Raw genomic sequence first — 576,716 nt, forward strand, 5'->3', positions numbered from 1 at the left:
ATGGATGGTAAAATTAATGGAATTGGTAGAAATGGCAAAATTGACTGCTTTGATTCAAAAAGAGACTTTGTCTAGCTTTGTTTTATTTGAAAACCACTCTTGGGTATTTTTTTTACTTGAAACTGAAAAGAAATGTTTTGATGGCTTGTTTATGATGATAGAAGTATTGTTATGCCTGTGTTATGGTTTATTTGAATTCAAAGGATTATTGATTTTTAGATGTTTATCTGTACTGAACAAAGTCTGAAGGTGTCCCCCCACCCAGCCTTTCTCCCATTTGTCTGCACTTCCCAGTTTTACTTTTTCCATATCCTCCCCTCTTTTTCTTTAATTTGGTCTTTGGTAGTTTATGTTTTTCTGAAATTTAAAAAAGTTTTTGGAAAAATGATGGCTGTTACACAACACCCCAAGGTAAAATAAATTAAATTGATCAGGTCAGTCTGATTGGGAACCTTCCATAAGGTGATGCAGCATAAATTTGCAGTCTGATCTGAAAGGTTTTTACAGTAGGTGTGAGTTTAGGTCACTATATACAAGCCTTAGGACTCAAGATTGCATTCCAATTTTTTTTGATACCAGTCATAGCACAACTGTAGACAAAATTATATGTTATCTAGGGAAGGTACCAGCCTTGGCATCTCCTGTTAATAGCACCCAGAGCAAATCTCTATTTGAGATATTAACTATATATAATACTGATTTAAATGGAGGAAAGTCTTCATTAAATTAATTTCTTTTGGCAAGCATATTGGAAAGTGTCATGCTTTCAATAGCTTAACAAAATGGGAAGAATGAAAGTCATAAGACATTTGAGTTCAATTTGGCAATTACAGTAGAAAAAAAATAGCATCTCTTGTATAACATTTATGTAATCGAGCAGAGACTCAAGGCCTGCTTTATTGTTGCTGCTTCCAACCCCATACAAAATGTGTGACATTGTGTTGTCACTCTCAAAGTCAGCAGCTCTGGACTCTTCTCGTCTGTGGATTTAGAGGTATCCCACTGAGGGTTTGCAAAGAGGGCAGTTTAAAAAAACAACAACCAGAGAAATTGGAAAAAAGTCACAGGAATGTAATTTAGATGGTGCCTGTATTAACCATTTGGCATCCAAAGTTTTTATCTTAATATATGAATGATGACACTCAACATTTTCTGGGATTTATTTTTGAAATTGTTTGCTATCGCAAAAAACAAACCACAACCTATTACTTTCCCAGATGTAAGGCCAGTGCAAAACTAGGCCAAGGGATCCAGTATAAATATTTATTCCTCCCCAAAAACTTTTGCAGCCATCCATCTCATTTAAAATAATGAGTGCTATAGAATGAGCGGGTGAAGAAATGTCCTTGTTTTGAGCCTTCACAAATACTTTCCATTTTGCAAAGCAAGTTCTGTTTTTGCTGCTTGTAATATGGTAATAAAGTTTGGAGGATCGCCCAATGAAAAATATATAGAGTTGAGTATGTTTCATGTCTGACGACTTGAAGACTTTATGCCTCTCGGCATATGTTAAAAGAGGGCAAAACTGAAACACAAAGGAAGCAATTTGTATTTGGGGAAAAGTAATTTGTATTTACACATCTTCATCTCCAACTTGTTACCTTCGCAACTGCAGAACAGGGGAGATAAATAATATGAAGCAAAGGTGAAGAAGGTTGTAGCCTTGAATCTCAGATACTCAGAAAATCTGTATTCTTTCCTTGATATCTCACGTTTTCCTTCAATAACATGATAATGACATCAGAATAGAAATACACTAAATGTGAGTAAACTGGTATATATCTTCCTACAAGCACATCCTGGTAGACTTATTTGCTTTCAGGTGCTTTGAGAGCTATTTCTTTATTCATTTCTAAAAATGTAGTCTGTCCAACTAAAAAACAAACATGATTGGAGGGAGCAAAAAAAACCCCACACCCTCACATCAGCCCAATTCGCCCCACACAAGACTGTTGTGGGGTGCGGGGGGGAAATAGGACCAGAAAGATATATTGGGTATGTTTGCCACATGGAATTATTTGTAAAAATAATAAATGTGGTGTGGAAAGGGAACTTCATGAGGACAGTGGTGACACCCAAGCAGGAAAAGCCCAAAGGGAACATCAGGCCAGTCATAAAACAAACTTGCATAGGAAAAGAGATTTAATAAAAGGTATTGAAAGAAGCCCCCTAGACAAAAGCCAAGTAATTAAGAAAGCTAGGGAAACAAGAAAAAGAAATCCCTTACAAACAACAGGTCATGCCAAATCAGCAAAACAAATAGACAAAAGACACGAAATAAATTCCATAGCAGACAGGAGATTGCCACCAAACAAATATAAGAAAACATTAGGATGAAACTGATAATCCAATCAAACCATCCCGCGGAGTTTACCCTCTGGCGGAAATGAAGACAACCCCCTGACAGGATTTAAAACATTAAGAAATACAAACACAAGCACTCACACACAAAAGGAGAAAAGGTATAAAAATCAGGGGTTTATTATACAAAGATGGCTAGTCCCAGGAACGCAGACCCTCTTGCTATCTCTTGCCTTCCTGAAAAATAAACCAGCTTCCAAGCAGTTGTCTGTGTCCTTGCACTGGAGTTCTCCCAGCAGGAAAATCGAATCCTCAAAAGAAAGGCATTTTCCAGCCTTTCAACAGTGGGATATGAACAAATGAATAAAATAAAAAATGAAAGTTGTTCCCCAACTTAAAGGGGCCCAACCATACAGTATAACCCAAGACCTAAGGCCCACGTTTTTAAGGCTTGTTTAAAGGCAGATAACTGTTTTGAATTATGTTCTGGAGAAGGAAATGAAACATTATTTTAAGTGCATTCTGTAACCAATAATTATGTATTTGTTATAGAAACATGCTGTACAATAGTTTTGGATATTTACTGCGTTGTCTCTTGAGGACATTTCTCCAAAATCTGCCTTACTGGCTGAACCAGTTTAGCCCAGGGATGCAGCTGAGGTCAGGCCCCTTCATAAATCCCCACACCACAATCCTCACAATTGTTTTGTTTTTTACCCAAGTCTTTTTTCTTTCTTTCTACACTTCATTCACAGCTACTTTATCTTGTAGGACCTGAAGTGCAATAAAGTAAAGCAGCAATGTGCAGAGCAGTCTTGCGGCTTGGCTCCTAGAGCTGTTTTAGTCTACCTAGTGCACATTTCCCTTGAGGCAGCCATAATAATGTTTGTCCAACTTGGCAACTTTAAGATGGCTAGGCTGACTGGGAAATTCTGGGAGTTGAAGTCCTCCCATCTTAAAGTTGCCAAGTTTGACAAACACTGAAATAAATGGAGACAAAAGAGAACCTTAGCAGATATTACAGAATAGTGTTAATAAAATCTGTTACCTGCCTTGCTGGTAAGTGTGTGGTCTTACTCCTTTGAGGGAATGCAGTTCTCCATTTTGAAAGCAAGCATTAAGTGTGCTTTGTTTTACATGGATTATGTTGCATTGGGGGAAAAGAGACTCGTGACCCAGTTGACTTTTCCCTTTTTATTTTCTTTCTAGTAATCCCATGCGGAGAAACCGCGGCAGCCTTTTTTATAGCCAGCTGCTCGCGACTCGTGGCCAATGACAGCTCTTCAAATCTCCCGCCACCACGGACCAACCTATCATAGGTAAGTATGCAAATATATAACACCCCTCCCCATGTGGTCCAGTCTAACCAATCCGGGCCTCACCTATCGTACGTAGTCACGTAAGTAGGTGGGGCTCTTATGGTTCCGACTGGACCTGTGTAATTCAGTTGTGAGTTCACCTCTGGACTGTTCGGACAAGGTTGCTGTTTTTCCCGTTCTTTTCCGTGACGCCTCCTGGAAGGTAGACTCAGCCATGCCGCTCCCGCCAGGCCTTTCCTGGCTGGTTGAGTCGGCTCGGCTGCTCCCACCAGGAGTGGCTTCCTGATGGTTCTTCAAAGTCTGCTCCAGCGTCCCCAAGTTGTTTTCTTCTTCTATAGTTTCAGGTACGTGTTTGCGATTTCTGATTGGGACTAATGTTAGTATTGGTTGTTGTGTCATTGTTAGGGTTTGTTTTGTCACTTCTTTTACTTGTGGAGGGTCTCCCCCTCCCCTTTTGTTTGTGTTTGAGGGGTCTCCCCCCTCTCTGGTTTGGCTATTTTTTAAAATTTTTTATTGGTTTTTAAAAACAAACATAAACAAACAAAACATAAAAACATCTCTGGTTTGGCTATTTTTGTTTAATGTTTGCAGCAGTTCCTTTATTTGTGTAGGTTCTCCCCGCTTTTCATCCTGATTGTTAGTGTTTCCCAGTGTGGTCCTCGATCTGATTTGGTCTATGTGTCTCCTCCAGCTCTTTCCGTCCTCTGTGTCTACCCTGTATGACCGGGGTCCTGTTATTTGGGTTATTGTTGCCAGTATCCACAATGATTCCCCCGTGAGGTTTTTTGCATAGACTAGGTCCCCTGTTTTGAATATGCGGCACTTACTGGAGGAGTCTGCTGGCTTTTCTGGGCTATATGTGGGGTGTAGCCTGTCTAGGTTTGATCTTAGTTTCCTTCCCATTAATAATTCTGCTGGGCTTTTATTTGTTGTGGTGTTTGGTGTAATGTGGTGTAATGCTTAGTAGTTTGTCTATTTTTTCCTATATATCCCCTGGTCCCAATTTGTGTAGTGCTTCCTTAGTGTAAACGGACCATGCGTTCCGCACACCTGTTCGTAGCCAGACGTCCCGGCGCTGTTAGTGCATGCCTTATTCCTTGTTCTGCCAGGAAGCTTTTGAATGTTATTGCTGTGAATTGTGGTCCATTGTTGGATACAACTAAATCCGGCAATCCATGCATCATAAAAAGTTTCCTTAGTTGTCTAATAACAGCTTCTGTTGTGGTTGAGTGCATGATGCTTACCTCTAGCCAATTTGAGTAAGCGTCTACCACTATTAAGAATGTGTGTCCTTTAGCTGCGAAATCAATGTGTATTCTAGACCATGGTCCCTTAGGTGTTTCCCATTCATGTATAAGTGCAGAAGGGGGTGTAGGTCTAGATTCCTGGCATCGTTTACAAGTTGCTACCCATTCTCCTATGTCTTTATCCATCCCTGGCCACCATATATAACTCCTAGCCAGGGACTTCATTCTGACAATACCCGGGTGACCCTCATGCAATAATTAAAGTATTTGTTTCCTTAATATGTTCGGTATGACCACCCTATCCCCCCATTGTATACATCCCTTTAAGATTGATAGTTCCGTTTGTCTATTCCGAAATGGTTTAACAGTCTCGTCACTTGCAGTCTCTGGCCACCCTTTACCTACCCAATTTAAAATCCGCGCCAGGTTTCTGTCTCTCGTGGTTTCCATAACAATGTCTGTTGCTGTTATGGGTACGTTTGCCAACATCTCGATTTGAAGGATTGATGTGGTTGGTGCAGGATCATCATTTAAATCAGATAGCGGGGAACGGCTCAGGGTGTCAGCGTGTGTTATGTTCTTTCCTGGTCAGTAGATCAAGTTGGAGTTATAGGCAGCTAGGAATTCAGACCACCTCGTCATCCACGGTGACAGTATGTTAGGTGTAACTTTGTTTCCTGTGAGGATTCCTAGGAGAGGTTTATGGTCTGTGACAAGTGAAAAAGGTCTGCCATAGATATATTTGTGGAAATGTTTTATTCCTGTTATTGCGGCTAATGCCTCCCTATCTAGTTGGCTGTAATTCCGCTCCAGTTTAGATAGAGTTTTTGAATAGAATGCGATAGGTGCTTCTCTTCCATCAGGTAATACGTGGCTGAGTAGGGCACCTATGCCGAATGGTGATGCATCGCATGTTAATGTTGTTGGAAGGGTCTCGCTGTATTGTATTAGCACACAGTCTGATGTAAGTAAGTTTTTTATTTCCTGGAATGCTGTTTCTTCTCATTGCCCCCAGGTCCAGGTAGCTTTCTTATCAAGCAACCTGTGTAGTGGTTCCGCTATTGTTTTCTGTGGTAAGAATACATTGTAAAAATTAATAAGTCCCAAGAAGGCTTGCAAGTCTGTTTTATTTTTGGGTCTGGGAGCTTCCTTTATTGCTCTGATTTTGTTTTCAGTGGGGTGGATCCTTTCTTTGTCTATGAGGTATCCCAGGAATTCGACTTTGTCGGTGGCTAATTGGCACTTCTCTTTTTTTACTTTAAGTCCCGCCTTTAAATTTTTAAAAGACCTCTCTTAGGCAGTCTTTCAGTTGTTCTTTGTCCTTGGCTGATACTAATACATCATCAAAGTATGGTACCACCCCCCCTTTATTCCTTGCAATAGGTGTTCCATTAAACTCTGGAATACCCCTGGGGCCACAATAACTCCAAATTGCAGTCTGTTGCATTTGAATGCCCCCCTATGTGTCACAATTGTTTGTGCTTCTGCTGTTTCTGGGTCAACTGGTAATTGTTGGTAGGCTTGCACAAGGTCCAATTTCGCAAAGATTTTACCTCCCCCTAAAGAATGTAATAGGTGCTGTACACCGGAACTGGGTATGCGCTTTGCTGTAGTGCATGGTTAAGGGTTGCTTTGTAGTCCCCGCAGGTACGTATGGACCCATCTGGGTTAATAGGGGTAACAATTGGGGTTTCCCACCTTGCATGGTCTATTGGTTCTAATAACCCCTGTGTGATAAGTTTATCTAGGTGTTGATCAATTTTTGGTTTTAACGTGAAAGGAACTCGCCTCGCCTTTAGTCTTATAGGGGCTATATTTGGATTTAAATTAAATGAGATAGGGGACCCTTGGTATTTGCCCAGTTCTCCATTGAAGACGTCCTGGAATTCTTTCATCAGGTTCTCTTCCCAATCTATCTCAGTAATGCTGTTTATTCCGGTTTCTCCGATTCCTAATGGTGCAAACCATTCAAGTCCCAGTAGGCTGGGTCGATCCCGGTCAACTATTGTTAATGGAAGGACTTTAGTGTGTTTTTTGAATTCAACTTTGAAATGTCCGGTACCTACCACAGGAATTCTGTTTCCCCGGTAGTCCTTTAGTGTGAGTTTTTGTATTTCGAGCTCTCCCTTGTTTATATCAGGTATTTGTCTTTTTACCGTATTCCACGATACCATTGATAAATACGAGCCTGAGTCCACCTCCATCTCGCATGGCTGGTCTTCTATGGCGACTTGCACATGTACCTTTTTTGCATTGATTGAGTTTGGGTGCCCAATGGTTATTGTTTGATGTGATTCCTCTTTTCTGTTTGCTTCTTTCCATCACTTGTTTCTGTTTTCTTGACTCCAACGGCTCCCTATTTGCTTTTCCCTCCCTCTGGGTGGGGTGTTCCATCTTTGTTTAGGGCCATAGTTATTTCTAGTTCGGCATGCCCTTGCTATGTGTCCCTGCCGTTCACAATACCTGCAAATAGTATTGAAGAAATGGCATTCAGAACGTGGATGGTTTCCTCCGCACCCAGCACAATGGAATTCTGACTTTCTTTCATTCCACTCCCGTCTACCTTTTTCCGACCGGAGTTGATTTACATCTTCTTCCTCTTCATCTTCTGGTAAGGATTCAATGTCCTCATGGTGTGTTGTGGTGGTGGGTTTTTTTGTTTCATCTGGTGTCTTATTGCGTGTTTGATTAGTGTCTTCTTGGGTTTCTTTTGGTAATTTATTCATTTGTTGCATGGTGGCTGCCGATTTCTTTGTGGCTTCCACTGCGGTGGCTTCTTCTATTGCCTCCTTCAATGTTATCTTAGGTCTTGTTAGTAGTTGACCCTGTAGTGTAAGGTCCTTTAATCCGAGGACCACGCGATCCCTCATAGCCTCATCCATGTTTAGAAATTCACATGCTCTGCCAATGTCTCTTAGTGCTGCAACAAAATCTCCGATGCTCTTGTCTTCCTTTTGGTCGCGCCGATAAAATTCGTGTCTTTCGATGAGGCATGAAACGGTTGGTGCATAGTGGGCTCGCAGTAATTTCTCTAGGTCCGTCCACGCCATCGTCTTTACATCGTTGGGTGCTGCCAATGCCTTTGCTATTTTGAATACTGTGGGACCACAGTGGGTGAGGAAGATGGCTCTCTTCCTATTTTAGGATACTCCTTGGAGATTGCTCCCTTCTAGAAACATGAGGAATCAGTTGATGTAGGATTCCCAGTCTTCAGTTGTTGGGTTGAATGGTGTGGGTGGTGAGTTGTTCCCGGCCATTTTGTCTCGCTCGGTCCTTGTTGCCGCGTGCACAACTGGGCTCCTTTGTCTCACTATCCTACCTTTATCGCCAGTGTTGCGTTGTGGGAAAAGAGACTCAAGACCCAGTTGACTTTTCCCTTTTTATTTTCTTTCTAGTAATCCCATGTGGAGAAACCGCAGCAGCCTTTTTTATAGCCGGCGGCTCGTGGCCAATGATGGCTCTTCAAATCTCCCGCCACCACGGACCAACCTATCATAGGTAAGTATGCAAATATATAACAGATTACATGTGAATCATGCTTTATGTGTAATTGTTGACCTTCATTTTTTAATGCTTCCTTTTGTTTGGTCCCCTTCCCTCACCCCATGTTGCTACAATTCAGAATATAGTTTCTTTTAGGACAAGGAACACTCTTCAGAAACAGATTTGAAAGTATAGACTACTCTTCAGCATCCATTACTCACAACTATTGGCATTAGTGGCTAGGAGTTGATGGAATTTCTATTCCATAACCATTGAAAGGCATCCAGTGTTTCTCTTTTTGTTTATTGCAATTTCAATGCATTTTGTTTTGTGCATATGTTTATTTCAAAAGGTAGGTCTGCTCTGCACTCCGGAATAACTTCATCCACTTATTTGCAATGAGTTGCACTAGTTTTATGTGTATCTTAATTTTAGAAAGCAAGGTTAGTAATTATGTAACTCTGCAAATGAATCCAGTTATTTTTCCATTTAATACTGAATACCCATCTCTTAAAACAGTGTTTTGCCATTATATAAATGAATTGTTTGTCTCTTCAGCCAAGCCTGCCTTGTTTATTGAACTTGACTCTATTTTTTTTTTTTTGCCTTGGTTATAAAATATGCTTATGCAATTCAAACCACCAGACGGTTTGAATCCTGTTTAAACTTCTTGTGTTTGTGAAGCTCTTGCTGTCATCTAATTTTCACTATGTTCCTGCCAAGTATTTCAAATATAGGGCATGGATCTTGTATGCATTCTACCCTACAGAATGCCTATTCCGCCACACTTGTTGGCAGCATTACATTGCTCAAAAATTTTACTTAATAGTAGCCACACGAACAAACAAATAAATCAGATATTTCAAAGTTGGGGTGGGATGGAAAAACAGAAGAGCTATTCATCCCATGTTTTAGGTCATAAAAATGACAAACTTCCATTCTGGTTCTGATTTGACCATTTTGTTCAGAGGATTAAAAACACAGTGTTCTCTGTAGATGTTGACAGAGAAAACAATTTACTTGGGAACTAGCATCTTATATAAAATCCAGCATTGCTCTATTGAATCTTCTGACCTTAGTATGAGCATGTACAGTGCATCCTGAAAGTATTCACACCCCCTTCACTTTTATCCATTTTTGTCACGTTGCAGCCTGATTCTACAGTTTTTGATAGTCAATTTTTTTCTCATTAAAAAGTACCCTGTAATGATAAAGTGAAAGCAGAATTTTAGAAATGTCTGTAAATTTATTAAAAAGAAAAAAACTCTGAAACATTACATTGGCATAAGTATTCAGATCCTTCATTCAGTACTTTGTTGAAGGACCTTCTCCCCCAATTGCTCACTTTGACCAGGTGACCAGCTCTTGCAAGAGTCTTGGTTGAAGAAAAAACTGAAATATCACATTGGCATATGTATTCAGACCCTTTGCAACAACACTTGAAATTTGTCAGGATGAGAAAACCTTGAAAGATTTGCTCTTACAGAGATTTATAAAAGTATCTATGCTAAATCCTAGGATTCTATGCATGTTTACCTAGAATTGAGTTCCAATTTCTTTTGTGGGCTCAGTTGTGTAACCTAGGACAGTCTTCCCTAATCATAGAGCTATTGATTTCTTCTCTTCCATTGTCAAACACAAAAGTACCAATTGTAGCCGAGCCACCAGAAATTCGAACAAAGCTGGAACATTTGCCAACACACCAGTCTCAGGACTATTTTAAGATGTCTTTCTAATCTTATAATTACTCACAACTATATTAGCCTGTTGTAGCAGCTAGAATAATGAACCTGGTGGCAGTTTAGAAATTAGAAAAGAGATTGATAATACTGTTCTCTCTACAGTGAGACAAGGCCTAGAGAAAAGCTCCCTTCCCTAACTGGTTTTAAAGTCTGTTTTATTTTAAATGTTTTGAAGTATGTTTGATTAAAAAAAAAAACTAAAGGAGTCTGGCAAGCTGCAAAAATGAAACACTAGCCTCTAGAACAGTTGTCAAACTCATGTCACCACAGTGTCACGTGACATATCGGGATTTGCCCCCTCCCTTCACTAAACCAGGCTTGGGCATGACCAACGCATGACACATCCAGCCTGTGGCCCGCGAGCTTAACAGTCCTGCTCTAGAATCAGCTTTGTTTTCCAGAATGCATTCTTGGGCCCATCTAAGGCATAGAAGAATTGGAAAACAAACAGAGATGAGTAATTGCCACAACTGCTTTATTAAAGAAAAAAAAAAGACAATGGTAAGTAAATTGGGGTCTTAGGCCAGAGGTATAGCAGGGAGCGCTAATTTTTCACCTGGAAAATGGATATTTTGTAATGAATACATATTACTTTAAATCTAGTTGACAAGATATTGTCCAATCTGAATGGTTGGAAACTTAAGATTAGCTCTCCTGGAGATAGGAAAGTCTTCTGGGAGCTTAATGGATAAATCTGTACAACGGTACAGAAATGGTTAATGTTGCTTCTTCCTGGAGAGCTTTGGACTTCTTCTTTCCAGCATGCTGGAAAATTCTTGAGTTGAAGTCCACACATTTTAAAGTTTCAGTTTGAAAAACTCCAATTTAAATAAAAAACCATCTCACTGATTATTGCTGGCTAGATATGGCTACTAGATGACAGTCACTGTAAAAACTGTTTTACCTGTTCTTTAGTTAGTCCAGTTAATCTTGAAATTAAGGATGCTCTGTGGACTTCTTATGTGCTATACTTTTATGGGTGACTTTCTCTCACAGCAATCCTGACAAAACATGGTTTCCTCCTCTAACCCAAATCATTGCTTCATTCTTTGGACGACAAGGATTATGTAATATCCATGATTCGGCAAGAGTAATTTGTTTGGATTACTTATTTACATTTTCTAAACTAATGGCTTAAGTTGTAATTCCTTTTTAACTGGAAATCAGCTCTGCTACAGCTTTCTACCATGTTTCCATACTATATCTTTCTACCCATCTCTTAATCTTCATTATCAATTTAAATTTATTAATTAGAATATTGGATTGTGCCTCATGTCAGTGGATCTCCAAGTAGGATAAGCATGTATGAAACAGTGAAAAATAATCTACACATAACAACCTAGTAAAGGGTTGCACATCAAAATAAGATGGCAAGTTAATACCGCACTACAGTCAAGAATAGATAAATAGGTTTTTCACATAGCATTGAAATGAAATAAAGGTTGGCATGAATGTGGCCTGTGAGAAGAGAGCATTCCATAGTCAAGATGCCATACTCAAGAAGATATTCTGGGGTCTCCAATGTACTGCAGCAGTAGTGGGATTCAAATTTTTTTACTACTGGTTCTGCGGGTGTAGCTTGGTGGGCATGGCATGGCTTGGTGGGCATGGCAGGGGAAGGATACTGTAAAATCCCATTCTCTCCCCACCCCACTAACCTGCTTTCCAGCTCCGTTCTCCAGGCAGCAAAAGAAGACCCAGCCGATCAGCTGGGACTCAGGAGGCAGAGAATAGATGGGTTTGGCAGGGCCAGTCAGAGGTGGGATTCCGAACTACTCAAAATTTCCGCTACCGGTTCTTCAGAACTGGTCAGAACCACCTCTATACTGTAGCCTATATCAGGATACAGAGCACAGCCTTTAAATGGATCTTCATAGTTGAACAGTTGTAGAGAGAGATCCTTAAGTGTATTTCCCCCCTCCCAGATGTGCTGGGATAAAATTTCTTAGCTAGTGATGAACCCTGCTCTTCCAACACTTTAGTTGATATTGATGTAGGGCTTGAAACATGTCATCGGTAACGTTTTAACTCAGTTCATCAGGTCTTTGTGTTACATTCCTGTGTTTAACTGGATCTTTTGCAGTCCAAAATCATACTAGCAGCAGTACTCTTAACTTCTGTGTATTCATCATGCCAATTCCCTAAGCTATTTTGATGATTAATGATTGAGCTAGACTGCATCACTCTCTTGGGTTATAAAACCATTGATAAAGAGTTTTTATTCACCAAGCAGTAAAATTACTCTGCCAGCTGACTCATTTCCAATTTTTCCTGTGCTGCGGCACATAATTAACTGTGAGCAGAACCCTGTTTACTGCTTCAAACACAGGGCATGGCTTGTGAAAACTAGCAGCACCAAAAGGTTTAACATGTGTTTCAAAAATCTCTCATGACAAGACGATGTGTGCTTCGGCCACATCTGATGTGACATAATAGAAATACACGGTCTCTTTCTCAGAAGACTTTTGCTTTAGCCATAGGCTGAAGAAATTGCTGTAAAACAATACAAGGATAGGGAACATTCTCTTCTCTCCCACAAATGGGGTAGATATGACTTGTGTGACTTTCTAATCCCCTCAAAGCAAATAAAATCACTCCCCACAGCCATTGTTACTGAAGAATATAGCTCTATGCCTGGAGGGATATGAAGCAATCTGAAAACGAAGGAAAAATTGCTTCCTGTTTCCCCCCTACTTTTTCTGAGACAATTTTTCTGAGAAGCATGTAATTTCATGAGGTATGGAATCCTCCCTCTTGACAACATCTAGAAGGCAATTAGGTTCTTAGGACAAGAAATGTTTTCTACTACTGATAACAAGAGCTTTATAAGAGCTTCTATAGATTTAAAATCAGTCCAATCAACTGTGTCTTCTGTAGTGCTGTGATGACCCAGGGTGTGGCACAAAGGCAACACAATCAGATAAGCAAGAAGAGTCCCTTTATTATCTCTAACTTTGCCCCTTATGTCCATGATTACCTTCTGGCTGGAGAAAAAAACTCTCCCAGGAACAGCCTTTGACTGTAGAAAATTCAGTCCAAAACAAGGTACACACAAGCTGTAACTTAAAATCCAAACAAACCAAACTGAAGTAATCAACTTGACAGGGCAGGATAAGGAATTTCAAACGGCAAAACTCACACAGTTTGGAAGATGCCAGGAACACAGATAAGCCACTACAATACAAGATAAAGTCACGTTTGCTCCCAACAGCTTGCTACATGCAGTTTGCCTTTTTTAAATACACTGTGCTCCCAGCTGCAGCTAATGAAGGGAATCAGGGCCCTTTCCTCCCCCATAAGCCGTGCAACCCACGTTGTTCCCTTCTGTGTTCCTCCCTGCGTGCCCTATGATGAGGGGGTGGGAATTCCTCTGAATTCCCTCTCCCCTGTTCTACCTCTCCCCTGATCTGCCCAGCCGGACTTTGCCCCTCCCCAGTTTCTTCCATAGCCAACGGAGCCACACTCCTACTTCCTGTCAGCTGTTCAGCTTCCTCCTCTGAGTCAGATTCTGAGAGGGGCATGACAAGTGCTACATAAATGAAGTAAGGTAGCCCTGTGTTTCTATTCCTTTGTAATTTATTGCAGGGGTCCCCAACCTCAGTCCGTGGACCTCAGAGGTGGGTATTCAGCAGGTTTTGACCAGTTCTGGAGAACCGGTAGCGGAAATTTTGAGTAGTTTGGAGAACTGGCAAATAATACCTCTGACTAACCCATCTATTCTCTGCCTCCTATTGAGTCCTAGCTGATCGGCTGGGTCTTCTTTGGTTGCCCTGCACAAGAGAACGGAGCTGGAAAGCAGGTTAGTGGAGTAGGGAGGGAATAGAGATTTTGCAGTATCCTTCCCCTGTCACGCCCACCAAGCCACGCCTAGCAAGCCATGCCACGCCCACAGAACCAGTAGTAAAAAAAATTTGAATCCCACCACTGATGCACGTGCATTGGTCTGTGGCATGCCAGCAACCGGGCTGCAAAAACAAGCGAAGCCCCATCCACGAGACATACGCGGTATACAAAAACATGCCCCCTCCACTCCATGGAAAAACTTTTCTCCATGGAACCAGTCCCTTGTGCCCAAAAGGCTTGGGTGCCACTGATCATTTCGTATTTGAAATTATTCAAATGCATATTTAAAGTGGTCACTAATAATTCCATTTAAAAAACAGCATTATCCAAGAGATCCTAACATTTGGATCGGCAAACTCTTTAATAAATAATAAATTAAAAAATAAGATTCCCCATCTTGCCTGGTTATTGGGAAATTACAAACTGGCACATTTGGAGGCATTTGAACAAAAGCATCTGGGGAAGCATGATTCAAATTAGTTATAAGTGATTATTCTCAGAACTTTGCCAGAGGGCCTTCAGGCAGAGGGTGTGGTGTGACTGACAAGAGAATTCCCATCTATTGCCGGTCGCTCTCATGCCTTAACTCTTTCCGCCATCTTTAAAACCATTTGCTCTTTCAACTGACAGATTGCTGTAGTCATGATAGCCTCCCAGATTGTAGAAATTACTGAAAATTATACATACTGGAGCATACCTGGAGGTCTTATGTACATTAATTTCAATGGAGAAAATAGTTTTTTAAATATTTATACTGCATTTTTACTTTTGGATTAGAAGCAGGGGTGGGATTGTACTGGTTTGCACCTATTCGCTAGAACCAGTTGTTAACATTCTAAGCAGTTTGGAGAACCGGTTGTTAGAAGAAATTACTGGCCTAATCCTGTAAGGAAGGCAGGAAGGAAACATTCTGGTGTTGCTTACAGAAGCTGCCTCTCCGTTAACCCTCATTACATTCTTGGCAGGGCTAGACTTCCTGTCTCAGGAACGTCTCTGGAGTTTTCCCCCTCTCCTTTGCTGTACTTTGCTTGTGTGGAGTGACCATTTAAAGTTACAATGGCACTGAAAAAAGTGACTTATGACCATTTTTCACACTTACGACTGCTGCAGCATCCCCAGTCATGAGACGCCAGGCAAGGAGATGCGTGCCTTGATGTGAGTGATATTGAGTTGGCCACACCCAGCCAATAACATGACCACCAAGCCATGTTCACCCAGTCACATGACCACCAAGCCACGCCCACCACCTAAGCCATGCCCACCACCTAAGCCACGCCCACACAAGCAGTTGTTAAAATTTTTTGAATCCCACCCGTGATTAGAAGGAATGTTCCAAGGACCACATGAGATCTCTGAATTATTTCTTCACCAAAAAAATGTTTCAGTAAGCAATAGAAATCCAGGTTTTAGACTAAAAGAATAAGATTTTTTTTAAAAAATGGAATAAGTAAATGACAAACCACTTCTGTATTATTGCAAAGAAAGCAGCCTTGATGTAACCATGAAGTCCCCAGCTCAACTCAAGAGAAGCTTTGCCTTTTAAATCTCCTAAATTGAGCCACTCTCTATTGACTCTTTTCCAAAGAAATCGAAGCTTCTTTGAAAATGTTGCTGACTACTTATGTAATGTAATAATGTCAGTATTGTGTTGTCAGCTAGTATGAAATGAAAATAATTTCCCAGGAATGACTAGTCCAAAGTCACTCAATGAACTTCTTCTGCAGTGGTGATATTCCCTGAGATGTGTGTTCCATAGTTTTATGATGATTTGGCCAAATGTCTTCACTGTTAATTATTTTATTCATGTATATAAGATAAAGCCTTTTTCAAGTCAAGATCAGTCCCTGTTTGTTTTCTTTCTTTCCCAGGCCTGGAACTGTTTTGTTTTCACAATTTAACCATGGTTGTCTAGCAGTCTGCGACTGCTACAGATTTATAAATATACAGAGAATTTTTCTCTTTTACCTAACTCCAACCCCCCAAGACTGACTTAAAGGGATACATATGTACACCCGCCCACCCACCCACACACAGACACTAAGAGAGAGAACAAGGATTTAATGTTTCTTCGTTTATGGAATTTTGTATCAGGAAAGGATCCAGATACTAACATGCATCATTTGTAATCCTGTCAGTTTCGCACTTTCTACCATTCTCTTCTGCAGAAAATCCACTGGGTGTTGTATTGTGGGATGGAACTAGAAGTAGAACAGAACAATAGAATTGTAGGACAGGAAAGGATCTTGGAGATTTTCTAATGATCTCCAGCCTAAGATAGGAGATCTTATGCCATCCTGGACAAATGGCTGTCCAATATTTTCTTAAAAACTTCCAATACCCACAGCTCCAGGAGGCAGGCGACTCCATTGATCAATTGTTTTTACTGTCAGGAAATTTAGAGATTGGACCTCCCTCTGACATAGCTGCCTTCTTCTTCTGGTCCTTTGGAGAATAAATCAATTCCTTCTTCCCTTGGACAATCCTTAATGTAATGGAAGACAAATTCCTTGTGTGTCTAATCACACTTGGCCAATAAAGTATTCTAATCTAATTCTAAGATGGCCACCATGTCGCCCCTAAGTTTTCTCTTCATTCAGCTAAACATACCCAGTTCCCTTAAACTAGCGCCTTTAAATCCCTGGAACTAAAAAATATCCAAGGTCTTTCAGCCCTATGGTCTATGGTTCTATGAAATTTCTACAGTGTCCTCTCATCTATGTGACTCTAGGCAGTTTAAAACAACTTAATTAATAGTATTAAAAACATGAATAAAAGCATAATAAAAGAGCAAATTAAAAACAAGGTTAAAATTTACAAGTTGAAAGTAAGAATCAAAGCTAAAAAAATAGGTTAACAAGGCAGAGGGAGTGCTTTGTTAAGAGTGATATTTCAGTTTTAGATATAGCTCGGTTTTTACTGACCATGCTGATTGAACATGAATTTTGAATTAATGTATAGAATTTAATTTACTTGTTTTGGCTTGCCACAGATACTTTATTGTGTCTCTGTTGTTAACCCAGTAGGAATTGTGTTTGACATAAGGTGGCATAGAAAGAAAATAATACAATTAAATTTTTTTAAAAATGTAAAAGCTTCAGAGGTGGTATTCAGCAGGTTCTGACAATTCTGGAGAACCAGTAGCGGAAATTTTCAGTAGTTCGAAGAACAGGCAAATACCACCCCTGACTGGCCCCGCCCCCATCTACTCCCCACCTCCCGAGTCCCAGCTGATTGGCTGGATCTTCTTTGGTTGCCCTGCACAGGAGAACGGAGTTGGAAAGCAGGTTAATGGGGTGGGGAGGGAATGGAGATTTTACACTATCCTTCCCCTGCCACGCCCACTAAGCCACGCCCAAAGAACTGGTAGTAAAAAAAATTTGAATCCCACCACTGAAAAGCTTGCACAAAAAAATACGCGAAATATAATCTGCAGGCAATGGTTTCAGAGCCAATTGGATCCATATGTGTGTGTGTGTGTGTGTGTGTGTGTGTGCAGACTGATGATCAGAGCAAGGATGCAACATTGGCACATGGCAGCCCCAAAAGGGGTGGAGCTAATCTTACATCTGTTGACACTCCGAAGGATTCATTTCCGTGGAAAGGAGCCCTTGGATGTGATAGGATGGCTAATCTTTGATCACAGTGTTAGCACTAATGATTTCAGTATAATAAATAGTTTGTTTTCCTGCTGCAAACTAATGAAGCATCAACAATTCCACCCACACCCCTTTCTTCTTTTGAGCCGCTTTCCTTCCAGCTTATCTGTGGAAGTGCTGTCACCTAGTGGCAAATAGCCTTTAAAAAAAGAAGCAACCCAGTAATTGGGAAATTACTGTAAAATTCAGTAAATGCTGGTGAATAAAATTCCATTCTGTCTAAGCTGCAGGAATGTTCTTGGAATTTACCCTCTTCCTGATCCCACAGAGATAAATGGAAAGATAATCAAGTTATTGTTGACTTTTAGCAACCACACACATAGATAATGATCCCATTGGTTTGTTTGATGTGCATCTTTTCTTCAAAGTGGCTTAAATGTGATTCTCACAGAAATTCAGTACCGGAAGTCCTCGATTTGCAACCCCTATTGGACCCAAAATTTCTGTTGCTATGTGACAGATTTGTTACGTGAGTTTTACAACCTTTCTTGCTACAGTTGCTGAGTGAATCACTGCAGTTCTTAGTTATATAATTGTTAAGGGAAATCTGGCTTCCCCGTTGACTTTGCTTCTCAGAAGATCGCAAAATCATATGATCCCAGGACATTGCAATCATCTAAATATGAGTCAGTTGCCGAGGAATACCTGTATTACCACAATTTATTAAACACTATTTATAGATGGCTGTTACATAATTTAACCTTGTAAAATGGCAATTCCTCTTTTTTAAAAAAATAAATAAAAATAAAACCTGAATAAATGCCGTATTGAAAGGAAGTCTCCATCAAACCCAAATGGTTAAATACACTAATATCCACAGTGTTAATATTTATAAAGGCTTGCTGAGTGTGTGTGTATGGGAAAATCATACATATTTTATCTTTGCAATCTTTAAAATATTCATGAAAGGTTTGCCAATTTGCCAATTCCAGGTTCGATGGAGGAAGCTGAGACATTATTATCTGTTTAAGGTCATTGCTGAATTAATGACTGATGAGAAGTTTGAATCGGGGACTTTCTGACTCATATTTTTTGCATTATTTATAAAGATGCCCAACCCCATATCATGATTTTCTAATTCGGTAAAAGTCCTTGAGAAGAGTTGAACAAGCAGCGATACTTCAACTATGATCTGGGAACCATCAGATGATGATCCACTTCTGATATTCATTGTCTGTAACTGGCCGGGCCAGAACCCACACCCCAGATTCTTCTGTCCAAATGATAATACAAGAAGCAACATGAATATTAATATTTGGAAAACTGATGACCGTGAACAGGCCTTGAGTCCACACTAAGACTGCACACGCTATGCGAGGGGAATTTGTGAACCCTTATTTGCACTCAAGTGCAAATGGGAAATACTAAATGAATATTTTAAAATTGGACTTAATTGGATTGGAGATCCACTTAACCCGTAGTTTCTTAGTACTGTAGCTTACTATTCACTCTTAATCAACAAGTCTGCACCAAGAGAGGTTATTATGATGTTGTTAAGGTAATAGAAGATAAATAAATACTTAATTCTGGATTATTTTTTAAATTCAAATGAAATTAAATTTAGTTTTAAAAGATGTTTAAAAATGGGGAAACATTGCAGAGATGGACGAATTAACTTTGGCATTAAAAGGAAAAGACACATCAATGTATTACAACAGCTGGAACTGCTGGTACGAATGGATAGATCAAAGATCGATTAAACAATAAAGGGCTGAAAGGGTTGAAAATAAGGTCCCACAAACTGTCGAGGATGGAACTGTTTTTAATTGTTTTCTGATTTTTCTTTCTACTTGAAAGTCCACATCCAACACCTCTGGATCAGTGGTGGGATTCAAAAATTTTTTTTACTACCGGTTCTGTGGGCATGGCTTGGTGGGCATGGCAGGGGAAGGATACTGCAAAATCTCCAGTCAGGAGTGGTATTTGCCGGTTCTCAAAATTTCCGCTACCGGTTCTCCAGAACTGGTCAGAACCTGCTGAATACCATCACCTCTCTAAGAGCAGATTCTGCAACTGGTTTCTAGTCATATTCAATTGCATACAGGGAGTTATCAAATTATACCCGCAATTAAGCTAGGGTTAAGCTGGGGAACTAGGGTGGTAAATCATGCCATTTGTTAAGCAGGACACCATATCACGCCTGAGTTTATGACCTTTTTTTGCAGTGGTTGTTAAATGAATCCATTGTCTGCAATGACTTTTTTTTTTTTTTTGCCAGAAACTGGATGTAAATGCCAGTTTCTGGTAAAATAATAATAATCCAAGTCACATGACCACAGGATGCTGCAATTGGCCATAAATATGGGCTGATTGGTGAGTGGACAAAACATTATCAGGTGAACCCAAAAGGCAGAGGCAGTAGTCATTGGAACTTCAAATCTGGGTTGAGGGAACTTTGAGGAGGTCTGTCGTAACTTTGGATATTTACTAAGCAACCAGCCATTCGTCAAAGACTACCTATACCTGTGATGGCGAACCTATGACACACGTGCCACAGGTGGCACGTACAGCCATTTGTGTCGGCACGCAAGCTGTAGGCAAACTTACCTCACGGTGCATGCGCGTGTCTCACAGCTGATTTTCAGCTGGTTTGAGGCTTGAAAAAAGCCTCTGCAGGCCAAATAGGCCTGTTTCGTCATTATCGGAAGTGACGGAATGGGCCTATTTGGCCTGCAGAGGCTTTTTCCGAGCCTCTGGGAGGACAAAAAGGCCCCAAACCAGCTGAAAATCATCTGTGAGGCACAGAGCAGGTAAGGGGTGGCGGGGGGATTGCACACGCATGTGCAGGGGGCTGGGGGGGGACGTGCATTGCCTTCTGGGTGGTGGCATGTGAGCGCCAGCGCACAGACAATTTTTGCCACAGGAGCCCAAAAAGGTTAGCCACCACTGACCTATACTGTAGATACGGTATTTCTGAGTGATTGCAATCCATGCCTTATATAGTTTATAATTTTGGCTTCTATAAAATGTCTGTGATCATGAAGTTCACATAGAAAGATGAACATTTCACCTCCCATAGGAAGGAGGTACATTTTTAATCATTTATGAATTATATCAGGAGTACATGTACTCAAACGTGTTTCAAACGTGTTTCTGTTTAACTTTGGCAGTTTTGAGACTCTGATTGTAGAGTAAGAAGCAAGCCAGGTATCTGATAAAATAAAACAAAAGAAAGACAGAAAGAAGAAGAAAAAAGAAGGAAGGAAGGAAAAAAGAAAGAGAAAGAAAGAAAGAAAGAAAGAAAGAGAAAAGAAAAGAAAAGAAAAAAGAAAAGAAAAGAAACCAGAATGGCCTGAAATGGGAGTGGGAAAAATATCTCTTTCTTGCCTTCCATCATGGTGTTAGAAGAATAATTTGGGGTTCCAATTCGAGTCAGGGTTGCACAAGAATAAACAAAAATGAGATCCAGACATCTCTGAGGAAAGAACAAACACTGATTCCTAAAAGCAAACAATTCGCCTTTAGGGGCAGCTGCATAGAAGAGGTGTACAACAACAGACTTTTATAGGGGAACTTGTTCTGGTAGGAAGATATCTACATGCAGATTCTAGGGTGACACTTGAGGTGTGTGTGTGTGTGTGTGTGTAGATGCAATTGTGTATGTGTGAACCTGCAGTTCCTCTGGGAGACCTAATTTAATTAACTCTATTTGTGTTTAACAAACCTTATCCTTTGATATGTGGATTAGGTCTGAGTAACTTATTTGGGGTTTTGAGGAAGTTTGAGTAACCTTTGCCTATTTTTACTTGATTAATTTAGTTTCAGCTTGACTGTCAATTATCTGGTGGAGACACAATTCTCAGGCCATTGTGGATTCTGTTAATGTTTCAAGGGAAACAGTATAAAGACTAAATATATATTTTGATATAAAACTTCTCACAATGGCCATGAGGCGTCAAGTTTATCTGAAGTTGATGGGGAGAAATATTTAGTTTAGTTTACTTTATCGCTGTTGCACCTCGTACAACAAAATCAAACACCATCTTCAGTGCATATCATGACCATGAAAATAAACACAAACACACATCCTTCACCCTCCACACATTGAACCGAAAACCCCCGACACCACACCAACACTGCACTATACAGTAGGATTCAACAGAGCTGCTGCCCTGGGATAGAAGCTGTTTTTCAGCCTATTTGTCCTGGTTTTTATTATCTGTCTGCCAGATGGTAATAGTTCCAAAAAAAAAAAAAAAAGGTGCCCAGGATGAGATGGATCTTTAAGAATGTTTTGAACTTTCTTAAGGAAACAGGAGCTATAAAATTCTTCCAAAGAGGGGTGAGGGCAACCAATGATCTTCTGGGTAATGATGTTAACCCTCTGGAGTGCTGTCCTATCTGCCACTGTGCAATTGGCAAACCATACAGGGGTGCAATAAGTTAAGATATTCTTTATGGTGCAGCGGTATAAGGTCACTAGCAGTTTTTCACTCAATTGTTGTTTCCTGAGAAGTCCCAGGTAGTATAATCTCTGCTGGGTCCTTTGGACCAGGGCTTCATGTGAGCCCCTCAGGTCAGGTCCTCTTTTATGGTTATTACACTATGTCTGTAAACCAACATGTGTCTCTCACATAAAATGGCTGTTGCAAAAATTTGCGATTCACGTAAAATTGGAAAAATTACAATTGTTCCACTGCAACACACTAATACATGAGTATGGTTAAAAAGGAAGTCCAAACACAAGTTTTTTTTAAAAAAATGTCCTCTATCTGTTCTTTGCAGCCCTGAGCTGAAGGGTTGTTGTGGTTCGTCGGCAGCAGGTGCGGATGGCTGAGGTCTCAGAGCGAGGACTCGGATGAGGGGCCTGTGTGTGATGCAGGGATGGGGCCAGGACTGTCAGAGAGTGGGGTACTGCCTTCGGAGGTTGTGGCGTCTGACAGCAGTAGTCAGTAAACCTGGGGTACCTGTGCTCAGTGCTCATGCACACAGGGCTGCTTGAAGGAAAGAGCAGCTACAGCAGCATGGGTGACTCGGGAGTAAGGCTGCAAGGTGATGGCTCCTCTCATAAGGGATAAAAGCCAGCCTTTGGGGTTGGCTTCTTTTCAGGAAGCAAAGAAGTTTGTTCAACTGCAAGTTCTTATGGAAGTCCTGTCTGTTCTGCTTCGTGTTTGGAGATTTTTGGTTTAGAATATTTCTCTGCAGTTAATCTTGGCAGCCTTTCGTAACCTTAAAAGGATTTGCTGTTATCTGGGACAATTAGTTTTAATGACTCTTTGCTGTGAATGAACAGAATTCACAGAGACGCATTGAAAGGTTTGCTTTTATATATACTTAGTGTTTATTTGATTTGAACGAGGCTTGGGTCAGAACAAGGGTGGATTTAAATAAGCAAAACAAATCCTCAAATAAACTTCGAGATGTCTTTTTCTTCAAAAATAAGATGTGTTGTTGCCGCCTCTGCAATGTGACCCCATATTTAAAAACGCTTCTTAGCCTTTCAAACAGTAATTTAAAACCACTTTATCCTTGACTGCTTGTATGATCTTTGAAAGTTGGCTCAGAAAGGATGAATCAGTGAGCTTCACTGCTGGTGGTCTTGGAGATAAGGAGCAAAAGAAGGATGTCTACGTTGTGACATACACTCAAACAACTAGACATAGAATTAACAGAATTTCTTTTTTACTATAAGTATTTGAATAATTACATTATATGCAGCATGTACTGACACCTGTAATTTCGAGATTTAATGAAGGAGTGAGAATGAGAAGAGGACACTTAAATCTTCCCCGGTGTGGGATCCTAATGGTTCGGAAAAGATAGGCTTCTGTATTTGTCCCAGTAGCACTTGAGGTCAAAGCAGTATTATTTAGTTTCATTCACACACTGTGCCTCCACATCATATATCTCCTGACAAATTACAATCATAAACCCATCACACAAATTACACATGCACACACACATACACACACACACACACACACGCAACAAATTCAACAGACAATTTAGGTACATAGGGCACTTTATAAAATGCAGCGAGCAACATCTATTCTCAGAAGCACATCGGCACATCATCTTGGCAGCTTTTTTGAAAAATTACCAGTGAGGGGTGCCTGCCTGATCTGTGGAGAGAAATGGGGTGGGATTCTACCGGTTCAGACCGGTTCTATAGAACCGGTTGTTAGGATTCTCTGAAGTTCAGAGAACCGGCAAATTGTGCCACTGGTTGGCCCCGCCCCTCTCCACCTGCCCCTCCCCTCCCTGCCCAGTCAGTCCTTATCGTGCATGTGCAACATCGCTGGCTGCATTCTTCCCTAGCCCAGTCACTCCTTAAGATATTTCTTTTCTTTTCTCCCGCTCCCAACGATCGGCTGTTCCGATGATCAGCTGTGCCGCGATCTCCCTTGCTGTTTTACTGCTTCACCCAGGAGGCTTCCCTGAGGCCCAGGAAGCAAAAAGAGGTGGGAGGTGCCCCCCGCTCCATTTTTTGCCTTCCTGGGCCCCAGGGAAGCTTTCTGGGAGGAAAAAAGAAGCCATACCCACCCAGTTACCTGTCCATGCCCACCTAGCCACGACCACAGAACCGGTTTATAAATAATTTGAATTCCACTCCTGGTCTTCCCTCTTGGTGAAGATTCTTCCTCCCAGCATAACCATACAGGTAGTCCTCAACTTACAACAGTTCATTTAGTGACCATTCAGAGTTACAACGGCACTGACACAAATGACTTAGGAGCGTTTTTCACTCTTATGACCACTGCAACATCCCATCCCCAGGATCACATGATCAACATTTGGGCACTTGTCAACTGACTCATATTTACGACGGTTGCAGTGTCCCGGGGATCTCGTGATTCCCCTTTTACAACCTCCTGACAAGCCAAGTCAAGGGGGAAGCCAGATTCATTTAACAACCATGTTACTGATTTAACAACTCTGGGGGTTTGCTTAACAACGGTGGCAGGAAAAGTTGTAAAGCAGGGCAAAACGAATAAATGTTTTACTTAGCAACAGAAATTTTGGGTTCAATTGTGGCCGTAAGTCAAGGACCTATATTTGGAAAAGAAAATCCTGCTGGTACCAATAAGTTATTTCTGTTTTGTATTTTTATCCTCTTAAAAGTAATTCCCATGCTAGAGATAAATGTGAGAAATTTTTCCTAAAGATATAGCTTGGAAAGAAATATCCAACTATGTATGTATATGTATGTATATGTAAGCATATATGTGTGTGTGTATGTATGTATGTATGTATATGTATGTATGTATGGTATTCAGCTTTGTTCGGGTATTTTCCCACATCATTATAGTTGTGCTTTTAGAGTTGTAGCAACGTTTCGGCAGAATCTCATCTACCATCATCAGGCTTGTGTATTGTGTTCGTCTGTGAAAACATATATATATATATATATATTCTGAGGTTCTCGCGGGTATTTTTATGTGGATCTTTGGTTATTCGGGTTTTCTCCCGCGTAAAATTGGAAGTATCTAGGCAACATTTCGATGAAGTCTCATTCATCATCTTCAGGCTTGTGTCTTCGGCTCTGTGCTTCTCAGAGTAATGTGAGCTTGCAGCTGCTTCTTCCTTTTAACTGCTAGTGGGGCTGTGACTTGATTGGGTGGGGGCTTGGCTGTGTTCTGATTGGGTGGGGGGTGTTCTGTTTAGGTGGGGGCTTGGTTGTGCTCAGGTTAGTCTTAGTTGCTGGGGGATTTGAGCTGGTGAACTGTGATGCTGCTGTTTGAGTCGGAGGGGTTTGAAGCGGGTAGTGATGCAGCTGCGGTGCGGCTTCTGTTCCGTGGTCGTGTCTCATCTTCTGTGTGGTGTGAGTCTGCTTTCTACGTGGAAGTGTGGTGGTGGCATCTTGTATGGCCCTCGTGGGTGTGGGTCTGGTGTCATTCTTCATGTTAGGTACTTGTCTATTAATGAGGGCGGGTTTCCAAATGGCCAGTAGGCGGGAGGTGTCATCTCGTAGAAAGCAGACTCACACCCACACAGAAGATGAGACACGACCATGGACCAGAAGCCGCACCACCGCTGCATCACTACCCGCTTCAAACCCCTCCAACCCATACATGAAGCGAACTGACGCCCACCATGAAGATGTGGCACGACCACAAAGCCAAACAGCAGCATCACAGCTCACCAGCTCAATTCCCCCAGCAACTAAGACTAACCTGAGCACAACCAAGCTCTCACCTAAACAGAACACACCCCCACCCAATCAGAGCACAGCCAACCCCCCAACCAATCAGAGCACAGCCAGGCCCCCAGCCAATGAGAACACACCCCCACCCAATCAGAACACAGCCAAGCCCCCACCCAATCAAGTCACACCCCCACTAGCAGTTAAAAGGAAGAAGCAGCTGTAAGCTCACATTACTCTGAGAAGCACAGAGCCGAAGACACAAGCCTGAAGATGATGAATGAGACTTCATCAAAACGTTGCCTAGATACTTCCAATTTTACGCGGGAGAAAACCCGAATAACCAAAGATCCATACACATACATACATACATACATATATATATACATACATACACACACACACACACACACACACACACACACACATATATATATATACACATACATACATATACATACATACACATACATACTTCCTCCCCAGGACCTTCCTCTCTGGCAATGCCTTCCTCCCCAGGACCTTCCTCCCTGATAATGCCTCAGGTTTCATCAGACAACCAAGAGGAACAGCCTGAGATTAATCAGGAGGAAGGCATATCAGAGCAGCCCCTGACAGGGAGTCAAGAGGAAAATGTTGGCTTGATCCTAAGCAGCGTCGTAGGGAGAAACGTGAGCAGCAACGTAGGAGGCGTGGGAGGGTCAGAGAGTGAGCTGAGTCATTGAGCCACACCCCACAGAGGATAAAAATGGGTGTGTTGTCAGCTGGAACTTTGTACGGGACAGAGTTTGATCTTACGTCAGGTTTTCTTTGTGAATGATTTTTGTGGTCTGCCTTGTAATTTTCTGTAAGTAGCTTTTTACTTGTTATCAGTTTGGACTTGGCAGGCAGAGCGTGTTGGAATGCCAAGGAAGTTATCAGTTCCAAAGAATTAACCGTGTGAAGTCCGAGCCAGCCTGCCTGCCTATGTTTGTGTGAGTTTGTACTCTTTCATCTTTTGGAAAGAAGAAAGGTGAGACAGAACATTTTTGTCCCGTACCAGACTTAAACCATCCTTTACCTAAGATGGACCACCAGCAGCAGTTTCAACAACAGCTGCAAGATGAAAATCAAACTCTACAACAGCAAGTGGCTCAATTAACAGCCCAAATTGCTTTGCTGCAGGCTCATGGAGCTCCTCCTCCCCCTCCCCATCGGAAATGCCCAGTGGCTGTGCTGGATAAGTTTTCTGGGCAGCCTGAGATGTTCCCGGCTTTCATGGGACAGTGCCAGTTATTTATGGCTATGAGGCCAGAGGATTTCCCAGATGACTGGGCTCGGGTGAGGTTTGTGATAAACCTCCTTTCTGGCTCGGCCGCCAGATGGGCCACACCTTTGTTGCTCAAGAACAGCCCGTTATTAACTGATTACCAGGGTTTTTAGCAACACGTGCGATATATGTATGAAGACCCCATACGAGTGCAGACGGCAGCCAGGTGTCTTAAGGATCTTTGACAAGGGAAGCGTCCCCTGCAAGAATTTATTTCTGAATTTCGGCTTTTATGCCTGGACTCCAACTGGAATGATGCAGCATTAATGGACGCCTTCCAGGATGGCCTGTCAGATGAGCTGCAGAATGAGTTAGTTCGAGTGGAACTGGCCCCGACCCTCGACACTCTGGTGGTGCAATGCTTGCACATCGACGCATGTCTCCAATGGCAAAAGAACCATCGCACCATCCAGGAGCAGCCATCCGCATCTGTATCGCAGCGCCCTGTACTAACAGCGCCCCGGGTCACCCAATGTGTCATGGACATGGCCGAAGAACCAATGGACTTAGGAGCGGTCAGACCTTGCCTGACAGCTCAGGGGCGAACGTGGAGACGCGAAGGGGGTTTGTGTTTGTATTGTGGGGGCAGGACATTTCGCTATTTCTTGTCCTCTAAAGCGAAGTAGGGCACTCAAGCCTGTGTCTGAATCTTGGCGTGATCAGTCGGGAAACAAGGCAGGCTCGACCTGGGGGGAAACCCTAGGCCAGGCACGTATCAAACACCCACCTGAATTAGCAGAGGTTGACTCTGGGCTCCCTCGGCATCTGATTTTGGACGCTCGGGTTTTCTTGGCTAACCAGTCGAAAGGGATTCCAGTGAATGCGCTGGTGGACCCGGGGGCCATGAGTAACTTTATGGACCAGGCCTTTGCGGCCCATTTTGATGTCCCCTTGGTCCCGGTAGAACCTCCGATGAGGGTCGAGACTGTTGATGGGCGGGAACTTATTGCAGGACCCATTAAATTCGCCACCCAGCCTTTGCGCCTAGTCATTGGAGAAGATGAGGAGGCGATCCGCTTTTATGTCACCACAGACCTCCATTTCCCATTAGTCCTCGGCATGGCTTGGCTTAGGATTCATGATCCTCAGGTGGCATGATTGCGGAATGCCATTTCTTTTCCGAGTCTGCAGTGTGTGGATCACTTCCGCCACACCTATGCTGGCCAGGACATCACTGCCTCTGCCGTCTCCATACCTCCTGAATTGATGGACTTCACGGATGTGTTCAGTGAGAAGGAGGCGGACCGGTTACCCCCCGCATCGGCCCTATGATTGCCCAGTATATGATTGCCCATCTTTTGGAAAGGTGAGACAGAATATATACATATATAATTATATATATTTATAATAATTATATATAATTATATATAATATAATTAAATTATATATAATAATTATATATAATTATATACACACACACACACATATACACACATATACACACACATATATACACACAAACACACACACACACACATACATACACATACACATATACACAAACACACACACACATACTTAGATATTTCTTCTCAAGCTCTCTCGCTCTCCCTCCCTCCCTCCCTCCCTCTATCTATCTATCTATCTATCTATCTATCTATCTATCTATCTATCTATCTATCTATCTATCTGTTGTGTTAATAAATAATAATATTAATAACATCAAGCATAAGAATTGGCAAGATGATGTACAGTCAGTATGCATTTAAAATGGAAGATAAGGAATTCTCTGTATTATCTTGCCAATTCTTATGCTTGATATTATGATGATGTTATTAATATTATTGTTTATTAACACGACAAAGATACAACAACCATACAATAGCAACAGCAATAGCAATAGCACTTAGACGTATAAACTGCTTCCCAGTGCTTTACAGCCCTCTCTAAGCGGTTTACAGAGTCAGCCTCTTGACCCAACAATCTGGGTCCTCGTTTTACCGACATTGGAAGGCTGGAAGGCTGAATCAACCATGAACTGGTAAGAATCGAACTCCTGGCAGTCAGCAGAATTAGCCTGCAATATTGCATTATATAAACTACTGTGCCATCACAATTCTAATAATCAGTGTAAGAAATTCGCAAGATATTTATTAATACATTGTCATCAATATAAGCAATTCCTGGCTCAATTTTTAGATAACTATATTAGATAACAGGAAAGAAGATGTTTCTGGCTCCATAAATATCCTGCAAAAACTAGCATTTCAATGAGATGGCAATTAGATCATAAGGAAAAACAAATTAATCTTGGTTGCATTAATGAGATGAGCAAAGGGAGTGTGAATTGTAATCATGTTTTTCATTTCATCGGGCATGTTTCTGTGCACATCCAAGAAGTATTCCACCAACTGACTACATGCTCAACTTTTACAGTAACAGATAGTGATATATCAAGATATTAACCCATAATTTATTAGCTTCTTAACAAATGTAACCTTTCAACCAAATTGAATTTCAAAATAGAAGGAACCTTAACTATACGTCCATCTTAAAATGGATCCTGGCAGGCAATTTACACTGAAGTTTAGTTACCTCTAAATAAAAACTCACAGTAAAGCTATCCTATCATTAAAATTAACCATTGCTTTCATAAAATCAAAATCTTAATCCTAATTCTTATTTTCTACTACTACCAATGGAAATTTCCTGTCTAAAAGTTCTCCTGGCACAATATTATAATGTAAAATGAATAAAATACAACCAGTAATTTAAAAACTCATCCAAAACTAACCCTACAGTTAAATTTACCTATACACTTCATATAAAACTAACCTTAAACACAAATTCATCAAGCACCAATGATTTACTTTATATTGACCCAAACAGTATTTCCAAAATATTCCAAATATATGACTATTATTAACCACAAAACTCCACACAGATTCACAACAACTGAACACTAGACCTCATAAAAACCTAAGTGTAATATTATTTTATCCTTGTAATAAAAGATCCATTTTTATCTCAAATATTAACCTGGCAGGCAATGGCTACAATAAGATGACCATATGACAATAATTAATGATAAAAAAAATAAAAAACTTACCCTTCTCTTAAATTTAACCTTAGATATCAAAGAAGCCTCAGCCTACTTTCACAGTCTTGCTAATGTACATTTTTTTTAAACCATAAATGTTTGACAGGAATTCTCTCTGTACAATAAATACCCTAATGTGAATTGCACATGTAACAATTACTGGATTTTTAAAAATACTATTTAAAAACACATACTAATATGTGCTGATATACCTTCTTGGTTCTTTTTCATTTACATATTGCTTTTATGATTCTCGCGTTGATTTTCAGAAAGAACTATTTTATTTAAAAAAAAAAGATTAAAAAGGCAATCCTTTTCTGTAACTTCTCTGTAATCCTTGCTACTTATTAATTTATTAACTTTCCTGTGTACATGCTACCATTCCATAGCAGTGTTTAAAACAGACAAATCGGTGGGAAATAATTTAAAATGGAACAATAGAAAACTATAAAAAGAAAAAAAAATGAAAAGAAATTGTGTTTCCCTCACATTTTATAAAGTAGGTAAGCGGGTCATTCTTTTAATTGCCATCCTTTTCACTTTAATTGGCCATCCTTTAATTGCCATCCTTTTCACTGTGTTTTTCTCTTTATTATTCTGCAGAAAAAAGACAGCACATTTTCACCCTGTGTATTTTCCTTTGAAATTTACCAGCTGTGGCATCATTAAAAAGCAGAATCTATTTGCTGTCATTCATTAGTTACAGCCTCAGCTGCTTCCGTATCTGCATTCCTTTGTGAAGTATTTCTGCTCCGTATAAACCACGAAATATAACTGCAACTCCCTGCTAGGCCCTCATTTTAATACGTATATTTTTAAACGTAGAAACAACCTGGGAAATTTGAAAACTCCCCCACTCTCCCATTACAGGGTACATTGAGTTTGAGTAAGTATTATGCAAGGCTTCAATAATGAATGTTTTCAGGAACCTGGTTAATAATTATCATTTATTTATTCATTGTTGGCCTTCAAAGGAAGCAGGGAGATCAAACCAGTCGCATCTGTTCCTGTTCTTTTCTTAGCCCATGGCTGGGCACTGCCAACAAGCAGCTTCTTAGAATTAACTGAGACAACATGCCTGCTACTTTTAAATTGCTATCTGCGTTAGGGATGGTTGATACTGCATTGTGGGATGCCGTACCCAACCGTACACGCAAATCCTATTTAAAACAGGTAGGCAGTAAACCACGGCACATCTACTGTGTCAAACAAAAGTTTCATGTATGGTAAATAGCAGGCAAGGAAGGAAGGAAGGTAAGATATGGAAACAGGGCTAGTAGGAGTTTTATCAGTTATAGCTAAAAGCAAACTGTGGGAGGAAAAAAACCCCATACAATTGGCACAAAGTTGAGGCAAGGGCTACTAAATTGAAATTATATTAGTAACATTGCCAATTATATTATAATGAAGAGGTTCAACTACTGTATATAACTAAATTTTATAATTTTTGCCAGAGGCTTTTTCAACATCTAATGATGCCATTGGAAAGTATCCTTGCTTTTTGTTGTATTACTTCTACAACTAATTTGATGTTGCGTGCCGCTTGCTTCGTTTTTATAAACCCTGCACAATCGTTCTGAATAATGAACAATATAGCTTGCTATAGTCTGCTTGCCTACACTGCTGTTTAAATCTTTGTATCTACTTTAATCAGTGAAATTGGATGTTAACAGCACCAGTGGTTCTGTTTGCACATCACCAAAATCAGTCAACTCTAGCTTATATAATTTTTATTAAGAACTTTCACTATAATAGTAAAACCTAATAAAACTTAAAATTAAAGTAAAAACAAAATAGAAAGGACTAAAAAGTTCAACCAAACGACAGAAAAGGCTTACTTTATCCTGCTGGGGGAACGGTTACTGTTTTCATTGAATGCGTTTCTATTGTTGGGTTGTAAGTCATCCAGTGCTTGGTTTTACGATGGGCAGCAATACAAATGTTTTAAATAAGTAACAAAATAATCCCGTTTTCTTGGCAAGAGCGTGGAAGAGGTTTGACAGTCCCATCTTCTGGTTTTTCAACATTCCTCTTTAGCATTCACTTCCTTGAAAGTCCCCAACTATGAAGTTTTTTGAGCCAAAGTACACATGATATGAAAGGTATACAACTGGATGTCCTGATACTTCTTTTAAAAAAACACAGTCAAAAGTGATGTCACATGTAGGGTGACTACTGGGACTGCATTCAGCACCAGAACCATCATATCAACTCAGGGATTTTCAAATCAACAGTTGTGAGCTTGTAATGAGATTGGGAGCAATTTTAGAAGAATGTTGCCAAAAAAAAAAAGAAAAAGTTTTAAATTTTGTTTAAAATTTAAATTTTGGTTTAAAGTTTTAAATTTAGGCTTGCTCAGGCAAAGCCTGCTCCAGAATTTGCTCCCTGCTTTTGGTGAATCTTCCATCTTCAAACAGAAAAACAGAATAGAATAGAACAGGATAGAATTCTTTATTGGCCACGTGTGATTGGACACACAAGGAATTTGTCTTTGGTGCATAAGTTCTCAGTGTACATAAAGAAAAAAATAAAATACATTCATCAAGAATCATGAGACACAACACTTAGTGATAGTCATAGGTTACTAATAAACAATCAAATCATACTAGGGAACAAATAAAACAATATACATTGTAGAGATACAAGCAACATGGTTATAGTTATAAGTGGAGATAGGTACTAGGAAGGATGAGAAGAATAATAGTAACAGTCTTACTAAGTAGTTGAACAGTGTTGAGGGAATTATTTGTTTAGCAAAGTGATGGCATTCGGGGAAAAACTCTCCTTGTGTCTAGTTGTTCTGGTGTGCAGTGCTCTATAGCGTCGTTCTGAGGGTAGGAGTTGAAACAGTTTATGTCCAGGATATGAGGGGGCCTATAGATGTGAAGGGTCTGTAGGAACAAATTCTCCTTGTGTTCCCATTTCCTTTGCTTTGCTTCTCACTTTCCCTCACTGGCTAGTTATAGTGGCAACAAAGTGTGAGAACCTCTTTACAGGTTTGGGTTGTATTAACTGCTGTATTTATTTCTGATTGATTATACTGTATGTTATCAAGTCGCCTTTAACTCCTAGTGTCTACTTTCGGTAAATAGATTTTCTCCATGATCATTTATTGAAGACCTGGATTGTTGGGGGCAATATGCTGACTCTGTAAACACCATAGAGCGGGCCATAAAAAGCACTGTGAAGCGGTATATAAGTCTAAAGTGCTATTGCTAATCCTAACCTCTTCTTTCAAGTCTCTCATTGCCACTGTAACTGAGTCCATCCATTCTGATGAACATCCTCTTCTCTTTCCTTTAGAGCTTTTTTCAGAAAGCCGGATCTTCAAGTAATGTGCCCAAAGTAGGACGAGCCTGGTCATTTGTGCCTTGACTGACAACTTTGGGTTAATTGGTTTAATAATCCATTGATTGCTTTTCTTGACTGTCCATGATATTCTCAGGAACCTTCTCCAGTACCAAAATTCAAAGACAATACTCAATACTCAATATTCTTTCTTATCCTATGTCTTCAAAATTCAACTTTTTGTTCCATGGAGTGTCACGGAAAATCCCACAGATTGTACAATATGTTTATAGGATTGGATACATTATAGCATTTGAATTTTTTCCAAGGTTTTCATGGCTGCTGTATTGGGATGTGACATTTTTGGATTGTTTGTTCCTTTACTGTTGATGGTTGATCCTAAAATGCACAAACTACCCACCACATCGATATCTTCATTGCTAATTCTAAGCCTGGCTGTTCTACTTGTTGCCATTAGTTTGCTCTTCTTTATTTTTCATTCTAGTCCCCCCCGCCTCTTTTTACTTTACTTCTTAACTTTTGGTCCTAAGGCTGTCAGATCCTTTGCATTATCAGCCATCAAGGTGATGTCATCAGCATCAGGCAGGTTATTAATGCTTCTTCCTCCAATTTTTAAACCTTAGCTTGCAATGCACCCCAGTGGTCAAGTAGTGAATTTCAAAGGAGTTTCCTAAATTCAGCTACCCGCTTGCAACACACACCTCTAGCGGCCAACCTGTGTACTGTACCAGCATCTTCCAGGCCTTGCAATGCACCTTCTAGTGGTCAACCAGTGAATTTCAACATCCCTGTCCTATTGTCCCCATTTAATCTTACCTATTTTCTGTATTCTTAGTCATGTGTATACTTATACCTATTATTTTATTGGCCATGTGTGATTGGATAATAAATAGATAGATAGATAGATAGATAGATAGATAGATAGATAGATAGATAGATAGATAGATAGATAGATAATCCCAGTGGAACAATTAGGTTTACTCAGGGAGTGAAGGTTACACAAATTCTTTTAGTGTTTTGGGAGGTTCTGATATTATAACATTGAAGACAGGATTCATGCTTTGATACTTGGCTTTATATTTTAGCCTATTTTATGAACCCAATCATATCTAAACAACTTTTTACATTTGTTTGGATGAGGACTTTGTCTCTTTCCAGTTCCCTAAACTGGTTTTATGAGAACAACCTACATCTGGAAGAGAAATCCAGTGTTTCTTAAATATAGGAAGAATTCCCATTTGAGGAAATGTATCTCAAGTGCTTTTTTAGCAATCATGGGCAATATTTTTCTTGGGGGGATGGAAAGAATCAAGACAAAATTCATTCTTCTGTGAGCCAATTAAATAGTGGACCTCATGCCACAGGGGAGTCTTTCTTGATAGGCAGCTAACACACCTGTAGAGTTTGTAATATTATACTGGATAAATTTCAGCAGGCTTTAATACATATTGAAACAGCAGTTGCCTTAGCAACTCTCTGTAATGAATGGTGTTTGAATGAAATTTTCCCTTAAAGAATTCTTCTAATTCTCCAGAAAGAGCACTCTTTGTTTCTCATTTATTTTTGTCATTCAGTTTATTTTTCATTTTTGTGATCTTGCAAACAGGAGGCAATGCAAAGAATCTTGCCGAAAATCACAATGCTGCTATAACACCCCATTTAATAGATACTCTGTTGTGAGTGCTCTCTTTTTAAAGTCACTTGCTGCCTTACCTGATCTTGTAATTAACCTGATTTTTATGTTGTTTATGAATTATACCACTTCAGTACAGTATCATCATTATTATATGGTGTCTATAATTTCAGAATGAACAAGACACCAGTAGGAAGATTCTTTCCTATCCAGACCTTGCTTGCTTTTAGAGGCTGTAGGGCAGGGGTGGGATTCTACCATTTTGGCCTGGTTCTATAGAACCAGGAGCTCTGAAGAGCAGCTGACACTGAACTAGTTCGCTCCGAAGATCTTCTTTTCTTTGGTTGGGCCCACCTGCCTGCCTGGGCTCTAGGCTGTCCTTTATTCCCTGCTAAAACAACCTGAGTTGCTTTGCGCGGCACAGCTGAGTGCCTGCACATCAGCAGGAGAAGGTGATTCCTTGCAGGAGAAGTTGATTTACAAGTACTGTGCATACGTGCGCAGCTCACCGAACCGGTTGTTTTGCCGGTAGGATGCCACCCCTGCTGTAGGGTGACCTTTGGAGGACATCAATGTTAAGCTAGACAGGGCTTTGGGTCTGATAGCTCTTCCTACACTGTTAACCTTGGGCTTATTTTTCCCTAAAGAACTCCCCCAAATGTATAGGCTTCTTACTACGTACTAGCAACATGCAGCGCTTTAGGTCCAAACTTGGCAAGGTGCTTCAGAATGGGTGTGCATGTGTACATCGTATCTGGCACTTTACAGAAATGGTGACTTTTCCTTGCATCCAAAGAAAATGTGTGCTTGAGTTAAGAAGGTGCTGACAAAGCATGACATACAAGATGCTTTGAAGCAAGTGGGGGGGAGGGCATTCATTTCACATGCTGGTGGCTCTTTAACTCAAATACATATTTTTTTTCGGGGGCGTTCTTACCTGTAGCCAGATAAAAGTTTTCCTTCCAATCTGCCAGCAGGTGTTAATATCAGCTTGCAAATACAGGTAGTCCTCGGCTTCAGGACTACAAGTGAGCCCAAAATTTCTGTTGCTAAGTGAAACATTTATTAAATGAATTTTGCCCCATTTAATCACCTTTCTTGCCACGGTTGTTAATTGAATCTGACTTCCAGGCTTAAAGACCCCTGATCTGAGTGGAGGGTTTTTGTTCTCCATCTCACCAGGGATTCTATTTAAAGCCCTCCTAGTCAAGATTACCCTGCTGTATCCAAAGGTAGCTTGCAATCTTTCTGAGGTGTGAAACCATCTCCAGCCAGCCGTCCGTCATCCTAGGCAATTCTGGCCAGGGTCCCAGAAACTGAATCCCTTTCATTTCCATAGCCAAGTCACTGACTTGCAGGATTATTTCTTTCACTTTTCAAATCCTGTTCAGTGGATTTGGAAGGATGGCTGAGAATGCCATCCACCACCTCAGGGGTCAGGAGCATTATTCTGAGATTAGAATGATATGGTTTTCGATGGGTTTTTTTGGGGGGGGGGGGGGGGAGGTCGTATCGTTTGCCCTAGGGGGAAATTGTCTGTTGCAACTGGTGCAACTTTATGCATCGTGGTGATAACATGTGAATTGAAACTTGATAATCGTACTAAAGTTTTTCTTATTTGAGTTGTGACCTGCAGGATAGTGAAACTTCCATAGGGTAAGGTGCAGAGGTGAAATGCTGCCGGTTCGCCCCGGTTCACCCGGACCAGTAGTAAAAAGCAGTAGTTAAAAAAATGCTACCAGTTCAGCCAAACTGGTATTTCTGATGAGCAGCTGGATGAAGATCAGCTGTGCCGCACAATTTAGATTAACTAGAAAGGAAGGAAATCGTCGGATCTAAATTGTGCAGCACAGCTGTTGTACTTATCTCGGAAGGCTTCAAAATGCTTCTTTTTTCAGTAGCCAGGAGGTTTGCCTGAGGCCCAGTAGGCCAAAAATGGGGTGTGGGGGGGGGGGGTGCTGCAAAAGAAAAAAAAGAATAAAAGACTTTTGACACCCCCGTCACATGACTACATAGCCATGGCCACCTAGTCACATGACCACCTGGCCATGCCCACCTAGTCACACCCACAGAATCGGTAGTAAAAAATTTGAATCCTACCACTGGTAAGGTGCTACTATTAGCATAACATTGGCATACCTTAGCTAGGGTCATGCATTCTCTGTTAGGGTGGGAAATTTTTGCCCATCCATTCATCTTTGATATTGCTGAACAATATCAGGACAGTGGTGGCTAACCTTTTAGGGCTCCTATGCCAAAAATTATGCACGTGCTTGCGCGCGCACGATCGCCTGCCAGCAGCCAGATGGCAATGTGTGCATCCTCCCACCCCACCCTGCGCATGTGTGGAAATCCCCACCACCTCCCTGCGCATGTGTGGCAATCCCCACCACCGATCCCCACCTGCGCTGCACCTCCCAGCTGATTTTTGGCTCGTTTGAGGTCTTTTTCGGCCTCCCAGAGGCTTGAGGAAAAGCCTCTGCAGGCTTTGCAGGCCGAAAAATGGGCCCGTTTTGTCACTTCCGGTATTTCCAGAAATACAGGAAATGACAAAATGGGCCTATTTTTCAGCCTGCAAAGGCTTTCCTCAAGCCTCTGGGAGGCTGAAAATCAGCTGGGAGGCGCGCGCATGCACAGTGGGGTAAGTTTGCCTGTGGCTCGCATGCCAGCACAAATGGCTCTGTGTGCTACTTGTGGCTGCGTGCCATAGGTTCACCATCATGGCTCTAGGACATCGTCAATGGCAAGGAATTTTGGGCGGTGTAGTTCAGCAGCACCTGGAAATCCACAGTATCCTGTTGGATTCTGCTCAGAGAAGAGATGATGAGGTCAGTGGTTACAACAATGTTATTGCTTTTAGAGGAACTAGTTAGCCTCTTTTTCAGGAATAACATATCATCGAGTCCAACCTTAAGGTCATAGAAGAATTTAAGTATCATTACATTCCTCCTTCTTACATGGTACAACTTCTTTTCAGATGTGATGTTAATTGCAGCATTTTACTGAAATACCATAAAGTAGTTTTATAAATAGCTTCAGGAAATACCAAAGAAACCCCAGAATTTCTCCAGGACGCCAACTGAACAAATATCAATCTTCCACTTATACATACCCTACAGTGTTAATTCAACTAATGTTTTCTATCTCAGTACAGTTACTGAGGTATTTTAATATACTTTGCATATTTTTGTCCTGTTGCCAAACCTTATCAGTTGCATGTTGCATTTCTTCCAAAGAGAACACTTCTCTTTGTGTCACATGATGTGCTTTCTAACTCTTGTGTAAGACCCATCTGTGCATCTGCTGAGGTTTGCCACTCAGTGTGTTATCACAAAGGTGACAAAACTGAGGGAAATTTTTCTTCAGAGCACAATTAGGCTTTGGTTTATGATAAGCAACAAGCAACACTGTTCTCTTTGCTTTGTTAGAACAGCTGCTATGACTTTTCCTAACACAGGAGAGCTTGCCAAAATATGGCAATGGGTGAGGAGAACTATTGACACAAGGCAATTGGTGTTTTTTCTTTAAAAATCTTGAAGAACAATGATGGTCATCCTACTTTGACCAGACAAAAAAAGTCTGCTTTGTTGAAATCTGTAATTATCATTTGTCTCTTCCTTAAGTTGTCAGAATCATGTATATACTCTGCAAGGCAATTTGTGAGAAAATTTGTTGGCCAATGTCTGATTATCATTTAATAAAGAATAAATTATTCTATTCTGTTCTATTCTATTCTATTCTATTCTATTCTATTCTATTCTATTCTATTCTTATTCTATTCCTATTTCCATTCCACCCCACCCTACCCTACCCTATCCTTTCCTATTCCTACTTTATTAAATTCAAATTGCTCTTGATGTATAGATAAAGTTCCTTATTGAGTTATGTCAGTGTTATTCAGTTTTTGTCCTGTATTATTTTGGAAAAAGCAATATAGCCATTAATTTACTCTTATTTGAAAGAAATTCTGAAATGTGATGGGAATATGAAACCTGAGAGGCAATGCTGGTCATACAGGGACTTATTTAAGCCTGGCCCAATAAGGAGCCAAGGGTGAAAACTTAAAACCTAAGCTGCACTTAAAGGAAATTTGCTTTTCCACAGGGATTTTCTTTCAGGTCTCTATGGATGGTCCAAGCAACAGAGAATAGATACACAAGGCCACATGAGAACAGGATGTCCGTATGGTATGATAAAAAAAAAAGTCAAGATAGCGACTGTAATGGTGACATCAAAACTCTGTGACAAACATAAAAACCAGGGTGAGCTTCAATCACCACTGCCACAGCCACCATCTTGATTTTTCTAACAGGACAAATACAGAGGAGGGGATGGATAATCACAGTTGGATTCAGAGCTCAAAACAACAGAAGCTGACACATCAAGAAGAGAAGATGAGGGTGAAAGTCAGGTCAAAAAATGCTGGCCGAATGAACTCAACCGAAAGGCATTTCCAATCCTAAACTGTTTTGGTGCAGTTTTTCATTCCAGAGCTGTCACAGCTCTGAGGAAAGGATATGCTCCGTTGAGAAGAATGTAAAGAATGCAGAAAGTCTACAACTCCAAAAGAATAATCTTCCAGAAGTCCCGGGGCTGCAGTGCGGGTGCCAATCAGCCTGGAGCCCCAGTGAAGCTATGACATTTTGGAGGTAGCTAATGGAGCAGATAGCACCCCACCTCTTCCTTCTGCGCATTTTGCTTTCCATCTTTGTCAATGTTATTTTACCTGAATTTTAAATTTAAGATCCCTATTTATTTGCTAAACTTTTTATAGGCCATTTGAACCAATGTCTTTGCTTAGAGTTGCTTTGGTGATATGAGTGGCGTATAAGTTTGGGAAATAAATAAATGAAACATAATGGCTTAAGCCAGCATTCTGTTGCCAGGCCCTAAGGGATGTGCTGCCGAATCTGCGAGGAACATGCTGGAACAATAACAGTTTGGCCCTTGGCAGCAGGTTTTGTGATTTTCCAGATTGTGGGACTGGGTGCCAGAAGCTAAATTAAATGTAACTGCTTTTAAACTACTGTATGACATATGGTGACAGGTGGTAAGAACACCTTAAGTAAACAAATCGGTTGGACGTTGGTGTTTTATATCATTTGGTACCTTAAAAGATTGCCAGATCTGATGTAGAGCGAAGTAACAACAATGCAAAGTTTTGCAAGGCTCAGCATGAGAGGGGAATGAATTTCATGCAGCTGGAGCAGATTTTGGGATAGGGTTGGTGTGATTTGTGATGGTATGGGACAACTCCCCATGGGACAAATTGCTGCAGGACAATACAACGAATACAGAAGATACATTAATTTCGATGGAATCATGGCAAATAAAAATAAAATAAAGAAAATCAAGCCAAAAATAGAGGAGTTACAACAGTGTTGATGAAAACATGATTCCCCAATAATAAAAGTACCTGAATGAAACGATTAATATAGCATTGAATTGTCCTGTGGTGAGTTGTCCTGCAGCGAGGTGGCCATGGAAAATTGGCCATGGTGAGTTGGCCACAGTGAATTGTCCTGAACCCTATTCGTGTATTTGGTCTGAGTAACTCATCCATTAAAGTTGTTACAGCCTGTGCAAACCACACCTTGGCCACAAACAGAGGTGGTATTCAGCCGGTTCTGACCAGTTCTGGAGAACCAGAAGTGGAAATTTTGAGTAGTTCGGAGAACCGGCAAATACCACCTCTGACTGGCCCTGCCAAACCCATCTATTCTCTGCCTCCCAAGTCCCAGCTGATCAGCTGGGACTTCTTTTGTTGCCCTGCACAGGAGAATGGAGCTGGAAAGCAGGTTAGTGGGGAGGGAATGGAGATTTTACAGTATCCTTCCCCTGCCACACCCACCAAGCCATGCCCACTAAGCATGCCCATAGAACCAGTAGTAAAAAAATTTGAATCCCAGCTTTGGCCACAAAGAAGGGTTCTGGTGGACACCTCCAATGGTATATCTTCATAAAGGGAGATCTCTATATTGAATTTCCTCTTTCTCCTATATTTTAAACAGGTGTGGCTTTGGCTGCTTTCCTTGCATGCAGCCAAAAGCAGAAGAAGAAAGAAGCAGAAAGAAGCAGCCTGGTGACCAGGCCAGGCACGTGGGGCGAGTGGGGCGAGTTCCCTCCCTCCGCCCTTTCCTTCCTCCCCTCACTACCTTGTGTTGTTCGCAATGCAAGCGACGCAAGCCTTGTGTTCCCGTGGGCCATGTGGGCGGTGCAGCCTTGTGTTCTCATGCAGCCTGGATTAATTGCCTTGGGGGGTGACATTTCTCTGCGGACCACCAAAATTTTCTCCTGGACTACCAATGGTCCCCAGCCCACTGGTTGGCAACCATTGGATTATAAGCCCTCCAAAGTTTTTTCCAACTCTGTTATTCTATTAGGACTCTCTCTGAGTTTGCTTTGGAAGACTGATAAGATGCTTCAAACAGATACAGTACAAAACATCATTACAGTAATTAGCCCCAACGAGGACATTGCAGCGTTGTTCATTGTTCAAACAGCTTTACCAGGTCCCCATTTGTTTTCAAGCCCAATTTGGAAGGATGGGTTTAATCTTCCAAAATCTACAGAAGTCTGTGAAATCTGTGAGCAGGAACTTCAGCCATGATTCCTTTCTGTGCGCATATGTTTTTTAATATTCTGTTGGCATCACCTTGGCTAAGGAATTATTAATCATACTCTCTTCTTCTCAAGGTGGGAAAGTAATTCTCTTTCTGTCCTTCTGTCCACTGGGTTAAGGCAAGGCTTTGTGATGTCTAAACAAGCTTGCTACCTCATTTGCTTGCTTGCTTTCTTAAAAACAAATGCCTGCAACCCACTGTGAACTAAGGGATCTTTGGCTGTTATAGTGCACTAAGCCTCACAGGAGATGAAAAATTTAAATGGCTGCAGAAAAAGCAGGAAAGGTGGTGAGTTTGGAAAGCTGTTGGTTCTCCAAGTGAATGCTGGATTTTTTTTTTTTGAAAAAGCTTTTATTCTGCTCTCTCTCCAGAGATTACAATCTAGCCCTGTAGGGTTCTTATAAAACATTCCTGTATAATTCCTTTCTGGTATTCAGAGCACGTTGGCAAGTCGATAAGTGGCAAAGGTCTTCTTGAAATAGCTTTTTTTTTAAAAAAAAACATCTCAAAGAGGTTTTTTTTTCTTTTTCTGAAAAAACAAATGTTTGAAGATGGAAAAGCCTGTTGCAAACTAGAGGTAAACTAGAGGCAAACTAGAGGCTACTAAAATTTGGATGAACAGCTCCTGTCTTTCTTTAAGGGGATGATCTTCTACTCATTTAATTAATTAAATGCTCCTCTTTTGCATGCTACTTATTTTGAAGGAGCCTGACATATCCTGAGGCACATTAATTTGTTTATTACATTTATTTGCTGCCTGTCTCACCATCAGTCCATTGCAGGCAGCTTTTAATCATAAAAAGGAAAAATGTAAACAGAATAGAAGTAAAATAATAGAATAAACTAAACAGTGACAAAGGAAGACAAGGAGAATAAATCAGAGGTGGTATTCAGCAGGTTCTGACCAGCTCTGGAGAACCAGTAGCAGAAATTTTGATTAGTTCAGAGAACCAGTAGTGGAAATTTTGAGTGGTCCAGAATACCACATCTAACTGACCCCACCCCATTTATTCTCTGCCTCCCGAGTCCCAGATTATCGGATGGGTCTTCTTTTGTTAGTGGGGTGGGGGGGGGAATGGGGATTTTGCAGTATCCTTCCCCTGCCACGCCCACCAAGCCACACCACGCCCACCAAGCCACACCACGCCCACCAAGCCACACCACGCCCACCAAGCCACACCACGCCCACCAAGCCACACCACGCCCACCAAGCCACACCACGCCCACCAAGCCACACCACGCCCACCAAGCCACACCACGTCCACCAAGCCACACCACGCCCACCAAGCCACACCACGCCCACCAAGCCACACCACGCCCACCACGCCACACCACGCCCACCAAGCCACACCACGCCCACCAAGCCACACCACATCCACCAAGCCACACCACGCCCACCAAGCCACACCACGCCCACCAAGCCACACCACGTCCACCAAGCCACGCCCACAGAACCGCTAGTAAAAAATTTTTTGAATCCCAACACTGGAATAAATACATCGATATGCGAACCAAAAAGATGGATTGATGGAGAGCAGAGAGCAAAGGGGAGGGAGGAGGGTCTGCCATTAATCCAGCAGCCATTGTCTCCCTCAAAACCAAACACCCATTTTTTTTTTACTCTGCACCTGAGATATTGCTTATATTGTTCTTTCCCTAAATCAAAACAACAAACAAACATTGTTTTGGGCTCAGTGAACTTCTTAAAGAATGTTCGAAAAGGGATGGACGTTATTAGACTTAAGATTGGTGATACAAGAAACCTGTCTTTCTTTTTTTTTTAAAAAAAAATAATAATCTTGAATATAATTTACTATTTATTGCCACAGCTTTTCTTTGAGCTTCAAACAAAAGCAGCCCTTTTGAGAAGGGAGTTTCTTCTCGTTTGCTCTCCTTGGAGGATTGCTGAGCTGGTGAAGACAAGAAAGCAGTTTTTTCCTCACAGGGGGAAGGCAGATGGATGCTTATTTATCGATTATTTATTTATTCAAAGGAAAATCTGCGGGGATTCAGAAACAGCGCTTCCCTATGTTGGTCTCCATTTTATGGAGTTATTTCTCTCCAGGGGCGGGATTCAAATTTTGTAACAACCGGTTCTGTGGGTGTGGCTAGGTGGGTGTGGCCATATGACTGGGTGGGCGTGGCTTCTTTTTTTCCTTTTTCTTTTTTCGCAGTGCCCCTTCCCCATTTTTTTGCCTCCTGGGCCTAAAGGAAGACTCTTGGACAAAGCAATAAGACAGTGAAGGGGATCCCAGAACAGCTGATCATCGGAACAGCTGATCATCAGGAGGGGAAAAAAATACCTTCGGGTATTTTTGACTAGGTGCGCAGGGGAGGGGAGGAGTGGGTGGAGAGGGGAGGGCCGCCCAGGGGCACAATATGCCGGTTCTCCAAACTGCGCAGAATCCTAACAACCGGTTCTATAGAACTGGTCCAAACCGGTAGAATCTCACTCCTGTTTCTTTCCACAGATCAGGGAGGCACCCCTCACTGGTAGTTTTTCAAAAAGCTGCCAAGATGATGTGTCGATGTGCTTCTGAGAATTATGTTGCTCACTGCATTTTATAAAGTGTCCTGTGTATCTAAATTGTCTGTTGAATTTGTTGTTGTTGTGTGTGTAATTTCTGTAATGGGTTTATGATTGTAATTTGTCAGGAGATATATGATGTGGAGGCACAGTGTGTGAATGAAATTAAACAATACTGCTTTGACCTCAAATGCTACTGGGACAAATATAAAAGTATATGTTTTGTGAAAGATCGATTGGAATTAACCTCTTTAATGCCATTCTTTTTATAAATATTAACATATCTTTATATTATAATATAATTTAAAATTAACTATTTCAGAAATAAATGCACAGGGTAACTCGGCTATTTAAAGAATGGTCCCAGTCAGTTTCAGAGAACATAATTCATATTTTTGTACTCCTTTGTGACGTTTATGGATCAACTAGTCAGCTTTCATAATACTAGAGCATATGAGTCATGCCTTTTCAGACCATTTTTTCATATAATTAGGCTCATAATTCCTAGTGCCAAATAAAGGATGTAATTAAAGAAGCACATTTTATAAGCATTTGAACTTTATTAACCTTCCAACTTTCTTAGAAAAAGGCTCATATTAAGAAAGAAATGTATGACAACAGTGAGTAGCATAATGGACTGATGGGAGGCTGGACTGATGTTTACCTCTTGCACCTTCAAGTGACCAGGGCTGAGGAACAATGGCTTAGATCAGTGGTGGGATTCAATTTTTTTTACTACTGGTTCTGTGGGCATTGCTTGGTGGGAGTGGCAGGGGAAGGATATACTGCAAAATCCCATTCCCTCCCCACCCCACTAACCTGCTTTCCAGCTCCGTTCTCCTGTGCAGGGCAACAAAAGAAGACCCAGCCAATCAGACTCGGGAGGCAGAGCATAGATGGGGGCGGGGCCAGCCAAGAGGTGCTATTTGCCGGTTCCTCCGAACTACTCAAAATTTCCACTACCGGTTCTCCAGAACTGGTCAGAACCTGCTGAATACCCCACCTCTGGTCCATTGTCTGTTTTCATCTTTGTTTCACCAAGCTCTTTACGATGAACAAAAATACAGAAAGCTTTTTCATGTCCCCTTTTACTCCCAACCCATGCCCCATATATATTTCCTCATTGCTGCTTTTCTTTTTTTTGACTGAAAATTTATTTTTTCATCACCCCACCAAAAACAAAAAAAGCAAGATGGAATTGAGGGGGAGAATATTAGAGCTGTAGCATTCTGGCTAAGAAGATTGTGACACTAAAGTTAAACTGTGAAGTTGAGGCGAACTGACAAGGAACTTTTTAAATGCCTCCCTTTCTAATTATGAAATGGAAGCAAGGCAACCTGCTTAATAAATGATTTAAAGCTAGACATTCACAAAGAAGACATCTGGAGAAATATCGCATATCAACTCCTTTTACAGAATGGCTTATTAGCCAAAAAAAACCACAAAAACCTGATAAGTTTCTAGCATTAATTGCTGAACACAGCCAGGCAACCTTGGCAAGCAAGTCTTTACTGTTTTACTCCAAGGCTCCATCTTGTGCCCTTAATTCAAGATCAGAGAGTCTTAGAAGATACTATTAGAACCTATTACTATAGGTTGCCTCAGTGAAATTGGTCTAACTCTGCCTTTTAATTGGCAATTTATTGGCAAGAAGGAAAGAACAACTAGACACAAGAACAGTTTTTTCCTGAAAGCCATCACTCTTCTAAACAAATAATTCCCTCAACACTGTCCAACTATTTACAAAGTCTGCACTACTATTACTGTTAATCTTCTCATCACTCCTTATCACCCATCCCCTCCCACTTGTGACTATATGACTGTAACTTTGTCGCTTGTATCCTTATGATTTATATTGACTGTTTCCTAGTATGATTTGATCTGTGGGTGTGGCTTGGTGGGCGTGGCAGGGGAAGGATACTGCAAAATCCCCATTCCCTCCCCACCCCGCTAACCTGCTTTCCAGCTCCGTTCTCCTGTGTAGGGCAACAAAAGAAGATCCAGCCAATCAGCTGGGACTCAGCAGGAAGAGAATAGATGGGGCGGGGCCAGTCAGAGGTGGTATTTGCCGGTTCTCCGAACTACTCAAAATTTCCACTATCAGTTCTCCAGAACTGGTCAGAACCTGCTGAATACTACTTCTGGTTTAGATGTTCATGAATCCATCCATTCTGGGTGTTCCTGATAGCTCCAATAGATTTAGAAACGCTGTTATGATTTATGACATCTAAGTTGGGACAATCTCTCAGCCCTGCAGGAAGGCTCATTAAAATAGAAAAAAGGGCCAAAAACATTAATGGTTAGGAAGGTAGCATGAGGACCTGCCTATGGACCAATCCTGAAACCTTTTCCTACATTGATCCAGAATTCCCCAATGAATGAAAAATTCAGAAGAAAAATGTATTATGTAATGTTATGGTATAAGATGGTAGTGCTATGATATTGGTAATACTACTAGTAGTATGGTATGTCATCAAGCAAACATTTATTAAATAAATAAATATTCCTGCAAAACAGCTACTTCCCTTTGACTATTTAGCTGACTGAATTTTCCTTAATTTAATTTAAGTATGCATATTTGGTTTTATGGCCAGGTCAAGCGACACTATTTTTTAAAATAGTTTGACTCAGAGGTGGCATTCAGCAGGTTTTGACCAGTTCTGGGGAACCGGTAGTGGAAATTCTAAGTAGTTCAGAATACCACCTCTGACTGGCCCCGCCCCCATCTATTCTCTGCCTCCCAGCTGATTGGCTGGGTCTTCTTTGGTTGCCCTGCACAGGAGCATGGCGCTGGAAAGCAGGTTAGTGGAGTGGGGAGGGAATGGGATTTTGCAGTAACCTTCCCCTGCCACACCCACCAAGCCACACCCACCAAGCCACGCCCACCAAGCCACAGAACTGGTAGTAAATGTTTTTGAATCCCACCACTGATTTGACTAGTGTACAATCCAGGAAACCCACTAAAAGCTGCCCAAATGTCTTTTCTCTCCCTTATTAAACTGCCTCGACCCCTTGATCCATCATCCCTGGCCAAAACCTCACTTCCCCATTGCTCTTACCTGGAGCCACCTTGGAAGGGTGAGTGATATGTGTGCAGACATTACATCTATACACTTACAAGATAATAATCTACAATGGTCTGAATAATACACTATTTAAAAAATATAACAATTCTGAGCTGTTCTTTTTTATGAAGGGATTTTTAGAAAACAGATAAACTGGGGAAGCAATGATGCTGTTGATGAACTATAATTGATAACCAGAAGGAGTTTATAAAAAATATATATTCTAAGAACTGTACATAATTTTTAGTTGGATTAAATGCTGCAAATACATTGACTTAAATCAGCAGGTAAAAAGTTGCTCTTAGCATTATGCATTCAAAAATTTGAATATGTTTATAATTTAAATTGCTTTGCAAGAAATATGTTTGAACGGATTGACCAGTGAAATCATTCCCACCAAAGAATGATTTGAGTTATACAGACTCAACATGCTTCAGTGCTGCTAAGCACTGTGTTTCACACAAAATACTGAATGTTGCTTTGTTAGAGTCAGAAGGATTTTCTCCACAGGGTTTTGGTATTATAATGGGGAAGTAAAATAATTTATTAACTGCAATTGCTCAACAGAAAAACCGGTTGTATCTGAAGGAAAAAACAGCTGCCTGTTATGCACCCTTGATTATAATGGGCAGTGCCAGGATCCAGATAGGTCGAAGTGTTGGGTAGTTCTCTTTTAGTACTAAATCTAAGAAAATTCAATGAGTCGTAATGCCTATGAAATTCATTTAAAATTACATTTTCTCTTCTTACGCCCATTGAGAAGATTCAAAGCAATCATCTGCAACAGGTCATCTAAGCGGCTTTCTTGTCATTTGTGACTTCTGCCCACACATATTCTTTTTTTTTTTTTGTAAATTTTATTTGAGTTTTCACAAAGAGAAAAAAAAATACAAATAAAACATCGTTTTTGAAAGTAGCGTAATTCCGGGTTACATTTCTTCGTACAGACACAAATTCAGGTTCATGCTCATTTTTATATTCTAGTCCATATCTTATTACTATTTTACATTTTCTGCATAGCTTTTCCCCTCTTTTAATTTTTCTCAAATTTATTTTAATTATCTCATCTCAATTCAAATCATTGTATTTATATTTTTTGTCTGTCCTGTTTCAATTATCTATTATCTTTTCTCATTAAACAAAGTTTCTCCTCTAGTTACTGATTGGTACATTCTTAAAATACACACTATATTCTTTAAAAAAGAAAAAAATATAAATGTATGTAATTAAAACAACACATTCCATTCCAATTGAATTCTGTCATTAATATTAATATTCATTAAAATCTTAACTTCTTTAACATTACTTTTCAATTAAATATCATACTTCTATGGGAACAATTATAAGCTTTCCATAATTAATCCCCCCCTTCACTTATATTTTATAAAACATTAACTAATTAAAATGTTCCCGTTCCTTCCTAATTCAATTTTCTCATTTATTTTATTTCACTTATTTTATTCACAAACATTTCACTAAATTACACTATTTTATCCCTCATTTTAATCATACATTGTTTCCAATTTTCTAAAGTTATTTCTATTACTAATGTAACAATACAATCTTATGTACCTTTACAGAATCCCTTTTTCAGTTAGATTTTCACCCATTATCTCTAAATAGGTCCTGTTTCTCTATATCTTGCTCCGGTTCTTTGTAACTTCCTTTCCTTCTTCCCTCTCCTTCTCTCTCCCCTTTTTACCCCCTTGTCTCTCTACCTCTATTTCTCTCTTCTGTATTCCCCTTTTCTGTTGCTTTCCAGTATTATACTTATTTTTTGAATTATTTTTCTTTTCTTTGTTTTTTTTTTAAGTCTTAAATTCTCCATTCTCTTTCCCCCCTTTCCTTTTTCTTCCCCACATAAAATTACTTGTTCATTAAAGATGGCTTATTCTTTGTCCCAGTCTTCTAGTTTTGCAGACGTTTCTTGTTGTTTCTCATAGTTCCAAATCTCCATTTCTAAGAATTGAAAAATGAAGCCAAAAGAACCCTTCCCTTCTTGTGCATCTTCTTTGTACTTTTTAAGATCTACTTTCAATTCATCCAGAAATGGTGCCATTGCATAAATTTTTAAACAACCACCCGATCAATTTTAGTCATTCAAATGCAATAACCAAGAATCCAAAGATCATCAAATAATCCAAATACACACAAGCTGTTTCTTTTTGCTCTTTTTTTCACTTTCTCTTCTTGGGGTTACTGTTTAGTTACAAAGTTTCAGTTAAAATGTATCTTTTAGAAGTCTTGTTGAAGTTTTACTGTAGATTCTTTTTAATTCCAGGCAGTCTTCTCTCTCTTCCAGATCCTGCCCTTATTCTTTTTCTCTCCCTTCCTGCTTATGAAAAAAAAAATAGTTAGTGTCCAGAAATCTTTATTATCCCTTTGGCATTTTGTTTCATTTTCAGCTTAATTGACTATTGATGTCAAAGTGGATTTTTCCAATTTCTTATTTAAGACTCTTAGTTGTCAGTATAGGGAAGGAGAGAGAAGGAAAAAAAAGCCAAACCTTTCCCTTTTCACTTTCCTTCGCTGCTTCCGACTCTTCTTTGGGAGCGATGTTATTTTTTTCCAAGTTTAAATTCCAGGGTACCTTAGTTGTTGCTTTTACAATTTAACCCGGTCAGTCAAAACTTTCACTTCTTATCTTCCTCCTGCACATTCTTTTCCGGTCGAGTTCTTCTTTGTGGTGGCCATTTCTGACCACCGCTGCAACCGCCTTTGGGAAAGGGAGTAATGGCCAGCTGAGGAGGAGAGATGCGGCTCTCCTCGACCCTGCTGGCGGTCTCCCCCCTCTTCACCACCTCTACGGGGTGGCTTAACCCCAAAACCAGCCAGCTCGGGGTGCTCCAGCGGCGAGCCCAGATCGAAACCACGCACGATCGCAGATTTCTGTCTGTTGCCGAAGAGACACCAAACCGGAAGCCCTGCCCATACATATTCTATAGATTTTCAGGCAAGTAACTACCGTCAGAAATGAGGTAAAACAAGTGCTTCATTAATTATTAAATCCCTGGGTATTTTGGACTCCCTCATTGATTCTTACAGCCTGCAGAGGACGTCAGAGCAACATACTGAAGCTGCCTTTATTTGATTTCAGCCTGGCATACCCAACTAAAAAGTTCAACCAAACGATTTAAGAAGCATTGCATGGAGCAAATTGCTAAACCACATACTTCTTGCATTCTTCTTCTTCAGTAACACCGCCACACTTTGCTCTTGCTGACCCCTTTCCATTGATGGGCTTTCTCTGCTAGAAATCAGTGAGCCTCTTTACAGGGAAGACTTGCCAATCCAACTCTCAGATGTCCAGTGTGTTGGCTGTGAACATGAGATGAGGGCTGTTTTCCCAAGAGGAACGTGTTCCATCACTGATCCACAGTTTCTGAGAGAGCAGAGCAAGAAAGACGGTTAGGGGACTGGAGGCTAAAACATATGAAGAACGATTGCAGGACCTTGTTGTGGTTCGCTGGCAGCTGGTGCAGACGGCAGTGGTATCGGACAATGAGGACGAAAGGGAACCAGTCAGGGAGTCTGGAGAGGACTCGGATAAGGGTCCTGCATCTGATGCAGAGGTGGGGCCAGGACCATCTGGGAGTGGGGTGCTGACTTGTGAGCCTTTGGAGTCTGGCAGCAGTGAAGCAGAGGATCCCAGGGAGCCTGTTCCCACTGCGCCTGTGTGCAGAGCTGCTAGAAGGCAAGAGCAGCTGACGCAGAAGGGGCGACTCGGGAGGAAGGCTGTTCCCACTGCGCCTGTGTGCAGAGCTGCTAGAAGGCAAGAGCAGCTGATGCAGAAGGGGCGACTCGGGAGGAAGGCTGTTCCCACTGCGCCTGTGTGCAGAGCTGCTAGAAGGCAAGAGCAGCTGATGCAGAAGGGGCGACTCGGGAGGAAGGCTGGGAGGTGACCACCCCTCCCATAAGGGATAAAAGTCAGTCCTCAATGATGAAGAGCTTTGCAGGAAGCAAAGCAGTTTAGTAATTTTCGAGTCCGTCTTGAAGCTCTGTATATTCTGGTTGGTTTTCTGGGATTTGGGGTTGGTTTATGTTAGCCTTGGTTGGACTTCTGTTTTTTTGGCAGAATTCTACAGCACTGAGAAGCATGCTCTTATCTGGAGGAACGGTGTATAATGAGTTTTGGCTGGGAATGCAAGTAATTCCCAGTGTTGCATTAAAATAGGTTTTCCTTTTAAATTCAGTTTGTGTTTTATTAAGTTTGACGAAGCCTGGGTCAGAACAGAACTGGGTACATCTAGTTTTAATGAAAAGAAGGACTAGGGGAGACATGATAGCAGTGTTCCAATATCTCAGGGGTTGCCACAAAGAAGAGGGAGTCAAGCTATTTTCCAAAGCACCTGAAGCTATGGATGTCAACTAATCAGAGAGAGAACCAACCTACCAATGAGGAAGAATTTCCTGACAGTAAGTAAAATTAATCAGTGGAACACCTTGCCTCCAGAAGTCGTGGGTTTTTAAGAAGAGATTGGACAACCGTTTGTCTGAAATGATTTAGGGTTTCCTATGTCCCTTCCAACTCTGCTATTCTGTTAAAAGAGAGAACAAATCACACCAACTTTTGCATTCCTTGAAAATGGTGTGAAGAAAATTCCACGTTGACTCCGGAGTTTCTAACTTTCTGCAAGTCCTATAATGAAAGAATACGGTGCCAACAGAATAAGGGAGAGAAAATAGCTTCAAAGGATAAAATTTGCAGCCCTGTTTCATCATCGTGGAATATTCAGTCACCAACCCAGGAGCTGCCCTAACAATGTAGACCAAAGTAGACACATGGTTTGGAAGCTATGACTTAATTTCCTTTAACTTTATTTTCAAAGCCACAGTGGATACAACACAATGGACTGGAGCCAGAACTCTAGGAAATGTTGGACTCAACACGTTTCCTCCATAGCCTTCTTCCTCTGGTAAATCCCAACACAGCTTGCTCTGAGAGTTCAGTGGCTTGGCAAAAAAAAGAAAAGAAAAAGAAATGAATGTCTTCGCTCACTGTTTTTCATTATCTTACCAGGTGACAGAAGAACAGAACAGCAGAATTTCAGAGTTGGAAGGGACTTTGGAGATCTTCTAGTCCAACCCCCTGCACAAACAGGAAACCCTACATCAGGGGTGTAAAATTCAAGGCCCGCAGGCCAGATATGGCCCACGGGGTGCTTAAATCTGGCCCAAGGGACCAAAAAAAAGGTTTGCCATCACTGTTCTGGCCTTTCTAGACCAAACTGGCTCGCTCTCTATTTTGTTCCTTAAGAAAAAAACAGGATTTAAATCCTTAAGTAATAAATAAAGGACCCTGATGGCGACAAAGAACAGCAAAGGCTCTCCATCCAAATGTGGCTGCCGAGTGAGAATTCTTGCATCTCATCCTTTTCCGTGTTGTCTGGAGCGGCTGGAAATCACAGTTCTGCCACCACTTCCTCATTTCTGCTTTAAGGGAAATGCGGCCTCCAACACAGGCAACATCCTCTCCACTCAGGTGGTTGGATTGCATCCAGCTTAGCCTCACAGGACACTATGGAGTCCAGGCACAGCTCCTCCAGCCCGACACCTAACAGGTTAAACCGTAAATAATCCTAAACCCTCTCGCATTCTGATTAGCTCTTTGTGAAACGAACCAAAGGCAGGTCAAATGAATAAGAGCTCTTAATCATGTACATAAAAAGGCATGCTGGCAATAGCTATAATCATCCTTGCATTATTTATAGCCCAGGAAACGAAGCTTGTTAACATCTCTTCAGTGCCTCTGTTATGTAAGAAAATGGGGATAGGTTTCAGTTCCTTGGGTATCTGGGAAATGGCACTTGTATCTTATTTAAGAACGGAAGTTTATTTTTAATCCACAAGCTCCTTTTGTACATCTGCTGACTACCGGCTGCCAGCAGTTTGGCAATTCGAGTGTTCACCGGCTCAAGGTTGACTCAGCCTTCCGTCCTTTCGAGGTGTGTAAAATGAGGACCTAGATTGTTGGGGGCAAGAGGCTGACTCTGTAAAACCACTTAGGGAGGGCTGAAAAAGCACTGCGAGGTGATATACAAGTCTTAAGCGCTATTCAGTGGCGGGATTCAAGCAATCTTACTACCGGTTTTGTAGGTGTGGCTTGGTGGGCGTGGCAGATACTGTCAAATCTCCAGTCAGAGGTGGTATTTGCCAGTTCTCCGAACCACTCAAAATTTCCACTACCGGTTCTCCAGAACTGGTCAGAACTCGCTGAACACCATCTCTGGTGCTATTGCTATGCTCTGGTGCAAGCTGACACTTGCTCACAAGGTTATCAAAGTAGGTAATAGCAACTAGCAAGAGGGTTGATCTTGAAAAAGCTAGTCAGCTTATTAGGTAATGTCCTCTGATCTGTAGGCTACACTGGGAGATTAAAAACTATATCCTGGCCTAGTAGAAAACAATGGAACCTGACTTTTTATTATAGCCATAGACCAACCACCTCAAAAATAAAGAAAATAAAGTGTGAAGCAACACGAAACCCCAATAATTACATTTTAAAATACATTAAATTAAAATACATGTGATGTGTTTTAGAAATGATAGAAGAAACCCTAGTCGGGTTAAGAGAAATCATGTTGCTTGGATAGTAGCAGCTGTAAATAAAATGGATCTGGCTGACCCGGAAACCCAATCAGATTTGTGTAATTAAGTATACTGGACACTTTTGCAGTAGGAGCGATATAGCAAGACACGAATTGAGATTTCGGGAAATACCTTCACAAGGGGAGTCTTTCTTCAGATTAGACATTCTTCAAATTAGACACTTGTATTTGGAAAGCAGTGACAAATTGCATCCCGTCATCACCAAGGAATAATTTGGATGCAAGATATAACCGTTGGATGTCAACTTTGACTTTCCTATACATATTTCTCTGCTAGGGATAATTTGCAAAATGATGAATGAGCTTAGGGAGCCATGTTGCTTCTCAGGCACCTGTGTATATGTACACCTGCAAAGTACTGTGTTGGCCCTACAGTCAAGTCACTAACCCTGCAAGTACCAATACTGTGTTCCCACAGCAATTGCTTCTCTTTGTTAATCTCAGAGGTTACAGCAGGTAGAGATGAGGATTCAACTCTTACTTAACTGAAAGTCGGGGCAGACCATGAGAAGGAGCTTGTTGGAGATCTGTCTGTTCAACATGGATGGAAGTATCTGCAGGGTATGGTCAAAAAAGGTGATACATCTAAAAACAGGCAGAGTTTTCTTGACCTTGGCACTGCGTAGTCCCTCTTCTTCTGCCCACATTCTTTCAAAACCCATTATGAAATATCGAGCAAGCTCCAACAATTCATGAACTTGTTTCTAGGTCTGCTGTTTACAAATGAACCATTCATTGTGCCCACTTGCTTGGCATCAACAACCTTGTTAAATATTAGCTGAATGATCACGAAACTATGGCATCTAGGAGCAGCCTGGATGGTAACATATGAGCTATTTGCTTTTATTGTGCACTAGGTTTATGACTCCTTTTCTTTGCTGGGGCTTGCTCAGAATAGCAAAATAGTAGGAGCCCAAAGGGAATTCTGGAGAGGATATTGAACTGTTGGTGACTCCATCTCCTTTCTGTCCCAGAATTCAGACCATTGTTCTGTCCTGTCTCATCTGTCTAATCCAATGAGACCCATTACTGTAAGAAGCAAACTTTGTACTTCCTCTATACGAAAGCAAACCTACGGAGTCCAACATTCTGTTCCTATAGCAGCCAACTATGTGCTTGAAAGAAAGCCAACATCAGCTATGAACACAACAGCAACAGTCGCCTGCTTATGCTTCCCAGCAACTGCCAATGAAATCATCTGGGTGTATATGCAAATAATTACACACACGGGCACTATGTGATTATATTCCAAGCATATACAGGGAGTCGTCAATTGACAACCACAACTGAGCCCAACCTTTTGGTCGCTACGCAAGACAGGGGTTAAGTGAATTTTGCCCCATTTTTTTACGACTCTTCATGTCTCCATTGTTAAGTGAATCAGTGCAGCTGTTAAGTCGGTGACACTGTTGTTAATCTGACTTCCCCATGGACTTTGCTTGTCAGAAGATGGCAAAAGGCGATCACATAATCCAGAGACACCGCAACTGTCCTAAAGAGGAGTCAGTTGCCAAGCGTCTGAATTTTGACCACGTGACCATGGAGAACCGGCAGCGGTCATAAACGTGAAAAACGGTCGTAAGTTACTTTTTGTAGTCGGGTTGTAACTTCGAACAGTCACTAAATGAACTTTTGTAAGTTGAGGACTACAAAAGAGACTTTTGTAAGTGGATGCTTTGCTTTTGACTGAATGTTTTAAAAAAAATCTACATCAGTTTCACAGTTGAAGAGAAGGAAAGATTTTCCTATTGAGAAAGTCCAAGGCAATACGAGCAATTCAGCTGAAAAAGCAGAGGGATTAGCACAAATCTCTCACTGCTTTTTTCCCTCCACCTTTTTTTTCCTTCCGCAATGAAGTTCATTCTTTCCTCTCCACACTCTCCGCAACCGCTCCTTGGGGGCGCTTCAGCCTTTCATGCGCTGTTTTCAGTCCTTTTTGCCGGCGTAAATGAAATTAATCTGGATCAAACCATCCCTAGGTATAAGGCCACGTTGCAAAACTAAAAGAATGGGGGAGAGCCAGGAAATTCTGACTAACATGTTACTGTTTTTTTTAACCTTGCGCTAAATTTTTGTTGATCAGATTTTTCATCCTCCCTTTATTACAAGAGAACAGAATTTGGACCTCAGGGACCACCAGATTCATAATTTTAAATCCCGCAGACCAGAGACCCTGGGAAAATTCCCCACCCCGTTTTCCTACCGATCGATCATTCTTTATTTAGGATCACAGGATACCGTCTCCAGCTCCGTTCTCGGGGGGGGGGGGAGGGGAGCGAGAGAGACTTTTGGCTTCGTGCAAGGAGAGCAGCAGAAGCAGCAGAAGTCTTTCTTTCTCTTCCCCCAAACTCCCCTAAAATTGAGTCTTTGTGAGATTTGTCGCTCCGACGCAACCTCTTGGAGCAGGAGGCCCTGCAAAGTCCCAAAGACTCATTTCTGGTTTGGGGAAAAGAAAGAAAGACTTTTGCTGCTTTCCTTGTGTGCAGCCAAAAGCAAAAGAAGGAAGAAGCAGAAAGAAGCATTGCTTTAGGGGTGACATTTCTCTGCGGACCGCCAACATTTTCTCGCGGACCACCAGTGGCCCCCGGCCCACTGGTTGGCGACCACTGTTCTAGTCCAGCCCCCTGCTCAAACAAGAGAACTTATACTATTTCAGATACATGGCTATCTAGTCTCTTCTTAAAAACCTCCACCGATGGCACGCCCATGATTTCTGAAGGCAAGCTATTCCGCTGGTTAATTGTCCTCCCCGTTAGAAAGTTTCTCCTTAATTCCAGATTGCTTTGTAACTCAGAGGGGGAAACATGCATAATAGTCCTTCCTTCTGCTACTTTCCCCACCCCCACAATGCGAGGGACGTTTACTGTGTCCTATTTACTGTTTTGAGGGGACATGCAATGTTTTAATTTGATCTTGGATTACATTGTATTGTTTTGGGCTGAACTCTGAACTGGACAGTAATGTTTGGCAGCTCCCAGTTCATCTTGAAAAAGCTCCCGGGAGTCAGACGTCATAGGATGAACCACCACCAGGAAATCTATGGAAGGCAAGGAAGAACCACCTTCTTATTGCTACTCAGAAACCAATAGGTATCCACCGATGTCCACAGAATATGATAAAAAAAGTGAAGACGCCTCTGAGCTTGCTTGCTTTTTTTTTTTTTACCTGTACGGGTGATTTTGAATTTCAACAGTTCGTTCAGTGACTGTTCAGCACTGGAAAATGTGACTGGCGGCCATTTTTCACACTTACGACCTTTGGAGTATCCCTGTGAACATGTGATAAAAATTCAGATGCTTGGCAACTGATTCACACTTATGACCGTTGCTGCGTCCCAAGGTCATCTGATCAACTTTTGCAACCTTCTGACAAGCAAAGTCAACGGGGAAGCCCACATTCATGGGTTAGTAACTTATCAACTGCAATGATTTACTAAACAACTGTGGCAAGGGAGGTTGTAAAATGGGGCAAAACTCACTTAACAACTGTCTCACTTAACAACATTTTGGGCTCAAGTCAAGGACTTACCTACGGCACCCATAAAAATGAACAAAACTTCAATTGTCCCACCATGGCTGCCAACTCGATTTTTTTTTTTTTACCATACAGGTAGTCCTTGACCTATGACCACAATTGAGCCCCAAATTTATGTTGTTCGGTGAGACAGAAGGGAATTTTTGCCCCACATTACGATCTTTTACCACCCAGTTGTTGAGTGAATCACCCCAGTTGTTAAGTGAGTCACATGGTTGTTAAAAACGACACTGGCTTCCGCGTTGACTTCGCTTGTCACAAGGTTGCCAAAGGGGATCACATGACATCTGGGACACTGCAGCCGTCGTAAGTATGAGTCAGTTGCCAAGCATCTGAATTTTGATCACCTGACCCCGGGGATGCTGCGACGGTCATTAAGTGTAAAAGTCCCTTTTTTTTCAACTTTGAACAGAAGTCCACTTTTTCCAACTTTGAACGTCACTAAACAAACCGCCATTAAGTCATCATCAATATGAATCAGTTGCCAAGCATCCGAATTGGGATCTCCCCCCCCCCCCAATCACCAGGGCGATGCTGCAGTGGTCCTAAGTGAGAAAAAAAACCACAGTCAATAAGTCACTTTTTTGCGCAAGTCCCTTTGAATGGTCGCTAAATGAACCAGTCCAGGGCGAGGTTTACTCGGAAGCCGGGAGGCGCCAGCAGCCGGGCTTAAGGGAGGCTGCCCCTCTCTCCTGGGTCTTTTGAGGGACTTTCCACACACACACCCCTTCCAAGCCTTGCATCTCTCCAAGCAGGCAACACGTGTGAACCCCGCAGGTTTCCAAGTCCCGAAGTTGCACCTTTACGAAAGTTATGGAGGGGAGACCTTTCTCCCGGTCCCCCACCCCACCCCACCCTCTCTCTCTCTCGGGTTTCTTCAGGGAATTCCGAACCGTCCCCCCTTCCCGTTTCTGTCACGCGGGGGCTCCCGGCTCCCCTCGGGCCGGCCGAGACCTTCCCGACGCTCGGCGCGCGCGTGCGCGCGACCGTTTTTCTCGCCCGAGCCAAACGCCGGGCGGAGGGAGGCGGGGGGAGAAAGAAAGCGCGCGCGCTCGCTCGCTCCCTGCAACCCTCCCCTCCCCCGCTCTCCCCAACCGCCACTTTGCTCTCTCTTTGGCTTGCGCGCCCACGCGCGTGCGCGCTCGTGTGTGAACCTCCTTTCGGTCCCCTGCCGGCATCGCCGCCGAAGCCGCCCCCCCTGCCCCGCTCTTTTCGCCTCAGCCGCCGCCGCCGTCGCCGGGAAGCCGAGAGGAAGAAAAGCGGTCCGCGGTCGAACCCGGCTGTGAGACGGCAAACCGCGCCCCACCAACCCCGCTCACCGCTGCGCTCCCGGCACTGCCTCCTCCTCCTCCTCCTCCTCCTTCTCCCCAGGCGGGATGCGGCAGCGGCGGCGGCGGCGGCCGGCAACGGGCGACTGGCGGTGCCCGAGGGGCGGATGAGGCGGGCTCTGCCCTGCCTCCTACTGGCCGGTGCAGGTAAAGGGGGAAAAAACGCTTGTGTTCTCTTTCCACCCCCCACCCCCGCAGCCATGCTACTTACCCACGCCGGTTGCGGGTTTGCTAGGAGGTTTACGGTAACCAGTCCCTCCCCCCTCTCGTATGGCTCGATCTCTTTTGGGAAGGGTGGACTGGCTGCGCCTTATGGGTACGGGAGCCTTTTTCTTTCCTCCCCAAAGCACCCTTGCTGAAGTAAAGCTTCCTGATTCCTGGTTGGGGGGGAGGGGGGGGGGCGGTCTTGGGATTCAGGCTGCGGAAAGAGTCTGAGAAGGACTATTTCTTTCTCGGGCTTCCCTACTTCTCCGTCCCTCTATTTCTATTCCGCATCATAGGCTGGGCTCAGCGAAAGCGCTAAGATGGACCGTTTCCTCGTAGGATTTGATTGTTGGTTATGACTGTCCTGTCCTATCCTATCCCATTAATTTCTATTCTATTCTGTTCTGTTCTATTCTATTCTATCATGAAGTGTTGTACCTGGTGGTTCTTGGCTCTTGGCAAATGCATCATTTCTTTTTATGTAAACTGAGAGCATTTGCACCAAGACCAATTCCTTGTGTGTCCAATCACACTTGGCCAATAAAGAATTCAGTTCTATTCTATTCTGTTCTGTTCTGTTCTGTTCTGTTTTGTCCTGTCCTATCTTATCCCATTAATTTCTATTCTGTTCTGTCCTGTTCTGTCCTGTCCTCTCCTATCCTATCCTATCCCATTAATTTCTGTCCTGTCCTGTCCTATCCTATTAATTTCTATTCTATTCTGTCCTATCCTATCCTATCCCATTAATTTCTGTCCTGTCCTATCCTATCCTATCCCATTAATTTCTATTCTATTCTATTCTATTCTATTCTATTCTATCCTATCCCATTAATTTCTATTCTGTCCTATCCTATCCTATCCCACTAATTTCTATTCTATTCTGTCCTATCCTATCCCACTAATTTCTATTCTATTCTGTCCTATCCTATCCCACTAATTTCTATTCTATTCTGTCCTATCCTATCCCACTAATTTCTATTCTATTCTGTCCTATCCTATCCCACTAATTTCTATTCTATTCTGTCCTATCCTATCCCACTAATTTCTATTCTATTCTGTCCTATCCTATCCCACTAATTTCTATTCTATTCTGTCCTATCCTATCCCACTAATTTCTATTCTATTCTGTCCTATCCTATCCCACTAATTTCTATTCTATTTTGTCCTATCTTGTCCTATCCTATCCTATCCCATTCTATTCTATTCTATTCTATTCTATTCTATTCTATTCTATTCTATTCTATTCTATTCTATTCTATCTACCTCTTATTCTATTCTGTTCTGTCCTGTCCTGTCCTGTCCTATCCTATCCTATCCCATTAATTTCTATTCTGTTCTGTCCTGTCCTGTGCTGTCCTATCCTATCCCATTAATTACTATTCTATTCTGTCCTATCTTGTCCTATCCTATCCCATTAAATTCTATTCTATTCTATTCTATTCTATTCATCTTATCTACCTCTTATTCTATTCTGTTCTGTCCTGTCCTGTCCTGTCCTATCCTATCCCATTAATTTCAATTCTATTCAATTCAATTCTATTCTATTCTATTCTATTCTATTCTATTCTATTCTATTCTATTCTATTCTATTCTATTCTATCTTGTCCCATTAATTTCTATTCTATTCTATTCTATTCTATTCTATTCTATTCTATTCTATTCTATTCTATTCCATTCTATTCTACTGTACTTTACTCTACTCTATTTATTGACTCCTAATATGATTTGATTGCTTATTGTACCCAATGACTATCATTAAGCGTTGTACCTTATGATTCTTGACTCTTGACAAATGTATCTTTTCTTTGATGAGAGCATTTGCACCACGACAAATTCCTTGTGTGTCCAGTCACACTTGGTCAATAAAGAATTCTATTCTAAAATAATTCCGATTATTGCCCGGAAAGTTTTTATCGCTTTCCTTGCCTTGTTTACTAAATCCGATCCATTTAAATTTGATCCTGGAACAACTACTTCCTCTTGGTTTTTCATTCATTCATTCTTCCACCGGCTCTCTGGTTTTTGGAAATGGGGAAGGAAAAAAAAACCCTCTCTTTATTGATGCCTGGCATCTTCCCTTGTCTTTTGTCCTTTGATCTGGACGGGTTGTTTTGCAAGTTTGCCAAAATCTTGAAATAGCTCTGATCTTGGTTTGGGGTGGAATTCTTATTTTTAAGGCAGCTTGGTTCTTTAAAGAAGCTTTTTCAGCATCCTTTTAGTTTAGAGACATTTGCTGCTCTCTTGTTTGTTGTGTACCTTCAGGATTATGGGCTGGCTTGGGAAAACTTCCCTTTGTGGTCTTTGCAAAATTGCCAGTTTCTTTACAAGTTGATTTCTTTGGCCATCCATGACAGTAATGGATGAAACGGAGCTTGCTTCCTGAACAATGCTAAAATCCATATATAGATATTACTTCAGAATGGAAAAGGTGAAGCTGTAAACCATAAATGCAGATCCTTGTATACCTGTTCTTGAATAGCTTCCCTTTTAGCCTTACACACTCAGTTTTTACCCCGGAAAAGGGAGACTCTCTCCTTTAGCCAAAAAACCCAAAATATATTAGCCAAAACTATAAGAGATATTAGCCAAAACTACAAAAGATATTAGCCCAAAACTACAAAAGATATTAGCCAAAAACTATAAAATATATTAGCCAAAACTACAAAATAGATTAGCTAAAAACTACAAAATATATTAGCCAAAAACCACAAAATAGATTAACCAAAACTACAAAGATATTAAAACAATAGATACAAAACTACAAAATTTATACAAAATATTAAACACAAATATATTAGCCATATATAGCTACAAAATAAAAACTACAAAACTATATTAAAAACTACAAAATATATTAAAAACTACAAATATATTAGCCAAAACTAAAAATATATATATATAGCCAAAACTACAAATATAGCTACAAATTATTAGCAAAACTACAAAAACTACAAATATATTAGCCAAAACTACAAAATATTAGCTAAAAACTACAAAATATATTAGCCAAAAACTACAAAATATATTAGCCAAAACTACAAAATATATTAGCCAAAAACTACAAATATATTAGCCAAAACTACAAAATAGATTAGCTAAAAACTACAAAATATATTAGCCAAAAACTACAAAATATATTAGCCAAAAACTACAAAATATATTAGCCCATGGCCCTTTAATAATAAGTGCCACCGTCTGGCTTTTCTCTGCCTTTTTTTTTTCTTCCCATCACATTGTTTACAGTTCTTTTCTCTCCTTCCCATGAGACATTATATGCTCTGGCAATGTAAAACTGGAAGAATTAGATCATAATCCACAAAAGCCTAGGCTGACAGATACCTTGGGTTTTTTTTTAAAGTGCTGTTTGTTGTGCTAAGGGATGGCAAATTTGGGACAGTTGGTAAAGTACATAAGTCCATTCCAGTCCAATGCTTGTGTTCACCTTTTTTTTTAAAAAAAATGCCTGGATGCCTTTGAGAATCAGTCTTGATTCCTGGCAATTTGCCAGGACAAGTCCCTGCCGTTTTCTTGGCAAGGTTTTTCAGATTTGCCATTTCCTTCTGCGTGCTGAGAGACAGTAACTGGTCCTAGATCACCCAGCTGGCTTTGTGCCTAAGATGGATTCGGCACACACAATCCCCTGGTTTCTAGCCTGTCACCTTAATCATTACCCTAAACTGGCTCAGTATATTTGTTTAATTAACCCAGCATTTTTTCAGCTGGACAGCATCTTTTCAAGGCTGCTGGAATGTACCTTATACATCAGTTCCAGTTTCATCCTTTTAACTGGAATTAGAATGAAGGAACCTGGAAGTCAGGTGCACAACTCCTGTCCAATTATTGGCCCTATATGATGATTTTTGTAAAACTTCCTCCCTTGTTACATGAAGTTCTGAAGGTTTAGAGATTATTCTTGATTATCAACGAATTTTATAGCTACCTTTCTTCCCTGTCTCTTTAGAAAAGGTAACTGATTCCAGTTGTTGCTTCCCATTTTGCTACTGGAAACCAGTTTTTTTTCTCCAATTGTCCTGAAGGAAGCCTACTCATTATTTCCAGTATTTTGCCCACTGAATTGATCACCAAACCCTTTAGATACTAGCCCTTGTATTGCATGAAAATTAACACGTTTAAATATGAGACCCAAAGTATTTAGAATGTTGTTTTTCAGTGGCATAGAATCTGCTGAAAAGAATTCTTCTGTCCAATTATTTCCTTTTTTTTTTTTTTGCTTGCTTTTGGCATTATGTAACAGAAATGTATGAACCAGCCGAAGACAAAAGAGCTCTTCTGTTTTGCAGGAACAGAGAGTATCCTGCCAAATTAGGTCATTTGTTCTTTTATGGTTTACAAAGAAAGAGATAAGCAGAAAAAGATGAGTACTGTTCTATAAGGGATAAACGTTCACAGGATAACATTCTGCCTAAGCATTCATTATGCCGACTCTGCTTGGCGGTGATGGAAAACTGTTTAAATATGCACATCTTTAGGATTTTAGAATAGATATTTACAGAAGTAGGAGGCTACTGATGCACACAAGCATTATGCAAAAAGCTTTGCATGAAAATCAGCAGTACTTTTCCAATGATTGCTTATGCACTCTTCTGGAAATGAACCCCAGAGGAATTGCAGAGAGTGGTAAGATATTCACCTTGTTTAACCTGGAGTCTTCCAAGCATGTTTGACTTCAGCTTTCTATTTCCCAACTCCTCCATGCTTCAGAATAGGCTGTTTTGGGGTTTGTCCCTAAATCTCTTAGAGCTCAGGTGGCTCCAAAGATAAATCCAGTCCGTTTTCTTGGGACCAGTATATAAGTTTAATCTACTTCCCTTCTGGCCTCCCATTCTAATACTAACCAGTCTGGCCCCGTTTATTTTTGATCCTGATAAGATGTCCTACTACCTGGCACACTCTTTTTGTTAGTAGCTATCCCAATAGCACTTAAGATTTATATACCGCTTCACAGTGCTTTGCAGCTCTCTCTAAGTAGTTTACAGGGTCAGCCTATTGCCCTCAACAATCCGGCATCTCATTTTACTGACCTGGGAAAGATGGAAGGCTGAGTCAATCTTGAGCTGATGAGAATCGAGCTGCTGGCAGTCAGCAGAATTAGCCTGCAGTGCTGCATTCTAACCACTGCACATCACGGCTCTTGATTGTATGTCCTACTATAACTTGATGACACTTGAGCTTCTATTGAGTACTTCAGATTCCACCAGGATTTCAGTCCATTTTTAACCCATCAACCTGACCTTATAGCTATCTATGCAACAGGTTGAATTTCTGGATAGTTGTTTCATTTTAGAGCAACTACAAAATGATAATAAACACACAGTATCCAGTACAGTCATATGTCGGCACTCTAATGCTTCGAAACTTGTCAAATTCAGTATTCGATGTGTTTTGAAGCCAAGATATTCTCCTGGCACTTATCTTTCTTGGAACTTTGGGCTTCTCTTGCCTGATGAACCCGCTTGTATTGTGGATTTAATTTTGCCTGGTGGGTTTATTTTGATTGGGAATCTTACAAGTGCCTTGTGGAATTATTGGCCATTGCTCTGTGGATTAGTATTGGTCTGTTTGTGGCTGGACTTAATTGGGACAGTTCTGGATTTTGGGTGAAGGGAGTTGTGGGGGAATATTAATAAACCCACTAAACCACAGTTACGTGTGTGTGTGTGAGAGAGCGAGAGAGCGAGTGGGACAGCACAGTTTTGGGAGATAATCATATCCAGAATGATATGCAAGAATAATTAATTATAGGAGAGACTTAGAAAATGATATGTTTCTTGTCATCTGCAGCTGTAATTAAAATAATACAGCCTGTAGCCTCAGTTATCTGTAACTCATCCCAAATCTGTACTTGTCTGCAACTGCATCTCCCCTAAAATAATCTTAAGGTTTGTAATATAATGAAATCTCCCTCAGCTTGGAAGTCGTGACGAATACTTCAAAGGATGAATCACATCCAAAAGAAAATAGATCAACTCATTAAAAAAGAAGAAAGATAACCAAATGGCAGTAAATGCACTTTTAATTAGTCTGGTAGAATCAAAAAACAAATCACATCCTGTGAAGAGGATGACATTTTGGAAGGAAAAAAGTATAGACTATTTTTGCTGCTTTTAATAAAAAAATATAATTGCTACTTGACCTTCAAAGTACAGAGTGTAATAGTTGCTTTATATAAAATACCATCAATAAAGCAGTTCATCATGTTTAATAATATAGAATATGTCACAGCCTTAATCATCTCAATGGAAGTTTAGGTCAAATTTCCCCAGTTTGGTGCTTTTCCAAGGATTTGGGCTTCATCCTCTGTAATCTTCAACCAAAATATCTATTGGTCATGTTTTAGAATTACAAAAATTCCAAAACATTTGAGGGACTTGTTGGGAAAGGGCTGCCTTTAAACTTCATGAAATGCCCCTCTAGTCTGTTGACAAAACCTCTACTCAATTTCCAAATTTATGTTTGGTAAAAAGACTTTTTTTTGTGGCTCGTGGAGAACCAGTTTCAATCTACAACCTTGGCATGTCATATACGCTTTAAAAAAGTGAACGACTAGCAAAAATGGAATGGTCTGATCAAGTTGTATTTCTATTCCTGAACTCACTTTGTTCAAGGCCCAGAATTCTATCACACTTGCTAGAGATGGGAGGATGCTGTGTGGAAAATTGAATTTATGCTTCAAACCGTTGCTGTGACATCAACATTGGCAGAGTGATCAGAATAGGGTTTTTTCCTCAAGACAGCAGCACTTCACTATTCTGGAGAGACTGGAGTCTTCTCTATATAAGAAGGAAGGAAGGAAGGAAGGAAGGAAGGAAGGAAGAAAGGAAGGAAGGAATCAGCCTTATTTTATAGTAGAGTGAGCTTGGCCTATTATAGAAAATGCAAACATCATTTAATGAAGGGCAAAGAACTGACATTAATTTGTTAATTTGAATCATGCTTGTGTAATTGTAGGTTGGAATGACTATGGGGGACTTGCGTGAAAAGACACGGAATAGTCAGATCAAAGACAGCATAGCGTAGACCTGCATTGTGGGTAGAGCAAGAGGCTAAGGGAGAGCAGCTCCTTACATTGTTGAGCTGTGAAGGTGATGGCTGCAAAACTGTACTTTCAAACTTGTAAGACTCTGTTAATGTAGCTTTACAATTACGTAGAATTAGCTTACCCGACCATGTTTCCTATCTGGTTTATCTGGTAAGGCTGACAGCTTGTCAATAATTGGAATGAGCTCACTTGGAATAGAATAAGGCATCACTAATCTGATACATGTCAGTCTCTATAAATACGTTTTTGAACAATTTTCACTTAACATTCTAACACACAACTATTTCCTTCAGAAGTGTCTAATGAAGGACCTTCCTCTTAGTTGTGCCCTGCCTGTTCTTCACCACTGTGGTTTTATGCTACCAAGCCTATCAATGCCGGCCAGCATGTCATTTAATTAATCTGGAGCATGGCTGTCCAATCTTTTGGTTTGCCTGGGCCGCTTTTGAGTGAACAGGAATTGTTTTGGACTGCATGTAAACGTGTGTGTGTGTGTGTATTAATGTATAGGAAAAAAAAACAGTCTTCCTTTATTTATTTATTTTTATAATTTTTATTATCCTATGGGGCCACATTATTATTTGTCCAGGGCTACATGCGGCTGTGAGCCATGGGTTTGGACATCATGTCTGATCTAGAGGCAAGTTGAAGAAGACCTTGAATTTGGAGATTCCAATTTACTTCTGAAATCAACCACGCTCATCTCATCATGTATTAATCTGTATAGTTTTTGATGTATCAGAATTGCAACATGTAATAACAGCAATTCTTGTTTTCCTGTTGCTGCCACACTGTTACGGAAATTCTGCCTTGCTTGGTATAAATGTGCCCTGCTTGGTATAAACTGAGTGGAATATGTAAGCAGAAATGACAATCCCAGACTTAAGTGTCTGTCTGTCTGTCTGTCTGTCTGTCTGTCTGTCTCTCTTTCTCTCTCTCTCTCTCTCTCTCTCTCACACACACACACACACCATCCCAACCCAAGGAAGATTGGTTTTGCTTCTAGTACCTTCTACTAATATTTGCACAGCAATCTTGATTTGAAAATGTTAACTGAATTAAGGGAAGTTTCTTCCCTGGCTTTTGAAATTCACTTGATTTTTCAAATTATCAGAAGGTATTTAATGACTGCTTAAATTTTCTGTTATCAAATACACATACACACAACCATGTTGAATTAAATGTAGTCAACTGAATTTTGAAAATTAACGCATTAAAAATAGTACAAAGAATGTATGGATAATTTATAGCTAAAGAAGTTTTTTATTTTTAGCCATCGTATGTCAATGAATCACAGGCAGCTGAACGTGCTTGCGTGATTTTTACCAGACTTTGTTCTTTAAAAGTGACAGCATCTCTTTTGAAGCTTGACATTAGATGACTTGATGTAATGGTACTTTTCAGAGACTTCTATAGAAACTATAGAAGCTTCTATAGAAAGTAGACTGGCTAGTAAAATAATCTTGAGTTCATATAAAAGAGAAAAAAATGTGGACTTTTCTTGTTAAGACTAACTTTCCATCAGGAAAACTTTGTCCCAGGTGTTTAGCACAAATAGTTCTGCAATGAAGTGGTTGATGCACATTCTTGGGATTTTGTCATGGAAAGGGGAAAAGAAGAAGAGATTGGTTTGACGTTATAGGAAAAAAAATTGACCCTGGTTCGAAGGTATGGAGAGTTGCTATACCTCAAGAGAAAAGACTCAGCCATCTAAATCTGAAGGCCAGACTTATGGTTGGGAAAAGATAAGCTATGTTGTACATATCCCCGGATCTTCATCTCGGACTCTTACTTTTGTGAAAATGTATTGGGAACATTTTGACACAAGACCCTTGAAATTTAGTTTAAAACCCAGTTTCCTATGATTCATCCCAAAGGACTCTCAGCTAGGCAGGGACTTCTACCCTTGACAACTATTCATCTCCATGTTTGAACAAACGTGGACTAAGAGCAGGAAATAAGCAGGGTCTACTGAATTACTCCTGGGAACAAACTTTTGCTTCTTCTTTTGCTAACCAATAATATTGTAGTGTAACGGGTGAATTAAGCTCGCAGTTCCCCAGCGTAGATTTAACTTGATAGGAAAGGTGACAAATTTTGAAAGCTGAAAATTCTATAGGCCCAACCCCAAAAAGGATTTCCTGCACTGTTTTTTTTTTAAAAAAATACCCTATGGAGAAAAGTTGCTGTGTGTTGTATGTATGTGAGCAGGGAAATTACAAATCTGTGTGCACATATTTATTTTATTGCTAGAAAAAGATTAAACCTGACATTCAGGGCACACTGTTCTGAAAAGAGCATGAAATGCATATAAATGTATAAACGTATAATATCATTGCAGGTGTCTCAGAAGTTTTGGAAATTCATTTTTTTTTTTTATACTAATAACTAGAAGTTGTGTGGGATTGAGGGATATGTGGGGAAAAAAAAGAGAAAGAAGGCAACAGTCATTCTTTGACTTCCCAGCTGGACCAATTCCTGCAGTGGCTCCTGGCAAAGGTTGCTGCCACGCACACCAAGTCCAGATTCAATTATCCTCATATCCCGAATGCTTCATCTGGATTCCATCCCCCACCTCCCATGGCCAGATGGTGGCTTCTGTTTTTTCCACATCCCTGACGGGAATCAGAAAATCAATTTATCGATCGAATTATGTTTTCTTGCTGCTGCAGTGGCCCTCGGGCAGACTGCTGATACTGTTTTGCAGCTGATGTCATGGTTGATGCCAGATGACAAGAGCCCCATCATAGCAGAGCCCAACCTTTCTGTGACAAAAGCCAATATCCTTGCCATGCCCTCTGAGAGGCATAGAGAGAGATTTTCTAGATGGGAGCTGGCCCAATCAATCGGGCTTGGTTAATTTAGAAATATTCAAAGTATGTTGGTTATTCTACTTGGAACGTCCTTTTCTGTGCTCTTTGACCAAGCTGATCGAAAGTTAATCTGCCATAGGAGTCACGTAAACTTTTCTCTTTGGTTTGGTCCTTCGGTACTAAACCACCTTATTTTCAGGATGGAGTTCCAAGCTTCTCTTCCTTGTCTAAAATGTTGATTGATACCTCCTGGATTTGTTTTGTTTTTTATTTAAAAATAATGGTGTGTTAATTGAGCTTTAGTGGTTGAATTCATAATTTAGTTTAAGGTACGGTAACCAGGTCCACATACACTGCCTTAAGCTGCAAATAAAATGGCTGATGATCCTGGTGCTATGTGTGGACCGGTTCTGCATAACCTTTAGCAATGCAAACTATTATTTAAGCATGTGGGGTTCCTAAATAGCCTAGCTAGGGCTGCTTTCTATTTCAACACCTATTGAATTGCGCATCACACGCTACCTGTTTATCCAGAAATTTATTCAGGCATCCACATCAACCATTGAAGATTCCTTAGAAAAAGTTTGTGTTGACTTTGGGCTTTGACTGAAGACTTTGGTTTCAATTTCCAGCCAAGAAAATATAATGCCCTTTTGGCATTGTCTGGCAATTCCCTAAAGTGGTTTGAATTCAATGTGAGCAGTTTGTTCCAGGGAGTAGAAGAAAACATTTCCAGAGGAAAGGATACTTGGATGGCTCTTTATGAACCATTCCAGAGGTTTACAGGAAAGCTTAGAGGAGTCTTATTTGTAGTGAACCCCCACTATCAGCTGTTGAAGGTAACTAAGCTATAAAAGACACCCTCTGTTTTATTTAGACTGGCTAGACAGGATATAGTATCAATATAACTATAATAATATAATCAGTTTACAGTCAGAATAGAACTGGGAGGGACCTTAGAGGTCTTCTAGTCCAACCCCCGGATCAAGCAGGAGACCTATACCATCTCAGACAAGTGGCTGTCCAGTCTCTTCTTAAAAACCTCCAGTGGTCAAGCCCCCATAGCTCACTGTTAGGAAGTTTCTCCTTCGTTCCAGTTTTTTTTTTTTCCAAAGCCCTCTCCATACTCTGGTATACTGACAAATCAGGACTGGAATGGGACAAGTTAGAGCAGCTCATTTGCAAGAGGTAGTTGATGTAGGTGGGATGAAAATTGCAATTGGCCCAATTAAGATTCTCTTTGAGAAAAAAAAAAGAGAGAAGGATCAGTTGCATTCTGGGGAGGACCATAAACCACAATTCCTGGGGGCCTCAAGTTGTTCATCCTGACATAATGGATTGACCCTGATTATTCCCGTGTTTCTAGAAATTAATCATAATCCGTAGATTTTGTTGCTGTTTCAGTGCCTCACTCAGCCTGTGGTTTCTTGTAGAATGGAACACGAGGCCTCCCAGCTAGAAAAACGGCATGTCCACCAGGTCTATGAAAGTACCGCCTCTTATTTCAATGACTTGCAAGGCAAAGCGTGGCCTCGCGTCCGGCAGTTTTTACTTGAACAGAAGCCTGGCAGCCTGATTGCAGATATTGGTAAGTTCTGGGTTTTTTCTTTTTAAATAAAGCTGTCCGTCTCTCTGAATGAGAAAAGAAATGACAAGAGAATCACAACTGTGTGAGGAGCCCGTAGGCAGAATGGCAGCTTGGGATGTGGGGAGGAGAACGATCAGAAAACCAACTAATTCCTTGTTCTGAATTACATTTGACCAGTAGTTATTAGTTGACCAGTTTTTCTTATTTGGTCTCCTCAGATGTAGATAGCCAGAATGTTATTCCGTATGGTTCAAACTCTCTCAGAAAATGAACTTATTATCTGTGTACTTTAGACCACACAGGATCTACACTGTCTAAAAACACAGGAATGTCCTCTCCTTGAGGAGCAGAAGTGGAAGTCACAGAACATCCCTCTTCCTTTGTGTTGAGGGTCCATTTTTGAACCCTACATTCTTCACCCAGAGCACACAGGGAGATCTCATAATGGAAACCAATCCAAAACAACCCTATATTGTTGAATCTCTGTCAGGCCTCCTCTTCATTGGCAAGACTCCAGTCTATTTCCAGCATGGAGGGATATCTTAAGTTCTTTCTCAGCATCCCTCCAAGTTAGAAAACCTACCACCATTATTCCTGAAGTTCAAATGAAAGTGCAGATATCCTGGGACAACTGCCCATGTATTAGGTTTAAAGAAGTTCAGGGGAGCTAAGTAGGACTGTGTTGGGTTGGCCATGGTCATCTTTCTGATTTCTTGGTTTCTTCTTGTATATAAAAAGAATTTTCACAAATGATGACAAACAATCTCACATAAAAATTCTTTCTTGTTCGGCTTAAGGTTGTGGGACTGGAAAATATCTTGATGTCAACCACCTGGTATATAATCTTGGATGCGATTACTGTGGCCCCTTAATCGAGATTGCAAGAAATAAAGGCTGTGAAGTAATGATCTGTGATAACCTACACCTCCCTTTTCGGGATCTGTGCTTCAACGCCATCATCTCCGTGGGAGGTATGAGATTTTAATTGCCCAAACAGCTGAGATAGGAGGAAACACTTTCGATATGCACCACATGACACTACATTAATATTTCCTGATTATTTTATTACTTGTTATAAGAAGATTAGATAATAGGAAGTCAGGCTTTTTGTTCAGGAATTTTATATAAGCATTCTTGAAAAAACAAGAAGGCTTCATGGCTACAGAAGGAAAACAAAACCAAAGAATATTCTGAGGATGTCATTTACTCTGAGTAGCTAATTTATGAATCAGTTTTTTCCCCATTGAGAGAGCATTCAGGGAAAGACCCTACACCTCAATCCCAGAATTTCCAGTTGGAAAAAATTCCCCATCCCAGTAGACTGAAAAGAACTGACATTTGGAAATTTTAAGCAGGAATGTTTCTTTCCATTTTATACCAAATCTTTTTAACTGCACCAAACTTGATTGCAGGAAATACGACTTCAGCAACAGCGGGGTCAATGTCTGGAATACTCTACCTGACTCTGTGGTGTCTTCCCCAAACCCCAAAAACGTTAACCTTAGACTGTCTCCTATTGGCCTCACCCCTTTCCTAAGAGGTCTGTAGGGGGCATGCATAAGTGCACCAATGTGCCTACCGTCCCTGTCCTATTGTTTCTTTTTATTTTTCTTATAAGTATCCATCTCATGTATTAAAACTATGTTTATTCTTATACCTGTATCTTGTAAGCGACTGACAAATCAAATAAATCAAATAAAATAAAATAAATAAGCAAACTCAGAATCTTGCAAAATAAACATCCATAAATGATTCATCTTATGCTTAGGAATGGGGAGGGGGCACAGAATAATTTGCTTAGGCTTGGAAGCAGTGAGAGGATGCAGTGTTTTGTTGATTAGAGAACATGGTACATCAGTAAGTTAAAGGGATAAACTGCCTGGGTACATAGCGGTCAGAACTGAATTAGAAACAGTTGTAATTGTAAAGCTGCAGCAACATGTATGTTTGGGAAAATGAGAAAATGTGGGGAGTGGGAAAACGGGTTAGTGCATCCCTGACAAAAGGGAAATATGGTTCTTAAGGAAACACATTGGAATCTAAGCTACAATATGCATTTCTCCCCCCATAAAAACTGATATCTGCAAAGATGAAAAGTGATTATAGTGATTTAGACGTGGCCATCTCAGCCACAGTGTCGCAGTGGTTAGAATGCAGCATTGCAGGCTAACTCTACCCACTGCCAGCAGTTCAATTCTGATTGGCTCAAGGTTGACTCCGCTTTCCATCCCTCTGAGGATCCAGATTGTTGGGGGCAATATGCGGATGTAAGCTGCTTAGAGAGGGCTGTAAAGCACTGTGAAGCGGTATATAAGTCTAAATGCTGTTGCTACTGCTACTTGCTAAAATCTCAGAAAACAGGTGACATGAAGTCTTCCTTTCAGCTTTTGGATTAGCTTTGCAAAGAAAAAGAGACAAGAATAAATGAGACGATTTACGATATTTACGATATTTACGTTCAATGCTTTGTTCAAAAATCGAGTGGTGATGATAAAATTGAAGAGAATTAAATTATTTCCATAGCCTGATTTTTTAAACCTTAGATATAATTTAGATGTATTTTGCATGTTTTTAGTTTAGTTTTCTTTTTAAAGTTTATTTATTTTCATTTTCCATTAATTTCACATAAATCTTTTTTCAGGTTTTTCTATACAGTTCGTTTCCTCTTTGGAGTATATAGTTTTTAGTACAACAGAAGTATGCATATATAGCTCTTTTGTTTATATATAATATCACATATTAATAGCTAACATTTTTCAAAAAAATGTTAATCTTTTTTAAAAAAATTTTTAAAAAAAAATAAAAAAAAAGATAAAGTCTCTTTTGATTCAAGCTCATTCTGATAACCACATAGACATACCAAGAATATTATTATTATGGTTGGTCACAAAGTTAGCCAGATGTTTAGACTGGATTTGATATTTTTATCCACCTATCCGGCTTCCTCCCAAGAACTTGAGATAGGCAGATGTTCTTATTTGATGGTGTTAACGGTGCCATTGCAGGATGTGAGCTTTTCCAAGTAAAGCTGTCTTTTGCAATAGATTGATGGTGATTTTATCTATGCCAAAGGTCTGTTATTATTATTGTTTGTATTAATATTAATAGTAGTATTGCTGTTGCTACCGCTGCTACTGATAACAAATGGAAGCTATGCCATCTGCTATTATCTTCTTACAGTTTTATTTTCTTTCTCCTTTTTTGAAAATTCCCAGTCTGGTCCATAGTAGCATTTCTATAGATCTCCCATAAAATAAAAATAGAAGAATTAAACAAATTTTATGAGTTGGTTAGTATTTTGGCCCTCTAATATCTTCCTTTTTTATCATGCAACACAGTAGGATGAAGAATTAATTTTGAAAATACCGAAAATGCTACCTAGTGAACCATGCCTTGATTACCCGATTATAAAGACATTTAATCCAAGATCTGCATATCCCTAATGAAGGAATGCATTTCCTTTTCTTTTTCAGTGATTCATCATTTCTCCACGAAACAAAGACGAATCCAGGCAATCCAAGAAATGGTCAGGGTGCTGGTACCCGGTGGCCAAATGATGATTTACGTCTGGGCTATGGAGCAAAAAAACCGGCATTTTGAGAAACAGGATGTATTTGTTCCTTGGAACAAAGCCTTGTGTTCCCAGTTGCTTTCAGGATCCAATAAACCCGGGCCTAACACAGATACTGTGCCCCCCGTGGAATCTCAGAAGACGCCCTCAAAACCACCGACGGGATCCAAATACAGTCAGCGTGGTCCCCTTGATCAGAAACCCCCTCTGAGATTAGGTAACTGCCTCCCCGGATCCTGCTGCGTGAAAATTTCTCAAGACGAAGAAAAACGATTTTACGGGGCCCTGGGGCGATCTTTCCATTCTTGGTTTTCCTCCAGGTCCCTCGACGAGTCCGCCTTAAGAAAGCCCATTGAGAAGATGGATCCCTTGAAGGATGCGGTGGGGTGGACAAGCAACGCCATTTCGGTCCAGCCCCTCAGGCACTGCAGCATAGACTTAGGGTGTCAGTCAGCACTGCTGGAAGAACGCCAGCTAGATCCCTATGACGATGTGTTTACAAAGTGTGTGGCCTGTAAACAAATCCAGTGGCTGGCGGCTTCAGGGTCCCTGAGGGGTTTTGACGGGGAGCCAGCTACCTTAATCCAACACCGCAATGGGGAAACCTCGTTTCTAAGGAGTTCTAAGGAAAACATCAAGAACAGCTGTCGCCATCAAAGCAACAGTCACTCCTTTGCGGGAAAACCCTTCAAAAGGATTTCCTCCGTCAGCTCTAGCGAGTCTGTGGTAGAATCAGCAGTGGCGGTAGGAGACTGTGCGGTTAACGGGCAGGATCCCCAAGCCTTTATGCGCTATTACCATGTCTTTCGCGAAGGGGAGCTGTGCTCTCTGTTGGAAGAAAACGTTCCTGAGGTTCGCATAGTAAGTTCGAGCTACGACCACGGCAACTGGTGCATTATTGCGAAGAAAACAAATAAGCAACAGCTGAACTGTTAGGCTTCCCGAAACCCCGATCGAAGGAACGTTTGCCAGCCTTTTTTAAAATCACCCATTCTGTCTGCACTGGTACAGTTTGAATGCAAAGATGCCACGATGAAAGGATTAGCACTTAACGCTTTGTTGAAAAACAAGCTTTTTTTATTTTTATTTTTTGTACAAATGCCCATCCTCAGTTCATGTTGCTTTTAGGAAACGTGAGAGGGAGGGGTTTTGGTTTTTTTGAAGTGTTTTTATAAATAAAATTTTTTACAAGCGAAGGAAGGAGACATTTCTTCACTCCCCCTCTTCCCCCATCTCCTGAAAATACAGGTAGTCCTCCACCACAATGGAGCCCAACATTTCTGCTGCTAAGTGAAACATTTGTTAAGTGAATTTTGCTCCATTCTACGACCTTAATTGCCTCAGTTGTTAAACCACTGCAATTTTGTTAAGTCACTGCAACATATGAATTGGATCCTGTGACTCTGGGGATGCTACAACAGTTGTAATTTAGTGTGAAAAACGGTTGTAAGCCCCTTTTTTTCCAGTGCCATTGTAACTATGAACGGTCACTAAATGAACCGTTGTAAGTCGAGGACCACCTGTAGTATCTTCTCAATGAAACGGCAGTACAATTTGTGCGTGGGTTTGAGCTCTTTTTGATCAGGAATTTGGTGAAATACACTTTTAATCTTTAAAATGCTCTTTTAAAGGAATCTCACTATCTAGATGGACTGTAGAGACCTAACAGTGCAAAAGGCACTAAAAAAATAATAATGAAAAGCTACTTCCTATGGAATTTTAAAGCAGCAAAGCAGAAAAGGCCCAGATACCCAAAGAGGACAAATACGAGCTGTCAGGAAAATATCTCCAGGAAAAAAACAAGCAATTAATCTCTCTAGAAGAGTTGCTGATGGCAAATACTCAGCACGAATGTGATATCTAATCTGTAATTGGAGTGTCACAAGAGCTGCAGATAGTCCCCATTTAACAACAGTTCAGTTATGACGGTAATGAAAAAGTAACTTGATGACCAATCCTTGCATTAACGAACTTGGCAGGTCTGTAAAGCAAAGGGAAGCTGAAATAAGATCATAACCATTGATGTAGTTTCACTTAGTGACTACTTGGCTTAAGGACCGAGTTGCCGGTCCCAGTTGTGGCTGCTATATGAGATCTGAGCAAATTTGGTGAATGTTTCTGTCTAAAGCAGGGGTCTCCAACCTTGGCCGCTTTAAGACTTGTGGACTTCAACTCCCAGAATTCTGGAAGTTGAAGCCCACAAGTCTTAAAGCGGCCAAGGTTGGAGACCCCTGGTCTAAAGTGTTATAGGATCAGCTGCAGTATTTCAAACCCTCCAAAAAACTAAATTTTCCATAGGCCTCATTCAGACAAGGAGAACTTTCTTTGTGTTTCCAAATCTACATGAGCTGTGGCTAGTTTCCAGTAGGATTTAAAGAAACAAACCAACTTCAAGCCATATTCTATCATCCTTGTTTCCCTAAGCCTTACTTTTAGAACCAACTGCTTACTTTGGCTTAAACTTCCTGAAAATGGAAGTAAAAAATTCCCCATTTTCCCTGTGATGCCAACTCAAAAAATTAGGGCTAGAGGAAGAGACAATTCCATGCCTGTATAGCTAAATCATTGTTTGGTATTATGCTCAAGCAGTGTGTTTCCCCTGAATTAACTGAGTCTTAGACTATCCAAGCTGTTGTTATCAGTGAATGTCCATTTTAGATTTAGTTGTTGCACCTGCTCCTTCCGTGTATTCAGTAACAACTTAAAAAGAGCTAAGCAATCTACCTGTTTCATTTGAGCGCTTGATGAACTGTTTAGAAGAAGCGGTTATTTAAATTCACAGGATAAAACTATTGATTTTTTTTTTTAAAAAATGTTATCTGATAGAATGTCATCAGATAATACTGATTTTATCTGACATATAAGAACATTAATTAGAGATAAGCAGTTCCTAACACTTAGTTTAATACTGAGTTAGTTAAATACAGGAAGCTAGGTTACTATGAGGAAGAAAACACAACAATGAATGGCAGTGCAGCCTTCGAGATCCAACAAAATGTACTTTCATTTTGTAGAATTAATAAAATCACCTCATGCCACCTAGCCAAGCCTGATCATCTTGATCTTGGAAAAGCCAAGCAGGGTCGTCATAGTGAAGACCTAGATGAGAGGCCATTATGAAATTCCTGGATTCTAGACTAGATAGGCGATTTGATAAAGTGTCTCACAGAAGGCAACGATGAACCACTTTCTTGTCCTCGCCAGGAATGGAACTCAATTCAAAATCTCCTTTTGAAAAAGAATATGGAGAATCTCTTTCCGCTTGTGTGGATGAAAGGTGAGCGAACTCTGTCAACTATAGTGTGAGCTAAGACCCAGGCCACTCTGATCAGTAAACCAGACTGTAGTAACATGGCTGAGTATAGTTCTAGACCAGGAGTGTTCAACCTTGGCAACTTTAAGGTGTGTGTTTGGTTGGGACACATCTTAATTATTAGGACTGCAACTCAGAATTAGAAATTGGCATAGTATAAAGATAATGTAGGGATGTGGTGGCTCAAGTGGCTAAGACACTGAGCTTGTTGATCAGAAAGGTCGGCAGCTCAGTGGTTCGAATCCCTAGTGCTGCGTAACGGAGTGAGCTCCCGTTACTGGTCCCAGCTTCTACCAACCTAGCAGTTTGAAAGCATGTAAAAAATGCAAGTAGAAAAATAGGGACCACTTTGGTGGGAAGGAAACAGTCTTCCCTGCGCCTTTGGCGTTTAGTCATGCCGGCCACATGACCACGGAGACGTCTTCGGACGTGCTGGCTCTTCGGCTTTGTAACAGAGATGAGCACCGCCCCCTAGAGCCAGAAACAACTAGCATGCGTGTGCGAGGGGAAGCTTTACCTACAGATAATGAGCTGGTAAGGTGTTGAGTTCCTGGTAGTGACCCAGATATTCACTGAACAGGAAAGAATCCTTAATACACATTTAGTCAGAGGATACTCTATCAAAGACTTTTTGCTTTAGAGGTAGTCCTTGACTTATGACCACAATTGGGACCAGAATTGGTAGTTATTGAGGTCATAAGTTGAAGTGCCACCTGACTGGACTTGATTTTACAATTATTTTTACAAATGTCATTTAAATAAGTCATGGTTGTGTAGAAAACCACGTGGTTATAAGTGCCAACCCATTAGACCCACTGGACAGTCACTTGTCCAAAATGGTATAGGGTCTCCTGTTTGAGCAGGGGGCTGGACTAGAAGACCTCCAAGGTCCCTTTCAGCTGGTTCTGATTTTACCCAATGATTATTTTTTGCTGGAAAATGCCAAAAAAAGTCCTGACAGACGGCACATCTGAAAAGGGGAAGGGCTTGAATCAGGCAGCCACACCTCCAACCTTAACTTTTTTGACCTCCTCTGGCAAACCCCACTTTCTGTTTATGTTTTCTAGATTATCACTAACACTTATAATTTATTTTAAAATGAGGTATAGGGCCTGCCATTTTTTAGGTGCATTGCAAACAGCTCCGATTTTAGGTTATAGAGTTTCGTACAGTGATTCCAATAGTTCTACCAAGTCAAAGTAATCATCCTTCCAGCTCTTTTGGCTGGGAGGATGATACAATTGCTACTCTTTGTCTGGAACTCACAGTGATCCCAGGACCAAAGCAAGGAGCTGACTATTAAGACCGTTTTACCATTGGATTTGCTCCTTGGCGAGTTGGATATTGGGAGGATAAGACTTTAGGGAAGCCACATTTCTCTGGTCCACAGACTAGGAGGTCAGGGCTTCCAAAGTAAAGGAGGTGGAGAATGGGATATCTTATCTCTGTGCAGGACATAACCACCCTCAGCATTCTGCAGAGGGAAAGATCCCCCCAATATGCAATTACTATCCCTTTGTAGCCCACTTTTGCAATCTGGGTGCAGAGCATTCTGAACTGCAGCTTTGGATAAATAGACCCAAGTACACTTGATTCCTGATTTAATGGATACAGTATTCCATATTGGAATACCTTTGGGCCACAACATTGAAATGGTTGGCCACCCCACCTCCCAGCATATTTTTTAGCTTCTCAGTCCAGCCAAAACCCAGGAGATTTGATGGTTGTCCACGTGTAGCTTTCTGAGATCAGCCGAATTCAGCCCGATGTCACCACTAGCTTTGTAAATAAAGCCCTACCCAACTAAGTTTAGATGGAAGTTAGCAAATATTACCGTGTTTCCCTGAAAATGAGACCCTGTCTTATATTTCTTTTGCCACCAAAAAAGGCACCGGGCCTCATTTTCCGGGGGGTGGTATCCACTGACTAACCTCACTGGCGCGTGTCGCCCACGGCCTCCTTTTCGCTGTCAGAGGCCTTCAGGAATTTCTTCTGCAACCGGCAAGACTTTCTTGCAGCCGATAACAGAGCTCTGGATTGATCCAGAGCTTTGTTCTCAGCTCCAGAGGCTTTCAGGAAAGCCTTGCCAGCCTTGCCGGCTGCAGAATGGGCCGGCAAGGCAGGTGTGGGGAGTGTGCAAGGCTTGGCTACAACTGTCCAAAGGTAAGTAGTAGCTCTTCCATCCCTGTCCCCACCGTAGTTTAATTTTTACCCATGCACTTGAATGTGTGGGATCTTAAGGAGGGCTTATTTTGAGGGTAGGACCTATATTAGGCTCACGTGTAAAAATCAAGCTAGGACTTATTTTCAGGGTAGGTTGTATTTTGTGGGAAATAGGGCACACACACACCACAAACAAACACACAGTGTAGCAAGCTTAGAGAGTAAAACCTAGCAATAATTTTAGGCTTGTGTGTTTTCACCTGTCTTCTCCACCATACAGGAAGAAAGGAAGACTGTAAATATTTGCTTCCATTTGTTGCTATGTATAAATTTCAGGATTCTGACTTTTCTAAAGTAAGATATATGGAAACAAATCTGGACCAGAAACCAGAATTTAAAACTGACTGTCACTCAGAAAAGCAAGCCATGTCCAAAGCCATACAAACTCTGCTTTGTCCTCATTATCACAACAGTTTATCCATGTTCATAGTAGAAAATATTAAGAATTCTGTTTGAATGCAGCCAAAGTATTTGACTGGAAATGCCAGTTAGTTAAAAGTAGCAGTGAAGCAACTGGACTGTGATATCCTTAAGAATTTGTCACTTTAAAATGGAAAACCTTGAAATGTTTTTTCTTCATGGATGTGGTGTATTGAATTAAGAAGAGAAGATATAGTTAAAAAAAAAATCAAGATGGCAGCCGTGATGGAGTGCCTGAAGATCTGTTTGTTTGTACATTATATGTTGCATAGGTCATCTTAATTTTTTTGACCATAACCTTGGGAAAACCATGGTTGAATTGTTTTCTAAAGGACCGAAGACTAAATTTAACGTTGGATTTTTCTTTTTCCATTTAGTTCTCCACTAAACCAAAACTCTAACTTCATGTCTACATATCAATTGCCTTTTTCACCTGGTCTTTTTTCCGTAGTTATGAAATAAAAAGATGTGAGAGAAACTGATCTATTCGTACATAAAGTTGGAGATGGGAATGTTGTGTGTTTCTGGGAGGATTTGATTTTTAAACAAGGATAATGTTGTCTTTGTTTAGTTATTCCGTACATAATGGCTCTCCTTCTGGGGTACTAAAATTACAATTAGCAGAAATATAAGGGGACTACTTTACACTCAAGATTGCCAGTGTTTTTCCTCTGCCAAAACAAATTCCTTAAAATGTTTTTGTTGAAATTATGTCTAAACCTCAAACGATGTGCTTCTCGGCTTTGTAATCAAAATGAGAGTTCTTGGCTTTTTTTGTGAACTGCATGATACTTCAGTTAATTGTGAGGTGCAAGATTTCTGTATCTTTTACAAATGGCCATTTATAATGATGGAATTGTATTCTAGTTGCTGTTGTGACAATTGGCTTTGTGCTAATACTAGTCTTGCTTGTGTAAATGGATGTCCTCCGATATCACCATTGACTTCATCATTTGAGCTTTGCTGGTAGGTACTCCATATCCCGACTCACAAAAAATGCCTGTGAATGTCAGAGAACCATCTCACCTCCCCCCGAAGGAAAGAAATTTTTAAAAAAGTAAAAAGAAAATATTGAAATATCATATTAGACTTTGCCAAAGTTTAGAATATACAAAATTTTGTGAGATTGGTATAGAAGTAGAACACAAATCAGAATACAAGTGTGGAATAGATGCCAACTGTTGTGTTAAATAAAAGAATAATCGTAGGCTTTGTGGTTTTTGGCTTGGCGGAACATGAAAATGCAAATTATCACCCTGCCTTATGAATTGTGATCTTGGCAGACAAATTGAGGCTGATTGGCTTCATCTTATGGGCAAACCAGGCCATTGTGTATTACTCAGCCAATCCATCAAATCCTTTGGTTTTTTTTAATACTTTAATACTTTTAATACTTTAATACTTTTTTAAAATACTTTTTAAATACTTCATGGCAACTAGGCAAACCATTTTTATGGGATGACACAATGATTATACGTAATTGTTATTCTTCTTTATCTGCTGATGGTATTTCAGTAGCATGGGGTGGAGATTCTACTTACTCTTGACAAAACCCTATATGTGTATGCATATATAGCACACATGCTCACACAATTCTAGGAGACTGGGCAATAAGTTCCCATGATGCAATAAGATAGATAGTGTGTGTTTGTTAGTCGGATTCACTGGGTTAGGGGTTGTTCTTTTTTTTGTCTTCACCGTGAGTTGTCTTGGGAGGGGTGCACAAAGGGAGGCTCAGCCAATCTCGTTGTACACGTTGACAATAAAAGTTGATTTGATTTGAGATGGATCATTGCAGGATTTAATGCCTTCCGCTTTTTTAGAAGAAGGGAGCAATGCCAATAGCACTTAGACTTATATACCACTTCACAAAGCTTTAGAGCCCCCCTCTAATCTGTTTACAGAGTCAGCCTCTTGCCCACAACAATATGGGTCCTCTTTTTTACCCACCTCGGAAGGATGGAAAGCTGAATCAACCTTGAGCCGGTGCAGGATTGAACTTGTGGAGTGAACCGCTGCATCACCCCGCCTCTTGGTGATGATGTTCCTAAAGCATTCTTTTTCACATCCTAACAGATCTAGTTGGGCTTAGTTATCGTGGCAAACAATACAGTTCTTCTAGAAGACAATACATCTGGCCTACAATACATTAAAAAAAAAAAATCTATTACATGTGCTGCCTGTGAAAAATGGAGTAAATTGTGGCTGCCGTCTTGTTTTTTTTTTTTCCTCACACCACTTTCTCCTGCATGTAAGAGTATATTTCTGGCTAGTTAAAAAAAATTACAGTAAAACACAATCATGACAATAATGGCTGAGACCTTTAGACTTTGTAGGCTATTATCAGCATCTAAAGTTGGGCTTTTTGGAAGTAACATTTTCCCAAATGGCCTCTCTCTTGATGAGCCATCTTGATTGAGTCAGCTTCTTTTCTGTCCTGCTACTTCAATAAATACAACACACCATGGGTCAGAGTGAACAGATCTCACTTTTGTAATCTTCCTTCCACATTTGATGAAACTATAATGGGGATATTTATTGGATAAGCAGGAGGCAGGATTGGCTTTCTGCAAATAGTAATGTAATGAATTCCCTCTGAATTGAGAAGGGGAAATTGAGGAATCAATTTGGAGGCACCGGGGGCCTGTCAAAACTATAGTTGCTTTTTGTGGCAAATGTCATCCATTCGTCATCATGTACCTGCTTTGTAGATCTTTTAACTTGGAGATATAGGCACCTCTTGTGAAGAATTAGATTTTTTAGTTTATCCAAATGATAGGCAACTGTTCTTGAAACTGCATTTGTAGTGGTGAATTCATGTACTCCAAATTCACAGGATACCACACTATAAGATACTGCTGTGCACCTCAGAATAATAGAAATATCATCCACATTTCATCCAAGCTGTTAAAAACTTAGAACTCAATGCCAATTCATTATTGGGTAACGTCTTGCCATGCATTTGGGGTAGCAATTCTCAATATCGTAATTGCCAACTTTGTACCAAATATTATACTGCAACTGTCTGAACTGTCATTTTTAAATGTTTAAACATCATTTCATTCAAAATGTGCAGATTTCCAGTGACTCGAATATCTAATAAAATGTATATATTGGACTCATCATAAAAACCTGTATATGGAATGATGTGTTTTGTTTCATCATAATACAACGAGGCTTCACTTTTTTTTTAACGTGTACCTTAGAATTCTTAGCCTAGAGGGCAGAAAATGAGATTGAAATTCAACACAATTGGAAGGCCCTCATTGAATAATTCTGCATTGTCATCATCATCATCATCATAAAAAAAAATGTTGGCTGTTGGACTAAAAAATTGCAAACTAGGAATGACAATGACTGAAATATGTCTAGAACTGCAAATGTTCAAGAAGCTGATGTTAGATGGCCCTCTTCTGGACTATAAAGACCCTACATTACTTGATTTTACAAATTCCTATTTAGGAAGAACTTATCCTAAAAATATAGGACACACACATAAATGAATGAAGTCTAAATTGCAACTAAAAATACATAGGACAAAATATTGCCCTGGGGCAGTGGAGAAATGTGGATTTCTGTATTAATCAATGCTTTTTTTTAAAAAAAAAAAAGAGAGAGATAGCTATTAGCCCTCCCAATCTCAATGTTACCTTTTGCCTTGCCAGTCAAAATAGCTGTGAAGACCCACCTATGTATCTAGTACAGTTGATATTATATGCCATCCAGTTTTGTTGTACTTGTACAATGACTTCTTTCTTCTTCTCCTTCTCCTTCTCCTTCTCCTTCTTCTTCTTCTGTTGGTATTATATGCCATGCCTATGCAAAAGTGGCATATCCCAATAGTCTGTGAATGCTTGCTTCTTTGAATTCTGTGCATAGGAGGAGTAGTGAGCTGTGTGTACTTCAGATGAATAAATAGCACACACGATTGTAAAATAAAGCTGCTCTCTTGGAGATTTGGTGCAAGAATGAGGCCTCTGTTGGTCCTTTCCCACCTGATCTCTTTGCATTTAAGAGTATTATGAGGTAAAATTTAAAATGTTGTCAACTTACAATCACAGCTGAGCCCCAAATTTCCATTAATAAGCAAGGAAGTTACTGAGTTTTGTCTCATTTTCTGTCCTTTTTGCAAATCTAATGACTACCTTATTTGGTGAACACAATATAGCATTCTCCTCAGAAAATATTTCTCCACCTAAGAGAAATTCTCTGTTCCCAAAGTAAATTAACTAAAATTGGGTAAAAGTTTTTTCTGGCTGGATGGGGTGGGATGAAACACAAACCCATTACCCAATAACTACAAGGATATTTAAATAAGGACTTTCTGATGAACTATTTTAGGCAATGAAGGAAAAAGTTGGGAAGCACTGGTCTAACCACTCAATGCATTTGATGAAGTGAATTGCTCACAAAATCTTACGCCTTTTTAACAACATTTGAGAACCAGTTTCTCTTTCTATTCATAGACACATTGGCTGGTTTTATTTCCACTTATAACACCCAGGGCAATTATTTCAGCCGTCCAACAATTTCACACACTGCTTATGAAATGGAGAGAGTCAGCCTTTCAGAAAAGTTAACCAGTTTGTTTTCCACCAGAGGGCACTCCGTCTATTGAGGAAGGCAGTGGATTGTGCATCATTTAGAGCATAAAAAAAAACATGCTTGAGAGCTAATCTAGTGAATTTCCTTCAGAAGATATGATACTTGGCAGGAAAACGTTTCGAGTAATCATCCTGGTCAAGAAGTCAGGACAAACGGGCAGATGTTTCTTTTGAGGATCATTAGCTTGTGAAACTCCTATCATCCTAGATTGAGGATAGGCGATGCAACATGGTACATCTAGCTACCTTGGAGTGCGATGCTTAGAAGCTTGGCAACTGTCCATCATGGCAAGGGCTACGAATGTGGTAATCCAAATACACCCAGAAGGCATCAGTTTGCTTCATTTCATTCTGTCTTTCTCGGTTGACAGAAGTGTTAGTTGCTTCTGGCACGAACAGACCATTCAGGACTCCCAATTATTGACAATATGAAAGATGGGGATGATATTATTTCTTACCTGACACATGCCATCTTCTTTGTAAAAGGAAAATTACAGCTCAGCAAAACACTGGAAATTTTTTTGTTCTACTGGTTTTTTTTTTTAAAATAAACTTTATTAGACTTTTATAACTTAAAAATAACAAACAAAAAGTACAAATACCTTAACTTCAACAGTTTGTGGCATTCATCTTATACTACTATTTTGTGGATTATTTACAAATATATATACAATTTATGTGAATGTAAATATTAGCTTATATGTTGCTTATTAATTTTGTCATCATCCATTTTTCTATCTTTGCTCAATCCAGTCATACCATTTTTTCCCCCAAGTGTTATAATACTCGGTCTCCTCTTTCTCTTGTAACATCAGAGTTAATTTATTCATCTCAGCACAAATCGTTATTTTTTGAATGATCAATTCATCTGGTGGTATACACGTACGTTTCCAGCACTGGGTGTAAGTAATTCTGGCTGCAGTAAGAATATGTATATATATATATATTTATATTTCTTCCGTATTTCTTGTTCTACTGGTTTTAAAGGAGGCTTCAGCCAGTCGGTATTGACGTTTAAAAACCAGTGTCCCTTGGATGCTGCTATTTCTACATCTATTTCCATCGGTAAAATGTTTCTCAAAGGCCTCTGAAATGCAACCGAGGCTCGGTCACTCCTCCTTAAGAATCTTAAAACAGACAAGGAGCTGCTTAGAAGTGAATAAACAAATACAGGTTTTCTTGTTAGTTATTGTATCTCCACACCAGTTTGTATCTTCCGTCTTCACCTGAGGGATTAAATCTGCTGCCAAGTCTAAAGGGAGGTCAACAGAATTGGAGGAAAGGAACTTCTTAGAATCGTACCATTTTATTTTTTTTAACTTTACCCTAATTTAAAAAAGGGCAGGGCTACAATCACCTGGTCAGAGTTGCACTGACATTTTTGGATCCCCTCTTTCTAACGTTTTGTAGTTGACCTTCCTCAATACCACACTTTTATACCCCTGTTGAGAATGAGAGACACCACCAGAGTTCTACTTTTGGCTTCTTTCCTATTGCTTTCACCCGTCTATCGCTGGGGGACTTCCTCACCCCTCTTTTTTTTCCCCCTTTTCCCTTTTGTTTTGAAGGAACCTTCGCATTTCCTGGACAGGCCCACAGCATTTCCTTTGTGCTTTTGAACAATTTTTTGTTTAAACAGCTCTGCTATTATCCTGATGAACTAAACAGGAGGATGTAGCCTGCTTATCTGGGGCTTTATGCAATTGGATAAACAGAAACCCGCAACTAGAGAGCCATGAAACTGTTTTAAAGGGAGGCCTTAAGAGCTGTTCCTACAAGAGCTTGTTCATCTGCTAAAACCTCTGCGTAGGATGATACTTCAAGAGGGGCTTGTTCCTTTAAAGTTTGCAAAGGACTTTGCTAGTTAAAAGAGGATGTGATTACAGGAAACTAGAAATATCTACAAGAAGCTGTGTTCCAACATCAGCATTTAAAAAAAAGGCCACATCACCACGATCTGCATGTATGGTAGAACACATTTGAGACATCTGGCCTATGGATCAAATGCCCACATTCTTTCCTCCTTGGGGAGCCTCCACAGTTGCAAAAGGCCATAGAAAATGGAGAAGAATTCAGATATCACACAAACGCAAACACTTAATAGTGCATTTATTGACTATGTTTTGTACGGGCATATAATAGCAAGCTATAAACCTTTTCTTCTTTTTTATCTTTTATTTTCAGTTGTGTAGGACATATTTACACTGGAGGAAAGGACAGCCAAACTGGAGATACAAACACCCTGCCTCTCCTTCAAAGAATATCTGAGGTATAAATACAAGTATATCTTAAATAATTATCTCCATGCTTTATGCTGGACAATAAAGTGTGAACACGTTTACATCAGAATGGTATGTACAACATACATTTCCTTTTTTTTTTTACATATTTAAAGAAATAAAAAGTATACAAAGAATACACAATTCACCTGTTGATGAGAACCGTAAATGGCACAATACCTAAAACCTTCACCTGGCAACACATTTTACAAGGATGTCAGTGGAATGAATGCCAGAGTTTTTAGCTAGGAATAAGATGGCTGCCTGTTGCCCTCCAGATGTAAATGGCAATGGAGGGGCATCGGATCAAAGAACTTGACTGGAAAGCAGTTGCAGGTGGTCCTCAACTTACAACTGGTTGCTTAGCGATTATTTGAAGTTACCATGGACACCCCCTGAAAGACCCGGTTCTGAAGTTCCAATGGCTGCTCCCGTCACGTGACCGCATTTTGGGGAGTCGGGCTGTTTGCAGCGTCCTGCAGTCACGTGACTGTAATTTATCACTTCTTCTGGAAACAGGAATTTACTTCCAGTTTTCGGGGTGGGCGGGCGGGTGGTGGAATGCACCCCAGAGAACAATGGATTTGCTTAATGACGGCAGGATTTTCTATACGACTCCCAGGTCCTGTCACTTGCAATTTATATAGTTGCCAGGTTGTCAAGGACTACCTGTAACGGGAAGATACGAACGACCTAGAACAGCTAGAACATTGCACTTCCGTGTTTCCCTGAAACAGTCAGTACCAGTCTATTTTTAATTCTGGTGATGGTGTCCCTTGTAAATATCATTTCTTGGTTTGAGCAGAGCCGCGTTTTTTTGTCCCAAGAAGAGGATGATCATGAAGGACACAGTCTTCTAAATCAGATACAAGGAAGAATTCTCACCTACCACACAGACCCTTTCTTGACGTAACACTGCTTATAGATTGAACACAGAGGGAAAATAAACGGGCCAAAACAACTCAAGGTGGCATTAGTACAGGTGCAGAATTAGGGAGAACTCTTCCTAATATTCTGAAAAGTCATCTCAAAACACGCTATGAAAAATAATAATAATAATACTGACAACGGTATCTAAGAGCTTCTTCTACATATGCCACAGTCCCAAGGCCGGGAAAGAAGACCAGGTGGAAATTGCACAGGTCTTTTCTGAATGAACAAAGCTGCCAATTTCACATCATCTTTGGGCACAACATACATCCTGGCAGTAATTTACAGCAATAAGGCTCCGGTTTTAGTTATTCCAATGGATCTATACAATGACTTTATTCCAAATATACAGATAAACCACCTTTCGTTTTATTTCATAGCATTTACACCTGAATCGTGCATCTGTCAATCAAAGTGTAATTTTTTTTCAATAGTGGGGCCCATAACAGATTTGGAAAGGGGTAGATTCACAGCAAGACATGAAGTCCTGCTTTTGGGTCAGGTTTTAGCCTCGAATTACACAACAGCAATGTTATTTAACAGCATGGGTTACAATGATTTTCTATTCTTCCTATCAGCCAATGCATGGGAATAAAGTACATATATTCTGAAACCAGGACAGTATTTATCTTCCCTGTGCTTTGTTGTTTTTACAGTAAAATCTATCACTGAAACAGTGTCATTCTCTAAAGGCTTTTTAAAAAAGATTCCTTACTAATAATGCTCATCAAGATATGCAGAAAGTGTTGACAAATATTACATGCAAAATAATAATTTGACTCCCCTTCATCCCCCAAAAACACTGGACAGTTAATATGCAGTTTTTAGACAGGTAAAATGGCAACATCCTACATGTATCTTCCTATTTTCATTTATTATTGCAACCACGGCTCTGCTCTAGCTTATACTTCTGGGATGTCTACAACAAAGTTCACAATAGAACTCTTGATAATTTTAATATGCTTCTTTTAACCTGCAGTTCTTTGCATTATGTCACATAATTTCGTGGCACAAATATTTGTTTTTACCCAACTTACATTGCTTCTAACTTTGGGGAATATTTTCCTCCAAACCTTGTCGATAAATGAGGTTATGCGGTTATAATGGAATGGGTTATATGAATATGTTTAACTCCTAGGAGTATCTGCTATGCGGAAACACTTTAGAACTTTATAATGTTCCAGTTATGATATTTTTCAGTGTTGCCCTGTTCAGCTATGGAAAGCAGTTTTGGCCCTGTACTCAAACTACAAGCTTTTATTCCTATGTTAATGAAACAAAGATGTTGGTTTAGGCTTCTATTTGTATCCTAACATGTGAACGGATACTAAAAGGTGGTAGGAAAAGTGATTTGGGGACCATGATATGGAAGTTAACCCAAAGAGACTTTTGATTTCTGCTGCAACCAAATGCACTAAGAAAACACAGAGTTTTCTTTAAAGATTAGGTGCTGTACAAAGTGTCCTTCCACACCCCAGATGATCTCTTCTCCTTGGAATCTTATATATCAGGATCGATGTAGTGTCCTTTCCAAGACATTCAGGCTTTCTGGAGCTGCCACTTCATTCACATTTTCTTGAGATGCTCCTTACAGATCGTTAAGAAAGTATTCCAAATAATATAAAGTCTGAGCACGGCCAACACGTGGCCTTCCAACTTAGGAGCAGATACAAAATTATTGCCATATGAAAGACACACCCTGAAATATATATCTGGCCTTTTATCCATCTTTGCCCTGGCTGATGTAGCCTCCACACTTGTCAATCTTTAGATAACGGACATGAGCAATAAGAACTCAGAGGAATGAAGAGCTGAAGTTTGTAATGGGCCTCTCAGTCAGATTCTTAGGCTGATCCCACCTGCTAAATTCTTCCCAATGCCTTCCAAGTGTACCAGACACTCTGATTCTACCGTTTGGGCTTTTCATACTCTAGTCATTCACACTTCTGCCTTCGTGCAAACCTTCCTACACTTACTGTCGTGAAAATCCACCGAGGAACACACCAAATCCAGTGGTTGCAGCAGTCCCTCAGCAAACGACATACACATACATACAGAAAGCTAACCTAACAGAGGAATGAATAATTTTCACTATATTTCAGAAATATATTTAAGTCTTGGAGCTTTGCTTCTCAGAAGCAATTCACAGCTCCTAAGCAAACATTAATATCTTACCTTTAAAAAAAAGAAGTTGCACCATCCAAAAGTTTTCCAGTTAAGACCTACACTATAGGCCTAACACAGACAGAAAAAGCAGCTTTAAAAAAATGCAAGGGATTGTCACCTAATTTTGATGGACAATCTCAGACCCATTCCAGAAAGTTTCTCTTTAGGACCTAATGGATATCAGATCCATCCTAGGGTGGATAATCAACCTTCCCCGAAAGTCTCCAGATAGGCTGAGTTGTTCCACTTGATCCATCACCTGGATGTTGCTTCCTTAGCCTCAAGATTTTGATTAAGGAAAGAGTCTCTAATCCTCACAACCTCAGCTGCACACAAGTGCCCAAATGCCTTTGTGTACCAGTCAGGCTTGTGCCCCCTGTTTCAAAGAAAGAAAAGGCGGGATTTAGATATTTTTTTCCCTCCAAATGTTCCCCGCCCCCTTCTATTAGTAAGCAAGTATGGAACAGAAGCAACCAAAGAGGTAGCTAAGTCCGTAAGGCTGACTCGCGGAAAGATGGCCTTTTAGAAGTTTACGTATTTCCCCAAAAATCTCCATTTGGGATCACAAAAGAGACCTTGAAAAGCAGAATTTGCAAAAACGGACTAAACCATCTTTTGTAAGCTGGTTTGAAAGCATGCTGTGGGCACTCAAGTAAAAAGGCTGCCGTGGTAAGCAGGTAAACGAATTAATTGCATATAAAGGAAGGCAACAAGCAAGGTTGCTCTTGTTCTAAAGAAGTTGGTTGCCCTTGCTAAAGGAATATCTACAAAGCTATATCTGGGCTGACTCTGGCCCCAAATGCATTCTCCAAAAACAGAAGCATGGTTTCTGTTGTTTAAGGCATTTAGTTTTATTCAAAGGCTCTTAAAATAGCAAATTGCAAAATCAGCTAACAAGGGAATTTTTTCTGGAACCATCAGTATTCAATAAGCCAATAATGCCGATTGGTAATCCAAAGTAACCAAATTAATTTTAATTGGCTTTTCTACCATGGAGTGAGCAAAACAAGGGCCTTTCTGAAGGTGGAATCTTTAATTTACACAATCCCTTGCCAATGACTGGCGCAGGGCTGTCAAACTCCTGGCCCGCGGCCCGGATGTGTCATGTGCTGGATACGCCCACACCAGGTTTAGCGAAGGGGGGAAAAAGTACCAATATATCACGTGACGCCACCGTGACGTTAGTTTGACACCGCTGATGTAGAAGGTTATGGTTATCCAAGATATCTGGAGATCGCCATTGCTTATGCTGTCTTACAATATACAATAATTAGCTCTGGGCACTGTCACTTTTCGTTGCCCAAACATGTTATCCTAGAGCCATGATGGCGAACCTGTGGCACACAGAGCCATTTGTGCCGGCACGCAAACTGCAGGCAAACTTACTTCACTGGGCATGTGCACGCCTCCCAGCTGATTTTTGGCTGGTTTGAGGCCTTTTCAGCCTCCCAAAGGCTTGAGGGAGGCTTCTGCAGGCGAAAACTAGCCCGTTTCATCACTTCCTGTTTTTCCGAAAATACTGGAAGTGACAAAAAGGGGCTAGTTTTCGGCCTGCAGAAGCCTTCCTCAAGCCTTTGGGAGGCCAAAAAAGGCCTCAAACCGGCTGAAAATCAGCTGGGAGGCGCAGTGCAGGTAAGGGGGGGTGGGGGGACTGCATGCGCATGCGTAGGGGTCGTGCATTGCCTTCTGGGTGCTGGCACGCGAGTGTGTGTATGCAAGCGCACGTGCAATTTTTGGCATAGGAACCCCAAAAGGTTAGCCGTCACTGTCCTGGAGATAGAATTTCCCTGCCCAACAACCTAAGGAAAACAGAGGACATAATTTACCTTAAATCAATTCGACACATATAGGTGAGTTTGGATTTTCCTATCCCACAAGGTTCAATAAGATACCTGGACAGCAGCACATTCACTCTAATACCAAGGACGGGCGCACGGTCATGTTCCACTGAGAAACTTAAGAGGGCGCATGCTCCCTTAGAGAGATTGGTTCTCCAAGTCCTGTTAGAAAATCAAGTACAACTTCTGTAAGAACGGTTGAGGGGCGGAAAGGAAGATGAGCAATTTTTTCCCAAATGTATTTTTATCCCCAGCTGCTAAATTTTAAGAAAGTGTTTTATGGATACAGTTACCTGAGGATGACGTAGTCTCTTGCTGGGTGTGGAGCCATATTGTTTTGTACAAATTGATAGACATCAGTCTGGCTATCCAAAGTCTCAATGACTTTAGCATCTAAAAGATCTTCATCCCAGAGATGCTGTTCTTTAATGATACGGTTTAATACTTCTTCAGGCGTCGCAAGGATTTCAACCACGGATTTCCATAGCCGTAGAGGTGGACCTTCGCAAACCTGCAAGTACATCGTTGCCTAAAGAGTTAATCATTTTCACTGCCACCGTCCTTTTATTGAATAATCATTATTGACTAAATGGAACCGTACGGATTCAAGATAAAAAAATAAAGTCACTTCTGAGTGTACTATATCACAATGAAAATTTTTGGTCTGCCAGTTTGGCCAAGAACACAGTGCAGAAAATGATACCACCAACAGCCTTATTTAGCAATGTTCAGAAAGAGCAATGACCATATTTATGGATTAGAATATTTTACTTGTGATTAGATACATGAAGAATTTGTCTCCGGTGCAGAAGCTCTCAGTGTACATGCAAATCAACAGAATGATGGTAACAACGATGATAACAACAACAACAGGAGAGGGTAGCAAACAAGATAATAAGAAGGATAATGTTAATACTACAGCCATACTACATGGGTAGGTGTTATGTCTCCTCTTGGAAATTCAAACGAACAAAACAGAAAGCAGCCGTTTCACAATTAAATCAAATGGAAAGAAGTCTTACAAGATAACGGCTGGCAGAAACCACAGCATAAATCTTTACTCTGTCCGGCAAACCAGTCCTGGCAATAAATCCTCAACCTCAGAGCTCTTTGCTGTAACGTCCTCACTCAAATAGTCATTTTGTTTCTGGCGAAAGGCACCAAGTCAGCTGTGTCCTTTTATACCCATTAAGGCAACGTGCTAATTAACTGGCTTGCCCCTCAGATTAACGTTTCCTGGTTCTGACGTCAATCCACACAATCCAGGATCTAACAGTCATCAGAGTCAAAACTCCCAACAGTGCCGATCCTTCCAATCACAACAGGTAGGTATACACAGACATTAGACAGTACTTTGAGAATTAGATATTCAGCAGAGTGATGGTCCAAGCGAAAAACTACCCTTGTGTCTAGTTGTTTGGGCCTGCAATGCTTTGTAGCGCCACCCCAAGGAGAGACGATGAAACAGTTCATTCCCAGGTTGTGAGGGGTCTGTAGACATTTTCTCAGCCTTCCTTCTGACCCATGCAGTATACAGGTCCTCAATGGAAAACAGGTTGGTAGCAACTGTTTTTGCTGTAATCTCGTTTTGAGTCTGTGCCTTTCCTATATGGTTGCTGTACCAAACTGGACAGCTATAGAAGTACAGATGGCAGGCTCAACAATTCCCTATGTAAAACTGTATCAACAGCTTCTGGGGCAGTCTGAACTTCCTGAGCAGACCCAGGAAGAACATTCATTGTGGTGTCTTTTTAATGAGGTTTCTAATGTTAACTGTAAAAAGGGACACAGTGGCTCAGTGGCTAAGACGCTGAGCTTGTTGTTCAGAAAGGTTGGCAGTTCAGCGGTTCAAATCCCTAGCGCCCTGTAGCGGAGTGAGCTCCCGTTACTTGCCCCCAGCTTCTGCCAACCTAGCAGTTCGAAAGCATGTAAAAATGCAAGTGGAAAAACAGGGACCACTTTTGGTGGGAGGAGAACAGTGTTCTGTGTGCCTTTGTCGTTTAGTCATGCCAGCCACGTGACCATGGAGACGTCTCCAGACAGCGCTGGCTCTTCGGCTTTGTAACAGAGATGAGCCTCCCCAGAGCTGGAAACGATTAGCATGTATACCTTTACCTAATGTTAACTGTTCCTTTCAAATTCTGGGAGATTATAGAACCCCAAAATTTGATGGACTGTACTGCCGATATTGTGCTGTCAAATGTGGTAAGAGGTGAAAAAAACCCACAGGTTCCGCCAAAAACCCACCTCCACCTCTACAGTTTTAAGCATATTCAGCTCCAGACTGTTACCACCACAGGTCCAGTTGTTTAATCTCCCATCTGTATGCAGACTCATCACCGTCTCAAATGAGGCCAACATCTGTTGTATTGTCTGTAAACGTCAGAACTTCAACAGGGGCTTCCTTGAAGTGGTCATTGGCAGAGGGAAAAGAGCAACGGAGAGAGCACACAGCCTCGGGGGACACTTGTCCTCATTGCCTGGGTACTAGATACAATTTCCCCTAGTCTCATCTGCTTCCTATCTGTCAAAAACCTGATAATCCACCTACAAATATGAGCAGATACAGTAAGCTAGATCAATTCAGCGAATTTCTGGAATGATGGCATTGAACGCTTGAGTGTATGGTTACAGAAAGACAATGCATGAGATTGAAGGAAGACTGACTATTTAAATTAATTTTTGTCTGTTAAAAACTATGCAAAAACACTAGAAATATGCCGATATACTGTACCTTTTTATAGGCAAGTTCTGCTGGTTCCGGGGTGGGACAACTGACCCAGCCCTTAAATTTATCCTTTATTTCCTTGAAAAAATCATCCATACAATCCTGGATATAAGAATGATAACTGGCAAACTCCGAGTTGTTAGTTTGTCCCAAGTCCTCAAAGCTGAGAGGTCGAAGATCTTGTTCTGTGTAAGAATTCCGACATTTGCTCATTTCTTCCGGGATCTAAGATTTAGGAAATGAATAAAACAGGGAGTCAATAATTGGAGGTTCCCAAGGATGAGCCAACATTTGTGTTGTTTTCTTTGTTCTGAAAGTGGCTGTCCATAATATTGTAGCAGTTTAGTGACAGCAGGACCAAATCTAATCTCCCCAGAAAGATTATGTAGTTCTACCATCACTGAAGTGCGTGCACAGAAAACCCAAACCCCAATTTACACACACAGACATACAGAGACGGAGACACAGACGGACACACAGAGTGAGACATCATAAAGTCCTTTTATGTGGGAAGAGTGCAGATTTTGACAGCTGCCCAGCAAGGATACCTGCCAGAAAGAACATTAGGTGCCAAGAACAAAGACACAACCTCTACAGAATACTAGGTCAAGACGTTAAAAAGAGCAAATCGACAAATATTCACCTGGAAAAGCTTCTTACACTCAGCGATCATATGTCCCAAGCCTTGAGTTGCAGCCAAATTCTCATTTAGGTCTTTCTGATCTGGTTTTCCCAGACTTTGTTTTCTCTGCATTACCCTATCAATGAATGAACAAGACTAATCAATATAAGGAGATCAGAATACACGAATCGGCTGGTCTCTAAATGAATAATTAAGGCAAAAGCTAGGGACTGCATCTAAAACCTATTTTTATATTTGATTTTCTGCATCTAAGTGTATTGATTTTCAGCTTCTCTCGTGGACCTTGACTTTTCATGTATTGGTATAATTGATGGAAGTGACCCTGATCAAGGTTCTTACAATCCACATCTATGGGTACTGACATAGACATGAGCCCCTCTGATCTCCTTTGCAATCTTATGCTGAAATTAAAAAAAAAACACCTATAAGGGGAAACACAAGACAATGAAACTTCCTTCAAGTCTCTGTTCATCGGACTGTATTGATTGTTTTTATATAAGGTTAAGGTAATTCGCCAGCCAAAACCAACCTCTTTGATCAGGCTTTGATTTTTGAAATATCAATGTAGACTGGATAACCATTTGACTGGGAATAAGTCTCCTGTCTTGACCATCCAGCCCTATGATTCTAAAACCTTCACATACAGATGCTGAGTAAATTTCTTTGGCAAAAGAACTGAGAGATGGCATATGGGCACAATAACGTGCTGTTGTGGCCCGCCAGTGGAACTGGAGTCAGACTCGGACAGTGAGGAGGCTGGGGAGGAACATGGACCAGTCCTGGAGTCTGGGGAAGGCTCTGATGAGTACTGTGTCGGAGGCAGAGATGGGTCAGGGCCGTCCGACAGTTATCAGCTGACTTCGGAGTTGGAGATCAGTGGGGCAGAAGAACAGCTGGAGCCTGTTCCCAGTGTGCTCATGAGCAGAGCTGCCAGCAGAAGGGAACAGCTAAGGAACAAGGATCGACTCGGGAGTAAAGGCTCAGGTGGACGGTGAATGGATCCTCCCATAGGGAATCAAGAGGAGCGAAAGGAGACAGGAAAGGAATGTTTGCAGGAGACAATTAGTTCAATTCATTAGGGTGAAGATCTGTTCCTGACTTCTTGCCAAGTATTGTCTGCTACAGAGTGGCATTTGGAAGTTATCGGCCTGGCAACTCTCCAAGCCTGATAAAGGTCTGTAGTTGTGAAATCTCATGAAAGACTGTTTTCTGGGACTTTGCTGGAGAGGAATTCACTTTAACTGAAATAAAAGGGGTCTTATTGGGATGAGGAGTCGGCTTCATGATCTTGGGAAGCCTCGGTCAGAACACATGCAACTTCTGAAAATCGGTGGTTTACAAATCATAGCTCTACATAAATAAAACCGATATCTTGTATTTTTTACAGGATAACAACTTAAATACAAAACAGTTTGGGAGAAACATTTTTTTCCCTAAAACAAAAGGGTGACAAAATTGAAAGGAAAAGCTTTCTTCAACAGGGGAGCAGCCATTGGAACTCAGGTAGAACAAATATGGAGACTTACCTCGGAGAAGATTTTTCTCTTTTAAGGGTGTTCAAGTGGAAAAGAGAAGGTGCCAAACACACCGCCAGATTTGTTGGCGTCATCTGGTTTTCTTTCACAGCAGCCGTGACGTCACTCAGAAAATACAGAAGAATCTGTAGGACTTCTCGGTTCTCATCTGGTAGGAGCATAATGGCTGCCTTGATGGCCTGGAGGCGCTGGTCTTTTGGCACATCTGCACAAAATTAGAAGTCTTCTCATCAACTCATTGATTTTCCACCCATGCAGCATGAATGCAACCCAAAGCAGACTCTTTAATTTGGCTATTTTTGACTTTAGTCTCAAGCGATTTCCTTTAGCGTGCTGCTTACCATTCATGGTAAATGAAAAAATGTCAACGGCATAACTGCCCTCAGGTATTTCCTGCTTAGCGAGAGACTCAAGGGTAAAACAAAGCCCTAAATATGCCAGAGTTAAATTTAGAACTTAATTTTGAGAGCAGGAGAATGGCCAAAAAAAAGAGGTTTTTACAAATTAGATTGTTCAGTTTAGGAACCAGGCGTAGCAACAGATACTTCATCATTAAACTCCATCGACAAGAACTGGAAGAAAGATTTGTATACACCAGTCAAGCATGTTCCTCAACTGGAAAGCCAGTGAAAACAAAAAGCCCTTAAACTATTCCTGATTTGACCCAACAAAATATCCAGGCTGTACTTCAACAAGCAGACAGAGCAAAGAAAAGAATCTGTAGTTGTAGAGATATGACCATCACGCAAAGCTTTGGTTATAGAGCACAGCAAATGCTCCAATGCCACATTTTGCCTGGTTTACTGCATAAAATTTGATAAAGGGGAACAAAGTTGAAAGAAAAGCAGATATATTTAGTACACTTTGATGCGCTAAAGGAAAAGTATTCCCAAAATGCAAGAGTTACAAACTACCATAGTAAGGTCTTCTTGGAGGTGGGAAATTCTTACAGAGGGGAATATAAACCCATGGAAAGGTATATTCTGGAAGCGATAGAGCCTCCATCAATCCATGGATTAAAGTTCCTTACTAAAAACAGCAACCCTGGCTGACCTTATATGGACTTATTCATTTATCACTTATGGACTTATGATTTATCAGTTGTATAGCTGCCCGTCTCACATAGTGACTCTGGGCAATGTATATAATAAAAGGAAATGCACACAAGTAAAACACATAACAACCAATCGAACTATGACATATTAAAAATAATTCTTTTGTCTGGGCCAGAGGAAAGGTGAGTATTGCTGGGGCCCGCCAGCAGCTGGCGGAGCTGGCAGCAGAGTCGGACAGTAGTGAGGAGGTTGGGGAGGAACCCCGACCATTCCTGGAGTCCGAGGAAGGCTCGGACGAGGGCTCTGCATCAGAGGCAGAGATGGGGCCAGGGCAGGCTGGCAGTCATCAGCTGCCTTCGGGCTCGGACAGCAGTGAGGCGGGGGAGCTAGCTGGTTCCCAGCTTGCGCATGCACGGAGCTCCCAAAAGGAAGGCACAATTAAGAACTCAGGGTCGATGTGGGAGTAAGGCCACAGGTGGATGGTGAACGGCCCCTCCCACCAGGATTAAAAGAGGAGCAAAAGGGGAGGGGGACTTTTGCAGGAAACAACTTGCTCGTTTGGGTCGTTTGTTTGTTTCATGGAGATTTGTCTGTATAACCCAGCCCTTCCCTGCCAGCACTGAGTGTGGACCTATTTACCAGGCAGCTTTCCAAGGTCTGAACTAATTAGTATATCTTTGCAAGACTGTTTCCCAAGCCTTTGGCTGACTGTGAATGAAACAAATTCACATTAATGTAATAAAAGAGGTTTTTGCTGGGACTCAGAATTGACTTAGTGCCTTTTGGGGAGGCCTATGACAGAACAACTATTTGGGAAACTATGAACCGGAGTGACTTACACTGGTAGATCTGTAAGAATGTCTCTGAAAGCTTGTTGGTCATGAGAGGTTCGGACAGGTTGCGGAAATACTGTTTGAGCATGTCAGCCACATCATAAGCAGACTGGCCTTCATAATTCACTTTGCCTATTGCATTCTCATTCATTTGACGTAAGGCCTGGATTCTTGACTTGACTCCAGATTTTCGGAAAAGGCCAACCTGTGCGACAAAAGGAAAGTGTTTGTGTCACACAATCAGGAAGCAGTTACCAATAACACTTTTACCTGTGGCACTGGGATTCAATTCGAGAGCTGATTTTGGTGAGTGAATAACAGGTTGTGCAGCCCTTTCTATATTTTGTCACATTAATTTTGAGGTGAAAAATTATGTCTCACTGCATTAAAAAGCACTATACACAGGCTAGTCTGGAATTATACCATAAGCTATTTTTTTGCTAGCATACCTGCATAGGAGAGGTTAAGTGTTTAGGGGACTTATTTAGTGTAGGGCATATCATATATGGAATAGCAATATAAATTTCACCTAGATTAGCAGAACCCAATAAAATGAGTTTTATGTACAGGTAGTCCTTGACTTACGACCACAATTGAGCCCAAAATTTCTGTTGTTAAGTGAATTTTGCTTCATTTTACAACTGTTCTGGTCTCAGTTGTTAAGTGAATCACTGCAGTTGATAAGTTAGAAACCCAGTTGTTAAGTGAATTGTCAGAAAGTCGCAAAAGGGGATCATGTGACATTGGGACACAGGAACCGTCGTAAGTATGAACCAGTTGTTCAGCATCTGAATTTTGATCACGTGACCATGGGGATGCTGCAAAGGTTGTAAATGTGACAAATGGTGATGTCACTTTTTTCAGTGCCATTGTAACGTTGAACGGTCAGTAAATAAACCGCTGTAAGTCAAGGACTACCTGTATATAACCTCGGTTGTAAGCTGAGGGCATATACCAATCCAGTATTGTGTTTTTTTAAAAATAGAAACAGTGCTTTGCTTCAATGGTTAGATGGCGTAGACATTGATATTTGGACATAGATCTTTTGGACATACTTAGAATAGAATAGAGCTGGAAGAGGCCTTGGAGGTCTTCTAGTCCAGCCCTCTGCTCAAGCAGGAGAACATATATTATTTCAGATAAGTGCCTGTCTAGTTTCTTTTTAAAAACCTCCAGTGATGGAGTGCCCACGATTTCTGAAGGTAAGTTATTCCACTGGTTCTGTGATGACCCAGCGTGGGATACAAAATAAACACGGTCACAAAAACAGGTGAAGGCCCTTTTATTCCTTCACTTTGCTTCAAAGCTCCAAATATCTGAACGCACACTGGGAAGGACATCAAACTCAGATATTTCCATGCTTTGTTTCCAGCACTGGCCCATACGCATGTCCGTCCTTTTAACCAGTTCTCACAGCTGCAGCCCATGAAGAGGATCAAGGCCCTCTCCTCCCCCCACCAGACCATGCCATTCACGTCTCTCCCTTATCCTCTCCTTCCTGTGTGCCCTAGAATGGAAAGGGGATGGGCCCGGGTCCTCCTCTGACTGCCCAGCCAGCCTCTGCCCTTCCCCAGACTCCTCCACAACCTCCAGACCCACACTTCCACTCCCTGTCGGCTGTTCCTCCTCTCCCTCAGAGTCCGACTCCAACAGGGTTTATTGTCCTCACTGTTAGGAAGTTTCTCCTCAATTCTCTCTTTGATTAATTCCCAACCATCATATCTTTCCCTCTGGTGCTTCGTAGACTAGGTTTCTTCGTGGCAGTCCTTCAAATACTGGAATACTGCTATCATGTCACCCCCAACTCTTCTTTTCTTTAGACTAGCCAGACCCAAAACCTGCAGCTGTTTTTTGTATGGTTTGGCCTCCAGGTCTTTGAGCCTCTTAGTTGCCCTTCTCTGAACTTTTTCCAAAGTCTCAACATCTTTTTTGTATTTTTATTGTATAGTATTTTTTCGGGGCGGGGGGCGGGGGCACGATTACAATCTAATCATAAATATATTCACTTGACTATCTATTCTAATAGAGTAATTTAACAACCTCAAAACGATGCTATGTAGAGCACTGCACATCAAAACAACTAGACACAAGGACAGTTTTTCCCCAAACGCCATCACTCTGCTAAACAAATAATTCCCTCAACACTGTCCAACTATTTACAAAGTCTGCACTATTATTGCTATTAATCTTCTCATCACTCCTGATCACCCATCCCCTCCCACTTGTGACCGTATGATGTAACTTTGTCGCTTGTATCCTTACGATTTATATTGACTGTTTCCTAATAAGTGTTGTACCTGATGGTTCTTGACTCTTGATGAATGTATCTTTTCCTTTATGTACACTGAGAGCATTTGTACCAAGACAAATTCCTGTGTGTCCAATCACACTTGGCCAATAAAGAATTCATTCATTCATTCATTCATTCATTCAACAATGCAACTTCAGCACTAACAGACAAGAGGAAAAATGAACATCGCTCACAGTGGAAGATCCCAATCCTAGACCAATGAGAAGACGCTCACCTGATCCAAACAGTTGTTACGAAGGTATCTCATAGCTTGTTGAATGCTCTGCGGAAGAGGTTGCCCGGTACGTTGGACATTAACGATTAGGGGAACGCCAAACACATTTCGATCTTTATAATCTGGGACTTTTATCCTTTTCATAAATTTTGGCACAGCCCTGAGGAAGATCAGAAATAATCTCGTAAACAACGTTGTGTCTTTAATAGCCATCTGTGTTGCGTCTCTCAAATACGGCCCCTCTCGGTGATGGTATTCTATCGGTTCAGCTCGGTTCTGCCGAGCTGGTAATGCCGATGAGCAGTGGAGACCAGACTGGTTCTCTCCACCGCTCTGCTGTTGGGCCCACCCGCCTGGGCTCCCATACTCACTTTTATTTCCCACTTTTGAAGCGCAGCTACTTTGCGCGGCACAGCAGAGTGCTGCGCGGCAGCTGCTGAAGCGACTGGGAGAGTGCAGGCTTGCAGGAGGTGACTTGGAACCCCTCTGCGCCTGCACAAGGCGCGCATTGGGCGCACATGCAAATGGTGTGCAATGCATGCAAAGCGCGCCCACACCAAACCACACCCACCGAACCGGTGGTGAAAATCTTTGAATCCCACCACTGGCCCGTATGATTCCAACTCTTTGGCAGGGAGCTTAAAAAAATACGCCAGAAAACATTTCTCGTGACTGAAAATAGCAGCACAGAAAACCCGATTAAGGCACTGAAATTTGCAATAATTCTGCGATGTTAAGAAAAAGACATGGGTGAAAAAAAAAACCCTTAAAAAATAAGTAATATTAGGGAGAAGAGCCATGAACAGTTTTTAAATGTTTTTTTCAAGCATGGTTGAAATAATTCCTTTTTCTTTGCAGGTAGTCCTTGACTTACAACAGTTCATTTAGTGACCACTGAATGTTACAATGGCACCGAAAAAATGACTTATGCCTGTTTTCCCCCACTTATGACCGTTGCAGCATCTCCATGGTCACGTGATCAAAAGGAAGATGCCTGGGAGTTGACTCACATTTATGACCTTTCCAGAGCCCTCGGTGATCCCCTTTTGTGACCTTCTGACGACCGACATCAATGGGAAAGTCATGTTACGAACAACCATGTTACTCATTAAAAAACCTGCAGTGATTCACTTAACAACTGTGGCGAGAAAGATTGTAAAAATGGGGCAAAATTCACTTGACCCATGTCTCACTTGGCAACTAAAATTTGGGGATTAATTGTGGTCGTAAGTCGAGGACTATCTGTATTTTAATCAGTGCTGTTGTTATGATTATCTTATATTGTGTGGATAATCTACATTTAGAACAGGGGTCTCCAAACCTGGCAACTTTAAAACTTGTGAACTTCAAGTCCCCGAATTTTCCAGCCAGCTATGCTGGAGAATTCTGGGAGTTGAAGTCCACAAGTCTTAAAAGTTGGCAGGTTTGGGGACCCCTGATTTAGATTAACAGGTAAGACTGAGGAAAACTTAATAATTCAAACCAGTATCTAAGAATAGAGGCAGTCCCAGACGTGATGGTTTTGTTTAAAATTAGGATACAGTCATTGGGTCTCATAAATGCAGTATTTTCAAATACAGTGGGAGTCCTTTAGGTATTACTTCGAAGTCTTCTATCATCATCATCATCATGCAATCTATAGTTAGATTCACAGTCTAAGACTGTATTGTGGTTCGCTGTCAGACGGTGCAGACGGCAGCGGTATCAAACATTGAGGAAGAAAGGGAACCGGTCAGGGAGTCTGGAGAGGACTTGGATGAGGGTCCTGCATCCAATGCAGAGGTGGGGCCAGGACCATCTGGGAGTGGGGTGCTGACTCTGGAGCCTCTGGAGTCTGGCAGCAGTGAAGTAGAGGATCCAGGGGAGCCTGTTCCCAGTATGCATGTCCGCAGAGCTGCTAGAAGGCAAGAGCAGCTGAAGCAGAAGGGGCGACTCGAGAGTAAGGCTGGGAGGTGATTGCCCTTCCCATAAGGGATAAAAGTCAGACCTCAATGACAAAACCTTTGCGGGAAGCAAAGCAGTTCGATAGATTCCGAGTCCTCCTTGAAGCTCTGGTTGGTTTTCTCTAGTACTTCGGTTGGTTTCTGTTATAATTGGATACTTCTGTTTTTGGCAACATTCCACAGCACTGAAAGGCGTGTGCTTATCTTGGGGAACTGTTTATAATTAATTCTGGCTGGGAACAAAAGTAATTCCCAGCATTGCAATAAAATAGGTTTTGCTTTTAAAACAAGTTTGTGTTTCATTACGTTTGATGAAGGGCCAGAACAGGCGGAGGTAGAAATTATTATGACAGGTAGTCCTTGATTTACAACAGTTCATTTAGTGACTGTTTGAAAGTTACTAAATTGAAGTTGAAGGCACTGAAAATGACTTATGAACGTTTTTCACGCTTTTTGACCATGGCAAGGTCCCCGTGGTCATGTGATTTAACATTGACAACTGGTTCATATTTATGACAGTCACATGATCACCTTTGGTGGCTTTCTGACAAGGTAAGTCAGTAGGGAAGACAGATTAGCAACTGGGTTACTAAGTTAACAACTGCAGTAATTAACTTAACAGGGGCAGGAAAAGCAATTAAATCGGGCAAAACTCACTTAACAAATTTCTCACTTGGCAACATAAATTCTGGGCTCAATTGTGGTCGTAAGTTAGAGGACTACCTGTATTTGCAACAAGGATTTTTGGGGGATCTGCATTTCCAGAATATTCTAGTTCTTAGCCACAAAGGGCAAAAGTAACTTTGCAACAACTGGGAGTCGGCACTTTCTTCATTTGTTTTTTTCTTTCTTAAAAATCAGCAGCCGAGCCTTGAAAAGCAAGCAAATATACTCTTCCTTTGCATCATCACCGTTTGAATGAAAGCTGTCGTGTTTTCCACGAGTTGAGTGTCTTTTCTTTGAAACCCACCCATTCAGTTAGGAAATCATTTCCCTCCAATATGCCAATATCAGTACAGACTTCTTTTTTTTAAAAAAAAAAAAAGCAAAAAGCGAAATCCAATTTGAATTTTGGGGCCACACCTGAACAAATTTGCTGCTCGCATTCAAAAAAAAAAAAAACCAAAAGTCTTAAGAGCTTAGCAGAGAATAAATCAATGAATATAGTAGTAGTAATTGCTTAGTTAATCTGCCGGGTCAATAGGTAGAGGAGAAAATGAGGGTGGCCGTGACAAGACAAATAAGAATCAAATAGAGATCTAGCAGTCAATGACCCTTTATAATCTTCCTTGTTTAGGACTCTTGAGGGAAGATGGACACGTGAACAATGGACTTTTTGTGTACTAAATGGTTTGCTTTAGAAAGCTCTCAAACATGTTCTGCCACCCACCAGCTTGTGTCACAGAAGGAAATTGATGTAATACATGGGTGTTTGCCAGAAATCAACTACATTTCGACAAATGGTCTTTTCAGACACAGCCCCCGCTGACTGCCCCACACTCCACCCCAAAAAACCTCTTCCTTTCCAACCACCTCTTCGCACCCACTTGGGTAAAAAGGCCTTTCCATTCTCTTTCAACCTTCTGATATATCAGAGTGCTGCTATTTTACTTAAAATCATTTTAAGAATTTTTAGTGGAGAGCAACCAAAAAGCTTTCGCAACACGGCAGACCTGGGAATGTCAAACGCCAAAGAAAGTCGAGCTCAATGGCGGGATTATTTTTAGCTCTATGAATGACTCTCGTTCACAGGCGAGCAACCCCGCCTCGTTTATATTTTCCACAGTTCTGAAAGAGTGTTATTGATATGAAAGCCTGTGCGTCGCTTTCATTTTGTTAAAATACACGGGGATGGAATGCAACGGAAAATGAAAACGGACACATATTATGACGCCCACTGAGAATCTAAAGCATGCAAACTGCTCTGCGCTTATTTCGGTCCTTCAGGACAAACAACTTCTGAATTTAGCACAGGTTCCCATAATCACAGCGTTGGAATAGGAAGAGCTTTGATGAGGGACTTAAAAATACTCCGTCCTAGACAAAAGCAGGGGAGGGGAGGAGAAGGGGTCAGCCAGATGTTGAAGCAGTGATTAAATTTGATAGCCTCCTGCAAAAATGCGTTGTACTTTTTTGGGTGCTACAAATGGAAATTATGATTTTTTTAAAAAACAAACATTTTCGATCTGGAGTGTACTATTTAGCCAATGGATATAAATGTTTGGATATTCTAATCTCAGGCCAGGTAGTGTCTGTCAAATGTTCTGGATTTTATCCAATTTTCATGGCCTTCGATAAAAGTCTTGGGAATGGTAAATAAAATATCTAGAGAGCGTCAGCATGTCGATGCCTGTTTTAAGGTAACGATCATGCATTTATCAGCAAGTTGAAGTTTCAATAGGATACAGAGGGATTTATTAACCACTGTGGTGAAATTCTTCCCTTTAGATCAGGAATGTCAAACGCACGTCATCTTGGCGGCATCATGTGACGTATCAGGACTTTTCCCCCGTTCGCTCAACTGGGCATGGGCGTGGCCAGCATGTGATGCATCTGGCCCATGGACTGGGAGATCGACAACCCTGCTTTAGATATTGTTCTGACCAAGGCTTCCTGGGACCGTCATTAAGTATACGCTTAGTCCAATCAGCTCTTGTTTTATTTCAGTGCTGGGAATTACGTTCATTCCCAGCCCGTAATGAGTCCCAAACAGTCCCTCGAGATAAGCACCCACCTTTATCTCATTTGGACTGCTGCCAACAACTAAACGGTCAAATTAACTGTAAAAAAACCAAACCAAGTACAACGTCCACACAGAGCTTCAAGGTTCAATCCGAACAGAGTGAACGACTTTGCTTCCTGCAAAGGTTTCTCTACCTTTGCACCTCCTTTATATCTTATGGGAGGGGCAATCATCTCCCAGCCTTACTCCCGAGTCGCCCCTTTTGTCTCAGCTGCTCTTGCCTTCGGCAGCTTTGTGAACGCGCGCACTGGGAACAGTCTCCCCCCTCCTCTGCCTCGCTACTCCAGAGCCTCCAGCAGCAGCACCCGACTCCCAGATGGTCCTGGCCCCATTTCTGCGTCGGACGCAGGACCCTTGTTTGAGTCCTCTCCAGACTGGTCCTCATTCTTCCCCACTGTCCGCTACTATCTGCACCGGCTGCCGGTGAACCACAACAGATATTTAAAAAAACAATACTTATCCTTCAGAGCCAATGCACTTCCCCCTTTAAAAAAAAAAAAAAAACCCAGCTGGGTTGGATAGGAATCAAGACTCAAGAATTAACGGTAGGTCCTATTACTTGTAGGCTCTGACTAGTCACAGGCTTGCTAGAGATGCACACATTTCCTTACCAGTTGAAACCATGCTTGTTGGAAGGCGTGTATTTCTCCAAGAGTGCAGTTAGTTTCAGAAGGGAATACTTCTGCAGCAAGTTCATCTGTGCAACGGATTGACAGTCGATCTGTAAGGCAACTGAACTTAAGCTGGGCCGATGGGAACTCTGGAAGCTATGCCACCTCATTCTGTGTCTTTCCAAAAGAAAGAAACAACAGTGAATGATTTTGAATAACGTAGATGGGTTTTAAAACAAACGGAAAGCCGAAGCAACGGAGTGATTTTGAATTGTCTCCCAAAACAGCTAGTCCTAGACTTACAACAGATCACTTTAGTGACCGTTCAGGTTGTAAAATCGGGCAAAACTCACTTAACCAATTTCTCACTTAAGAAATTTTGGGTTCAATTGTGATCGTACGTCAAGGACTACCTGTATAGATTTGCCTACAGGAATTATTAAACAATCTTGCTTCAGAATCTCAGATTTCTATGATATTTTTTTATCTATTTGTGCAGAATGTATGGTACTAGAGTTTGTTTGAATTGTCAAATGTTTGAATATTTACTGTACTTTGACACTGTTTATACTGGAAGAATTTTATCTGCACTGACCCCATTGAAAGTATGAACGTTGATAAACCAAATGTAGAAAATTTAAATTGGATTGTTTGCCTGAACACAAACATCTGAACAAAGAATTCATGAATCTGGATCAAAAATTTCTCAAAAGATTTTGTAATAAAATGACATAGTGGAGGAAGAGCTATCTAAACACTCTAACATCCAATAAACATGAGAACAACCTGTCATAACTTAGGTCTCTTTGTGTTCAGTGTTTCTCAGATAATCCATGACACAGAACAAAACAGGAAAAAGATAATTTGGCATTCAGTGGTAACATAATCAGCAATATTAGCCAGCTACACCACTACACCTGGATAATTTAACTTTTCTTATTCTAAGGAAGGCAATTAAGAATTACTTTGTGTCACTCCTACCGTAATATCTGCTCATCTCTTTCTATAGCATATAAGTTATGTTCTACCAAAAGGAAAGGCAATTAATTTCTATATAGCTTCTGCAACGTAATTGCCAAGTACAAAAATCTTGTTGCCTAGAAAAACAACTAGTCTGAATATTTTAGAAAAATCAAAACATGACAATTGTAATGTAAGAATATATTGCACTGTCCTTTATCAAGCCAACAATATTCTGATGTGAATCATTTCCAACCCAGTAGATGGCTGCGGGCTGCATCAATCTGTTGCTTTTCAAGAATTTGCCTGCAGTATTTATCTTCTATTTGGAGAACGTTAAGACTGAAAACTTTTCTTGATGCCTCCAATCACTGCATGTTTTAAGATTATGTTTGGAAGACATCTCCCACAAGAAGAAAGAAGGAGGATGGACAAGCAGATTTCCCTGCATTGTTTCAAATTACTCTTTTCCCGGCCTCATCTGTTTATTTAATCATTTATTTTAAATTTACTTTTCATTTCATAAAGTCCTGAAGTTTCCTTCAAGCAAACTTGAGCCATTATGGATGACCGGCTACACTAGTTGATTCTTTGACTTTGAAATTTTCTACCTTCTGGCATAAAAACAACATGACTTCCCACCTTTGATTAACAAAGTTGAATATGAAAAAATATTTACGCGCATATAAATGAACATGCATTTCACTCTCATATTTGTTACTCTTCTTGGGCTAAAATCTCTGTCCACTGACCTGTTGGAGCGGGTCAGTGATGCCCCCACCCCAGAATCCCTTCTCTCCTGGATTCCTACAGCCTCCTCTGTTTCGTTCAATGAATTTCCCGTGCTGTCTAGATCACTGGGCACGGTCCTATCATTGTCCACATCCAGCAGGATTTGCTTGGGAGATGAAGGGCATGGAGAAATGGAATCCAGAGCCGAATCGGAGTCCCCTTCATCGGAAAACTTCTCTGACCACTGGTTCACAATTTTCTGCATGCCTTTGACGTGATACAGGATGTCGTCGAGCTCAGGAAAGAGGTCCTCGTTCTCCAGATCCGCCAGATTTCCTGTGCTCGAATACAATATGGAACCTGGCACGTTGTCATAAATGCTGAGCCGGCTGCACACCGAGCTGGAGGAGTTGCGCCTCCGTCCTAGGCTCATATCCTTGGAGCTGTCGGAACTGTTCTCGCGCCGGAGAGAAAGGTGTCCGTGTCCATGGAAGCTTCCCGTTCTCCAGTTCACCGAACTGCTCTTTGGTGGAGCAAAATTACTGTTGGAGAGGGCTTTGGGAAACGTTCCGGGTTTGTGGTCTTCGGGGATGAAAAAGACTGCATCTTCGGCAAAGCTCTCCCTGTTTTTAAAGTTCTGTTCCATGACATCATTAAATGTCGACTGGTTGAAAGGATCAAAGCCTTCCAGGTACATCCCCACACGCTTGTTGTAGGCGCCGAGGCTGCGCGTCCTAGTGATGGGGCTGGGCGTGCTCACCGCACTGCTTGTTTCTGACTGGCTGCTGCTACTGCTGGTCTGCGTGGAGTTGGAAACACTTCTCTTGCGAACCATCGGGAGATTGATGTGATTGCCGTTGAGGGTGGAGATCTCCACGCAGTTAAGTTGCTTCAGTTTCTCTTCGCCCATGCCTTCTTGCAGAATCGGACCGCTGATTATCAGGCCAAGCTTGGAAGGAGCTTTACTTTTCCCGTGAGGAGAGCCTTTGATCTTCAGGCTTTCCATCCTCTTCAACAAGCTCCTGGTTTTGGATTTGGTGTTCTTCTCGTTGGCTTTCACACCGCAACCGAAACTCGACAACTCTCTGGTGGGGGCCAGGATTCCCTCGTTGGCCGCGAGCTTTCCCGAAGAGGTGATGCTAATGACCGAGTTGGTCCTGGTGGCGACTGCATCGCTCTGGGAGGTAGTTGGCTGGCTGTTGTTGCTGCTCATGCTGTGGATGGAAGCTACCTCCTGATGTTCGCTCTGCTCCATCAGCATGCTCTCATGACTGGTCGCACTGCTAAGATGAGCCACTTCCGGGGATGTAGAATTCATATCAAACTTCGGAGGGAAAATGTTAAATTCTTCCAGTCTGGACCACCTCTTGCTCTCTCGCTGGAACATCCACTTTCCACTGATAGCACAAGGCTCATCTTCATCTGAATCTTCACTCTGCAACGAAACAGGATACCACGAATAAGCTCAACCCTTTGCTAAGGGATTGCAACTGGCATGGCTGAACGAAGTGAGAAATCTAGGAACTGATCTGGCTACAAAATTAGGTATACATTTCTTTTTGTGGATCCTATACTTTCTTGCAAATCATCCTGGCTAAGAACTAAAGAGATTCCTTTAGTTTCATCTCCACGAAGCATTGCTACCACATCTAATCCCATAGTTCACTTACTGCATCGCAAGTCCACCAAGTGGGTGATGGATTATGTATTTCAGTTTTTTAAAAAGAGTACTCCATGTGGCATTACAGGGGTCTCAATGTCACCAACTCTCAATCCTTCGAGAATAATTTAAAATGCTGATCATTCTCTATAAAACACTAAAGTTGTTAAAATCTGGGTGTGCCTAACCACACAAACTTGCCCTAAATCTTCAGTTCCCAAGACTGCCTGCGGCCAGGTTAGAATCCAGACTGAGAAGTGTCTGAAATCTTCTAGAAATCTTAATCAGGAGCTACCCAACCCTATGTGAACTCCAGGTTAACTAATGATTAGTGTAACAAGAACCGTGTCTTTGAAAAAAAAAACATTCAGCAACTGGAATTGCTGGGTATTGACTCAAATAAGGCCATTGGGATGTATCCTGCCTGCTTGTTTGATTTTTATATGCATTTGTTTATTTCTGGTTTGTGACCTAGATACCTTAACGGATGGCTGGCTAGCTGCCTGCTCTTCCTTCTTTCGTATACCAACATTTCTCACTTGCTAAGTAATCTGTACAGCATGCAGCACAACTTACATAAATATACAACCAATCTACTACCAACCATATTCAGATCATCTTCAAGAGGCTTTTGCCTTCATATTCTGTTCATCATCTGAGCAGCTCCCATACTGTTTTTTTTCTGACTGATATCTTACCAGATGGCAACAAAGTACTTTGATTTTCACGCCTAATGCCTCAGATCTTGAATTCTTTTGATGCTACCACTTTAATTCCCAGTAAAAGTCCTTTTCTCTGTAACAATGGAGTCTTAAGGTTTTCTTCCTTGGATTTTGAATGGAGCCTCACTTGACATTAACACATTCAGAATTCCTTCCTTCCTTCCTTCCTTCCTTCCTTCCTTCCTTCCTTCCTTCCTTCCTTCCTTCCTTCCTTCCTTCCTTCCTTCCTCTCTCCCTCCCATAGGTGATTTTGTTGATATTAGAATTTTTTTTTGCTTTATTGTCTAATGTTCCATCAGTCATACTGGATACTACTAAGATCAGTGAAAAATTAAGACACGTGGAAAAGCTTTTTGCTCAACCAATAAAGGCAACATTTCTGCAACCTTAGTTCCTGTTGATAGTTTTCCTATATTGATTTACCACACTAGCAAAGGCAATAGCACTTAGAGTTATATATTGCTTCATAATGCTTTCCAGCCCTTTCCAAGCGGTTGATAGCATATCGCCCCCAATAATCTGGTTCCTCATTTACCGACCTCAGAAGGATGGAAGGCTGAGTCAACCTGAGCCGGTCAGAATCTCCTGCCAGTCAGCAGAGTTAGCCTGCAATACTGCAACCTAACCACTGTGCCATCACTAGAATTATGAGCTGTTTGAATTGTAGCAGCTCAGCTCTTTGCTCATGTTAAAGGTTTCCAAGTTTGCTAGTTTGGCCTAATGTGTAAAAGCACCAGGTTAGAATCCAGGAATTATAAATACCAGTTGCCATTCTGGTACAAAAACCCTGAAGGTCAGAATTATCATAGAGAAAAAGTTATCATAGAGAAAAATCAAATAACTTAGTCGCAGAAAAGAGACTTTTCATAACAGATTGTATCAGGTACACTAATGAGAACCAGTGAGTCACATTCATTCTACAGTATTCAGTTTTAGCTATTATCTTTATTCAGGCAGAAGGAAGCTTTGCTGGTGTAGTTTGACAATCAATGAAAATACACGGAGGCAAAATAAAACAAAAAGTAGGCACCCCCATTAAATGCTTCTAAAAGAAAATGCTACTAATCTATCTACTGCCAAGTTCTGTAGCCCTTCTGATATTGAAATGAAGAGCAAAACTTCAGATGGGTTTGGGGACCAAATAGTGCCTTAACCGATCCCGGTCACTTCTTGTTACAAGTTATTTTCACTGGGATGAAAGCTAGAATATATACCCTTTTGTATCGCCTTGGGAAAATAAAGGCTTATTCAAACCCATATGAATATTTCAAAAATTAAAAACCTGGCCAAAGAAGTTGTTTTGGGCATGTGAACTTTAACTTTATATAAAAATAATTAAGTCAATAAAGGCTGGAAGGAAATCTAATTGTCCGAGTGGTGCTTCTATGTCAGAGTTGTCAAACTCAAATTCGTTGAGGGCCTTGTGTTTGACCTCGGGGTTGGGACAGGGGGGGGATTGGCAGGTGTGGCCAGGGGGGGCGTGGCCAGTTCGACGTCACTTGTGTCAGCGGCACCTATGGTGGCCAAGGCCTAAAGCAGGACTTCAGACTCTCCCTCCCTCTCATTATAACTAACTAACTAACTAACTACCTACCTACCTACCTACCTTCCTTTCTTTTCTTTTTCTTTCCCGCTTCATTCTCCTTTCTTTTTCCTTTCCCTCTTTTCCTTATTTTTCTTCCCTTGCTCTCCTCCCAACTTTATTTTTCTTTGTCTTTCCTCTTTCCCTTCCTTCCTTTCCTGCCTCTTCTTGCATGCTCAAATGCAAAAGGGGAAACACTTCTCTTTTTGTTGTTTCGTTTTTAGCTTGTTTCGCTAGCCTTCTGCAGTGAAAGCGGAGCTGGGGGCTGGGGGCTGCGCGAGCTCACGGGCAGAGGCACTGCGGGCCAGTCTGTTGCTAGGGTCGCCCGTGAGCCAGATCTAAGCACCTTGCGGGATGGATCTGGCCTGTGGGCCTTAAGTTTGACACCCCTGTTCTATGTCAATACATACAGATGTGGCTTACGAGAGCATTTTCAGGGTCATTCCCATCAACTATGTACAATATTGCAATAGTTTTGTCAAATAGACTTACCCGTTTCCTGTGTGGGCTGATCTCTAGTTTCATCATTGCACACTTGTTTAAAGTATTTAAACGCCTACGGAGGGGAAATAAAAACAAACACCAAATAAACAAGATTAACAGTAAGTATTTCAATCTGTGCTACCTGTTCTTCCAACTAAAGGATAACTGCAGAAGCTCTAGCTAACCTTATTTACACAGAAACCAGGGAAAGAAGAACCTAAAAGAATAACATTTCTGTTTAATTAACTCCATGCTACATCATCTGGATACCAGATTTTGTGGAGTGGGTGGGAGAGAGAGAGACAAGAACAGAAACACCCTGACTCCATCAGATTCCTTGGGAATCAAAACCATAAAGGAGAACTTGTTCAACCAGAGGTCATTAGATCGGAATAGCTGCTGTGCAGTAATACAAGGTTCTTGTTCCCATCGTGGAAAACTACTAGCGCCTTTCAAGGGACAGAAAACTTCAGGAATGCTGAACTTGATATTCATGATGATAGTAAATTACTTCGCAATAAGCCACCTGCTTTTGTAAAGTACTAAGTAGAATGGAAAGAGAATGACGCTGAATTTTAAGCCACATCAGGAATTGTTACTGCTATTTAACCAACAGAAACCCAGTCCCCTACAGATTTTATTTCCATTGAGCCATTCTATATCAGTACTCCATCACACAGAGAACACCACACAATTGATTTTACAGAGCCGCAGATTATTGTATTATTTTATTTTATAGGAATCTGTAGAGATCTGTATTGTTTTATTTTATTTTATATTTTTCTTCCCTTTAAGAAAGTTGGAGAGATAGTAGATTCTGGAAGTAGTAGTAGTTGAGCCACTGAACCACACAATTCCATTTTTGGTTGGGTGTTTGACGTGAACCATTTGCTAGATTATACACTGAATCATCAAGAAAAAAAATATATTTTCCAACAACCAACGAGTAGGTCCCTTTGTGAACTGAACTCTCAAAATACCAAACATCATAACTTATCACCAATATGATTTTTATTTATATATAAAATAATGAGTTGCTTGCAAGGCATAGACACAATTTATTTTCTGGTCACATCACGCAGTAAAGAAATACTTTATGATACATCTGAATACATTCTATGATTCTGTAAGGGTCTCCTGCTCAGGCAGGGGGTTGGATTAGATGACCTCCAAGGACCCTTCCAACTCTGTGATTCCATACTTCCAATCAGCCCCCATGCAGGTGGCACACTTAATGGTCAGCTTTCATTGTCTGTCTTATACCAACAAAACTTCAACAAGAAAACTCATTTTCTAGACATCAGGCATCCATATTGTTCTTTATATGTGTTATTACCTTGTCAAATACAATTATTTTTACTATAGCTCCAGGATACTTCTGTTACTTTGTCAAAAGAAAGGAAAACAAACCCATCACATCCTCTCCAAGGTTGGTTATTTTCTCATATTCCCTTACAGCATGTGTGCAGCTGTATGTTTCTATCTCTGTGTTATCTCTGCATGTTGTAACTACCGTATTTAGATACAAGGCTGAGGTTTTTGGTTTACAATCTGGAGTTGTTTATTGAAACATATATTTCTGGGGATCTTAATTTAAAAGGTAGGATGCATATACATCCCATGTGTATGTGAATGATATTATTTCCTATAGCAACTATTAAACAAACACAGCTTATCCTAATTTTGATTTATTGAAAAAAAGTCACCTGAAAAAAATAGTATAGATTGGCCTTTCCCGCCTCTAGACTACAGTTAGATGAACCACAGATTAGGTTCAGACTGAATGAATAGTTGTGGTTAATAATAAATAAAAGCAAAAGCTTTCGAATTCTTTCTTGGCGCTGCAAAATAGTTTAGTACAAAGTCCTAAATAGGCCAGGGACTTGACACACTATCAAAGATGTCATTATTCCAAGGATTTTTATTTAAGTTTTATTCATTTTCTACTATTACATTTAATTCGTGCTTAATAAACATTGTGTTGTCTGGGTTATTTTATTTGTTTAACAAAACAAATTATATTCCTAATTGTTATCATTTTTCCAGCCATTGATAAAACAAGTTCCATGTTTGATAGTATTTGATAGATCAAACAGAAAGAAGAGACAGAATACTAATATTATTCCGAGTATTATATTACAGTTTTCATTTGACTCACCTTCTAGAAAAATACTATTATTTGGTATTATTGTTGCTGTTACTGTTGCAGTCATCTATTAATAATAATCTAACAATCATTCAATGACTTCTTGAAGTTACTTAGGATCGGTCCTTGAAGGTCCAGCCATCCTGTACCACAGGGGTCTTCAAACTTGACAGCTTTAAGAATTGTGGACTTCAACTCCTAAAATTCCTCCTCCAGTCACGTTAGCTCAGGAATTCTGGGAGTTTAAGACTTGTGGACTTCAACTCCCAGAATTGCTCCTCCAGTCACATTAGCTCAGGAATTCTGGAAGTTTAAGACTTGTGGACTTCAACTCCCAGAATTGCTCCTCCAGTCACGTTAGCTCAGGAATTCTGGGAGTTTAAGACTTGTGGACTTCAACTCCCAGAATTCCTCTTCTAGTCACGTTAGCTCAGGAATTCTGGGAGTTGAAGTCCACAAGCCTGAAACTTGCCAAGTTGGAAGACTCTTGCTGCACCACCTCAGTCACATGACTTGAGATCTGGACATTTGCCAATTGATTCACACTTACAACAGTCCTGCGGTCACACGATCACCATTTTGCAATCTTCCCTATTAGCTTCACACAAGCAAAGCCAGCAGGGAAGTTGGCAAGCTCTCTCTCCTATCACTTTTTCTCCCAAGAAGCTCCTCCACACACTTCGCACTTGTGCTTGGCAGAAGCACCCTCTGCCTAGCCCATGAGAACTTGCACCATCCCACATGCACTTCACTCCAAAGGACTCGCCTGCCTGCTTGTAAGATGGCTAGGATTTGCGCATTCCTGCCGGCTTTTCCACTGACTCTGTGGAAAAGCCAGCAGGAAATGGCAAGTGAGGCAACTGCTTAAAGACAAGAACAGGAATTGGGGAGATTGCTGACGCTAGGCACCGAGGTCCTATGATGTTGTGCTTTACCACAGTGTTGTTTTAGCAGTGGAAATTCTGGTCCCCATTGCTGTCGTTAAACAAGGACTACTTGTGCTGTTACTCTTCCTCTGAAGTTCACACTATAACCTGAAACCTTCTTGCTAGACCTTCAATGTTTGAATTGCACACCAGCTCTATTCAAAAAAGTTGGGGAAAAGCAAGCAAGCAGGAAAAAGCAGGGCCTTCTGATCAAATTAAGGATTTAATTTAGTCCCAATGAAAGGAAGAGTAGAATAAATAAATATAGCCAATGCTATATGGATTTAATAATCTTCCACTGCCACCTTTTCATCTTTATCAGTGGCCCCTTGGAAGGTGCTCTGACCACATGAGGTCTTGGTACATCTGTGTCCTTAAATGCCAAGGCAACAATCCAACAGCTTCCTGTGTCATTTTCACATTCTTCAATCATTAAATCAAATAGCATCTGTCAGGTAAGAATTGGGTCTTAATAATCCTAATAAAGGTATTATAGCAAATATAGCAGCAAATATATAAAGCTCTATTACAGGAATAATACAGCTAGTCCTCAACTACCTGTGTTATTCTTTTAGTGACCGTTCAAAGTTACAACAGCACTGAAAAAATGACTTGCGATCGTTTTTCACATTTATGACTGTTGCAGCATCCCTGAGATCATGTGATCCAAATTCGGATGCTTGGTAACTGACTCATATTTATGACAATTGCAGTGTCTCAGGGTCATGTCAACAGTTTTACAAACTTCTGACAAGCAAAGTCAATGGAGAAACCAGATGCACTTCACAAATGTGCTACTCACTCAACAGCTGCAATAATTCACTTAACAACGGTGGTAAGAAAAGTCATAAAATGGGGAAAAAGTCATTCATTAGCTTCAAACTTGATAAGTTTAAGACTTGTGGACTTCAACTCCCAGAATTCCTGAGCTAACATGACTGGAGGAGGAATTCTGGGAGTTGAAGTCCACAAGTCTTAAAGCTATCAGGTTTGAAGACCCCTGCATTAGCAACATAAAATTCAGGCTCAATTGTGGTTGTAAGTCAAGGACTAACTGTGTAAATAAAGCAGATCTTACATTGGTCTAAATATAGAAACCAGAGCTTAACCTTACAAATGTACCCCTCCAGAATTTCCTATTTCATTTTTCCTCAAAGTTATAAAGATCAAATGAGTGGATCACAGAAAACCATCTCATCAGTCGAGATGAGATGCTCCCTTACTAACTTCTGAACAGTTTACAATTAATTCAATTTCTAGTAAAGGGAATAAAAAAGTAAGCCATATGTTTCCAAAGGAAAGTGATACTTGATTACAATGTTGTGAGTATCGCAATTAACTTCAGATAATTAAAAACTGCTCTTCCATCCGTTCTGTACAAATGATCTCTGGTAAATCTGGATTTCCACATTGCTTTAAAACAATAAACATGGAGACGTTTTACAATATTTGTGTCTCTCTTCAAGTTTATCTAATTCCAGCCTGTTGCATTCAACCAGCCCAAACTCTTTGATCTGTTGGAGAAACAAGTTTCCGGTTGGCCTGATAAGAGAGCATTGGATTCCAAAAGATAATCTGTTTTAGAAGAAACCCTTAAAAAAAAAAACCACGAAACTGTTGTGCAACTGAGCCAGCTGAACCAGAGACTCTAAAGACAATTTCCACCGAACTGTCTTTAAAAATAAAATGTACACCGTAAACAACATTTAACAGAATGACAGAGAAGAAAATATGCATTAAGAAGAAAAGAAAGTCTTTGAGACTCATGTATTTACAGCCTACTTACATTTCATTTAAAGACCACTTGAAATTGCAACCTTCTTAAAAAGGTGTTTTATGGCCAACTTTCCTAAAACGTTGCACCACTTGTCCTACGATCACAATTGCAATCTAGGCACATGGCAATCTGTTTGCTCTTAGCAAAATGTGTTAACTTTCTGGGAAAGCCAGAAAGGAGATGGCCAATTGTGATCACAATTGTGGGGTAACAAGTATCCCACCATTTGAAATCTCCTCTCTGGCTTTCCCAGAAAGTCAACACATTTTGCTTGGAGTTGGCAGGGAGGATTTTTTTGGTCCTGAGTGAAGAGACATGTATGCATGGCCTCATCTGGGCCTCCAGATGTATGGTAAATACCAATCGAGGCCTATTGTACAGTTTTAACATATTTCCTGCCTCTAAATAACAAGAAATTGAGTCACTGTTTGTAATAAGGATTGGAAAAAAAATGGTGGCTGCACAGAAGGGATACTAAAAAAAGGGAATATGTAGTGTCCCACTTAAAAACAACAACAGAATGCAAATTGTTAACTCTCTCCAACCAGTGAGTGTAAGCAGGCAGAGTCAAAAATGACTATGGAATGTTTTACATCAATTTTTGCCCTCTAGCTATATATTTCTAAAAGCACCACATGAAGAGAAGACAATGGATTTTCATTATAATTAGTAGAGGTATTACTGCAGTACTAAGTCATCATATACCTTTGAAAACCATACTTTCAATCGCTATCTAGAGAACTTGACGCATAAATGTTTTATAAAGCTAGTATCCTAAAACATGTTTGGCAGCGTAGGATTTAAACCATGTTCCTTTCTGATAACATTGCATTGCACAATCAATTTCTATCCTTTTCTGCAATGCAAAGAAAATGCCAAAGTATAGAGCACTTGTCATGTAAATAATAGGCTCCGACCTTGTTTTCTTCACTTTGTATCAAAATTTCTGCTGGAAAAGGTAACCTGAATTTGCAAGAACCAATAGTTTTGTACAGAACAGTAAATGTTTAGTGCGGGAATGAACAGGTTGCTTACCTGTAGAAATATAAAAGGGCTTCTTCAAGTGTTGAACTGTGCATTCACGCTCCTTGGTTTCATGTTTGCTGAAAGTCTTCATCAAGAACTTGCCATATTAGAGGCAGGCTTGAAGGACAACACATTGAATGCATTTTGAGTCACTTTTCTTTAGTTTCCATCCACCAACTGAGCAAATTATAGAATTCAATGTACTTACCAAGATAGGCATTTAGAAAAGAAATGTGAACGGATTTTGTTCCGTTCGTATATAACCACTTGAAGAACCACAATTACAGGTTAGCTCCTTGTTCCACATCTCTGCGGCATGTATGTATGGATAAAAAGCAATCTTACCTAACAGTTGAAAAATGAATGCCCATTTATGCCAACAAGGACCAATCCGACCATCTCAAGAAGCATCTGTTCTGGCTTCAAAGCCCACATAATTGTGCTTAAGAAATGTCATCAGTCAGAACTGAACATTTGTAGAGCACAGCCTCAGATGTTGACACTGTCTTCATGGAATGTGCTCAAAGAAATTCAGCAACAGCTGCTTTGCCAGGGCATATGGAAGAGCAACGGTTTCCATCACCCACTTAGCTGCTTGTGAAGTGGAAACTGGAAGTCCTTTCTTATCACCTCCATAGCATATAAATAGTCTTTGAAACTGACAAATCTGATCAAGATTGAAGAACAAAGCTTTATGACATATGCAGCAAATCCTCCAGCAGGGTTATTAGAGATCAAGGAAAAAGAGAAGTGGAAAGGGGAGGAGGAGGAGGAGGAAACAGTGATTCACTTAATATTTAGGTATGAAGACAATCTTTGGGGCACGGGTAAGGTTTCAATATGAGCACATTAAAATGAAATTGAGTTTATGGGTAGTCAACTCAAAGGATACCTGCCTGATCTGCTTCAGTTATTACCATTAAGGATACCACTTTCAGGGCTAGTCATTTAAATTATGGGAAAAGTTTCACATGACATCCAATGGGCTTTGAGAATTAAATCAACAATCCATTTCATAAAACATCACCACAGAGATCTAGAAGAAGATGCTGGTTCAATTACAGATTCCGGTCCACCCTCAATGGGTCGCATGAATATCTTAAGAGATGGGAATGCTTGAAGGCCTGATTTTGTTTTCAAAATGCCATGTCTGACCTGAACTCTACCTTGATAGATAGGCAGCTATCATAAACATCATCAGATATGGGTCTACTCAGAGTCAAGATGGAAGGACTTAGGATAGAAAGCCTGGCTGCTTTTGTTCATGTATCGTGATGGTTTATAACATGAAAGTATGCAACTCTATTGATGCAGGTATCTTCACTTGGTGGACTAGGAAGAGTTGATGTCCTTGACTGAAACACACGGAACCATTATGGACCCTAGGGCAGCTATCTTTTTATAGCAGTACAGACATTTCATCTCTTGCTCCAAAGAATCAGTTGGTCAAGAACTCTGACAGAAGTTGAGTTCCGCTGTTGGAAAAACTTTATAGCCTGTTAAGAGATCAGAATAAACATTCTGATGAAGATGAATCAAGAAACAAAGGAACAAAAGGCAGAATGCATAAACCTATTACTGGTCAAAGGTCCTGCTTGGAAGAATCTCCAAATTTTGTCATCCCAGGATGACTTTGTTCAAGCAGCAGGAAAGATCTGGAGTTTGAAGAATCAAAAATTGAGGGGACAGTAGAGAGTTAATATAAAGGACCACATGAATTCTGAATATACAGGTATTCTGACATTCTGACAGAGTTCTTTTTTGGCGGGGCATTTGATGTACTGTGTCATTACTATGATATAGTAAACTTTCCTGAGAAAGATTGGCTGATCACAACCAAACATGACAGCAAAAGGGCAAATCATCTCACCCAGGACAATTGGCCCAAACTCTGCTGTATATTTGGCTATGTTGATGTTTGTTTTGGCAAATTTATAGATAAGAGGTGGGATATGGGATGAAGAGATAAACGCCTGTAACTTTAGAGAGGACAAAGCGTTGCCAAGTTTGTTTATACTAGTGATAAAGGTTGAAAGACATTTCTTTATATATATTTACTTTTTTTTCTTTCCCTTTCCTTTCATGTTTACTCCTTCCATTCAGGGGTGGGCTGCTGGGGGTTTGCAGGGGTTCGGGCCATTTTTGCCCTCCCGGAGACTCAAGGAAAGCCTCCGGAGCCCAGGGAGGTCAAAAATGCCCCCCCCCACCCACCGTGATGCAGGAGACCGACTAGTCCACGCCCACCATGGCCACGCCCACCCAGTAACCGGGAAGCTAAACTTTTTGAAGCCCACCCCTGCTTCCATGTCCCAATTTTTTTTTAAAAAAAGTTAGCTTACGTTAGATTTTACCGTTCTAACCCAAAGACCGCGCACAACCTTCATAAAACGGTGCCCAGGTGGTGTTATATAAAGCTATAATGACAAGAGACGGCGCTGTCTTCCGAAGGATGGGGGCGAAAAGTGAGAAACATGGCCGGAGTAGCTGGAGAGGGAATGAATGTCTGTCACCTTGCTTGATGGGCTGCGAAGCATGTGGGGCTGGGAAGGGATGGCGGTGGGCTGAATGAAGGCATTTGCTGGCGTCTGTTGGGCTAAGCAGGGGCAGTTGAGGATGTCGCGGGTACAGCAAGCAGTCGCAGAGCTGTGTGGTTCTGGGGCTGCTGGCCGTCCCACGGGGCAGGGTGCAGGATGGTCAAAGGCTGAGACAGGCAGCTGGGGAGAACTGAGGCAGTCTTGTTGAGGCTTAGGGTTGGAAGGCACCAAGCCTGGAATGGCTTAGCTTGAGGTAGTTAGTCATTGAATGACCCGCAATCCTTGCTTAACAACTGCACAAGGAAAGCTGGGATTGTTGTCGTAAGTCACTGAGGTTACCTCTCACTTTACAATTGCCATTCTTTCAATTGTGGCCATAAATTAAAGACTATCGGTTAGCTATGTTTGTGTTCTGAGCCAAACCCTTTTCCAACAAAACAAACACGAACCAAAGGGAACAGAAACCTTTTGACGATTCTTATGAATCCCCGGTTAAAAGGCTACTGCAAACTAACCTTGATAAGCCCAAGCCTCGCCAAAACTGCGTGAGGCTGCCAAGAATAGCAGATAAGAAATATTTTACAACACACGAGTCTTCAAATACCAACTTAAGATACTGCAATGTCCACGAGGATGAGTTTCAAAACATCTTTGCTTCCTGCAAAGAATGTTCGCTGCACAGCTGGCTTTTATCTTCTTGAAGGAGGGGCCATTACCTTGCAGCCTTACTCCCGAGTCGCCTGTGCTGTTGTAGCTGCTCTTTCCTACGAGCAATCCTGTGCGCACACGCACTTGGCACAGGCTCCTCGGGAACCTCCTCCTCGCTACTGCCAGCCCCCATAATCTCTGAAGGCAGCAGTCCACTCCCTGATGGACCTGGCCCCTCATCTGAGTCCTCGCTCTCCTCAGCCATCCACACCTGCTGCCGGCTAACCACAACAGTTTGATACTAAAGAGGCAGCTGGTATATCTCTGCTACCAAGAAGAGACACATCTAGTTTTATTCATGATGGGAGCACAAACATTCATTTATCATTTCCAAGACCACAACATTTGAAAATCCTGAGTGTTTCATATATTCATTGGCAGCTCTGTAGACTCTCTTCATTCTTAGTCCCAAACACTTTTGCCTTGTAAACTACCACTAGACAATGCCTGTAATCCTGCACCACAATATTAACGACGTTACAAAGTCAATTGCAAACAGCAATTCCACTGGACTAACATATGTAAATTGTGTTTTGCATAAGGGGACTGTAGAAGAACAATATATAACAATGGCTGATTTTTAACAATAAAAACCATGTCTCTAGGATTTTGTTTCCTTAATTAGAAAAGTCTCTCAAAAGATTCCCCCTCCCCTCCTTCAAGTTTGTAGAGCATGAAAAAAAATCACATCTGCATTTATGGATTTTTTTTTCTTGTCCTGAAGAGTAAAACATTTTCGTTTTCTTTTTCTACGACACAAAAGAAATGTAACCTTAATAAGAACACACTTTTTACATTTCAAGTGAAAATTTAACTACAGTTTAGGCAGATAACCATTTTCTAGGCAATGAACTATTAGTTTTCAATCATGGGTCTACAGTTAATAAAATATTCATTTCATAAAATATTAAGTTTGGAATTCTGGGTACTACAATCAGTTGGAAGAATTGGAAATTGGAGGGAAAAGGAAAGAGCAAGAGATACAGGGATTTCTTCAAATATAATCTTGGTTATTCATCTCCAAAGAGGAAAGGAACAAAGCTATACATATTTAATATTCTAGTAATATAAATGTATTAAATAAATAAATTCTCCCAGTAGCATATTGGCAGATAGGTGTTATATGCACATGCTAAATGTTACCTGAGAGTTTTTTATTTTATTTTCCTGCAGATGTATAAACCTCAGTTTTAGGAAGAAGGATGCCCTCTAAATCAAAAAAGCAATCTACCTTTTGAGGGCTAGCTTACTATGCATGTTTCATTATGAAGTATAGGCTACACGTAACTCAGAGCCTTCCTTGTTATATATATATTTTTAATTTCTCAATACTTCAGATCACGTAACTGATTAAAAAAAAATAACGAATGCTTTCTAGACGTAGAAATTTGCACCCATTTAGAATTGTTTACTTGAATTTATCCAGATTCAAGAATTTGGGGAAAAGAAGTTCACATTTTAAGCCTTTGTGGTGAGTGATTACGTATAATAAAATGTGCGTAGACAATAACTGAAATGTAGACGTATATATATGAATTGTACTTAGGAGTGGCTAATGTGCAATCCGCAAAGTTAAAAGATTAGCTTAAATTTTATCTCAAAGCTTACTTAAGCAATGTGTTAAAAGTAATGCTGTTTTAAACAGCTTTATCTGCTCAGCAGATTTGAATGTGGCGGTAGAGCCAGGTCAGCGTTATATTAGACTAGAAAGCAACCTGGACGTGCCAGATCTAAAACAACCAAAATGAAATAGAATAGAATAGAATAGAATTCTTTATTGGCCAAGTGTTATTGGGCACACAAGGAGTTTGTCTTGGTGCAAATGCTCTCAGTGTACATAAAAGAGAAGATCCATTCATCAAGAGTCAAGAATCATAAGGTACAGCACTTAATGATAGTCATGAAAATGCACAAAACCCCTTAAATATGATCCTGTTGCAAACAGCATGTTTAATTGTATCCCTTCCGCAAAGACTTGTGATAACCTTCCTTCACTGCTTTTTCTTCACATGAGCACCTCTGGAATTTAAAACACGACGAAAGCTACCAAATTAGATGCTTTTAAGATTAAACCCAAGCACAGAAGATAAAGTTGCCATTATCATGAGCACTATGCTTCTGAAATACCTAAATAATGCAGAATTGCCAGCTGATGTCAAATTATTATTCCATTCCAAATACACGCGGTCAACTTATGACCATTCGTGTAATGACAATTCGAAGTTACGACAGAGCTGACAAATACTCGCACCTGTGACCAGCACAATGTCCCTGTAGCCACATGATCAAAATTTGAGCACTTGGCAACAGGCATGCAGTTATATTTGCAGTGTCCTGGAGTCATGCGATCACCATTGCTGGCCTTCTTGTACTGTATCACATTAGTTCAGTATACTGTCCTTCAAATGATCAGAAAAGTCTTCCAACAAGTCAATGGGAGAAGCTAGATTAGTGTAGAGGTAAAGGTTCCCCTCACGCACATACATGCTAGTCATTCCCAACTCTGGGGGGGCGCTGCTCATCTCCATTTCAAAGCCAAAGAGCCAGCCCTGTCCAAAGATGTCTCCGTGGTCATGTGGCCGACATGACTAAACTCCAAAGGCGCATGGAATGCTGTTCCCTTCCCCCCCAAAGTGGTCCCTGTTTTTCTACTTGCATTTTTATGCACTTTCGAACTGCTGGGTTGGCAGAAGCTGGGACAAGGAACGGGAGCTCACTTGGTTATGTGGAGCAAGGCATTCGAACCGCCGAACTTTCTGATCGACAAGCTCAGTGCCTTAGCCATTGAGCCACCGCGTTCCCTGCATAGTTCAGTATACTGTTCTTCCAATGATCAGAAAAAGCCTTCCAACAACTCAACGGGGGACAGCTAGATTAGTGTTAACCACCACATAATTCACTTAATGACCATAGCAAAAAACCCAAACCCTTGTGTTCCTAAGGCAAGGACGACATGCAGCTGGTTCCTAAAGCAGCTTTTCTTACCTACCTGCATAAAGCTTCAATGGCGTCTCTGTCCAGAAAGTCATGTTCTCTCTTCACCGCAGTGATGTCAATGGGAAAAATAAGATCTGTGAAGATCAAGACGGATGAGTAATCAGAAAAAAAAAAAAGTTCTTCCCACAGATAAACTTTTTCCAAAGAAACCTTCTCGCTCCAAGAGGCAAGTAACTAACTGTGACAATAAACATTTCTTTTTATACTCTCTTGGGCGAAACGTGCAGAAGCTTTAAGGGGGAATCAACATCTCCATGTGTTACACCAGAGATCTCCAAACTTTGCAACTTTTAAGACTTGTGGACTATACTGGCTGGAGAATTCTGGGAGCTGAAGCCCACAAGTTTTAAAGTTGTCAAATTTGGGGAGCCCTGTGTTACAGGAAGGAAAAACCGGTGGGAAAGGTAAGGTATATTGTTGGGAGACAAATACAAAATAGCGTGAGCTGTGGAAAACCAAGTTGGCCTTTAAAAACAAATATTAACATTATGAAGAAACCTTCCCGGGGTCTGTATGTACACCGTTTAGGTAGCACATTTGTTACCTGAACCTAAGTTCCAGCAACACCGAAAAGCAACAAAGGAGACATTTTAAAAAACAAGATTTATCAAGGCAAGAGACAAACAAACATTTTAAGTACAGTTCTCCTCGACTTACGACCACTATCGAGCCCAGAATTTATGCGGCTAAGTGAGAAATTTGTTGAGTTGTGTGTGTCCCATTTGACATAATTTTTCTTGCCACATTGGTTAAGTGAATATTTGCAGTTGTTAAAATTAGACACCCGACTGTTAAGTAAATCTGGCTTCCCCATCGACTTTGCTTGTCAGAAGACAGCCTGATAGAAAAAGAGTTGTAAATCACTTTTTGCAGTGCCGTTGTAACTGGTCACTAAATGAACTGTTGTAAGTCGAGGACTTCCCGTAGACCGATAGGTAATGTTCTCAATGAAAGGATCAACGGCTGTAAACTTTATGTTCTCTCCTGGGCTGATGGATCTTGTGCTCTTGTGACCCATCAAGCAAAAGGCAGCCTACTAACTGTGTGTGGTAATTCTACTTGGGTTTAGTTAAGTCTCTTCTTTGCCTGGACGGACTGCGAAAACAACGGGCTTGACAAACACCTGCCTGGCCACCATGCGCGAGGGAAAAGCTGCCTTTGCTTTGTCAGTTGTGCAAACCTGTCTTAGGTAAACACTTGGGGGGAGAGCAAGAATGAAGCAACAACAGGGACAACCACCTGAAAAGAAGGCTGGAAATTTACCAGTAAACCTGCAGTGGTAAGTAGACAAGTCAGATTTTCCAGCATCTGCAGTTCACTGAGGGGCAGGTGGCTCTTCATCCTTTTATTCTACAGAACTGGCAACGGCTCTAAATCAGATTACAGGTGTGTATTTGTATCACAGCGTGGCTTCTCTAGCTTTTCCTCCAGGAGCTTGAGGCAGTTGGCGAAGTTTTCCCCTAGCAACTTTGCCAGTTCATTTAAACTGACACAACTACTACGGGAGGGAGGCTCAACGAAAGAGTAAAATACTGGAAACCTGGTCTCCTTGTTACCAGCATCTTTGCTGCTTTGTGAATCGTAGCACATGCTTCTCAAAACCTGCCATTGACTGTCGCTGCGTGACGGGACTTGGATTACTGCACACTCTGCATTTTTATCAAAGCCAGATGGAACAGGATCCCACGTCAAAAGTTTAGTGAACGTCCTCTTGTGCCGCCCTTTCTTTTGGAAATTAGTGAGCTACTTTGACGTTACTATATATGCTTTGTTCTAGAACAATAGGAATAAGACTTGTAATAACACTTTCAGTATTTTACAGCCCTCTCTCTAGAGTCAGCATATTGCTCCCAACAACCTGGGTCCTCATTTTACCGACCTCTGAAGGATGGAAGGCTGAGTTAACCTTGAGCTGGTCAGAATTGAACTGCTGGCAGCTGGCAGAATTAGCCTACAATACTGCATTTTAACATGCATTGAGCCACCATGGTTCCTTTTCTTGGTTTCCCTATCTTGGCATCGGGAAAATAAATTTCCCTATCTTGGTGTCCTCCAGATGAGTGGGAACTACTGTATATATTCTCATCCTCCTTAACCGATTGCCATATTGACTAAAAAAAATGGGAATTCTAATCTCCTTACATTTTACTCCACAGTACCGATAGCTGCGGCAGCAGCTTGGCTTCTATCATGGCATCGGAGGAAGATTTTCATTTGCAGAGATTACGAAGAACGGCAAAAGGTTTAAGCTTATTTTGAAGGACAACTTCCTAGAAATTTTGGCAAGAGCAACGAAATCAAAGCAGCCAAATATAGAACGTTGAAAAAAATAAGAGGTAGACAATAGCTAGAGCTATCCTGCGGAGATATTTCATATTAATGTTATTATTACTTTAATTTTCTAAAATAGACCCTTCTTGGTTTGGTGTCTGGCCCAAATCTGAAGAATATAATAGACGGAAACTCAGTTGTTAAACAGATAAACAAAAGAGCTGCCAATTGTTGTCTCTGTGAGTGCCATTATTCTCTGCGATTGCCAATGCAGCTGTGAGTTAAAGCCTTAAATTAATCATTTCTTAAGAACACTCTGCTTAGCTGTGCTAAGTTGTCCAACAGTAAATAATGAAACATCTCTATTCAGTTAACCAAACAGCTGCAATGAGATGCTGATCCCGAAGTTTCCCTCCGACTACAAGAAAACTTCTGATCTCTGCTGCAGATTTTTAGGGAGCAAAAGACTATGAAAAGCCTTTTGAGTCACACTGACGTTACACCAACGCGAGCAGAGTTTTAAAATATTTTATCTCTTGTTAAATCTTGCATGGTCTGGCAAGTGGAACTCACCCTGAACATCCTAGCTGTAAATTCTCAATAGAAATCCACCTCTGGATTTCTATATTCAGGCTTTTAACAGGGTTAACCGGGTCAATACATAAATATCTAGAGGTTGCAACATTTAAAGAACTTTAACATCAAGAAGCATTACAACAGTCAGGAAGTCTTGTAACAAAAGAGTTGAGTATATAGGGATGCAGGAACATACAAATTATCTATTACTTTATTTTCAGACTTAAAGCTTAGAAATGTTTTAAGGTGCAGGTTGCAAGATGATCCAGAATTAAATTAGGAAATGAATTTTAAAAAGATTTCAGTTACATATACCGTTTCCCCCCAAAATACAGCCTACCCTGAAAGTAAGTCCTAGCTTGATTTTTTACATGTGCACTCAATATAAGCCCTACCCCCAAAATAAGCCCTAATTAAGATCCTGCCCACTCCAAAGTGCACAGGTAAAAATTAAGCTAGGGTGGGGATGGGTGTGTGTGGAGCTGCCCTACTACCTACCCTTGGACAGTTTTAGCCAGGCTTCACATACCCTGACACCTGCCTTGCCAGTCCATTTCTTCTGCAGCCAGCAAGGCTGGCAAGGCTTTCCTGAAGGCCTCTGTAGCTGATAACAAAGCTCTGGATCGATCTGGAGCTCTGTTATCGGCTGCAGAGGCCTTCAGGAAAGCCTTGTCGGCCACAGAAGAAATTCTTGAAGGCCTCTGACAGCGAAAAGGAGGATGGGGGTGACATGCACAAGTGAGGTTAGTCAGGGGATGCCATCCTCCGAAAATAAGACCTGGTGCCTTTTTGGTGTCTGTCTGTCTGTCTGTCTGTCTATCTATCTATCTATCTATCTATCTATCTATCTATCTATCTATCTATCTATCTATCTATCTATCTATCTATCTATCTATCAGTCTACCTATCTACCTCTGTATATCTCTCTCTCTCTCTCTCTCTCTCTCTAAGGCAGGGTCTTATTTTCGGGGAAACACAGTAAAAAAAGAGTTAATGAGTATAGAAGAGAATTGTGATAGGACTGGAAACTCAACACTTAGCTTCAGTCTCCGCCCTCACAATTTTTTCCTGTTCTTTGTATCTGCACAATAACCCTTAAACCAGATTCTCCTCCCACAGAAAATCCCCACTCTAGAAAGCTTTAATAAAAACTACTCTATAGCCACTTGAATGTAAAAACATAAAATAAATGACCTTCTCATTCTTATTACGTTAAGGGCATCAGCAGTTTTATAAGGTTAATTATTGGGAAAGAGAAAGACTTAGTCTTCATTGGCTTCTAATCCTTGTCTTACAGCTTCTGGGATTCCTAGTTCTGAATTCAATGCTTGCCTTAGAATAAGAGTAGATTTTTTTTTCCCCAATGAGAAATCAGAATTATTTTTTTTAAAAAATAAACTGCCCGCTCATGAACCATGATCGACCTCAAATGGAAAAGAAGGGAAGATTCTCAAACCTAGTTTTGGTGCCACACCTCTTTTCATATTTAGATTTAGGTATGTACAGGTAGTTCTCGACTTACAACAGTTCATTTGGTGATTGTTCAAACTTACAATGCCACTGGAAAAAAAAAAACCACCACGTATGACCATTTTTCACACTTACAACCGTTGCAGTATCCCCATGGTTACATGATCAAAATTCAGACCCTTGACAACTGGTTCGTACTGATGACAATGGCAGTGTCTTGGAGGTCATGTGATCATATTTTATGACTTTGCGACAAGCAGTGCCAATAGGGAAGCTAGATTCACTTAACGACCGTGTTGCTAATTTAACAACTGCAATGGTACATTTAACAACTCTGATAAGAAAGGTTGTAAAATGGGGCAAACTTCTCTTAACAAATGTCTCTCCTAGCAACAGAAATTGTCGTGCCCTTGGTAGAGTCGGACTCTGAGGGAGAGGAGGAACAGCCGACAGGGAGTGGAGGTGTGACTCTGGAGGTTGTGGAGGAGGCTGGGGAAGGGCAGAGGCTGGCTGGGCAGTCAGAGGAAGAACCAGGCCCATCCCCTCTTCATCCTAGGACACGCAGGGAGGAACAGAGAAGGAAACAACTTGGCTTAAGAGAGAGGAAGTGGCCATGATCCTTCTCATTGGTTGCAGCTGGGGAGACTAGTATATAAGAGAGACGATTATAACATAGCGTTGCTAGAAGCAAAGTGTGTGTTTATTTTGGGCTGATGTTATCTTGGTTGGAGTCCTTCCAACAGGCTGTGCCTTGTTATCTCCCTGAATTTGGTAATTACTTATCCTGGTCCATTGTGGAAATTTCATCATTGTAGTTTGTTTGGTTTCTTATTTCTATCTCCTCATTAAGTTCTGACTGCATTGCTTTCTTTGGAAGACTATTTTTAAGTACATTTTATCTCCAACTGAGAATTATTGAACAGTGGGGCCAAGTTGGAGACATTAAAGGACATTTATTTACGTTTTGGATTTTGCTACGTTTGTGTTACACTCTGGATCATCACAGAAATTTTGGGCTTAGTTGTGGTCTTATGTTGAGGAATATCTGTGTAGGTATCATATTTGGAACTCTATTTCATTTATCCCCAAAATAGGAACACTTTACTGTTAACATCCAACCAGCATCACAATACTGCAGTCTGTCTGCCAGTCTAAATACCAGACATTGTATGCATTTGAATATATACTTTTTCTCAGGCAAGAAATTTACCATGTATACTTAGGAGTTTCCTTCAGTCCCTTCCCATCAGACAGAGAAAAAGTTTTATTCTTTTAAAAGGCAAAGGGAGATTTCTGGGGACCCGGAGCAGGAGATTACAGAGCTTAAACTGAGAAAAAAATTAGCAGTACAATTTCCCTTCAGATCTAATAAAAAGCTGGACTTTGTAAGGTGATTAGATTGCTAGGGGAACTGGCTGAATTCTCCCACAGATTATGTTTAAGAAAATGTTTTAAAAACTGTTTTTGTTGTTATTTTGTTGTGCAATATTGTCTTTGTGTTTTTAACTTTGATCGCCTCTCGGAGTCACTCATGTGAGATGGGTGACTACAGAAATGTAAATAAATTTATACATTTAAATTTACTAACGATATTAGTATGTAAGTAAGTAAGAAATAAGAAGTGTTGCTAAAGAACGTGTGTAATTCTATTTTATCTCTTATTTCCCGGATGTCCTATATTTCTCATAGACCAGGATTACAGAGAGGGTACCAAGTGACGTATTGCGATGTTTTTCCCCTTCATGGAACTGTGGTGAGCGTGGCCTGTGTGTGATACCCGGGCCCTTGGGCTTCCAGTTTGATACCTTTGGCTCTAGAATTCCTCAGCCGGAAGTTGAGGTCCAAAAGTCTTAAAGTTGCCAAAGCATTGTTAAATCCAGAAAATTCAGGTAACATTAAGAAGACACCTCCATAATCTGGACAGCCATTTGTCTGGGATGATACAGGGTCCCCTGCTTGAGCACACGGGGCGGGGCAGGTTGGACTAGAGCATCTCTAAGTGTCTTCGAACCCTATTATTCAATGTTTTATATGGAATAAGAGATACCACAAAATCAGCCATGAAAGATTCTGTATCAGACAAACTCAACATCCCGTAGAATTGATTTCATGGTCTAATCTATCTAGTGTTATTGCTATTGACTTTTGGCAGCATAATCTTGGTGGGCTGTGGGGTTGTAAAAAGTCCTTGTTGTTGTCCTGTGGGGTTGTAAAAAGGGCAAAAGAACAACATGAATTAAAATAGCACTGTATTGTTCCAAAATAATTCCAAAATCTTTAATCTGATTACCTTATCAGCAGTACTGAAGTCTGTCATCTAACACAACAGGATGTTAATTTTGTCAAATACACAGAGATCATAGATGGAAGTTAACATTGATACCATGACCTTCTAACCCGTCTACAGTTATGGCCCATTCTATGTAAAGTAGGAATGACACAATCATACCATTATTAAGAATATCATCATAGAACTGTGAGTTGCATTGTTACTTACCCTCATAGAGCTGAACGTACTGGGGGAATCCCGCTGCTTGCAGCCAATCGCATGCTTCTTTCGCTTCAATCTCTGAAAAAGAGAAAAGAAAAAAACCAATTCCAAGTTGGTAACTGTGACAAAAATCTTAAAAACATTACATGTGGAAAATGTGCACGTAGAGTAATAGCTCTCGCACTTAAGACTTATATACCACTCAAAAGTGCTTTAAGCACTCTCTGAGAGATTTGCATTGCCAGCCTCTTTCCCCCAACAATCTGGGTCTTCATTTTACCGACCTCAGAAGGATGAAAGGCTGAGTCAACCTTGAGCCGGTCAGGATCGAACTCCTGGCTGTGGGCAGAGTTAGCCTGCAATATTTCATTCCAACCATTGGGCCACCAGGGCTCCTATATAGCACAATGATCTGAAATGTAACTTATTGCCCAAGTCTAATTACTTAAACTTTTGATTAAAGGTAAAGGTTCCCCTCACACATACGGTAGTCGTTTCCAGCTCTAGGGGGTGGTGCTCATCTCTGTTACAAAGCTGACTGAAGACGTCTCCAGGGTCATGTGGCTGGCATGACTGAATGCCCAAGGTACATGGAACGCTGTTCCCTTCCCATCAAAGTGGTCCCTATTTTTCTACTTGCATTTTTTATGTGCTTTTGAACTGCTAGGCTGGCAGAAGCTGGGACAAGTAATGGGAGCTTACTCCATTATGCAGCACTAGGGATTCGAACCGCCGAACTGCCGACTTTTCTGATCGACAACCTCAGCATCTTAGCCACTGAGCCACCGCGTTCCCTTAACTTTTGATAACAGTTCTGCTTTTCCCAGCTTTTTAGAATGACTTAATTCTACTACTCCGTGACCAAGTAAAATTAAGCTCTGCAATGTTCCTCATGTTAAATAGCTACAATCCGGTGAGGAGCAATTTATGTACACGGTGCTTTTGCAGGAAGGTGTGGCAGCTTCTCAGGCACAGCCGTCTCATTTTACAGATAGTTCTTGATTTAGAACCATTTATTTAGTGACTGTTTGAAGTTACAAAGTAGCTAAAAATGACTTGTGAACTTTGGACAAGCAAAGTAAATGGGGAAATCACATTCGCTAAACAACTGTGTTAGCAACTTAACAACGGCCTTGTTTCACTTATCTGTGGCAAGACATGTCATAAAATGGGACAAAACTCACTTAACAACTATCTTGCTTAGGAATGGAAATTTTGGTTGCAAATTGAGGACTATCTGTATTTGTTATATACACTTTAATCTGCCCAATAACAGGACATTCTACGAACCTACTGAAAATTAGAACAAAGGATATTAAAACAAAACAAAAATTACAAAGGAAAAGTACATAATGTACAAAGTACACAAAACTCACCGGAACAGAGTAGTTATTCAAAACAATTAAAACAGACTATAAAAAGTATCCAAAATGGGAGGAAAAAAAAGCATTTGACGAGCACCAAGAAAAAAGCAAGTGGTATCTGCCTTGGAATTGTATTTTTAAAAAAGGTGCTACAAGCAAGAAATCCTCCAGAGAAATAAGCTTGAGACAAATTGCTTTCTTTTAAAAGCAAAGCTCAACAGATGTTTCTCTGTATTTTCACAAGTAATGTCTTATTAAAAAAAACTTCCAACCATTCATGAGTATTACTTAGTAAATGATGTCTCTTTGATACACAATAATCTGCTTGCAAACGGAAATATTGCATCTAATAAAGGTAATGCCCACTTTTTATAGCATGTAAATTACACTAACCAACTCTGATCCTTGGAACAACTAAGGCATTGTGTTACATTCAATCAAGAACTTGTTTACTATTCGGGTTAACAGTAAAAAGTGAGTTATGCAGCACCACAACATCTAAGAATTATTCCATCTACATCCAGCTTATTTGCTTCAACTGTGCCTTCCCTTGTTCAAAATACTGCTTGGTACAAGGGGCCAGGAGAAAGGGAACATGTAAAAAATCTTTGATTTTCTTATCAAGTGTGCCAACAACATTGCTCAATTATTTGGGTAGCGATCCCAGAGAACAGATTGAGGTTGGCAGGAAAACTAAAAAATATTTACAACGTGAAGTGATTTAAAAGCTCTTTCTACAGCTTCACATTTCCAAGCTGAAATGGAATTGTAAACTTACTTTCAATCTAAGAATATATGCATTGACAGAAGGAATTGACAAATAGCTTTCATATTCTTATCATATGGACTTGCCTATGAAGTCATGAGCAGCTGAGCTTAATTTGAAGATTAGATCTTCTGATTAGCCTTGGAGAAGCTGTGTGGCATGCTATGAAGTTGGTTACTGAAGATATAGTTGTTCATCCCTAAGCCTAACTTCGTCATCAAACTCGACCCTAGTCCAACCCCTAAGGACATTCCTGGATCCTCAGACGGCTTTCTGACTGCTTATTCATTTTTCTGAGCAGCTAGTAGACCAACTCTTGTATAATTGCTTCATTCTTGCTCCTTTACTGCCTTTTCTTCATGGTATTTGCGTGTCTGAGGACAAACTAGACACCTGAGGCCAAAGAATTGAATCAAAAATTTTCAGGTCCCAGAAATAATTTGGCGATAGGACTAATCCAATGAGCAGCTATGCAAACCAAAGGGTAGGTTTGTTTTTTTAATTCCTCAGCAGAATGTTACCATCCCATTCAAGGCTTTTCTTCTCTTTAATGATAGTTCAAAAAATTTTCTGCCATCAAGTTTTTAGCCGATTGAATAGTTGTGGCCAACAGTCAATTTTTACTGTTTATTTGGCCATGCCCATATCTAATCTTTTTAAAGACTAGGATAGAAAACCTCAGAAACAACTCAACTGTTTTGAAAGCTACTTCAATCCAATGATGTGATTTTCTGACAGTGCAATTATGACACATAAGGCAATTTCAGAAATGTTAGTTACAGCACCATTTTGTTCTGTCATTCAGTCATTCTCCTCTGGACCTGATGGACATCATGTCTTCTATCAGTATCTGATTCTTCTGAACTCTTATAAGGATCTGGTTGTATCATCAGTGATAATATTCAGACACCAAGTCTTTGGTTTTCTTTTCCAATAGCCTTTTTAATTTCCCAAACATCAGGGTTTTTGAGCAGACTTGACGTGAGGTAATTTAATGAAGGCCTTATTAGTTTTCTTCACCTCAATACAAAAGTGGTTTGTCATTGCATTATTGGCTATCCAAAGGTTTCTTATTTAGATATCTATCCAGGTATAACTCTGGTATTATCTGACCTTTAGCTTTCCGAGATAGGACAGTCAGATGTTCCCACAACACAAGGAGTTGGCTATTCTTGGCTTAGGACTCACACATCAGAAGGGCTACAGTATTAGGTTTCATTCATTCTGTCACATTTTATGCTAGCTATATATATATTTGTGCGTGTACTATTTCTCTCATACACATAATTTTCAACCATTCTATTTCAGAATATTGCAAATTCAACTCAACACCTTGCTCTCTTCTACGTGAGAGGTACATGGACAGCAAACTTAGTAGAATCTGCTAAATTTCATACTACTATCTTCAGGTGCACCCATTTAACACTGTATAGCAGCTCTGGAGGCATGTGCTAAGCATTAAGGAACAAGGTATTTATGAGTGTAGGGAAACACTCAACAGGAAAGACTTACCAAGTATTCCAGCATCAAATTCGTAATTCATTTCACCCCAAAACCAAACCTGGTTTCTCTGCAACCATTCCCCTTCTTTCTTTTGCTGATTCAACTTATTTGATGAAGATAACATTTTTACCATTTTAGCCAAGAGGAAGCCATAAATACACGGATTCCTTGCAAATTAACAAGAAATCTGTCACTCAGACCCAATGTCCTTTGTAAACATTGTAGGGAGAGGGAGGGAGGGAGAGAGAGAGACCAATTCTACAAAGGTATGTACTTGAACAGGCTAACTAAATGCATCTAAAGCACGATTTAACTATCTTATAAAATGCAACCATTCACACATAAAGAACCCTATAGAACAGGGGTGGGCTTGGCTCAGAAATTCTGGGAGTTGAAGTCCACAAGTCATAAAGGGGCCATCGTTCTCCACTCCTGATATTGAAAAAAACAGGTTATTAAAGCAAATCCTAAAGTACAACGTCTTTGCTTTTCCACACTTTAGCCTAAATAAAGCTAATTATTACCAGCCTACAGAAAATCCGTTCAATAGCAGCAGAGAACAATGAAGTAAAGAGAAGCCTATTTCTATGTTAGTTGCTATTTCCTTCCCCTTTATAGATAAAAAAAAGAGGAAGAAATAGTTCAGGGAACTGGCTATCTATTTCCACCCTTAGGTCGTGACCGGACAACCGGAGCAGAGATCAGATATACTTGTGAACCATTTGACTTTATCTTGTATTTAAAATTCAGATTTTAAAAGAAGTAATACTAGGAGCCAGGGTGTGTGATACCAGAGGCCCTAGAGGGTTATGTAACTACTTCCTCTGCTCCAGTCCCCAGGAAAGAATTTCCTTTGATAGGTTTGGATTCATTTAGAAAGGACAGGAATATTTTCCCCAAAGAGATCTCTTAAGACGGCGCTGCATTCTTCCTCCACATCTGCAGTATCCATAAATACTAGTCCTGTGAGCCGATGTTATTTGATTTAAAACAAAAAACAAAAACTCATGTACTAAAAGTAAACATGTGTTTAACATTATATTGAGCCTGGTTGCTAGAGTGCAAACAAACAATGTGCAATTCATTCATTCATTCATTCATTCATTCATTCATTCATTCATTCATTCATTCAATTCAATTCAATTCAGTGATCACTCTACTCCAGATAGGTTTGTTGATCATTTTTGCCAGTATTTAAATGGAGTCAGAAATGTGGCTCTATTTCAGACCTTTACGCTGTTAGGTTATTTCAGACAATACTAACATATTTGAACAGTTATGACAGCAGCCTGCAAAATATTCATAAACTAGAAATACACAGTAGGCAAATATTTGAATGTTGAAACCTAAGGAGTATTATTTACATTTTAGCTCTTCCATGAAGTTGAAAATAATGCAATTTTTATGGGAAGCTCCCCTAAATAATTTCCAAAAATAAACTACAAGAACACTTTAAGGCCGTGATGGCGAACAGGTGGCACGCAGAGCCATTTGTGCCAGCATGCGAGCTGCAGGCAAACTTACCTCACTGCGCATACACGTGCCTCACAGCTGATTTTTGGCTGGTTTGAGGCTTTTTTCGGCCTTTCAGAGGCTTGAAAAAAGCCTCTGCAGGCCAAATAGGCCCATATCATCACTTCCTGTAATACCAGAAGTGACAAAACGGGTCTGCGGAGGCTTTTTGTGTGGGATTGCGCACGCATGCGCAGGGGGCGTGGGGGGGGTGCTCATTGCCTTCTGGGTGCTGGCACGCGAGCACCAGCGCGCACACAATTTTTGGCACAGGAGCCCAAAAAGGTTAGCCACCACAGCTTTAAGGGATTCACACCTCCTTGGGATAGAACTATGTGATCTAAGCAACTTTGAAGTTAAGACCTGCAATCCGATATGCTACTCCAATCAAATGAAATCAACAAACATACCAGATGAAATGGATTGAGATACACACACACACAAAAAAACTGGTGATAAAACTGGTCTGTCCCTAAGGGGCCACATGATTCTTAGCATTTGATGACAAGGGCATCTGCAGAGGGTCAAAAAAGGTCAAGATGACAGGTAGCCCTCAACTTACAACAGTTCATTTAGTGACCGTTCAAAATTACATCGGGGTTGAAAAAAGGGACTTATGACCCTTTTTCACACTTATGACCATTGTGGCATCCCCGTGGTCATTCAGACTCTTGGCAACTGACTTATATTTATGACAACTGCAGTCATGCGATCGCCTTTTGGGACCTTCTGACAAGCAAAGTTAAATTCGCTTAACAACTGTGGCAAGAAAGGTCATAATTCATTTAACAAACGTTTCACTTAGCAATATACATTTTGGGCTGAATTATGGTCCTAATTCGAGGACTTACCTGTATAGCCATGACCCCTTATAATAATGCCTGACACATAAAAAGGCTTTAAATATCATGGCTGCCATCTTGACTGTTTTGAATGTCCTCTCTCCAACATCCCCTCAGTTACAGGTAGATGCTTCAGAACAATGGTCACCAACCAGGGGGCCGCTGGTGGTCCCCGAGAAAATTTTGGTGGTCCCACAGAGAAATGTCACCCCCAAGGCACCCCCAAAGCAATTAATCCAGGCTGAGTGGGAACACAAGGCTGCACCGCCCACATGGCCTGTGGAAACACAAGGCTTGTGTCGCTTGCATTGTGAGCAACACGAGTTAGTGAGGGAAGTGGGGAAAGGGCGGAGGGGGGAACATGCCCCACGCACTCCATGTGCCTGGCCTGGCCACTGGGCTGCTGCTTTCTGCTTCTTTCTTCTTCTGCTTTTGGCTGCACGTAAGGAAAGCAGCAAAAGTCTTTCTTTCTCTCCCTCAATCTCCGCCAGAAATAAGTCTTTGGGACCCTGCAAGGCCTCCTGCTCCAAGAGGCTGTGCCAGCAAAGACACATTTCTGGCAGAGTTTGGGGGAGAGAAAGAAAGACTTCTGCTGCTTCTGCTGCTTTCCTTGCATGAAGCCAAAAGTCTCTCTCTCTCTCTCTCTCTCTCCCCCTGAGAACGGAGCTGGAGACTTTTTGGGGGGATTTTCCAGGGTCTCTGGTCTGCGGGATTTAAAATTATGAGTTTGGTGGTCCCTGAGGTCCAAAAGGTTGGAGAATATCTGCTTCAGAATATCTAATTTTGGGAAACCCTGACTGGACAAGAAACAGTTATCATGGCTCCGTCGGCACTGGCCTACGGCAGAGTTTCACAGCTTCTTCTGAACCAAGGAGCAGAAGGTTGATCAATAAGAGGCATAAAAGAAGCCCAAGTTTAAAAAAAAAAAATCACCCGTATACAATTGTGCTACAGAGGCTGACAATACAATCTCAATAATCAGAATTCATTTTTTTTTTCTGTTTGGATGCATCCTTTGGTTACATTCATAATTTTTGCTGTTTTATTCACTCTGGCCAACTGTGATGTTGATTGCGATTCTGCGTAAACTTGGGCATAATTCAACGGTTAAATCAAATTAATGCGCTGATGCATTAAATATCAACTTCTTTTCCATTCTACCTTGCCAAACACCATGAGACACATTTTTCCCTAGCAAGCAGAGCACAGGACTTTCCAGGAATAAAATACACTTTCTAGAAAGCAAAGCCTCCATAGCAAAAAAATAAACACAAAAACAAAAGAATGTTGCCAAAAATAACGGGAGCATCTCCGAATGATACAACCATGTGATTGGGGAGAGAGGAAACCATAGAAATTCGCATTTTGTAAATGAATAAGAAGCTGGAGTTGTAGCACAGACTTGCAGAATTTCTGTCTCGTTGGGACTGAAGGCAAAGAAAATGTGACAGAAATCTCAAAATGAAGCTTGTTTAAAGCCAAGAAAGCTTCCAGCATAAAACACATTGCATGGAATTATACATGCTACATTGTACCATTTACAGCAAGTTATAGAATTACATGAAGTCAACAGTTAAATAATATAGGAACCTCAACTCATCACGGAGTTGCCACACAGATGAACTGCATTTGTACTTCAATTGTGTCATCATGAAGCCAGAATGCACTTTTTGTACTATCCATCCCCAGATACCTATGTGTTATAAACAATTAATTCTGGAGAAGAACTCACAAAAGGATCACAAGCTTCCCTTAGTAGATCTGATTGTTTTTGAGAATGAACTCTTATTATCATTTGATGGAACCAACTTGAGAGCTAAGAGTTTGAAGGAAAAATGAGTAGAGTCATTAAAAAAGCAAGATTTCTTTTGTAGGACTGTGTGGTTAGAATAATTGAAAAATCCACAGTGGGGAGGGATATCACAATGAGATCAGAAGTTAAGAAATTTTTTTAAAAAATTGGAAAACTCTGGATGCTAGAACAAGAAGATGAATATGGACTGTTTTGAGAAACAATTCCAACTATCTGACAAGCAAAGACATAAACATTCCATGGATTGAAAAAGGGTTTAGCAAGCTGGCATCTCTAAAATGCTTTGAATATTAATCTACTTCCGTGACAGCTAGTTTGCTCAGTACTAAAGGACTGTGGCAATTGTCCCAAAATATCTGCATCACAACAGACTCCAATTCTCCCTTTGTCTTGAATTTTGTCAATATTTTAAAAATGTCAGAAGCCTGGAAAAAGGAAACAGATCTTCTAAGAAATCAAGGAACAGGAGCTAAAAATGAGCACAACTTAAACCAGAGGATTGAGCAATTCTAGGAAGATAATGGTTTGATTGTATTCTGCTGTTGTCCCAACATAAACATAGCAATATGAATCCAAACGTATTTTTTTTTAAAAAAAAACAAAACTTGGCTGTTCACTCCTACTAAAAATTGAATTGCCAAACCATCGGCACTCAAATTTATTAGAAAAAAAAAAAAGCAGACCAGGAACAAATCTTACATTCTCCATACTGATAAATATATTAGCTATGACTTTTGGAACTAAACCACTGACTTGGCATGGACTATATATATAATTAGTAGCATGGTTTCTTTAGTGAATCTGGCTTTCCTATTGACTTGTTAGAAAGTGACAAAATAATGATAATTATGACACTGCAACCATCATAAATACAGGCCAGTGGTACATTTAGAGGAGTCAGTAATTTTATTTGTACCTTCCTGTCTTTATTACTAAAAAATAATAATCTAGTCTCTATTAAGTAGTATAAATAGTAGTTTCCCTTTCTAAATGCCCCTGAATACACAGAGGTTAACCAAGTACCAACTAGGAACATATCCACCATCTGAGTTTCGATAAACACTAGCACTTAAAGAGAAAATCATGCCGAGCAAATTTCATAGATAGCATTCATGACACTTCATAAAGAATTTATTTGGCTAAGTCAGTCCCAAGGATTCAAATGTTGCATTTATGAAAAGACCAAAACAAAATACTGTCATCACAGCTACTTTCGCTGAACTCATGTAGACTTTTAAGTAGATGTGTTGATGACTAAGATACATGGCAAGCTGTCAGATTCTCAGTCAGCAAGTCAGGAAAAGGAGACAGGTACATAACTGGAAAAAGGTTAGACAGAATTATTCCTTCTACCCTTCTATTGCAGGGTAAATTTCTCAGGACAGTCAGGCCCTCAGAGATCAGACAAACAATAAAAATATGTATATAATACTTTGTGTTTAAGAACTTCTCTAGATATGTTTGCTTCATAGGTATGAGAATATTTTTGTAAACTGGGCTTTCTTAACATGGAGCTCCAGAATTTTTGGACTACACCCTCAAGAATTTAAAATCAGTAAATTACATTTCAGCCTCTCCTGCCCCTACCTGAATTGATAATTAAATCAATCAATCCAGTGTTCCCAATAAAGTTACAAATAACCAGGCTCAAATTATTACATGTGTCGTATCAGCTCTCTGGAGAAGACTCTTAATTTTGACAAAGGTTGAAGGAAAGAGAAGAGGACAACTTAACACATGGTGAATTCACTCAGTCACAGTGGCAAGTGTGCTCTGTTGGAAATCCTAAAAGTCCAAGTGAGGGATACACCGTCATGGAAAAAAATAACTATCTCTGTGATCGCTAACAGTGAACACTGACTTGATGGCTCACCATCAAAAAATTAATTTATACATGCATGACAACCAGGAGTGGGATTCAAATTTTTTAACAACCGGTTTTGTGGGTGTGACTTAGGTGGTGGGCACGGCTTGGTGGTCATGTGACTGGGTGGACATGGCTTGGTGGTCATGTTATTGATTGGGTGTGGCCAACTCAATATCACTCACATCGAGGCACGCATCTCCTCGCCTGGCCTCTCATGACTGTGGGGATGCTGCAACAGTCGTAAATGTGAAAAATGGTCATAAGTCACTTTTTTCAGTGCCATTGTAACTTTGAATGGCCACTCCACACAAAGTACCAGCAAAGGAGGGGAAGTACCAGCAAAGGAGGGGAAAAAAACTCCAGAGAAGTTACTGAGACAGGAAGTCTAGTCCTGCCAAGAATGTCATAAGGATTAACAGAGAGGCAGTTTCTGTAAGCAACACCAGAATGTTTCCTTTCTGCCTTCCTTACAGGATTAGGCCAGTAATTTCTTCTAACAACTGGTTCTCCAAACTGCTTAGAGTGTTAACAACTGTTTCTAGAGAATAGGTGCAAACTGGTAGAATCCCACCCCTGATGACAACCATTCTACATAATTCTAGAAGAGTTATTCTACAGATTTTAATCACCATAGCAATCATAGTCTCCTTCCAGCCCCAAAATATCCAGGCATCAAATGTTAATTTAAAAAGGAAGTTGTTTTTTAAAATTATCTTATTGATTGACACAAATGAAAATCAGGCATATTTCTGGACGATGCATCTTATAATATGAAAGTATCTTATCTTGGTCCATAATACTACTGACTTGATTTAGTGAAGACCTGCTTTCATTCTCTTTTCACTTCTTGCCGTTCCTCAGTAGCTGTCCTCCCAGGATGGACAGAATTACATTGGGTAAGATATACCTTTATCTATGCTAAAACTGACCAGGCTGAAATCAAACCGCTTACCAAATTGCAGAGAAAATGCCCAATTACTGTCAAAACACCATCAAGATCCATCAGGCACTGCAGCAAACCACCTTAATGGATTTTTTTAGGCCCAGAGTGGTAACGAAGTACAGCCCAACCAGAAAGCAAGATAATTACAATGAAGGACAGATGGCCATGTTCCCTATAATCTATATCACATCTCATCTACACCAAAATAAAAAATGAGATGTAACATAGGTCGATCTTTATCATTCAGGGCCAAGAGTATCCATGATAGACCTGGGCAAACCATGAATCCCTAAGCCAAATCAAACTCTACCCCATATCATTAAAACCTCAACAATTTAATCATTAGCCCAAAAGTGAAGAAGCCTGGAAAGACTTCTGCTGGACATGTTGACACTCCAGTAGCAATCTTAGTTTATTCTTACAGGCGAGATTCACGTACAGCAGTCACATCCAGAAAATTCTAGAACAGTGTGTGGTGCTTACGATCGTTCTTGAGTAGCGCACAAGCGTGAACCAAATGGACCAATGCTTGATGGGTACCATCTATTTATGACCTGCAACCTACTTAATATGCCAGTCCCCAGACTGGAAGATACCTGGCGCCTCTGCAAGCCCTCTGAACCCCACATCTACCAAAAAACAGCAGCATGCCTTTTGCCTCATCATATCTATCTCTCCCCTCTGAATGCATGACCCCAACACACACACACACACACACACACACACACTTCCAGAAGGACCTTATATAGACATTCCTTTGCCCTGGTCCACTGTAGTTAATAATTCTACTTCTGAAGGCACATATTATCTTATTTCATTATTGCTGGAAAGATGAAATTTCCCAGAGGATGAGAGAATACATCAAAAACTATATGTGTAAACCCGGTTTAAATAGCATAACCCATCCTACTAATCTACCGTTCTTCCTGCTGGAAAAAGAGCAACCTTTGCATTCCTTGATATTTTATCAGCCACAGAATCAAAAATAAACAAAGATTTATTTTAATCACTGCGACCCTGTGAGCACAAAAAATAAGGTAAGAAACATGTCTGGAATGGTTGAACTTACTGAGATTAATTGGCCCAAACTGAACACTCAATTCATGAATTCTAAGCTTTGAAATATCTAGCAAATGATGAATGCTCAGCAAATATTGTTTGTGCCTGTGTGTGAGTGTGTGTAAATATGTAATGCAGAGCTGCCACAACTCACATAAACAGCTGACTGCAAATGAAAGTCTTTCTGGGCACGCTAGCAAAACACTGCACAATCTCAGAGGTGTGCTTGAGAAATCATTTGAATGTTCCCAGGAAAATTCAGCCAGGCATGGGATAGCCTGTTGCGAGCTGACAGAATATTCATGATGGGTTTCTTGCTTGATGGCCAAGGCGATTGCAAACTGTACTATTAGGGAAAGAAAACAGATTAAGAAAAAGCTTCTTTGCATGGCTACGCAAGAAACGAAGGAAAATTTTCTGAGCAAAGCCAGCACTTACGTATCTCTCACTGTGTGTTATTATCTGGCCTAAAGGCCCATGTGGAAAGCCGAAGCAAAGATGGCAAGATACGATAACATGAAAAAAAGACGTGAAAAATGCCCAGTTAAGACCTGGATGCTGAGTTTGATTGTGAAGATGGTGCCTGCTGATCCAAAAGGCCGATGCTGTCCCTGCAGAAAAAACGCTAGGACAACGACCATTAGGATGACTGTAATGTAAGGTTCTCTATAAAGCCTTAGTAAGACCACACCTAGAGTACTGCATCCAGTTTTAGTCACCACATTATAAAAAAGATGTTGAGACTCTAGAAAAAGGGCAGAGAAGAGCAACCAGGATGATTAAGGGACTGGAGGCTAAAACATATGATGAACGGTTACAGGAACTGGGCTTGGCTAGTCTAGTGAAGAGAAGAACCAGGGGAGACAGGAGAGCAGTCTTCCAATATTTGAGGGGCTGCCACAGGGAGGAAGAAGGGGGTCAAGCTATTTTCTAAAGCGCCTGTAGGCCAGACAAGGAACAATGGATGGAAACTGAACAAGGAGAGATTCAACCTAAGAAATAAGGATTTTTTGACAGAACAATCAACCTATGGAACAGCTTTGCCTTCAGAAGTTGTGGGAGCTTCATCACTGGAGGCTTTCAAGAAGTGACTGGACTGCCATTTGTCAGAAATGGTGCAGGGTCTCCCTGCTTGGGTGGGGGGTGGATTGGCCTAGATGACCTATAAGATCCCTTCCAACTCTGATTGTCTTGTTATCTCTTATCTGCTGGTCTCACCTGGATTACACAAGAAAAGTGACACGGCCACAATTACTTGGTTCCTTATAATCGCCCTTTACAATTGTCCCAATAAACTGAGGTGGCCAATCTTAAGGTCTTCACAGTATGTAGTTCTTGAGCCCTCTTCAAAACTTATTAGTTCTGAAAATGGATCGTTTTTCTTATTTTGAGATAGGAAACATGCAATCATTCTAACACCTAGTATAATCTTTACTGAAGTTGAAAGGGATTGGGGAAGCTAATTCCTTATCTTTATAAAACAACCAAAAGAAAGCAATGGCAAGTTTCACCCAGCCCTGAATCATCCCCCCAAAACTGTCTCTCATTTGCTTTAAAAAATGCTAAGTGGCTTCCCTGCTGTAGGTTGTTCATACCAATGTTGTACACCAAAATGGAAGGCAATAGGATGCTACACACTGGCCTTTGGTAATACTTTTGAAATACGCTCTAAGAGGAAGGGGAAACATCTGAAGTTATTTTTGTGCCTTTAGGTCTTTGGTGATCCACTAAAAATGTTAGGGTGGGTCTTGCATTGTCTGGAGCCTGTCAGTTTTGTTGCATAGTCTCATTTCCTTCTTCCTGTTGCTAGAGAAACTTCTGTTTACAGTACAGGACCATCCTGTTTAACCTTCATATATTGCAGAGTAGCTCGATACCCGCGCTTCGCAACGAAACTATGTGGCTGGGCTTAGTTTTGGGGGAGAAAAAAATAAGGGGAAAAAATTCTGCCTCCGCCTACCAGCATCCATCGGTATTCATCTGGCTAGCATCCTGTCAGTGTGTGAGAGTTGAGGGCTGTTTGGAAACTGAAACAGTATTTGCTGTGTGAGCAAGCAGGAGACAGCAAAGAACCTGGGCGTGGCTTAGCTCAACTGTTCTGGACTAAAGCTGGTTGCTCCTGTGAAACTAAAACTGAAATTCCTCTCCTCTGCTTGCGTTTTGCATTTGGAGATTTCTTTTCAGGTGGGGAGGGGGAGTAGAACTCCATAGTACTATAGCGTGTTAATAATAATAAAGGAAATATTAATGCTCTGATGGTCATTTCGAAAAATCCTTTCTTACTGAATACTAGAAGCCAAGAGGAACATATGTGCCAAATTGCAAGTTTGTAGGCTTTATGGTTCTGGAGATTTTGTGATGATGCATGAGTGGTATTTCGCTTTTATATATTTAGATTGCGGGACCGTATGACTGAAATGAAATACAAAACTGCACATAATACTCTTGGCCACAAGCAATACAAGTACTTTTTCTGTACTGATTGCTTCACGCTAGAGATTAGGAATATTTTCAGTAGAATCCCTCTAAGGTATATCTACTAACCAAATTACATGCATTCCGAATATTATGCTCATGTGCTGGCTGGGCAAATCAATATAGAATTTTGTAGGAAACGTTTTGACCTTGTTGTACATTTTATGATGCAAATATCTATATCACCATACATAGAAAGTATACATAGAAAAAATATACATTTTCCTCCAAATTGCAATGATTTTTATATTTACGGCTTCAAAATTGGGAGAAGGCTGTTGATGTTTGGCCTGCAAATTGCCAGAGAGAGGTTCAGTCAGACCTGATTTCTTTAAAGTATATAGGACATAAAAATATTTTTGAAACAACAATGATGCTATAAGCAAATGTCCAGGTTTTCTTTTTTCAATCACTTTCTTTCTCTCAGGTATTTGATAGGCTTAGAAAAAGGCTTTGGTCATATTTAAGACTAATTGTACCAGGCTGCCATAAAATAACTGAAGTATCTCATTAAGATCATCCCAGTACTGCATTTCATTTGAAGTCCATGAACTTTAACAGTGGCTTTACATGAATATCAAAGATTAAGAACCATTTCAAACATCTTGACCCAGGAAGCCTCTGAGATGGAAATATTCAAGCATAAATCATTTTCCTTCAAGATTTTTCATCGCATGTAGTTCTGAAACAAAATCTGAAACAAAACATCTCTAACTTCTTGCAAAATCTTTCTGGCAAGGTTTTTTTTCTTTTCTTTTTTCTTTCCCTTGTGGGAAACCACTTGGAAAAGGCCACATAATCCAGGATTATAACAATCTGGTCGCTGGTCATAGCTATCAATTGCTTCCAGGCATATGCATCGATTGACTGTCTCTTTTTTTTCCTTTTAGTAAACAAAGGCTCAGTTTGTGGAATATTTTCAAAGCTGTCAGTTCACAGATGAGCTCTTTTCCTGGGAATTTTTTTTTATTTTAAACTCCCTAGGTAGGTCAAATATGTCCCTTCCATCTGAACCAACAAAAAAGACAACATGGTAAGCTCAAAGCAGCAAGTTAAAAGACCACAAAGACAACTGGCTTTTGTCTGAGATACAGTTCATCAACACATTTTCAGGCCAGATGGATGCTAAACTAATCTAGCTCTGAATGTTGGATACACTTATACCCAAACACGCAACTCCTCAATCTGTTTGGCTATTATCTTCTTTCTAGTTCATTACAAATAACACCGCAAATGTAACTAGAGCTTTAGCATCTTTACTCGTGGGGGGAATTTCTCCATCCATCTGAGACTCCCCATCGCCCAAGATAAGAAACCCATCTGTAACTGATGTTCTGGGATAAAGTTACAGCCTGACAAACCACAAATGCTGCACTTTGGGAGGGGGGAAAAGAGAAGGGGGGAGAGAAGGACCATTACGGAGAGATAAGATGGAAGCCAAAAGCTGGAGTATATTCCTAACAGGCAAAACTTTCTGCTATATGGCCTGAAATTTCATCTTTGGGGGGGTAGGCTGCATTATCTGGTCATTTATCTTGGGAATGCTTTGCTTGCCTGGGGCCCAAACAGTCTAACCCCATCTGAATCCTGCAACCCATTTACTCCAGAGTATAACAGAATTATGAGAGGCAGTTTGGTGAAGTGGTTAAGGCTTAAGGCTGAAAACTGGGAGACCTTGAGATCTAGGCACAAAGCTAGTTGGGGGACCTTAAACCAGTCCTTTTCTCTCTCAGCCTTAGGAAGGGAGGCAATGGCAAACCACTTCTGACATCCTTGCCAAGAAAACTACAAGGACTTGTCTGGGCAGCTGCTGAGAACTGGACACGACTGAATAGAATTAGCAACCCTAGCCTGGAATTGAAAGAAGTGCATGCATATATCTCAGTGCTTTTATTAATCTGGAGCTTTCCTCTTAAAGATCTTGGAAGGGTTGTGGCAATTGTTGTAAGGAATGGGAGGATAGATTAAAAAGGCCACTAAAAGGAGAAGTCAACCCTGTGTTGCTGATATTGGCTCATTTTGTGTCTGACCTGAGCTGAGACAATATGTGGATTTTGCTAATTTCTTGCGATGTGCAGTTTTGGTGAAAACTCACTAGCAAAATGCATGAAACCTAACTTTAAGGTTTCACGATGCATGACTAGGATAATATACCCCAGTATCAACATGCCAGGAAAACATAACGTTTTAGATTATTAATCTTGGGGCCAGAAAAAAACATGATTTTTGACAACACACACAAACTTATAAATGCAGAAAGAGTGGTTCCCTCCCTTATCTGGCCAGGCAACCCATAAGTTTGAAAGGAGCTGAAAATGAATGAAATTAAACTAAATAGACCTACTGTACTTTGAAGTATTCAGTTGATAAAACTCCAAATTCACCTACGTTTAAATGTCTCAAGAAAGCAGGGTTGGGAAACACCAGGACATCCAACAAGTAAAACAGCAGATTAGATAGAACAATGACCTATTTCACCTAAAAGCAGGCTTAGAAACATCTTTCTGGATCAAACCCAGGAAAAGTTCAAGAACATGATCTACGTGCAAAAAAACCCCTCTCTGCAAACAGTATTCAAAGCTTGTGATAACGGAGGAAATCCGAAACAGCATTTTGTGTACTTTTCCTCTAAGCCTCTCTTTTTGCATATTTCAGAGTCCTGGAAGGCTGCCAATTTTTTTTTTAGTGACTGGGCCACTAAATATTTGTAGTATAACCATTAAAAACTGGTAGTGCACTTTCACACTGTTTTGAGACAGGGAAAATGCAAAAAGCCACTGGAAGCCTAAAAATAAATATGATACCATGAAGGACGGTCCCCTCTTCACAGGAGCACGTGCAACAAATATGTAAATTTTGGCTTACCTGCCAAAATGATAGCCACTATCAAATATTACCTGCCAATATGATAGCCACTATCATATATCCTAACTCAGTTTGTATCACTCCCCTGCCTACTGCTATACTCCTCCTCTTAAATGTTAAGGACTCTTGATAGGGACAAATGATACCAAGGATTTTTTAATTGGTTGCCTTCTGGGTATAGCCAGCACGAAAATAACAACAACAAAAACTTAAAAGTTTTGTTATAACCTGGTGGTCATCCTTCTAAGTGCTAATGAAGCTTGACGGTACATCGCTTTCAAATGCTGCCACCTATTGAAAAGTAAATCTATTGGACAGTAAGTAGCTTACTGTCTTAACTCAGCGTAAGTTTGGTCTAAGGCTCAAGCTCTTCAATTTTCTGAAGAGATTGAGCTAGACCAAATTTATGTTGAGTTAAGACTTTTCCAGCTTCTCAGCTAGCCTGTCCGTCTTCTCACTAAATGGAAATTCTGGGAACTGTTAATCTCAAGGCATCTACACAAAACCAGGTTGAGAAATGCTAGCTAATCAGTGCACTGGAACCGGTATTCATAATTCAGTCTCATCACTTTAGACAGGCTTTTAGTCAAATAAAAGTGCATAGAATTTTGGCTCTACTTTGAAAACCCATGTTTTTACAGCAAAATTATCAGAATAACTTCCAACTTCCCATACATCTCCAATCGGGGACTTACTATTTCAAGAGGGAGGGAGGGAGAGAGAGAGAGAAATGTGAGCGTTAATCTAAATACGTCATCTCCAATTTACTGCTATTAGGGATGATCTTCATTAGCTTAATGGAATCATTTTGCTCACAGTGATGCCACAAGTATGTCATTGACAAGTTCTTGTGACAATAAAAAACAGAAATGAGGGTGGCACCGAAATGCCAGAGAACAAAAAGAATTTGTTTTCTGTTTGTGCTGGAAATACAAGGCATTGTTTACTACTCACAGGGGGTGTTACTCCTTGAAAGAGATCAAAGGCTCCTCCGATGACATCAGGAGCTTGGGCACCAGAGGAAAAGGGAGGAGGGGGTCTCAGGCTCCTAGAAGCCACCAGACTAATTACTGGAAAACTTCAAAAGGGAACTGTAAGCTTTTCTTTCTTTGGCACTTAACACCCATCCACCCAACTTTAACCCTTTCACCTATTCCTCCTTTTAAATATCTACCCGCTACTCTTTCCTGTTGCTTGGGTCTTGATGAATGGCCCTTCGGAAAGCATTTCGGCTTGAAACTGGGGAAAAAAAAAAAAAAAACTAATTTAAAACACATTTCAAGGAGAAGCGGCCACATGGTTTCAACCAAGCAAGGATTCCTTCCTTTTTCCTGTTTCCCTAAGAAGCCTTAGGCTAAAATGTTAAATATAGAAAGGAAGCTTTCTCTCTTAATGCTCTGTCCAGATTGCTGGACTACAGGGCCTGTAATTCCCAGCCGGTACGACCGATGGCTATAGAAATGCTTGGAATCATACATCCGGTTGATGTGCACTAGACTGAGTGGATTGGCCATCTTTAAATAAAGTAGGAGTTGTAGGAAAGAAGGTATGTTAAATACAGTTTGCCTCTCAGCCTTAGTTATTACTATTTATTTTTTAGAATAGAATAAAATTCTTTATTGCCTAAGTGTGATTGGACACACAAGGAATTTGTCTTGATGCAAATGCTCTCAACGTACATAAAGGAAAAGATACATTCATCAAGAGTCAAGAACCATAAGGTATAACACTAAGGAATTTGTCTTTGGTGCAAATGCTCTCTGTATACATAAAAGAAAAGATACATTCGTCAAGAGTCAAGGTACAACTCTTAATAATAGTCATAGGGTACAATAAGCAATCAAAACATACTAGGAAACAGTCAATATAAATCATAAGGATACAAGCGACAAAGTTACAGTCATACAGTCACAAGTGGGAGGGGATGGGTGATAAGGAGTGATGAGAAGATTGATAGTACTAGTAGTGCACAATTTGTAAATAGTTGGACAGTGTTGAGGGAAGGATTTGTTTAGCGGAGTGATGGCATTCAGGAAAACACTTCGCAACACTTAATACTAGTCATAGGGTACAATAAGCAATCAAAACATACTAGGAAACAGTCAATATAGATCATAAGGATACAAGCGACAAAGTTACAGTCATACAGTCACAAGTGAGAGGGGATGGGTGATAAGGAGTAATGAGAAGATTGATCGTAATAGTAGTGCACAATTTGTAAATAGTTGGACAGTGTTGAGGGAAGGATTTGTTTAGCGGAGTGATGGCATTCAGGAAAACACTTCGCAACACTTAATAATAGTCATAGGGTACAATAAGCAATCAAAACATACTAGAAAACAGTCCATATAAATGGTAAGGAGACAAGCGACAAAGTTACAGTCATACAGTCACAAGTGGGAGGGGACGGGTGATAAGGAGTAATGAGATTAATAGTAGTAGTAGTGCCTATATGCAATAGTAATTATCCTTGTTTCTCCCTTGGCCAACTGAACACTTTTAATTCTACCCTAACGGTGACCTTTGAAAACAGCTTCAAGTAGAAAACTCTGCAGAATATAAAATGCACTGAACTTTCAGGGTTTGCCTTATATAAAAGCGGGCAGCTGCGTAACAAGAGCTCCACGAAGCTCTCAACGAGCGCGGGCATGGAAACCTTTCATTTACTGAGGGGGAAAAAATGCAAAAAGTTACGGCAGGGAAGCCAGGGGAGGTTGGAGCAGAGGAGGAAGGACCGAGGGGGTGAAATAAACCAGACCCCGCCGAGAAAGGCAGCTCCGAGGGGGCAAGCCTGCCTTCCCCCTCACCCCACCTCCCCGCCCCGACCCCTCGCCGAAGGCTTCCAGGCAAAGCCGCTTTGCCTACGTGCTGAGGGAAAGGTCCCTTTTATTTATTTATTTATTTATTTATCTTGCCCTTTTCGACTCTCGCCAGCGCAACGCGCAAAGGCACCAAACACGCCGCCTCAGACGGTCGCTCGCTCGCGCGCGCAAAAAAAGGAGGTGGGGGGGAAAAATCCCATTCGCAAGAGTTGGACTGCGCTCAGCGGCATAGGATCGGGCGCCGGGAAAAAAAAAGCCGCAGAGCTGTCCGTCTCTCTCTCTCTCTCTCTCCAACGGCTTCCCCCCCCTCCGGCCCCCCTTGAGTTTTTAAAGTCATCCCCCCACTCTGTCCTCCCCAACCAGCCGGGTTGGGATCCACAAACACACACACACACTTTTTTTTTGGACTCCGAGCATGTGCAGAGCGCGCCTCAGCTTTGCCTCCGGAGCAGCGAAGCTTCTTTCCCACCACCCGACTCCACCCCACCCCGCAACTGGCTGGCTCTCTGGGAGAAGCCTCAACGGGCACCGGGCTCGGCTTCTTGCTTACGTGTGAGGATCATGATCCGCCGCTGCTTGGCTGCCCGCGCCCTCCGGGAGAAGGTGGCCGCCGGCGCCAGCTGCATGCAAAGAGCGGGCTCCGTCCGTCCCCCCAGGGTCGCTCTCTCTCCTTCGTCGGCTGGCTCCGCGGCGGCGGCAGCAGCAGCAGCGCCTCAACTCATCTTCCCCGCTCGGTCCGGAGGTGCGAACCCTTCAGGCGCCAGGCAGGGAAGGGCAAGAAGAAGAAGAAGAAAAAAAAGGCGGCGCCCGGGCCGGCAGAGCCATCGCCCCACCTCCTTCGCTCCAGGTTCCTTTCCCGTCAAGGAAGCAGCAGCGGCGGCGCGGCGGCGGCCTCCGGGCCTACCGCCCCCGCCCCCCGAAGGGGGCTCCGCTGAGGAGATCCGGGAGGAAAGCCGTCGGGGCGCCTCCGCCCGCCGCGGGAGCCGCCCTCGCGCGGGCCCACTCAGAAGGGAGAAGAAGGCACAGCACCCAAGCGGGGCTCCGAGACTTTTTTTTGGGGGGGGTGGGGGTGGCTGCAGCAGTGAGGATGACAGGCTATCAGACGATCGGGGTTGGAAGGGACTTTGTAAGGTCATCTAGTCCACCCCCCGCCGCCCAAGCGGGAGACCCTAACACCATTTCTGACCAATGGCAGGCAGGCCGAGCTCTTCTTGAAGGGCTCGAGTTGATTTGAGTTCAAGCCGGCTTTCCCAAAAGCACCCGAAGGCCAGAGGAAGGAGAGAGAGAAAAAAAAATGGATGGAGAGAGAGAGAGAGAGAGAGATTCGAGCTAGAAATCAGGAGGGATTTTTTTTGGACAGAACAATCCACCCATGGAACAGGAAGTTGCCTTCGGAAGTTGTGGGGGCTTCATCCCTGGAGGCTTTCAAGAAGAGACTGGACTGCCCTCTGTCAGAAATGGTGTAGGGCCACCTGCTTGGGCAGGGGGTTGGACTAGATGACCTATAAGGTCCCTCCCAACTCTGTTTATCTGTTAAAGAAGAGATCAGAACAGAACAGAATAGATCATGGAATGGAGTGGAATAGAATAGAATAGAATAGGGTAGAATAGAATAGAATAGCATAGGATAGGATAGGATAGGATAGGATAGGATAGGATTAGAATAAGATAGGATAGGATAGAATAGAATAGAATAGAATAGAATAGAATAGAATAGAATAGAATAGGACTTTGTGGAGGCTTCATCCCTGGAGGCTTTCAAGAAGAGACTGGACTGGATAGGATAGGATAGAATAGAATAGAATAGAACAGAATAGAATAGAATAGAATAGAATAGGACTTTGTGGGGGCTTCATCCCTGGAGGCTTTCAAGAAGAGACTGGACTGCCATCTGTCAGAAATGGTGTAGGGCCACCTGCTTGGGCAGGGGGTTGGACTAGATGACCTATAAGGTCCCTTCCAACTTTGTTATTCTGTTATGTGCAATAAACAAGCGGAGCGACCCTCTTGCTCTCCTTACACATCTCAAGGAATTCCCACCCACCCGGAAAGTCACCTGTTTTCCAGCTAGTCCTTGACTTACAACAGTTCATGGAGTGACCGTTGGAAACGGTCTGGGAAAAGTGACTCATGACCATTTTTCACACTTACGACCATTGCGGCACCCCCCTAGTCGCGTCATTTACATCGGGATGCTTCACAACTGACTCGCATTTTATGACGGTTGCAGTGTCCTGGGAGTCATGCAATTCCCTTTTGCGACCTTCTTTGACGAGTAAAGTCAATGGGGAAACCAGGTTCGTTTAACAACCATGTTACCAATTTAAGAACTGCAGTGATTCACTTAACAATGTGGCGAGAAACATTGTAAAATGACATAAAACTCACTTCATGTTCTGACCAGGGCTTCCTAGACTGTCATTACGCACACACTTATTTTAAAAACAAGACTTATTTTATTGAAACCCTGGGAATTATTTTTATTCCCAGCCGGTAATGAATCTCAAACAGTCCCTCGAGATAAGCACCCACCTTTCTTTTCTGTGAAGGGCTGCCAATAACAGAAGTGTCAAATAAACCAGAACAAAAACCAACCAAAGTACAAAGAGTTTCAAGAATGAATCTGAACCGAACAAACGACTTTGCTTCCTGCAAAGGTTTCCTCATCTTGGCCTGTCCTTTATACCTCATGGGAGAGGCAATCACTTCCCAGCCTTACTCCGGAGTCGCCCTTTTTGTTTCAGTTGCTCTCGCTTTCTAGCAGCTCTGCACACATGCGCACTGGGAACAGGCCCCTCTGGGACCTCTGCCTCTCAGACTCTGGAGGCTCCAGAGTCAGCACCCCATTCCCAGAATGGTCCTGGCCCCATCTCTGCATCGGATGCAGGACCCTCATCCGAGTCCCCTTCAGACTCCTGGACTGATCCTGTTCTTCCCCACTGTCCAATTCCGCTGCTGTTTGTACACGCTGCCGGCGAACCACAATATTTAACATGTTTCTCACTTAGCAACATACATTTTGGGCTCAATTGTGGTTGTAAGTTGAGGACCACCTCTACTGGAACCTCACATTTGGCCTTCGATGGCGGGAGCAGACTGGCCTATTCTGTTGGCTTGACTACAGGTAGTCCTCTACTTAACAAACCTTCCTTTAGTGACTGTTTGATGCTAATTCACACAAACCGCCATTGCATATTCCCATGGTCATGTGATCAGAATTTGGACATCTGGCAACTGGCATGTACTTATGACAGTTGCACTATCCAGGGGTCATATAACCACCATTTGTAACCTTCCTAGCCAGCTTCCAAGAAGCAAAGTCGATGGAGAAAGACAGACTCACTTCATGATTCACTTAACAACTGTAGAGATTCACTTAACTGTGGCCAATAAAGTTGTACAATTTAACACGTGTGGACTTCAACAGTCACTCAACAGCCGCCCTGTTTAACAACAAAAGTTTTGAGCTCAATTGTGAACATAAGCCGAGAACTATTTGTATTTTTTACATGGGCTTAGCCATAGTTTTCTAGGTCCTAAAAGCTATTTTCTCCATCCACATCTGGCAGCAACAACTGAAGTTGTTGGAGTGATAGTTACACGGGGAAGGTTTTCTAGCTTGCAAGTCGCAAAGCATCCATAGCCGTCCATTTTTGGTTTCTTACAACTGGTGCAATTGCTTCTTACCCTTAATTTATGATTTATACCCGATAACCTGGTGTTTCCTGGATATTTATTTATCCCAATCGTGTATTAGAGAAGAAAATCCGGTAGTCGGGACTTCTGCTGTTGTACTGTCTTTTGCGCAGCATTGCGATTATTCTATTCCTCCACAAGAGGGAGCCCTGTGAAGCCATGGCAGAAGCCATTTTAGGGCACAACACCCCCCCTCCCGGGTATTAGGGGTGTCTTACCCCCACAGTATTTGTTTCCAGAGGGTAAGTCTTCTGTGTATCAAGTTTGGTTGAAATTGCTCAAGGTGTTCCAGAGTTATGCTGGAACATACATACAGCCTTTTTAAATATATACATATATAAAATAAGAAATAAGAAATAAATAAGAAAAGAGAAGAATATAGAAGAAGAGAAGAAAGAAAGTAGAATAGATAGAAGAAGAAAGAAAAGAAAGAAGAGGGAAGAAGAAGGAACGAGGAGGAGGAGGAGAAAAAGAAAAGGAAGAAGGAGGAGGAGGAGGAGAGGAGGAGGAAGAAGAAGGAAAAGAAGAAGAAGGAGAGGAAGAAGAAGAAGAAGAAGAAGAAGAAGAAGAAGAAGAAGAAGAAGAAGAAGAAGAAGAAGAAGAAGAAGAAGAAGAAGAAGATTGGGTTATGTAAACTCAGAATTACTGGGATTAAACAGGGATACCTGTGTTCACTTTTGCATACCAACAAGGCTACACTTCAGTGTTGTCAACACTATAGACTCTTTTTATCCAGCACCACCCATATTCATTCACACAGTGACTCATGAACGACGATGCACACCTGGTGAAGGCTACCTCCAATGTTCCTTCTGTTTCATTAGCACCCTTGTAGGGCAGAACTTCTCAACTTTAGCCACTTGCAATAGGTGTGGACTTCAACTTGCAGAATTCTGAGCTGGCTGGGGAATTCTGGGAGTTGAAGTCCACACATATTAGTTGTATGGACTTGAAGTGGAAGTCCGTACATATCACATACATTTGTAACTTGCAACACATACAAGTGTAATATACTATTAATCTTCTCATCACTCCTTGTCACCTATCCCCTTCCACTCGTGACTGTATGACTGTAACTCATCTCCTTACGATTTATACTGACTGTTTCCTAGTATGATTTGATTGCTTATTTGTACCCTATGACTATTATTAAGTGTCGGACCTGATGATTCTTGACTCTTAATGAATCTTTTTTTTATGTACACTGAGAGTATTTACACCAAGACAAATTCCTTGTGTGTCCAGTCACACTTGGCCAATAAAGAATTCTATTCTATTCTATGTTGGTAAGTTGAGAATCACTGCAAGGAGTTCAGGCTGATGGAGAAGGTCTCCTTCCCTGCTGCTTAGATATTGGTCTTAAACTTTTCTGCTTTCTGTGACTCAGAATAATGGCTGAACCAGGGGTGGGATTCCACCAGTTCGCACCTATTCACTAGAACCAGTTATTAACATTCTAAGCAGTTTGGAGAACCGGTTGTTAGAAGAAATTACTGGCCTAATCCTGTAAGGAAGGCAGGAAGGAAACATTCTGGTGTTGCTTACAGAAACTGCCTCTCCGTTAACCCTTATTACATTCTTGGCAGGACTCGACTTCCTGTCTCAGGGACGTCTCTGGAGTTATTTTTCCCTCCTTTGCTGGTACTTTGCTTGTGTGGAGTGACCATTCAAAGTTACAATGGCACTGAAAAAAGTGACTTATGACCCTTTTTCACACTTACGACTATTGCAGCATCCCCACAGTCATGAGAGGCCAGGCGAGGAGATGCATGCCTCGATGTGAGTGATATTGAATTGGCCATGCCCAGCCAATAACATTGCCAACAAGACACACCCACCACCTAAGCCACGCCCACAGAACCGGTTATTAAAAATTTTGAATCCCACCCCTGGGCTGAACCATGCAAAGAGGAGGTTGAGCCGTTGAGTGTCTCTATTCCTCCACACAACCCGTCTCCTGTGACCCATTATTCTGAGTCACAGAAAGTAGAAAAGTTTAATATGTAAGCAGTAGGGATAGAGATCTTCCTCATCAGCCTGAACTCCTTGTAGTGTTTCTCGACGTTAGGAAATTTAACATGTGTGGACTTCAGCTCCACTCCTCCACACATTCCGTCACCTGAGGGATCAAATTTATACCTCATGGAGGGTCATGATCTCATGATCTTTCAAGCTTTGGTTGGTGAGAACAAGGCCTGGCAAACGAATGTTTGTTCTGTGCCCCAGGCATCACTATTCATTTATTTGATTTATAATATATCTGTTTTATCTCTCCATGATTTTCTGTTCGGTGCAATAGGTAGCAATGCACATAAATAGGCAAAGCTTTGACTAGATTGTCGCAATAGCCATCTGGCTTATTATGACACACCCTGCAGACATCTTGTCATGCCCTTGTTGGAGTCTGATTCTGAGGGGGAGATTGAGCAGCTGACAGGGAGTGGGAGTGTGGCTCCAGTGGTTGTGGAAAAAATCGGGGAAGGGCACAGTCCAGCTGGACATTCAGCGGAAGACCCAGGGCCATCCCCTCTTCATCCTAGGGTACACAGGGAGGAATGGAGAAGGGAGCAACATGGCTTGTGAGAGAGAAGAAGGCCCTGATCCTTTTCATTAGTTGCAGCTGGGAGAACAGGATATAAGTGGGGCATTTGCACACAGTTCCTTGCTGGAAGCAAAGCGTGCATTTTCTTGGTCGAGGCTTATCTGGGTTTTGGCATCCTCCCTATTGTGGGTGCTGCGTTATCCTTTCAAAGTCTGCAATTTATCATCCTGGCCTGCCGTGTTAATTACTTCAGTGTGGTTTGTGTTGGTTTTTTAAAATTTCTAATTATCTTTACTTTGGGTTCGGACTGCATTTCTGCCCTTTGTAGATTGTTTTTTGAAGAGTTGGTTATCCATCCAAGGATAATTGGACATTGGGGCCAAGTTGGAGGCATTAAAGGGAATTTATTGTACTTTTGTGACTTTGTTATTTTTCTGTCACGCCCCGGGTCATCACACGTCTGCTCCTTGCTATCTAGGGGCAAGCTATTATGTATGTTGTTGTTAGAGATATATGTACATAATGTGTAGTTATGGTGTGTGTGTGTGATGTCATGCCCCTGGTGGAGACTGACTCGGAGGGAGAGGAGGAACAGCCAACAGGGAATGGAAGCGTGGCTCCTCCGGCAGTCAGAGGAGGACCCAGGCCCATCCCCCATCCATCTTAGGGCACGCAGGGAGGAGAGAATAAGGGAGACATGTGGTCTACTTAGGAGGAGAGGGCCTTGATCCTCTTCATGGGTTGCAGCTGTGACAACTGGATAAGAGAACGGACCTGCGTACAGGAAAACGCTGGAACCAAAGCATGTTTTATTTGGGTCTGAAGTTATCTTGGTTGGTGTCCTTCCAACAGACTGTGCCTTGTTATCTCCTTGAATTTGATAAATACTTCTCATGTTCCGTTGTGGAAATTTCATCGTTGTAGCTTGTTTGGTTTTTTATTTCACCTCTATCTGCTCGTTGAGTTTGGACTGTACTGCTTTCTTTTGAAGACTATTTTTTGAAGACGTTTTATTTCCAACTGAGAATTATTGAACAGTGGGGCCAAATTGGAGGCATTAAAGGACATTTGTTTATGTTTTGGATTTTGTTACATTTGTGTTACACCCTGGGTCATCACAATGTACGTATGTATGTATGTGTGTGTGTGTGTGTAGAGAGAGAGAGAGAGGGAGGGAGAGAGAGAGAGAGAGAGAGAGAGAGAGAGAGAGAGAGAGATGTAGTCCTCTACTTACAACCACAATTGAGCCCAAAAATCATATTAGTAACTGAGACATTTGTTAAGTTAATTTTGCCGCATTTTACAACTTTTTTTTGCCACGGTTCTTAAGTGAATCACTGCAGTGGTTAAGTTAACAACACTGTTGTTTAATTGAATCTGGCTTTCCCATTGACTTTCCGTATCAGAATTTCCCAAAAGGTGATCACATTACCCTGAGACACTGCAACCATCATAAATATGAGTCAGTTGCCAAGTATTTAAAATGTAAATATGTTATGTATACAATTATATAAAATCCAAAATATGAACACATTTTCTTCCCACTTTGAGAATAGATTTCAGGCAGAATCTACTAGGAAGCTTAAAATTTCATACAGATCCCTGTAAGTCATATAAAAGTATTTTGGGAACCAGTTTTAAGTTGACTGATGCTATTCATTTGCCCTAACCTAATACCACTGATATCTATGACAGCAGAAGAGAAGCATTTTCCCCCTTGAAATTAAACCCAATTCCTCAAATTTAAGTTTTTAAAAATCCACCATCGAAATCAAAACCTAAATGTAGGTGATAAAACAAACACATACGCCAGGAACCAAAGCACAGATGATCCTACTACGATGTCACCCGTTAATATAGAAAAGGACCCCCTCCTCCCCCAAATGAAATGTTTTACATGAAATAGTTTGTATAGGTATAGAGGAACAAGCAATGTTAAAATTAAAAACCCACGCCTTAATTTTTGCAGCATGTCTCACTTCAGATTTTTGCTTTTGGAAAGGTATGTCGTACCCACAGCCTCACCTGCCTTTTGAGACTGGTGTCTAAGACAACCATTCCTGCGCTTCACAGAATCCTGTTAAGCATTGATGCTAGTTTCCAGAATACCCCTTCTGATTCATACTAGGACAGAGATCGGGTGGTGATGGAGCTGATTCACTACGAAAACTTTCGGTTTGGGTTGTTTAGCTGAATACTTTTAGCATAACTCAGCTTTTAGGGATTTGGTGGTGCTAATTGGACATGTAAAGACCAACAAGGCATGCCACCCTGCGCAGGGGAAGCAAATTTTATTCATTCTGACATGCCTTCTTAGTATCTTAGATGGATTGCAACCTATTTGTCTTAAACAGAAGAAATTGCAGCATCGTTCTCACCGTAATTCTTCAACGGCTGACTTTGTGATATTAGTCACAGCATCACGATATTCTTAAAAATTGATTTCCCTAGTACCGTGCAGTGTTGGCAATGAGATTGCACCGCTTGGCGTGATTCACAGTTGGCTCAAGGTTTTCAATCTTCCTCAGAAAGATTTGCTTTCTTCTCAACAGGGCTCTCTTGTTCATTGTGCTGACATATATATGTAGGGTACATGATTTTACTGCTCTCTGATAGTAATTATAGTTTAAGTCCTTAACACCGAAGGTGGTAAATCTAGAATCCTGCCTTTGGGATCTACTGCCTAAGACACAAGAAGACAAGTGAAAGCTTGGTTATATGCTTACTAGACCTGGACTGCAAAAATCCGCTTGTGCCTGGATTTGGTAGTTGCTAATTTTCATTAGCCCTAAAAGCAGAGAACAATGAAGAAGCAAGAAGGCAAAAAAGTATTAATGGTTTTGAACTTTGATGTTGGAGGAATTTCTTGAGAATATCATGGGCAGCCAAGAAAACAAACAGATGGATCATCAAACAATTCAACACAGAGTTTTCACAGGTGACCAAACTTAAATGATCCTACTTCGAATGCCTTATGTAAATATTTATCTCCCTGGAGAAGTCTCTAATTCTGTGAAAAGTGGAAGAGAAGAAGAGAACAAGTAGAATCAAGGTGGAAGAACGTTGTGGTTAGCCGGCAGCAGGTGCGGATAGCTGAGGAGAGCGAGGACTCAGATGAGGGGCCAGGACCATTAGGGAGTGGACTGCTGCCTTCAAAGATTGTGGGGGCTGGCGGCAGTGATGAGGAGGTTCCCGAGGAGCCTGTGCCAAGTGCGCATGCGCTCAGGATTGCTCTCAGGAAAGAGCAGCTACAACAGCACGGGTGACTCAGGAGTAAGGCTGCAAGGTAATGGCCCCTCCTTCAAGAAGATAAAAGCCAGCTGTGAAGAGGACATTCTTTGCAGGAAGCAAAGATGTTTTGAAACTCAGCCTCGTGGACATTGTAGTATCTTAAGTTGGTATTTGAAGACTCTTGTGTTGTGAAATATTTCTTATCTGTTATTCTTGACAGCCTTGCACAGTTTTGGCAAGGTTTGTGCTTAACAAAATTAATTAGTTTGCAGCAGCCTTCAGGATTCGTAAGAATCATTAAAGGATTCGTAAGAATCATTAAAAGGTTTCTGTTCCCTTTGGTTCATGTTGGTTTTATTGGAAAAGGGTTTGGGTCAGAACAAAGACTCAGTTACAGTGGTAATGAGTTGTTAAGACCTGGTAAGGGAGAGATGGTTACAGGTAGTCCTCGACTTACAACGGTATTTAGTGACTGTTGATAGTTACAATGGCATTGAAAAAAAAGTGACAGGACTATTTTTCCTACTTATAGCATCCCCATGATCACGTGATCAAAATTCAGACACTGGTTCCAAAGTCAATGGGGAAGCCAGATTCACTTAACGACCATAATTTAACAACATAGTGATTCACTTAACAACAAGAAAAGTCGTAAAATGGGGCAAAACTTAAACAAATTTCTCACTTAGCAACATAAATGTTGGGCTCGATTGTGGTCAAAAGTTGAGGGCTGTCTGGTTGCTACAGCCTTGCTCGGTAAGTGGGAGATTTTTTTTCTTAAGATACATGCTAAGTCTTCCCAATGCATGCGTCATGGCTTGATTTGAAAAAAAAAATGCATTATTGTGTAATCCGAATGAGCCATTTTCTGACAAAAATACAGAGCTTACTGCATCTGTGCTGGCAGGTTTACATTATTGTTCCTGGAAACCCTTGGAAGCTCCAGTTCATTCGTTTGCTTTAATGGATAACAAGAGAATGGAACCCAAAGCTTGTCATTTCATGGATTATTGAGTCTGACAATTATCTTAGTCATGTTTTTAGTGCTTTAGCTATATCTGCCTATCGTTATTCAGAATAGTTGACGCTCAGGATTTACCTGACCTGCGGGAGGAAAAAATTCCAGGGGTTTTTCATAGTACCTAACATAATAGTTGCTGTGCAGTTTTAATACGTAACAGGAGATGTTGGGTACTTGAGTTGGCAGCGTTATATTTCAGCAGAATGGCAAGGGTCTTTATGTTTTTTTGAGTCATTGGGTTTTTTTTTGAGTCAATGTCTGGTGACTGCCATTTCAGAAGTTTTCTTAGGAAGATTTTCAGAAATCTTGCTTCCTAGGGCTGAGACAGAGCCACTGGCTCAAGGTCACCCAGTTGGCTTTATGTGGGACTAGAACTCAGAGTCTTCTGGTTTCCAGCTCGATCCCTTTAGATAAGGGGTCTCCAACTTCAGCAAATTTAAGCCTGGAGGACTTCAACTTCCAGAATTCTGGGAGTTGAAGTCCGCCAGGTTTAAAGTTAACAAGGTTGGAGACCCCTATTTTAGATGCCAAAGTGGCTGTCAGAGAGGCAACTTACAGTAGTTAACTACATTAACTGAGACCAGAGGTGGTATTGAGCAAGTTCTGACCAGTTCTGGAGAACCGGTAGTGGAAATTTTGAGTAGTTTGGAGAACCGGCAAATAACACCTTTGACTGGCCCTGCCAATGCCATCCATTCTCCGTCTCCTGAGTCCCAGCTGATTGGCTGGGCCTTCTTTGGTTGCCCTGCACAGGAGAACGGAGCTGGAAAGCAGGTTAGTGGGGTAGGGAGGGAATGTCGATTTTACAGTATCCTTCCCCTGCCATGCCCACCAAACCATCACCAAGCCATGCCATGCCTACCAAGCCACACCTGGGCTTTGTAACGGAGATGAGCACTGCCCCCTAGAGCTGGAAACAACTAGCATGTATATGCGAGGAGAACCTTTACTTTTACCTTTATGGAAGATAAGTAGAAAAACTTTATACAGAAGCAAGTAGTAGTTTGTGCTTCAAAAATATAGCCCTAGTAGCGGCGATTATTTGCCTCGCATTATTTCAGGACTGGGATACTACTGGTTCTGCTGGGCTCTATAGAATCGGTAGCTCTGAAGAGCAGCAGACACAGAACCGGTTCTGTGTTTGCTGCTGTTTGGCCCACCCGCCCACCTGGGCTCTTACCTGTCCTTTATTTCCTGCTTTTTCAACCTCAGCTGCTTTGCGCGGCACAGTCGAGGTTGAAAAAGCAGCAAAAACAACGCTTTTCAAATGCTTTGCGCCTGCGCGCAGCGCTTTTCAGTTGTCCATGCAGCACAGCTTAAGGTTTTTTTTACACGCACGCATGCGCACGCAAAATGTAGTCACTGGACCGATAGTAACACCTGTTGAATCCCATCCCATTTTATTTCCACCTTAATGTGCATTATTTCCACATTAACTCCGTTCTTGGAGGCATTTAGCAGCTCTGGCACCAAATCCCAGCAAATCTCAAAGTCCCCAAAACTTTGATTTCGGATTGCCAAAAGAAAAAAAAAAGCAAAAAAACCCACCCACCTTTCAAGAAGTTGTCCCTTTAAGAATGAGAACGTTTTAAAAACCACCACACCAACAGCAGCAATGCTGCCTTTGTTCTGAGTGTGAACGATGCTAGGAATCGAAACACTTTTTTCTTTTGTATTTGGGGATTTTCTTATCATTAAGTGGGGATCCCAGGCTGGCCCGTGGAAACAAAAGTTAATGATCATATACTGATTTGTAGGTCATGCCTATTGACGGGAAAGAGGGTCCCTTCAAAGGGCTGCAGCAGTGCGTTTAATGGAGTCACGAGAGTTCACGAAGGATGACAGAGTGTTTACGAAAATGCCCTATAGGCACGTTTATTCCCTTCGAGGTACATTGTGTTTTCGGCAGCCCATGCAGGATGGAAAATTGATCATAAGGACTGCCTTGTATCCTCTTTTCCCTTTAGGGCCCAAGTGCCCCCACCTCCCTTCCCCGTTGCTAAATGCATGCTTTTAATCAGTGCATCTTTTAAAACACAGGCTACAGAGAGGTAGCCACTGGTAACAGACCTTATATGATTCCCTATCGCTAATGTGGAGATGTGAAATATATTAGTCTATTTCCACGAAAATAGTATCAACGTCTTCCAAGCATAAAGTGTATTAGATGTCTCATGTGATGTCAGGCTTCAGGCTGTGTTTTTTTTTTGGTTTTTGTTTTGTTATTAGGCTGTGTCTTTGCAGATGAATAGCGGGGTTGACATACTCAGAATTTTTCTTTCTTGTTTTCAATAATTCATTTGCTAATACAAATTTAAGTGTGGAAGGTAAGTAGAGAAACTTTATACAGAAGCAAGTAGTAGTTTTTGCTTCAAAAATATAGCACTGGTAGTGGTCATAATTATTTGCATCACATCATATTTTTCTTCCAGAACCTCAAAGCATTTCTTCTGTGTTCCCTTCCCTCCGTCTGATCCTTCTCTTCTATGGTCCTTCATCTCTTCTATGAACCTTCAACTCTTCTATGTTCCTTCCCTTCCATCTGATCCTCATAGCAATTATAAAAACTTAGTAAGACCACATCTAGAATACTACAGCATCCAGTTTTGATCACTACAGTACAAAAACGATATTGAGACTTTGGAAAATGTGCAAAGAAAAGCAGCTAAGATGATTAAAGGCCTGAAGAGTAAAACACAGGAAGAACGGTTGTGGGATTTGGAGATGGTTAGTCAAGAGAAAAGAAGGACTAGGGGAGACATGATAGCAGTATTCTATATTTAAGGGGCTGCCACAAAGAAGAGGCGCGTCAAGTTATTTTGCAGAGCACCAAACTAATCAAGGAGAGAAGTAACTTGGAATTAAGGAGAAACTTCCAAACAGTGAAGACAATTAACTAGTGGAACAGTTTGCCTTCAGAAGTTGTACGGGCTTAATCACGGGATGTTTTTAAAAAGAGATGGACAGCCACCTATCTGAAATGCTATAGGGTCTCCTGCTTCAGCAGGGGGTTGGAATAGATGACCTACAAGGTCCCTTCCAGCTTTATTCTGATTGGATGGGGGATAATCCAAGGGATAATGTTGACCGTTTGACAGTGACTGTTTGAAAACTGGCTGATCTCCGTCATCATTTAAATTTTGACTCTCCCCAATTTTAGTCTTAACTAATATGAAAGATTGAAATTCAGGAGGCAAAGAGCAGGGGTCTTCAAACTTGACAGCTTTAAGGCTTGTGGACTTCAATTCACAGAATTCCTCTTCCAGTCATGTTAGCTCAGGAATTCTGGGAGTTGAAGTCCACAAGTCTTAAACTTTCCAGTTAGAATGATGCTGCTGCTGAGTCCATTAGGAAAAAGGAATATATAAGCATTTCATACTTGAACCCTACAATAATGCTAATAAAAGTTTATATTTGTGCTGAGCTAGAATTCATTTGGAGTAATGCAACTTAGCTATTCACCAAGACATTGAATATCCAATATAAAGCTCCACACTAATGGAATTTGCTGCAGATTCAAGATTGATTGATTGATTGATTGATCGATTGATTGATTTTGTCAAGCAATTATAAGATAACAGGTATAAGTATAAACATAGTTATGAATACATGAAATGGATACATATAAGAAAAATAAAAAAGAAACAATAGGACAGGGACAGTAGGCACGTTGGTGCGCTTATGCACGCCCCCTACAGACCTCTTAGGAAAGGGGTGAGGTCAATAGTAGATAGTCTAAGATTAAAGTTTTTGGGGTTTGGGGAAGAAACCACAGAATCAGGTAGAGTATCCAGACATTCACCACTGTTGCTGAAGTTGTATTTCCTGCAATCAAGTTTGGTGCGGTTAACCTTGAGTTTGTATCTATTGTTTGCCCTTGTGTTGTTATGGTTGAAGCTGAAGTATTCATTGACAGGTAGGACATTGCAATATATAATTTTATGTACTATACTTAGATTCTGAACAGCTAACAGTATTTACGGTAGTATTATTAGTAATCACTGAAAGACTTAGCCATTTTATTTTTACTCGATGCTTTGTAGTCCAGTTATATTTTTTTTAAATTTTTGCATCCATTAAGCTTATTTCCTCTGGAGGAAATAGGAATAAGCATTACCTAGCTTAGCTAGCCAATTATAGGAAAGGTTGCTGCTCATTTGGAGCCCCCGGGGTGAAACTGTAGGATAGAGGAAATCATTTTAAACCGATAACTCAATAAAGCCCAATCACTATGGTAATTGAAACAAGCTCCCTTTCGTAGCTACTTTCATCACAGTTTTAAACCTTTTTTGGGGGTGCTCTATTATATTGGGGAGAATAAGATGTAATATATAAAATTAGCTCATGGATTCAAGGGTATAGAATACTATTGGGACAAATAGACCAAAAAGAACAACAACAATAACCACCAACAACAACAACGCACACACACACCTGCACATACATCCCCCAACTCACAGAGATACTTGAGATAATGTATATAAATAAAACTTGATTTGCATTTACTGAATCAATAAATTGATAGGAACTTATTCTTCCTCTGGCTTTTACATTTCTTCAATGATATATTTCATAGCTAGAAATGACCATATATAATTCTAAATTGTTACAGCTTCGGAAATGCTGCATTTTGTAATTTTGGTGGGACAAATGAACAGAGAAACAGTACAGAAGAGAATTGTAGGTGAATTGGGCATTACAGTGATACAAATTCAAATCAACGGATTGTTCTCTTACTACCATATATGGCTTTCCCTTGTGAACCAGGAAAATAAGTATCAAAATATGTTCCTGTTACAATGTTAGCATTTGCGAAAATTGTGGTTGTACAGTGTTTAAGATGTTCTAGCCAGATAAACTGAGCATTGGGCCATGAGTGTGTATACAGTTTAGTCTGGTACTTTAAGCCCACCCACAATCAAAATCAAGCTCTTGTATTCATTCTTTTGCATTTCTAAAATTTGACGCTCTCCTAAAAGTGTTGCAACTGATGGACAGTGAAGACAATTGATAGATTATTTGATGTGTGGTATATTATGCAGCATATTAAAAAGGAACAGACATCACCTTGCCAACAAATGTCAAGGCTATGGTTTTCCCAGTTGCAATGTGTGGCTGTGAATGTTGGACCATGAGAAAGGCTGAGCGCCAAAGAATGGAGACCTTTGAACTCTGGTGCTGGAGGAGACTCCTGCGAATCCCTTGGACTGCAAGGTGATCAAACTGGTCAATCCTAGAGGAGATCAACCCTGACTGCTCTTCAGAAGGCCAGATCCTGAAGATGAAACTCAAAGACTTTGGCCACCTCATGAGAAGGAAGGACTCACAGAATAGGAGCCTGATGCTGGGAAAAGTTGAGGGCAAAAGGAGAAGGGGACAGCAGAGAATGAAGTGGCTGGATGGAGTCACTGAAGCAATTGGAGTGAGCTTAAATGGACTTGTGATGACCCAAAGGGGCATGGCACAAAAGCAACCAAGTCACAAAAGTAGGTAAAATCCCTTTAGTTCCTCCAACTTGCCCCCAATGTCCAGTTATCATTGGCTGGAGAAAAAACTCTCCCAAGAACAGTTTTTAAAGGGAAGAAATTCAGTCCGAACCCAAAGTACGTATAAATTATAAATAAAAACTAACACAAACCACGCTGCAGCAATTAACAAGACAGGGCAGGATAAGGAATTGCAGACTTCAAAAGACAACAAAACACACACAGTTGGGAGGACGTCAGAACTCAGATAAAACTTGACAAACAAAGATAATTCACTCTTTGCTTCCAGCAAAGTGCTGTGTGCAAACACCCTTTTAAAATCCTGTTTCCCAGATCCAGCTAATGAAGGGAATCAGGACCCTTTTCTCCCCCGTAACCCACATAACTCATGTTGCTCCCTTATCCATTTCTCCCTGCATGTCCTAGGATGAAGAGGGGATGGCCCTGGGTCTTCCTCTGACTGCCCAGCTGGACTGTGCCATTCCCCAGTTTTTTCCACAGCCACTGGAGCCACACTTCCACTCCCTGTCAGCTGCTCAATCTCCCCCTCAGAATCAGACTCCAACAGGGACATGACAGGACTCCAGAAGATGGTAGAGGACAGGAAGGCCTGGAGGAATATTGTCCATGGGGTCACGATGGGTCAGACACGACTTTGTAACTAACAACAACAACAACAGTGTATTCAGGGGTGGGATTCAAATTTTTTAACAACCGGTTCTGTGGGCGTGGCTAAGTTGATGGGCATGGCTTGGTGGTCATGTGACTGGCTGGGTGTGGCCAACTCAGTATCACTCACATTGAGGCACACATCCCCTCGCCTGGCCTCTCATGACTGTGGGGATGCTACAGTCGTAAGTGTGAAAAATGGTCCTAAGTCACTTTTTTCAGTGCCATTGTAACTTTGAATGGTCACTCCACACAAGCAAAGTAGCAGCAAAGGAGGGGAAAAAAACTCCAGAGAAGTTCCTGAGACAGGAAGTCTAGTCCTGCCAAGAACGTCATAAGGGTTAACGGAGAGGAAGTTTCTGTAAGCAACCCCAGAATGTTTCCTTCCTGCCTTCCTTACAGGATTAAGCCAGTAATTTCTTCTAACAACCGGTTCTCCGAACTGCTTAAAATGTTAACAACCGGTTCTAGCGAATAGATGCAAATTGGTAGAATCTCACCCCTGCCTTGCAGGGTCCCAAAGACTCGTTTCTGGCGGAGTTTGGGAGAGAGAAAGAAAGACTTTTGCTTCAATAGAGCTTCTAAAAATAATTCACACACAGAATGGAAATCCTGGAGGCAAAATTGCAAGCATAAGGCTCATGAGGGAGACCTCCGCACTGAACAGGTGTCTTTTGTCCAACAAAGTCAATGGGGGTAGCTGGATTTACTTAATGTCCAGATGATTCACTTACCAAATGACATGATTCACTTAACACCCATGGCAGAAAAAGTCACAACATTCAGCATGATTCACTTGCTTAATGATGGAAGTTCTGTTCCCAATTATGATCCGAAGTCATAGACCAGTGACTTTTGCGGACTGGTGGCCAGGGTGGGTAGAAGAAATGGTTCTGTGTGAGAGGGAAGGTGCATGAGTGACACAGCTCCATTTGTGTGAGTGGCGGGCACTCATGCATGCATGTGAAGCTCCATATAAAACAATTACTACCAACCTGCCTTCCATCGAGGACCTGTATACTGCACAAGTCAAAAAGAGGGCTCTGAAAATATCTACAGACCCCTCACATCCCGGACATAAACTGTTTCAACTCCTTCCCTCAAAACGACGCTATAGAGCACTGCACACCAGAACAACTAGACACAAGGGGAGTTTTTTTTTCTCCAAACGCCATCACTCTGCTAAACAAATAATTCCCTCAACCCTGTCCAACTATTTACAAATTGTGCACTACTATTACTATCAATCTTCTCATCACTCCTTATCACCCACCCCCTCCCACTTGTGACCGTAGGACTGTAACTTTGTCACTTGTATCCTTACAATTTATTGTTTCCTAGTATGATTTGATTGCTTATTGTACCCAGTGACTATCATTAAGTTTTGTACCTGATGGTTCTTGACTCTTGACGAATGTATCTTTTCTTTTAGGTACACTGAGAGCCTTTGCACCAAGACAGATTCCTTGTCTGTCCAATCACACCTGGCCAATAAAGCTATTCTATTCTATTCTATTCTATTCTATTCTATTCTATTCTATTCTATTCTATTCTATTCTACTCTACTCTACTCTACTCTACTCTACTCTACTCTATCCTATTCTATAAATCGTTCCGTTCCCCACCATCCAGTCAGAGCTGAAGAAGTTCCTTGGATGAGAAGCGAAACATCTTCATAGAAAAAACACGAAAGTCCAATTGCCTCCTGAAAAAGCACATTTGGGACAGTTGTAGACCACTTGTATATAGAAGGATCTTGACTAACACTGTACTTTTCAGATGAGGTTCCCATAATTGCACTGGTTTAGCATGGTGTGTGTATGCCAGGGCCATAGGCAAATAAACCTGAGGCTCTTTTTGTTCCCTGCTGTGTTTACTTCCTGACATCAGTGCCTGAGTCAAACACGCCTTTTAGCGGTGATCTGCCCTTTCATCATTGCTTTTTGGAAAAATAGAAGTATTCTTGAAGCTTCTCTGACAGCTAATTCTGAGTACAGATGTGTAGAAGATAATGCCGCTGGCACTGGGCAGTTTTGTGCAGGGGTGGGATTCACACCCCCATCTATTCTCCGCCTCCCAAGCCCCGGCTGATTGGCTGGGTCTTTTTTGGTTGCCCGGCACAGGAGAACAGAGCTGGAAAGCAGGTTAGCGGAGTGGAGGAGAGAATGGAGATTTTGCAATAACCTTCCCCCCAGGAGTGGGGAGGGATTTTACAGTATCCTTCCCCTACCACGCCCACCAAGCAACACCACGCCCAGCCAGCCACCTCACATCTACCAGACCATGCTCACAGAACTGGTTGTAAATTTTTTTGAATCCCACCCCTGCTTGTGCTGGTTTGCATATTTGCTCAATCAATTAAAAGAAGAAGAATACGTAGTACAGACCTTTGCTTAAGGTCACTGAGCAGACAATTTACCCGTGGCCATTTGATGTCGACAGCCATCTTATATCACTGTATGGAAACGAAATGTCCGCTTTCTCTAATGAGGCATTTTTCTTCTTGGCAATAAATTGATTCCTATTTCAAAAAGCAACTGGGGATATACAAGAGACCTTAGAGCTTTTGTTGAGGGATCTTCTGCACACCCCCAGTGAAGGGACCGTCAACATCTTCAAAAACCAATACAGTCTTGACTGAGATCTGATTTCTAGACAGGAAGTATAAACAATGACTTGAAAGGTATGTATACAGACCTTTCGGACTGATTTAGTGGTGCCTCTCTAGAATCTGCCATGCATGCTATATACTGGCCTCACCAACTTAATTACTGTAAGCTGGAGGAGGAAGAACATAAGGCCTCCCAGGCCACTGATATGGACATCAAAGGATAAGCAGATCGAATGGAGAAAAGGGGCCCCCTAAAAATAAGATTCGTAGAGATCTTACACTTGGAGAACAATATAGACCTGGAATATGTTGAAGCAGAAGGTCCCAGGAGAGAAATTTTTGATTATCTTTGACGTTTTTCGTAGAAGAAAAAAAAATACAAGTCACTCAGTGGCACAGGACTGTGCTTTCAACGCTTAAGGAAAACAGTCCAAAAGTCTCCAGTAGCACAGCTAGGAAGGCTTAAGCCAGAGGTGGTATTCAGCAGGTTCTGACCTGTTCTGGAGAACCAGTAGCGGAAATCTTGAGTAGTTTGGAGGAACCGGCAAATACCACCTCTGACTGGCCCCGCCCCCATCTATTCTCCGCCTCCCGAGCCCCGGCTGATTGGCTGGGTCTTCTTTGGTTGCCCTGCACAGGAGAATGGAGCTGGAAAGTAGGTTAGTGGGGTGGGGCGGGAATGGGATTTTACAGTAACCTTCCCCCCGGAGTGGGTAGGGAATGGAGATTTTGCAGTATCCTTCCCCTGCCACGCCCACCAAGCCACACCCACAGAACCAGTAGTTAAAAAAAAATTGAATCCCACCCCTTGCTTAAGCTGAGTAATGAAATGGTACTGGAGGCTTAAAATTTTGCTCATCACCAACCTTTTAAAATAATTGCGTTTTGAAAATGTAAGGAAGCACGAAACATTCAGAAAATATTTTTATTTGTTTTTAATCCATCTTTGTCCAACAATTTTCAACACGTGGGCCTCCAGACATGTAACTGTATGAATGTAGTCCAGTTAAAGGTTTGGGAAGGATGGTCTAGATAAAACAGGGCTATCAAATTCCCGGCCCATGGTCTGGATGCGTCACGCCCTGGCCACGCCCATGCCCAGTTTAGCGAAGGGGAAAAAAAAATCACGCTATGTCATGTGATGCCACCGTGATGATGTGAGTTTGGCACCCCTGATCTAGAACAAAATAGAAAAAGGTGCCTAAATTTTCTTCCATTTAAATTTGTTGAATGATCTACAATTAAATCCAAATAACTACTTTCGGTTACTAGTTAGGATGTGTTTGTGTCTACGTGAAATATCTTAGAATGGACCCCCCCAGTTCTTTGTAGCATTCTTGAAAGTTTGCTTACACAACCAGCCATATTTCTTCCCGTACAATTTTTTTTTCCCTAGGGAGAAGAAGGAAAACTGATGTCTTATTCTCTGGGCAGCTATTTTTGCTATTTCGTTCCTGCTTGATAATGTCAGGAATCAAAGCACATCTTGAGAACAGTAAGGCTTTTCATCGTGGCCTTTTATCCCTGCACGGCAAGTCACCACATCAGCTGAGAAATGAATTTCGAATAAAGCCTGGCTTGGAATCAGTGGATTCTCTCAAAAAAGCCTTACGCAGTGCCCAGTTTTCTGTGGAGCGTATAACTCTGAAACAGGCTTCATCTATTTGAACATCTCTAACCTCAGTGAACCTTAAAGTGGAATGCTGACATTGAGTGGCTCTCAGAAATCCTAACCCAACCATTGGGATTTTTTTTTTCTATAGTCCTCAAAGTATAAAACAATCCTATTATTTTTACAAGCTATGTGCAAATTGAATATTCTTCCATGCTTTAAAAGCCTCCCAAGGTTCTTCCCAAAATTGCCACCAAGAAAGATTTTTAATGTGATGGTAGGAATACACACACACACACACAAACACACAAACACACACACAACACACACACACTAGCTGGATACCTGTGCTTCGCTACACAACTATGTGGTCGGGCTTAGCTTTTGGGGAGGAAAATAAGGAAAAAAATTCTGCCTCTGCCTACCAGCATCCATCGGTATTCATTTGGTTAGTGTCCTGTCAGTGTGCTAGAGAGTTGAGGGCTGTTTGGAAACTGAAAGAGTCTTTGCTGTGTGAGCAAGAAGACAGCAAGGAGCCTGGGTGTGGCTTAGCTCAACTGTTCTGTACTGAAACTGATTGCGGCTGTGAAACCAAAACTGAAACGGAAACTCCTCTCCCCTGCTTGTGTTTTGCATTTGGAACAGATTTCTTTTCAGATGAGGAGGCTGAGTAAAACTCCATAGCATCAGAGCATGTTAATCATAATATACGAAATATTAATGCTGTGGTGGTCATTTCAAAAAATCCTTTCTTCGTGAGCACCTAGAAGCCAAGAGGAACATACGTGCCAAATTTCAAGTTTGTAGGCTTTATGGTTCTCAAATTCACAGTTGTTCTAACAATGTGAAAAGAGATCCTTTACATGGGTTCTGCTTTCCGAGGTATTTCTTTCAAGGAATTGCACAGACCATAATGAACTGTACTTGGTTAATTTAATTTAGGTTAAATATAAATGAACATTAAATCACACCTGAAATATAGACAGAATTCCTTATCTGATCTGCATGGTATAACAACAGTATGCAACTACCGTTAACAGATGTACTACTGTCACAAAATGTTCTGCTGTTTTTTTTAAAAAAAATGTGAAACCAATAATTGTTGAAGCCTTGTACACAGAGTTAGAAAACATGCGATAAAATAATTAAAAGGCGGGAAAGAGCGAATCAATACTGTATTAGGACTTTTCGTGGTGTTTTCCTGAACCCTGGAGGGATTTCGCCCACGTTTTCTGCCTCATAGTCAATATAGTCAATATTTACCAAGACCAACTTCCTTCTTCTATCAATGAGCAAGACAGGAAGTAGCTTGGGTACATGGAATGTAATGCTGTACAACCATACACAATATTTAGCTGCACAAATTAGCTGCAAAACAAACAACCTCCTCCATATAAATTAAAAAGAAACACCTATCATTATCTCATGCCTCAAATAAATATTTTCCTGCTCCTTATTATACCGGTTTTCAGAATGTGATAATACATGCATACAGACTGCAGCTGTTACACTAAAGTTTATTCCTGAGCTGCATCTGTGAACAGACCAATGATTTTTGGTGACATTGGCTCAGGAAATGATGTTGAGATAGTGAACTCTGTTTCCAAATCATATTTTAAAGACCTTGGGGATTGCCAATAATTTTTCTGTTTTTCCAGGAACGTTATGTTTTAAAGAAACCAAACAATTAGATGTTCCTTGGAAAACTAAATAAAGTTCAGGGATGTTTCTTTTTTAAGGTAAACATGAGTCACATTTCTGACCATGGAAAAGAAGAGTGCAAAGTCATAATTTTTCCCCCTGGATTAAGCCTGGTTAATTATACCCATAGGGTTTAGCAAGAAAAGCTTTCCAGATTATTTTTAAACCGAAGGTTCAGCACCACCCCTTATAATGGTGGCCATAATGGCAGTTCTATTGTTCCTGTTATGAAACTACAGCTGCCACACTACACAAATTGATCATTATGCTGGATTCAATAGATGCACTGTCAGAACTGAACAGCCCATTGTGAAACGGAGTGACAAGAAACAAAGGAACCTCAAAAGAAAACCCAAGACATTGGACCTTTTGTTCGTAGACGGAAATCTACTGTCTCCAACCAACTCTGATGTGCTCGTGCTTTGATCTGCCTTTTCTAATAGTCAGAGATAAAATATTGATGTAATGTTTTTCATTTCAAAGTTCATTCAGCAATAAGCACGCATGGATCCATATCAACAAAATACACGGTTATTGCTTATGTAATAAATCCTTATGTAAACTATTTCACTGACACCAAAGCAAACATGTACAAGCTGCATCCAAAAAAGGATCAGCTCTCACTCATGCACATTGAAAAGAAAAAAATGCAAGCTATATGTTCCATTATACCTTATAATTTAAATGCTACAGTGGTATTTTGTACCGACAATTCATTTGTAAGCATGGAAATTCAACAAGGGTCAAACTTTCAAATGTGCCTTTTTCTAGTGAGTAAAAATACTGGAATTGAACAGTATTTTTGTAGTCCTTGTTTATTATATTGTTGAGGACAGGAGAAAAGGAAGGAAGGAAGGAAAGTCATTTTAAAAGCAACTATATATTTTCTGCCAACTTTCAGAATTCAGGTCCCTTTTCCTTTGATCAAATATTTGCAAAAATATTCCTTTCAGTATTCACCAAAGATTGGGGACATTTCCAGGACATTGTACCAATCAACAGCTACAACATTATTAAGCCTACATCAACAAATAAGAAAGTCTACAGCAAGGGTCTTCAAACTTGGCAAGTTTAAGTGTTGTGGACTTCAACTCCCAGAATTCCTGAGGTAACATGACTGGAAGAGGAATTCTGGGAGTTGAAGTCCACAACTCTTAAAGCTATCAAGTTTGAAGACCCCTGGTCTAAAGCATGGTGAATATGTATCTTCTATTAGCCACTTATTTATTTTTTTAATTCAACTTTTAAGCGGCATTGAAGCATTTTTTGAGGAGTTATGTGATGGTCCATTACTGAAACCTGTCTGTCTGTCTGTCTGTCAATTTCAAACATGCAGAGCAAGGAAGGAAGGAAGTATAAGAATATTTCTGGACTGTAAAAGTTCCCCAAGAAAGATTAGGAAAAATGGCAAAAACAAACAAAAAGAGAAAAAGCCAGAACAGAATAGAATTACTTTTAGCTGGCTGTTTGGAAGCTGTTATATTTTGCCAAAGAAGGTGTCACAAAATATTGTATGAAACGAGATCCAGACATCTGCACCTGCCATATTCTTTATTTTCTTGCTTTGGATCTATTAGTAACCATGTCTTCATATTTGGGAAACAATGTTGTGTTTAGCTTTGGACCACATTAGTTACTGATTACTTATGGAATCACTGAAACATACAGTTAACTGGGGTATCTAAGCTACTGCATACAACTTTTTGGATAAGGGAAACTTTGTGATCTAAGTTTACTATTACAAAGTGGTATTTCTAAAAAAGTTCTCTCCACTGTATAATTGCAGAGAAATCTGCCTGCCTATCTATCTATCTATCTATCTATCTATCTATCTATCTATCTATCTATCTATCTATCTATCTATCTATCATCAATTTAATTTAGCTTCTTATCTTCTAACACTCTACTAAACAATTTATTTCTCTGTTAAATCCAAGACTGTTTGGAATAAAAGCAGATGCATTTGGGGAGATGGGCATAATGTTTATTTCTGTGGGTGGAATCAGCGGGTGGGTTTCAAAAAAATTTCCTAGCGGTTCAGTGTGAGCATGCGCTTTGCATGCACACGCATGCTTTGCACACCTACAGTGCAACTCACCTTCTGCTGCAAGCCCTATGTGTAAAACAGCTGACGCACGGCAATCGGCTATGCCGCACAGAACAGCTAAGGTTGAAAAGCAGGAAATAAAGGTCAGAAAAGAGCCGGGGCGAGTGGAAGGGCCCAGCAGCTGATCATCGGAGCAAACTGGTTTGCTCACAGATGATAGTTGGAGTTACCGGTTTGGCTGAACCGGACCGAACTGGTAAAATACCACTACTGGGTGGAATACTATTTCACTGAAGAAACAGAAAAGGATTGCAAAAACTTGTGTAATGCTACACTAAAGAATCAAACAAATGCCAAGGTCATCAGCAATGGTGGGTCATGCTTGACTCAAGAGGTATAACATTATTTTTTCATTTAAGCTAAAAGATTGAACTAGTCTGAAATTGCAAGAATTATGTGCTGGAGATAGGGATATACAACTCATTATTAAACATATTTGTTGCCCCTTCTTATATCTGATAAAAGAAAAGAATAAGTACTCACAACCATTGCAACCTTATAATATCTTATTTCTAGAAAGTTTTGTTTGGCCTCATTACTTTTAAAGTGACAGCTAATTTTCAAAGAACAAAATTCGTAGAAGTTATTTTCTGGGTTTTGTTAAAACATGGCATTTCTACAAAGGGACGAGAGGCAGACCAAAAATGAAGATTCTGCTGTAAATTCTTCTACTTTGAACTAATCCAAAATACTATAAAAGTTCCTCTGTCTCATATAACTACAGATTTATTCCAATTGGCTTAACACCTGGAAGCAAGTTGCAGATGAAATTAAAGAAAAACAAATCAAAGTGAATTGAACTTTTTTGAACTCTAAAGCAAAGACTTCTTGGTTCACTCAGAGTTCAGTTTAATTTCTCCACAAGAAGATCCGTAAAAGAATCTTATACACAAACCAGTAGAAAGTCTATTGATTTCTCTAAAGAAACAAGAAGTGTCCTACCCACCCACCCCCCAAAAAAACCTCCTTAGCATTTATTTGATTTTAATGAGATTTTAATGAGATAAATTTGAGTTTACTGAGAAACTCAGAGCAGAAAATGAAGAAAGGTTCTGGAATTTTTATTGAAGGACATTTCTACACCTTATTTTAAGGTGTAGTATAGTAGATAAGCTACCAGACTAGAAATCAGGAGTCCAGGAGTCGAAATCCAACTGGATGACCCTGGGCCAGTCACTGTCTCTTAACCCTAGGAGGAAGGCAATGGCAAGTCACTTGTGAAAATGTTACCAAGAAAACTGCAGGGATTTGTTCAGGCAATCGCCATGAATCAACATTCAAAGGCATCTGTGTGCATGTACATACACACACAGAGAAAAACCTATAAAGTCCCTAAAAGAATCCTTCATTGAATCTGTGGCAGATGTCCGTCTGAAGATGGTTATGCTGCTGGAAATTCAACAATTGGTACCTGGGAAACGACTATATTCTTCACTGGAGATGTTTAATGGGGGTAAGAAGACCTCAGGAAATTCAAATGCTACCGTAGAAGACAGACTAGTGTTGTGGCTGAATAGTAAGTACTAAAATAGGAATAATTTAATCCATTTTTATTTTATTTTGTCGAATTCACTGTTTGATAATAATAGCAGCAGCTGTGTACATGAATGTTTTGAAATTAAAAAAAAGGATTTTAGAATGTAATCTGATGGTTCTAAATAACGTTTTGGAAAGCAATGTGGCAGACACAAATGGAAGCATCAGAAATAAATTCAAGAGCCAGAAAATTTTCACTTAACATCTCCCCTCAGCCCTCTTATGTATTGTCTACAAGCTGCATAAAATTGTCCTTGAATATATATGCTTAGTATATCTCTATTTTTTTAAAATTAAATCAAATCAAATCTTTTTAAAGACTTTTGGGTCAGGGAGCAGAAAAATAAATACACAAACTTGTCATTATTATGAATAAAACTTAAAATAGTTAAGACTTAAGAAGAAACAGGAGTTAAATAAATAAAACATAGAGGAGAGTAGAATAGAGCAGAGTAGAGTAGCATCAGTGGTGGGTTGCAAAGAATGTTTATCACCGATTTGGTGGGCGTGGCTTGGAGCGTGTGCTTTGCACATGCAAACACGCTTTGTGCGTGCATGCCAAACACGCACTTCGCACATGCGCCGAGGCTTTCCGACTCGCCTCCTGCAATCCTGCACTCTCGCTTCAAGCAGCTCACGCAGAGCAATCTGCTGCGCCGCGCAAAGCAGCTGCACTTCAAAAGCAAGGAATAAAAGTCAGTATGGAAGCCCTGGTGGGCAGGTGGGCCCAACAGCAGAGTGTCAGAGAGAACCAGAGCTTTGCGCTACCGGTACGCCAAAACCGGGCTGAACCGCTAGAATAGCACCACTGAGTAGCATAGTGTAGAGCAGTGGTTCTTAACCTTTTTGAAAGATTGAGCCATTGAGGAAGTTATCATTGGTCCCCTACCCCAACGTAACCCCCCAATCACAACACAGGGAAATAATTCTTCAATTTATGCAAACACATTTTTTGTTTTCTTTAAAATTGTCATCAGGACATATCGATGCAAATAATTTATTTCCAGTTTTTTTCCCATATCTCAACTGTGCGAAAAATTCTGATGCCACCCATCACTTTACTCCCAAACTTCGTGATACATGTATTTCATTATTATCTTATTTATTCAAGACACTGAAATGCAATGACCACTGAAAACAAAATTCAACTGCAAGAAAATGAAATGCCCGAAAAAACCCGGTAACATTTAATGATTTAATTAAAAAGTGAATTTTAAGACGCAAAAAGAAATATTAAAAGGGCATAGGAACAAACCGCAATGCAGGAACTGGGAATTTCAAGACGAAAACTCTGAAACTAAATTAAGATTTGAGGAAAATATATATTCATGCACACTGTAAAAAGGGCTAAAAAGACTCAAAGAAAATTTTTACAGAAGGAAAGCAACAAAAATCAGAGCGACAAATTTAATGGGTAGAGTGATAGAGGCTGCTGCGCAAAGTGCGTGAAGATGAGCACTGCATATTCACATATGTATGGCGTTCTGTACTGAAGCTAGCTGGAGGAACATTTTAAAACCCAGCTCAATCCACTAATAGCGAACGATCTGATGTTTTTGTACGACAGATATACAGCGGTTCACTGTACGAAAAAACTCTCAAAAGCGTCCCCAAAACCTCTCGCTCCATCACCCCCATATCCCCCCCCTTCCATTCCTTCGCCCCCGTGTCGCCCCTTCTTGTTCCATCATCCCCCCTGAAAAATGAAATCGCCCCCCGGGGGGGGGGCAATATCACCCAGGTTAAGAGCCACTGGTGTAGAGTACGGTAGAGTAGAACAACTATTTCATAAAGTCATTTTCTCAAGAGTAGGACTTTTATAACTTTCTCTAGAAAATCATTGCAGTATATAGTCTCCTGCTTGAGCAGGGGGATGGACTAGAAGAACTTCAAGGACCCTTTCAACCTTATTATTCTAATGTTCTACGAATTAGGGTCCCTGCTTCATTCTGACCACAAAAACGGTATCTGTCAGTGAATGGGATGTATGAATGTAGCACCCATCTAGTAACATAGGGAGTAAAGCCTTGATAGGATACAAACGGAAAGCTTAACGTGATACTGCACAACCAAGATTGAATATGGAAGGATGAAGAGTCTTCAAGTCACAACACACCATTAAAAATTGTCCACAACATCTAATTTTTTCTCTAATAGAACTCAGCTTTAGAGTTGTCTCTAAGCCCAGGGCAATAGCAGAGTACATAGGGAGGCTGAAATAATAGCATAGATTAGCTAGGGCAGGGGTGTCAAACTGAAGACCTGCGGGCCATATTCGGTCCATGGGGGCTTAGATCTGGCCCATGGGGACACCCTGGAAACAGTGAAGGACCACCCTGCAGTGCCTCTGCCTGCAAAAATGGGCTCTCAAGCTCAGTTTTCACTAGCAGAGGGTTGCAGGAGGCTGTCGCAGCCGAAAACGGAGCTTGGGAGCCCATTTTCACTGGCAGAGTGCTCAGGCCACCATCGGCACTGACACGAGGGACATTGAGGTGGCCAAACCCCCTGGGCATGCCCTCCCCGATGTCAAACACAACCTTGATACAGCCCTCAATGAAATCAAGTTTGACACCCCTGAGCTACAGTTTTTTACTTTCTTCTTGGGTGAAAAATCATTAAGGAGAATTAATAAACCAGTGAAACACTGAAAAAATAAAAGAGAATTTAACTTAGTTAAGGAGGCAGTGCCAGATAGTGAAAACCCAGACAATTTCCAAGAGATGTAGGGTTTTTTTTTCCAGACTTGTAGCTACAGATCCATCTGGATTGATTACACAAACCAGCAATCTTTTTGTTTATTTGTTTTAACTTCTTTAGGTCCCACAGCAATATCACTGATATTTTCCAAAAAACCCGAGTATCCTTGGACATATACATGAAATATAGAATGAATCATATTAATGCCTTTTCTGTCTAGAGCATTTAATCCATTTTCAGAATCCTTAGCCAACTGTTATTCCCCTTATATGTTTGGAGCTTAAATCCCATCATCCATCATAAGCACTGCTGTCTTGGGACTATAGGAATGCATTGCAATCCATCTGAGGCAGGGGTGGGATTCAAATTTTTTAACAACTGGTTCTGTGGGCGTGGCTAAGTTGATGGACATGGCTTGGTGGTCATGTTATTGGCTGGACATGACCAACTCAATATCACATACATCTCCTTGCCTGGCCTCTCATGACTGTGGGGATGCTGCAACAGTCGTAAGTGTGAAAAATGGTCCTAGGTCACTTTTTTCCGTGCCATTGTAACTTTGAATGGCTATTCCACACAAGCAAAGTACCAGCAAAGGAGGGGAAAAAAACTCCAGAGAAGTTCCAGAGACAGGAAGTCTAGTCCTGCCAAGAATGTAATAAGGGTTAACGGAGAGGCAGTTTCTGTAAGCAACACCAGAATGTTTCCTTCCTGTCTTCCTTACAGGATTAGGCCAGTCATTTCTTCTAACAACCGGTTCTCCGAACTGCTTAGAATGTTAACAACCGGTTCTAGCGAATAGGTGCGAACTGGTAGAATCCCAACCCTGATCTGAGGGCTAAAAGAGGGCTACCCAAAAGAATGACTTTGGACAAGGAGGTTTGGAGTACAGATACAGACACACTCATACAATTTGATTATGGTACGTGTTGCCATCGAAGACGTTTGTCCGTTGACAATTGGTCACGATATGCACTGAAGACGGTGTTTGATTTCGTTGTACAAGGTGCAATGACAATAAAGTAAACGAAACGAAACTAAATTGCAATGTCGCATTTATTCCTTTAGCATTGCTGCTCTAGAATGCTAGGCCAAATAGATTTTGTTATCCTGCTGTTTTACTCCATAAAAATAGAGCTGTGTACTGTTCCAATCAATGGAATCTTACACAATAACATGAACTTCAACATTCGTAGAAAGAATTCATCCTTATAATACGACGGCCGAACACAAGTTTTACAAGAAGTGCCTGACTGCCATTGAAAACAAGAGGCTGACTTTTCTGTCTATATTATTCATTTATGTCCACTCTTATAAATGGCCGGACCAGAGGTGGTATTCAGCAGGTTCTGACCAGTTCTGGAGAACCAGTAGCGGAAATTTTGAGTGGTTTGGAGATCCAGCAAATGCCACCTCTGACTGGCCCCGCCCCTGTCTATTCTCTGCCTCCCAAGTTCCAGCTGATTGTCTGGGTCTTCTTTGGTTGCCCTGCACAGGAGAACGGAGCTGGAAAGCAGGTTAGTGGGGTCAGAAGGGAATGGGATCCTTTTCTTGCCATGCCCACGAAGCCACGCCCACAGAATCGGTAGTAAAAAAAATTTGAATCCCTCCACTGGGCCAAACAGACAATTTTGGAAAACTGAATAACGTTGCATAACTTCTTTTGTTAGATATAAATATGGTAGATCAGGAGAAGAAACTACAGGTGGATCACATTTTTGGTAGCCAACATTCCCCCCCACCACAAAATTTGATTCTAGCCTTTGATGTTTCATTATAATTTTAAGAAACACAGAGAATATTTGCTGCTGATATTCTACAAAAAGAAAAAAAAAAGGATGAAGAAGTCTTAAGCAGTTGATACTGGACATATTTAACATATTACTGGTTACTAAAACAAATATCATTTTTTATCCGAAATTATGATACAGTCTACAGCTGTTGGAAATGGCATCTCGATTCCAAATGAGTCATAAAGTCCTTGGCTAACATCCAGCTACAATTTTAGAAGAAAACCTTCCTTCTTTGGAACCAGTGCTTCAGATAAATCTTTCAATCCATAACCCTAGTTGTGGAAGGTAAGACATTAGCTTTAGAATTGTTTTTAGGGGAAGGGAAGGAGAGCAACCTAGCATATTATTCATCTTTTCACCTTTGAGCATGTTGAAAATCTGGAATAAGACATAACAGCACCTCTATGCATTTTGTAAAGAATGCGAGGCTTCTGTAGATATACTCCCAGTAGAGTAATTGAATAACTATGTAGTTTGGGCTGGAATAACTCCAATATTCTACAAATACTGATCAGCATGAGTCAACACACTTGATCTTCAAGTTTGTCTATATTGAAAAAGCAATGATGTAATTACACACACACACACGTATGTATGTATGTATGTAGGTAGGTAGGTAGGTAGGTAGGTAGGTTTGAATGAATTTACACAACAGGTTTGTTATCCGATTTAGGGCCATACTTGGCTTTGGGACCACATTTATATCCACATCTGGATTTTTTTCCCCCGTTGGGGTTCTCTGACATTTCTTATGTTTGCTGAGGAGAGAGATGAAGAAGACAGACTATCCTCATCTGTAGACTATACAAAACAAATGGCCAAAGTACCGTAGCACTGTGACAAGGTGGATCTAATTTAAATCAAGTCGATCTAAATCATGATTTAAATCACTAGTAAAAAGGCTTGATTTAAATCAACTCGATTGAAATCGTAATTTTCCAAGAGCAACTATCACCTCTGTCCTGGAGTGGCTCCTCCTCTGACTCGCTGCTGACTCATCGGCAGCCCCAGTATTGCAGAATATACAGCCTCCTGCTACATAACTAAGCTCCATTTCGTGCCGAATAAACTAAATTATTAATGTATCTTAAATAGAAAACCATCATTAGATAGATTTGTAACCCAAAAGCATTTTATTAAAATAAATTTGATAAAAATAAAAAAATCCAATTTAAATAAAAATAATAATCTGATTTTATTTTATTTATTTTTTTAAAAAAATCATCAATTTTTATCCACTTTGCACTCTGGCTAATTCCATGTTGTTTACCAGTTGAAGAGATTAATGTTGCACAATAAAGTTTTTTTTTCCAATATGTGGAGGAGTTCTGTGGTCTAGGCCCACACAACAACCACAAGATGGGCAAGCTCTTATTTCAAGTGCCTAAATCCCACACAAGGCTTCTTAGAATACAAATTTTCTATTATTGGAAGCACTAGGACGTAAAGAAAGTGGATTAGTCCTAAAATTATTTAAATAGCAATAGCACTTAGGCTTCTACATCACTTTATGGTGCTTTATAGCACTCTCCAAGAGGTTCATAGAGTTGGCATATTCTCCCCAATAATCTGGGCCCTCATTTTACTGACCTTGGAAGGATGGAAGAATGAGTCAACCCTGAGCCAGTCAGGATTGAATTCTTGGCTTTGGGCAGAGTTAGCCTGCAATAGCGCATTCTAACCACTGTGCCATCACTGCTCAATGGCTAAATGGCGGTAGTGGTTTTGTTTTTTTAAATTAGAATAGCTAGAGAAGCAGTATGTGTACTACCTGTGCAGCGTAATCTGCAAATCAATTAAACATAGATACTTCCCCCACCCCCGATCTTAGGTTACTGAATAACAATTAAGAATAGAGAAAATTTGTCTGAGGGACAATCATGGTTTCTTCAGATCAAAAGGACAATATTTAGTATTTCATACCCTGTGTTGGTTAATAACCACAATAAACTTAATTAAATCTTTAATACTACCAATTAATATATGGTAAAAGTGTCTGATTAGATTCAACTTTCAGAATTTGTAACCAGATAATACTTGTATAAGACTACACCAACCAAGAACATATAAACACAGCAACATGTTTCTTATACACTCTGATGAAGGACAATTTCCCATGTACCTTACCTCTCATTGTAAATTATATTATTATATTATTTTAATAATATAGTAATGTGTATCATATCAAATTAATTTATTTGATTCTTTTTTATTAGTTTTATTGTTTTAAATGAGATTTTATATTCTGTAAGCCACCTTGAGTTGCCATGTGTGAATAGGTGGCAATATAAATTCAATAAACAAACAAACAAATGAATAAAAGGCTCATAAAAGAAGAGTCAGAAATCAAATAGCTTCCTAGTCCCCTGCTGTTAGTTATTATTCGTTTTCAAATACCCCGATGAGAAATTAGATATTGTAAATATTGATACTTACAATATCAAGTGTCTGCTCTGCTTCTATTTGACATAGTCTGTTCCACCTAACAATTTTACCGGCTATTTATAGCTTTGAAACTATTTCCCAAATAATAATGTGTGTCCTTCTGCCGTTTCTTTATGCCAATAGAGTACGTTTTAGATTTGAGACCAAAGATACACGTAAAACCTCTGACTAATTTATCTGGCCAGAAATTTCTTCACATGAAGGTTCTGTAGCACTCCAGATATTGCCTTTTTTCTCCTTCCAGAGACCTGGTGAGTAACCACCGTATCTTTCCATAGATGCAAGCATATTACTCCTGGGAATTAATCTGGTTCTGTATGAAACCGAGGAAATAAGCAAAACAAAAATAACAAGCACTTTTCTTTCCTCAGTTACATGTGACCAGACAAGTTTCTAGTCAATAGTAATGTACAAGAAAGACTTACTTGAGTTGTTTATGGTTCCATTGGCACGTTACGAACAGAGCAACATAGATGTTAAATGGTGGGGACATGACGAAGCTATAAGTACATAAGAGCTATACGCAGTATGTTTTAATCAACTTGCCCATTCGTTGTTGTAAATAGAATACTAAGGAGAAATATGATGGGCAGAATAAATCTGAGAAAACAATGAAAAAGAGAAAATTTATAGGGGTAATCTATCAAGCAGAAGATGAAGAGCTAAAAACATGAAGACTGGATCATAGAAGTTAAGTGCGAGCTTACAATAAATACAGTACAATCACTGAAGAAAGCGCATTCTTCAGAGGAATTTGCAGTCAAATATTTGACAGCAGGCAGAAATGGAGCAGGCAGACAGAGCAGAACAGAGCACTGCAAGTTATGAAGATAAGCAAAAGCAGATGTCACCAGAATGCTCAAAAATCCACATAAAGTAACACGTGGAGAAAAAACCAATATCCTGGAATGGGATGAATTGTCTGAAGAGAGTGAAGGTATCTCTTGACCTTAAGCTTTTGAAAAGAATGGCTCAGAGTATACAAGGACACTTGAAATCCACTTCAATCTCCCTCCATCCTAAAAAGCCTGCAGGCATGTTATTAAACAAGAGGATAAACATGTCTTGCATGCTGAGAAACACTGCTATTTATACAGAGCAAGAAAACTCAGGTTGATGATCAGGAAGTCACAAAGATATAGAAGTAACAGAAAGGTCAGTGGACTCATAAAACTAGCAAAGAGTCCAAATAAATTAGATAATGTGTGTTTCAGCAGACTCAAGCCCATGGAATTTATCTAAGCACAGAGGTCAGGAACAAGATATTTGTATGGATGGATAGATTCACATATAACTGTGGGTTGTAGTAGCTAATCTGTTAATACTATACCTTCAAACACAAGGCTACAATGTGTAGGAAGTTAGCACCCACCCCTCTCCTAGAAAAATGAAATATTTTAGGATATATTAAAAAGGGCAGAATATTTTCCCCTAAAAGAGAAGTAGAAACTCAGAAAGGCAGAAACTCAGCCCCCTTACTTTTGTCAACCTTCGCCATTAAGGCCTGAGCTAGTCTATTCTACATAACAAAAGAGCCCTCTACCCATCTCAACACATGGCTTCTGGGAATATTACCACCAAGCCCGAAATTGACATATGTGTAGCCATTTTAGTTAGGCTTAATATATATTATTTTTCTTACTTTCTCTTTGGCAGTTATGGGGGAAGGGTTTGGGGCTTGCCACAATCCTAAGCTGGGGGGAGGAATGGAGATAGAGAGAGTTGTTTAGGCTAGGTGATTCTTCTTCCCATGGGAAAACGAGCTGTCCATGCTTAGGCCCCTTGAGATAGAAATTTTTGACATCAGGCAACATTGAATTACTTCTGTTGGAGAATGTGACTTTTGGAGGTTGTTTCTAACTTCTAATATTGTGGGGTAGTTCCAGGTTATGTCAGATCCAGAATTACCATGGACTTTGCCAGTTTGATGCTTTCCTAAACAAAAGAAATTGTTTTGGAAGATGGACTTTGCTTTTTTCTTTTAAAATGTATTTCATCACTTGGAAACCTGACATTTACATCATCCAGCAAGGCTCAACCAAGCCTGGGATTCAGGACAGCCTACAGAGTTGTCCCTGCATGGCCCCATGGGAGTCTGACAACCAATCAGAATACAGGCTCAAATTCAAATCCCAATAGAGGGCATAAAACTCAGGTAGCCTCAGCATCTCGCCCAGGGGTGGGATTCTACCAGTCCGCACCTATTCGCTAGAACCGGTTGTTAACATTCTAAGCAGTTCGGAGAACCGGTTGAGAAGGAAAGAAGATAGTAGGAAGGTTGGTCAAGTAAGGGGTAGATGATTGAGCTGGTGAGATGTGTAGTAACAATGTAAAGGGAAGGGAAATTTTTTGGATCTAATAGACGTTTAGATTTGAACAAATTCCCCACCTATCTGAAGACTTAGATGGGATCAAGGCTCCACTCTTCAGGTAGTCCTTGACTTAGTGAGACATTTGCTCAGTGAGTTTTGCTCCATTTTGTAAGCTTTCTTTCCACAATTGTTGAGTGAATCCCTGCTGTTGTCAAGTTAGTAGCGGTGTTGTTTAGTGAATCTGACTTCCGCATTGACTTTGCTTGTCAAAAGGTCCCAAAAGATGATCACGCAACTCTGGGACACCACAACCATCATCAATATGAATCAGTTTCCAAGAGGCTGAATTTTCATCATGTGACTAGGGGGATGTTGCAAAGGTCATAAGTGTGAAAAATGGTCATAAATCACTTCAAATTCCTCACTATTTTTTTAATATCTTGACTGTAATTGCAAGTAGGGCCACCAATCATTAGTTATTACCTGGTCTTGCAATTCCTGTCTATTTTTTTTAATTTACCTTGATTATCTAAAATCTTCTTATATCTGGCCATCTTATCTACATCCATAGTGTTAGGGTAAATCATAGCTTCCATAGTGGAAAGCCGACTTGGGATTTTCAAATAATATTTTTGTTTTATTTCTCTCCATTTTTATATCAAAGTGTCTCCTATTTTGTGTCTATAAAATATAAATGAGATTATGTACTTTTATCCCACAAGAAGGCATGCCACCCTTTTTGTAAATCATGCCCTTCAAACGTTAATATTCTTTTCTTTTCTTAAATTAATCTTTCATCCCTACTAATATCGCTGCCTTATAATAGAGTTCCCAGTCAGGGAGTCCAAAACCACCTCTGTTTCTATTGTCCTGCAGGTCTCTTAATTTTATTCATGTCTTCCTACCTGACCAAATAAATTTTGTGGTAAGTCTATTTAATTATATAAAAAATTTTTTTATCTAATTTTATTGGGATTGTTTGGAATAGGTAAAGTATTTCTGGTAAATATTCATTTTGATAGTTGATATATGTCCTAATACAGATAATTGTAAAGTTCCCCACCTTTCCAAATCTTTTTTAATTTGATGAAATAATTTCACATAATTGTCTTCTTTTATTGAGGAGCATCTTGCCATTAGCCATATTTATGGTCATAAATCAGTTCTTTCGGTGGTGTTATTACTTTAAATAGTCATTAAGTGAACTGTTGTAAGTTGAAGACTACCTGTATTATATTTGTTTACCAAGTTATTTATTGAAGAAATTTATATGACTTACTCTGGAAAAAAGTTCTGTAGATTTTGCTTACAAAGCTGTTTAATGTCTTTACCCGAAGGACTCTTAAAATTGATTTGTTTCATTAAAATAATCTCTCCATATCAAATTTTCTCAAGATAACTAGAAAATTGTGAGATTATATTTGAACTCAAGCTTAAGGCTATGAAACCAGAACATGAATAGTTTCTATTGCACCTGGCTCAATGTAATAAAATCAAAAAATGGACAATGGTCATTTTATTTTATCTATCTATCTATATATATATAAAAGCGAAATACCACTCATGCATCATCACAAAATCTCCAGAACCGTAAAGCCCACAAACTTCAAATTTGGCCCTTATGTTCCTCTTGACTTCTAGGTGCTCACTAAGAAAAGATTTTTTGAAATGACCATCAGTATTTCCTTTATTATTATTAACATGCTAAAGGAGTTCTACTTCCCCTCCGACCTGAAAATAAATCTGTTCCAAATTCAAAACACAAGCAGAGGAGAGGAATTTCGGTTTCAGTTGCAGAGCAGCAACCAGCTTTAGTACAGAACAGTTGAGCTAAGCCACGCCCAGGCTCCTTGCTGTCTCCTTCTTGCTCACACAGCTAATACTGTTTTAGTTTCCAAACAGCCCTCAATTCTCTCACACACTGACAGGACGCTAGCCAGATGAATACTAATGGATGCTGATAGACAGAGGCAGGATTTTTACTCCTTATTTTCCTCCCCCAAAACTAAGCACAGGTATGAGCTAGTAAATCAATAAAGTAGCTATTGATGATCTCCTAAGTTAGTTTAGTTTCTAAATGAAACCAGGAAAAAAAAAATAACTGGGTAAGTTTTAGAAATATAACATTTTTACCACCAAATCAGAATCTGGATCTAACAATTCATTAAATGAATTTAATTGTCAATCTATTCCTTACCATTGGTAGTAACTAAGGATGTTGTAAGTGCTAATACCTTGGAGTCATTTCATGGAGTTCTTAGGGAATTTGAAGAGAAGTGAAATTCTACATAATATTAAATATGATTATTTCGTCCCCTAAGAGGTATTTGCTGGTTACCTTTCTTTGGGAACAGGCAATTGTTCTTAATTAAGAGAGGCGGATTTGAATAGAGCACAGCCCTTGACATATTTGAAGTTTGTTCTCCTGCTATCAGATAAATACAACAGAACATACTGACCTGCCACCCTCCATGACTAAACTGTTTGCAAGGTTAAAAGGGAAAGGGAGTGGGGAATCTGTGTTAATCTCTTGCAGTCCTAATTTTAATAAAAAGTAAATATTTTTGTAAAACCATTTCAAAGTCTTCCACTTTCAACTGCGGCAGGTTGAGATTAGCAAAAAGCCCCAAGTGGGCTCTTAAGGTTAAACATGCTATTTGTTTCTGTCTTTCAAATTTCATCTGAGTGTGTTTTGCAGATAAGTATAAACCGGGCAAAGCTCAAACTCCTTTCCTTTGACGTTTTACCTAGAAATGAAAAGCAGTGGGTGGAGGAAAAAAAAATTAGCAGTAATCCCCCTTCACAGATTATTAATTGTGGTCTTCTCCTGTTTCCAAAACCAATCAAGCATTTTATTTTGCTTAAGGAGGCAGATTCTCCAAATTCTCATTCCTTTGCTGCCAAGATGCTTATATAAGTAAAGCAAATAATTGGTCACTGATACTAGATAATTCCAACCTGACTTTTAGGATTCACCACATTTTCGCTGGGGTGGTTAACTTCTTCTTTTTGTTTTATACCTCACACAAAGAAGAAATTATATGTTCAGGTATGTAAAGCCATCAGCTATAAAGCATCATGAATTTTAGACAGATTTGAGTTTCTTAAGTCTTGGCAAACATAAGTGTATTTCGATAACAAATAATAGTTGCCATACAGTCTGTTTAACCTAGTACAAAGAAGCCCCACACTGACTGTTAGGGAATGTCCACACATCAAGGTCTCCATCTTTGCTTTTCAAATAGACAGCTATTTAAAGTGACAATTACCAAAACATTTTAGGGAGATATTTACGCGCGCGAGATTTGAACACAATGGTCAGATATGGGAGATTCATTCTATATTTATTTATTTTTATTTTTTATTCATTTATTTTATTTATTTATATTTATTTATTTTTGTCAATTGCTTACAAGATAATAGGTATAAGTAAAAACATAGTTATGAATACATAGATACATATAAGAAAAAGAAAAAAGAAACAATAAGACAGGAACGGTAGGCAAATTGGTGCGCTTAAGCATGCCCCCTACAGACCTCTTAGGAAAGGGGTAAGGTCAATAGTAGACAGTCTAAGGTTAAAGTTTTGGGGGTTTGGGGAAGAAACCACAGAGTCAGGTAGAGTATTCCAGACACTGACCACTGTTGTTGAAGTCGTATTTCCTGCAATCAAGTTTGGTGCGGTTAACCTTGAGTGTGTATCTATTGTGTGCTCTTGTGTTGTTATGGCTGAAGCAGAAGTATTCATTGACAGGTAGGACATTGCAATGTATGATTTTATGTACTAGACTTAGATCGGACCGAAGGCGGCGTAGTTCTAGATTTTCTAGGTCTAGAATTTCAAGTCTGGTGGCATAAGGTATTCTGCAACAAGTAGAGGAGTGGAGAACTCTTCTTGTGAAATATTTCTGGACTTTCTCTACTGTGTTAATATCAGATATGTAGTGTGGGTTCCAGACTGATGAGATGTATTCAAGTATTGGTCTAGCAAATGTTTTGTATGCTCTAGTTAGTAGTGTAATATTACCAGAGAAAAAGCTACATAGGATTAGGTTAACAACTTTTAATGCCTTTTTGGCTATGTAGTTACAGGGGGCTCTAGCACTTAGGTCAGTAGAGATGAGTACTCCAAGATCCTTGATGGCGAACCTGTGGCACGCATGCCACAGGTGGCACGCAGAGCCATTTGTGTGGGCATTCAAGCCCCAGCCAAACTTACCTGCACTGCGTATGCGCAGTGGTTGGTTTCACAACTCCTTTCAACAAGCAGCTTTCATTCTCCAGATGCTGTGAGTGTACAATTCTGATCGTTCCTGAACTATTCCATATAACTCTACCTTCCTTCACATTACAATCAACCTCACTGGTATCAATCTCACAATGATCTCTGACTTTACAAGTGCTTCCTTATGAAACTCCATTACATAATTTCAATCCCATCTTGAAGCCAAGCTGAAAAGTTTTGACAAGCTGTGAAGACTTTGTTAAACAGTACCAATGCTAACTTGTATCAGTTGAAACAAACCAGAATGCCGTCCTTAGCCTGTCCTTGGTGATATTCTCTTCTGGTTAAATTTAAATCGGTCTCATTGGAGTGTTGACTTTCTAAAATATACAGAGGAAGGAAATTCCTTTCCATTCTTAGTTTTATTATGGATTTACAAGATTTAATTTGGGCAGCTGATCTTCTTTCTAAGAATATTTTCAGTCAGAATAATATAAGGTTTGATTTCGTCTGCATGCTATTGTGCCACACATTTCAGTAAATCAACCTGTCTTCAATAGATAAGTCTTCAACCATCAAATCACACTGAAGTTCTAGTTAGTTAAATATAGCAGAAATTATGAACATTTTCTGTTCCAAAGTAAAAGCATCACCCAAAGAAGAATGGGATATCTCACAGAAATCTATGCCAGCAAAGTGTTCTGCCTATTACATTTGTATAACAAATGCAATTTGCATTGTTTGCATTGTTTAGCTATGAGCTAAGTTGCTCATCAGGAATTGCATCTGGTATATTTATGTACGTAGTTTCTGTAATCAAAAGGAGAAGAGCTATGTGTAGTTTTTCATCCACCGTGCAGCTGTTCATGTGAATGGATTTTATGGTGTGTTGTTCATGCAAATAATACTTTTAAAAACTATATAGTTTCCTCGCATCATCTAAGCAACGTTTAATATGTAATCTTCCTTAAAGCTTGCCTCTGGACTGTTGAGATACACATAGGATTATTTGTCCTGCCAGGAGCTCATGTAGGTGTACAGTATATGAAAGACTACTCTTCCCACCCTTTTCAATATAGAGGCTGGGTTTTTATGTGCAGAAGACAACATTGCTGTCATATTGATTTTCCAATCAACTTATTTTCCAAAGCACCAAAGGCAAGACAACAAACAATGGGTGGAAACTAAACTAAACTAAGGTCTTCCTCTCATAGACAACCCTCTTTATTCCAAGAGCTGACGAGGTCAGAAGTGAATAAATGGGACCTGACTAATTTGGTTACAACTACACTGCATAGGAATCAAATCACTTCCACTGAGAAATGAGCAGTTATTAGTCTGTTTTAAAAATTGGAGAAAGAGATGTAAAATCTGAACGTGAGATTGCTAGAAACAAAGTGTGAATCCTTGTGTTGTCAGGAACTAGTTTTCCACAGTCTTTTCCAGTACATGTAACGTCTTTTAATTTCTGGTTGTTAGCTTTTCAGTTCGTGTATTACTCTGAGAGAATTCAGGAATACAGAAATCTAGCAAGACAGTTTGAATCTTTCAGCGATTACTGAATTGTTGAGTTATATTGCCCAAATGAAATCACAGTAAAGTTTAGTATATAAACTGATACAGAATTAATTAGGAACATTAAAGTTCTAAAGGCTTTGAAGATTATATCCACTAGAAGTTATCAAACAGACTGGTCTATGCTACTTGAATTATGACAATGACATTAACAGGTCATCTAGCAAAAGAATAGAAATGTGATTTTATTTTAAAAGATGTACATATTTCTTGATATGGTGACTGCCGTGAGGTTTGTACTTCCTAAGCATTGGAAAGGAATGCTGACTGTTGAAGAGTGGATTTTAAAATTGACTGAATTATCAGAGATGGGAAAATTAACTGCCTTGATTGGAGACAATGGACTGGACAACTGTATAAGTGACTGGAAGGCATTTGTGGACTTTATATGTGTTAAATACAATAACAGATGGTTAACAGAGGATTTTGAAGATTAGTGTCATGTTTGGTTTAACTTGTTGACTGTTTCTCCACCCCACCCCCCTATTTTTCACACATATATAAAATCATTAGATATTGAGTCAATTTGATTATTAGAACTTTTCCCTCCTGGAATATTTATTTATTTATTTATTTATTTGTTTATTTATTTAACATAGCATTTTTATTAAATAAGGATGGGAAAGCTTATAACTATTTGTAGACCCGTTATGTAAAGGGGAGGAAGGAGAATCCATCAGGTTTTTTAAAATTTTCTTTTCAGAATTTAGCCAACGTGGATTCTTTATGTTTAATATTAGGTTTATTTGACATTTGGGTCATACTTTTCCCCTTTTTTCCCCACACGATTTTTTTTCTTTTTGTTGTTAGTGTTGGATGTACCTTATTCCCCCTTTTGTTTGTGTTTTACTCTTGTTGATAAAACAAAATAAATATTCAAAAAATATACATATTCAGTCACGAATCATTCTGTCTGTGCAGTTCATGAAAAGAGAAACAGTTTTTCAAACTAATGATGATAACTCATTTCCCCTCTAAACATGACTGATGTTTATTATATTAGTATTATTAATATTGTCATGTTATCATCATTAATGCTCCATTAATGCTCATATTTAGACAGTACCACTTTAAAAATTTTCAGGATTCTTGAAACACTTTGGCTCAAACATACATAAAAAGTTATGTATTGTCAGGAGTGGGATTCTACCAGTTTGCACCTATTCACTAGAACCGGTTGTTAACATTCTAAGCAGTTTGGAGAACTGGTTGTTAGAAAAAATTACTGGCCTAATCCTGTAAGGAAGGCAGGAAGGAAACATTCTGGGGTTGCTTACAGAAACTGCTTCTCCGTTAACCCTTATTACATTCTTGGCAGGACTAGACTTCCTGTCTCTGGAACTTCTCTGGAGTTTTTTCCCCTCCTTTGCTGGTACTTTGCTTGTGTGGAGTGACCATTCAAAGTTACAATGGCACTGAGAAATGACCATTTTTCACACCTTACGACTGTTGCAGCATCCCCACAGTCATGAGAGGCCAGGCTAGGAGATGCGTGCCTCAATGTGAGTGATATTGAGTTGGCCATACCCAGCCAATAACATGACCACCAAGCCATGTCCACCCAGTCACAAGACCACTAAGCCATGCCCACCAACTAAGCCATGCCCACAGAACCGGTTGTTAAAAAATTTGAATCCCACCCCTGCATATTGGGCGTTCATATCTGAAAGCTTCATTTTAATAAACTTTATTAAATGAAGTGAGTGAAACATTACCTACGAATTCACCTGCAATTTCAGCTTTTCATCTAAACCCCCATCCAAACATTTACTATTTAAGTTATTGCCATATATAGTAAGTAAGTAAGTAAGTAAGTAAGTAAGTAAGTAAGTAAGTAGTAGGTTGGTTGGTCGGTCGGTCGGTCGGTCGGTCAGTCAGTCAGTCTGTGAGTCAGTCAGTCAGTCAGCCAGCCAGCCAGCGAGTCAGTCAGTCATACTTTTCCAGACTGAGTGTGTGGTAAATGGTTTGGGACTTCAACTCCCAATTTCCAACCAAGGAGCTAACTAGGAATGTGAGGGGTTGCAGTCCCATCAGCCTTATGGGGTGACAGGTTGAAGAAGACCACTTTATTACAGTATAGATGGGAAGTCAGCGTGCAAATCCTTCCCACACAAATTGGTAAGTGTGAGAAGAGCAGCTGAGAGTAACTACCAAGGGGTAAACCTAAGGTGTGGTTGATAATGTCCATGAGAGGAGGGGGGGGGAGTGCTGAAATGTAGAATGGCATCCAAGAGTGTTGGCTGATCTCTCCTGAAACTGAATAGTGCAGCATTCACCAAGGAGAGGAAAATCCCACCCAAGTCAGCTCCGGACGAATTCCAACAAACAGGGATTACTGAGAATGGTAAATACTCAGCCAACTTAACATAAATGCCCAAGATTTTTGAGGATTTGAATAAGTTCTGCTGATATTTGCATGTCTGTGTATTTGTCCACAAATGTTGCAACCCTACTTTACTATTTCATTAGAAAAAGAGTCTCTCTGTCTCTCACACACATCTGTCTGTCTGTCTGTCTGTCTGTCTATCGATCTATCATCTATCTACTGGTATCTATCTACTGGGACCTACCTACCTACCTTTCTATCTGTCTATCTGTCTGTCTGCCTGTCTACCCACCTATCTATCATCTACCTACCTATCTACCTACCTACCTGTCCGCCTGCCCGTCTGTCTGTTTGTCTGTCTGTCTACCCACCCACCCACCCATCCATCATCTATCTATCTATCTATCTATCATCTGTCTATCTATCTATCTATCTATCTATCTATCTATCTATCTATCTATCTATCATCTATCTATCTATAATCTATCTATAATCTGTCTATAATCTACCTACCTACCTACCCATCTTCCTATCTATCTATTTCTCTGTCTCTCTGTCTGTCTCTCTATGCCTAGTTCAGCCTAGCATTCCTGCAGCAAAGGGCATCCCATTATTATTTTTTTATAATGCAGATACCCATCCTGTTTGTCTCATGAAAATTCACTTTATCACAAAGGTAGGCTGTGCATCTCTAGACAATGAGTATCTAAATTCTTTCACATGAAACCTGAGGAAAAAAAGCGTGAGGAAGATAGAAGACCTTCCCCTAACTGTCCAGAATTAATGCTTGATATTTTGCACGACAGAAACCACCATTGGACATTTTCAGGTAATGATAATTTCATAATGGATTTCAGAAATAAAGGTTGGCGTAGCGTCAACGATACCATTTCAACTGCAAAATAATCTACGTCCTTGGTAGGTTGAGCAGTATGGTTCATATTTTTATTGTGTGATCCGCTTATATCCAACTATGCAAGACTTTTATGCCACATAGCAACAACCCCGTAAAATAGATTGGACTGAAAAAGCGTGGCTACCACTCAGTGAACTTCTGCAGATGTGGTTAAGAATCTAGATCTCCCGGTCCAAGTCTACATCTCAACAACATTAGGCCTCTTCGTATTATCTTTACACACTTCTGCTGCTTTTACCTGCTCTCTTGTATTTGCATACCATATACAGTAACTGAGGATGAGCTGCAATAGTATAGTGTTTTATTTGAACAGCCACAAGTATTTTCAGTCTTTTTCAGACCCACTTTATGCCTCAATTTTCATATATGAAGATCTATTTTTAATCCAATTTCTTTAAAACAATATTAACATTAATACACAAGGGCAGGCCTTTTGGGGAGGATCATAGGAGAGGAGCACGATCAATTTGTATTATGAACACACTCCCATCAGCATTTTAAACCTCTGTCTTTAAATTCCCACAGCAGCTATTATAAGGTTGACTCAGCCTTCCATCCTTCTGAGGTGGGTAAAATGAGGACCCCAGATTGTTGGGGGCCATATGCTGACTTTGTAAACAGCTTATAAAGCACTGTAAAGTGGTATATCAGTCTAAGTGCTATTAGTATTATACAAAACATGAATAATATAATCTAGCTGCATTATTGAGACCTGATAGGAAAATGACATCATTAACTCGACCAATTTAAGCTACTCCAACACCACTATGGAATAATGTAAGGTGTATCAAGTGAAACACTCTCACCTTTTCTAGACTCTTGATTACAACTAACATTATCTTTACTTCATTTGATGATTTTAGTTTATTTCATTTGATCATTTAGAACAGGGGTCTTCAAACTTGAGAGCTTTAAGACTTGTGGACTTCAAACTCCCAGAATTCCTCCTCCAGTCATGTTAGCTCAGGAATTCTGGGAGTTGAAGTCCACAAGTCTTAAACTTGCCAAATTTGAAGACCCATGATTTAGAGGGAAACCTTGCAGTCTGACACAGAATTCATATCACCAGCTAGATACTACCAAGATACCAGCCTCTATTTACATGAAGCTCCACAGGCGGTCCTCCTGTCCTGTAAAGCTGAAGATTTCTGGGGCGATTTAAGCAAGACAAAGGATGTATTCTACTCTCCCTTTCACAGCCTAAACCAAGTGTAACCAATTTTACCAAAGGTCAGAGGGGAAATATATAGAAGCCAGCACATGATTTTTGTCTAAAGAATATGAGGCGCTAAATTGCTCAGCTGCAGGCCATAATATGTGTGGAGAGTAACTGTTTCGGTCATGAAAAGCGACCGATAGTTCTTACAATAAACTATTAGTCTTGGAAAACATTCTGTGTGCTTTTTCTGTAGCCAGTTCAGGGCAATCTCCAAGCAGGAATCCAAGCCTAGTTTGTGGATCAGGGTCAATACAAGTATACCTTTTGTCTACTGCTACCATATCCTTACCATCTGTCACCTGAGTCTGAAAGGTCAACTCAGTATGTTTATGTATGTACTGAGGGTTTTTTTTTGTGGAGGGTTTTTTGGGGGGAGGGAGTGGAGTGGGTTTTTGACAACTTTAACTCACACTGAGTCATCACCTCAAGAGGAAGGAGAATACAATAGAACTCATCGTAGGGATAGCATCAAGATCATGAGAAGTGATGACACCTCTTCATACCACACTAGTGAGGCTGTGCTTGGACCGCTAAATTGATTTCTGGTGAGCACGAAAATGTGACCAGAAATGTGACTTACAAAGTGTGCAGAAAAGAGCAACTAAGATCACAATGAGTCTGGACATTAAATTGTATCATAAATGGTTGAGGCACTCGATAAATCCAACCTATCAAAGAGAAGGACTAAGGGCAGTGGTGGGATTCCAATTGTTTTACTAATGGTTCTGTGGGTGGGCGTGGCGGGGGAGGGTTATTGCAAAATCCCATTCCCTCCCCACCCCATTAACCTGCTTTCCAGCTCTGTTCTCCTGTGCGGGGCAACAAAAGAAGACCCAGCCGATCAGCTGGGACTCAATGGGAGGCAGACAATAGGTGGGAGCCAGGCTAGTCAGAGGTGGTATTTGCTGGTTCTCCAAACTACTCAAAATTTCCGCTACTGGTCCTCCAGAACTGGTCAGAACCTGCTGAGTTCCACCTCCAACTAAAGGTAATGTGATAACTGTCTTATAGTACTTGATGTGCTGTCACAGAGAAGAGGGGGCGTACTTATTCTCCATAGCACCAGATAGCAGGATAAGAAGAATAGACTGGACAACCATTTGACTGGGATGGTATAAATTCTCCACTGTTGAGCAGGCGATTGGATTAGAAGACCTCTGACATCCCTGCCACCCCTATGTTTCTATGTTCTATATTCTAGATAGGGATTTTTCCACTAACAAACAGTAAAAATAATTTTTCAGCCTCCTCCTGCTGCTCCAGTTTGGATTGCTGAAAAACTGCCTGACGGGGAAAACCAAGTTGAGCTTGTGTGAAACACGCATGTTTCATTTGACCACGTTTCTCACAAGATAAGGCCGGGCCTTATTTTTTTTTTTTGACCCCTGAAAAAAATGGCTAGGCCGTCTTTTCGGGGGTGACTTAATTTCCTCCCTCACCTAGAGTGGCCCATATGCATGTACCTTGCCGTGAGGCCGCTTCTATCGGCCGATGAAAGCTCCCTGAAGGCAGACTCCTCAGCCGCTTTAGGGTGTGGCATGGCTGCCCGTGTCCCCTCGCCCTTAGGCGGTCTCTTTTGGGTGATGGAAGCCCCCCAAGTGTAGTCACCAGCCACTTCCATCGGCCGGTAGAAGCGGCCTCGGGGTGAGTGCACACACACACTCCTCTTGCCGCGCGGCTGCGTCTACCGGCCGATCGAAGTGGCTGGTGACTGCCCTTGGGGAGCTTCCATCGCCCGAAAGAGACTGCCTAAAGGCGAGGGGACACGGGTAGCCACACCACACCCTGAAGCGACTGGGGACTCTGCCTTCAGGGAGCTTCTATCAGCTATCGGGGTATTCTAGCCTAGGCTACCTGCAGGGCACTCTTTAAAGGCAAGTTTTCTCCCCACCCCCCGCCCTTCTCCCCCTTTTCTCTTCACCTTGTGTAGTTCTAATGAACGATGTGAGAAATGGTGGGGAAACGCATGGTTTAAATAGGCCTAAATTTGGGAGGCAGGGCTTAATTTCACCTCATACCTAGAAATCATGCTGGGCCTTCCTATAGGTGGCTGGCCATATTGTTGGAGAAACACGGTAGTATTGTTCATATATTTGTGGACTAACTGACTGACATTGTATCTAAAACTCTACACTGGAATTGGATGGGCTCCCAAAACAGGATTGTCTTAAAGGCATTTGGGAGATGTATTATTAATCTAAAACAAAAACGAAGGTTTGGATTTAATTTGGCAACTGGGCTCTGTTTTACTCTGGGTTTCATTTCTCAAATATGAAGGAAACAATTTTTAAAGTAGGTCATACATTCAAAAATCAATTTCATACAGATGTAGTGGTTTTGTAAAAGGCTTGCTATTTAGCGGGATAGCAGCCTTCTGATTTGAAATAAAATTATGAACAAGGAAACGATAAATGCCACTATTGGTACAAATTTGGTAAACACCTTTATAGCCCCCTTATATATTTCTCTGTATGTTATTGTCTTGTATGATGTGGGTGGTTCAGATTTTTTAAGAAAGTTTAGCAAATTGCAGTATTAAAAAAGACTATCTCTAATTTTAATTTTTGTTATATTACAAAAATGATTTTTGATAGAATATATATCACGAATTGTTAGAAGTAAAGGTAAAAGTTCCGCTCACGCATGCGTGCTAGTCATTTCTGGCTCTAGGGGCGGTGCTCATCTCTGTTACAAAGCCAAAGAGCCAACACTATCCGAAGACACCTCTGTGGTCATAAGGCCAGCATGACTAAATGCCAAAGGTGCACAGAACACTGTTACCTTCCCACCAAAGAGGTCCCTATTTTTCTACTTGCATTCGAACTTCTAGGTTGGCAGAAGCTGGGACAAGTAATGGGAGCTCACTCCATTACGCGGTACTAGGGATTCAAACCACCAAACTGCCAACCTTTCTGATCAACAAGCTCAGCATCTTAGCCACTGAGCCATCGCATGCCTGAACGGTTATAAATTTACCTAAATTATAATGGTTATAATTTGAAGTGGCTCAGGAGTTAATAACCATCATGGCTACAGTGGACCTGTTCCAAGTCGTTGAGGGCTTAATGTACTGTGGGAATCGTATGCTAACTCTGCTGTTTGTCTCGGGGGAAGTGGAGATATGATTTAGAGTCGAGGGATATTATGTTATCATGGGCGGATTACTCTTGATTCCTCTGTCGTTCTCTGTACCTGCTCCCTAATATTGGGACGGTGTACAAATTTGATTGATCCATTCAAGATACCTCATGGACCATATCCAGTTTCAGAGGGGACTTGGAGAAGCCCCTGAGGATCTGGGATGTAGTAGTTCCACTGAGATGTGTCCCCTCTTGGAAGGAAAAGGTGGTAACAGCCCTACATAAGATTGCCTGCATAGCAGAGGTGGTATTCAGCAGGTACTGACCAGTTCTGGAGAACCGGTAGTGGAAATTCTGAGTAGTTCAGAGAACCAGCAAATACCACCTCTGACTGGCCCCACCCCCATCTATTCTCTGCCTCCAGAGTCCCAGCTGATTGGCTGGGTCTTCTTTTGTTGGCCTGCACAGGAGAATGGAGCTGGAAAGCAGGTTAGTGGGATGTGAAGGGAATGGAGATTTTGCAGTATCCTTCCCCTGCCACGCCCACCAAGCCACTCCACACCCACAGAACCAGTAGTAAAAATGTTTGAATCGCACCACTGCTGCATAGCCATTCTCTGAACAGGGTGCCTTTTAGAGGAACTCCAGAATATAAAGCAATGGAAGAGATGCCTGGAGATGCCACTGTTGAAAAACCGAGTGAAACTGACTGAACATGAATAAAGGCTTTTATTAAGGGTTATACTGTAAAATACAATTATTCTTTTGCTCTTGCTACATTCACAACTTGCATTGATGACTGTTTAAAGTGACATAGTGCCTTTTAAGAAAGTTAGTTTGATGTGGTGGTTAACATAATTGGCTAAACGCTGGAAGATCATGAATTCCAGTCCCAGCCTTGACAAGTCACTCTCCCTCAGCCCTAAGAAGGGGCAATGGCAAATCACTTCTGAAAAAACACTGCAGGGACTTCTGCTGGCAGGAGTCAACACTGACTTGAAGGTACCACCATCGCGAACAAAAATGTGCCACTTAGAGAGGGATGAGTCAGAAAACAATCTGAAAGGCCACAGCGATGATTATTCAAGGTTTCTGTTGGATAAAGTTGCTTAGATCTGAAATGAATGCTGGATATGCCTAACTAAGTCTGGAATAGCTAAGTAAATATGACAAGTTCGACATTTTGCAGTAAACAGTGCTCACAAAATTGTTAGCATGGCCACCTGTATTTTAGATTAATGTACCTTCTGGTTGGCCCAGGTCTCCTGAGAGCTGATATGTTGGTTGTAAATGTGTTGTTCCAAGTGGTGGTGAATTTATCCTTGAGTTAGGAACAAGAGTCTTTAAACTTGGCAAGTTTAAGACTTGTGGACTTCAACTCCCAGAATTCCTGAGCTAACATGACCGGGGGAGGAATTCTGGGAGTTGAAGTCCACAAGTCTCAAAGCTGTCAAGTTTGAAGACCGCTGAGTTAGGAGATGGTTCTCCCTGCACAAAGGCACATGGTGGTGATCCCCTTATTCTAAAAGCCATCATTAGACCCAACAGTATTGGACACCTTCAAGCACATTCTATTTGTGGGGGGAAGTGACTGCGCTTTAACTTCAAAAGGTTATGGAGAAAATGGATTATTGGTTGTTTTCAGGTTGATTTCAGGCCTGGGCAATCAGAACCTGCAGCTACTCTAGAAAACAGCAATGTGAATACTAATGGGAGCATTTGAGTGTGATCCAGGGGTGGGATTCAAATTTTTTAACAACCGGTTCTGTGGGTGTGGCTTAGTTGGTGGGTGTGGCTTGGTGGTCATGTGACTGGGTGGACGTGGCTTGATGGTCATGTTATTGGCTGGATGTGGCCAACTCAATATCACTCACATCGAGGCACGCATCTCCTCTCCTGGCCTCTCATGACTGTGGGGATGCTGCAATAGTCATAAGTGTGAAAAACGGTCATAAGTCACTTTTTTCAGTGCCATTGTAATTTTGAATGGTCTCTCCACACAAGCAAAGTACCAGCAAAGGAGGGGGAAAAAACTCCAGAGAAGTTCCTGGGATAGGAAATCTAGTCCTGCCAAGAATGTCATAAGGGTTAACGGAGAGACAGTTTCTGTAAGCAACACCAGAATGTTTCCTTCCTGCCTTCCTTACAGGATTAGGCCAGTAATTTCTTCTAACAACCGGTTCTCTGAACTGCTTAGAATGTTAACAACCGGTTCTAGCAAATAGGTGCAAACTGGTAGAATCCCAACCCTGGTGCGCACGTGTAACACTGCTACTTCCAAGTGTGATTAAAGTTGCTGGTTGTTTCTCTTCATGATACAAGCCCTGTTTCAGAGATTACCTATCTCTGTTTATTTCTCCTGCCCAAGAAGATCTGATCTTACAACTTAGTAGTGTCATCTGCTTGGACTCAAGTGATGTACCTTCTCTCCTGCTCAGTGGTGGGATTCAAAGATTTTTTTTTAACCACCGGTTCGGTAGGCGTGGTTTGGTGGGTGCGTGCACCCACTTTGCATGCACGCCAAACCACACTTTGCGCAGGCGCAGAGGTGTTTGCATAGGCGCAGAGCCGTTCCAACTCACCTCTTGCAATCCCGCACTCTTCCTGTCACTTCAGCAGCTGCCGCGCGGCACTCTGCTGTGCTGCCGCAAAGCAGCTGCGTTTCAAAAGCAGGGAATAAAAGTGAGTATAGGAGCTTGGGAGGATGGGGGGGGCGAACAGCAGAGCGGCGGAGAGAACTGCTCATTGGCGCTACCGGCTTGGTAGAACCGGGCCGAACTGGTAGAATAGCACCACTGCTGCTGTGAGTCTCATGTTGAGTTGGCAGGTAGATAAATTGGTATCATCATCCTCACCCTCATAATCTATATCATTATCTACGGGAAAGTTAATTTGTGGGTAAACAAGTAATTCAAAAAATGTTTTCTATCCCGTTCCTTTTATGGCTTTAATTTATTGGAGGGTTGTGTAGTATTTTTAAAAATTATAATTATGTGGTGGCTCTCCTCCAAGATAATCGTATCTACCAACTGACAAAGCAGAAACTATTTTGGCTGAGGTCTTTTGGTAATCCCTGGATATGGTTTTCTGTAACACTTATGTATTTATTCTTATGTTACTCTATGCACATTTTGTAAAAAAAAGAAATAGCTTTGTGAGCAGCCAAAGCCAGTATTTTTGGTCTCTATGGGTGGTTAATCTTGGGATTCTAGTAAAAACAAAGTAAATTCTACAGGGTTGAAATAAGGCCCAGATTACATCTTGAACCTATATATTTCAGGAAAAACGGTTGCCTTGGCATATGCTTTAGCCCTGGAAATTTAGGCATAGATAATAAGCATAACTTGGTTGTCTACATCAGAAATATATTTTCTTGTCTTTTCTCAACTAGGCTAAATGTTTATTTTAATAATCTAGTTATTGAGCATAACACCATTTGAATGATAACATGAAACTACATAAGAACCTCTGAGTTTTATTTAAGATGGAATCACTCAGTGCAAACTAAATCTTTTTTATAATTTTGTTTGACAGACACTGCTTCTATTTTTGATGCATTTAATCTAGGGTAAGGGAATCTTTTTAGCTGGGAGGGCAGCATTGTGATTTTTTTATTTAAAAATATTTTGGCCTCCAAAAACTGCTTGAGAATGGGACATTAATAGGGACTGGGTAGGATGAAAAATTTAGCGCTCTCTCGCTCTCTCTCTTTTTAAAGTTGAGGGAGTTCTTTTTTCTTTTTTGGGGGCGGAGTGGCGGTGGATCCATTTTGTTTAACATGTTCATTCTCATTTTTATTGTGATTTTTAAAAAGCCCAAACTGTACTACTGAAAATTTGACTGTTTTCCTGCCAAATTCCAAAGGTATGATGTGGGGTGGTAAATGCACTAGAAAATGGGGAGTGGGAATGCAAACTTTCCATCTATGATTTAATCCAGTGGTCTTCAAACTTGACAGCTTTAAAACTTGTGGACTTCAACTCCCAGAATTGCTCCTCCTGTCATGTTAGCTCAGGAATTCTGGGAGTTGAAGTCCACAAGTCTTAAACTTGCCAAGTTTGAAGACCCTTGATTTAATCAATCCCAAAGAATTCACCACGGGTTAAGCTAGTATTATTTTATGCCAACATTAAACATTCCATCTTTGCCCTGTCACTGACTGGTATATCAATTCTACTCTTATTAATCACTATTTTGAAAAAAGAGACTGAATGCAGTCTTTTTCTTCAACTCCAAAGGGATGATTTGTGTAAACGAGTCAATTTCTACAACATCTTTATCCTTTGGCCCTTTCATGAAGAAATGTACGCATGCAGCATATTTCCAATATATGGAGATCTAAAGATCAGGAGCAAAGTATTTAATTTTTTTATAGATTAATTAACTGCTCAGGATGAAAAGGTAGGGGAAGGAAAAGGTTCCAGAGAGAAGTTAACAACATTGAAAGAAATCAGCTTTAATAAGTAGCTGTGCCCGGAGAACAGTTGGGAGGTTATTTCCTTCTGTATCGAATTTAGCCCAAATTCCCATGAACTTTATATTATGTAATCCTTGGAATAGTTTCAGGCGCTGAGGACTTACAAAATAATTCACACATGAAAACAACTTTGTCCTGGAAAGATTAGCAAATAGAAGGGGGAGGTCAGCCAATGTGCAAAAGGAAGAAGGGAAGTAGATAAGAATCTTGAAGAGAACTTAAAAATCTTTTACAGAAATATCCTTAATTCCTATCCAGGATAATCAAAGTTCACAAAAAAATGTGGGGCAGTATCCTAAAACAGGGACAAACAACTCTGATTATGCTCCAGTGCCATCTTTCTTTTTAAAGGTCCTTATACAAAGCCAGCCGCCACACCCTTCTGGAGCATTGTTGTATTGTTATGTGAATGTCCTCACTACTAAGAAAAAGGAAAATGGAAAGTCCATCTAATTATGAATGAGAGGACAGAAAAAAAAATGGTGTTCCAGTCAGCATCCTGGCTCCAGTCACATTGTTTTCTGCTTGGCAGCAAGGGGAGGAAAAAAAAAATATGAATGACTCTTTCCACGGTAATGGGGAAACTGATCCTCTAATCCAGGGGTCTTCAAACTTGGCAAATTTAAGACTTGTGGACTTCAACTCCCAGAATTCCTGAGCTAACATGGCTGGAGGAGGAATTCTGGGAGTTGAAGTCCACAAGTCTTAATGCTGTCAAGCTGGAAGACCCTGCTCTAATCCTTCCAAAAGAATGGAGATGATGCCTTGGTTTGAGGAACAAACGAGCTTTCTGAAGTTGAGAGACTAGACAAGGCAGGTATAAGAGTTGATTCCTGCGCTGAAGATTCAGGAGATTATTCTATGTACAGCCACCTGCAAGCTTCTTTATATTCGTGAAAAGAATTTACTGGGACCCAGTTAGAAAGAAGTTGAAAAAGTATTCAACCCAATGTACACCCAACGGTCCTAGATATAATTCAATTGCTGGAATTCATCTCTTCTCAATAAATCTTGCTGGAAAGACTGTGAAGGTATCATGCTTGGAAAGAATCATTTTTGGTTTTAGGTAGATGCCAATTAGCTCAACAGCAAGAATTCTCATCAATCAAACACCTCCCACAGCAAATTCTGCAAAATTGTTTTTAAAACCTGAAGTAAGAGCTGAGTTAGAAGACTTCTCCAAGTTGGACACCTTTGCTCGGGGTCAACGCAGTTTGGCACCAATACCAGACTGGAGAAGCTCTTGTGTGTAGAAATGGCATATATAATATATTTTCTCGTGAGCAAAATATTCGCCTTGTCAAGGAAGAAGGCCCTAATCTTTCATAATCAGTTGCTCAGTGAAATACATCATCTTTTGCTTGAAGCTAATAAAAATATGGCACCCAGATTTTCATTCCACATAACAAAGCTGACTGGAATGACAGATAAATCTTATTTCAAGATGGCGAGTAGGACAGTGTTCTTCACCATACCTGAGTTTATGGGAAAGATGCTTCCCCAAACATCCTCCTGATACTTCCTAACGTCTCCAGTAGAGGAGATCATTTCACATTGCCTAATTATAGGTTCTGTCTTCTCTGAAACTTTACCACCGTTAAGACACTATAGGGGTCTTCAAACTTGACAGCTTTAAGAGTTGTGGACTTCAACTCCCAGAATCCCTCCTCCAGTCATGTTAGCTCAGGAATTCTGGGAGTTGAAGTCCACAAATCTTAAACTTGCCAAGTTTGAAGACCCTTGCCCTACAGCAAGATTTGAATCCAGTGGAGGAATAAAAGCAATTGCAAAGGAGTTTGGGAGATAAATTAGTTCAAAAAAAAAAAATGGACCACTGCCTCCTCTCTCTTTCCCATATCTCCCCATTTAAAAAAACAACAACTTTTTTTTTTGAACTGGGTATCACCCTACTCTTCCAAGAGATACACGTCACATATTCACAGAGCTCATCATGATTACTAATGCCTGAATGCCATAAATGCCAGTGGCCTGAATTTCAAAAATGTCCATTATGGCTATGTGTAAGAAAGGCAGGCTGAGGCATGTATGATCTGTGTTTTGCAGTTAAAATTAATGGTGCAGTGACTACATCATAGGATGGCCTTAGGTTACAAGCTGCTATACTTAGAAGATGCTAATTTGTTTATGCACAGCTCCTCTTCCTTCCTTAACTGAAGGGATTTCCTTCAAGAACAGAAGTTTACTTAGTTACAAGCCAACCTGGAAAGTTCCAGGCAAGTTATCAGCAGTCTCCACAAGGATCTCTGGATTTCCTACTCCATCTTCTGCAACTTCTTGAAAAGTGCTGAACTCAGAATTCAAATGAATAGCTCAGGAAAAGTTGTTGCGTTCAAAACAGGGTTGCCAGAATCACAGATTTGCAGAGGTTTTTTTTAATAAAAAAACCTGGCGTAGACAAAATTTGATCTAGCACTATGAACAAAAGAAAAAAAAATAGCTGAATCACAGAACTGTAAGGGAACTAGTAGACTCTGGCAGCCCTTACTAGCACTTACAAGCAAGGTGAAGAAAGGATAAAAGATTTTTCTGCAGTAAAAATCTTGCTTAAATATTTAGGTAATACTATAAAATATTATTGACAAAATAAAGTATTTTCAACATATTCATATTGGAGTCATGATTTGAATAACAGTAAGATACAAAATATGGTACCAAGTTTCTGGCCTTGTCTAACTCTATGCTCAGTAGAGAATTCAAGATAGAAAGTATCTTCAATGGATATCCAGCTAATCTCTCCAACAATCTGTCAAATTCTTCTTACAGTTAAACATTTTTTCCTGACGTTCCATACAAATTTATCCTTCTGCAGCTAAAATAGATTAAATTTAATCCAACCATTGGGTCAAGAGGGAGCATGTTTTCTTCACTCTTGGCTTATCTGAAGTCTGCTCTTGTGTCCCAGATGCCTCTGATGATGTGAGCTGAAGCTTATGACAGCTTGTGACTTTTAACAAAATTTCTCAGTTGGCAAAAGTACCCACCAAATTCCTCCTGATTTTTTTTTGCCACTGTAGACTAACAGAACTCTTTTTCCAAAAACCAGTCTTCATTTCTGTACATTTCTTCAATTTCTCCTCATTGGTTTCCATAGAATAGATATTATGCTACATTTTTCTCTTCAACTGAATGTAAGTCACATTTACTGTTCCAGGAGCCACTGTTTATTTGTCGCCGAGATTTGGCAATGCTGAATTTTAATAGCAAACAAACAGATGATCCTCATTTAACAATCACTCATTCAGCAACTGAAATTATGAAAATGTTGAATGTAGTAGTTATGACTGGACCTGCTACTTATGGCCAGCACAGTGTCCTGAGGCCACATGATTGTGATTCGTGACTTCCCTACCAGTGTCCCACAAGCAAAGTCAATGTGAAGACAACAGGAAGTTGAAAGTCACAGTCATGTGAGGTCTTCACTAAATAACCTTGCTTAATGATGGCTACCAGGACCGCTAAAACTGCTTTCACCAAGGAGCACGATCATGAGGTTTTTCAATGTATGACTCATCCCTTAATACTGGTGTTTCTGTCCCAGTTAGCATTGTTAAACAAAGACTACTTACAATATATATAGAAGAATTAGTAATTATTAGACATCTAAAGACAAACTTCCACATCCGTGTGAGCAAAGTATAAATTCATATAATGCTAAAGCAGCCTTCTTCAGAAGATTTGGGGTGCTGTTTTCAATTTTTCTTCCCTATTGCTCAGAGTTATATTTCAGGTAATCAAGTTTCTGGGGCTGCCCTTGAAGACTGTGTAGAAGCGTTGAGTGGTACAGATGTAATAACATGGGCAAGAATTGCATATGTTATACTGTATATTATATAAATTAGACTGCACTATCCCGTCTTTTTGTTATCATATTTTAACTATATTTTTAAATTGTTTTTAATGTTGGAAACTAGGTTTGTTGATTGTGCTTTAACTATATACATTGCTCAGAACCACATGGAATGGCCAGCCCTATAAATTTAATAAGTAACTAAATAAAATAAGGTAAAATGAAAGGCTTTGAATGACAGTTAGGAAAAAAGAATAGAATGCATGAAGAAAATGTGTGTATTTAAAGGTTAGAGATTAACTTTAAATAAAAGTAAACTCCCGTAAAAACTGACTTCCGGTTTGAAGGGCTTCGGTGACAGACAGAAATCCACGATTGTGCATGGTTTCTGTCCAGGCTTGCTGCTGGAGCACCCCGAGCCAGCTGATTTTGGGGCTAAGCCACCCTGTAGAAGTGGTGAAGAGGGGGGAGACCGCCAGCAGGGTTGAGGAGAACCGCATCTCTCCTCCTCAGCTGGCCATTACCCCCTTTCCCGAAGGCGGTTGCAGTGATGGTCAGAAATGGCCACCACAAAGAACTCGACTGGAAAAGGATGTGCAGGAGGAAGATAAGAAGTGAAAGTTTTGGCTGACCAGGTTAAATTGTAAAAGCAACAGCTAAGGTACCCTGGAATTTAAACTTACAAAAAATAACATCACTCCCAAAGAAGAGTCGGAAGCAGCGAAGGAAAGTGAAAGGGGGAAAGGTCTGGCTTTTTTTCCCTTCTCGCTCCTTCCCTATACTGACAACTAAGAGACTTAAATAAGATATCGGAAAAATCCACTTTGACATCAATATGCAATTAAGCTGAAAATAAAACAAAATGTCAAAGGGATAATAAAGATTTCTGGACATTACAATTTTTCTTTTTCATAAGCAGGAAGGGAGAGAAAAAGAATAAGGGGAGGATCTGGAAGAGGGAGGAGACTGCCTGGAATTAAAAAGAATCTACAGTAAAACTTCAAGAAGACTTCTAAAAGATACTTTTTAACTGAAACTTTGCAACTAAATAGTAACCCCAGGAAGAGAAAGTGAAAAAAAGAACAAAAAAGAAACAGCTTGCATGTATTTGGATTATTTGGTGATCTTTGGATTCTTGGTTATTATATTTGAATGACTAAAATTAATCGGGTGGTTGTTTAAAAATTTATACAATGGCACCACTTCTGGATGAATTGAAAATGGAACTTAAAAAGTACAAAGAAGATGCACAAGAAGGGAAGGATTCTTTTGGCTTCATTTTTGAATTCTTAGAAGTGGAGATTTGGAACTATGAGAAACAACAAGAAACGACTGCAAAACTAGAAGACTGGGACAAAGAAGAAGCCATCTTTAATGAACAAGCAATTTTATGTGGGGAAGAAAAAGGAAAGGTGGGGAAAGAGAATGGAAAATTTAAGACTTAAAAAAACAACCAAAGAAAAGAAAAATAATTCGAAAAATAAGTATAATACTGGAAAGCAACAGAAAAGGGGAATACAGAAGAGAGAAATAGAGGTAGAGAGACAAGGGGGTAAAAGGGGGAGAGAGAAGAAGAGAGGGAAGAAGGAAAGGAAAAGAAGTTACAAAGGACCAGAGCAAGATATAGAGAAACAGGACCTTTTTAGAGATAATGGGTGAAAATCTAAATGAAAAAGGGATTCTGTAAAGGTACATAAGATTGTATTGTTATATTAGTAATAGAAATAACTTTAGAAAATGGGAAACAATGATGTTTGTGAATAAAATAAGTGAAATAAAATAAATGAGAAAATTGAATTAGAAAGGAACGGGAACATTTTAATTAGTTAATGTTTTATAAAATATAAGTGAAGGGGGGAATTAATTATGGAAAGCTTATAATTGTTCCCATAGAAGTATGATATTTAATTGAAAAGTAATGTTAAAGAAGTTAAGATTTTAATGAATATTAATATTAATGACAGAATTCAATTGGAATTACATACATTTATATTTTTTTCTTTTTTTAAGAATATAGTGTGTATTTTAAGAATGTACCAAGCAGAATCCAAATGGAAGTTATGTAGTATATTGAATGTTATAACTTAAGGGTACATATTGAAGCCTAAATAAGAGTTAAATGGATAAACTTAAAAGATATGAAGGCGTCCAATCAGTAACTAGAGGAGAAATTTTGTGTAATGGGAGAAGATAATAGATAATTGAAACAGGACAGACAAAAAATATAAATACAATGATTTGAATTGAGATGAGATAATTAAAATAAAATTGAGAAAATTAAAAGAGGGGAGAAGCTATGCAGAAAATGTAAAATAGTAATAAGATATGGAATAGAATATAAAAATGAGCATGAACCTGAATTTGTGTCTGTAAGAAGAAATGTAACCCGCGATTATGCTACTTTCAAAAAAGGTGTTTTATTTGTATTTTTTTTTCTCTTTGTGAAAACTCAAATAAAATTTACACACACAAAAAAGAGTAAACTCCCAAAATACATGCGCATATTTAACTGTCAAGCAGCCCCATTTGAATATTTTTGAGTGGCCCATTTGATGGAAGGAAATGGAATACATTTCTTGATCTGAAAATATAGTTGGTCCCCGTTTCTTGATCTGAAAATATGGTTCCGGAAGAATATTTTCACTTGGAAAGTCTTATATTCCACTTAAAATGTACAGTTGTCAAGTTTTCCTGAGTTGTAGAGAACAATATCACATTTCCTCCAAAGAGCATTGAGATATCCTTTCATGAAAGTTCCAGAATATATTATTTTTAGACATAATAATCTGTTTATGGGACAATAAACCAATATTTTTTTCCCCAAAGCAATGAACTTCTCCCATTTTCTAATTGTATTTGACTTAAAGCTCTGAATGAAAGTTGTAACTCACTATGTACTGAAAGAAAAAAATGCTGTGGGAGAAACAAAGAGATTTAAGACAGCAACAGCTAGATTAGTTAACATTCTTTCCTGTTTGTCCCGTTGACCTTTATCTAAACACAGAGTTCTTTGGATTCTCAATTTCCATGACCAGGTCTCAAATATTCTGGGAAAGTAAAAAAGAAGACCTAAATCATGAGTTATGGTTTCCTTCTTGCCACTTGTATTCTTCCCACATCCCGAAAATGTGGATATGGAGGGAGCAATTTTTAGCTTCAAAATTTAACAGTGGGGGGGGATGGAAATGGTCTGTCTCCAGAGAGACTAGGTTTTTAGTCACATAACACCTTCCCAGGCAGAAAGAATGGGTTAAAATGTTTCCCTCCTTCTATTCTAGCTGCAACATGTCACTTAAGAGCATCTTCAGGTTCTTGGATTCTTATGAATTGGAGACACCAACCTGCAGAGGCCAGGTTCACAAAAGTTGTCCAGACCTGGATTAAACCAGGGCTTGTCTATGCCTTTTAAAAAAAAAGCCAGCTACAGACAACAGGGTGCAAGAAGCTAAGTGCCTCCTAGTTTCAGTCAATGATAGATGATAGCTAGATAGATACTGTAGATAGATAGATAGATAGATAGATAGATAGATAGATAGATAGATAGATAGATAGATAGACCGACAGATAGACGTTAGATGGGTGGGTGGGTGGATGGATAGGTAGAGAGATAAAGAGATAGAGACAGACAGACAGACACAGATAGACAGACAGACAGACGAAAAATAGACACACACAGATAGACAGAGACAATAAAATAATGTCACCAGAGGATCTTGACCAAGGTTTTTATCCATTAAATATTAAATCAAAACATTACAAATAAATGTTTTGAAAGTGTTAGATACACAGGTAGTTCTCAACCTACAACCACAATTGAGTCTAAATTTTCTGTCGCTAAGTGAAACATTTGTTTAGTGAATTTTGCCCCCAATTTTACGACTTTCTTGCCACGGTGGTTAAGTGACTCAGCCCAGTTGTTAAGTTAGTAACACACTAGTAACAGTTAGTAACAGTGGGACTACCCACTGAGTTTGCTTGTCCAAAGGTTGCTAAAGGTGATTACATCAGCCTAGGACATTGCAACCGTCATAATTACATGTCAGTTGCCAAGCGGCCAAATTTTGATCACGTGACCATGGAGGATGCTACAGTGGGTTGTAAGTGTGAAAAACGGCCATAAACCACTTTTTCCACTGCTGTTGTAACTAAACAAACTGTTGTAAGTCAAGAACTACCTGTTTAATCCAGGCTCATTACGTCTACTTTTCTAATGAAAGTCAGTGTATTTCAGGAGATTAGAAGAAGTTAGAACCCGCCTGCAGTTCCCAGACTGTTGATTATCGGTCTCAGTGTGGAATAATCTTGGCAATTTCCTTTCGGAATGTTTACACGAGTTTACAGAAAATCTGACTCCAATAAATTTTATGTCTTCTGCAAAGAAAACACAGTATTGCTATCTAAGCAACATACAGATGTGCTGTAAGATGCATAACAGTTAATAACATTGAAGCCTTCAATGTACTAAATATTATTAAATATTATTAAATGGCTCAGCTGTTACTGCTAAGTCAACAAGCTTAGGACTGCAGGACAACTCTCATCAGTAAGAGTTTAAATGCTATAAAATAAAGTTTAAAATACTATAAATAAATGCATGGAAGTCATTTTCCTATTATAAACTAGGAAGGCCGTTAGGTAGGTAAGTAAGTAGAGAACAAGAAAAATGTGTTGATGTTAGACAGAGAAGCTGGACATTTCCATTCCACTCACCTCCGATCTGCCTTTATGAAATGCACTTCTGTAGAAGCTTCTATGTATACATCAGATAAAACTTTTCTTTTTTTTTTCCCAACCAGAACACGAAGCAATAAATAAAATGGCCTAGGGCTTACACAACTATACCTTCACCTTATTTGCTACCACTTTTCCCTACCCCAAAACTTGCCTTCTGTTTTAATCTCACACGCCCTCCTGAAGTATGGTAGGAATTTTCTTGGCACGTGAATCCATTCCTTGCAGATAGCATGTGGCAATTGTACTCGTTCAAGATACTATCAATGTCTGAGTAAGACAGATCTTAAAGTTGACAGACATCACAGGAAGCAGGCAGAAAGTATTTACCCACAATCACTTTGTCCCTATGTGCAGGCCATTTAAACTTATTTGAGTGATGCCTCTGCTATGGGAAATCTATTTAAAGCCACTTTTCTGCTTTTATTACTCTCTAGTGGTCTAATTCTAGACACTAATAATTATCTATTCTCCACACGGCATAATTCTGGCACCTCATTCATTTCCTGAAATCCACCCTACAGAGACAATTTAAGACTACTGACATTGCAAACCCTTCCAGACATGACACACACACACCCCTCACAAACAAGGAAACCCATCAGTTGGTTTTAATGTTTCTTACTGGTCAATCTGATTCAGTACTTACAGTGCAACCTGAATTGCCTCATATTTCACATCATCCAGAAGTTGATGTTAAGGAAGCTAAAATATCATCCCCTTAACTGACCACTGACATTCAGAACAACAGCCTTTAGGTTCTTTAATCTCATCTTCTGGATGATGTCAAGGACTCTGTCAAGCACCTTGGAGTACTCATCTGTAATGATCTAAGTGCCAGAGCCCATTGTAACAACATTGCCAAAAAGGCATTAAGAGTTGTTAACTTATTCTTGCGTAGCTTCTTCTCTGGTAATATCACATTACTAACTAGAGCAAACAAAACATTTGCTAGACCAATACTTTAATACAGCTCATCTGTCTGGAACTCACACCGAATATCAGACATTACTACAATTGAGAGAGTCCAGAGATATTTCATGAGAAGAGCCCTCCACTCTTCTGCTCGCAACAGAATTCCTTATACCACCAGACTTGAAATTTGTGGCTTAGACAACCTAGAACTACGCTGCCTTCAGTCTGACCTAAGTGTAATACATAACATTATCGGCTACAATGTCCTACCTGTCAATAACTACTTCAGCTTCAACCACAACAATACACGAACACACAATAGATACAAACTTAAGGTGACACACAATAGATACAAACTTAAGGTGAAGCTCAAACTCGATTGCAGAAAATACGAGTTCAACAACAGAGTGGTCAATGCCTGGAATGCACTACCTGACTCTGTGGTCTCTTTTCTAAACCTCAAAAACTTTAACCTTAGACTGTCTACTGTTGACCTCACCCCATTCCTAAGAGGTCTGTAAGGGGCATTCATAGGAGCATCAACATGCCTACTATCCCTATCCTAATGTCTCCTTTTATTTGTACCCATTTCATGTACTCATATTCATGTTCCTAATTATATCTGTTATCTAAAACATGCTTGACTAAATAGATAGATAGATAGATAGATAGATAGATAGATAGATAGATAGATAATGACAAATTGGTCCATTCCTACTGCCTCCACTTCAAAACAACCACGTGTTAGTTTGAGAATTAACAAATGGTTCTTGTTATTGAGTATATGTAAAGGCCAGGTGGAAATTAACTCTAGCTAACCCTGTTAATGAGACAACACTCATTTCTCTACAAGGAGTGCCATTCTCTAGGGCTCTTCAGAATTTCAGATCTGATTTCCAGAAGGTGTTTTGGAATGTGTGGGATTGCAAACATTAAAATTGCTGTGGGTATATTGTAAGTGCATGGTAGGAAAATGCAAGATGGCAACAGATGGCACATAGGGAAAACCTCCCAAAATGTTATATATCAATTTAATAACAAGGAAAAGATAACATGGAGAAATTAATGAAACTTTAGCGCATCTTAATCAAAATATGATGCACTGCTTAATAATAGCTGTCTTCTATTTAGAAGCTCCCATCAACCTATCCTTATTTTAAGCCAATCTTCCTGCCTTTTGAATTCAATGTTGGTTATGCTTAAACTTTGAATTAAAAGTTTAATTATGCTTGATAATTGGCCAACCTTTCAGTCAGTTGTTAAAACATTAATAATTGGATGGTTAAAACCTGCTGCACTATCTGTTGCACTATCTCACTTCAGATGTCAGTCAATCAATCAATTTTTTATTTGATCATAGATCAGCAAATAAAACAAGAAAATCACAAATAGAATAAAAAAAATGAATTGTTTTAAAGTATCAATTACTAATATTACAGTGCATTACACAAACTATAGAACCTTAGAGGTTCTATATAATTTCCACGCTAATTGAACCTGGAATTATGGTTGTAAGTCATTGCTGTCATAAGTTGACATGAGCTGATTTGACATGATGACTGGTTTTTATGATGGTTGTTAAGAGAAACCTGCAGTTGTTAAATGAGTGTGGCAGCTGTTATGTAAATCTATTTTCTCCAGTGCACTCTCTTTTTTTGCTGGAAACCAGAAGTGAACATTAGAAATAGTCTGGCACAAAATGTAATAATAGCGAGTTGGTTGCAAAGTACCCAAAATGGAATCGTGTGTCTGTGGATGTGTGCAGCCATTGCAACTCTGAATATGGGTTATAAGTAGCTCTGGGGAGGTCTGTTGTAATGTCAGACAATTGTTAAGTGATCAGTGGTAAATTGACTACCAATTGTACTTCACTATGGTCAAAGAATGAATATCAGATCATCTGATAATAAGATAAAATAAGCCAAAACAATCAGAGTGTTTAGTAATGAAAGAATAATCCCTCTGCCACATGGACACATACTTTATGGTTAATGTGATGATCCTGGGTGGAGATACAAAAGAAACACAGTCACAGAAACCTGGTGAAGCCCCTTTTATTCCTCCACTTTGCTTCCAAGCTCCAAATATCCTTGACGGAAGACAAAAAACTCCTACACAAACAGTTACAAGAAGGAGGAAAAAAAACAACACAAACCAGGCAAAATAAGGGCTGGAGAATGTCCACAGATAACAGAACACACACTGGGAAGGATCCCAAATTCAGAGAGGAACCTAAACTAGAGATATTTCCACGCTTTGTTTCCAGGGCTCACCCATACGCAGGTCCGTCCTCTTATCCAGTTGTCACAGCTGCAGCCCATGAAGAGGATCAAGGCCCTCTCCTCCAGAGTAGACCACGTCTCTCCCTTATCCTCTCCTCCCTGCGTGCCCTAGGATGGAGAGGGGATGGGCCTGGGTCCTCCTCTGACTGCTCAGCCGGCCCCTGCCCTTCCCCAGCCTCCTCCACAACCTCTGAAGCCACACTTCCACTCCCTGTCAGCTGTTCCTCCTCTCCCTCAGAGTTAGTCTCAACCAGGGGCATGACACTTAATAGAAGGAAGGAAGGAAGGAAGACAGATCTCCACAGTTTTTGTCAAATTATTTATACATAGTTTCAGATGTTTAAAATGAGAATACATAGAAGGCAGATCAGATCTAGACAATAGATCTATTACTTATTCCATAGAGTGCTGAAAAAACAATGCTTGAGAAGTTATCTTTTCCTAATAGCTTTTCTAAGCTACTCTAAGTTTTTCTAAGTTTCTTCCTAAGATTTTAAGGGCTTCCATGTTTGGTTCTAGTTGCTTGTCATAAATTCCTTCATCTTAATTCTAGAAAGTGTCTGTCCATAAGAGACATTATCGATGAATCTTAAGATGCTAATTAAAAATTAAGTAGGTTCTGCAAGTCTGAACCCTTGTCCACTCTGGTTTAAAAAATTCCACTGTAGTGAACTCAGTTTCCAGATCAAAAATAAAGTAGGTAGTAGAATATTTCATGAATCCTTTTTCCGTTAAATCATTACTACTACTAATAATTTAGCAGCAGCTTTAAGATGTTTTTATAACGAAGCACACTGTAAACTAAAGTTAATACTAAATAACATTGCAACCAACGATTCTGTTTTAACTAATTTCAACACCTCTATTTTAGTAATATTACTGGGCTAATTTAAAGAAATCCTGATGGGATCACTATTTCTCTCCAATTCTGTCTCTCACACAAAAGCCAAACAGAACAACTCCATCTATATGGAGAATTTCATCCAGCTGTCGGGTATCAATAAAATGCATTCATCACCACCCACCAGGCTAATCAGAGTAAGCTCTCCAAAACGAAGTTTAATCAGGCCACTCATATACAAAAAGGGGAAACATACAATGCTCCAACGCTTTAGGAGGCCTCTCTAAAAAGTGACCAGGCTACAAAGAGCAAACACTTCTGGCTTTAGACCTTCTCAATTTGAAGGATGTAAAAGTGATGTCATAATATTATTGCATTACAACTTTAATAAGGGACTTTACAAGAAACCGCTGTTCCCATAGCCATGGGAACATTATAAGCAAAACAAAACAGCCCAACTAAAACAAGGTGGAGTATAGTTTATTTTATTCTCTTGGGGATGACGAGCTCTGAGATTCTTAATTTAAAATGTTAAGTTTAACAAGTGGATTTCCAATTGTTATCAAACACCAAGTCTTAACGATACCTGCCAGCATAGTCACCATCAGTTTTTGGAAATAAATAAGTTCCTTTCAATGAAAGGTTATGTCAATCTGTCCTTTGAATCAAACTCCTTTCATCATCCTTTGCAAGCAAGGGAGGAAGGCGGGTAAAGATGCTCACTGATGAACTTCTTACAGGATAAACTGTTAAGAGAAATGCAAATAAAGTGGAGAAGAAAGACTCAGCAATGAAGACTGTATCACCGTGTGAATACTGCAATAAGGATGTTGGTAAATATAGTAGCACTTAACCTGCTTTCCAGCTTCATCAAATGATGTTAGGGATATCAAGCATAAACATGGGATGTCCCTTGCTTGGATGATTTGAAACTAAATTTAAGAAGTGATAAAACACTGTCAAGCCCCAGGGAGATTCAGGCAATTCAAACGAGTATGAAGATTTATTGCACGCTTAATCTCTTTACAAAAACCCAACTACTGGAGCAATAAAGGAAATGCACAAGAAATAAGAGAGACATTTAGGGTGGGCTGGACTTAGATCTCTTGCAGGTGCACAGGGACTCATGACTTATGATGCATTTTACTCCTCCCTTGAGCCCTCAGCCTCATCATCTTCTATAGGTACTTATCCAAGGTGTCCCAACATATCCTGCTGAAATCTTCAAAGACAAAGACAAAATTCTTACAATATTCTGAACTGCACTATTCTCTAAGGGTGAATAACATTAAAGTTATATTTCTCAACCTTAGCGACTCTACCATTTGAGAACTTCAACTGCCCCAAATTTTCCCAATGGCGTATGAACTGCATTTAGTGAGAAAAATCACCTTTCATATCAAATGTCATAGACTTCAAGTCCCGGTAAATTGATCGTGGCAAAAAAAAAAAAAAAAGCAACATGATTTGCCAATGCTCTTCTCCTACCTTGTCCTTTCTTCTTTGTGTGCAATAATCCTCAACCTAGATCAGTGTTTCTCAACCTTGGGAACTTGAAGATGTGTGGACTTCAACTCCCAGAATCCTCGGAGTTAAAATACACCCATCCTCAGGTTCCCAAGGTGGAGAAACACTGACTTAGACAATTAGAAAGGATAGTAACGCAAATAATGAAATAGATCTTCAACATGAAATGGATCACAAAGAGAGAACTTTTGTGCCGATGTGATCTGATGGCCTTCTCCTTGAATTACTGTTGTTGGCACAACTTGAAATGCCCTTACCTCTCCAATCCTCTCTCTGAACTTTTTCGAATGAAATTGCACACTTATGTATAGGAACAGGAGGTAGAATGAATATTGACCAGTATGATGTATTAGCTGAGCAAAAGCTAAGGTTATCATTATTTTTTTGCTTTTTGCCTACAACACAATAGAGATGCTAAAGTTAACTTCCACAAGTTTTATAATCAAGTCGTAACTCAGTTATTAATCATGAGATAGGAAGAATTTAGACCTATGCTTTTCAACCTTGTCAACTTTAAGATGTGGGGACTTCAACTCCCAGTATACCCCAAATAGCATGCTAGCTGGGGTATTCTGGGAATGAAGTCCAACCATCTTAACGTTGTCAAGGTTGAGAAACATTGATCTAGACTATAATTTATGTATAGATAACTGGCCAGTTTCTGTTTAATCTCACACACACTCTTGCCAAGACCAAGTATAATGATTCGTTGATCTTCCGATAATATGGCATCTTTAAATCTCTTTAGAAATTTTGGCTGAACTGTAAAGAATTTCTCATTTTTATACAATTCAAATTCACTAGGAATATTTTAGAAAACGTTCTCCATCCTGGGGCAAAGACTTAAATTTCTATAATCCTCAGCTCATAAAACTTCTCTAGAAAAATTTGACCACGCAAGGCTGAAATTGAAGACTGGAGAATATAGAACAATTATTTAATTGCTAATTCTTCTTAATATTTTCCCAGATAAATTGCCCAAGCTTTGTCTAGATTGGGAGGGGAAGAAAACCTGGGAAAAAAAAAACCCAATTGAAATAAACTACTAATAAAAGAAAATTAACACAGCATTGGCGCTATTCAAACTAAATGCGTAAAGAAAACAATGTGTTTTTCCATTTATTGCATCACATATCAATCCTCCCAGGCATATATAGGAAGTTACTATCATAGTAAGACTTATGCAACTGTTCTCACAATGTACTTTTTTTAAAAAAACCCATTGTTTTCCAGATCTGGAAGGCATCCATTAGAGGAGCAATTATTTTTCCAGTATGTTTTTTTTAAATCAGGAATATGTTCATTTATTAGTCATTTATTCTCCTTTCTAAATTCCTTATTCCTTGCTTCTGTACAGCAGTTACGATCCTCACAATATATACATACTTTACTACATTTTCTCCATCCAATTAGTAGATTTAGTTTGTTAAACTGTTTCAATTTTAGTTAAGCATTTTAAAAATAGTTAGATTTTCAGAGCTTGTATAGTATAAACTGGAGGCATGATGACCTAGGGGTTCAAGTCATTGAGCTTGTCAGCTGGAAAGCTGTTATCCTGGGTTTGAGACCTGAGTGTTGCATGACAGGATGAGCTCCCGTTATATCTCCTAACTCCTGCTCACCTAGCAGGCAAATGCAAGTAGATAAATAGGTACCACTTTGGTGAGAAGGTACGATATTATATGCACCTTGGTGTATAGCCGTGCTGGTCACATGACTATGTCTTTGGACAACACTGACTTCCTCAGCTGAGAAACTGAGATAAATACTATCTTAGTGTCAGACATGACTGGACAATGGAAACCTTTGCCTTTATAGCACAAATTACATGCAGAATGTAACTCAAGAGCCACTCAATGGAAATTTTGTGAATAAACTTCAATTTTGGATATTGCCTTCATGTACTTCAGCACATTGCAAGGTTGATAGATGGTAGGTTGATCTAATTTTTTTGTAAAAAGACCAAGTCTTTTCGTGGGTTAAAATGTCAGTTTAGATAGCTTTATTACTGTATGCAGTTAAACACAAACATCACGAAAAAGAAAGTCATACTTGCACTGATACATTTAATCAACTGGCTATCAAGTAAGAAATTATTAAATTTGTAAGGGGTTCTTTTGCCACAATGAGTAAGAACAACTGTGCTTGCAATACTATGATGCAAATATAAATGGAGCGAACTTATTTTGTGGCATCTCATGACTATCATTTTACCATTATTGTTGTTATGAACAAATTTCTATAGTGATAGAGGTAAATGCTCTGTTTCACTTTTGAAGAAGTCCTGAAAAAAATAACTCCTCCTAAATGATTGGCATTGGGGGGCGGGGAATCCTCAGTGGAATTAGGAAATTATTCTTTTTATATTCCTTACAGATTCTTCTCTAGCACTTGGTATAGTCCAAGTTAAAGCTTACCTGAGCAACAAAATGTGGGTTGGGTTTAAAACATCTATTTTCAAACATCCAAAATTTTCCATTGTGTTGCAGCTATCAAAAGCCTCAATTGAATGGGAGGATGTATTTACTTATTTATCATTTATTTGCTTGCCTACCACTACAGTGGTCTATAATCTGTTTATTTCTGAAGACTCTAAGTAGCTACTCATGATAGCAGAAAATCTTTAGTTGTTTCCAAATGCCTTTTTGCAGAGACAGATATTATAGCTAGAAACCCAGGTGACACCATTCTACAACGATCCCACAACCAGCGATTTCACTGGAAAAAGAAACTTGCCTTCCATAATTACATTTTAGTTTCCACAAACATCCGGTTCCCTGACAGTAGAATGAGAACAGGTTCTGAAAGTGATTCTGCTTTAAAGATGCAACCAGGGGTGGGATTAAAAAAATCATAGCAACCGGTTCTCTGCTGGGTGGTCATGGTGAGCGTGATCTACCGGAACTTCTGGTCTGGCTGTTTTTCACCTTCCCCAGAGTCCTGAGACTTCCCTCGGGCCTCTGGGAGGATGAAAATGGCTTCCCTTGGGCTTTGGAGGGCCTCCAGAAGCTGGAAGCAGGCCTGTTTCCGGACTTCCAGAACTTCCGGTTCGGCCATTTTTAGGCCTTCCCCAGAGTCTGGAGGCTTCCCTCTGGGAGGGCGAAAATGTGCAGACCCTGCACATACCTGCATCCAAAACAGGCTGCATGGAGACTCCTGGGAGGGATGGGGCGGGTGGGGTGGGCGGGGCCAGCCGGTCAGTTCAATTACCAGTTTGGTGAACCAGATGTAAATTTAACAACCGGTTCGCCCAAACTGGGCCGAACCGACTACATCATCACGCCCCTTTATGGAACCCCTCCAAAATTTCCAATCCCCCCTCAGATTTTCTCATAACTCCATAAGAAACCCCATCATCTATCTCCAATCTACAACACAGTCCTTTCAACAGTTCCAAGAAGGCTCCACACCCATTTGCACCACTCAGGTGACCCTGATGACACAGATCAATCTCCAGGTGACCTTAATGACCCACTAAAAGAATGCAAATGACCAGCTGTCCGCGAGGAGTATAAATCCTTCCATTCCCCACCATCCAGTTAGAGCTGAAGAAGCTTCTTGGATGAGAAGCGAAATGTCTTCAAAGGAAGTCCAGTGGCCTCCAGAAAAAAGGCACCTTTGGGACAACCATGACCTGGATGGCTGAGGATCTCCATATATAACCCCATAAGAAGTCACACTCCGCCACATGGAAAATCCTTGACAATGCAAAAGACATCGTGGAACACACGGATTGTGTAGGGAACGACCAATAACTGTATTGTGTCTGTACCTGGGAAAACAATTCTAGGCATTAGCAGCTCCCCCTGCCAAAAGCAAACATTCTTTAACGGAGCTTGGTGTAGCTGATACCATTCTTGGAAAAGTTTCTCATAATTTTTCATAAATGTCCCCTGCATAGAAATGGAGGAAGTTAGCACCCACCCCTCTCCTAGAAAAATGGAATATTTTAGGATATATTAAAAAGGCAGAATATTTCTCCTAAAAGAGAAGTCGAAACTCCGAGAGGCAGAAACTCAGCCCCCCCCCTTGTCAATGGGCCATTAAGACCTGAGCCAGTGTATTCTATATAACAAAGATAGGATTAGCCCTCCACCCATGTCACCACATGGCACCTGGGAAGATGATATCAACCAGCACTCAAACAAGCCTGGGACACAGACAAAACCTACAAAGTTAGCTAAGACCCTCACCTCCTGGGAGTCTGACAGCCAATGGGATGGGATTCTTACACAGGAACAGGGGGTTTAAAACTCAGCCTCTTTTTCACCCTTTTTCTTTCTTCACCCAACATCTTGAAGCATGTGATTGCTGTTTTCACCCAGGATTTCCCAGCCATGTGGTCCTGTCCACCATTAAACCTTCTTTCCTATCAACTTCCATAATTCCAGTGTCTTTCCCCCCCACTGGGAACTGAACCCAGAAGGATATTTCTTCCAACAGAAAGAAGTTTTAGGAAAGACAAGCAGTGAAACGATAGTTAGAATGCAACCTTGATTCCTGTTGTTCTGATTCTTTCGGCTTCCTGTTGTCTGGATAGCTTCGCATTGGATGCTTCATCTTAGGGCACAATTAGCTAATTATTCTGCATCTCCTTTTTAACTGAATATAGCATTCTGGTAAAATTCTCCTTATCGCAGGACCAGCCTTCTCACAGACGGCACATCCTGTAGCAGAGTTGAACATGCTGATGATAACAGGAAAATTCAGCTAGTCCTGGCTAGGTGCCAAACGCTAATTTTATTCCCCACTCTCTTCCAATAACACTATGTGCAAAAGAAGTTGGATGCAGCATACAAAACAGAGACAGAGAGAGCGCGTCTGTATTGCTTAGAAGTTAATCAAAACATCAATAAGTCATAAACATCTGGAAACCATCACCCAACAAGTGACGTCAGGAAACTGTCAGATGTTTGCCGCCATAGAGTGGTTGTAGCATTTGTTGAATAAGGCTCTTTCATAACTTGATATGCAAATTGCTTTCCCTTTCAAAAAGATTGAAAGAAACAGCAGTTAAGATGTTTCCTAGGGCAGGCAAAACTTTTGTTTGCCCAAATAACTCATATGAAGGAAAGGAAGGTGAAATGGTATAACAGGAGAGAAAGAGAAGAGAGAAGTTCAGTTTTTCTGCCTCAAACAATTCTTCTCTTGATTTAAAGATTTCATTTCATTTATTTGGAATACCTGCATTCTGTCTTCTAATTTCATATGTGCTTAGTGTATGTGTGTGTGTGTGTAATATATATGTTTTCATAGATTTTCACAGGTACAGGTATGCAGGTCTTGGTGTGTTCAGGTCTTTTCCCATGTAAGATTGACAGTATCTTGGCGATGTTTCGATGAGGTCCCACTCACCATCTTCAGGCTGGTGCTTTCAGCTTCGTGCTTATGTGAGCAAAGCGTGATCAGAGCTGCCGTCTCTCTCTATATACTGGTGTGGAGATTGGCTGCGTTGTCATTTCTTGATTGGTTGATGGAGTTGATGTTTGCAGATTGGCTGGCTTTTTTGTAAGAACATGTGTGGCTGAGGTATTGGCTGTGTGCCTCCTGGGTAATGGGCTGTGTGATGACCTTCTGAGTTCTATTGTTGTGACATCCTGGGTTTTGTGCTGTAATCTCCTGGGTCATTGGCTGTGTTGTAACATCCTGAGGTTTTGTGGTGTAACCTCCTGAGTTCTGTGATGTGATATCCTCAGCGGGTGGCTGTCATGTGACATTCTGGGTTTTGGTTTGGCTCCGAGTTTGAGGCTTGGCTATGTGTTCATGGCATGTGTCAGTTTGCTTGGTTTGGAGGGTCGGGGTGTATGGCAGCTGGTGATGCAGCCGTGGTCTGGTTTCTGGACAGTGGTTGCCTTTCATCTATGGGGTGGGTTTGTGTTTGAGTCTGGTGAGGGAGATTGGTGGTGGTGTCATGTGTTGTTTTGGGTCTGGTGTTGGTTTTCCTGGCTGGGACTTGTTTGTTGATAAGGACTAGTTTCCAGATGTCTGAAAGGCGGGAGATATCATCCCGTTTATTCATGTTATGGGGGTGTTTCTCTATTTTGATGGCTTCCCTGATTATTCTTGTTGAAGTGTTCAGTATTGGAGATTAATTTGGTTCCCTCAAAATTAATTTTTATGGCTTTAAGGTGCTGAAAAAGGGAGGAAGTATTTTCTTCTTTTCTGATTGTGGACAGAAGGACCCAAAACAACACATGATGCCACCACCAATCTCCCTCACCAAACTCAAGCACAGCAATGCAATAAAAAAGCTGGAACACACTTCCTCACTAGTCCAACATACGAAAGCCACAGGTCATAGCATCAACTTCAATAGCACTAAAACCCTAGCTACTATAGAAGACCTCGGCTTCCTAATAAATGATAGCTGTTCATTTACTCAGAGCCAAGCTGCACTAAAAGCCTACAATATAGAAACACAATGTTTCCAGCCAATCAAGACAAAAAAAGCCACAAAACAGACAGAAGATATTAGAAACACCAATCAAGCAGAACACAGCAAACTCCAAGACCAATAAACATAGACCAAGACTCCCAACCAATCAGGATGAAGAAAAACCCATTCTGGTACAGTATTGGCTAGCACCAAATTTAAAACAGAAATGGCTGTGAAAGTCTGACTCACAGACGAACACAATACAGAAGCCTGATGATGGCAGATGAGATTCTGCCGAAATGTTGCTACAACTTTAAAAGCACAACTATAATGACGTGGGAAAATACCCTAACAAAGCTGAATACAATACATTTAAGTACCCGCAAAAACTTAAGAAAACACACACACACACACACACACACACACATAATATATATATATTTTCCTTGACATATGACCACAATTGAGACCAAAATTTCCGTTGCTAAGTGAGACATTGGTGAAGTGAATTTTGCCCCATTTCATGACATTTCTTGCCACCGTTGTTAAGCGAATCAGTGAAGTGAAGTTAGTAACAATGTTAAGTGAATCTGGCTTCCCCATTGACTTTGCTTGTCGGAAGGTCTCAAAAGTTGATCACATGACTCCGGAACACTGCAACTGCCATACATGTGAGTCAGTTGCCAAGCATCTGAATTTCCTCATGTGACCGTTGGGATTCCACAAAGTGAAAAAAATGGTCACTTCAATGCCGTTGTAACTTTGAATGGTCACTAAATGAACGGTTTTAAGCTGATGGCTACCTGTAGATGGCTTTTTTGGATGTAAAATTCCATGTTTTATTATCATATTATTATTACTATTATTCTGGGCTTACTTGTACATGATGCGGACAGGCTGCCGTACTCTCCTAAGCTCACAGAAATCCCTCCCCATCGACCTCAGTATAAACTGCAAAGAATGTCGGTTCCTTTTCAGCCTTTCCTATTTAATTGGATGGAAAGGAACAGCTTCCAAATAAAATAAAATCTAAGAGGGAATAAGAGTGTGATGAACTGGATGGGATAGCAGAGAGCAGGAGCAGCTGCAGAGAGAGAGCGTGTGTGTCAGAAAAATCAAAATGACAACCACAACTCTGAAGCCCTTTTGTCATGTATGACTATGGCCACCATCTTTCTTTTTCTGACCCACACTGGTGGGAGGTTTGTATTTTCTTGCCCTACATATGAAATCGCCAAAGTTTGTTTTGCGTATTCTGCCTTTCATCGTATAATTACTTCTTCATTGGTCTGCGAGCTTTTCATTTCTCAGTTATATCCAAAGAGAAACTGCCATCTTTCTCCGAGTCCTGTTTAGATCATAAAAATGCAAGTAATCAGGAAGACCGCAGAACAAAGGAGAGACACAAACTAGAACCACAAAAGAAAAAATGGATCGCCCCAATTTGTCACAAAGATAAAATAATTGCAGAACTCTAATCCTAAAACAAGGTAACCAAGAAGAGAAAAACATAAAAGAAGAAACTTCAGGGAAATTGGAAAAGCCTGGTTCAGGATGGAATAACAAATTATTCTCTGAACATTAGTTTGGGTGATTTCCTGCCGGGGTGGAGTGCAAATGAAATAAATAATAAAATAGTGATAACAGTATCTTTTCCAAAGCACTTAGAAACAAGAGGGGAATAAAGTGGAATTAATTTTACACTTTCATGTTTCAAAAACATGAAATTACAATAAAACCGACACCTTTTTCCTACTGGAGATGGTATCTACCCCCAGTGAGACTGGCAAAGATATATCCCAACATGAATCCGGCATGTTGGAAATGTAGAAAGAAAGAGGGTACCTTCTATCACATGTGGTGATCTTGTCCAGAAGCCCAGAAATACTGGCTTAAAATCAAACAATGGCTGCAAGAAATTCTTAAGGAACAAATAGAACTGGAACCAGAATTATTTTTGTTAGGGATATTCAAAAAGAAATATAGAAAAAACATAAACTATATCGTATTACACATTTTAACAGCCGCCAGAATAGCTTATGCTCAATGCTGGAAGCCCAATTGTACACCCCCTGATGAACTGATCATTCAAAAAAAATTATGACATGTGCTGAAATGGACAAACTGACTTTAATGTTACAAGAGGAAAATGAGTCTGAATGCTTTAAAATTTGGGGAAAATGGTACAATTGGATTGTTTGTTTGTTTGTTTGTTTATTTATTTATTATATGGCTGTCTATTTTATATAAAGATCCTTGGTGGCACAAAGATTAGAATGCATTATTACAGGCTGACTTTGCCCACTGCCATGAGTTTGATCCTGACCAGCTCAAGGTTAATTCAGCCTTTCATCCTTCCGAGGTCGGTAAAATGAGGACCCAGATTGTTGAGGGCCATAGGCGGACTCTGTAAACCGCTTAGAGAGGGCTGCAAAGCACTGTGAAGCGGTATGGAAGACTAAGCGCTATCGCTATATAATGATCTCAGGAACACTTTTAGAATTTTATTTTTGTCATAATTTTGGGAACACTGAGAAAAAACAGACAATATGTGTTTTGAATGCATAGTTTCAGAGAAGCTTTAGAACTTCTCTGAACTTGGTATGGGAGAACAGGAAGTACAAATGCCTCGTTTTTCTTATCCCTCCTCTATCTTCAGCTCATCAAAGAAAGAATTTTTGGCATCCCATGTGGAAATGCAGAAGTTGTATACTATCTATGTAGCCAGAGGCCTGTGGTTGAATAGTGTTGAAAGAAAAGGATGTCCAAAAGTATTTCAAAATATTGTGAAAGTTGAATCCATTGATCTTCTTAGAATTCTCGTTTTGATCTAAGGAACATTTCATACATTATACTATCTCTCTGTGTGTGTGTATACACAAGACACACAAAATGCATACATGTAATGCCAAAATAGCACACATTCCTTCAAAAAAATATAAGTTTTGCTGGCAGCAACCATGTGTCTGAAAGGAGGGAAGAATTGTTTTATTTAGCCTGATAATAATTTTTACTAATTGGCTGTTTGTTTTTACATGATATTCCTGAGTCCTATATGGAATATGGCACTATTTAAAAATTGGAAACAAATCAATTCATTTCCATTTACAAAGTGATTTAATGTATGGCATTCTTCTAAGGCAACAAAGCATATTTTGCCATTAAGTCAACCAAGGTTTTTTTCCCCCTAAATCAACATTGGAAGTGATGGTGGTGGTGGGGAATTAGGTCTGCAAAATTTATGTTTCTCCAATAAGCAAGCAGAGATATATTGTGACCCACTAAGTGCTTGAAACATATACCCTGTTTTTACAGTCCCAAACAGTCATCAAACCAGGACATTCATCATATGGGGAATCATACTTGTCTGGTGTATTTGGTTTGGTAGGCCAGAAGTACCATAGGTCAATATATTTAAAAGAAATAGCAAACGCTGCCATGAGCAGTACAGACAGAAAGCTTGAGATTTTGCCATTAGTCACTGCCAGAATAAATGTTTTGAATCCGAGTGTGATTAATGTGCTGCGTATACTGTAGCTCACCAATATAATTAACAGACCTGATTACAGCCAATGATGTATTCTTGCTCTCATGGCCTTCTGCAAAAAAATAATAATTTTGGCAACATGCATTAAATGTATTGTTGTGGTAACCATCCACTTTTCCTCCTCTCCTTTGCAAACAGAAATTCAAAACACAACTAAGCACTTCATCCTTCCATCAGTGAAAGTGACAGCATGATCGTATTTCTGTCTACTCCTACCCAGGCATTTGCACAATTACATGCAAAATTAATTACACAGAGAAGCATCAGACTATATACCCAGGAGGTTAAAAAAAACCCCCTTTTTTTTCAGTTTTCCATGGAGATAATCTATTGGGAGATGCACATAATGGAAATGGCCTAAATAAGTATTTTAGGCCAGAGCGAGTGGGAACACTCATGCTCATATAACATTTTCCTCTCTTCTTTCACATCCCTTTTTTGCTCTCTCTTCCAAGTAACAGGCTGCTGAGAAACCAAAAAAAGATCTACCAAAGGCTTCAATCGATGCTAAGTTGATGGCCGAAGGGGTTGAAAATGGCTAGTTGTCAATCCCTAATTTAGAGAAATTTAAACAGGTTCAACATAGTGCAGGGGAGATCATGAATGGTTGTAGGAGAAGAAGAGGTAGGGCCTGGGGGTGGAGTGAAGAGAGGACTCAGCCTAGAGTCGTTACGAGTCCACAAATGCTCCGTGTCCAGCCCACCTTTGAATTCTGTTAACTCTTATATAGTGCCAATGTAATGCTAGATTCTTGTGTATAGGCACAAGCAATAAATCTTCTGTACTGGAAATTACGTGTGATTGTGATTCTTTACACCTGACAAGGATACTCAAAACTGGAACTACACATATTGAGTAAAGAGAGAAGAAGGCTGAGGTGGCAAATGATGTTACTTTTCAAGTATTTGGAAGCCTATTGAAAAGGAGAGGGAAAATATTTGCTTTCTGCTCCTATAGAGGGCAGGTTTCAGAAAAGTATTAGGAAAACTCTAATGGCCGTATCAATTTAACAATGGAACCAAATTCCTAAAGATTAGCCCTTGCTGAAGGATTTCTTGTTAGCTATCTTTTAAAGACATTTAAGCACAAACTTTTATCTGGTTATCCCTAAATATAATATTCTCAATATGGCACATTAACAGATTTATTCAAGTTGGTTGATTAATCAACCAAAATTTTGGGGATTTCTGTGAGAACAAGAAAATATTGCTTTTTGAAAACAATAATGCAATATTATATATATTAAATATTGCTTTTAAATATTGATTTAAATGTTTCAAAAATTTGAAACAAAAAAAGTATTCTTCATTGTCCTGAAAGCCACAGTCTTGATACATTTGGGCTGAATATTCATTTAAAACATTCATGATAAAACAAGTACTTTACTGGTTGTAGGGTGGCAGGGGCTGTTAGAAAGTTCACATATCAGCCTTCAGATGAGAAGGGCAAAGGTGTTGAAAAAGAAAACATTCTAAGAGCTGAAGATAAACAGCAGTAGATTTGCACCACAACCTCTTCAGAGAAAAATGTGAAGGAGTATTGGAAAGCTCTGAAGAGTGACAATTTCAAGGGAAGGCATTAAGGCAAGGATACTGGTTGATTTTGTATTTCAATCTGGATGGATGTTTTGGTGAGACTTCTGACTGCAGTCATTCTTACACCTTTAGTATGGGCTACAAGGTGTTCCTAGTCATAGCTTTTCCAATATCACTGAGGGCCTCTTGTTTTGTTCTACTCTGTATCCAGCCTTTTTTGAGTTCTCTCTACCCCTCTTTAAAATCATTTTCCAGTTGTGTTGGGATAGTGACTCTTAGTTGCGTGGTCTGGGAATTCTGAGAACTCTAGTTCTCAAAATATCAGGAGAACATCAGACTGGGAAAGTAGGTAACTTTTTATTGTGCTGTTGGCAAGGAACAATGGATGGAAACGCACCAAGGAGAGAAGCAAGCTAGAACTAAGGATAATTTTCTTAAGAACGAGAACAAACAAGTAGAACAACTTGCCTTCAGAAGTTGTGGGTGCTGCATCATTGGAGGCCTTTAAGAAGAGACCGGATATCCATTTGCCTGAAATGGTATATGATGTCCTGCTTGAGTGGGAGTTGGACTAGAAGACCTATAATGTCCCATCCAACTCAGATGATGATGATGATGAAAGCAGCAGATCTAGTGTTGCTGAACTAGATCTGAAATTTTCAGCACAGTATGCTGGGGGTGTCAAACTCAATTTCATTGAAGGCCACATCAGAGTTTTGTTTGACTTTGGGGGCCAGGGTGTGTGGCCAGGTTGCGTGGCCAGGTTGTGTGGCCAGGTTGTGTGTGGCCAGCTCAACATCACTCATATTGGGGCACCCAATATGTTTTTGGCTGCGACAGCTTCCTCCTGCACTCTGCCAGTGAAAACGTGGCCCTCCCAAGCTCCATTTTTGCTGGCAGGGGCATCGTGGTCCTTTGCTGGTTCCAGGTTCTTGATTTAAGCACCTTGAGTTGACACCCCTGCAGAATGCAATATGAAATATACGGTTTTTGTTTTTTTTTAGCATTCGCTGATCTTTTTAATTGTCTCTTGATGATTAAAGGATTTTCCCATAGATCCATCCATAGACGAGTGAATATTATATACATAGCGTAGCCTCTTATTATTAAGTCCTTCTGATTTTTAAATTAAGAAATTATATTCTACTAAATCAGGACAGCATCCCATGTATCTTGAGATTTCATTTGCATTTTGGCAGAAATTTCCCAAAGTCTTGTCACAGTCTTTTGCAACTGGAGATGGTAAGGATTCAGTCTGGGACTCTCTTCAGACAAAGCATGTGCTGTATGCAGAGTTTTGACGTTTACCCTGTTGTCTTTTGCCTGAAAAAAAAGGCTTTTGAGCTAACCTTCTTATACTAACCTTTACTGTTTAAAAAAAAAGTTCAGAGGTGTCTACACAAATCCATGAAAAAAAGGTTTGAGGTGCTAATATTGCAGAAAGCAAGAACTTACAGCATGTTTTTGGTAAGCGTAGGAGTTGTAATGATAACTTCTTGTTGGCAAATGTTTTGCCTATCTCTTATAGAATTTTTAAAAGCATTAGATTCAAGGAAAGACAACCTGCTTACTAACACGAAGCATTCCAAAAATGTTTGAACTGAAGCTTGATTGGGCAATCCCTCTTCCCACAGGTACACAAAGTCTCCTCAAGTAAATACACAGAAGTGTGAAGAGTAGGCATGTATCTCTCAACACATCCAGCAGCTACTCAGTGATACATGTAATTCCATGTATATCCCCCAGCATTTGAAGATTAGCATTATTCTAGAATAGAATAGAAATACAGAATAGAATAGAACAGAACAGAATAGAAAAGAAATACAGAATAGAACAGAACAGAATAGAACAGAATAGAACAGAACAGAATAGAACAGAACAGAACAGAACAGAACAGAATAGAACAGAACAGAATAGAACAGAACAGAATAGAATAGGTGTTATGGTTAGCCGGCAGCAGGTGCAGATGGCTGAGGAGAGCGAGGACTCAGATGAGGGGCCAGGACCATTAGGAAGTAGACTGCTGCCTTCAGAGATTGTGGGGGCTGGCAGCAGCGATGAGGAGGTTCTCAAGGAGCCTGTGCCAAGTTAGTGTGCGCTCAGGATTGCTCGCAGGAAAGAGCAATTACAACAACATGGGTGACTCAGGAGTAAGGCAAGGTAATGGCCCCTCCTTCAAAAAGATCAACAACTGCAACTGCAGTGAACATCCTTTGTAGGAAGCAAAGACGTTTTGAATCTCAGCCTCGTAGAACCTACCCTCCATGTAGCTGTCCGAAAAAATAATAATTTCTACAGAATCAGATTAAAAACAGAATGATGATTTAATCCTAGTTTGTTAGTGCCTTTTTTGTTTTAGTTTTAAAGCCTTGGTGGCGCAGTGGTTAGAGTCAGGGGTGGGATTCAAATTTCTTAACAACTGGTTCTGTGGGCATGGCCTAATTTGTGGGTGTGGCTTGGTAGTCATGTGACTGGCTGGGCATGGCTTTCTGGCCGGTCATGTGACTGGGTGGGCATGGCTTGTATGTAAATATTATAAATATTTATGTAAATAATGAATTTTTTATTTTAAAATAGCAACTTTTGCCCAAAATCAGGCAAAGCAGGCAGATTGAGCTGCTCACAGAATCATTTAGAGATCTATCTTTCTGCAATCTGCTATCTGAGTCTGTCACATAAAATTTGATTGCAAGCAAACTCACAAAATTAACTCACAGCACACCATGTATGTAAATATTGATTATTTTCTTTTACAAAAAAAAGAGCAACTTTTACCCAAAATCAGGTAAAGCAGGCAGGCAGATTGAGTTGCTCACAGAATCACAAATTCATTCAGAGATCTACCATTCTGCAATCTGCTACCTGAGTCTGCACTGAAAAATAGAAGCTTCAGTCCTAAGGAAGATTCAGCTCTGCTTTTAGGTTTGCTAGAAAGCAAGAAATCCAATGATTTCCTGCTTTCTAGCTAATCTAAATCTCCTGGCAGAGCAGAACAGCTGATGGTCAGGAGAAGAAAAAAAGGAAAAATAGCAACTTAGCAGGCAAGCTTGATTTCCATTCCTTCCCCACTCTTGGGGAAGGAATGGAGATTTTACAGTATCCTTCCCCTGCCATGCCCACCAAGCCACACCCACCAAGCTACACCATACCCACCAAGCCATGCCCAGAGAACCAGTAATAAATTTTTTTTGAATCCCACCGCTAAATCAAAATCAGTCAATCAAAACTGCTAAGTACAATGTAAGTTTAAAAACAATCATATAAATTTGGCTTCTTTGGTAAGTAACACAGGAAACAATCAGTTCATACATAATATTACATCATCTGTTTAAAATGGTGGAACCATTCCCCTCACCATAGAAGGTGCTCATAAAGCATCAGAAGGCTAATGAATATTCCTAATAACTGTAAGAATATCAAATGTAACTTGTCAACAAGAACATCTGAAGAAAAAAAAACCCCAATAAAGTTGTAGGCTACAGTACATTTATATATAGTAAATGTCACGCAAATCAGTGGTTGGAGTTGAACTCTTAAATTAGACAAGCTTGAATCAAATTGCCATTTGGCCATGCAACAGAATGAATGACTGTTTAGCCTATTATTTCTCAAGTCTTCAGTGAGGACAAAAGCTAGGTAATTCTACACACTTAAAAAAAAGCATAAAAATAAACAATTAAAGCCCGAGCTTTTTAGAATAAGGGAGGCATACAGTTTCTTTTTAGTTTTCCCTTCCAGTATTTTAGAGAGCACTGAAAGCCCTCACCCTTTTAAATAGATTTCAGACAAATTTAGATGCTAGATTGGGTGCAGCCACAGGTTGATGAATGATGGCTATATTGCTAAATGAAAACCAGGCATATTATTGTACCTGTCAACTTTAGAGCTTTGCCTGACTCTGAAAAATCAAATGTTCACTGCTTTTTACAGTCCTCCAACATCTAATCTCTGAGGAGAGGAGGATTTTTGAAAGAAGAAAAGAAAAAAGAAAAAAAAAACTCTAACTGATTGTAAATGTCTGCCATCAAGAATATAAACGTCCATCCTTATCAGTGTACGCCAAGAGGCCTGGGGAGGATGGCTCTGGTTTCATTCTAGAAATGTAGCAGTCTGTATAACAAGCATCGTTGTCTCTAATACTTTCCAGCCTAAGTTGTTGGCTTTTTTTTTAAAGGGGGGGAAGAAGAAATATGTAGACATTGACACTTGCTTTGCTTTGATAACACCTACCTTGTTTGAAAAGTATGTCACAGAAGGTTCAGAGGTTCAGATTGCACATACCTTTACATATCTCTCTGCGAAGAACCGAGCAGAAAGCAAGGAATCGGATTTGCCTAAAGAAGAGGCAAAGGCTGCTTGTGGAGGTTGGACAGATAATCCTAGAAGCTGCCGACATCCGTGGCAAATGAAACTGAGCTGTGAACAGCTTTTACTCAAGCATCTCCTGGAAAGATCTCCAACGAGGTGGATACAGAAGCAGGAATCGATCTGATCATTGTCTATGAAATAGTCTTCTATTCCCTGTGCTCCATGTTTGATTCCATTAACTTAGTCATAAGAATTTACTTCAGTCAAGCATAGACTGAATGTTTATTACAAATGTTCATTCATGACAGTATATATGTTTATTGGTGACTAGAAAACCTTACTGGGTTGGGGGTGTTTTTTTTTGCGTAAAAATGAAAATAAATAAATGTAGTGATTGTGATTTTGAGGCAGAACAAGATAGACTATAAAAAGAAGAGTGTTATGGTGTAACTTTAGAGAGTGAAGTTAAGATACCATTGTACTTACAACTCTTATAAAGAATATGAGGAACAATTTCTTTTTATCGTTCTCTTTTTATATTTTGTTCTATCTTTTTTTCTCTTATTGCTCATTTAGCCTTTTCTGTTATTTCTCTTTCTTCATTTTCTCTGTTTTAATTTAATTTTTATTTTTTTTTAATGTTAATTTTTAGTTAAAATTATATGTGTATAAATAACAAATGTTCATTCTTGTCCTACAGAATTCACCTGCAAAGGATATCCTAGAAAAAATATTACCCCAATCTGATTTTTTCAAAATATGTTGGGCTACAGATCGAATTATTCCTGACTAACATATGATACTGATAGAATCATATGAAAATATAAGAACAGAGTTTTAGGCAGCATATATGAAGGGCATATTATATCAAATGAAATAATTCTATGTATAATATACTTTAGCAGGTTTTGATCCAGCAAGATTCAAAAGCAGGTAAAATATTACAATAATCTGGAAAGTGCAAAGTGGCTTACTTACAGCTATTCTCCTGTTGTACCCCAAATGCCATTGAAATAGTATTTTAATTGCCTTCTTTAAATTTTATAATCATTGTTATTTTCTTTTATGACTATTATTTTAAACTTTTAAGATATTTTAAAGCAATAAACAAAGATATATAGTTAATTTGTACAGATCTACATATAATTTGTATTAGATGGCACAAACCCCTAGGTCAGGGGTCTCTAACCTTGGCAACCTTAAAACTTGTGGACTTCAACTCCCAGAATTCCCCAGTCAGCCATGTAATGGCTGGGAAATTCTGGGAGTTGAAGTCCACAAGTTTTAAGTTGCCAAGGTTGGACACCTGTGAAATAGAGAAGAACTATATAACTTAAAAGGATAGCAGTATCCAAATATTGAATAGATTGAGAAAAGAACCCAAAGGGGAAAAATAGTTTAATAATGTGCTTTGAAAAGAGTGATAAAATTTAGGAAAAAGAAATAAAGGCAAGAAGGAGCTGTTTATACAAGGACTCTGGAGAAAATCTCACAGTTTTTAAGATTGGGGATACTATTTCTATGCTCACTGCACTGCAGGAATTGGACTATGTCTAGTCTAGTGAAAGGAAGGACTAGGGGAGATATGATAGCAGTGTTTCAATATTTGGGGAGCTGTCACAAAGAAGAGGGAGCCTTCGTATTTGTTAGGAAAGAAAGTCACCTAACAGTTGGGTTTGAAATATATAAACCAAGATAGACATTTTAATATTGTCTCTTTAAGGGAATGATAAAATTGTAATTGGGTGTGGTTCCTCAAGCGGCCATAAGATGCAGCCAGAAACCTGATTTCCCAGAGAGTGTTGCCGTTCCTGCATTTCCCTATTGATTGTTGCTGATCATCGTTATTCTTGGATTTGATGTGAGTCTTTTACTGAACTGTTTATGATACTGGACTTTGCTATTGGAATATCCCTGGACTGAAAACTGACTGCTTTAACCGTGAATGACTTGGACTGTGTTTGGACTTTGCCTAACCGTTTATTGGAAGTAGAAACCTACATTTTACTATAAAGTGTATCTGTGTGCTGGTTGTGTGTTATTCTTCACCACTCTCACTACGTCTCCCTGTGTGCGCTCATTCTCCTAACGGGGAATTACCTCGACCGTATTTACTAAGGCACCTGACGGCAGGACAAGAAGCAATGGATGGAAACTAATCAAGGAGCGAAACAACCTGGAATTAAAAAGAAACTTCCTCACAATGGGAACAATTAACCAAGGGAACAGTTTGCTTTCAGAAGTTGTGGGTGCTTCATCATTTTAAGAAGAGATTGGACAGCCATTTGCCTGATATGACATAGAGTCTCTGCTTGAATAGGAGACTGGACTAAAGGTCCCTTCCAACCAGTGGTGGGATTCAATTGTTTTTACTACTGGTTCTGTGGGCATGGCTTGTTGGGCGTGGCAGGGAAAGGATACTGTAAAACCTCGGTATTTGCCGGTTCTCCAAACTACTCAAAATTTCCGCTATCAGTTCTCCAGAACTGGTCAGAACCTGCTGAAGACCACCTCTGCATCTGTTATTCTATGTTCTATGATAGGAAACATATTAAGGGAGCTAGCAGATGGAAATGCCTGCTGGCTGATTGTCTCCCATGAAATCCCACGGCTTTGTTGAGTTTATTGATATACTGCCAAACAAGTAGAAGCATTTCAGATCAGCTTTCGAGACCAGCAGGACAATTTGGATAACAACAAAATCTAATTAGTTTCCAACCAGCTACCGCAAGCCTCAGATTTTCAGTCTTGCGGTATGACAGATCTTCTTCTTCTCCATCCCTCACTTTATCTTTATCAATAATAAACCAAGACTGGAAAAGTTGCACCCCTGCAGATGGAATGAATTCTAAGCGCTATCCTCCATTGTGGGCAATTAGCAAGGGACGCTGGGAATTGCAGCACACACACAAAAAAATCATATAATCAGGTGTTAGTTTGTACAAAAATTAGAGAATATGTGAAATTGGAACTTCAACCTTTCCTGCTTCTAGAAAATAATTAAACCATATTCTTAAAATGATATGATGATTTATTTTATTCGTATGAACACCCATCTCATCTATGTAACTCCTGGCTTACAACAAGTAAAGTCAATGGAGAAATGGCATACAAATTTAATAAATAAAATAAAAATAAATAAAAACCATCCAATCAAAACAAGGTAACAAGATTTTTTTTGCCAAGATGAAAGGACAATTGAATGCTTGTTTCACCACTGCTGTAAGATGAAGGGCAAATTTACATAATTAAAATATGTATTATTTTACATTCATTGCACTGTCATCATTTCTGTCTGCCATTACAGTGTAAGGATCTGCATTTGAAAGGATATTGAGACTCCTTTGTTACAGATTCTTAAACTGCCAACCCCACTTCATAGAATTGTAAGTTGATTACAGAAAGGAACATTTATTTTTAGAAAAACAAGAGTGGGCTACATGAAACAAACTACAGACCCAATTTCTGTAAGCAATAGGATCAGAAGTTTGGAGCAGAGTAAACTGTGCCTCCCTGAAAACATGATGGGTGGGAAGGAAAAGAGAGGGAGGAGGCCAAAAAGAAAGGGAAAAAAAGGGAGTGATAGTAAAAGAAAAAGGGATACCTTGCTTATAACTCCTTCTGACCCTTCCCACTAATGGCATGTGAGCCCCCTAGTAAATTACTCCCAAGGAAATATAGTTCCCCCCAAAAGATAGGCTTCTCCCCCTTGCCAATTTGGCAGATGTCCAGCAAAACACCCCATGACTCTGAAAAGAAATATATTCATAATGCATTGAACTCTTCTTGCAATGTATTTTCACAATGTATTTTCTATTCTCTTTTCTATAGAGGCTTAAATTTCAGCAAATTCAGAGTGACTTTCAGTTATAGATCCCTGAAATTTACTTTTAAAGAAGCCAGCATAGGCATGTGATCTTCAGAAGTTTAAACCTCTCCATGCAGTATTTTTCCATTCATTTTAAATATAACATGGAAATTCGCAGCTTAAAATGATGCTGGAATATTTGGAAGTGGGGAGGGAGGGAGGAGGGGGAACTATTTAGTCATACTAGTTACTGAATACTTACAAACAACTGAAGGAGAAAAATTGAAGATGTCTACTTCAGGAAGAAACTAGCGCAGCTATAAAAAAAAAAGTTTGCCTTGTTGGCTTGTCCCTGTTTGGTTGAAATTAAAGAGAGTCAACATTTTCTTTATAATATTCAATTTGCTGTCTTGTATCAGGAATATTTCTCAGCTTTTCTGCTTAAAAAAACCTTGACAATATATCCTAATAACATGTCATCTCCTAAGGCTATTAGATCTGGGTTGCAAACTACCACTAGATGACCATTAGATAGTAGCAAGGAGATAAGGAAAACTTTTGACTTTTCTGATCTTCTGGATTTTTGTCTCAAATCCCACCGACAATGTCAAGAGAGGTTGTCAGCACAATTTCATTTGCATGTTAAGTGTCTGCTAGTGTCATCAAGGACATGTGTTTGGGCTGCAAAGCAGCCTTATCATTGGGGGACACTAGCCCCCAGTCTCAAAATACCAGGGACCCTTATCTCACTATTGGCAACAGAGAACCATTCTTAAGGCAATCCAATGAAGCAAGCAATTTCAATAAGGCACAATGGACTTGTTTTCTTTGCAATGAAAAAAAAAATGCTAGGACAAAATTGGAGGGCATAAGATGTGGGATTCTTTACTAATACTTTTTCTTATTTTCAAGAAAACAATTTTCTTTACAAGCCCACCCCGGTTGAATCTTGCACAAATAAATCACAAATGCTTGGATGCAGGAGGGTGAAGGAAAAACTGGGGATCACGTTCTCCCTTCTGTCCAGTTGCATCTCCTACTATCACCTAAGGACATAACTCCCTTGGTCAAAAGAAAACCCATTTCCAACCACCTCCTCACCTGCTAGGCGTCGGTCTCTGGTGCTCTTCCAGATAGTATCCAAGGCTCTAGTAGTGGAGTTCTTGATATGATCACTGAATGATCTTCTCAAAGGGGGTCTTACTGCATGGTGATCCATAATACCAGACGGGGACAAAACCTCACACCCACAAGACCCAAAAACAAGTCAGGCCTTGTGAGAAAGGTACATTGGTTGGTGCTGTTGTTTCTCGGATGATTTCTGTGTAAGGTGTGGGTTCATGACAGGGGAGAGGTTTGCCGTCAGCTGTGTTTTCTTTCAAGACCTGAGCATTGCAGCTTTTCTCACTGCAGATACAGGAAAGCAGAGAGACTGCAGGCAATCGGCTGGCAGGCTGCCCAACTTAAGGCTGCTGCCCGTCACATCTGGAAAGGCTTATCAATGAGCTTCTCATTTAGATCTGGAGAATCGCAACAGACTTCAGGCTTGCTGGGGCCCATGAATTAAAACAATAGATTCTCCTCCATTCACACATGACCCTTTCCCAAAAAGCAACATGGCTTTGTTGTGCTGACATTTGGCGATTTTCTTTTCTTTTTTACAGAGAAGACAGGCACTAAAACAGAGCAATCCCAGCCCCCAAATTGCAAAGCTGCCTTTTCCTGATACGGCATGTTTGTTTTGCTTCCCATCATTTCTCTTTCCTTTCTCCCTCCCTCCCTCCCTCATACTATCAATTGACCCTCAAAAGAGTTAGGGTTCATTCTTCAGCTCCTTCTGTGAAAGAAAGGAATGACTTGCACTACTTCATGCATACTTCATTTGTAAGACGGATGGAATCTGGACAGCTGGTCTTTACACCTTTAACTTACGGATATCCAGGGTGATATTACTGATATTTTTTCCAACTTATAGATATTCATATGCTTATTCAAACTGTGGTACAAACTGTGGCACAGACTAGGTGAAACGTGGCTCAACAGCAGTGACTGCCAAAAGGATCTTGGAGTCCTAGTGGACAATCACTTAAATATGAGCCCGCCATGTGCAGCAGCTCCCAAAAAAGCCAACACAGTTCTAGGCTGCATTAACAGAGGGATAGAGTCAAGATCACGAAAAGTGATCTTGCCTTATAATGCCTTGGTAAGACCACACTTGGAATATTATGTCCAATTTTGGGCACCATGATATAAAAAAGATGTAGAGACTCTGGAAAGAGTGATGGTAATAGTGACAAAGATGATTGGGGGGATGAAGAACAGTTACAGGAACTGGGTATGTCTAGTCTAGTGAAAAGAAGAATGGGCGGTGACATGATAGCAGTGTTCCAATATCTCAGAGGCTGCCACAAAGAAGAGGGGGTCAAACTATTCTCCAAAGCACCAGAAGGCAAGAGAAAGCAACCTAGAAATAAGGAGAAATTTCTTGACAGTAAGAACAATCAACCAGTGAAACAGCTTTGCCTTCAGAAGTTGTGGGTGCTTCAACACCGGAGGCTTAGAAGAAGTGACTGGCCAACCATTTGTTTGAAATGGTATAGGGTGTCCTGCTTGAACAGGGGTTAGACTAGAAGACCTCCAAGGTCCCTTCCCATTCTGTTATCCTGTCATTTGAGAAATACCAGAGCAAACAGTGAATGGCTGACCCATCTATAGGACTCTGCAGGCAATGTCAACTCAGCGGCATGTGAAAAGTTATCGTGGATTGATTATATGGCTAGTATTTATTCAGACAACAATCACTGTTACCTCATGGCCCATATTCTATACCCTGCCACCTGAAACTGAGAAAAGAAACAATTGGGAAGTGTGCTTTCAGCTTCAGAGCCAGGTGCATCAGATTTTTTGATAATGTATAAGACGTGCAGCTTTAATATAGCATGAACTGGTGAAGAATTGTGATGGTTGGTGGGCTAAACTCATTGTGCAAATATTATGTGGAGTTCTTAAGTCGAGTCTCGTATTTGGTGAAGATGGACAGCTTTAATGCAAAGAGGAAGCCCTGAGCTTCCTTCTGAACACAATGGTTGTGTACTCATGATTAACAAACAATTAAACACAGTCCAAAGACTCAAATGTTGCACTAAGTATTACTTGACACATTCCAGAGCCAAATTCTCTGTTAGAATGAGCAAAGGTTTGCTTATCATCGAGGGCCTAAACAGAAACCTAACATTTGCACAGACAGTGGACCTTGCTCCGTGACAAATACATAGATTGGAGGGATTAGGAGCAAAATGGGGGACAAGTTGTAAACAATTTCTTTGTGTCTTCAGATATTCTCTATCCATTTTTAAGTTGGTTGCTTTTTTCAAAAGGAGAACTCTCGGATGTGTCTGAAGTTTTAGGCTCAGTAACAGTGATATAAAAGTAGATGATCCCATATATTGTTGGAAAATGTTGACAGCGGCAAAGCTAGTTTAACCTATTTTACTCAAGGCCTCAAAATTTGTTCCACTTCACTGTCAAACTATGATCTGCTTGCTAGGAAAAAGTTTCAGATAATTAAAGCAGCAATATAGATGGAGTCCAATAACCATAGGATTCATTGCCTGAACTAAAAAAAAGAGACACTTTGACGGTCAGGAAAAAATATATTGGTCATTTTGAATAAGAAATAATCTGATTTTCACTCAGGTTGTGTGAGAGTATACAAAGCAGAAACTTTCTAATTATGAAATATGAGATAAGTGGTTGCAGGAACTGGGCATGGCTAGTCTAGTGAAGAGAAGGACCAAGGGAGACAGGAGAGTAGTCTTCCAGTATTTGAGGGGCTGCCACAGAGAGGAGGAAGGGGTTAAGCTATTTTCTAAAGCACCTATAGGCCAGACAAGGAATAATGGATGGAAACTGAATAAGGAGAGATTTAACCTGGAAAAAAGGAGAAACTTTCTGAGAACAAACAACGAATGGAACAGAAGTTGCCCTTGGAAGCTGTGGAAGCGCCATCACTTGAGACCTTCAAAAAGAGATTGGACTGCCATCTGTCAGAAATGGTGTAGGGTCTCCCGCTTGGGTGGGTGGGGGGTTGGACTAGATGACCTACAAGGTCCCTTCCAGCTCTGATTATCTGTTAAGTGCACCATGCAACCAAAACTGCTGGGTATTTTACTCTTTCGATCTCTATCTTTCTATCTATTTATCTCTATCTAATCTATGTATCTCTCTCTCTCTCTCTCTTTATCTCTCTCTCTCTCCACGTGTGTGAATGAATTTACTACTCAGTTTCCCAATTCTTTCAATTGATCTGAAACAGATCATAGTTGCTGTGATACTTTCACATTTCTCTGAAAAACCAAACCGGGCCCCCCTTTCCTCTTTTTCTCTATATAACATTCATTCAGCAATAAGAACTCTCCAGATACTTCCACTGAATACTTCATTCCTTGGACTTGGCTCGCCTTCCAAATTTCATAAGCCCTCGTAAAGAAGCTCAGTGTTAATGCCACTCTTATTTTTTTCCTGCTCCTGTTCCTGCGGCAACATGCTGCACTTTAGGGATGTGCCCCTATTCCCAAGAATGGGAATCCTTGAGTATGGCACAGATCCTTGCACATGATGCCTAGTTAAGGCTTTATTTCTCTTTACTTGCAAACGCTAGCGATTACCTGTCTCCTTAGGGCTGAATACAAACAATTGCTCTGCAAAACAACAATGCTAGGATTATTCCATTTTGCAGTTGCTTGTGGTGGGCTGTAAGCCTGTTTATGTCAGCCGCGGTTTGTTTTTTGCTTTCAAAGTTTCTGCTGTCTTCAGACAGCCTCACTTCTCTTGGCCAAAGGTTCGCTCTCTCAATCCACTTCATAGGCTCCACCTGGACAAGGAAGAAAATTGCCTTTTGTCTCTTAAATCCCAATGGTACTTTTATCCAATTATAAGTACACATTCTTCCCAAAACTGCCAAGGCAGCAGGCGCAGAAGAGCCTTCTTGTGATTGATTGTGGATTATAGTACCAGTTCAACACACTGACAAGGAGAAAGATGAGCACCAATTATTTAAACCCTCCCCGCCACCGCAACCCAATCCATATCATTGGAAGAAAAATGTGCCCTGTGTCTTAAGTGCCCCCATGGATCGCTGCCTGAATTCGAGTCTGACACACAGAATGAGTAACAAGCCCTGTGACTCCTTAAGTGAAGGTGAAAAGCAAGTCACCTTCTCAGGCCTAAGCAAGGCTAGAACCACAAACACACAAAAGAACTCAGTCGGATATCAATTCTGCATTGAAAACAGGCCTCTTGCTTCATGGTCTGAGAGAACAGGCATAAAATGGCATTCCTGCACCTGCAGACTTCTTTTCTGGCTTCGCTTGCTGCTTTCAAGCAACCAGCCTTAAGCCATCCTTATAGAATCCTTGCAGTTTTAAGTTTCTAGGCGTTATCATAATAGAGGACCTGACCTGGGGCGCTCACATTGCAGCCCTGGTCAAAAGGGCCCAGCAGAGATTATAGTACCCGAGACTTCTCAGGGAACAACAACTGAATGAAAAACTGTTGATGATCTTCTACTCCTGCACCATAGAGAGTATTTTAACTTACTGCACCTGTGAATGGTTTGCCAATTGCACAGGGGCAGATAGGACAGTGCTCCAGATGGTTAACGTCATTGCCCAGGGGATCATGGGTTGCCCTCTCCCCTCTTTGGAAGAGCTTTATGGCTCCCGCAGCCTTAAGAAAGTTCAAAACATTGTCAAAGATCCGTCTCATCCTGGGCACCCCCCTCCTTTTTTTGAACTATTACCATCTGGCAGACGGTACAGAATAATAAAAACAAGGACAAATAGGCTGAAAAACAGCTTCTATCCCAAGGCGGTAACTGTATTGAATTCTACTGTATAGTGCAATATTAATGCAATATCAGGTGTTTTCAATTCGATTGTATAGAATGTGAAGGATGTGTGTTTTTATATATAAAATGTACGCTTGAAGATGGCATTACAATGACAATAAAGTAAACTTAAACTTGCCCAAATTGCTAGTAGTCACTTTTGAAGTTGTATGCATTAGTGAGAGGAAATAAGACATTTAGTGAAAACTGTGCCATGGTTCCAAAAAGGTCCTACTAACAGGAAGAAGGTTAGTCATCTGAACCAATGAGGGCCAGAGCTGACTTCAGTGGAATCAGGCAGCTGTGATTCAACAAAAGCAGTTTTAAAATAGATCTGTTGAGTTCCAGGCAGAGAATAATACAACCACCCAGGGGTGGGATTCTACAGGTTCACACCTATTCGCTAGAACCGGTGGTTAACATTCTAAGCAGTTTAGAGAACCGGTTTTTAGAAGAAATTACTGGCCTAATCCTGTAAGGAAGGCAGGAAGGGAAACATTCTGGTGTTGCTTACAGAAACTGCCTCTCCGTTAACCCTTATTACATTCTTGGCAGGACTAGACTTCCTGTCTCAAAAACTTCTCTGGAGTTTTTTCCCCCTCCTTTGCTGGTACTTTGCTTGTGTGGAGTGACCATTCAAAGTTACAATGGCACTGAAAAAAAGTGACTTATGACCATTTTTCACACTTATGACTGTTGCAGCATCCCCACAGTCACGAGAAGCCAGGCGAGGAGATGCGTGCCTCGATGTGAGTGATGTTGAGTTGGCTATGCCCAGCCAGTCACCAAGCCACGCCCACCAACTAAGCCACGCCCATAGAACCCGTTGTTAAAAAAACTGAATCCCACCCCTGCAACCATCCTAAACTTGATTCCCTCCAGAGGTTTTCTGGTTATAATTTCTGGACTTCTTCAATGGGTCTTGAAAGCTGTTCCCATAAACACATGATGGTGAACCTATGGCATGTGTGCCACAGGTGGCACGCAGAGCCATTTGTGTGGGCACATGAGCCCCAGCGAAACTTACCTGCACTGTGCATGCACGCGCCTCCCAGCTGATTTTTGACTCATTTGAGGCTTTTTTGCCCTTTCTGGGGGCTTGAAGGAAGCCTCTGCAGCCTTTGGAGGCTGAAAAATGGGCTTTTTCAGCCTCCAAGGGCTGCAGAGGCTTCCCTCGAGCCCCCAGGAGGGCGAAAACAGCCTCCCCTGGGCTCCAGAGGCCCCCCAGAGGCTGAAAACAGGCACTTCTGGTATTTCTGGAAGGCCCGTTTTTTAGCCTCCCAAGGCTGCAGAGGCTTCCCTTGAGCCTCTGGGAGGCCGAAAAAGGCCTCAAATGGACCAAAAATCAGCTAGGAGACATGCACTTGCGCAGTATAGGTATTGGGGCAGGGGGCTGTTGCCCGTGCATGCGCGGGGGCTGCATTGCATCGTGGGTGCCAGCATACCACAAGAAAAAGGTTTGCCATCACTGCCATAAATCATACAGCTTAACCTTAAGTCATTTACAATGGGTCATGCACAGAGGTGGTCTTCAGCAGGTTCTGACCAGTTCTGGAGAACTGGTAGCAGAAATTTGGAGTAGTTCGGAGAACCGGTAGCGGAAATTTGGAGTAGTTCGGAATACCACCTCTGACTGGCCCATCTATTCTCTGCCTCCTGAGTCCCAGCTGATTGGCTGGGTCTTCTTTTGTTGCCCTCATAGGAGAATGGAGCTGGAAAGCAGGTTAGTGGGGTGGGGAGGGAATGGGGATTTTGCAGTATCCTTCCCCTTCCACACCCACCAAGCCACGCCACACCCACCAAGCCACGCCACGCCTACCAAGCCACACTCACAGAACCGGTAGTAAAAATGCTTGAATCCCACCACTGGTGAGACACTTCTTTCTTCATCAGTATCTAAAGCCAATATCCATCTTGTTTCAAGTAAGAAGCCTGGAGACTAAGACATATGAAGAACCATTGCAGGATTTGGGTTTGGCCAGTCTAGGGAAAAGAAGGGCCAGGAATGACATGATAGTAGTATTCCAGGATTTGCCACAAAGAAGAGGAAGTTGACTTGTTTTCTAAAGCACCAGAAGGCCAGACAAGAAACAACGGATCGAAATTAATCAAGGAGAGAAGCAATTTGGAATTAAGGAGAAGCTTCCTTAATTGTGAGGAATTAAGGATTACCTGTGAGGACAATTAAACCAGCTTGCCTCCAGAAATCATGGGGCCTCCATCCCTGCAGGTTTTTAAAAAGAGATTGAACAGCAACCTATCTGAAATGGTATAAGATCTCCTGTCTGATCAGCGGACTGGATTAGAAGACAGTTAAGGTGCATTCCAGCTCTATTCTGATTCTGATTGATTGAAAAAAATATTTTGTTCCATTTTCAAAGTAGCCAAGATCTGCAGATATATTTTTGGCATCTTATGCCTGTTGTCGCTTACCAACCTATGATGTCTAAGACATGGTGATTATATTAGAATAGCTTTATGGTTCGTTTTAATCAAAATGCTTGTCTTAGAGTTAGAACATCCACAACTCTCTTAGTTGATAACCAATATGTATCTTCTTTCTTTTTAAGAAAGATATATATGTTTCTTCCAGAAGTTCTCCCCAAAATTTTAACTATATACACCAACATGAACTTGCTTCTCACTGAATTACAAATTCTTGCTCTCTATAGATAACACACTGCTGCATTTTAAATTTGGTCCTGAGTAAACTTTGTCAACCGTACTATGCTTCTTTTCAATATTTATGTCAATAATCCAGCTGCAATTTGGGCAGGTTCCCTGCAGACATCTAAGGTTCACATCCATTAAACAGCATCTGTTTACAAAATGGCATCATTTATAATTTAAAAAGTACGTGGGAGAGGGGAACAAAGCTGTTAAGATGCAAATAAAAAAAATAAAAAATAAATCAGGCTATATAATTGTCTTACAGAAAGCTGTTTGATAAAATTGTATATGGTTTGCATTTGGAGTTATATTAGATGAACCACTAAATGTTCATCTATTTTGTTAGTAGTCTTTTACCCTTCCAGATTTTCCAACAAAAATTTGTAATAACTGCTTACAGATTACAAGTTCCAGAAACTTGTGTTAAAGATAAATGATATGTTTTTTCCCCATTTTCATGTCAGTTTATTCCAGCAAGGGTCGAAACTGAGTCATTAAAAGTCAGACACAATTATCCCAAAATGACTACAGCAATTATCGCATTAGCTAAAAACATACTTATGCAACCCACAATAAAGTCCCTGTGAACAATGATGTACCAAACATTCATGGAACATGTCCAACCATTGTTTCTATGAAGATAAATTCGAGCTGCTTCAGATATTATGACTTTTAAACACTGAAAGTCCTTCCATGCAGAAAAAAAAGGTAGAAATTGCATGTACAATTGTCAACTGTTAAAAAGTCTAGGCACAAAATCTCAGGTTTTTCCCCACATGAAAGCATATTATAGAATTTTTCAAGTTATCCTAAAATTCAGCCCGTACAAGAGCAAACAGTCAAGCTTTTCTCATATAGTCTATGAATACTGATCAATATTCAATTATAGAACATAGGGCATAGAGTAATAGAATTGGAAGGGACCTTCAAGGTGTTCTAGTTGAACACCTGCTTGAGCAGGAAGACCCTATATTATTTCAGATAAATGGTTGTCCAGTCTCTTTTTGAAAGCCTCCAGTGATGTGACACCCACAACTTCTGAAGGTAAACTGTTCATTTGGTTCTCCTTAATTTTAGGTTGTTTCTCTCCTTGGTTAATTTCCATCCATTGTTTCTTGTCTTGTCATTTTTTAAGACCCCCTCAATTATTAGAACATTGCTATCACGTTTCCTCTAGTCCTTCTTTTCATTAGACTGGACATATCCAATTCCTGTATCGATTTTTCATATGTTTGAGCTCACAGTCCCCTAGATCATTCTTGGTGCTCTTTTCTGCAGAGTCTCAAATAGTTTTTAGAAATAGAATTGATTCTGTTCCTCCATTAATGCAGTCTAGGATTGCATTGGTTTTTTTGGCTGCTGCTGCTGCACACTGCTGGCTCATATTTAAGTGATTGTCCATTAGGACTCCAAGATCCCTGTCACAGTTACTGCTATTGAACCAAGTTTCACTTAATCTGTACGTGTACATTTCATTTTTCTTGCCTATGTGGAAAACCTTACTTTTATTTATGTAGAATTTCATTTTGTTAAATAGGGCCCGGTGTTCAAGTCTGTCAATATTCAGTATTGTCACTTATTGAAAGTGCCAGTATTCAGATCTGTCAATATAAATGGTATTTATACATAAATGAAAGATTAAATTCAATTATCTAAACCTGAATTATGAAAGCTTTACAACAAACTGCATCTCACTGGTAGAGGAGTCATAGAATACATCGTGACGTAAGCAAACTCTGCCCTGGATTCTTCCCATTCTTTACAATCCACATCCCACCTCTTGTAATTTGACTAAGTTCCATATCTTTACCATTGTTTGCATTCTTCTCAGTAATGAAGGTTCAGCCCAGAGAAGCAAAGTTCTCAGTCTTATTCTGTCAGGTATTCAAGTTGTACTTCTGTTTATGATAGGATAGTATAAATAAATTAAGAGGTAATCAAGTACGGATTCTTGATAAGCATATTATTTCATGCTAGTAATTGTTAATTGTAGTATTTTGCAACTTTGAGATGTGTGGACTGCAATTCCCAGAATTTCCCAGCTGGTATGATTCCTACTTGACGATAAACATCATTTTTTTTACCTTACAGACATCCCCAAAAGGTATTCAAGGATAGTTAAAAGATATAACCCTAACCTTAAGCCCAACATCCGGATGATACCAAGCTACTAAACATAGATGGATTCCTACCTCATCATAAAGTTTTAGGCTCTTCAGTACTACAAAGACGTCAGGGGGATAGAAAGGATTTGGATAACAGCAACATAAATTATTTAAAGGTAGATGAGATTGGTTTACCCAGAAATACTGAAACAGCTAAATATACATCCAGCTTAACTACGTGACAGCTAACGGAGTTGCAAGGTGAGGATAAACAATAAGTGTTCCCAGATATTTTGGTAACATCCATCTCTAAGAAGAAGTGTCTTACTTTGAGGGAGATGGATGGTCTAGAAATACAATAAATAAATAAGTAAGTAAGTAAGCAAGCAAGCAAGCAAGCAAGCAAGCAAGCAAGCAAGCAAGCAAGCAAGCAAGCAAGCAAGCAAGCCAGAATTTAAACTATTTAATAAGAGACTAAGAATATGAATAATGAGGAGAATTTAAACTATTTAACAAGAGACTAAGAATAGGAATAATGAGGAGGAAAAAAAATCAGGAGGTAAATCCATGTTCTGGAGGGAAAATATATATATTTTTTGTAGTGGATACCTGGGATCAGGGAGCAGGAAAACAATTGAATAAAATAATGAAACACAAAAAACAGAATAGACTAGGAAGTTCAGGAATTGGGCAAAAGTTCATTAACCCTAATAATTCATATATAGCATATTCACCAAGTACATAATTTTTGGCATATCAAAAAATAGGAACGTGATAAAGAATAACAAATGAACGGATACATCTGCCTTGCTATTTGACCCGTTGGCCTTCGTATAGTTTCCCTTTTTCACGAATGAATACTGTATATTACCTTTAGCTACCCTTAGTCTAATTCTGAATATCATTTTTCTCACTTTTTTAATCTGGGAATCATTGGAACGCTGCACCTTTATAGGTAGAAGATTTTTCAAGTTTAAACTCCTGTTCATCCATAAAAGAGCTTGAATAAAGCTTTATATCTGTTAACTTTAGTTATCTTGGATTGATAGAATTTTGGGGAAAACAGAAGCAGGGAGAATCTCACATGATACCATAAATATGAACGGAATAACAAAGTGATAGACAGCTTTTTAAAAAGGCTTTATAAACTCCTGGCCTAAGGCATAACAGGACAAATTAGTGGCTTAGGGTTTTTCAAACTTTTCCAGGCCACCAAAAGTGTTACTTAATTTCCCCCTGAAATTTGATCAAAAGTAAAGTTCTATTGATAGAAAACTAGCTGTTGGTGTGTATTTTTGCTTCTTCCTCTTTAGTCTGTATTAAATCCCATGAAAAATCTTGTTCTATCTAGATGATGCTAAACCAATCTGGTAGCTCAATGATGAGCAGTTAGACTCAATATGATGTCAATGAAAAAGAATACGCCTTCTAACCTTTGAAAATTGGGTTGAACTCAATGAATTCTGCAGCTATCCAATGTCTTTTGCTGCAAAATTTGTTTTGATATCCCCCCCCATAATTTTTTCTGCCCCTATATCCTAAAATTGTTCCAAGGCATTGGAAGATGGTCAGATACAGATCAGTAGGCCATAGTCTATAAAGGAGAGTAACTGGCTGTCCTGTTGCACAAATTATATTTATTTTACTGTACAAGTGTTTTACACATTGTGGAACTCTTTATTAGTATATGCGTAGTGGATTGAGGTCTACTAATTCAGTGCAGCATGACCATGTGAAATACTTTTTATGGCAATTTTTTAAAAAGTTTTTTTAGTTGCTTGGCCAATTTTTTTAACAGCTGAACATTAACAGCACTGTTTCTCATTTTATAACGTGCAAAGCTGCAATGAAACCCTTCCCTGCTAATGAAATAAATGAAAAATGATCCCACCTGTTTAATCTGAATTGACTTCATCGCTCCACCCTCTCTGAATCTGACTGCTAACAATCCTAGAGAAAGAGTATAGCTAAGGATGCTTGCCTCAGTCTATTTGGAAATTTGCAGCAGCTTGAAAAACCATATATACATTGCCATGTACAGACTTTTCAGTCAAATCCAAGCATCCAGCTGTTTACTGAGCAGGGAGAGCATTTTCTGCTAATATGTTATGTGCCTTACCATGTGCAGAATGAATATAGGAAAGGTGACAGAATGCTTATAGCTAGGTGTTGGATAAATGAGGTCAGAATTAATTGCGTACAGGTACCCAGAAACACTGAAACAGTTCAATGTTCATCCATTTAAACCATAAAGCACTGAAAAAAAGAATTAATGTGTTGTGGCCCATCAGCAGCCAGCAGAGCTGGAGGCAGACTCGGACAGTGAGGAGGTTGGGGAGGAACATGGACCAGTCCTGGAGTCTGGGGGAGGCTCTGATGAGGGCTCTGTGTCGGAGGCAGAGATGGGTCAGGGCCGCCTGCTAGTTATTAGCTGCCTTCAGAGTTGGAGATCAGTGGGGCAGAAGAACAGCTGGAGCCTGTTCCCAGTGTGTGCATGAGCAGAGCTGCCAGCAGAAGGGAACAGCTAAGGAACTAGGATCGACTCGGGAGTAAAGGCTTAGGTGGATGGTGAATGGCCCCTCCCATAGGGAATCAAGAGGACCGAAAGGGTGTTTGCAGGAGACAATTAGTTCAATTAATGAGAGCGAAGATCTGTTCCTGACTTCTTGCCAAGTAATTGCTGCTACAGCATGGCATTTGGAAGATATTGGCCTGGCAACTCTCCCAGCCTGATAAAGTTCTATAGTTGTGAAATCTCATGAAAAACTGTTTGCTGGATCTTTGCTGGAGAAGAATTCTCTATAACCTAAATAAAAGGGGTTTTATCAGGACAAGGAGTCTACTTCATGATCTTGGGAAGCCTCGGTCAGAACATAATGGCCATGTTTCATACTTATGACCATTGCAGCATCCCCATAGCCATGTGATCAAAATTCAGATACTTGACAGCTAGTTCATATTCATTCATGTGTAAATGAATGAATGACAGCTGTCATTCACTTAACAACCGTGTTACTAATTTAATAACTGCAGGGATTCACTTAACAACAGTGGCCAGAAAGGTCATGAAATGGGACAAAACTCACTTAGCAAATGTCTCACTTAGCAACAGAAATTTTGGGCTCAATTGTGGTTGTAAGTTGAGGATTACCTATATATTAACACAGGGATCTTCAAACCTGACACCTTTAAGACTTGTGGACTTCAACTCCCAGAATTCCTCCTCCAGTCATGTTAGCTCAGGAATTCTGGGAGTTGAAGTCCACAAACTTGCCAAGTTTGAAGACCCTTGTAATGACCTCTTTTAAAGGACTAGAAAAAGTTAACAATGTAAAGAAACTGGAATCTGTGCCCAGAAAAGTACTTCATCCATACAACCATACATAACAAAGAACAATACCAGCTATGTTAAACAGTTCATTTATGTAAAACTACATCACTCTAGCCTTGGGAGTCATAATCAGCAAAGATTCATCTAAGCTTGATTGGATAGTTAATTCAAATAACGAATTGTGCAAAAATTGAATAAATCATCTGAAATATCTAGTGCTGATCCTGTTGTGGTTTGCCGGAAGCAGGTGTAGACAGCTGAGGTCCTGGAGAGCGAGGACTCAGATGAGGGGCCTGGAAGTGATTCAGGGATGGGGCCAGGACCATCAGGGAGTGGAATGCTGTCTTTGGAGATTGTGGAGGCTGGCAGCAGTGATGAGGAGGTTCCCGAGGAGCCTGTTCCCAGTGCGCATGTGCTCAGGGCTGCTCAAAGGGAAGAGCAGCTGCAGCAGCACGGGCAATTTGGGAGTAAGGCTGCAAGGTAATGGCCCCTCCCATAAGGGATAAAAGCCAGCCTGAGAGACCGGTATACTTTGCAGGAAGCAAAGAAGTTCTTGCACTTCAAGCCTTGTGGAAGTTCGGACTATTTTGGTTTGTGTTTGAAGACTTTTTGTTTGGAATATTTCTTGGCGACTTAATCTAGTTTTTTTGGCACAACCTTGGCAAGGCTCGTTCTTATCAGAGACAATTAGTTTTAATAGCCTTTTAACCATGAATTAACGGAATTCGCAGAGAAGCATTAAAAGGTTTTGCTTTTATCTCTGTTTGGTGTTTGTTTACTTGGAACAAGGTTTGGGTCAGAACAGATCCAGACCATTTCTGAAAGATCGACACAATCTAGATGAGATTGGTAGTTTATAAATATCATCGAGTCATCATGCTTCATAGAACTATTTTAAGACATTGAAATTCATCCAAAAATGGAAACACTTCTGGAGATTACATTAAGACATCGCCAACCATTGAGTGCAGCCATGCTTTTATGTATGTTTCGACAACTGCTGAGCAATTGATTGGCTCAGCTGGTGTTTTGCACCAGGGCCGTGTTTCCTTTTCCTTCATTAAATGCACAATAGAAGGACAAATAGAAGCTGTACAGTACAATCCAGGTGAGGCAACCACCTGGGTCTCTCTCAAGTCAAAACAAAACCACCATTTAGTTCTGATAAAACAAAACAAAGCAAAAATAATAATAATAGAGAAGCAGAAGGGATTTCTTGTTTAGAGAATTAGAAGTTACTTCATACTGTTTTCTTTTAAGTATTACCGAGTGTATATATATATAGGATAGCAGAGTTGGAAAGGAGTCCAACCCCCCCCAGTCAGGCAAGTTGTTCCACTGATTAATTGTTCTAACTTCAGGAATTTTCTTAGTTCTAGGTTGCTTCTCTCCTCAATTATTTTCCACCCATTGCTTCTTGTCCTGCCTTCAGGTGCTGTTGTGGTTAGCTGGCAGCAGGTGCGGAGGGCTGAGGAGAGCAAGGACTCAGATGAGGGGCCAGGACCATTAGGAAGTGGATTGCAGCAGCGATGAGGAGGTTCCCGAGGAGCCTGTGGCATGTCCGCCTGTGCGCAGGATTGCTTGTAGGAGAGAGCAGTTACAGCAGCACGGGAGACTCGGGTGTAAGGCTGCAAGGTAATGGCCCCTCCCTCAAGAGGATAAAAGCCAGGTTTGAAAAAGCATTCTTTGCAGAAGGCAAAGACGCTCTGAAACTCAGCCTCGTGGACATTATAGTTAGTATTTGAAAACGCTGGTAAACTATTTCTTATCTGTGAGTTTTTGGCAGCCTTGACAAACAACTTGGCAAGGCTCTTTCTTGTCGGAGCTAATTAGTTGGAAGCAGCCTTTTATCTGTGAAGAAACATAATTCATGGATTAAACCTTAAAAGGTGGGGGCTGCTGCCTTTGTCTTGTGTTTGTTGTCTTGGAACCAGGTTGGGTCAGAACAGGTGCTTTGGAGAATAGCTTGACTCCCTCTTCTTTGTGGCAGCCCCTGAGATATTGGAACACTACTATCATGTTATCTCTAGTCCTTCTTTTCATTAAACCAGACATCCCCAATCTCAACAACTATTCTTTATATGTTTTAGCCTCCAGTCCCCTAAAATTATGTATGAGATACATGATTTTGTAACTAGAGACAACTACATTGTATATTTTTGAAAAAAAATAATTTCACCAAGTAGACATTTCAAGGGTTAAGATAAATAGATAATAAATAGAACGGTTCCATAAACTTTCCGCTTTAACTCTCTCAATCCCTCAAGCTAATTGGCAACCTGAAAACTACATGGCCAAATGACTATTATTTATCAAGGTGTAAAAATATTTGCTCTTATTGTCTAAGGGTCAATCAGTATACATTAATGTAATTTATTTCAAGATCTTGACATATGCTCTTCTATTTCTGGAAAGGGAAGGAAGGAAGCGGTATCTCTCCCTAAATGGATTTAAATATCAGCAAGGGGAGCATATAACAGAATCCTAGGAAATGAAATGATTCTGCTATACTTAGTTGTATTAGAGTGTATCTCAGCAACAGAACGTTTTTTTTTTTCTGTTAAGAAAACAGGATAAAGGTAAAAGAATGAATGGAACTGGTGGAGAAAGCAACAACAATAACAAAAAAATTCAGACAGATGTAATATGAGATTTTCCAGATGTTGAATTCAATTTCTTAGAATCAAGTCATCCAACTTGGCTTGCATCAACTGTAATTTTTAATTTAGCGGAGAAACTATTCCCACAGATTTTAAAATCTTATAGTAATTGACTTTGTTAATTTTTTTTATAGCATAACGTTTATAAAAATAATCATGTTCCTCATTCCAGTAATTTCTTTACAATGGAATTTACTGTTTTATTAAAAACTAAAGTGCATATTTATATTCAGTAATTCAAGGTTCAGTAATTTTTTTTTACTGAGGTTTATGCTCAGAGATTACCTCTTTTCCTTTTATAGGTTTTCAATGTTCCAATTAGCACCACCAACTAAATTTCCAACAATGCACCTGGCAAATTGTATTTCTGAGACACTAAAGGAATTGGAATGATGACTCCACTGGATTCCACTCTCGGTCCCTGCTACTGTTATCACCTTTAAATTAAAACCAGGAAGGATGAAACTCACTAGCAAGCGCTTCATTAAAGAACACTTTCAAATGAATATCATCTTGGATAAAACAGTTCTAGATATAGCTATTTTTTTTTTTTTGAGCTTTTAACACCTTGCTTTGAGTTTTCATTTCTTGCCCTAAATACCTGTCTTAGACTTGGCTATTTTATTTAGTTCCCATTGTTATAAAACTCATAAATAAAGAAGTTTCTTTTTTGATTGTGTACCATCAACTTGGTATCAGCTCTTAGCAACTGCACAGATAGGTTTTATACAGGGTGATTTGTCCCTGACTTCGTCCTTCAAGTTTTTCACTGATGTACCTATTGATACTGAAACTGAATCCACCCACCTTGGTACAAGTTGTCCTCTTCTTTCCTTTCCTTCCATCTTTCCTAGAGAATTACAGAGTCCTCTTCTTCACCTCTTCCCTCCTCCATCCACCCTAAATTTTTTTTTTAAATTGTGAGATGTCCAGAGTCATCAGAATTTGGAAGGCCTCTGACTAGACAAATAATTGAATAAATAGTTTGAGCCTAGATCCTGTTTAAAAGCTTCTGTAAAGAAACTCTTGTGTGATTGTAAAGCTGTAATTATTCCACCTTCATGTATTCCCTGATTATCTCGACTTTACCAAAGTGACTAGGGTAGAATCACATTTTTAAAAAGTAAAGGTACGTGTGCTTTGAGTCTTAGGCATACACCACGGAACAGAAAATCCTTTTAAGTGTTACCACATTACTTAAAGTTGCATTCCATCTAAGATTTTTCTAGACACGAGCCCTCTACAAGAATCAACAAACCAAAGGAAAGCAGAATTACGCTTCACTAAGTCAAAGTGTTAAATAATTTTTCTTAGATTTTTAAAAACCCTGCCTTTATTATTTTTATAAATAACTCAAGGGGGCCAACATATCTAATATTCCCCTCTTCTACTTTCCCCACAATAAAAACCCTGCAAAATGAGTTGGGCTGAGAGAGAATTACTGGCCCAAAGTTACCCAACCAACTTTCATACGTGAGGCAGGACTAGAACTCCCAAACTCCTGGTTTGTAACCTAAATGACTAGACCTCCTAATCCAGGCCCTGATGTTACATAGAGACAATCTTAATGTCTGTATGTTAGCTGTTGATTCCTCAAAGGGGCTACATTATGTGTAACAAAAGAAAGGAAATGTTTCATTTATGTCAGGTATGTAGCAGGTATTAATTTGTTAACAGACATTTTCCTTGATATCAGCAAGGATTCCACTCCATATGACTTCATAAAGTTTTGTTTTGCTTAATTACAAAATTAAATGGAAGCATGGCAAACCAGAAAGCATGATTTTTTTTTATTTCTGAGAACGTCATCACAAAAGCCCTTGTAGGTATGCCATAGAAAACAGTTTGAATGAGCAGAGTGAGGGGAGTAAATGAAAGGAACACTCCAGTACTTTATTTCAAAATAAGACTTCCTGTCTATCAAAGCACGAATGTAATCAGGAGGTAGCCTTTAAATGATAAAACGGCTGTTTTGCAATGACCATTTCTGCTGAAGTCATATTGTATGATATACTTTACAATACTTTACAATGTTATACAGTAGTAAGATCACTGCCTGTCATTGCTTACTGCTTTGTGAATGATGTGAACCTTCTGCATTTTTTAACCATCTGTGTCCTTGGTTTGCATATCTCTTTTCCCTCAGCATATCCCATTCTTTGTCTCAGGGGTCGCCAACCCTTTGGACCTCAGGGACCACCAAAATCACAATTTTAAATCCCACAGAGCACTAATATGAATTTTGACTGATGGTGGCTTGCTGACATTTTCTCAGGGTCTCTGCAGAAAGCAGCAGAAAATCCCCCCAAAAGTCTGCAGGAAAATTCCCCACCCCATTTTTCTACCGATCGATCATTCTTTATTTGAGATCGCAGGATACCGTCTCCAGCTCTGTTCTCAGGGGGAGAGAGAGAGAGAGAGAGAGAGACTTTTGGCTTCATGCAAGGAAAGCAGCAGAAGCCGCAGAAGTCTTTCTTTCTCTCCCCCAAACTCTGCCAGAAATGAGTTTTTGTGAGACTTGGAGCAGGATGCCTTGCAGGGTCCCAAAGATTCATCTCTGGCAGAGTTTGGGGGAAAGAAAGAAATTTTTTTGCTGCTTTCTTTGCGTGCAGCCAAAAGCCGAAGAAGAAAGAAGCAGAAAGAAGCAGCCCAGTGGCCAAGTGAGGCACCTGGGGTAAGTTTCCTGCCTCCACCCTTTCCACCCTCCCCTCACTACCTCATGTTGTTTGCAATACAAACGATGCAGCCTTGTGTTCCCAGGGGCCATGTGGGTGGTGCAGCCTTGTGTTCCCGCGCAGCCTGGATTAATTGTTTTGGGGGTGCTTTGGGGGTGACATTTCTCTGCGGACCACCAAAATTTTCTCACGGACCACCAGTGGTTCCCAGCCCACTGGTTGGCGACCACTGCTCTAGCTTACTGGTATTTTTTATGTTTATTAGAGCGAAGATCAATTCGTACTGTCTTAGCTGATTGCAAAAAGAAGTTGCCGTTGTCTTGTTGAGGTGCCATAATTTGCCTCATCAAGGGAGGAGGCAACATACTTCTTCTTACCGAGGTTCTCCACATTCTTTCTTTAGCTCTGGAACTCCAGACAAAGCTTTAGAACTCCAGGCAAATGTGAAGTGAAGGGACCTTGCTTTCATCAGGACGTTGTTTATGGAAGAAATCCAAAGAGATTCTTCACATAAATCATCACTGAAGCAAAGAATTCCCTTGAAGCTTTGCAGAGATTATCTAATAATGTTATTGTCACACAACACATTTGATATGATCAATTTTCAAGATGACTTGAGAATAAAAGTGTATACAAAATGAAACTAAAATACAAAGGGATTTACCAATAAAATTCCACTTCCAACAGAGTTTGAAATTATTTCCAGTTGATTGGCAGGTTTCTTCCCCCTCATGAATGTAGTTTATCGATAGATGAGCATGTTAGTAGGAATTTTTTAAAGGTGTTCCTGCTGAGACCTCACACATTGAACACAACCACTCAGTCCCTTCATAGACTTAGTTCCTCTCACCATGTGAGGGCACAGTTTGGTTCCTAGGTTGCTGGCATTATGTAACTTAAAGAGGCTCAGTAGAGTTTAAACCCCATTTAATTATCTCTGAATTTTAATTCTTGCAAATTGAAGGTGCCACAGAAAACAACTGGCTTAAGATTTCAGAGCTGACAAAAGACTAATATCAAATATTGAGTGGCCTTTGGAAAGAAACCACTTTCACAGGAAGATTCTAGTAGAGATAAAATTCCATTTTATCAAGACATTAAATCCTATTGATGGTTTTAAGAGCAAAAATGTTATGTGTAGAGTTCACTGAAGCTAAATGACCTAAAATCAATGGAATCCCGATAACCTAATGATGAAGGATGTCATTGTGTCTTAAAACCTAAGAAATTGATTCTGTGATAAACTTCTGTGACTTCCCATCTACTTCATTAGATAAATGAGGATTTCCATATATTGAGTCGGTCAGACTGATTTGTAAATCTAAGTATTTTATAACTATAAAACCCACCGTTTTCCTCCAAGGAGAGGCAGGACATGAAAGAATGAGAGGAGAAATTTGAAGTTTTTTTCCCCCAGTTGCAGGTAGAGGTCATGATAGTAGCAGCACAGTAGGAGTTAATTTATTCACTGGACTCAGGACTTGGGTAGGCATTTTTAATTAAAAATTAAAAATATTAATTATAGACCCCCCCAAAATGAAGAATCCTGGATTCATCTAGCATGGGAGTAAGAACAAGAAAGATTAGTTTTTAATGGCGAAAACATCATGTATTTCAAATACTCACTTTTATGTCCTGCTTTTGAAGCGCAGCTGCTTTGCGTGGCACAGCAGAGTGCTGCGCGGCAGCTGCTGAAGCAACTGGGAGAGTGCAGGATTGCAGGAGGCAACTCGGAAAACCTCTGCGCCTGCGCAAAGTGCACATTTTGCATGCACGTGTGTCTACTGAGCCACACCCACCGAATCGGTGGTAAAAATCTTTGAATCCCACCACTGTTCTATATGTAGGGCTCAGACTGATATATCTTGGTTCTGTTATGGTATTCATCAAGAATTTACTATGTTGCTTTTATTTACATTAAAATTGTTCAGTTTTTTTTTGTGCATCCATTTCATAGTCTCCATTGTAGTTATATTACATAGTAGCTCATATTATCAATCAACAATTATATAGACTGATATTATTAAACAATCATTTGACTATAATTTTATTAGTTCATACTTTAACGAGATAACTATAGTTTACTTAATTTATTTTATAGCAAATCATACCAAGTCTATCTTAATAGAATTTTATAAAGATAGTATCAAAGAAAAAAAAGAAATATGTATTCATTGTTTCCTAAGGTTCTAAATATTCTATTATATTTTATTATCTAGCCATTGATAGAAAAGGTCCCAAACTTCATAGAATTGTTTATCTTCTTGTTCTCTAATTTCTAACCGACACACTGTCTGTAAACTCATGAAGGAAAGGATGAAGTTTTTATGTTTTATGTGTTTTGGTTTGTTGTTAAAATTAATAAAACTGTTTTCCAAAAAAAAATTGTTCAGTTTATCCATTTATTACTCATAGTTTATTTACATTAAAATTGTTTAATTTATCCATGCATTACTCATAGTTTAGTTTAGTTTTTAATTCTAGTCTAATGAAAAGAAGGACATGATAACAGTGTTCCAATATCTCAGGGGCTGCCACGAAGAAGAGGCAGTCAAGCTATTCTCCAAAGCACCCGAGGGCAGGACAAGGAGCAATGATCCAAGCTCTGTAAAGGACCTTGGAATACTCACCTCTAATGATCTAAGTGCTAGAGCCCACTGCAACTACATAGCCAAAAAGGCATTAAGAGTTGTTAATCTTACGTAGCTTTTTCTCTGGTAATATCACACTACTAACTAGAGCATACAAAACATACAAAACGTTTGCTAGACCAATACTCGAATACAGCTCATCAGTCTGGAACCCACATTACGTATCTGATATTAGCACAATTGAGAAAGTCCAGAAATATTTCACAAGAAGAGTTCTCCACTCCTCTACTCATTGTAGAATACCTTATGCCACCAGACTTGAAATTCTAGAACTAGAAAACCTTGAATTACGCCGTCTTCGGTCTGATTTAAGCATGGTATATAAAATCATACATTGCAATGTCCTACCTGTCAATGAATACTTCAGCTTCAACCATAACAACACAAGAGCACACAACAGATACAAACTCAAGGTTAACCGCACCAAGCTTGATTGCAGGAAATACGACTTCAGCAACAGAGTGGTCAATGTCTGGAATCCTCTACCTGACTCTGTGGTTTCTTCCCCAAACCCCAAAAAACTTTAACCTTAAACAAACAATTGACAAATAAAAAAAAACTCATCAGGGAGAGAAGCAACTTAGAACTAAGGAGAAATTTTAGAACAATAATCAGTGGAACAACTGGCCTCCAGAAGTTGTGAATGCTCCCAAGACTGGAAGTTTTAAAGAAGAGATTGGACAACCATTTGACTGAGATGGGCCTAGGCATGGCCAGCTTGACGTCACTCATTGAGGCTCCGTTTTCAGCCGTGACAGTCTCCTGCAGCTCTCTGCCAGCGAAAATGGAGCTTGCGGAGGCCAACTGTGGCGCTCCCAAGCTCCATTTTTCCTGGCAGAGGCACCACGGGCCAGTCCTTCGTTGTTTACAGGGTGGCCCCCCTGGGCCAAATCTAAACACCCTGCAGGCCAGATCCAGCCTGTGCGCCTTGAATTTGACACCCCTGCTCTAAGCAGACAAAGAATCCAAGTCACAGATGGAAGTTACAGACCATTGTTAATGGTATTGCTGGTTAATCAATAATGTTTTCTTTAAAGGACAACAACCTTAACTGCAAAACTATTTATTATAAAGTTCTGGTGATCCTAGCGATTAACCAGCTCTCAACTTAGGATACACCCGCTTGATGTTTAAATAATACACCATGATTGCTGGAAAAGGTATTCTTTGTTCTTGCTACATTCTTCTTGGCATGAAAGCATTAAGCTATGAACAGCTATCCAATAGTTTCTTTTTAAACTGGGGGAGAGAGACAGAGAAGAAAGAGAGCAGTGAAATGAATAAATTTTGAATGTTCAGGTGTGATAACAAAATAAATGATACCTTTTTGTTATAAGTAAATACAGCACTGATACATTTCTCAGCAGCAGCATCTGTATCTTTTGTGGAAAAAATACTGGTTTTGGCAGGAATAAGGGGAAAAAAACTATGTGACTTGTTTTAGAAAATGAGGGCCTTTAAGCTTAGAGTGTTATTATTAATTACAAAAGGTAGGGGGAAGGGACTCATTCATTTCTTTTATGTAATTATGAAGTAGCTTTTCCTCCGAAATCACAAGGAATTCTGTAATTGCTCCCATGACATTGAGATGAGAAGTTCCTGTCTTCTGATGTTCTTTATCAGAAAGTACTAGCACATGCCTCTATAGTCCATATTAGTATTCAATTTTTTTTTCTATCATGAACTGTGCATCTAGCAATGAGTACCTTAAACATATGAATTATTCTCTAGGAGAAGGAGAGTGGAAAGGAGAAGAGAGCAATTAAAACCCATGTAGCCTGATTTCTATGGTCTTTAGAAGGTGATACTTAAAGGAACAGGAAATAACTCTGCAAAGACTACATAAATAAAAAATAAATAAATGTTGTCTGAAATGGTATAGGGTTCCTTGCCTGAGCAAAGAGTTGGATTGGAAGGCCTATAAGGTCCTTTCCAACTCTGTTATCCTGTAAAGTTCCTCCACTATTAAATTTCCATTACCATTGCGTGTTGCAAAAGTACGTAAGCCAGATTGCCTGGTTAAGAGAGTAAAAGCCACTCCATTTCCAGAGAAACAAGGAAAGGGGAGGGTTCCCTCCGCTTGCAAGAATGGGCGGAAGCTTTATTTCCTGCCTTGGATAAAATTCTTTTACTTAGGAGAAAGAACTCAAGTGGAGAGAATGGGAGGATAGAGAAACGTCAGGAAAACATCTGCCAGAATTGTATTCACGGTTTTACACAATGTTAGAGAAATGATGCAAAGACAGTGGTCTACGATAAATATTTTGTTCTCAGTGGCAATAGTTGATCATGAATATTTTTTAATATTAAAAATTAATAGTGGACTAAAAAAGAAACAGATGATTCACTGAACAAATCAAGCCAGGGTTTTTCTTTAAGGCAGAGATGACCAGAGGTTTAAATTATCCTACTTCAGATAATTATGCGAAGACCCAGCTCTCTGGAAAAGCTGGGAAAGAGAGAAAGAAAAAGAGAAGAGAGCAACCAGCAACAAGGTAGTTGGACTCATTTACATTGGTAATGAATACCCTACTTTGAGCCACAGTGGTGCAATGGTTAGAGTGCTATACTGTAGACTACTTCTGCTGACTGCTGGCTGCCTGCAATTTGGCGGTTTGAATCTCACCAGGCTCAAGTTTGACTCAACCTTCCATCCTTCGGAGGTAGATAAAATGAGGACCCAGATTGTTGGGGGCCAGAGGCTGACTCTGTAAACCACTTACATGTTAAGGTATTGAGATTTAAGAGGTGATCATCTGTAAGGCTGATGCAATGTAAGGTTGATGCAATGAAGATGAATCAGCCTTGGTATTGCCGGTTTTAGACTAAGAAGAGGTCCACATACGTTTTATCACTTTAAGAGGTGTTTATATAAGGCAGCCATTAGAGGATGTATTCTCTCTCCTTGTGTCCTGTATCCATTGCAGGGTTCTCTGTGTTGAGTTAAGAAGATTGTTTGCCAGGTATTGCCTACCACATATATTTCTGTAACACTCTGACATTAGAGGGGGCTGCAAAGCACTGTGAAGCAGTATATAAGTCTAAGTGCTATTGCTATTGGAAGCTCTGAAAGACCAGGTTAGGAATAGATCATCATGACTAAAATTTATCAATGCGATCATTAGGAGTTGACAACAACTTGATGGCACATCAGTCAGTCACTTTTAATCTCTATGTTAGTCGACAGATGCTAGAAAGAAAAAGCATTTAAGGCATCTAGAACCAAAAATATAGTTCTACTCCTTCTTCTTCAGCACAATCAACCCTTTATTGGAGTAGCAAAATCATAATTGATTTGAACCCAGAAAAATGTTATAAAGCAGTAATCTAAAACGTTATCAATGTCAGCCTAGGATAATATTTTTTTTTAAAAAAACAACCACTCATGATAATAAAGTTACACTAAGTTCTTAGTGAAAGAGAGAATTTAGGATACTTTGCAATAATGAAGAGGCTTTAAAGTGTAATTTCTAACTATGCGCAGAATGCCTGCTGATCCACCAGAAGCCATTTATAGCTATCTGCATATGAGTTCCAAATTGCTATTACATGCTTTCTAGACAAAAGTACCAACAATAAAATGATCCAGAAGACAATTATTTCTTTGTTACTGAGGGTTAAGAAAGCAAGATCCCAGACTATTATGTCAGATTTTGTCTTTCTGACTGATCATTGGCCATATCGCTTCAGGCCAAATTTAGCTTTTAACGGGACTGATCTTTCAACTTTGTGAAAATCTTTTCCACCAATGTATATCACTGTTTTCCACAATGGAGTGAAAACACGGATTATTAACAGCAAGCACTTAATATTTGTTAAGTTCATAATTTGCACCTTGTGCTGAAACTGTATTTCAAACCTGCTTGTTTCTTTAGGGACTATTGCACAACATCAGTTGAAGAAAAACAAAAGAAATATGCCTTTATCCACTCACCAGCCTTCACCTTTTCTGTAATAGCTGGCACAGCCTGGGGGAAAAATAAAATTGTTATATTTTCATAATTTTGTACATCCTTATTTAATATTTTAAATAAATGCTTTCCTGTTATTTCTAAGATTCTACATAACAGTGAGATCTTTTTGCAGTAAGTGCATATAATTTCCCAGAAGACACATAATCAGAGGTGGTATTCAGCCAGTTCTGACAGGTTCTGGAGAACCAGTAGTGGAAATTTTGAATAGTTCAGATAACCGGCAAATGCCACCTCTGACTGGTCCTGCCCCCATCTATTCTCCGCCTCCCGAGTCCCAGCTGATTGATTGAGTCTTCTTTTGTTGCCCTGCAGAGGAGAACGGAGCTGGAAAGCAGGTTAGTGGGGTGGGGAAGGAATGGGGATTTTACAATATCCTTCCCCTGACATCCCCATCAAGCCACACCTACCACACCACACCACACCCACCAAGCCATGCCCAAAGAACCGGTAGTAAAAAAATTTGAATACCACCACTGTAGATAATCCAACTTGAACTAAGAGTATACCATCAAATTTAAGAATGAAAAGGTTAAAACATAGACGCTAGTAGCACACATTTTAGGAACTATCTTTAGATACATCCTTAGAAGTTTCCTTAGATTGTAAAATTTTAAATTGTGTTTAATTGGCATGTTGTTTTTTTTAAGTTGAAAATTTGCTTTCTCTACAGCTTCTGATATTTGACATTTGTTCTCTACTTACTTGACATTTTCTGCTATTATTTACCTCTCAATAGCTTTGACTGGTATCCCTATTCTACAGACCTTTCAGCTATATTACCGTATTTCCCCATGTATAAACCACCCCTTTTTTTCCAAAATTTTCAAGCCCCAAAAGTAGGGGGGTGGCATATACAAAGCAGGTACACTTTTTATACGTGAAAAATGCATAAAATAATAAAGTAGGAATAAACTGGTTTTCCAGCAGTATGCTATACTTTTTTGTAAAAATTGTACGTGATGATACGATTACGAGTGCGAGTACGCGATAGAAATGCATACGCTAGGCGTCGGCCTGAATGCTTCGTTCCTACTCTCGTTCCGATGCGTAGATTGCTAGCGTCGCCGCTTTGCTTTCGGCGTCATGACCGAAGTTGTAGATCTAGACGTCGAATTTTGTTTCTTTGTAAATTTTCTTTCTTCATAACTTGTTTCTCTAATAAAATATTTTTTTCAAAACTTCACAGTCCAAAAATTGGGGGGGTGGCTTATACAAAGGGGGTGCTTATACATGGGGAAATACGGTACATATCACCCATAATTCAATTCTACAAGGAATTAGGAAAACTGTAGCCAACATAATATGGGAATAGAAAGTCAAAAGAACAAGCTTGGGGCTCTTTTATGTAGCAACTCTAAGCTCCTTTTTCCTTTGCTGAAAATGACTAATAAAATCAGTTTTAAAAAACAGGTATTGGATTTTAATATGTTTTTCAGATTTGGCAAATGCACACTATCAATTAGCGTATCTTGACTGGTTAAGAGATTAATAGAGTTGGAAGGGACCTTGTAGGTCATCTAGTCCAACACCCTCCCCAAGCAGGAGATCCTACACCATTACTGACAGAGGGCTGTCCAGTCTCTTCTTGAAAGCTTCCAGTAATGAAGCTCCCACAACTTCTGAAGGCAACTTCTGTTCCATTGGTTGATCGTTCTCACTGTCAGAAAAATTTCACTTAATTTCGAAGTTGAATCTTTCCTTGAACAGTTTCCATCCGTTATTCCTTGTCTGGCCTTCAGGTGCCTTGGAAAATAGCTTGGCCCCTTCCTCTCTGTGGCAGCCCCTCAAATATTGGAAGACTGCTATCATGTCTCCCCTGGTCCTTCTCTTCACTAGACTAGCCATACCAAGTACTTGCTACTGTTCATCACATGTTTTAGCCTCCAATCCCCTAATCATTCTTGTTGCTCTTCTCTGTACTTTTTCTAGAGCCTCAACATCTTTTTATAATGTGGTGACCAAAACTGGATGCAGTAATCTAGGTGTGGTCTTACTAAGGCTTTATACAGTGATATTAGTACTTCCCTTGATTTTGATTGTTTCCCTCTGTTAATGCAATTTAGGAATTGCCATGTCTTTAAACCTCTCCCCAATGCTTGGAAAGCAAGGGCCACTTACTTTCCTTCCATGCACGAGTCTTTAAGACTATGTGGTTTCCATCAATATACCTCTTGTACAAGCCCCTGTTATAATTGACATCTGGCTATTAATCTCTCTGGATAGAAAACACCCAGGGTTTTGCAAAATTCCTATTATGTGAAGTAGAAGAGGAATTTCAGAATTCACTTGCTGGAAAAATAGAGTCCCTAGGGGGAAAAAAATGAAGCGTAGCAGCTGGGCCACACAACATCACTATCCATCAGAAATTGGAAAACATTGCTCTCAAGATGAGGTGAGAAGGATGATGGGAAGTTCCCTCTGCAGCAGTCTGGTGGCTTGAGGACAACATACATTCTTACAAAACCCCTTGAGTTGGGAGAAATAGGACATGCAGATAAGCTTTTAGTCAATTTTATTTGGGTTGCCAACATGCAATGCACAGAGCGTTGTCTCATACATTCTTCAAACAGTGTGATATCCGTCCAAGCAACCCATTTTTACTTAATTATCACATATACAAAATATGTGAACCATGTTCTACTATTATCAGCAGTGTTAAGTATGTACAGAATCCCTAGTCTGTCACATTGGATTTCAGCAGCATATTCCTGTCCTGTTTCATAGCTCATGTGGAAACATCACCTGGAAACTATAACTTGCATCAAACAACCGAATAGAATTCTGACCACAACGTCTTGACCAACTGCCTCTATATTTGCCAGTAGTTCCAGCCAACTTCTGAAATTTCAGCACAATTATTGAAGAGAGGTGCTTTTTGGAATCAGAAATGCTATCTCCATGGCTGTTCTGACCAAGGCGTCCAAGACCGTAATTAAACACACGCTTAGTTAAAACAACATTTGTTTTATTTAAATGCTGGGAATTATGTTCATTCCCAGCCTGTAATGAGTCCCAAACAGTCTTTAGAGATAAGCACCCACCTTTCTCTCCTTTGAAGTGCTGCCAATAACTAAGATGTCAAATGAACTATTAAAAAACCAACTGAAGTACAGTCTACATGGAGCTTTAAGGATTAATCTGAACAGAATGAACAGCTTTGCTTCCTGCAAAGGTTTCATCATCTTTGCCTGCCCTTTATATCTTAGGGGAGGGGCAATCACCTCCCAGGCCTTATTCCTGAGTTGCCCCTTTTGTTGCAGCTGCTCTTGCCTTCTAGCAGCTCTGCGCACATGCACACTGGGAACAGGCTCCCCTGGTTCCTCTGCCTCGCTGCTACCAGTCTCCAGAGGCTCCGGAGTTAGCACCCCACTCCCAGATGGTCCTGGCCCAATCTCTGTATCAGACACAGGACCCCAGACTCCCCCTGGCCCCATCTCTGTATCTGACCTCCCCAGACTCCCAGACTGGGCCTCCTTTTTCCCCACTGTCCGACTCTGCTGCCATCTACACAGGCTGCGGGCGAACCACAACAATAGTCTGCTTGTTCAAAGAGCATTTGGACAGATAAAACACTTTAATCCATACAGCAGTTGACCTGGAGCATTCATGATGGCAAAATTTCTAACGATCTGATCGAGAAGTATTGGAAGAACCAACTGAAATAAAATCCACACCCAAATTAGGCTAGAATCAGCATTTTCCAATGCCATTGTAATTTTGAACTGTCACTAAAGGAACTGTTATCAGTAAAGGACTACCCGTACCAACATTTATACTAAAAAAATAATTAAAACCTTTTAATTATTTCTAATTCTACTTAAAAACAAATATCAGTAAAAAAAACAGTGTCAGTTTTCAAAGAAAAAAAAAAGCACAGTAAAAAATATATATATTGCTGACTTATTCTGACAAGCTCCATACGGCTTAAGGTTCAAGGGTGGAGCACAGACATATTTTATTAATTCTCAACATTATAGGATAGCATGCCCTACTGTTTCTTATGAAAAATGGCTGCATCTAAAAAAAAAAAATTGAATTCGCTGTGGACCTTCTCCAGTGCTTTCCATATGTTTTACATTAATTGCATTCCCAGGAAGTGATATAACATTTTTGGCAAAAGAGCAATTAAGTGGGATTTTCCTGAACAGCCAGATGGGTCTAATACAGCTTCAGATTATTCCTAACTCCTTAAACATGATGAAACAAAAGAACAATTCTAATACCTTCCATATGATAGAACAATACACTTTCAGTTTTTTCTCTTTCATATTGTCATATTGGGTTGTTTTTTCTTTTTTGGGTTTCATGTTGTCATCTTGCATGATCAGAAAAATCAAATCAAATTACTAGTTATGTCATTCTCGGGCTTTTGTTTCCTAATAAAATTCATTATCATACCATAACTAATAAAACTGCCTATACTTTTAAAATAATTTGCCCATGTAATAATCATTTTTTTGAGTCAAGGATCACAATATAAGGTCACCTAACATTTCAACAAAAAAGAACCCATTAAAAGGAACGGACAACTTAGACAGAAGCGTTCCAATATCTGAGGGGTTGCCCCAAAGAAGAGAGAGTCAACCTATTCTCCAAAGCCCCTGAGGGCAGGACAAGAAACAATGGATGGAAACTAATCAAGGAGAGAAGCAACTTAAAACCAAGGAGAAACTTCATAACAGTGAAAACAATTAACCAGTGGAACAGCTGGCCTTCAGAAGTCGTGGGTGCTCCATCAACTGGAGGCTTTTAAGAAGAGACTGGAAGCCACTTGTCTGGAATGATGTAGGAACTGCTGCTGGGGCAAGAATTGGAGTAGAACTTGGGTGCCAAACTCACGATGACATGAGGTCATCACGGGACGTATGGCAACTCTCCCCTTCACTAAAACGTGGGTGGGTGTGGCCAGCACAGGATGCCCCTGGCTCGTGGACCGCGAGTTTGACACCCCTACACTAGAAGATCTCTAAGGTCCTTTCCAACTTTGTTATTCTGTCCTGCTATTCTGTTAATATAGAGATAACGTAATCAAGATCCCTATCTGAATTCTGAATAAGCAGTTTTGTCCTGATCCTTCTCTATGCTGTTGCTGTGCAAACTAAGCTCAGGGGACACTAATTTTACTTTTCTATCTAAATTTACCAGAGCATTTTGTGCACATTTGTCTAGTTGAATGCAAATAAATATGGGCAGCCGCTGTTAAGAGTTTTTGAAGTCCCCATTTAAAAACGTCTTGCAAGCACTGAACTGCTAGTATACACGCACTCCCATACCAAATTTATGCAGCAGTAGCTTGAAAAAACCCTAAATCAGCAGCCCTGTCTTTGGAAACTAGCTGACCTTTTGCTGGAAAGGAAGAGAAAATAATTTTTCTATTTCACTTAAAGTCCCTTCAGCTGGGATGTTGGAGTGTTCAGTGCATGTTGGATTGTTTGCAAGGATGGATAAAGATAAACAGCTTGGATCAATCCAACTTTTTAGCCACGAATCAACAAGATGGCACGCACTTGTCTGGGTGGGTATCTATTTTTTGTTTTAAAACATTAAGTGGTTGCCTTGAAGGGGGACCTGGGAAGCCATTAAAATATCTTTTTCCTCTAGGGACCCGTGCACAGAATGTTACACCAGCTGAAGTCCAGCAGCCAGGAAGTGGAGTGAAGCAAGAATTCCCACCACTGGGAAAACAGGCCATATAGCTCTGCATATTTTCATCATTACCAACAGAAAAAATTGTTGTTGTAGTTGTGGATGTACCACAGCTGAATCAGAAATTAATCTGCTCTATTGCTGAACGCAGATGGTATCTGGTTCTGAAATTCGTCCTGGAGCAATGCAGAATTCCTAGGTAGAAATGCTTTTAGAATAAGCAGAAAGGCCACACAACTCCCAAGGTGTCTTCATTTAATTTGCATTTCAGTCTGCTGAGATCCTTTTCTCTCCTGAAAGCCAGATAATTTCCATCTTTTAGAACAGAGGTGGGGAACAATGGTCCCTTTCTGACTTGTGGGCTTCTACTCCCATAATTCCTGAGCCACTGTTCAAGTAGGCCAGAGATCCAGAGAAGCAGGGATTTACCACACTAGATAGAACCCAAGGGTAGATCAGTGTCTCTCAGCTGAAAGATGGATTGTCACCAGCCTCCCTGGTGGAGGCTGACTCTGAGCTAGAGGAGAGGATCAGGGAAAAACATGGTCTACTCGGGAGGAGAGGGCCATGATCCTCTTCATGGGTTGCAGGTGTGAGATCTGCATAAGAGTTTGGACCTGCATGCTAACAGACGCTGGAGACAAATTAGTGTTTTATTCCTAGAGAAGGTTTATCTTGGTTGGCATTCTTCCAACGGACTGTACCTGGTTATCTTCCTGAAGTTGGTAATTATTTATCCTGGTCTGTCATGGAGCTTTATTCAGTGTGGTTTGTTTTTGGTTTTTGCTTCGTTATCTGCTCTTTGAATTTGAACTGTTGTTTTCTTTTGTTTGGAATGTTATTTTGAAAATAGTTTAATCTTCGACTGTGAACAATGAATCAGTGAAGCCAAGTTGAAGGCACTAAAGGACCTTTATTTACATTTTGGTTTTTGTTATATTTCTGATACATTCTGGGTCATCATATGTATGGATTTAACTCCCAGAGTTCTCCAGCCAGCCATGAAGGATTTTCCTCAGAAGATTGTGGAAAGTGAGGTTTGCTGGGCTTCGGCGGCAGCAGGAATCTGCTATCGTGCGCGGTTTCTGCTTGCGCTCCCCTCTGGAGTGCCCCGAGCCAGCTGGCTTCAGGGCTAAAGCCACCCCATAGAGGTGGCTGAAGACAGGGGAGATCCGGCAGGGTTTTGAGGGGAGTCCGCACCTCTCCTCCTCAGCTGGCTTAACTCCCTTTTCCGAAGACGGTAGAGCAGCGGTCAGAAATGGCCGCCTCAAAGAAGCACTCATCCGGAAAAGAATGTGCAGGAGGAAACTAAGAAGTGAAAGTTTTGGTTGACCGGGATAAGAAGCAACATTCAAGATATCCTGGAATTTAAACCTTAAAAAAGATTCATCATTCCCAAGGAAGATCCGGAAGCAGCAAATGAAAGGGAAAAGGGAAAGTTTGTTTTTTCTCTCTCTCCTTCCTTACGGTGACAGCAGATGAATGAGAAATTGGAAAAACTCGCTTTGGCATCAGCAGGTAATTAAACTGAAAATCAAAGCCAAGGGGACAATAAAGATTTCTGAACATTGAAAAAACTTTTTTTTCGCTGTAAGTGGGGAGGGAGAGGAAAAGAATAAGATTTGGTTGGAGGAGACTGCTTGGAATTTAAAAGAATCAAAAGTTAAATTGTAACAAGACTTCTAAAAGATACATTTTAATTGGAACTTTGTAACTGAATTGTAACCCCAGGAAGAGAAAATGAAAAAAGAGGAAACTGTTAAATGAAACAGCTTGTGTGTATTTGGACTGCTTGGTGACTTTGGGACTTTTGGAAATTATATTTTAATGATTAAAAATACTTGGGGGTTGTTTAAATTTTTTTTATAATGGCATCACTTGTGGATGAACTGAAAATGGAATTTAAAAAATATAAAGAAAAGGAACAAGAAGGGAAGGGCTCTTTTGGCTCTGTTTTCCACTTTTTAGAAATGGCGATTTCTACCTATGAGAAACTACAAGAACAAGAAGATTGGGATAAAGAAGAAGCAATCTTTAATGAACAAGTAACTTTATCTGGGGAAGAAAGGGGAAAGAGAATGGAGAATTTAAGACCTAAAAAAACAATCCAAAAAGGGAAAAATAAGGTGAAAAGTGGATATAATGTCAGAAAGCAACAGAAAAGAGGAATGCAGAAGAGGGAAATGGAGATGAAGAGACAAGGGGGTAAAAAGGGCATGAAGAAGCAAGGGAGGAAGGAAGGGAAGAGAAGCTACAAGGGTTTGAAACAAGATGTAAAGAAACAGGATTTATTTAGAGATAATGGGTAAAAGTATAACTGAAAAAGAGATTCTGCAAAGGTACATATAGACTGTATTGTTGTATTTGTATTAGAAATAATGTTAGAAAATTGGAACAACATATGATGATAAAATGGGATAAAATATTCAATGTAATTTAGTGAAACTTTTTCTTTTTTGAACAAAATAAATGAAATGAAATATGAGAGAATTGAATTAAAAAGGAATGGGAACATTTTAATTACATAATGTTTTAAAATATAAGTGAAATTGGGGGGGAAGTAACTACGCAAAATTTATAAGGGTTCCCATAGAAGCATGATACTTATTTGAAAAGGAATGTGTAAAATGTTTAAGATTTAAATGAATATTAATTTTAACGATAGAGTTGAATTGGTATGGATTGTTGTTTTAATTATATTATACATTTATAATTTCTTCTTTTCTTGAAATATAGTGTGTAGCTTTAGAATGTACTAAGCAGAATCCGAATGAAAGTTATGTATTATATTAAGTGTTAAATTTAGGGGAAAGATATAAAGGCGTCATACTCCAATCAGTGATTACAGGAGAAATTTTGTGTTAATGAGAAAAGATAATAGACAGTTGAAACAGGACAGACAAAGGATATAAGTATAATGATTTAAACTGAGATGAAATAAATAAAATAGAATTAAGAAAGTGAAAAGAGGGGAGAAGCTATATAGAAAATCTAGAATGGTAATAAGATATGGAATGGTATATAAAAGTGAGCATTAACTTGAATTTATGTCTGTACAAAGAGATGTAACCCGGGATGAAGCTGCTTTCAAAAAAGATGGTTTATGTTTTTATGTTTTGTGTTTGGTTTGTATGTTTGTTTTTTAAAAATTAATAAAATTTTTGGAAAAAAAAAAAGAAGATTGTGGAAAGTAACAGAGCTAAGAATCTGTGGGAGTTCTGGATCCAGAAGGACAGGCAGGCATTAGATAATCAACCAGACAGTGTAGAAGTGGACAAATTATTAGGCAAAGACCAGAAGAGCTCAGGAGGCCAGGCAAGCAGGGTGAAGCAAGGCGCCCCTTGACATGAGTGATGGGGAGTTGGCCATGCCCACCCAGTCACATGCCCACCCATCCTCGCCCATCCAGTCACATGACCACCAAGCCACGCACACCAAGCCATGCCCAGAGAACCGGTAGTAAAATGTTTTTTAATCCTACCACTGGGCCAGACCCTGGAATATCTGCAACATCCACACAATCCATATTGATATGGTATAGTATGAACCCCTAAGGAGCCATATCAATCAAGTGACCAACCAACAACAGCACAGACCTCCTCTCCACTTGGTGACTTTCACACATAATGACCAGCTAGTCACATGACATGTCACATGGTATGACCAGCCGGTCACACGACCAACTGACCACATGAGATCAATAAAAGCGGAGAAGAACTGAAACAAAGTACCTCAACTAACAGAGGATCCTCACGAAAAGATCTCGTTTCCCTAGGAACTAAATGACCCCAGAGGAGAGGTGGTGTTCAGCTGGTTCTGACCAGTTCTGGAGAATCAGTAGTGGAAATTTTGAGTAGTTCAGAAGACCAGAAAATCCCACTTCTGACTGGCCCCGCCCCCATCTATTCTCCGCCTTCTGAGTCCCAGCTGATTGGCTGGAGCTTCTTTTGTTGCCCTACACAGGAGAATGGAGCTGGAAAGCAGGTTAGTGGGGTGGGGAAAGAATAGAGATTTTGCAGTAACCTTCCCCCAGGAATGGGGTAGGAATGGAGATTTTACAGTATTCTTCCCCTGCCATGCCCACCAAGCCATGGCCACAGAACCGGTAGTAAACTTTTTTTGAGTCACGCCACTGCCCCAGATAACATTTTCTTTCTAAGCTTTGCTTTCAGAGGTCACCCACAATTGTCAGTAGAGATGGTAAGATTCACTAGCCCGAAATATACCTCAGAGATGATCTGAGTTTTAGTTTTTCCTTCTTCCACAGAGAGTTCCTAACAGCAAAAAAAATAAAATAAACAAGCCAACTGTGCATCTTTGAAGACCAACCAGCTGTATAACCTCAGGATTTTTAAAAGGGTATTTAATTAACCATCTAAAGCTTTAGTTAATTCTTGACTAAATCTAACATTTTAATTAACTAAAACATTTAATCTAATTAAAGCCACCTTTCCAGGGCTTCGAACTGTTTATGTGACAGGCAGAAAGTGTGCAGGCCCCGGCTTTATGGCAAGACATTATTGCGCTGAGTAAAGCTGGAAGTTTTGCCTGCTAAGGAGTAGTTTACACAGCGTCATCCAAAGAAGCAGTCTCGTCTGTAGAGGAAAGTCAGTTCTCTATTTAGCTGCTTGTAAAACAGGACCATTAAGTGGCTTTCTATACTCAAAACGCTAAATAAAACTGATGAAACATGATAATAAAAACAAGAACAAAACACATTGTAAAACAAAAGTATGAAGCACGAAAGACAACCTTAAAATAGAAAGATGAACAATAGAACTATATTTACAACAGAACTATTAAGTTACAGAAGCCTTCCGAGAAAGGAGGTTTTGAGTTGGCCCAGGTACAATACTATAAGACAGATGCTATAGCTGGAATATATGACAGTAATTCTTAGGGACCAAGCAAAGCCCTTTCCAGTAATTTTAAGCCAAGGGTCTTCAAACATGGAAGTTAAGACATGTGGACTTCAACTCCCAGAATTCTTGAGCTAACATGACTGGAGGAGGAATTCTGGGAGTTGAAGTCCACAAATCTCAAAGCTGTCAAGTTTGAAGACCCGTGTTTTAAGCAATAACAGAGAAAGGTAGAAGCCTTCTCCAAAAGGGCCACAGCAATGGTGAGATTCAAATTGTTTTACCACCGGTTTGGTGGGTGTGGCTTTGTGGGTGTGCTTTCCCCACACCAGCTGAGACCTGCAGCGCCAATCAGCTGAGATCCTGAACTTTTCTTTTTCCTCTCAGCCGATTAGGATGATTTTTCCTCTCCTCCCAGCTGATTGTTGGCTTTTTTAAACTACTGGTTCAGCAGAACTGGTCCAAACTGGTAGCATACCACCACTGAGCCACAGGTCTAATAGTTTAGAACCCCAAAGATTTAAATTAATACTTTGAGTTATGCTGGTGACCACACTGTTAAACATGCAATTATTTGGAAACAGGGATTATAATTTTTTATTATAATTTTTTATTAGAATGACAAAACAAATGTCATGATATACCTACTGTTCCTTGATGTGCATGTATGCAGCTTCAGAATGCATGCATCACAGGGATAGAGCTTGGATCCCAATGTCATAGCACTTATTTTGTTATTTAGTCCTTTCTACAGACTCCCATGGTCATTGGTGGGAAACTGTGGCTCCATTACAACCTGTGGACTTCAACTCCCAGAATTCCTGAGGCAGCCTGCTCAGGAATTCTGGGAGTTGAAGTCCACAGGTAAAGAAGCCATAGTTGCTCATCCCTGTCCATGAGAATCTTCAGCTGCTAAGGGTCAGTAACTTAGATTACATCCTCCTGTGCCTGAGATCTTTGATATTTCCTGAGGGAACATCCAAGTGGCCACCTTGAAGTATAATCCTCTCCCCTCTTCCTAGAAGAGAAGTAAGATGGCATTAAATTTGGTGCTCCAAGAGCTACGTTATCTTCTGTTATCTCTACCCCAAGCCAGGAACATGGTGTTGTCCAGATCAGGGGTCTCCAACCTTGGCAACTTTAAGACTTGTGGGCTTCAACTGGATGGCTGAGGAATTCTGGGAGTTGAAGTCCACAAGTCTTAAAGTTGCCAAGATTGGAGACCCCTGGTCCAGATAGTTTAAATGTGGGACAAATTATGGAAAAAGGTTTGTGAATTCTCTTGGTTTGCACGTGGCTCTCACCAAGCATTATCTGTGGGGAAAACACTCCACCATCAATAATTCTTCTTAATTAATGATGAGGCAGAGTTGGATGAATTTGGATTGCTTTTCTGAAGGCGAATTTGTCAAATTGGCCAATTATCAGGTTGCTGTGTTGAGGTCACTTTTGCTTCATCTTATGGCCTTCGTAGCTATTCTAACACCTGTCATCTGGGTGTGGGATGAAAGAGAAGGATGGTAGCACCTGGAAATAGCCTGTGATGTAGGTAAAAATGACAGTCTCCTCATTCCCAGCAACACAGACAAAAACTATCACCCGATAACACCCATAGTTCGCAGAAGTAGTAGAAAATTATAATGTACTCCCTCCTAATTCAAGATAATGTCATTTGAGAATGATTAGGTTGTCTGTGTTCCATTATTGCTTATTGGTATTTTTTCCCCTGAAGTTACTATGGACATGCTCTTTATCGTTTGTTTAAAAAGATATATATTTGTCAACCACCAACAGTCCTAAGTGAATTGCAATAATATTGGGTAAATAAATAGCCTTTCTATCCAGCACAGACAACATTGTCTCAGGGGAACGCTAGTCTTGTTTTGAAACGTAGGTCCAATACACTTCCGAAAGAGCACCAAACCTGCATCCATCTCTGTGCAGACATGTGTTCTGACCCAGCTCCCCAAACACAACAAACCCTCTGAAGTTAACTCAAAGATTCCTTTATTAGGAGCAACAGCAGCCCTGGCAAAAAGTTACTCTCTCACCACAGGCTAACCAGTCCATCCAGCAGGGAGATGAATAGTTGTCCGCCATATCTATTCATCTCTGCCCTCTGCCTTTTATCCCCAGAGTGAGGGTGGGCTTCTCTAGTAGCAGTGGTTCTTTCATCCCAAGGACCGGCCCATGGATTTCCACTGCTCTCCTCTCCTCTGCCTTCTGCACATCCGCACCTCAGGCATTGGACTCAGCTGTTCCTCTTCTTCCTCATCAGCCACCTGGGGGCTGTTGACTCTCCATCTGAGGGCTGACAGACACCCCCCCTCTGTCTCTCTCTGCCAGCTCCATTCCCTCTCTCCCCTCAGAGCTCTCAGGTTGCCCTGATGTTGATCCCGACTCCCACACATCCTCCTCTGATTTGCTGCTGGAGGGGCTGGCGGCTGGCAGGCCACAACAACATGAATGTGGGCTTGATATATGTGTTGGAAAGCACCGATTAAGCACTGCATAGGCAGGTGGCTCTGTGGAATCTAGGACTCTGGTCTCTTCTGTAGCCTAAGCCAAATTGTCATGGATGGTAATGGTTAGCAACTGGAGGGGAGGGAGCATGCTCACAGGAATCTAAAATGGCTGACAGGACCTGGGCAAATCTTCCTCATCAATCACTTTATAAATGAAGTGTGTTAAGTTGTCTCTAAGGCAGGAGTGACAAACTTGTGTCCCACGGGCTGGATGTGTCACGGGCTGGCCACACCCACCCTGGTTTAGCAAAGGGGAAAAAAGTCACGATAGCTCAGGTAATGACAATGTGATGCTGTGAGTTTAACACCCCTGCTCGAAGGCAATACTTGTGTCTGGACAAAAAGAAAAGCCCTCTAAATCTAGAACAGCTTATATCTATACAGAGTAAAGATGCTTCAGATGTGAGCTGAAGATGAGAAAAAGGTCACACCCACAAAAATATATCATTTAAACCTGGTTAGGAAAGAAATGTTTATGCCATGTTCAGGGCAGGCTGACTGTGACTCTTAATTTGGCTCACAGTAAATACATTACTTTTCTCAGTTTACTAGAATATGAATTTCAGTGAGTAAATTCATACTTCTTAAGGGCATGTCCAATCAGTGCATCCAAGATAGTATTTCCTGGGCATATCCTCCATCGTGAGCATCAAGCAGAAAAGTTGGGGTCACGTTTTCCGTTGTGTCACAGATACTGAAATACTGTGCATAAATTATTGGTGAGTTATCCTTGCCCCTTTCGACAGTGAATTAATATTAAATTCAAAGCAGGCGTAATTCGAAGACCTTACAAATTACAAATATATTTTAATACATAAATAATATGTAGCAGCCAGTTCAAATCTCTGGACAGATTTTCATTCCAAAGGAAATGGAAGCGGCCCAAATTATTCCAGTCTTATCTCAACCATAGATGAGTCCTCTTGAGGCTCTATCAAAAAAAAAAAAAATTGGAAAACTTTGCAATAAAATTGTATTTATAGATATGTCTGTTTTAACTATTGCCAAAGGAAGAGGGAAACATCAGATTTCCATTTTCAGCTCTTAAGAATACCAGTGCGTTTTTAATGTTCCTGTAATTGACTTTGCCAGATTTTAGAACTCCACTGATGTGTTTGGGGGTGAGAAAAGGATTTCTAAGATAAACATTAGTTAAACGAATGACTGGTAGAATATAAAAAAAAAAACCTCCTGTTGTATAAATGAATGAATCTCAACTAAATCTTTATGTTAGATGGGAAGCATTACCCCCCCAGCCCCCCGAGGACTGCCTGTTTCTAAGTAAAACATGTTTCATCTTAACTCTAACCTTAAACACTTTCCGGAACGGTAACTTAGACAAATTCTTTTTCAACAAGTGCTATTTAATATTACTGCATAATAAACTTGAACTAAGATAAGAAGAGAATGTGAGTATAACATAGCACGCATGAAAATCCTACTCCCCAACGGCTCCACGCACCTGTTTTCTTTACAGGTTTTTAGGCACCAGCTGTCACGACTGGGAACTGCCTGCAAGAGATATCTCTTCATCTGGCTGGCTGTAAGCTCACTGCACCGACAGTACTTTCACAACCCTTCATGCTAAGCATGGAAAGATCTGGGGGTTGAGGGTGAGTTTTCCGTGCATGTCCACTCCATAATTCTTTTCACATTCAATCGCTAAATTTGATACTGATTGTAGATCATCTGCCACTTTAGAATTAATTGACCAGGGTCTTGTCCTCCTTCTGAGTTCATGGTCAATGACTATCTCTACTACAGGGCTGTCAAAATCTCGGCTTGTGGACCGGATGCATCATGCGCTGGCCACGCCCGGTTTAGCAAAGGGGAAAAAAAAGTCCCGATATGTTATGTGATGCTGCCGTGACGACGTGAGTTTGACACAGAAGTGGTATTCAGTCGGTTCTGACCAGTAGAGAACCGGTAGCGGAAATTTTGAGTAGTGCAGAGAACCGGTAAATACTACCTCTGACTGCCCCTGCCCCATCTATTCTCTGCCTGTCAAGTCCCAAGCTGATTGGCTGGGTCAATCATTGGCTGCTCTGCATGGGAGAACGGAGCTGAAAAGCAGGTTAGTGAGGTGGGGAGGGAATGGGATTTTGCAGTAATCTTCCCCCAGGAGTGGGGAGAGAATGGAGATTTTGCAGTAACCTTCCCCTGACACATCCACCAAGTCACGCCCACCAAGCCACACCCACTAAGCCACATCCACCAAGCCACACCCAGAGAACCGGTAGTAAAAATTTTTGAATCCCACCACTGCTCTACTGGAAGGGAGAGGTTCGAAACTAGGAATTCTCTTTGTGTGTAGAGAAATAGTTCTTCTAACAAACAAAACTGTAGTAATAAGAACAGATCAAGAGTACAAAAGAAGACAAAAATCTTGTATGGATCTTTCGTATTATTTTGTCTTTTTTTTTTCTTTGATGCCTGTCACTTTGTGTATTCATAAATACACAAGTACATATGAACATTGCACTTTTACTTAAACTACACATGGACATCACACTTTTGCTAAATAAATGTGATTTCACCCTGAAATGTTGGATAGGGGCCAAATTCACATGGATGTGTATTTCAAGATTTTCTTGAGATTTGGCCTTTTGTCATAATCTGATTGTTCCCATAGATTCTTGACTCTAAAAAAATATTTTTGGTTTGTATCATTTCAGGTGGCCTTCGTATTAGTGCCTTAAGTATAGGATACAATTCCTTTTGGACTTATGGCCAAGTAGCTTCCCTAAAACAGTTGCAATTTACATCTTTTCAACATCTCAAACTTGGAAAATATAAATACTGAATCTGTTTTGCCTAGATGACCCATAAATAACATGAAAAAAATGGCAGATATACTGTAGTACAAGGGTCTTCAAACATGGCAAGTTTAAGACTTGTGGACTTAAATTCCCAGAATTCCTGAGCTAACATGACAGGAGGAGGAATTCTGGGAGTTGAAGTCTACAAGTCTTAAAGCTGTGAAGTTTGAAGACCCCTGCTGTAGTATATTAAATAATAGTGGGACACCCAAAACACAAAATCTCATTGGATGGCTTTGGGCTGCTCCCATGTTCAGCCGACTCTATCCTCAAAGGTTTGTTGTAGAGACAAATGGAGGAAGGAATGTTATGTATGCCAATAGTCATAAATGCATAGAAATATCATATGAGAATGTCATAGATATATTTATTAACATATATATAAAGACTAAGTTTTCTGAATGGAAATTTCTTAAGTAACTGTAACTTGAGAAGATTAAGTCACAGTACATTATATGCATCCCTCACTGGCCACCAGTTATTTTAGTTTTTACTTTACCCTTATTGGATTATTCAGTGGAACCAGTATGAAGCATGTATTGTTTAAATCTTCACACTGAGACTATCAGAAATACCATGACAACTAGCTAGCCCTCATTAGGAAAACAGACCTGAAGTAGAAATGATATGAAAGTCATTTAACAGCTTTCATGTCTTCTGTGGGAACTAGCACACGAAGAAAGTCAAGGCAGTTACCGAGGAATTTCTCTCATGCTTTGAAAACAAAATCCATATTCCACAAGGGTTTATGCAATGTGAATTATTGAGAGCAGTGTGGCCATCTGTCATTCTGGAAGATGATCTTGTGGAATTTAATGCTCTAATGGTTGATCATATTATTAGAGCAGAAGACAGGAGGGAATGCAGATATGTGAGAGTTTTTACCCTTGTCTTATTTATTTACTTTACTTTTTATTTATTTACTTTGCTGGCAGAAAATTACATAGACAACATATATTTTAGGAGAAACGAAGCATATTTCATTTGCATGAGTAGGAGTTGAGAAAATCTAGACACAGGGAGAATGTATATTCCTAATTTTCACACACACACACACACACATGAGAATATCTAATTTCCTAGAAAAAGCTCTAATACTATGAAAGATGAAAAGAAAGTGAAGAGGCTAACAAGCAGCAAGTTAAACTTAGTTAAACTGGTGATAGACGAACCTGATATACCAGGTTATGGTCAGATCACAATGGAGAAGATCTTATTTATGTGGTCTCTAAGAGTTGACATTTATTTGATGGCAGATACATAATTAATATTCAAGCACTATACAGATATTACAGTGAGTGGTTGAGACAGATGATCTACAGCAAATGGGAATTATTTCAGAATGTGTGTTATCCTCAGTTTCCAGTTTTTCTTCTATTACAAATGGCAATTAAAGGTGTCCCCAAAACTCTATCAGGATTACAGCATAGACAAAACCTTAAACTTTTCATGACTACATTATGGAATTAATCTACACTAGCATCCCAGGTAACTATTTAAGTTTCAAAAATGCAAATCAAAATAAAAAGACGTGAATAACCATGTTTGTGGTTTGGCTCTGACAACTGCTGAAAGGGCACACACGTTTCACTGAGGGGAACGCTACTGAATGTCGTGAAACTATTGAACAGATGGGATAAGATGGTTTATTACACCAGATTTATGACTTTTTCTTAGCATGCTGTCTTTTAAATTTGAATTTCCAAAACTTTATTCTTTGAAGGCCAAAAAAATAAGTTCGTAAAGAAAAACAATTGCTGTTAGTGATCCATACTGAGAAATGCATGAGGGGATCTGATTTGTTCTCCTGAATTTTTCAAAATTTTAAACTATTATTGACATAGTCCCACTGTAAATTAAGAGTATCCAACCTAGATCATGATCTAGATTCTTGGGCAACAGGTTGGACTAGAAGACCTCCAAGTCCCTGCCTATTCTGAATTTGAAATATTTGCTACATTTTAACATTTTTTGTAGATAATATCAACCTGTTTGCACAATTGAATTATATTTTAATGTACTGCTTATCTTATTGTTGTAAATTTTATGTTTATATTATTGGTTATCAGATTTAGCGTGTCCAAAAAAGACAGTTTGTCATTATCAACATCACCTCTTCTACCACCACACAGTCCTGAGGGAAAATCCAAAGATAAATTCAGATATCTGTTGTTTGTGATAATATAATCTTCTAAGCTGACTCACAATTCATATTTCACATGTATCTGTATGAGTGGCAGGTTTATCACACCAAGATCTTGGCACCAACTGAGAGATAGGTAGGTGTACTAGAGAAAACACATCTATTTTAGCCCTTAGAAATGTGAGCTTTTAATGCAACTCATAATTTGGTGGGGGCAGGGGTGTGTGACACAACTGATCCCGTTTCATGAAATATAAGAAGATATAAGCATATCAGAGAGCAGAATCATACCAGAGAATAATGATTGTAAATCATCTTCAAGTCAATTATTTGACATGCCATCTGGCCTCATTAGAAATTTGCACCCTTTAAATGATTATTCTTGAATATTATTACCATTAACAACATGAATCAAGGGCATGTATTTAAATTGAGAACTCTATAACTTAATACCTCTTGATCATTATTTCTTGTCATAACAGCCCTGCTGAGATGATCTTTAACTGAGTGTGACTTTTGTCTTAAATAAACCAAATTAATCTTAAAGCTTGCAATGCTTTTCCAGCTTTTGAGATTCTGAGAGTTTAGGCATTTCCTGTATACCTCAGAAGCCCACAAGTGATTTTGGATGTATTAAGTATCAGTAACTAGGGATGGGAAGACATTTCTTGAATTTTGTATATTTGAACCAATTTGTAAAGTGAATTGATGCTGTTCTTCACAATGCACTCTTTTCCAGATTTTGCAGTATAGTTCTCCAATAAAAGATGTGTACAAAAACACTGAAAATAATGCAAATAATGGCATATTAGGAAAAATAGCTATAGAAACATGCATTCAAATACATGCAAATCCTTATAAAAAGAAGTAAAAAACAATTTTAAATTATAAAAAAAAGGGTTAATGGTTGCAAAAATGAGGAATGGAAGGTTATGGGAGGTTAGCAAAATAGTAGTCTCATACTTATATTATTAATTGAAAAGGGGGAAAATAAAAAAAATTAGCATTATAGAAAAGAAGAGTAAAAGTTATGCTGGAGAAACAAATATTTGTATAAGTCTCAACCTATTAGAACAATCTGCTGGGAATCTATCCTGGCTTTTATTTTCTTTCACGTAGCACTGTGTATATACTTGGTCCTCATTCTGCAAAAATGCATATTTTTCATTTCTTTCGGACTATTAAAATTATTCATAAATCTATACTGTGTTCCTGGATTCTTGAAATATGTTAATGTTGCTTATCTACTCAGATCCTGTAGGTGGGATTGAAGTTGCACTCTGCCACATAACAACCATGTGCACGACTGGAAGATGAAATTAGCAGAGAATTCATACAAACTGCTAAAAACTGAAATATGACAAAGTTGTAGGAAGCAGACCGGAGTAGAATTTCATTGTACTTCTGTTTGCTAGGATGTAAGGTCTTGTTTACAATACATGTAAAATGTATTGTTTTATATAAGGCAAGTTATACATTTTGCAAATATTTGACAGGTATCCAGGGACATAGACAAGAACCCAGACAAGAAGACTGGGTAACAAATAAGGCAGGACTGGAACATGTTAAGATACCTAGACTAAATAGGGGCAAAAGTTCAGGTACTGCTTTATGGAGCTGGCAGTTCTCCTGTCTTGAACAAAAGCCACGATAATCTCAGCTTGATATGATCGCTGGGCATCTCAACCGTCTTCATCCAGACAGCAAAATCTGCCTGGCTTAATCACTTAACACTTCTTGCCAATCACTAACTCTCCAAGATAGCAGAACAAAGGAGGTGGAAGAACTATGCAGTTTTATGCTATTGGATTGATGACACACACTACTATATATGCATATATATAACTCCTACATAGAATGAGAGCTATGAGATGTAATAGATTTGAATAAAGTCTGCCTCTGGAGTTGATATATGTAGGAAAGTAAAACAATAGAATTAGGAATGGGTTAAATGTATGTCAGAAAGTATGAATTGGTTTCATCTGGATCTTGTTGTAGATGCAGATGAAAATAGGAATCCATCACCTCTCTCACTCTCCTATCTATCTATCTATCTATCTATCTATCTATCTATCTATCTATCTATCTATCTATCTATCTATCTATCTACATTTTAGCCATTGTCTAGCCACCGAAGGATGAAGGCCTCTTCTGTATACTCCCTCTCCCTCTCTCCCTTATGTCTTTCTATATCTCTCTATATCTTCCTATCTGAATGATATAACCCAGTGAATAATGAACATGGAAGAATCAGACATACTGTAGGTTTTTGCAAAATCATGCAATATTCCCAGTGAATATAATCTAAGTAAAAAAAATATACTGCTAGGTGACATGAATGACTGAATGGATCAGAAAAATGCAAAGGGGATGAAAATGGTGACAATTGAGTATTTATTTAAAAAAAGATCTATCCTTATTATGTAGTTTAAACTTAAGTCTGTTCTTACAAACGAATGGCAAAGGAATGAAAAAAAAAGTAAGTATACTTGATTTAATGCTTCATGTTGAAATATTGAGATAATTAGCAGATAATTTTAATACACGCAGTGCTGATAGAAATGTAGGCTGTGGTGTGTGATCTATAGTGATGAATGAATATGGGTTGAAAGGAACCAAAATGACGTGAATAAATGGCATACTTCTGTGTACTTGGTTATAAGGAGCATCAGATATGTCAGGAGAAACATAAAAGTAAGCTAAATGCAACGAGAGTACGGTATCGTAGAAGATTATGTGGTAAAACAAGAAGCAATTGAGTAAAAAAATTAATGGGTGGTGAATGAATGAGGATTTAATACAAAAACAAGCAACCAATATGAAAGAAGCACATTAGGATGGTCTGGTCATTGAGAGAGAATGAATGAAGATCAAATTCCAAAACAAATATTTGAAGAAAGAATGAGTTAGGCTGAAAGAAAAAGAAAGACATTTGTGGTTGATCAGATCTTCAAAAAGACAGAGGTGAGCTTAATGAGTAAAAATCCAATATATGAAACCGTGTATGAAGGTGATGAGAGTAAGGATAGTTTGCAAGGATCATAAAGTATGTTGAGTTATAATGAAGCCTGTTGCTGTGCTCTTTCCTTTCACTCCTCCTTGTCTTTCCATGTCTTTAATCCTTTTAACCTTCTGTTTTTTCTCTACTTTTCAGTCTACTGAATAATATTGTTTACACTGAAAAGGAACGGCATGACAGTTTAAAGTAGGAATAGAAAGGACTTCACACATTGCTCTTCTTTTCATCAACAGCATATTTCAAGGAAACCAAGGCCATGAATGTCTAAATGTTGAGTCATGACAACTGGACTTCTTTTTCTTCGAAAAGTTTTGCAGCAGGGAAAGATTTCAACAAAATGGGACAACACGCCAAGGGCGATTTGCCACGGCCATCTCACAATTCACCATAACTAAGTCGCCATGGCCAGCTCGCCACAACCAACTTGCCACTTGCCTTGGGACAATTCAACAATGTTATTTAATTATTTAAAAGAACTAAAAGTTTATTTTAATTTTTGTCCTCCCCCTTGCACCTTTTCTTTAATGATTCCATTCCACCATTTCTTCGATATTATCTAACTTTGGTCCTCGGTAAGATGTTCCATGGTGGGTTGGCTCCAGCAACTTGGCTGTGGCAAATTGGCCATAGTAAGTTGCAGAGGTTCAATGTCTTCACTGAATTCAGCAGGTTCCGACCAGTTCCGGAGAACCAGTAGTGGAAATTTTGAGTAGTTTGGAGAACCAGCAAATGCCACCTCTGACTGGCCCCGCCCCCATCTATTCTCCACCTCCCGAGTCCCAGCTGATTGGCTGGGTCTTCTTTTGTTGCTCTGCACAGGAGAACGGAGCTGGAAAGCAGGCTAGTGGGATGGGGAGGGAATGGGATTTTACAGTATCCTTCCCAGCCATACCCACCAAGCTACATCACACCCACCAAGCCACGCCCACAGAAGCAGTAGTAAAAAAAAATTGAATCCCACCACTGGTAAGTTGGCTGCTGTCAGTTGTCCCCATTTCAAACCAAAAAAAAAAAAAAAAGGAAAGTAGGCCAGTTGCCATGATTAAACATCCAGACCGCTCTACCTGGTTGACTGAGAATCTTTATCGAGAGGGATATAAATAGTTTATGGAAAAGATTCCAACAGTCTCTCTACTGATTTAAGGTCTAAAAGCTGGTGATTTCCAAAAAGATCCCCTGGGGAACCATACAATTTTAAAACACAAATACAGAGTTAGTTTAGTGACAGTTCAAAGTTACAACAAGCCCCTGCAAAAGTGACTTAGAAACCTTTTTGACACTTGTGACCGCGATGTTCTATTTCTGAAATTTCGATTGTAAATTGCAATAAACGAGTACATGCTTGACTGTTTCTGCTCTCTAGAATTGCAGGTACATAACTCTTTCATGTATAGGTGTTTTATGATATCTGCCATAGAGAAGGGCAGAAAGTAACACAGTATATCTAACTGTGGAACATTCTTTCCTTAGGTTGGAAAAAGGGAATATGTTCAGGTAAGTCACAGGTTTCCAGGTGTTCATGATGATGAGCAGTGTCAGAAAAAAAATACACTTTTAGATGCTATCAGTTCCCATTTGGTAGTACTTTAATTCATGGGTTAATTCTGCAAGCAGTGGCTTTGTTCCAAGACCTGTAGCTACTGAGTTCCTTAGTAATCTTTCTAAATTGCTTTCTCCAACGGATTTTATTAGCCATAGAATTTTGAAAAGGAGGGAAATCTTCCAACTTATTTCTTGTGAAACAGAAATATGAATAGAAAGCAGAATGAAATATTTGCTAAATATTTACTTCCAGTAAAACTATTCAAATTTCATAGACTTGCCATCCTTATATTCAGAGGTTTTGGCAAATAAAATTTCCATGTAAACCAAAGAGATAATTGTTCAGAATAAGAATAATTCAATTTGCATACTGTTGTGACATTTTCAGCATAGTCCTAACTCAGTTGCTCTTTCATACAGCAAAATAACTGTTTAGATTACTTAAAGCAGGGATAAATGGTGCTTGTTTCTGATTTAAAGCCACTAATTCTATGGATTTGTTTTGCTAGGAAGAACTATGTTCAACTGTGTGTAATAAATGCACAAATAAATGTGAACATCTTATAAACAACATAATTAACTTTACTCTGGATAGTAGTAATCTTTGAAGATCCTAGCCAATTTGCTCCTCTAATTAACACCTTTAGGCAGTAGATGGCACCATTATGTGAACAACTGAAAACATGGAATAATGTTATATGTTACAGCTAGTCTAAATATTCAATATGAACTTATACCATCACAGACAAGTGACTGTCCAGTATCTTTTTAACCTCCAGTAACAGAGTACCCACAATTTCTGGAGGTTGTTAATTGTCCTCACTGTGAAGAAGTTTCTTCTTAATTCCAGATTATTTCTCTTCTTGATTAGTTTCCATACTTTATCTTTTGTCCTGCCCTCCAGTAGTTTGGAGAATAATTTGATCCTCTCTTCTTTATGGCAACCCCTCAAATATTGGAATACTACTATCATGTCACCCCTAATTCTTCTATAATTTAGACTAACCAGACCAAAGCAATATTGAAAGTTTTATTGAAAATGTAATATATCTCAATTGTGGCAAGTCACTTTAAAAAAGTTCCTTCTTGTCTCTCTCTCTCTCTCTCTCTTTTTTTAACTTGATGCATATATGATTCAGAAGATATTACAAATTAGGGTGCCAGTGCTATTTGCTGTAAAGATGCATTAAAGTATTCTCTGTAATAATGCCATGTTTTCAGATATTTGGAGGGGGAAGTGAGTTCATTGCAACTGTACTACAGTGATCAAATAAAATTATCAGATCAAAAAATATGCAACCACGTCAATATTGCATATGATTATAGAATAGAATAGAAGAATAGAACACTTTATTTGACCAAGTGTGATTAGATGCCCAACATATTTGTCTCTGGTGCTGAAGCTCTGCAAGTAAAGAAATCAAACACGTTATGGTAAGAGAGGGATTTTGGAATGCGCGCTCTCTCTCTGTCTCTGTCTCTCTCTCCCTCCCTCTCCCTCTCTCTCTCTCTCACATCATCTCCACTTCACCATCTCTCTCTCTCTCTCTCTCTCTTGTCTCTCTGTCTGTCTCTGTCTCTGTCTCTCTCTCTTCTTTATCTCCTCTTCTGAAAGGAAATGTTTTACTGCTGACCTGCAGTGAGACAGTGGGGAGGACTACTTGAATTAGGGCAAAATCTATCTTAGTAAGATGTGAAAAATAAGCACCTGAGGGCTGTAGCAAATACTGTATTCTGCATTGCTACCAATCATCACTTAGATTAGAAGAACACCCAAAATTGTGATTGGAACATTAAAACGGTGTCTTTTTTTATAGGCATTTCTAATCTGTCAGTTGAAAAATTGGCACTGAACCTCAAGCTTCTGAAATCAATAGGCATCATGTCCTGTATATATATTTGTGTGACCTCAATGCCCCCATGCTGGGAAAAGTTGAAGACTTATGAAGATTGCACAAATGTTCCAGAATATTGACCTATGAAATGACAATCACTACTAAGAGAAGGAGAGTGAATGCAATGCAAATTACAAATATGGAGTACAGAAAGCTTTTGTTGTTGTCATTCAAAGTTGAATGCTGTTGTCATTCAACCATTTCCTTCCATTTGCCAGCACTATCATGCTTCTATTTTTTTCCCCATCTGTATAAACATCACAGTCAATTTCTACTGCCAATTGAGAGGCAGGGAGTTTGTGGTGGCTTTGAATCAGTAGCGGATTACGGCTTACTGCTGCCCTAAGCACTGACAAATCTTGGTGCCTCCTCATTCCTTTGTACATACTGTACAAACGAAGCCATATTCTCAAGTCAATTCTGGAGAACCAGTAGTGGAAATTTTGAGTAGATCGGAGAACTGGCGAATACCACCTCTGACTGGCCCCGCCCCCATCTATTCTCTGCCCCCCGAGTCCCAGCTGATTGGCTGGGTCTTCTTTTGTTGCCCTGCACAGGACAACAGAGCTGGAAAGCAGGTTAGTGGGGTGGGGAGGGAAGGGGATTTTGCAGTAACCTTCCCCCAGAGTTGGGAGGGAATGGAGATTTTACAGTATCCTTCCTCTGCCATGCCCAAGCCATGCCCACCAAGCCACACCACGCCCACCAAGCCATGCCCACAGAACTGGTAGTAAAATATTTTGAATCCCACCACTGGCCTAGTGCCCTAAGCATGTGCTTAGTCTACTTAATGGTTAATACACCACTGCACTGACCCCGCTTGATTCTATCTCTAATGTACTGTAGTAGACTGCGTAAAGGATCATTATAGTGTTACAGTCACATAGACTATACATTTAGCTAAATCCAAGGAAGAGCTACTGTAGTGTATTTAAATAAAGACTTCTAGGGCGATGTTCCTATTGGTTAACAGAAGCAACAATACAATTGGTTAGTAACGTTAGTATCTGATTGGCCGCCAATAGCGGCGGGAAGTTTAACTAAATGTCATTGGTTGCGTGCCATGGAGCAGCCGCTATAAAAAGGGCTGCTGCGGTTCGACTGCAGTTGAAGTTACTGTTATTATTAAAGAGTTGAATTCAACTCCGGTCTGCGAGTCTCTTTACTGGTGACAGAACAGCTACGGTAGTTGCCCAGCGCCGTGTGACACGTTTCTTCATCAGACAGTGACATCTGGCATATTTCTCTTCTTTCCCCTTGTCCTTGTTAACTTTGCTTTCCAAAAGTTTCTCAGGCTTACTGGGGCAAAAGACTGCTGACTCTTGTGTTTTTCAGACTGACACACATTCCTCTGTGGCTTAGAATTGCCAAATGCATAGTTAAACGTTTGGAAATCAGCGTCTGTGTCAGAGGCTGGCAAATAAAAGCCTAAAGTGATTAAATCAACAACATACGGATGACCCTGAGAGCACATACCAAGCTAAACAACTATGTTGTGGTGAACCTCTTTCACAGCTACAGTTAAGATGCTTCTTTGCTTACCAGATATGGGCAAAAGGGGACATGTCAATATTAAATGTGTAATGTAGTGGTTAAACAGGAGGTGGAGAAAGCCCAGTCCATTTTCAGTTGTGAAAATCACGGAGTGACTGTAGAGCAGTCACTTAACAGAAGAGCTCCTAATCCAACTTCTCACACATGCAGGATACCCTATATTATTCTGGTCCAATGGCTACCTAGTCTCTTCTTAAAAACCCCAGAACTTCTAGAGGCAAGTTGTTCCACTGGTTAATGGTCCTCACTGTCAGAAAATTTCTCCTTAGTTCTAGGTTGCTTCTCTCCCTGATTAGTTTCCATCTATTGCTTCTTGCCTTGCCTTCTAGTGCTTTGGTCAATAAGTTGACCTGCCTCTTTTTTTGTGAAAGTGCCTCAAATATCGGAACATTGTCATCATGTCACCCCTGCTCCTTCTTTTCATCAAACTAGACATACCCAATTCCTGAAACTGTTCTTCATATGTTTTAGCCTCCAGTCCCCTAATCATATTTGTTGCTCTTCTCTGCACTCTTTCTGGAGTCTCAACATCTTCTTATGTTGTGGCAACCAAGACTGGATGCGGTATTCCAAGTGTGGTTTTACCAAGGCATTATAAAGTGGTATGAACACTTCACACGACCTTCATTCTATCCCTCTGTTAATGCAGCCTAGGACCGCATTGGCCTTTTGGGCAGCTGCAGCACACAGCTGACTCATATTGAAGTGATGGTCTACTAAAACTCCTAGATCCCTCTTGCCGTTACTGCTATTCAGCCAGGTTCCACCAACTCTATAACTGTACAATCATTTTTCTTTTCCTACCTAGGTTTAAAACCTTACTGTCAGCCCTAGTCTGGCCTGGGGCTGCCATTCCATCAGGGAACAGAGAAACTGGGATTGCCTTTTCCATGGAGAACCCAGAACGACATGGCCACCATGACGCTAAACCCACCGGACTGCCAAGCCCACACCAGACCTGTATACTGCTGCTGACATCAACACTGAACAGCTGTTGGGCAGCTACATGCCTGAAACAAAAGTAGACGCTTGCGCGCATGTGCACTGACTTTGGCTGCGTTTTGGGTTTTTTTCCCCCCGCCCTCACATTATGGTGGAACCTGACACTTACTTTTCTCACAATTGAATTTCATTTTGTTAGATAGTGCCCAGTGTTCAAGTCTGTCGAGATCCTTCTGGATCATGAGACTATTTTCTGAGGTGTTGATTATTCCTGCCAGCTTGATGTTATCTGCAAATTTGCTGAGTTTTTCTTTTACTCAGCCCAACATTTCACAGTGTTTTTATTGTGAAGGGGACGAGGCATAGCACTTCCTCTTGCAATTGATACCCGTAATGAAAAATTTTTAAAAGTGAAAGCCAAAGAGGGGTGTACTTTCCTTTCATGTATGCAATGCTAGAAAGATTACGGCTGTGCTGGATTTTATTCAAACATCAAGTGCTGTAGATATCCTTCTGCACTTACAGTGGAACTAATTAAAACTCCTGAAAAATCCATGTTTGCTGGATTTTGCTATGACAGAATCGTACATTTCTAGTAATTTCTACTTTTGAGTTTGGAATAGTTATAAAAAGATACATCTGTCCAAATTGATCAGAGAGTTGACTGTCCATGTCCAATAGACCGTGGTGTCTGTTTCACCTGAAGTTCCTCTTTCCTTTTTAGTGAAGTCTAAACTCCAGTTGTCTCTAAGCATTGGAAGGGTTTCCTCCCCTCCAACTAGTTCATCCTGCCAAGTTTTTAGGTTGTCTACTGATCGGCACCTGCCATTTTTTTTTTATTTTCTTGCAGTTGACATAAAAACGGCCCATTAAGTCCGTTAACTTTTCTTACTCAATGTTTCCACACCTGTCTGGAAGCTCATTACTTTGTTTACCAACTGGGGGTTTTTAAGAAGAGATTGGACAACTATTTGTCTAAAATGGGTTATTTATTTATTTATTTATTTGATTTGTCAATCGCTTGCAAGATAATAGGTATAAGGATAAACATAGTTATGAATACAAGAAATGAGCACATATAAGAAAAATAAAAGAAACAATCGGACAGGGATGGTAGGCAGTTTGGTGTGCTTATGCATGCTTATTATTGTTATTGTTATTGTTATTGTTATTGTTATTGTTATTATTGTTATTGTTGTTGTTGTTGTTATTATTATTATCCCCAATCGAGGAGTCTTCACAGGCAGTTGCTTTTTCAGCAAACTATTTTTGTGTAATGTAACTAATTTACATTTTACCGAGAAAGAAATAAAGAGAGACTACTATAGATCTATTTCAACTTATTTAGCTCTCGACAGCTAGCCATACCCTTCTGGGATTCGAACCCAGGCTCCTTGCATATTAGGTAGATGTATTAACCTCTAAGACACAGGCTCTCCTCTTTTTGTTGGCTATACTGGGGAAAGTAGACCAGGTTGCCCTGATTTAAAAAAAACACAACACTTAGTCTTTCCCCTGGTATAGCCAACAAAGTGAAGAGAGTCTGTGGCCTTGAGGTTAATACAACTACCTAATATGCCAGGAGCTTGGGTTTGAAGGGTATGGCTAGCCCTGTGATGGCACACAGAGCCCTCTCTCTGAGCACATGAGCCATTGCCCCAGCTCAGCTCCAGCGTGCAGTTTACAAACAGCCCTCAACTCCATCACACACTGACAGGATGCTAGCCAGATGAATACCGAGGGATGCTGGTAGGCAGAGGCCTAAATTCCTCCCCCCTCTTATTTTCCTCCCCCAAAACTAAGCCCGATCACATAGTTTTGTAGTGAAGCACGGGTATAGAGCTAGTGTTGAAATGAAAGTACAAGTTTCACCAAACGGTTCTTCACTTCCATATCGTTGAACTACCGGTTATTAATTCATCCATTCATTCTATTTATGTAGCCTTCCATCACAGAACAAGTGACTCTAGACAACTTCCCTTCCTTGCAAGAAAGTTTTTATGGAAGTTCATGGAATGGAGGGATGAAGGAACAGCCTGTTCCCCTTGTTTTAATCACTCTAGCATCAGAGCAACAATAGTACAATACAGGGAGAGAGAGAAAAAGAAAGAGCCTGCATAAGTATTACACATATGTGTAAAACAAGGGAATGGGGTATGAAAGGAAGAAGGAAGCAATGCCTAAAAGAAAACTACAAGCAGACTCATCCAAACTGGGGCCGCACAGCCAGCAAAGTTTCCCTTCTCTGCATATATGAGAAGCACAAGAAGTAGGAACGAGCCCATCAGAACTTGCACTAGTGATAAATTCGAATTCAAATTCAGAATAGAGCTGAGAGGGACGCTGGGATGTTTTCTAGTTCAACCCCTGCTCAATCAGCAGGCTCCATACCAGGGGTGTCAAACTGGATTTCTTTGAGGGCTGGATCAGGCCAGCTGGGTTGGTGGGGGCAGGGCGCAGAGATGGGATGGACACAGAGTGTCCGCTTTGAGATTCAGCTGCCGCAAAATGGAAGGTGGTGGTGGTGGAGGAGTTGAAAAGTTCAAGGTTATTCTGTATGTCGTACTAAGAAAGTCCAGTTGCGGTCAATTGGTTCTGGTGATTTATGAAGCGTAGAAGTGGGAGGAGAGAAGGTGGATTCTGTGTAACGTGCGAAAATACTTTCACTTTGGGAAATGCCTTAGAGGTACCAGATCTGTTCCTAAATAAATCAATTGGAGAGACTATATCTCGGAGTGATTGATATTATAGATACTTTCTGGATGCTTTACACTGAGGTGGTATTCAGCAGGTTCTGACCAGTTCTGGAGAACCAGTAGTGGAAATTTGGAGTAGTTTGGAGAACCGGCAAATACCACCTCTGACTGGCCCTGCCCCCATCTCTTCTCTGCCTCCTGAGTCCCAGCTGATCAGCTGAGTCTTCTTTGGTTGCCCTGCAAAGGAGAACGAAGCTGGAAAACAGGTTAGTGGGATGGGGAGGGAATGGGATTTTGCAATAACCTTCCCCTGCCACACCTCCCAAGCCACGCCCACAGAACTGGTAGTAAAAATTTTTGAATCCCACCACTGGATGAACACCTCCTGCAATACCCTGCCAGCCAAAATGGGGCACTACTGGCCAGTCATTTGCTATTTCCAGGCCGGTCCCGTGACCCAAAATTAAACACCCCATGGATTAGAAGTGGCCCATGGGCCTTGAGTTTGACACCCCTGCTCTATACCATTTCAAACATGTGGCTGTCCAGTCCCTTCTTAAAAACCTTAATCAGGAATGAGCATTACCATGGGTGTCTTGCCAACAGATTCGGGGTGGGATTCAAATTTTTTAACAACTGGTTCTGTGGGCATGGTTTAGGTGGTGGGCATGGCTTGGTGTTCATGTGACTGGGTGGACGTGGCTTGGTGTTCATGTGACTGGGTGGATGTGGCTTGGTGTTCATGTGACTGGCTGGGCATGGCCAACTCAATATCACTCACATTGAGGCACGCATCTCCTCGCCTGGCCTCTCATGACTGTGGGGATGCTGCAACAGTCATAAGTGTGAAAAATGGTCATAAGTCCCTTTTTTCAGTGCCATTGTAACTTGGAATGGTCACTCCACACAAGCAAAGTACCAGCAAAGGAGGGAAAGAAAACTCCAGAGACGTTCCTGAGACAGGAAGTCTAGTCCTGCCAAGAATGTAATAAGGGTCAACGGAGAGGCAGTTTCTGTAAGCAAAACCAGAATGTTTCCTTCCTGCCTTCCTTACAGGATTAGGCCAGTAATTTCTTCTAACAATTGGTTCTCTGAACTGGGTTAACAACCGGTTTTAGTGAATAGGTGCGAACTGGTAGAATCCCACCCCTGAACACACTGCAATTCAGACCAGCAGGTAGTCTGTACAGGTAGCCTTGACTTACAACAATTCATTTAGGACTATTCAAAGTTACAATGGCACTGAAAAAAGTGACTTATAATGATTTCTCACACTTACGACTGTTACAGCATCCCCGTGGCCGTGTGATTTACATTCAGGTGCTTGACAACTGCTTCTTTTTTATGATGGTTGCAGTGTTCCTGGGGTTGTGTTTTTGCAACCTTTTCAAACTTCTGGCAAGCAAAGTCAAGGGGGAAGCCAGATTGACTTCACAACTGTGTTACTAACGTAACAGTTGTGGCTGTTCACTTAACAAATGTGGCAAGAAAAAGCGGTAAAACGGGGCAAAACTCACTTAACCAATTTCTATCTGCAGGGGTTCAAAACCCCCAACAACCTATTTGCTGCCTGGTTGCTGGGTGGGCATGGCCATGGTGGGCATGGCCTACCAGAACTTCCTGTTTCTGGATTCCGATAGGCCTCCAGAGCCCTGGGGAGGCTGTTTTTGCCCCCCCAAGGGTCTGGAGGCTTTCCCCAGAGCTCTGGGAGGATGAAAATAGCCTCCCCCAGGCTCTGCAGGCCCTCCGGAAGTTGGAAACAGGCCTGTTTTGCTACTTCTGGTTTTTCCAAGAGGGCTGTTTTTTTGCCCTTCTAAGGGCCCAGAGGCTTCCCCTGGGTCTCTGGGAGGGCGAAAACAGCCTTTCCTGGGCACTGGAGGCCCTCTGGAAGCCAGAAATAGGCCTGTTTTCCCCTCTCCAAGAGCCTTCGCACAGACCTTGCACTTACCTCCATCGAAAATGGGTTGCATGGAGATTCCTGGGAGGGGTGGGGCGAGACCAGCTGGTCAGTTGAAATACCAGTTTGGCCAACCAGGTGTAATTTTAACACCCGGTTCACGTGAACCGGTCTGAACCGGTGGAATCCCACCCCGGAGTATCTGCCTCTCACATTTGATTATAATTTGGGCATTTTGGGCATGCAGCCACTTCCTTAAAACAAGGAAACCTTAGTCTTTGCTTCTTCACTATTCATTTCTAAATTAGCCCAATCTGCAGTTTACATGGTTCAGTTTGGAATGCCAGAAAACAATTGGGATGTGCAGTCTTGACTATGCGGGGAATATGCTTCCAGTGGACTGAAGCAAGAATCAGATCATCTGTAACCACAGTTTTTTGTGGGGGTGGAGGATGGAGGCAATGGCAGCAAAAGAATGTGGGTCACAGACAATTTTCGTCCCATAAACTGTCATCCTGTAATTCTGAATAATTATTCTATTCCTGCGGTACACTCAGCTATTTTTCCAGGAGGAGAATGAGAGGCAGTGATTCTTGCACCATGTTTCACACCGTAGTAGAATAACTAACTGTCAGGTTTCTAGCTGAAGGAGGACAACATGATATCTGGAAACCTTCCAAGGTGTGTTTTGTTACCTAAAAGCAGACATATCTGTGAATGTTAATGGGGGTAATGTGGGGTGAGTGATTGTTTCGGAGACTGAAAGTCAGACAGGGATGTACAGCTGGTCTGAGAAGATGCAACCCAGTTCCAGATGTGACATCTGTGGGAAGGAAGCTTTTCAAAAAGACTCTGCTTTAATTAACTCATTATAAGTCTGGCTGGAATTTTCTGTTTTTAAGCCTTTTCTATAGCTTTTGAGTATTGTAGGCTTGGCTTTTGATGCTATAAATAGGAGTAGACTTTGGCAAAACCTTGGGGCTTGTTCAATGGGTTGTCGCATTTTTATTTTTATCAGAAGCCTTTATAGGAAAGGAACTGGATGTGAAGTATATTTTTCCAGAGGTATTTGATTAACAAGATACCCTTCAATATCAAAACAGAATTGCAATTCTGGCTTCAGTTTTGTTCAGTTTTTATGTTGATTCTCTAATTTCCATCCTGAAATGAAGCTAACTTCTATTCCCCAAAAATAGCTGGGTAATTCAATGTCTGGAATACACTACCTGACTCTGTGGTCTCTTCCCCCAAACCCCAAATAACTTTAACCTTAGACTGTCTACTGTTGACCTCATCCCTTTCCTAAGAGGTCTGTAGGGGGCGTGCATAAGCGCACCAACGTGCCTACCGTCCCTGTCCTATTTTTTCTTTTATATTTCTTATATGTATCCATGTATTCGTAACTATGTTTATACTTATATCTGTTATCTAATACATGCTTGACAAATAAATAAACAAATAAACAAAATAAAAAAATCTCCCAATTCTACTGGATAATATGTTGATTCTTTCTTTTACTGTAAATGGCTTCCATACAGGTTTGAATTTTTCTCTTAGGAAAAAGGCCAAATTTCTCATCTTCCAAAGCCATTATAAGGAATATACAGTAATTGGTGAATTATTGGACAACGAATAGCGCAGAGCAAACTTGTTAGTAAATATTACTTACTGCCTCAGATTGCAATATCAAACTGCTTGGATTTATCCTTCTGAATATCCATGAAACCATGGTCAAGCTGAATATATGCAGTGAAAATAGCTAATAAAGATCTACAATCATCAACCTTATTTACTATTGAAGAAGGCAAGTGGCTTCTTCTTTCTTCTGAGGCAATATAAATGGTTAAATAGTGTCTGTGAGATATTGCTGTCCAGACTGATAGAGGACTTATGAAAAGGTTGTGAACCATTGGCAGAATTGTTGTAAGTTGGCCAACTATTTATGTAGACTTTGCCATAAAAGTGAGGATGGAATTGTATGTGAGGACCTCAGCGCTTTTATTGAACATATGTTGGCATTTCTTTGAATGGCATTATCCATGTGGCTCCAGAGAGGTGGAATTAGTTGAAAATGTAATAATATCTTGCCAATGATATATAGATGCATGTTTATCACTTGGTATCTCAATTCTTGTATGTCATCCTGGTAGATCTGCTTCATTCATTCATTCATTCATTCATTCATTCATTCATTCATTCATTCAATCATTCATTCATTCATTATTTTTGTGTTGTTGCCTGATACAAACCATGAAATAAAATCTTTAGGGTATAGTATTTTTCTATCTTGAGTTTATTAGACTTTTACTTTGTATTAATGGTGTTAATGGTTCAATTTATATTTTGTATCAAATGGAACTATTTTTGATAGATCTTTGTATATAATAAACTAAATATGAAAACAGTTTTCTAAGATTATAATTTTATCCCAGGCTAGGATTAACGAGCCCTTTCTGAAATCTGCATGGCTTATTACTACTTTGATTTGCCAGATACATGGACCTTGATAGGTTGGAAGTTCAAATTGGATTGTGGTGGAAGGGAAGAAAGAAATCTGACTGCTTTATCACTACCGTCCTAGTTATGAAAGAAGAACACAAAGATATAAAAATAAGTTTCTCACTTTTAAAGTCAGATAGGATTCTGTTTGCCATGCAAATGGTAAATCTTACAATTTTACTCCTGAATAGATGAAGAGACAAGGATTGTCTGTTATAGTCAGTGACTACTTAATATAAGGAAGATGGCTACATCAGAGATGAATTTGGGACAATACTTGACCCCCAAATGGGACAATTCACTGTGGCCAACTTGCCATGGCCATTTCACCACGGCCACCTCAATGCAGCTGACTTGTGGTATAGCTTACCGTGGCCAGCTTGCTACGGGACAACTTTCCACAGAAAATAATAGATAATAATATAATTCTTTATTGGCCAAGTGTGATTGGACACATAAGGAATTTGTCTTGGTGCAAATGCTCTCAGTGCATATAAAAGAAAAGATACATTTGTCAAGAGTCAAGAATCATAAGGTACAAACTTAATAATAGTCACAGGGTAAAATAAGCAATAAAATCATACTAGGAAACAGTCAATATAAATCGCAAGGATACAAGTGACGAAGTTACAGTCATACAGTCACAAGTGGGAGGGGATGGGTGATAAGGATTGATGAGAAGATTAACAGTAATAGTAGTGCAGACTTTGTAAATAGTTGGACAGTTTTGAGGGAATGATTTGTTTAGCAGAGTGATGGCATTCGGGAGAAAACTGTCCTTGTGTCTAGTTGTTGTGGTGTGCAGTGCTCTATAGTGTCGTTTTGAGGGTAGGAGTTGAAACAATTTATGTCTGGGATGTGAGGGGTCTGTAGATATTTTCACAGCCCTCTTTTTGACTCGTGCAGTATACAGGTCCCCAATTGAAGGCAGGTTGGTAGTAATTCCACACAGAATAACACAACAAATGTTACCTGCCACTGTTTCTTTGACATTATTTCCATTTTTGTCAATAAAAATAATGTCAAAGAAATAGTGGCAGATAACATTTATTGCATTGAGTTATCCTGTGTGGAATGTTCTGTTGTGAGTTGTTCCATGGCAAATTGGCCACGGTGAGTTGTCCTGCGGTGAGTTGGTCACACCGAGATGATTGCAACTGGTTGGCTAGGGTGAGATGGTGGTGGTGAGATGGTCACAGCAAGTTGGCCATCCCAAATTGTCTTAGACCCCCCACAGAATTGCTATATAGGTATTTTCTGTTCAGAGAGTTCATAGAACATCTGATAAAACTAAATCAGACTTACTTTCCTATACCTAAAATTTCCATCGTTAGCTTTCCCGAGGAATATTTCCCCAAACGATGGATTGAACATATAGGTGGTCCTTGACTTAATAACTGCAATGTTTGCTTCATGATTGCCATATAGTGACCCATTTTATGACAGTCACAACTATCATAAATGCCAGAGGCAGTTACCATTGTAAGTCAAGGACTACCGGTATTGAAAGATAATGATCTCTACCCACACACTGTAATTTTACCTACACCTTCGTCTTCATTTTCCCAATCTATTAGTCAATTGTACTTGAATTACATTGAACAAGAAATTGCTGCAACAAACATCTATGGAATATATAATAATTCAAGATTTAACAGCTAAAATATTCAAATAAGAAATAATTAATTTTTTTCTTGGTTGGGACATCCAGTACAAATATGCAAGAAAGTCTCTCTTAAGCATTCATCATTGATTACAATGGAAGATTTATCACAATGCTGCTTTGAAATAATGGACAATCCCTCTTTCTAAAGTCCAAGTACAATGGGTAATTTAATAGATAATGAATACATTATTCCACATTATTGCAGTCAAATACAAAGAGTATTTTGGATACTTTTGGAGGAACGTAAGAATAGTTTCCTGTTACAAGGCGATCCATATATATTGGAAGCCCTTGTAATTTCAGGTTAAGGCAGAAACTGAGAAGAGCCTATGTTAGTTAGGTTTCTCTCAAAGAAATTAGCTTTACTAATCAAAAAAGTAATTTATTCCAGTATCAAAGCAGTAACTAGATCTAACTTCATTAGGGAGTGTCCAAGAGGTTTCTAAGTCAGAGGTATAAACTCAATTTCATCGAGAGCCACATCAGGGTTGTGTTTGATGTGGGAGGGCTGGGGGCACGTGACTGGGGTGGGCGTGGCTGGGGTGGGCAAGGCCAGCTTGCACCACTCGTGTCAGGGGCGCCTGTGGCGGCCCAGGTTTTTGGCTGTGACGGCATCCTGCAGCCCTCTGCCAGCAAAAATGGCAGAGACACTATTAGCCAGTCCTTCACTGTTTCCAGGGCAGCTCCACGGGCCAGATCTAAGCATCCAGCCTGCGGCCTTGTGTTTGACATCCCTGATGCATAAATCCTCTGCATGTGTTCTACAAATATATTTTTTTAACACCCAAAGTAAGTAAAACTTCTTAAGCCTCAATCACAATAAGTCTTCTTCAACCTCAATCACAATAATACACTGGCAAACAACTGATATAAACTCAAGGTAAACTGTTCCAAACTTGATTGCAGGAAATACAACTTCAGCAACAGAGTGGTCAATGCCTGGTACACCCTACCCAACTCCGTTGTTACAGCCTCAACCCCTCACAGCTTCAACCTCAAACTGTCTACCGTGGATCTCACCCCATTCTTAGGATGTCCTTAAAGGGGGCGTCCATAAGCGCACCAGCATGCCTGCCATCCCTGTCTTACTATCCCAGTTTATCTGTATTTCCTTTGTTCCTGTTTATGTTCATACTTATACTTGTTATATTGTACATGTTTGACAAACAAACAAACAAAATAAATAAATAAAATCTTAACCGACATAATCTTGCCATCTAAAGAGATGCAGTCTACTTCTAATCTGGGGGCAACATCAGAAGTCAAGTAAGGATTATGTGCTATAATTTCAAGAATTTTGTTGGCATTTATTCAAGGACTGACACTTTTTTTTGTAAATAACCATATAGCCAGTAATCTTCTTTTTCTCATAATCATAGCTACATACATTGTCATTCAATATAATTTGACAAATTATATTCTTCTTATGATATTTCAAAAGCCTTTGAAGTAGCATGAATTGTGGCTGCTGTAGACAATTTTCAATCTATACTTCCCCTCCTTCCCATACAAAAATGGTTTTGACACGATTTTGTTTTATTAAAGTTTATTTCAAAGCATTTCTCATGAGAGTAAGATTAAAGTTAGTTTTCTAGGGGGGAAATGGTGAAAGGAAAATGGCTCCTCAATAGTGGAGCCAACAATGGGGGGACTTTCGGTTTGAGCTTCTTCGGCGACAGACTGAAACCTTGTTTCTGTGAGGCTTCGATCCATGCTTGCCACTGGAGCACCCCGAGCTGGCTGATTTCGGGGCTAAGCCATCCCGTAGAGGTGGTGAAGAGGGGGGAGACTGCCTGCAGGGTTGAGGAGAGCCACATCTCTCCTCCCCAGCTGGCCATTACTCCCTTTCCCGAAGGCAGCTGTAGCGGTGGTCAGAAATGGCCACCACAAAGAAGAACTCGACCGGAAAAGAATGTGCAGGAGGAAGATAAGAAGAGAAAGTTTTGGTTGACCGGGTCAAACAGCAAAAGCAACAAATAAGGTACCGTGGAATTGAAACTATTAAAAAAAAAACAATAACCTTGTTCCCTAAAAAGATTTTTAAGCTGCGAAGGAGAGGGAAAAGGGAAAAGATTTGTGTTTTTTTCCTCCTTTTCCTATACTGACAGCTAAGAGACTTAAGCAAGAAATTGGAAAAAAAATCCACTTTGACATTAATAGGCATTTAATGCTGAAAATAAAAAGTCAAAGGGATAATAAAGACTTCTGGATAATCAAAAGCTTTTGAAAACAGGAAAGGAGAGAAAAAGAATAAAAGGGCAGGATCTGGAAGGGAGGAGACTGCCTGGAATTAAAAAAGAACTTATAGCAAAATCTCAACAAGACTTCCAAAAGATACATTTTAACTGAAATATCGCAACAAAAACCCCAGGAAGAGAAAGTGGAAAAAGAAATAAGAAGAAATAACTTGGAACTATTTCGATTACTTGATGATTTCTGGATTTTTGGTTATTGTATTTGAATGACTAAAATCAATTGGATGGTTGTTTAAAACTGTTTAAAATGGCTCCACTTTTAAAAGAACTGAAAATGGAACTTAAAAAGTACAAAGAAGATGCACAAGAAGGGAGAGGTTCTTTTGGCTTTGTGTTTCAGTTTTTAGAAATGGAGATTTGGAACTATGAGAAACAACAAGAAATGCCTGCAGAACAAGAAGATTGCGACAAAGAAGAAGCCATCTTTAATGTACAAATAATTTTAGGTGGGGGAAAAAAAAGGAAAGTGGGGAAAGAGAATGGAAAGTTTAAGATTGGGAAAAACAACTCCCCCCAAAATAGAGTGAAAAATAAGTTTAAAATCAGAAAGCAGCAGAAGAGGGAAATGCAGAAGAGAGAATTAGAAGTAGAGAGACAAGGGGGTAAAAAGGGGAGGGAGAAGAATAGAGGGAAGAAAGAAAGGAAAAGAAGTTATAAAGGACAGAAACAAAATATAGAGAAACAGAGCCTATTTAGAGATAATGGGTGAAAATTTAATGGAAAAGGGGATTCTGCAAAGGTACATAAGATAGTATTGATATATTAGAAACAGAAATAATTTTAGAAAATATGAAACAATGTATGATTAAAATGTTTGATAAAATAGCTATCATAATTCAGTGGAATGCTTGTCAATAAATAAATGAATGTTAAATGATTTACAAAACATATGTGAAGAGAAATAACGGAAAAATTAATTATGGAGATTATATGTGTCTTTAAGGAAGTATGATATTTAATTGAAAAGAAGTCTTAAAGATGTTAATATTTTAATGATTATTAATGATAGAACTGAATTGGAATGGAATGAGGGTTTATAATTACATATATTTATAATCTTTTAAAAAAAAGAATATAGTGTGTATTATAAGAATGTACCAAGCAGAATTCGATTGGAAGTTATGTATTATGTATTATATTGAAGGTATATATTGAAGTTTAAATAAGAGTTGAATGGATGTAATTAAAAGATATAAAGATGTCATACTCCAATTAGTAACTACAGGAGAAAATTTGTTTAATGAGAAAAGTTAATATGAAATTGAAACAGAACAGACAAAAGTATAAATATAATGATTTGAGATGAGATAATCAAAATAAAATTGAGAAAATTAAAAGAGGGGAAAAACTATATAGAAAATGTAAAATAGTATAAGATATGGAATAGAACACAAAAAGGAGCATGAAATTGAGTTTTGTGTCTGTATAAAGAAGTTCAACCTGGGACCATGCTATTTTCAAAAAACATGTTTTATTTGTATTTTGTATGCGTGAAAACCCAAATAAAACTTTATTTTAAAAAAAAAAAATAGTGGAGCCAGCAACTGGAATGAAGAAATGGCAAATAGACTGGCACTTTGTAATTCCTCTCTAGGAATTGTGTTCCAGGGAGTTGCCCCTCATGAGGAAAGCAGATGAAACAGTTGCCAGGAGGTTTAGAGGTCTGGAAGTTGAGGAAGAAGCCATCTTGCTCAAATCACAGTTGACACCTTCAAAAGGACATTGGTTTCACATATTTCCTTTGAAAATAACTTATTAATGTTGCTAACAGCTTATTAACTGCTTTTTTATTATTAGGAAACTTTGCGTCAATAAGCTTTATAGCACTAGGTTAATTTCCTTCAGTTCTTAGTAAAATAAATTTGAAAATACAAGTTTAAAGACATTAAACAATGAAAAGAAACCAAGCTTTAGGACATTACTTTATAGGAGTAAAATCAAGATTACTAAAAGCAAAAGGGTTGATTTATTTGATCAAAGCTAACATAAAACATGTTATCTTTGGTAATCTTTAATGGGCTTTTATTGATCAGGATTGAAATAATAAGATTTTAAGGATTTGATTATTGATAAGAGTTGGGATATGGGAAGAAGAGCTATTTGTTGCATTTTAAGAGAAAGTAATAAATTACTAAAATTTCTTATAGATATGATGAACAGTAAGTCAGTTTTTATATATTTATTTATTTTTACTATACTATTATTTTTTGTTTCATTTCATTTTTTTTACATCTTCTATTTTTTATTCTTTTATTTGTTTATTTTGTATTAGTTCTTTATTGTTGTAATCATAATTTTAGTACAGTTACTATAAAAAGATAATAAGTCAGATTTCAATTCATTACCCAAATAAGTAAGCATTTGAAGAACCACAGAATTCCTGTTAAGATTAAAAAGTAACATGTCATAGGATTTCAAAGGTATTAGTAACATACCTATTCTGACAAGTTAAGGGAAGAAGACAAACTATTGTCTTCTCACCACTGAGCTGTGGTGGCGCAGTAGTTAGAACACAGTATTGCAGGCTAATTTCAGCTCACTGCCAGCAGTTCGATTTTGACTGGCTCAAGGTTGACTCGGCCTTCCTAGGTGGGTAAAATGAGAACCCAGATTGTTGGGGGCCATATGCTGACTCTGTAAACAGGTTAGAGGGGGATGTAAAGCATTGTGAAGTGGTATATAAGTCTTAAATATTATTGTTTGTGCTAAGTGCTATTATAGTTTAAAAAAAAAAACTAGGATATCTTCTGAAAATATATGGCTAAAATAAGGAACTGCATGCAGTCATTTTGATTTACTAGTTATTATAATTAATAAATAATCTACATCCCCAAGATAATAATAGCTGTGTGGAACATAATGCCTGTTCTGTCCTAGGCTTCCACCCAAAGCACTAAGTCAGTTCTGAGTCCCGGTAAAAACCTCTTTTATTACGTTAATGTGAATTTCATTCACAGTCAGCCAACAGCTTGGCAAACAGTCTTGCAAAGGTATACTAATGAGCTTAGATCTTTATCAATCCTGGAACGCTGCTTGGTAAATAGTTCCACACTCACTGCTGGCAGGAAAGGACTGGGTTCCATGAGACTGGAACAAACAAATGACCGAACGAGCAAGTAGTTTCCTGCAAGACCCCGTCCTCTTTTACTTCTCTTTTCAACCTGATGGGAGGGGCCATTCATCATCCACCTGTGGCCTTATTCCCATGTTGACCCTGAGTTCTTAATTGTGCCTTCCTTCTGGCAGCTCTGTGCATGACCAAGCTGGGAACTGGTTCCAGAAGTTCCTCCACCTCACTGCTGTCCGAGCCTGAAGGCAGTTGATGACTGCCAGCCTGCCCTGGCCCCATCTCTGCCTCTGATGCAGAGCCCACATCCAAGCCTTCCTCAGCCTCCAGGTTCTTCCCCAACCTCCTTACTACTGTCCGACTCTGCTGCCAGCTCCGCCAGCCGCCAGTAGGCCACAACAATGCCTGTGATAGTGGTTCATATACAGGGGTGGGATTCAAATTTTTTAACAACCGGTTCTGTGGGCGTGGCTTAGTTGGTGGGCAAGGCTTGGTGGTCATGTTATTGGCTGGGCGTGGCCAACTCAACATCACTCACATTGAGGCACGCATCTCCTCGCCTGACCTCTCATGACTGTGGGGATGCTGCAACAGTTGTAAGTGTGAAAAATGGTCATAAGTCACTTTTTTCAGTGCCATTGTAACTTTGAATGGTCACTCCACACAAACAAAGTACCAGCAAAGGAGGGAAAAAAAAACTCCAGAGAAGTTCCTGAGACAGGAAGTCTAGTCCTGCCAAGAATGTAATAAGGGTTAACAGAGAGGCAGTTTCTGTAAGCAACACCAGAATGTTTCCTTCCTGCCTTCCTTACAGGATTAGGCCAGTAATTTCTTCTAACAACCAGTTCTCCAGACTGCTTAGAATGTTAACAACCGGTTCTAGCGAATAGGTGCCAACTGGTAGAATCCCACCCCTGTTCATATATACCCCAAAATCTAATAGGTATAACCATTACTTTCTGGGTGCACTGACTGCCAACTTTCCAAATACCTTGACTTTTTTTTAAAAAAAAAAACCTTTTGTTCTGGTACTGAACCAGGGAAAAAAAAAAAGAACCTGCACCACAGATTTTTGACATTATGGAATATCCTAGTTTCTTCAAAAATAAACTATACCTGAATGTATAAGGATGGAACCATGGTTTGAGATACACCCTCCCCCAGCACACACATACACATTACACTTTTTCTTTTAGCTCACCTTAGTCTTTGGTTTTGCTCCAGAACCAGCCATTGGAATAGGAAATGCTTTATCTGCACCATAGAGAAGAGGAGGTAGAAGAGGTGATGGTATGTTCATTTGCTGGTTATTTAAAGGAATAATGTCGACTGAGCCTCCAGGAAGTGATTCTGAATCCTTTAAAAGAGAAGCCAAATTCTTTTTGCTGTTGTGCTGTTAACTTTGCGGAGTACATTAAAGCATATTCATTTTCTTCCCCCCTGCCTTACTGTACTAACAGTGCTGTCTATATATCTGCTCTTCTGTTCCTGAACAGTATTTTAAAGATCAAAGCTTTGTTGTCCTACAAGAAGAAAAGAATAAACGTAATTTTGTTCAGGAGTTTGGAGTTTCAAAATTCTGGCCTGTTTTCTCCTGATAATTCCTGTGCGTATCATATTATATCTTCATCTTTTGTCTTCGGAAGCGTTTGAAACCTCTTGTAACATCTGGAAATCTTTAGCCAGTTGGAGTGACATCATCAGATGAAACCTCATGCAGGTGAAGTCTCTTCTTGCTTCTTTTTTCCATTTAAAATGTGAACCAACATATGATAACATTCTTTTTTTTTTCCCAGGGTTTTAAGCCCTCTGTACTATTTACAGGAAGGATCACAAGCCAACATACAGTCATTGCACACAATGAAGACCCTTTGAATACTGTAGGACGTGCATATCAAACTGTTTATTGGGTTATAGAGGGTGCATATGAAGTATTTGACATTTCAAATTATGGGTAACAATGCATTTAAAAAAGATATAATAATTAAATGCATGTTTCCAGCTGCATAAGCTAAGAAAAAAATTCTTATAGGGAATCATTCAAAATATGCCAAAATCTTGAAATTTACAAGTGATTAGCTCATTTTCTTCCTGCTTAGTCTTAGCAATATGCACCTGTCATTCAATTATCTTGCTTTACATATACAGTTAATTTCTGTAGCCTTTCTTGGGAGGACTCTATAGTGAAAGATGTAAGTGCTTTAAAGAACCCAATAAACAAGTACTGTACGTAGCAATAACAATAACAGTAATAACAGTATCATATTTTCCACAATCTAATGAAATTTAATTCAATCAATTTAAATAGCACCCGATTCAATCCAATTCCTAAGTATTATTGAATAGTATAGAAATAATTACTTATCCTTTCTCTGTAATCCTTTGGGCACAATAAATCTGGGTGGACTTATTTGGGGCCAGACACTGAAATTCTTTTTAGAAAGGTAGGATTTTTAAGTGGTCCCTGAAACTTGTTTCAAATGTATAATAGATAAACTGAGGAAAACTGCATCTCACAGTTCCAAAGCATTTCCAATTCAGCACCAACTACATCAGATCATGTGATTGGTTTGACTTTAATTCCACCTTTAAAAATAGAGAAGCTCTGGCAAGTTTGCAAAGCTTAGACCAGGTTTGGTCTAAGAGTCAAGCATGGAGAAAGACCAAAAAGGCAGAAACAGAAACCAGGTCTGTCTTGTTGCCTTCAGATATTCTAGACTAGAATTCCCAGGAGGCACAATGAGAACAGTACTTCTGTGCCTCTGGAAGACAGCGCTAGATCTAGGAATCAGAGCAAGAAATCTGTGTTGGTTTTTAGGTTTTGGAAACTGCAGATACTTGAGCTGAAAGGACAGTGAGGGGGGTGAGAAAAGAAAAAGAAGCAACAAGAAAAACGTGGCAAGTAAATATAAACAACTGGGGAAAAAAAAGGTTGAGCAACCAGACTTACAAGGATGGGTTTTTGTGGTTGTGTCAAAGTGCCGGAAGGCAAGGAGCTTTCGCTGAGAGCATTTTCAATATCTTGATCCAGCTGATCCAGTTTCAGAATGAGTAGCACCATGGAGTCCAGTCGTGACTGATCTTGGTCTCTGACTTCCTGGGGATTAGAACACGCAGTTACAGAATCTGAAAAGGCCACTTCTGGGAAGGAATAAAAAACGCTCTGTTCTCTAATTTAACAAAACAGAGTTGAATAACAGGCAACAAGCTCACATTTGGGGAGAAAAGGAGGAGGAGGAGAAAGAAAGGGGTGGAGGGAGCACTTTGCTGCATTCTCTCATCAATGCATTCTTCACTCCAAGCCTTGACTGTTCACCGAGAAGTATTTTCCCTCCATTTTGCAACTCTGGCTGGAAGCAGATAGGAACTAAGCGAGCTTAGCCGAGATCCCTACAGTATAGCCCAAGGCTTCCTTTCCTTATCATTTCCGAACCTCGTTCTTGCTACCTGAACACCTCCACTTTTGATCAGGCAAGCCACAGACTCACAACTGAGTCCTGCAGGTTCGTTGGGAAACTTGCAATGGGGTATTTTGAATTCTGGCATGGAATAGGAAAGGAGCATTATTTAGACTGCAGTCCATCTGGCCTCCTTCTATATGAGAATCATCCCGCTCAAAGCATCCAGATCTAAGGCCAAGGCATAACTGATGAAAGAGCCTTGAATTATAATTTAGCAGATGGAAATTACGAATCCAATATGGCTAAAACCTATGTTGTTCATTCAGTGGTGGGATTCCATTTTTTTTTTACTACCCGTTCTGTGGGCATGGCTTGGTGGGCATGGCAGGGGGAGGGTACTGTAAAATCTCCATTCCGTCCCCACTCCTGGGGGAAGGTTACTACAAAATCCCCCTTCCCTCCCCACGCCACTAAGCTGCTTTCCAGCTCCATTCTCCTGTGCAGGGCAACCAAAGAAGACCCAGCCGATCAGCTGGGACTCAAGAGGCAGAGAATAGATGGAGCGGGGCCAGTCAGAGGCGGTATTTGCCGCTTCTCTGAAGTACTCAAAATTTCCGCTACTGGTTCTCCAGAACTGATCAGAACCTGCTGAATACCCACCTCTGTGTTCATTCCTGAGGAGTCAATGCCATGACACCATGTTTATGAAATCAGCCTGGACTTTGACTAGGAACTCATGTATTGCACGCATAAGTATGCCTGATAATATGGGGACATTGAAATATCATCTCATGGATTCCCTTCTGCTAGCCAACCATCACAAGTCTGACATTAGCAACAGGGGGGGAGGGAAAAGAGGATTGGAATGTAGGGAGGAGGTAGTGGGGGAATGGAAACCAAGCCATGCTGGCTCAAGGTGTGAGAAGCACCAGCCAAGCCCAAGGTCAACCATCAGAATGCAGAACTGGAAAGCCCATGAACTGACGGTCCATTACCCAAACAATATACAAACACCTAACTGGGCATTAACAGGATAACATGGCTGGGGAAAAGGAAAAGTTAATTGTATCATTTGCTCGCGAAATGCCAAATCCAGCTTCACTACTTCTGTGACCACTTAAGGGCTTCCGTAGAGTATTCTTTTGGTAAAACAATGGGCCAGGAGTCTTTCTTTGCTAGATGAAGGAGTGGGATGGTTGACTTATCAACTTTCTTGCAAGGCCTAGTTGGAAAGGATGAGTGTCTCAAAAAAACCCCTTTTGCTTCAATGGGTAAAATAAGCAAAGAGAATAAGGTAAGGGAACATGTCAGAGCGTAACCTATGGAAATGCTGCCATCTGCTTTTTAGCTGCCATCATAGGAGGCGACTGTATTTTCTTCCGCATAATATCTCACATCTGTGTCTACATGTACACATTCTCTCACCAGGGACTATCACCAGTGTGTGTGTGTGTGTGTTCATGGCTGGCACATGCAAGTATGAGAAAATTCCTAAAATACATTTCCAGTTTAATTTCCACCCCATCATACTCCCAGTCAATCCGGATCAGAGCAGCCAGCCAGCCAAAAATATAGCTTGGTGTTTATTTATTGGCCAACATCAAAAACAGTTCTTTGCCAAAAAGGGAACAACAACAACAACAACAACAAAACCACAGGCAAAAGTAGGGAGAGAGACATGAATAATAAGCAAGAGATAAAAAAAGGGAAGAAGATTGAATGTCAATCTCTGAAAATCTATATATTTATTTATCTCAAACCTATATGTCGAAAGGACAGAACTTTCCAGAACCACTGTAATAATACTGGAGTATTTACACAGCCCCAAAGGGAGAGATACAAAATCTGCAAGTTGGCATCGCACACCACCTGGAGGCTACCATACGGGGACAAATCATGCATTGCAAAGATCGCTTGGAGGTGGAAGATGTTTCTAATGTAACCTACCGGATCCCCTGCATAGATTGGCCCTGTGACTATGTAGAATAGACGGGGAAGATGCTAACCACCAAAGTGCAAGAATACAAGTGAGCGGTCAGATGAGGAGATGCCAAACTCACTGGTAGCCACACACCGCAGTGAACAAGGACATACGTTCAATTTCACAGCTACTTAGATTGTTGGCTGAGCAGGAGCAAAAACAGCCAGGGAAATGATTGAAGCCCAAGAAACGGGCTCCTCATCAGTCAACAGGAGTGCTGATTTGTCACCAGCTTATCAGGTACTTAGGAGCTGAGGACTTAGCAGCAAAAGGAAACAACAGCCAATGATCTAATAGCCAGCCATCAACACCCCAATCAACTAATAAGAAGCTACACCCAACCAGACACCACATAAATATTACACATAGAATAGGACGTGAGAGGCACCAGCCAAAAGGACGCTTTGGAGAGAAGTTTCCCGAGAATGGGTTACAGCATGAGTCTGAAATTTTGGAAACCTAAACCTCTGGTCCTGATGACAGCTCCAGATCAGATTCTAGAATTCCAAAGTTTAAAGTATCAAGCTGCACATTATTTCATACACAGCTGTGCGGCCTTTACTCAAAACGTGAAGAGATAATAATCAAGATGATGATGATGATGCCAATCCAAGAGAAGTGGAGATTTCAACTTCTCTTCATAGCCCGATTTCTCCAAGGTAGAATTATCCAGAGGGATAAAATTTAGTAAAACTCTCACTGCCTTACAGAAGATAATGCACTTGGGGAAGAAGGGCAGCATTGAATGCCACGTCTTTCATTTTACATCACCTTTATTTAGATTGCTTCCCTCTTTAATTTTTATTTTTTTAAAAAAATATTGGGGGATATGCTATATGTTTAACGCAAAATATAGTTGGGCTCTTATTGTTCTGGTTCACATTGCTATTCAGATCTTGAAGTATTCTGGAAAAGATTATTTCTGTCTCTGTGTCAGTTCTCAACAGAATTTATGTATTTATGTATTTGTCAATTGCTTACAAGATAACTGGTATAAGTATAAACATAGTTATCAATACATGGATACATATAAGTAATAAAAAGAATCAATAGGACAGGGACGGTAGGCACGTTTTGGTGCGCTTATGCACGCCCCCTACAGACCTCTTAGGAAAGGGGTGAGGTCAGTAGTAGACAGTCTGAGGTTAAAGTTTTTGGGGTTTGGGGAAGAAACCACAGAATCAGGTAGAGTATCCAGACATTCACCACTCTCTTGCTGAAGTCGTATTTCCTGCAATCAAGTTTGGTGTGGTTAACCTTGAGTTTGTATCTATTGTTTGATCTTGTATTGTTATGGCTTGAAGCTGAAGTATTCATTGACAGGTAGGACACTGCAATGTATAATTTTATGTACTATACTTAGATCGGACCGAAGGCGGCGTAGCTCTAGGTTTTCTAGGTCTAGAATTTCAAGTCTGGTGGCATAAGGTATTCTGCAACGAGTAGAGGAGTGGAGAACTCTTCTTGTGAAATATTTCTGGACTTTCTCAATTGTGCTAATATCAGATACATAATGTGGGCTCCAGACTGATGAGCTGTATTCAAGTATTGGTCTAGCAAATGTTTTGTATGCTCTAGTTCTATTTCCAGTTTCTCTGCCTGTCCCTAATTTTTTCTTTGTTGAAACAAAAATCAGGAATTGGGGTGGGGGAGGGGAGGGCCATTAGCTGGTATGTACTGGTGAGAACACGAAGTAGCTTTGAACTGTTGGAAGAATTATCCTTCTGGGTTCAGTTCCAAGTGGGAGGAAAAGATACTGGAAACATGGAGGCTGTTTGGAAAGATGGTTTAATGGTGGACAGGACCACATGGCTTGGAGCTCCAAAGGAAGGAAGGATGATCACATACTTCAAGGTGAAGGAAAAGAGAAGGAAAGGCTGAGATGCTGATTGCGCCTGGTTTTATACTCTCTGTTGAAATTTGAATTTGAGCTTGTATTCTGGTTGGTTATCAGACTCCCATGGGGCCATGCAGGGGCAACTCTGTAGGCTGTCCTGAGTTCCAGGCTTGGTTGAGCCTTGCAGGATGATGATGTAATGAAAAGGGCCATGGGCAATTGCTATAGCTTTACCTGGAGATCTTTATTATGTAAAATAAGACCCAGGCCTTAATGGCCCACCCATTAACAAAGGTGGGAGTGAGCTTCTACTTCTGAGGTGAGTTTCTGCTTCTGAGTTTCTACTCTTTTTAGGGGAAATATTCTGCCTTTTTAATATTTCTATGATATTTCAATTTTCTAGGAGAGGGGTGGGTGCTAACTTCCTACAGAACCAAGGAGACTAAATTTGAGAGTTCTCCAGGCTGCAAACTGTTGAGTAGCCTCCACTTTACTTATGAAGATCATGGACCAGCTTTTATTAAATGTGGTGCCACATTTGATGATCCAGATTTCATCATCATGCCGAATTCCTTTTTTCTCCGTGATAAATACAGGCCATATTGTTTGCTGTACTATAAAGATTCCTGCATATAGAACAGGAAACTCCACATGATTTTCCTCACATATTTTTGATACATTCCAGTCTGGAGGAAAAAAAGGAAAGATACTTCTTTGGAATAAGCAAAGCATTCTACTGAAACATTTTTGCCTTATGCCCCAAATTCCATATAAGAGTTTTGTTTTTCCATGGTAGACTCAGGAAGTCCACATAAAAATTTGAGGTTTAGCCTTTCATAGTTGGAGCACAATAAAATGTCTTGACTTTCTTTTGATCACACGTTGCCTGCATGGAGTACTATTTGCAACACTTGAAGCTTTTTGGTGCTATGGAAATATTTGTTCAGACATAATGTAAATCACAAAATCCAGAGTGGAATTTATTCTGCAATTGGACAGTGAGAATTAAGAAGAGGGATTCACCAATGTTGTTAGCTACAATGGGAACCCTACTAAAAGTTTACATTTAATGTTATTGCCATATTAATCACTTTGCTGTTCTTGAGCTCAATATATCCCAGCCAAGCAGACTGGGGATAATGGCAGTTGTAGTCCAACACAGCTTAGATTCGGGACCTTGATAAAAAGAACTAAATCTCAAAATCCATGAAATATATGGTTTTAATTTTTATATACGGTGGATTTAAAAATCAGGAGAGTGACACTGTAAACATGCTTTACATTTATATTATGTAGGTTCATAATGCTTCAAACAGCCTCTAGGGTTAAGTGTGCTGGAATTCTTCCATATACTGTAATTAGGAATTTTGCTTTCCAGGAAAACCACCTGTTTATATAGTTACTATATTTTTTTACTATACACACAATAAATTAAATGTATGCATGTTGAAAGTGATCCTGCTGTGTCCCCTTCATAAATATAGATATTAATTAACCGCATGGAAGAGAATGATTATGTTTCTGTTTCTTTTTATTATATTTAGAACTATAACAGAGAGAGATTTGGCCCAAGTTATAATTTCTTAATAAACAAAAACAGGATTGTTTCTTCTCTACTCAGAGAAATATATGAGAAACCATTGGTTCATCTGTCCCACCTACTTGAGAATGGCCACCAATGTGCTTGGAGCAGTGGTGAGATTTAATTTTGTTTTACTACCAGTTCTGTGGGCATGGCTTGGTGACAGGGGAGGGATACCGTAAAATCTCCAGTTAGAGGTAGTATTTGCTGGTTCTCTGAACTACTCAAAATTTCTGCTACCAGTTCTCCAGAACTGGTCAGAACCTGCTGAATACCACCTCTGACTTGGAGATGAATATATGTGTGCAAAAGAAAACCCAGCTGTTTTTGCACGTATCCTGGTTTCACTTCCACTTTGCTTGTGTTCATGATTAGTTAAAAAGAAGAACTGATTGAACTTAGAATGTAGAATAATAGACTTAGAAGCAAGGTTGGGATTCTACCAGTTCACACCTATTCACTAGAACCGGTTGTTAACATTCTAAGCAGTTCGGAGAACCGGTTGTTAGAAGAAATTACTGGCCTAATCCTGTAAGAAAGGCAGGAAGGAAACATTCTGGTGTTGCTTACAGAAACTGCCTCTCCGTTAACTCTTATTACATTCTTGGCAGGACTAGACTTCCTGTCTCAGGAACTTCTCTGGAGTTTTTTTCCCCTCCTTTGCTGGTACTTTGCTTGTGTGGAGTGACCATTCAAAGTTACAATGGCACTGAAAAAAGTAACTTATGACCATTTTTCACACTTATGACTGTTGCAGGATCCCCACAGTCATGAGAGGCCAGGCGAGGAGATGCGTGCCTCGATGTGAGTGATATAGAGTTGGCCACGCCCAGCCAATAACATTTCCACCAAGCCATGTCCACCCAGTCACATGACCACCAAGCCACACCCACCACCTAAGCCACGCCCACAGAACCGCTTGTTAAACATTTGAATCCCACCCCTGGTGAGAAGGGACCTTGGATGACTTCCACTCTAATTGCCTTCTTCATCAGGAGATCCTGTACCACTTCAAGCAAACGATTGTCCAACTTGTTTTCGAAATCCTCCAGTGATGGAGCGCCTACAACTTCTGAAGCAGGGCTGGGCTGCTGGGGGTTTGCAGGGTTTCGGGAGAGCCCCTAGCTAAGATTCTACACATTTCAGAGAACCCCCAAATCCCACTCTTGGCTAGCCTTGCCCACCCCTCTCCTCTCCCAGGAGTCCCCACGCAGTCCATTTTGGATGCAGGTAAGTGCAAGGCATGCATGGAGGCTTGGGAAGGGCAATAAACAGGCCTCCTCGAAGTTCTGGAAATGGGCCCGTTTCCAGCTTCTAGAGAGCCCCTGGAGCCCCAAGAGGCTGTTTTTGCCCTCCTGGAGGTTCAAAAAAAGCCTTTGGATGGGGCAAAAACACTCCCCTAGCTGTAGGGCAGGAGGCCAACTAGGCCACGCCCATCCAGCAGAGAACCCTTTGCTAAAATTTTTGAATTTTCTGAAGACAAGCTATTCCATTGGTTGATTGCTCTCACCGTTAGGAAATTTCTCCTGAGTTTTTGTTTCTCCTTGGTTATTTTTCAACCGTTGTTTCACTTGTTCAGCATCACCTAGATGATTAGCTTGCTCATCTTCACAGAAATTCTTTGGTGTTGCTCTTGTTGAAGTACGACTTGTTTGCCAGTAAGTTCATTAGGGAGGATGCCATTTTGTCTTAGGCAGAGAAATCCATCGGGCTGCCCTGAAGAGTTCAGCAGAACTTTTTCCAGAAATCCCTACAGTATCGCACACAGAAGGAGAAATACTCACATTCAAGAATTTGGCTAAAGGCACGTTCAGAAATGTGGGCCTCCGATCGCCAAGTCCAGTATGCTGTGAAATACTTTGGTTTTTATTTGAATTCCACTTCAGGCATTAAAACAAATATTTTGCATTTATTACTTTTCCACATGTATACTGCAGAGTTTTAAATAGCTAATAAATGCATTCGTAAAAAAATTAAAGCTGATACACATAAAAACTTATGTAGAGGATCTCGACCAGAATGCTGAAAGGAATAGCATTCATGTCATGCCTCTGTTGGAGTCTGAATCCGAGGAGGAAGACAAACAGCTGACAGGGAGTGGGAGTGTGGCTCCGTTGGCTGTGGAGGAAACTGGGGAAGGGCAAAGTCCACCTGGGCAGAGCAGGGGAGAGGTAGTGTAAGGGAGAGAGAATTCAAAGGAAGACCCAGGCCCACCCTCTCTTCATCCTAGGGCACGCAGGGAGGAACGGAGAAGAGAGCAATGTGGGTTGCATGGCTTACGGGGGAGGAAAGGGCCCTGATTCCCTACATTAGCCACAGCTGGGAAGACAGTTGATAAGAAAGGCAGATTGTGTGTGGTAGACTGCTGGGAGCAAATGTGACTTTATCCTTTTGGAGATAATAAAGGGACTTTTATTGCTTATCTGACCATGTGGTCTTCGTGCCATGCCCTGGGTCATCACAATTCATATCTATTTACATTCTTTGTCTATATTACCATCTATGAATTGGGTCAGGCATAAGAAATCAACTAAGTCATGACTGACTGTGTCACACTGATTGGAACCGGTGGCTTCACATAGAATTAAATCTAAAATCCAACTTTTGTCTCCTAATGAGACAAATCTTTCTTTTCTGTTCCCAGGACCAGTTTCTAAATTTGAAGCTGCATTTACTTCCATGCACAAAACATGTCACAAATTCAAATTATTTACTTCTACTTGGTTACATTTGGAGTGACATACTACATGTGATATGGAAAGATAGTTCTGGCTAGCATGGTTTTCTGGAAAATACTATACAGTGCATATTTTCCTACATGGAAGATATGATGTAAGATTAAAATGGTAAATATTATAAATGTCATGTTTGATCAGCATCAAAGTTGAATCTGGGTTGGTCACAGTCACCCTGAGATTTTCAGCATTCCTTTATCTCAGTGTAAATTCTGTGTCTGAGGTAACACTTGGCAATTTCCACTATTTTCAGTCATGATCCCATATAAGTATGTGGAGAAAACCAGTTACGTAATGGATTGTGTGTGTTCTTCTTGAGGTTAGGGATGAAGAGAAATCTAGAAAATATGCTGAAATATATTCTTTACAGGGTTTTTAGAAGCCAAAGAGATTCCTAATAACGCTAGTGCCTCAAGTATATTATTATGTATTTTCCATTATCAAAATCGGCGTGATGAAAGAATTTCCAGTATCAGAAGCTGCTCCTGAAGTTCTCTGGTATAAAGATGACTTGATATTGTTGTATTTTCAGACATACTCAAGGGCAGCTTAAATATACAGGCAGGAAGCAGGTGTGTTGAATTTAGGCCAAGAGCACCTGAGTTCTAAACTTCAGTCATTAGGTGGCCTTAAGCCAGTAACTCCCCTGCCATCCAACCTATTTAGTAGAAGTCTTTAAAAATAGATCATCTACAAATTATTCATGCTCCTTGGAGGAAAAGCAAGAGCAAAATATAGTTATACAAAAGCAAGAATAAAAAATAAAAACCAACAAATTAGCTTAGCAATTATGGAGTTATTTTCATCTGAGCAAATGGCGGAAGAATGGGATCCCAATGAAATAAACACACACACACACACACACACACACACACACACACACACAAATAGTCTGTTTATGATGGTGCTGACCCAATGTATACTGTATTTCCCACCTAAGTATCATTTGACTATGAGAGGGCATTCAGATAGTTTTAGAATTTATGCCCAACAATGACTCATGGTTACATCACATGGGCAAGTAGTGGTTCTTATGCTAGTGTAGCTGTCTGTGAGAAATCCGGATCAAATATTCAGAGCTGTAATACAACGCCTTTTGTATCTAGCAAGCTTTATTTTTACTGATTCATAACCGGGGGTTCCAAACGTGGCAACTTTAAGACTTGTGGACTTCAACTCCCAGAATTCCCCAGACAGCCACGGGGGATCTGGGAGTTGAAGTTCACATGTTTGGGAGACCCTTGTTCAAGACCTAATGTCAACTCATAAAATATTTCTACGGTCTTTTTAAAGTTGGCAGAATCCAGACACCAAAGACAGAATGCAGAAATCCGCTAGTAGATCATAGAGATACCATTTTTGACACGGTAAACAACAAATGGAAGATACTGTGTGATATCAGGCACTGTCTTGTGGAAAGCTTACAAAGCGCACTAAATTCTAAGTCTCAATGAGACTTATTTCTTCAAAAATGCATGAAGGATTATGCTTTTCTACCAGCAGTCTGGACTGGCAAAGCAACTTTGCTCACCCATCCTCAGAAGAAAGAGTTCTTTTACAAAGATTGTTGGCAAACAAACAAACAAACAAACAACCATTGAACATTTTTAATCTGGTGCCAGTTGGACTCGATTTAAATTTTGCACTAATATTATACATTGCATAAAATGTAGATGTTCTCATCCCTCTCTTGCTTTGCTTAATGTTGGGTTACTCAAGCAGAATTGGACAGTTGTGCAAGGCCTTTTTTCAAGTGAGCTGACAAGAAAGACAAGCAAACACTCCATATCCCAGTTCAGAGCTATCTATCCCCCCATATTTTTTTTGTGAGAAATCATACAAATCCGATGAACCCTGATTCTAAATCTTTTCTTTATAGAACAACAACCATTGTTAAGCTGAGAAACTGGTTGTGAGTATTTTGTCTCACTGTGATAAAAGGATACAGGGGTCACTTTTCATTAGTTTCCACAGTAATAACAATGTATGTGACAAAATAAAAGCATTTTCACACATTAAAAGAATTGTGCAGGTGTCGCTGTGTTTTCTTCACAAAGGCAATCTAATCAACTTCAGCCTTTCAACAAACTTTTAGCCCGATACCTACTACTATAATAGACCACAGTTTCTCAGGAGAAGTTGAGTTTTTCATTCTCTTTGTGTCACAAAGGATAATATGCTCTGTAGAATATTTGTAGTCTTCTAAATTATTATTTAAGTCAGGCATGGGAAGGCTGAGAATTACCAGCAGCCATCATCGGCACAAACAGTGGGGAGAAGTGCTAAAAATGGTTCTTTGGTGACATCAAGAGCACCAGGTTCCCATTCAGGGTTTAAATGATAATCTGACTTTAGAAACCGTTTGACTGGACAGGGTTGCAACTTCGTGGCTTTTCTGATGTTCCTGGTTTACAATCCCAGAGCTCTTACCACTGGTTGGAGTTCTTGGAAAGTTTAATTTGGCTATATGGATATGGTAGGTGGAGAAGGCCTCTTCTGTGGTTCACAGTTCCTACTAGCCATTTATGCAAAAGTCACAAACCCTGTTTTTAATAAATATATATTATATATTAATTAAGTTATAATAATTATAAATATTATAATTGTTTTCCCAAATGCCATCACTCTGCTAAACAAATAATTCCCTCAACACGTCCAACTACGTATTTACAAAGTCTGCACTACTATTACTGTTAATCTTCCCATCACTCCTTATCACCCATCCCCTCCCATTTGTGACTGTATGTTACTTGTATCCATCTATATTGTAACAATCTATGTTGACTGTTTCCTAGTATGATTTGATTGCTTATTGTACACTATGATTATTATTAAGTGTTGTATCTGATGATTCTTGACTCTTGACGAATGTCTCTTTTCATTTATGTACCCTGAGAGCATTTGCACCAAGACAAATTCCTTGTGTTTCCAATCACACTTGGCCAATAACGAATTTTATTCTATTCTATTCTATTCTATTCTATTCTATTCTATTCTATTCTATTCTATTCTATTCTATTCTATTCTATTCTTATTCCATTCTCCGTTCCGTTCTGTTCTGTTCCGTTCCGTTCCATTCCATTCCATTTCATTCCATTCCATTCTATTCTATTATTATGTTATAATTATATTATATTATAATTATATTATAATGTTACATTACATTGCATTACATTCATATAGTTATTGAAAGCATCCAGGATGGTGAATTCTGGGTAGGTGGATGCCATGTTTAATTTAGGAGTTCATGGTCTGCCTCCTCCTTAAGAAACCATCATTAGGTCCCACTGAGATTTTGTTCAGTTGCATTGCAGTTCTAGAGGGTCCTGGAGGAAACAGATTGTCTAACCTAGTGGTTCTCAACCTTTTCATCATCACAGACTTCCTTTAAATTGTAGGCATGGACCATGGCCCTGGATCCCCAAGACTTAACTCAAGATTTAAATCATATCATTTCTTCAAGCCTTCGCAGACTTCCTGTGATGACCTTGCAGCTGCCCCACGGATCACAGACTGAGAACCACTGTTCTAACCCCCTTCAGTCAGGTTTCAGACCTAATCCTGGGACAGAAACAGAAACGTTGGTCACACTTGTTGATGATATCTGGCAATAGTGGGATAGGGCTAGTACATCCGTCCTCATTCTCCTTGACATCTTGGCAGCTTCCAATACCATCAATAATTGTATTCTTTTGGGCTAGCTGTAGAATTTGGAACTCAGCAGTGCAATGCCACACTGATTTGGTTTCTTTCATTGTGGCTGGTTCCAATCACTGTTAATATAAGATAATATATAATAATATAATACAAGATATATTATATTAATATAATATAAGATATAAGGTCCAGCCCATGGCTGTTTCCTTGTGGGGTGCCACAGGTCTCAGTAGTTTGTCTGCTTTTTAATATCTATATGAAACCACTGGTGAGATCATCCAATACCATGGGATGAGATATCATCATGCTGATGATAGTCAGCTTTATATCTCCACTCCTGGTGACCCAAATGACCTTGTGGCTTGTTGTGGTTCGTCGGTGGCCTGTGGAGCTGGCAGCAGAATTGGACAGTGGGGAGGAACATGGGCCAGTTCTGGGGAGGGCTCAAAGAATCTGCATCCGACACAGAGATGGGGCCAGGGCCATCTGAGAGTTATGTGCTGACTCCAGAGTCTCCAGAATCGGACATCAGTGAGGCAGAGGAACAGGGGGAGCCTGTTCCCTGTGTGCGCTTGCACAGAGCTGCCAGAAGGCAAGAACAGTTAAGACAAAAGTGGCGACTTGGTAATAAGGCTTGGAGATGATTGGCCCCTCCCATAAGACATAAAGGAGGAGCAAAGGGACATGAGCCTTTGCAGGAAGCAACTTTGTTCATTCTGGTTGGTTTAAAATCTGAGGTTCTGTGTTGACTTTGTGCTCCGTTTGGCCTTGTACAGCTAATTGGCAATTTAGTCATTGGTAGCATTTCAAGGGAGATAAAGGTGGGTGCTTATCAGCCTTATCCCAAAAGACTCCAGCAGACTTCTGTTGCACTATTCCTAAATTGTTCGGGACTCATTACAGGCTGAGAATGCATATAATTCACAGCCATTGAAATAATTAGAAAAAAAACATTTTTGTGAACAGCATGTGATTGTTACTGTCTCAGGAAGCCTTTGTCAGAACATGGCTGTTTTTTAGCAATGCCCATGGTGGGTCTGTATGGATTTTAACTGAACCCTAGTAAGATGGAGTGGCTGTGGATCTACAGAGGCCCAGGACCCAGAGGCTTATATCTTTCATTCTGGATGGGGTGGCACTACCTCAGACAGATCAAGTGCACATCTTGGGGTTTCTTCTAGACTCACAGCTTCCGCTCAAAGACCAAGTGGCAGCCATGGGTGAGAGAGCCCTGGCACAACTTTGTGTGCTGCACCAATTGTGCTATTTTCTGGACTGTGAGGCCCTGTCATTCATGCGCTGATCATCTCCCACTTGGATTATTGCAATGTACTCTACATGGGACTACCTGGAAGAGTATTTGGAAGGTACAGTTGGTCCAGAACACAGTGGCATGAACAGTTTTGGAGGCCCCTAGGGTGGCACATAAAGTGCCGTTGTCATGTGAGCTGTGCTGTCTTCCAATCTGCTTCCAGGCTTACCTTTATTTGCCTTTAAAGCCATTTATAGAATGCATCCAGGATATCTGAGGAACTGTATTTTGCCAATGGGATTGGACTATCACACTCATGCTGGCAGAAGGGGGCTACTGGGGATCCCATTACTCAAGGAATTTTGGCTGGTGGCATCCAAGAGAAGAACTTTTTTCTGCCGTGGATCCTGTCTGCTGGAACATCTTGCCACAGGAGATAAGATCTGCCTCCTCTTTTTTAGCCTGCGGGAAAAGGCTTAAAACCTGGCTTTACCAGGCTGGCATGGAGTATTGAAGGAGAAGCTGAGATGTAGTACCGTAGCTGAGAAGGCACCACTACCTCTCCGCTCCAACCCATCTTTTTTAGTTTGTTTTGATTTTTTTATAATTTTGATCTTGTGCCATATCCATCATCGGATGATCATGTTGACGCTCCTATGTATATGAACAGCCACATGAAAGAGTGCTGCTGAAATTTGTCCAAATGCTGCTGAGATTTGAGCCATGACATTCTTCTTCTGCCTGGACCTTGTGTGCCTTCAACTTTTCCTTGGAGGATTAAGTGAAGTAGGCTGTACTTTTCCAGGTGTTGCATCACATGTCCAAAATATTCTAACTTTCACTTTTTTATGGTTTTGATGATTTTCCTTGGCTTTCCCCAGAGGCTTATCACCTTCTCATTTCCTCATAATTTTAATATGTTTTTATATTTATATTTATTTATAATTATAATTGTCACTATAAGCTGCTCGGAGTCACTTTCAGTAGCAAGATAGGTAGCATATCAATTTAATAATAAATGAAATGATTTGTCTTGTCTTGTTCTCTTATATGTACCACATAATTGATTAAAACAGCTTAAATTTTCTTCCTGCCCCTCCTCCTCTTTCTCCCCTCCTCCTTGTTAGGAATGTAAGTCACCTAACAGCTATTTGGGTTAGAAATATATAAGCCAGGATAGACATTTTAAAACGGTATCTTTAAGAAAACGCAAAACTGTAATTGGGTGTGGTTCATCAAACGAACATAAGATGGAGCCAGAAACCTGGGTTGTCTTAATCTTAGTCTCAGAAGAGAGTGTGTCTGAGTGAGTCTGTTGGAGAGTATTGCTGTTCTTCCATTTTTTCTAATTAACTGATATTCATGGATTTGACGTAAGTCTGTTACTGAACTGTTTTTTGATACTGGACTTTGTTATTGGATTATCCCTGGATTGAAAACTGACTGATCTTAACTGTGAATGATTTTGGACTTCCTATTTTGAACTTTGCTTAAAACCTTTATTGGAAGTAAAAAACCAACATTTACTGTACAGTGTATCTGTGTACTGTGTGTGTATTATTCAAACACTACTCTCAAATACGTCTCTGTATGTGCTCATTCTCCTAACGGGGAATTACCTCAACCCTCCTCCTCCTCCTCCTCCTCCTCCTCCTCCTCCTCCTCCTCCTCCTCCTCCTCCTCCTCCTCCTCCTCCTCCTTCAGAAAAGAGGATGGATGAGAGGAAGGATGAATGAGGTCTAAGAAAGGGGGATATGAGTACTAGAGACACTGCATGCTAAGCTCCTCCTGATTAACTCCAGAGGTGATATTCAGCAGGTTCTGGAGAACTGGTAGCAGAAATTTTGAGTAGTTCAGAGAACCAGTAGCAGACATTTTGAATAGTTTGGAACACCACCTCTGACTGGCCTCGCCCCCATCTCTTGGAAGGGAATGGGGATTTTACAGTATCTTTCCCCTGCCATGCCCACCAAGCCACGCCACAACCACCAAGCCACGCCCACAGAACCAGTACTAAATTTTTTTGAATTCCACTACTGATTAACACATGCAAACAACCAGAAGGCTATCCAAAAAAGGAGAAGAAACAATATTAGAAATTCCCCATGGGTTTTTGCAATTGCAATTGCTATCATCAGCAATGTAGGTTGTGAGAAAGTATAGGATACAAACCAGTAAACTGAGTACATACTACTGTAATCAAAATCCTTCAAGCAATATGTCAGTACAGTATTTTGTCAACATTGTGTTACATGTGTATATCTGTGTGGCTTGCCTTTACAGTTCTCCTGAATTGAGTTATGAAAGTGGTTATACAATCAACCCTTTATCACATTTTATTAGGGATTTGTTCTCTATCCCATGATTATTGCTAGCCTTTTAATGTCAGATTTCAGAAAACTCTTGGTATAGATTCATGCTTGTTTGATGCAATGCGCAGAGTGAAAAGTGATCAACTATCAGAAACATTCTTGTAAATCTAATTTCACGAGGGGTTTCCAACTTTGCCCGTTTCCACTTGAATCAACTGTTCTAAGACAACTGAAACCAACTGCATAATAATGAGTGTTGATAATAACCACATTTCAAGAAACAGAACAAACAAAGTAGTTATTTAGTTTGACATTTGCAATCATACTTGATCATTGAGAATTTTGCCAAGCCTCCAAGATAAGCACAGTTTGGTCTCAATCAGGAGAATTGTAGCCAACAATATTCATAATGGAAACTGAAAAGAAATAAAAAGCCAAATCTGTCTCGATTGATCCTGAGCCAAGGACACATCAGTGTGAGCAGCTGCTCATGGAAATCGAAGATTTTACACAGATATATAATTTTGTTACAATTACTACATTATGAAATAAACTATTAAGATAGCATCCACTATATTAGACAGGATCTCTGGCATCATCAAAACACAGAATTGGGGACAGAAGAAAAGCTTGTCATCTACACTTGTTTATCTCCTGGTGCTTATTTCAATAACCATCTTCAAGATTATGCACGTGTGTTTCGTAACACAAGTTGGAAATCTTCAAATGTTGCAGACCTTGTACAGTATTTGGCTACTGAATTCATCTCATAATATGATTCCTAATTTGTTATATGCAATGACAAATTCTTCTTACTGTTCTGACCCAAACCTTTCCCCAAGGAAACAAACATGAAACGGAGGTAACAGCAAAACCTTTTAATGATTCTTTATGAATTTCGTTCCTTCGTGGGTAAAAGGCTGCTTCAAACTAATCATCTCTGATAAGAACGAGCCTTGGCAAGGTTGTGCAAGGCTGCCAAGAACACTAGATAAAGTGGCCAAGAAGTATTTCAAACATAAAGAGTCTCCAAACACAAACTAAGAAAATCTGAACGTCCACCAGGCTTGAGTGCAAAAACTTCTTTGCTTCCTGCAAAGAACTCCAGCTTCTCAGCTGGCTTTTATCTCTTAAGGGAGGGGCCATTACCTTGCTGCCTTACTCCTGAGTCACCCATGCTGCTGCAGCTGCTCTTCCCTTTGAGCAGCCCTGAGCCTTTGAGCGCACTGGGCACAGGCTCCTCGGGAACCTCTTCATCACTGCTGCCAGCCTCCACAATCCCTGAAGGTAGAATTCTACTCCCTGATAGTCCTGGCCCCATCCCTGCATCACACGCAGGCCCCTCATCTGAGACCTCGCTCTCTGAGACCTCAGCTGTCTGCACCCGCTGCTGGCAAACCACAACACTTATGTAGGATTAAGAATAAAGCAATTCATTTTCCAATTATATGTGTTTAGGAATATCCAGAATATTTTATTACAACTATAAGGAGTAATCTTCTCCCACTTTGTGCCCTCCATAAAAATTAGTCAACAAATCTTAACGTTCTCCAACACAGTGCAGGAATTCATATTGGGGAAGGTTGCACTACAGAATGCTTTTTTTTTTTTTAAGAGAAGTTGCTAATGGAGTTCTTCTCTGGGATAGTTCATCAGATTCAGTTCATTCTAAATCCAGAACCAAAAATATTCATCTGAAAAAAATTAATCCGGTTTCCAGATTGAAGTGCAACCCCTTCAAAGTGGAATACCTGAATTCTGACTCTCTTTAAAGCTACCTTATCAACCAAGAAGAAATCTCTTTCAGAGATACAAGTAGTCCTTGACTTAAAACTATTCATTTAGTGACTGAAGTTACACTGGCATTGAAAAAAGTGACTTGCGACCAGTCCTCACACTTATGACCATCATAGCATTCCCCACAGTCATGTGACCACAATTCAGGTGTTTGGCAACTGGCCCATATTTATAATGGCTGCAGCATCCCGGGGTCATATGATTGCCATTTGGGGGCTTCTGACAAGCAAAATCAATGACCAGAATTGCTTAATGACCTTATGATTCAGATATTCAGATAGCCAAAGTTGGAAGGGACTTTGTAGGTCATCTAGTCCAATCCCCCACCCTAGCAGGGAGACCCTACACCATTTCTGACAGATGGCAGTCCAATCTCTTCTTGAAAGTCTCAAGTGATGATGCTCCCACAACTTCCGAGGGCAAGCTGTTCCATTGGTTGATTGTTCTCACTGTTTCTCCTTATTTCCAGGTTGAATCTCTCCTTGATCAGTTTCCATCCATTATTTTCTTGTCTAGCCTACAGGCACTTTGGAAAATAGCTTGATCCCTTCCTCCTCTCTGTGTCAGCTCCTCAAATATTGGAAGACTGCTATCATGTCTCCCCTGGTCCTTCTCTTCATTAGACTAGCCATGCCCAGTTCCTGTAACTATTATTCATATATTTTAGTCTCCAGGCCCCTCATCATCCTGGTTGCTCTTCTCTGTACTTTTTCTAGAATCTCAACAACTTTTTTATAGTGCGGTGACCAAAACTGGATGCAGTACTCTAGGTGTGGTATTACTAAGGTTTTATAGAGTGGTATTAGTACCTCACTTGATCTTGATTGTATCCCTCTGTTAATGCAACTTAGGATTGCATTAGCTTTTTTGGCGGCAGCTGCACACTGCTGGCTCATATTTAGCTGGTTGTCCACTAAGACTCCAAGATCCATCTCACAGTTATTGATATTAAGCATTATTGTTGTTGTTGTTGTTGTTGTTATTGTTGTTATCAATGATTATCAATGATCAATTATTTTTATTAGCAATGATTCACCCAACAACCATTTTCCATCTGTTAATTTTCTTGGTAGCAGATTACAGTTGTAGAGGTGTGTTGAGGGTGGTAAAATGGAAGAAAATCCCCCTCATAACCCTCTCAAAGCTACCCTCCCTCTTCTCTTACGATCTGTCAATCGGGTTATTTCTGAATATTTCAGGAATTAGCACTACTTTGAAAGAAGAATTCAAAACAGTCCTGCTGACAAATGACAGCTGTGCAGGAACACTGCAGAATGAAACAGGAGGCAATGATAATAAGCAGGCAAGCACTGCTTCAAGGAAATTGTATTATTAATAATGAATCAAGAAGGAATTGACTTCTGTATCAGCATTCCAAGTAATGCACCCACTGAAAACAGAACTCTGAGGCAGATAAATTCCGCAAGCCCCTCATCTGATACCTCGCTCTCTGAGACCTCAGCCTGGTTCGCTTCAGCATTGACTTTGTGATTTTGTGGAGGGTAATATTTAGTGCCACCTGTTTTATAAATGGCATTTAGCGCCAGCAAAATTAGCAAAAATGTTTAAAGATAAATCAATTAAATGTTGGAAATGTCATCAAATACCAGGAACATATTATCATATGTGGTGGACTTGCACAGAACCTAAAGGGTATTGGACTAAAATATATACATGATTGGAGAAAATGATTAAACCACACATAGATTTGAAGTCTGAAACATTTTTACTAGGAATGGTACCAGAAAGTTATAGTAAAGAAAAGACTTATTTAATCATATATGTTTTAACAGAGGCTGGAATTGTATTTGCCCAAACTGGAAGAGTGATAAGACACCAATAGAAGGGAAAATAATTGAAAAAATATTTGAATGTGCAGAAATGAATAGATTGATGCTAGAAATTAAAGAAAAAGAAGAATCCATACTATTATATCCATACTATTATATAGTATGGGATTTGTTTTATTAATGGATAGAAAATAGAATAAATTAAAAAGGATTATTAGAGTAATAAGAGGAATTACTGTAATAGGTATACTGGATTTCATTTATGCTATATATATGGGAATGCGATTATTGTTACGTTGCTAAACATATAAGAAGGATATTATTAATAATGGTTAAGCAATTTGAAATATGTACCTAATCGATGCACAATTGAAATGGAATGGATTTTTTTGTATATAAAAAAAAAATACAAAAATATTTAGTGCCACCAAAGATAAAATGGCAAAAGCTCACTCCCCAAATTCCTGCAAGGAGTAACAACACTTGCCACATAAAGACCCTGAATGTCATAAACAGCAGAAAAACTGCTAGGTACCCAATGATGACAGAAGCAACAGTTGGTAGAATCCAGATGTCTATCTTTCTTTAACTCAGTCTTCAATGTTTTTCAGAACGAGTGTACTTTCTGTTTTTAAACACAGCTTTCAAAAGAGTGCAACACCTGCTTTTCAAAACAGGTCTAGCATTTTATTTTTCCCAAAGAACACTAAAACTCTATTTATGAAGATCTGACAGGTGCTATGGAAAGTGTTGGTCAGGCATTACAGGCAAATGTCTCCCTGGAAGCAAAGCATCCTTTCTTGCCAGCAACCACAACGTGGATGAAGTGTTTTAAACTCCTATCCATGTTTGTGAAGGAAAAAAAAAAAGGAAAACACTATTAAAAACTAGAACATCTACAGATGAGTTTAAATGGCCTCTATGGACTGGAGAATACGAAGAAAGCAACATTCTGAGAACATGACAGAAGGTATAATAGTTTCTCTCCTGACATTAGAGACCTAAGTAAGTCTCAGTGCATTTCTTTTCTATCTCTATAATGATAACATCAGAGTGAGAGAAGTAAACCATAGTGCTATCATTGGAACTCTTGGTGAATAAATTTATTATGTCTCTCTTATATGCGTGTGTACCAAAATTATATGTTGAAAGTTTGCTCCAGTACACTGAAGTCTTTGTTCTCTCTCTTAGGAGTAAGGTTACTGCAAGAAGGTTGGTGGAATTTCTAGGACCATGGAGTATTATGAATTGGGAGCTTACTTGGCAAAAGCTAAATATGAAGTCTTTTTGTCTCCAAGTATTCCATCTTTCCCCTTGCATTTTCTATATGTTAATCGTATACTATTGCTTCCAAATGAGTTAGAAGAAAATAAAGCAAAAAGCTTTTCTGCTTTGGTTTATCTTCAGAACTTCTTGGACATCCTTGCATTTAGGAAAGAAGGAAGGAAGGAAGGAAGGAAGGAAGGAAGGAAGGAAGGAAGGAAATAAATCACAGTCCTGTGCAAATTTAAGGACTAGTGTTCCTGAAAACAGAACATATATTTATTTCTTCCTAGGAGCGTTCAGGATTTTTAGTCACATTTATCTCAATACTATTTTTCTTTTTAATTACAACTACCTGACCTGAAGGCTACTTGGAAATTTATGTTGTTCCTCAAAGTCCCAAAGGTGCTTTCTTTCAAAAGGCAATTCGACTTTCCTCTTTTGCTAGAAATCGTTTTGCTTCTAGCCCAAGAAGCTTCCTCAGGTCTGACTGAATGGTGGAGAATGGAAGGATTTGTATACCTGACTGCAAGGAATATATATCCTTCCCTTCTCTGCCATTCAGTCAGAACTGAATAAGGTTCTTGGATAAGAAGTGGAACGGCTTTTAGCAAAAAAAAAAAAAAAAAAAAAAGCTAAAAAGTACCTTTGGGATAACCATGACAGGGGTGGTATTCAGCAGGTTCTGACCAGTTCTGGAGAACCGGTAATGGAAATTTTGAGTAGTTCGGAGAACCAGCAAATACCACCTCAGACTGGAGATTTTACAGTATCCTTCCCCTGCCACGCCCACCAAGCCACGTCCACAGAACCAGTAGTCAAAAAATTTGAACCCCACCACTGAACCATGACCTGGACGACTGAGAATCTCCATAGATGTTGTCCCTCAATATATTTGTCTTAAACATAACTGGCTGATCCCCTCAGAAAGATCTACTGTAAGTGGAAATCTCATTCAATTCTGTCAAAAATAAAAACATTAAAAGTGCCCAGTTCAGTGGTGAGATTCAATTTTTTTTTAACTTCCAGTTCTGCGGGCATGGCTTGGTCGGCGTGGCAGGGGAAGGATATTGTAAAATCTCCAGTCATAGATGGTATTTGCCTTTTCCAAACTACTCAATTCTCCGCTACCAGTTCTCTAGAACTGGTCAGAACCTGCTGAAGACCACCACTGTCCCAGTTGTTAAATGCAACAATTTTGATATAGTGGTTAAGGCATCAGGCTAGAAACTAGCCTGTGAGCTTTAATCTTTAGGCACAAAGCCGGCTGGGTGACCGCTGGAACCAGTACCTCTTTCTCAGCACTAGGAAGCGGGCAATGGAAAACCACTTCCAAAATCTTGTCAAGAAAACTGTGGGGACATGGCTAGGCAGTTATTAGGAATCAACACTGACTTGAAGGCTCCTCTTGCAAAAACGAAATATCCTTTAAAAATAAATAAAATGACAGGGTATGTCTTTTATTAGGCCTACTTTGCCTGCCAACTTCATCTGATTCTATTATAAAAAAGTTCAAAGGCTTTGGTTTTTTTAAAAATTTTATTTTGTTTTGCAGTTATAGTAAGGCAAGGCAGATATCTGGGTTTCTGAACCGATGTTCAGATTTAGTTCCTAAATGGAATTACACAGCCTCCAAACTGAACTGAGGTGAATTAAGATATATGTGGTATCACAGTGTTGTAATAGGATGCAATGGTGTTTCCAAAATGTTCAGATACTGAAAAAGTTAAAAGAGAAAAGCTGGTTTGTCAGTCCATGTAGCGGAGAAAACAAATCCAGTGAATTTGGACACCAAATTAGATCAGTGAATCAAGTTATCGTGTAGATCATATTTTATTTTACAGGCTGGGATCTGGTTGGGTGCATTTGTTTTGATGCAAGGATTTCTATGAAGTTTGGATGGAGAGAACAGAGGACCAAAACCAACCTTTCTGAAAGCAATTGATTTCTTCTCCTTGTTCTCCTTTTTTATCTGATCTGGATAAATGTAATAAATATTTAAAATTCTGTCTTTTTTAAAAAAAAATCAATGTTGTGTGGGTAGAAATACAAAAACAGGAGAAAAAAAAAATCAAGATAAAAACTTACTACATACAGATTTTTAAACACACAGTTGAGAAAAAGACTTTATACAATCCCCCCTTTCCAGTCTGATTGTAGACTCAACCACTAGCCGCAGTTTAAATGTTTAAACTTTGCATCAAAGATTAGTAGTTGTTGTTAACTCCTACTTAAGTCCTACAAACCATGTTCCAGATGTCTAATTCAACTTTGTTCTGTGATGTATTGTCTGTGATATATTGTACAAGGCAGCTATTCCTGCTTGGATCTGGTTAAACCTCTATTGTGGATCTATACTGTCAATATTACCTTGCAGTATCTTTTCTAATGTTAATTTCTCACTCTGAAATTATAGATAAGACATCTGTTTTCCAGCTTTGAGCTAGTTTTATTCAGTGAACCAGTGATGCTCATTCTGGAAAAGGATTATTCTCACTGTTAATATATGCCAAATAAAGATAAGATAATTGGACATAGGCTTTTTTGGGGCAGGGGGCAGGGGTGGTATTCAGCAGGTTCTGACCGGTTCTGGAGAACCTGTAGCAGAAATTTTGAGTAATTTGGAGACCGGGAAAATACCACCTCTGACTGACCCCACCAACCCCATCTATTCTCTGCCTCCCGAGTCCCAGCTGATTGGCTGGATCTTCTTTGGTTGCCCTGCATAGGAGAACGGAGCTGGAAAGCAGATTAGTGGGGTGGGGTGGGAATGGGGATTTTACAGTATCTTTCCGCTGCCATGCACACCAAGTCACACCCACCAAGCCACACCACGCCCATCAAGCCATGCCCACAGAACCTGTAGTAAATTTTTTTGAATCCCACCACTGGAGCTGGCATCTTAGTAGCTTTTGCTGCCTTACAAGATAACTTTTGTGAAGAGAATCACAGCTAGATGCTGGATTCAAACTGGCTTAATTTTCTTGGAATAAAGGGAAAATCTTTAAGCTACTCCTCCTGAGTAGACCGTGGGAACATCAAGCTCACACTTGCAAAGCAACCATTAAGCTTGACCAAGCCTTATACATTAACTGTTTTTTTTAAAAAAAATCTTTCTCTATTAGAAAGATTATGACCGTTTGGATTGGGAAGGTTTTACTGTATTCATTGGGTGAATTTACACCTCTTTTTAATTCCCATAACACTGTCAAACTATTTAGTAAGACTGTATTAATATTATTTTCCTTTTCTACTTATGTCTATAAGTTTGTTGCTTGTATCATTATGATTTATATTGTTTTATTTAGTTTCCTAGTATGATTTAGATTGATTGTTTATTTAGTATCCTGTTGTCTCTTATGATTTACGATGAATGTATTTTTACGATGACTACGATCATGATTTATCAATTATAGCTTTTATGTACAATGAGAGCTTATGCACCAAAGACAAATTCCTTGTGTGCCCAATCATACTTGGCCAATAAAGAATTCTGTTCTATTTAAAGGGCAATGCTGTAAATTTTGTTTTAAAAGTTTTAAAAATATATGATTTCAACTATGTAGCAAAAGGATGCTTAATATGTAGTTTTTGAAAAGTTAACAATGGATTAAAGGATCAGCGGGATTACAGTTTTGATTTAGAATATATTTTTGCATTGGAAAATGCAGATTGCTTTTTTTTAAAAAAAAAGTCTTTCACAGTATTAGCTAACTTTGGACGTGAAGATTCACAGTTTGAATTTTATAGTAATAACTTGCTTATTTTAAACATATAGATATTTAGAAATGAACATTCTTGTGGTCTATATTAATTTTGGATGTGTTCATGCATAAGCATGTTCAGTTTCCTGACTGATCTGTATTTTTTCATAAACTTTACATTGTTATATGCCTTCTTATCTTAAAACGCATCGATTCCTCTATATTTATGTTAAAGGATGTGTTTTTATACTTAAAATATTGGGCTTTTTTTTTTTTAGAGCTCACTGTTTATTTTGACTTCGGCATATATTGAATTGTGAGGTTGAAACATTCTGTAATCCCAATCTCCCAAAAGATTTATTTGTAGGCTCTGCAAAGGAAGACCTCTGCTTGCTATTAAGTAGACATTTCAAGAATCTAAATGACAGATTAGTAAAGTTTATATCTGCAGAACGCACCTAAGAAACCTGATGCTATTGATGGCTTATTTAACCTGAATTGGATGAGACAAATAGTATTTTTTTCCCCCCAGAATTGGACAAGAAAGTTGGTATTAGTGGTTTTGGCAGAGTTAATTTGGGTTCGTCAAAGCTAAACCTCAATAAGAGACTTAGAAGTAAAAATCAAGTGTCATAAGAGAAATGACTGAACTTCATTAGGCATCAGATTAAATAGCTGACCTCTGAGAAAGCCACATTCCAAAGGGTGTTTTTCTTTTAATTCTGTGGTCCAAATTCATCACTGGTGATTTCATGAAATTCCTGCTTGTTTTATGTGCTGTGATAGCAAAAGAATAATTCTGTCCCACCCACTTACTTCCTTTTTTAATCTTCATTCGTGCTCTTACTTTCCTCTTTGAAGGTGCTGTCATGTACCCTTGTGGCTTGACTCATAATTTAACATGCTTGGCCAGTTTTATGGTCAGAAGTTCAGAATTCTGCATATTTTTCATCATGAACCCTCTTCATTTGGCAGCAGTAGTGAATGATGGAAAACAGTCAACTCTGTTGAGAGACTAGTTTCATTTAATTTCCCTCAGTTGTCCTCTAATAGCAGTTACTCTGTCCTCGTTCAAAGAAGGGAGAACCTCTATTCTGTGTCACAACTGCACCCTGTGCACAGTTATCAAGAGAGGATTAGGAATTGCATCTTGGAGCCAGAGAGGATGGGATTTAGTTTCCAATTGTTGGAAGTTAAACCCAGCCCTCTCCTTGGAAAATGAAATATTTTATGATATACTAAAAAGGTAGAATATTTTCCCTGAAAAGAAAAGTAGAAACTCAAAGAGGCAGAAAGTCAGTCCCACCCCTTTGCTAAGGGACCATTACTCTGACCTAGGCCAGACTACTTTACATAACAAAGATCTACTCCAGGTAGAGCTATAATAGGAATTGCCCAAAGCCCTTTCATTACATCATGATCCAGCAAGGCTCAACCAAGCCTGGAACTAAGGACAGCTTACAGAGTTGTCCCTGCATGGTCCCATGGGAGTCTGACAACCAATCAGAATACAAGCTCAAATTCAAATCCCAACAGAGGGTATAAAACAACTGCACTCTCAGCATATCAGCCCTTCTTTCTTCACCCAAGGCATGTATGTGTTCCTGTCCACCATTAAACCATCTTCCCAAGCAGTCACCATGTTTCCACTGTCTTTCTTCCCCACTTGCCAGAAGGATATTTCTTCCAACACAATCAAGAAATGATCAAGATCAAAGAACAAAGCAGAAGGAAGACTTAGATAAAGTAGCAGCTGGAACCAAGAGAAAGGCCAGCAATGAAAACTTAGTAGAACTCATTAGATCTTATTGGTTGAGCAACATTTTACCAAACGAAGAAGCCCTTTGTATTCCTTTCTACCTGGAAGGATCTGTCTGGATAAGCAGATTCATTCTGGTAGATCTTAGAAGACTGTAGGTAGTCCTTGACTTATGAGCCCAAATTTCTGTTCATAAGTGGCACAGTTGCCAAGTGAGCTTTGTCTCTTTTTTACAATGTTTCTTGCCACCGTTATTAAGTGAATCACTGCAGTTAAGTTAGAAACACCATTGTTAAGTGAATTTGGCTTCCCCATTGATATTACTTGTCAAAAGATTATCACAAGACCCCAAGACATGGCAACTATTATAAATATGAACCAGTTGTCAAGCATCTGAATTTTGGTCAGGTGACCATAGGCATGCTATAACAGTTGTAAAGTCACTTTTTTCAGTGCTATTGTAACTTCAAACACTAACTAAATGAATGGTTGTAGGACAAAGACTACCTATCATGCCCCTGTTGGAGACTGACTCTGAGGGAGAAGAGGAACAGCTGACAGGGAGTGGAAGTGTGGCTCCGGAGGTTGTGAAGGAGGCTGGGGAAGGGCAGAGGCTGGCTGGGCAGTCAGAGGAGGACCCAGGCCCATCCCCTCTCCATCCTAGGGCATGCAGGGATGAGAGGGTAAGGGAGAGACGTGAATGGTATGGTCTACAAGGGAGGAAGGGCCTTGATCTTCTTCATGGGCTGCAGCTGTGACAACTGGATAAGAGGACGGACATGCATATGGGCCAGTGCTGGAAACAAAGCATGGAAATATCTCTCGTTTGTCGTTCCTCTCTGAGTTTGGTGTTCTTCCCAATGTGTGATCTGATATCTGTGGATGTCTTCAAGCCCTTATCTTGCCCGGTTCCCTTAATTGCTTCAGTATCGTTTGTGTTGTTTTTACTATTTATAATTTATAGGCATTTTTAGTTTAAATGGCATTTCCTCCTTTTTGTAACTGGGGGGGGGGGGAGTTTTTTTATCTCAAGTCAAGGATATTTGGAGCTTGGAAGCAAAGTGAAGGAATAAAAGGGGCTTCACTTGTTTTTGTGACTGTGTTTATTTTGTATCCCACCTTGGGTCATCACACTCCCTGTACCAGCTGTGGTAGTCTTCTGCAACACTGTAAGTATTGTCTGCGCTTGAAAATGTCTCACAGAATGTGGCAAGGATGCCTCAGAATTCTTGTTGAAATAATGCATCTTTCTTAAGAAATTTTTAATAACTAGGACAGTGATGGCTAACCGTTTCCTCGTCGCATGCTGAAAGTGCGCAAGCATGCACACGCATGCCCAGACTCATAATGCAATGCACACGTAACCCCTCCTGCCCCCTGCACATGTGACCCTCTGCGTGCACGTCATATACCTCTGGCCATGCACGTGTGTCTCCCCACGCTGTGCCTCTGTGCATGCATGTGCAACCCCCATGCACTGCACACCTCTGTGCATGCACGTTTGACTCCCCTCATGCATCCCAGCCCCCTGCGCATGTGCGCACATTTCCCCCATGCACAACTCCCCCCGTGCATGCACAGCAGATACCTAACAACCAGGGGTGGGATTCTACCAGTTCGCACCTATTCACTAGAACCGGTTGTTAACATTCTAAGCAGTTCGGAGAACCGGTTGTTAGAAGAAATTACTGGACTAATCCTGTAAGGAAGGCAGGAAGGAAACATTCTGGTGTTGCTTACAGAAACTGCCTCTCCGTTGACCCTTATTACATTCTTGGCAGGACTCGACTTCCTGTCTCAGGGACGTCTCTGGAGTTATTTTCCCCTCCTTTGCTGGTACTTTGCTTGTGTGGAGTGACCATTCAAAGTTACAATGGCACTGAAAAAAGTGACTTATGACCATTTTTCACACTTACGACTGTTGCAGCATCCTCACAGTCATGAGAGGCCAGGCAAGGAGATGCGTGCCTCGATGTGAGTGATATTGAGTTGGCCACGCCCAGCCAATAACATGACCACCAAGCCACACCCACCAACTAAGCCACGCCCACAGAACTGGTTGTTAAAAAAATTGAATCCCACCCCTTCCAACAACCAGCTGGCTGGCACTGGTTCCAGTGGGGCTGTTCTGTGTGACCTCTTGTGTGTTGTCAGAAATGGCTCTGTGTGCCACTGCTGGCTTGCATGCCACAGTTTCGCCATCACAGACCTAGGATGAAGTGAATGTGGTAATCCTTATAGATTAGAGCCAGAACTGGAGATGTAACCTAGAAAATAATTAGGCTTTAATGTAAAGGCATGGAAAATTAGGTAACTTTTGAAGATTTAAGAAAGTCCAGTTGCCTCCTGAAAAAAGCATCTTTGGGACAGCCATGGCCTGGATGTCTGAGAATCTATACAGACATTTACGGAAGGTGTAATCTGCAAATGATCACACTGACCTGTCAGAAAACTATGAAACATCCTTGATCCACAGGGCCACATCAGTCTGACAATCAACCTGAATGCAGATGATCTATGGAGAGCTCATTAAAGGCACCTTGATAAGTTTTACAGTGGTTGTAGGCCTTACGTTTGTAGGGATGAGCCTTCAAATTGAAGATGAAATACTGTATATGTTTAAAGCTAGAACTAAAAAGAAATCATTAGAAAGGGTTTTGAGATTATTTTTATTGGGATATAATTGAAGTATGAGAAACCATATCTCTAAATAGTATAGATAAGTGCAGAAACACCACATATTACTCATGAGAATTTGAAATTCCTGTTGGGACAAAAAAATTTTTTTTTTTTCAGATTAAATGATGACATTGGTAGAAAAGTGCAGGAGGATTTCTTCTCAACAGATAAACAATTACTTTATCAGAAAAAAAAATTGATTCCAGACTATTTAAATGAAGTAATGAACATGGAGGTGGAAGATCTTCTAGTAGTCTAGTAGTCTGCCTTCTGCCTCAAGGCAGAAGACCTTATACCATCCTTGTTCAATCAATTTTTGAGGACCTCCAGTTGTGGAACAGCTACAACTCCAGGAGGAAAGTTGTTCCATTGATTATCCATTCCCACTTTCTGAAAATGTCCCCGTACTTTTAGGTTGGATCTTTCTTTAACAATCTTCCATCCATTATTTCTTGTCCTGCCCTCTGGTGCTTTGGAAAATAAGTCAATGTCTTCTTCTTTATCCTCTTCCCTCAAGTATTGGAAGATAGTTATCATGTCCCCCATAATCCTTTCTTCAATAGGCTATCCCAGGGGTCCCCAAACTTGGCAACTTTAAGACTTCTGGACTTCACTCCCAGAATTCTCCAGCCAGCAGGAGAAGAATTCTGGGACTTGAAGCCCAGAAGTCTTAAAGTTGCCAAGATTGGGGACCCCTGGGCTAGACATACCTAGTTCGCTCAACTGTTGGTCATAAAATTTAGCCTCCAGACCCTTTATCATCTTTGTGGATCTTCTCTGCAGACTTTTTCTGCAATACAACTTTCAATAGAAAAGAAAAAAAAAGAATAATCATAAAGAGACCTTCTGACTTTCTAAAAGTTATCATATGATGAACTAGTTCAGCCTCAGCACTATCTGGTTCTCTCAAAAATATCAAACTGTATATCTGCTTTGTGTTTAATACTCTGCTTTACATTTCATAACCTCCAATTCTATCGGCAGGCCTTAATTATTAAAAGATTTTACATATAACAATAAGTATGTTTAAAGAAAAAAGATGTATTAAAAGTGAAAAAGAAAAGAAAAGGAAAGAATAAAGGAGATTAGAAAATGGAGAAAACAAAGGAACAGAAAATATGAAATGAAATATAAATAACGACTTCTGAATTTTCTTTCAGTGGTTATGCATGCAGTTATAATTAAATCTCACAATTCACTTCTTTCTATAACCGTTTATTTTCGAATCATCAAAACCATAAATTTAAAAAATCATTTTCTTTTTTTATGCAAAAAGTCTTTCTAATAAAAACTTTCCAATAAGGGGTTTCCAATAATAACTTTTCCTTAAAGAAGTTAGTTTGACCATCTTAGCAGATTCTGTCAGTTTCACCTATGATTTCTTCAAAGTGAGTGGCAGATCTTAATGATTTCAAATGCATTTCGCCCTGCTTCTGAATAAAGATCCATGGTTTGTCATTATATTTTCAACAGTTCCATGCAAACTGTTAACCAAATGTAGGCTTTTATCTTGTTCCTAATGAAGCTACTTAAACACTGCTGGTAAGACACAGAATTGAGGTACATTGTGTAGCAAATTGCACACATAACAATCTTGTTTCTAAAATAGATTTCATCAGAATTAAATTCCACTGAACAACGTAGAACACGTTTCTGAAATAACTTGAGTTTTAGATAGCATAATTTTCCCTAACTGGAAATCACTGAAGTTTATGTAACTTTGTGGACACCACAACATACTTATTACTGCTTGAATTGATGCATTTTGGACTAGCTATAGTTTCTGAGTGCTCTTCAAGGGCAGCCTTGTAGAGTCCATTACAATAATCCAGTTGAGAATTGATTAATATATGAGTACTGTATGAAGCACCTTCCAGTCAAGGAATAGGCACTATTTGCATCCAAACATGTGGAAATAAATGGACATAAATGCCACCTGTTCTTCAATATCCCATTCCCTTCACCTTCTGTTGTCGGTAGAAGTTAACTATTTAGCAACAAGTAGGCCATTAGTCTATTAGCATGCATCAAAAGGTAGAAAAAAAATACCCTGCCGTATATTTCTGCCCATAGCACATCAATTGCTAAATGCTCATAATTAATTCATTTTTATAAGCTATCATCTGGTTTTCTATCTGAGTTATCCAACTATTTCCTGCAAATTATTCCTTTCTTCACTGTTTTTAGGAGTGTCTTGCGTCAAGAAATGAGCCTTGTGTGTTTTGAATTAAAAGACAGCCCTGTGTTTTGGAATTTAAATGTTTGCTGCAGATTTTAGGGCGTAGAAAAGATTGACTTGGTTGAGGGGTGGTAGCCCAGTGCTGTAACTATGCATACTGTACATAGTCAGTAAGGTAATATGTGCAAAGGTGTTCTTGGTATCCAGTTTGACAAGAATATTTCCCACGTTGCTAAATTGAATCAGCTGTTTAGAGATTCCTTCCTTTTTCTTTCTTTTTTAATTCCTTTTCTTGGTGTAGTCCATGGGCACTATATTCTTACAGGGAAAGAATTAATTGTATGAGCTGTTTCAACATAATGTTGACAGATAACTCATGATAACTCATGCTTCTCTCCCTTTGTTTTTCAGATCCAAGGGAAGAGGTGTGTATCGGAGGCAGAAAAAGAATTAGAAAAAAAGGCAAAGAAAGAGATAAAGCATATGGCTGGTAGTCTTAACAAGAAGTGTCTGTCTCAAGACTGTTTCCCCTCACCCCAAATTTGGGAATGTTAATTTTGAGTAAGAAAGGATCTTTTCTCTGTCATGCCCCTGTTGGAATCTGATTCCAAGGGGAAGGTTGAGCAGCTGACAGGGAGTGGGAGTGTGGCTCGGGTGGCTGTGGAAGAAACGAGGGAAGGACACCGCCTGGCTGGGCCTTCAGAGGAAGACCCAGGGCCATCCCCTCTTCATCCTAGGGCAGGCAGGGAGGAACAGAGAAGGGAGCAACGTGAGTTACAGGGGAGAAAAGGGCCCTGATTCCCTTCATTAGCTGCAGCTGGGAAAACAGGATTTAAAAAGGGCGTTTGCGCACAGCACCTTGCTGGAAGCAAAGTGAGAATTATCTTTGTTTGTCAAGTCTTATCTGGGTTCCATTGTCCTCCCAACTGTGTGTGTTTCATTATCTTTTGAAGTCTTCAATTCCTTATCCTGCCCTGTCTCATTAATTGCTGCAGCGTGGGTTGCGTTGGTTTTTATTTATAATCTATATATACTTTGGGTTCTGACTGAATTTCTTTCCTTTAAAAACTGTTCTTGGGAGAGTTTTTTCTCCATCCGATGATAACAGTGGGGGCCAAGTTGGAAGTATTAAAGAGACTTTACCTACTTTTGAGACTTTGTTGCTTTTGTGCCACACCCCGGGTCATCACATTGTGATCAAGTATGAACTTGATTTATGTTCTGTATAAAAAGAGGTAACCCGGGGTAAGCCGCTTTCCCAAAAGAAGTTTTAGGTATGTACGTTTTGTGTTTTGTATGTCCATGTTTGAAATCTTAGAAGAATGTAAGAAGACTGTCGGAAGAGAATAATGAAATTGTAAATAAGACACATATTATTTTTCTAACGCATTATTTTTTTTTTTTACAAGAGATGTAGGCATCCTGCCTACAGAAGAAAGGAAATCTTGATCGAAACGATGAAAAAAAATCTTGACAAAGTGATCCAAGGGGAATCTTCTCCAAGAGTAACATACATACCCATCCTGCTATTATTTTTGCGATATCCAACGTTATGCAAAGTGCATAAAAGGGACAAGAAATAATAAGCAAAGGAAGCAAAACACATGAGATAAGAGAAGAAAGGGAAATAGCACACGTCAACAGCATTTACTATACTTCTCTACACCTTTCTATCTTGCAAAACACCCTTGTTTCACCATGTCTATGCACTGTTTCATAGACTGCCTTTTGATCTTGAATTTATCACTTTTTTGGGGTGGATCTTCTCAACTCCGTCCAAATCTGACTATCCTGGATTTCCCCTTCCTCTTAAACATTTACCATATTTCCCCATGTATAAGCACCCCCTTTGTATAAGCCACCCCCCCAATTTTTGGACTGTGAAGTTTTGAAAAAAATATTTTATTAGAGAAACAAGTTATGAAGAAAGAAAATTTACAAAGAAACAAAATTCGACGTCTAGATCTACAACTTCGGTCATGACGCCGAAAGTGGTGCGAGCGACGCTAGCAATCTACGCATCGGAGCAGAGTAGGAACGAAGCATTCAGGCCGATGCCTAGCGTATGCATTTCTATCGCGCACTCGCACTCGTAATCGTATCATCACGTACAATTTTTACAAAAAAGTATAGCATACTGCTGGAAAACCAGTTTATTCCTACTTTATTATTTTATGCATTTTTCACGTATAAAAAGTGTACCTGCTTTGTATATGCCACCCCCCTACTTTTTGGGCTTGAAAATTTTGGAAAAAAAGGGTGGCTTATACATGGGGAAATACGGTAATCATGCTTTATACATTTGCTTTACAATTCAAGTCTTATCCAATGTCAGTGCCAACTGTATTCTGTAACTAGAACTGACTTAAGTGTCCTGGAAGAAACTGTTCATAGGACCACTCTTCTGTGAAGTCAGGGGCCTGAGGAATTTGGAACAGTCTACAACAGAGGTCTCCAAACTTGGCAACTTTAAGACTTAGCATAGCTGGTTGGATAATTCTGGCAGTTGAAGTCCACAAGTCTTAAAGTTGTCAAGTTTGAGGACCGCTGGTCGACAAGACGAATACAGGTTGGCCTACAGGTGTATTGATTTGGGGAGACACTGAAGATGCAGTTCTTCCAAACAGATTTGTGGGTTGAGCTGATGCTCTCTAGGTTTCTGTTCTATTGGGTTTTGTTTTTTTTTTTCATTTGTTTCAAAGGAGATAAATGTATGGATATATTATATTTAGATTTCCATGAAAGGTCTATGTCATGCGTTAAAGTTTGTTAATCATCAAGGAGTTTTAGCAAATTATGGCTGATTACAATGATAGATAGGTAAAAGACAGATATTTTTATTTCCTTTGTACTTGTTACTCTTTTTCTGTTCGGTCTTCAATGAGCCAACATAGATTCATTCTTGACCATATCTTTTTTTTTTTTGCTTCCCCAGTGCTGCTTTTATAACTTGGTTGCATATTTCTCCTTATATACCAATTTTAATTTCCATGTAGCAATGTGAGCAGAAATACATTTTTATACTCAGACCCCCTTTTTAAAAAAATCTTTCAACACTTGTTCATTTTTTATCATTTTATCAGTATTTACCCGTCTTAAATTTCTCTAGTTTCCCATTTTCGTAGACATTTTTTTTCAAAGAATGCAGCTTTCCTTACTTGTTCTACTTTTTTTGTTGCTATTTTTGCAACAATTTGTTCCATTTCCCTAGTCAAACACAACTAGTTGGGTCTTTGATATATTAATTTTCAAATCCATTACTCCATTTATGTAAACTATCTAATGTCCACAATGAAGCATTCAAGTTCTTAGCTGACGAGACAGCATGCAAAAGAAGACATATACTGTGTCTCAAACCAATACATTTCTACAATTACCTTAAGCTTCATTATACTTTTATCGATGAATATTTTTCCCTTGACTTACTCTCTGCTCAGTGTTGAATCATTTATGTCAACCCTTCCATTCATGTGCACTTCCATTGTGTATTGCTTTCATTAGAGTCAGCATTCAAACTTCAACTCCATGTTCATGCAAACCACAACTTAAACTTATTCAGTTATCATATATTTTACTCAACAAATACACAATACATTTTCTGTGCATTTCCAAACTGCTCAGTTAGATCAAGAATCTCCTCAAACTTTCAGTGATCCCAAAAGGCGAATGATTCAGATGATAGATGAGGGAAGATCCACATAACAGACTGAATTCTACTAAACCCAAAGATGAAAACAACTAAAATGGCTGAAATAACTGCATTATTTTTCGAAAAACATGTCCCACTGGTCAGAATGTTTATCACAATTTTTATAACATGAATGATACTTCTGGAATTCACTTACAATGGAATCAATTAAAAAACAACCCATATCCCTCATGAAAACACAGATGTAGGAGAAAAAAGAAAAAGAAAACAAAACTTACAGATGTAAAATGTTAAAATGTGCCGTTAAAGCATTAGCAAGGGAATAGAGCAACAGCTGTGAAGCACATGATATCTAAGCTTTCGAGTTGAGGTGATAAATAAAAATAGAGACAAAAAAGTGAGGAAATCCATTCTATAAATGGAGGTTACACAGTAGGAGTTTAAAACACCTGGTTGTCAGCACAAAGTTACAATAAAGACAAAAGGGCACCTCATACAATGTGTAACACTTCTGTCTGAATAAGGCTAAAAGAGTAACCAGACATTATGGAACCTTGCTAAACCTGCTATCTTAATTATATTGTCCCTCTCTCTCAACCAGGCAGCTGGAAGATACCGAAAACAACAACAAAAAATAATCAACTCATATTTGTATTTTTCCTCTGTTTTTTTTTTTTTAAAACAGTACTTCATTTAGCCTGAATGAAAAAGAACAACTCCTACTTTTGCTAGGAAAGTCATATTTCAAGAGGCTTTGGTAACACTTAAAGCAATGTGAATGAACAAATTCTGGTCAGAGATAATAATTTTTAAGAGAGGTTAAAAAAATGGCCCTGAGAGAAGAGGTCTTTTTTGCATTTCTACTTTCTATGGCATTTATGTAAACACACAAATCTTTTTAAAAATATTTCCCAATGTTGAACAGACATAGCAGTCTTTCCAAACAAACCTGTTGCTGGGAAGAGGCCATGTAAACCATTGTCCTGAGCCTCAGATATGAAAAATCAACATTGATTTTTTTTTTTTTTAGCGTGTGTTTGCTGGAAGACAAAATCCCCAACCACAGCACGTTTTATTATTATTTACAATACTTTTATGTCTCCCAACTTAATCAGTTAGAAACATCAACAGTTAAATATAACATAGAATAATAGAGTTGGACAGGACCTTGGAGTCTGACCCTCTGCTCATCAGGGGATCCTATACCAGGGGTGTCAAAGTTGTGGTGTTACATTGTCACCACATGACATATATCGACTTTTCTCCCTGGGTGGGCGTGGCCAGCACGTGACGTATCCGGCCAGTGGGCTGCAAGTTTGACAGCCCTGCCCTCTACCATTCCAGAGAAATGGTTCTCCAATCTCTTCTTGAAAGCCTTCAGTGATGGAGCAACACAAGCCGTTGGTTGATTGCTCTCATCATTAGTAAAATTCTCCTCTGTTCTAGGTTGCTTCTCTCCTTGGTTAATTTCCATCCATCGTTTCTCTCATTTTGCCCTTTGGTGCTTTGCAAAACAATTTGACACCCTTTGTCTTTATAGGAGCTCCTCAAGTGTCAGATCACTCTATCATGTCTCCCCTAGTCCTTCCTGTCATTAGACTAGATATATCCAGTTCCTGTTAACTGTTCTTCAGCCTCTGATCATTCTTGTTGCTCTTCTCTGCACTGTTTCCAAAGTCTCAATGTCTTTTTTATATTGTGGAGATCAAAACCGGATGTGTGGTCTTACTAAGGTTTTGTAAAGTGGTACTAGGTCACCGAACTAGTTGTTATACCAGTGGAATCCCACCCCTGCTTTATGTAAAGCTTATCTCATGCAGGACTTGAGTTGAGTTAAACTGGACCTGGAAGTCTCTTGACAACCAATGCAGCAACTGAAGGATATGTGTTAATATTCATGTAACAGTTCTTACCTACTTGGACAAAGAATATAGGAGCTTGCCAACATCACTCTCTCAAAACAGCAGGAAAATTTCACACAATGGCTAAATGTGGCCAGTTATAAAACATGATTGTCCAGAAGTCAAACTGGTGAAGTTGCTTCTTCTAGTCCTTCAGAATGCTGCCTAGCAGTGTCAATTTACTTTTGTGCTTTTACCTTACAGATGACACACTGCCAGGCAAAGCAGTTTCTAAATAGCGGCATTTTTGAAAATAAGAATGAGGATAGAGGCTGAGACATTGTTTTTGTTGTGGTTGGCCGGCAGCAGGTGTGGACGGCTGAGGAGAGCAAGGACTCAGATATGGGCCAGGACCATTAGGAAGTGGACTGCTGCCTTCAGAGATTGTGGGGGCTGGCAGCAGCGATGAGGAGGTTCCCGAGGAGCCTGTGCCAAGTGCATGCGAGCATCTGCAGCAGCAAGGGCCTCGGGAGTAAGGCTGCAAGGTAATGGCCCCTCCTTCAAGAAGATAAAAGGCAGCTGTGAATTGGATGTTCTTTGCAGGAAGCAAAGACGTTTTGAAACTTGAGCCTCGTGGACATTGCAGTATCTTAGTTGGTATTTGAAGACCCTTGTATTGTAAAATATTTCTAGGAAACTTTATCTGTTATTTTTGGCAGCCTCGCACAGTTTTGGTGAGGCTCACGCTTATCAAAGTTAATTAGTTTGCCGCAGCCTTTTATCCGGGGATTCATAAAACCATTAAAAGGTTTCTCTTTCTTTTGGTTCATGTTTGTTTTATTGGACAAGGGTTTGGGTCAGAACAGTTTTGCAGTTTTCCAGAATAATCTAAAATTATGGGGAAGGGAATCTGATGGGCATCAAAGATCTGTACACATGTTGGTGCCTATTAGTGCCATAATTGACCTCTTAGTGCCAGTGATTAAACCAGGGGTTTTACGCAGCAGATACAGCAAATGCTGTATCATTTAACCATGGTTCCCACATATACCATAATATATTTAGTCCAGTGGAAAAGCTTTCATTTATCTGACGACTAAGTTTTTTGGCAAACTTTACTTCCTGGTTTTGATGTGTAAAGAGGATCAAATCTTCAGGTTTTTCTGCCATTTCTAAAGTGTCCTTCACACTTGACTCTGTGCCAAGATAATACACATGATAGATCACACCAATTCCATTGTTACACCCAAGGAACCTCTCATTTTGTCTTCACAGCAAGTTTATGGGTTAGGATAAGCCAGCCCAATTATTTTCATGGTTTCTGGGGGCCCTGGGTCTTCGTCGGAAGGTCTGATTGAACAATTAGACTGTATCTTCATGCTGTGTCATTAGAACAGTTTCTGACAATGGCAGTCATTTTATTAAAACGTGGATACCATTCTTAATCTAATAAAAAAAAAATCACTGTAGTGAGTGTGAATGCACTTCCTAAACTACAGTCTTTATTCTGATTGGAAGCATGATGAGGCATTAATACCAGAAGTGGTATTCAGCAGGTTCTGACCACTTCTGGAAAAACGGGTAGCGGAAATTTTCAGTAGTTTGGAGAACCAGCAAATTCTGGTTTCCAGAATTCCACCCCCATCTATTCCCCGCCTCCTGAGTCCCAGCTGATTGGCTGGGTCTTCTTTTGTTGCCCTGCACAGGAGAACGAAGCTGGAAAGCAGGTTAGTGGGGTGTGGAGGGAATGGGGATTTTGTAGTATCCTTCTGCCAGGAGTGGGGAGGGAATGGTGATTTTACAGTAACCTTCCCCTGCCATGCTCACAAAGCCATGCCCACCAAGCCACACCACGCCCACCAAGCCGCGTCTACAGAACCGGTAGTGAACAATTTTGAATCCCACCAGTGATTAATACCACCCCCGGCTTTCTCTCTCTCTCTCCCCCTCCTTCCCCCCCTCTCTTCCCTTAATAAAATAAGTGACATCACATTTCGTAATAAAGAAACAGAAGGCTCAAATGGAGGAATTAAAGCTTGGAAAAGGTTTTCCAACTATTTTGATTTTTAGAAGCTGGAAATTTTCTCCTACAGCCATTTCAAAATGCCATATAACTCACACAATCTTTGTGGGGCTGTCAGTTGTTAGGGAAATCTCCCTCCAACCTGCTTCTGAGGGGCCCAATCAGAATAATAGAATAGCAGAGTTAGAAGGGACCTTGGAGGTCTTCTAGTCCAACCCCCTGGTCAAGCAAGAAACCCTATACCATTCCAGATAATGGTTGTCCAATCTCCTCTTAAAAACCTCCAGATTTTAAGTTTCCACATCAAGATTGTAAAGCCTGATTATAATGTAACCCACAACAAGATTACGAGCTCTGATTATATTAGATTATCTTTATCTGTATCTGTACCTGTATCTATTTCACAAGAAGAGTTCTCCACTCCTCTACTCATTTGCAGAATACCTTACACCACCAGACTTGAAATTCTAGACCTAGAAAACCTTGAATTACGCTGTCTTTGGTCTGATCTAAGTATAGTGCATAAAATCATACATTGCAATGTCCTACCTGTCAATGAATACTTCAGCTTCAACCATAACAATACAAGAGCACACAATAGATACAAACTCAAGGTTAACCGCACCAAACTTGATTGCAGGAAATACGACTTCAGCAACAGGGTGGTCAATGTCTGGAATATTCTACCTGACTCTGTGGTTTCTTCCCCAAACCCCAAAAACTTTAACCTTAGACTGTCTACTGTTGACCTCACCCCTTTCTTAAAAGGTCTGAAGGGGGCGTGCATAAGCGCACCAACGTGCATACTGTCCCTGTCCTATTGTTTCTTTTTACTTTTCTTATATGTATCCATTTCATGTATTCATAACTTTGTTTATATTTATACCTGTTCTCTTGTAAGCGATTGACAAATTAAAATAAAATAAAAATAAATAAATGAAATCTCTCTCAATATCTATCTATCTATCTATCTATCTATCTATCTATCTATCTATCTATCTATCTATCTATCTATCTCCTTTTTATAGTATAATCCACAACAAGATTATAAATCCTGCTTTAATATAGCAATGGCTAAAACATACAGATGATGCAAATATTGCACCAAAACAGAATAATCTTTCCTCAACACAAGAACTCTATTCACAGAACGTACTACATGGAAACTGCACTGCAAGAGACCTGGAATCTCACTGTCTTGATTTGGAAGTTGGATGCTAATTTAGCAGCACATTTCTTATACGGAGAGGAAGGGCCAGCATGGGATTGGAAGTGATTGCTTTCCTGACTTCCTGTACATCCAACTGTTGCCAAACTTTAAATCAGTATGCTAAATATAATTCATCTTTGGGTATATTCTTCCCTTTTCGTTCTTTTACTCTTCTCTCCCTCCCTAAGAACTCTCCTTAACAAAAGACCCATTCCTTCAAATGCCACCCACTTCCACAAACCCTCTCTGGAGACTTTTAAATCCAGCTCAGCTTTATGTTTACCAGATTTTCTCCGTATTCTGGGACAGGAAATTGAGTGGGGGTGTTGACCTCATCTGGAGCAGGAGGTGGTCTACTCAAAAAGATTCCATAGCTTTTCTCTCTTCCTTGATTTATCAGATAGTTAGATCAATAAATAAATTCTCTTCTGTGCTTTCTTCTCAGTTGTAAAATAACAAGCTGAGTCCTTTGAGAGCTAATTACTGGATCCTTTTTCCTTAAAGGACCATGGATTAGCTTTCTGCTTAGGAAATTCCACTGCAGTGTAATTTAATTGCGACGGTCTACTTACAGGAGCCCCTGGAACTGAAGAACAGCTTATTCACATGAAATTTAAACTTCTTTTCTCCCTCCCCTGGCTTTTATAAAATAAATTCTCCCAGACCAGCTACTAGTAATTTTCCCATGGATTCAGGACTGTTTTGCTATTTAGGGCAGAGGAAAAGCTGTGAATATAAAAAAAACAAACAACATCAGCAGGAGGCATATAACAAAAAGTAAATAATGGGATTTGTACAGAATGATTTGGAGGTGAAGGCAGGTAAGAATAGTCTGCCAAAATTGCATATTATGTTTTCAGAATGCGTTCCTCCCCCTCCCCAAAAATATTAATTTAAAAAAATAGAATGTATTCCTTCTAATGACTTGCTTTGATGTCGTCTTCTTTTAAATTAGAGGGCAGATGAAAATTTCCTTGCCCAACCCAACTCAAAACTTTCTCTTTTGCTTTTTATCTGAATTAAGGTGGGACTAGACAACTTGCTCCATTCTGGAACATAATTTCAGATCGTTTTTTGTCCTGTTTGCCTCACAGGAGGTAAATGGCTGCTTTTGAGTGGGGAGGGATTGCAAGACTGACTGGGAAACTGTAAAACTGTAAAACTGAGTGTAAAACTGTTTTACACTTAGGCAAGAAAAACCAAACGTATAGGTACAGATTAGGTGAAACTTGGCTCAATAGCAGTAACCACAAGAGGGATCTTGGAGTCTTAAATCAGTGTGCTGCAGCCGCCCCCAAAACCAATGCAGTCTTAGGTTGCATTAACAGAGAGATAGAATCAAAATCATGTGAAGTATATTGTATGAAGAAATGTTATTGATATCTACATATATTTTTGGAGAAAATGATAAAAAACCATAAAGAGAGAATAGTATTGTTTAAAGATAATGAGGTGAATATAGAAAACCCACAACAAACAGGAAAATAAAGAAATAAGTACAAATCAGGAAAACAGTATAATATATATATTGTTAAAGGAATATATTATAATTGTAATGAGCAAATCAAGGTTAGAAGTTGGAAGATAAAAACTTTGTATATTATATATACAGGGGTGGGATTCAAATTTTTTAACATGTTTTGGGTGTGGCTTAGTTGGTGGGTGTGGCTTGGTGGTCATGTGACTGGGTGGACATGGCTTGGTGGCCATGTTACTGGCTGGGCGTGACCAACTCAACATCACTCACATCGAGACATGCATCTCCACGCCTGGCCTCTCATGACTGTGGGGATGCTGCAACAGTGTGAAAAACAGTCATAAGTCACTTTTTTCAATGGTCACTCCACACAAGCAAATTACCAGCAAAGGAGGGGAAAAAAAACTCCAGAGAGGTTCCTGAGACAGGAGGTCTAGTCCTGCCAAGAATGTCATAAGGGTTAACGGAGAGGCAGATTCTGTAAGCAACACCAGAATGTTTCCTTCCTGCCTTCCTTACAGGATTAGGCCAGTAATTTCTTCTAACAACTGGTTCTCTGAACTGCTTAGAATGTTAACAACCGGTTTTAGTGAATAGTTGCCAACTGGTAGAATCCCACCCCTGTACATATACAGAGCTTTTATCTTCCAACTTCTAACCTTGATATGTATACCTTGACAGTATTATTACTATTAACATTGTGTGAAAAATATATTAACCCAATCATTACACTGTCCACTACAACAAACTAAAACTAAAACATTATGTATGTATGTATGTATGTATGTATGTATGTATGTATGTATATATATATATATATATATATATATATATATATATATATATATATGTGTATATATATATATGTGTGTGTGTGTGTGTGTGTGTGTGTGTGTGTGTATATATATATATATATTCTTAAGAATATATATATTCTTAAGTTTTTGCAGGTACTTACATGTATGGTATTTGGCTTTGTTCGGGTATTTTCCCACGTCATTATAGTTGTGCTTTTAAAATTGTAGCAACGTTTCGGCAGAATGTCATCTGCTATCATCAGTTTTGTGTTCATCTGTGGGTCAGACTTTTATAGTCTGACTCACATCACATCAAGACTTCCCTCAAAACAGACAGAAAAATAGCAGCCATCCTTAGAAACCCCAAAGATAAAATTGACCTGGAAAACCAAGGCATATATGAAGTCCCCTGTGCATCATGCCCTGCCACATACATTGGACAGACCAATAGAAGAATAAGTACCTGCTTGGATGAACACAAAAATGCAGTAAAAAAGCTGGAACCCACTTCCTCACTAGTCCAACACATGAAAGCCACAGGTCATAGCATCAACTTCAATGGCACCAAAACCCTAGCCACTATAGAAAAGCCCAGCCACAGAATTATCAGAGAAGCCATAGAGATTGAAAAAAGACCTGAAAGCATGAATAGAAGAGATGATTCCACCAGACAGTCAATTATTTGGAAGCCTGCACTCACAAACAAAAAAATCTCCACACTACTAGCCAGGCAAACACCTGGGCACAAACAGATCCTCCCTGATACCTCCAGCTCAAACACACCCCAACCAGGCACCCAGATGAAACCTAGATTCCTAATAAATGATAGCTGTCCATTTACTCAGAGCCAAGCTACACTAAAAGCCTCCAATACAGGAACACAATGTTGCCAGCCAATCAAGACAAAAAAAGCTACAAAACAGACAGAAGATATTAGAAACACCAATTAAGCAGAACACAGCAAACTCCAAGACCAATAAACACAGACCAAGATTCCCAACCAATCAGGATGAAGAAAAAACCATTCTGGCACAGTATTGGCTAGCACCAAATTTAAAACAGAAGTGGCTGTGAAAGTCTGAGTCACAGACGAACACAATACAGAAGCCTGATGATTTCCCACGTCATTATAGTTGTGCTTTGAAAGTTGTAGCAATGGTTCTGCAGAATCTCATCTGCCATCATCGGGCTTCTGTATTGTGTTCATCTTGTTGCCCTATGATTCATTGTTACTCTCAGTTAAAGGTCATGAAAGCAACAGCTTTGGTAGTACGTAGATTACAGAGCCATAAGTTACATTTGCTTTTCACATTCTCTAAACCAGGGGTGTCCAACCTTGGCAACTTTCAGACTTGTGGACTTCAACTCCCAGAATTCCTCAGCCAGTTTTGTTGGCTGAGGAATTCTGGGAGTTGAAGTCCACAAGTCTGAAAGTTGCCAAGGTTGGACACCCTGCTCTAAACAATAAATGCATTCTTTCTGCAACCCTTGGACTATATGTAGTTCTTATACATGTATGTAGTTCTTATACATGTACTCATCAGGTGCTTAAACCATACTTTCAAAAGTGCTCTGTAAATGCAGCAGACTTCTGAAAGGAATGACTTGAACCTTTTCCTAGCCTTTTGTACTAAAGAGAGTCAGAAAAGAGGAAGAAAATGACTTTAAAGAAAAAAGCAAAAGAATTGATATATTCCTTATGCAATTGTGATTTTGGCCTTGTCTCACTCTTCAAACTTTCTGATATAAACTCTGTGGGAATGAAATCCTGAACAAAAGGATATACTGTCAAGTTTGATTTTACTTAAAGTCATGGTGTGATCTTATAATCCTATACTAGGTACCACATCGCTGACACACAATGATGTGAATTGGTAATGACATGGTGTCCTCACGTGTGTTTACAAAGAGGAGAAATATGTCAAGATCTTGAAGTCATTCCATCTCTAGGTCTATTATAGGGTCCAAATTACAAAGTAGAATTATATCTTAAAGTTCTTGAGCCTCTTACTCCTTAGGCTAACTAACATTTCTAAATGTAGCTATGTAATTACACTATCTTGGGACTTCACTCCATTTGAAAAAATAACTTAGGTACACAATACAGTTGGTGATACTGGATATATTTTACTTTCACTCAGTTTTGGGAAAAAAATATGCATGGAGAACAATAAGATTAAGACTTTTTATCTTATCCAGCTCAGTTTCCAGCCTACAGATGTTGACAATGAAGATCAAAGAGATGATATGCTAGTATAATGTTAAACACGACTATACATTTCTGAGGGATCAAGAAATCAGATTCGGGGTTCCTGACATTGCATTAGTAACATGAGAATGAAAGAACAAAAAAATAAGCCCAAACCCTCGAAAATTGTTTATGCATATTATATTCAAAGTGATTTTGATAGGGAACTCAGCAAATATTTTGGCAGGAGCTTTGTTATCTGAATATTACATCACACTATACAATGGGTAAAATAAATATATTTCTACCCTTACTTAATTTTCAACTTTTTAAGGAAAGAAATTCTATATTAAAAGTTTCTAAAACAGAAAATAGTTATTTTTCCTTTGAGAGATTAACAGGAAAGCTTGTGTTAGTTGTCTTAATTTTTCAACTTGTCTTTGCAAGTTGAAAAGTTTCCATTAGAAACAAGTGCTAACCAGTAATTTCTTGTCAAAATCCACCTGCTTATTACATTTTCCACATCAAATATTGCCAAATAATCCACAAGTCAAATCATCTTTAATATCACCTGCTGGTCTAGTATAAATGAATAGGTGGATTAATAGGAACTTTTTGACCTTATGAAGTTAGTCAATTTTAAGACATTGTCCATTTTGTTCTAAGACTGTTGTATAATCAGTGTCTCCCTACATAGCCTACAAGACAATGATGAATTATTAACGATTTTATAAATCTCAGTTATTCTTCCTGTAAGGTGTGACTAAAACCATAGATTGTCAACCTTTGGGCTGGCTTTAAGGATGTTGGAGTTTAAGGAGTTGAAAAATTGCAGAGGCAATGTTGCTATAAAAATAATAATTATCCAGTGGAATACATTGGTGCAAAGATAATGAAGTGATGATCCAAGGAGAGAATTTAAGTAAAAAATGAAGGATCATGAAAGCCATCTCTAAATCTACCTTGGGTATCTGCAATCACTTCCAAGTTTCTTTGTTATCAGCACCTACAAGGTAGACCAGATCAAGAAACATGTTGTGTATGCTGAAAATTACTTTTATTAGAATGGCTTGCAAGTTTGAATGCGTTTCCCCTCCTCCCTTTTTTATTTTCATGTGAATTAAGGGATTACCTGCCATAGGTGTTTTTGTAAACCTCTTTTTAAGCCCTGTTTATCTGTTTGTGTTCACTGGAACAGATCTTCCTTCTCTGTGTAAAGGTCAACTCTCTACTATTTCCATTATATCTGAAGATACTATTATGGTAGGATATAGTGGTGGTATTCATTTTTTTTACTAACGTTTCTGTGGGCGTAGCTTGGTGGGCATGGTGTGCTTGGTGGTGTGACGTGGTGGGCGTGGCAGGGGAGGATACTGTAAAATCCCCATTCCCTCCCCACCCCACTAACCTGCTTTCCAGCTCCATTCTCCTGTGCAGGGCAACAAAAGAAGACCCAGCCAATCAGCTGGGAATCGGAGGCAGAGAATAGATGGGAGTGGGGCCAGTCAGAGGTGGGATTTGCTGGCTCTCTGAACTACTCAAAATTTCCGCTACTGGTTCTCCAGAGCTGGTCAGAACCTGCTGAATACCACCTCTGGTAGGATAGTAAGATCTGTATATACTACCAAAGATGGATAAATTATTTGAGGATAGGATGATTTAAACTACTGAGCTGAGGCATTTTTATTTCTTTTTGAACATATTCATGCCATCAATTAATCAAATGCAGACCAGTTGCTCTAACATCTGTAGTTATGAAAATCTTTGAAAGGCTTGTGCTGTCTCACCTGAAAACCATCACGGCTCCACTGTTAGATCCATGCAGTTTGCATACCGAGCAAATAGATCGACAGATGATGCTGTTAACATGGCTCTGCATTACATCCTACACCACCTTGAATCTCCAAATACCTACGCAAGGGTCCTCTTTGTAGACTTCAGTGCAGCATTCAATACCATCATTCCAGACACTCTTCTAAGTAAATTAAACCAACTAGCGGTACCTGAACACACTTGTAAGTGGATCATAAGCTTCCTAACAGATAGGAAGCAGCAGGTGAAGCTAGGCAGAATCACATCCAATACCTGTACAATCAGCACAAGGGGGCCGCAAGGCTGTGTGCTATCTTCACTTCTCTTTTCCCTATATACCAATGATTGCATCTCAAACGATCCATTTGTTAAAATACTGAAGTTTGCTGATGACACAACAGTGATTGATCTCATTCGAGACAACGATGAATCTGCATACAGACAGGAGGTTATACAACTTGCCTCGTGGTGTAACTGGAACAATCTGGAACTGAACACACTCAAAACCGTAGAAATGGTGGTAGACTTTAGAAGAAACCCTCCTATATTACCACCTCTTACAATACTAGACAACACAGTATCAACAGTAGAGACCTTCAAATTTCTAGGTTCTACTATATCACATGATCTAAAATGGACACCTAACATCAAAAACATCATCAAAAAAGCACAACAAAGAATGTTCTTTCTGCGCCAACTCAGGAAGCTCAAACTGCTCAAGGAGCTGCTGGTCCAGTTCTACAGAGGAATTATTGAGTCTGTCATCTGCACCTCTATAACTGTCTGGCTTGGTTCTGCAACCCAACAGGACAGACACAGACTTCAGAGGATAATTAGGACTGCAGAAAAACACAATTATTACCCATATGCCTTCAGTTGAGGGCCTGTATACTGCACAAGTCAAAAAGAGGGCTGTGAAAATATTTACAGACCCCTCACATCCCGGACATAAACTGTTTCAACTCCTTCCCTCAAAACGACGCTATAGAGCACTGCACGCCAGAACAATTAGACACAAGGACAGTTTTTTCCCGAAAGCCATCACTCTGCTAAACAAATAATTCCCTCAACACTGTTCAACTATTTACAAAGTGTACATTACTATTACTGTTAATCTTCTCACCACTCCTTATCACCCATCTCCTCCAACTTGACTGTTTCATAGTATGATTTGATTGTTGATTGTACCCTATGACTATCATTAAGTGTTGTACGTTATGATTCTTGGTTCTTAATGAATGTACCTTTTCTTTATGTATACTGAGAGTATTTACACCAAGACAAATTCCTTGTGTGTCCAATCACACTTGGCCAATAAAGTATTCTATTCTATTCTTCCTGTTTTAGTTCTCTTATTCAAGAACATAAATGTTATATTATGAGGGTTTTCAAGTTCAGGCTGCAGAATTCATGTTATGTAAGATCACAAACCCTTGCTTCCATCTCTAAATTATCTGGATTTTTGTGGCTCAATCAAGTTGTGCTAAATATTCCTACCCAGCCTTGTTGAATTCCTTACCTTTTATAAGAAATTTATGAAAACACAGACATATGATCTATGGTGCAAGGAACATTTATCTTTCACTGTCATAAATGCTTAGTTCATTGTCAGTTTAATCCCAGTTGGGTATCTGTTGTCTGGTGTGAACTATAACTAATGGGACAGGTGTGATTACATACACCGTATACAGATAGTATTTCTAAAAAATAAATTCTGCCTCCCCGATCAGATTTCAATTTTTTTCTCCTTTTTTCCTGAATGCAGGTACACTAAACAGCTGTAAAACGTAATGAAGTTTATTGGTCTTAAAACATCGGCTAAAGTAATTTTTTTCAGAAAAGAACCTTTGTGGCGACTGTAAGTAAATACTTCAGTGATAAATGGGAAAAAAATGCTAATTTCCTTTTGCATATTGCTCCTAAGTGTTCTGAATCAAGTTCCCAGCAGTCTTTTCTTTCACAATAGGGGATGACATCACTGAAGGCTATTTCCCAGGTTTTAGACAACAAAATTGTTGGTGTTTCCAACTTGGAAATCACAAGTCAATGAAAAAATCACAATTATATCATACTATGGAAAGTTTATATCTGAAAAATCTTTTCCTACCGCAGTTTAGTTGTGCTATTAAGATGGAAACATGTGAAAATCTACACACATGGCAAAAAAATTTCTACTGCATGTAGTTGCTCTTATAATATTGTAAAGCATTTTTCTTAAGGAACAAATGCCATATTTTTCCCCAGCAAAACTTATTTTTAACTTTCACAGGAAATGATTGAATGAGCCAGTTGTCCTTTCACCTTCAGAGTCCTGATTTTATTCCAGCCAAATAAACTCAATCATTGTTCTCGCTACAAATTATTTCCCCTTGTACTTTAAGAACTAAAAACTAACAGTGCACATCACTGCGTTTGCTCAGAGACTATTTGGAATATTATAGTATTCTTAGCATTAACAGTATACAACAACTTAAGATCAAAATCAATTCTATTTTGTATGTGAATATACAGTAGAATTACCATAATTTAGTATTTGGCATTTTGAACTTCAACTTCTGACAATAGATTTTTTTTTGTCAATGCTCAATAACATATAGCAAATGCCCACTCCATAGTTATCCAGATTTTTGAATTCCAGATGTGAAAGTGATTAAAAACTAAAGCTAAAATTCTATGGTTAGATACTTCATCTGTAATCGGACATTGTGAAGTTTATTATAGTCACAATTCAACATTTGCAATGAGAATTTAAAGACTTTTATCTTCCTGTATTAGAGAATTTTTCCCCTCTGATCTATGTGGAGGCTGCCAATGGTAATAAAAAAGGCAATGTGTGTTTTACGAGCAATCTTCTGAATTGAAAAAGAAACCTGATTCTGGAGGCATTTCTTGCACTGGATTCTGTAAATTTTGGGTCTTGAAATATATCAGAACAGATGAACAGATAATCAGAGTTGGAAGGGACCTTATAGGTCATCTAGTCCAATCCCCCGCCCAAGTGGGAGACCCTACACCATTTCTGACAGATGGGAATCCAATATCTTCTTGAAAGTCTCAAGTGATGAAGCTCCCACAACTTCCGAGGGCAACTTCTGTTCCATTGGTTGATTGTTCTCACTGTTCTCAGAAAGTTTTTCCTTAATTCCAGGTTAAATCTCTCCTTGTTCAGTTTCCATCCATTATTCCTTGTGTGGCCTTCGGGTGCTTTGGAAAACAGCTTCATCCTTTCCTCCTCTCTGGGGCAGCCCCTCAAATATTGGAAGGCTGCTATCATGTCTCCCCTGGTCCTTCTCTTCACTAGACTAGCCATGTCCAGTTCCTGTAACTGTTCTTCGTATGTTTTAGCCTCCAGTCTCCTAATCATCTTGGTTGCTCTTCTCTGTTCTTTTTCTCAATATCTCAATATCTTTTTTATAATGTGGTGAACAAAACTGGATGCAGTACTCTTAGTAAGACCACACCTTGATCTCAATTGTATCTCTCTGTTAATACAACATTAGCTTTTTTGGCTGCTGTTGCACACTTATTTATTTATTTATTTATTTGTCAATTGTTTACGAGATAAGTAAAAGTGTATACATAATTATGAATACATGAAATGAGTACATATAAGAAAAATAAAAGAAAAATAAAAGAAACAATAGGACAGGGACGGTAGGCACGTTGGTGCGCTTATGCACGCCCCCTACAGACCTCTTAGGAAAGGGGTGAGGTCAATAGTAGACAGTCTAAGGTTAAAGTTTTTGGGGTTTGGGGTTTGCTGGCTCCTATTTAGCTGGTTCTCCACTAAGACTCCAAGGTCCCTCTCACAGTTACTGCTATTGAGCCTGGTTTCACCCAGTCTATTCATATTCTTCGCAACTAACAAAAAGAGTTTAAAGAGTTAACAAATATGTAATATTCTGTGTTACATTGATATGGTACATCCTATTGTTGTACTGGGTCGTCCAATGCTGATGATGAGCTAGGATTCAGTTTTAAATGAACACAGGCATAATTTCTTCAATGTCAAACATATTTAATGAGCTCAATAAGGTTAAATTCAGACATTGGGAAGATTTTTGCTTGGCCCACCCACTCTTGGGATGCAAAAATAGACAATGTTTTCTTCCACCCCCTCCTAACCCTTCCAAATGTAATTTCCACATGTGTTTTCTAGCTTTAATTTTCTGTTTTCTGATGTTTAATCCTCAAAAGAAATGTACTCATTTATTAGCAACCCCACATTCAATTGATCTGGGCTGAATATTAATAGCCTGGCATGTCCCTTTCTTCCAGTGGTCACTTTCCTGGGCATCTGTTTTGTCCTGTGTTGTTGTTCATACACTGATGATCCATTAAATCAATGAACTGTCCTCACTTTTACAAGCTCAAGTTTCATTCAACCTTTACATTCTCACCATCTTTTCAGTTTTGCTCAGATTAGACCAAGGATGCAACTGGACTTTGTTTTTCCTTGAAGACATTTCACTTCTCATCTAAGAAGCTTCCTTAGTTCTGAAGTGAAGTTTTCTACTTTCCAGTTACAGTTCTGCAAAGCAATCTTCCCATTTAAAAAAAAAAAAGAGTTTCAACATAGAAATTGAATGATCAGCCCTTCCTTGTTGTAAAGTTTCAACAAACTTATGAAGAATGTAGGAATGAAAGCTCCACATGTCATTCTCTTTGCAACGTTGGTGCCTTGAGGGCAGGGGAGAGGCTCTATTGTAATGTCAAAGGAGATAATGTGATAAGAGGCTAATGTCAAGGGAGACAATCTGGTAAAGAGGTTTTTAAACATCTGGAAAGTAAAACAAAGCAAAAGTGAGATATGAATAATCTCTTAAAGGAAAGGCAGGCATTGGTAGACTGGTCTACACAGAATCTAGCTAGTGTGTCTTGCCTTCAGCACAAAGGGGAAGAACATGACTTGGAGGAATGACCAATCAGCCATAATCCACACTGAGAACTGGCCCAACCCATTGTCAACCAGCTGCATCCCAATCTGGAACATCAGAAGTTGGCTTAAGAAACAGAAGGGAACATCATGGAACAGAACCCGGTTTATGTTCCTTACTCTTACTAATATCATTGGGAACTACAGTTAATTGTGAACAGGATGGTGAATATACTGCAGGTCAGAATATAGGCTAAATTATTTAGTGGGTACCTAATGTATAGAGTTTCCTGAAGTGTTAATTACAGTACTGCCTTAAGTTAGTATTCCCAGTTCCTTATGTCCAATGTAATTAATAGTGTCATCCACAAAGCATCTTTATTTGCATTTTGTTGTGAAGGAATCTTTTTGATCTGGCAAAGGAGGACAGGAAGAAGGAAAGGGCCGGAAATAAATATATACAGAGAAGGCTGAGAGAGATTAGCCAAGAGAGGAGGCATGACTGAGGAGAGGATGAAGGGAAAGGAGGATGTGGGAATAAATAAGGATGTAAGTAAATAAATAAATAGATGCACAAATGGGAAGAGGACGGAAGGAGAGAGGAGACAAGAAACGAGGAGGCCAAAGGAGAGGGAAGGAGAAGAGAGGAGGGAAAGAAAGGAAAGAAAGGGAAGGGTTAAAAGTCAGTAAAGAGAGAGAGAGAGAGATGAAACTTGTAAAAGTCAGAGCTGTGACTCAAAATAGACCTCACCAGAAAATAATGTTGGATTTTACAATCAGTCTTCCCTCAGATGTTGTACCTGTATTAAACAACCCTGCTTAAGTGAATTAATGAATTAAATTTTATCTTATAGCACATCTTTATTTGAGTCCTTGCCCAGCATGAAGTAACAACATAAACAAAAACTACAAGAAGAGGGTGGAATGACTAATTATAACAGAAAAATAATCTACACCAAGAACCAGTAAAGGCAGTAATGAAACAGTTAAAAGTTGCTTCAGTCAATTTATAATATTATTATAAAGCTAGAAAAAAAATATTAAAAAGTTGTGATTGATTGTGTGTCATTAAATCATTTTCAACTCCTTGCAATAACATAGAAATATTTTCCCCCCAAGATAGTTTACCCCTAAACTGTTTTTTCAGGGCTACCAAAGGTACGCTTGTAGGTTATCTAAAAGTCATAGATTGACTGAAATTAATTAAAATTTAAAGAATGAATAAAATATAAGATGATGTACTATATAGCCTACTTCATGTTTTGTTAAGGGAATTCACATATTTTTTTCTAAAGTAAACTCAATGCTTTTAACCATTTTCTTTACATTTTTTAATATTTTATGTTTAACCTCCCACCATAATGTCCTGTTAAGGGACATCTCATAATGATATTATGGATAGAATTGAAAAGGATCAATGTCCATCATGCGCATGAAAAAATTGGGATATAAATGCAGTCAGGTAGCAATGAAACTTTATAAAAATCACATAAAAGGGACATTTATACTCAAGGAAACACTGAAGAGTCTAATAATTTCCATTTGCAAGTAACAATTTCACTGAAGAATTGTTGGATTTTTTCCTGCTGTTATCGGAAAGTAGAGTTGTAGTTATTGTAGTTTTATACTTTGTATTTGTTTGTTCCATTATCAGAGCATGTTAGTAAAACTGTACTTATATGCTACACAGGTAGTCATCAGGTTATAACACTCATTCAGTGAACATTCAAAGTTATTATGGCGCTGAACCAGAGGTGGGTATTCAACAGGTTCTGACCAGTTCTGGAGAACTGGTAGCGGAAATTCTGAGTAATTCAGAGAACCGGCAAATACCACCTCTGACTGGCTCCGCCCCCATCTATTCTCCGCCTCCCGAGTCCCAGCTGATTGGCTGGGTTCTCTTTCGTTGCCCTGCACAGGAGAACGGAGCTGGAAAGCAGGTTAGTGGGGTGGGGAGGGAATGGAGATTTTGCAGTATCCTTCCCCTGCCACCGCCCACCAAGTCATGCCACTAAGCCACACTGTTATGTCCTGAGGACTCAAGGAGTTCTCACTCAGGTCCACTCACTTTATGTGGGCGTTATTCCCCCATTCCCATTGGTTGGTTCTCCCCAGCAGCCAGCTATAAAAGCAGGCTGCGGGGTCCAACCGATTGCTGATTGCTGCGAGCCAGTTCCAGGCTTGGCAAGCACGGTCAGCCCTTTATTGTAAAATAAAAGTATTGTTGCACTCATGCTCTGGTTCAGCCTCTCATTGCTCAAACTTAACACACACCATGCCCACCAAGCCATGCACCTTTGAGACAACCATGACCTGGATGACTGAGAATCTTTACAGACTGTTAATAAGTCTTAATTAATAATGTCTTAATAAGATGGTGTTTGGGTCTGCCTTCCAAAACCTAAACCCAATATGCTATGGAAGGCTGATTTAAGACCGAATACCTAGAAGTCTTCTACAACATGGTGTCCTAGTTAAACTAGTAGTTTCTTCAGAGGACCTTTATGAGAGAAGTCAAAGGGGTTGCTTTCATTCTATGGCACAGTTGCTCCTTTTGCTAACATATAGTCTTCCTGAACCTGTAACCAGCACAGCTGTGACTCTTCAAAGTTTCAGCTAGATTATTTCGAGCCAGTTCCTTTTAATGTTTATGCCTATGACCCTTCACATGTCTAAGATTGATTGATTTTATTCAAAGAAAAACAGGAAGGAAGAGAGATAGAGCCTTGATAGCTAAGATTTGAAGAAGGCCATGGTCCACAGGGCAGGCATGAGGAGATTTTACTATGAAAATTTAGTAGCAGAAGTTTTTTTTTAAAAGAATATAATGTAGGAAAGTCCTATTTGAGCACTGGCAGAGGAAAGACGAGGCTTAACATAGGAAATGTGAGCAGATAAGAAAGATACCACAACAAATGGCATGTTAGAAGTGTGGGCCCAATCTAGCTTCGATGTTAAAGCGCATCTCAAGTGAAGCTACTTCATGTGAATTCCTAGAGCTCCAGATCATGGTTGCAATATGATATGAATACCTAGAGCAAGGAAGTAGGAGTGCAGAATGTCCTGAGATGCGCCCATGCCAAGAAAATTTGGACAGGAAAGACTGGAGAGATGAAATCCAGTATCTTAGGGTTTTTTCCCCTGCATGTACAATTCACCTAAATTTTCTTTTGCTTTCCTCACCAGAGAATTGAGCCAAGCTGGAATGTCAACGAAAAACCCCCCAAAACAAAATCTTGTGAGAATCCAGAAGAAAAAAAAAAAATCACCCATGGCAAATATTAATTCAGCTTTATTTGTTGAACTTTTTTTTTCTTGCTTGTCTTTTTGTTTCTACTTGACGTTGTAAAATATTTGCAGAATCTGACAACAGACATGAAATAGCAGGGAGGATGTTCGACTGGGAGTTCTGGAAATGAATAAGCCACATTGATGATGACACAATCCGGGAAGGGCCTAGTCTTAAGTTATGTACTGCTGGCCCGTTCCCTTTTCCAATGCTGTGGTTCCAGGTGTTGATAGCTAAGACACAAGAACAAGAATTTTCAAAAAAAGTTTTGAAGCATTAAAAAGGTGTGGTCCCAATTAGTTCCTGTTAAATGAACTCATCTAACAAGATCACCATACTGTGAGACTGTGTGACTACTCCATTTTTTTCTCCTCAAGGTATATTTTTGCAGGAAAAGAAAAGAATGGGTCCCATGAGGAATGAAACATCATCTGAACCACGAAGAAAACAATGAACATAAGCAGATTGCATCATATTTTTTTTTTAAAAAAGCTCATCTCATCCACAAACAATCTAAGGTCTATTTAGACATTCGCCACCAAGAGTCAGTGGGATAAGCAGTAACCTGTGATGACCCGGGGCGTGGCACAAAGGCAACACAGTTTAATAAGCAATAAGAATCCCTTTATTATCTCCAACTTTGCCCCCAATGTCCAGGTTACCTTCGGCTGGAGAAAAACTACCGCATTTAATTTCAGTCCAAAACAAGGTACGCACAAACTGCAACTTAAAATCCAAACAAACCAAACTGAAGTAATTAGCTTGACAGGGCAGGAACAAGAATTTCAGACTTGAAAGCACAGCAAAACTCACACAGTTGGGAAGACACTAAGAACACAGATAAGCCATGACGATACAAAATAAATTCACATTTGCTTCCAACAGCTCGCTGTGTGCAGGTTCCTTTTTATACACTGTGTTCCCAGCTGCAGCTAATGAAGGGAATCAGGGCCCTTTCTTTCCCCATAAGCCATGCAACCCACGTTGCTTTCTTCTCCATTCCTCCCTGAGTGCCCTGGGATGAAGAGGGGGTGGGCCTGGGTCTTCCTCTGAAGTCCCTCTCCCTTGTTCTATCTCTCCCCTGCTCTGCCCAGCCGGACTTTGCCCTTCCCCCAGTTTCTTCCACGGCCAATGGAGTCACACTCCCACTCCCTGTCAGCTGTTTGGCTTCCTCCTCCAAGTCAGATTCCAACAGGGGCATGACATAACCTAACAAAAAGAGACAGTATTTAGGCTCAGAAATACTTTAATATGGCTGGGTGACAGTTCTCAACTTATGACCACAATTGACCACAAAATCTCTGTTGCTAAGTGAATTTTGTCTCATTTTACGACTTTTCAGCGAATCCCTACAGTTTTTAAATTAGTCACATGGTTGAATCTGACTTTTCCCTTGACTTTGCTTGTCAGAAGGTCACAAAAAGGGGAATCACGTAACCTGAGGACACGGCATGTGAACCAGTTGCCATGCGCCTGAATTTTGATCACATGACCATGGGGATGCTATAATGGTCATAGGTATGAAAACGTTCATAATTCACTTTTATCAGTGTCGTTGTAACGGTCCCTAAATGAACTGTTGTTAAGTCGAGGCCTATCTGTATTCTGAAACTATAACTCAGTGGTGGCTAACCTTTTGGGGCTCCTGTGCCAAAAAATTGTGTGCGTGCTGGCTTGCCAGCACCCAGAAGGCAATGCGTGCCCTCCCCGCCCCCTGTGCATGCACACACAATCCCCCCATCACTCCACGCAACCGCAACCTTACACCTGTAATACCGGAAGGGATAAAATGGGCCTATTTGGCTTGCAGAGGCCTTTTTCAAGCCTCTGGGAGGCCAAAAAAGGCCTCAAACAAGCCAAAAATCAGTTGTGAGGCGCATGCATGCGCAGTGAGGTAGATTTGCCTGCAGCTCGTGTGACGGCACAAAATGGCTCTGTGTGCCACCTGTGACACACATGCCATAGGTTTGCCATTATGGCTATAACTCTTGCTGTTTATAAGACCATCTTCTAAAAAACTGAAAAATTGTAAAAATGATTACATTAGAAAAAAACAAACCCTTTCATAATGTCTGTGAAATTCTTTCTGTGAAATGTCAATGAGAAAGCTTTGTGATATGAACATAGGCCACAACTTCAGTAAGGGGGGACAATGCATCACCCTCATCTCCTTTCAGTGACCCCATAATCCCTAACGGCAGGGGTGGGATCCGACAGGGTTAACTACCAGTTCGGTGATTTACGAGGTTCGGTGATTTACGATGTGCTTTCCTGCATGCTGCCGACCCATCGTCACTAGCATGCTGCGTGCAGAGAAGTAGCTTTTCAAAAAGCCCCTTTTTCCTGCTTCTTTAACTGTAGCTGTGCCTTGCAAGGCAACTGAAGTTGAAATAAAAATCAGGGAACAGCCCGGGTGGGCAGGTGGGCAAAAAACATCAGCAGACGTAGAACCGGTTCTATGTCTGCTTTTCTTCAGAGCTACCATTCTACAGAGGTGGACAGAACCGGTAGAAACCCACCCCTGCCTAGGGGGGTGGAGTCTGACCAACTGAATGGAGCAGAGTGTTTACTGGCCAGATGCCCTTCCTGTCACCAATGTGGAATTTTATTCAGCAGATAAATTCACATTGTGCCCAGAGAGATATGTCTGCCTCTACCTAGGATTGAACTCAGAGCCTCCTGGTTGTGAGGCGAGAGCTCCACCTCTAGGCCACCACGCCACTCTAAGGGAGGGAAATGCATGATCTCCCCCCCGCCCCCCAGCTCCCCAATATATAAATTGAGCCATTATTTTTTACTTTTACCATTAAAACAGTATCTGTTCACATCAGTAGGGGCTACTGCATTCTAAAGCTCTGGAGGCAGAAAAAAATAGCCCTCTTCCTTTCCATTAACTGCTGATTTAATTGGAAATTTCTGATTGCTGAAAACTTCCCAAGAGAAAATTTTGAGGAAAAAAAAAAACAAGAAAAAAAATTCCCAAGGGATAAAAATGTACTTGGGAAATCCATGTGGCGGGAATAGGAAAATCCCCGCACTGGAAGTCATTGCGATAATGAAAGTCAGCTGTGATTTAAAGGAAATCTGGACTGATAACCAATTCGACTATGAGTTAGAAGAAGTGCTGAGAATACCAACAGTCTTTGTCACAAGACTTTTCCCCTCTTTTTTTTTGCAAGTTATTATTTTTTAAACTGGAGGCTGTCATTTTAACGTCACATTAAAAATGACTCTCCATAATCCTACAAAGAACAAAAGATTGGTCATGGTGAAATTAGCCTATAAGTCAGTGTTTGTCAACTTTGTCAAGTTTTAAGATAAGTGGATATCAGCCTAGGTGCTGGCTGGGCAATTCTATCATAAAGTTGCCAAGAAATGTTGCTTGAAAGGTTATCTTGAAAGATTGGGGGAGCAGGAGATTGGAATAGGGAATAACTATAGTGGCTCAGTGGCTAAGACGCTGAGCTTGTCGATCAGAAAGGTTGGCAGTTCAGAGGTTTGAATCCTAGCACCTCATAATGGAGTGAGCTCCCGTTACTTGACCCAGGTTCTACCAACTTAGCAGTTCGAAAGCATGTAAAAAATTAAAGTAGAAAAAGAGGGAGCACCGTTGGTGGGAAGGTAACAGCATTCTGTGCACCTTTGGCATTTAGTCATGCCGACCACATGACCACGGAGACGTCCTTGGACCCGTTGGCTCTTCATCTTTGTAACGGAGATGAGAACCGCCCCCTAGAGTCAGGAATGACTAGCACGTATGTGCGAGGGGAACCTTTATCTTTATCTTATGTATTTGCAACAGGTAGGGAATTGGGAAAATACTGACTTAGTGAAAAAGAAATATAACTTCATTAGGGAACTTTATTTTCTGAAAGAACTGAGAAATAATCATTTATACGAAGTGTGTCCAAGTCCGGCAATTTTAAGATCTGTGAACTTCAACTCCTAGAATTCCCCAGAAGCCATGCTGGGTGGGGAATTCTGGGAATTGCAATCCAGAAGTCTTAAAGTTGCCAAGGTTGGACACCCCAAAAACATGTGAATTTGTTCCTAAAAATACCTTCTTTTCATTTAACATGATTACACATATGAGTACTACAGTATTACATGAATCCTTACAAATAATATATGATTAAATATATACATGCACACACATACACATACACTCAAAAGGAAATAATCGGAGAAACTACAGTAGATGTTTTGAATGATTCATCCCCATTTCAAAACCATAATCCAAATTAACGAAATCCTGGCATATGCTTCTAAAAGTCATATATAAAGCTGCATTTATTACCATTTTAGGCAGCTGAAACTCAAATATCTCCTGACTTGGGGCATCACTGTAGTAGTATGATTTTTGGGTCCACAGTCTAGACAAAACTGGCAGCCTGTAAAATTTATCACTGTCTGCTGTCACAAAAATGTGTCAAAATTCACATTTGCATAAATGTGGTGGTGTAATGGTCTAGGATCATCCCATCAGTAACTGTGTTTTGTTCAACATTTGTTTTAAATACTTTTCAGATTGTTTGGAATTCATCATTCTTCTATCCAAACATAGCCAAAGTCTGTGGGATAGCATTCCATGGCTTCCAAAGGGACAGAAATAATATTTATGACTGTGTTTGTGGGTAAATTCCAAGCCCAAATTGCATAGTAATCTAAATAAATTTAATAAGAACACTACAAAACATAAATTTGAATTAAATCAGCTAGAGTGATGAAAAAATTTCCCATTAGGTCCCTTATCCTGTTGACCTCTTTACCCAATAATAGCCTTAATTTTGTCCTGTATGCTTTCCATAAATTTTTAGATTTTTCCCATATGAACACATTTTTCTTTGTGTTAGAATATTAATATCAAGATGGTCAGAAATAACTATTTATTATCATGTGTTCTTCTCCATATGACTTGTTGAGATATGAATATCTCATCATATATTTAAATAATTTAGGATCTTCTTTCTTTGTTGGATAATTCAAAACATATATTTTATGAAGCTATCCATTAATGTACTAATTAAAGTGAAATGAAATTATTCTCATGCTTATGTGACCCAGATTACACTTTTATTATGCAGTGGAGGGGGTGGAGTTTGTATTATGACATCACAATGCTCTGTATACCAATTTCTCAATTTTGACTACCCCCAATCTTTTTTACTTTTATTCCAAAAACATTACATTTCTAGGAATAGATCTTAGGGTACTGAAGGAACTTTATCTGAGAGGTGGGGAACTATGGTCCCATTGTGGACTTCAATTCTGGGAGTTGAAGTCCACATGTCATAAAAGGGCCATAGTTCTTCACCCCGATATACTGTAGATCGAGACCAATATGTACCTTGAAAATAATTCAATAACCAGACTCTAAATTTTTGATTTCAGAAAATATTTGAAACATTGAATAACAAGCTGGTTAAGTTTGTTGGCATGCCCTTGAGTGGATACATGTCTATGTGACAAGTATGATGACAATGAAAATGCTTCCAGCATCAACTCAGCTTATTCCCGCTTTGAAAATCAACTTTGAATTGTTGTTGCCACCTAGAAATACTGAGATGGAACCTGATAGTAGAATTTTAATTTTCCCTTTCCTAGCGGATTTACATACAGTATCTTACTCTATTTATAGCTTTATTTCAAGTTAAACAAGTTCTTTTAAGCATGCTCATGCTTAAGTCTGAATTTTATTCTGGATTGGACTGATTGTTTCACTGAGTGATATCAACAAACCTTTCTGCCTAGATCAAGGAAATATAATAAATAGTATCTATCTATCTATCTATCTATCTATCTATCTATCTATCTATCTATCTATCTATCTATCTTTGTAAGTTTGGAAACATGAACTTACCCTTTTTTTGCGCAGGACGACTTGACAGTCTGTAGGTTGGTGTGCGATCATTTTATCCTGTAAATCTTCTGACACCAAGGGTGCATTCAGAACCCATTCATTCTGAGCTTTTGTAGCATTACGCATATCCACATTATTATCCTCTGACCAGATGTGAGAACCAGGTGAGTGTGCAAGAGAATTATTGGAATTGCTTATAGTCACATCATTGCCACAATGCTGTGTACCTTCATCATGAAATAAAATATCGTCATTCTTCTCACGAGGAACATCTAATTTTTCATATTGTAGGGCTGTAGCTCCACGAACTATCTGCTCCTGCGATATACTTTTTTCCACAGAAGGTTCCCAGTTTTTTTCTTTTGAGACATTACTTTCATTAGAGTTGTTGCATCCAAGTACGATAACTTCTCCACTATTGTTTTTCATTGCTCTCTCATAATTAGAAGTGTTCCTTTTTTCAGTTGGCTCAGTGGTATGATCAGATTGTTTCTTTGCTTCTACTCTTGAGATGATCTTCACTGAAGGTTCCTCTGAACTGTTCTTTTCAGCCAACAATTTATCTTCAACAGGCATAGACTGGCAGTTGATGATTTCCAACGGGAGGTCCGTGTTCTTGCTGCCACCGTTGCCATCCTCATTTCCAACAGAAACATTGACTAAAGTTTCCACGCTAGCTTCCAGCGAGAGAAATTCTCCTTCTTCCTGATGATTTTCATTTTCATCTAATTCTTTGGAAACACGGCTGAAGAGCTTTGAGGGGAAGACTACCAACTCGCCAACATGACAGCAGTCTGGCAAAGAAGCACTTTTTTCTTTCAGACTTTCACACCAAAGTTCATTCTTTTCCATTCTGGCTTGCAAGTTGTCAACTACTATGCCATGCCTGCATAATACATTACAATCAAGAGATCCAGAATGTAAGCCCATCCATTGGGTCACATGTTCTTCCCAGCTCCTCTTCCTGACTGCTAGAGACATGTCATAGTATTTAACAATTGGTTCCAAAGAGTGACATAATATGCGCTGGAGGAAACATTATGGATTCTATAAGCTTTTCCATCCAATGAAATGGCTCTTGCATATCTGTATTTTTTTTTAAAAAAAGATAAAATTCCAGTGTAAGAAGCAATGAATGCATTCATATATTTCTTAAACTTTTAGGAAGAAATTGTTTTGTAGAACAGTTTTAATAGTTTGCAAAGAGATATAATTAAGCATATCCTCTTTGCTGAATCCTCCCTCAATGAAGTAAACAGAATGTTATAAACAACTCTATGAGAACATAACAGGTTCCTTAAGCCAAATTTTGACAATGACCCTTTTTCATTGATTCAATCATAAGACAACTATTTTCCATGGATTTAAAAGCTATCAAATCTTGTGAGTTTGTGATACTAGTCAACATTTCAAAATAGCCAAGCATAGCTTGATGGTCAAAAAGCTGGATTTTAATTACTATGATTTAAATGGTCATATTTATTACACTAATAAAGCTATACCAAAATAAGTGGAATAAAAACCTACCTAAAACTTTTGAAGAAAATTAGATTTGATTAGGATGCTAATAATTAGAGACATTTTGCTAAGTGGATTGTTAATTAAAGTAGGTCAAATGCCTACCCCCATCTTAAACCTGTGCATTTGATTTTTATTTCCCATGCAAAGAATTTTGTTTCTGTTTCTGTACAATTTCATCCTGTTACTTTCAGCCTGTTTCTCCAAGGTTGCATTTTTATTCTTGATAAAGGAATTATTCTATGATATGTTTCTGTTAATCTCACGCTTCAGTCCTTCTCTTTTGAACACAACATTTTTTTTTAATTTGAAGAAACCTGAATATACATAGGGGTTGTTCCTTTTCATCTACTTCTTGATAGATTTACTGATTCTCATTTTTTTAAAATTTCATTTTAATGAAATTAGATGCCATACCCTGTATTTGACAACTATTTTCCATAGATTTAAAAGTTATCCAATCTTGTGAGTTTGTGATACTAGTCAACATTTCAAAATAGCTAAGCATAGCACGACTGTCAAAAAGCTGGATTTTAGTTGCTATGTTTTAAATGGTTGTATTTATTACACTAATAAAGCTTTATTGGTCAAATACAGACAAGAAAATATACATTTAATAATTCTAAAGCTCTGTGAAATCCCATTATTAGCAGATGAGGTGTAATTAAATGGGACATGTGATGGGTGGATTATGCAAGGCATGGCGTTCCCTATGACAGTCTATGGAAGCAGAAGTTTCACTTTAAAAAATCAGGATAGAAAGCACGTTGTTGGAAAACAGCCAGGTAAACAAACCAATGGGTCATGAAAGAGATAGAGTTTGCACTGGAAGCACAAATGACCAGACCCTACTTTGGACACATTATGCAAAGACCCAGCTCTATGGCTCTAATTATATCAGGAAAGGTGGAAGGAAAGTGAAGAAGTGCAAGACCAGAAGGAAGGTGCATGGATTCATTTAAAGTGACAATTAATGCACCATTGGGAGATTTGAAAGAATATGTTAGCAATAGATCCTCATGGAGAAAAATCTATCTACGTCGTTACTATTAGTCAAAAATGACTTGACGGCACACAATCAATCAATCAATGGATATATATGTGAGTTAATTAAATTCCATTGACCAGAATATGAGACCTTTACTAAATGAAGATGGAGCTGCTACAGAGCATCTCTTAGATACATCCTTGTATAAAAAAGTATTGTTTCCGCGGAAGAAATAAACAATGCAGCTGCTTCGTCTTTTCAAGTAGAACAGGGGTGTCAAACTTAATTTTATTGAGGGCTACATCAGGGCTGTGATTGACCTCGGGGGGGCCAGGCGTGCATGGCCGACAGGGTTGGTGTTGCCAACTGGGTGGGCGTGGCCAGCTTGACGCCACTCACTGGGCGTGGCTGACTGAATGAGCGTGGTTGACTGGGTGGGCATGGCCAGCTTGACAACATTCCCCAAACTGCTGGCATGTTTTCTTTTCGCACTGGGTAGGCTGGGCCGAAGCCACGCTGGCCCACTGTTTCCTCTTCGCGTTAGGCAGACCAGGCCAAAGTGATGGGGGTAGACTGGGCTGAAGCAATGCCATCTGGCCCCTTACATTTTCCAGGACTGCCCTGCGGGCCAGATCCAATCACATCACGGGCCAGATTTTATTAATTTATTAATTATTTTATTGATTGCTTGATTTGATTTGTCAATCACTCGCAAGATACGGGTATAAGAACAAACATAGTTTTGAATGCATGAGATGGATACTCTACGGGCCTTGTGTTTGACATCCCCGATGTAGAAGAACTAGCATGGGCTACTATCTAAAATTCCAGTTGCATTTATGTAGCTTGGATGTCTTCAAACAAGAAGAAATGAACAGGAGTTTTAAAGAGAGGGAGGATTGCAACAAGAGACCTCTCCTTTCCTGTTTGCTCTTTCTCCCAATTCCTCTTTTATAGCTTTCTCGATCCAGATTTTTAAAGTCGCCTTTATATATCAGCCAATTCCCATAAAATCATTCCCCTTTTCCTTCTGCAGAAAAAACAGAAAATGGATATTAGGGTGTGAAACACAGGATCGAGAATATATTGGGAAGATTTTTTTAATCAACAATAAATGGAATGTTTTTTGGGGGGTGGAAGCTAAGAAGCAAAAACTTTTTTGGGATTCCAATAGCCAAAATCTTTCTCAAATTGAGCAGATTACAAGGACATGTCTATATCCTTTACTATGACATTTTCTTACTATCCTTGATATAATCTTCTTTGGGGATGAATTTTTAACTTCATATCTTTTTTAAAATCCTCACATTTTTAACTTTACACAACAGATATAAACTTAATGTTAAACTACTCCAAACTTGATGGCAGGAAATACAATTTCAGCAACAGAGCGGTCAACGTCTGGAACTTACTACCTGACTCTGCTGTCACCTGCTCAAACCCCCACTCCTTTAGCCTCAAACTAACCTCTATTGACCTCACCCCATTCCTGAGAGGACTGTAAGGGGTGTGCATAAGTGCACAACCGTGCCTACTGTCCCTGTCCTAATGTCCCCAATTATTCATACCCATTTCCTGTATTTATACTTATGTTTATTATCTTGTAAGCGGTTGACAAATTAAATAAATAAATCTACAATAAAGACTATGGATTCCTTGTGGTTCTCCATCCAATTATTGAGCAAGTCCGACTTTGTTCAACACTTTAATGCTCAGGTTGTTATGTGCTGCGACAGCTACTGTTACATTAATTGGTATTAATTTACTCTTTTAATTTAGCTGAGCTGAACTACTGCATTACAGCAACGGCCCCCAACCTTTCGGCTACCGGGGACCAGTTCCAAGGAGGCAGGTTTTTCCATGGATCAGAGGGGTGTGGTTTCGTGTACTGCCTGGACGGAGCTTCACTTGTTTGCACTGCCCAGTTTCTGGCATGCCACAGCCTGGGGAACGCCACTTTGCAGCATACACATTTTTCCTTTTCAGTTGTATCTTTTTTTAAAAAACAAAAGCATATCCCACCATTAGTATTTTGCAGAATACCTTTCACAATAGCCTTGCTCTTCCCTAAATGCCCTTGTATATAGTGGTGGGATTCAAAAATGTTTACTACTGGTTCTGCGGGCGTGGCTTGGTGGGTATGGCTTGATGGGCGTGGCAGGCGAAGGATACTGCAAAGTCCCCTTTCCCTCCCCACTCCTGGGGCAAGGTTACTTCAAAATTCCCATTTCCTCACCAGCCCACTAACCTGCTTTCCAGCTCTGTTCTCCTCTGCAGGGTAACAAAAGAAGCTGGGACTCGGGAGGCAGAGAATAGATAGGGTTGGTGAGGCCAGTCAGAGGTGATATTTGCCAGTTCTCCAAACTACTCAAAATTTCCGCTACTGGTCAGAACCGGTCAGACCCTGCAGAATTGGTCGGAACCTAATGAATACCACGTCTTCTTGTATAGCCTCTTCTCAAATGAAAATATTTTAAAAATTTCAAATTATCTCCTACCCTGGACTTTTCTTTGTATAACTGTTCATGGTACTGGCTGGTTTTTGCAGATACATCCATAATAATGTCTTATTTGCTCGTGAATTGTACTAATTGCCACTGTAAAACAAGGTGAGTTTTTCTTTTTGCATTTTGACAATGAAAATGCAAAAAGGTAGAAAATGTAATGTCTACAAGTGTTGAATCCTAATCTGAAAACAGTACCCGGATCACTGATGCTCAAATTATTTTGAATTCTGGACAGTTGTATATATTCAGGATCACAATCCACAGTATCTGTTTTGTTGCTAAAATGTATTGTCTTAAACGTTATAGTGGCTCCATTGCTTATAGCGGTTTCCTTTAATCTTTGTGATGACATACAGGTAACTACTGGATTTTACTTATCTGAAAAATTCTGAAGTAATTTTCTTAGTGATTAGTCTGTCCAAGTTTTGCTTGGATAGAATTTTTTTTTTTTTTTGCAAGAGTGAGGCCCATGATTATGTCACAATCTTTATTTTTTAAGCCAAGGTTCAGAATGGATTCTTGTAGAATATCTATGCCTAGTTTCTTCATATTGACTTTTTTCTTTCATTATTCCTTTTTAAAATCCCAGTTATCTTGACCATTTTACTTTCCTATTTAACCACCTTTGTACTAAACTGTTCGTTAAAGTAATTCTCTCTCTCTTTTTAATTGGGGAAGACTTGGTCTTGGGTTGCAAACCAACAGAACAAATTTTGATTAAATATTGGGAGAAATCTTTGGATGGCATGATGTATATAACAGTGCAACAGTCTATCTTTAGAGGTTGTGGGTTCTCCATCTCAGGAGGTTCCTAAGAAAGAGTCTGGGCAGCTTTCTCTTGAAGATGGTTTAATAGCTTTTCCCAGGCAGAAGGTTGGGCTATATAATGCTTATGGTCACTTCTAACTCTACAATTCTGTTCTGTAACCCAGAAGTCTCCAAACTTGGCAAGTTTAAGACTTGTGGACTTCAACTCCCAGAATTCTCCAGCCAACATAGCTGACTGGAGAATTCTGGGAGTTGAAGTCTACAAGTCTTAAAGTTGTCAAGTTGAGGACCTTCTGCTGTAACCCATGATTTCCTGCAAAATTAAGATTGGATGTGATACTTTCCAATACCACTGAATTTTCTCCCTTGATACAAACATAAAGAGCAAGGGTCTTCAAACTTGGCAAGTTTAAGACTTGTGGACTTCAACTCCCAGAATTCCTGAGCTAACACGACTGGAGGAAGAATTCTGGGAGTTGAAGTCCATAAGTCTTAAAGCTATCAAGTTTGAAGACCCGATAAAGAGACTCTACAAATATCCACATTGTCTATGGTAGCAAAACTGATCAATAGCTCCCAGCAAAGCTGGCTGAGGAACTCTGGGAGTTGAAGTCCACAAGTCTTAAAGCGGCCAAGGTTGGAGACCCCTGGTCTATGGTGTGAAACTAAGGAAATAATATCTCTAAGTAATAAATTGAATTATGCATGTAGGTCTATGATACTTATACCTGCTCTTCGTGCTGTTATGTCCAGAAAAAAAACCTACCTTTTGATGAAATGAATGTAATGAGAGTAAAGAGGTTTATTGGCTGTAACGTTTTACAAGTTCAAGGAACTGCTATTTTTCCTTTTTTTTCTTTTTTGCTCCCTCCATAGGAACTGTCAACACTTTGCATGGATCTGCTTATTGATTTCAGCAATAAAAAAGATTAACTACTGCGTTTGTTCTGGGTCATTTCATTCTACCAAGGGAAGCTCCAATTGCATATTCCAGACCACAAGACTGTCCTGACAAATCACATGCCTTAAAGTAGAAAAATAGGCAGCGTGAAAGAACTGCAGAATTATGACCATTCGAGTGAGTTTCGGCAAGGGTATGTTGGGACAAAATGATTTTTACAATGTAATGTCTGGCTGCACAGAAGCCTTTAATCTCTTTTTTTAAAGACTGTCCTATTTCTGTCCTGCATTCACATTGTTATGTCTGTAAAAGAAAAGACATAGACATGCATGTAGGGGTGACAGGATTCACTCCCTATTCTTGGACACTAAAAATGTATTTTTCCCAATGCCTTGAATCAGACAAAAATGAGAAATTTGCCAGTTGTGGCTTCCCACAAGAGAAACCCTTCTATGATCTTTTTAAAGAGATAGTGGGAGGAAGTCTCCAGACAGAATGAAAGTGGACCTACATGATATAAATAGCAGAAGGTCCTGCTGAAAAATTGCACCCCACCAAATCACATTCCCATTTATTTCCCTGAAAAGTGCACTTCAGCGATCTATACATCTTGACAGAATCAGTCCACCATCACTTCTGATGCTCATTTTATGGTGGATCAAGAAGCACATGGGAAAAGAGCATCAAAGCATAGATTAAGCATTCTTTTTAAAAATAAATAAATAAAAAGAGGAAGTCTGTCCTTCTGAGAGGACAGACTTTTCACAAATATCTGTAAGAGCAAAGAAGAGTTTGAGGAAGATTTTTTTTTTTTAAAGAGAGAGAGTAAATTCAAGTTACACAATTCGCTGCTACTTGGTAAAGATTCCTTAGAACTCCCCTCTGCTATGATCTTCCACTGCGAGCCAATAAGTAGAAAGAAGATATGCTTAACAACCAAATAGTCAAAACAAGATTAGACGATTTCTATATTTCTATATATTTTATTTAACAAAACAAAACAAAATCCCAAAGAAAAATTGCACCCCTGGTCTCTATCCTGGCACATCTCCCAGGAATCCAAGGACTGGAGCGTTGTTGAGAAGGGAAGGATGGAAACTGGATGAAAATTGTGCTTTCACAAAATCTGTAATTAAATACAGCTAGTATAATTAGTTCCCCTACACTTAATAATTTTGCTTTGCCACATTTGTAATTATAATTTTATAGAAACTTTTGTAAGTTTACTGGACGTTTTTAGGTGTGAGCATTTTTCCTGAACATTGAGTCTTGTGCTCTCTTTTTCACTTGGAGGTCATTTGGGGGTCACAATGAATAGGAAGCCTTTGAAAATACAAAAAGACTTATTTCAGTGTGATCTGAGTTAAACTCTTAGTATCATATTCTATCCCAAATAAACATTTCAAACATCTCATTTTTTTTCAAGAAATACACATTGTGTTTTGTAAATAGGTCTTAAAACCAGGAGACTAAGTTTAAACCCTTTGTCGGTTAGGAAAATCACTGAATAGCCCAAGACTTCCAGACCATCTTTCTTATGTCATAGTTGTATGAAACAAATGAGGAAAACCCATGATTAAAATTTTAATTAACTTTACAATCGACTGCCCTGGATCAAAGAATGTAGAAGCTGTTTGGGGTAGCATGATGTAAGGTAAATAAAAATAAAATAAAATAATAAAAATAATAATAACCTTTTAAACAAAAGAATAAAATGTAAGTAAAATCTACTATCTAAACTTAAGGCGAGAAAGCTGTTTAAAAACAAATGAGCAATTTTGCATCCACAAATTGGAGCTCAAGGAAATATAGCAGCTACAAGGAGAGAAAAACAGTTAAATGCAAATTCTGATTAAGATTGTGGAGTCAATGGTAGCAATGTATGAACTACTTCCCATCTATAATGCAATTGTTCTTTTTAAGTGATAAACAGAAATTGTGTTTCAAAAGAGGGACACACTCACTCACACATTTAGAGCCTGCTAAATTTTTGCTTAACTTTAGAAATAAATAATTTGGATTAAATAGTGTACATTGAGATTATTTCAGCCCATTTACACAAACAAGGCAGCCAAACAGTGGCATAGTTCATTTTCCACTACACGCAGAGAGGAAATATATCATAGAACAGGATAAATAATTCCTAGAGACTGACAGTAGGACCACATCAAATATAAATAGAAAATCTCAACGCACTAGATCTTAAGTGACATACCATACAGTCATTAACATTTTTGCCCGTTTGTCCATATGCTAAACCATAACAGTGTTGAAATACCAACCTTTCACTATAAAAAGGTAAAGGTTTCCCTTGCCCATGTATGCTAGTCGTTTCTGGCTCTAGGGGGCAGTACTCATCTCGGTTACAAAGCCGAAGAGCCAGCGCTGTCTAAGGACATCTCTGTGGTCATATGTCCAGCACGACTAAGCACACAGTGCATGGAAGGCTATTACTTTCCCACCAAAGTGGTCCCTGTTTTTCTACTTGCATTTTTGCATGCTTTCGAACTGCTAGGCTCGCAGGAGTTGGGACAAGTAACAGGAGCTCACTTCGTTATGCTGCGCTAGGGATTCAAACTGCCGAACTGCCAACCTTTCTGATCAACAAGCTCAGCCTCTTAGCCACTGAGCCACCACGTCACTATATATTTCACTATCTATTTCACTAGATATTTATGCAAAATTACCATAATATTCATATTAATTCCAATAAGTGAAAAGCTTAATTGACGGTCTAGCCGAAGCAGGAAGTGTAAAATGGTTTCCTCTTGTTTTTAAGTAGAAATGTTTTGTTCTAATTTCATTTGAATTGGATCTTTCCATGTTTGATGCAGAGAAGAGAACCAGGAGGGAGATGAACTTATTCTCTGAAAGAATCTCTGAATTTCCTTTATGAATTGGAGATTATCTGGATTTTGAACGATTGGGGAAAAGTCAATTTAAGTACGTAGAGCAGGAATAGGAACCAGGTGCTTTCCACATGTTCTAGACTTCAAAGCTCATTAGATTCAACCAAAAAGGCCAATTAGAAGCAAGTGAGATATTCATAACTCAAACATCTGGAGAGCACCATGCAGCCTATTGCTATAAGAAGAAACATTTCCATTTTGAACCTAACTGTGCTCTGCTTGAGAATAGGCTGACCCAGAAGCTAATTTACATTCTTGCAAAATACAATAACAGCATAGCACAACTAACAGCTTGTTTTTCAAGAGAATGATGGCCATTCATAAGATATTCAAGGAACCATGGAAAGTAAATAGTGCTATTTAAAAGAAAGCTTTTAAACAGCAATTTAGTAGTTCCTAAGGTAGCCTCGGAGAGAAACAGAAAGGAGATAAGGAACAGAGGTGGATTTCTACTGGTTCGGCCTGTTTCAGGTGAACTGGTAGCTCCAAGTATCAGCTGTTGAGCCCACCCATCCGCCCCAATTCTAGTCTGTGCTTTGTATCCTGGTTTTCACAAGCTCCTTTCAAGCTGATTTGCACAGCACAGCGGACTGCTGCGTGTCAGCTATTTAACACAGAGAGATTGCTGGAGAAGGTCAGTAGCAAACGCTCTGTGCATGTGCGAAGCACGTACTCATCGAACCAGTTGTTACACCGATTGAATCGCACCCCTGATAAGGCGTGAAATTGCTCAAAGGGTGACACAATATTTCCTTGGACTACTTCTGAGGAGGAAAAAGGAGGAAATTGAAAGTGGAATCAAACAGCAAAAAGGAAGAAAGTTGTGGATAATTTTCTTTGTGTCGCGCCCAAATTCAGGGAAAGAGCATGAGTAACTTGGAGTCAGGGGACAAGGGAGAAAGTAAAAAGGAAGTCATTGTCTGTTTGGATAAATCTTTAGGATAAGCTACATTGGAAATGGTAATGTCAAAAGGGAACCCTCTATTTCTAGACTTACGGACCATCTTCATTTATCACAATAATGACTTCCAAAATCATTTTGAGTTATGGATGAAGATTCAGTAACAAGCAGGAGAGATTAGAAAACCAACGAAGGAATATAATATAACTGTGGTAATAGAACTTTTTTTTTTTAATGATTCAAAAAGGTAATCCTAGGTCCAAAAAGAACATTTGCCTTGTTCCTTACTTATCACAGGAAGAGAGCTTAGTTTTTTTTGGCAGAATTTGAAACTCTTTTTATTCTTTCCAACCCAACAGAATGTTGGAAGGAAATCACGTAAAGGGTGCTGGGTCTTTCTCTGTCCTTAAGCAGAGCGTCTGTCTGAAAACAGAATGGAATTGGAGCTGTTTTGAGGTGAAGAAGAAGCTTGCAAAATAAAGATTTGAAAAGAGGCCAGATCTAGTCAAGAGTTGTGTGGAGAAAAATAATAATAAAATAAATTCCCCTCAGTTCATCCCATGGGAGAGGAAAGCTGGGTTACGACTCAAGTGCAGCCATCTGTTTAAGCCCCCTTCTCTTCTCCATCCAGTCACATGACCCAAGATGGCGTATTTGCAATAGGAATAGCAATAGAACTTAGATTTATATACCACTTCATAGTGCTTTACCACCCTCTCTAAACAATTTATAGCATCAGCATATTGCCCTCAACAGTCTGGGTCCTTATTTTACCAACCTCAGAAGCATGGAAGGTAGAGTCAACCTTGAGCTGGTCACAGTCAAACCTCTGACAGTGAGCAGAGTTACCCCTGAAATACTCCATTCTAATCACAGTGCCATCACGGCAACTCCTTTTGTGTTTCTCAATGTGCACACATAAATACAATATGAGAGAGAATGTAGATAAAATTCACACGCACACTTCCTGATTAAGCTCTCATGGGTAAAGGCACATGCACACACACTTGTATGCACAGGCAACATGTATGCACACATTCTTATTAGACCCTGGAGAAAAGTGTACATAGGTGAAAATTTCTACTTCCTTAGAGAGAGAGAAAAGTAGAATTGCCTTCTATGGCCATTGCTGGAAACTTCCTGAAATAAATACTTGATGATACCTCTGTGATGTTTCAGAGAAATGTTTAGGGGAAGAGAGAGGAAAAGGCAGCAGCTAATATGTCTATGGAGATTCTCAGTCATCCAGGTTATGGTTGTCTCAAAAGTGCTTTTTTCCCCAAAAGAAAACTGGACGATGATTTTTTTTCCTTGAGGAAGAATTTTTTTTTTCCTTGCGAAGAAGACATTTTTCTTCTCACCCAAAAAGTTTCATAGTTCTGACTGGATGGTGGGAAGGGGGAGGTGCAAGGATTAGTTCTGGGGGAATTGAAGGATTGTTTTAGGCCCAGTACTCTTCAATATCTTCATTAACGACTTAGATGAGGGAATAAAAGGGGAACTTATCAAATTTGTAGATGATATTAAGCTGGCAGGAATATCTAACACCCAAGAAGATAGGCTCAAGATCCAGACTAGAACACTGGATCATATCTAACAAAATGAAATTCAATGTAGAGAAAAGTAAAGTCCTACACTTAGGCAAGAAAAACCAAAAGGACACACATAGACTGGGTGAAACCAGGCTCAATAGCAGTAACTGTGAGGGAGATCTTGGAGTCTTAGTGGACAACCAGCTAAATAGGAGCCAGCAGTGTGCAGCCGCTGCCAAAAAAGCCAATGAAATCCTAAGTTGCATTAACAGAGGGATACAATCAAGATCAAGTGAGGTACTAATACCACCCTATAAATTACCACTCTTAGTAAAACCACACCTAGAGTACTGCATCCAGTTTTGCTCACCACATTATAAAAAAGATGTTGAGACTCTAGAAAAAGTCCAGAAAGAGCAACCAGGATGATTAGGGAACTGGAGACTAAAACATATGAAGAACGGTTGCAGGAACTGGACTTGGCTAGTCTAGTAAGAGAAGGACCAGGGGAGACATGATAGCAGTCTTCCAATATTTGAGGGGCTGCCACAGGGAGGAGGGGGTCAAGCTATTTTGCAAAGCATTTGAAGGCCAGACAAGGAATAATGGATGGAAACTGATCAAGGAGAGATTCAACCTCTCTCCTTATTCAACCAAATAAGGAGAATCTTTCTGACAGTGAAAACAATCAACCCATGGAACAGAAGTTGCCTTCAGAAGTTGTGGGAGCGTCATCACTTGAGACTTTCAAGAAGAGATTGGACTACCATCTGTCAGAAATGGTGTACGGTCTCCTGCTTGGGCAGGGTTTGAACTAAATGACCTATAAGGTTCCTTCCGACTCTGATTATCTGTTATCTGTTAATTCTAAGTCATCCAACCAGTCAATCAGAACTGATGAAGCTTCTTGGATGAGAAGCGAAATGTCTTCTTCCTAAGGGAAAAAAGTTGTCTGTTTTTTTTTTTGTGGGGGGGGGGAAGCATCTTTGAGACAGCAGCCCAACAGGTAGGCATATCTTTCCCCATATCGCAGACTGGAACTGTTAATTCAGGAAGGAGCAAAATCACTATAAAATATGATTAGAAATTGGAAAGAAATCCAAAAGTCATACTTTGCATGTTTCGCATACCTAACCAATTATTCAGGTCATGGGAAGTCTCAAATGCTTCCTATCCAATCAAGGCATTCCGTAGAGGGGTTTTGAGTAGATTTAAGGAAGGCTGGGTTTTCAACGCATCAATTCCACACTGATGCAGCGTGGGCTACGACCGTCTGAACACTTTCTTACTCATTTCAACAGAAGCTTATAAGGGAACATTACAAAGTTGCATTATGTTAGTTGTCATTACTCACAGGCCCAGGGAATTCTTTGTGCCAAACAGTTTGTGACAGCACGTTCTAAATGCCAGTGGAATAAATAGTACGCTTGTGTGCGATGGCCAGATTTGACTTGATTAGTTGCGAGACACTGTGGAGGTAACATTATTTGCCTTGTTAAAGTATTTTGCACCACTCTGTGTCAGTCCAGTGTGGCCAGAAGACAGTTCTATATGTATGTTGCATACAAACTGAAACATCTACTACCTATTGGACCTGCCAGGATAAGCAGCTGGGATTATTTGGAGCTATGCAGTTCTCTTTAGAAGCAAAGTAGACATTTGCAATATTTACTCCTTAAAAGCAAAGTGGACATTTGCAATATTGCTTCAAAGCCAGTTTCAAAGGAGCCCAAGGCATCGTCAAAGAAAAACTGCTCCTTTGAGGCTGTACACAGCCTTAATACATAGTGCCTGACAGACAGTGCTCTGGAAGAGAAGAAAGGAAGAGACAGTGTAGCTTTAGTCTCTGTGGACGATACAGCGTGGACAATGGGAGAATGGTCTATTGAAAGAACCATTGTTTTCCTGGACTTCCATTTGTATTCTTAAACTTCAGAGTTTCAAATCCAGAGTTTTAATAAGTGGGGCTCTTTAAAAGACCGAGTTGTGAAGAAACACTTAGGAAAGACTCTGGAAAGACTGTAGAGAAGAGCAACAAAGATGTTTTTTTTAATAAAAAGTGTTTTTTTAATTTTTATAACAACAAAAACAAATGAAACCTTTCTGTTCAACAGTGTATCAGCTGGGTACATATATCTTTGTGCACATAATAACATTATCATGAATATTTTACTTATATATGTTTATAATCGTTCTAATCAGTATTTTATATCACATGTATCACTTATTATATTATCCTTAACATTATAATTATTAACTTTCAATGATATATTTCACATTCATTTTCTTACTTTATCTAACTCATTCGTTTATCAGTAATGATATAATATACTGTACTTACATATTTCAAATTCTTACTCTTCTATCCAGCCATTCATAAAATAAAGTCCAAATTTTATAATAATCTTATTCTTCTTGTTCTCTAATTGCCATTGTCAATCTACTCATTTCTGTACATTCCATTATTTTCTTAATTGTTTCCTCATCCATCGGAATTTTCTCATTTTTCCAATTTTGTGCAAATACAATCCTAGGTGCTGCTAATACATTGATAATCAAATATGTTAACTCTTAGCAACAAAGATGTTTATGGGCCTGGAGGCTAAAATATATGAAGAACCCAGTTGCAGGAACTAAGCATGGCTAGTGAAAAGAAGGACCAAGGGAGACATGATAGCAGTGTTCCAATATTTGAGGGGCTGCCAGAGAGAGGAAAGGGTCAGCTATTTTCTAAAGTGCTACAGGCAAAGAATAATGGATGGAAACTGAACAAGGAGAGATTTAACCTGGAAATAAGGAGAAACTTTCTGACAGTGAGAACAATCAACCAATGGAACAGAAGTTGTCCTTGGAAGTTGTGGGAGCGCCATCACTTGAGACTTTCAAGAAGAGATTGGACTGCCATTTGTCAGAAATGGTGTAGGGTCTCCTGCTTGGGCAGGGGGTTGGACTAGATGGACTATAAGGTCCCTTTCAGCTCTCTTATTCTGTCATTCTGAATTTAGACTTTCAAATTTGTTTTGTGTCTTTTGGTAGCAGTCAACAAGAAAACAACTTTCTCTTTTATTTCTGGCTTTGGATACTTCCTTTGCTTAAACACCCAAGGATATGGTGGGGGGCGGGGAGAGATAAAATAAACATTAAGTTAAGCCCTGAAATCTGACAGCAGCGTTAACTATTGAAATAATCTATATATTACAAAAGTTCTAATATCTGTTTGTTTGCAATCTTCAATTGGGCACAATTGGAAAATGGAGGGCAACTATTATTATACCAAAGTAACTCGAGTGGGCTAAGTTACTCAATGCTGGGATTCAGGACTCCTATGGGAATGAAATTTGGCAAATTTGTGGCTGCTTCATCACCCCGAACCTTCTGACTACACTTCTCATGCTCTGTATATTGTATAACACAAGGGTAAATGTGAGGGTTATATCCCTGCCCTCTTTCTTGCCACCTGCTAGCCTTGGCATCGAACTGTCTGGCAGCAGAGCCAGGCAAATAGGCAGTGGTTGGTTGCAGAGGTGGGTATTCAGCAGGTTCTGACCAGTTCTGGAGAACCTTCTGACCAGAAGTTCTGACCAGTTCTGGAGAACCAGTAGCGGAAATTTTGAGTAGTTCGGAGAACCGGCCAATCCCACCTCTGACTGGAGATTTTACAGTATCCTTCCCCCGCCACGCCCACCAAGCCACGCCCACAGAACCGGTAGTAAAAAAATTGGAAACCCACTAGTGGTTGGTTGCTTTGGAAGTGAAATCTGAAATATATGAATGGCAGTGGGTAACATGGGGGAAGGATAAAGGAAAGATTTGGATGTCTACTGGCAAGATGTCTAGGGCATTCAGAACCTTGGCTAGACCAATACTTGAATTCAGTTCTGCTGTCTGGAATCTGCACTGCATATCAGACATAAATACAATTGAGCGAGTCCAGAAGTATTTTACCAGAAGATACTACTTTTACCAGAGGAACGAAGAAGAGTGCTACATTCCTCTGTTCACAACAGAATACCCTACAACACCAGACTTGAGATTCTAGGCTTAGACAGCCTTGAACTACGCCGACTAAGATTGGACTTAAGCATAGTACATAAAAATCATATGTTACCACATCTTACCAGTTAATGAATATTTCAGCTTTAACTTCAACAACACATGAGCACACAACGGATATAAACTTAATGTTAAACCACTCCAAACTCGATTGCAGGAAGTATGATTTCAGCAACAGAGTGGTCAATGTCTGGAACTCACTACCTGATTCGGTTGTCACCTGCTCAAACCTCCACTCTTTTACCCTCAAACTAATCTCTATTGACCTCACCCCATTCTTAAGAGGTCTGTAAGGGGTGTGCATAAGTGCACAATCGTGCCTACTGTCCCTGTCCTATTGTCCCCAATTATTAGTTCCTATTTCTTGTATTTAAACTTAGGTTTATTCTTGTTTCTGTTATATTGTAATCTTTTGACAAACAAACAAACAAATAAACAAATAGATAAGATAAGATAAGATAAGATAAGATAAGATAAGGCTCACTGGAGGCACCGGTGGTTGATGGGCAAGCCTTTTCCTTAGCATTCCTTGGATTCCTGGGAGATAGGCCAGGATAGAGACCTGCGAATTTTCTTTGGGATTGGTCATTCCTTTTGTTTCCCCTCCTCCCATCAACATGGCAGACAATTCTGTGGAGAGGAGGAGGAGGAGGAGGAGGAGGAGGAAGCAGAGGAGGAAGAGTAGTAGTAGTAGTAATAGTAGTAGTAGTAGGAGAATGAGAATGATTTCTGAAACTCCCTGTCAGCTTTCCACAAGGAAACTCAATGGGGAAGCCAGCAGGAAGTTGGACATTGCTCCCATTCCCACTGCTTTTTCTTGCCATTCAGTTTCCCTGCTTAGGTAGGGAAGTATCTCTGAAAGAAGGATGTAACAGCTAATGGGTTGTCTTGTTTCTATTTAAAAATAGTAGCGGAAACTACCTCTTTTAGATACTAGTAATCAGGATGACTTTTATAGCTAACTTGTGACTCCATTAATTTTCTTCCTTCTTATGAGAATCTGGTCCTTATTTGTTAGGAGACATCTTTAAGTCATCTTTGCATACTTTGAAGTTTTCCAAAAATAGCTTATGATAATTGGATACCTGTGCACAAGATATACCGACATCTTCAAATGTTTACTGTTCAACACCGATACCAATTTGTGCGGGTTTTATGGGAATAGTCTTGTTGGATAAAATATTCTCATAAAAGTTACCCCAAATCTCACAGTCTTTAAAGAGGAAGGTTTTTATTTTTAATTGGAAAATGACAAAAGTAAAGCGTGTCGATGTAAACATGGGAAATTGGAAACGTTAATATGTAATTAAATTCAAATTTATTTGAAATAAATCTTTCAAAGTTATTTCTGAATAAGCATGCACAGAATTGCACAGGGTGTGGGTGAGTGGACATGTCTCTCTGTGTGAATGAAAATATAGACAACCTGAAGGAAATTATCAGTCTACTCATTTGCCAGCTATGAGGAGCAGTATATCATATGTTGAGCTACAATATATATGAATGACTGCAGGCACATGGAAAACTGTTGTATAGAAGAACCGTATGGAAGAAATAAATACTGTGGAAACTAGAACAGTTCTCGGAAGGAAAAAGTTCCAATTGAATAGTCTTTTATAAACTTATATCGTCCAGGAAACAGTGCTTCTGGAAATGCAATTTTATTCTTATTTCTACCCAGTTCAGCTAGATGCCGGCTCCATAGATTCAAAGTCCACTGTCAAACTTTTTGAAGTTATTATCCTATGCAGAGATAGGGAGGTAGAAATGATATCTTCTGGAGGCAATAGGATTCTTCTCTTTCCATGTCTTCCTTCCATTATAACTTATTTTGTTTTTGTCTTGTCAGTAAATTATTTCATCTAAATTTTCTTACTTACAATTATTATTATTTTTTTACCTTATCTTTTCATATAGTTTGGGAAACTCAAGGTGGTGAACATACATACTATTATTTTCCCACAACAACCACTTTGTGAGGTGTGTGGGGCTGAGAGACAGGGACTGACCCAAATTCACCCAGCTGGCTTTCATTTCTAAAGGAACACCTAGAATTTACAGACTTCTGGTTTCCATGCTGGCACTTTAACCACCAGACCAAACTGGCTCTCAGCATTCCTGTATCACTTAATTACATCAAGTAAGCCTGGTTATAGCAAAATGTTCACCCAATTTATAATCTCTTCACTGCCCAGAAGTCTCAGATGCCTAATATGTGGATTTTCTACAGGAAAAGAAGCAATGTGTTCAAAATGAATTTTATTACTGAGCAAAAAAAGATGTCAGTACAGTTGATACATTTTTTTCCCCCCTTCTGGGTCTTTCCAGCCAGCCATTTATTATACATTGCCCAGAGTTGTTCTGTGAGTGACATGAGTAGTTTCTAAATTTGATATATGAATAAAAATAAAATAAATAAATCTTTCCGGAAGAGCACTGCATAGCTCACAGAAGACAATCAAGTTTATAGTCAAACTTTGAGTTACATTTTGTCATGTTAGGCACTTGCACTCCTTCTACATGTACCATTTTGACACAGCCTACAAAGAAAACTTCCATTGTTTTAGTTATGTAGTGGTAATGCCAAATTAATCCAGATTTTTCTTCCAGGAAATCCAAATTGTGCATTGAAAACAAATTACACAAGTTAAGTATATTGGCATGCATTCCCTGATTTTAGTTTATTTGGCTTACAAAATGTGAAGCATCAAAGATTTCTGAAGTAAGGCCAACAGAGAAGAAGGCAAGAAAATGGAGAGAACAAATGGAGAGAAGGAAAAAGGTGATATAGAATATATTCTGTTGTGCCACACTGTACTCTAAGTAGCACAGAATAGGATAAAGATCTAAGCAAATCTAATAATGATAGTTATATAAAGAACTAATAAAAAAGTAAAACCTCCCTGAAGTCCAAATCTTTGAGCCTACACAAAAATGATGTTTAGTTTTGTTGGTAACAATATAAAGAGTTTTTTTTTTCTTTTGCTAATGCCTTCTTCCAAGACTTTTACTCCCCAGTTTAACCTATAGTAAGGAGAATGTCCTAAGGGTCTTTCATGAGATCCACTCCGGATCTAAAGTTTTTCTTCCTTTATCTCTCAAGCTTGGCTGTGCGCTGCTCTTTGCTGTGATGGAGTCCAAAAATCCACGGCTTGGTCTCCACACTTTGTTCAACTTTAATGTAACATTTCATGAGGAATAAAGGAAGGAATAAAGGAATTTTAAATGAAAACTTGAATCCGTAGAACGCGGTCAAATAACCGCTTTGGCATGCAACTAGTACAGAACTGTGCAATTGTCAGTTTCAAGGCCTTCTGCAACCCTTGAGGTTACATGCTTATTTGTTGTATCGATTTAAGATTTAAAAAAAAAAAGAATTTTAGAGACATATCTTATTTTGGGCTATATGACTGTATTTCTTAATGTCAGCAACTTTAAGAAGTGTAGACTTTGATTCTTAGGGTTTCCCAACCAGCATGCTGGCTCTGGAATTCTGGGAGTTGAGGCCTATACCTCAAGTTGCTGAGGTTAAGAAACAAGTCAGTGTTGGATGTATATTTTGTGTATATTCATAGATATTGTACTCTGAAATTGCAAATGGGGATGTGGGTACTCTATTTTTCTTATTTTCATTTTTAAGTGCTTTGGTTTTATTGTATTGCAAACACTTGCTGGGGTGCATCTACAGTTTTGTTGTACTTGTACAATGACAATAAAGTTCTTCTTTTCTTTTCTTTCTTTCAATGATATACCTTGATGGGATCCTCTATTCCAAGTGTCTTCAAACTTGACAGCTTTAAGATTTGTGGATTGCAACTCCCAGAATTCCTCCTCCAGTCATGTTAGCTCAGGAATTCTGGGAGTTGAAGTCCACAAGTCTTAAACTTGCCCAGTTTGAAGACCTTTGCTTTGTTCTATTCTATTCTAAGTCACTTAATACAATAAGGTGCATTGCTTCATGGGGACAAAGCACTGAAGATGGAGGATTCCTTTTGACATTCTGCCTTAAATCATCAGAAGTGACTTGCATTCATGTGCAAAACACATGTACTGCACAATCCACTTTCACTGACCATATCAAAACTCAGTAACTGCACAGATACAATGCTTTGCAGCAGAACGTTGTGAAGAACAGTTGCAGGAATTGGGTATGGCTGGTCTAGAGAAAAGAAGAACTAGGAGTGACATGATAGCAGTATCCCAGTGTTTCAAGGGCTGCCACAAAGAAGAAAGGCGTCAACTTATTTTCCAAAGCACCAGATGGCAAGGTAAGAAATAAGGGTGGAAATAAGAAGCCTAGAATTAAGGAGAAACTTCTTAATAGTGAGAACAATTCACAGCTTGCCTTCAGAAGTTATGGATGCTTCATCACTGGAGATTTTTTAGAAGAGAATGGGCAGCCACTTGTCTAAAATAGTATAAAGTTTCCTGCTTGAGCAGAAAGTTGGACTAAAAGACCTCCAAGTTTCTACTCTACTCTACGCTATGCTACGCTAGTCTACTCTACTCTACTCTACTCTACTCTACTCCATTCCATTCCATTCCATTCCCATTTCTTCACCTGTGGAGGATAATTTAGGCTTTGTCAAAATGAAGCACTCCTTTAGAGCCCTGCATAATGGGTTATATATGGCTTTCCACACATAATTGGTCCACAGTTCATACCATCTGTCATAACCAGTGATAATGATTAGCACCACAATAGGTTGCACAATGATGAGCAGTGCCACTCCTTAACTGATGCTTCCCAAGATGTGTGGCCACATATAGACAGGTAACTTATGGCAGAGTCTCTATAAAGAGCCTATTCTCAAGTTAGCTTTTATGGCAAGAGCAATGAAATAAAATAATGAAATAGAGATATAGTTCTAGCAGGGGTTCTAGCAGCTCTGATAGCAGAATAAAACTTTTATATCCTCTGATATCAGCTGCTGGAAGCAGTCAGCCAGAGTTATCTCTCTCAGACAGACACAGACACACAGACACACACAGACACACGCACACGCACGCACACACACACAGACACACACACACATATCTGTGTGACTGCTGATGGAAATAGGATGCTGAGCAGACATTGCATGACCCTAATAAGATACTCACTTATAAAATTTTATTCAAAACAGATCCACTGATTTCAGTGGAGCTAATATAAAGCAAATATCAATTAAACTCAGAAGGATATGGGAATTATTTCTATTACTATAGCCTTTTCCACAAACCAGTAACAAGAAACATAGTTTACAGTTAAACTAAGTTTAGCAAAACATTATAGTGACCATCCATCATATCATAAAGTACGATCTCTTTAAGCATCTCTTAACACTGTAATAAGTTATGGTCCTTACATTCCAAACTGTAATCAGTTAATATTTGTTCAATGAACAATACTGTGATTTTAATGACATGTGGAAAATTTCATGTTTCCTCCGTCATCTTTTTTTTAAGAGCAAGAAGGGAAAGGGTTTGATATATATGGCATTTTTCCTCAGAATCATTGACTTTTAATCATCTTCTAAATCTAAGTTTCTCTCAGACCTCAGCACACATTTGATAACCAGATCAATCTTTATTAATCAATGGATAGAATTCTTGCACATATTTTCTTTGCAGCTAAGATTTTATGTATGACAAAGAATCTCAATTTGTTAATGGCTCCATTTAAGGCATAAAACAACTTTTTGTACTTGGAAGAAACTAAAATGGAATTTTGAATGAAACTTTAGATATTCTAGGCAATGATTTTGATATCATGATAAATAATTTCTTAAATTATATGTATCATTAAAACAATTCCTTGTTAATTACTGCATTTGACAGTGAAATGCTGTTCAATTTGATAACTTCACATTCAAATACTGAATGACAAACAGACTTATAACACAATTTTGTGTGCTGCGGGTTGAAGAAACTAAGCTCAGAGGACAGATAGCTGATAAGAGCAGTAACGGATGAAATTTTGTTTCTAAATAAGCATCATAAATCAATGTGTTAACCAAAGGGTTACGTGACCTTTTTCTCCAATGCCTATTTTTCTTAATAGTAAAAGCAAACAAAAGCACAAAAGAGAAAATATTTCTATTTTTTTGGCTTTATATTCATTGTAAAGATCAGGCATTTTGAATGCTAATTATAAATGTAGGGAATTTGACGCTTCAAAAGAGAAAAGGAGACCCTGGTTTAGATTAGAGGTATATATGGGGGTGTGAGACACAAAGATTTAAAGATATTGTTGGCATGCAAATTCCACTTACTGTGACTTTTTTTCAATCCACTGATACAGTTGAAATCCTCATCGCTGAGAGATTCATTACAGATTCCTAGAGTTTGGCTTAACGGATTCCAGAAAACATCTGTATATTTCAGATCGACTTATATTTTTTTAGAAGGTAAAAAACTTCCAGATTGACCTCATAGAATGTCAAGGGAGGTAGAAATAGTCAAAATTACTTCTCTGAATACTCTGGCTGTGTATACAAAAAGGGAGGGAAGGGAAAAAGGGAGAAACCCACCCAGAATCCGTCTCAGCCACCACTAGCATAAAGTTCAGATTTCATAGCTGAGATCATTGCTCTATTCTCAGCACTTTTGCTCTATAATGTGCGATTCTGACCAAAACACATTCTGCAGCTGGAGGGAGCCTTAACTAAGTGGAATTTAACCAACCTTCCCCTTGTTACTTTTGTCTACTAAATGTAGGCTGATGTTTTGTGAGACGGGGCCTCTGAGAAGTAGGTCCAGATTGCTGCAAAAGTATTTCCTGCTGTTGAGTTGTAGGCATGTGAAAGTGTGTGCATGTGGGTGTGTGAAAGAGAGAGAGAGAGAGAGAAGGAGGGAGGGAGGGAGGGAGGGAAAGAGAGAGAGAGAGAAAGTGAGTCGAGGAGAAAAAAAAAATCTGATCAGACATTAAAAACCTGATTTGCAGTGTTTATTGCAGCATTTCCTAATTTCCCAAATTTTCTAAGTGTGTCATTTCATGAACACAGGCACATATCCTGAATGTTAATTTCCTTGACTATTTCCTTAATGCAAACACAACGCTGACAGAATGCAGTTCATGCATGCTATACACACACAGCAAACCTTGAAGAGCAGTTTAGTACACCCAGCAAAGAACGAGACAGTTCAAGAAAGAGGTTAAAAACAAGGATAGAAAATAGCTAAAGCTTAGGCAGATTAATTTTAATGACAATGTCCTATCAATGAGCTGACAAAAATGAAGCAAAATGACAGAAAGAATAACAAAAACTGGCATTAAAATTAGTTACAGTTCATATGTGCATGTACCATGTTACCTCTATGGAGAATCCTCCAAACACTGGGAAAGCAGAAAGATAGACTCCATCTTGATCACATTTCAATTCAGTTGACATAAAGCACTTGTAACTCCTCTTTTGCAATCTGACAGAGGGCTTGAACGATATCTCTGAGGCTACCCACAGCAACTACATCCTCTATTCTATACAGATTTGGTGAAACTATCTGCTGTTTATCTTTTCTGCTTCTCCTGCCTTCTCAGAATGATTTCCTCTTAGTTGCTCCAGCCTGGGAACTCACATTGCCATTTGGTTTTGATTAAAACCAGACAGAGCTCTGTCAAAATTTGAGAGTAAGTTAATGGAAAGCACTGGCATGGTTTTAATTAGGGTATCCAATTAATAATAAATGTTAACTATTTACATTGCGCATGCTATCAGAAAGAACTCTGGTCATTTCTAAAGAGAAGAATGCTGTAATTGGGGAGGTGGATTTAACTAGTTAATCCGTTTGTTTGTTTGTTTGTTTCAATTTAATACAATGCACCAAAGAAAGAAGCTTTCTTATGAATGAGAAACTTAGGATAGACCTGCATTTGTGGAAAAGTGTTAATACTGAGTCCTGTAAAATTGTTGAAGCTATAGGAAATTATACATGTTGTATACTGACTTGGGAAGCATTGAAATGCATGGAATGTATCCTGCCACAATTATTGTGGTTGCAGTTCTAAGCAGATCTACTGGTTGTAATCAGCCTTTAAGGACTGGAAGGAGGCAGACGGTGAAGGGTGGAACTCATGTCATTGTAGAATGGACATAGCATCAGGTTTACAGAGGACCTCACCCTCAATTGCAAATTATAAGATTCTGGTGGTAGACCTGGTGGTACACCCAGAGGAGTAGTATGGTGGCCCAGAGGTGGATCTCTCACCTCACAATCAGGAGGCTGTGGTTTTGATCCTAGGTAGGGCCAGATATGTCTTTCTGGAGACAATGAGAATATATCTGCTGAACAAAATTCTGCATTGGTGACACATTGGTAAATACTCAGTTGCCCAAGACTCTCCATTCAGTTGCCCAAGATTCTACCCCACAAGGGATTACAGGGTCTTTAAAAGAAGATGATGGTGGCACACTTTCTGGTTCTTCTTTGACACTGGAACAGGATGCAAGTAAACAAGGAGTTTACCCAAGGAGTTGCACCTCATATAAAAAATTGAACCACACCGGCAAGAGCAAGGAATACCAATAATTCTTCAACAACAACCCCTCCCCATTTGTGTCACACAATACCTTTTATCTTGAATACGTAGGGCTCAAGCCCAAAGTAGTTCTTGAACATATAACTTGAAAGCTATTAGGTAGAAATGCAGCTTGTGTGCTTCACTTTAGTTTCTGTAAAAAAAAAAAAAAAGATAGTCCTGGCTAAATATGCGGGCAGTTGCTTCTAGCTGGGATGATGCATAGGAAAATGGTGTGACCACAAACTTTAAAATTCCATCTTATTTTCTGGGTGTAATAATTTGGCTGTTTCTTTATGTCTATAACTAGAGAGGATCATGGATACATTCCCAGTGAGCATGATTTGTAAAGAGGAAGGCAAACTGGGGAGCTTCGTGAGGGAGTTTTCAGCGGGGGAGGAAGACGCTACCTATTCATATCCAAGTTTGAGTACCCAATTAGGGTTAACTACTGGTAAGGAAGCCAGGAGAACTAGTTCCAAGAGAACAATAGAGTAGGAAATTGGTCTGTGTTCATTTCCAGTGTGTAAGAGCTTCAGAGACATTTAGCTGGCGACTGTGGAAACAAACGGTTGGAATAAGATGGATCTTGGTTTGACCCAGCAGCGTTGTTCTTATGTTCTTAGGACCAAGTCCAGCATTCAGTTCACAAAAGAGCTGTGAGGTCTAGTATTTGAAATGTCAGTCTCCAGGAGGAAATATTTATGGTAAGACTGAAGATTGCTCTACCAGTGCAGTTCAAAGCCACTGTGAGAAGCATTTGCCAGAATAATTTCAGCTCAGTGAATTCAGCAGAGTAATTAGCCTAATCAAATAGTTTGTTCTGCTGGGGGAAAAAAAAAACCCAGGTTGCTTTAATTTGTAGAGAAAGACTTTAATGATTTAATTGTTGAAGCCACGTCTTTACCTAGGAGTGAAGTGAAGTTTCTGCAAAGGTCAGGTTCGAACTAGGAAGTTCTTTCTTTAAAAGCTGCCAGGCATTCATTCATTTCCAGCAGAGTTAAGCAATAATGAATACAGTCACCCCAAAAATTATTTTTATTTTGATTTATTTTGATTTTTCAATCGCTTACAAGGCACATTGGTGCGCTTATGCACGTTCCCTACAGACCTCTTAGGAAAGGGGTGAGGTCAGTAGTAGACAGTCTAAGGTGAAAGTTTGGGGGTTTGGGGAAGAAACCACAGAGTCAGGTAGAGTATTCCAGACATTTACCACTCTGTTGCTGAAGTCGTATTTTCTGCAATCAAGTTTGGTGCGGTTAACTTTGAGTTTGTATCTATGGTGTGTTCTTGTGTTGTTATAGTTGAAACTGAAGTATTCATTGACAGTTAAGTCATTGCAATGTATCATTTTATATACTATACTTATATCAAACCAAAGACAGCATAATTCAAGGTTTTCTAGGTCTAGAATTTCAAGTCTGGTGGCATAAGGTATTCTTCAACGAGTAGAGGAGTGGAGAATTCTTCTTGTGAAATATTTCTGGACTTTTTCAACTGTGCTAATATCAGATACATAATGTGGGTTCCAGACTGATGAGCTGTATTCAAGTATTGGTCTAGCAAATGTTTTGTATGCTCTAGTTAGTAGTGTGATATTACCAGAGAAAAAGCTACGTAGGATTAGGTTAACAACTCTTGATGCCTTTTTGGCTATGGAGTTACAGTGGGCTCTAACACTTAGATCATTAGAGATGAGTATTCCAACAAGGTCATCAACAAGGTCTTGACTATTCAGCTTGTATTTTATTTTATTGTATTTTATTTTATTTATTGTATTGTATTTTATTGTATTTTATTTTCTGATTTTTTTTGCCAATATGTAAGACAGAGCATTTATTTGTTGAGATCTGCCATTTGTTTGACCATTCTGATACATAGTCAAGATCTTTTTGAAGGGTAGCAGTATTGTCTGTGGTATTGAACAGCTTTACATCATCAGCAAAAAGAATGCAGTTGCTCTTAATATGATCACAGAGGTCATTTATGTAGAGTATGAAGAGAGTTGGTCCTAGAACACTGTCTTGGGGGACACCACTATTGACAGGTACAGAATTTGATAGGACACTCCCAATTTTGACCATTTGTTGTCTGTTTGACAGGAATACTTCTATCCAGTTATGCAGTTGTCCAGAGATACCATAAGATTTTAGTTTTAGGAGTAGTTTGTCATGTACTGAATCAAAGACTTTACTGAAGTCTATGTAGATTGTGTCTATTGTTTTGCCCTCATTGAGTTGTGTAGTCCATATGTTTTTGCAGTGTAAGAGTTGCAGATTACAGCATAGTTTTTTTCTGAAATCAAATTGTTTATTAGAGAGTAGGTTGTTTGTCTCTAAGTGGAAGATAATGGATTGGTTAATAATTGATTCCATGACTTTACAGGTGACACAGCATAAAGAGATTGATCTGTAATTTTCAACTAGGCTGGGGTCTCCCTTTTTGAAGATGGGGATGACTGTGGCTTGTGACCATAGGTTAGGCAAGGAACTGGTCCTGAAAGATTTTTCAAAGATTATGCGGCTATGGCAGTGGATCACTTTTTAAAGAAGTAGGCACATATTCCGTCCGGTCCAATAGATAGAAATGGTTTTAGATTGCGTAGTGCTTTTTCAATATCGTCTTCTGTAAAATTGATATGTATTAGATAATTGTAGTTTTCTGTGGTTCGGCTAGGAAATACTAGGCATGATCCATTGCTGTTTACAAATACTGAGCCAAAGAATGTGGTAAAGAGGTTGGCTTTAATAGTGTCGTCATTACAGTCTTTACCATTAGGTGCTATCAGGGGTGGGATGGACCTTGAGTCTTTTAGTTTGTTGTTTACAAAATTGTAAAAAGCATGGGTGGAATTGGTGTGTAGAAGGTTTTCCTCTTGTTTAATGTGATAATTGGTGCATTCAGTCAGTCTTTATCTGGTGGCATAAATTTTTGTATCGGCTTTTGAAGTTGGCAACGTGGCCATATTTGTTTTTCTGCCAGAGTGATCTCTTTTTGGATTGAAGTTCCCTTATTGTTATGGGTAATCTGTTTTTTGTTTTGTTTTTTTGTTTTGGGAGTTGTTACTGGTAGATATAGTTTGATGACTATTTTGACTTCAAGTAAAAATATGTTGTAATGGTCTTCAACAGTATTGCCTCCAATGAATAGAGATTGCCAATCAAGGGATGAGAGATCGTTGTATGATCTTATAGTTGCCTTTTTTGAAGTTATAATTGGGGATTCCATCATTGTGATGATTTTTGTGTGGGCGTATGTTGAGACAAAAGTCAATCATATTGCGGTCAATGTTGGAAAAGGGTTCTTTAGTTTGTATTCCGTAAATTAAATTCAAACTATTGCAGAAGATGAGATCGAGGCAGTTGTTAAGTCTAGTATTGTTGGTTACTAGTTGTTCCAGTCCCAGATTTGTAACAGCATTGTAGAAGGTTGCATGTATGGGTTCAATTGTACATTTGTTTAGGGTCCAGTTAATATGAAGTCACCAAGAAAGATAAAAGCGTGTGGGCAGGATGTTGTCCATGTTAGTAGTGAATTTAGCTTGTTTACATGTTTGATGTCATAATCAGGTGCTCTGTAACATAGTAAGAATCGAATTGTGATATTTAAGGATAGTTCACAGATGATGGTCTCAGGAAGAGCAAGCTCCAGGGTAACTTGGATATTTTTTAGATGTAAGGACTTTTTATGGAAGATAGCAACACCACCTCCTCTACAAATTTCACGATTTGATTGGTAAACATGATAGGCTCTTACTGTGGTAATGGAGTCAGGGAAAGATGCATTGAGCCATGTTTCACAGACAAATATGATGTCGAATTTAGCCATATTTAGTAAGAGGAGAAATCCACGTATTTTATTCACAAGGCTTCTTGCATTGAGTAGCTTGCATTTAAGGCCAGCTGTAGTTGGAATTGAGGTAGTTAGGGGCGTGCATGCCTAGTCTTGGGTGATGCTGGATTGGTTGAAGTAGGGTTGTGGTTTAAGGTTAAAGCTGAGTTGCGGGTTGTGTGACTTACTTTTGATACAGTCAGCATGGTAGTCAATGTACAGGTCCTTCTCTCCATTGTCTAGACGTTTTTTGAGTTCTGTGCGGAGTACACGGGAGTGGGCACATTGCTGTATGGTTAGGTCAGGGCGAGAACGGAGGTTCTTATGGTTGATGTTGTTTTTGGCAAGTGAATTTATAATATAAATGAATTTACATTTGCTTGATTCATTTTTGCAAATTACCCTGCAGAAGCGTGGGGCCACAGATCCGTCTCTGTTTTTGAGCTCTCGGCCAATGCGAGAAATGTCAAAATTAATAGATATGTTAGTTTAATGCTAACAGGGAAAAAATAGTAGAGACAAAGTGAATCATGAAAGGTTGCCTTATATCAAATCAAAGAAGTGATCCATATAGGTTCAGATCTGCCTAACTTTCCATGGTTTCAAATATGAATCTTTCACCAGTAGTTGAAATGACAAGGGTGGAAACTGCACATTTCTGGAATACACACCAATGTTCACTCGTCTTCTACCTCCTTCTTTTGTTATTCTGATTGTCTCAGTGACGATTTCTACATTAATGGCCTTTTTAAAATAAGTGGCAGAAAATGTCAAGTGTCAGGCTAATATCCAGAGGTGGTATTCAGCAGGTTCTGACCAGTTCTGGGGAACTAGTAGCAGAATTTTTGGGAGAACCAGCAAATACCACCTCTGACTGGCCCCGCCCCCATCTATTCTCTGCCTCCCAAGTCCCAGCTGATCGGCTGGGTCTTCTTTTGTTGCCCTGCACAGGAAAATGGAGCTGGAAAGCAGGTTAGTGGGGCGGGGAGAGAATGGGGTTTAGCAGTAACCTTCCCCCAGGAGTGGAGAGGGAGTGGGATTTTGCAGTATCCTTCCCCTGCCATGCCCACCAAGCCACAGACCCTTAGTAAAAAATGTTGAATTCCACCACTGCTAATATCTCAGTACTAAGTAAAGACCCTGAGCCATGGATACATAGCTTGTGTATGCTGTTTCAAAGAAAGTAGTAATCTTATGATCTATTCAGTGGCAGAAGGAAAAGCCACGTGATGTTTATAATGTACCATATCATATTAAGCCTGAAGATAGAGCTGAATCACAAACAATGAACAATTGGCTCAATCTCAGTGGGGACAAATCAAATCAAGAAAACTATTTTGCCTGAAAGACACATGAAATGAGCATGTGTCTTCAAGTATTTCCTTTGGAATGTTACAGGAATGGCAAAAGACATCTTCACTAAGATTATTCTTTGTATAGCCATGAAGATTGCCCGAGAAGGAGTGGGGGTTCACAAGGGAGGAGAGGAGCTTGTGAGTTTGATTAGATAACCCAGGGCCTTGTTCAACAACACAGAAATGCTAGTTCAATAGTCTAGCAGATGTTCTACATGTAGGACTTTCTAACTTCAAACCTATAACGAACAGAATGAGGTGACTGATAAGCAGAAACACTTCCAAGAGGGTATGTTAGTCTTAAAATATGATACTTGTAAAAGTAGACTGGAAAAGGCAACTTGCTTTGTTCCTAACCAGGATGTCAGATTTTTTTTTTAATTTTAAAACAAAACTTTATTAACATTCAAGATATTAAAAAGTTCTATACTAAAGTCTGTGTAGACATATTTCCATATCATTTCTTGGCAGTACATTAAATACCATATATATATATATATATATATATATATATATATATATATATATATATATATATATATATATATATATATATATATATATATTTTCTGGATCTCTTCGGTATTGTATGTGGATCTTGGTGTTGGTTCTCGCTAAGATTCGAGTATCTGGCACGTTGATGAAGTCTCATTCATCATCTTCAGGCTTCTGTCTTCGGCTCTTGCTTCTCAGAGTGATGAGAAGCAAGAGCCAAGACAGAAGCCTGAAGATGATGAATGAGACTTCATCGAAACGTTGCCTAGATACTTCGAATCTTACGCGGGAGAAAACCCGAACAACCAAAGATCCACATATATATATATATGTATATATATACACATACATTTTTTAAAGTATATTGTCCATATTAATTCTCGATTCTTAATTAATGTTAATAAACAAACTATATCGTCTTTTAAGATTTAATTCTCATATGCAGAAAGGGGAATATCAGATTAACAATATATGCATGTATGTCAGGGATGTTTATAGTCTATATGCTATAATTTAATATTCCACGGTTATAACAGAAAACAGGAGTCACATTTCTATCATTCATTACATATTTCTATACATTTCTATAATAGACCCAAATATTTTAAATCTTACTCTGGGTATCTATCTAGCTCTTATTTTTCCCTAGCAGTTCCTCACTTCTCCCTCTTTCTATCTATTTGCTTGTATTCCAGTTTTATTTCCCTTGTTTTTTTTTCTTTTTAAATTCCCTTTGTGACCTTTTATTGTACTTTGCTGTCTAACCATTGATACCAAATGTTCCAAATTAAAAAGTATTCTGAGTCCCCCTTTTCCCTTAATTTCAGCGTGAGCCTATCCATTTCCACATATTCTAAGATTTTGTGGATTATAACATTATTAGATGGTGGGCATTTTCCAAGTCTGCAGCAATGCAATTCGTGCCGCCATTAATATATGTATAATCAAATATCTAATTTTTGGTGGATGATTCCCTTTGATGATTCCCAGGAGAAACATTTCTGGCTTCCACTCCAACCTGCAGTGTGGAGAATGTCAGATTTTTTTTTTTTAACAGTGCAAATTCAATCTATCAAATAATTTCAACAGAATTCAGTTATTCCTTTGAATAGCTTCATATTTTTCAAAACAGTTGGCAACTGTGCACTCAAAGTTTATGTATAATGGAGAAAGAGATGTACCCAACTGATACACACAACAACTGGAAGTGCTTATCCAAATGTTTTCTTGAATTTTCTTGACTTCTACAAATTTTCACTTTAAAACAACATAGCAATTTGTAAGATGTAAGGTAATAACTAACATGGAATGGGTGCAGACTCTTGGTATGTTGTTACTTTCTAGATTCCCGAGGTTAAGAAAAAGAAATGGAAGAGTTGGACATTAATAATGAATAGTGGCATGGGATAGACTTTCTAAGGTAGCTCTCAAACATTAACTAACTGCAAATTTATTTTTCTATTAGCAGACATGACCAACACATATTTTCCTTTAATTTTCATAGATGTCATAAATGTAGGCTAAATATACTTTGTAAAACTTTAAAATACATTATGGGCATGGAATGCCACTCTCATGTACTGTTCTCAAACCAATACATGAAAGGAAACATTCACATCTGGATTGAATTAGTCCCAATCATGGTTGCCAAAGTGAAGGAAGACCATTTCTTTAGGAAGCAGATCAATAGTTTTAATTGTAAATCTTATGCCTTCTGGGTGAAGCATTCTCTTAGAACAGAGCAACTTTAAGACTTGTGGACTTCAACTCCCAGAATTTCAGAACAGACAGGCCATTTTTCTATCAATAATTCAGTACTTTTGTTTTTCTTGAACCTACCTAATACCTTTTTGTTATAATCACAGCTTGTGGTGAGCAGCAGAAAAGAAATATCTGAAAAGAAATATTGGAGCTGTTTTCAATCTGCTACATTTCATTGGCTAACACCTAAATCTAATGAGGTCAAAGGGTTCACTATCTGTGAGTGTCTGCGGACCAAATGTAATTTTCACATGGCTATTAGGTGCTTTTTTTTTCTCTTTTTTTTTTTGCTAAATCAAAGTCTTCAAAACTCTTCTGGCCAAAATGCATTTTCATACTGTTTGAAAAAGGAAACTCTTGGATATTGGATTAAATATACTGTACCTGTCACATATTTCAACTGGGCCATTTGGCAACACCCCATTATATAAAGCAAACTTGAACCCTTCACTGCTAGCGAAAGTCTGATTTGAAAAGGTTCATCTAACATTAGGGTCAATGATACATTTATTGGTTAATGAGACATATCAATAATGCCAATTTTAAATGTAACTTTGTATAATAGTTTTTGGGTTTTTTTGTTTTGGAACGTTGAGAAATGTTTCTGAAGCTGCCAGGAACATAACTTTTGAATTACTTTTTTCCCCCCAGATTTATGGGAGGGTGAGTGAGACCAAATGGGTAGTGGATCGTATTAAGATATTAATATCTTCCCCAAGTAATATTTGTATTCTACCTATAAATCCCACACAATCATTTTGCATTTATATAATAGTCTTGTAAAGGCTGGACCATCACCACATTTTTTCTGCAGTTCTGTACACTAGGCTTCAGAGAGACCTCACTGTCCTATTGTCCCCATTTATTCGTACCTATTACCTGTATTCTTACTCATGTTTATACTTATATCTATTACCTTGTAAGTGATTGACAAATCAAATAAATAAATAAATGCAGTGACAACGAATTAATGGTCAAAACTGCCAACTCTGGACTGCAAAAAATATTAATAATAAATCAGACTTTCTCTAGCAGTAAAGGGTTCAAGTTTTCTGTATTTTTTTTTCTGTCATCTAGTTGGGTTTTTGCAGTTTTGAACACCCCTAATATAAATGCTAAAACTTGCTGGAAGAGAAGTCAACGGGAGTTCCTGATCCTTTGACTGTGCAATGGCTGAACTATGTTCCTTAGATCAAACTATCCCAATGTCAGGCACATAACAAGGCATGGCTGGGTAAGAATCTGTTATATGCTAAGATGCCCCACTAAAAACAGATGCTAACGTGACAGTGCAATGCTTTCGTAGCCCTGTGGTTTAATTCTGGTACTTTCCACAATTGAACCTTTTTTTCCCCTTTGCCTTGTGGTTCTGATTGTTGGGATGAGGATGTTAGGCAACTCCAGCAAGGCAAGGATATGGGTAGTAACGGGCGGGCTTTGAAAATTTTACCAAAGGGTTCTCTGCCTGGTTGCTGGATGGGCGTGGCCATGGTGGTTGTGGCCTAGTCAGCCTCCTGCACCATGGAGGGGCGGTGTTTTTGCCCTTCCCAGGCTCCGGAGGGTTTTCCCGAGCCTCAGGGAGGATGAAAACCACCTCCCCGGGCTCCGGAGGCTCTTCAGAAGCTGGAAACAGGCCCATTTTTGGCCTTGCTGATTTTTTTTCCTGCAGTCTCATAAACTATGTCTAGGCTTCCACCCGGAGATAGTCCGTTTTTCAACCTCCCTGAGCCTCCGCGTTGTACCCTGCAGTTACCTGCAGGGCCCAAAATAAAACGGGCCACTGATTGACTCCTGGGTGGGGTGAGGTGGGGTGGGTGGGGCCAGCCAGGAGTGGGATTTGGTGGGTTCTCCAAACTGCACAGAATTTTAACTAGGGGCTTTCCTGAACCCCGACAAACCCCCAGCAGCTCATCCCTGGGTAGTAAATTGGGCTGAGGGGAGCGTCTGATGGGCCGCTATAGAGGTAAGAAAAAATCCTATCCTGGAGGCAATATTGACTTTCAACACACTTGCTTCATTTCAGGTGGCCGGACTGCTGAATAACTTAAGCTCAAGATACCACTGAGGAATACCAGCTCTGCAATAATAACATGTTCATCTGCTATTTGTTGGTGAATGAAACACCAACAGTAGACTGGGCATGTAATACCAAAACCTGATTAAGCAAAGATGTCTTCCCTGTTTCCCTGAAAATACGACCTACCCTGAAAGTAAGTCCTAGCTTGATTTTTACACGTGTGCCCAATATAAGCCCTACCCACAAAATAAGCCCTAATTAAGTTCCCGCCCACTCCAGAGTGCATGGGTAAAAATTAAATTAGGATGGGGATGGGGTGGTGGTGGATCTGCCCTACTACTTACCTTTGGACAGTTGTATGCAGGCCTCGCACACCCCGACACCTGCCTTGCCGGCCCATTTCTTCTGCAGCTGGCAAGGCTGGCAAGGCTTTCCTGAAGGCCTCTGGAGCTGATAACAAAGCTCTGGATCGATCCAGAGCTGTGTTATTGGCTGCAGAGGCCTTCAGGAAAGCCTTGCCGGCCACAGAAGAAATTCTTGAAGGCCTCTGACAGCGAAAAGGAGGCCAGGTGCGACACACGCAAGTGAGGTTATAGTCAGTAGATAACATCCCCTGAAAATAAGACCTGGTGCTTTTTTTTGGTGGCAATATATATATATATAAGACAGTGTCTTATTTTCAGGGAACATGGTATGTTGTTCGGTCTGAAATCTGCCCCTCTGGACTGCTGTCCTGCAGTATACACCTATGGCAATGTCATTCTTTTTTCCTTTTCTATTAACCCATATGCATTCAAGGAGGCTTTAATTCTAGGTTTTGTGCATTTCTGTAGAGATGTAGTGATCTCTTACATATAATGCAAATCTACCTTGTCTTTTGTTAGGTCTGCTTCCTAATATTTATATTTTTCCAGCAGTATATTCTACTTGTAAGTTTCATCTCACTATGTTTTAGGTAATAGCAACTATATCATACCTGCCTTCACATATTAAAACTTCAAATTCACCCTGTTTGTTCCCCAATCTTTGAGAATTAGCGTATAAGCCAGTGGTGGGATTCAAAAATTTGTATTACTGGTTCTGGGGGCATGGCTTGGTGGGTGTGGCAAGGGAAGGATACTGTAAAATCTCCATTCCCTTCCCAGTCCTGGGGGAAGGTTACCGCAAAATCTGATTCCCTCCCCACACCACTAACCTGCTTTCCATCTCCGTTCTCCTGTGCAGGGCAACAAAAGAAGACCCAGCCGATCAACTGGGACTCGGGAGGCAGAGAATAGATGGGCTGGGGCCAGTCAGAGGCGGTATTTGCCAGTTCTACGAACTACTCAAAATTTCTGCTATTGGTTCTCCAGAACTGGTCAGAACCTGCTGAATATCACCTCTGGTATAGGCATCTGGGTGCTTCTTACATCTCCTGATTTATATCTGAGTTTTTCCTCCTTCCCATCACTCCCTACCTCTTTTGTTGGTTGTGTTGGGGTTTATGCTTGGGAGTAGATCCTAAAGCTTAGTCACCTTTGCCTCAGAGTTAGTTGTGAGAGAAAACTACGAGAACACCTTAAAGGTTTGTTTGTTTATTCGTGTCAGGAGCATCACAATTAAAATAAGGCCTACTACATAACTTCACATTTAAAATATAAAACACAAGATTAAAATACATACAAATTAAAACAGATCTTTTGGAAAGAAAGTAACTTCCTGAACATAAATTCCTGCCATGATATTCTCAAGTGTACACTGATTGGGGCACAAAGGGCAGGTAGACATAATGTACTGTTGTCTCCACATCACCACAACTTTAGAGGTGAGAGAAGAAGGTGAAGTTGCATCCAAGCAAAGCAGTGTTATGTGTGGATCGGCATGCACTCCCTGTGAAAGGACAGGTTTGTGATTTTGGGGTTCTTCTAGACTCACCTTTTCTATTCTTAAAGGAGCTGAAGCCCAGTTTTGGCTGCAATGTCAGTTGTGCCCTAATCTGATGGATTGAGATAGTCTAATGCTGACACCCCAGTGGGATATTAACAGGGGTGGCCTTAAATTTTTTTTAGCAAAGGGTTATCTGTCCAGTTGCTGGGTGGGCATGGCCGTAGTAGGCAGGGCCTAGTTGGCTTCCTGTACCCCAGGGGCTTTATTTGAACCTCTGGAAAGGTGAAAACAGCCTCCCTGGGCTCCGGAGGCTCCCTGGAATCCAGAAACAGGCCCATTTCTGGCCTTTCCAAACTTTCAGGAGATGTAATTTTTTGCCTTCCCTGAGCCTCCATGCATGCCCTGCACTTACCTGCATCCAAAACAGGTCCTGGGAGGGGCAGAGTGGGGGTGGGGGGCAGCCAGGAGTGGGATTTGGGGTGTCAGCCTCCAAGATCTTCTTCCTTTGCTTTGCTTCTTTCTGGCTGTCATGAGTAATGGGGGTGGAAGGGTAAAGTATGGGAAGTGAGCTGGAGGGGTTAATGACTAATGTTGTATAAACTGGGCAGGGTTTCTTTCTCTTCTCTGCGCAACTGCAAACCTTTATCTGAGTAAGCCAAGGTCAACTAATCGTCACCACCTGCAGATGTCCGCATGGTGTAGTTCACAACTTTTAATTGGAAGAACCGTTTGAACTGCTGGGGGTGGGAACATTTCGATCCCTTGATATATGTGATGTGCGTGCCTATATCCTCAGATTCAGAATTCTCTTGTTGCTACCACTTGACTTCCAGTAAAAGACATATTTTCTCTAATTACAAGAGTCTAAGTATTTCTTTCTTGGATTTTGAACGGAGCACCAGCTGACATGGGGATTCTTCAAAATGCACAGAATCTTAGCTAGGGGTTCTCCCAACCCCCCTGCAAATGCCCAGCAGCCCACCCCTGGATATAAATCCAATAAACAAACAAAGCACAATTATTCCCATGGCCCAACACGCAATTCAGTGCTCAGCCTTAGCACAAAGACCATGTAATTGCCGAGATGAAGGAAGGGATGCTCAAATTCAGTCCAATGTTTTTCTTTGGGTGACATTTTTAAAAACTGAGGCAGGGAACTTTTAACCCTTTCCCTCCAAGGCTAGTATTTTTCAATCTTGGCAACTTTAATTAGAGGTGGACTTCAACTTTAAGAATTCTCCAACAAGCGGATGGGAAAATTCCGGGAATTGAATTCTATCTATTTTACGGTTTTGAGTTAATGGGATTTGGGATGGTTAGTTAGGAATTGTGAGCTGTCCCCTTAAGGGAATGCATCATGGTAAATGTAGTTAAGGTATCCTGGGAAATATAGTTCATGTCATGTGGCCACATCTGTAACCCTGATTGGTCACTAAATTGACCCTTGTTGGGGGACGTTCCCTCACTCTTGCCTAAATCCATTACCATGCAGCTGCTTCAATCATCATGGGGATGAGAGTTTATTATCTTTCTACACCATAATGCAGATATGCAAAGAATTGGACATTAAGAAGAACCTCATCATAACTGTGAGTTGATAAGGATGCCTGATGAACCGATAAAAAAGACTTTGTATGGATGATTTGTGGAGTTGCTCTGTCTGATTTATACCCATCCAGAGAGTAATAAGCAGAACAATTTATTTTTTATTTTTATTTATTTTATTTTATTTGTCAATTGTTTACAAGATAATAAGTATAAGTGTATACATAGATATAAATACATGAAATGGGTACATATAAGAAAAATAAAAGAAAAATAAAAGAAACAATAGGACAGGGACGGTAGGCATGTTGGTGCGCTTATGCACGCCCTACAGACCTCTTAGGAAAGGGGTGAGGTCAATAGTAGACAGTCTAAGGTTAAAGTTTTTGGGGTTTGGGGAAGAAATTGCTAAGGTGAGAAAAATTGCTCCATGTTTTCAACTTTTTCCTTCACATACTCCTAAATAGTTTGAAGAGGGAGGCTTAAAAGCACAACTAGGACCAGTCTTTCCTGGGATTAGCATTCTCCAGATGCAGAAAAACTACAATCCCCGTATAGGCATCCAACATGATTTATGGAAATGGTAGGAACTGTAGAATTAATGCTTTCTGCATTGGAAAAGCACTACTTTCAGAGGGATGATTGGGATTAGGAGAAGAAAGGGGGCAAAGGCAAATAAATAAAAGGGGCAAATAAATCACTCTGTTTTGCTTACCCCAATCTCAATTTGCTGCAAAGAAGAAGAAGAAAAATGTAGGGAAGAAAGACAGGATTCAAGCTTAGATCTTTAATCATTTTATCTAATTCGACTCCGAACTAATTTGATTTGGTATTGTCTGCACCAGATGGCACTGTAATCTATAAAGCACAAATGAAATTCCCAGGCTACATTAGCATAAGTGATATTGCATTTGTTAGCAGGCACAGGTTAATGAACCCTGCCAATTTAAAATTACTTTCTCTGATACAGGCGCCTCTTTGGGATTCTGGAAAACGTTACCTAGTGAAACTCCTGACAATATATTTCAGATCCCTGGTCCCATTTTATTCCATTTGTATCTTCTTCTTTTTGAAATAAGGGAAAGGGACTTTGTAATGACAGGGATGTGTAACATAGATACAAATGAATTCCAAATTATACTATTTGGGGAGATAACTTCTACATGCTCAATATTTATATGCCTGTCATTTTTAAGCCTTATTCCAATGCAGGACTCTCTCATGGGGTAATTTTACTGCCTGACATTTGCATTTCTCACAGTTTGGAAGTACCCCAAAGGCAGGTTCACAGAAAAGCTCTGAAGTAACAATTGAAAATGTTCAGCACATACAAAAAATAAGTTTATGGCACACTCCAAAATGAAACCCACATTTGCCAAGTGAACTTTACTTTGCTTTTCAATGATCTCTAATTAACATATTTAATTAACCTTTGAGACACCATGGGAATCTAAGGAAAAGTGAAGGAGGCTGAAGTTTCCCCTTTTTTCTTCTTCTCTATTCCCCCTCACTCCCACACACAATATGGCCATACAACCTTTCCCTAAAGTCTCAAGCTCATCCCGCTCAGCTTATTTTCTGGACTGCACCCGAAGCACATGGCTGAAGGACTAACAGCAATCCTTGGCAGTGTCTACACTCAGAGCTCGCCTGCTGCTCTAATGCTGAGGTAATGCTCCCTGAAGACAAATGTTTATGAAGAATAAATTACATCTGGTGTGTAAAGTCAGCTCTTCAGATGTGCAGGAAAGATCTCCAACTGTGGGAATCTAACCAGCTTCCAACCAGTTTCCAACTGTGGGAATATAACCAAAAGTTCCTCTGGCTTTGATTGGCATGGGAGAAAAAAAAGTGGTGCCAACAAGCTTTTTTCCTTTCCACAATATTCACTTTTATCTGTAAAGGAAAACAATGCAGAAGGAGATTTTAATTATCTGTGTTGCCTTGCCTGCAACTGTCCGCTAGGCTGGCTTTATTTTAGGATGGTTTCTTTACTGAGATACACATTATGTAAGCGTTCCCGAAATTATTATCATTAACGCGGTATTCCAAACCTGAAGACTAAAATAGGAATTTCAACATCCAATTCATATTTTACTATAAGCGCTTCTTATTTCATCTTACTTACTGCTAATTGTTATTATAAACATAATTATAATATAATTATAATTGTTATTATAAACACTAAATTCACTTTTTCTTTCTTTTCTTTGCTGTAAACTTAAAAACATGATAACAAGAGATGGACTCTGAAATGACCGTATTTCTCATGAGGCAAGCAAACAAGCCCAAGCATAATTATCATCAGCAAAGTGCAGATGGATTAATATTATTAGCATCAGCAATTGACCGAATCTGTCTCCTGAGGGAAACTGAAGCTGTTTCATGTTAAAAAGAAACTATTCTTTGGTGGCTGTATTTATCTCTTAACCTACATAAGTCACAGAGATCCACTTCCTGAAAGAAAGTATTCACCACAACAGGGATTTAGTTTTAATGGTACTTATCTAGCTCTTTCATATGACTCATATTTTATGTGATCATTAGATGTAGATATTAGAAATGGCTGTTCTGTTTCACCTAGATCCTCTGATAAGCTTTGCACAGAAAATTAAATTTCCTGAGCAACATTCTGCATGGATTTTTAGACCAAACTTTTAAAAATATATTCCATATAGCTCAAAGCATCATATTCTGTTGCATCTTTCTCTGTTTTCAAAGTACTTTATACAGAATATGGCAATATTCCTTCTGGAAAATCTTTTAGTAATACTTCATTAGCATTGCAAATTCTTAATACAGGTGCCAATAGAGCTTTCAGACTTACCAGATTATTAAATTTGGGAATATATACGTTAGTGCCTCTGAAATGTTTTAGATTACAACTCACGTTTCAACTTGCAATGATCAACAGTAAAAGATCCTTGATGCTTATGATTTGGAAGGATCGGTTCATCTTTGTACCTGTAGTATGTACTGCAACTTATTTGGCCTTAGATACTCTGAACCAATCCACTCTCTGCATCATTATTAGCATCATACAAGTGAGGCCTACTCTTACTGGACTATTTATATAACACTTTTGCATCATATATTTATTTATCTTTATGGTTTGGAAAGTCTTTGTTATGTATCTATCTGTGAGGAAAAAAAGAATGATATTGGATGAATGGAGGAAACAGCAACTGCTCTTTCACTGCTATCCCAAAGTGAGGAAATGTACTAGTGATTTAAATCAAAACGGGCACCATTTCACTTCTTTTGTGACGAGTTGCATTGCCTTGATGCACTTGTGAAATGTATTAATTTATTATTTGAATTTGAATTTTGGGAGATGGGAACTTCTAACCTTCTATCTCATGGACTATGTGATAAATACAAAGGGAAAATTCTAACAGAATAATGTATTTATTATTCAATTTGACTTCAAAACATTTCTAGGTAGGATACACAATTAAACGACTTATACTTATTATCTTGTAAACAATTGACAAATCAAAATAAATAAAAATAAATAAATAAATAAAGCAGTTTGGAAAGTTATGAAACAGAAAAGCATGTTTTATATCCGAGGTAGAACCATAGAAACACATCCTTTAGTCATGAACCTTCCCACAAGGTATCTACTGTTGCCACTACCTGATGGCTAGGGCAAGACCCAAGTTTTAAGGCACAGGTGTCAATCTCGCCACGTCACATTGCTGTCACATGATGTTTCGTGATGCTTTTCCCCTTCGCAGAGCTGTGGTAGGCATGGCCTGCACATGATACATCCCTATTTTAAGGGCTTATTTATGTAATTAATGGGTCTTGAAACATGGCAATATTATTGATTTGAACTGAATAAACATGCTACAGAAATAGACTACTTCAGATAGATAGTCCCTATGATTTTCTAAATAATAACCACTGTACCTTTAATTGTACTTGGAGGTCTTCTGTTAACTCAGTATAGATCATGAAACAGAGGTGTTACACAGTGGTGTGATTCAAATTTTTTACTACTGGTTCTTGGGCATGTCTTGGTGGGCGTGGCAGGGGAAAGATACTGTAAAATCTCCAGTCAGAGGTGGGATTTGCCGGTTCTCCGAACAACTCAAAATTTCTGGTACTGGTTCTCCAGAACTGGTCAGAACCTGCTGACTACCACCTCTGGTGTTACATGAGTATTATGCCCTTATCAGCCTGTAATGTCATATTCTGAACCAGTTGCAGCTTTTGACTGGTTCCAAGGGCGCTCCCATTTAGAATAATCCATGGTTTGATGATCAAAGCATGAGTGGTTGTTTACAGGCCCTCTCAATCAGTGGTGGGATTCATTTTTTTTTTTTACTACTGGTTCTGTGGGCATGGCTTGGTGGTTGTGGCAGGGGAAAGATACTGTAAAATCTCCAATCAGAGGTGGTATTTGCTGGTTCTCTAAACTATTCAAAATTTCCGCTACCGGTTCTCCAGAACTGGTTATTATTTAGAAAATCATAGGGACTATCTATCTGAAGTAGTCTATTTCTGTAGCATGTTTATTCAGTTCAAATCAATAATATTGCCACTGCTGAATGCCACCTCTGCTCTAGAGTAATGAATTGGTAGCTTTAGTCAGCAGCAGATAAACTAATGCATTTAAGCTTTCATAAACAATATACCAGGCAAACTGAAATAGATAAATAAAAATAAGGGAATTTTGTTGTTGTGGAATGGGAGTCCAACTTCTTTGAAGAAGAAGGTGGTTTGCATCCTCTGCTAGAAGTTATTGCTGGGCTCAACAGTTCTGAATAATTTTTGGCTCAATCTCTAACGTCCATTTTTTGGGCAGTCAAGGATAATTCCAGAGCTCTGGATGAACTTAATTAACTAGGCCCATTTCAGGTAGATTTCAGACTACAACATAATGCTGAAATGGCATTAGCCATACTTGGATGAAGAGTTTTGGAGGAGTTGGGTCAGGGATGGTACAACCACTCTGGTCCTTCTCCTCTCTCAGCAGCTTTCAATATTGTAGATCGTGGAACCAGCTGTAGGATTTAGGAGTGAGGCAACACAGGATTATGGTGTTAGATTGTGTTAGTCCTCTTTCTTTTTCTGTGATTGGTTTCAATTGGAACTGGCAGACAGTAAAAGATTGAGCCCAAAGGGTCAGGTGCCACAAAGCTCCTTCTGTTTAATGTCTACATGAGGCCATTGGATGAGTGAGGTCATGTACAGGATGGGGTCAGATGTTATCAGGATGATGACGATACCCAGCTGTATCTCTCAACTTTGAACTGACAAAGTGAAGCTGTTAGGATCCTGTCCCAGTTCCTGGAGAATGTGGGGGTTTGTATGAGGAGGAGGAGGACAGTCGGGCTCAACGTTGACCAGATAAAGTAGCTGTGTATATTTAGATCATATGAAACCAGAGGCCTGCCATCTTCTGAATGAAACTGCACTATATTTCAGACTGATGCATAATTTTGGGGATTTCTGAAATCTCAGCTCCTGTTTGAGAAGCCAGTGGCAGTTATAACCAGGAAGGCCTTTACAAATCTTCTTCTTGGGTGCAGTTCTGGATTGAGAGCAGAGGTGGCATTCAGCGGGTTCTAACCAGTTCTGGAGAACCAGTTACAGAACAGTAATTCTGTGCTAGTGAAAATACAGGTTAGATCAGGGGTGTCAAACTCAATTTCACTGAGGACTGCATTGGGGTTGTGTTTGATCTTGGGGGGCTGGGGAGGGGGCTGTGGCCAGGGTGAAGCACACTGCAACCTCCTGAAGCTCTCTGCCAGTGAAAATGGAGCAACCCCCTGGGCCCCATTTTTGGCTGGGATGGTCTCTTGCCAGCAAAAATGGAGCGCTGTAGGAGGCTGTCCCAGTTGAAAACACAGCCTGGGAGGGCTGTGCACAGCCTTCCCTAGCTCCGTTTTCACTGGAAGAGGCACCGTGGGCTGGTCCTTCGTATTTTCCAGGGTGGCCCTGTGGGCCAGATCTAAGCTCCCCATGGGCTGGATCTGGGTTAGGGCGTTGAGTTTGACACCCCTGTGTTAGCTCCATCAGCAATTTATTGTGTTGCAAATAAATTCTGGTAAGAGCAATCTAATTATTGAAGAAGTAAATTTGTTAATCTTTAGGGAAGCAGTCCAGAACTGAACTGTTGATATAACAACGCTCTTATATCAATCTATGGTTAAGATTGCATTTGGAGTGTTGTGTACAGTTCTGATCACTAACCCTTCGAAAAGATATACAAATACGAGGAACCAAAATTAGGAGACAGCTGGCAAGTTTATAGCACTTGAGGGTTGTTGTTTTTTTAGCTTTAGAAAAGGGGAAGCATAAAGAGGTACATAAAACCATTCACGTCATGGATAACAGGGAGACATAGAATTTTTCTCTCTAACTCTCTCACAATCATATAATCAAGTCATTTCGTGGAACTAAATGTGGGGGATCAGGACCAGTAGAAGGAAATCCACCCCCCTCCAATTGGTGCCTAACAGTAGAATTGTGGCAATGGCAGAAATTTTAGATTGTTTTTAAAAAGAGAGATTGGAGAGGTTAGTTGAGCATCAAGCTATCAATGGATGTTTACCATTTCTTGAATCACCAGCAAGATGCATTGTGCTTTGATTTATGAGAAGTAACAATGGAAGGGATTTGTCATCCTCCAGTCCAAGGAAGGTGGCCATTATGTGACACAAAATGCTCTCCTATGGCATGATCTAAAAAAGGTTTTTCTTGTGCTGTTATGCTCTTAAACTTTTCTTGACCTCTGCCAGGCAGCAGTTACAGTGATAAAAGGAAGCTTATGCTGGCAAATGAAGAGAAAAAGCCTTGAGAAAGAATCACCTAGTAATTTGCTTGGTGTTACCTTATGGAATGCTGCGCTCTCCAAAATAAAATATCTTCGCTAAAATACCCTGTTGATTTTAAGTTGAAAATAGGACCTAGTGTGGCTTCTCATCTCAGACAACTTCCGCTGCCTACGAACTGAAGAATAAACCTCCTATTCATCACTTGCTGGTGTTCTTTCTCTAATGAATTTTTTTTTTGGTATTTTCCTTGGCAATCCTTGGTCTTCATTTGGTATTTTCAAATGAAATAGTCTCCCCCATACTTACCCAATTGTTTCTCTCTCTTTCCCTTGACTTCCCACCTTCTTACCGCAAGACTTAACTCCCTTTAGGCCAACTACCAAGAATGTTGGGAGTTTTAACAGCAGCGGCACATTTCAAAAATAATTTGGAGGGGATTTAAAGTTTTAAAAAAGAGATAATTTGCAGGTTTTTTAATCTGGTAGAGTGTAGGCCAAGTGGTCCTACCTACATGGCAACAATACGCCCTCAGTTTTAACATTACAGATTTGATCTTCTGTGACTCCAGGAGTTTCTAAGTCTTCTTTAATCCCATTACCTATTAGCTTTTCATTGAAAATGATTCTAACAAATTGAATGGCTGTGCATTTGCAGACATAACCAAAGCACTTCTATGGGTTTGTGGATGCAACCACACATCCGGATGAACAATTCCATTTACCATGTAATCCTAATCCAATCCAATCATCTGCATATATAATCATCTGCTTTGGGTGCAAAGCATTTATAACTTGATAGTAAAAAGGATTATATACTTTTTTATACTTATTCTGACCAAGGATTCCCGAGACAGTAACAATCACACAGTGTTCTCAAAAACCTTTCTTATTTAATTATTTCAACGGCTGTGAATTATATGCATTAACAGCCCGTAACGAGTTCCAAACAGTTTATGAATAGTCCAACAGAAGTCTGCCACAGTCTTTCAGGATAAGACTGATAAGCACCCACCTTGAAATCCTGCCAATGACTAAATTGCCAATTAGCTGTAGACCAAATGAAGCACAAAGTCAACACGGTGCTTCAGATTTTAAACCGACCAGAATGAACAAAGTTGCTTCTTGCAAAGTCTCATGTCCCTTTGCTCCTCCTTTATGTCTTATGGGAGGGAACAATCATCTCCAAGCCTCACTCCCGAGTAGCTCCTTTGGTCTGAACTGTTCTTGCCTTCTGGCAGCTCTGTGCAAGCACACACTGAGAACAGGCTCCCCCTGTTCCTCTGCCTCACTGATGTCAGATTCTGGAGGTTCCAGAGTCATTACATAACTCTCAGATGGCCCTGGCCCCATCTCTGTGTCAGACACAGATCCCTCATATGAGCCCTCCCCACTGTCCAACTCTGCTGCCAGCTCCACAGGCTGCTGGCGGACTACAACAATACTGCATAAGGGACTTATATCATTTTTCATTTGAAAGAACTTTATCTGCAGGAAGGTGTAAGTCTATATGGTTTGCCATGACTTAGCACTAACCAACTTGTTCTCCAAGGAGAAGATCCCTAATTAAAGCTCTGGAGATTCCACTCTGGAATCTAAATCACGACTGCCATTCATTTGACTTGGATTGGTATAAGTTCTATGCCTCAATAATTAATGTTTATGTTAGAAGATACACTTTCCTGTCACTTTCCTTATTGAAGATGTGTGCTGTTCCTGCAAGACTATTTCTGTGAACCAAAAAGTAAAGCAACTACTGTGGATCATTCAATGCAGTGATTTTTTTAAACAATGCCACAATTTTATGTCTCATTCACATTTTAAAAAAAATGGTAATCTTATATTTATAAAAAAAAAGCTGTTTAGACTGTCAAAATCAGTCCAACTATTGTTCATCGCCATGTACAAATTTTATATAATGTGGTCTTTTTTCAAAGGATATTGGCTATGCTTAAATTTTATTAATTTTAACAGGCTTGAATTTTTAACATATTTCCAGCCCTCTCACTTTACTTGGAACAATAAGTTCCAGGTAAACATATAATGAATCTTAAAACAGTTCTATTCATCATATCTAGTAGATTAGGCCCTATGATTTTCGTGTCTTCCTTGTCCAAAATGTTGTTTCTAATTATTCTGGGATATTTTTTCTCTCTTAAACAGCTATTCCTTGAAGTCCTAGATACCAAAAATAAAACTGACATAGAACATTTATTTAAACTGGATTCATAGGGAAAGAAAAAACATTTGGCATAGAGAGATCAGAATTTCTGGCAGCTTATCATGAATTTCTGGTGTTTTCATCATATATATCTGTGCAATTCTTAGAAGGCTGGGTTATCTCCAAGTATTGAATATTGTATTTATTGATAACTAAAAGTTGTGTCTTTAAAATTTAAAATTAAAATGGGATAAAATTGGTAGAATTTTTTTTTTTTTAAAAAAATAAAATCTATGGAATTACCAGCCGCTGTCCAGATGAAGTCGGAGACACAGGCACAAATTTGTAGTTTTTATGTGAATATAAATATATTTAACACTCAAGTTTATAGCAGTCTTTGTCATCATCCAGAAAAGGAAAAACCCAAGATAGTCAGGAACAGAGGAACATCATAAGATAAATTGAACAATATACAGGACACACAGAAAAAATAAGAGGGGGAAAAGGGCAACTCCTCCTTTATACTTACATCAACCAATCAGAGCATAGATTGCCTCATGCATGAGTAAGCCCTCTCTAATTAATCAACTACAACTGTGTGTTCTGGCTTATTGTACACTTTACTGTTCCAGCTACTACATTCAATATCTTAACAGAATATCAAGAGCTTCCGAAATACAGATGATACAACATTGCAGAAAGCAAGGAGTATCTGGAGTGGCTAATCCTAAAAGTCAAAGATGAAGTGAAAAAATTGGCCTGCATCTTAACATCAAGAAAAGAAAGATAATGACAACTGCAAAGAACACACAGGTTAGATTCAGATCGGCAATGAGACCACTGAAACAATTAAGGGCAGGAAAAGAAACCGTGGATGGAAACTAATTAAGGAGAGAAGCAACTTGGAATTAAGAAGATAAACTTCCTAATTAACTACTGTAATAGCTTGCTGTCATGCCCTTGTTGGAATCTGATTCTGAGGGGGAGATTGAGCAGCTGACAGGGAGTGGGAGTGTGGCTCCAGTGGTTGTGGAAGAAAGGGGAAAGGGCACAGTCTGGCTGGGCATTCAGAGGAAGATCCAGGGCCAACCCCTCTTCATCCTAGAGTACGCAGGGAGGAACGGAAAAGGGAGCAATATGGCTTACGGGAGAGAAAAAGGCCTGATCCCTTTCATTAGTTGCAGCTGGGAGAACAGGATATAAGTGGGGTGTTTGCACACAGTTCCTTGCTAGAAGCAAAGCATGCATTATCTTGGTCGAGCCTTATCTGGGTCCCAACTGTGGGTGCTGCGTTATCCTTTGAAAGCCTGCAATTTATCATCCTGGCCTGCCGTGTTAATTACTTCAATGTGGTTTGTGTTGGTTTCTTTATTTCTAATTATCTTTACTTTGGCTTCAGACTGCATTTCTGCCCTTCGTAGACTGTTTTTTGAAGAGTTTGTTATCCAGCCGAGGATAATTGGACATCGGGGCCAAGTTGGAGGCATTAAAGGGAATTTATTCTACTTTGGTGACTTTGTTATTTTTGTGTCATGCCCCGGGTCATCACACTTGCCTTCATAAGTTGTGGGTGCTCCCTCACTGGAGGTTTTCAAGAAGAGACTGGACAGCCACTTGTCTGAAATGGTATATGGTCCCCTCCCTGAGCAGGAAGTTCGATTAGAAAACCACCAAGGTCCTTTCCAGCTCTATTGTATTCTAATTCTAATGAATTCATTTTCCTGGGCTCCAAAATCAACCAAAGTGTGATTGCAGCCATGAGATCAGAAGGCATATAGCACTTGGAAGAACTGCAGTGTCCTACATGAACAACATCTGGAAGAGTAAAAATACGAGTCTCACAACCAAACACAGACTAGTTAACACAATAATTTTTCCAGTTGCTACTTATGGTTATGAAACTTGGACTCCGAAAAAGGCAGGCAGGAAGAAGGTGAAATACCTCTGAACTGTGGAACTGGAGGCGACTATTACGCATCCCATGCGTAATAACAAACAGAGAAGTCCTAGAGTGAACCTCACCAAAAATATCACCGGAAGGCAAGATCACCAAACAAAGGCTGTCATACTTCGGTATGTCATGAGAGCTGATTCACTCAAAAAAGTCAATCATGCTGGGAATGATCAGTGGAAAAAGGAGAAGGGGCTGCCCTAGTATCTGTTGGCTGGACACTGTAAAGGATGATATTGAGATGACCATCTGAAGAAGCCAGTGAGAGACAGAGGGGCATGGAAAGTATTGATTCAAGAGTGGCTGAGGATCAGACACAGCTGAATAGTTGATGATGAAAAGTTGGGTCTAGATAGCAACTTTCTTTTCTGTTGTGAGAAACAGAAAAAAGAATCATACAGAACTCTTTAATATCAACCAAGAAAGAATAATCCCAGGAATTGTTGGCCAATGGAGTCTTTGTGCCAAACTATCTTAGCTCTGAGGGGGAAAAGGTGAGGTACAGACTTAACAAATTGGTTTTCCTTTTTGTAGAGGAAAGGAAATAGAAGGAAAATAGGAATCAGGAATGGTTTTAATACCTGAATTTCAAAGGTAAATACAATCGATATGAATCGTTTCAGTAGGACTTCAGATAAAATCATTTATAATCCTATGGTTTTTCTCTAACTCAGAAAATTAAAGTATAAACAAGCAGATTCTGATAAATCTGCTTTGTATCTCACCCTACTTTCTAATGGGGATAGTTTCCTCTTGAATAATACTGCAAGGTTGTTAGAGACCTTCAATTGTCTCACTATTTGATTTCTACTTTTTAAAATATAAATTACATTCACTATTCCACAGCCACTCTGATTTACTCAGCATTCTTAACTCCCAGTGCCCTGTGCTTTTATATACAAGGAAGACAAGTTATATATTTTGGGATTATTATTTTTTTTCAAAGAAGAGGATTTTTGTATCTGAAAACACATCTATATTTTTCCTGTGCCCATTTGCTTTTTTCCTGTGCCCATTAGTTTCTATCAGCATGAGAGTATGTATATCATTGAAAAAAATATCATTGTGATACCCCAGACAACAATCTGGTAATAAATGTAGCCAATTTACACTTTTTCTCATAGCCTGCTTAAAATTGCTATTTATCTGAATTATGTATTTAAATGGAGAAATATACAACCTTTGCAAGGCATGTAATAGATAAGTGACTTTTAAAATACTGTCAGGCCTGTTGTTAATTCAGGACTCCTTAAAATAAAAGTATTGTGACTTTTTGCTGGAAGCATATAATTACCATGATTTGATCATCCAAAATAAAAGTATAGGCACAATGAAACCCTGAGATTATAGAAGGAAAATGTTACTGGAGAATCTCAAAGGAAAATGAATTCTCAAGGAGTCAAGAAATAGAGAAATGCACAACACGTTTGGGAGAGAACAAAAAGAAACAAAGAAAATTATTTCACTTTATGAAAATGCAAATCATTCTGAACAGGTGCCCATGGTTCTGTGTCCTGTGCACCAATATGGGAAAAAAATCAGTATAACTAATGCCTTCAAAAGTTAATGAGCAAACACAGAAGTTTTAAAATACTGAATACAAGTAAAGGAAGGATCATGTTTTTAATCTAATACTTAAAGAATGGGCAAAGCAACAATACAGATGACTAAAAATTATTATAAGTTTGAGATAGTGGTGGTGTTCCAGATAGAATCAGAATGCACCCAAACACCATTTATTTAACACCCAATTATTTCCACATATTGATTTCTCCTGTTTGAAAGAGAAGCTCTCTAAATATAGCAGACCCCTAATATTCAGGATGCTGAGACAGATTGTACAATTAAATACATGCATATTTCAGATGTGATACTTTTTCCATAGGCAACGGAGTAGCCCGGTTGATGCATCGAGGTTCAAGTATTTCCTGGTCTAAAAGGTAACACAAGGTCCCATTGGGAATCTGGGTATATTTTGTTCTGACTAAATGAAAGAGTTCTACCTCCGTCAAGGTACAAGGATTGATCAAGGATGAAGTCTTGGGTATTTAAGGATGTCATTCAGCATATTTACGTTGTCTTTGCGAAAGAAACAAAGCCTATTTTACAACTTCTCCCATCTTATGGCATGACTGCTTCTGTGTATGTGCTTACATATGTTTGTATATAGCCCATGATGCCTGCTCTTTAACGTGTAGCATTTGCGTAAATCTTATAAGATTTAAGGAGCTTTAAAATGGATTCTATGAAGCTGTACAAACTAGGCACTTCTGGGCATGTGTTCTGGGAGAACTCCATAGCCTTAATGTTTTCCAGGTTACTTACAATGTGCTTCATATAATTTTATTTTACTGAAATGCCCCCAACAAGAGATTGGATTGCCATTTGTCAGGAATTGGGTAGGGTCTCCTGCTTGGGCGTGGGGTTGGACTAGATGACCTACAAGGTACCTTCCAACTTTGTTAATCTGTTAAACTTTATCTTCTACCCACAAGAGTTGTAGCTGTTATAATGTTCCCTCTTTGTTCAACATTATTAAGTTGGACTTTGATTATAATGGGTGTGTCAGTATTTGTTCTGACCCAAGCCTCGTTCACAGCAAACAAACACCAAACAGGGATAAAAACAAAACCTTTTTAATGCTTCTCTGTGAATTCCATTCATTCACAGTAAAATGCTATTAAAAACTAATTGTCTCTGATAAGAACAAGCCTTGCCAAGGTTGTGCAAGGCTGCTGAGAACACTAGATTAAATTGCAAGGAAATATTCAAAACCCAAAGTCTCCAAACAAGGATAGTCCAAACTTCCACAAGACTTGAAGTGCAAGAACTTCTTTGCTTCCTGCAAAGAATCCCACCTCTGAGGGCTGGCTTTTATCCCTTAAGGGAGGGACCATCACTTTGCAGCCTTACTCCCGAGTTGCCCATGCTGATGCAGCTGCTCTTTCCTTTGAGCAGCCCTGCACGTATGCACACTTGGCACAGGCTCCTCAGGGCCTCTTCCTCACTGCTGCCAGCCTCCACAATCTCCGAAGGCAGCATTCCACTCCCTGATGGTCATGGCCTCATCCCTGCATCACATGCAGGCCCCTCATCTGAGTCCTTGCTCTCTGAGATCTTAGCTGTCCACACCTGCTGCCAGCGAACCACAACAATATTTCTTTAATAAACAATACTGGGAAAAAGTCAAACGACGTGGCTTGGAGGAATTTGAAAGACTTGAAAAGAAACTATGGACAACCTGAACCTGGTTGGAGGAAGCTGTCTGATACAGTGTACAAGCAGATAAATAAACTGCATCTATCTTGATGCATAAAGTTGATTCTGATGGGTCGTCAAAGTTTCAGGCATAGCAATAGAACTCAGACTTATATAATGTTTCATAGTGCTTTACAGCCCTCTCTAAGTCTTCTCTAAACAATCAGCATATTGCCCCCAACAATCTGGATCCTCATAAGATCCAACGTAAATACACTGCTGGTAGCCAGTGGTCTTGAAAATACATAGTGATCTACACTGATGCGCCCAAAAATGATATCTATTGTGATGTACCCTGCAGACAACAATCTGGTAATAAATGTAGCCAATTTACATTTTTCTCATAGCCTGCTTAAAATTGCTATTTATCTGAATTATGTATTTAAATGGAGAAATATACAACCTTTGCAAGGCATGTAATAGATAAGTGACTTTTAAAATACTGTCAGGCCTGTTGTTAATTCAGGACTCCTTAAAATAAAAAGTATTGTGACTTTTTTGCTGAAGCATATAATTACCATGATTTGATCATCCAAAATAAAAGTATAGGCACAATGAAACCCTGAGATTATAGAAGGAAAATGTTACTGGAGAATCTCAAAGGAAAATGAATTCTCAAGGAGTCAAGAAATAGAGAAATGCACAACACATTTGGGAGAGAACAAAAAGAAACAAAGAAAATTATTTCACTTTATGAAAATGCAAATCATTCTGAACAGGCGCCCATGGTTCTGTGTCCTGTGCACCAATATGGGAAAAAAATCAGTATAACTAATGCCTTCAAAAGTTAATGAGCAAACACAGAAGTTTTAAAATACTGAATACAAGTAAAGGAAGGATCATGTTTTTAATCTGATACTTAAAGAATGGGCAAAGCAACAATACAGATGACTAAAAATTATTATAAGTTTGAGATAGTGGTGGTGTTCCAGATAGAATCAGAATGCACCCAAACACCATTTATTTAACACCCAATTATTTCCACATATTGATTTCTCCTGTTTGAAAGAGAAGCTTCTCTAAATATAGCAGAAATTCAGGATGCTGAGACGGATTGTACAATTAAATACATGCATATTCCAGATGTGATACTTTTTCCATAGGCAACGGAGTAGCCCGGTTGATGCATCGAGGTTCAAGTATTTCCTGGTCTAAAAGGTAACACAAGGTCCCATTGGGAATCTGGGTATATTTTGTTCTGACTAAATGAAAGAGTTCTACCTCCGTCAAGGTACAAGGATTGATCAAGGATGAAGTCTTGGGTATTTAAGGATGTCATTCAGCATATTTACGTTGTCTTTGTGAAAGAAACAAAGCCTGTTTTACAACTTCTCCCATCTTATGGCATGACTGCTTCTGTGTATGTGCTTACATATGTTTGTATATAGCCCATGATGCCTGCTCTTTAACGTGTAGCATTTGTGTAAATCTTATAAGATTTAAGGAGCTTTAAAATGGATTCTATGAAGCTGTACAAACTAGGCACTTCTGGGCATGTGTTCTGGGAGAACTCCATAGCCTTAATGTTTTCCAGGTTACTTACAATGTGCTTCATATAATTTTATTTTACTGAAATGCCCCCAACAAGAGATTGGATTGCCATTTATCAGGAATTGGGTAGGGTCTCCTGCTTGGGCTTGGGGTTGGACTAGATGACCTACAAGGTACCTTCCAACTTTGTTAATCTGTTAAACTTTATCTTCTACCCACAAGAGTTGTAGCTGTTATAATGTTCCCTCTTTGTTCAACATTATTAAGTTGGACTTTGATTATAATGGGTGTGTCAGTATTTGTTCTGCCTCGTTCACAGCAAACAAACACTAAACAGGGATAAAAACAAAACCTTTTTAATGCTTCTCTGTGAATTCCATTCATTCACAGTAAAATGCTATTAAAAACTAATTGTCTCTGATAAGAACAAGCCTTGCCAAGGTTGTGCAAGGCTGCTGAGAACACTAGATTAAATTGCAAGGAAATATTCAAAACCCAAAGTCTCCAAACAAGGATAGTCCAAACTTCCACAAGACTTGAAGTGCAAGAACTTCTTTGCTTCCTGCAAAGAATCCCACCTCTGAGGGCTGGCTTTTATCCCTTAAGGGAGGGACCATCACTTTGCAGCCTTACTCCCAAGTTGCCCGTGCTGATGCAGCTGCTCTTTCCTTTGAGCAGCCCTGCACGTATGCACACTTGGCACAGGCTCCTCAGGGCCTCTTCCTCACTGCTGCCAGCCTCCACAATCTCTGAAGGCAGCATTCCACTCCCTGATGGTCATAGCCTCATCCCTGCATCACATGCAGGCCCCTCATCTGAGTCCTTGCTCTCTGAGATCTTAGCTGTCCACACCTGCTGCCAGAGAACCACAACAGTATTTCTTTAATAAACAATACTGGGAAAAAGTCAAACGACATGGCTTGGAGGAATTTGAAAGACTTGAAAAGAAACTATGGACAACCTGAACCTGGTTGGAGCCTGCTATTGGCTAATCAATTGTTATTTCATAGGAAAACCAGAAGCTGTCTGATACAGTGTACAAGCAGATAAATAAACTGCATCTATCTTGATGCATAAAGTTGATTCTGATGGGTCGTCAAAGTTTCAGGCATAGCAATAGAACTCAGACTTATATAATGTTTCATAGTGCTTTACAGCCCTCTCTAAGTCTTCTCTAAACAACCAGCATATTGCCCCCAACAATCTGGATCCTCATGAGATACAACGCAAATACACTGCTGGTAGCCAGTGGTCTTGAAAATACATGAGTGATCTACACTGATCGCCCAAATCTAAGGATGTTTGAGGTTAAATATTTCTACTCATGTAGCAGTTATCTGTCCACCTCAGTTTCTTTAGCTGTTATTCAAAAATTCCTGCTACTTCTATCTCCTGACCTTTGCTATCCTTCAAAACATATGTTCCAGTTTCTTTACAACCTCTGTTCCACTTGCATACGAAAGCTGCTCACTCAGCACAGCAGATCCATTGTGGCTACGCATTTTCTGACAAAGATGAATTCAAGCAGATGTTTGCATGTTTCACTGGTGAGGTTTTAGATACTTAAACACTCACACATGGACAATTCAGCAGAAGTAACTGGCAAAGGTATCATACAAAGAAACTCAGTGTGATATTGTAGATAGCATCAGGCTACTATCATGGACACCTCAGTTCAAATGTCTACTCTGCCAAAAAGTTCCTTCACTGACTTTGGGTGAGCTGCTAACACTCACCTAATCTATTTCATGGGTTGTTGAAAAGATAAATGGGAACGTAAATGACACCCCTAAAATCTGTGGAAAAAGGCCAGGATAATGTGGCATAAAACTAATGGCTGTTACAGAGGGACCTTTCTATGTAAATTTATTTATTAAATTTGTTTTAAATAAATAAATCAATAAATAAAATGGAGAGTTCTTTCTATGTAAATACAATTTAAACATAAACAAATTCCTCCTTTATGTATTATTCAGGAATATCGATACTAACTGCCCTTCCAAATAGATTTACTGTATTGATTATATTGGTTAAATTAAATTATATTTATAGAATTGAAGCTCCTACAGAAATAGTCAGGGGAGGGAAGAAAGTAAAACAAACATATTCAAGTCCACAATATATGCAAAATGCCTCATTCTATCAAAACATGCCCATAATACATCGCACATGGAACTAATAATACTACTTATTTAAGCTATTAAAAGCAAAGTAAGTAATGCATCTTGTGTGAGTCCTCCAATAATACATAAACCTTGGTGACATTTGTCTATGGAGATTTTCAGTCATCCAGGTCATGGTTGTCCCAAGATGCTTTTTCAAAAGGCAACTGGACTCTCTTGGGTTTCCTTGAAGAGGTTTCCTTGAACTACTCAAACCATTTTGAGTAGTTCGGAAAACCAGCAAATACCACCTTTGACTGGAGATTTTGCAGTATCCTTCCCCTGCCACGCCCACCAAGCCACGCCCACAGAACCGGTAGTAAAAAATATTTGAATCCCATCCCTGAGGAAGAGAGAGATACATGTTTCGGAGGTCTGCAGCCACCTGCAAACTGAGTACAGCATCCAAATAAAAGGAGTTTTTCCTCTAGGAGAACTGAACGGTCCAAAAGAGAAGAACAAGAAGTATAACAGCCAAGCAAGGTAAAGAAAAATAATGTTCATGAACGCCATGAACAGAAAAAGAAGAAATCCTCAGGGAGCCAGGACAAATCAGAACAGGTCAAGAAAAAATCCATTATTGCATAATTAATCGTAATACCAGTGGTGGGCTTCAAAATTTTTTAGCCAAGGCTTCTTTGCCCGGTTGCTGGGTGGGCGTGGCCATGTTGGGCGTGGCCTAGTCGGTTTCATGCACCACCTTGGGGTGGGCGGGTGTTTTGCCCTTCCCAGCCTCCGGAGGCGTTCCTCGAGCCTCCGGGAGGGTGAAAACAGCCCCCCCAGGCTCTGGAGGCTCTCTGGCCTATTTCCGGCCTTCCCAAACTTCTGTGATGTCTGTTTTTCTCCCTCTCTGAGCCTCTACGTGCACCCTACACTTACCTGCATCCAAAATGAGTTGTGTGGGGACTCCCGGGATGGGAGGGATGGGGCCAGCCAGGAGTGGGATTTGGTGGGTTCTCCAAACTGCACAGAATCTTAGCTAGGGGCTCTCCTGAACCCTTGAAAACCTCCAGCAGCCCACCCCTGAGTAATACTGTAGTGCACGGGTGTCAAACTCGATCGTGTTATGTGACATATTGTGATGTATCGTGACTTTTTTTTTTTTTTTGCCTTTGTGGAGCCAGGGTGGGCGTGGCCTGTGTGTGACGCATCCGGACTGCGGGCTGCCAGTTTGATACCCCTGCTATAGAGAATAGACTCCAACTATCATAAATATGAGTCAGTTGTCAAGTGTCTGAATTTTGATCATGTGACTATGGGGATGCTCACCCCTTACCTAAGATGTCTGTAGGAGGCGTGCATAAGTGCACCAAAGTGCCTACCGTCCCTGTCCTATTGTTTCTTTTATTTTTCTTATATGTATCCATGTATCCATAACTATGTTTTCACTTATACCTATTATCTTGTAAGCAATTGACAAAAATAAATAAATAAAAATAAATAAATAAAGTAAAATAAAATCCTGTAATAGTTGTAAGTATGGAAAATGGTCATAAGTCACTTTTTTCAGTGACTTATGACTGTTCAGTGAACAGTCACTAGGTGAACTGTTATAAGTTGAAGACAACCTGTATAAGCAATTGTAATACAGTATTATGTCATAGTTGAAGTGATTGAAGAGTAATAGTATATTGTAACAGTAATTACCATAGTAATGAATTAAAAATATAAATAGAATAGAATACAGAAAGCGCTCACGTATTATTTTTGTATGATTGTATGATTTGTATGATTGTTTTTACAAACAATCTAAAGATGTATAAAGAAACCAGCAAACCAAGATCTGATGCTTTTATGCCTGTTTTGAGCCTGGATCAGTCTAATTGGGCATGGTTTTAAAAAGGGCCTGTGATACTCATCCTACTAAATCTTCACCCCACGGGAAACTAGAAGCCAGCTAAAGCATTGTATCAAAGCCATTCATCATTGTTGAACAAATATCTAGGCCACACAAAGCAATTCTGTATTTGTCTACTGCTTGCAGACATTAATCCTGCCACAACATACAATGGTGCCTAGCTCTGTGCACTAGTACTTAAAATGCATCAGAGGATGACCAGTGCATCAAACTAGCCTTAATGAGTATTTAACTGATTAAGGGTTTTGCATTGGGATAGTCATATGTTAACTTGCTTTTGGGGTATTTATTTAATGTTTTAACCCCTCCTTATGGATTTTTAGTTTAGATCTATCTATCTATCTATCTATCTATCTATCTATCTATCTATCTATCTATCTATCTATCTATCTATCATCCATCTATCATCTACTTATCATATGTATATATGTGTATGTGTATGTACACACACACACATGCTTTTTAAGTATATTTTTGATGTTTTTACTTTTGTGTAATTATTGTTTTAATATGTTCTACTTTAAAAAAAAATTCATTTGTATCCCAATCCTCTTTATGTGGGTCTATGATTGATTCCACACATCAAAGTCAGTTCTGGTTTTAAATTCCTCAGGGCCAGAAATGGGCAACCTGAGATCTTGGCCACACGTGGCCTCTGAACTTCTCTTTGCACTCTCATCCACAAAAATCTTTATGATTACAGTTATTGAATCTGATGATTAAAATGTCCCATTATTTTGAAAAAGAAAAATAACCACCTAGAAAAGCTATATGACAATCCTAACTAGGCTTTGGATGGGTGAAAAAGAAAGATGTTTCAAGCACCAAGTAGACTGATAGATAGATAGATAGATAGATAGATAGATAGATAGATAATAAATATAGATGATAGTCTTACCACTTTGCACTATTGATCAACCTACAGCTGGTATCTTCTTCTCCAAAAATGTAAAATATGACACTGGCTGCCAAAACTTAGCACTCTCATGGCTAAGGCTTTCTCATAATTACTCTCAGATTTATCATTAAAGATAATTTGTTAAACTCTTTTCGCAGAAAGATGTAATAAATAAATGACATCTGATTGTGTAAGGAATCATGGATTCAACAGCAAAGGCAAAATCTGCATGTTACTATAGCCCAATTCTTTGCAGTAGCAATTTGCCAACATTCCAGTCTGATTTAGAAATGAAGGAGAGCTATCCAAGATAATACAATGGACTATTGCAGAAAGCAAGTGCAAATATACTTTTAAAAATGTTTTCTCAAGTGACAAAACAATAAAGAGCTACATATTGCCAAGGCAATATGTCATAGCTGCAACATATGGCTCTGAAAGTTAGACCACAATAAAGGCTGACAAAGTAAAACAGATGCCTTCAACTTGTATTGCTAGAGAAAATGGAGAATATCTTGTGCCTCAAGAATATCTTTTTCCAGAATCTAGAAGAAGATATTCTTGAAGTGCAAGACATTCTCAATTTTCTCAATTAGATGATGAAAAATCACACTATTTGTGGAGGCACTAAAGATAAAGATAAAGTTTTGATATGTTTGATGCGTGTGATGATAAAATCACTGGAGATAGAAAGATAGATAGATAGATAGATAGATAGATAGATAGATAGATAGATAGATAGATATAGATATAGATATAGATATAGATATAGATATAGATATAGATATAAATATAGATAGATAGATATAGATATAGATAGATGGTAGATACAGATAGAGATATTTGTGTTATGTCTATTTATATACATATCTCTATCTATCATCTATCTATCTATCTATCTATCTATCTATCTATCTATCTATCTATCTATCTATCTACTCACCTACCTACCTACCTATTTATCTATCTGTATAGGTATATGTCTGTTTATATATCTATGAAGTCATATATACATATACAGGTAGTCCTTGACTTATGACCACAATTGAGCCCAACATTTTTGTTGCTAAGTGAGACATTTGTTAAGTGAGTTTTGCCCCATTTTATGACTTTTCTTGCCACGGTTCTTAAGTGAATTACTGCAGTTGATTAAATGAGTAACGTGGCTTGTTAAGTGAATCTTGCTTCTTCAATTGATTTTCCTGGTCAGAAAGTCACAAAAAGGAGATTACATGACTCCAGGACAGTGCAATTGTCACACACACACACACACACACACACGTGTGTGTGTGTGTTGAATTGGCATCCTTCATCTCAAGAGACTATGGTATCATGCTATGAAACCGGTAACTGCCCCTTCCAGTGTTGTTTCAGTGCTGTATGCAAAGCTGGAGTGTCCCCTCCAGAGCACGAGGCCCGGATAATTTAATACGGAGGATAAACTGTTACCCAAGCAGGAGATAATTACTCTGAGAAGCACAGAGCCGGAGACAGAAGCCTGAAGATGATGAATGAGACTTCATCGAAACGTTGCCTAGATACTTCGAATCTTACGCGGGAGAAAACCCGAACAACCACAGATCCACAGAGAAAAATCATCCAGATGCCCCAAGCTTTATGGTCTCCCCAAAATACACAAAGAAGGAACCCCACTCAGACCAATAGTCAGCTCCATAGGCTCACCTCTACAAAACCTGGCCAAATTTCTTGCCAAACAACTACAACCCTATGCAGAATCCATCAACTCACACGTAAGAAACTCATTCCAGTTCATCGAGATCATAAAGAAACAAAACTTACAACCTAGCGACCTACTAGTAAGCTTCGATGTCACATCCCTCTTCACCCAAGTGCCAATAAAAGAAGCCTTGACAGCCATCCAAAACAAATACAACCCCCAAGCACATCCTAGATCTAACCAACCACTGCCTATCCAATACTTACTTCACCTACAATGGACAAAAATACAAACAAATAGAAGGAGCACCTATGGGATCACCCTCTCACCTGTCATCGCAAACCTCTACATGGAACACTTTGAAACACAAGCTCTAGAAAATACGACCACAAACCCAAACTCTGGCTCAGATACGTAGATGACACCTTCATAATCTGGCCACACGGGAAAGAAAAACTGAACAACTTCCTCACATACCTCAACAGTCTACACCCCAAAATACAATTCACCATGGAAACAGAAGCCAACAATCAACTTCCCTTCCTAGATGTCTTGGTATACAAAAGATCCGATGGCTCCCTAGGACACACCATCTACCAGAAGAAAACACATACTAACCGCTATCTACATGCACTCTCACACCACCACCCAGCACAGATCAATTCCGTAGCCAAGACACTCATCTCCAGAACAAAATGCTTAACCGATGAACAACACCAAAAACCGAACTACACACTCTCACCAACGTACTCACAGCCAATGGATTCCAAAGAAAGAAGATTACCCACCTAATCCAAAAAGAAGCCCCAACCAAAATCCAAGACAGAGAACAAGAAAACGGAAAAGCCCTCCTCCCATATATAAAAGGCACTACAGACAAAATCAGCAAGATCCTCCAAAACACAACATCAAAACAGCATTCTGCACAAACAAAAATATCCACCATCCTAAGAAACCCCAAAGACAAAATCGAATTAGAAAACCAAGGAGTATACGAAATCCCCTGCACAGCCTGCCCTAATACACACATTGGACAAACTAACAGAAGAATAAGCGCACGCATTGAAGAACATAAGAACTCAATCAAAAAAAGAAGAAACGACCTCTTCCCTGGTCCAACACCTCAAAGCCACAGGACATGAAATTGATTTTAAAAATACCAGAACTATCGCCAAAACCGAACACTTCAACAGCAGAATAATCAGAGAAGCCATAGAGATAGAAAAACGCCCACACAGCATGAACAAACGAGATGACACCTCCCGCCTTCCAGCCATTTGGAAACCCGCCCTCATGAACAGACGAGTACCTAACATGAAGAAGGACACTGGACCCACACCCATGAGAGCCACACAAGATGCCACCACCACACTTCCATGTAGAAAACAGACTCCCACCCATTCAGAAAATGAGAAACGACCATGGACCAGAAGCTGCACTGCAGCTGCATCACTACCCACTTCAAACCCCTCTGAGCCATACATGAAGCAAACCAACACCCACTATGAAGATGCAGCAGGACCACGAACTAGAAGCCAAACAGCAAGATCACAACTCTCCAGCTCAAATCCCCAGCAACTAAAACTAACCTGAGCACAACCAAGCCCCTCCTGAACAGAACACGCTCCAACCAATCAGAACACGGCTAACCCCCCAACCAATCAGAACACAGCCAAACCCCTACCAATGAGAACACACCCCCACCCAATCAGAACACAGCCAAGCCCCCACCCAATCAAGTTCCACCCCACTGGCAGTTAAAGGAGGAAGCAGCTGCAATCTCCATTACTCTGAGAAGCACAGAGCTGGAGACAGAAGCCTGAAGATGATGAATGAGACTTCATCGAAAGCGTTGCCTAGATACTTCAAATCTTACGCGGAGAAACCCGAACAACCAAAGATCTACATATAAATACCCGCGAGAACCTCAGAAAACATATATATATATATATATATATATATATATATGTGTGTGTGTGTGTGTGTGTGTGTGTGTGTGTGTGTGTGTTTTTCTTAAGTTTTCGCATTACCCATGTATGGCATTCAGCTTTGTTTGGGTATTTTCCCACGTCATTGTCTTTAAAAGCACAACTACAATGACGTGGGAAAATACCCAAACAAAGCTGAATGCCATATATATATATATATATATATATACACACACACACATACATACATACATACACATACATACACACACATACAGATAGTCCTTGACTTACAACAATTCATTTAGTGACTATTCATAGTTCCAATGGCACTGAAAAAAGTAACTTGTGACATTCCTTTTCTAACTATTGTGATTGAGCTGGAAATGCATTTAAAAGGATCTTTATGAAGTAAACTAGTTTCAAGGCTAGAGTAACCAGGTAAAACAACCAACAAAATAATATCATAGAACAAGATAGTGAGGGATGGTAAGGGATAATAACACTAAGTATTTCTCCCTATCCTGAAGGCCCTTCCCTTCCACTCCTTTTCTTGCCCCTCCCAATTCTACAGTTGGGTCTTAACTTCATTACTGCATCTACCACCCCCTTTCTTCATCATTTTGTATAAATGTTTTTTTCTGGTTTTACAGGGCAGGACTATCTCATCCTCCCTGGGGAACTGAAATTTATTCCAAATTACCTCCCTTTATTTGTATTTTTTTTCTTCATGGTATATACATGTAGGAAATTGAATGATGGAAATATGGATTCTCCTGATGGTAATGATTTCAGATTTGGATTCTTAGTCCACCTTTGGTCTGTTTTATCATTTCAACCCTATTATATGTTATTTGTCTGATTTGTAGAATAAACCTCCATGCTGCTTTTTGTTATATTAAGGGACTTCCATTCATTTCAATCCCAGATCTTAGAACAAAGATACCACTATATTGTATATATGTTTGACTTTTATTATATACTTAAAATGTCAAGGGATTAAAGAATAATCCATTGAAACATGCTACAGACCGAAGTTGCCAATTTCAATAACAGAAATTTTCTTCACTAAAATCAATAGGATTTAGAAATATTTAACTTTAGATGCCTTTTAAAATAAGTATTCTAACGTGTATGTCCTTCTTTTGTTCTTAATGTGCTTTATGGTGGTATATTTTTACAGACATTTTATCTTTACAATATTCGTCTGAAGTAGTTCACCTAATCCAAAATCAATTGAGCGGATCTTTGAATATCAGTGTTCCCCAAATGTTACCATTTCTTGCATGCAAAACAATGCCTCACTTTTATTCTTTGAAAGAAGCTATCTGGCTGTTCCTAGTATATCATTCTTTACTGTATATAACTGAATATTGAAACTTTAAAAAGTGGGACTGAATATACAGCTCTATTAGAACTCTTGACTTTTACTTAGTGCCTCTACTTCTTGAATGTCACTGTAATTCGAAGTACAGGTTAATAAGATCTATTTACAGTTATAAATTCATGCTTTCTACATCATATTGACAGTTTTGATCTCCAAAATATAAATATCTGAGACCTTTGCCCCAGCTAAAAGCAACCAGCTGAAAAACATAGAAACTTTAAATTAAGAATGGGTATCTATTACTTTAAAGATGATTGAAATGAAGGTATCCATTAGGAATGTTTAAAATAAAAGCCTGCTCATTCAATTAACTCTTCACCCTAAAGAGCACAGATTATTCCATTTGTCACTTTACTGATTAGCTGGGTATTGCAAATGCCATTAGCTTATTAAAACTTAACTCATTTTGTTTCTTAGAAAGATGCTGGGTGCTCAGTCCATAATTTAAATGAGAATAAATAAAAATATTTTTAAACATCTCAAACTAAAATTATGAAAAGGTTACCCAGTTGAAAATTGCCTACGAGTTATATAATCTTCACTGAAATTTGGAATAGGCAGTTTTGAAGAATAGCACACAGACAAACTCAAACCTGTTGTTTCAAATCACACACACACATAAACAGAATTACATATAATAAAAATTGTTGAAATTATTACTCTAGTTACGAATGCCCAACTTGTTTCTTGTAGTAAGTTATTTGCCATTAAATAAAAAAAACTATCAATTTATCCACAATCAGATGTTTATCTATAAAACTGAGCTGCTTTAGTTCATTCCATTTCTTTCTATTTCACTACAGCTAAGTAGCTGCTCATGACAGTTTGTACGTCTTTCAAAAAAAAAAAACATTGCTTAGACTTCAATAGTTTATCATCAATGTGTATGAAGTAGGAAGATGGTTTGCTTACCTTGGTCCTAGCGGTGCTGGCTTCTAGACTGAATGCAATTATTTTTCCTCACAACCCAGCCAACTCTAGAGAAGTAATCCTGTTATTGTATATAGCAATTGCAAGGGGTGGGACTGAAGGCTGATAATGAATTCACCAGGAAATCCTTCTTTTCAAAGAAATGCTCTTAACAGAAAAGGTAACCACACTGTATCTCTTGATGCCAGCATTTGAATTTAAGTTACAGAAGTTCTGCACGTGCACACCTATACAAATTGATCAGATATTTGACGTTAGAGAAGAAAGCTCTTATTCACATGGTGAGGTTTAAGGAATATTACATTCCTTACAGCTACTGTATTGTGTGTCCAAAGACAGTCTTCTGTCTAATGCATCTTTGATAATTCCCCCTGACTCAGCCAGTTCATTATGTGGATCAATGCCCAAAGACTTGAATTCTGCTTTTAGCTTTGCTGATTATTTAAATTGTAGAAATAGAATTATATTCCATTACATACTATTTTTCTCAGGTCCATTCCCAACTGAATCCAAATGAAATTCCAGCCCTAAATAGGCATTAAAGCTTTATGTCAGTCCAAGGAACCGTGGTTCTCAGAATTCTGAGAATTGAAATCCACAAGCCCTAAAAGGATGGTTCTCCACTCCTACTTTATGTGAAGAGCAATAAAGCATAATTTGTGATTACAAAACTGTGCACTTTTGCTATGTTTCTTGTGTTCAGATATGTTATAGATTTCTGCTCACTAGATCTGTATATACTTTGGAAAATTATTCAAGAGTACTTTGGACCTTATAGAAGCACACCATTTTGCTGCTGTTCATTAAAGTGGTCTTCTCCTTTTCTCAGCTTCTACCTCAGCACAAAATGAAAAATTCACTGCTTGAAGAGTTATACTAAAGATGGACCGTTTTAAATGATTCATTTAATTAAGGTAACTACACCTTTTTTTTTCCAGATTCACCCTGAGCCCTGAAAACAAAGATGTGGCTTTTTAATAAATAACCGAGAGGTGTTATTCCTGAAATGTTTCTTCCAAATCAGCAGAATAAGCCTATCTGAAGAGAATAAAAAGAGAATTTATGTAAAACTCACAACTGGAAGTCTGGTTGGTAGATTTGCAAATGAAATGATAGTTGTAGATATATTCAGCTGCAGACTTTAATATGGAATATACTTAGAGGTGTCAGTGCCCAAAAACATCAGGGACACTGATCAAGTCAATGAAGCTAGTGCAAACTGCTTTTCTTTCACTATATAACTACAGGTGTAATGAGAAATGAACAGCAGTGCAAACAGAATTATTATTAGCTGTAGCAATAGCACTTAGACTTATATACTGCTTCAGAGTGCTTTATAGACCCCTCTAAAGGGTTTACAAGTCAGCATATTGCCCCCCAAAATCTGGGTCCTCATTTTACCGAACTCGGAAGGAGGGAAGGCTGATTCACCCTTGAGCCAGTGAGACTTGAACTGCTGGCAGTCGGCAGAATTAACTTGTAATACTGCATTCTAACTACTGTGCCACTATGGCAATAATAACAATAACAATAACAATAATAACAACAACTGGGCCTAACAGCTCTTAGGAAGCCTTGCAGAACTTTTAGGTGTGGGCTTACGGGTTGGCTACCCTGATTAACAATCAGACAACAGTATTATGTAAATATTTACAGAACATTTTCAAGGACAGCCTTCCATAGAATTGGTGATATCTTCAGCGAATTTCAATGATGCCAAATGATGATAATCACAGAATGATTATTCTTATGATGATGATGAACATGATGATGTTCTTATCTTATAAATTAGTACACATATTGAAATGACATGACTTAGTGACTGAACAATAACAAATAGGTGCATTTAATGACATTTAACAATAGCCCCTAAATCAGGAGGTCAAACTGGATTTCTTGGAGGCCTTAATGACATTTAATGACATGACTTAGTGACTGAACAATAACAAATAGGTGCATTTAATGACATTCTTCAACAGCCCCTAAATCAGGAGGTCAAACTGGATTTCTTGGAGGCCTTAATCAGCATTGTAGTTGTCCTCTGTGGGCTGGCCAAGGTGGGTGGGTCAAGATGGGACAGATGCCCTCCTGTAGCATCCTTCCTGCACCCCTCCCCCCACACCCTGTTTTTGCTAGCAGAGGCACTGAGGGCCCGTCCTTTGCTTTTTCCAGGCTGGTTCCATGGGCTGGATCTAAGCATCCCTTGGGCTGTATCTGGCCCACAGACTTTCAGTTTGACACCCCTGCTGTAAATCAACATGCACAGTCTTTCTTCTGATGTAACTACCTTTCCTGTAGCCACTTCTCAAGCCCACTATGCCCACTCTCATCTGGGGTCAATGGGAGGGTTATGATCAGGGTGTCAGCTTTAAAATTCAGCTGCCACATTTTTTAAAAGAGAGTTGGAGGAGTTGAAAAGTTCAAGGTTATTCTGTATGTCATATTAAGAGATTCCAGTGGCAGTTAATTGGTTCTCATGATTTATGAAGTGTAGAAGTGGGAGGAGAGAAGGTGGATTCTGTGTAACATGCGAAAATAATTTCACTTGGGAAATTGCCTTTGACATGCCAGATCTGTTTCTAAATAAATCAATTGGAGAGAAATGTCTCGGAGTGATTGATATCTTGGATACTTTCTGGATGCATTACACAGGAGTGGCTTTCTACCAGTTCAGACTGGTTCTATAGAACCAGCTGTTATGATTCTGCACAGTTTGGAGAACCAGCAAATTGTGCCTATGGCTGGCCCCTCCCCTCCTCTCCCCACCTGCACCTCTGTGCCACGCCCAGTCACTCCTTATCTCGCATGTGCACCATCCAACTTGCCTGACTTGTTTTTTTTTATAAGAAATTTTTTATTTTAACAACAAGACAACATAAACATACCACAAAAAACATAAAAATATCATCCTTCTTCATGAATTTACATACAGTGCATCGATTGGTTTACCACTTTTTTTTGTGCATCCATTTCCTAGTCACTAATATAATTATATTACATAATAGCTCATATTATCAATCAATAATTGTATAACCTAATATCATCACTAAAAAAATCATTTATCTCTAATTTGCCTGACTTGTGACTTCGCCTAATTTGGGGTAAGTTGCTATTTTTCCTTTATTTTCTGACAATCAGCTGTTCCGACTATCAGCTGTGCCACACGATTTAGATTTGCTAGAATTCAGGAAATTGTCAGATTTCTTTCTTTCTAGCTAATCTAAATCGCTGTTGTACTGCTTCACCCAGGAGGCTTCCCTGAGGCCCAGCTAGGGGTAGAATTCAGGGGGTTGGTTGTGGGGGGAGAAGTGGCCTGAGAGCAGAGCTGAACCTTCCTTAGGACTGAAGCTTCTATTTTTCAGTGCAGACGATTGCAGAAAGGTAGATCTGTGAGTGACCCTGTGATTCTGCAAGCAACTCAATCTGCCTGCCTGATTTGCCTGATTTGGGGTAAAAGTTGCTCTTTTTTAAAATAAAAAAAAATCAATATTTACATCAATATTTACAATATTTACATGCAAACCACACCCAGCCAGTCATGTGACCACTAAGCCATGCCCAGTGAGCAAGCCATGCCCACCCAGTCACATGGCCACCAAGCCACACCCACAAATTAGGCCATGCCCACAGAACTGGTTGTTAAGAAATCTGAATCCCAAATTGTTTGAGAATACGTGGCTTATATTCTATTTCCACGTATCGTGGCTTTTTCAGCTCAGGAAAGTATGCCAGCCACTTTCAAGAATCAGGGCCAAGAGCCATGCTTCCAAGAGCTGCCAAAACGTGTCCTTCTCTCATCACGGCAGGGATGTCGGTAGCTACTTGATCAAAGCCTTGCCCTATGCTTTCACACAAAAGGGCAGGCCTTCCATCCTGCTGTCACAACTGCCATCTTACTCTTGTGATCACATGTGAAGGTGTCTTTTTGTGTTCCTATGCAACACCAATTCTGGGATAGTATCCTTGTGTCCGTGCCTGAGCTGTATGATTATCTCTCTAGCCATGATTGAAAGCTGAACAAGACTATTACAGATGGAATAGCTTTATTAACTCTACCTTTACAACCTTTGTGTTATTCTGGGAATAAAACCCCTTTCTCTAATTATTCAGGCAGGATAATGGGCTTCGCTTCCAGTAGCCTATACCATTAAAACAGATTAGCTCCAATAATCTAATTTTTAAAAATCAACTATACAATTCTAATGTAAGACTTTCTTTTGATAACAATATGCCTGAGATATTGGTTGATCTTGTATTAAATTACTGTCTAGCTGTGCCTTTCTCTCCTTGCCACTTTCCAGATTGCTGTAAGAGGTAACAACATTATAGCTAAGGATCATTTTTCCAATGTTACAGACAATTCTATTCCCAATTACTCTAATTACTTTTTTCTTGCTCATTTAAGAGAAGTTAGGACAGTTTAGTAATCTTTAGTTATTATATATCTAATTTTTGGATGTACTGGATTTTAAAATGAACATTTAAAAAAATGAAAACATACGATGGAGTTTGTTGCAGAAAAGTAGACATATGCTGAATTCTTTCTAACGGATAACTGTATATTGGGGAAATTTGACAATGATACCCATAGACATGCATTAGGAAGGAACGAATGATGAAATGAGTCTTGCATCATAATGCAAGCTCTGCCTCTCTTGCTCTTGTATGGTGATGTCACATACTGGTATGTAGGGAGAGATATGATGATGTCATGGTATTTATTTATATGATTCTGAGGTGAATTTGGATTGTAGTATTGATACTCATAAAGTCTCAGCTCTTATATGCTTTTCAACCTCCTGCCTTAATAGAACAATAACAGAGATTTGCTCGAAAAGAATGATGTGAATTTATAATTAAAGTCTAATAAGGAGTTAATAATAATATAATATATGTAGTTGATTTATATAATACGAATTTTAATTTTAATTTAGCAGGGAAAGACTGTTGATTTTGTGTACAAAAGATATGTACCAACCGATACACTGTACAATGGAAAGATGGTTTTATTTGTTGTTTTATGTTTATGTTTGTTGTCAAAAAATAAAAAAATGGGAAAAAACAACAACAGAACAAAAGAGGTTAAACTGAGCGAAGCTGAAGAATCAACATTATTTCTCTCAAAATAGAATCTACAATAACAGTCAATTAACCAAGCTTTTTTAAAAAAATAAGCAAGCACTAGATGCTAAATGAAAGCATCAGGTTTAAGACACCAAGAAATGGAAAAATAAATCCCCTCAAAATTCACATCATCAGACAATTGTTATAAAGGCAAAGCTATCCTGGATCACTTCAAAGCTATCCTGGATCACTTAATTAAGTGATGTGTCAGACATAATGAAGCATTTGGTCTCTTTTTGGTTTTATAAAACTATAATAAGTTCAAACCGAGTTTTGCTTGCTATGGGTCTATCATTTGGAACCCTGACAACAATAGTTATAAAACATCCTTGTGCTTCAAGATGTTAATCTTGAAATTAACCTTGGCTTCATCTTGGCATTGGCCTTGGTATGTTAGATCTCCTGAACAAAGGCGCAGAGAGCCTATGAACTTTATATACTGGTGAATAGGAAAGTGAAATGTTATGGGAAAATGTCTTGTTTTCACTCATTTTCATCACTTCTACAAAATCTGTATGGCTGTCAATAGGCAAATAGTGAATTTCTAAATTAGATTGGTTTTCTGACTCAAACCAGCAGTCCTTTTTTCAATTATTGAGTCAAGTGCTTCTTTTTGATTTTGTCACTTTCTTCAAAACGATCCAGACTCAAATCAAATCAAGTTGAATCAGAACAATTTATCCATTTAAAAAACCCACACTGGAATAAATCTTATATCTGAATTGAAACAATTATTGGAGTTTGATGTAGCCTCAATCACGCATTCTTAGTACATAAACTAAAACTTATATAAATACTTGGAAGTATTTATATAATTTTTTCAAACATTATAGATAAAGCAGTTTGATGGAAGTCCACTGTAACCCAACTTTATCAAAAAGAATTTTGTATTCAAATGTGTGAAAATGTGTGAAAATGTTTGAAAAGATTCTCTGTCCTTCGTATTCTTAATACATAGATATTCTGTGTAATAATTTTACGCTTTATTGAAATGCAACCCTAATTTCAGATGCCTTCTGTATCAAACAACAGGATTAAGAGGTATCATTAATTGAAATGATTAATCTTAGAATATTAAAACATAACCAGAATGAGTGGCATTTTAAAGCTAAAATGATTTAGCGAAAGCTGTTTCCTCTCACAAAACATTTTGCTGTAATAATATAAGCAGTTAAGTGACTCATTGGAAAAATGTCCAACCTTTTCTGACTCATTTTATATAAATACAGTTATTTGTGGTCTTATCCACAAATTTCTTTATTAGGTAAAATCTCCACTTTTTGGTTTGTGTGAAATAATAATCAAAGTAGTCACCGGGTGTGTGTAGGAGTATATTGGGGTTCCATGCCTTAGGTCTTCTGGATTAATCTGAGATTCTTCCAAACCTAAAATATTTATGATTTTTACATAATCGACATTCTATTAAGGAAGGAAAATCTGTGAATTGTTTATATCAGTTTTATGTTTATGACATTAAGCAAACAAAGACAGGACCAATTATACTTTTGAACAAATAAGTGAATTTGGATGGCAATAGACCTACAGTCCTGATCTTTGAATGGTAACAAAATTACTTCCATGTGTAATTAAGTTTCCCTCTCCCAATATTTATCATAAATGCAATAAACAGGTATTTGATATTCATGATTTCTATATCTTCCAAATATATCTTGTATTGCACAGCTTTTTATTGGATTTCCACTGCACCGAATTCTGAATATTCCAGGGAATGTTTCTGCTTATGTAAATAAAAATTTATATTTGAAAAAATACATTCAGAGTACCTACTTCAAAAATAATTACATGAAGCTTTTCATTTGCATTCTTTTAACTGCAAATTAAAACAGGGATTGAACGGGCAAGATTTATATCAAAAACATGTAAAAGTGACATTCATTAGAAATAATTATTTTCTTTGCGAGCAACAAAGTCAATGAATCAGTTATAAAATTTTGATATTATTTAGATATCAAATTATGCTATGACTTGATTTGTTGAACAAGCCATCATAGCTCAATTCATGCAATATCTGACCATGATTAAATAGAAACTGGCTCTAAGACCTTGTGGATTCAGAGGGAATCAGGCTTGCAAGAAGCCTGACTCCCTTTAAACATCTCCAAGATGGACAGAGTGTTTTGGCACATCTGCAAGGTCTATGACAATTCGCGATAGTCAACTCACCATGGCCAAATTTGCAGGAGAAGAGTTATACTAAAGAAATAGTGGAACAGTATAATTAAAAAAGGATTCAAAAGGAAGGACAGAATGAAATGTGAATGGCAAAAATTAAAACAATATTTTATTTATTTTAAATAATTAAATAGGATTGTTAAATTGTCCCACTGTGAGTTGTCCCACCGTGAGTTGGCCATGGTGACTTGTCTTGCAGTGAGATGACCATAGTGAGTTGGCCATGATGAGGTGGCTGGAGCGAGTTGACTGTGATAAGTTGTCCCATTCCACATCTACACCAGTCTCCAAATGGTCATGTCCCCAAAAATGGTCATGTCCCAACTAGGGGCCAACTAATTCTACCACTGGCCAAATAACCTGCATCAGATTGTATCTGTGGCAAAAACTGTGTTGAGAATTGAAGGAAAATCTTTCTTTTATAGCTAAGGATGGTATAAAAAGCTGTCTTAGATAATGGCAGGAGCAATATCAAGAGTATGTGTGTAGGGTAGAGGTGGTATTCAGCCGGTTCTGACCAGTTCTGGAGAACCGGTAGTGGAAATTTTGAGTAGTTCAGAGAACCGGCAAATCCCACCTCTGACTGGAGATTTTAGGGTATCCTTCCCCTGCCATGCCAACCAAGCCATGCCCACAGAACCGGTAATAAAAAAAAAAACGGAATCCCACCACTGTTGTAGAGGTTTTTAGATGGATAAATAGTTTCTGGCATGTTTGTCTCATAGTGAGAAATGGGAAAGATTCTTAATGTAATGAGGACTATGCTTTATATGATTTTCTTGACTTAAAAAAGTGGCAAACATTAATTACATGGAGAAAAAAAATAATAATGAAGATTTCTGAGTCAGCCTAGGCCTTTCTTCTTATGAATCTAATGCAGGGTTGTCAAACTTGATTTCATGGAGGGATGCATCAGGGTTGTATTTGACCTGGGGGGGGGGTTTGGCGTGGCCAGGGTGGGTGTGGCCAGCTTGACATCACTCGTGTTGGGGGCATCGGTGGCGGCTCTGCCTGCAAAAACACTGTTTTCGGGGCAGCCCCGCAGGCCAGATCTAATCCACCCCATGGCCTGGATCCAGCCTGCAGGCCTTGAGTTTGACACCCCTGATCTAATGTATTGAAACTTTGTGTTGTGACTACATCAAAAATGATGGAGTCTTACTTTGGGAAAGGGGCTTATACATGCAAAGCAGGACTCACTGCTCCACACAGAAAAACTAGAGGAACATACTTTCAGGGCACAAGAGTGTGCTGACTTCTTAATGATTTCAATGAAAGATTTTTGGCAAGAAAAAAAATATCCGTACAGAGTAATACAATCCATTTCTATAATTTATTGCAATTTAGGAATACACTTTAAAAAGAAATCCAGCATTTCATATCTTGAGATTATTACCATATTTACAAGTTGATTTACTTTTTTTTATTTCTAAAAGTAGCTTTCCAGATTGATGGTTTTTTTTGTATCTGTGGCTGCAATCTCTATACTAGTGTCTTAAAGTTGCTATGGTTGAGAAACCTTGCTCTATAGACATATTGAGGAGTCCTTTCCATGGAATGAGTTGGATTTACTGCTCTATAGATAGGATTATGGGTGCTATATATATGACTTATGGTTGTGTAATTGAGGATTAAATTTACCATATGCTTGAAGTAGATATGAAAGGAAAGGCATGTGAATATATAGCTGCATACATGTACATAAACCCACAATCTCACCAAAGGCATAAAACAATGGATCAATTCTATATTTCAGAAAGAAGTGTGTAATATGTATGTTTGGCTTGTTATCAAGGTTTATAAGATTTGTATAGCAACAGATGTTAAAGCATAGTTATGCTAGGAGCAGACATCTGGAATTTGTCCATTCATCTGCTATTTTAATTTTGCCTCTTTATTTGTGGTTGTGTATGCCAAATTGATTTTCACATAAGACTTCAGATTTCTACAATTCCCGGTAGGAATCCTTTCTGCCAGATGGTATGAGCAAGCATACATCATATCTCGCTGTCGGCAGTTCTTCAGATTTATAGTTAAATATTAGAAATCTTAAAGTGATCCGACCAAAGCTTGAAATTATTTCTTAGGATCTGTAAAATGCTAATTGTTTAAGAGATGAGGGAGAACAAGAGATTTGCAAGAGGAAAAGCATGTTAATTTATTACTGCTGGAATTTGGACAGCTGTAAACAATTATTAAATATCGTGCTAATGTTTTAAAGTGGGATTTGCAAGAACTGGCAATTGCTGTTCGAAGAAGTGGGGATTTCATTAGATATAAGTGTATTGCTCTATTGGTTGCACGTGATTCCCCCTCAGTCTCCACTTCAAAAGTTCTGACTGGTAGACAATCTAAAGCAAGCTCTGACAAAGAAGTCTTGTTCCATAAACTCAATTTCCTTAAGTGCCTTATCAGATCATTTTGTTGATCTCCCAAGTGGGCATATAAGTAAGACCACACCTAGAATACTGCATCCAGTTTTGGTCACCACACTATAAAAAAGATGCTGAGACTCTAGAAAAAGTACGGAGAAGAGCAACCAGGATGATCAGAAGACTGGAGGCTAAAACATACGATGAATGGTTCCAGGAACTGGGCATGGCTAGTCTAGTGAAGAGAAGGACCGGGGAGACAGGAGAGCAGTGTTCTGATATTTGAGGAGCTGCCACAGAGATGAAGGGGTCAAGCTATTTTCCAAAGCACCTGAAGGTCAGAGAAGGAATGATGGGTGAAAACTGATCAAGGAGAGATTCAATCTGGAAATAAGGAGGAATTTTCTGACAGTGAGAACAATCAACCAATAGAACGGAAGTTGCCTTCAGAAGTTGTGGGAGCTTCATCACTGGAAGCTTTCAAGAAGAGACTGAACTGCCATCTGTCAGAAATGGTACAAGGTCTCCTGCTTGAGTGGGTGGGGGGTTTGGACTAGATGACCTACAAGGTCCCTTCCAACTCTGCTAATCTGTTAAAAAATCTAAATTAATATACAAGCATTCCGTTCTGATTCCAGAACTATTAGAGAGTTAGCATTGACTAGCGATGCTTGATAGCACTAATGGTAGTCCTTGACTTGCAACCATTCTTTTAGCGACTGTTCAAAATTACAACGGGACTGAAAAATGTGAATTATGACTGGTTGTCGCTATCACAACGGTTGCAGCATCCTCCTGATCACTGAAAAATGTGAATTATGACTGGTTGTTGCTATCAGAACGTGATCAAAATTCAGACATTTGACAACCAGAAAATATTTACAAGGGTTGCAATGTCCCAGAACATGTCCTCGCCATTTGTGACTTTTCCAGATGGCTTCCGGTCAATACGAAATGAAAGTCAATGAAAGAAGCTGTATTTGCTTAATGACAGCATGATTCCCTTAATAACTGGGATGATTTGCTTAACATCCGTGGGCAGAAAAGGTTGTAAAATCAGGCATAATGCAGGAGATGTTGAGCCCAAGGGAGGACTCAAATGCACCATAAATTATGAGTCCCTTCGCACCCACAGGAGATCTATATCCATCCCATCTTGAATTCCTTCTGCCTTTATCTCCCGCTAATTTCCCTTGGCCATTAGTAGTTCAGATTCTTCTCGAGAGCTCAAGCTTACAATAAACCTTTATGCCCATTTGAACTGTCTTGATCTCCTGATTTTCCTGGTGCTTGAACACATGACTGGCTTAACAGACAACTTGCTTGGTGGTGGAAATTCTGGTTCCAACTGTGGTCTCAAATTGAGGACCACCTGCAGCCACCATGAATTTTGTTAGAACGGGTCCAAAATATAGCTAGTGTGAGCCCAGAATTTATCAGTGAATTGTTCATGGAAAGAAACATACTCAGTGTTTTGTTCTGCCGAAGAAGTCCATAATAAATATGAAGATGAGAAATTATCTTATGAAGGGAAGAAATTTCTTGACAGCGAGAACAATGAACCAGGGAAACAGCTTGCCTTCAAAAGTGTGAGTGCCCCATCACTAGAGTATTTTTAAAAAAGACTGGCCAGCCATTTGTCTAAAATGATATAAAATGATTCCTACTTGAACAAGGGTTCAAACTAGAATACAAGGTGCCTTCCAACTCTGTTATTCTGTTATTCAAAGAGCAACGTCTTTCTCAGCTGGAGTTCTAAGTTGTGTGAAATAATGCTGGTTCTGTGGGCCTGGCCTAATTTGTGGGTGTGTCTTGGTGGTCATGTGACTGGCTGGGCATGGCTTGTATGTAAATATTGTAAATATATATATAAAGATTGAATCTTTTTATTTTAAAAAAAGAGCAACTTTTACCCCAAATCAGGCAAAGCAGGCAGGCAGATTGAGCTGCTTGCAGAATCACAGATTCACTCAGAGATCTACCTTTCTGCAACCTGCTGCCTGAGTCTGCACTGAAAAATAGAAGCTTCAATCCTAAGGAAGTTTCAGCTCTGTGCTAGGCCACTTCTCCCTCCCCCAACCCCCTGAATACCACCCCTGACTGGGCCTCAGGGAAGCCTCCTGGGTAGGAAGGGGAGGGGCCAGTCAGTGGTGTGATTTGCTGGTTCTCTGAACTGCACAGAATTGTAACAACTGGTTCTATAGAATTGGTCCAGACTGGTAGAATCCCACCCCTGCACTGCTGTCATAGATATAAATCGGGTGAAGTCTTTGAAACAAATTCTCTCAAATTCCAGAGTAATAGGATTATCATCCTTTCACACATGTTCAGAGTTTAATTCTATCCTTGTCATCCGGGCCACAAAGTATCTGGAAGGCTGAATTAATGCATTGGTGCTAAAGGTCCACTTAATTGTTTCATTCTGCATATTTAAAAATTAAAAAGCTCTTGATAAGATTCCAAGCTTTGGGAGTATAATTTAACACCACACTGGTGTTCAATTAATGTTTCTATACTATAATATTTCTTCCAAAACTGTATTGAAATTTGAAACAATCACAAAGTGGTAGCTGGATAAAGATATGAATGAAAGGATATTTGTTAATTATGCTATGAGTATTTCCTTTGCATCATATTTTTCTACAACAAAGTTATCAGTAATGCATTCCTCTTTTGGTTTTAGTGAAAAAAAGACATCAAAGAAAGTCTAGTCTCGTTTCCCAATCTGGTCCCCTCCATATAACTTTCCTTGTCTCAATCAGTATGACTTCTACGTGTTATTTATGTCTTCTGCTTCAAAAAGAAATCAGGTTAAAAGGTTACTCTTTTCTAAAGCAAGACCTTATAATCTCTTCAATTTTTTTCGTGGCAAACTTAAGCCTTTTAGTTTAACGTTAACTTTTTGTTTAGTTTTAACTTCTTCATCATGCCATACATCAATCTTTGCCAAAATGGTGCAGGTCCTACTGTAAAATATATCATTTTCAGCCTGCACAGATAATAGCAGTAGCACTTAGACTTATATACTGCTTCATAGTGCTTTACAGCCCCCTCTAATGGTTTACAGAGCCAGCATATTGACCCCAACAATCTGGCTCCTCATTTTACTGACCTTGGGAGAATCTAAGGCCGAATTGAACTTGAGCTGGTCAGGATTGAACTGCTGGCAGTTGTCAGAGTTCCCCTACAATATTGCATTCTAACTACTGCACCATCACAGCTCAAGGTGTCGGTGCTCGTGGTACCAAAGAATTGTAATCTTTTTAATTTCTAAAAGCAAAAGATCTGTTGGAGGTAGCAGGTAGGCATGGTGGTTCTTAGATTTTTATTGTTCAGCATTTATTACATTATAGGGAATATTTTATAAGTTTTTGTAGCAAATACATAGTTACTATCAGTACAACAATCTGAACATCTTAACGGGGAAGGGCTCTGGAATAATAGACAACTGCCAGGAAAGTTACGGAGGAGAAATGTATGCTTTAGAAATGAACCACTCAAAAAAGAGGTTAAGATGTTGTCTCATTCAGATTTTGTTTTTATAGTTAGTTTTAAATCACCTAAACCAAACTGTTGAATCTAAACAGCAGGAGAGAAAAAGAAATGACTGAAGAAATGGAGACATCTTGTGGCAATAGGAGCTATTGCTCACATAAACAAAATTAACAGAATAATAAGAGTTTCAAGGGGCCCTGAAGGGGACTGTTTTCTTGGCAATCATATGACAATAATTTGCCACTGTCTTCTGGAATGCTTTTGACATCATTTTAGCTTATAGTTCTGGGATGGTTCCTAACTATTACCCAATCTTGAATCAGCTTAGCTTACAAGACTATATAACGGTGGCCATGTGATGCTAGCTGCTGATACCTGGTTTAATGCGCCTTGTCTTTATATCAAAATCCAACTGTTTTTAGCAAATAATGTATTCTTATTGAGGAACTCTTTGTAATTTCAGCTTTATGAAGCCAGCTTGGACTTCTTCAAGTGGAAGCTATCAGATCCAGCAATGAAAAGCTTTCAGATTCAGATGATCTAAAATCATTCTTGTGTCCATATAACGAAATGCATTGGATCACTTACACAAAAATTATCCACTCCAGATTTTCCAATAATTAAATCCAGTATTTCCAGACTGCAGTGTAATCTGCATGCCAGCTAATGCATTTACAAACCTAACTGGCAACAATTTGGAATACACGCAGGTGCTCGCTCACTGCTCATGCAAATGAGGATGCACATGGATGCCTGCTTGCCAGTCATTTCTGAGGATTGATTGTAGTCCCCTCATGGACCACTAGTGCGCCACAGTCCACAGATTTGGCACCTCTGCTCTAGAAATATGATTGAAGCATCTTCATCTTAATTTTCTCTGTATTTGGCTGATGAGCTTTTTCCTCTCATCTAGTGGTATCTTCCAGATGGTACCATTGCTCTTGTCTAAACGAATAGCTGTAAAATAATACTATGTGTATGTGGGATAAGGAGGAATTTTAATCTATTCATGTTTTGTTGATGTTGCAAATACTTGAATTGTTTCAACTACATTCAGGGTAGCTGAGAAGAAATTGGATCATTATTGCCTGAAAGTTTCTGGAAAACTGTGAAAACGCAGTTTTGACCATAACATGAAAATGGGAAGCTTGTTCTTGGAGAAATGGCTTGGAAAAAATGAGGCCACTGTTGCCTGAATCCTGGGAAAATTATTTGGCTGAGGCATGATGCTGTTGAAATAAAAGCATGCCCTTATTTCTAGGGCAACTGACCCTAAATCTACAGATAACTAAAATGTCCAGATATAGTCGGTGGATGCAGAGGCTGGTTATAAAAAGAAATAGTTGTGTTGAAGTTTCAGTGCAATATTGCAATTCTACATTATGCAAGCTTGTTTCTTAATTTAGCAGCTGTTAATCCTGGGCCTTCTTCTGTCACTCATATCTTGGCTTCTTGTATTATCATTTTCTTTCCAAATCACTTGGAAATGCACTTTCATATCTGTGCTGTTCTGATTGTTTAGTTAGAGTTGTGGTTGCCAACCAGTGGGCTGGAGACCACTGGTGGTCCACGAGAAAATTTTGATGGTCCTCAGAGAAATGTCACCCCCAAAGCACCCCTCAAAGCAATTAATGCTTTGTTAATGCTTTCATTTAAGGCACTTTTGTAGGGTATATTGACAAGTGTATATTGATTTTAAGAAGTCAAAAGTTACTGTTTTGGAATAAGGAACTATGGCTTAGTTAATAACTATGGCTAATATTAGGCCAGGCTACAAAAGTTTGTTTTACACCTTTTGGGAATAGGAAATATAATTAAGACTGAGCCAGTTTGTTGTACAATTTCTAAAAACTAACTTTATTCATGATCCCACAATATTTGTTTCATTCTTTCTTGGAACAAGGGATCTGGGAATTCACATTTGATTTTTCTTTGATTATCTTATTTTCATTAATAAGGTCACCTATAGGTTTTCATTCTGCTTTTTCTTGTGTTAATGGGATATTACATTTCCATTTTGAAGGTACAGGTCAGCTCTCAGTATTCTGAAGACAAGTTCAATTTCAGGACAAACACTTGGATCAAACCGTACTTTTGGATTCTGTATCTGTTTGAGCAAAACTGAGTTTTGATGCACATCAGCGCAGCTGGTCTTAGCTGACTTTGGCTGGTCTCAGAAGTTAAGCCATTTCAGTTTGGTTATTGTTTGGATAGGTTTGTAGAGGTTCTCAGTCATCTAGGTCATGGTTGTCCCAAAGATGCTTTTGTTCAGCAGGCAACTGGATTTTCTTTGTTTTTTCTTTTGAAGACATTTCATTTCTCATCCAAGAAGCTTCTTCATCTCTGACAGGATAGTGGGGAATGGAAGAATAGGTGTCGGCTAGACTGGGAAGTATTAAAAAAAACTTGGAAGAAGGCTATAGCAAGGTATTTTCACAATGCTGCCAGAAAAAAACTATACAGATTCACTCACCAGGAATCAAGTTAAATTCAAAAGCTCTTTACAAGTGGTGATACTGACACGTGTTGCTCCAAAAATGTATTACGTTGTGAATGTGCACAAACTACAAATATCACTTCCTCTATGATCTACCTGACTTTGTGTGGTAGTGAATCTTGCTCTGCCAACATGATTCTTCTGCATGTGATAATTTATATTGATGTATAGCTGGGATCTCCAAAGTTGTTTACTTGGTTACAGGAACTGGGCTAGTCTAGGGAAGAGAAGGACCAGGGGAGACATAATAGCGGTGCTCCAATATTTGAGGGGCTGCCACAGAGAGGAGGAAGGGGTCAAGCTATTTTCTAAAGCACCTGAAGGCCAGACAAAGAATAATGGATGGAAACTGATCAAAGAGAGATTCAACCTGGAAATAAAGAAAAACTTTCTGACAGTGAGAGCAATCAACCAATGGAACAGAGGTTGCCTTCAAAGTTGTGGGAGCTACATTACTGGAAGCTTTCAAGAAGAGATTGGACTGCCCATCTGTCAGAAACGGTGTAGGGTCTCCTGCTTGGGCAGGGGATTGGACTAGATGACCTACAAAGTCCCTTCCAACTCTGATTATCTGCTACTTGGAAACTTTAAGGCTTGTGGACTTAAACTCTCAGAATTGGTTAGTTGCCTCTTGTGGGAATTGTACTCCACAAGTCTTATAGTTGCCAAGTTTGGAGACGCTTGCTATATAATAGTAGCAACTCTGATGACAACTGAGTTTTGCCAATACTGATTGAAATCCTTTTCAGGAGTAGTCAGGCTGTCCACCCAGATATCCCCCAAAGTCAACAATTAGAAGTCAACAAAATCTACATTCCATGTCAACAGTCATTCTTCAAAGTCTTGCTAAGGAAATGCCACACTTTGCCAATGTGTGGCCCATGCAGCTTGGCACAACCAATGATGAATGAGCCAAAGCTTGGCAACTGTCCTGGCATTCCAAAAAAAGCAATCAATCAGAGGCACCCTAGCCCTCATGATGGAAAGAAAACAGTCATTAAAAAAAAATGTCGTGTTCATGCTTGGCGTTTATAAAAGCAAATAGAAAAGGCAGGCCTTACTTTCTTTTTTAAAGCATTATTTGAAACACAGCTGGGTGAATATCTGCAAAATGGTTTGCCACTTCTGCAATTTTCATCGTATTCTGCTCCAAACAATAAGACAGCTTCTATTATTTGGTGTTCCTCCCTGTGGATACAAATCTTCTTTTAATGGACTTTCACTGCCGTTTGAATTAAGTTAGATCACTAAACTTGAACTGCCTTTCTCAAAATCGTCACTCTCCAATCTGAATCAAATCTTTTCAAGTTTATTATCTCTCTTCCTCTGTCTCCTTGTGGTTGGATTTCATTGGAGTCATTCAACTCTCTTTAATACCAGTGGTGGGATCAAATTTTTTTTTACTTCTGATTCCGTGAGCGTGGCTTGGTGGGCTTGGCAGGGGAAGGATACTGTAAAATCCCCTTTCCCTCCCCACCCCACTAACCTGCTTTCCAGCTCTGTTCTCCTGTGCAGGGCAACAAAAGAAGACCCAGCCAATCAGCTGGGACTCGGCAGGCAGCGAGAGGGCGGGGCCAGTCAGAGGTGGTCTTTGCTGGTTCTCCGAACTACTCAACGTTTCCGCTACCGGTTCTCCAAAACTAGTCAGAACCTGCTGAATACCCCTTCTGTTTAATATGTTATATTAATTTCACAGATTTCAAGAGATCTGGTTATTAGAAAGTCTTGATAATGAAGTGGAATTAACAACTTGAAATATATCCATGTTACAGGGTTAGAATAGTTCAGAACAACAATTTATATCAGATTAAAAAAATCTATTACATTCAGCATTTCTGTTCTCATAGTGGCCAACCGGATAACTAATGGAAATCTAATAAGCAGGATATTATGGATTTTCTATGGTTTACCAAAGGCAATTTTGATTTCCTTTTAATTTCAAATCTCCCATTATTGTCTGAGTCCCTGGTATCTGTCAGAATGTCTGGTGTCACATGATTTAATGATTAATTAATGATGGGGGAATGAACATTGAAAAGGGGCCCTTGCCTTAGATATATTAAGTCCTTCCCAGAAAAAAAAAAAAATGTCAACTCTGGCAAGTCACATCAGGCTAAACCATGCATTTTCCCTCAGGTTTGTAATACACTGAACTTTATTTTATTATTATTATTATTATTTTTCTGATCTTTTATTCTAAATGTTCTTGCTGAAGTGTTTACTGAATTGAAAGGCAAGGAATTAATTACACGGAATCAACATGCAGGCAAAAAAAAGGGGGACACTTTTGAAAAATGAAAAGGATGGGGTGAATATTATCATGTACCTCTTTTTATAGAAAAGGAAGATATATTTATAGGGTGACAATAAAACTAAACGTGAATTTACTATAGATAGGATTTGATTTTGCCCAGAACAAAAATAACTTCACGTAGAGCACGGAACATACCATCATGCCACATACCATAGGGATGCTTAAGTTTTGGTAAATACCAATTTTGTCACAGGAGGCGATCCTGAGTTCAAGACATCCATCACCCTATTTCTGAAATTATAGGCAGAAAAATCTGCCTGTGTATATGTATTTTCAATGTATCTAATAACTCTCCTATTTTTTAAAGATATATTACTTATGGAAATAATTCCTTACAGGCAGTCCTTGATTTAACCACCATTCATTCAGCAACAGTTCAATGTTATAACATTGAAAAAAAATGACTTACCAGTCTCGGTGACACAATCAAAATTTGGGTGCTTAGCAACCAGCAAGTGTTTACAAGAGTTGTGCCATTCCAGAGCCATGTGATTGTCATTTTGTGACCACCTCAGCTAGCTTTCAACAAAGCAAATGGAGGAACAACCATACGATTCACTAAACAACTGCAACGATTCGCGTAACAACCATGGCAAGAAAAGTTGTGAAATTGTGTGACTCACTGCCTTACTTTAGCAATACCAATTGTGATCCAATAAGGAATCACAAATTTGAGGATTAGATTGGGTTTGCAATTGATGTGTTCAAAAGGTTGCAATGGTTATTCTCTACTCATGTTCTATGAATGGTTAGCGAGTTGTCCAAGAGTGAAGAGACTGATCCATCTAGAGGGAACCAGGTTGAAAAAGAATATCTTTTACATTTTTTTTTACCTTTAACTTCCATAAACCAACATGGAATTCTCTTGCTGCTCCATAAATTGCAATTAATAATGTTCTGACTTCCTTTCTTTGAGTCTAACCATTGGCACATTTTGTTCCAGACTTCATAATATTCTGTCTCGCCCTTATCTTTAGTTTCTAATGATAGTCTGTCCATCTCTGCACAGACCAAAATTTTTCTTTATTATTTCACTTTCCTTGGAGATATTCCCATTCTTCCAATTTTGGGCAGACCAATCTTGAAGCAGTTATAACATGCAACATTAAATATATTATTCCTTTACCATAGTTTCTTCTATAATTCCCAATAGGAACAATTCTGGTCTGAACTCTATTTTTTGGCCAAACATCTCTTCCAACTATATCTTAATCTGTCACCAAAATTCTTTTGCTTTGGTGCATGACCACCACATATGATATGTCCCTAACAATGTGTTACATTTCCAACATTGTGGGGATACGTTTTTGCTCATCTTTGCCAATCTTGTTGGAGGTAGGTGCTACCTGTAAAACATTTTGTATAGATTCTTTATAAGAAGTAGCCAAGGTTAGTTTCCTATTTCTTTCCCATAACTTTTGCCATTTATCTAATTTGATATTGTAACCAAAGTTTTTTGCCCATACTACCATTATTTCTTTCACTTGTTCCTCCTCCATTTTATATTCCAAAAGGTATTTGCAATGAATAATGGATGACATAACTTACCAGTGACAAAATATAAACCCTTTTTTCTTATCAAGGGGCAGACCTGAGTTAAAATTCTTTGCTTAATTGTCAGCTAAATTTGTATGCACTTGAGTTAATAATTTTTGATAATACTTTTTGCTTCCCTGCAGACTTCATAAAACATTTGCAAAACATTTATTAAAATAACAGGCTGTTTCAAAACCTATGCAGGTTAAAGAAACAGAAAGATTCTGTTTCTGGATAAAATATAAAATTCAACATGAGCCCCATAATCAGAAAGATTTACTGTCTGATGCACTTTTATCTAGTATTATATGTTTGGATGAAAATGAGAAAACATTCATGGTTTGATACCAGAAATAGAATTAGATGTTTTGATCACACCGTAAAACAGTCATTTTGAGTCTTTTCCCAAGTTTCCAAGAAAAGAATATAACTCTCCTGTAGATGAACTGCCAAACATCATTGAATGTTCACAAAATGGTTAAATATCAGGCAGAAATCATAGTGACATTTATTCATCACTGGGGTAAGGATTTCTATGACCTAAAAATGTTAGAAATATGCAAACATTTATGACCTTAAAATTGTTTAAATATGCTCAATTAAAAATGACTTATAAAACAAAAATATAACAATCTGATCTATGCTTCTCAGCGTACTGTTGTGTAGCAGTCTCTCCCTTTATGAGGCTAATATCACTTTTAACTATATGAAGTGCCAAACTTTAATGTAATGTAATGTGTGTGTGTAAACTTAAAACAATTCTAAATTTATTGGTGTGTTTCAGAAATCATGATACTAGCAGAATTAATGTCCAATTTTATTTTATTTTAAAAAAATTGAGAAATACATTTCCATAGATTTTCATTCAATGTGAATGAGAAGAATATTACATCTATCAACACTGAAATATCTTATTCTTCCTGAGGAAGCTTCACTTTTTAGCAATAATAAAGTATAATCTGTACAATATATTAATAATAGTGTTCTCATGTGCAGAACTGGGAAAATATTGCAATAGAAACATACACAATTTTCTTGGAATATGTGATTAATATCCGTGTTTCTATTTCTGTCACCTGACTCTCTTTAACTATCCGACAGATAGTTTTAACATCGAGTTTTATTTTCACCTGTTTCTTACAGCCAACTCAAGTCACATCAGTATTATTCTGTAAATTTCTATGAAGGATTTGTGAAATATATGCATGTCTCTGTTTTTGTAGGTATACACATATAGGCACATATGCATACATTAGCATGACGTCTCACTTAAGCAAGATATTTAATGCTTATGTGATTTATTTGAATGCTTTGAGACCAAAATTTACAGAATGTTAGGTCAAATTGTAGTGTTCACTTAGAAACCTCTGCTACAGAACCACTGCATATTGCAGAGTAATTCTTAAGGGTGGCCTTCCCCCATACTTCTAGATGTCTTGAATTAAACACTTAAAATTTCTCAGCCCATATCTGGAAGGTCCGGTTGAGAAGCCAAGAATATAACAGGGTTTCTGTTTTTGATATATCCTCGGCTTTATGCAGAGAATATCTCAAAAACATTCAGCTATATATATATCAAAAGCATTCTGACATTCAGCTAATGAGATCCCATTATTCAGATACCACAAAAGAAAAAAGAAAAACCCCCATAAAAGTTCTCTGCCATTTTAGCATATTGTGAAGAAATGACTGCATCTCTACAAAGGATGAAGTGAATCACTCTTCAGCAAAGTCTCTTCACAAATCAGGAGAGTGCATACATGTCCAAGAACAATTTTACATTTGTTCACAAAAGGTAATGACAGAGGTACAGTAAAAAAATCTTGTACATCATATTAAAGTGCTGATTTCCAATAGTTGATGGAAATTGGACTTAAAGAAGCTTCCTACTCCATCAAGTTTTTTAAACTTTCAACCCACATCAATTTTAAGCCTTTTTAAAGAATATTTAAATTTAAGAAAACATTAACGTTGGCTGGGTAATATTTTGTATATTTAATTAACTATAAGAACAATGTTTTTATTCCAAATATATAATTTACCTTCCATTCAGCCAATACTGACCATATTCTTTTGATGTGAACTACCATGAGTCAAATGGTGGTAAGGCAAGTAAAATTTGCTTATTTAGATTTACTCTTTGTAGTGTTCTAAAACATTGATCATCACTACTTAACACCAGCCAACATTTTGTCACATCTTTAAAATTAAAACTGTGCATATTGCTTTTGAAGGCAACATTTGTTTAAATTTATTCTTATTTTCTTTATTAGCTTTTATTTTCTTTATTAGCATCAACTGTGGGTTTAAAAATAGGATGGGTATCTCCGATGCTTTTCTCAAAGAGAGCAGAAGGTGTAAACATGTTTAATCTTCTTTCTCTTGAGATTTTTCTTTTAAATTGTGATCTAAATATTTTCTTAGTGTCTGGATATGGCAGAGAATGGAGTTTGGGAGACTTACGCTATTTCACAATCAAAGACCTGCTTAGATGATTACCTGATTAATGCCTAGCGTACCCAGTGTTAGCATATATATATGTGTGTGTCTAATGGGAAAAACCAGAAAGCCTTAATTCCATCTGGGAACCTTAATCCCATCCACAGCTATCAAATTTATGAATCAACGAAACAAGGACTTTGTGGGAGATAAAGGAATTCTGAGGCCTACGTGCTTTTGACTCGGTAGTGGTATGCTATCGGTTCAGACTGGTACAGCTGAACCGGTTCCTCAGATGATCAGCTGATACGATAAAAGAAGCGACAAGTGCATGGGTGGGTGGGAGGGTCACTCCAGACTTTTCATTTCTTCATCCTCTCAGCTGATTGGTATGTTAGAGACACACGCACGCATGTTAGGGGCGCATGCAGGCGCACACACAATTACCCACTGAACCAGTAGTGACCAAGGTAGGAACCCACTACTGTTTTGACTGGTTCTGGATGAAAACATTGCAGCCTCCATTCTTCCAGCTACTGCTTGGCCAGCCTAGTTGAATATCCTAGTGGTGTCATACAAGACAGAAAGAGTGTGTAGAAACAACTACACACTAAAATCAATATAACTTCATTGTGGCTTTAAATGTTTCTGTGCTTATAATGGAACTATGACTACCTCAACACCAAGTAGTTGGTGACCATATTCAGTTTTCTTGCTGTCAGTCAGGATTGTGGGATCTCTGCGCATAAACAGCTGCGTGAATGTAAAAGGGAACTGTGGTCATGTTGGCATCCTATAAGCTTTTGGTTTTAATGACTAAAACATTGACATTACAAAACAGTATTGCTCCTCCAATTGCTGAAGGCGCAAATCCCCCAATATATAATGGAATGAGACAGCAGGCCTAGGAACACTCCTGTCTCTATATAGCACTTTTTTGGATCCATATCCAGATGGATATATAGTTCTTCCCCTGATATAGCATAGCAGCTGAGTTAAGGCGCCTGTTCATCTCTTCTAGAAATCTTCACATCTATAAAAACTCCCAGTTCTCATCTATGTATATCCCAGTAATGGAAATTCTTACCCACTAATATTGCTTTTTGGCTGATCTCAATAATTAAGCAGTATCAATCTTAGATGGAAGTCACCAGAAAATGCCAGAGGTATGAGTTAAACTGAGAATTCATAAAACAGTTCTGGAAGAAGGCAATGGCAAATATTGCGTTGATTCTATTCCCAGAATTTAGGCAACTGGGAAGAATCCTTACTTTTTAAAATAATTTATATTCTTACTCAATGGTGGGATTCAATTTTTTTTTACTACCGGTTCTGTGGCTTGGTGGCATGGCAGGGAACGATAGTGTAAAATCTCCATTCTCTCCCAATTCCTGGGGGAAGGTTACTACAAAAGGTTACTCCATTGCCTCCCCACCCCACTATCCTGCTTTCCAGCTCCATTTTCTTGTGCAGGGCAACAAAAGACTTAGCCAATCAAAGGCAGAGAATAGATGGGGTGGGGCCAGCCAGAGGTGGCATTTGCCGGTTTTCCAAACTATTCAAAATTTCCACTACCGGTTCTCCACAACTGGTCAGAACCTGCTGAATACTCCACATTCACTGATTTAAAATTTGGTTCTGTGTTTCCAAACCAGAACTGTGAAATGGTTGGCATTTTGTGCTACATTTTTGTCACCTTTAAAAAAAAAGTCACAAGTGTAATTCAACCATTTGGAAACCGAATAAAATCAACACGAGAGAGAGAGAGACACACACACAAGCACAATATTATTAAAGTGATAGGAATAAACTATATAAAATTGTAAATATTTGTTCTGATTTTGGAATATTATAGAGATCTTCCCTTGAAATTTAACCCATGCCAACATGTACAGAATGGTCTCGAAGCATCATCGATTTACCAACCCTATTGTACTGAATAGGAGTTACATGATGCATTTTCAGACTTCCGACAGAGCTGAAGGTCATGACAGATTAAGCTTTGTGCTACATCCATCTATCCTTACGTTGTTATGAAACCTGTGTACTGTCAGAGATAAATGTATACAATTTTTTAGAATTCAATTGACAATATATCAAACAAATCTCAATATTTTGTTTCAGGTCGAAAAGCCTTAGTTCCAATAAAGTTTCATGGAACCTTAAGGTTATTCATTTTTAAGTCAAGAAGACTCCTTGTGCTATCTCACTTTTTGCAACTCCTGCCTCAGCCATGATGGTAGTGGTTGTCCCAATTTGTGTAGAAGTTTCGATAGTTCCACATTGTGATCTCTGTAGTAGCTTGACAGAAAAGCCCTGCACTGGTAGATACAAAAGCTGACATTTTATTTAGTGAAATAATGCAGTTGCCTTATTTATACTTCTACCTTTTCACTTATTTGAATCTGAAAAATATATTTTCTTCTTGTATAAGTCATTTTTTAAAATAAATATTCATAGATGACTAATGAACACACAAATATTCTTATCGATCTATTGGAGATTGCACACCAGGAAATAAGATGAGAAAATATACATGATTTCCCTTTTGATTTTAGGATCTAGGTTTCAGATTTGTGCCCTTTTTAAAATATTACACTTGACTTATAAACTGTTCAAGAAGTATGAAATGCAGCCTTAGAACTTCCTTTTCCCAAAACAACTTTCCTTTTCCCATTTTTTGAAACAGTTCTGTCAATACTCTAGTATGAGTATGTTAAATATATATTAAATCTGCCAAGTATCTTGTGGGGTTGTGGCAGGATAAAAATGAAATAAATGCATTAAATCAACAATTATTCTAAGCATCACTTTTCAGCTAGTCCAGCTAATATATTTTAACACTGAATGGTTTGACTTTCTGGGTTATAGGAAAGCCTCTTTGGCACATGAGATTCTATTTCTTTGAATCTTCTTCATTTTTTTCACAAAATAAATATAGATGCAATCAGCCTCAGTAGAATGGGAGTAGATTATGCATGATTAGCAAGTGAGATCAGATAAAATTAATTATTTCTGCTAAATACTGTCATTTTTAATGACAATTCATACATGGTTGTGTCATAAATGAGTGCAATCCAGTACCAGTAACATATTTTTAACTGCAATAAATTTAAAGGGCAAAATGTCCCGCCACAAAATTTGTTGTTATCTTAAAGTAGTGGACTTTATCTATGGTACATCTAAAATAAGGGTTTACCTCAGAGTCCATTGGAGGGTATTTTCTCCCTTTGCTCTTTCCAAGACATTTTGTTTTTCCCTCTTCCAGAAGTTGACACCAAAAACCTTTGTGAGAGTCAAACCTGAAACATATACTACATTTAAACTCAATAAATGCTTTTCATTTTCTAGTTAGGCAATAAAATGTTTCATTGCCTTGTCCGCCTAACCTTGTCTATATGACCTCTCGATGGAATTAACATTTCTGCAACCAGTAATTCAGCCAGCACTATCTTGTTCTGTCCTATAGGAAGGACATTATTATTACTCCTCATTCATATTTTTTAATGGAGCTTCAGAATATATTTGACAGAAGAAACAAAAAAAAAGTAGAAGAACTGTAAAAAGACACACAAGAGAAATATAAATATAAATCTACACCTTAATGATTGAGCATATAATTTTCACATTTTAGGTTTAGTATCTAGAATCTCCAGAATAGAATAGATTTTTTTTTTGCCAGAAAGTTCTTGCAAAGCCAAGGCAGATTAATAATCTGAGTCACTATTCTTCCAATTTGGCACAATGTTATTAAAAATATAATATACAAAGTTATAGAAAATATATTTTAAAATTTCCTGATCGAAAAGTTTGGCACATAGAAAACAGACCGTGTTATTAATTCTCAGGATCTCCCAAGTCAAGAAAATTAGATCGTAATTTTTTACACACATGTAAATTGGTCTTTGTACTTCTATCTTCCATAAATAATTTATAGGTTGTGATACATAAAATTTTCCCAACATTCACATCTTTGCATATATATCAATGATTATCATGCTTGATGCCAACATGGGATTTGATATTATATACAGTATTGGCTTGATCTGCATATTGTACTATGTCAATGATCAGCACATTTCCGGAAAGGAATAAGTAATAAATTGTCTTTGCCTCCTCACAAACACAACAGTGGGATGCTTAGGATGATCACTGTGTGTTCTAGGTTCACACTATCTTGTTGTATGGATTATTTTTGTAACAAACTCGCACCACATTTGGTGTCATTGATTTCAACAAAATTGGTTGGTTATTTGCTAGATTATAAACTGAAATAAGAATATCCAAGGCTAAAATAATTCAAAAAAGTAAAAGTGCTGGAATGAAAGAAGAGCTTTTGAAAAAAATTAGGGTTTTTTTAAAATGGAAATATTCTAACAAATAATTTTGCACAAGAAAGACAAGCGCTGGGTTTAGATGGAGCTGGTAATAATTCACAGTATTTCAGGTTAAGAGCTCTGAAGTAAAAGAAGGAGAAAACTGAACAGAACTGCTTTAGAAGTGAATTTGATCCGTTTTCTCTTTAAAATCAACTTCATTTCTTAGTAAATAAAGTCAATTTGCTAAACACGCTGCGAGAAAACAAACAAACAAAGAAAGCACAGTTGTCTCAGAGGCATGAAACAGAGCTAGGAATGGATACCATATTATTCTGTTTCTTAGGAGAAACAAAGACAGAGCCCAAGGTTATCAATCTCATTTTAAGGACAGGTGAGTAAATGTTTTAAGTTCATATGGTCTCTGTGTGTAATTATTTATTACAGACCTATTGGATGGCATGTGACTGGCATTAGTATTGTGTTTTTCTATCAAAGGAAAAGAAAGTAAGTTTCCATTCTTCTTGCTTTTGGATGAAAACTCTTTTGCTGTCAGTGTGGGGGAAAAAGGAAGTCATTCTATTTGCTAGTTTAAAAGGCAGAACCAATTTACTGGATGTAGTCCTTCCTTTGTCTTGCATTCTGCCCGCTCTGAAATCGTTCACTATATTCATTTTAAAAGAAGGTTTATGGAAATTCAGTGGTGGTGAATAGTTGCTAGTGGTGTTCTGGTTTAATAGAGTAGTCTTTGAGTAAATCCCAAAATAGAATAACGATATTATCAAATTAATAACACACTTGTTATTAATCGTAATAATTTGTTATTCATTGATCAATATATTAATATCGTTTCCTTAAGAATGTGCTCCTAAGAGAGGTATAACTTTCTGAGACAAAGAGTTTTTAAAAAATGTTTTAGAGAGAAGAAATAAAGAAACAATTATACTATGGCTTTTAAATAAGATAATTGACCAAGGTGTGTGTTCATTTGTATATGTAGCCATGTACACTGTTCTTTTATATTATTCCTTTTTAAAACCACAAGTAAAACAGAATATTTTTAATCATGGTTTCCTCTTTGTTCCAAATCTTGTAATCCCAATTTCTTAGCTTAGAGAAATAAGTATTAATTATGCACTGCCTGATTCAAACATAGTTTATATGAAGAGATAAAATATTTATGCATATTTTGATTTATCAAGCCAAGTTATAATTGTATGAGTTGCTTTGTTCTCAAAATTATTTATTCTGTACAATTTAGTTGTATATATTAAGTTAGACCAACAAATTAACTCACGTTAGAGCTTCTGAATAATTATAATGAGGAGTAACTCCCAGAAATTTCTGCACTTCTTCCATTACTATAGCTGGGTCATTTCTCAACTGCTGTCCATCAATAATTAGTAACTGGAGAGAGAGAGAAAGAGAGAGAAAGAAAGAAAGAAAGAAAGAAAGAAAGAAAGAAAGAAAGAAAAAAGAAAGAAAGAAAGAAAGAAAGAAAGAAAGAAAGAAAGAAAGAAAGAAAGAAAATCAACAATCCTGCATTCAAGATTTTATAAACAACAACTTGAAACTCATTTTTTCACATATGTGAAGTGCAGTTCTAGAAAGGAAGACATGTACAAATTGAATAAGGTTTAAATCCATTCATATTTATCATTTTAATATTTATTATTTTTAATTTTAATGATTTGAATAATGTTCATTTCATTACATGAAATTGATCTGTATTGGAAGCTGCTTGATACATAAATGATGACTGAGAAATAAAAGGTGGTTTTTTTCCAAAGATACTTTTCAAAAGGCAACTGGATTTTCTTGAATATGATTGAGCAGCTGCGTCTAGTATCTAAAACAACTGTGCTGAAGATTTGCGACAGCTGAGGGATCAGTTTCAAGTCTACATTAGTTAATAGACAGTGGGATATGTAGTGTGTGAGCCAGATACTGTCTTAAGTGGAAGCTATAGGACCGTGATGGCGAACCTATGGCACGGGTACCACAGGTGAGACGCAGAGCCATTTGTGCGGGCATGCAAGCCCCAGCCGAACTTGCCTGCACTGCACATGTGCACACCTCCCAGCTGATTTTCGGCCCATTTATGGCCTTTTTCGGCCTCCCTGAGGTTCGAGGGAAGCCTCTGCAGCCTCAGGAGGCTGAAAAACAGGCCTTCCAGAAATATCAGAAGTGCCGAAACGGGCCTGTTTTCAGTCTCCTGCGGCTTCCCTTGAGCCTCCGGGAGGACAAAAACGGCCTCAAATGGGCCGAAAATCAGCTGGGAGGCGCATGCATGCGCAGTGCAGGTAAGGGGGCAGGGCGGGGATGTTGTGTGCACGTGCGCAGGGGTGCCGGCGCATGCGTATTGCTGGTGCCAGCATGCACATGCGCTTTTGGCACACCACCACAAAAATGTTTACCATCACTGCTATAGGATGACAGCAATGAAAAATTGCTAGTAGCGTGCCTAAAGCAGCAACCTCCAACCTTTTGTTCCGTGAAGAGAAGTTTTTCCACGGACCAGAAAGGACGTGGTTTTGTGTGCTGCCTGAATCCTGAGGATGGGGCTTCACTTGTTTGCACGGCCTGGTTTCTGGCATGCCACGGACTGGTTCTGGTCCACGGACCAGGCGTTGGGGATCCCTGCCCTAAAGCATAAAACCTCATTAAGGTGGCCCTGCTTGAAACAGCTAGAATTTCAAAAGGATTAGATAAACACGAAGTTTTCTTTAAAGGAGAGAGAGAAAATTGAGTCTGCCATGCCAAGGAATGTACGGATTGCAGGGCATATCATTCATGTTTTGGACAATCTACACTGATATGCAAATTCATGAAGGGCAATATTCCACATAATGGACTAGAATGAATAACTAAAACAAAGGGAATGGATACAGCCTGGTTGGGCCATCTTTAGATCAGCTGCAGTCCCTGGAACGCTAGCTCACACCACTGAATACCCGCTAAACTCTGAAAGGACAATTTGCAGTGGAAGTTTTGTTGAGACAATCTATTGTTCTGGCCCAGAAAAACAAAACAACAACGACTCATGAATACTAAAAATTCTGCCACCTCATTAGGTTCTGACTAGTTTGAAATGTGATACTGTTTACCTGATAAGGTGGGAAATAAGTTAACCATCTTTCTAGGTGAATGGCATACCATCCTGGTATCAGACATTTCTTCTGCAGGATCTTAAGTTCAGACGAAGCATGGTGTCCTGCAGTAATCACTTGATAAAATGTAAATTTTAGAGCAGCTGGGTCTTTGTGAAATCTTTGGTGCTGAAAAACAAATTTAAAGATGTCAACTATAAAGCAAAGTTAAGTTTGGAATATACAGCTGATCCTTCCTTTCTAAGTATTCACCTTCCACATAGCTACCGTACCTCTTTGATTCAAGGCCAAATACGAAGCAAGCATTTTGTTGGATTTAATACCGTGTTTTTCATATAATAAGGCTGGGTCTTATTTTTTTTTTGAGCCCCCCAAAAATGGCTAGGCCGTCTTTTCGGGGGTGACTTAATTTCCCCCCCTTTGCATCTTCGGACGGGCGGTGATGGCTTGGATATTGACCTCGGCGTTGGTGGGGCACTTCGTATCGGGGTCAACGCAGGCAGCACCATATCCGGGTGTGCCACAAAAGTACTTCCTAACGGCAAGCCCCCCCACCATTCCCCCCATTTTGCATGTTTTAATATAGGCCTTAATTTGGGGGGAGGGGCTTAATTTCATTTCATGCCTATAAAACATGCTGGGACTTCCTATTGGGGGAGGCCGTATTGTTGGAGAAACAGGTTACTAACAAGGATATATACAGATTAATAGCGATAGCAATTAGACTTATACACCACTTTACAGTGCTTTACGGTCCTCTCTAAGCGATATACAGCATATTGCTCCCAACAATTTGGGTCCTCATTAACCAGTACAAAAGAGGACAGGAGCAAAAGTATATAAAATATTTGTTTAAATGTTTTTAAGCATAACAATCTGGAAGATCGATCCTGGTTATTTTTTGGTATTTTAATTCTTGAATAAAAAAATAAAAACAAATGATTAGATTATTTCATCTGATAAAGACATTTTATTGTTTTTATGGAATCTTAGCAAAATGACACATTTTCTGTTTTGGTGATAAAGCTTTCTCTTGCTTCATGTTTTGAAAAAAAATGTTGACTTCTGTTTGCTAAGCATATATTTATTCTTAAGTTGTAACAGTCAGTTCTCAGCGAATGACTTACTGCCCAATAAACATCTGAATTACAATTAAAGAAGGAATCAAAAAGCTTTTCTTGACAGTTTTCAAGTCTATCAATTATGGACTTGTCAATAATGGTCCATACTTCTGACTATAATTGTGGAACATAATGAATAACAGAAGCAAACCGTCATAATTAATCATACATACATTTAGAATCTGCATTTTGTTAAAATGTGTACCTGATACCAAGAATATGCTCGATCTGATGGATCAATGAGAATAGTTATGATTTTTGCCTTAGGGATTAAAGAAGCAGCTCGTTTAGGGGCTTCTTCAGAATGAAAATAATTGGCACTCTTCTCAAAGAGAAAATCAGTAGTTACATTGGATGGTGTAGGAAAGAATTCCATATACCTACAAAATATGAAAAACATTTTAGTACAGCATTATATGGGGCGGGGGGAGTTCTTCTGGGCATATTAAAGCTATTTTTCTAGCAAAGCATATCATTTTTGCTAACTTGTATATATGTGAAGCCAATTATAAATAGAAGATTATCAACTGATTTTCAACTCTGCAATTCTCTGCCTTTGATTTGATTTGAGTTACATTTAAATTTGTCAAATTCAGCTGTGTAATCTTTATGAAAAAGAAACAGCAAGGAGTTTTACATCATAACCTAAAAATCTGGTTGGAACTTTGACATCTTACAAACCTAGTTAGAATGAGTAACATATATTGTAGTTGTGACGTGATACAACCAAATTTTCCATTTATTTCCAGGGCTCTTGGCATTGATTCAAACAGTATTTACACAATTGTCTTTACAACTATCCTTGTTAAAAGTAAAAGTCTATGGTAGATAATTTGTCCTCAAAATGAAAATTGAAAAATATCAACATTTGCTTTCTTTTTTAGTAACATTTTCTATTTTCATTTTATGGGTCTTGTAGAAATATGACATATATGTTAGTGAACTTGACATAATAAAAATAACTTGTTTAAAACACCATTAAGCTATAACTCACTTTCCATTTTCCAGCAAGTAAGTGCACTAAGTTCAGTGAACATTATTCACTGAGGAGGAAAAAGAAGTGACTTGGTTAAGTAGATTCAAATATGTCCATTTGAAAAGAAGTGAGATCTTGATCCATGAATTTGAAATACCATATCCCATAGTACATATAGAAAATATTTATTTGAAATCATGGAAATGATTCAAATGACATAGAAATCTCTGTGCAAAACTATGAAAAATGTAACAGACTTTTCACTCTTATTTCAATATATTACTTTAGTAAATAAAAATTTCTTTTTTTAGTGGAAATTCAGACTTTTGCTTAGATATTTACATTTACACCACAATAACATGCAACTGACTTTTTAATTAATTATTGAGTCCTTGCACAATTAATGCAATTTATTGTTTATTTAAACAGCTATTTTCCCATTTCTAAGTGAAAACAGGAAAATTATACTTGCTGCTGAGAACTATCTTATACGCACAGAATTTTTGGAAGAATGGTAAAAATTCACATAAGTTGCACACATTAGAAATACGGCAATTTTTTTTGTATTGTGCTAATACAGAATGATTTAGATTCATACTAGTAGCCCATCTTACCAATCAATCCCCCTGTGGTAGTTATTTCTATTAAAGAACTGTACCTCCTCAAAGGTTTTGGGGCTGGGGGAGTTACTAATGATGGAAGGATGCATAATCAGGAACAAATATAAAGCCGTTGTGCCTGCAAAAAGAGTAACAGTCCAAGAGTTGAGATGAAACTTCTGCACTCTGTCAATCAGATCCTTATTTCATGTAGGGTTTAAACAGCTCCTTTAGCAAGCATCATCGCATTTACACTAGCAAATAAAACAAAGTAGAAAGCAAAACAAAGTATGAAGGCAAACATACGTGTCCCAGGATAAGGTTGCAAGATCCAATCTGAGTCTGTCCAGGGGTGGGATTCAAATTTTTTAACAACTGGTTCTGTGGGTGTAGCTAGGTGGGTGTGGCCATGTGTCTGGGTGGGCATGGTTTTTTTGCAGCAAACCCTCCCCCATTTGGGGGGGCCTTCTGGGCCTCAGGGAAGCCTCCTGGGGGGGTGTTTTTGCTCCTAGAAGACGTCCCTGGGACTCAGGAAGGACAAAAATGGAGCCTAGGGGAGCACGGAGCATCCCTCACGCTCCATTTTTGGGCTTCCTGTGCCTTAGGGAATCCTCCTCGGGGGACATTTTTGCTCCCAGGAAAGTTCCCTGGGGCTCAGGAACGCAAAAAAATGGAGCGTGGTGTGTGTGTGTACTTCGCCCCCCCCATTTTTTGCCTTCCTGCCGCCCCCCATTTTTTGCCTTAGGGAAGCCTCCTGGGCAAAACAGTAAGACAGCAGGGGAATCCTGGCACAGCTGATCATAGGAACAGCTGATCGTTGGGAGGGGGAAAAAAAAGAAATACCTTAAAGAATGACTGGGCGAGGAAGAACGCAATCAGCAATGTCGGGCACGCGTGTGATGTTGTGCATGCGCGATAAGGACTGACTGGGAGGGGTGGGGAAGGCGGAGAGGGGCAGGGCCAGCCAGTGGCACAATATGCCGGTTCTCCAAACTGCGTAGAATCATAAAAACTGGTTCTATAGAACCAGTCCGAACCGGTAGAATTCCACCCCTGGGTCTGTCCTTGGGACCAGAGGTTATATGACCAACCCAGATTGGACCTTGCAAAACAAAGTATTTTAAAGCAAAATAAACATGTATAAAAAAAACTTTCTTTGACGAACAAAAGCAAATTTCTTTTGACTAAGTTTTCTTTGACTTTTAATCAAGCAGCATCTGCATGGGAAAAGAAATCAAGATGCATTGCTTTAAGATTTTTTTGTCTAAAAGGAAACAAAAGGATAACACTCAACCCTGGAAAGATGAAGCAGTTTGGCTTTTTTTGCCTCCATCCCAGGCGCTGAAAATATGTCATTTTTGACTCTGGATGAGGTGCTCTTTCTGGTTCAGCTGGTGCAGAATTTGGAGGTCCACCTAGACCAGGGGTGTCAAAATGGTGGCCCATTGACCGGATGCGTCACATACAGGCCACACCCACCTCAGCTCCACCAATGGGAAAAAGGTCACGAAATGTCATCAATGTGATACCGCAAGTTTGAAACCCATGTCCTAGACCATGGCTCTTGCTTAAAGAAGCTGGTGACAGTACGGCTGTGGTTTCAAAAACCACACCATGCATGCCACAGCCCAAAGAAGGCACCGCAAGAATCCACTGGAGTTTCATGTTCCATTACGGATCCATTGAGATTCTGCTGCTCCCATCCCAATTTCAAAAATAACTGAGAAAGTCCAAACATTTTGGCTTCACATATCTTGGGAGATGGGAATTATGAAAAAGGTATAGACATATGATCCCAGGCCACATGCTTGTATTTTTGATTTAAAACTTATATAAAGTTTTTACCAGTTTTTTGTGGTCCAATAACCAGGAATTTTGGTAAACGATCACAAGTTTTTTCTTTAGACCAGATATCTCTGTGTCGTTTGTCATCACAAGGATTCTAAATGGAGAGAAAAAAACAATCCTATATTAATTTTTAGGGCTTTTTTGTCACTAATCTACATGACATGAATCACATGTTATACTGAAGAAAATACAGAAGCCAAATACATCTACCATAGTAAGCAATAAGTCTTAACTTATTAATCTATGAAAAATAAAAATGAATATTGCTATTAATCATATTATCCCTTTACAATTAAAATACGGGCTTATTTTATTATAATCTAACTATAATCCGTGGCTTATTTTTATTATGATAGTAGAATAATTTATCTTTCTCACATGATTATTCAGGAGTATGCCACTAAATTGCATGATACTTTCTTAATAATTAAGATATTAAATATTAAAATCTAATATTTAAAGCTTTGATTTAAGAACAGTTTTTGAGAGTTACACAAAGATATATGCTATAGCGAGTTCTTCTGATATATCTGCCTTCTGTAAAGTGCACTTTTAGATATGTTACAACTTCCACTTTTGGCTAAGTCATCTAAGAGGAGCAATGTCAAAGTACCTGGACTTTGCATAATTTAGAAGACTGAAATAACACTTTCCAATAGTTCCCTTTACTGCTGTTAAAATCTTTCTTCCTGAAGATTTCCCTTGCTCAAAGACTTTGTGTAAGATAAATTGTTTCTTATTGTGATTAAGAAGGACTAAGCAAGGGTGGGATTCTACCGGTTCGCACCTATTCGCTAGAACCGGTTGTTAACATTCTAAGCAGTTCAGAGAACTGGTTGTTAGAATAAATTACTGGCCTAATCCTGTAAGGAAGGCAGGAAGGAAACATTCTGGTGTTGCTTACAGAAACTGCCTCTCTGTTAATCCTTATGACATTCTTGGCAGGACTAGACTTCCTGTCTCAGGAACTTCTCTGGAGTTTTTTTCCCCTCCTTTGCTGCTACTTTGCTTGTATGGAGTGACCATTCAAAGTTACAATGGCACTGAAAAAAGTGACTTATGACCATTTTTCATACTTACGACTGTTGCAGCATCCCCACAGTCAGGAGGCCAGGTGAGGAGATGCATGCCTCGATGTGAGTGATATTGAGTTGGCCACACCCAGCCAGTCACATGACCACCAAGCCATGCCCACCAAATAAGCCACACCCGCAGAACCAGTTGTTAAAAAATTTGAATCCCACCCCTGGGACTAAGGGGTGACATGATAGCAGCATTCCAGTATTTGAGGTGCTGCCACAAAGAAGAGGGACTTCAACTTATTGTCCAAAGCACCAGAAGGCAAGACAAGAAACTAATCAAGGAGAGAAGCAATCTAGAATTAAGGAGAAACTTCCGAACTAGTGGAACAGCTTGTCTTCAGATGTTGTGGGTGGCTCCATCACTGGACGCATTTAAGAAGAGACTGGACAGCTTCTTGTCTTAAATGGCCTAGGGCGGTGATGGCTAACCTTTTTGAAAGTGCATGCATGCATATACATGTGTGCCTGCACCCATAATGCACGGTACGTGTGACCCCCCACGCCCCCATGCCCTCTGAGCATGCGTGCACAACCCCCCTGCACCCCCCATCCCAAGCATGCACACATGTCTCCCGCATGCACCCCACCCCCCCATGCATGAGTGGCAGATACTCAAAAATCAGTTGGCTGATGGGAGACATGCACGCAGGCGCAGTGGAACTGAGCTGGGGCAACGGCTCACGTGCCCGCAGAGATGGCTCTGAATGCCACTTCCAGCACTCATGCCATAAGTTCGCCATCACGGGCAGGGGTGGGATCCGACAGGGTTAACTACCAGTTCGGTTATTTATGAGGTTCGGTCATTTACGATGTGCTTCCCTGCACACTGCTGGCGTGCGCCTATACATCATCATCAGCATGCTGTGTGCAGAGAAGCAGCCTTTCAAAAAGCTTCTTTTTCCTGCTTTTTTAACTGTAGCTGTGCCTCACAAGGCAGCTGAAGTTGAAAAAGCAGGAAATAAAGGTCAAGTAGAGCCTGTGTGGGCGGGTGGACAAAAACATCAGCAGACATAGAGGAAGAAGGTGGAGCCTCCTTGCTGATGGACCGTAGATCACGACTCTCTGTGGCTATGGTCCATGCTCTTTCGTTAGAGAGCCCCGATTATTACAATTAGGGGCTGAAGCTGCCTTGGAGGGACAGCGGAGTAAGAGGAAGCCTCAAGCCAGGTTGAGGTGAGCCGCATCTCCCCCCACTGGGCTTGATCTCCCCCCCACGAAGATGACTGCAGAGGTGATTTAAGATGGCCACCCCGAAGAGGAGGACTCAGCTGGATTAAGATTTGTGCAGGAGGGAAGAAAGAGGTGGATAACATCTGAACCAGGACAACTGGGCAATACAAGTAAACAAAAGTACCCCGGGATTAAGGTAACATGGAATTTTTAAGAAAAGTGAGTGGCGAAATTACAAAGGGACAGGAAAAAAGAAAAGAAAATATTTTTGACAGCTAAGAAGGACTTCGAACTGGGAAAGGAAGAAGCCAGAACTAACGATTTAACTAAATTGGACTAAAATATTTTGGGAATAAACAGGCATAAAATAAAGCTGGACTTAAGATTGTCAAAGAATAATAATAATAAAGTTTACAAATTGGAGACTGGACTGTGCTGGAATATTGAGGTTCGAAAAACCCTAAATAAAAAAATAGGGGAAAAGGGTGAAGACTTTGTATAATGGAAAGTGCCACCTTTTGACAAAAACTTGAGCTCAAACAAAACGGAAAGCATCCTGTTTCTGAATGAACTTGTGTGGATATAACATTAAAGAAATACTGAAACAAAGTAAGAAAGTGAAACCGGTAGAAACGGGCTCAGGGCCTCGTGCTTTAGCAGAAGGTTGGATTAGATCTCTTCCAGTTCTATTCTGGTTGATTGATATAACCATAGAATACTATTTCATTTTTTCATGTTACCTTTTCAGTATTATTACTATTCATATTGATGTTGTCAAAATTTGTAGTCAGGCACCTCATTCTTTATCACGTACATATTACATCCTTTACCTCAGTAAGATTGGATTACCTATGTTAAATTTAAAATTTACAGCAGGTAAAATGACAGGACTCTTGCACTGCATGTCTTACCTGCCACAGTGGGTCCTTTTGTTCTGGAAATAGTTCAAAGTATTTGTGAGCCAGCTGATGTGGAGGTAGAGTCTGCAACTTCAGGTTAGTCCAACTTTGAACAAAATTGGCCAGATTGACAAAGGTGTATAAACCCAATCGGTCATTGCCATAATTAGACAGGTGAGTCATAAAAATACTGATCTTAAAGACAAAAGGCACATTTTATTATATCACTAGATGGCAGTAAAGCAACATGAAAAATTTGGTTGCTTTTTAAACTGAGCTCCATAAAAATAAGGCATTAAGCTTTTTCCTATTACTTAACACTTACAAGTATTGGTGATCAATCAGTTCAAATATCATGGATGATATTATTTTTCTTATTATCTGAAGTAGCCCAAAAGGATGCACAACAAATATCAAAAATAATATTCAATAAGCATAAGTTCAAATAATAAACTAAATAATAAAAACGTGAGTAATTAAGAATTCATTTTAAAGGAAGTCTAATTCCTCTAAGAGGCATCTGAACAAGAATATTTTAAGCTGTTATTTAAAATGGGACAGTATGGAAAGCCAACTATTATCTCATCCATAAAATAAGTTTTACTCTGAAATCTGCAAGCCACTTAATCATTTTTGATCAGAAGTTGATACAACTGATCATAACACAAGTATTGGCAGAAGGGAATTAAAGTCATTTATTATTATTATTATTATTATTATTATTATTGTTGTTGTTGTTGTTGTTATTTATCATCATTTTCTTTTATCCATTAAACATGAAACTCAGTCAACTGAACATTTAAAAATGTATAACTATTATTGTTGTTATTGACATATCATGAATCATCAATATCTCTAATTGTTAACAATAGAGCAAGAATAAAACCAATGCATTTAATGTAGTTAAAATAACAAAACTAATACAACTAAATAAAACAATATATTAATCAAAATGAACTAACAATAAAGCCGATTCAAAAAGACATTGGCCCCCTCAATTTTTTTAAGGAAATGCTCTCCAAAGAACTGGGCAGCAAAACAAACAGATTAAGCCAACCAATATAAACCTAAGATTTTTCTTTGTTTTGTTCTGTAGTTCTTGTTCTCAGTGTTTTTCAAAATAGGGAGTCTTAAGATGTGTGGACTTCAACTCTCATAAACTTTGGAGCTTTGGAGTAAATTATTTATTATTCTCTAATGATGAAGAGAAAGACACAATTCCTCAACCGAATGCCAAACTTATAATTATGTTGAGAAGGAAGAATTTTCTTTTTAGGCAAGAAATCCTCTTCCACATATATTACATTTTCATTTTTTAAAAAATTAGTCCTTAAACCATAAGCAGACAAAAAACTGAACTGTTATTTTTGAAGGTACTAGACAGGAAAATTTCCCTGGAATATAAGCTTGATTTTTTTACAGCCACATTTAGTTCCTTAATATGGGCCTAAAACTAATGTGGAAGATTATTCATACGTGGCCATCAGGCCTTTGGATTCTAAAGCAACATAACAAGAAGTATGAAAAATATATAATTGCCTGGATTTTATAACTGAACATTGCAAATTAATAAAGATAGATTGGATGATACTAATTTCTTTTATACTGCATTCAGAGTTGTGAAACATTGGTAGTAATAATTCTCTTTTTAAAAATAAGACCCACCACTAATTAATTGAAATAAGTCAGTTATAGCAGACTGTGGAGAAACAAAGTTAAATTGGCCTTAAGCTATTCTCAAGTTGTTCAACATCTTCCTGACATATTTTTTTGTCCTGAGACTAATTGTGGCATTAAAGTCACATCACATTTTGCTTAATGTGCACAAAGAACAGAAGTAATATCATATAACGCTGCAAGGTATTTTTTTAAAAAGTGAAATAATTCATGTTTAAAGAGTCATTCATGGGCTGGAAGCAAAAAATCCATTCAATTAAATATAACAAAGTTATTTTAGATGCAGAACAAATGTTTACAGGCCACAGGAGTATGTTTAACTTTCAGACCATCTATTTTCCAATTAATTTGGCATTGTGTACACTTTGTAGAGTCTCTGATTTTGCCATCCTATTACTCAAAAGAGTTCAATGTTAGGTATTCAGAGACTTTGCAACAGCTGTTCTTGCTCCATTAGACTTACAAAGTGACAGAATAATGAATTAGTCTTCTAGCTATGCTTGAATATATTTGCCTAAATTGGTGACAGGAATTCATTTTTTAAAGATGGATAACAGAAAACACTGCTCTCGATGCCTGAGGATAAAAGGGAGCTGTTTGCGAAAGCATTCCTTACTCACAGCTCTATGGTTCACAACTATTGGATATATCTAATGATAAACAGATATAGGTAATCCCTTTCACAAAAGTTACCCTGATACAAACAAGTCTTACAAGAAAACATACCAATATTTTTAAGGATGGAGCAACAATTGCTTTTTAAAATACTGAAAACTCTTTATGGACTTTTTTTTTTTTTTTTTTGCTGAAAATGAATAAAAATGAATGGGTGATTTTGGGATTTATTGATCAAAGGCAATCCTTTTCTTTGCGGGAAGAAGGAAACAATGATATTTAATTTGGGAGGCTGGAAATGGTCATTACCATGTTTGTAACTGCTGCAATGAACATAGGAAATTGCATGTTTAGGTGTATTTTTCTCTCACACACACTTTTTTGATTCTTTCATATTTTTTTTCTTTTTTCAACTTTTTCCTTTATGTTCCCTAGTTTTCTAAGGTAAAAATTTTAATAAAATTATATTAAAAATGTTAGGGATACACCCTAGCAAGATCTGCAGGGCAGTCAGGCAGGCAGGCAGAATATGTGAGATATCGTTAGTCCGTCCAGGGATTATTCATTTGCAAATTCCAATGTTGAAAAAGAGAGGTCAGTACACTTACAAATATCAGTCCGGTGATATATCTCCTCGCAGTAGAGAGATATGAAGAACTCAAAAACTCCTCTCTTCCTTCAGCAACTCTTCAGCAATACTCTTCATGTATTTTTAAAGGCTGTTTTCAATCCAGGCCCCCCAAACAACAGAACTGTGCAAATCCTAATAGGGGTACGAGGCTTATAGGTAGATAGAGACACAACAGATGCCAACTGAAGAGTTGCTATCTAAGAGCCAAAGAGTAGGACTGGATTGTCAATTTTCTCCTATAATAAATTGATGGTGCTCTTGTCATGGCTCACCAGAGATCAAAGAGACAAAAAAGAATAAGAGTGCCTTAAAATCATATACAAATTTATGCAGTGATAATGTCCTGTTAAGTAGCCTTCCCATAGGGTCAAGTAATTTGGAACAATGACAGTGGCAATCTTTATCATATTCTGAGGCAATGATGATGATGATAATAATGTTTTAATATGTAGAGTTTATTATTAAACATAGCAAATTTCATTATGATTTATAACACCCACACATAGCACTTACAACCGGTGGTGGGATTCAATTTTTTTTTACTACCAGTTCTTTGGGTGTGGCTTGGTGAGCGTGGCACGACTTGGTGGGCGTAGCTTAGTGGGCGTGGCAGGGAAAGGATACTGTAAAAATCCCCATTCCCTCCCCACCCCACTAACCTGCTTTCCAGCTTCGTTCTCCTGTGCAGGGCAACAAAAGGAGACCCAGCCGATCAGCTGGAACTCGGGAGGCAGAGAACAGATGGGGGCAGAGCCAGTCAGAGGTGGTATTTGCTGGTTCTCCAAACTACTCAAAATTTCTGCTACCGGTTCTCCAGAACTGCTCAGAACCTGCTGAATACCACCTCTGCTTACAACACGTATAATATGACAATATGTATAATATAGTACCCACAGTAACTATAAACATTAAAATGGCCATGGTTAAAGCTGAAACCACTTCAGTTAAAGTCACGCCTTAACCTGTCATTCTAAATTAATACTTCACAGTGGAATACACAACCTGACATGAATGACATATCAGCAAAACAAAGTTCAAATCCCAAAGGCCCTTTGAAATAATTTGTCTTTTTTTGCATTCTAAAAGGACAGTGATGGAAGATGGGGAGAATCTAATAACTACAAGGAAGCTTTTGTACAATGTTGATGCTACAACAGAAAAATATCCTACTTTTTGTCTCAGGTCCTTATATCACAGAAATTTCCTCTAGTGTATCCATTGGATGTGTTCATTCTGACTGAAGAAGATGGTCCTCAAGGTTTCTTAAGGTGAAATTACATTTTAGGTCGAAACAAGAACTTGTGAATTGTAGTCACAAGCTTATCAGTGATCCATATATATGGCATGGGTATCAAACTCCCTGTGTCACATTGATGTCATGTGACGTATCAACAGTTTTTTGCCTTCACAGAGCTGGAGTGGGTGTGGCCTACGCATGATGCATCTGGTCCGTCAGCCGTCAGTTTGATACCCCTGATATATGGGTTTGAGCACTTATGTAATATGCTCCTGGCACTTGTCAGCTGTCAACTATCAGGTTCTTCCACTTGTGCCAATTGTGGGTTCCAGGTTTTTTTTAGAGCAACCCAGGTCAGGGTTTTTTTAGAGCAACCCAGAGCAATCCTGGTTGATAAAGAACCCTGGAAATCTCCATGAACTCCTCAAAAGGATAGATCGGATAGATTGGATGCCAAATGGCAACAACAATTGAGAAAGAACTTGTTAAGAAGGGCCCTGTTTAAGAGTCAAAAAGCACCTCTCTTGCAATAAAAGGCATTAATCACTTCTTGGATCTCATCCCTAATCCCCATCTGTGAAGCTAAGTGGAACATGGATGCCACCTGGAGTGACAGAAACTCTGCAATATATTTCCCTTTCTACCATATCTGTCCATGCAGATTCAAGGATAAGACAAAACTAATTATTTTTATCGGCAAAGTATCCTGCAATTTGGTCACATAATGCCAGGGGGGAGATTTATTTGTTAATCTCTCTCTTGAGAGAAGTCCACAAACCTTAACAAGGCTGCTAGCTGACACCTGTCAATGCGGTAAAAAAAAAAATTAATTGCACATGCTTTATCATCATGAGCTAGCCCTGAACATATAGGAAGAGAGTAAGAAGCCACACTGACTGTTGTATCTAGGGTATGAGTTTCAGGAAGTAATGTGGTAGTAAAATTTTAATAGGCAGCATATTCCAGTGCCTCAGGCCTCATCAATAGTGCTGATCCATTTTGCTGTCATGCTGTGCCATTAGATGCCAAACAGCTGATCAGACAGTAGATATTGTGCTCAGAGGCCTTGTAACATGCCAGGCAAATTTAACAATCAACTGTTGTGAGGTGTATAAGCTGATCCCAGAAATATATGCAAAGAAAAGAATAATGGGCCTTGCGGATTTAGAGAAGCTGCCTGAATATATGTATACAAGAATAGGCTTGCTGGGGGTTTCCAGGGGTTCAGGAGCTAAGATTCTGCACAGTTTGAAGAACCTCCAAATCCCACTCCTGGCTAGCTTCGCCCACCCCGCCCCTCCCAGGAGTCCCCACATGGCCTGTTTTGGATGCAAGGTGCGCATGGAGGCTTAGGAAGGGCAAAAAGAGGGCCTCCCGGAAGTTCAGGAAGGCCGGAAATGGACCTTCCAGAGAATCTCCAGAGCCCGAGGAGGCCATTGTTGCCCTCCTGGAGGCTCAAGGAAAGCCTCCGGAGCCCGGGGAGTGCAAACCCTCCCAGGGTACAGGAAGCCAACTAGGCCACACCCACCATGGCCACACCCACCCACCAACTGGGCAGAGAATCCGTTGCTAAAATTTTTGAAGTTCACCCCTGTATGTATATACATATATATGTGTACACACACACACACACACGCACACACACACACGTTTTCTTAAGTTTTCGTGGGTACTTACATGTATGGTATTCAGCTTTGTTCGGGTATTTTCCAACGTCATTGTAGTTGTGCTTTTAAAGTTGTAGCAACGTTTCGCCAGAATCTAATCTACCATCATCAGGTTTCTGTATTTTGTTCTGTATTGTGTTTGTCTTCTCTCACAGCTGAACACAATACAGAAGCCTGATGATGGCAGATGAGATTCTGCCGAAACGTTGCTACAACTTTAAAAGCACAACTACAATGACGTGGGAAAATACCCGAACAAAGCTGAATACCATATATATATATACACACACACACACACACACACACACACACAAGCACAAAGCGAAAGTGTTATGTCCCTGGAACTTGCCAAAGTCCCACCCAGGTCCGTTCATGCTGTGGGGGCGTTTGCTGCCCCTCATTGGCTGGCCTCCCTCGACAGCCGGCTATAAAAGCCAGCTGCAGGGTCCGGCCAGCCGCTGATCGCTGTGAGCCTGCTCCAGGCAGGGCTAACACGTTCAGTCCTTTATTGTTACAATAAAGTCTTGTTGCATCCTAGCCCTGGTCTAGCCTCTCATTGCTCAACTACAACAGAAAGCACCAGCCTGAAGTTTCTTTCCCTGGGCCATCCGAACCGCAAATAAACACAAGTCACTACCTTATTGAGATGTGAAAAGATGTAAAATCTCAATACCCCATTCAGATGTATAATAACATATTACAGTACAATCCATCTCTTGTGTATTATACTCGGCTAAGCGTTACAGTCAGTGTTGGATGTATACTTTGTGTATATTCGTAGATATTGTACTCTCAAATTGCAAATGGAGACGTGGGCACTCTATTTTTCTTATCTTCATTTTTAAGTGCTTTGGTTTTATTGTATTGCGAACAATCGCTGGGCTGCATCCACAGTTTCGTTATACTTGTACAATGACAATAAAGTTCTTCTTCTATTCTTAAAAAAAAAGAAAAAAAGATGGCGAGTGGGACCTCATTGAAACGGCGCCAAGATTCTCTCAATCTTACATGGGAAAAGACCCGAACACATTAAGACCTGCATATGTATATGCTATATATACATACAGTAGGGAACGGGCTTAGGAAGAAGAAATAGTACAGAAGAATTCAAATTTTGGGGGGGAAAAAAATAGAAAGATTGGTAGTGGGTGCCTGAAAAGAAGAAGTGAAGATACTGGCTAGGAGCTCAGAGATTACTAGTACCGGAAGACTGAAGACTAGAAAATCAAATTGGCATTATAGAAAAGCTTAATTACGCTTCTAAATGATTTTGGAAGTGTGCAGGTGCAATAAAAATATATGGAAAAATCTCCAACTTACCAAGCTTGTTACCAAAATCCATTAAAGTCAAAGGCAAAGGTAAGAGAGTCACAGGTATGCAGGAGCAATGAAAAGACAGGAAGGAAGACAATAGGGACAGGAGGAAGTCTAATTTATCAGATTGATTCAGGTTGGTGCACAAATCTAGACTCCCGACTTACATGTGGCAAAAAACTTGAAAGAACATCACTGGTCATTTAAGCCTTGTCATATGACTGTATCTAAATTCCTATTGGAATTATAAAAGTTAAAAGCACTCCAGTATAAATTGGGGTTGGGGTTATTATTGTAAGTTATTTATACTTGATAATCTTATATTTAAATGACAATGTGAATCTAAACAAAATGCACACCAAGTCGGTGTTTTTGATATTACTAAGTCCCAAATGAATCCATCTTAAAAATCCAGTCTTGAATCTAATATTCAGCACTCAGAAAAGCATGACATTCTTAAAAGATTCCAATTGCAATAATTAATAACTTGAAATTTATGGAACAGATGCCATAAGATTAAAAATATTTCATGTATATCCTTCAGGCATGAGGCCAGGACAAGAAGCAATGGATGGAAACTAATCAAGGAGAGAAGCAATCAAGAACTAAGGAGAAATTTCCTGACAGTTAGAACAATTAATCAGCGGGATGACTTTTCTCCAGTAGCTGTGGATGCTACAACACTGGTAGTTTTTAAGAAGATATTGGGCAACCATTTGACTGAAATGGAATAGGATTTCCAGACTAGAAATCTTCCAAAGTCTCTTCCAAACTCTGTTACTCTATTATCCTAAAATATCTTCTTATAGGGATGTCACATCTAAGTTTGGCAATACATTTTTAACGTCTAAACACTTAATTCAAATTTTCTGTTTTTTGTTTGACTTGGAGGAAAACTCACAGAGACAAAAACTCTTGATGAGACCAAAATGGACTATAATCCAAAAGAGCTAATTGTCTAGCCACTGAAGTCTAAATATATCGGGAAAGTTGATATTTTTCCCAGACTTCTTCCTGCCTTTCAAATTAACCAATACTTAATGGGTCTCTTAGGGGTCCTGGATGGTTGTGAGTTGTTTACATAGTAGACATTTCTAACCTGGGAGTCAATGGTTAGAACCTTATGACTGAGCTGTGAATTAGCTTCCTGAAGTAAGCAGGGATGATTAAAATAATTTTTCCTATCTGTTTTCCTATTTTAAACCCTGCTGCTTCGTAAATTGGCATGCTGAACACTAGACTGATAAAGGGGTGGAATAAAGGTTTTCTGTAGGCATAGTTTAGTCTGAAATTGCTTATCTGATTGTTGTCTGAACCACTGATATTCAGATATAGGAATGCAGTCTACCAGCATTCATATGCAGTACAGAAAGGCATTTCAAATATTTTCATTGCAGTAGTTTTCCAACTGTTATAAATTTACAGATAAAACATAGGCATGAAAAATGATGACAACGTTTTTTTCCAGTATCTACACAAAAATATTTAGCAAAAGATTCCAAGGACAACAGAATTGTGGTGTCTTCAGTTAGGCTACTGTGATAAATTACTATTGAGATTAAGGCATGTAAACTGTTTTGCAGGAACAAATTATTGTTTAGAAACGGCTATATTTGACTGCTTGCTATTTTGAGTAGAAACCAACTCTGGCTAGAAAGCATTGGCATCTAAATCAAAGCAGAATAGATACATGCATGCAAAAATACCACCCGTGTATTTACTGGGATCGAACAGGAAACTTTTTTTTATTAACCTCAGCAGCAATTGCAAATAGGTTATTATTAACTTCATTTCAAATTTCCATCCAAACTTTCTTGAGGATTAAAAAGAAGGCAGTGACAGTATGTCAGAAACATTGTATAATTATATAATAAATCCAAATACTTCATGAACATACGGTATTCAAAAAGTTAGACTTGACAAAAGGAAATACTATCTGGATCTCACATTTTATTTTTTAGATAATTTAATGTTTGTTATTAAGTTGAAACCTTACTGAAATGATATTTATGCAGTGAAAACACACTTTGCATCATTGTTTTAAAAAATATTCCTTTGCTTATAGGTTCTGAGGGAGATGATTAACATGGATTACTTGTACAGCAAACATTTTGAATCAACAGGTTGAAGATTCTACACAGCCTCTGGATGTAAATTTCTTAAGTTAGACATTATCCTCAATGCTTTCAGCCTGGTCACTTCCTTGAGTCATGGTCTTTTACATCAACGGATTAACTATGTACAAGACTTTTAGCATTGCTGGAGCTTAAATATACACAATGACCTGTGTAATTTTTGGCATTTCTAATAAATGTAACAAAACTATTATAGCAACTGTTCCGCTGTGCAAAAAAGTTCACACTCTTAAATTCCTTACATTCTAGAATCCCAAGGAAGAAACCAGTAAGAGCAGAGAACAAATGCTTAACACAGAGAATACTAGCAGTGGATCCACAAGGAAGGCTAATCACAGAAAACCTGCAGTGCTATCAAAATTACTTGAAAAGAAAGAAATACCACAATGGCAGTCAGCATTTCCTGAAGTAGTAAGATATGAAATATATTGTCAACTGTCATGTCCAAAGTAAAGCAAAGTAGGTAGTGTTCATTACTCATTTCTGGTCCCTCAAATATTGGTTGATTTCTATGATAACACCCGAGTCCTTCTCTTCGTTATACTACACATATCTAGTTCCCACAAGCGTTCATCATACACTTTAGCTTCCAGTTCCCAAATCATCTTTGTTGCTCTTCTCTCCATACTTTCTAGAGTTTCAACATCTTTTTTGTATCATAGTGACCAGAAATGCATATCGTATTCCAAGTGTGGTCTTACTAGTGCAGTATAAAGTGGTACTAACACTTCATGTGATCTTGAGTCTATCCCTCTCTTGATATAGCCTAGGACTGCATTGGCTTTTTTGGCAGTTTCAACACACTGCTGATTCACCGTTAAGTAGTTGTCCACTGGGACACCTAGATCCTTCTCATACTTACTGCTGTTGAGCCAGGAACTATCTAATACAAACACATACACATTTGGTTTTTCTTGCCCAAGTGTAAATCCTTACTTTTCTCACCATTGAATTGCATTTTGTTGGATTAGATGTATCAAGGTGATGGTGGTAGTAGCAGGTGATGGTGGTAGTAGCAGGGAGAAAGAGGAACTGCTTAATTCATTCATTGCATCTGTCTTTACACAAAAGGAGAAAGTAGTTCAAGCTATCAAAAGCAGTGCACTCACTGTCTCCTTGACTTGTTTTTTGTTTTTATATGTTGAAATAAATTTTTAAGTATTGTTTTTGACATTTGTTGCAATTCTTAGTACATTTTGAGCCTGACTTTGTCTTTGCAGAAGGCTATTTATCGGTATTCTGTTTTAGTTATGTATCCCTCTTTCCATTTTTAATATGTGTTGGTTTTGTATTGTTTATCAAGAGTTGATTATGCAACATTCTGGTTTCAGCTGAAGTCTCTTATTTTTCTATCTCTCTGTTATTGTGCCAGACTGGGCTTTTATAATCTCATTCTTTAGAGTTTCCCATGTGTCTTGAGCTGTTTTTCCCTTTAAGTTTTCCATCCATGGAATCCTTCGTAAGCTCTAAATCTATTGAAATCAGCTTACTTAAAATCTAAGATATTTGTTTGACTTTGTTCTATTACTTGCACCTGCATAATGTTGAATTCCAATATGACATGGTCACTGTCCACCAACTTCAAGCTCCTGTGTCATTTCATTCCTGTTAGTAAGCATTAAGTCTGATATAGTTGTCTTTCTCATTCTGTCCTCTACCTTTTAGACAACAAAGTTGTCTGCCAGATTCATCAGGAACCTGTTGGATCTTCCACTTGGTGCAGTGTATGTCTGCCAGTTGATGTCAGGGTAGTTAAAGTCTCCCATTATTATTGTAGTCTATGTCAGCTGTCACCTTACGCCTGCTGTGCTTTGCTGTTATGCGGTGATAGATGACCATGAAATGTGGGGAGAGGGCATGAGGAGGGGGATGCTTGGGGAATTGAAAGTAGAGACTATCTCCTGGACATGCTGCTCCAGGGTCACCCAGCTGGAAGGTATATCACATACCAAACTGACCTTGGATTGTTATGAAATCATCTTGCATGGACTTAATTGGTTAATAGTAGGGTGGGCAGTGAGGGACAGTAAGGGAAAGTAGAAGTTAGGAATTTGGGTGCGCAATTCTCAATTTCCGGCTATGCAATACTACAATACACTTGGCCGCTAATAAAACTATATCTTCCTCAACAAATGGAGCCAAGGATTGTTTCTATTTAGAGGTTTAGGTTGTGGCCAGTCTGACAGTGTGCTTCCTGCACACCTGTTCTTACCCAAACCTTGTTCCAAATAAATAAACACCAAACGGAGATAAAAGCAAAACTTTTTCATGCTTCTCTGCAAATTCTGTTAATTCACGGTTAAAAGGCTATTAAAACTAATTGTCTCTGGTAAGAACGAGCCTTGCCAAGGTTGTGCAAGGCTGCCAAAAGCACTAGATTAAATTGCCAAGAAATATTCCAAACAAAAAGTCTTCAAACACAAACCAAGATAGTCTGAATTTCCACAAGGCTTGAAGTGCAAGAACTTCTTTGCTTCCAGCAAAGAATACCAGTCTCTCAGGCTGGCTTTTATCCCTTAAGGGAGGGGCCATCACCTTGCAGCCTTACTCCCGAGTCGCCCGTGCTGCTGCAGCTGCTCTTTCCTTTGAGCAGCCCTGTGCACACGTGTACTGGGCACAGGCTCCTCGGGGACCTCTTCATCATTGCTGCCAGCCTCCACAATCTCCGAAGGCAGCACTCCAATCCCTGATGGTCCTGGCCCCATCCCTGCATCACACACAGGCCCCTCATCTGAGTCCTCACTCTCCAAGACCTCAGCTGTCCGCACCTGCTGCCGGCGAACCACAACAACACCAAAGCTAACTGATTGGCAAAACGTTTGTCTATTTCCTCTGTTTGGATAGGTGGTCTGTAACATACACCTATGGTAATCTAAGTGAACATTTTCATCAAGGATGGAACACTACATTTCTTTGCCCCCTTTTTAAACAGTTCTTCTTTTTTTCCACTTTGTAAATTAATATGTCCCCTGGCATTGATTTCTTTGTCAAGTCTATCATGGGTAGATCATACTTTTCATAGACAAAGCTAGTTGATGTGTTATGAACTCCCAATGCCCTTTATATAATCTGATGGAATTTAAACAGTCTGCATGCTTTATGAACACAATGGGCTTTGCTGCCAGAATAATTTTATAGCTACTATCAGCCAGCAATATAGGGAGCATAAACCAATTCCACATAAATTGCACATATTAGGAATTTGCTAGATGAACTATTTTAGCACAAAATCTCTTCCATTTCCGGTAAATAGAGTTAGCAAAGAATAGTTTTCTCAATAGGCCTTAGGTTTCCTTAATCTGAATAATTGGAAAGTTATAATACCTGAGAAAAACTGAAATGTTCACAAATAGTAATGTATATTTTATATTTTTGGGGGATATACTGAAAAAAAAACGCAAGAAATTTGATACCTCTTTTGATTATATGAATACCCCTTTTGTCCTTGAATGCCGCTTCCGTCCTAATGGCACAGGCATTTAAGTTCATTATCAAATTTTATACAATTCTGTGTGTCTGAAATTAGGCTCCATTTCCCCCCTCAAAATACTTCTAATACATTTTTTCTTAAAATATAAAAAGTGAATAACAACAATAGTTGTTTTATGTAGAATGAATATTTAAAAAAGTAATTCTGCTCATTTCAGCTCATAATGGGTGTAACATTCCGACTAGAAGATACTGCCTACAAAAGCTACTAATATTTCTCAATGTTACATTTGTTCCAACAAATGGGAATTCTGGTGGTTTGGAAAATGGAACCACACTGCCCCCGGCCTGCTTACCTAAACTGGATTATTTTCATTAAGCTTTTCTTTTTTTTAGAACTAGAGCATATTTCAATGATCCTGGAGCAGAATTGTACAATTAGCCATATTTTTGATATCTGAATGCTTCTCGGACATGATGATCTCATGATCCCTGCAGTTTTGTTTTGTTTTGTTTTATTTTATTATTTATTTTATTTTATTTTATTTTATTTATTTTATTTATTTATTTGTCAAGCGATTACAAGATAACAGGTATAAGTATAAACATAGTTATGAATACATGAAATGGGTACATATAAGAAAAATAAAAAGAAACAATAGGACAGGGACGGTAGGCACGTTGGTGCGCTTATGCACGCCCCCTACAGACCTCTTAGGAAAGAGGTGAGGTCAATAGTAGACAGTCTAAGGTTAAAGTTTTACAATGGCTGAAGACTGGATGGACCAAAAGAAATTTTAGTTTAACCTGAAATCCTGATTATGTAGACTACGGGTGTCAAACTCAGACAACAGATGATCAGAGTTGTAGATCATCTAGTCCAACCCCCCCATCTCTTCCTCGCAGTGTCATGTTACCATCACATGAGTTACATATCATGACAATTTTTCCCTTTGCGGAGCTGGGGTGGGCGTGGCCTGTGCATGATGCATTTCACCCATGGCATTTCACCCCTGATTGTAGACTTTTAATTATAATATATATACATATGTATGTGTATGTGTATGTGTATGTGTATATATATATATATATATTCATAGATTTTCACGGGTACAGGTAGGTAGGTCTAGGTAAGTTTGGATCTTTTCCCGTGTAAGATTAAGAATATCTTGGCAACGTTTCGGCGAGGTCCCGACATCAACTCCATCAACCAATCAAGAGGCAGCAGAGCAGCCAACCAGCCCAGCACACCAGCCCCCACCACCAGCACATATAGAGAAACAGCAGCTCCGATCACACACAGCTTGCACTGGCACAAAAGCACCAGTCTGAGGATGGCAAGTGGGACCTCGCCGAAACGTCACCAAGATACTCTTAATCTTACATGGGAAAAGACCCGAACATACCTAGACCTACATATATATATATGTGTATGTGTGTGTGTGTGTGTGTATGGTATTCAGCAGTTTTGTTCGGGTATTTTCCCACGTCATTGTAGTTGTGCTTTTAAAGTTGTAGCAATGTTTCGGCAGAATCTCATCTGCCATCATCGGGCTTCTGTATTGTGTTCGTCGTGAAGGTATAGTCAGAAAGATGTATTAATATTGTTTTGAATGCATACCATTATTTCCAGTTGCTTACTTAACAGAAATAGCATTAAAATATTTCCCTTATTATTTTAACTTGTAGCCTGATGTTTTAATAAAAATAAATGTTTAGTAGTTTGCCAGTTTCAAATCATTAAAGTATTTCTAATAAATGTTATGAATTCATTAGTATCAACATTTCAGTGAGTTTACAAAAACAGGGGTTTTGCTGTGAAGCAGGAATCAATGCTATATTTAGTCCCTGCTATATTCTCCTCTTGAATAAAAGTAACGAACAAATAAATAAGCATACGTAGTTCAGGCCATTCTCTCCAAATGGAGCCTAAGATTGTTCCCTGGAATTTCAAAACCTTCAGAATAGTTGGTTTTCTCTTCATCTAGCAAAATGTGTTGCGCTTTTATGGTTTGCTTTAAATTAGTTTGATCTATATCTGTCAGAGGATCTCTTTCTATTCAAACCCTTACAGCTTCAGCAGAAAAAGGAAAAAAAAATCAGAGTATGAGTGACAAAGCAGCACCTCTCTATTTTGCACTTTGATATTTGTTATTTGATATTTGTTATTGTATGCAATTAAAATAACTTATTTGTTTGTGGACGAGTGATGGTAGGTTTTCCTGAAACAATTTAGTGTCATTTCAATCGTGTTTATTGTTCCACAAGTACATATCGGCTTAAAATAACAAGAAGAACGGTAAGGATAATTATTAAGAAATTATGGAGAATATTCAAAATGATTGCATTTTGTTTTACATTTGCAAGTATTGGTGAATGTATCATCAGTATAACTAAAGAACAAGAGTAAAACAATGCTATTAGTCAATATTTCTTAAGGTACGCTCAACAATTATCTTTGTTGAAATAATTTAAACTACTTACTGGATTGAGAACTACTGTGAAAAATAATTCTCCGCCATGTATACTTTTGTTTAGTTCTTTCGGACCACCAGGATACTCTTTGTAGAAAATTGTATGAGTAAAAAGGCCACAGGTTTGTCGAGGAAGAACCTGGAAAAGATTATATACAGTAATAAAGAGAAAGAAAAAAAGAGTCCATTGTCTAGCTTAGGATAAGCAAAGCTTGTTTTAGATTAAAAAGGTAAAGATTACCCTGTCCAATCATGTCCGATTCTAGGACACCCATTTCTTGGGGAGGCAGAGTTATCCGAAGACATTTTCTGTAATTATGTGGCCAGCATGGCTACATGCCAAAGGTGCACAGAACGCTATTATCTTCCCGCTAAAGTGGTACCTATTAATCTACTTGCATTTGCATGCTTTCGAATTGCTAGATGGTATAATTCTGTTCTGTAAGGATAAGTCTTATTCTTATAAGAATAAATCTTATACTATATTTTATAGATTTGACTATTATGTTGATGTTACTTCAAAACATGAAACTACCCAAAGTAAACAGCACATTTGTCAGGAAGAATGACTTACATATCATTAAAAGTGTGGAAAAGAAAAAAAAAGGACCATTCAAAAATATAGTTTACAGTAGACAGGCATATAGGTTAATATATACACGCAGCTGCCAATTTAAAAATAATTGTTAGACTTTTAAATAAACATAAAAAAATTCCAGAATATTATATTTAGGTGATATGTTTGCCTGCACTCTCAATTATTAACCCATGATGGACAACTTCAACACCCCTGTTGCTTTCTCTTTTTTTCCACGCCTTTGTCTGATATTGGAGTTGGAAGAAATGGCCTTTCAAATAAATGATCATTTCAAAAAGATGTCTATCTACTTGTCCATAAATCAACACTTAAAATATAGGATTTTTCCAACCAGCGTACTATTGCCTGTCAGTTTTCTTAAAAAACAGTTCACTGTCTAGGAAATCACTAGATTATTCCATAACAGTATGTCAATATGTACATGAAGAGGTATGATTGATTTTCTATATACTCAGTGATTTGTTTTTTTAAAAAATAATTCCTTAGAATTGTTTGGAAGTGTTGTGGTTGTAGATAAAAAATAAAAGTGTAGAGAAATAAGCCATGCTGATGGAAAATCAGCATGGAACCCACCAAAGAAAAAACTAACTCTACTTTTAAGAGATCTTTGACAGTGTCAAACTGGCGCATGGACCTTTCAACTTTATATGCTTGGCTTTTTAAAAAGCCTTTGACAAAGTTCCTCATAAAAGTTCTTAAAAATACTTATAGACTTTCCTGAAAATGTTCTTGCTGCCAAAAAATTGCGATATGATAAATAGGAAGGTGTTGTTTACTGTGTGATTTCCTAGCTATGACACTTTCTAAGTTGGCCCCCACTCTCAAATTATTTAGAAATAAAATGTATCTTTAAAAAAATGTTTTTATGGACCTTTTTAAAAACAAATTATGCTGAGTGTATTATTACATTTTATATTATTTTTGTTATTAGATACTCTAGTGTCCCTATCAATAGAAAGGTGGCATATAAATGTAACAGCAAACGAATAATATGGAAGATTATACAAAAAAATTGGATAACTAATTGGGTAGGAAGAAACATCTTACTCAAAGAGTAAGACTAGATCAGCAATTTTGTTCATAGCAGAAAATATTAATCCCTAGGCTTCTGGAGTGGTGGTTTTTAAATTAATTTAAAATTAAATAAGGAGCAGGCTAAATTTGAAGATAATGTTCAGGATGGTAAAACATATTCCAGAAGGATCTCTTCACTTTGGGAAAATAAGTGAAGATCAATTAAGTGTAAATAATACAGATTGGGACAAAACTCCAAATACTTATGATGAGATCTATAAATAACCAAGAAAAAGACCTTGAGACCATAGTGCAGAGGTCTCCAAACTTGGCAACTTTAAGACTTGTGGACTTCAGCTCCCAGAATTCCTCAGCTAACATGACTGGAGGAGGAATTCTGGGAGACCCCTGCCATAGTGGATGGCTCAACAAAGATGCTCACACTGTGTATGGCTCTTGTGCAAAACAGAAATTCCGTGATTCCACGTTAAGGATAATTAGGAATGGGCTGAAAATAAAACGGCCAACACTGTAACACCCCTGGAAATTCTGTGATACTGTATATCCTTATCTGGAGTAATTTGAAAAAAAATATATAACAGAACTTTAAAATGATGCAGAAGCCAGCAACAAAAATAATTAAGGAGCTCGAATAATTTTGTTATGAAAAACAACAGGGAAACAATTAGGATTCTTCAGACAAGAAAATGGCAATTGGAGGTGGGTAAACATGATTCAGTTGTATAAAATCACATATAGCAGGGCTATCAAACTCACGGCCCACGGGCCAGATGGATCACGCCCTGACCACACCCATGCCCGGTTTAGCAAAGGGGAAAAAAGTCCCAATATGTCACATGATGACGCCATGATGACGCAAGTTTGACACCCCTGACATATAGCATATAGAAAATGGACAAAGCCTTATAGAAAGACAAGGGCAATTTATCTGAGATAGTTTGAAAAACATCTGTGAAATTAATCAGAATTGTTTTTTTGCAGGACTATAGACATTTTCTAGTACCATATGTAAATCATATATAAAGAAGATAATAAACTGTCCCTAGATATCCAAATATTCTTGGTCCATAACCATATTAAAATACATTTATTAGAAAAAATAGTAATTCCAGCAACTTTAGTACTATTACCATAAGATAGTCCCATCCAACCACTTTCAAACAGAAGAGATTTTTCATTTAAAATATGAATATTATGTAGAAAAATAACATAAACATTATATGTACCTATTACTTTAACTTTCTATGCTTGACAATGCTTTGCATACTTGAGTTAACATTTTAATTCAATATCCTAAACACTGATATGTAATATAACTAAAACATATACATATATACACTCAGATTTACACTCCAAAGCTATAAAACATATTCCTAATAGCAATAAAAGAAAGGTATATGGATTTGATTTCAAAGTATCATCCTATCAATAAACAGGCAGTTTTAAGACAGGTGTTCCCACTCATAATCCTTAAAGTTAACATCAGCCTCTTCAGCTGAGTACAGAATCAATGGTTAGGTAAAAGAGATGGCTGAACATCCACTCTAGCTGCTTCTCAGCAATACTAGTTGCATTTTGATAAGTTTAAAAATTTTAAACCATCTTTGACACCATTTTAACATAAAGGAGATTGAAATGAATTACAACCTGGTGGCAGGGCATAATAAACTAAAAATAGCTCTTCAGATACAATGAATATAATATAAGTATATTTCTTATACTTTTTTTGTGGATCACAGAAACAAGAAAAGTCAGGATAACAAAAAACACCAAAAACCATAGCTCACCATGATGTTTTTGTGAATGAAACCTTTTCTGTATCGTGCCGGTTTTAAATGTGGATATTCTTCTGTACTGGTGATTTTGATATTCCAAACTTTTTTCCAGGCATCATAAAGTTGAACGTGAACAGGATAGACACCGGAATGGTGTGGAGCCACAGCATATCCCATATCAGTTGGGATGCCATGTTCCTGAAACAGCAAAATAAAATCCTATGTAGCATAGGAACCTGTGCACACATATGAACACATCTTCCTGCTGATGTATGAGCTTATCCAAAGAATGTAATTATCCAGGTCAATTTCAAGACTTACATGCAGAACTTATTTAGCTTTACATAAGTATTAGGTAAAATTGTTTAAAATCATTTTGTGCAAAAATTATTAATGCTTCACATTGGTACAATACTGCTCTTATTTTGGTTTTTAAATATATTCAGAAGAGGAAACAAAATCTGCAGCCAAGGTCAACCTGACTTTTTCAGAAACTTTATTTTATATAGTGTCCTTCCATATATACACTTCCTGTTTTATCTAGGACTGTGATGGCTAACCTTTTTGTCATCGCCTGCCAAAAGTGCGTGCATGTTAGTGTATGCTTGCCTGTACCCATATTGCAATGAGTGCATGACCCCCCCCACCCCCTGCACATGCGAGTGTGACCCCCCCACATGTCACACACCTGTGATGACCCAAAGTGTATCAAAAATATAACAAAAACCAAAACGTAAATAAAGGTCCTTTAATGCCTTCAACTTGGGTTCACTGTTTAATTGTTCACAGTTGAAGATTAAACTATTTTCAAAATAACATTCCAAACGAAAGAAACACAGTTCAAATTCAAAGAGCAGATAACAAAGCAAAAAACAAAAAACAAACCGTAGTGAATAAAGTTCAATGACAGACCAGGATAAATAATTACAAACTTCAGGAAGATAACCAGGGACAGTCTGTTGGAAGAATGCCAACTAAGATAAACCTCATCTAGGAATAAAATGCTAATTTGTCTCCAGCGTTTGTTAGCACGCAGATCCAAACTCTTATGCAGATTTCACACCTGCAACCCATGAAGAGGATCATGGCCGCTTCCTCTCCCATAAGCCACGTTGTTCCCTTCTCCATTCCTCCCTGTGTGCCCTAGGATGGAAATGGGATGGGCTTGAGTCCTCCTCTGACTGCCCAGCCAGCCTCTGCCCTTCCCCAGCCTTCTCCACCACCTCTGGAGCCACATTTCCACTCCCTGTTGGCTGTTCCTCTTCTTCCTTAGAGTCAGTCTCCACCAGGAGCATGACAACACCTCTGCATGCCTCTTCTGTGCGTGCCCCGCCTCCACGCATGCATGGCAGATACCTGACAATCAGCTGGCTAGCGGGAGGTGTACATGCATGCGCAGTGGATCTGTTCCGGGCGACAGCTCGCGTGCCGGCAGAAATGGTTCTGTGTGCCACTTCCGGCATGCGTACTATAGGTCTGGCATCATGAATCTAGGATATGGTGCAATATTTTATAGGGTTACTGTTTTCTTTTCTCTCGCTCCAGGAACTTAATTTAGCTCCAGTTCAAAAAGCATGCAAGCAGATTTCTCTTTTGATATGATAATATGAAATTATATAATATTTATAGATTTCTATCAAAACATCTATCTGCTAATATGCAAATGAACCCCTCCCAAGACCATCTTGTTAATTTAAATAAGTGGTTTATTTTTAAATCTTGGTTGAACACCCAGTTACCCTGATAATGGCAAATCTATTCCCACTGTAAAGCGTATGCTTTAAAGCTTAATATGGAAACTCCTGTGACAATATTTAAAATACTATTTTTCCCTGCTTAAAGTTAAATCTCTAACTTTCTAGGTATTTTACTAAGCAGTTACATGAAAAAAACCAACAGATGTCAGAACAATCGGTCTGTAGTCATTCAGCTCCTTGATGGAGGGTTTCTTGAGGAAGGGGATGATAATAGAACATTTGAAGCAGGAAGGAACGTAACATATTTCCAGTGGTTTATTAAAGATACGGTGAAGATGGGGGCCAGTTGATGAAGCAAGGAGTTATTCCATTTGGCCTGATGTTTTTCCAATCTTTTGTCTATGAAATAGATCTTGCACATCTTTTTCTAAGATCATCAGAGATACGGGGTCCAGAGGAATGGAGATAGGTGTAGGAAACTTGGCTATTGTTGGTCTATTTGAAGTGGGGAAGATAGCGATAGTTGACAATGATTTCCTTTCAAACCCATAGTATCTTTTCTTTTATGAGAGTATTTACACCAAGACAAATTCCTTGTATGTCCAATCACACTTGGCCAATAAAGTGTTCTACTCTACTCTACTCTACTCTACTCTACTCTACTCTACTCTACTCTACTCTACTCTACTCTACTCTACTCTACTCTACTCTACTTCATTCTATTCCAGTACAGCACATTCAGATCATCTGCTAGTTGTCCATTCTCTTCCACAAGGGAGGGAGGAATCCTATGTCCAAAGATATTCTTCAAGTTTTCCATACATTTGCTGGTTCATTTGCTGAGAATGGATTTCATTTAAATGTATACTTTGTCCTGTTTCATAACAAGCACACCCCCAGACTTCAACTGTTACTTCATAAAAGCAGAGGTTATAGGCAATGGCAATCACATATTCACACACAGTGAATATGTGTGGTGTCACATGCATATTTGAGCAAAGTACACACAAACAAGTTTGTCTGAAAATGATTCTAACTTTAAAACATTAAGCATTAGCTGGTCAGGTTGTGATCCAAAATCCATGGAATTCGTAGGAAGTTTGTCAGCTGATCTGAAGTCAGAGTAACAGAATTTCAGGATCCAAGAGTTCTGAGGCATGACTACATAGGTTTTAAGTTAGAGTGATTGTCCCAAGAGAGATGTATCATAGGCCAGGGGTCACGGACCTTTCAGACCTCAGGGACCATTAAATTCATAATTTTAAATCCCAAGGACCACTAATACGATCTGCCTAATGACCAGCTGGGTGAGCGTGGCTAGGGGTTGATGTGACTGGGTGGGCATGGCCAACTCAATGTCGTTCATGTCGTGGGGCACCTTGCCAGCCTCTATTCACCCCTCCCCCCGGCCACTCCTCACCTGCCCGCCCAGGGTTCCTTAGGGCCCCAAAAAGAAGCTGTTGTTGGAGCTAAGCCAGCCACCGTAAGAAAGAGTTGGCAAAACAGCTGGATAGGTTCAAATTGGATCTGAACGAGAAGGAGGCTGAAGCAGACCCCAAATCGGAATTTCTGCCCCCCCCCCCAACCTGCACAAAAAGTCCCCGAAAGGAAAGACTTTCTGCAGCAACACAAACGTTCATTGCACATATCCTGCCCAGGGGCCATAGTTTGAGCACCTCTGATTTAGTGCAACATAAAAAATGCAAATAATTTTTCTGCAGACCACCAAAATTTCGTTGCAGACTACCAGTGGTCCTCAGACCATCAGTTGGTGACTGCTGCCATAGGCTTAATATAAGACAGTAAGCCCTGAGTGAGAACTAATTATGAACAATGATGAATGCTACTTATTTTTCTTAAAGGGTGTGACATGCACTGGGCCGCTCCTCAGAACTGAGATCCTTGTCATTTGATTCCAATTCAGTTGCTCCACATGACTGTCAGCAGGGTCAGCCTCAATCGAAGTGATTATTTGCTGATTCTTCCGAGTGTCATCCATACTGTGCATCTCAAACGGGTTCCTTTAGCATCAGAATCAAGGTTTTGTGTGACAAAATTTAACCAACTGTTTCATCCAACTATGTCTATGTAACATACAGTATATAAGGCATCGTTTTTGTGATGGCAGAGGTGTGATTTCGATTATGCGTGTGTGTATGTATTTTTGTACACAGGCAAATGCCTTGTTCTTGGCTAAGGAGCTGAATGATTTGTTGCGAATGTTAGACAGATTGCTTGACGCAATAAGGCATATGGATGCAAAAATTAATGTATTAAGAACTTAGGAAGTTGTGTTTGACAGGGAAAATGTGGTCATAATTACAAGGTGTTTAAACATGATGAAAAATTATTCCAACTGTAATCTATATCACTATATGAATCCATCTATCTTGGGAGAATGATTACTAAACATAAGGATAATGGATGGAGAAATATCAGTGTGGATAAATGCAAGTTTCTCAAAGTAAGTTTAAATAATTGTGTGTAGGAGAGTACTGCTGTTCACTTTGTTATCACCTACAAGTGGGTGATGAACTGAATGGAGATTGAATATAAACTTTCATATTGAATATCAATATGAAAGAAGAATTTTGTGGTAATTTAGATAATACAGAATCAGAGAATGAATATTAAATCACAGTACGAATATGTGAAAGAAGACCAAATGGATCAAGAGGAAAGGGAAGACTAAAAAAGTTGAAAACTAGTGAGGAGCGGTTGTACTGTAGGAAAAAGAAGTCAATGAATGAATGAATAAAAGTTCTTCAAAAAGTGAGAAGTTTAAAGACAATTTATGAAATGGTTTAAGGATGTGGTGGAAACAAGAAAGATATGAAATGGTTTAACGAATGGTGCTGGGGTACTCTAAGAATGAGTTAAATTTCCTTTTTCTCTTATTTTATGCATTTAATTTATTTTGGTCACTGCTTGTCATTCTGTTTACGATGCATAATTCTGCTTGCTTCAAAAGGAAACAGTGTGATGGGCATACATTTGTTTGGATAATTGTTTTAAAAAACACAGACACCTAAACGCTAGTTACAAATACTCTCTAGGATGCTCAAAGTAATTACTACATCATAGCATCACTGTAGCACGCAAACCAACTAAAGTCCTCCTAAAAAATGTAAGTAAACCGAAAGACCCAGCAACTCCTGAAGAAAAAACAGCATTCATGTACAACATACATTATAAGGATTGCAACATTGACTATGTAGAACAAACAGGCAGAAGATTGGTAGAGTGCATCCATGCACATCAACTAGGACATGATGAAAACTCTTTAGTTTCATAACTCATAGACAGACTTAACTATAGTTTTAACTTAGAACCTGTCAATATGTAATATCTGTAATATCTCTGTAATATGTATATCCGTAATATCTCCACTCTGTAATTTTGTTATTTCATCCAGTGGCAAAATAAACTAAGCTGGAGTTGAAAATCCTGATAAACTAATTTAAAGTTGTATTTCAAGACAGTCTCAACTTTTAAGAGGGAATGCTTCATTTAAGCACTCCGTACTCTGTATCAGTTACATATCATTTCTACTATAAGCTTTTGGTGCATGAATTTTACTCACTAAGGCAAATTTTTTGTTGAGAATCATTTGCTCCATGAGTGAAGATTCATTATGGAACAGATGAGGTTGCATGTGACTCCACATATGAGGAAACCACCAGAATTCTTCTACTGACCCGAGTAACAAATCATCTCCTTCGTCTTCTTCTATAGTGCCTGCAGAAATAATTGATTAAATTATATTCCCATTTTTGAAATAACTTATTCACAAGCATTAGACGCATGGTGAACATTTACGTTGCAACAAATTACAGCAGGAAAACGAAACCAATTTCAAATTCATAGCAACAATTCATAAGCAGTCAAGTATCTAAGACAGAATGCAACAGATTTGATCATGTTACCTAAGGCACAGTTTAAAGCAGGGGTCTTCAAACTTGACAGTTTGAAGACTTGTGGACTTCAGCTCCCAGAATTCTTCCTCCATTCATGTTAGCTCAGGAATTCTAGGAGTTGAAGTCCACAAGTCTTAAACTTGCCAAGTTTGAAGACCCTTGGTTTAAAGTAACAGTGAGTCACCTGCATATACATCAGGTTTGCACTGTATTTTGCAGTCCGATCTTGTGTGGAGCAAGCAAGATTTGAAAATAAGCCAAATTAATAACAGAACGCCAGTATATTTTGAGCTGAAATACAAGCAGTTCCACTGACCTACATTAGAGTCAAACTGTGTGTTCAATGAATAAGACATTAAGTAATATATCAAATAACATTTAGTGGAAGATATTTCACATTTATGCTGATTATCATATTATATTACTATGATTGTATTTTTTAATTTAGTAACAGATGTTTTGACCATATCCTGGTCTATGATTGTAACAGACATTCCTATGACTGGCTTCCTACTATAGTGATAAGTATCTTTTCTAGAATAACTACACAGAAGTAGTTAAAAAGAAGGCTGCAATAAAACAAAGGCTATAGTTGATTTAAATATGAACATTTAATATTTGCATATTAAAGCAATAGATGTGGTTATGTAATCACTGAAAGGTACAATTTGCAAGCATCTCTATGGTGTGTCACACCTGGGTGTCTACAGTATAACATATTGGTTGTATCCTGTACCTCATAGATATTCATTAGATTGTTTTATAAATGTGTTTTAACTTTGCTTTAAATTTTATTTTGTTTATCATCTAAGATAGTGTGTGTGCATGTGTGTGTGTGTGTGTGCATGTGTATGGGTGTATATATGTATATATATATATGTGTGTGTGTGTATGTATGTATATGTGTGAATATATATGTATATATGTCCTGGTCTACGACTTCAATAAACTGAAATGAACTGTGAAGAGTAATTATAATTACAACTGAAAGTGTTTTTTGCTGAAATGAATTGTTCCACTAATTTTACATGTCCATCTCCTGGGTAAACTTGATATAATTTATGATTACATTTAAAATATAACATTCTTACTACGAATCTATTTTACTTCTCTTGAGGTCTACAGCTTGCTAACACTCTTATTCAACAGTGCTTATTAAGAATACACTGATTATATATACGGTAATTCCACAAGGTTTTTATATAAATAAAACAAAGTTTACTACTGTCACAGTATAATGGGCAAAATATAAAGTTTTATATTTTTAATACAAAACTCTGACTTTAGCCTTGCTAAGTATTAATATGAATATACACATCAATGACTACATAGAGGTATACATTTTTTAATGAATACTTTCGTTCAAGAAACCTTTTTTTTAAACTAGCATCCCTTTTTACAAACTTAATACAATGCTTCCAGTCGAAGAGATATTGGAGTGCCTGTAAAAAACAGCTTCTGAAAAGGCCATTTATTTTCAAGAGGTGGATAGGCTAAGTTTAAGTTGAGGTATATTAGTTAATTTACAAGTTGAAATGACACCTCAGGGTAAATCACAATGTGCCTCAGCTATAAATAATTGTTGTATTCTTAAACCTTAATGGCTGACTGTCCTATTGATTAATTACTAATTATAGGACTGAAAGCTTGTGCAGAACACTGAAATCACATGTACCGATTTTCTACAGCTTTCAACACACATTATTTTACATATCTTTAAATACTATCTATTCCCAGTCTCTTCATTGGTTGTTTAGAAAGGAAATGGCAATTCAGGTGGGCAAACTTATATATCTGCCTGCCTGGGATCATTACGTTTCAGTAGTTCATTAAAACCAATGACTCAATCATAGAACAACATGGCTACTTCAGGGATGAGGCAACTTAAAGAGATACATTCAGAGATAATTGTGTAGATGTACAATTTCAGAAGTCGCTAAGAGGATGAAATATTATGTGTGTTCTAAATATGATGTAAAATAATTAAGTCTTTTATGAACTTCTTCATCATAAGCACTGTAAATTATTGCTGTGATGACACCACAATCACAATGACTTTTTTGCATGGTATAATCTTGATAGGTGAATGTGGAGCTAATATGGACAGCAGTAGATGAGTAAAACATACTTGGTGGCATAACAAAGGTTGAAAAACTTCTTTCAGTTGCCAGCAGGACTGCATTGGAAAAATTATGTGTTAGTATTACTACTTCTCAGACATCGTGAAGCTGAAGCTCAAATACTTTGGCCACCTAATGAGAAGATAGGACTCCTTAGAGAAGACCCTGATGTTGGGGAAATTGGAAGGCAAAAGGAGAAAGGGATGGCAGAGGATGAGATAGTTAGATAGTGTCATCATTGCAGTAAATATGAATTTAGGCAAACTCTGGAAACATGGGGAAGAGACAGGGGGAGGAGAGGAGAGCCTGACATGCTATGTGTGAAGTATTAGGCACAACTGAGAAACTGATCAGCACCACTTTTATTATTTATAATAGCGATTGACAATGATGTTATTCATATATATTATTTGGATTCCAGATAAAACACCTCATCATTGTACTGTTTCATCAATTCTTGGTATAGCCTGTGTTTTTATTGAACAAAGTTTTAGGAAACCAGGGAATAGACTTTCCACAACATCTTCTAAGTGTACATATCGGGTCAATTTTTCAATATAAGAAAGTTTATCCCAGCTTCATACCCTTCAGATATGTTAGGTTAATTCCTCAAAATATTTTTCAGCATGTTGATATGTATTGGTAAGTCTGCACATCTGCAGGGTATCAGGTTATTAAATCAGATTATTAAAACCTGAATTAGAAATCCCAGTTGTAGACTGTGTTTCTTTTTTGCCCCGAAAACAATTGTTTAAGAGAAACCTTTCCAATTTATTTCTCTACTATTTTCTAGCATACTATTATCCACACAAACTGCTTAAACATGGTCCAGAAGACACCGTCGTATTATGGCTATACTGTCAGAAAGTTAAAATTAAGATATTCCTATGGATAATACAAACAGTCCCACAGCTAAGTACAACATTGTACATAAGGAAGAGTTCATTAATTTTTTTGGTTTTATTCTGCTGAAAGAATTTTTCATTTTTTTTTCCATGCTCCCAGAAGTTTTTTCTCTCATTTTGTTTAACAGAATAAAGTAAAACCACCCAAAGCAAATGCCGATTATCTGCAGTGCACAAACGGAGAATCATTTTAAAGTGTTGGTTTTTTTTACCTGTGTGGTAAAATTTTCCTGAAAATCCCAGATTGAAAGTAAAATTTGTAATTTGAGTTCTCAAAAGGTTCTGAGTATCAAGCAGAGCCTGAAATAAAATAGAGATTAAAATGCATTAGATACATATTAAATGCAGGCCATTCTTTTTTAGGGCTATGTAATAGAAGCAAACTGCTTCACCTTCAAAGCATCTTCCAAAAAACTTCCTAACCTCCACATCTGATTAAACACCAACAATTCAGATATGTTATTTTTATTTAGTTTGATTTTTCTTGTAGACTACCATTATCAATAGACATTACTGAAGTATTTTAAAAAATGAAATTGGATCTCTGATGACATTTCTTTCTGAGGAACACTCTAAAGAGCTTAAGTCAAAATTAAGTAGCAATGAAGAAAGATTGGAGATTGGTAGACAAGATACCAAGTTCTACTTAGACAGAAAGATATGGATCATATATAAATTGTGACAGTCACACCCTATTATTTTTTAAAAGTGATCCAATACTTTCAGATATGACAAATTAAATGTTGGCCTTAGTTGAATTTTATTTTTCCAACTACAAATAAAAGTTTGTGTGTTAAGAACAAGGCCGAGTGTAAAGCAATATGAAATTGAAGAAGAAAAAAAATGCAGCCTGCTTGTATTCTTGGAATGGCGTTTCAAGACACTCTTTGAATGTCTCACCTGATAAATAAGAAGCAACAAAATTAGCCTTGGTTTGCAATGGCTTCTCTAGGATTTCTCTAATAACTTTAGGAAAAGTCTGATAACCTTGGGAACTGCTGGATTTGGGGTCAAATGAATGAGAACCAGAAAGTCACCTTCAGCTAAAGTTCTTTATTAAACACAGTGAAACAACCAGCAACCGTCTGGCTGACAGCGATACTTTTACAGAGAGCTGTCAGCCGGGCAACCGATCATTTTAAACCATTTTTTTGCGGACTTGAGTGAAGACTTCAGTTCTTGAGTTACTAATTTGAATACGTAACAGGAACATTTCTGCTTTGAATAAAGCAGCAGAGACACCGCAACACTCAATCGGTTATTAAAATGCATAGACCTATAGCATTTTCCCATTCTCTGTGCTGGGAAACCACATGGGCTGCATATACCATCTTATGCCTATACGCCCTATAACCCCTCTAGCTCAGGGGTCTCCACCCTGGGCAACTTTAAGCCTGGCGGACTTCAACTCCCAGAATTCCTTTGCTGGCTGGAGAATTCTGGGAGTTGAAGTCCACCAGGCTTAAAGTTGCCAAGGTTGGAAGACCCCTGATCTAGCTAATGTCCATGGCTGAACCAGAAATATAAAGCTGAAGTTTATTATTGCCCCTGAAGACTATATAGATACTTGATACTAAACCTCTAGTTACCAATTAGTATTTGATTGACTTATAACTTGAACTCCTAATGAAGTACAATTAGAAAGCTATTAATTTTCACAAAAATTAGAAAGCTAATAATTTTTACAACAAACAAGTGTCTGGTGCTGATATCAAATTTAATTTTCTCTTATAATTAATAATTTTGCCAAATGGTTGAGATTTTTTAAAAAAAATAAAGAAAACTTTCAGTTTACTATACATGAGTTTAAAGCTGTGAAAAACTTAACCAATCGATTCTTAATCTGTACAATGAAGTAGAAAGCAGTAGAAAGTAGTTACAGTATCTTCAAAATAGGGGATACTGGTCCTTTAAAAATTGTGTTCTCAATAGACGAGCTTAGTTAACATTTTGGTTGTTATGCCTCTGATTATTTTTTGGATGACTTGACATTTTACTTGTCATTTAGGTTCTAAAATCAGAACGTTAAAACTTATGAAAAATATAGAACAGCAGATGGCAGGCATTATTTCACTGTTTTTCTCTGACTGTCTCGGAACAGGAATGCTTTCATGTGGGGGCAGAGAAAGAGAAATTTCATTTCTAAATGCTTTGGAATTTTTAACCGTAAGTTCTTGAGATACTTTATACAGGTAGTCTTCAACTTACTACAATTCATTTAGTGACCAATTGAAGTTACAATGGCACTGAAAAAAGTGTGATGACCCAGGGTAGGGGATACAAAACAAACACAGTCACAGAAAACAGGTGAAGCCCCTTTTATTCCTTCACTTTGCTTCCAAGCTCTGGATATCTTTGACGGAAGACAAAAAACTCCCACACAAACAGTTACAAGAAGGAGGAAAAAAACAACACAAACCAGGCAAAATAAGGGCTGGAGGATGTCTACAGATAACACACACTGGGAAGGATGCCAAAGTCAGAGAGGAAGTATAAACTAGAGATATTTACACATTTTGTTTCCAGGGTTCACCAGTACGCAGGTACATACTCTTATTCAATTGTCACAGCTACAGCCCATGAAGAGGATCAAGGCCTTCTCCTCCCCCATAGACCATGTCTCTCCCTTATTCTCTCCTCCCTGCGTGCCCTAGGATGGAGAGGGGATGGGCCTGGGCCCTCCTCTGACTGCTCAGCTGGCCTCTGCTCTTCCCCAGCCTCCTCCACAACTTCCGGAGACACACTTCTACTCCCTGTTGGCTGTTCCTCCTCTCCCTCAGAGTCAGTCTCTACCAGAGGCATGACAAAAAAGTGACTTATGACCATTTTTCACACTTACAATTGTTGCAACATCCCCATTTTTGTATAATAGTTAAAGCCCCAAGCTAAAAACTGAGAGACCTTGAATTCTAAATCTGCGTTAGGCACAAAGTTAACCGAGTGATCTCAGGCCAGTCGCTTCCTCTCAACCCAAGGAAGGAGGAGGCAATAGCAAACCACTTTCCAAAAAAGTTTGCCAAGAAAGCTGCAGAGAGTTTTCCAGGTAGACACCAGGAGGAAACCCTGGTCTGAAGGTATGTGCGTGCATGAGCATACATACGTACACGCAGAGAGATAATGGATTTAATTCAATTTGATTTGGAAGGCACTTGACTTCCATTGATTCTGGGGTGTTCACAAATAATAGCATTAAAAAGCATTACAAACCAAAAACAAGATAGCGTTTGGGCACGATATACAAACAGGAAACAGTAATAGCACATACAGCCAAGGGACTCTATACATCTCATCCCAAACCTGGGAGAACAACTTCAAGGCTCTATAGAACAGGGGCCTCCAACCTTGGCAGCTTTAAGACTTGTGGACTTCAATTCCCAGAATTCCTCCTCCGGTCATGTTAGCTCAGGAATTCTGGGATTTGAAGTCCACAAGTCTTAAAGCTAAAGACTCCCGCTATAGAACATCAAAGGGTGGAATCCGTAAGGATTTTGTGGGACCAGGTGCCATTACAGAGTAAGCTTGCTTCCTAGTTGGATTCTATAGATGACTAGTTGACATTGTTTAATTGAAAGGACCAGGAATATGCCAACTCTGCTGGCTCGTGTTTGTCCGATAAAAATGAGGGAAGACATGATTCCCTCAAGTAATCTGGCCCAACGTGAATCTTGAATTGCAGCTGGAAGCACTCACTGGCAACCAATGCAATTCACAGAGCCTGCACACAACGCATTTTGGACAAGTTCTCAGTGAATTTCAAGGACAGTAACACATTGCTATAATCAATTCTTGAGGTGTGACCATCCTCCCATTTCAGGAAAGGGTTCAACTGGCTCACCAGATGGAGCTGTGAGTCCAAAAGGACCCCCAGATTGTGCCTCGAGTCTTGAATGGGGAAAATTATGAAGAGAAAGTCCTTGAATCCGGTGGTGGGTGAATGGGGCTAATATCTATTAGTACTCAGTCTAGATGAGATTTAGTCAAAGTCGGTTCTTACTTACCCAGATTCACTAAAAGGAAATAAAGGATTTAAATTGAAGAATGAGGATATACCTACGTTGTTTGCAAATAATACTGTAAGCTTTCCTTTTTGGCATTCCCGCTGAATATGCTATAGTTGGATTTGATTACTGGATTATTTGTCCCTATATCTTGATAGCATACTGGATTATTTGTCCTCATATCTTTTAATACGCCTGATTCATTTATACAATTAAAAAAAAATCTAAATTCTTTAAAGAAGCAGCCAGAGGAAAGGAAACCAATTATGACAATGTAGGCCAGTTATTGCTAACCAATGTTATTGAATAAAGCAATGCAATTAACAATCCTGTCTTTGAGATTTTATCTGCTTTGCCGTTATCAGTTCTTGGGTTCTGCTCACTACCTAAGATGATTTAATTATCCTGTTGCTAAAACTCATTAAATTCCTTAATTAAAGGTTACAAAATTTCTCAGGCCAATTAAACAAGAACTAATGAGCACCCTGTTGTACTGCATTCTTTTCCAACTCTGATGTAGTTTGATGATGCTAGATTTAAGCTGAAGAGAAGACAATATTTAATCTATTTCATAAGTAAAAACACAGCTCTCCAGTTTGAAAATGCACACAGGTCACAACGTTTCCATTAGATATTTCACAATATTTAAATTGAGCTACCTATCTGAGTAACTTGAGAAAAGAGGCAAACCTCTGGCAGATCACAATATAAATGGACAGCTGAATTTGTTTTTGTGATCCAAGCCCAGTCCTCCTAAAACAATTCATTTTAGTGAAGCCCTTTGTCTCTCACAGCCAGCCAAATATTTTTGAACGGCCCACAAGCAGGAATATGGAGACATATTCCTTTCTGGTATTGTGCTTCACTGGCAACCTGTGCAGACGGCAGTGGAATCGGACAGTGGGGAAGAACAGGGACCAGTCCAAGAGTCTGGGGAGGACTCGGACGAGGGTCCTGCATCCGATGCAGAGATGGGGACCGGGGCCATCTGGGAGTGGGGTGCTGGCTCCGGAGCATCTAGAGTCTGGCAGCAGCGAGGCAGAGGAACAAGGGGAGCCGGTTCCCAGTGTGCATGTGCGCAAAGCTGCTAGAAGGCGAGAGCAGCTGAAACAAAAGGGGTGACTTGGGAGTAAGGCTGGGAAGTGATTCCCCCTCCCATAAGATATAAAGAAACTGCAAAGGGACAGGAAGCTTTGTAGGAAGCAAAGTCGTTCGCTCTGTTCGGATTAAATCTTGACGCTCTGTATGGACATTGTATTTCCGTTGGTTTTTACAGTTAATTTGGCCCTTTAGTTGTTGGCAGCAATTCAAAGGACATAAAGGTGGGTGCTTATCTTGAGGAACTGTTTAGGACTCATTACAGGCTGGGAATGAACATAATTCCCAGCGTTGAAATAAAACAAAAGTTGTTTGGACCAAGCGTGTCCTTAATTACGGTCTCAGGAAGCCTTGGTCAGAACATCTGTATGTTCCTATCCTGCAACTAGTATTGGATGCCTGTTAGCCCCGACCTACAGCCAGATGATGAAGGTAAATTTACTGAAATCAATGATAGGCAGTAGACTTAGTTTTTCTGTGATTCTCTACAGCTGAAAAGTATATGATGTGAACACAAAGGCAGAACCATTCCACGAAATCAGGACATTCACAAAATGGACTGTGATAATGACATGGCTGTTTGAGTTACATACTTTTTAGCTGCATCACTGAAAAGCAATTTGTCTGAAGATCCCTTAAGCTTACAATCATATGTTTAAAATATTGAATAGGAAAATAGGGGGAGTTATTCATCAGTGTTTTAATACCATTATAATTACTGCAATTGTAATGGTATTAAAACACTTTAATGTATGATACTTTTTGGAATATAAGGTATCATCACTCTTTTCCCTTCACATATATATTTTTAAGAAGACAAAATTTTATAGTTAGCACGTTCATCTCAACTGCAATCTGGATAGTCCTCGACTTACAACACTTCATTTAGTGACTGTTTAAAGTTAACAACGGCACTAGAAAAAGTAACTTATGATTACGTTCACACTTATGAACCTCGGTGGCGCAGTGGTTAGAGTGCAGTACTGCAAGCTACTCCGACTGCAATTTTGCAGATCGAATCCCACCAGGCTCAAGGTTGACTCAGTCTTCCATCCTTCCGAGGTGGGTAAAATGAGAACACAGGCTGTTGAGGGCAATAGGCTGACTCTGTAAACCATATAGAGAGGGTTGCAAAGCACTATAAAGCAATATGTAAGTCTAACTGCCATTGGTATTATGATCGTTGTACTACCTATAGGGTCACATGATCAAAATTCAGCTGCTTGGCAAGTAGTTCATACTTACGATGGTTGCAGTGTCCTGGGGTCAAGTGATCAGGTTTTGCAAACTTCTGACAAGCAAAGCCAATGCAATGATTCACTTAACAAGTGTGGCAAGAAAAATCGTAACTCACTTAAATGTTTCACTTAGCAACATAAATTTTGGGCTCAATTGTGGTCGCCACTCAAGGACTACCTATATCTGGATACCACACTCCTGGATGGCCCACATAATGAAATTAAAATCATTCTGGAAACCAGGTAATCAATCATAAAACATTTGCCTAGTCCAAATCTGTAAAAAAAACCACAACGGAAATATTCAAAACACTTTGTCGCTTGTATCCTTACGATTTATATTGATTGTTTCCTAGTATGATTTGATCGCTTATTATACCCTATGACTATCATTAAGTGTTGTACGTTATGATTCTTGACTCTTGATGAATGTATCTTTTCTTTTATGTACACTGAGAGTATTTGCACCAAGACAAATTCCTTGTGTGTCTAACCACACTTGGCCAATAAAGAATTCTATTCTATTCAATGCATCCCATGAACATGTCACATTTGAAGAAACTTGTGCCTATATGTATGTACGCCTGCACGCGAAATACATAAAAAAAATCTGCCTTATTTATTTATTTGTTTGTTTGTTTGACCTAGTGCAAAGCATTTCACCCTGTGCAAAGTGTTACTCTCTAGTTTTACTGCAGCCTGGAAGGTGATGGAAACCTGTAATCCAACCTGTCTCACAAAGGTGTCAGTTTGTGAAAAGGTACTTTAGTCCTAAGAGTTAATCATCCCGAAGTTATATCCCTTCCAGTTATTAATTTAACTGTCTCCTTGTGCCAGGTTAACCATTAATCTTTTCTGCATTACCTATGCCTGGCTGGGCACAGTTCCTCTTATCAAGGAACAATGTGACCAGATTCTCTCATTTTTTCTGCTTCCAATCTCTCTCTCTCTGTATGTCAAAAAGGGCAACATTTTGACATTTTGCTACGGTCTGAAAATGTTTATAACCAGCACTGGATCTGCCAGCAGCTTCAGATGTCACACTGAGATAATAAGCTTCAAATCAAGAGTCAACTGATACTTCTCCTTCGTGATGATCCCTGCGCAGAAAAACACGGGACTTGGTTTTATTACCAGTTTCAAATTCAGCTCCTGCATAACTTTTGAATCCTAAAAGCTTTTTCATTTGCTGGTACAATTATTTTATACAGCACGATTTCAGTTTGCCGTAGTAATATATACCATTGATTTCTACTTCCCATCTCTCCGTTAGTTCATTGTGCATCAATTAATCTTAAATTGAAATGGATGTTAAATGATGCAGCAATGCTACACTAAATGATATAATTTATATCATTCTGAAGGCATTTCCACATAAGAATATCCACATGTAAAGACTCTTACTTATTTTCCCCTTACATCCTTTAATGCAGTGGTCTGCAACCTTTTTTGTTCCAGGGACCAGTTTCACGCAGAAACACTTTTTCAAGGACCGGCGGGGGGGAGGGAGGAGGACACTTTTTCAAGGAGGGGAGAGGAGTCCGAGTTTGGTGGTTTGCTTGCAGACGCTTCATTACCTGACTAGATAACATCTGATGTTGTTACCAAGTCGGGTAATAAAACGTCTGCCAGCAAACCACCAAGTTCAGGGAGGCTCAGGACAAGTCCCTGCAGGATGGCTGAGAAGCCCCGCCTCTCAGCCCTGCCTCCCTCAGCCTCATCCCTCAGGTGTCTCCCTCCCTCCCTCTCTCCCTCAGCCTTATCCCTCAGGTGTCTGCCTTGTTCCTCTCTCAGTCGCTCTCTCGCTCCTCCACCAGCCCAGGAAGAAACTGCTTCAAAGAAGCCGGCAGGGTGGCTTTTCCTGTCGCCGCAGCTCCTCCGAAGCGCCCGTTCACCCCCACCCCGTCGCCCGCGGTTCAATCCAGCGCTCCGTTCTGCCTGCCTGCCTGCCTTAGTTTCTGGTTGTTTCGGAGCAGCTTCGGCTGAGTAAAAGAGGTGAATAGTTATTATTCTCAGCCAAAGTTACTCCGAAACAACTTGACATTACATTTATAAAATGTTTTTTTTTCTTTTTTCTTAAGATAGAATTGGTATGATTATATGATTTGTTATAGAATAAATTACTTAAATTATAGTTATCTCATAAGGCATGATTGAATAAAAGTATAGTCAAATCTTTTTTTTTTCTTTCAATAATGATATGAGGATATATAAGTTTGGATTGATAATAAGAGTTATTATGTAATGTAATTGTAACTGTGACTACGAAATGAATGCACAAAACTGATGAACCAACTGACACACTGTTTGTATATAAGTATCGAAGAGAGCTGATGTTTTTATGTTTTGTTTGTTTGTTTGTTTGTTAAAAAACCAATAAAATTGTTTTCAGAAAAAAAAAACAGGTGAAGGCCCTTTTATTCCTTCACTTTGCTTCAAAGCTCCAAATATCCTTGACTGGAGACAAAAAACTCCCCCACAAGCATTACGAAATGGAGGAAATGCCTATAAATTATAAAGAGTAAAAATAAAACAAACGATACTGAAGCAATTAAGGGAACCAGGCAAGATAAGGGCTTGAGGATGCCAAACTCAGAGAGGAATGACAGGCTAGAGATATTTCCATGCTTTGTTTCCAGCGCTCGCCTGTACGCATGTCTATTCTCTTATTCAGTTGTCACAGCTGCAGCCCGTGAAGGGGATCAAGGCCCTTTCCTCCCCCATAGACCACGCCATTCACATCTCTCCCTTATTATCTCCTCCCTACATGCCCTAGGATGGAGAGGGGATGAGCCTGGGTCTCCTCTGACTACTCAGCTGGCTTCTGCCCTGACCCAGCCTCCTCCACAACCTCCAGAGCCACACTTCCACTTCCTGTTGGCTGTTCCTCCTCTCCCTTGGAGTCAGTCTCCAACAGGGGCATGACAAGCCCTATGTTTGTTAGGTCGTAGCTACAATTCCAGGGCTCCCAAGTTACAAATATTCTTCTTTCAGGGAGGCTGTTAGTGATTTAAGAATTATCACCAGAAGATTCCTTTTGAACAAAGTTTAACTCTGTTCTTGTTTCCATTTACCTTTAGCCTGTTTTGTCCCAGCCAAATCCAAATGGTCTCCAAACGCCAGTTCATCACTTTCCCATAGTCTAGAGTGGAAGCTGGGTTGTGACTTTTCACCAGGCCTTTGATGCAGGTGAGTAAGTCCTTCCTCTCACTTCATCATATTTGTCATTGTTAATCTATTTTTAATGTTTTATTGATATTATGGTAAATTCTTTGATCGTTGTCATCTGTCTACAGTTAAAGAGAGTTGAGTGGCATCAGAGTTTAAAAAATAATAAGATTTGAAAATCAAAACTGACACATTAGGGCATAAACCAGCTGTGGTAGTCCCAGTGCTTATCAGCATACTGAGTGCCATACCCAAATGTCTTACGCACTATAGAGTGGTACCTCGATACTCATTGTTCATTGGTTCCGGGAGGTACGATGAGTACCAAAAATGATGAGTACAAAACAAAATTTTCCCATAAGGAATAATATGGTGAATCACAAGGTACCAGGACAAAATTTTGGCATCAAAATGCATTGAATAGCAAATTCGATGTGTGTCAAAGCAGTTCAGCACCAAGGTACCACCCTACCTAAAAAAAAAATCTGCACATTGACAAAATGTCCATCTATCAGTTGCAAAAGGCTGCACTGCCTGGATTCACACATGCATTATTCTGATATATTATGACTTTCTATGTCCTTTGGAAGAACTCGATGCGCATGAAGGACAGTAGCAGCTAAAGAACAGGTATATTGTTATGAATAGATTACAATAATGAATAGATGCTAAATCTAAATGTTTGGCTGAACCAGAATAATAAGAACAACAATATAGTGACAGACACATTAGCTTTAATCTTAAAAACAACTGGAGCACCACTTGAACACTACCGGCATTGACAAAATCACCACCAGTCAATTGCAAAAGGCAACTTAACTTGGAACAACTTGCATCCTGTGACTTAACCATCAAACAACACCACCTCCCTATCGCAGGTTCTTGGGAAGGACTTGATAGGTGGCTAAAAATGACAAATTTAGTCTAAACTTCTGGCTGACTGTACAACAAACCATAATACTAGAACTGTTGGCTGACCAATCAGGGCTAGCAACTGCAGGACTACTGGAAGAAAAAGTTGCTTACCTGTCACAAATATACTGCAAATAAAGAAATAATGGTTTGCTATAACAAATCAAATCCAGTAAAAAAATGAAATTTAAAAAGAATGCACTAGTTCTTGGAAAAATAGCATCCAGAATCAGAAATAGAACAGAAGCTAAAAGTTCAATGCTGATTTATAATATGACACAAAGTATTCACAGAAATAAAAGTGGAAGAACTGCAAGGGTATATCCAGTGCAAACCACAAGTAGCTTAGACAGGAGATACAAACCAGGGAAATTGGTACTACAGGAAACCAGTTTTTGAACTGTTTTCATTCCCAAACCAGGCATTCTCTCTTCTACCTTCTCTTCAAGAACAATCAAGTCCTTTAACTGAAAAACAAGGTCAATAACTGAGCATCTAGAACAGCACAAAAACAACACAATAAGATGGCCTGCACTGAAGCTTGTAAAAGAAATAAGGAGAGAGAGAGAGCCAATATTAAAAGTTATCAACACTGTAATATCAAAGATAAGCACCATCTCACTGCAAGAAACAAACCAACTGTACAGCTACAGTTAAAATAGAAGATTTTTGATGCAGAATCAACAAACAAGAAAAAAAAAGCCAAACATCACCAAAATGGAAGATTTGGCTGGAAAATCAGATCAGCATGTCAAGATCAGATTTAAGGAAGATAGAAGAAATGAAACAAAAGGAGCTGAAGAACAGGAAGACAAAAGAATACCCTGATGTTAGTTTGTATTTTAATGTTTGATATTGAAATCTAAAAAGGATATTCTAAACAAAAACAAGGAAGAAGTATCGCCCCCTCGGGCAGGGGTGTCAAACTCACATCATCATGTGATGTATTGGGACTTCCCCGCTTTGCTAAACCAGATGGGGGCAGGACCAGCCTGTGAGGCATCCGGCCTACAGGCCGCAAGTTTGATTTCAAATATGTCTACCAGTTTAAAAAAAAAAAAAAGGAACTAGTCTTCTGTCCTATAGTTATATTAGAACTTCAAGTTATGGCATTTCAATTGAAGCTTCAGGAAATTAAGTTGGGAAATTTCTTTGCTTAGATGTATCACTGAACTTCAAAAGGCCTAGGATGTCTTACAATTTTGGTTGGTTGGAAATAAAGCCAGAGGAGAGAACTGAAAACAAAGTCTTGGGATTTATTTTTTATCTACCTGCTGCCCAAACCATAAAACACTTGAAGTTTCCATTTCTTTTTATAGTTCAGTGCATCATTAGAAAAGCAACTACAACCACCAAAGCAGCAATAAAATCCGATTACTTGAGAAGTACAGGTTTATTTTCTATACTGAAACAAGATGCAACAAAAAATAGTTTAAAAAGTTATGTCTTGCCATTTTTAATTTTGGTTTGCCTTCTCCAACTCCTCAAAGACATAAAGGCACCTAAATTTCTTATATCATTTTCAACTTAAACATACATACTACATGTACTGAAGGACAACATTTCCCAACACTTCCCAAGTTGTATTTCTTGAAGGCAAGAGAACAACATTCCCTTGATTGTCAGAAACCAGTGTTGCCTAAGAAATACTATTTTGTGGTCTGGTTTAAGACTACAGCAGTGATGGTTGCACACAACATTATATGTATTGCAATGGATTGTTAGATTTTAGTTTAGCATGTTCTATAAACCCAGCATTTGCACCAAGACAAATTCCTTGTGTGTCCAGTCACACTTGGCCAATAAAGTATTCCATTCTGTTCCATTCATTTAGTGACCAAAGTTACAACAGTACTAAAAAAAAGTGACATAACCATTTTTCATACCTATGACTGTTGCAGCATCCCCGTGGTCACATGATCAAAATTCAAATGCTTGGCAACTGACGGTTGCAGTGTTCTGGGATCTTGTGATCACCTTTTGTAAACTTTGGCCAAGTAAAGTCAATGGGGAAGCCAGATTCACTTAACAACCATGTTCCTAACTTAACAACTGTAGTGATTCACTTAACGATGGTGGCAATCAATGTCGTAAAATGGGGCAAAACTCACTTCATAAAAAAGAAAATTTGGGCTCAATTGTGGTTGTAAGCCAAGGACTACCTCTATAGCTGCTCTTCAAGCTATGAAGTTCTCTAGTCTACCTATGAAGTGTTACCCATAGCCTAGCTATAAAGTTATTATTGTTATTATAATTTAATACATTTATTTTTCTGGAGAAGAGAGCTGTAGCTTCTCTGGTTTAATTTCTGGGAACAATTTTGCCTGAAAGAATAGTTCATGGCAGTCAAAAACTGGGAAGGCAGAACATGTAAAAGAAAAGAAAATACATTGGAAAAATCCTTTGCAGGAACAAATGATGCAGCAATGCCCAAGAGAGCCCTAAATAAATTTCATTTGTTTTATCCCGTTTATTTATTTATTTATTATTCTTTAAACATCTCTTTGAGTGAACAATGTGATTCCAGGTTTTAACATACATACATAGTCATAATTACATTTTCAGCTTTCTTATCCAGTTTCATATCATACCATTACCTCTTCCATTTTTCTTTTAATATGTTTTTCATTTCATGTTTTTTCATTCATTTCCAGACAGAAAAAAGTTTAATCCTAAAATATGTTAACCAATATTTATCCCCTTTCATTGTCAATTCAATCTTGCCACCTATTTTTATTTTATATATCTCCACTTTTTATTCCATTAAACCCAATATACAACAAATTAAAAAATAATTTAAAAAAACATATCAATATAACCTTTTTCACTTACTACATCCTATATTAACCACAATGATCTCCTATTTATATTATAAATACATATATAAATTTCATTCTAAGAGACTACTCAACACTCTTTGTACCTCTCCCTTTATTTTTCTCCACATGTATTAAGTACGCATTCTATGTCTCTGGTCACCTACCACAATCAGTGAGCAACATGATTTGAATGACTCTTACAAGGTATAATCATATGCAGCATGCTCATTCTCCACTAAGAAAACTGAGAGAAGGGAACCAGTTAGATCTTGCTGTTTAAGTATTGATCTTACTTAATTTGGTCTTCTCCCAGTATAATGCAGGTAAGGCCTTAGTTACCTACAGTAACTAACTGCAAGTTAGGAATTCCCAGGAGCCAGCCTCATGAGACAACTAAACATTTTCAACCTTTTGGCCTGTTTCACCTAATCTGTGCTGTCATTAACAGCTGTCCCAAAATCTCAGAGAGAGAAGTCTTTCCAATTTTGTTAATCGGGCTTCTGTAAATCAGACACAGAATGGTGGTATATATCAGCCATGGAAGTCATATTTTACTTAGAAGCTTCGAGGCTGCCAGTTAGTGCCTGGGAATTGGGGAGGTGGGAGGATTCTTAGTGGGTAGAAGATTAGACTCAACAACATTCTTTCTTAGAAGTCAAGGACATGTCATCCTGCACCTGGATGGGAGTGTCTAAAGGAATGGCTCCAATTTGATTGGGCCATGTGATGGACTGATGGGTGTAGGGGATGGATTTTGATTTTCTCGTGGGGAAGAGAAAACCCAGAACTCTCAGATTTGGGTTTTTCCAGATGTGCCGATATGACTTCTTTAATAAATCCTTACTTGGATGAGCTTTGTTTCTGAGCGCTGAATGAAACTGGGGAGTTTCGTTGGAACGCTGACAGTTTATATGTAATAAAACATGTTAGCAGGAGTAAAACAGCCTCCCTCAAAACATTAAAAGAGCCACAATCTTTGGAAGGCTCTTGCAATAGCTTCACACATTGTCCCTAGCTCTCTGTGTATACAACCACTTGCTTGTTAGCATGCAAAGTCGTAATTTATCCTTGAGTGTAACTCCCTTGAGTCTGACATTTCTTTGGAATGTTTTGTACAGTTCTGATGAACAGGGTTTTACATGTGTGTGCAAAACAAAGCAAAACAAAGGTTGTTCTGGAAAACTGCGCTGCAATGGATGTTTTGAAGAGGCCTGCATTTTGCAGCTGCCAATTTACTTCTATCCATATTTGATGTAGAAATTCCAAAGGCTTTTTTTTCTTTTTTTGAGAAAATTATTTTAGAGAGAGAGCTAAAAAGAAAATAAGTTTTTTTCTAACTCCAGAGAGGCAGTCAGCAAACCAGAATTCATTGTGTAGTGCACACACACACATAAACACAGATTGAAAGAACTGAAAGAATTTTTTCAACCCTTCAAAGGGAATAAATACGCATTACAATTTTTTTAAAATTTTTTATTGCCTATTGTTTTATAAAAACGATTTTCAAGAATTACCACCGTAGCACTGAAGGAAGCTAAAGGAATCTAGTGAATAGCCAAAATAGGCATTTTAAATACAAATCAGTAGAAAATAGCAGAAGGTCCTCCTGCATTGAAAAGAAACGCCTAGAAGGGAACAGGTTTTTCTGTAAGCATTGTTTTGAAAATCAGAGTTATTTTTTTTAAGCTTGTGTTATTTTATGAACATTTATTAAATAAACATACAGTAAGCCTCAAATGATCCCCTGTAGCGATTGCAGAATTCCACAAAGAGAAGTTATTACTAGGTTTTCTTAAGCATTTCCTTCTTGATATCATCAATGAATGACCACTGCTACAGCATTTAGCTGATCAGTACTAGAACAGAATATGCCTAAAACAGCTTCCCCTGTTAGATGAATGCTATACAGCGTTGCCATTAAGAATTCTGGAACTGAAATTCTCATATTTGTTTGTGGGGATGAGAAGAAAAGAATTGAAACTCATACCTGAGTACTGATTGTGCATATATGTTTTAATCCATATCTAAATAAAATAAATGAGAGCCAGTTTGATGCAATGTTGAAAGCCCCAGACTAAAAGTGAGTTCTAGACCTGAAACCAACTGTGTGGTTTCAAGCATCCTTATGCCAGTCGTTCTCTCTCAGTCCTAAGAAGGCAGTGACAAACCACTTCTGAAAATCTTGGGGAAAAAAAAAAAAAAACACCCTGCAGGGAGTAATCCAGATAAATACCAGGAGCCAAGACTGACTTGAAAGTACACAATAATTTCAAAACAAAAGGTTCCATGAAGAAGATGCATTTCTGTACTGCGAGTCAGGTAAAAGAGTACGCTAGTTGTTTAGCACTGCAATTTTACAGGTTAATTATTAAAATACAATAATTGCCAGGAAAAATGAAATAGAGGATCCCAGCAGGAAGGAAAAGACGTACCCTTTTATTCCTAGTTCTCCAGAACTTACAGGACTGCTGAATCAGAGGCTTCAGTGTGGAATCTGATTCATATTGACGGACACATTTGGTCGGTTAGTGCATCCAAAGATCACAGCTTGTTCTAGCTGTGCAGTGCTGAGCCCCGAGGCTCCAGACTCAACATTAAAGTTGGCAACTGTTATACAGTGTTTATTATTATGATTTACCATGCCCTTAACTAAGGTAGCTCAAACAGTATTTTGCTGATGCATCCCTATATTTTTATACCTTATGCTAAATTTCTAAATTCTAAATGAAAGAGTTTATTTTACAAATACATTTCTCTTACATGGACAGCTTTTATTTTTTTATTTTTTTTAATTCCAAAGCATAAAAGAAAATTGCTACCTATTCTGTCATCACAACACATATCATCCCTATATAATTCTACAGTAAAATTCTAACCAGGAATGCATTGCCTGCAGCTAAATCAAGGAAAGTAAATACCACTGAACCCATATATAGCTCATTTGGTGCACCTTTGCTTCCTGACATACCTGGCTTTAATTTTTTTTAATTTGGAAAAAATAAGCTGGCCATATCAATTTTTAGTGTCCTTAAATAGTCCTCATGTTGGTGGGGGGTGAAACAAAAGGGTAATTGAGCTAATTCAATTTGTAATAAATGGTTATTTTTTTATACTTACAAGGCCAACATTTTGAATAAATACGTTCAGTCACGTTATGAACGTACACCTCCATGTAGCCTCAATATTACAATAACAATAATAATAATAATGAGGAGGAGGAGGAGAAGAAAGAAAAAGAACTGGAGAAGATAACAAAATACAAAGACCTACAAATAGAAATAGAATGACTACAGCAAAGGCAAGCAAGCGTAGTACCAATAGTAATAGGCGCCTTGGGTGCAGTCCCAAAACAACTCAAGCGCCACTTAAACACCATTGGCATTGACAAATTTGCCATCAGTCAATTGCAGAAGGCAGCTTTACTTGGAACAGCTTCCATCCTGCAGCGATATCTGTAACACCGTCAAACATCCAGATCTGCCTATCCCACGTCCTTGGTTAGGACTCGATAGGTAGACAAAAATGCCAAACCCAGTCTGAACATCTGGCTGACTGTGCAATGAGTAATAATAATACTTCCTTATATACTACTTTATAGTGCTTTACAGCCCCCTCTAAGGGATTTAGAGTCATCTCAGTATCTCTATCTATCTATCTATCTATCTATCTATCTATCTATCTATCTATCTATCTATGAGTCAACTATAACTCTTGCTTTCAATAGCGTTGCTTCTCACTGACGCAAGTATTTAGGGCCCAGGTCTCCCACGTTCACGGCTTGCCTGGGCTGCGCTTCAATTCTGTGAAGAATTGTCTTGGGCCACATATAAAATATATAATCTAGTTAATGTATATAAATCACATGTTAAAAGTTTACGATCTTGTGGGATTGCATTACTAGATGTCCAGAGGTTCACGTGGCCTGCACGTCACAGGTTAGGCATGCCTGGTTTAGGGGTGTCTGAACCGATGAGTTATAGAAGATGAAAGTATTTCGCCTCTCAAACAACACAGATATCTCTTATTTATTCTAACAATCCAGTTTCGGGATTTACATGTCCATTTACACAAGTTATATGCCAGCCCGACCTTCATATGACCTTCAACAATTGATCTTACCAAACTGAAACTTGCCAAGTTAGACAATGGACACCTTAAACATTACAAACAGAGGATAATTAAAAAATCCCAATGGGATATCATTTCAGTTTTCTTAAGATACTACACTCCTGACCTTAGAGTTGCTCTAGGTAGACAAATTTCAGAGTCCAATTAAAGTGTGAGGCTGTAAAATGTGAACTCATTAACAAATCTGATTATGCCTGTCAGGGCTCAAAAAAGAATTATGAGTAATTCTTAACAGTACATTATGAAAAAGAACAAGGGATATGCAGTTTCCCACTAGGTGGGTTTCATATTGTGTTAATAGGAATAAGAATTAGATTAATTTAAAGAGACATGGATTCTATCTCCAATGTGTTTTCTTCTGAACATGGTAAGAAGTTAACTGTATTGTTTTCACATCATTTTGGTTTTGCCACTTTAATTTATTTAATATTTATATTTAATATCCCCGCATCTTCTAAAGAGGAAAAAATAGTTCCACTGTAGCCTTCTCCTAATGTTCATGATGATCTTAATAGAACCACAAACAATGGTAAATTCTGAATATATATCTTATTGTCAATGCAAAGTTGATTGCATTTTCTTTTCACATTCCACAAATCTATGAGCAATCCTCTAAAAAAAAAAAAAGGTAAATACGCAATCAATTGCTACGGTAAAATGTAGAGCTGAATTCATTCTCTTTCATTTACAAATTATTGGAATATAGTAATTACCAGGAAATCTAAATTCATAATCCGAGCAACAAATGAGACAGAAGTACTCTTTGGTTTCGGATTATTCTATTACTTAAGAATTTGAAACTCTTAATATCAGAGATGTACGGATTCTGATTCAGGTATCCTTAAATCCTTTAATACATTCAGAGTTCACAGCTCTCCAGTTAGTAGTGCCCAAAATCCAAACCCTTATTTCCATAGTACTAATATCAACTAAAAATATATATACATTCCTTTGGTCTTTTTAGTTGCCTGCAGAAAGGGAGTGGGAGAAAGCAGTGTATTCCTTAAATGCTTTAGATAATCGCCTTGGCAGCCCAAAGTTGTTGGTGCGAAAGAATATTTCTGGAGAGCATGATTGATGACTCTTGACTGTGGATGTGTCCCATTGGAGAATACACATCCAGGGGGTGGGGGGGAAGACCGGGGTCAAGGGGGAATGAATTATGTATTTTAGTGTCAGCTGCACCCAGCTAACGCCAACATGGTCACTCCTAATAAATCTTTTTTTTTCCTTTGAGAGATGCGCTAAGGACTTGATTTGGATGGGGGTGGAGTTGTTGGAGCTCTGAGTCCAATTAATGTTATTAGCTAACATTAGAAGTGGTAGCTGTTCACCATTGACTATTTTACTTTAACATTTCATTAATGGAGTTTGTGCAAAGGATTTTTTTAGGGGTAGGGCGTTTCCCCTCACACATACCTGTAGCTATAGTAAGATCGCTAATTGTTCTCATCACATGACCATACAATATGGATTAGCATACTGATTTGCTAAAAATGTAAGAAGATGCATGTTGGATCAAATCATCATTTCGCAGTGGCCAACCAGATGCCTATATGAGACTTGTAAGCAGGACATGACTAAAATAACAACTTCCCAATGGTATTCCTTAGCAACTTCACATTTAAATGGACGGTGTTTTTCCCCCTAAAGAGATCATAATTAATAACCACTGGTGGCCTGATCTTTCATGAACTGACCTATAGTGAAAAATGAAAAGAGATTAAATATGTGCAGCCTTCCCTGTTACAGATTATTTTCATGTCAGACTCCTGATATACAGGTGGAACAAAATGCAATATCTAATAAGATGGTATTCATATAGTGTACAAATACCGCTTTAAATTCCAGGTACTTGTGTAACATTGCCTCATGCAGTGACATTGTTCTACTGAGGACAACTTCTCCCACATTCATAGTAATAAAGACCCATTGCATCTGACGTTGCTAACATCTCTAAAAGAACACATTATCTTTTAAAACATTTTCCCTACTCTACTTTTTCAACAATCCAGGGTATAAAATAAGAGTTGCTGAACTTGTTTCTACAGTAGTTCAAAAATGACTTAAAGTCAGAATGTAATATTCATTTTTTGAAAATTATTGAAAGAGAGCAAACTTTGTCAGATTCTCTCTCTAACTTTTATACCTTGCTAGTTTCCAATACTAGTTTTAAATGAATTGGTTATTTTATAACTAAGTTTGCAGTGCAAGTGAGTTCACAAACACCACGATTTAATTTATAAAATCATAATGTGATTTATTTGATTTTGGCTTGGTGATGTGATATGAACCACATCATAGTGGCTTCCGCATATTGTGTGAAACCATACCATTATGGTTTATATAATAAACCAAAGAATTAATTATGGTTTTACATCATTTGAGACTCAAATCTAAAGGTATTGGCCTATAGTGCAGATGATGGTATATTAATTGATTCCAACATAGCACAATGCTATCCAGATGGGCATTTTAATGCCACGGATGGCACTTGGTTGGAAGAAGTTACATCATGAAAGAAAAAAATAAAATCTGTTATTTTTAACAACTTCAATTTCCTGTTTTATATAAACTGGGGAACATGTTGCTTGTTCAGATATAAAATCACAATTCCATCTTAATTTAAGGGTAATCAAAGTTTTCTTTAATTAACAATTTTCATTCTTTTCAGTCAGCGAGTGACTTCATGAAAATGTTTACAAAGTGCAGACTCAATAGCACTTTAAAGATTATCATGTTTTATAAATAAAATACATCCTTTAACAGTCAGCAACCTTCACTGACAGAATTTGGGCTTGCATTTTAACAGTTGAATTAATTTCTATTAAAAAAAGAGACTGTTATTTCTCATGTCATGTTCAAAATTGGAAGCCATTTTTCTAACCATGTTTCTTTTAATATGAATTGTTTAAACTCAAATTCTGCAAACGCAAGTTCTGCTACTGAAAGTCACTGATCCTTAAATGTTTTTCGTATCAGACTCAGGCCATGGAGCAAAATGGAAATTTTTTCACTGAAGGACTTCTAATTTAAAGTGAATATTGAAGAATGAAAATTATAGCTATCTGAGTCTTGTTTAGTCACCATGTCTCTGCATAGAATTTAATGTATAGCTATCAGCCACTCACTTCCCATAAGTCCTTGTGATGACCCGGAGTGTAACACAAACATAACAAAATCCAAAATGTAAATAAATGTCCTTTAATGCCACCAACTTGGCCCCACTGTTCAATAATTCTCAGTTGGGAGATAAAACATACTTAAAAATAGTCTTCAAAAGAAAGCAATACAGTCCAAACTTAATGAGCAGATAGAGCTGAAATAAAAAAACCAAACAAACTTCAATGACAACATTTTCACAACGGACCAGGATAAGTAATTACCAAATTCAAGGAGATAACAAGGCACAGTCTGTTGGAAGGACGCCAACCAAATAACTTCAGCCCAAAAGAACACACACTTTGCTTCTGGCAACTGCTGTGTTGTAATCATCTCTCTTATATACTAGTCTCCCCAGCTGCAACCAATGAGGAGGATCATGGCCGCTTCCTCTCTCATAAGCCAAGTTGTTGCCTTCTCTGTTCCTCCCTGCATGTCCTAGGATGAAGAGGGAATGGGCCTGGTTCGTTCTCTGACTGCTTAGCCGGCCTCTGCCCTTCTCCAGCCTCCTCCACAACCTCCGGAGCCACACCTCCACTCCCTGTCAGCTGTTCCTCCTCTCCTCAGAATCCGACTCTATCAAGGGCGTGACAGTCCCTCTGGTGATAGAATTGAAAAACCAGCCCCCACAAGGAATGTGCTGCATTCATGGAGTACATTTATGTATATGCTAAGATTTCCATTTCAACTAGAAATTTGATAATGCTGCAGGTAGAGCATTATATTGCAGGTACGTTGCAGCCAAGGTCAACTAAATGTTTTCTAATATAGCATGAGTTAAAAAGGGGAAGGATATTTCACCTCTGCTCCTTTTATTGAATTCTACATGAGAAAATATAGTTTGGAAGGGCTATAGGATTTGCGGGCTTAGCTATTTGTTCTTCCTAAGGATCTGTAAACTGAAGAACTTTTTAAAAGACAAAAATACTGTAATTTGTATGAAAATATGCATCATGGAAAGGAGTTATGAGTGTTTCAAATACTGCTATTAATATTAAAAGAATACTATTGGTGAAAATTTTTTTGCAAGAAGCCAGATAAATTATTAAATAAATATTAAGCATTAAAATGATATTTCAAATTTATCACAAATTATATTGTTTGTAATTGACTGATATGTGTCATAATCAAGTCTTTGACTACTAATTGCAAATTTTAAAAATTCAGTGATTCAGGTAAAGAATATCAAGAGTTATGTTTAAGTTCATGTCCTTAATCTTCTATTCTCAATTTCTGATGCACCAAACCCAATAATTAAAGTGATAAATTCCAGCTTGATTTTAGATTAAATTGAAGATTTATAGGTTATTCACTAGCCATCTGTTTCATGACTGACTTTTTCTTAATGCAACAGGAGAACTAAAGTGCAGAAAAATAACTTTCTTTAAAGGTTACACCTACTCATATAAATCCAGATTTTAACTGAAACACAACATACGGCATATTAATATTTCATCTGTCTGCTTGAATTGGAAGGAGAATAGGAAGCTGAAAAGCTGTGCTAAACCAATTGTTAGCTTATTGAGGATAATAATTACAGAGAAAATCCATGTACTGTCATTTCTGAGCCATCCAGAATAGTTCCTGGAAAGTTCAGATAGTAGTTGATTTCCAAATACTCTTACAAACTTAGTATTATCCAAGTACTTTGAACCATAACTCTACCAGCCCAGACCAACTTGTCTACAGCAATAGATTATTTTAGGTCAGTTTGCCCTTTGCAGAATATTAATCAATTTCAAAATATTCTTTCCATGGGGGGAAAGCAAGAAGAACATATTTTTTTGAAGAAAATAGAAAGCAACTTTTTTGAGGAGTACATCCGAATTTAGTGAAAGCAAGAAGCAGAATTGAGAAGAGATAATGCAGATTTAACCCGGAAACAAGGAGAATTTTTCTGACAGTGAGAACGATCAACCAATGGAACAGCTTGCCCTCGGAAGTTGTGAGAGCATCATCACTTGAGACTTTCGAGAAGAGATTGGACTGCCATTTGTCAGAAATGGTGTAGGGTCTCCCGCTTGGGCTGGGGTTGGACTAGATGACCTACAAGGTCCCTTCCAACTCTGATTATCTGTTATCTGTTAGAATGCTTGTAACCAATAAGTTAAAATATCTGCTGTAATGAAGAAACAAATGTGTTCTTCTCATTCACAGTATGCCATGCCTCATCTTGTTTAATTTATAACTTTCCATGATGAAAAAAAATACTTCGCAGATACTATTGTAGAGCCAATTTGGTCTAGTGATTAAGGAACCAGGATAGAAGCTAGGAATTTTAGTCCCACTTTAGGCATCAAAGGATGACCTTGGGCCAGTCATTCTCTCAAAGCTCACCTCATCTCACAAGATTGTTGTTGTGGAGAAAATAGGAGGAGGAAGTTATGCTGGATATGTTTGCTATTTGTAAAAATAATAAAGGTGGGATAAAAATAAAATAAAATAAAGTATGTAATTTGTCATGTACAAACTTTTGTTTCACCAATAAATGAAAGAAGAAATCTTCCTTCTCTGCTCTGAAGCATTACAGCATGAGAAAAGGTACTCCACATGATTCTTGGCTGAGAGGGTTGGACTAGATGACCTACAAGGTCCCTCCCACTCTGTTAATCTGATTCTGTTTGCACGTAATCTACTGCTTAAGAAAATAAAATGTGATGCTTTCAGCCTGGTTGCTATACTTACAGATCTCAGAAACGTTAGGAATGATTATTATCATATCTGTGTTACTGAAAAAGCTTGGACATACTTCAAACCTCTCTTCGATGGCATGCTATAAATTGTTGTATCATCAACCTTTGAAAGGGTAAACATTATGCAAATATGATCCACCAGCCCATTTTATTGGCAGTCAAACATGTTTTCATTGCACATAGAACTCTTAACTACACAAAATGGAAAACAACCCATGGGATCTACTGCTCTATAACTTTATCTTCTGTACATACACAGTTTTTAAAAATCCAGTATATTGTAACAACATAAAGTTTAATATACAGAGATTAATTAATATCACAATGTCTCACCAATAGAAAAAAAATATCAGCAAGATTAATCATTCTGAAAAAAAGCTAATGTAATTTATATGGGGCAGGTATAACTTGCAATAGCCAGGTTCCCACAAAGGCCATCCAAAATGCTATGACTTTAGCTCTAATAAATTAAAAGATTTAACCAATGTAAAACAAACAATGGCTTAGTTAAAATACTGACTTTATTTAAAGTGAATATCTTGAACACAAACGAGTTGACTTTCTATTTAAATAAAACTTTATTTAACTATAGCTTTGCATATATAAAAAATAAATATTTGGACAGCACCATACCATAGCAGACTTTTTGGCATACCATACCTGAACATCACTGGCTTTCATTCTTGTTTCCTCTTTTCCAACAAAGATGTCATCAATATCTACAAGTATGTATCTATCCAGGGATAATGGAAGTCTCTTTCCAGTCAAAAATGAGACAGCATCTATAAAGACGAGTTTGTGCAGCCAGAAGTTCAAATTGTTACCAAAAAGAACACGCTGAATTCCATCATGAAGACCCAAGTCATGAATAACTGTTGCATGGAGAACATTTTTAATAGCAGCTGGAGGGAGGTTTTCGGGTACTCTTATTTTTGCAAATACAACAGGTTGGTAAGCTGAATGATTTATATGGAAAACTGTCCAGTCAGTTCCAGGCAAAGGTGCTTTATCAAGCTTGGATGGTTTTGTTACATGGAGCAAAGGAGAGTGGGGATTGATGCAACAGTCTTTTATACCTACATTGCCATGAATCTGGAAATGAAAACCTTTTAACTTAAAAGTCTGCAAAGTATTATCATTGCTTTTTTGAAATCCAATCACTCCTACACTGAATTCCCCACAGTATTTATCTAAAAGGCCCCGATTCCAGGAATCCATATTCATATATTTAGAAATATTTTCATATATTATTAGAACATACTTGCCTTTATTTTTATCTATCAGTACAGGAAGGTCACCTTTCCCAGAAGCAATCTCTATGTGATATTGGAACCTGCTGGATTCTAATATCATGACTATATCCTGACCAAGTACAGAGTACTGGCTTTCCACAAATACAAGCACAACAGGATCAGTCCTTAGCGGTTCACTGGCCTTAATCATCTTCCACGGAGATAGCAGCACTGGAAGATTCCCACATTCGACCTCTGAAGAAATGTCAGAAACTTCATTTTCTTGTTTGTAGCCATTGTATAAATAATATGCTGAAATAACAATGCTCACCATACAAAACGTAGCTAGTAAGATTACTGTTCGTTGAAAATGTTTATGAAGTTTCACAATAAAAGTCATGTTGTAAGTCAGGCTTAGATGCTTTCCAGTTGTGACTGCATTGAGATTTGTAAAGTTTCAGAATTTATTCCAGTTCAATTTCAGCAGTTTATGTCACCATTGCAGCATGTATCTCTGCCTTCAGGATAATTCAGAGTCAATATATTCTGGAAAGGAAAAAGAGTGTGTTAAGTGATTTTTTTTTTCACTCTTAACCAACTGATCACAATAATCTTAATATTGAAAAACTACCTAACAATGGAATTAAATTTGAAGTGAGAACTGAATTAAAAGGGTCTTCATAAAAACAGACTTCTCCAACATGATTCTTCCTAGATGTCCTGGACCAACTCCCATTACCTGGACTCTATATGCCAATTTATCAAACCACATCTTCATTAAAATGCAAGTAATTAACAGATTTTTTTTATTCCAAACCAAATGCCATTACTTGCTATTAGATATGTAAGTTATCTTTTGGCATAATATTTTATTTACCATATTTTTTGCACTATAAGATGCACCTAGGTTTAGAGGAGGAAAACAGACAATGACAAAGACAGAAGAAGTGGGATTCAACACTGTAAAAGGACCCCACAGCCGCGGACCATATTTTCACTCCACAAGACGCACAGATATTTCCACCCACTTTTGGGGGATGGGGGTGGGGTGGGGGAACGTGTGTCTTATGGAATGAAAAATACAGAAATCATTTAAGTCTTGAAATTTATTATTGTCCAATATAATAAAATATAGAAAAACAATTCATATTTATATATTTAAAATAATTATTAAAACATTAAAACAAAATATAAAAATAAATTTCAAAATGTTTAAATCTTCCTCAACACCAGGTATATCTTAATGGACAGTGATTCAAAGAAACAAGATTTGTGACTTTTTCTAAATAAGAAAGGGCCTTTCTTGGAAACAAAAGAAGATAAAACATTCAGATGCTTTTCTGATCCTGTAGGATTAGTAGGCTATCTAAAAATATTCACCTTTGATAGCTGGCAAAATGACAATGGAGATGGACAGCCAGAATTCAAAGCTTCAGACTATCCAGAAAAGGCTTTCCTCTCATTATTATTAGGGGACATGATTGGGACATTGGAGGCTAAAACATATAAAGAATGGTTGCTGGAACTGGGAGACATGATAGCAGCGTTCCAGTATCTCAGGGCTGCCCCAAAGAAGAGGGAGTCAAGCTATTCTCCAAAGCATCTGAAGGCAGGACAAGAAGCAATGGATGGAAACTAATCAAGGAGAGAAGCAACTTAGAACTAAGGAGAAATTTCCCTGACAGTTAGAACAATTAATCAGTGGAACGACTTGCCTCCAGAAATTGTGAATGTTCTAACACTGGAAGTTTTTAAAAAGATGTTGGATAACCATTTGTCACTCTAAAGTGGTGTAGGGTTTCCTGCCTAAGCAGGGGGTTGGACTAGAAGACCTCCAAGGTCCCTTCCAACAATGTTCTGTTCTAGTCTAGTCTATCCTATCCTATTCTAAAGAAGCAATGGGTGGAAACTCATCAAGGAGAGAAGCAATCCAAAACTAAGGAGACATTTCCTGACAGTCAGAACCATTAATCAGTGGAAAAACGTGCCTCCTGAAGTTGTGAATGCTCCAACACAAGACGAGCACTTTAAGAAGAGATAAACCATTTGTCTGATACGGTATAGAGTGTCCTGCCTAAGCAGAAGGTTGGACTACAAGACCTCCAATAACTGTGCTATTCTATTCCACTCATTCTCCCTTTAAATTTATCATTGACATGGACAGATAAAAGTATTTTAAAATTCAGGATCAAGAATTTTTTTTTAGAGACACCTCCCGCCCCCAGTGTCCAATTAGATGTGGGTGGGGGGTGGCATGTTCCAGATTTCACCCATTAAACAGTACCAGCTTGCAGGATCCAGGATTGTGACTTCATTTGGTATGATAGCACTATGGATCAACTGTCTCCTATTGACCTCACCCCTTTCCTAAGAGGCCTCTAGGGGGCGTGCATAAGCGCACCAATGTGCCTACCGTCCCTGTCCTATTGTTTCTTTTATATTTTTCTTATATGTATCCATTTCATGTATCCATAACTATATATACACTTACACTTATTATCTTGTAAACAATTGACAAATCAAAAAAATAAAAAAATAAACTTTCCTCCAATATCCAAAGCATGCCCCAACATGCTTGATCTGAACCATCCATTAGACCCTGGAGCAGAATGTTATGTGAATCACCAGTAAGTATCAATACGTGTTTTTGTAAGTTATTGTGCTTGGCATATAGTATAAGATGTATCACTGCTGTTTGTTGGATTTTTATTAGTCTTTTAAAGGTTTTTTTTTTTTTTTGGTATTGTTAGCTTCCCAGAATAGAGTAGTGAGTGGACAGCCATATAAATTGAATAAATAAATAAAGTGAAGTCCTTTTCCTGGACTAAAATTATATATGTTTCAACTAAACATGACAAATTGCACAATGTTTTCTATAATGTTATATAGATATTAGTCATCCAACCCACACTGAGTACGCATAGCATTTTTTCAGAAAAATAACACGTTTGTCAGTAAAATACATCAACATAAGAAGGCATTAAAAATAAATTAATACCTTAAAATAAGCAGCAATTATTATTACCCATTAAATGTAGTTATGGGGAAGATAATTGATACAAGTACGGCTTAATATATGAATTATATAAAATAATACATTCAATATAAACTAATGGGATAAGCAACATTTGTTGCTAGAGAACCTTACAAAATAAACATTAAGACATGATAAGCAAAAAAATGTTTTCAAGTCTTACTGGATTTAATGGGAAAAATAAAACTACATCATCCTTGTGCAGAAAACAATCAGGCTTCATTGATCTTAACATCAGCTTGATTAAGTCTTCTTTTCTGTTTTGATACAATTAAAAAGTAAATGTTTAATATGTTGAAAAGCATAAGATTAAAGAAGGGCACATTCTAACATTTTTTAAAGTTAAATGTATTTGGATTTTACTTGTTTGGAACACTTACAATCACGGTAAGTGACCAGAATTTGTGTGTCTGTGTGTGTGTGTGTTGTGTGTTTATTTACATTTTTTAAAAATCCAGTAGATAAGAATCTAAGAGGGCCATATTGATACTTGATAAATTTCCAACATATGTGAATCCATCATCTAGGAATCACACAACACGGACCTATTCTTTTTAGACCTTATACTAATCACAAAATGCTTCATATTCCATGCCTGAAAATTGTTTATGTAGCATTCCTTTTAAGGAATACCTGTTTCACCAGCAACATATTTACAGTAGTCTTCCATAGAGGACAACACATTTTTCCCAATGCCACCTTATGAAATTGTTTTAACCAAGCCCAAACAAACTAAATGTTGTGACTATTTGCAGTTTTGTTGCTCTTTGATTCACTTCCATACCAGTCTAGAGTTGGCTACAATATAAATAAGTCAAATGGTACGTAATATATTTTAACCCTATATTTTGCATCTTCCCAGGTATAAGTGTAGTGGAACAACCTCCAGAAGTGGTGAATGCTCCAACAGTGGAAGTTTTAAAGGAGAGATTGGACAACCATTTGTCTGAAATGGTATAGGGCAGGGCTGTCAAACTTGTAGCCCGGTTTAGAAAGGGGAAAGAAGTTGTGATATGTCATGTGACAACCCGAGTTTGACAACCCTGCTATAGGGTTTCCTATCTAGCTGATTGGACTAGAAGATCTCCAAGGTTCCTTCCAACTCTGATATTCTGTTCTGTTAAATATTCCAAAATTGTAGTGATGTTAAAAAGAAATGACATATTTCAGAGTGTTCATCTAAATATTTCAGTCCAACTATCGGAATGCTGACCCAGCAAAACTTGGCCTGAATCTCTTTTCGATGCAAGGAACCAAGAATGCAGTCCCATACATCCCACTGAGCTAATTGGTACAAGCTTAACAGGATTGCAACTGTGAAGCTGAAAATTCTTTCAGCTAGACTGAAATAGTTTTTTTTTTTCAGCTGTGGATGGAATTGCTTCCCCTAACATTCACATTCAGAATAAAGTATGAGGTTCCTGTGGATTTCCCCCTCAAAGCAATAAGATAGTATTTATTTTTAAAAAGTAAAATAAAATCAGATCGGACTCCTCTATTTAGGTAGCCTGTATTGTACTGGTAGAAATTACATTACAGTAATTTTAATGTTTTAAAATTACTGTTTCTCATCAGTTGACTTTCTAATGAGTTTATTCCACATACACACACACACACACACATATTTATATACAAAATCCAGATTTTAACAATATCATCACATTCTTTTTCAAATGAAATTACTAAATACTTAATAATACATTCCTCACATTTAATCAAAAGTCCACCCCTTTCAGTCCAATTATGCTTAATCCAAAGAATTGTGTGCAGTATGGGTGCAACCTAAACAATTTGTTCTCTGCCATTGTTTTGTCTACGTTTCTAATTAAGATTTGTATACATATGCTGCCTTTTGCCTAAGACAGTAGGATATAAAAAGGATCACAACTCATCTTTGCATATAAAGTTCATTATATTATATTGTTTCAATAAATATTCTAAAATGTTTGGACATCAAGTTGTTTTCTAAAATATTTAATTTTATATTATTCATCTCTTCCTACCTTCCAAAAAAACAAACAAAATCCCATGTAAATTGCAAACAGAAGTTTGTCGTTTCCCTAAAAGAAGTCTGTGTAAGCAAAAAGACATAACCATCTTTAGAAAATCAGATGGGTTGGTTGTTGTTGTTGTCGTTGTTTATTTTAAAGATGTTCATAATGTCCGGGATAATTTAAATTCCCTTTGATTGTCACACCCATGAAACAATTCTGAATCTCACAAAACACTAGAGGGCATCCAGGACTCACAAAAAAAATAAAAAATAAACCTCCATTCAAGAGTGAAGCTGGCCCGGTATCACACTTTAGAAAGACAGATGTTAACAGAGCTATCCAAAAATAATAAATAAATAAATAAATGAAATTACAAGCTCCTAAACCACAAGCGTTTCTTTGGGTGCTTGTGCGTGGGGAGCGATTTTCCTCTTTAAAAAGCCGTTTCTCCATCAGGACCAAAAAATAAATAAATAATACTTTAATGCAGCTTATTGCGACCCATCGTAATTAACACACTCTCCCCAATTGCACCCAAGATCGAGGCGCACGACCACCTTGAAGTCATTGCAAAAACTGCAGCTTTTTTAAATTTTTAATCACCATGAATGTTCCGGCGGGCTAACCCAGGCGAAACTTTTATTCCGGAAAGAATAAAAAGAAAAGAAAAAAGAACTTTTTTTTATTCCGGGAAGAAAAGAGGAGCCGAAGTTTGCAAAACGAGCTTGCCTTCTTCCCCCGGGTGCCTCTACCACCCTTGTCCTATTGTCCCCCTTTAATGTCCTGCATCCTTACTCAGGTTTCTACCTTCCATCTCTTCTCTTGTAAGCGATTCCAAGAAATCAAATATAAACCAAATAAAAAGCACCAAACCCCCGCCTCCCAACCGCTCCTCATCCCGGGACCTGCCTTACCTGCCGGGGCGCACGGGAGTCATGGGGGGCGCCTCCCACTGTTTCGCCCGGGGCTCCCCCCCAAAAAAAGGCACCACCGTCCGCCACTCAGCACCACCTTCCTCCCGGAGCCAGGGGGAAAAAAAAAAGGACGGCAGCTGCTCCCCGCTTCTTTCCCCGGGAAAGAAACACCCCAAAGTGGCGGGCGGGAAGAGCGCAGGAGAGGAAAGGCAGGCAGGGCGGGCGGCACCTTCGCCCCCTCCCGCCGCCGCCGCCCCCCCGCATCACCCAAGCTCGACTGGAAGCCGCTCCGCATCTTCCACTCAAGAAGCGGGGCCGGAACGCCGAACGCCGGGCTCCCCTTTCCCCATTGGTCGGAGGGCTTTCCTGCCTGAACCAATAAGGGGCTTTTTTTTAAAGGGGAAGTCGCAGACGGGGACCGAGGAACTCTCCCCGGGCGGCGGCGGCGGCGGCTTCGGATGAAGATGCGGCTCCGGCTGCTGTTGAGAGGGGAGGGCGAAGTTGGGAGGACGCCTCGCCCGTGGGACGTTTTTGCCGAAACGGGCAAGCTTTCTTAATAAAGGAGACGGGATAACAGTGCCGTAGAAGACAGATGGAGTACAGTGCAGTAGAAGACAGTAACCTGGATGACAGTACCTTAGAAGACAGACGGAATACAGTGCAGTAGAAGACAGTAGTTGGAATACAGTGCCGTAGAAGACAGTAACCAGGATAACAGTACGGTAGAAGACAGTAACCAGGATGACAGTACTGTAGAAGACAGACGGAATACAGTGCAGTAGAAGACAGTAGTCGGAATACAGTGCTGTAGAAGACAGTAACCAGGATAACAGTACCCTAGAAGACAGATGGAATACAGTGCAGTAGAAGACAGTAGTCGGAATACAATGCCTTAGAAGACAGTAACCAGGATAACAGTACGGTAGAAGACAGTAACCAGGATGACAGTACCGTAGAAGACAGACGGAATACAGTGCAGTAGAAGACAGTAGTCGGAATACAGTGCCGTAGAAGACAGTAACCAGGATAACAGTACCCTAGAAGACAGATGGAATACAGTGCAGTAGAAGACAGTAGTCGGAATACAATGCCTTAGAAGACAGTAACCAGGATAACAGTACCGTAGAAGACAGTAACCAGGATGACAGTACCGTAGAAGACAGACGGAATACAGTGCAGTAGAAGACAGTAGTCGGAATACAGTGCCGTAGAAGACAGTAACCAGGATAACAGTACCCTAGAAGACAGATGGAATACAGTGCAGTAGAAGACAGTAGTCGGAATACAATGCCTTAGAAGACAGTAACCAGGATAACAGTACGGTAGAAGACAGTAACCAGGATGACAGTACTGTAGAAGACAGACGGAATACAGTGCAGTAGAAGACAGTAGTCGGAATACAGTGCTGTAGAAGACAGTAACCAGGATAACAGTACCCTAGAAGACAGATGGAATACAGTGCAGTAGAAGACAGTAGTCGGAATACAATGCCTTAGAAGACAGTAACCAGGATAACAGTACCGTAGAAGACAGTAACTAGGATGACAGTACCGTAGAAGACAGACGGAATACAGTGCAGTAGAAGACAGTAGTCGGAATACAGTGCCGTAGAAGACAGTAACCAGGATAACAGTACCGTAGAAGACAGATGGAATACAGTGCAGTAGAAGACAGTAGTCGGAATACAATGCCTTAGAAGACAGTAACCAGGATAACAGTACCGTAGAAGACAGTAACTAGGATGACAGTACCGTAGAAGACAGACGGAATACAGTGCAGTAGAAGACAGTAGTCGGAATACAGTGCCGTAGAAGACAGTAACTAGGATGACAGTACCGTAGAAGACAGACGGAATACAGTGCAGTAGAAGACAGTAGTCGGAATACAGTGCCGTAGAAGACAGTAACCAGGATAACAGTACCGTAGAAGACAGTAACCAGGATAACAGTACCGTAGAAGACAGATGGAATACAGTGCAGTAGAAGACAGTAGTCGGAATACAATGCCTTAGAAGACAGTAACCAGGATAACAGTACCGTAGAAGACAGTAACCAGGATGACAGTACCGTAGAAGACAGACGGAATACAGTGCAGTAGAAGACAGTAGTCGGTATACAGTGCCGTAGAACACAGTAACCAGGATAACAGTACCGTAGAAGACAGACGGAATACAGTGCAGTAGAAGACAGTAGTCGGAATACAGTGCCGTAGAAGACAGTAACCAGGATAACAGTACCTTAGAAGACAGTAGTCGGACTACAATGCCTTAGAAGACAGTAACCAGGATAACAGTACCGTAGAAGACAGATGGAATACAGTGCCATAGAAGACAGTAGTCGGAATACAATGCCGTAGAAGACAGTAACCAGGATAACAGTACCGTAGAAGACAGATGGAATACAGTGCTGTAGAAGATAGTAACCAGGATAACAGTGCTGTAGAAGACAGTAACGGATACAGTACCGTAGAAGACAGGAGACGGAATACAGTGCAGTAGAAGACAGTAACTGGGATAACAGTACCGTAGAAGACAGTAGATGGAATACAATGCCGTAGAAGACAGTAACTGGGATAATAGTATCGTAGAAGGCAGATGGAATACAGTGCAGTAGAAGACAGATGGAATACAGTGCCGTAGAAGACAGTAACTGGAATACAGTGCTGTGGAAGACAGTAGCTGGAATACAGTACCGTGGAAGCAAAATGTTTGGATGTGCTTCTGAGGGCTAGTTTGATCTTAGACTTTTAATTCTACTGCATGTGCATTTCTGTCCCCCCCCCTTCCTCCCACAAGACACACACACACACACACACAGACAGACAGACACACACACACACACACAAACAAAAATGAAAGCACGAATATTATAAAATAATATATGCCTACTTAACACAGAGGAGCATCTCCAGGCTGTATTAATCATATTAAAAGATCCATGATATCCAGAATTCAGTGAGAAAACCATGTTTCAATGAATGTTGCCCATTCTTTAAATTATTTAATTTATTATTTTCTCCTTTACAATATTCCTGTGAGGGAGATCAGGTTGCAAACGAGTAACGACCAGCACCTACTACAATAGTTATTTAAATTGTAGCTTTATGGCTGAGGAGGCATAGAGCTTTCTTCAATCATAGTCTGGCATTTTAAAACAATGTACTCTCACTTAAGTGTTTATTTACCTAATGTGGGCAGCTATAATGTATGTAGTAAGAATTATTGGCAATCTGACATTTGAAAGATTTACAGATCAGTGTCAGGAAGCCCTCCCCTCTAAGCCCTGGTTGTGGCAGTGACCCCAGCTAAATGCCAATTTTATTTTTATAAAGTATCCTTACGTGACCTCTTAGTTCACATCAGAGCATCATGACAGATATAAATGGCAGAAATCCTTTTTTTAATGCTGATAGTGGAGGATGTGAGTTTTGGGAGAGCTCTCGTCCACCCTATAAAATTATTCTGATTCTGAACATTGTCCAAGGGAAATCTTGATTGTCTTTTTCAGTAAAAAGCCTAGGATTATTTAATCTTTGGCTTTGCTGGAATGCGAAACCTTTGTGAAATTATTAGATGCAAATGATAGTCCAGCAGAGCTGCAAGAGAAGTTACATATGCATAACAACAAGATATCCATATTATGACCTCTTATCACAACAAACACCGAAAGATTAACTTCATATTTAAGATACAAGAGTAGGTTTGGATACAAAATACATACTTAATAAATGGACTCTATTGCCATCAAGTACACTGTGAAACAGTATATATCAATAAATTATCTTTGCTTATCAACATAACCTTTAAATTAAATTAGGTGTATGAATGTTGCTCTGTGAGTGAGATGGCCTATGATGTATAAATATATATGAATAAATAAAACACTGAAAGAAGAATGCTCATTTACATATGCCATATGAAATGGCAAGGTGATCAGAACAGGTCAAACTATAGAATATTTCCTTTCGCTTCCTCATTTTATATTTCCCATCATTGAAAAATAAGTTCTGTTTTCTGCAAGCTATTCCTGAATGTGTTCATCATCTTTTTTTTTCTTTTTCTTTGAACCTTTTGATGAAAACTAGATTGGCTGCATTCCTTCGCTGTTTTTTTTTTTTTTTTTCATTTTTCAGCTTTCATTTTCACAACTATTTCTTGTGGTTTCTTTGGTGGGTTTTTTTTTTTTCATGCCACATGATGGCTACTGGAAATTAAAGATGAGATCTTGCCTTCAGGTGTCAATCCATATGGAGTGTCTTTTGCAGGTGTTGCTGCAATAGCAAAGACAACTGTGCTGAATGCAAAAATTTGCAATAAGCTCTGTTCTCAAACAATTGATACCTTTCAAAATCAAGTTATTCAACTAGACGTAGAAAGCAGAGCTAAGGATTGTTGCTATATTATTGTGTTTCCCCAAAAATAAGACCCTGTCTCATATATTTTTTTTGCCACCAAAAAAGGCACCACGTCTTATTTTCGGGGGATGACTAACTGACTAACCACACTTGAGCGCATCGTCCCCAGCCTCCTTTTCACTGTCAGAGGTCTTTAGGGGTTTCTTCTTCTGTGGCCGGCAAGTCTTTCCTGAAGGCCTCTGCAGCTGATAACAGAACTGATTGATCCAGAGCTTTGTAATCAGCTACAGAGATCTTCAGGAAAACCTTCCCAGCCTTGCCGGCTGCAGAAGAAATGGGCCGGTGTCGGGATGTGTGAGGCCCAACTAGCTTAATTTTTACCCTCCACTCTGGAGTGGGCGGGATCTTAATTAGGGCTTATTTTGGGGGGGGTAGGGCTTATATTGGGGTCATGTGTAAAAATCAAGCTAGGACTTACTTTCAGGGTAGGTTGTATTTTCAGGGAAACAGTATATGCTTGCTTCTGAAGCTGTAGTGTAATAGAAATGGGAGGTGAAACTATGAAGGAAGTTTTGTCCATGCCCAAGTAACTTTAGGATTGAAATGGCATTGGCTCTGACTAATTATGTTCAATTTGGGCTTATGAGGTATGTCTCTCCATCTCTCTCTCTCTCTCTCTCACACACACACACACACACACACAAACACACACACACCAAAGACCATAATTTTTTCTTTTTTGGTAACAGATTATTAATGATTACTCTGTACAGCAAGAAACCTTAAAGCTTTTCACCATCACTTGAAATAAATGATACTAGAACTGCATCATTTGTATATATGATACTGAAAGCATTTTATTGGCTATCATAGGAGGTTTAAAGTTAATGAATGAGAATTGAGAGAAATTACTATAGAATTAATATTGCTGTTCAGAATTATATTAATTCTACATTCCAAAAAGCTAATATTTAATTTTATACTACTCCTTCTGGATTGGCGTTAAATCAGTCAGCAGACTGTGATAATTGCAACTAACCTTTAGGTAGAATGATACAGCATCTGAATGATAGCAACTGTACATTTATTCCAGATCTTATTCCTAAGAAATTGATCAAAAGTTAATTTGATGCAAAAGTTGATTTGATCACATTAAAACATTTTGGTTAGTTCACAGCCTGCTTTGGGTATTAGATGATATTTGAAGTACTACATTTCTTTGTTTCCTTTCTTTTTTTTTTACTTTACTATTGTTATTTTAATTTTTTTTATCACCATGGATGTTCAGGCTCTTTTCCCCCCAGTTTTATTGATATAAAAAAAATTCTAGAGGATGTTCTCTATTTAAATAGAAGAGCGAATGTAGGAAGGAAGTAGAATAGGAATGAGTTAAGTCGCTGAATAGGACTCATTGTTTTTCCATTAAAAAGTGTCTCTGGCTGTTACCTGCTTAGATGCTTAGATTTTGTTGTATCTGTTCTTTGGTTGTGTTTTGTGTTTTGCTAAGTAGGTTTTCAATCAGAAAGATAAGATATTTTCTAATAGTTAACAAGTGATTTGTAATGGGCCATGAATAGCCCTTATAAACAATTGGAAAATGTGTAATAGGAATAGATCCCAAGCTCCATCCTGAAAAGAAATGAAGCACTGTTCATTGTATATTTGCTATATGAAATGATGAATTGAATCTAAAATCTGCACAATGAGCTAATCCCAGTGAATTAAAAAGCATTCAGATCCATGCTGGATAGTAGTCATTATACAGATATTAAGCTGTTCAACTAAAGCTTTCAGCGCAGCTTTCAAATTTTACAGGAATTAAACATAAAACAGGAAGGGAAAAAAAATCTGTATAAGAATGTGTGTACAACAAATAACTCTGAAAGGTGTAGGCAAATAATACTGTTTTCATGCATGAGGTTTAGATGAAAGACCAGATGGAACCTCCTGAAAAAGAAATTTTGACAGATGCTGAATGCTAATATTGTAAAACAGATACACGTTTTTATGGTCACTATCGGATGAAGTGAATTCAGAAATGAGCATAAGGCAAATCCACATTGCTGCTTTGGGCCATTGACAAAATGACCTTCTCTCCACTTTATAAATACAGGAATGGATGACATTCTTCTACTCTCAGCTCACTCCACTTAGTCTGTGCAGCGACTTTATTTTGATTCCTGGGTAGCAATTGCTGGTTGTCCTATAAACCTATCGTTGATTCAAGAGATGGCCATTGAGCCAATGAACTATCCTCATCTTCATGCTACACTCAATCCTTATATCTTCCAGTAGGCAGCTTGGGAGAAGCAGATTTGCCCCGCTTTCCCCATCTGACTCTCAATACTACAAAGATTTCCTTTCCTTTCCTTTCCTTTCCTTTCCTTTCCTTTCCTTTCCTTTCCTTTCCTTTCCTTTCCTTTCCTTTCCTTTCCTTTCCTTCCCTTCCCTTCCCTTCCCTTCTTTAAACAATTGTATTTTTATACCATCCCATCCTAACCCATTTTTTAAACAATTGTATTTTTAAAAAATGTAAGAACACAACCACTTTGTTTTTGTGAAGTTAAACAAACCATTCTTCCTTCCTACAAATAACCTTCCACGAGGCTATAGAGAAAAAACACACACCATAAGAATAAAAGAAAAAACCTTTTCCTTATTGCTCTGGTTATTGTAGCCTCAGAGCTAGGATGTTATAAGAAAAAAAAAAGGTTCATGTCAAAGGAAATAATATGGGGAAAAGGGGAGGGGAAAGCACCCATATATATAAACAACTGAGGCAGCAATGGAAAGACAGTGAGGAGGGAATAATCCCTAATTAGAAGACAGGCACATCTTTAGGCCATGTTGTGACCTGCCAGCGGAACTGGAGGCAGATTTGGACAGTAAGGAGGTTGGGGTGGAACATGGGTCAGTCCTGGAGTCTGGGAAAGGCTCTGACAAGTGCTCTGCGTCGGAGGCAGAGATGGGGTCAGAGCTGTCCGACAGTTATCAGCTGCCTTCAGAGTCAGAGATCAGTGAGGCAGAAGAACAGGTGGAGCCTGTTCCCAGTGTGTGCACCCGCAGAGCTGCCAGGAGAAGGGAACAGTTAAGGAGCAAGGGTTGATTCGGGAGTAAGGGCACAGGTGGACAGTGAAATAAAAGAGGAGCGAAAGAGGAGTGGTGTTTGCAGGGCACAATCGGTTCAATTCATTGGGGTGAAAAATCTGTTCCTGACTTCTTGCCAAGTCATTGCTGCTACAGCATGGCGTTTGGAAGATATCGGCCTGGCAACTCTCCAAGCCTGATAAAGGTCTGTAGTGCTGAAATCTCAGGAAAAAGACTGTTTGCTGGGAACTTTGCTGGGACTTTAAATAAAAGGGTTTTTTATCATGACGAGGAGTCTTGTGTCATGATCTTGAGAAGCCTCGGTCAGAACAGGCCAGTCCATAAAGGAGCCAATCGGTGGAGCTCGCCTTCCCTGTGTAGATTAAAAGGACAAAGAGCAGAGAATGACCATATGATTTTGAGGTAACCATAGTATGGATTGAGCACCAGCCCAGATCCACTGCCAACTTGCTGCAATCCAGGCCAAGCATTTCTGAAGTTTGGTTGAAGGGACTGATTAGAACAACACAGATGACAAGTAGCTTAGATGGCTTGTAGCGTTGCCCTTAGATTAAATGGGATCAGTGGTGGTATTCTACCAGTTTGGCCCAGTTCAGCCAAACTGGTAGCTCTGAGGATCATCTGTGAACAAACCGGTTCACTCCAATGATCAGCTGTTGGGCCCTCCCACCAGCCCCGGCTCTCTATTGGCCTTTATTTCCTGCTTTTCAACCTCAGTTGCTTCATGCAGTAGAGCTGATTCCTGCCCATCAGCTGTTTTACACACACGGCTTGCAACAGAAGGTGAGTTGCAAACGCTGCGCGTGCATGAAACACGGATGCACACGCAAAAGCGCATGCTCACACCAAACCGGTAGGAAAACTTTTTGAAACCCACCATGGAATGGAATCATTGGTTTAGAATCAAGGAGACACAGATTCAAATCCTGATTTAGCTTCAAAGGGTCACACCGTAGTTTTAGACCTGTCATTTCTCAATCCAGATTGAGGGTTTTGGAGGAGATAAGCCATTTTGAATTTGTATAAAATGAACCAACACATTTTGGGAAGTGATGATTCTAGGCAATCATTGACAAGGAAAAAATTGGAAGTAAAGGTAATTTAGTTCAAATCCGAACCAGGAAGGAAATATTCTTCTGGACTTTATCCAGCCTCTTAGCCACAAATATACAATTCAAAGAATTAAGACTTTCTTACAAAGACACTCGGTTTTGAAAAAAGCTATCAGAAAGTTTTGCCTGATATTCTGTCAAAACGTCTTTTGCAGGATCCAATCTGGATCAGTCATCAGGATCAGATGTTTAGTCTTCTGAACTTTCATACTTGCGCTGGAGCTCATCCTTGGGGAACGTCTCTCTAGCAGATCACATGCTTTGGGCTGTTCTGTGTGTAATATTTATATAGTGTGTGGTTATGTGTGCCTTTTTAGTTGTTTGAATGTTGATGGCTAACTATTAAGTATGAATCATAGAATAACAGAGATGGGAGGGACTTTGGAGGTCATCTAGTCCAGGGGTCACCAACCTTTTGGACCTCTGGGACCACCATACTCATAATTTTAAATCCCAGGCACCACTAACCAGTTCTGTGGGCATGGTCTAATTTGTGGGTGTGGCTTGGTGGTCATGTGACTGGCTGGGCATAGCTTGTATGTAAATATTATAAATATTTATATAAATATTGAATTTTTTTTATTAAAAATAGCAATTTTTACCCAAAATCAGGCAAAGCAGGTAGGCAAATTGAGTTGCCCACGGAATCACAGATTCATTCAGAGATCTATCGATCTGCCATCGGCTAGCTCAGTCTGTCACATAAAATTTGCTTGCGAGCAAACTCATAAAATTAACACCATGAATGTAAATATTGATTTTTTTTTAAAAAAGAGCAACTTTTACCCAAAATCAGGCAAAGCAAGCAGGCAAATTGAGTTGCTCACAGAATCATTCAGTAATCTATCTATCTGCCATCGGCTAGCTCAGTCTGTCACATAAAATTTGCTTGCCGTGACTCTGCACTGAATAATAGAACCTTCAGTCCTAAGGGAGGTTCGGCTGTGCTTAAAAGCGGAGCTGAAGATCTAAAGACTAGCTAGAAAGCAAGAAATCCAACCATTTCCTACTTCCTAGCTAATCTAAATCTCCTGGCACAGCAGAACAGCTGATGGTTGGAAAAAGGAAAAATAGCAGGCAAGTTTGCCAGGTAAGGAGTGAGTGGGCGGGGAGGGTTCCCGCGGGCCATGTAGGCGGTGCAGCCTTGTATTTCTGTGCAGCCTGGATTAATTGCTTTGGGGGGGTGCTCTGGGGATGAGATTTCTCTGTGTCCCACCAAAATGGGTTGTGGGGCACTGGTTGGTGACGGCTGATCTAGTCCAACCCTCTCCTCAAGCAGGCAAGTCTATTCCAAATATTAGCCTCTACGTAGGATCAAACTCACAACCTACTGATTGTGAGGCGAGAGCTCCACCTCTAGGCCCCTGGAGCTACCCAGTTGTTAGCTGTTGTTTCCTTGTGCTGCCATCCTACAGCTTCCAAGATCTACAAGCGGTCGTTGCACACCACTCCAAGGTTACCATATAAGGAGAAATTATGCATTGTAAAGATCGCTTGGAGGTGGGAAATGCTTCCAGTGGACCCCCTGCATGGATTGCCCCCGTGACCATATCAGACAGACAGGGAAGAAGCTAGCCACTAGATTGCAAGAAAACAAGCAAGTGGTCAGACGAGGAGATCTGAACTCATTGGTAGCCTTATATTGCAGTGAACAAGGACATATATTCAATTTTGCAGCTACTAAGATTGTGGGACAAGCAGATACAAAATCAACCAGGGAAGTGATTGAACCCTGGGAAACAGCGCCCTCATCAGTCAACAGGAATGCTGACTAGTAAACAGGAGTCTTATCCAGCTTATCTAAGTAAACAGGAGGCTAGGAGTTGGCAGAACCAGGAAGCAACAACCAACAACTTAATAGCCAGCCAGTAATACCACAACCAACAACTAAAAAGCCATACACAACTCGGGCACCATATAAAACCACATCCAGAATAGTTCAAAGCACACACTCTGTTAGAGAGAAGTCCCCTGAGAATTGGCTCCAGCATAAAGACTAAACCTCTGTTCCCAGTAACCAATTCAGACTGGATCCTGCAACTTTATCCTGGAACACATATATTCTCCTGCATTCGTGAAAATGTATTTTTGTATTTATTTATTTATTTATTTATTTTTGTATTTATTTATTTATTTATTTATTTATTTATTTTGATTTGTCAATTGCTTGCAAGTTAATAGGTATAAGTATAAACATAGTTATGAATACATGGATACATATAAGAAAAATAAAAAGAAACAATAGGACAGGGACGGGAGGCACGTTGGTGCGCTTATGCACATCCCCTACAGACCTCTTAGGAAAGGGGTGAGGTCAATAATAGACAGTCTAAGGTTAAAGTTTTTGGGGTTTGGTGAAGAAAGAAACCACAGAGTCAGGTAGAGTATTCCAGACATTGACCACTCTGTTGCTGAAGTCATATTTCCTGCAATCAAGTTTGGTGTGATTAACCTTGAGTTTGTATCTTTTGTGTGCTCTTGTGTTGTTATGGTTGAAGCTGAAATATTCAATGACTGGTAGGACATTGCAATGTATGATTTTATATTAAATGTCTTTTCTTATTTTAAATATAAGTTCTGGGACAATAGAAAACACATTTAAGTCTGTTGTCTGTTTAGCTAAAAGGAAATTCCACTGGATTTGTTCAATATTCCTCACTGGTAGGTGTGCATAATGTCACTGCTAGAAGAATTTCATACATCCTTCTGATTAAGAGGACAAAATGTTATTTATGGAACGAGCAAAAAAATAATCTCTCCTTTTGTCTTTCCTACCATTATACCCAGGCTCTTGATTTCAAGAAGTTTTCTCGAGTTAATACATTATTAGGTTTGGGTGGTAGAAACTGAGAACGTATTAATTTTAGTGAGATGTTTTGAATATATGTCAGCGTGATTGAAAGGTCCTTGGCAGTGTTGAAATTAGAGGAATGTGCTATGTTAGAGAGAAAAGAGATTAAAGAGAAATGAAAATGCTGGGCTCCTAGTCAATTGACTAAAGCACCTTGGTTAATGGTTAAGGAGGCAATATTTAATTAGAAGTTCTGTTGCTTTCTTCACAAGTACAAAGGAGTGAAAAATATTTGTAATATATATTATTATTTGAAAATGATGAGAAGGTGGTAGCTTAACAAGCAATAATTTTGAAAATGTCTTCCAACATTTCCTTCTTGCTGCCACACGTATGCAATTGGCTATGCTTGGGATTACTCGGAGGTTGTTTTCATATGGTAGGATTAGTTTCTGCCTTGTGAAAACCATTTTAAAAATGGCAAAAGGAGTTCAACTAACACCTGTCCAATCTAGACGAGTTCAAATCCCCAGGATCTGATGGATTACATCCCAGAGTTCTGAAGGAGATGGGACCATTGATCCACGTTTTTCAAATATCCTGGAGCTCTGTGATGACTCAGGGTGGGATACAAAATGAACACAGTCACAGAAAACAGGTGAAGACCCTTTTATTCCTTCACTTTGCTTCCAAGCTCTGAATATTCTTGATGGAAGACAAAAAACTCCCACACAAACAGTTACAAGAAGAAGGAAAAAAGCAACACAAACCAGGCAAGATCAGGGCTGGAGGACGTCCGCAGATAACACACACTGGGAAGGACGCCAAAACTCAGAGAGGAACCATAAACTAGAGATATTTCCACACTTTGTTTCCAGCGCTTGCCTGAACGCATGTCCGTTCTCTTATTCAGTTGTCACAGCTGTAGTCCATGAAGAGGATCAAGGCCCTTTCCTCTCAAGTAGACTACGTCTCTCCCTTATCCTCTCCTCCCTGCGTGCCCTAGGATGGAGAGGGGATGGGCTCGGGTCCTCCTCTGACTGCTCAGCTGGCCTCTGCCCTTCCCCAGCCTTCTCCACAACCTCTGGAGCCACACTTCCATTCCCTGTTGGCTGTTCCTTCTCTCCCTTGGAGTCAGTCTCCACCAGGGGCATGACAAGCACTCAAAAACTTCCAGATGACTAGGAAAGAGCTGATGTGATCCCCATCTTTTAAAAAATAGTGGGGTGGGGGAGACAATAGAGCCAGGAAACTACAAACCAACCAGCCTGACCTCAATACCTGGGAAGATTCTGGAAAAGATAATCAAGCAACAAATCTATGGACACCTAGAAGTAAGCAAAGTTATAACTAGAAGCCAAAATGGGTTTGTCAAAAACAGATCATGCCAAATAAATCTTATTTCATTCTGTGACAAATTGACTAAATTAGTGGATCAGCAAAATGCTGTGGACATAGCATACTTCAGTAAAGCATTTGACAAAGTAGATCACAGCCTAAATCTTGGTAAGCTAAAAAAAATATGGGATAGACAGCATCACCACCTAGTGGATTTGTAACTGGCTGACAAAGTGCACTCAATTTGTAGTCCTTAATGGAACTTTATCTACATGGAGGTAAGCAGTGAGGTACCCTAAGATTCTGTTTTAGGCACAATACTCTTCAATGTCTTCACTTTCTACTGCTGCACCATAAAGAGTATCTTAACTTATTGCACCCCTGTATGGTTTGCCAATTGCACAGTGGCAGATAGGACAGCACTCCAGAGGGTTAACATCATTACCCAGAAGATCACTGGTTGCCCTCACCCCTCTTTGGAAGAACTTTATAGCTCCTGTTGCCTTAAGAAAGTTCAAAACATTCTTAAAGATCCATCTCATCCTGGCCATCCTTTTTTTTGAACTATTACCATCTGGCAGATGGTACAGGATAATAAAAACAAGGACAAATAGGCTGAAAAACAGCTTCTATCCCAGGGCAGTAACGCTTTTGAATTTTGCTGTATAGTGCGGTGTTGGTGTGGTGTCGGGGGTTTTCAATTCAACGTGTGGAATGTGAAAGACGTGTGTTTGTGTTTATTTTCATGGTCATGATGTGCACTGAAGATTGTGTTTGATTTCATTGTACGAGATGCAAGTACAATAAAGTAAAGTAAAATAAATGATTTAGATGACAGAATAGAAGAGGAACTCACCAAATTTGCAGACGACACCAAGCAGGCATAAATAGTCAACACCTCAGAAGATAGACTCAAGATCCAGATTGATCTCAATGGACTTGAAGGCTGAGCCCTATCTAACAAAATGAAATTTGGTGTAGAGAAAAGTAAGGTTTTAGGTAAGAGAAACCAAATATACAAGTACAGTTTGGGTGAAATTTGGGTCAATAGCAGTAACTGTGAGAGGTATTGTGGAGTCTAGTGGACAATCACTTAAACATGAGCAACAAATATGTGAAGCCACCCTAAGCAGACAATGCAATCCTAGGCTGCATTAACAGAAGGATAGAATCAAGATCGTGTGAAGTGTTAGTACAGCCTTGGTAAGATATGTTTGGAATCCTTTATCTAGTTTTGGTCACCACAATGTAGAAAAGATGTTGAGACTCTGCAAATAGGCCAGAGAAGAGCAACAAAGGTGATAAGGGGGCTGGAGGTTAAAACACATGAAGAATGCTTGCAGGAACTGGGTATGTTTAGTTTAATGAAAAGAAGGACAAGGGGTGACATGATAGCAGTGTCCAATATTTGAGAGGCTGCCAGAAAAAAGAAGGGGTCAACTGTTTTCCAAAATACCAGAAGCAATGGATGGAAACATATCAAGAGAACCAACATGGAACTAAGCAAAAATTTCCTGACAGAACAATTAACCAATGGATTGGCTTGCCTCTAGAAGTTGTTGCTGCCCCATCACTGGAGTTTTTAAGAAGAAACTGGAGAGCCATTTGTCTGAAATTGTATAGAGATTCTTGGGAGCGGGGTGTATGCGTATGTGTGTATAAACAGATGTTTACTTTTTCCTATGGACTGAGACAACTTGAGATTTATTTTCTATTTATATAAACTGCATTTCCCTTTGAGAAATAAGAACTCCATGGACAAATTAAAAAAAGCTTGGTCTAGAGATGCTTTGTGTTTAAATCTTACTCAGGAAGATTCAAGCAGAACCTACTGAAAACAAAAATAACTAGGGACCTGTTGCAGTCAATGAATAGATTCATACTTAAGACAAAATGTATGGATCCCCAATCTTATTTGGTCAGCAAAGAAGAGTCCCTGTCTGTGAGAATTTGCACTGCCCCATAGTGAATCTGCGTAGATATCTCAGAATTGTATGAGAATCATGGTGGGTATTCATCTAGCATCTGGCTTGTAGCTTGTAAGAGCAAGGGAAGAAATTAGATCAGCCTTTAATTATTTGGTGTACTCTCAGTATGAGATTACTAGGTTGCATGCTGCAAAATAAAGTTTTTAAATATTGAAGGAATGGCTTGCTTCTTAGAATGTCCTTAGGTTGTGAGACCATAATAATACTTCTTTCCCTTACATATTTCAGAACAAAATAACCTTCAGGATATAAGAAGACATCTCCTTTAAATGACAGTCATGTATATATTGTCTATATTTAATTTTACTTTTTATTTTTCATGAATGAATAAATCTTTATTATGGCCAAAGGTACCCTTCATCTTCCAGTTGGAATGTTTTCTAATAATCCTGCCAAAGATTTGTTAAGTATTGCCAAAAATGATATGCCACAGATGTACCAGTTTTTTTGGACCCATTTGGCAAATATTTCTATTTAAATGATCAAATATTTTAGTAGAATACAATATTTTAGTAGAATTTTAGCAGAATACGACAAAAAAAATCAATTAATGCTTATTAGAGTTATTTTAATTTATAGACACAGAACCACTTTTTATTGTATTCTACTAAAATATTGTATTCTACTAAAATATTTGGTCACCTAAATAGAAAACTCACAACACTGAGATATTTATGTAAAAGATTCAGTTTGATCTGCAAAGAATAGAATAGAATTCTTTATTGGCCAAGTTTGGACACACAAGGAATTTTTCTTGGTGCAAATGCTCTCAGTATACATAAAAGAAAAGATACATTTGTCAAGAGTCAAGATGAAGTTGAATTCAAAAGATTTCTTTTTCCTTAGAACACTACAACCAATCATTTGTTAATTCATTTTATCCACATTTTTTAAAATAAATAACTCAGTGTAGCAAACATATCTAATCCTACTCCTCCTATTTTCCTCACGATAGCAATACTAAAATGGGTTAAGTTGAAAGAAATGACTGGCCCAGAGTACCTTACACAGCTTTCATGATAAGAGAGGCCTAGAAGTCATAGTCTCCACAATCTTAGTCATAATATCAGACTATATTTTGTTGAATAAATCATAGTAGCTATGTTGGACATGCCTTACAGTACAGTATAAATATGATTTACAAGCCTCAGTAGCTAGGGCCAAGTTCTATTAATTTGTTTGCAATTAAACAACAACAAGACAGAAAAGTAAAAAGTAAATGGTTAGGATTAGGATTAATCTAAATGTCCATCCTCTCATGTCACTCTGCCTCTTTTCCTTCCAAAGGAGCCTCCATCATTTTTCCAGTTTATATAGAGAACAACCACTTCAACTGTTTGCCCTTGTAGTAGAATCTTATTCATTTATATTAATATTATTCGACTCCCTCCTGGCTGGGATATTAAATATAGTATGTAGATTAATATTGAACTTCATTTTATACTCCCCCACAGTTCACTGAAATATAAATAAAAAATGGAAAATGTCACTAAAATAGAAACAGGGAAAACACCACATCTGTCAGCTGAGCTAAGTAGAAACAGTTTGAGTATGCAAAATCGTTTTTAATCTGATGGCAGTCAGATTATTTTCTACCTAAATTGATCTGAAACCTCCAGTGGATCTATTATATAAAGGGCTAGGATGGGTGAAAGTGATATCCGGCTCAAGAATTACCAGTTGATCTCAGTTTACCTTTCACGGCCAATGGTATCATCCTAATAGCATTTCATGTGTAGCAAAAAACTGCATTCTGAATGTGGAAAATCTAAAAGCATATAGAACATTGTATCAAAAGTAGGTTACATTCCTGTGATTTGATCTTAAGATTCCTGGTTTTATGCTGAAAGAGCTTACTGGTATTATTTCTACTGGTTTGAAGTATTCTGGAAATGTTTGAGTTTGCAGTGTTTTAAGTTCAAGAAGTTTTGTATACCCCAGTGTTCTGTCTCACCTGTGGCCACAAGGTGAGAGTCCAAATGTCCAAAGGAAAAAAAACGAACAGACAATATCAGGAAGAACAGAATTAACTTTCCTCTGGCTGAAGTCGTCGTTGGCAGCTTTCCCAGAAGCTGTCTACAAACCCAGATAACGAGCAGCACTATAAATCAGAGCTGAACGGCAAACAGAAAACTTTTTCCAAACTGCGAATGTAAATAACAAAGTTTGACCCGAATGGGGATTCCAAGCTAACATGCCACCTTATATTCCTTGAAGGGGCGTGTCGGTCTCTCTACTCAGTCCCTGATTTGACGTTTCCTTTCAATTTGTGCTTGACATCTCAGCCTACGTCTAGTCCTTACATCAACCCAACATTCATCGGCTTGATCATCACCCAAGGACTCCGGCATGTTCTGTCGATCATCTGCTGACACCTGAGGCATAATGGATGAGGAAGGTTCTGGAGAGGATGGTGATTCCGACACTTCCTCATCCTCCTGGCTCATGTCTGCATCTCCCATTAAAGCAGGCTCAAATCCCAATGCCAAACCCTCCTCATCACTCGAACCTGTGTCTTCTGACACATCAGACTCAAAGCGCACAGCAGGCTCAAGCCTCCCAGTCACAACACCCCAGTACTATTGCTTTATCTGAACAATATTCAGTGCAGACCCACATTTGATGTACGTGGTAGGAATGCAGATTTCCATCCTTTCCTACAATATCTCTTTTAAGGTTTTTCACTCCCATTTCCAGCACACTCATTCATTACTAAAATGATTAATCAAGCTGTTCTGAGATTCACATCCATTTTATCAATGATTTCTATGCCCTGAATCCTTAAACTAAAAATAATATTTAAAGCCTCAGGTTAAGATTGTCTTAAAGCATAGAATAGAATTCTTTATTCTATTTAGGTATTTGTTTATTTATCTAAATTCCCTAGAATCTGCCATGGGTGTTGCTGGGTTCAACTTCAATGCCTCTAAATATTCAAAACAACACAATATCTTTCATTGTAGCTTGCAAAATTAATATTCAGTTCCGAGGCTGTGCTGATCTTTGAACGGGGTGCTTCTCTTGCACAGAGAATTGAGTGAAGTTTTCCTCTCAGGCGCCTTCCCAAAGTAAAATGGCTATCTCTGGAAGAGTTGTGTATTGGTTTGCTTTATTCAACTACAGAAACCTGTATTTGTGAGGCAGTCTATTGAAGTAATCTGTTTTGGTAGATCCTTGGTTGAAGTAGAGTGACTTTAATGGACAGTGTTCACTGAAATGATGTTAAAATGCTTCTTTCAGATGAATCACAGAATATTCATCTGTATTATGTTTCAGCAATTTACAATAATAGATTATAAAGTTATTACATTCGGATGGAGGTAGAAACCGAAACATCATAGAGATGAAATCTACTAAAACTGCATTCAGGGTCGACTCCTGTCTTAGTAAGTCAACCTCATTCCATTTGAGGCTTCGCTACCTTAAGAAAAATATATTTATAAACGAAATTCATTCTAGTGTACAAATTTGCAAAGAATCCACCCAAACTCAAAAAGTGGGTAAAACTGAACAACCCTAATCCTACCTATGGGTGTACCACATCTCACAGACTTTGTCCCACCTCAAATGTTCAGTGCAGAACACCAGAGCTACCTACCGTATTTCCCCATGTATAAGCACCCCCTTTGTATAAGCCACCCCCCCAATTTTTGGACTGTGAAGTTTTGAAAAAAATATTTTATTAGAGAAACAAGTTATGAAGAAAGAAAATTTACAAAGAAACAAAATTCGACGTCTAGATCTACAACTTCGGTCATGACGCCGAAAGCGGTGCGGGTGACGCTAGCAATCTACGCATCGGAACGAGAGTAGGAACGAAGCATTCAGGCCGATGCCTAGCGTATGCATTTCTATCGCGTACTCGCACTCGTAATCGTATCATCACGTACAATTTTTACAAAAAAGTATAGCATACTGCTGGAAAACCAGTTTATTCCTACTTTATTATTTTATGCATTTTTCACGTATAAAAAGTGTACCTGCTTTGTATATGCCACCCCCCTACTTTTTGGGCTTGAAAATTTTGGAAAAAAGGGGTGGCTTATACATGGGGAAATACGGTACTTCTGATATTCACAATACTGTTATATCTCTTAATAAACAACAACACCTTTGAGATCTGTTGGCAAGTCCTCTATTACATCTTTAGGCATGCCTAAACTTGGTATCTTACTTTTTTCTTTCCTGACTGGAAATTCTACAGAGATACCACTCATCCAACCTTGCGAATATAAGATACCGCGCCATTAAAGTCCATTATCATAATGCGTCCTACTATCAAGCACTATTTGCATAAGATATGTTTTCCCCACCTGTCAGTTAAATTACGCTCACCGCTTTTCGCTCTGTCATTTTTAGATCTATGTGAAATTCTTTTTTTTTTTTTAAACCTGCCCTCTCATGTTAGGTTTTATTTTCAGCGTCCTTCCTCATTCATTCACAGGAGTGCTTCATCTGTTTATCTAGGCCTTTTGCTTTCTTCTTTGCAGCCTGAATCTAAAACATAAATCAACAGACAATAATGGCTGCCTGGAAAAATTAAAAAAATGGGGAGGCCCCACAGAATTTTTCCGGGTCCAATGATAATCATGCCTCAGTGATTTCCTATGTTTCCTATGTTCAGACTTCTTAGAAGCTTTCAAAATTGTCAACTGTTTTATTAGAGTTCTATCGACAGAAAGATGCCTTTTATTATTGCAACACCTCCTGAATGCCTCTGGCCAGCAGCCAATCCTGTCTTCATCTTTGGCGATTGTCTCAGCAGAATCCCCCATCGAGCCTTCATAAGAATTTGCGGCCATTTTCTTGAGATGTCGTTGGGATCTACCTAAGCAAAAAACGTTAAGGCAGGGATCCTCAACCTCTGGCCCATCAAAGCATTAATCTGGCCCGCGCAGGACCGTGAGGCTCCCTGCCCACATTGCCCCACCTACCCGCCGGTCCCCACCCTCCTTTTGGAGGCCGAGGAGGCCAAAAATGGGAGGCATGGAGGCCTCAAGAGGCCAAAACGGTTCCGTTTTTGGCCTCCCCGGCCTCCAGAGAGAGAAAGAGAGAGAGAGAGGGAAGGAGAGGGAGATAGATAGATAGATAGATAGATAGATAGAGAGAGAGAGAGAGAAACACACACACACACAAACAGATGTCCCTCACTTCCCGCCAAGGCAGCTACATCCCTTCACTAAACTGCTTTCCACCCCCAGGAGCCAGTGGTGGGATTCAATTTTTTTTTTACTATCATTTCTGTGGGCATGGCAGGGGAAGGATACTGTAAAATCTCCATTCCCACCCCACCCCTGGGGGAAGGTTACTGCAAAATCCCCATTCCCTCCCCACCCCACTAACCTGCTTTCCAGCTCCGTTCTCCTCGGCAGGGCAACCAAAGAAGACCCAGCCGATCAGCTGGGACTCAATGGGAGGCAGAGAATAGATGGGGGTGGGGACAGTCAGACGTGGTATTTGCCAGTTCTCTGAACTACTCAAAATTTCCGCTACCGGTTCTCCAGAACTGGTCAATGGGAATGGAGATTTTATAGTATCCTTCGCCTGCCAATCCCACCAAGCCATGCCACACCCGCTAAGCCATGCCCACAGATAATAAAAAATTGGAATCCCACCACCGCTAGGTACCGTACACATCTGTAAACATCACTTTCTCAGCATTTTTGTTTTATTCTCCTCACTGAACTTTTCATTTTAACCGATGCCTTGCATGACTAACTGTACCATTTTTCCAGGTGTATCTGGATTTGTTGCTATTTGTGTTGAGCCGTGATGCTAGACAACCTTGGCATTTTTTAAATTGTACAATTTGATGTGCTTTCTGGGAAGAATGAGGCAGTTAGCCTTGAATAAGTATGAAATGACTTGCAATCTGATACCCAAACCACTTCTCTGATGCACGGTAGATATTCCCCTATGAACGTTCTGCCTGGTTTGCTTGTTTCAGCTTTCTTGGCATATCAGTTGTAGGTTACACTGGAACTAAAATAATTTAGAAAGTTTAAAGTTAATCTTAAAAGCCTTCTTGCCCCCCTCCCTGAAACAAAACTCAATTAGACTTTGTAGTTTATGACCAAGCAGCATAAAAACTTCTATCAGATTTTTTGGGGGGGATGGGGGGAAGGTTATGGCTCTTAAATATAAGGAAGTGAAGTGATGATATTTAATATTTTGTCTGTGGTTCTTATGCATTAAGGCAATCATGCTGCATCTTCACTACAGAAAGAAAACAGTGAGCTTTAGTTTTAAAGGAAGGCAAGCTCTGACCTGGAATACTATATTTGCTTATTTTATTTATTAAAGGTAAAAGTAAAGGTTCCCCTCGCACCTACGTGCTAATCGTTTAGGGGGCAGTCGATTTAGGGAGCAATGTTCATCTCCGTTACAAAGCCAAAGAGCCAGCACTGTCCGAAGACGTCTCCGTGGTCATGTGACTCTGTGTTCATCATGACTAAATGCCGAAGGTGCACGGAACGCTGTTACCTTCCCACCAAAGTGGTCCCTATTTTTCTACTTACATTTTTTACATGCTTTCGAACTGCTAGGTCGGCAGAAGCTGGGACAAGTAACGGGAGCTCACCCCATTACACGGCACTAGGGGTTCGAACTGCTGAACTGCCAACCTTTGATCGACAAAGTCAGTGTCAAAGCCACTGAGCCACCATGTCCCCAGATTTTTTTATTTATTACTGTGCTGTAAAAACTGGGGCAGAACAGTTTATCTATTCATCCATTATCATTTTTAATCCTTCCAATGATGATATTTCCCTGGGCTTGATTACAGGATTTTTTTTAAAAAAAAAAAAAGTACAAAGAAAAGAATTTCAATAGAATACATTAATAAATAATGACAGAAAGTAAAGAAACATACACATAAATCAAACCAAGGTATAAAACAGCCAATTAAAATAAAAACTATCTGTAAAAGTTCAAATTACTCCCTAAATAGAGAAACTGTACCTCAAAGCAAACTAACCCGATTTTCTTTGCTCATATTTGTACTACAGGATTTAGTTTGAAACAAAAAAAAAAAGTTCTGTTTCTATGCACTAAAGAGAAAAAGGGAGAGAAATAAAATAGGACCTTTCTCTGTTGTTTGCTTGAATTTGTTACAGCAATCAAAGCTGAACGAGTGATGGAGTCTAATCGGATCCTGTGGTGAGAGGCTCACTTGGATTATAGGCCGAGTCTATGGACAAAGAAGAGCTTTGAACACTGATTGGCTGCAACTCTTTACAGAAATGCATAATTTTGAGGTAATATATGATTAGGTTAAAGAATTAAAGGCGTGTTTCAGGCATTTTTTTTCTTTTCAGATTCAAGAGCTATGTTGGTAGTCCGTACAGTTGGGGTCATCTCTAGAAGCAAGAGTTATGCTCTTCTTCTTTTAAATTTCTTTATGACCTTGCCGCTCAATACAACATGACCACAATCAGAAGACACAAAGTGTTCTTCACTCAGTTAATTTCAAAGCTTTTATGCATACAAGCAGGGGTGGGATCCAACCTGTGTAACTATCGGTTCGGTGATTTTACGTTTTGCACACGCATTTATTTAGGAGATATTTCTGAAAAATGACCCAATGGGTTAGGACTGTCTTGTTCTTTTACAAATCTTTGGAACCGGAATAGCAGTTAAGAATATCCCCACAGCATCCTTTCCTGGGAAATGTTTTTTTAAAATATATGTTTATATCCCGAGATGCTTTGCACACATATATATTTAGGCACTGAAAAGTAGTTCACTGTTAAGACTAAATGAATTTTCCATTGGTATTCATTTGGGGTATTCATTGCTTGTCACAATTAATGTCATGAGAGCTTTCATTTCTCTGAAGTTACACCCATTATTTGACTTATTATTCATGTATTCAATTAACTAATTAGAATAGAATATATGCATACATTCAAATTGGCTATGAGAAATGAGTTTGTCACAGGATTCTTTACACTGACCCAGAGTGACATTTATTGCTCTGGTTTTCATTGGGCTGACTCTATCGCTGTGATAAAATGAAAGCTGCATAATATTTATAGGAACAGTTAATTTAGAATTGGAAATTAGCTTTTTCCCCTGAACTATCCACAGCAGGATCATATTAGATTAAGGCATCATGCTTCTTTATCTAGAACGGCGCAAAGGACAATGGAATGTTTTCTCCCTACTGATTTGCACAGTTATTGCTGGTCAAATTAAATCATTAAGAAAAAAAACGAACAAACAATTCATTTCTACCATTCAAACTGATTCATTTCTATTTTATTCAGGGTAACTACAAAGCTCTAAGGCAAACAGCATTAGTTTCTTTTTTTTAAAGAACAATTGTCTTTTGACCCCAGATTCAGATGAGAAAACATGGTAAGTTCCGTTCTGATTTTGAACAATGATGATGAACATTATCAAGTAGAACCATCCCCAGTAAAACTGATATGAGGTGTATCTTAATTATTCCAGCTCGATGTGATAAGAAGTTTAAAAGGCTTGTTGGCCTGTTGATCCTGGGATACTCCTGTATTTACAATGACATCTGCGCTTCTGATAATTTTCTTGCTCAACTCAATTGAAAGGACCATCTAAAAGAACATAAGAAATGGGGATCTATTTTGATTTTTTGCACTAGCACTACATGTAGCATTCAGTATGAAGATTTCCACATGTTTTAGATAGGATCTAGTTTCTGTTTTGGGGGCACTGTAAGATCTTCTGTCATAATGGATCCTCCCTTTTGGAAAAGAAATATAAATGTCCCATGCCAACTACTTTGATTAAAATTCAGGGGAAACAGGGGTGGTACTGGGTGTTAGTACATTAGTGTGTTTGCAGGAAATAGTTAAATTTATTTTAAAATATGGATTTGAGCATAATTTTATTCATTACCCCAAATTGGCTGTCATTATCTTATGTTAAAGGTAAAGGTTCCCCTTGCGCATACGTGCTAGTCATTTCTGGCTCTAGGGGGTGGTGCTCATCTGTTACAAAGCTGAAGAGCCAGCGCTGTCCGAAGACGTCTCCGTGGTCATGTGGCTGGCATGACTAAATGCCGAAGGCACACGGAACGCTGTTGCCTTCCCACCAAAGATGATTTTTTCTACTTGCATGTTTACATGCTTTCAAACTGCTAGCAGAAGCTGGGACAAGTAATGGGAGCTCACTCCATTATGCGGCGCTAGGGATTCAAACCGCCAAACTGCCAACCTTTCTGATCAACAAGCTCAGCGTCAAAGCCACTGCATACCTATCTTATGTTAGTGAGATCCAAATTTACAGCTCACTTCTATGAGGAAGGCCGGCACAAAATTCTGGTTGCTTCGGAATGAGTAACTTCATGATGATGATGTTGATGTATGCATGTATTAAGACCATCTGGTATACTTCTGAAATGGACAATTACCAATTCAGTTAAATTCAATAAAGAATGATTCAGCTCATTTGCGTGTGTGTTTTTTAATACCATTTCAAAACTGAAGGACAGACTTGTTCACATACAAATCTGATTTAGAATTCCTAGCCCATTTAGAGGCATTCATCCTCTATAATTTCTTGAACCAGTTTAGGTTCTGTTAAGATACACTAATTAAAGCTATAGTTTTGGTAAGTCTATTAGGTAATCAAGATAAGACTTAAGAATCATTGCCTTGGATCATTCAGTATGCCAAATCATGATGCAGTTTGCTATTTGGCTTATTGTGCTGGGTTTGTTCAGTCGATCATAGTTAAATGTGAAGATAATGTATGTAGGATGGAGATGGGTTTCTTTTAGAAAATGCCTATATATATCTATTTTTCATGATTCATCTAACTCGGGTGCCAAACTCGTGTCAACACAGTGGTGTCATGTGACATATCGGTACTTTTCCACCCTTCGCTAAACTGGGATGAGGCGGGGCCAACCAGGGGTGGGATTCTACCAGTTCGCACCTATTCACTAGAACAGATTGTAAACATTCTAAGCAGTTCGGAGAACCAGTTGTTAGAAGAAATTACTGTCTAATCCTGTAAGGAAGGCAGGAAGGAAACATTCTGGTGTTGCTTACAGAAACTGCCTCTCCGTTAACCCTTATTACATTCTTGGCAGGACTAGACTTCCTGTCTCAGGAGTTTTCTTTCCCTCTTTTGCTGGTACTTTGCCAATAACATGACCACCAAGCCACGTCCACCCAGTCACATGACCACCAAGCCATGCCCACCACCTAACCACCACCACGCCCACAGAACCGGTTGTTAAAAATTTGAATCTCACCCCTGGGGCCAACAAATGATACATCCAGCCCGCAGGCCATGAGTTTGACACCCCTGACCTAACTGATATAGAGTTGGCTAATTGTATGTTAATCTGAGGCCTCAATGTGGCTTGGCAGTAAGAATCACTTTTGATGATTCTGTGGAATTTAAAACAGCTGTGAAAAATTCTGTTTGGTCTTGGGCCAAAATCACAATTCATTCTGACTTAAGAGACCTAGGATAACTTAGTACAGTAACTCTCATATAACAACCTTCTCCCCAGACGTATTAACAGTAAAGATTAATAGCTAAAGGACCACAAAGTTTATTTGTGAGATGTGTTTTATGTTTTAATAATAATGTATTATTTTAATAAAAACCATATGAGATCCAAAGAGAAGCAAGACAAAGTTACCCCTGCCTTCTCTTTTGTTTATTTTAGTTCTTGAAATACTGAATAGAGATATAAAACAAGATGAGAAATTATAGACGTAAAGATTAAAAAGTCATATAAATTAAAAGTTTTGGTTGCTCACTAGAATGGGAAAAGTCAGTGAGCCACTAACAGCGATACACATACCTATTCTTCTTGCAGTAGTCGAGATGTTATCATTAATCAATAATTTTTTACCCTATTCTTCATAGAGCAAATAGTCTTTCCACAAAAGAAACAGTACATGTTAATTTGACATCGGAAATGATAGTTGTGTTGATGAAAAACTAACATGGGATCACTTCAGCCTCTGAGAATGTTCGCTACTGAGCTTATTAAAAGAACATAAAGGACAGATTTAAAATATAAAAAGCGTAATTACGAGTCGTCAAGAACTTTCAGTTTTATTTTCTGTGCCTTGACTTGGAACAAGAGTTTATTATTCCACCATTACCAGTTTCATAATGAGAAAATGGTTATGCTATCTCCCAACTTCTGTTTTGTGAATGGCTGCATTGTTACCATCATTTGTACTTTCTACATGGCCATTATCTCTGATTTTTGTACAATTTATTCTACCTTCAATCACAGTTTAAATGTTTGCTTGTAACTAACAGTTTATTTATCCAGTAAAGTGGATTGCTAATGTCCTAAGAAACGTTTTAGTCTTGAAGTTTCCACACTGCGTTCAGACTGCAATAGACCCACATGCTGAATATGAACATTTCAAGCTTCTTTCATTGTCTCCATCCAATACTAAATCTCTGCACATTAATACAAACCCAAGTAAATTTAGAAAGCCAATTTTAAACAGTTTTCAAAGTGAAAAACACCCAGCCAGAAAAGGATTGTGGTGCTGGATACTGTTTTTGCTATATAATGAATATGCTTTTAAAGGGCAATATGATTTATGCTTCATTCACATTCACAACGTTGATTGAGAGGGTGAAAATTAGTTGTGTTTTCTCTCATGCTCCAAAGTTGATGCGCATTATTGTGTGATAATATTTTCTCCTCACTGAATGAACTGGCTAATTTGCGTTGGTGTTAAGCAGAACAGTTTTCCATTAGCTATGTGAAGCTGGCTCTTTTCCCCCTGATGGCACATGTGTTAAAATAAAAGTGGGATGAGAAGATGGACGGAGTGAGTGAGTGAGGAAATAGGGAAAGGGGCTGGGGGCAGCTTGTAGATTGAACAAACTAGTAACTGCATTGGTTTTAGTGGCTTTACTCTAAATTTATTCTTTGAAATCTGGAAGCAAAATGCGACACTTATCTCTGCTGGAAAATATGAGACAAAATAAACTGGACAACTTAAAATTCATTATACAAGCAAGCCACAAAATTAGTTGGCTGAAGGGAAATTATGTGATAGTATACATACATCCAATGAGTTGGAACCAGCTTATGGTAATGGATTTTTTAAAATTATTATACTTCGCTTGTTATACTTTTAATCATTCTACTTGAGCTATGATCTGACTGGAAAATCTAACCAAGTAGATGACTTTAAGGTGAACAGTTGGAGAACTAAACAACAAGAGAAGAATGATATATGATTCATAACAGAAGTACAGCTCTAGTCAGTGACAGCATCAAATCTATAATGCTTACTTTGTTAGGAAAATTAATGCCACCACTGGCTTCTATTTTGCTTCCTCCTCTGTGGTAATCTTTTCCTGATAAGTGAGTGGAGCTGCTGACTATTTAAAGAAACACTACATCCAGTTTGGGTCACCATGATGTAAAAAAGATTTTAAGACTCTAGAAAAAAAGTGCGGAGAAGAGCAACAAAGATGATTAGAGAAGCTAAAACATATAAAGAATGGTTGCAGGAATTGGGTGTGTCTCGTGTAATGAAAAGAAGGACTAGGGGTGATATGATAGCAGTGTTCCGATATTTCAGAGACTGCACAAAGAAGAGGGAGTCAAGCTATTCTTCAAAACACCTGAAGGCAGGACAAGAAGCAATGGGTGGAAACTAATCAAGGAGAGAAATTTCCTGACAGAACAATTAATCCGTGGAACAACTTGCCTCTGGAAGTTGTAAGCGTTCCAACACCGGAAGTTTTTAAGAAGAGATTAGACAACCATTTGTCTGAAGTGATGTAGGGTTTCCTGGCTGAACAGGGGGTTGGACTAGAAGACCTCCAAGGTCCCTTCCAATTCTTGTTATTCTTTTATTTTGTATTTTGAATATAACAAGAAGGGTGTATTAGCATGACAGGAGGGAAAGTTGCTTTCTTCCAACTCTACCAAAGAGGTGAAGCATGGAATCTGGCCTGACAGTAGGAAGAAGATAGGAGAAACTGTGTGAATAAGATACATTATTTGAATAAGTGGATTGCTAGAAGTTTAAAAGACAAATTCCCTGTGTGTCCAATCACACTTGGCCAATAACTAATTCTATTCTATTCTATTCTATTCTATTCTATTCTATTCTATTCTATTCTATTCTACTCTACTCTACTCTACTCTACTCTACTCTATTGATTCTATTCTATTCTATTCAAAGTGAATTTTAAAAAGAAGTCACACTGCAACTATATATTTATGGTATTATTTATCTGGCACCATTTATAGTTTATTTCTTTTAAAAGAGAGGAATCTTAACAGGAAGGCCTTGTAGCTTATGTTAATAAAAGAACTTCCCTGCTGTTAAGACCTGGCATTGAGATCAGAGATCATAGCATTAGAAGTGGTCACCTCTAAAATAAGGTACACAACAGGTGGTACTCCAATATTTGAACAGTGCTATCATATTGCCGTCACTCATCTTTTCTCAAAGTAAAACATACCCAACTCCCCCAGTGTCTCTTCACAGTTACATTTTTAGTCCTTTGATTATTCTCAATGCTGCTTTTTCCCAACTGCCCAATTTGTTCACATCCTTAAATTGTAAAGCTTAGAAGTAGACATGATGTGCCTTGTAAGGTATGAACCGAGCAGAATATAAATGTAGCTTTCCTTTTCCATTCATGAACCATAAGCAACATTCAGCTACTTTGGCGTTATGTGGCCAGAGTGAAAGGAACATTTTCCTATCTACAGTATTTACTGTATTTATAGAGGTGGGCAATCTTGCAAATGACATTTTAAAAAAAAATTCTCTGCCCATAGGATTAAATTGATACTAAGAACCAGCAAGGATAAATCCTGATTTAATAATGTGCCTAAAGTTGCACTCGCAAGTGTATAAAATGGCTGAAAATATTGTAATCACTGTTCCTGTGTCCTGGAGATTAAAAAAAAAATGAAGGGTTGGAGGGAAGACAGGTTGAGCTGTATGAATAATGATGCATAAGTCTGTATATATCTGCTCGTACTTTTTCTAGCTCGTGTGAACATATAGAAGATACTTTAGCAATAAACTACAGACAGATTGTACAAGGACGTTATACTACAGTTACATAATACATTTTATACAGAGAGAAAGGAGTGGGGAAAGAGGGAGGGAGAGAAGGAGGAAGGGAAGGAGAGAGGGAGAGGGAGAGGGAGAGTGTGTGTACATAGTGTAGTGTAATAAGATTGGGCCTGGGTTAGCCGATCTCATTGTACACATGTTGTACTCGGACAATAAAGGTAATAATAAAGAGAGGAAGAGAGAGTGGGGGAAAGAAGAGAGGGAGAGATGGAGAGAGAGGAGGAAGAGAGAGGGGGAAGGAGAAAGGGAGAAAGGAAGAGGGAGGGAGGAAGAGAGAGAAAGACAGGGATACATACACACACCACACACACACACACACACACACACACACACATATGGGGTGCAAAATATCTTATGGAACATTAAACTATCTATTTCACATTAAAAATGTGAATATTTTAGCAGATTTAAAATTAAACACGATTTATCAAAATATTTTATTTCAAGCTTTCTGAAACACTCTGAAGGGTTTGGATCCATCCAAAACGATGGATGCCAGATTTTCTCTATTGGGAATGTCAAAAACTTGAGAGGTCATTGACTGATATAACTGGATCTTGTGAAATACTCACATCTCTGAGGAATAATAATTTAATGTACTTAAGTAGAACTTTTTAATGTTGAAGTTGTTAATGCTATGGTACATTATGTCCCAAACTTTGAAATATCTGAGTAATTTTGAGGTGCAAGTCTGTTGTTTCAGACTTGGGGTATTGTTGAGAAAATAAGGCATACCATACTAAGTCTCGGGCAGCCTTTAAGTCAACAGAAGCTGTGCTCCTCTGCTGTAGTGATTGCACCAAAAATATTGCTTTTGCTGTTGTAGCTGTTATAAAAGGAAAGAACTGGCTTTTTTTCGCTTTCTCGGTAGATAAGATTGGGAAAAGAGAACAGATGCTGTGTTCCCCATGCACTCATTTGATTTTATTTTCTTTAAACATCTGCCAGCCCCATCATGGACCTCTGTGTGATAACATCTGCAAGTCCATTAAATTAATGCAGAGATGACTTCTAGATTATCTCAGTTAAAAAACTGGTGCCTTATAGATAGAAAAGGAGGCGGGATAAATGCTTTGTCAGGGTACAAAGAAGAACTGATTGCTTATTTCAAAGCCAGGAGTATAAAATGAGTACATTTATAAGCAGGGCTGTGCTCGAGGCCACCATTATTGTTAATTATTTCTCTATTCACATAAAAAAAAAATCACAATGGGAGAACTGAAAGTAATAATTAGAAAACTCAGTCCTGCCTGCCTCAATGTAAAAAAATAATCTCTCTTCCCATCAGGCACTATGAATAAAATCCCAGTCCTTTGCCGAGGTATGTGCTGTTTTCCATTATTTTCGCGTGAGTTAGTCAGCATCTTTATTAAGCTAGTTCAAAGGCTGCACAGACAAATGACACAGGGCTCATAAAGGTATTAAGAATATGGATTTTGGGAGGTTTATTGTCTTCAAGCATAGCTGCCTTTCTCACAGTAGCCAAATACTGGACGATTGATAAAATGGTTTGCTTTTAGCGTGATGCAAACCAGTCGTTCCAATCTATAGACAATTTTTATATTCCTGACAAATCATAAAATGGCTTGCGCATCTTAAAAAAAAAACCCAGGCATCTTACTTTTCAGGTGGAAGAAGATTCAAGGAAGAAAATTCTCTCTGTGTGTGTGTGGTTTTTTTTTTTAATTCAACTTGCAGGCTATATGACGTGGGCCATTATTTTTGTATCAGAACACCATCCATACCTGCTACATTTAAGAACAGATCTTGTTCTTTTTTTGTTGCAGACAATTTTGGTTTCTTGCAAATTTCTGCTAATAATCTAAGCAATCCTGGTCATCATGCATCAACTTTAGTGGCCTATTTGCATTCCATGGTGTTTAGTCATTGGCCAATGCTTTGGGCTTATATCGCATCAGAATTTAGTTTCTATGATGACTTAACTTCATGAGTTTTGGTTCATGTTGCCAAGGAAGTATTAGAACTGAAATCCAACTGGCAGCATTTGGCCATTAGCTTTTGCATTAATTAGCCTAAAATGTTTAAAATGCTAATTTCAAATTCATCATTCAAATCATTATTCCCTTTCCATCCTTTTGTGGACTTTCTGGTAATTAAGCATGGCATATATATATATATATAGAGAGAGAGCTAAACAGTTGGATACACTTAATACTGATATTTTCCTGGATCATTATCAGCACCATGAAGGTACAGTGACCCCCTCACTCCCTCACCAAATTAGCTTCTTTGTGCTTTTGGCCTTCAGCTGTCTAAGAAAAACTGCCACCCCATTTGGGTACCCTGAGAGGGTATCCAGAATGATGCATTTTAAAATGCTTGCAGGGAAGTGATGGGATTCAATTTTTTTTACTACTGGTTCTGTGGGCGTGGCTGTGGCTTGGTTGCTGTGGCTTGGTTGCTTGGTGGGCATGGCAGGGGAGGATACTGTAAAATTCCCTTCCCACTCCTGGGGGAAGATTACTGTAAAATCCTATTTCCCTCCCCACCTCCCCACTAACCTGCTTTCCAGCTCTGTTCTCCTGTGCAGGGCAGCTAAAGAAGACCCAGCCAATCAGCTGGGACTCGGGTGGCAGATAATAGATGGGGGTGGGGCCAGTCAGAGGTGGTATTTGTCGGTTCTCCAAACTACTCAAAATGTCTGCTACCGGTTGTCCAGAACTGGTCAGAACCTGCTGAATACCACCTCTGGGCCACAGCCTGGCAGTGGGCCGTGGCCCTGGAATTGCAGGACCCCTGACCTACAGTACAAATACATCTATAAAGACTATACAAAGTTAATTCTGGCTATAGAATTTTTACTGAATGCCCTCTATCACACGACCAAATCAGGTTGCATTTTCAGCCATTTGCAGTGTCCCTCAGTCACCCGATGCATTTTACAATTTTGCTAATTTACTTCCCATTTCATCAAAACTTCACTCATCATAATAATTTGTTTACTTAATAAACCGTTCGTTAAAAAACAGCCACCACAAAAAAAAGTTCACGGATTTGGATCGGTCCCAGGAGAGACCGATGTTTTAGGACCGTCATGATTTACAGTTGTGATGGGCAAGCTCCATTATGGTCCTAACTATACGGAATAATCTCCTCAGTTTAAGACCACAACTGAGTCAAAAATTTCCGTTGCTAAGCAAAATCAGTTTTGCCGCATTTTATGGCCTTTCTTGCTACATATGTTAAGTGAATCACTGCGGTTGTTAAGTTAGTAGCATGTTTGTTAAGAAAGTCTGGTTTCCACATTGACTTTGCTTGTCAGAAGGTGTCATGCCCCTGTTGGAGTCTGATTCCAAGGGAGAGGGAACGTGGCTCAGGTGGCTGTGGAGCAAACTGGGGAAGGGCACAGTCCGGCTGGGCCTTTAGAGGAAGACTCAGGCCGACCCCCTCTACATTCTAGGGCACACAGGGTCGAACGGATAAGGGAGCAACGTGAGTTACAGGGAAGAAAAAGGCCCTGATTCCCTTCATTAGCTGCAGCTGGGGAAACAGGATAAAGAGGGTGTTTGCACACAGAACCTTGCTGGAAGCAAAGCATGCATTATCTTTGTTTGTCAAGTCCTATCTGGGTTCTGGCATCCTTCCAACTGTATGTGTTTTGTTATCTTTTGAGGTCTGCAATTCCTTATCCTGCCCTGTCTCGTTAATTGCTGCAGTGTGGTTTGTGTTGCTTTTTATTTATACTTTATATGTACTTTGGGTTCGGATGGAATTTCTTCCCTTTAAAAACTGTTCTTGGGAGAGTTTTTTCTCCAGCCGATGATAACTGGACATTGGAGACAAAGTTGGAAGAAATAAAGGAAGTTTACCTACTTTTGTGACTTTATTGCTTTTGTGCCATGCCCTGGGTCATCAAAGGTCTCAAAAGGCGATCACATGACCCTGGATCCTGCAATCATCATAAATACATGTCAATTGCCAAGCATCCAAATTTTGATCACATGATACTGCAATGGCCACAAAAGCAGAGGTGGGATTCTACCAGTTCGCACCTATTCGCTAGAACCGGTTGTTAACATTTTAAGTGGTTTGGAGAACCGGTTGTTAGAAGAAATTACTGGCCTAACCCTGTAAGGAAGGCAGGAAGGAAACATTCTGGTGTTGAGGTAATTCCCTGTTAGGAGAATGAGCGCACACAGGGAGACGTAGTGAGAGTGGTAAAGAATAACACACAACCAGCACACAGATACACTGTATAGTAAAATGTAGGTTTTTACTTCCAGTAAAACTGTGAAGCAAAGTTCAACAAACAGTTCAAGTCATTCACGGTTAAAGCAGTCAGTTTTCAGTCCAGGAATAATCCAATAGCAAAGTCCAGTACCAAAAACAGTTTAGTTACAGACTCACATCAAATCCAAGAATAATGACAATCAGCAACAGTCAACAGGGAAATGCAGGGACCGCAACACTCTCACCAACAACAGAACAGAACAACCCAGGTTTCTGGCTTCATCTTATGGCCGTTTGAGGAACCACACCCAATTACAATTTTAGCATTCCCTTACAGAGACAGTATTAAAATGTCTATCCTGGTTTATACTGTATATTTTCCAACCCAACTATTAGGTGACTTACATTCCTAACATTGCTTACAGAAACCGCCTCTCCGTTAACCCTTATTACATTCTTGGCAGGACTAGACTTCCTGTCTCAGGAACTTCTCTGGAGTTTTTTTCCCCTCCTTTGCTGGTACTTTGCTTGTGTGGAGTGACCATTCAAAGTTACAATGGCACTGAAAAAAGTGTCTTATGACCCTTTTTCACACTTACGACTATTGCAGTATCCCCACAGTCACAAGAGGCCAGGTGAGGAGATGAGTGCCTCGATGTGAGTGATGTTGAGTTGGCCACGCCCAAGCCCACCAACTAAGCCATGCCCACAGAACCGGTTGTTAAAAAATTTGAATCCCACCCTGGCCATAAGTGTGAAAAATGGTCACAAGTCACTTTTTTCAGTGTTGTTTTAACTTTGAATGGTCAGTAAACAAATGACTGTAAGTTTAGATTAACAGAGTTGGAAGGGACCTTGTAGGTCATCTAGTCCAACCCCCCCCACCCCAACCCAAGCAGGAGACCTTATTCTGACAAATGGCATTCCAGTCTCTTTTGAAAGTCTCAAGCTGAGACTAACTGCAATATAAACTAAATGAAACAAAAATTCCAGCAGGAAAAAGACCCATATGCAAGATATTTTATATATCTAGACCTGCATGTAATCATTTTGTTCGAATGTTATTCAAAATGAGGTGCATTAAGAAAATAATTTCCTTTCCATTTGTATAAAATTGTTATCTTTGCTGTATTTAAGACTCAGCAGAGCCAAAGCTTTTTATAAGATGACAAATTCCATTCTATAAAATCCAATAGCACACTGAGATCCATGACTGTAATATATTTAGAAGGTGTTTGAAAATCTGTCTTTCACACCAGTGTCTTTGCTGTGAGTTACAGTAGAAATATATGTGCGAAATACATTCCCTAGAGCTGGAAACGCCTAGCATGTATGTGCAAGGGGAACTTTTACCTTTACCTTATATGTGCAAATTTATAATACAATCTGCTACAAATTGGAATTACAATTCAGTTTATGCTCTATTTTTTTGGCTGAAAACTTGCCATGCACCAAATAAATAAATAAATATGCTCTGTTGTATGACATGAAGAAATGCTTTACTATCTAGAGACCTAAAAGTATAATCATAAAAAAAAGACAATGTGTCACATGATTAGAATCATCTTTGCATAACCTGAAAGGTCATAACTGATAACAAACAATTATGCCTAATCTTTTCTTTACTTTTCCACACTATAAATTCATTTCCCTGCAGGATCCTGAACATTTCATTTGATGGTTCGAAGCGAAAAATATCTTATCTGGTAACACTAAAAAATGTTGGCCATATTTGCTTATTTACCTAATACTTCCTTCTCTCTGTGCTATGGAAAATTGTATAGATGGTATACAACTATCTAATACTGTTCGGCAATTTTATAGTTAAACATAATTTAAGCAATAAGACAACCACCAAACTTTTTGGCATACTTTTCAAAAGAGCTTTTTATTCCTATTTCAAAACAAAGACACTGAGTAAAGGAAACCTCTTCCTCTGTTTCTCTTTAAAGATCTGAGGATTTCTCTATTTCCATACAATCACCGTGTTATTTAAGGGGGAGCTGATTTAAAAACCCAAATTCCCACTACAATACCTTTAAAGATGAACTCAATGCCCTGCAAGACACAGGGCTAGCTTTGTTAATATAGTAGTTCAGTTTCCCTTGAGTTCTCCATCTCAAATATTGAGAGAAGTTGTTGCTTTGTCTGAAAGATAGAATCGGGTTCAATGAATGGCTTTGTATTTTTGTTAAGTGTGACATCAACCACATTGGCTTGTTTCCTCATCGTACTATGGTAGTATGGGTAGAATTGTAGTTTAATTCATACTTCATACTTCCTCTGTGTATGATGGAACTCGCGTAAACAGATTGTATTGCCTCTGGTCCCATTTAATCTAAGGTTGCAACTAATTTAGGAAGAGATTGAACATCTGCCTCCTTTTTGTCATATCTGGCTTGAGAACATTCTCTTGGGTTCCATGCAGGATTCCTACACTGATTTTAGTTATGTGAACTGACTATGGATTATGTATGAGAAAAATGGCCATTGAAGCAGGTGAGAGAGATTCTTTTAACTTAAAACCAGTTTCCTATTTCTCCACTGTTCTTGATAGCAGGCAACACATTTAGCCTTAAGGCAATTTTTTCTGTTTGTGAGTTCTGTGGTTTCACCCTGTGGGAATTTATCATCCAAACATCGACTGTTGCTCTGGAAGACCTGAACTTTTAAGAACTGAGTAGATTGCCAGTAGGCTATCTGGGTTGCAGGATTACATCCCTAGAAGAAATTACTGGCCTAATCCTGTAAGGAAGGCAGGAAGGAAACATTCTGGTGTTGCTTACAGAAACTGCCTCTCCATTAACCCTTATTACATTCTTGGCAGGACTAGACTTCCTGTCTCAGGAACTTCTCTGGAGTTTTTTTCCCCTCCTTTGCTAGTGCTTTGCTTGTGTGGAGTGACCATTTAAAGTTACATTGGCACTGAAAAAAGGGACTTATGACCATTTTTCACACTTACGACTGTTGCAGCATCCTCACAGTCATGAGAGGCCAGGCAAGGAGATGCGTGCCTCGATGTGAGTGATACTGAGTTGGCCACGCCTAGCCAATAACATGACCACCGAGCCACACCCAACAACTAAGCCACACCCACAGAACCGGTTGTTAAAAAAATTTGAATCCCACCCCTGGCTATATCCCTTGGACTTGATCAGCTGCATTGGAGAAAAGTGCCCTCTATGGGGTTTAGAAGCCCATTTATGATTCCAAGGGAGAGAAATTGGTTTTGTAATTGGTTTTGTAATGCATTTATCCCTTGGTTTTGTAATGCATTTTAACTATAGCATTTTGAAAACAATGTGCCCCTTAATAACTGAAAAGGATCTGGGGGCACTTTAAAGACAGGTAAACATATCGGTCCTTCAGAAGATCCAAGTCTTTTGTCACCTTTGCTGCAAGGGACCTAAGTGGCCATTTCCCTAGAAAATTGTGCTAAGAGTATCTTTACACTCCTTTCCTTCCTAGGCACAGTCTATAGCACCGAGCCCTCAGCTACTCGGATGACTTCAATGACTATATAATCGATCTGCCTATCAAGCATAGGGCCTTACCTGTTTGGGCTCCAAACACCTGGGGGTGACTACCAGATGACAACAGAGAGGTGCTATGACGTGTTGTTGCTCTGTAACAGTCCCCTGAATATTTACAGAACGCATAAGGAACTCTTAGTTCATTGCTATCAAATTGCTCATAAAATATCACTCTCTCAATCAACCCAATGTGGAACTTCAAGATGAATTATGACATCACATTTATTTCAGAGGTGGTATTCAACAGGTTCTGACCAGTTCTGGAGAACTGGTAGTGGAAATTTTGAGTAATTTGGAGAACCGGCAAATACCGCCTCTGACTGGCCCTGCTCCCATCTATTCTCCGCCTTCCGAATCCCAGCTGATTGGCTGGGTCTTCTTTGGTTGCCCTGCACAGGAGAAGGGAGCTGGAAAGCAGGTTAGCGGGGTGGGGAACGGGGACTTTGCAGTAACTTTCCTCCAGGAATGGGGTAAGAATGGAGATTTTACAGTATTTTTCCCCTGCCATGCCCACCAAGCCATGCCCATCAAGCCACGTCCATCAAGCCACATCACGCCCATCAAGCCATGCCCAGCAGAACTGGTAGTAAATTTTTTTGAATCCTACCACTGATTTATTTAATCCATTTGGGTAAACATTGATTGGGGGCTACCTTTTCACAGCCCTCAGTGGTCTCTCAGAAAGAAAACTGATGATAGTAGTTTCCTTGCATTTCACTACCAGAAACAGATGAAAATTGTGGTATAAAAATACTTATACACACATCCAGGTGGAAAAAGAACCTTCCATTTAATCCACATATCTAATATATTTTTGTTATACTTAGCATCTTTTGTTGGCCTCAATTATTTCAGAACTATCTTCCCTGAAACCAGTTCTATTAATCTGCTTTATGCTTTTTCTTTGTGAGCAACATTGCCTTCCTTTTTTTTTGCCTTCCATTTTGTTTTTCTCATTGAAACTGTCTACAACTGTGCTTCTAATATCTCATTCTTGAGGAGCCCCTTTCCCCACCTGAGGGCTGCTTTCCATTAGCTTCTTCTGCCATTGAATCATTATATTCTAGCCCCTGATTGATTGATGCCCAACTATACTGCTAACCACAGAAAAGCCCTACATATAATCTTTATTGATTTCATGTTTTGTATTTGATTTTCTAGTCAAGCTGTACTATGCATAGAAATGCCATACCTGGCAGTTGCAAGTCACTGAATATTTATAAGAAACAAATGAAACACAACATTGAGCTTAGATGCTACTGTAAACATCAGATAAGAGATAATCAGAGTTGGAAGGGACCTCGTAGGTTATCTAGTCCAACTCCCTGACTAAGCAGGAGACCCTACACCATTTCTGACAGATGGGAGTCCAATCTCTTCTTGAAAGTCTCAAGTGATGATGCTCCCACAACTTCCGAGGGCAAGCTGTTCCATTGGTTGATAATTCTCACTGTTTCTCCTTATTTTTAGGTAAAATCTCACCTTGATCAGTTTCCATCCATTATTTTCTTGTCTAGCCTACAGGGGCTTTGGAAAATAGCTTGACCCCTTCCTCCTCTCTGTGTCAGCTTCTCAAATATTGGAAGACTGTTATCATGTCTCCCCTGGTCCTTCTCTTCATTAGACTAGCTATGCCCAGTTCCTGTAACCATTATTCATATATTTTAGTCTCCAGGCCCCTCATCATCCTGGTTGCTCTTCTCTGTACTTTTTCTAGAGTCTCAACATCTTTTTTATAGTGTGGTGACCAAAACTGGATGCAGTACTCTAGGTGTGGTCTTACTAGAGTGGTATTAGTACCTCACTTGATCTTGATTGTATTTCTCTGTTAATGCAACTTAGGACATCATTTCTAGTCCTGTTCTAAAAAAAAAAAAGGAGGGAAAAATTGTAGTCCTTGCTATTATTCAATTTCTGTGTTAATTGACTGGTCAATCAACACAATGATTTGAATATATATGGTCCCAAATAGGTTGGAAAGCAAAAGTTTATTTTACTTTATGCAATTAATGCCATGATAGTATTAGGACATAGTTCAAAACTGAATACATAGCTTAAATCAACTGCTTGGTAATGAATTGCTTATTTGAAAGGTTTTGGCAACTTCAAATGAAAATTTCTCTCCCTAACTCACCAGAGCACAATCAACACAAGCTTATATAACCAACACAAGCATGTTTAATATCTCAGTATGGAACAAATGCTTTCACTGCATTTGAGAAACCTGAGGTGTTGAATACTTTATAGGGTTGATGTATCAATAATTAAAGAACATTTTAAAATTTGAACATTAAGGATTTTTGTGGTCATGGATTAAAAAATCTGGAATACCATAATGGATCATCAATGGTTGCAGGTCTTAAAAGGAAGTTAAATTTGCTTTAGCAGATTTGAAATTCAAAGTGATTCATCAAAATCGTTCATTATAAGCTTACTGAAACGTTTTAAAGAATGTGTTCAAAATGACATGATTTTTTTGTGCTGAAAATTTGAGAGGTCATTGATTGATATTATCAGATCTTGTGAATTACTGACATTTTCGGCAATAACATTTTAATACACATATGTAAATTCAGGAGAATGTTTTATTAGTAAAATTGTTGATATTCTGTTAAATTCTGTTCTGTTATATTATGTCCCCTGACTATTTAAGAACTTGATGGGAGAAATGCAGTTCTTATCTAGTTTTTGAATTTTATTCATCAATGAACAACAGCAAAAAAAAACCAAGAAATGTTTTTCTATCGCACAGATTTTATAATTTTTTTTAACATCAGTGAACAATTGATTAATTTCTTTATTTTTTCTGAAATAGATTTAGAATCCTGTTTGGAATTTGATTAATATGTAACATACATTGATAGTTTTCATCTTTTGTTTTTTAAAATATTTTGTTAAGTTGGCTGTCTTTTTGTAATTTTTCACATTTTCAGGTATTTTTCTATTTTATGATTTTTTTCTTTCTGTAGAATTTTTTACGATAAAAAAAAAATCAGTACAAGTGATAAAACAATAAAAAAGTAACTAACTACCAAAAGACCAAGATCTTTGTAAAAGATCATGGAAAATCAAAGAGCTTGTCTTTTAATTAGGAATAATCTTTAATATCTAGGTTTCTAAGATATTGGTAGACTAGATCAGGGGTCTCCAACCTTGGCAACTTTAAGACTTGTGGACTTCAATTCCCAGCTTTGCTGGCTGAGGAATTCTGGGAGTTGAAGTCCACAAGTCTTAAAGTTGCCAAGGTTGGAGATCCCTGGATTAGATGACCCTGAATACTCCAAAGACCAGGAGAATTATCTGGACATTCTTTGGAAAGGAAACAAGAATGCCATACAGTTCAAGAATACATCTTGGACTGTTTGTGGCCAAAGTACTGGCCCAGTTCTTTTACGGATATCCAATAGATCTGTAAATGAAATTGTTATTGATCTTTAGATCTGTAAATAAATTCATCTTATTAAAGCATGCACAGTCCACATTTTCAAGACCAGAATTACAAGCACCAAGTTGTTTGCTTCATTTGGGCATGTTCAAGGCTGATGATTAAGGCCTTCTATGTTTAGTCTGGTTTAGTTTAGTTTACTTTATTGTCATTCCACCTCGTACATTGAAATCAAACACCATCTTCAGTGCACATAATGACCATGAAAATAAACACAAACATACACATCCTTCACCCTGAATTGAAAACCCCCACACCGCACCAACACTGCACTATACAGCAGAATTCAACAGCGCTACTGCCCTGGGATAGAATGTTTCTCAGCCTATTTGTCCTTGTTTTTATTATCCTGTACTGTCTGCCAGATGGTAATAGTTGAAAAATAGTTGAGATGGATCTTTAAGAATGTTTTGAACTTTCTTAAGGCAACAGGAGCTATAAAGTTCTTCCAAAGAGGGGTGAGGGCAACCAATGATCCTCTAGGCAATGACATTAACCCTCTGGAGTGCTTTCCTATTTGCCACTGTGCAATTGGTAAACCATACATGGGTGCAATAAGTTAAGATACTCTCTATAGTGCAGCGGTAGAAGGTCACCAGCAGTTTTCATTCAGTTGTTGTTTTCTGAAAGTAGTATAATCTCTGCCCTTTTGACCAGTGCTGCAATGTGAGCACCTCAGGTCAGGTCCTCTTTTATAGTAACACCCAGAAACTTAAAACTGGCCACTTGCTCCACTCAGTCTCTATTGATAAACAAGGGCTGGATGTCTGATCTGTTCCTTCTATAGTCCACTATAAGCTCCTTGGTCTTATTGGTGTTGAGGACCAAGTTATTGTCTCCACATCACGAAAGCAACCAGTCCACCTCATCTTGGTAGGCAGACTCACCTCCCCCCAGAGATTTCAACTATTGTTTGAAACCAAAACGTTATCTTTTGAGTTTAGCTGCATCCTTAGATGTTCAAATAGACAACTTTCTAAAAAAGCTAAATATATAATATTGCACATTCTTACTGCAGCCAGATTAGCCTTTCCACAGTGTTGGAAACAAGCTGACATTCCAACAAAGAAAATGATCATTCAGAAAATAACAGCCTGTACAGAGATGGAAAAACTAACCGTAGCACTTAAGAATAAAGAATCATCAGAATAGTAAAAAAGCTGGCAATGTTGGTATGATTGGATAGAACAAAAATAGAAAATATATTAGTAAATATTGTTAAATTGTAATAGAGGTAGTAATTACACATTCGCAATAAGACTTATTTGTAAATATGACACCAATAATGATACAAATAAGGAACCACAGACTGTTGATAATGGAATTGTTTGTTTGTATTTGTTTTCTTTTTCTTTTTTTTCTTTATGTTGTGTGTTTGTTATTTTAGTTGTATAGTCAATAAAGTTTGCTTTTTTAAAAAAAGATTATCAAATGGACACCATGGCTCAGGGTGCTTTTTCCTTTTAAGTAGACAAGAAATCTGATATCAGCTAGTCCAGATTTGTGTTCAGTTGTACAATCAGTCTAGATTATGTAAAGCAGGGGTCTCCAAACTTGGCAACTTTTTAGACTTGTGGACTTCAACTCCCAGAATTCCCTAGCTAGCAATGGCTGGGTAAGGAATTCTGAGACCTGAAGTCCACAAGTCTTAAGGTTGCCAAGCTTGGAGACCCACCCTGATCCAAAGCAAGCTTCGTCTTTCTTAGAAATGAAATATGAAATGTTGTGCCTTTGAGTTTCACTTTTGTGAAGAAAACTGGCTTTTGGACCATGATACGTACTGTGGTGGGATGCAATTTATCCTGCTGTGTTTATTAAATCTGGTTTTCTTTTCAGATACTGAAAATGTATTTGACTGCTCTTAGTTTCTCTTAAAATGAAAGGGATCAGAAAAATGAAAGGCGGTGGCTAAAACTGCATGGTTAGAGTCCTACCCCTTTGGAGACGAGGCATCTAATACAGGAAAGCTTCCATAACATGGTTATGCACACTCTCTAGGCTTTTCAATACCCTGCTTAGGAATTATTCTTGCTTCTTTAGGATTGTTGTTATTGTAGGAAAAAATAAAAAGAAAGAACACTTGAATGAAATGCAGAGTATAAATATATGTGTATGTGTTAGAATAGAATAGAATTCTTTATTGGCCAAGTGTGATTGGACACACAAGGAATTTGTCTTGATGCAAATGCTCTCAGGGTACATAAAAAAAAGATAACATTCATCAAGAAGGTACAGCACTTAATGGTAGTCATAGGAGACAATAAGCAATCAAATCATACTAGGAAGCAGTCAGTATAAATCGTAAGAATACAAGCGACAAAGTTACAGTCCCAGAGTCACAAGTGGGTGGAGATGGGTGAAAGGAAGGATGGGAGGATTAATAGTAATAGTACTGCAGACTTTGTAAATAGTTGGACAGTGTTGAGGGAATTATTTGTTTAGCAGAGTGATAGCGTTTGGGGAAAAACTGTCCTTGTGTCTAATTGTTCTGGTGAGCAGTTCTCTGTAGCATCATTTTGAGGGTAGGAATTGAAACAGTTTATGTCCAGGATGTGAAGGGTCTGTAAATATTTTCTAGTGTTTATACATATACTCCTTCCCTGCTCTTCTGTTCCCTTCCCTTCCCTAAGAAAGACAGGTGCAGAATGCCTTCAAAATGCTCAGAGGGTTTGGCAAGTGAACTTGGTAGCAATGCCAAGTGCCCTATTTCATTTACATCTAATGTTCATGACCAGTCAGAGTAATTCCTTAGATGCTTCTAGCTTGCTGATGCCTTTTTACTTATCTAGTTTGCTTCGAGGGAAAACCTGCTTTTTGATTGTTTCATTCACCAACCCTGTTATCTAGAAATCTAATATAGCAATATATTCCTTGACCTAAAGCCAAGGACGCCATTATAGAATCTGATTGATTTGTGGGGCACCTGTATTGAATTTAGCAAGAACCAAGCATATTTCCTTGATCAATTTGATGCATTTTATGTTTCATGGTAACTTTGCAGGGCTAACAAGGTTTGGCTATATTACTTACAAACCATCACATTTCCCTACCTTTATTTATTTATTTATTTATTTATTTATTTATTTATTTATTTATTTATATTTGCCAATTGCTTACAATATAATAGGCATAAGTAAAAACATAGTTATGAATACATGGATACATATAAGAAAAATAAAAAAATAAAAGAAACAATAGGACAGGGACGGTAGGCCCACTGGTGCACTTATGTTGAGGTGTATAGTGGCTACGTATTTGCTAATATAAAAGTATAGAAAGCAATGGACATTTCACTCCATGCTGCAGAGACAGGAGAACAGGTTATTGTTATTTCCATAAATTAACAAAAAGACTTCACTTTTGAAGAGACTGTGGGAAAGGAGGAACCAGTTGGTCACTGGAGGGACAGAAAATTAAACAGCAGAAGAAAAACTTCAAAAACTAAAGGCAACATCAGATTGTTGCACTTGTGTTAATTTTTAGAACTGGAATAATTCCTAGAATTAATTTCAGAGGTTGGTTTGCAGAACATAGCATGGATATTCAATGTTATGAATTGGAAGTACTCGAACCTAAATAAATACAACAACTTATTTTAGAGCCTAAAAAGGATTATTATTATTATAAGACGATTATAGGAGATAACAAGCAAGGGTCTTACAGGAAAAAAAAAATCAGATTCTGGCTATAATTGCCATGGAGTGGCTTCTGTACAGAGCCAATTTGTTGTGGTGGTTAAGGCACCACGGCAGAAATTGGAAAATCATAAGTTCTAGTCCTACCTTAGCCACGAAGCTACTTGGCTAATCTTGGGCCAGCCTATATTTTGTATTATTATAAATAAAAGTCATGTAAAAAAAGAGATCAAACAAAGAATGATAGTCTCATTTCAATTCTCCTTTAGTCTGCATTTAAGAGAATAGTTGCATGTTCTACACACTGAAATCTCAAGAGCAAGCATTAGACACTTTGCCAACATCCAAACAGGAAAAAATATATAAAAAGTCACTATTTAATTAAAAGAGACACATTAATTAATGCTTTACAGTGGTCAACATTCCACTGGGGAGAAAAGTTATTGATCTGAGCACCTAAACAATAAAAACACTGCCCCAGCAAATGTTCTGTATGGTGGCAGCTTTTTCCACCATTGATGACAATAAAATTTCAGCCAGTGAAAGCCATCAATCACTGTGTCCAAGTCATCATAGCATATTCCTGTTTCTGATGTAGGGTATAACAAGGAAAATAGGAATAACAAGGTTTAGGTCAACAGGATTTCTTCCGGGTGGTGGAACAACAAAAACAACAACAAAAAAAAAACCCATGACAATGTATTCAGTGTATTCAGCATTCTTGATCATTAATCAGAAATGGCTTGGAGGAAAAAGCTTAAATGCTTAATGTCACCCTCTTTGTGGGTTTCTTTTCCTTTTTTTGTTGTTGTTAGCTAATATACAGTATATATATATGCAGGTGAAACCTAGCTTCCTAATAAATGATAGCCGTCCATTTACTCGGAGTACCAACACAGGAAACACAATGTTACCAGCCAAGCAAGACAAAAAAAGCCACAAAACAGACAGAAGATATTAGAAACACCAATCAAGCAGAACACAGCAAACTCCAAGACCAATAAACACTGACCAGGTCTGCCAACCAATCAGGATGAAGAAAAAAACATTCAAACACAGCAGTAGGCTAGCACCAAATTTAAAACAGAAACAGCTGTGAAAGTCTGACTCACAGTTGAACACTATACAGAAGCCTGATGATGGCAGATGATATTCTGCCGAAACGTTGCTACAACTTTAAAAGAACAACTATAATGATGTGGGAAAATACCCGAACAAAGCTAAATAACACACACACACACACACACACACACACACACGTGTGTGTGTGTGTGTGTGTGTGTGATGGCCTTGTGAGTTTTGTTGTGGAGATATCCTGGATCTTGTGCTGTAATCTCCTGGGTCCTTTGTTTTGTAGTGATCTTTTTTCCATTCGCCTCTCGTTTTTTAACGGCTTGGGTAATGGGTTGTGTGATGGGCTTGTGAGTTCTTTTGTTGTGGTATCCTGGGTCCTGCGTTGGGATCTCCTGGGTCGTTTGTGTTTTGATCTCTTTTCCATTAGCCTCCTATGTAGTAATGGCTTGAGTAATGGGTTGTGTGAGGCCATCACACAGCCCATTATACCAACATCAACTCCATCAACCAATCAAGAGGCAGCAGTGCAACCAACCAGCCCAGCACACCAGCCCCCCCCCAGTATATATAGAGAGATGGCAGCTCCAATCACACCCTGCTTGCACTGGCATGAAGCCAAAAGCACCAGCCTGAGGATGGCGAGTGGGACATCGCCGAAACGTCGCCAAGATACTCTTAATCTTACACGGAAAAAGACCCGAACACACCTAGACCTACATACCTGTACCCATGAAAATCTATGAATATGAATATATATATGTATATATCTATATACCTCCAGCTCAAACACCCCCCAATATATATATATATAATTTCCCAGCATTGGGAGCAGTCAACCAATGGAATAGCTTGCCTTCAGAAGTTGTGGATTCTCTATCCCTAGAGGCTTTCAAAAAGAGAACATGGACAACCCTTTGTCTGAATGGTATAGAGTCTCCTGCTTGAGGAGACAGTTGGACTAGATGAACTCCAGGGTTCCTCCCAAACTCTATTATTCTATGAAATTCTATATATATATATATATATATATATATATATATATATATATATATATATATATATATTTTCTCAGATGATCTATTGTTCTGAGGTTGTGAGGAATTAGTCCAATAAAAAATAATCGAATGTGCAGAAATGGACATGCTCATGTTAAAAATGAAAGAGAAGGAAGACTCTGGGTATTATTCAGTCTGGCACAAATGGTATGAATGGATAGAGAACAGGAAATTCTAACTGTAAGAGACCTTAAGAAAATGATTCGTAAATATGTAAAATATATAAGAATATAAGATGGAACTAACTATTGACAAAGATAATAGTTATTGGTGGGTGTATAATAATATTTGTAGATGTCGAAATGCTGTTGAAAATGTGAATATAATTTGAGTTGTATTGGTGGAAAACACAATAAAAATATATTTTTAAAAAAGAAATTCTAATCCATAACACAAATTGGAATCTTAGCACCTGATAAATGGAAGTTGAATCATTACTTTCCAGCCAGGGTCTTGAATTGCCAACAACCCAGTAAATCCATTGCCACCAATAGTCTTCATTTGCATTGTGATTTGGATATAGAAAGAAGAGTTCTGTTCTGACTTAAGACTTTGGTTTTGCGTAAAGAATACATCGGACGACAGTAAAAATGGATGTCTCCTTCAAGTCAGACTTGAATCTTGGTGAGTTCCTGAGCAAATTCACAAAGATATTTAAGGAGGTCTTTGGAAGTGCTTCATTGTTAACTTTTCCTGGAATAGTCTTTTGACTCCCAATATACTCTTGCTATATTGCATGGGTGTCTCCTTTTTAATCACCAACTGGACAATTCTGACTTTCAGAATCCAAACAAGATTAGCCAATTGATGCCACCTGCTGGGTCTTTAGGGAACTGAATTGCCCGATGCTTATTTCATATAATTAATTCTGAGACTGAGACTTGTTTGTTTGGATCCATTATTAAAAAGAAATTGTAACACAAACCTGATCTTTCCAAAACTTGTATAAAGGGAAAACCAATATCTTAAATGTTATTTTAAGGGTTGACTATAATCGCTTCTTCCCACTGCTTTCCAAAAGTGAAGGACATCATTTCTTATAATTTCAAGCCAGACTTTTAATTTTGAAAGATTATTAGGCTGCAGAAAGTTGCTCTGAAGGTTTTATCATATATAAATAAATTTTAATTTTGAACTTTCAAACCTTTACAATACCCAACATTTTTAGACAAATTAATGTTTTAATAACTGCATAATTTTCTTAGGGGAAATTAGCAAGATATATTTGATACAGCGTTTTAAGAAGCATCATTTTGAAAGAATAACTACAAAAATGTACCACAACAAGAGTAACTTTTTATTTAGGAGAAGGTTTGACAAATTATACGATTAAAAAAAAACATAGAGGGAGAAACTGAACACTAAAATATAATCTATTTGAGAAGAAGAACCATTTAGATTCATGTCAAATTCTTGGCCAGACTTAATAGTTTCCCTTGCATGGAAAAGTCTGAACAAATGCAGAGGTTTCTTTTTTTTAAATCTCCTTGTTTTGATCTTGTGGGGTGAGTAAATTGTTATTTGTATATCAAGGAAGTTCCAACAGGTACTGATTGTAGGAACTGCTGATAATATAATTTTGGGGGCCTTAGTATTTTCCCATCTGACATACTTTGAGGGAAAAAAAACCATGTTCATATGATCTATTTTATAATCCTTTACTAGAACAGATGCCAGAAGAAAATCTTTGCTTTAAGATCATCCTTTATATCAGTTTTTCCCAGTTGGGCATACAGTATGTTTTATATTTCTGTTCCCTTCTTTTTTGGCTGCAAGAAAGTGATATGAATATAAATTGGAATCAAACATAACTGGACAATTCTTGGTCAGAAAAGACTACTTTTGTTGGGCAGCTAGGATTGTTTTGGGACAGGCAGGTCACTTAATGTTGTCTATTTACACATGTAGAAAGATTTAAGTATAGCAGCAAAAAGCAAGCTAGATATTTTGACTTGATTTGACACTTTGCATACACTTACTGAGTCTTTCCCAAGGATCTTGGATAGGTAGATGTTGCTATTTGATGGTGTTAAATGTAACATTGTAGGCTGTAAGTTGTTTCAAATAAACCTACCTTTTGAAATTGACTGAGGGTGATTTTTGTCAATGCCAATGATGTTCAGTTGTTTTGTAACTGCCAATGATGTTCAGTTGTTTCGTAAACAACTCCAGTTGTTTTGTAACTGCAATCAAGGCACTACTGATACTATTTTCTTTCTTTTGTCACAGTTGTTCTATCTGCAAATCTTATGATTTTCTCTAACTCTTTCTCTTCTCTTCTGTCTCCAGGTACTAGAGATGGCTGTCTCGAGATAGTGCCATGTCCCACTATCCCACACTTCTATGTATTTCCTAACAACGATTGTTAAGCTTGGGGTATTATGTGGCAGATGCTTATCTGAATTCTAGAGTCCCAGAGGACTTTGGCATCTTCGTTTTGTGTAGTTTGTGTTTTTATGATCCAACCAGTTCCTGCTTGCAGGCAAATGGCATTTCTTGCAGGTATATTACCGTGCACCACTGTTGCTAATTTGTCATCCTGCTGTTGTAGTCAATCTGTGTGATCTTTTTCAACAGCTAACTAGTGATCCACTGTTTCTTCAGCTTCTTTGCAGAGGTGGCATTTATGATTTGTTAACGTCCTCCCAATTCCAGCACTGTTTCCATTCATTCTTATGGATGGGTCTTGTGAAATTAGAGTTAGTTCCACTGTATCTTTCTTCAATGTTCCTATTCTTAGCCTTTGCCAGGTTTTGAACTTATCTGCTTTTTCTGCTATTTTTTTTTTAAGAAAATATATTGGCCATGTAATACTTTGCCTTGCCATGTGTTGTCCCCAAATCGGGTCTGAGACTGGTGCTGATAAACAGGGTGGACAAGGTGCAGGTTTTGCCTTCTTTAACTGAAGCACTCCAATCATAGAATAGAGTAGAATAGAGTAGAGTAGGGTAGGGTAGGGTAGAATAGAATAGAATAGAATAGAATAGAATAGAATAGAATAATAGAGTTGGAAGGGACTTTGGAGGTCTTCTAGTCCAATGCCCGTAGTTAGGAAACCCTACACCACTTCAGACAGACGGTGATCCAACATCTTTTTAAAACCTTCCAGTGTTGGAGCATTCACAACTCCTGAAGGCAAGTTGTTCCACTGATTAATTTTCTAATCGTCAGGAAATTTCTCTTTAGTTCTAAGTTGCTTCTCTCCTTGATTAGTTTCCACCTATTGCTTCTTGTCCTGCCGTCAGGTGCTTTGGAGAATAGCTTGACTTCCCCTCTTCTTTGGGGCAGCCCCTGAGATATTGGAGCACTGCTATCATGTCTCCCCTAGTCCTTCTTTTTATTAGACTAGACATGCCCAGTTCCAGCAACTGTTCTTGATATGTTTTAGCCTCCAGTCCCTCAATCGTCTTTGTTGCTCTTCTCTGCACTCTTTCTAGAGTCTCTTTTTTAACATCACGGTGACCAAAACTGAATGCAGTATTCCAGAAAATGCTAAGGAACCCTGAACAATAGAATTAAAAAAAGCTTTATACATTTTCACTAAAGCGGAAGGTGGGATAAGGCAGGATATATAAAACAAATAATCTAATAAACATTTTAGTAATGATCTAACAATTGTCCTTGTTACATAAGGACATAAGCCTTGGCTAATTAATGCTCCAGGAGTTATCTAATAAACCTATTTGCTCCAGGCCATCCCTATTCCTAACTTTTAGCTGAGGTATGCAGGATATCTAACTCTTGGTTACTGTTATCGGTCCTCTAACCACCTAGAATGTTACAAGTGTTACACATGCATATTTTCTGTGAATAAACATTATTTGTTCTTGCCAGACAGACTCCACAATTACAGGCATCCCAGTTTTCTTTCAAGTGCATGGCATAGCCTTGCTTTGTTTTTAACCAAACAGCCCATTGCACGTGTCTTTTCTATTCTTTATTTCATCATTGTAGGCCATTGTGGTCTCACTAAGCTTTATGATATACTTAGTTTCGGTGTATTTTCTTCCCTGTCCTTCAGACATTTTTATAATGTCCTTTTTCTTCTTCTTCAGCTGTCTGGTGTACTTGTAACATCCCACACCCACCTATTCTCCTTGGTTATGTAACGTCTGTCAACATCCCTATACGGTTTCAGTGTCCTTATTTTGGTTCTACTCGACTCCAATTCACTATTCCAGCACGGTATCTAATGACTGGAATTGCCCAGGTGTTAATTGCCTTGATGGTATGTCCTCCAATGAATTTGGACTCCCATGATGTATTCACTTCTAATCATCGGCTCAACTTCAATATGCTTGATGTTTTTAGCTTGAGGGATATTTAGCT

The 576,716-nt window shown here is 39.2% G+C and overlaps 3 protein-coding genes and 2 long non-coding RNA genes across 10 annotated transcripts in view; 1 reads left to right on the forward strand and 4 right to left on the reverse strand.

Moving 5' to 3' along the window:
* The window catches only part of LOC148125490 (uncharacterized), a 40,253-nt gene extending 8,182 nt beyond the window's left edge, over positions 1 to 32,071 (reverse strand). The window contains exon 1 of the long non-coding RNA XR_015744172.1: positions 31,862 to 32,071. This is a non-coding gene — a long non-coding RNA (uncharacterized LOC148125490). The remainder of the gene's footprint in view (positions 1 to 31,861) is intronic.
* An 18,993-nt stretch (positions 32,072 to 51,064) lies between these two features.
* Positions 51,065 to 58,751, reverse strand: LOC148125491 (uncharacterized). The gene is made up of 3 exons (XR_015744176.1): positions 58,642 to 58,751; positions 54,177 to 54,342; positions 51,065 to 52,133 (listed from the first exon to the last, which is right to left on the reverse strand). It is a non-coding gene; the product is annotated as an uncharacterized LOC148125491 (long non-coding RNA).
* Positions 58,329 to 82,977, forward strand: TRMT9B (tRNA methyltransferase 9B (putative)). The gene is made up of 4 exons (XM_087936657.1): positions 58,329 to 58,797; positions 70,161 to 70,315; positions 71,113 to 71,286; positions 73,789 to 82,977. The coding sequence occupies exons 2-4, from the start codon at positions 70,162 to 70,164 to the stop codon at positions 74,820 to 74,822; spliced, it is 1,362 nt and encodes a 453-aa protein (XP_087792783.1). The 5' UTR covers positions 58,329 to 58,797; position 70,161; the 3' UTR covers positions 74,823 to 82,977.
* A 3,561-nt stretch (positions 82,978 to 86,538) lies between these two features.
* On the reverse strand, positions 86,539 to 390,578 carry DLC1 (DLC1 Rho GTPase activating protein). 3 transcript variants are annotated; one of them, XM_087936653.1, is made up of 18 exons: positions 390,381 to 390,578; positions 368,050 to 369,135; positions 308,050 to 308,196; positions 306,301 to 306,456; positions 264,036 to 264,069; positions 131,343 to 131,414; positions 124,521 to 124,602; positions 112,424 to 112,487; positions 107,988 to 109,402; positions 106,276 to 106,452; positions 100,979 to 101,138; positions 98,460 to 98,658; positions 96,557 to 96,770; positions 95,031 to 95,145; positions 94,394 to 94,612; positions 91,953 to 92,170; positions 91,648 to 91,821; positions 86,539 to 90,197 (listed from the first exon to the last, which is right to left on the reverse strand). In XM_087936653.1, exons 2-18 carry the CDS (start codon positions 369,028 to 369,030, stop codon positions 90,077 to 90,079), a joined length of 4,548 nt encoding a protein of 1,515 aa, XP_087792779.1. In that variant the 5' UTR covers positions 369,031 to 369,135; positions 390,381 to 390,578; the 3' UTR covers positions 86,539 to 90,076. The 3 variants fall into 3 exon arrangements, with proteins under 3 accessions (XP_087792779.1, XP_087792781.1, XP_087792782.1); XM_087936655.1 differs by lacking the exons at positions 264,036 to 264,069; positions 306,301 to 306,456; positions 308,050 to 308,196; positions 368,050 to 369,135; positions 390,381 to 390,578 and adding an exon at positions 151,718 to 152,055; XM_087936656.1 differs by lacking the exons at positions 124,521 to 124,602; positions 131,343 to 131,414; positions 264,036 to 264,069; ... (2 more) ...; positions 368,050 to 369,135; positions 390,381 to 390,578 and adding an exon at positions 118,635 to 118,808.
* Positions 390,579 to 454,999: 64,421 nt separating this feature from the next.
* LOC113435673 (bifunctional heparan sulfate N-deacetylase/N-sulfotransferase 3) lies at positions 455,000 to 526,869 on the reverse strand. Of its 4 annotated transcripts, XM_087936660.1 has the most exons (16): positions 526,687 to 526,869; positions 520,173 to 521,290; positions 496,509 to 496,596; positions 492,938 to 493,092; positions 487,670 to 487,855; positions 484,260 to 484,388; positions 469,083 to 469,265; positions 465,917 to 466,013; positions 464,087 to 464,210; positions 462,846 to 462,876; positions 462,702 to 462,758; positions 461,373 to 461,543; positions 459,563 to 459,672; positions 457,149 to 457,251; positions 456,160 to 456,265; positions 455,000 to 455,645 (listed from the first exon to the last, which is right to left on the reverse strand). In XM_087936660.1, exons 2-16 carry the CDS (start codon positions 521,142 to 521,144, stop codon positions 455,575 to 455,577), a joined length of 2,583 nt encoding a protein of 860 aa, XP_087792786.1. In that variant the 5' UTR covers positions 521,145 to 521,290; positions 526,687 to 526,869; the 3' UTR covers positions 455,000 to 455,574. The 4 variants fall into 4 exon arrangements, with proteins under 4 accessions (XP_087792786.1, XP_087792784.1, XP_087792785.1 ...); XM_087936658.1 differs by having other exon boundaries at positions 462,702 to 462,876; positions 526,687 to 526,868; XM_026699636.2 differs by having other exon boundaries at positions 455,554 to 455,645; positions 456,160 to 456,270; positions 462,702 to 462,876; positions 526,687 to 526,867.
* Between the last annotated feature and the right edge of the window lie 49,847 nt (positions 526,870 to 576,716).

This window comes from Pseudonaja textilis, chromosome 6 (assembly GCF_049901715.1).
Source record: "Pseudonaja textilis isolate UNSWEBS1 chromosome 6, rPseTex1.2, whole genome shotgun sequence".
Classification (NCBI taxonomy): Eukaryota; Metazoa; Chordata; class Lepidosauria; order Squamata; family Elapidae; genus Pseudonaja; species Pseudonaja textilis.

What these genes read in the sequence shown, in the direction of transcription:
- TRMT9B (XM_087936657.1), top strand. Translation starts at nt 70,162, where the DNA reads ATGGAACACGAGGCCTCCCAGCTAGAAAAACGGCATGTCCACCAGGTC. An exon ending in CAGCCTGATTGCAGATATTG is followed by an intron (nt 70,316 to 71,112) that starts GTAAGTTCTGGG and finishes GTTCGGCTTAAG; the next exon opens with GTTGTGGGACTGGAAAATAT. An exon ending in CGCCATCATCTCCGTGGGAG is followed by an intron (nt 71,287 to 73,788) that starts GTATGAGATTTT and finishes TTTCTTTTTCAG; the next exon opens with TGATTCATCATTTCTCCACG.
- DLC1 (XM_087936653.1), bottom strand. Translation starts at nt 369,030, where the DNA reads ATGTCTCTAGCAGTCAGGAAGAGGAGCTGGGAAGAACATGTGACCCAA. An exon ending in ATTCTTACAGATCTACCAGT is followed by an intron (nt 96,771 to 98,459) that starts GTAAGTCACTCC and finishes AATTTTGTGCAG; the next exon opens with ATGTGCCAAAAGACCAGCGC. An exon ending in ATGTGTCGAATTGATTTAAG is followed by an intron (nt 90,198 to 91,647) that starts GTAAATTATGTC and finishes TCTTTGAAACAG; the next exon opens with GGGGCACAAGCCTGACTGGT.
- LOC113435673 (XM_087936658.1), bottom strand. Translation starts at nt 521,144, where the DNA reads ATGACTTTTATTGTGAAACTTCATAAACATTTTCAACGAACAGTAATC. An exon ending in CTTATTTCCCACCTTATCAG is followed by an intron (nt 459,673 to 461,372) that starts GTAAACAGTATC and finishes CTCTCTCTCCAG; the next exon opens with TTACTAATTATTGATGGACA. An exon ending in TGAGGCAGGAGTTGCAAAAA is followed by an intron (nt 455,646 to 456,159) that starts GTGAGATAGCAC and finishes TTTTTTTTAAAG; the next exon opens with GTGACAAAAATGTAGCACAA.